At 38.2% G+C, this 576,716-nt stretch overlaps 2 protein-coding genes, 5 long non-coding RNA genes and 1 pseudogene across 27 annotated transcripts, besides 12 other annotated features; 4 read left to right on the forward strand and 4 right to left on the reverse strand.

Annotated features, from left to right (window-relative positions):
- Positions 1–18,808: 18,808 nt before the first annotated feature.
- Positions 18,809–23,916, forward strand: LINC02857 (long intergenic non-protein coding RNA 2857). Its single transcript, XR_001744233.3, has 3 exons — positions 18,809–18,911; positions 20,949–21,032; positions 22,192–23,916. It is a non-coding gene; the product is annotated as a long intergenic non-protein coding RNA 2857 (long non-coding RNA).
- Positions 31,100–144,204, forward strand: MRAP2 (melanocortin 2 receptor accessory protein 2). Of its 9 annotated transcripts, none has more exons than XM_017010221.3 (6): positions 31,694–31,805; positions 53,234–53,367; positions 60,815–60,914; positions 137,392–137,544; positions 142,484–142,552; positions 143,862–144,204. In XM_017010221.3, the coding sequence occupies exons 2-6, from the start codon at positions 53,241–53,243 to the stop codon at positions 143,875–143,877; spliced, it is 465 nt and encodes a 154-aa protein (XP_016865710.1). In that variant the 5' UTR covers positions 31,694–31,805; positions 53,234–53,240; the 3' UTR covers positions 143,878–144,204. The 9 variants fall into 9 exon arrangements, with proteins under 9 accessions (XP_016865709.1, XP_016865710.1, XP_047274088.1 ...); XM_047418132.1 differs by lacking the exons at positions 137,392–137,544; positions 142,484–142,552; positions 143,862–144,204 and adding exons at positions 84,784–84,863; positions 85,110–85,203; positions 87,013–88,803; NM_001346542.2 differs by lacking the exons at positions 137,392–137,544; positions 142,484–142,552; positions 143,862–144,204 and adding exons at positions 48,397–48,640; positions 87,013–88,803.
- Positions 49,696–51,548: an enhancer, noted in NCBI's record as "VISTA enhancer hs2063". NCBI's record gives its function as "enhancer in: hindbrain (rhombencephalon)[3/7] | somite[6/7]" and the evidence as "EXISTENCE:transgenic organism evidence [ECO:0001131][PMID:17130149]".
- Positions 70,874–71,374: an enhancer, noted in NCBI's record as "H3K27ac hESC enhancer chr6:84782671-84783171 (GRCh37/hg19 assembly coordinates)". NCBI's record gives its function as "activates a minimal SCP1, AML or CMV promoter by ChIP-STARR-seq in naive H9 embryonic stem cells {active_cell/tissue: H9 hESC(naive)}" and the evidence as "EXISTENCE:reporter gene assay evidence [ECO:0000049][PMID:30033119]".
- CEP162 (centrosomal protein 162) lies at positions 122,172–225,565 on the reverse strand. Of its 12 annotated transcripts, none has more exons than NM_001286206.2 (27): positions 225,502–225,565; positions 218,979–219,093; positions 215,721–215,782; positions 213,698–213,844; positions 213,204–213,387; positions 210,879–210,946; positions 201,903–202,018; positions 199,659–199,689; positions 198,711–198,827; positions 192,806–192,997; positions 191,531–191,612; positions 184,254–184,545; positions 183,109–183,370; positions 173,136–173,269; positions 172,649–172,876; positions 171,970–172,110; positions 169,528–169,640; positions 167,250–167,355; positions 161,066–161,192; positions 159,668–159,831; positions 158,734–158,838; positions 153,220–153,432; positions 150,467–151,101; positions 147,484–147,625; positions 144,609–144,707; positions 124,300–124,434; positions 122,172–123,198 (listed from the first exon to the last, which is right to left on the reverse strand). In NM_001286206.2, exons 4-27 carry the CDS (start codon positions 213,786–213,788, stop codon positions 122,992–122,994), a joined length of 3,984 nt encoding a protein of 1,327 aa, NP_001273135.1. In that variant the 5' UTR covers positions 213,789–213,844; positions 215,721–215,782; positions 218,979–219,093; positions 225,502–225,565; the 3' UTR covers positions 122,172–122,991. The 12 variants fall into 12 exon arrangements, 11 of the variants coding, with proteins under 11 accessions (NP_001273135.1, NP_055710.2, XP_005248731.1 ...); NM_014895.4 differs by lacking the exon at positions 215,721–215,782 and adding an exon at positions 224,259–224,374; XR_007059227.1 differs by lacking the exons at positions 122,172–123,198; positions 215,721–215,782 and adding exons at positions 124,544–124,691; positions 224,259–224,374 and having other exon boundaries at positions 124,355–124,434.
- Positions 139,559–139,759: a silencer, noted in NCBI's record as "peak5934 fragment used in MPRA reporter construct". NCBI's record gives its function as "represses an SCP1 promoter by STARR-seq MPRAs in K562 erythroleukemia cells {active_cell/tissue: K562}" and the evidence as "EXISTENCE:reporter gene assay evidence [ECO:0000049][PMID:32103011]".
- Positions 224,978–225,478: an enhancer, noted in NCBI's record as "H3K27ac hESC enhancer chr6:84936774-84937274 (GRCh37/hg19 assembly coordinates)". NCBI's record gives its function as "activates a minimal SCP1, AML or CMV promoter by ChIP-STARR-seq in naive H9 embryonic stem cells {active_cell/tissue: H9 hESC(naive)}" and the evidence as "EXISTENCE:reporter gene assay evidence [ECO:0000049][PMID:30033119]".
- Positions 225,479–225,979: an enhancer, noted in NCBI's record as "H3K27ac hESC enhancer chr6:84937275-84937775 (GRCh37/hg19 assembly coordinates)". NCBI's record gives its function as "activates a minimal SCP1, AML or CMV promoter by ChIP-STARR-seq in naive H9 embryonic stem cells {active_cell/tissue: H9 hESC(naive)}" and the evidence as "EXISTENCE:reporter gene assay evidence [ECO:0000049][PMID:30033119]".
- Positions 225,479–226,040: a biological region, named in NCBI's record as "H3K27ac hESC enhancer GRCh37_chr6:84937275-84937775".
- Positions 225,881–226,040: an enhancer, noted in NCBI's record as "active region_24786". NCBI's record gives its function as "activates an Ori minimal core promoter by ATAC-STARR-seq in GM12878 lymphoblastoid cells {active_cell/tissue: GM12878}" and the evidence as "EXISTENCE:reporter gene assay evidence [ECO:0000049][PMID:35858748]".
- Positions 241,626–242,620: an enhancer, noted in NCBI's record as "NANOG-H3K27ac hESC enhancer chr6:84953422-84954416 (GRCh37/hg19 assembly coordinates)". NCBI's record gives its function as "activates a minimal SCP1, AML or CMV promoter by ChIP-STARR-seq in primed H9 embryonic stem cells {active_cell/tissue: H9 hESC(primed)}" and the evidence as "EXISTENCE:reporter gene assay evidence [ECO:0000049][PMID:30033119]".
- Positions 242,621–243,613: an enhancer, noted in NCBI's record as "H3K27ac hESC enhancer chr6:84954417-84955409 (GRCh37/hg19 assembly coordinates)". NCBI's record gives its function as "activates a minimal SCP1, AML or CMV promoter by ChIP-STARR-seq in naive H9 embryonic stem cells {active_cell/tissue: H9 hESC(naive)}" and the evidence as "EXISTENCE:reporter gene assay evidence [ECO:0000049][PMID:30033119]".
- Positions 326,973–327,267: a silencer, noted in NCBI's record as "tiled region #143; HepG2 Repressive non-DNase unmatched - State 24:Quies". NCBI's record gives its function as "represses a minimal TATA promoter and a strong SV40 promoter by Sharpr-MPRA in HepG2 cells {active_cell/tissue: HepG2}" and the evidence as "EXISTENCE:reporter gene assay evidence [ECO:0000049][PMID:27701403]".
- Positions 349,855–361,048, reverse strand: LOC107986621 (uncharacterized). The gene is made up of 3 exons (XR_001744237.1): positions 361,022–361,048; positions 350,615–350,755; positions 349,855–349,947 (listed from the first exon to the last, which is right to left on the reverse strand). It is a non-coding gene; the product is annotated as an uncharacterized LOC107986621 (long non-coding RNA).
- Positions 350,714–526,579, forward strand: LOC107986620 (uncharacterized). Of its 2 annotated transcripts, XR_001744236.1 has the most exons (4): positions 350,771–350,843; positions 451,189–451,249; positions 517,675–517,911; positions 526,526–526,579. It is a non-coding gene; the product is annotated as an uncharacterized LOC107986620 (long non-coding RNA). The 2 variants fall into 2 exon arrangements; XR_001744235.2 differs by lacking the exon at positions 526,526–526,579 and having other exon boundaries at positions 350,714–350,843; positions 517,675–523,250.
- On the forward strand, positions 367,894–370,776 carry LOC107986619 (uncharacterized). The gene is made up of 3 exons (XR_001744234.1): positions 367,894–367,932; positions 368,366–368,595; positions 370,257–370,776. It is a non-coding gene; the product is annotated as an uncharacterized LOC107986619 (long non-coding RNA).
- On the reverse strand, positions 418,950–472,851 carry LINC01611 (long intergenic non-protein coding RNA 1611). The gene is made up of 5 exons (NR_132100.1): positions 472,749–472,851; positions 468,713–468,826; positions 456,097–456,175; positions 442,309–442,373; positions 418,950–419,164 (listed from the first exon to the last, which is right to left on the reverse strand). It is a non-coding gene; the product is annotated as a long intergenic non-protein coding RNA 1611 (long non-coding RNA).
- Positions 422,478–423,043: an enhancer, noted in NCBI's record as "OCT4-NANOG hESC enhancer chr6:85134274-85134839 (GRCh37/hg19 assembly coordinates)". NCBI's record gives its function as "activates a minimal SCP1, AML or CMV promoter by ChIP-STARR-seq in naive H9 embryonic stem cells {active_cell/tissue: H9 hESC(naive)}" and the evidence as "EXISTENCE:reporter gene assay evidence [ECO:0000049][PMID:30033119]".
- Positions 427,436–428,814, reverse strand: SMARCE1P2 (SMARCE1 pseudogene 2; annotated as a pseudogene).
- Positions 535,054–535,562: an enhancer, noted in NCBI's record as "NANOG hESC enhancer chr6:85246850-85247358 (GRCh37/hg19 assembly coordinates)". NCBI's record gives its function as "activates a minimal SCP1, AML or CMV promoter by ChIP-STARR-seq in primed H9 embryonic stem cells {active_cell/tissue: H9 hESC(primed)}" and the evidence as "EXISTENCE:reporter gene assay evidence [ECO:0000049][PMID:30033119]".

Genomic DNA, 576,716 nt, shown 5'->3' on the forward strand with positions numbered 1-576,716 from the left:
TAAACATACATCAAATACTTGAACATGTGGCAAATGAGAATCCAGAGCCCTTCTAAGATTTTGAGAATATCTGACTTCTTCATGTGTTTTTCTTAACTCCTTTGTCTGCCTAACAGTGAAAACTGGCTACCCAAGTCTTGCCCATATCAATCCAGGTGATAAGCACAGTACTTTTACTAGTTGCCACACATTCACACACTCAAAACCTACGAAATACACTAAAGAAAAAAAATAAAACCCACTTTAACTAGACATTTTGTGACTCTGCTCACTTCACTAAAGGTTTGGAGTTCCCATCTTTCTGTCTCCCTCTTCCTTCCCCATTTGCTGTTGTAACAGACAAATTCTTCCCCTCCCCTACTGTAGCATCAGTTCCACCTAATTTCAGGCCCTTCAGACCGAGCTTTTGCCCCACAGCAGCTTATTTCACCATTCATTTCCTCAATATGGGCAGGTTTTGTCCTACAAGGAATGCTCTCTTTTTAAACATTGAGAAAAGAAAAATATTTTTGGATCTCCACATTAAAATAAGACAGTGAGGGAAAATGAGAGAGTATGATGCCAACAGAGAGGCTGGTCACAAAGATAGGTCAAGCAGTTTCTGAATTTGAAAAGTTGTGAGGGAGGGCAGAGGAAGGATTGAAATCAAGCAACATGACAAAGAAGTATCTGAATAACTTAGCAGCTGGTGGGACCTGTGGAACCAAAGAGATGGGGAAGTAAAGTTACACCAGAATTATGAATCAGGGATATTTAGGAAAGTAGCCCCATCATGGGATGGAATAAGAAACTTAGAAAGGAGAGTCACTTTGGAGGGGATGATGGCGCATTTACCTTCTCAGGTAAGGATCCTGCAGAATGTGTTTGTAATTGGAGTGTGGATGAATGGGACCTTAGGAAGGATGTTGAGACTGATCTGACTCCTGGCTGCCTATGAACATCTGCGGGGGACTATAGAATGACACTATAACTATAAAAACCAGTCCAAAGAGAAGGGAGATTTGTAATAGGGTGCAGGGCAGGATGAATTAAAACAATTTTCTGGGTAAGCATCAGGTGATGGGGTGATGTGGGGGAGATGGATTAGTGGAGCAAGTGAAAGACTGTGACTTCTAGAGTGTCCACAATTAGGGCTTTTCTTTTCTGTTATTTTGCCTGTCTGAGTGTTGGCATTATTTTGTGAAAGGGGGAGGCATCATGCTGGGGATGAAAAATGATTTTCTGGTACTTGCTGCGGCTAACTCTGTTACCATAGCAACTGACTTAATCAGCCAGGAGGGAGGATTTTACTAGAGACAGTCTATACTGGACTGTTGTGATTTCAAAGGGAAATATTTACAACTCTGTCAGTATAGCTGTTCCAGTTTAGATTGTGACAACATGGCAGGTTAAACTCTATTTCAAAGATTTCTAAAGAGTTTAATCATTATTAACCCAAATTAACCCTCTTTTTGACCAGTTACCAAAAGCAAAACCTTGCAGTATGTACAGCCCATGGTGGTTGGGGTTAGTTTGTCTTTTTTTTTTCTCGCTCTGTTGATAGTGAAATTGGTTTGTCCACTTTGGGGTTTAAACCAAACCAAAATACTAAAATTACTGTGTGAGACCGATGCGGGGAGCTATGGACAGTTTTTGTCTTATCTCATTCAGAACTAAGAGGGTCTCCTTATTCCCCCCCACAAAAAGCCTCTCCATCAAGCATTGATGAGAAATAGATATTTCACTGGAGGCTTGGTGGGAGGAGTTGGTTTATTTCACAGAGCTCGGAGCCTTTTACCTCCTCCCCATGTGAAGACAATATATTATCTTGTCTTTCATTACAGCAGGGGGCTGAGTCTCTGCTTCACTTCCATCTCCTTTCTCCAGCCTTTCCTCCTTCTATATCTCCATTTTTAGATAGAACTATAGGATGTGGTACAGACTCCTCCAGCTGGGGCTCCCCACATTCATTTCTTAAAACCGTCTATAAAAGACAGCCAGTTAGTGACTTCATTTGTTCATGGCAAATCAAATCGTTCATTTACCAGAATCTTCCTTCCTTAGATAATACAGAGTAATTATAAATAAAAGTGTTTTCTCTGTGTACTTGCTGTTAAAAATATATATATAAGTTCTTTTAGGCTTCTGCATGCCTTTGGTTTGAAAGCCAGATTTTCCTGACTTTTGAAGTGAAGCACCTCTCTAGATTCTGGCAATTACAAAATCTGGATATACCATTTTGCACCAAAAGTGTAAAGAATAAGTGTACAGGTCTGAGCTTTCAGCCTCAGATTTTCTCTCCTCTATTAAGATTGACTCTGACCTTAGCTAGTGTAACACTAATTATTACAGGATTTAAATTATTGTTTTACTTCTCCCTTCATCCCCCAGTGGTATTTCCCATTTTGAAAGATGATTTTGTTAATTAATCTTAAATGGTGAAACATTTGTGTGTGAAGAGAAATTTGAAAGGGGCGATATTGAGAACTCTTGCACATTCCCAGCCCCATTTCTGGAATCAGTACTACTCCACTCCCAAACATAGTTCATCAGAGAATTACACAGAATCAGCTTAGAAACACTCATCACTGAACTTTTCAAAACTTTCTCCCAAACTTTCACCTAAAACTAAAGATCTCTCATACATTATTTATTCATCTGTATATTTGTTGAGACATTGTTACAGACTTTGGACATCATGGATATACATTATGGACATTGTTCATTTTATACTTGAATTTGCTTCTGGCAGAGTTACCATTTTATTATACTTACATGAAAACAATACACTCAGAATCTGAGGTTCTTTGGATTAACAAAAAAGCATGACCCTTTTCTTTTTTGAGAAAGTTTATGACTACCTCAAGATTTTAAAAATATAATATATTTGGAATGTTAGAAATTTTCTCTCTCAGTTTTTTGAGCTATTACTGACATACAAAAAGCTACACGCATTTAATATATACAACTTGATGAATTTGGAGATAAGCCTATGCCCATGACTACAATCTATGCCATCAATCTATACCTTACCCCCAAAAGTGTCCTCCCATTACTTTTATTTATAATTATTTGTGTGTGTGACATGAACACTTAACATAAGATCTAGTCTTTTAGCAAATTTTTAAGTATAAAATACAGTATTATTAACTATTGGCATGGTGCTGGATAGTAGATCTCTAGGATTTCATCTTATATAAACAAAACTTTGTACCCTTTAACCAATACCTCCCTGTTTCCCCTCCTCTCTCAGCGACTAACAACCACCCTTCTTGGATCCAGTGCCTTGATCTTGGACTTCCCATCCTCCTGAACTGTGAAAAATAAATTTCTATTGTTTACAAATTGCCCAGACCATGATATTTTATTATAGGAGCACAAATGGACTAAGACAACACAAAAGCAACCTAATGTCCATTGACAGATGAGTGAATAAAGAGCTCTGCTTCTATGAGTTTTACTATTTTAGATTCATCAGCTAGTGATATGATGTAGTATTTGGCCTTCTGTATCTGCCTTATTTCACTTAACATAATGTCCTTCAGGTTCATTCATGTTTTCATAAATCGTAGGATTTTCTTATTTTTTAAGCCTGAATAATATTTCATTGTATATGTATATCACATTTTCTTTACCCATTTATCTGTCAATGGACATTTAGGTTACTTCCATGTTTTCTTAGTCCATTTTTGCTGCTATAATAAAATGCCACAAGTCCAAGATCAAGACATTGGTGATGGCTGCTCTCTGCTTCCAAGATGGTGCCTTGTTGCTGCATCCTCCAGAGGGAATGAATGCTGTGTCTTTACATGATGAAAAGGACATGAGGGCAAAGGAGAGGAAAACTGCTCCCTAGCACCTCTTTTATCAAGTCATTAATCCCATTTGTGAGAGCTCTGCCCTCTTGACTTCTTAATCACCTCTTAAAGGCCTCACCTCTTTTTTTCTTTTTTTTTTGAGATGGAGTCTCACTCTGTCACCCAGGTTGGAGTGCAGTGGCATGGTCTTGGCTCACTGTAAGCTCCACCTCCCGGGTTCACACCATTCTCCTGCCTCAGCCTCCCGAGTAGCTGGGACTACAGGCGACTATCACATTGGCGATTACATTTCAACATACAAATTTTAAACATTGAAACTATAGCATGTAGCTTGGCTATTGTGAATAATGTTATAATGAACATGGGTCTGCAGGTATCTCTTTAACACCTATAGTGTCTTTTAATTTTAATTGTCTGGACTAAAGTATTTTAGGATCCCTTATATTTATTTCCCTTCTAAATGCAGATATGGTGCTAGAAATAAAGCTACAAAAATAACACAGATCAAGACCCAAGCTCTCTTTACAAGAAACTTACACCAAAGTAGGGGAGACAGATACGTAAATAACCATCTTGATGCAGTGTAAGAGGGGCAATGACAGCAGTAACCCCAGAATGTTAAGGGAAACATGCAAGGGTGACTACCTGGCCTGGAAAGGTGAGAGGGAATCAGGAAGTTTTCTTAGGGGAGTTAACACTAGTGTAAAAGTTCCCAGATGAGTTTGCCTGGTAGGTAAGGGTAGGAATGTATAAGGGTGATCCAGACTAAAGAAACAGCAATAGGACAAGGAAAATGTTAATTGGCAGATGGAACCGTGATATAAATAAATGAAACTTACTGAGAACCTATTATGTGCCAGGTACTGTGTGCTACCAATGTCTATGTTATTCATAATTCAAAACTCTGTAGGGCCCATCATTGTTATTCCTCTTTTATAGGTGAGAAAACAAAGGTTTGGCAAGGATGAGTACTTGCTGCAGGTCCAACAGTTATGACTGGATTGGAACTTCATCCCAGCTTGGCCTAACTTCAGAGGAGTTTCATTCAACTTATATAGATTCGATATGAAATGGGAATGCAAGAAGGCATAGATATTTCTGGTTGATTCAATTTCCTGATAATTCCCAATTACAATAAAAGAAATGGTTTCATAAGGACTCACATGTTTGAAAAAGTCTTTGGATATAAAATATAAACCTGAGATTAAATTTGATAATAGAAAATTTTTGATGAAGCATAAATTAAAAAATATTTTTCTGGCATTTTTTTCCTAAAAAAAAGAAGATCCTGTTCCAAAACCAAGCCTTCGTAAAGAGGTCCTATTCCTATGTATTTTATGATTGGAGATGTGGAAGTCACTGTGATGTGGTCAAAGTAGAAACATTTGTGGGTTTTTTCTTCTTGAGGAAATAAACCAAAATGCTAAAATAAATGAGTAGCAAATTAAGTTTGGAAGTTTTAAATACATGTGTAATCAGGAATACATGCTCAAATTGTCATCTTTAAGTATGATGGAGAATTGATGGTGCTTCATTTTCAAAGCATGCTTTTTCACATTAATATTCTGCACTCTGCAGTTATTATACAATTGCTAGCAGGGCCATTGTGCATCTTTTGAAATTGAATATATTCTTATGTACTTAAGATCTGTTCAGTACACTCCAGAGATTGCCTTGGATCCTGTCTCTGAAGATGTAAACATAGGAGAACAGACTAGTAATCATTTTATTTTCTGAATGTGTTTGAAATACATAAGCACAGAATAAGAGTCTGGATTTTCTCATTCCCAACCATGTTGCTTACACCTCATTCTTCAAGCAGTCGCCATAACTTGAGGCCAGGTACTATGCTAGCTGTGGGCCACCATATTGATTTCTAAAGATAAGAAAATAAGTAACACCTGACATCTGTGAAAATTTAATGAAGTACCAAGCCTCTATTCCAATAGTACAGAGATATGGGCAGATGGCATGGGAAGGCATAGGAGGGCACAATAAATTATGTGGCAATTAGGAAGGGTTCCAAAAATGTTTCACAGAGGTGTTCCTTGCTGGGTCTCGAGAGTGAGGGGGACTCTCTAGGAAGATAAGTAGAAGGATATTCTAGGGAGAGAGACCAGCATCAGCGAAGGCACAGAGACATGAAAATGCACTGTAGGTTTTGAAAACGGGAAGTTACGCCAGCCCAAAGTGAGTCTGCATTGTGTGAAAAGAAGAAAGCAAAAAAGAGCCTATCAATACCCCTAGGTTAAAAGACAGGCAGGTGCAGATTTTGAAGGGCTTTGTACTCTGTTCTAAAGCAACTGGACTCCGACAAAAGTCAGTGAAGGGTATTAAAGCAAGTGAACTTGGAGTTCTATATTTCATGGCAATAGGTGTTGTCAAACACCCCACAGAGTAAGGAGAAGTGGCTGGATTCAGAGAAGGCAAGTCCTATATATTCTTTTGCTAACCTAGTTCCACATTTACAGTATTAAATAAATATTCAAGCTCAATCATTCTTATTTTATCTCTTCTGCCTTCTGTTTTCAGGGAAGATGGCACATGGCTAGCACTTACCTTGTATATCGAAGTTCTATTTTGTCAGCTCTCAACTTTCCCTTTTCTGACTCGAATAACACAGACTCCTCATTCCTCATAAGGTTGATTCTCAAGCCTTTGATCTGCCTTTGTAGGATTTCACCAAACTTCTGTCAAGTTCTCTTCCTCCTCTAGTCTTCTTAGATAAAATTATTTATTTTTGACTAGGCAATATATTTATATAATTCAACCATAAAATATCCTTTCTACCAATAATAATAATATATAATATTCTTTCAACTCTGTCCTCCATCTGCCCCTTTCTTTAAAGAGGCATTAAAAAGGCATCCTTTTCTGGGCCGGGAGCGGTGGCTCACGCCTGTAATCCCAGCACTTTGGGAGGCCGAGGCAGGCAGATCAAGAGGTCAGGAGATCGAGACTATCCTGGCTAACACGGTGAAACCCCGTCTCTACCAAAAATACAAAAAATTAGCCACGTATGGTTACAGGCACCTGTAGTCCCAGCTACTCAAGAGGCTGAGGCAGGAGAATGGCCCAAACCAGGGAGGTGGAGCTTGCAATGAGCCGAGATCGCGCCACTGCACTCCAGCCTGGGCGACAGAGCAAGACTCTGGCTCAAAAAAAAAAAAAAGGCATCCTTTTCTATAAATCATAACTGTGCCTATTTTTCTGTGAACTATTTATGTCCTTTGCCCACTTTTCTATACCTTTTTGGCATCTTATGAGCTTTTTGTATATTTTACATTCATGTTGAATAATTTTTTTTGGGGGGGTGGGGAGAGACAGTCTTAAAAAGCTGTGGACATCTCCAGCTAATGATATGCATGCTCAAGTATTTTGGGGGATGTGTACTGATATCTGTAACTTACTTTGAAGTACATAAAAATAAGATGGGTTGATAGGTGAATAGAGGGTTGAATCAATGGATAGATATATGAGAAAGCAAGTATACTGAAATGTTAATGGCAGAACCTAGGTGATAGTCACTCAAAAATTCTTCCAACTTTGCTGTATGCTTAAAGCTTTTCATTATAAAGTACTGAGGAAAATTGTAGAAGTGAAAGCAATTGCTATGTAGTTGTTGATTTCATGGCATTTACAATACTCCCAGATTAAGGGCTTAGTATATTTAATTCCAGAAGGTAAAAATGGAGGAGTCAGTCACAACAGCTGGATGATTTCTCTCTACCCTGTCTTTTTCTCAAAGCTGCCTGATTGACTTGCTTAGTTAAAAGGCTGGGTTATTCTAACTTGAATGTCCAATATAAAGTGCTCCTGGCCAGGACCCCTTTCAGGATGATGGGAACAGTATCAAAGGGAGCCACTCTCAGTGGAAATGCTGTTAAGACCATTCTCCTATTACTATTTTGAAATCCAAAAAACTACCTTCCAAGCAATCTTCTTGTGAAATTCCCCAGGGAGTTGTCCAAGTTTGAGTCATATACAAAACCTCCAAAGTGGGTATCCAGCACTGGATCCCCTACTTGGGCATCCAATACTTGAGTTGCATAAACTCCAACACACTAAATTTTGGTCTCTTATCATACATAGTAAGTCTGGATGCTAGAAGTCAACTTCAAATAGGAGATTTCTGGAGACTGTTCAAGTGTAGCAACTCAAATGGATTGTTTCAATAAGGTCAAGTGGCACTGTCCTGATGGGTCTCTTATTAGCCACTTGCTCCATTTTGGCTTCTTGTGTAACACCATCTTGAGTTCATCTACTCTGAAGTAGCATAGACTGCTTATCCAATAGGACTAACATCTTATAAGAATAAAGAACAGAGACACAGACACACAGCGAAGAACACCATGTAACAAGGGAGGTAGATACTAGAGTGATGCATCTACAAGCCAGGGGATGCCAAGGGTTGCTGGCAACCACTGAACGTTTGGAGACAGGCATGGAACAGACTCTCCCTCAGAGAGACAATTTAATTTTGTACTTCTAGCTTCTAGAAATGTGAGAGAATACATTTCTGTTGTTTTAAGCCACCAAGTTTGCCGGACTTTGTTATGGCAGCCCTAGGAAACCAATGCACTGATCACAATTATGAAGCCTCATAGATAGGACTTCAAAAGTCAAAATGATCATAAGTAATCTCTTTCTCTTCTCTGTATCAGCACCACTCATTTCTTCATGCTCTTAGAGCCATACCATGCCATCAATCATGCTTTCAACTTCAGTTAGAAAAGTAAATTACAGACATCAGTACACATCCCCCAAAATACTTGAGCATGCGTATCATTAACTGGAGATGTCCACAGCTTTTTAAGCTGTTGAGTAGATCACATAAACTATGAGATATCTGTAGAGGAATACCTGGCACATCCATGAGGATACTTCCTTTCATGGTAGGTGTCGAGGTAACATATTCCTTTCCCAAGCATTTCAGTGAATAACTAAAATATGAGCTAAGTATGGTTATAAAGTTTATGTTAAGATTTGTTTAAAAAAGGATATCAAGAATTCATGGATCCATCTTATCCATAAATATCACTGCATCTTTCCCTGAGCATGTATGCAGGAACTTGGGTTGGTATGACCTCAGAATTCAGGCCTCACAGATCCCCAGCTATCCTATAACCACACTGAATGTGCTGATATAAGTTCTCTCCAAAGGCCACAATCCTTACACCCCTACAAGGACATCTTTCACATTGCTTTCATATATTACAATCCTCTTTCATATACAGGTTCTCAGTAGTAAAAATCCCATAAAGCATAAGCTTATTTTTTATTAATATTTGTCAAACCCTATCTTTCCATTAACAAGGAAACCTTCTTGGCCAGGTGCGGTTGTTCACGCCTATAATCCCAGCACTTTGGGAGGCCAAGGCAAAAGGATAACTTGAGTTCAGGAGTTCAAGACCAGCCTGAGCAACATAGAGAGACTTTGTCTCTACCAAAAATTTTTTAAAAGTTAGCTAAGTGTGGTGTCACATGCCTATAGTACCAGCTACTCAGGAGGCTGAGGTGGGAAGATCGCTTGAGCCCAGGAGGGAGGCTGTGGTGAGCCGAGATCACACCACTGCACTCCAAACCTGGGCAATGGAGCAAGATCCTGTCTCAAAAAAAAAAAAAAAAAAAAAGAAAAAAAGAAAGAAAAAGAAGCCTTCTTGTCCCATCTATTTTCATGTACTGCTGTGTGTTGCAGGGATTGCCTGCATAATAAAGCTCTGTTCTGACAGAAAAATATATAAGTGAAACATGAAATTTCATTGATTAAATGAAGAGAAATAACAAGGAGAGGAAGCTATTCATGGACTTAAAAAATTAATAAGTATTTGCCACTCAAAATGAAGGCCAGAAAGCAAAAATGCAAGAACTCATGGACAAGATGGCAAAGCAACAGAAAGAGATAAAAACTGGTGAGCTGGTGAAACCAGCAGAGTATTAGAAGAAAAAAAAATCATAAAAATAAGGCATAATTGGCCGGGCATGGTGGCTCACGCCTGTAGTCTCAGCACTTTGGGAGGCTGAGGCGGGCAGATCACCTGAGGTCGGAAGTTCAAGACCAGCCTGACCAACATGGAGAAACCCCGTCTCTACTAAAAATACAAAAAATTATCCAGGCGTGGTGGCGTATGCCTGTAATCCCAACTACTCAGGGGGCTAAGGCAGGAGAATGGCTTGAACCTGGGAGGCAGAGGTTGTGGTGAGCTGAGACTGCGCCATTGCACTCCAGCCTGGGCAACAAGAGCGAAACTCTGTCTCAAAAAAAAAAAAGAAAGAAAGAAGGAATAATTGGAAGGAGCATAAATGACTATGATACAGAAATAAATGATACAGACTAGACACTGTAATCAAAAGATTACAGTGAAATATTACAATGAAAAGAAATTTATTTCTGTTAAAAGTTGAAAAGAATTCTGGAGAAATAATAAAGAAATTAGGCAAAGGAAATTCAACACCTTCCAAAATCTTGCAGGCATGCCTTTTACTCATACAATGTAAATTGCATCCAGAGGGAAGAAAGGAAGTCTACTAAATCGTAATTTCCAGCTTCCAACTTTCATGATGTAAAAGAGGACTTAATTAGGGAGAGGGGGATGAATGCCGGTTTCAAAAACAAAAAAGTGTTAGGCTGGGCGCGGTGTAATCCCAGCACTTTGGGATGCCAAGGTGGGTGGATCACGAGGTCAGGAATTCTAGACCAGCCTGGCCAACATGGTGAAACCCGTCTCTACTAAAAATACAAAAATTAGCTGGGCACAATGGCGGGCGCCTGTAATCCCAGCTACTCAGGAGGCTGAGGCAAGAGAATCGCTTGAACCCAGGAGGCAGAGGTTGCAGTGAGCTGAGATTGCACCATTGCACTCCAGCCTGGGCGAAAAAAGGTATAGAAAAATGGGCAAAGGATATAAATAGTTCACAGAAAAATAGGCACAGGTATGATTTATAGAAAAGGATGCCTTTTTTTTTTTTTTTTTTTTTTGAGACAGAGTCTCGCTCTGTTGCCCAGGCTGGAGTGGCAGTGGCGCGATCTCGGCTCACTGCAACCCCTCCGTCTTACCAGTTCAGGCCATTCTCCTGCCTCAGCCTCCCGAGTAGCTGGGACTACAGGCGCCTGTAACCACGCCGGCTAAATTTTTGTGTTTTTAGTAGAGACGGGGTTTCACCATGTTAGCCAGGATGGTCTCGATCTCCTGACCTCTTGATCCGCCCGCCTCGGCCTCCCAAAGTGCTGGGATTACTAGGATGCCTTTTTAATGCCTCTTTAAAGAAGGGGCAGATGGAGGACAGAGCTGAAAAAATATTATATATTATTATTAACTCATATTTTCCAAGTCTTAGGCTTAGAGAGAGAACACAAATACACAAAACTTTGATATCATGTTCTCTTCAGAAACAAAAAAAGAAATTGGTTTTTTAATCATTTATAACCGTGGGCAGAATTTCCTTCAATCTGTTGTGATTTTTGTGGCAAAGTTTTTAAAATTTGACCCGGCAAAAGATTGAAGGTAAGAATAAAAGACAAAACAAAATGAAACAAACAAAAAAAACACTTCTATTGTTATTTCCTTTTCCTTTGTTCATTTGGAGAGCCACAGAGCTGGGAACTTGTATTTCTGGGCATCAGGAAATAAGGCAGTGAACTTTGAATTTTCCCAGACTTCAGAGTCACTTGCTATTTATCAGATTAAATACAACTGCCTTAGAAGGAAATAATTTATATTACCTGGGCATGGCAAGTTGTGTGGCTTAGAACAAGCCAGGTTATCCTCAGCAATGATAGGAGTCAAAAATTACACAACGAAGAGCTTTACAAAAAAGTTTTTTCAAGTTTTTATCATTTCTATAATGTGTTCCCTTGTGAATCCCTAATCCCTAATATCCTTGTAGCTCTTTTCGAAAGACATACTAGTACTTTGAATAACAGCATCAAAAATCATTATTGAAATTTTTTTTCTTTTTTTTCTTTTGTTCTAGGGGCCTCACATTCAGATCTAAAGAGACATATGGAGCTCTGGGGATAGTGCACTGGCTGCTTAGGAACAGGCAGGTTAGCAAAAACAAATATGAGCTCAGAAATGCACTTTTCTGCTAGGATATAAAAGTATCATGTTACAGATAAAGTGTAATCTAATGGAACTATCACACTGGGTGATGCTGGGAGAGCCGTGGACATTCTTTAGTTGGAGTCTAAGTAAACTATCTGGTCTTCCAAATCCCAAGACCTAAATTAGTCAAAGCCTATGTCATCAATTGCACGATTTTAGATTTTTCCTTCCCAATCCTTATCTGTGTGTCCACCGGGATTGGAAAGGAAATATTTATTGAGTGTTGAATTAAAGTCCTTATACATCCATGAGAATGGATTTTAAAAATACCTCCTCTGGCTGGGAGTGGTGGTTCATGCCTGTAATCCCAGCACTTTGGGAGGCTGAGGAGGGTGGATCACTTGAGCTCAGGAGTTTGAGACCAGCCTGAGCAACATGATGAAACCCTGTCTCTACAAAAAATACAAAAATTAGCAGGGCGTGGTGGCATGTGCCTGTAGTCCCAGCTACTTAGGTGGCTGAGGTGGGTCACTTGGGCCTAAATATATATATTTAGAACTGTGGTCAGAATTTGCTTCAATTTGTTATGATTTTTCTGATAAAGTCTTTAAAATTTGACTTGGCAAAAGGATGAAAGTAAGAATAAAAAACAAAATGAACAAAAAAACCCTTCTATTGTTATTTTCTTTTCCTTTGGAAATATTCTTTAGATCTTACTTCTTAAATGGGAATGACAAAAAATAATTTCTTTTTCTTTTCTTTTTTGTTTTTGAGAGGAGTTTCACTCTTGTTGCAGTGAAACTGCAGGCTGGAGTGCAGTGGTGCCATCTTAGCTCACTGCAACTTCCGCCTCCCGGGTTCAAGTGATTCTCCTGCCTCAGCCTCCTGAGTAGCTGGGATTACAGGCTCCTGCCACCATGTCCGGCTAATTTTTGTGTTTTTAGTAGAGATGAGGTTTCATCTTGTTAGCCAGGCTGGTCTCAACCTCCTGACCTCAGGTGATCCACCCACCTAGGCCTCCTAAAGTGCTGGGATTACAGGCGTGAGCCACCATGCCCAGCTGACATAAAACAATTTCTGAGCCCACAAATGCTTTTTCTTTCAAGACCTTTTTGTCTCTTAACACATCCCATTTACCAACACATTTTACCTATGTGTAATTCTAAATCCCCATACTGATCATAAAACACTGATAATTTAATCAGATTTTGTTATGAACAACTGATTTTTCTAGGGGCAGAAAAACTTGGCCTATTTAGAAAGTAAATTGGCCAGCTCTATCAACATGAAGCCTGGGGCTTTCTTCACATACTTCATTGCCCTTTACTACTGGGTTTGACCAGCCTTACTTTGCTTTCCTGAAGGCAGCATCTCAGAATGTTGTCTTGGCACATAACTCGGGCTGCTGCTTTGTGATGACCCCAGAACACTGTTCAGATCTCCCTTCCTACCTCCCTTTCTAATCTCCTGCTATTACCCCAGAGTAGCAAACCTAATGGCTGACACTGCCCTAGGACTTGTTTAATTGAATCCTGAAAGTGAAGTGTGCCAGGGCCACTGAACACAGAGGCCCCTATAGCTTTTCCTTAAACAGACTTTTTCCTTAAACAGGCCTCTGCAGTCATCCATCTGTAGCAGCGCCAAGAACTTCCTTTCACACTATTTGGGACACCAAGATCCTCCATGGGGATAGACCCTTTGGATAAGAGTGCCCTAGCACACTGGTTGGCACATTCTTCATTTGTTGTACATACTGGATATATTTCAGTTAGTATTATTAAATGGATTAAGTCTTATAAAAAATATTGGGGCTCTGCTTGGAGAATATGAAAAGGAAATGATAACCATAAGCAATACTCAGGGCTGTAGCATTGACCCTTTGGGTTGGAGCTCAGGTGTTCTTCTGAGAGGCAATAACAGAGCTTACAGTCAACAGAAAGATGTTTGATGAAATGGTCACTCTCCAAAACACTTGCCCCTTGCTGCTGAATGAAGGTAAGTGCAGAGAGCAGAGCCCTGGTAAAGAAGGTGTGAGCATCTCTTCAGGGGTCTGCTTGCCTAGCTGGCTCATTCTGATCAGGAAGTTCCCACATTCTCCAGATGTGTACCTAGAAATTTATGAAGATGACAGAAAGAAATGATAGTCCCTTCTTCCTAAGAAGAATGTATAGGTCCTTTAGAAATACAGACTTCAAAGATTGCAAGCTGCGTCCTGGTACTAATTGCCACTTTGTCTTCACTAAATGGATAATGATAACTTTACAAAGGAAGTTGTCTTGGTTACAGAGCAGCCTGGATTCACATATGTGTCTCTGTGGCTCTTGTCCTCACAATCTGTACTGAATTAATCTCTGCCTTTTGCTCAAGGCTTTTATCACTGAGACACTGTCCTTTTTTAAAAAAAATCTTCTCCAATTATAGAGTTTATGTACTAAATTTTTGTCAGTTGATTTTCAAGGGAGGGTTTGTTCCCCTCCAGGGTGCTATGGATGTGGCCAACTTTGTCTCTTTAGGATCTTTGGAGGAAAGAATTCTTCCCCAGTGAGAATCCCCCAGTGCACCCCACCATGACATACCACCTATGTAACTGCTGAATCTCTCTGCCACCCAGCAATAGCAATGCTGATTGAATTACAATTCAATTACTTAGTGGCCAATATATGTGTATTACAAAAGTTCTAAAAGGAAGAATTGGCGGACTGTATAAGGAGCTCCTGAGAATATAACTGCTGCATCAGGGAATCTTAGCATTTCACAAAGTCAAATCTAGAAATATAATTTATAATTTTAAATAACTTATAGTTGCACTTGTAATTACTTTTTTATTGGTAGCCTTTTGCAAAGCTTGTATGCTCTATGAAGCAAGGGCTGAGTTTATCTTATTTACTGATATGTCCCCAGAACTTAGTACAGAACCAGAACCGTAAAGACACTTAGTCTAGCACTGGTGCTCACTAAAACAGGGATGAATCACTCACTATTCTTTGATCTGTCTGAGATATTCTTTATTAACATTAATGTCTGATTTTTATTATATTTTCTAGTCTGATTTTTATTATATTTTCAGTCACCTAGAAGATATTCTCCAAGCCAAGTACACACTTGGCACATGGAAGGAGTCTATGGAGTGAATGAATTAATGATCTTGAGAGGGTTATTTGGCAACCAATGGGCAACAATAATTTGGGAGCCTGGGAATATAACAGGGAATGGAGAAACAGGTGGAACCCTCCATTCAGACCCAATTGATGACAGCAAAACTGGGACAGGAAGGAACTTTCCAGGTTTTAGCAAGATGGTTGAATCAAAGCAGCAGGTGCCTACTTTGTCCACCATCTTGAATTAAATACTTAAAAATTTTGTGATTAAAATATTTAATAAGACAGCATAACAAAGTGGATAAGAGCCTAGATTCTGGAGCAGACTCTAGGTTTTAATCAGGCAGGCTAGGTGACCTGGAGCAAGTTATTTGAGCTCTCTAAGCCTCAGTTTTCTCATCAGCAAAATGGAAATAAAGATATTAATAGTACCTACCTAATCACATGGTTGTTATGGGGATGAAATGAGTTAATCTTTACAAGATACTCATACCATGCATGGCAAATAATAAATGTCATATAAATGTATGTTAAATATAAACAAATAATTATCTTTTGTGGAAGGAAGATAAGAATGTTACTGTGTGTATTAGTATCTCTTATCCTGTAGCAAATATTCTGTATTTTATCTCTTTAGAATATGCAGAAATCCACGATCTCTACCTGAGATTTAAGGAAGCATGAGTTATTGATTTAAACCTTGCATCTGGTATAGAATTAAACATCTCCTGCCTGATGAGACAACTGAAAGGTAGCCCACAGTTGATTGCTCTTTGATGACTTGTTTTTATTCTGCTTCCAAAATCTGATAGAACATCCATTAGAGTTTGGCAGAAACTCTGTTCTCTAATCAGCACTATGAGTTGAGTTTGCCTCAGAAACTGGAAGGAAGAACTGATTTTCAAACAATTTAATTGTCATCTAATGACATTCATGGCTTGATTTGTCTGATTGATGAGTTAAATTACTTCACCTGGTCCTGCGAGGGAACTGACAGTGCATTCAGTTTCTCATCCCCACTCTACAAATAACTATTTCTGGTGACTACAGCAACCACATGCACTTTCATCTTCTGAATTTAATCAGGCAACATGCTGTTTACTGATTCATTTGAGTTGTACAGCAGAATACTAAAAGAGGACAAAATAAAGCTGATTCTTCCTCCATCATGAGGAAGTGTCTTGTGAACTTTGTTTTTTCTGATCAAGCAGGGATCTTACCAAGGTTGAGCCCAAAGGCAATTAAAATAAAATAAGAGGAAATAGGTAGAAAATCAAAATGATAAGTCTGAGGACAAAGGTAGACTTTATAGACCAAGCAGTGAGATTGTTAAGAGGCAGAGCTGGATATAGGATGGAAGAATGTGTGTATGCCCAGAAGCCCACTGATCCACATCCTATCTGGAAAAAATCAGCATTCCTGCTTTGTGTAGTTGCCTTGCCTGATTAACTACTTTTACATTCCATCTATCTGGCAAGATTTGACAATGTGTGGTATAGCCATTCCTGCTCTAAAGACATAGGCTTAGCTATACTCTTAGAGGAAATTCAAAGATCAATTTTTAGTGAAACCGCTTTATTTTGAATTTGAGAGAAATCTGTCCAATTAGAATGATGTCACCATTTGAGGTTCTGAATTCTATCCCTTTATCCTTATTAAGTATCCCTTAATACTAATCTAGACTAATTTTTCTTTGAGGACCAAGTCCCAGGTCCTTACATATGGCAGGCAGATCTCAAAGGAGATTTAAAAGGGGCACCTGTCTTCAAGAAGGCAGGAAGTTTGCCTCCCAGCATGGTGCCTGCTGCTTGACTTGAACACACCTCTCCCTTTTCCTTCACCAGACTTCTGACTGGTCACCAGGTGAGAATGTCAAATCTGACTCACATGAATCAGAAGTCTTCCCTAGTGACAAGCTGTACTACTAATTTCCAGGAGACAAGGAATCAAGAAGTATAGGCTGAGCAGGGACCAGAGTGGGACTTTCAGTGCAGGTGTCCAGGCCCTTTCTTGAAGTTTTGGTTCCACTCTGGCTCAGGAGAACACATGAGGTATCAAAGGGATGTATGCAGGTCAAATTACTTATACAAAGGAGAGCCATTTCAGTCTTGAAACCTCTCCATTTTATACTCAGCTAGTTATATAGCTTACTTAACTGTGACAAGGAGCCATGCCCCAGAGATTTACAGACGCCAGATTTGTTTTCCAGAAGCAATCCTAGGCGATCTGGTACACATGACTAAATCTCTCCTTACAGGATTCTTCCCCTATCAATTTCATCACTTTACTTTGCAGGAGAACCATCATTACAAGGAGATTAGAGAAGGTCACTGATTTTTTTTTTTCCCTCAGGCGGGCACGGGGATTCTCTGCCTTCTTAAAGGGGAGCGTGTGCTGTAGACCTGCTGCTTAATCGTGTCCTTCCCGGAGATAAAGCAGTTGCTCACCTGAAAAGCCTTGGAAGGCAAGGCGGTGGGGAGGGTGGCGAGGAGGTGGGGAGGGTGGCGAGGAGGTGGGGAGGGTGGCGAGGAGGTGGGGAGGGGGCGAGGCGGTGGGGAGGGGGGCGAGGCGGTGGGGAGGGGGGCGAGGCGGTGGGGAGGCGGGGCGAGGCGGTGGGGAGGCGGGGCGAGGCGGTGGGTTCGGGGGCGAGGCGGTGGGGTTGGGGGGGGGAGCACTGCTCTAGGGAATGAATCCGTGTTTAAAGCAAATATTGCAGAGACCATTCTCATCAAAAGAAAGCAGAGCCATCTTTTAAGATCTACTAAAACCGCAGATAGTGAACAACTTCTTTTCTAAGTTGGGAATGCTTCTGCCCAGAGATTTATTGTCCTCATTATGTTTTGCTTGGATTTCTTAAAAAAAAATAAAAATAAAAAAAAAATAAAAAAGGAGCTCGAGTTACCCAAGCAGCCACCGTTTCTTGTGAAAAGGAAGCAACCCAGCTCCAGAAAATGCTCTCAGGCACAGAGAAAAACAAACCTGGCAAAACATGAACCACAGACAGCAGCTGCAGCGTCTCTTGGGAGATATTTTAGTTTCATGGAAAGCCTAATTGAGGCCTAACTCATTCACATCCCGAGATGATGTCCATTTGAGGTGGGCCATTCTTGATACCACTTAAAAAAATATATATATATATATGGCTGGTTGCGGTGGCTCACGCCTGTAATCCCAGCACTGTGGGAGGCCAAGGCGAGTGGATCACCTGAGGTCAGGAGTTCAAGACCAGTCTGGCCAAAATGGTGAAACCCCGTCTCAACTAAAAATAAAAAAAAAAATTAGCTGGGCATGGTGGCGGGCGCCTGTAATCCCAGCTACTTTGGGAGGCTGAGGCAGGAGAATCACTTGAACCTAGGAGGTGGTGGTTGCAGTGAGCCGAGATGGTGCCATTGCACTCCAGCCTGGGCAACAAGAGTGAAACTGTCTTAAAAAAAAAATTATTATTGTATTTTATTATGTTCCTGGGTACATGTGCAGGATGTGCAGCTTTCTTACATAGGAAAACATGTGCCATGGGATACCACTTTTTATGTGACCCTGGAATTGAAGCAAAATTACTTGTGAGGATTAGATAACTGATGCTTTGTCACAAAAAAAGAGCATAAACAGATTCATTGACTTACCCAGAGTACCAAAATTATTTACTTTTGGACTCAAACTCAGAAGTCCAGATTTGAACATTTTTTCACAACAAGGTGGAAACTGTGGCCATGCGATTGTTGCTCATATCATGCATAACCAAGAATAACAGCTGCTGCCCCATGGTATTTACTCCATGACAGACACCATCCCAAGCTCTCCACGTATGTGATTTCATTTCATCACTGCAAAAAACCTGGAGGCCATGTTTATCCCTATTTTACAGATAAAAAAACCAAGGCACAGAACAAGTTAGTGGCAGAACAGAGATTCCAATGAAGACCTCTTTGACTCTGATCCTGTGTTCTCACTGCCTCTTGTACTGCCTCTCCGTAAGTACATTGATCCTGCCAAACAGCTTCATTCCATTAATCGGTTTTTTAAATTTATTTTTCAGAAGTGGACAATGGTGAGCAATTGTTTTTCCAGAGCACAGACACCCATGAGTTTAGACCTATCTTCAGTAATTAGCTTTTCCAAATATTCCCATCTACCTAGGTAGACATGTGTTTTAAATCATTTTCACCTGATGCTCTTTCTCTTCCACTGAATATCCTTCCTTCATGAATTACATACATTAATGTATCATATATATTTGTAAATACATTTATGTTATATATGTGCTATGGTCTGAATGTTTATGTCCTCCCAAAATTCATATGTTGAAATCCTAACCCCTTCAGTGATGGTGTTAAGAGGTGAAGCCTTTTGGGGGTGAATAGGTTCTAAAGGTAGAGCCCTCATGAATGAAATTAATGAGCCCAAGGGAGTTCATTCATCCCTTCCACCATGTGAGGACACAGCGAGAAGCTGCCATCCTACGAACCAGGAAGCAGGCCCTCATCAGACACTGATTCTCCCAGTGCCTTGATCTTGGACTTCCCAGCCTATAGAACCATGAGAAACAGATTTTTATTGTTTATAAGCCATCCAGTTTACCGTATTTTGTTAGAGCCGCAAATGGACTAAAACAATATGTTATGTATGTATATTTATAGATATATCCCGTCTTCTACTTTAGGTTTAACATGGCTTTGTTCTCAATTAATGAGAACATGAGGAGTGAGTATTAACTTTTCCCTTAAAATAGAGGGCAATCTGCTAGAAACCTTCCATGGAAAGATATGTTTATCTTTCTCAATTTCCAAGTGCAGAGGACATCTGTGATGTCACACGATTACTTCACTTCTGGGTAAATACAATCCAGTGATTATAATGGAGAACTTGGTAAAATACTGGAAAACTAAAGGCCAGAATTTAATTAAGCAAAACATACTGAAGTGCACTAAAATAATCATGCAACTCTCAAAATAAGCAATGCTTTAAAATGAAGATTAAACATTTCCCTAAGGCATCAGTCCTACATGTTTTTATTATTTTTATTTTAAAGATGAGGTGTCACTCTGTCACCCAGGCTGAAGTGTGGTGGCACAATCATGGCTCACTGCAGCCTTGAATTCCTGGGCTCAAACAATCCTCCCACCTCAGCCTCCTAAGTAGCTGGGACTAGAGGTCTGTGCCCCCAGGGTCGGCTAATTAAAAAAAAATTTTTTTTTTTTTTTTTTTTTTTTGGTAGAGACAGGGTCTTGTTGTGTTATCCAGGCTGGGCTCAAACTCCTGGCCTCAAGCTATCCTCCCACCTCAGCCTCTCAAAGTTCTGGGATTGTAGGTATGAGTCACCCTGCCCTGCCAGTCCTGCACATTTTACCAAACATTTCTGTTATCAATACACAGATCCATACTTTACCCTTCCAGTTTCATGAACATTGTATGAAACACCAGAACTTCCCATTTCTAAGGTACTGTAACTTCATAAGAACAACATACTTTAAAAACACAATATAAGAATAGTGTTTGTGTTTTGTGAGTTGTGGTTATCCATTAACAAACACTGATAAAGCACGTGTTATGTGCCAGACATGGGGTTTTCAAAAATGAGTAAGAGGGCCGGGTGCGGTGGCTCACACCTGTAATCCCAGCACTTTGGGAGGCCAAGGCGGGTGGATCACGAGGTCAGAAGATCGAGAACGTCCTGGCTAACACGGTGAAACCCCGTCTCTACTAAAAATACAAAAAAAATTAGCCGGGCGTGGTGGCGGGCGCCAGTAGTCCCAGCTACTCGGGAGGCTGAGGCAGGAGAATGGCATGAACCTGGGAGCCGGAGCTTGCAGTGAGCCGAGATCGCACCACTGCACTCCACCTGGGCGACAGAGCGAGATTCGGGCTCGAAAAAAAAAATGAGTAAGAGGTAATGTCAGCCTTTGGAGAACTTCATGGCTTAAAAATTAAAATATATTAGGCTTGTAAAGAGCACTGCTTCTTTCTGCGGCTTTGTCTCTTTGTAACATAAAATTTGTGGTAATTTTTAGGAAACTCAGGATATGTTGTCCACTCCAGAAGTATGAGGTGGGACTGCAGGAATATGAGCTCCTCTCCACATGCAGGGACCCCAGGTGAGGTAACATGGCAGGTGCGGAGCACCAGAGCAGGTGCTACCAGGGCTGAGTTTTCATATTTATTTATTTATTTGTTTTTGAGACAGAGTCTTGCTCTGTTGCCCAGGCTGGAGTACGTGGTGCAATCACAGCTCACTGCAGCCTCAAATTCCTGGGCTCAAACAGTCCTCCTACTTCATCCTCTGGAGTAGCTGGGACTACAAATGCATGCCACCATGCCTTGCTAATTTTTAAATTTTTTGGTGTCAAGATCTTACTATGTTGTCCAGGCTGATCTTGAACTCTTGAGCCCAAGTGATCCTCCAGCCTCAGCCTACCAAAGTGCTGGGAGCCATCCTGCCCAGATGGGATGAGTTTTCATTCTTCCTCCACAACTCTCTGTGTGCTCCTGGGGAGGTCACTGAATCTTTCTAAGCCTTAGTTTCTTCATTCATAGCAGGGAAAATAGCTGCTCTACATACCTCAGGCAATCATCATGGGGTCAAATAAGAAAACAAGTGAAACATTTTGAAAACTGTAGTAGGCATTTGTAAGCTCTATAGAGGCATGGATTTTTGTCGGTTTGTTCACTCTTGGAGCCCTAGCATCTAAAACAATGCCTGAATCATCATGAGTCCACAATACAAATTTATTGAATGAATGCACATGATAAAGGAACTCACCTTTTCACTTTAAACTATTCAAGATTATGGTAATCAATTATATTCTATTTTACAAAAGGAGAACACTAATTTTTTTTTTTTTTTTTTTTTTTCTGAGATGGAGTTTTGCTCTTGTTGCCCAGGCTGGAGTGCAATGGTGCGATCTCGGCTCACTGCAACCTCCACCTCCCAGGTTCAAGCCATTCTCCTACCTCAGCCTCCCGAGTAGCTGGGATTACAGGCATGCACCACCAAGCCTGGCTAATTTTGTATTTTGGTAGAGATGCGGTTTCTCCATGTTGGTCAGGCTGGTCTTGAACTCCCGAACTCAGGTGATCCACCTGCCTCAGCCTCCCAAAGAGCTGGGATTACAGGCCTGAACCACCACGCCCGGCCAGAGAACACTCATTTTATATAACTTCTAGAGTCACTGTTTCTCAGGGCTGGAAGGGAGCTTAATGAGTACATGATCCAGCCTTGCAGGTTGATGAACACCTTGACTCTGTCCTTGCCAGGTGCTTATCCAGCCTGTTCGAGATCATAGCCACCAAGGGGGAACTCTCTGGACAACCTGGCAGAAGTTCCCCTCACTCAGCTGAAACCTGCCTCCACCTGAGGCCACAGAGCAAGTCTCCCTGGGCTTCTGGGTCTTCAGACATTTGGAGACAGTTATTATCTCTCCCTGCCCTCAGATTTACCATGTCCAGGCTAAATGGATGATTTCTCACTTATAAATGTAAGGCATTTAATAATTACATTTCTTGATAATAAAATAAGGAAAAATTTAGGGTTTTTAAACAAAAAATTGCATTGGTATATGTCTGCTGTTACCCACAGGAGGCCCTTGTTTGCAAAGCTAGATATTGCTGGACCCACCTATTGGTAGACATCTGAAAAATTTCTGCAAATGTGAAATAAATATTAAGGTCCAGAGAGAATAACTGTATTTTGTAATATCTGTAATATAGCTGTGTATTTTATCATATCTGCCTTTATATAATATAATGATAAATATAAATATCATTGCAGCAATAGTTATAGTAGAAAAAAATCTGGAGTCCACCTAAGTGTCTATTAATAATGAGATAGTTAAATAAATTATGGTGTCTACTCAGCCATTAACAGTTGATGTTTGGATTCAGGTGCAGTGGTGCCTGCCTGTAGTACTGGCTACTCAGGAGGCTGAGGTGGGAGGATCACTTGAACCCAAGAATTTAAGGTCAACTTAGGTAATGTAGCAAGAACACCCTCTCAAAAAGGAGTCGATGCTTATAAAGTTATATAATAATATAGAAAATGCCTACAATATAATGGAATTATGTGGGAAAATCAATATACTCATTTAAAGGTACCATATGATATGGTTTGGCTCTGTGTCCCCACCCAAATTTCATGTTGAATTGTAATTACCAGTGGGAGGTGGGAGGTGATTGAATCATAGGGGTGAATTTCCCCCTTGACTTTCTTGCGATAGAGTTCTCACAAGATCTGGTTGTTTGAAAGTATGTAGCACCCCACCCCTTCTCTCTCTCTCTCCTGCTGGCCATATGAAGATGTGCTTACTTCCTTTTCACCTTCTACCATGATTGTAAGTTTCCTGAGGCTTCCCCAGAAACAGAAGCCTGTACAGACCACAGAACCATGAGCTGATTAAACCTCTTTTCTTTACACATTACCCAGTCTCAGGTATGTCTTTACAGCAGTTTAAGAATGGACTAATACACCATATGGTTGCTATGTAAACAGCCATGTTTTACAACAGTCTTAAAGTAAATGCAATATGTTAAGTAAAATAAGCCTGATATAGAAAGACAAATATCTCATTCTCTCACTCATATATAGGAGCTAAAAAAAAAATTGAACTCATGGAGATAGAAAGCAGAATGATGATTACCAGACACTGGGAAGGGTAGTAGGGAGAGAGGATAAAGAGGAGTTGGTTAATGGGCACAAAAATACAGTTAGATTAAAAAAAAAAAAATAAGATCTAGTGCTCAGTAACCCAATAGGGCAACTATAGTTTACAATAGCTTATTGTATATTTCAAAATAACTAAAAAGTAGAATTAGAATATTCCTAACACAAAGAAATGTTAAATGCTTTAGGTGATGGATATCCCAATTACCCTGTTTGATCATTACATATTGACACACTGGTACCAAATATCACATGTACCCCATAAATATTTACAACTATTATGTATCCATAAAAATTAAAAATAAAAAAATTTAAAAATAAAAGTACAAAATGCTATCATTGGTGGTTTTACAGTAGTGAAGTTATAGATGACTTTTTCTTCTATTTTGTTTTCCAAAAAGTGCTGATATTACCTTTAAAATAATAAAAAATTTAAATGTTTCATATTTATTTCAACATTTCTTTCTGAGATTTTATACACAGACACACATACCCAGATACACACACACACGCACATGCACACACCCACACACGCACGCACACACACACCTCCTTTTTATTATTCATCATCCTCACATTGGGTCAGTTTCTACAAAATGGGCATGAATTTTGGTGGGACCAGAAATGTTAAGAACAGTACTAGTGATAATTTGAGCAGAGGCAGAAGAATGCTGAATGCTTTCAGCACATAGTGATCACAGAATATCTTTGAGGTAAAAGAACCAAGAAGAGAAAAGTGACCCTCATGGGCAGATGAAGCCACCCAGGGCTGCAAGACCTCATCTTCCCCTCACTGAATAGACAGGTGTGCAGGCATGTGGGAAAGAGAGGGGGCATGAGTATGTGTGGACTCCACCCACACCGCTGTAACAGTCAATGTCTAGGCTCAACGTGTTTCTCTATTTCGGAATAATTCCATCATGCGTTGTATTGGCTGTGACACAATTAAAGGAATAACAAGGAGCAAAGCACCAGGACAAGTTAGTCTCTCTTTTCCATTTGCTGTCTGAGAGTGGCTGAGCTCCGTGCCAATAAACTGAAGCTTCCTCATTATTGTGTGATAGTAAACAAGAAGCCATCAGGATTTCACTTCAAAATGCACCAATTCAATTTTGAGGGAAAGAAATTTGCTAGTGTTAGAGCCTAGGGCTACACATGATCGCCATGAGGCTACAGTTTCTCCTCGGTGTGCCATCTCTCTCTCTTTCTGGTAGTGCAAAATGAATTTTAGTTGGCATTTCAGCATGGCTCACAGCTTCGTCTTCTTGATTGAATGCCAAGCATGAACTAAAATATATCAGATGTTTTGTCTGCCTAGTGCCACGTTATGTGGGTGGAAGTCTGTGCAGTTCTACTGGAGGAACAAAACAATAGGATTAGCAGCAAGCGGGAAGCTTCAAGTAAATGATTAAACATTGGAAGGGAAAGAAAAAATGAATATTACCAGGAAGTAGGGGCTGAGGTCCTGTATGTATGAGCCTGCAGAGGTGTGCGGTGCCCTGGCATGTGTTCCCTGGAATAAAAAGGAATGATTGGCAAGTGAAAGCAGTGCACATATATTCAGGAATAATTGTGCTGATTTGAAAAGAGCAACAGTATAAAACCAAGACAAAGCAAATGAAATCCAATTTATGCCAAAGAGTAAGAAAGTTTATAATACTCAATAAACCCTCAAATCACCTAAGAAAGAAATGGGCAGAGAATTGTTGCCATTAATGAGATGGGAGCAATTCACGATGAGAACGTGACCATTTGCAGCATGCACTCCTCACATCTTGCAAGCCTTGGGGCTTCTGAACACTCACTCCTCCTATTTACTTTCTGAAACTTAATTGAGGAAAAGGAGGAAACTGTATCCTTGATATGAGTTGTACTTGCTGCTCCCTGGGTTGGCTTTAGCTAGTAGAATTCCTGGGTTCCTTTGTGTGTGAGGTTTTGCCTTTGATTTGACTGGATGATAGATTATCCTCGTCTCTAAAGGAAACAAGTTAGAGAGGTAACTGTGTCATAGTATGTACTTTAACTTCTGAAAACAATGTCAATTTTTCTTTCTCATCACTTTCTTCAGTTGGTCCTGCCTTGTTGTTGGACTCATTATAAAAAAGCCAGGTTTTCCATGCCCAGACACATTAACTATCAGGGATGTGTCCTTCTCTGAGACAAGTCTTGATTTTACTGCTTCCTGCTGAGCCTGACTGCTGGCATTGGTCCTAATCAACTGGAAAATAAATGGAGCTTCCCAGGTCTTGAGTCAACACTGAGCCCCTGTTTTCCTGATGCTGCCAGCTGCCAGCCAGCCCATTGCCAAGAAACCATGCCAGAGCTCATGTTCCCTTATTTTCTCTCTACTTCCTTTTCCCTATCTGCTCTCCACCTCTGCTGTAATGCCTCCGGGCATTTTCTTAGTTCACTCTGTTTTCAAATCTTTCTTTATTACTCAGACGTCTGGGAACATTCTTGCTGTGTTTCATTGCTGTGTATTTTTTTCCATAAAATACTTCTTAACTAGATGGTGTCACCTTGAACAAATGAAAGGGAATATATTTTAGGTTTTCTTTTGTATCCACCCTGACCCTCCAACCCTTCAGTTCCCCAACCCCAGAAGGGCCCAGGACAATGCGAGATACTCATCAATGAATGACTAAATGATTAAATTTCCTGAAGGATAATTCAGGTTTTTTTTTTCCCCTCCAGAAGTTCTCTTGATTTATTCTCTTACTCTTTATTATCTTATTCATCAATTATTTCCTTTCTCAACTCTTATCTTAAACTTATCCCTTCCTTTGGGATCCTTGTTCTCAATCTAGAAACATGTTTATGTCTCTCATCTGAAACAAATGAATAAAGACAAAACAAAACAAGCACAACCTTTCCCTTGACTCTGTCTCCCATTGGTTAATTCAACATTTGTTTCCTGTGCCTACTATGCGCCACTGTTCTGGGGGCTGCATGGAGGCAGAACAGTTGCTTCTCTCATGGATCTAGGGAGAGGATTCAGATAAAAAATATATATATATATATATCCACAGGAAAAGCTCCAGCTACAGCTTTGTTATTCAGGCCTAGGCTATTTGGAGTCTTGGTTAGAAGGCCTTCCACTGGCCCTTCCAGCAGGCTGATTTAGCTTTGGTGACTGGGTGTGGGCTGGATATTAGGCCTCCTGACCTCCTGTCTCCCATAAATCTGCACAAGGGCCCTCAGCAGCCCCAGTCTCCTCTTTCCTCCCAAGCCTGCTTAGAAGACTAGCCTGTAATTGCACTCCCTATTCTTTAACCAGCAGCAACCTGGTCCCAGTGCCTACCACATGACCTCCATGCTAGGGCCCATGGGGTTTGGTTCCTAATTACATGTCCTTGGGCCTTAGACATTATTACCCATTTCTCCACTGGGTTTCACCTTTTCTTGTCCACCTCTATGTCCCTAGTTGCTCTTTCTGACATCAGCCCTCTTCTCTTCTCACTTTATGTTTCCAAGAAGCAGTCTCACCCATCTGCCAGCTTTAATCACACCACCTCACTGATGAACCCCAAGTTGTCTTCAGATCTCCATTTCCCAATTCCCAAGGCCTAGCTTCATGGGCGTATGACTGGTGCAGTGGCACAGGACACCATGCTTAGAAGGTTAAGCATTAAATCCTCCCTGGGGATTTAATGCTCTGTGGTCGCCATCTTGGAATTCTTAAACTTCTTTGAAATTTGAATTGGTATTCTGTAAGTCTATCAGTCTGCTCAGGCCACCATAACCATGTACCACAGACTGGGTGGCTTAACCAATAGAAATGTATTTTCTTGCAATTCTGGAAATGAAGGCCAAAAGCAAAGTGCCAGCAGGGTAGGCTTCCTCTGAGGGCTGTCAGGAAAGGCTCTGTTCCAGGCCTCTCTCCCTGCCTTGCAGATAGCCACCCCCATGCTGCCTCTTCATATCGGAGTCCTTCTGTATCCATATGCCCCATGGTGTCTCTCTGTGTGTACTCTTCTTATAACAACAGTCAGATTGGGGTAGGGCCCACCCATATGATCTCATTGAACCTAATCACCTTTTTCAAGGCCCGATCGCCAAATACAGTCACATTCTGAGGTACCAAGGCTTAGGACATATGAATTTTGGGGGACACCATTCAGCCCATCGCAGCAATTGAAGTCAGATGAGGCAATGAAGCACGCGCTTAGGGCTTAGAGTCGTGGCTCTCTGTGGCCCTGCTTTCTGCCACCTTCCCAGGACACATTCTCAGGTGCCTCCCTGCCTCTTGGCCTTCTGGCCACCCAGCAACCCCTTCCTTCCACACTTAGAAGGCACATGGGCACAGGTGCTGGGAGGACCAGGGTCAAGCCATCCTAGCCCCGGGATGTCAGTGCCACTGCATGTTTGGAGGTGATTTGGCAGGGGCAAGCCTTGCACCCACCCCAATCCAGGTATCCAGCATATCCTGGTTGATGTTGCAATTCCTTGGGATTTCCTGAAGTCCATGGACCTATGGAAGGCTGTGGGAAAGGAAAGTGACTTCCCCCACTTCCTAGCCCTGGGTCATTCAGCCTTTTTGAGAATTTGACTAAAGTTAGACAACCTCTCTCTACCCTGGAAAGTTGACATACATAGACAGCCATGATTTTTATATATATTAAGCGGGTGATGAACTTCATAAAAGCTACTCTGTGCACCTCTTGTGATTTGGCCCTGCTTACCTTTCCAGCCTCATGTCAACTCTGCTTTCACCATGCTGCAGCCCTCTTGAATCAGCAAAGCCATTCTCTGAATGCATTGTATCCTTCCACGCGTGTTTTTGCAAGCGCTCTTTCCTCTGTCTACCATATGCTTTCCTTCATTAGCATTGTAAAAAACTTCAAAATTAAAATTACATTCTGTCTTCTTAGAGAATCCATGCTGTCACCTCCTACTTCCTATAACCTAAGTTAAACCAAGTGCTCCTCTAGGACATCCATGAGTCTAAAAGGTTTATAATACTAAGTTTTTATTATTTCCTTACCTTTGTCCTTTCTACAGGATTGTGAGCATTTTGAGGACAAGGACTGTGTTTTAATCATTGCTATTTTCCTGGTGTCTAGGACAGAGCTGAGCACAGTCAATGTTTGCAAATATCTGTTGAAAGATCAAATGAATGCATTCCTGAATGAACGACTGAAAGAGAAGTATGAGCTTGTGGTGAGCTCATTTTGGAGCCAAACGGTGCTGGGTTTAAATCCTGGCTCTCTTGAAGACTAGTATTGTGACCTAAGGGAGATTACTCTAAAGCCTCTGTTTTCTAATCTTGAAATAAGGCAAATGGAATTTACCTCAAGACAAACCATTGTCAACTTATATTGATGAACAACAGCTATAGCTACATATAACTTAGTCCTGTCACTAAATTTCTGTGAGTTATCTTGGAATGAAAAGACAAAATTAAAAGACAATGAAGCTGTATTCTTGCAGATTAATTTATTAAGAACAACAGTAAAAATATACTCATTGAATGTCTACTGGGTAGAAGACATTATGCTAGGACCTGTGGAGAAATTAAATATAAATTAATATTTGGCCTATGGAGGAGTTAAGGTATACAGTATAGGCTAAATTTTAAAATAAAGTAGGAAATGTCAGGTGCCATAAGAGAGGTATCAGATTTTAGATTAAGAGTTCGTTTGTAGCTGAGACAATGAGGAAGGCTTTTTGGGACAAGTGGTGTTTGAAAAGACCTTTCCTACAAAGGAAAGGTCAAAAGATTTTTGCTGACAGTGGAGGAAGGAAGACAGGAATGAATGCAACCATGAGGAGGTGGAGATATCTAGGAGAGAAATGTGGGCTTGGCCATCCTATTGATGTCATTGTTTCACCAGATGCTGCAGTTTCAGCTTCTGAAACCAAGGGTTAGTGACCTGCCTTTTTCACAAAGTACAATGTGCCCTGGTTTTCTGTCTGGAGCCATTGATGCTCTGCCCAGAACAAGGCCACCTGATGCCGACAGCTAAGGCAGAAATTGGCCTGTTCACACCGTAGCCCCTCAGAAGCAGCAGTTTTGTCACTCTTTTTCACAATGCCCTGAAGACACTTGGCAGAGGCTCTACTGCAGGGGTGAGGAATCACATCCCTGTGAATAGGAATGAGCAACTGGAACTGGTGTGGACACTTGGGGAATGATTAATAAATCTTATCACAGATTGTCAAATTATGTTATTTAGAATCAAACTGCTTGTGGATGAGGCAGAAGATACATACACACACTATAAAGATGGTTTTCTCTAATGACCAGTGATGATGAGCTTTTTTCCATATGTTTGTTGGCTGCATAAATGTCTTCTTTTGAGAAGTATCTGTTCATATCCTTTGCCCACTTTTTGATGGGGTTGTTTTCTTCTTGTAAATTTGTTTAAGTTGCTTGTACATTCTGGATATTAGACCTTTGTCAGATGGATAGATTGCAAAAATTTTCTCCCATTCTGTAGGTTGCCTGTTCACTCCAAATGCCCATCAATGATAGAATGGATAAAGAAAATGTGGCACACATACACCATAGAATACTATGCAGCCATAAAAAAGGATGAGTTTGTGTCCTTTGCAGGGACATGGATGAAGCTGGAAACCACCATTCTCAGCAAACTAACACAGGAACAGAAAACCAAATGAGCATGTTCTCACTCATAAGTGGGAGTTGAACAGTGAGAACACATGGACACAGGGAGGGGAACATCATACACCGGGGCCTGTCGGGGGTGGGCGGCAAGGAGAGGAAGAGCATTAGGACAAATACCTAATGCAAGCGGGGCTTAAAACCTAGATGACAAGTTGATAAATGCAGCAAACCACGCTGGCACATGTATACCTATGTAACAAATCTGTACATTCTGCACATGTATCCCAGAACTTAAAATTAAAAAAAAGAAGAAGAAGAAAAATGGTGTTCAAAATATTTCATTTTACAAGTGGTAATGAAACTGAGCTTTTAAAAAAAAATCAGTGATGAGATGTCATTTCCAGGAATCCTCTTTTGGCACCACCAGCTTGAGTTCATCACACTGCCACCAGCCTGCATGGGTGCTGCATTTCCCCTGCTGCTGTATAATGGTGGTTAAACTATGGTTCTGGGGCACCAGGCTTCCTGACCTTGAAGGCAAGCTCCTCTATTGACTAGCATATGACCTTGGGCAGTTCCTTTAACCTTCCTAAGTTACAGTTTCTCATCAGTAAAATGGAAATGGTGGCAATACCTGTCTAATATGGCATATGGAGAGTAGTAAAAGAAATGACTAGTGCAGTAAAGAACATCTCAGTGCCTGCCACACAGCAAGTGCTTTCTCTCCAGATACCAGCGTGACTTCTTTCTGTCTCATCTCCTTTAGATCTTTACTCCACTGTGAAGCCATCTTTGACCATCCCATTTAAAAATGCACCCCCTACCTCCAAACATTATCCCATTTCCTCCCTTCTTTTTTGTCCACCGCACTTCATCACTATCTCACATACTATGTATTTTAGTTATTTGTTATGTTTATGCCTGTCTCTTTAGTAGAATGCAAGCACCAAGCACCTGTATTCCCAGATCAATGCCTGGCATGCAATAAGGACTCAAGGGAGGAAGAGATGAGCCAGCCCTGCTATGCTGAAACTACTCCCGGCCCAGTGCTAGCCCTTTGGGACCCCGTTTGAACGTCTGACTGCCCTTTGACACCTGGACCAGTGGGCAGGAAGAGAAACTAAAATCGAGGTAGTAATTTAAGCAGCACATTATGGGGGGGCTCTGGCCTTACTGAACTTGAACTCAATGCTGCCGATTTTTCATAAGCCTTGATTCATGATACCCCACTCCCTCTTGCTCAGCTAATGAGCTCCTCCTGTTACCCAAAGTTGACCCGAGGGACCCACTGCAGAGCCCGGGATGGCAAAGAATTCTCTGACTCAGGCTCTGACCCGGACTCGGAGGGGCAAAGTGAGCAGGAAAGGGATCTGCAAAGCTCACCTCCTCTTGGCCAAGGCGGCCTCGCGCTGGGGAGGCGGCTCTCGCGCTGGGGAGGCGGCTCCCGCGCTGCAGCCCTGCTCCGGCGCCCCGCGCCGCCTCCGCTGCGGGTCGGGAGCGCGCGTCTCCGCCGCACCTCGGATCTAGGAGCTACTCGCCCGGCCCTGGGCGGTGGGAGGCGGCGGCGGCGGCGGCGCTCGCGCACCTCGGAGGAGCCAGGAGCCGGAACCAGGGCCGAGCCCGCGGGCCGGGGCTAGCCAGCCGGTAACCACGGGCGGGACAGGGCGCCCAGGGCGGAGCAAAGCCCGGGCGCTGGGTGCGGGGCGCGTGCAGCTTTGGTCAAGGCAGGGCTTGCTTGGGTTTGGGGGCAGTCTTTAGTTTAGAGGGGCTAGAGAATGGGGTGGGAGGAGGAGAATTGGGGTGTGAGGACGCCCACGGGAAGAGTGTGGACCCCGTGGAGAGCACCAAGTTTAAAACCTTCCCGGCAGCCCGCTGATGTGCGTGTGGACGCCGCTGGGCGTCCGAAAAGCCTGGAAGCGGCGGCGCTCGGGGCTTGGGTGGGCTTCCTCCCCTCCGCTGGGCCCCAGCGGCCGAGGCACACCCTTTCCCGCTGGTGAGAAAACTTTCCTTGCTGCGGCCCTCCTGCCGCCTTGGTGCCCTGCAACTGAGAGAGCCCCCCTGGGCTGGGGAAATGTGCTGGCTCCTGGCCCCGGGCGCGCCTCCATGCACTGGGCAGGGTTCTCAGATGATGCCTGGCTTGACAGTTGCTCATTCATTTTGTTTGGACTGGGGAGCCTGCTCGCAGGTCGTGTTACTGATTAGAGGGAAATAGGGGTTTTACACTTTCCCCGCCGCCCCACCCCGCAACCCGCCCCCGCTCCCCCCGCCCGCCCCGCGCCCCGTGCCCCGTGCCTTTCCCATCCTTTCTGTGTAATTAATTGAGGAAGGCAAAGAGTAGTCTCTGCAGAAACCTGTTTGGAGGCGTTGTGGTTTCCACAGCATGTTAGATGGCACAGAATCTCAGCCACTACTCTGCATTTAGTTTGACAACAGTGAAACACTCTGGTGTTTTGAAGGCAAAGGAAGCTTGAGGGAATGTGTCCAGGGAGACGAGAGAAGGGAACTCTTATGCATAAATTAATTCTTACGAAAACCCCAAAAGTAAACAGTAGTATTTTCAGTTTGCAGGTAGAGAAAATTAGATTGCGATATTAAATACGTTTTCCAAGGTGACTGCCCCAGTTAAGTAATAGTGGGGAGTAGGGGTCTGGAAGCTAGGACTGTGAGTCTAGTTTCCTTTAGGTACATTGCATGGGGTACACAGACAAGAACAGGTGCAGGAGAGTGACGAGGGCCTGCAAGGATAAGGTCAGGAAAGCCAGAGGCCACTGTGAGCTGGGGTACCCACAAGGAGTTTCGTTCTTATGAGGAAGATCATCCAGTGTTTATGGAAGAATAGATAATATTAACAGGTGATAGGAAAAGGAAGAGTTGCTTCCAGTCTGTATCTTTCTTTTCAAAGTGAGGCCAGCCTAAACCCTTTAAAGAGGGTCTCGAAGCCCGAAACTGGACTGGATTGTTCAAAACCCAAATGGCAGACGTCCTAGAGTAGTGAAAGCGGTTACAGTCATCTTTGTGCAGGTATGAGAGATGAGAATGGACCCAGGAGACTTTTTAAAAGAGGGAAACATTGAATCCTGGCAACATTCTAGAACAAATTCTTTAAGATAGCTCAAAACTACCTAGGGAAGCATTTACAAATACTTACGCCAAACCAACTCCCTTCCCTTTTCTAGCAATCTACTGGGATATAGATCAGGGTATGCTGTATCCATTGTCTTCAAATGTGGGCTGTGACTCATTAGGCTAATGATCAGTTTAGTGAGTTGCAAATAGCAGTTTTTAAAACATGAAAGCCAAGAGAAAGAAAGATAAGATATCAGAGTGCATTGCAGGAGCAAGGGAAAGTACTGTTTTGTGAAGCGCGCGCTGGTGATGCATGTGTCCTGTTCTGTGTTGCTGATCCTGCTGCCTCTGCGTGAGTGTTCATACCCATCGCTAGCTGCCCCCTTTCAGCCTTCTGAGCTAGCCCCATTCTGGTCACAGTGGGGGTCATCTTCTTTTACCTTGCAGATTATGTCATCAACATATTCTGGAAAGCTGTTCGCTTCCTCCTCCCCATTTCTGTTGGCCCCCAGATGCTGAGGTATTTTGCCAATCAGAATTCATCTCTGAATTATTTATCTGTGACCTTTTTTGATAGTCACAGTTCATAGATAACTTTTATCAAACATATTAAATTAGTTCAAATTGTATAAAGAGAATATCACATCTGTCCTTTTTAGCTTTCAAGGGAAATGTTTTCATTACTTGGAGTACAAAAAATATTGGAAGAACAATATTCTTATGATGTTTGTGTAATATATTTAAGGAACTATTATTATACCAAGCTATGATATTTGGAAGATTACCAGATAATGCCTCATTGTGTCATTTTCTGTCTAGTCTTTTTTTTTTTTTAAATTTTTCTCATTTTGGCTTTTTTTCCTAAATGAAATATCAAGGTAGATATATGAGAACCTCTCCATAACTCTTGAACCCACTGGTTACTTCAAGAGTATGAGGGTTCATCATGCAAAGGAATATGAAGAAATGTTTTAATAAACAAAATGAAAAATAATATGAGGGTTGAGCAAGGAGGCCTTGTTGAATAGATTTACTTCCTTCATCCCAAAGCTAGTGATGGTGTATCTGAAATTGGTGGGTTCTTGGTCTCACTGACTTCAAGAATGAAGCCACGGACCCTTGCGGTGAGTGTTAACAGTTCTTAAAGATGGTGTGTTCTGAGTTTGCTCCTTCTGATGTTCGGACGTGTTTGGAGTTTCTTCCTTCTGGTGGGTTTGTGGTCTCGCTGGCTTCAGGAGTGAAGCTGCAGACCTTCACGGTGAGTGTTACAGCTCATAAAGGCAGTGCAGACCCAAAGAGTGAGCAGCAGCAAGATTTATTGCAAAGAGGGAAAGACCAAAGCTTCCACAGTGTGGAAGGGGACCTGAGCGCCTTACCACTGCTGGCTCCAGTAGCCTGCTTTTATTCCTTTATCTGACCCCACCCACATCCTGCTGATTGGTCTACTTTACAGAGAACTGATTGGTCTGTTTCACAGAGAGCTGATTGGTCCGTTTTGACAGGGTGCTGATTAGTGCATTTACAATCCCTGAGCTAGACACAGAGTGCTGATTGGTGTATTTACAATCCTCCAGCTAGACAAAAAAGTTCTCCAAGTCCCCACTAGATTAACTAGACACAGAGCACTGATTGGTGCATTTACAAACTTTGAGCTAGACACAGGGTGCTGATTGGTGCATTTACAAACCTTGAGCTAGACACAGAGGGCTGATTGGTGCATCCAAGAACCCCGAGCTAGACAAAGAGTGCTGATTGGTGTATTTACAATCCTCCAGCTAGACATAAAAGTTCTCTAAGTCCCCACTAGATTAGCTAGACACAGAGCACTGATTGTTGCGTTTACAAACCTTGAGCTAGACACAGAGTGTTGATTGGTGTGATTACAAACCTTGAGCTAGACACAGAGTGCTGACTGGTGTGTTTACAATCCTTTAGCTAGACATAAAAGTTCTCCAAGTCCCCACCAGATTAGCTAGATACAGAGTGCTGATTGGTGCATCCACGAACCCCGAGCTAGACACAGAGTGCTGATTGGTGCATATACAATCCTCCAACTAGACATAAAAGTTCTCCAAGTCCCCACCTGATTCAGGAGCCCAGCTGGCTTTGCCTAGTGGATCCCACGCCAGGGCCATGGGCGGAGCTGCCCACCAGTCCCATGCCACAAGCCTGCACTCCTCAGCCCTTGGGCGGTTGATGGGACCAGGCGCCATGGAGCAGGGGGCGGCGCCCGTTGGGGAGGCTCGGGCAGTGCGGGAGCCCACCACGGGGTGGGGGGCTGGGCTCTGGCATGGCGGGCTGCAGGTCCTGAGCTCTGCCCCACAGGGAGGCGGCTGAGGCCCGGTGAGAATTTGAGTGCGGCGCAGGCAGGCTGGCAGTGCTGGGGGACCTGGCGCCCCCTCTGCAGCTGCTGGCCTGGGTGCTAAGCCCCTCACTGCCCAGGGCTGGTGGGGCCCACTGAGTCTGCGCCCACCTAGAACTCACGCTGGCCAGCCCGGGTTCCTGCCCCTCTCTCTCCCTCCACACCTCCCCGCAAGCAGAGGGAGCCAGCTCCAGCCTCGGCCAGCCCAGAGAGGGGCTCCCACAGTGCAGCGGTGTGCTGAAGGACTCCTCAAGCATGGCCGGAGCAGACACTGCTGAGGAGGTGCTGAGAGTGAGCGAGGGCTGCTAGCATGTTGTCACCTCTCAGTGGGGCCATTTGAGGGTGAGTTGAGCTGTCCATGTGCTTCTTGCATTTGGGGCTCACACAGGGGCCTAGGTGGCTGGATCACTCACCTTCCCAGAGTTTGTTGGGCAAAGGATGTCTGAAGATGATCTGGGAGCCAGGTGGGGCCACATGGGAGGAAGGGCTGGCCTAAGGGCGAGGGCCCCTGGCAGCAGAAGTAGGAATGAGCAGCCAGCTGAAGGAAGGTGAGTATTACTAACACACCCATGTGAGGTATGAAGATAGTTAATTCAGTCCTTTCCTCCTGCTTTGGTCTTGGAGTGATGTGAAACTAGCTAGCAGTTGAGTGGATGGTGGAGAAATAGAAAAGAAGTTTACCTTCCCCCAACCCCAGCAGGAGACCAGCATGCAGCAGGACATTGCAGAAATAGGGCAGATTTGTGTTATAATGGGTCAGAGTTTCTTTTGTTTCCAAAGATTAGACATTTTAATTCTTTTAGGTTTTTATATTTCTTATTTATTTATTTATTCATTTGAGACAAAGTCTCACTCTGTCTGTTGCCCAGGCTGGAGTGCAGTGGCATGATCACAGCTCACTGCAGCCTCAACCTCTTGGGCTTAAGTGATCCTCCCATCTCAGTCTCTCAAGTAGCTGGGACTACAGGCACAGAACACCATGCCCAGCTAATTAAAAAAACTTTTTTTGTAGAGACGTGGTTTTGCTATGTTGCCCAGGCTGGTCTTGCATTCCTGGGCTCAAGTGATCCTCCTGCCTCCACATCCCAAAGTGCTAGGATTACAATTGTGAGCCACTGTGACTGGCCTCTTTTGGGACTTTGAAGTTGTTGCATGAGCAGAAACATCATGGGATCTACTCAAGTATTTGTTTGAGGGCAGGGAAGATGAATCCCTTGAGTGTATTTTGAGGCGCAATAGAAAACCAAAATACAGTTGACATTTGAGCAGGCCCCACAAGTTGTGCTAGCTCAGAGTAGGTAACATATGCTTGGGTTAAAATTAAGTAGAGTAGCAATCTGTGTTTATTGTTACATTTACTTTTGACAAAGGAAGACTTAGAGGCAGAAGCAGTTAGAAAAGGAAAGAAAATGTTTACTTCCCCAGAGTGCAAGGGAGTCAGGCTTTATAAGACTGGCTCATCAAATAAAATCACAATAAATACTTGAAAGAAAATATTCCACCAAATTACCAAAGTTCTCCATTTACATTAGTCTGTTGTTCATGACTAAAAACAACTTTCTTACACAATTATCTATTCCTAAAAGTCGTGACTTGTTTTCAGACATCAGCATAGCAAACAATCAAGGGAAAAAATTATTTCTTTAAGGGAATGAGATGTGTTTGAAGTTTTATTTTGGAGACCAACTTTCAGGCAGGATGATCATGTTATTTTTGCTTCATGTCAGGGTACAAAGTGATTTTTTTGCTTGACTGGAGTATGAGAAGTGCTTAGTCCTATTGGAGAGGTGGAAACTGTGCATTTTCCTTGCAATCATGATTCTGCAGTCCCTTATAGTATTGTTGAGATATGAAGTAAAAAAGCAGAAGTTGAGACTAGCTTTATGAGATGCTAAAATTATATATGTTAAAATCTGAGTTTAATTGTTGCTCGTGTTTCTGTTATCAAGACCTGTGTAATTTTTGCCTCACTAGAGAACGTTAGTAAAATTTCATAACCCTTCAAGTGAAAATAGTTTGTAAGCTTCAAATAATTCTCCTGCAAGGTGCATTTGTTTTCCTCTTGCATGTTCTTGGTAATAGCAAAAATAACAATCACTGGAAGGCAGAGCAGGCTGAGGGAGGGGCTTCTTAAGGATTAGTTTTGAAGTTGCCTGGTTTAACAAGAGAGAAAAATTAGGAGCTGAGTGAGAGAATGTGGTTGTAAACGTTTTCTGTCTTTCTACAAACCTTTGTATAGATTATTTCAGGAAATATAATTCTATCTTCTGTGGGGAAAAAAAGAAACGAGAGAGAAAGAAACAAATTTAAGATCAACTATCTAATATAAAACCTACACCATATTCCTACCAGTGTGATATGATTTGGCTGTGTCCCCGCCTAAATCTCATCTTGAACTGAATTCCCATAATCCCCATGTGTCGTGGGAGGGACCCACTGGGAGGTAATTGAATCAGGGGGTTGGTTGCCTTCATGAGTTTTCATGAGACTGATGGTTTCATAAGAGGCTTTCCCTCTCTTCACTCTGACTTCTCCTTGCTGCCGCTATGTAAAGAAGGATGTGTTTGCTTCCCCTTCTGCCATGATTGTAAGTTTCCTGAGGCCTCCCTAGCCCTGCGGAGCTGTGAGTCAATTAAACCTCTTTCCTTTGTAAATTACCCAGTCTCAGGTATGTCTTTATTGGCAGCATGAGAATGGACTAACACCATAAATTGGTACTGAGGTAGTGGGGAGTTACTATTAAAGATACCAGAAAATGTGGAAGCGACTTTGGAACTGGGTAATGGGCAGAGGTTGGAACAGTTTGGAAGGCTCAGAAGAAGACAGGAAAATGTGGGCAAGTTTGGAATTTCCTGGAGATGTAGAGGGCTCAGAAGAAGACAGGAAAATGTGGGAAAGTTTGGAACTTCCTAGAGACTTGCTGAATGGCTTTGACCAAATACTGATAGTGATATGGACAATGAAGTCCAGGCTGAGGTGGTCTCAGATAGAGATGAGGAATTTGTTGGTAACTGGAGCAAAGGTGACTCTTGCTATGGTTTAGTAAAGAGACTGGTGACATTTTACCCTGCCCTAGAGATCTGTGGATCATCAGAGAGATGATTTAGGGTGTCTGGTAGAAGAAATTCCTAAGCAGCAAAGTGTTCAAGAGGTGACAGAGCATAAAAGTTTTGGAAAATTTGCAACCTGACAATGTGGTAGAAAAGAAAAACTCATTTTCTGGGAGAAATTCAAGCCAGCTGCAGAAATTTGCATAAGTAACAAGGAGCTAAATGTTGATTGCCAAGACAAAGGGGAAAATGTCTCCAGGGCATGTCGGAGACCTTTGTAGCAGCTCCTCCCACCCATGGCCTGGAGGCCTAGGAAGAAAAAATGGTTTTGTGGGCTGGGTTCAGGCCCCCCCTGCTGCGTGCAGTCTAGAGACTTGGTGCCCTGCATCCTAGTCATTGCAGCCATGGCTAAAAGGGGCCAAGGCATACAAAGGGGCCAAGGTATAGCTCAGGCTGTAGTTTCAAAGGGTTTAAGCCCCAAGCCTTGGCAGCTTCCATTTGGTGTTGAGCCTATGGGTAAACAGAGGTCAAGAATTGAGGTTTGGGAACCTCCACCTAGATTACAGAGGATATATAGAAATGCCTGGATGTCCAGCCAGAAGTGTGCTGCAGGGACAGAGCCCTCATGGAGAACCTCTGTTAGGGCAACGCAGAAAGGGAATGTGGAGTCAGAGCCCTCACACACAGTCTTCAGTGGGGCACTGCCTAGTGGAGTTCTGAGAAGAGGGCCACTGTCCTCCAGTCGCCAGAATGGTGGATCCACTGATAGCTTGCCCCGTGCACCTGGAAAAGCCACAGACACTCAATGCCAGCTGTGAAGGCGCCAGGAGGGGGCTGTACCCTACAAAGCCACAGGGGTGAAGCTGCCCAAGGCTATGGGAGCCCACCTCTTGCATAAGCATGACCTGAATGTGAGATATAGAGCCAAAGGAGATTATTTCAGAGCTTTAAGATTTAATTACTGCTTTATTGGATTTCAGACTTGCATGGGGCCTGTAGCCCCTTTGTTTTGGCCAATTTCTCCCATTTGGAACAGTTGTATTTACCCAATGCCTGTACCCCCATTGTATCTAGGAAGTAACTAACTTGTTTTTTATTTTACAGACTGATAGGCAGGAGTTGCCTTGTCTCAGGTGAGACTTTGGACTTGGACTTTTGAGTTAATGCTGGAATGAGTTAAGACTTTGGGGAACTGTTGAGAAGGCATGATTGTGTTTTGAAATGTGAGGATATGAGATTTGGGAGGGGCCAAGAGTGTAATGATATGGTTAGGTTTTGTGTCCCCACCCGTCTCATCTTGAACTGTAGTGCTCATAATCCCCATGTGTTGTGGGAGGGACCTGGTGGGAGGTAATTGAATCATGGGGGCAGTTATCCCCATGCTGTTCTCCTGATAGTGAGTGAGTTCTCATGAGAGCTGATGGTTTTATAAGGGGCTTTCCCCCTTTTGCTCACACTTCTTGCTGCCGCCATGTGAAGAAGGATGTGTTTGCTTCCCTTTCCACCATGACTGTAAGTTTCCTGAGGCCTTCTTAGCCATATTGAACTGTGAATCAATTAAACCTCTTTTCTTTATAAATTACCCAGTCTCAGGTATGTCTTTATTAGCAGTATGAGAATGGACTAAAAACTTCCACTGAATTATCCCAATGGGAGAGGAGGGTTAATCCTTATTTCTAGGATTCTGAAGCAGAGGCCAAAGGTGGCAGGAGCAAACATTTATTTGGTTCTTACAGTTTACTCTGTAACATATCTGCACTTATTTAATATAAAACATAATCCTCCAGGTCTTGTATTATTGATGCTCCAGGAAGATGAACCAGGTATGCCCTGAGACTCTGGGGACTATTTGGGACCCTTAGACCTTGGCAAGCTGAGGGACACTATATTCTTGCCCTCACTTTATAAAGCCCCTCTTTTCTGGCCAGGCCCCTCCCTGAAAGATGAGGAGGCTATGGGGTGCCTTGAGCCTGCACTGCCCTTGCACCCCAAACTCTGGTTTGCTTGTAATTGATTGTCCTGAGGTTGCAGTGGGTGCAGTAGGTGGAGAAACCACAAGAGCCACACATCCTAGTTTAAGAGCCCAGGCCTCAGAAGATAAGATGGTCATTAGAACGTTCAGCTTTTCTACTGCTGTGTCTCAAGCTCTTAAATAAACCACTGCTTTAACTTACATTTCCATTTCTGTGGAACAGAGCTGGAAATACCTGGTACCTCTCCTTTTCACTTGTTTGCTAAAAGAATGGTTCAGCTCAGGACCATAATAAATAGTGTGTGATATGGTGTGTGCTGTTTGGAGACAGATACCACAAGCCAAAAATACAAAGTAGTCTTGTTTGGCAAGTCATCCTCACAGTGATTTAAGACACGGCCAGTCTCTCTTCTTAGTCTTATTCTGCCAACTCTTTCAATAACTCCACTAATTAGAACTTAAAGAGTGGTTGATTCCCTGGTATTCTTAAAATGGTCTAATTTGAAAGTTTAAAATCTTTAAAGTTTTAATTCACCTAGTCAGGCCGTTTTAGAATAGCAGCTATATAAAACAGTATGAGGACTCAGTGAGAGGCCAAGTCTAGTCTTTGGGGAGTCTGATGTATACTTTCTTGCTACTAAAATGAGAGATTCAGATAATCCACATAATGGGATTTAAGAGAAGAGAGAGATCCTCAATGTAGTGAAATAGTTGGAGAGATCTACTTGGAGGAGGTAGTATCTGATCCCTACCCTCAAGGGTAGACAGGAATCTGGAAAGGAGGGAGAGGAAGTCCAGCTTGCAGGTGGAACTGAATGGGCAAAAGCTCAGAGGACCATTTTGAGGGTTCCCCCGCTGCAGGTTCCTGTACCATCATGAGCCCTCCCTTTTTTAATGACCCTGTTGTTTCTACTGTCTATGTCTTCAGGCTTTTGTGTTGTCCCTCAAGCTGTGTGTGTATGGGGGGGTGAGGGGTGTGGGGTGAGTGGGTGGGTGGGTGTATTTGAAAGAATGAAGTTCATTGTGTGGCAGAGGATAGTTTGAAATACAAGCCTGAATTCTTTAAGAGCACAGTCCACAGTCCTTGAATTTTTGACCTCTACTAAATCTTTCATGGTTAAGTAACAGTGTTTAAAATATCCTTGTTGATCTGAATGGACTCATAATAATTTTACTGTGTTCAAAACTAGTGCTCTTTCTCTGTGAAGGGCATATTTATGAGAACTTAGTAGATGTGTTTGCTGAAGACGGCATGTAGTGGGATAGATTAATGACATTTTGTAAATGTTTTCTTTTCAAAAATGTATTTTTTTTTAGTTATAGTTAGAGTGATTGGTACAAAGTAAGTCATTTTTAATGGACTTCCTAGGACAGTTTAATTAGTTTACCAAAGAGAACATTGTTTTCTCCAAATTAGTTTCAGCACCTATATGAATTTCCTCGGGCTGCCATAACAAAATACCACAGACTGGGTAGCTTAACCTGCAGGAGTTTATTTTCTGTTTTCTTTTTTTGAGACAGAGTTTCGCTCTTGTTGCCCAGGCTGGAGTGCAATGGCATGATCTCAGCTCACCGCCACCTCCGCCTCCCAGGTTCAAGTGATTCTCCTGCCTAAGCCTCCCAAGTAGCTGGGATTAAAGGCATGCGCCACCACACCTGGCTAATTTTTGTATTTTTAGTAGAGACGAGGTTTCTCCATGTTGGTCAGGCTGGTCTTGAACTCCCGACCTCAGGTGATCCACCTGCTTTGGCCTCCCAAAGGAATTTATTTTCTCACAGTTCTGGGGACTGGAAGTCCAAGATCAAGGTGCTGGTCACATGTAGGTTTCCTCTGATGGCCATAAGGGAAGCTCTGCTCCAGGCCTCCCTCCTTGGCTTGTAGCCGCTGCCCTCTTGTTGCCTCTTCACACAGTTGTCCCTCTGTGCATGGGCTCCCCTGATGCCTTTCTCTCTGTGTCCTAATCTCCTCTTCTTATGAAGATATTCTTCAGAATGAATGAGGGCCTCATTTTAACTTAATTACCCCTTTAAAGGCCCTATGTCCAAATACAGTCACATTCTGAGATACTGGGTGCTAGGGCTTCAACATATGGATGTTGGGTGTGGGGACACAATTCAGTACATACGGCACCTTATTCACATTGTAGTACAGTCGGGGCTCCACACCCGTGGGTTCCACATCCATGGATTTAGCCAATTGTGGATGGAAAATATTTAAACAAGAAAAGGATAGTTGACTAGATTTGAACAAAAAAAGGATTCTGAACATGCACAGACTTTTTTTCCTTGTAATTTATTTCCTTAATAATACAGGATAGCAACTATTTACATAGCATTTATATTGTATTAGGTATTATAAGTAATCTAGAGATTATTTAAAGTATACCAGAGGCTGTGCATAGGTTCTATGCAAATACTACACCATTTTATACTAGGGACTTGAGAATCTCTGGATTTTGGTATCTGAGAGGTCCTGGAACCAAGCCCCCACAGATGCTAAGGAATGACTTTATATATATACACAATGAATGATGATAGTGACGCTGGACATGCTGGACATCGGGCAGCCAAGATGAACTTGAATAAGGTGTTGGTGGAGCTGTCAGGTACAGCTGATGAGGCTGCGAGGGCAGAGATCCAAATCTGCACTGAAACCCTTATGAAGGCCCTGGAGTAGGCAAGCCTGCCCCCAAGACCTCTGTGCTCTGGAGCCACCTCCACGAATGACCTGCCCCCAGCCGTCACCCTTCATTGAAAATGAAGAAGCCTGAAAAAAAAAAATATACACACAGGCTGGGCACAGTGGCTTACACCTGTGATTCTAGCACTTTGGGAGGCCAGGGTGGGTGAATCGCTTGAGGCCAGGAGTTTGAGACCAGCCTGGCCAACATGGTGAAACCCCGTCTCTCCTAAAAATACAAAAATTAGCTGGGCGTGGTAGTGCACGTCTGTAATCCCAGCTACTCAGGAGGCTGAAGCATGAGAATGGCTTGAACCCAGGAGGCAGAGGTTGCATTGAGCTGAGATCACGCCACTGCACTCCAGCCTGTGTGAGGAGCAAGACTGTCTCATAAAAAAAAAAGTATATACAGACACACACACACAATGTGTATGTTCACATGTGTGCTTTCACATGCATGTGAACACACATACACACCCATAATACAAATAGATAGAGACCACTGAGTTTGTAATACAAGTGAAAAGCAACTTGGTATTTCGTTAAGTTACAGAATCATAGATCTGGAAGGACTTTCACTACATCCCTTCTGGTTCTTTTCCTTTGTTTGTAAAGGGGGTGAGTATTTCAGCCATAATAGGTAGCTCTCATGTGAATGCAGTAGACAGAGGCAGTGTGATGTGAACCGCCATGGAAGTGTCTGCTTGCTGTGAAAATATTGATGTCAGACTGCTAGCCCTCCTGTCTTGCAGAGGACTGCCTTTATTGTGAAATTATATCTTCTCTACTTAGAGGGTGTTTAAGATAACTGTCTACAAAATGATAATTGTTAATAATAGTTGTTTTTTTAAAATTTTCTTTACTTTGCAAAATAAAAATGCTGGAAACTCTGTATTCCAGGTCCATGAAAACTGGCTGGTCTCTAGAAAACATTCCCCAGAGACTGGATGGAACCAGTTTAATGAAATTAGGGTGCTTCCTTTTTGTCGTTGGGAAGCTGCTAATTTTCAATGTAATCCATGAGAAGGACCTGAAAGCTTTGGAATGATAATTTGTAGTGCACTTCTCCTGAAATGAATTGGGCTAATGACAGGTACAACAGAAGGTAAAGCTTATAAAAAGGAGAATTTGGCTGGGTGCGGTGGCTCATGTCTGTAATCCCAGCACTTTGGGAGGCCAAGGCAGGCAGATCACCAGGTCAGGAGATGGAGATCATCCTGGCTAACATGGTGAAACCCCATCTCTGCTAAAAGTAGAAAAAGTTAGTTGGGCGTGGTGGCACGTGCCTGTTGTCTCAGCTACTCAGGAGGCTGAGGCAGAAGAATCACTTGAACCCAGGAGGTGGAGGTTGCAGTGAGCTGAGATCACGCCACTGCACTCCAGCCTGGGCAACAGAGCGAAACTCCATCTCAAAAAAAAAAAAAAAAAAAAAAAAAAGGAGAATTTGGGAAGTGGCTAGTGTGTTTCCAGGACTGGTCAGGGTGAGAGGACCATGAGCTGGCAAAGCACACATATTCTCCCACCTGTCTATGACTCTGTCAGGGGTTGAAAGGGATGATTCCTCACAGCTTAGAGGGAGTGTTCCTTTTACTTGAAAGGGAATCCCCACAGGGCTGCTGAAAAGAGCAAAGCTGGATCCTTGAAGGTGGACCAGGGAGGAAGGATCCACACAGGGAGGGGTGCTCAGATGTCTCAGCACCCTGTCATCCTCTGGGGTTCTCTTTTGCTTTAGAGAGTTCTCATTACCCTCCCCTCAAGTGCTGTGATTTGGAAGCACTGCTTATTATTATTATTTTTTAAATTATTTGTATTATTTAATTAATTAATTAATTACTTTTTGAGACAGGATTTTGCTCTGTCACCCAAGCTGGAGTGCAGTGGCATGATCTCAGCTCACTGCAGTCTCTGCCTCCCAGGTTCAAGCAATTCTTGTGCCTCAGCCTTTCAAGTAGCTAGGATTACAGGCATGCACCACCATGCCCAGCTAATTTTTGTATTTTTAGTAGAGACGGGGTTTTGCCAGGTTGACCAGGCTGGTCTCGAACTCCTGGACTCAAAGCAATCCACCTGCCTTGGCTTCCCAAAGTACTGGGATTACAGGCATGATCCACCAAGCCTAGCCTAAAAAAAAAAAAACTATAAACAATATTAGAACTTTTTTGTATTTTGGTTAAAAACGCATAATATAAAATGTACCATTTTTGAATGTACAGTTCAGTGGCATTAAATATATTTACATTGTTGTACAACCATTACAACTATCCATTTCCAGAACTTTTTCATTATCTCAAACTGAAACTCTTTTACTGGTAAATAACAATTTCCCATTTCCCTACCCTTAGCTCCTGATAACCACCATTCTATTAGGTTGGTGCAAAAGTAATCATGGTTTTTGCCGTTAAAAGTATTTGCAAAAACCACAATTATGTTTGCACCAACCCAATACTTGCTGTCTCTAGGAATCTGGCTATTCTAGGTACCCTCATATATGTAGAATCATGCAATATTTGTCCCTTTGTAACTGGCTTATTTCATTTAGCATAATGTTTTCAACGTTCATCAATGTTGTGGCATGTTTCAGAACTTCATTGCTTTTTAAGGCTTAATATTGCATTGTATATACAACATTTTATTTATCATTCATCTGTGATTAGACACTTGGGTTGTTTTGACCTTTTGGCTATTGTAAATAATACTGTTATGAACATAGGTGTGTATGAATATCTGTTCAAGTCTCTGCTTGTGGTTCTTTTGTATATATATCCAGAGTTAGAATTGCTATATCATATGGTTATTCCATGTTTAAATTTTTGAGAAACTGCTATACTGTCTTCCACAGCGGCTGTACCTTTTTACCTTCCTACCAGCAGTGCACAAGGGTTCCAGTTTCTCTATACCCTCACCAACACTTATTTTCTGATTTTTGATAATTGCCATCTTAATAGGGTGTGTAGTGGTATCTCATTATGAAGCATTTCTTTTTGATAGTTGATTCTTTGACTTGACACTAGTAATTTAAAGCATGCTTTTCCTAACAGTTTAGAAATAGAGCAAAAATAAAATAGTCATGGGAACCCAGAAAACCTAACTATAATAAAAGTGGCTGGCTTGGTATTCTACTGATGCCCTCAACTTGCCTAGAATTTTTTGAAGTACAGACCAAGAAAAGCAAGGTCTAGAAAAGGCGAGAGTTAAGCCTATGCCTTTCCTGTGATGGGGAACCCAACTCAACCATGATAGCATGTTGTGGTGGCAACCATTGACACTGGAATAAAGGATGGCAGTCTAACACGTTGACACACATGTAGTGGGATGGAGCATTAGGGTCCTGTTTTGTCGTATTATTATAACTCCCTTGTCCTGATTCTACATTCACCAGCTAATCTTCTGATCTTAAATTTTGTTTCCCAGACCACGTAAAACATGTGCTGTGGTCAGCTTGGCCATTGTTTTCCTAATTCAACAAATGGATATGCTCATTATAAATCATTCTGCTATGCTTGATTAGCATGACTGAGTCCATAAGGGCTTTCTCATCTCTGGAAAACTGAAAATTCAGCTCCCTGAATCTGTAGAGCCAGGGGCGGAGGTGCAGTCGCATCTCAGGGCCATGCCTCTTCTCTTCTCTGGAAATTTTCTCCAGATGGAGACTTTACAGCTTCTTTCCTGGTGTGTAACATGAAATTCTTGATGTCCAGCTGAAGTCTATTAGAATGGGACTAGTCTGTGGAGTACTACAGAGCCAGGAAACACTCACTTTAAAAATTACTTCTGGCTGGGTGCGGTGGCTCATGTCTGTAATCCCAGCACTTTGGGAGGCAGAGGCAGTCGGATCGCCTGAGGTCAGGAGTTTGAGACCAACCTTGCCAGTGTGGTGAAACCCCTTCTCTACTAAAAGCACAAAACTTAGCCAGGCATGGTGGTGCACACCTGTAATCTCAGCTACTAGGGAAGCTGAGGCAGGAGAATCGCTTGAACCCAGGAGGCGGAGGTTGCAGTGAGCCAAGATTACACCACTGCACTTCAGCCTGGGTGACAGAGGGAGACTCCATCTCAGAAAAAAAACACACAAAAAACAAACAAAACAACAACAACAACAACAAAAAACTTACTAGCCTGTTTACTACTATATAGGTGCCCAGGGCATAACAGGAAGATGTAGATTTATGAATCCAAACTGCTTGTCCCCTTTGAGACACCAGCTGGTGAAATAAGGGTGCCCACTTCTTAATTAAGCAATTCTTTATTTCAGGTGGTGACTGAATATCTATCAGTGTAAAATATTAAGTCCCATTTCTGTTTTTGGAAGTTGATCTTCTATTGGCATTGATTTTTATGTTAAGATGGAAGAAGTCTTCAGGCTTGGGAACACTTTTGGTTAGCTGTCTTGCTGCTGGAAACAAGTTGCTTATGTGCACAGGAGAAGGGGGGATAGGCAGGAAATAGATACATCCTGAATTCTCTTGTTAGCTGTCAGTCACCATTTTTTGAGGACTGCTGGGTAATTGAGTACTTTCTAGGATACACTAGAGAATGGCATAAAACTTGGCAGTGTAGAAAAATGTGGGAAGTATGTCCATTTGAAAACGAAGAGCCCAGCGTGCGTGCATTCATGTGTGTGTGTGTGTACGTGCGTGTAATGTCTCTAGACTGAATTGAGTGGCCAGAGCATCAGACTTCAAAAGTAAGAGTCATACTCGAGTCAAAATAGTCGTGAGGAGGAGAAGACTACAAAGTCCTGGAAGCATGACCTTTTTTCTTTAATTGGAGGAGAGAAAAATCCACGCCCCAGGAAAGACATCACTGACTTAAAATGGATTCACAGAAAAAGAATCAGCAGACCTGGGAATTAAGTGGGAAGTGCCAGTAGAAGGTGATGGTTCACGCAGACTCTATAAAAAGCAGAAGTAAACTTGAGAATAACACCATGTTACTGTTTTTTTAAAGTACTGCCCTGGGAGGACACTGTGGCAGCTTTGAGAGGGTCAAGCATGATCCCTTGCTGGGAGGCATTGCCTTATAGAGATGCTTTAAGAAGATCCAGCTGGCTCAGAGTGTGATTCATAACCTTGAAGTCTCTCATTTTCTGTGTGGCCCTACCCTAGGCACGAGTAAGCTGGGTGCACCATTGTTCTGTGCAAGGAGGAAATTAAGCTTCTAAAGTTGCGATTCTGAAGTTCCCACCTTGGGCTCATCAGCCACCAAAGTGCAGCGTGTCTGAGCTTTATCTTTGGTTTCTCAAGTCTCCTTGCTGGAGGAAAGACAGCGTTATGAGTCACAAGGGTGACTTCTCTATGTTGTGCGGGGGACAGTCATTCCTGGAAGTAAGAGGAAGAAGGATAAGAACAGGTAACTGAAAAGACCTTTCTGGCCTGGGCCAGATCAGAGGTTGGTGGTCCTGGGTGGCATGCCTACTTTTGGAGTTTGAGGATTGAAGAGGAAGGTGAGAGAGTCATTGCAATTGGGAACTTTGATCATCTGACTGGCCATTAGGTCTTCCCCTGTACAAACTGGTCAGCATAGGTCTTTGGATTTGTGGCACTGGCTGGCAGTTTCTTGGAATGCCTTAGTAGCTGTGCTGTCAGTTGTGTGCATGTTTGTGTGGGGGCATGCTCATTTTTCAGGGTTTCTGGCACCTTTTGGATTTCTTCTTAATGTGCTAGTCCTGTGCCTGGGTTGGTGGTCACTTGTAAAACTCATCTGCTGATGTTTACCCCTTAACATGGAAAAAAAGTGTCTAACTCCAAAGAAGCAGCCCCCTTAACATGCATACCATCGTAATCCACCAGGGATATTGACACAAAGACATTTATTCACTCTTTGAGAAGTTCTATGTCTGAGTACATCTCCTCAAATTCAGGGAGGTGGAGAGAATTGCTTGATCCATTTTTAAGAAGGTAGAGAGGACTGGGCACGGTGACTACACCTATAATCCCAGCACTTTAGAAGGCCCAGGCAGGCAGATCACCTGAGGTCAGGAGTTTGTAGACCAGCCTGGCCAGCATGGCAAAACCCTGTCTACACCAAAAATACAAAAATTAGCTGGATCTGGTGGCATGTGCCTGGAGTCCCAGTTTCTTGGGAGGCTGAGGCGGGAGAATCACTTGAACTCAGGAGGCAGAGGTGGCAGTGAGCAGAGATTGCACCACTGCACTCCAGCCTGGGTGACAGAGCAAGACTCGCCTCAAAATAAAAGAAGGAAAAGAGGCCAGGTGTGGTGGCTCATGCATGTAATCTCAGCACTTTGGGAGGCTGGGGCAGGAGGATCGTTTCAGCCAGGGAGGTCAATGCTGCAGTGAACTGTGATCATACCATCGCATTCCTACCTGGGCAATAGAGTAAGACCTTGTCTCAAAAAAAGGGGAGCGGGGAGGAAAAGAGAGTGCCCAGGAGTGGTGTGGGAACCTGGGTTGGAGCAGGAAAGATTGGATAGTCCAAAGAAGGGATGAAAGTGATGGGAATGTGGGTTGGAGAAGGGGTGATGGTTTAATGAGAGGTGTCTGGGCCTGCTCACCACGCTTTCTCTGTTTGGGTTTGTGATCTCCCGTCTTCCCCAACAATGGGCTGGCCTGGGCCACACTACCCTGTGCACACCTGGAAAAGGTAAGCTTCCTTTCAGGGCTAGCTTTCGGATGCAGTCCTAATCTTCATTTTTGCTTTTGTTGGCAGTGATGCTTTCAGCTGTTCAAAAGAGCAATTTAGTCTCTCCCTCATGCTCCTGGAAGCTTGTTTAGGATATGTTTCCTGTCAAAGAAGTTATTTTTCATGACTCTAATTTTATGAAGAAATCTGACATTAAGAAAATCTCGGTGCGGAGAGGGTGGTTCTCAGGAGTGGCAGCCATACAGAGAGCAGCTGCCCGTGGAGCTGCCGCTTCCTGCTGTTGTGTTCAAGAGAGAGCAGCTGCCGGCCTGTCAGCACCCCAGGGAGTGAGGCTCAGGGCCAGGCTGCCTCCCTCACTGCGTGGGTGGCCGAGATCATGCACACTGTGGCGGGAATAGCAGACTCTGGGGGCTGCTACTTGGACATGCTGGCAGTTCCCAGCTTATGTTTCAGCAAAGCTTGGAGAGTCATTGCTGGGCTTGGTAATGGGGACAACACAGAACACTTCCCTAGCACTGCCGTATGTTTGTTGTTGGTCTTTGTGCATCTGATGGCCTAAGCTGATTAATTTGAGGCTTGCATGAAAAAATAATGCCTTGTGGACTTTTTCAAGGGCACTAGGTGACTGCTTTAAAGAAGAGGTCAGAGGTTCTGTCCTCCAAAGCTATCTTTGGGATTCAAGAAGTGAGAGGAAAGAGGCAGTGGAGACAAATGCCCCTCCTTTTGTTTGAAGGCTACCCAGGCAACTGGTGGCTGCCTGGGGAGAGCTGGTGTCACATTTCATTCTGCAGAATGAGAACCTCCTGTAGGCTGGCTCTGGTATTCACTCATTCTTGTCTCTCAGTGTTTGTCAGAGCTTTGCTCCTCTCTTCCCACCTTCAGGACTTTTGCACATGTAGCTTTCATTACCCTTTGGTAATGCCCTTTAGTAATCCATCCCTAAATAGTTCGTTTAGATGAAAGGGAATAGTGTAAGGGGGAGTAAAAGAAGGCATGTCTCTATTGTAGGGTGGGTGGTTGATATTCCTTACAGTTAACTCTTACACACTGACCGGCCCCATGAGGGTGGTGTTACTGCTGCTTTCTGACTGGTCTTGTGGAACCTGGTAGCCACAAATGGGGGTCCCCACCGTGTGCTGACATTGAGAACTGCGTGGCCGTGGGAGAACAGCTCTCGGTTCTGTGGTGTGCTGAATAGACGACACCCTCCATCTTTATTTTCTTTATTCCTTTAAGTACTTTTCCCTATTTTTCTATTCCAGATGAAGTTTAGTCCCTCCCTCTGCTCTGCTATTATAGTAGCTGTAATGTTGATTTCTACTAAAAATGATATGATCAAACCAGACTTCATCTTATTTTCCTTAATAAAAAAAGGAGAGAAAGATTATCATTTTATTTTTGAGTTGGTAGAATAGCATGAATCCCAGGATGTAAATGTTGATCATTTTAACTTTTAAATGATCTAAATGCCTTTAAGTAATTTTTTGTCATAGTTTTATTTATTTGTCTAGGCACCGTGGCTCACAGTTGTAATCCCAACACTCTGGAGGCTGAGGCAGGTAGATTGCTTGAATCAATCAATTAACACTTGGTGCATTTGATAAGAATTGGCTGACCAGGGAGTTGGGTGTGTCTGAAGAACAAAGCGAGGCTTTTCTATTCAAGATCAGCATTTCTAATTAATAATAGTTGTGCTGCCTGCTAATATTTTTCTTAATTTTTCATGCAACATCACATTTAACTTTTATGGCAACTCCATGAAGTGGGTACTATAATCATCTTCATGTTACTAGTGGGAAAACTGAAGCTCAGATTTTTCAGGGCTCTAGAGCAGGGATTGGCAAACTTTTTCTATAAAATACCAGAAAGTAAATATTTTAGGCTTTTTGGGCCCATCCTTTGAACAGTATGATGATGTGGGGTTGGAGTCTTTTTTTGTGGAGTCCATGTCTGGGATGGGAAAGAAGGGGTAAGGGAAAGGGGAGAGTGATGCAGAAGTGGGGTGGAAGGGTGGTGGTGATTTTGCCTCAGCTTCCCTGAGGATTGTGCCCTGGAGGCAGTGGGGACGGATGCGGGCGAAAGAAACCTCAGAAAGCTCTTGAAGTGGGGCTGCTTCAAGAATCTTGAAGCTCAAGATGACTGGTGACTGCTCAGTGAATCTTTGTTACCGCTGACATTTCATTCAGATTTTCCCTTATGTTACTGCTATTTGTCACTTTGTCTTCCTTTCTCCATTATAAGGGAAGGTCTGTGGAGTACTGATCTGTCTCAGGCATCTCTGCCCACCCCACAGTGTGCGGTGTCTTGCACACAGTAGGTGCTCAAACACAGTTATTGAACACAGGCTGCATTGACTTATCACCTTCGGTATCCGTGCTGCGCAGTGCAACCATCTTCTCCCAAAGAAGTCAGGATTTTTTGGTCTAAAATAGTCACAGTTAACAAAGATACTTGGGAAATCCTGAAAATATCATAAATTTCAGGAGTAAGCAGTTGGACAAGTTGTGGACTTCTGTTGAGTATCTTCTGCAAGATCCACTATGCAACTTTTGCTGCCTGTTTTTCTTTATTCACTCCATTTTATTAAACTTAGTTTCCTCCAAACCCACTGGAAGCAAGAAAAGCAAACAAACAAAACCTTAGGTTGCTCATCTCCATTGTTGCATAGTAGGTGTTGAATGGATACCTACTGAGCTAGTTCATTTCTGATACTAATTTGATTACTTCTCCTGAACATTCTTTCTTCTTACAGAACTCTCTGTCCTCTACCTCCCAAATCCCACAAAACATCTCGCCTCCACACATAGGCTGATTGCTTGGGAATGGTACAGGAGGCCCTTGGTGATTCTAATTGATGAAAGACTAAAAAATTCCCTTATAGGGGAACATAAATCAATGTCAATCTGAGATTGAGTAATACATCAAATTAGTATCAGCAATGAACTAGTTTCAGCAGGCTCTTTACATACTCTTGCAGGTATAGGTGCTGAGGCTGAAGCTGTAAGCTCAGAGATTTTGACATACTCTTTCCCTCCTTTCCTTCTTTCCTTCATCAGTTACTGAACATTTGTTATGTGCCAGGCATTGGGTTAAGTTCAAAAAAATATACAGTGTCTGATTTCAAATACATTATTCCACTCTAGTGGCAAGAGAAAAGGAAGTAGTGGCCACATGATATGAGGTGTGAGCAGCTGGTAAGAACCTCTCCTGGCCTAGGAGGTAAGACCTCCTCAAGGGGTTTGCTGCCAAACTCCTGAATGCGATCAAGAGTAATTAAGGTAACTGTGCAGCTCTGGATGAATTAACAGGTTCTGCGCTTGACTTTCTCCATTTGTGCAGGTCGGAGATGTCCGCCCAGAGGTTAATTTCTAACAGAACCTCCCAGCAATCGGCATCTAATTCTGATTACACCTGGGAATATGAATATTATGAGATTGGACCAGTTTCCTTTGAAGGACTGAAGGCTCATAAATGTAAGTTTTATACAATTCCTCATTGAAAGCATAATTGTATTTCTCTTAACCTGTGAAATCCCCAAGGATTACTTCTCCTGAGCATTCTTTCTTCTTTACAGAACTCTCTGTCCTCTACCTCCCAAATTCTACAAAACATCTCGCCTCCACACATAGGCTGATTGCTCAGGAATGGTACAGGAGGGCCTTGGTGATTCTAATTGATGAAAGACTAAAAAATTCCCATAGTAGGAGAACATGAATCAATGTCAAGCTGAGATTGAGAATTTTTAAAAAGCATTTGCTTTTTTAGCTCCTCCAAACTGTGAATGTTTGAACTATCAAAAATATGTATAAAAATAGGATCTGGAACTGTTATTTGAAGAACCTTCTTTTGTAACACAGCAGCATCTTTTCATCCCAGTTGGTTTCCTGGAGCTGTGGAGAGCAGTGTATCCATGTGTGCTCATAATGATGGACCAGAATAGCCTGCGATCATTTCTAACACTGTGTTCTAGGCATGAATTGTGTTTCATGCTATTGGAGTAATTAAGGGTCCAGCACAGAGCAAGGAAATGTAATTCTGTGAGACGTTGCTACTCAACTCCAGTCATAACTGAATGCTGACTGGCCAGCATGGAACATCCTTGCTTCATTAGGTAGAGTTAACAGTTAACATGGTAGGCAGGAACTGCTGCCCAGTCTCAGATCCTGTCTTGGTAACCCCGTAAATATCCCTGAAATGTTCACTTTTGTCAGAGTGAATTATCCACAGCACTGTAAAATTTTTATGCTCTTAACTGGTCCAGGTTAGTGGGACACATTAGGAAATATAAGAGGGCTTAGAATCAGAGAAACAAATGTAGCAAAGAAAGTGTTTTTGTTCCTTTAATTATTTCCTGGCTGCTTCTATCCTGACCTGTCTTGGCATTCATGATCTCTTGCACCAACTTGGTGCTCTTTTGCAAGAAGGGCTTTCTATTTTTGTTCCTTTAGCAAAAATCATTAATTAAACCATATGTCCTTTACCCCTTAAGTGAGTAGTAATAATTAAATACTTTCATTCATTCCTTTATTGACATCTGCTCAGTATTTCTTTGTGGAAAAAAAGCACATGGCATTTATCAAGGTATGCTGTCATTGATTATCTGAGAGAAGGCTGTTGGGTGTGAAATCACCTTCTTTAATTTACTTAAATTCTTTAATATGTTGTTTTTCTAGGATAACCTTTATGTAAGGACAATTGCTTGTTCTGAATTATAGTGGATATCAAAATGACTGGGAAAATTGCCACATATTTTCTTGAAATGTGGGCTTTTACTGCTTGGTGACATCAACTTTACTTTTGTGTCAGCTTGCTCCTATCTCTTTTCCTTAGTTTAAGAAGCACAGAAGACAGGCCTGCTGCTGTAATTTTGGTTGGTACATTTCCAGAGACAATTGAATAAAATATTTTTTGAGGATATTACATTCTAGAAATAATTATAGCTGGAAAACTTCATGAGAAACATAGGCAGAGGTGTGACTCATTCCTTACTTACTTACTTTACCTACTATACCATTAATAACAATTGCTTTTGTTAATTTTAATATTCACGTCAAGATAAAACAAAAATGCCTGAGCACTTACTGTTCTGATATAAGAGAGCTGATAAGTAGCAGCCCTTAGCTTCAGGAACCTGAAAATATATGCGACACATTGAGAACAAAAAATAAACAAACACAAAACCCCAGATATACAGGAAAGTGAAAAGATCAAGTCAACTGTTGAAATGTGTGCTCTGGTACAGTCTCTTTCATTTAAAAATGCTGTGACTCTGACCTTCAAGTATGACTCCTTGTTTTGCTGGGCAAAATTCAAAGCTAATTAGATGCAGATTCAAAAGAACAGAAGCAGGACATTTCAAGGGGAAGCACTCATTGCGGACAGGAATGACCATAACAGTTATCTTTATTTGCCTTACCTGTAATGGATCACACTTGGCAACAATAGCTCCATCTTTAGACTGAGTTCCTCTGCTGAAATTAAGATTCCTACCTTCAAAGGGTGTTTCATCTGAGAAGCAACCTCAGATGGTGCTTGAGAATTCTTTTGCCATCAGTTTTGAATCCAATATTAAACCTTATCATGTATCAGAAGTGGACATGTATCTGATACAGATTTGGCACCAACAAAGTGGAAACCTATTTATTTATTCATTCATTCAATATATATTTATTGAGCACCTGTTATGTGCAGTACTATTTTAAGCACTGGAGAGACAACAGTGAACTGAAAAGACAGAAATATTTCCTTGTATAGAGCTTGCATTCTAGTGGGAGAGACAGACAATAAATAGTTAAATAGATAATGTCAGATGGCAATATAAAAGGATAAATAGAGTGGGGGTAAAGGGATGTGGAGTGTGGAGGCGACAGTATAGAATTGCCATCGAAAGCCTTACTGAGAAGGAGAGATTTGATAAAAGACCTGAAGGAAGTGAGAGATTGAGCTATAATATATCTGGGGGAAGAACATCCCAGAAAAGGATCCTTGGCGGGAGTGAACTGGATCATGCAAGGAGGCCAGCGTGGTACCAGGGGAGTGATAAGAGGCAGAACAGCAGGAAACGAAGTCAAAGAGGCTGTGGGGACAAGGACATGGGGGGGCCTTAGAGGTCATGCTAAGGACTTTGTTTGGCCTTTTACTCTGAGAAGTCACTGGAGGGTCTGGAGCAGAGGAGTGCCATCTGGCTTAGGTTTCAACAGATCACTCTGCAACTGCGGAGTGAAAGGCATGAGATTAGAAGCAGAGACCATTCAGGAGGCTTTTGCCATAGTCCAGGCAGCTGATGATGGTGGCTTGGAGCCAGGTAGGGAGAGTGAAGTGGTGAGAAATGCATACATTCTGGATATTTTTAAAAGATGGATCTGGCAAGATTTGTCAATGGATTGGCGGTATGTGTAAGAGAAAGAAGAGTCAAGAATGATTTGAAGATTTATGACCTGAGTAACTGGCAGGATGGAATTGCCTTTAACTGAGAGGGGGAAGAGTATGGGAGAAGGAGGTTTCAGAGAGGAACCCCAGGAGCTCTGTTTTGGACCTGTTAAATTGAGACATCTATCACATATCCAGGAGGACAAGGGAGGAGAGGTGTCGGGGGAAGCCGTAGACTTGAGAGTCATCAGCATGTAAACGGTATGCGTTCAAAGCCAAGAGGCTGGATAAGTGAGTGTAGACAGAAAACTGAAGAGTCCAATGCTGAGCCCTGGGCACGCTTGTGTTTAGAAGTTGGAGGGTTGCATAGCAGCATAGGTGCCTGAGAGGAATGTACAGAAAGTAGGAAGAAAACTGGACAATTGTGGTTTTTTGGACGCCAACTGAAAAAAGGGTTGCAAAGACAGTCTGTGTCAAATGCTGCTATTAGGTCAAGTTAATTGAAGACTGAGATTTGACCATTGGATTTATAATGTAGAAGTTACTGGCAATGATTTGAAAAGCAGTTTTAGTGGAATGCTGGGGGTAAAAGGTTGATGGAATTGGTTCAAGAAAAAATGAGAGGAGAGGAATTGGGGACAGCATGTACAGACAAATCTCTCAAGTGTCTCACTATAAAGGGAAGGAGAGGAATGGGTCATTTATGAAGAGTGTGGCTGGGTGAGACAGGGTGTTCTTAAAGCATCAGAAGCAAAAGCTGATGAGTCAATGAGTGGACAATCACATTTTAGCAGGACCACTCTGGCCGCTGTGTTGAGAAAAGACTAAAGGAATAGCCTCTTAATTTGAGCTATCAGTGGTGGCCAAATTCATGCTTTTTCGTGTGCCACCTTGCAGATACCAGACCCATGCATGGATGGGTCAGCAAGAAGCCAGGTCATTAGGATGAGAAACAGCTAGAGTTTGCAAAGGCTTGGAGTAAGATAGTAGAGACAAGTGTGGGAACATCACTGTTGGCTCTTTGCCAGGAATTCATATCACAGAATTGGCCCTACTGCCTTAGGAACAAAAAGTGGTGTGAGGAAAGTGTCATGAACCTCTCTTTCAAGTGAAGTATTAACCCTTGTTTTTCATATAACCACGAAGTGGAAAGTTCACCATTTATTCTCAGGAGGTGGAGAGGAGGGTGAGTCGGATGGAGTAGTTAACCTAGTCCTACCCTAGATTGGGAAGGAAAAAAATCATGTCAACTTTCAGCTCTCTTGTTCCATTCCATTCATTAAAGGTTAGGTTAAGGGGGGTTACTTTATTCTGACGCATTCCATTTGCAATTCCCCTGGGCAATTGTTCTACCCCTTTACAATAGTAGTCTCTAAGTAGCTCAGTGTCTAGACAGGACAGAGTGTGGTAGCTTGGCGGTGGTGGAAACTCGTTTGGAAGGCTTCTTTTGACTTTCTTAACCATCTAGCCTCATTGGAGCTTTGCTCTGTATAAAGCTTTATTCTGACTTCTTCCCAGAAAAGGATGCTTTTGGGAAGACAACGGGCTCCACTTTTCCCATCTTACTGTAGTGCCTATGCCCATGAAACTTACATGTGAATAAAACTTCAGGAGAGTTTGGATATTTCTGGGATGAGATGGGGATCTCTGATGTTTCTTGTAAGAGGCTCAGGGTGAGAAAATCCCCTGGGGATGGGTCATAGGGCAGAAGATGAGGTTGGGGGAAATTAGTGGAAATAACTTGAGGAAGCTAAATTTTGTTCAAAGGGAAATGTGAATAAGCAGAGCTACTTAAAGCATATTGCCATGAAAAACATAGATGCCGCATTATTAAGGAAATGTTTGGAAATGCTGTTGGATCATGAGGATTCTCAGATTTTACCCACAGCCTGCCTCTCCCCAACTCTGCCGCCACCTGCCTTCTCTGAAGGCTGTAACCCTCCCATGCTTCACATTATTGCTGCTTTTTGATTATCTCCCTGGGGGTACTTAGAAGGGCAGAGGGAAGGGGGACTGGGCTGGGTTGAGGGCACGCTTTCCTCCACCTCTGGGAGTCAGTCCACCATTTGCAGTGTGAAAGCTGTCCTTAGGAGAACACCTTCCTAATACACAGATTTGAAAAATGTCAATCAACATGATTCAATTCTAAACCGAAGACTTAAATATAGCATTGGTGTATAATTTTAGAATTTGCTTTTGCTATGCAGGCAGTTGATAAAGTACAGTGTAGGGAACTGTTATTTATCTGTACAATGTTTCTTCACAGTCCATGCCTAGATAGTTGAGATTTAATTGTTTCATGTTAGTTGTACCTCAGTACATGTGGTGTTTGGTATTTGTCCTTACATCTTTTTTTTTTTTTGAGACGGAGTCTTGCTCTGTCACCCAGGCTGCAGTGCTGTGGCGCGATCTTGGCTCACTGCAAGCTCCACCTGCCGGGTTCACGCCATTCTCCTGCCTCAGCCTCCCGAGTAGCTGGGACTACAGGCGCCTGCCACCACACCCGGCTAATTTTTTTTTTTTTTTTTTTTGTATTTTTAGTAGAGACGGGGTTTCACTGTCTTAGCCAGGATGGTTTTGATCTCCTGACCTCGTGATCTGCCCGCCTCGGCCTCCCAAAGTGCTGGGATTACAGGCGTGAGCCACTGCGCCTGGCCCTTATGTCTTTTTTTATGCCTCATTTCTACTATATTAAAAGGCAAAGTATACAATTTCTATTTCTTTGGCACTTAAGGTTAGACACATTAGTTTTTCAGAGTGCTGAATACACATTGTTAACCTCTAGGCAATAGTATATGTAGGATGAAAGTATGAATTATGCAGAGTAAATTGTTAATCTGATTTCTTCACTTTGGAAAAAGTGCTACATATACATAATTTAATTAGAATAAAGCTTTGCATTTAAACACATTTAATATTTAAGCTCTAATCACTTATTTTTAGAAAATTGCTAAGCATCCTCATTGTATTTCCACATAGACAAGCTTCTTAGTGTAGGCCAAAAAATGTAGAATGATTCAACTCTGTTGTGTCCTAGATTTGAGGCCTTATTGTGCAAGTACCAAGTTCTGTAGACAATCCAATCTAACCCTGGTCCTAGAGATAAAGAATTGTGATTGTTATCCAAGATAGGACCAAGGAGAGCCCTGTTTAGGGAATTACAGACAAAAATGTTATTGGGTTCAAAGGAGGGAGACAACACATCAATTATGGAAATTAGTTGAGGCTTAGTAGATAGTGTAGCGGATGGACTTGGAAGGATGGATACACTTTCATTAGCTCCACGTTGGGAAAAGTTGTTCCAGCCAGGTAGTGGTAAGAGCCCTGGTAAGGTGTGGCTGTGAGGAAGCTGTGGCTAAGGTAAATACAGGGACACAGTGTCCCCTAGTTTGATTGGAAACACATGGCTTTTAAAGTGGTAAATTGGGAGAAAATGACAATTCTAATGACAGTAGCCAGCACCTGTGGTGTACTGTTTTCTCAGATGTCAGACATTGTATAAAGTGCTTTATGTGTGGAATCTCTTTTACTCTGGAAAAGTGGGTCAGTTCTGTTTTTGTTGGAGAGCTTTTCATGAAAGAGCAATATCATCAGGGCTGTGATTAAAGCAGGTTTGTACAGAAATAAAGCACAGGGAAAGGCAGAAGGCAGAGAGAGCACTCAAGAGGCCATCTGTATGTTCTCTGCAAGAAGTAATGAGAGCCTGAATTATCCATGGTGAACGTAAGTGAGAATGCAAAGTTGCTACCTAATTGAGATGCTAACCAATTGAGTTGTTAAACTAAAATTTGGCCCAAGAAGGCCTCCATTATTTGCATACTTGCATTCTTAGGTATGAGCTGTGACCTAGCTTACTAGGTAAGCAAACTGAAAACCTAGCCAATGCTTCTGTAACAATAGCTCAGTCTCAGCTAATCACAGCAGCTACACTTCAGGCACTCCCAGGCAGACAGCTGTTCAAATGGTGTTCAAATCCAGCTGTTTCCGTACCTTGCTTCTTTTTTCTGTACATCATTTTCCTTTTTCTGTCCCTAAATCTTAACCAACCATGAGGCAGCCCAGAGTCTCTCTGAATCTATTCTGATTCTGGGAGCTTCCCGGTTCAAGAATTTTGTTTTCCTTGCACAGTTAATATCTGTTAAATTTAATTTGTCTAAAGTTTTTCTTTTAACAGTAGGAATCCAAATGCACTTAAAACTTGAGTTGATAGTCTGCTAAAAATTTTATTTTCTAACTCAAAACACATTAGTGGAATCTTGAGGTCCTAGATAACCTATGCTCTGGTCTAGGTTCCTTCCTTGAGATATGGAAAGCATGAGTCAATGAGGCCTAAATCCCTTCATGCTATCTGAGACAGAAACCTGGAGGCGGAGCAGACTCTTCCCTCCTCCTCATCCTTTACATCTTATCAGTCTCCAGCCAACTGCGGATCAGACTGTTGACTTCCTTTCATGTTTCATGTACCAAAGCCTCTCCAAAAAGCTCTGATTCTTGAATGTTCAAGTTTTAAACTACTGTGAAATACTAATCCCAGAATTAACTGTCTTTCAGATTCCATTGTGATTGGATTTTGGGTTGGTCTTGCAGTCTTCGTGATTTTTATGTTTTTTGTGCTGACCTTGCTGACCAAGACAGGAGCCCCACACCAAGAGTAAGTTTGGGCTGTTCCTAAATGTCTCTTAAGCCTCACAGGAGACTGAGGAAATAGAAACTACTACCCAGGGCCGGAGGTGCTTCCCGTGGATGAAGAGAAGGGGGTGGTTATAGATTTGCTGTCTGGACCCAGATGCCCGTGGATGGGATCCAGCTATTCTCCTGGCTTTTTGTTTCTTGCGTCTTGGGCTTATTTTCAAGTGGACTTTTATGAAATTGGGTTTCTTGGTCCTTTCCTACAGTCTTAATGATGATGTGGGCCTGATTTTTACATTGAAATGTTTATTAATTACAATGTATTTTATTCATATTCCCAAAAGGATTTAGATGATTCACCATATTAAAAACAGTGGAAAAGACAATGGCAAAATAGGATGAAAACCAGTTTTAAAAATTATTTCAAGAAGCAGAGTAATAGTTGTTCCTGGATACTCAACTCAATTTAACTATTGACAATGATTAATAAATTTAACAGAGTTTTCTTAAAACTAGGATACAAAGGCAAACACTGTGGTTTACATAATTCTCATAACATGGTAGGACTTGTGATGATGCTGGACTTTGGATTGATGGAGGAAAGTATTACATGAGTGCTTAAAGAACATTGAGAAACATCAAAAAGTATTTGTTCAGTAATGGCTTGTAAAAAATTCAGAAATATATTAAAGGATTTATATATTTTATACCAAATTTTTAATAAAAGGGAAAATAGAGAATATTGAATACCTCATTAGTCAGCACCAGCAGGCAACAGTAATTAAAAGAGTTTTTGGCCGGTATGGTGGCTCACGCCTGTAATCCCAGCACTTTGGGAGGCCAAGGCAGGCAGATCACTTGAGTCCAGGAGTTCAAGACCTGCCTCGCTATGGTGAAACCCCGTCTCTATTAAAAATACAAAAAATTAGCCTGTTGTGGTGGAGGGCACCTATAGTCCTAGCTACCTGGGATGCTGAAGCACAAGAATCACTTGAACCTGGGAGGTGGAGGTTGCAGTGAGCCAAGGTCACACCACCGCACTCCAGCCTGGGCAACAGAGCCAGACTCTGTCTAAAAAAAAGAAAAAGAAAAAAAGTTTTTGATAAAGGGGCTGTGCGGAAGTTATGGACAGGGAAGAGGGCAACTACGCAGGCTCATGCAGGACAGCAGGGCTGGCAACACTGAGGAGCAGCCATCCTAGATCCCAGGAAGCAAGGGGTGGGGCCACAGCTGGAACCCTGGAGTCTGCTGAGAGGAGTTGTGACTTTGGGCTGAGGGACACAGCTAATCCAGTGTGACCTCTCAGGGAAGGAGCCTCAAAGTTAAGACCAAGACCTCAGTCTTCTCCCTCCTTCCCATTTCTCACCATTGCTCCCCACTGGCTGAACACAACCAGCAGCCAGAGGCTGCATCAAAGGCTAGTTTCCCAAGCACAGAGCAGGACAGGGGAGGGTGGGAGAGACCTGGGAGAGTGAATATAAGTTTCACAGGAATCCTGGCATTTTGGTTTTGTTTTGTTTTTTTGTTTGTTTTTTGAGACGGAGTCTTGCTCTGTCACCCAGGCTGGAGTGCAGTGGCGCCATCTTGGCTCACTGCAAGCTCCGCCTCCCGGGTTCACGCCATTCTCCTGCCTCAGCCTCCCCAGTAGCTGGGACTACAGGCACCCACCACCACGCCCAGCTACTTTTTTGTATTTTTAGTAGAGACAGGGTTTCACCATGTTAGCCAGGATGGTCTCGATCTGCTGACTTCGTGATCCGCCCGCCTTGGCCTCCCAAAGTGCTGGGATTACAGGCGTGAGCCACCGCGCCGGGCCGAATCCTGGCATTTTTATATTCAGTATCTCATTTTTGCCTCACAGCCTGGCAGCAGCTCTCTTTCATGGTTGTGTCTCGTCACAGCCTCCGGCATCTGTTGTTCACTCTTCAGCCTGCACTTGAACTATAACAAATGCCTGTGCAAAGGGAACAGTTCTTGCCATCACTCAGCTATTTCTAGATATCAGGGGCTAGGAAGAAAAAAATGTAAACACAGCCAGGCACGGTGGCTCATGCCCGTAATCCCAACAGTTCTGGAGGTCGAAGTGAGAGGATTGCTTGAGCTGAGGAGTTCGAGAACAGCCTGGGCAACATGGCAAAACCCTGTGTCTACAAAAAATACAAAAATCAGCCGGGCATGGTGGTGCACACCTGTAGTCCCAGCTACTCAGGAGGCTAAGGTGGGAGGATCACTTGAACCCAGGAAGTCAAGGCTGCAGTGAGCTGTGATTGTGCTGCTGCACTGTAGCCTAAATGACAGAGTAAGACCCTGTCTCAAAAAAAAAAAAAATTTAAACACAAACATTTTAAATGAAAGGAAAATATCATTTTTATTGAAGCATTTGGAGACATATGGCTGAGAATCTATTTAACAACCACTAAAAAGACACAAGCTTTCCTTTTTCTCTCTTCATGTCATTGTAAATATTCGCACATGCTTCACTTCTATTATATTGGCCCAGCGAATTTGAAAATATGGTGTGGGTTACAAGAGGGTTAAGAAAAGCCTAGAATAAACTCAGATTAAGGCACAACTCGTAGAGTGGTCAGGGAATAATAATACCCTGTTAATCTTCCTTTTCCTCAGAAGAACCAATGGAGTTTTGTGGGTTATTGAGATAGATGTGTGTGATGTAGAAGACAGGAGATTTTAGGACTAGGAACACTAGCATGAAATAGAATGTGACTTCCTGTGATGGTTAATTTTATGTGTTAACAATTCTAGATGTTTCTGTGAAGGTATTTCTTAGTTGAGCGTACCATTTATCAGTACTCTTTGGATTAAGCAGATTACCCTCCATGCTGTGAGTGGGCCTCATCCAGTCAGTTGAAGGCCTTAAGAGAACAAAGACTGACCTCCTCAAGCCAAAAGGGATTCTACCAGGACACTGCCTTTGGACTGTCTCCACCCTGCCAGCCTACTCTACATATTTGGGACTTGCTGGTCCCCAAAGTTACATGAGGCAATTCCTTAAAATAAAACTCTCTCTTTATAAACACACACACACACACACACACACACACACACACATTGTGTTGGTTCTGTTTTCTCTGGAGATCCCTGACTAATCTTCACTTCCGTGTGGTGTCATGGCAACCCTGGGTAGTTGAGACTTGCCTTTTAGCCTTACAGTTGGCAATTCCCTTTTGCCACTAGACAGTCTGTCTTTGATGATTATTCTGAACAATGCTCAATCACAGAACAGGGGTCATTTTAACCCTGAATGCTTCTAACAAGGTTAAGGAAAAATAACTTTTTATAACATTTAAGAAAATAATGGATGTTCCCTCAGGGCCATATTTTAAATGCTTCTAAGCACAATATGACACAGTATAAGATATGGCATTTGGTTGCAGTATATCATAATAGAAAACTGAAAGAATCAGAACATGTGGAAAAACATTGAAATAAATCTGTTATAAAGGCCTTTAGGTCTTAACAAACTTGACATTTGTTTGGCAGGAGTTTCCTTCTTAGGTGGACATTGTTTTTTCCATATAGCCAATGTTAATAGAAAACAACTAATTTTAAGTTTGCCTATGATAATTAGGGGGTGAGGGGAAGGACGATACAACATTGAAAATAATAAGAGCCATTTTTTTTGATTCCAGGGTCAACTAATTACTTTATATCTCACCAAGTCCTCACAGGAAGATGAAGTAAATTCCATGTGTTCCCACAATACAGATAAGAAACATGAGGCTGAGACACTTGCCTAAGGCTTCACAGGTTAAAGAAAAAATGTAGAGTCAAACCTCAAACTAAAGTCTCTTCGGTGCTGAAGTTCCTGTCATTAACCACTACACTCAACTATCTCAGATTGGCAATTTTTAATCTCTTCCTTCTATTGAACCGGAGATGTTAGCAAGCAACCAGATTTGTTATTTTTTCCATAAATTATTGGGGTACAGGTGGTATTTGGTTACATAAGGAAGTTCCTTAGTGGTGATTTGTGAAATATTGGTGCACCCATCACCCGAGCAGTATATGCTACACCATGTTTGTAGTCCTTTCTCCCTCACCCCCTCCTTCTCGTCACCCCCAAGCCCCCACAGTCCATTGTTTCATTCTTCTGCCTTTGTATCCTCATAGCTTAGCTCCCACGTATCAGTGAGAACATAAGATGTTTGCTTTTCAATTTCTGAATTACTTCACTTAGAATAACAGTCTCCAGTCCCATCCAGATTGCTGCAAATGCTGTTAATTCATTCCTTTTTATGGCTGAGTAGTGTCCCACCATATATATCACAGTTTCTTTATCCACTTGTTGATTGATGGGCATTTGGGTTGGTTCCACAATTTTGCAATTGTGAATTGTGCTGCTATAAGCATGTGTCTGCAAGTATCTTTTTTGTATAATGACTTCTTTTCTTCTGGGTAGATACCTAGTAGTGGGATTGCTGGATCAAATGGTAGACCTACTTTTAGTTCTTTAAGAAATCTCCACACTGTTTCCCATAGTGGCTGTACTAGTTTACATTCTACACCAGCAGTGTAGAAGTGTTCCCTGATCACCACATCCATGCTAACATCTACTGTTTTTTGATTTTTTGATTATGGCCATTCTTGCAGGAGTAAGGTGATATCGCACTGTGGCTTTGATTTGCATTTCCCTGATCACTAGTGATGTTAAGCATTTTTTCATATATCTGTTGGCCATTTGTATATCTTCTTTTGAGAATTGTCTATTCATGTTTTTAGCCCACTTTTGGATGGAATTGTTTTTTTTTTTTTTTTTCTTACTGATTTGTTTGAGTTCGTTGTAGATTCTGGATATTAGTCCTTTGTCAGATGTATGGATTGTGAAGATTTTCTCCCACTGTGTTGGTTGTCTGTTTATTCTGCTGACTGTTCCTATTGCTATGCAAAAGCTTTTTAGTTTAATTAAGTTCCAACTATTTATCTTTGTCTTTATTGCATTTGCTTTTGGGTTCTTGCTCATGAAATCCTTGCCTAAGCCAGCATCTAGAAGCGTTTTTCCAATGTTATCTTCTAGAATTTTTACAGTTTCAGGTCTTAAATTTAAGTCCTTAATCCATCTTGAGTTGATTTTTGTATAAGGTGAGAGATAAGGATCCAGTTTCATTCTTCTACCTGTGGCTAGCCAATTATCCCAGCGCCATTTGTTCAAAAGAGTGTCCTTTCCCCACTTTATGTTTTTGTTTGCTTTTTTGAAGATCAGTTGACTGTAAGTGGGTTTATTTCTGGGTTCTCTGTTCTGTTTCATTGGCCTATGTGCCCATTTATATACTAGTACCACACTGTTTTGGTGACTATGGCCTTATAGTATAGTTTGAAACCAGATAGTATGATCCCTCCAGATTTGTTCTTTTTGCTTAGTGTTGCTTTGGTTATGCAAGCTCTTTTTTGTTCCATATGAATTTTAGAATTATTTTTGCTAATTCTGTGAAGAATGATGGTGGTATTTTGATGGAGATTGCATTGAATTTGTAGATTGCATTTGGCAGTATAGTCATTTTTACAATATTGATTTTATCCATCCATGAGCATGGGATGTGTTTTCATGTGTTTGTTTTATCTATGATTTCTTTCAGCAGTGTTTTGTAGTTTTCCTTGTAGAGGTCTTTTGACTCCTTTGTTAGGTTATTCCTAAGTTTGTTTTTTTGTTTTTTGTTTTTTTGTGTGTGTTTTTTTGCAGATATTGTAAAAGGGGATTAAGTTCTTGATTTGATTCTCCGCTTGGTCGCTGTTGGTGTATAGAAGAGCTACTGATTTGTGTACATTAATCTAGTGTCTGGAAAGTTTGCTGAATTCTTTTTTTTTTTTTTTTTTTTTTTTGAGACGCACACTACCATGCCTGGCTAATTTTTTGTATTTTAGTAGAGATGGGGTTTCACTGTGTTGCCCAGGCTGGTCTCGAACTCCTGAGCTCAGGCAATCCACCCACCTCAGCCTCCCAAAGTGCTAGGATTATAGGCATGAGCCACTGTGCCCGGCCTGCTGAATTCTTTTATCAGTTCTAGGAGCTTTCTGGAGGAGCCTTTAGGGTTTGCTGATGATCATATCGTCAGCAAACAGTGACAGTGTGACTTCCTCTTTACCGATTTGGATGCCCTTTATTTCTTTCTCTTGTCTGATTGCTCTGGCTAGGACTTCCAGTACTATGTTGAAGAGGAGTGGTGGGAGTAGGCATCCTTGTCTTGTTCCAGTTCTCGGAGGGAACTTTTCAGCTTTTCCCCACTCAGTATTATGTTGGCTGTGGGTTTGTCATAGATGGCTTTTGTTACACTGTATGTCCCTTGTATTCTGATTTTGCTGAGTTTTAATCATAAAGAGATGCTGGATTTTGTCAAATGCACTTTCTGCATCTATTGAGATGATCATGTATTTTTGTTTTTTATTCTGTTAATGTGGTGTATCACATTTGTTGACTTGCATATGTTAAACCATCCCTGCATCCCTGGTATGAAACCCACTTGATCATGGTGGATTACCTTTTTGATATGTTGTTGGACTCAGTTAGCTAGTATTTTGATAAGGATTTTAGCATCTATGTTCATCAACGATATCGGTCTGTAGTTTTCTTTTTTGGTTATGTCCTTTCCTGGTTTTAGTATTGGGGTGATGCTGGCTTCATAGAATAAATTAAGGAGGGTTCCTTCTTTCTCTATCTTGTGGAATAGTGTCAAAAGGATTGGTACCAATTCTTCTTTGAATGTCTGGTAGAATTCTGCTGTGAATCTGTCTGGTTCTGGACTTTTTTTATTGGTAATTTTTAAATTACCATTTTAATCTCGCTGCTTGTTATTGGTCTGTTCAGGATATCTAGTTCTTCCTGATTTAAGCTAGGAGGGTTGTATTTTTCCAGGAATTTATCCATCTCTTCTAAGTTTTCTAGTTTATGTGCGTAAAGGTTCATAGTAGCTTTGGATGATCTTTTGTATTTCAGTGGTGTCATTTGTAATAACTCCTGTTTCATTTTTTTAATGAGGTTATTTGGATTTTCTCTCTTCTTTTCTTGGTTATTCTTGCTAATGGTTTATCAATTTTATTTATCTTTTCAAAGAGCCAGCTTTATGTTTCATTTATCTTTTGTATTTTTTTGGTTTCAATTTCATTTAGTTCTGCTCTGATGATCTTGGTTATTACCTTTCTTCTGCTGGGTTTGGGTTTGGTTTGTTCTTTTTTCTCTAGTTCCTTGAGATGTGACCTTAGACTGTCAGTTTGTGCTCTTTCAGTCTTTTCGATGTAGGTGTTTAGGGTTATGAACTTTCCTCTTAGCACTGCCTTTGCTGTATCCCAGAAGTTTTGATAGGTTGTGTCATTATTGTGTTTCAGTTTGAAGAATTTTTAAATTTCTATGTTGATTTCATTTTTGACCCAATGCTCATTCAAGAGCAGGTGATTTAATTTCCATGTATTTGCATGGTTTTGAAGGTTCCTTTTGGAGTTGATTTCTAGTTCTATTCTACTGTGATCTGAAAGAGTACCTGATATAATTTCAGTTTTCTTAAATTTATTGAGGCTTGTCTTATGGCCTATCATAAGATCTATGTTGGAGAAAGTTCCATCCACTGTTGAATAGAATGTGTATTTTGTGGTTGTTGGATGAAATGTTCTGAATATATTTGTAAAGTCCATTTGTTTAAATCCATTGTTTAAATCCATTGTTTCTTTGTTGGCTTTCTGTCTGATGAGCTGCCTAGTGCTCTCCCTGGAGGATTGAAGTCCCCCACTTAGTTCTATAAGTAATTGTTTTATAAATTTGGGAGCTCCAGTGTTAGGTGCATATATGTTTAGGATTGTGATATTTTCCTGTTGGACAAGGCCTTTACCATTACATAATATCCCTCTTTGTCTCTTTTAACTGCTGTTGCTTTAAAGTTTGTTTTGTCTGATACAAGAATAGCTACCCCTGCTTGTTTTGGTGTCCATTTGCATGAAATGCCTTTTTCCACCCCTTTACTTTAAGTTTTTGTGAGTCCTTACATGTTAGGTGAGTCTCCTGAAGACAGCAGGTAGTTGGTTGGTGGGTTCTTATCCATTCTGTGGTTCTGTATTTTTTTAAGTGGAGCATTTAGGCCATTTACATTCAATGTTAGTATTGGATAAGAGGTACCATTGCATTCATGGTGCTCTTTGCTGCCTGTGTACTTTGGTTTTATTGTTTTTGCTTTTTAACTGGTATTTTTGTTTCATAGGTCCTGTGTGATTTATGCTTTAAAGAGGTTCTGTTTTGATGTGTTTCCAGGATTTGTTTCAAGACTTAAAGCTCCTTTTAGCAGTTCTTGTAGTGGTGGCTTGGTTGTGGCGAATTCTCTCAGCATTTGTTTGTCTGAAAAAGACTGTATCTTTCCTTCATATATGATGCTTAGTTTCACTGGATAAATAATTCTTGGCTGGTAATTGTTTGGTTTGAGGAGGCTGAAGATAGGGCCCCAATCCCTTCTAGCTAGTAGTTTTCTGCTGAGAAATCTGTTGTTAATCTGATAGGTTTTTCCTTTATAGGTTACCTAATGCTTCTGTCTCACAGCTCTTAAGATTCTTTCCTTTGTCTTAACTTTGGATAACCTGATGACAGTGTGTCTAGGCAATGATCTTTTTGAGATGAATTTCCTAGGTGTTCTTTGTGCTTCTTGTATTTGGATGTCTAGGTCTCTAGGAAGGCTGGGGAAGTTTTCCTTGATTATTTCCCCAAATGTGTTTTCCAAGCTTTTAGAATTCTCTTCTTCCTCAGGAACACCAATTATCCTTAGGTTTCATTGTTTAACATAATCCCAGACTTCTTGGAGGCTTCTTTCGTATTTTCTTATTCTTTTTCAATGTGTTGGATTGGGTTAATTCGAAGACCTTGTCTTCGAGCTCTGAATTTCTTTCTTCTACTTGTTCAATTCTATTGCTCAGACTTTCCAGAGCATTTTCCATTTCTATAAGTGTGTCCAATGTTTCCTGAAGTTTTGTTTTTCCTTTAAACTATCTATTTCCTTGAATATTTCTCTCTTTACTTCTTGTATAGTTTTTTAGACTTCTAGTGTTGGGCTTTGCCTTTCTTTGTTGCCTCCCTGATTAGCTTAATAACTAACCTCCCAAATTCTTTTTCAGGTAAATCAGGAATTTCTTCTTGGTTTGCATCCATTGCTGGTGAACTAGTATGATTTTTAGGGGGTGTTAAAGAGCCTTGTTTTGTCATATTACCAGAATTAGTTTTCTGGTTTCTTCTCATTTGGGTAGGCTCTGTCAGAGGGAAACTCTAGGGCTGAAGGCTGTTATTCATATACTTTTGTCCCATGGAGTGTTCCCTTGGTGTAGTACTCTCCCCCTTTTCCTATGGATGTGGCTTCCTGTAAGCTGAACTGCAGTGATTGTTGTCCCTCTTCTGGGTCTAGCCACCCAGCAAGTCTACCTGGCTCTGGGCTGGTACTGGGGGTTGTCTGCACAGAGTCCTGTGACGAGAATCGTTTATGGGTCTCTCAGCCATGGATACCAGTGCCTGTTCCAGTGGAGGTGGTAGGGAGGGGCAATGGACTCCGTGAGGGTTTTTAGCTTTGGTGGTTTAATGCTCTGTTTTTGTGCTGGTTGGCCTCCTGCCGGGTCATGTTGCTTTCCAGAGAGCATCAGCTGTGGTAGTTTGGGGAGGAACAGGTGGTGGGCAGGGCCCTAGAACTCCCAGGAGTATATGTCCTTTGTCTTTAGCTACCACGGTGGATAGGGAAGGACCATCGGGTTGGGGCAAGGCTAGGCGTGTCTGAGCTCAGTCTCTCCTTGGGTGGGTCTTGCTGCAGCTGCTGTGGGAGATGGGGGTGAGGCTCCCAGGTCAATGGAGTTGTGTACCTAGGAGGATTATGGCTGCCTCTGCTGAGTCATGCAGGTTGTCAGGGAAGTGGAGAAAAGCCAGCAGTCACAGGACTCACCCAGCTCCCATACAAATCGAAGGGCCGGTCTCATTCCCACCATGTCCCCACTAACAGCCCCTAATCTGTTTCCAGGCAATGGGCAGCCAGACTTGAGAACTTGCCCCAGGCTACCCTCCCCGCAGCTGCAAAAGAAAAGGGCTTGGTTCATTCCCCACCTATGGAGTCTGCACACTGGATTCGTGTCCTTCCCCGAATTCTGGCCAGGAGGCTTCTTGCCCCATTCAAATTGTTACAAAGTTCAGCTGGAGATTTCCTTCTCCCTGTGGTGTTTCTCCCCCTGATCCCCTGGCTCCTCTGGCCGCCCTGCCTATATATTCCTATGGTGCTAGGCAGGAATGGCCTGCTTGTGGACCCAGCGAGCGCCCAGGGCCTTTCTTCTTCTTCCTCTACCCCTGTATTTCACTCGGCTCTCTAAATTGACTCAGCTCCAGGTATGGTCAGAAACTTCTCCCACAAAGAGACTTTCAGTTTCTCTAGTGGGGATGTGTGTTCAGGAGAGGAGGCTCTCCCTTTCCCACTTCTGCAGTTGGGGCACCCACAGTATTTGGGGTATCTCCTGGGTCCTGCAGGAGCAATCTGCTTCCTTCAGAGGGTCTGTGGGTCCTCTTGGGATTGCTGGTTTGTTCTTGCAGTGGATCTGGAGCTAAAATTCAGTGTGAGCCTCTGCACACTGCTCTGTCCATCCAAGTTGGAGTTGCAATCTAGTCCTGCCTCCCATCCACCATGATGATTACTTCTGTTTATTTGTTTTTATCACATACTGTGCCAAGCACGGGGCTCTGGACTCAAACATTTCCAGGTTTACTTATTGAGACTTTGGCCTGGATTCTTAACTTCTCTGTGCTTGAGACTCCTTATATATAAATAAAGAAGTGTCTGCCTCCTGGGATTATTGTAAACCAAGCTTGTCCAACCTGCGGCCCAGAATAGCTTTGAATGCAGCCCAACACAAATTCGTAAATTTGCTTAAAACATTATGAGATATTTGTGTGTGTGTGTGTGTGTTTTTTTTTTTTTTTCTCATCAGCTATCATTAGTGTTAGTGTATTTTATGTGTGGCCCAAGACAATTATTCTTCTTCCAATGTGGTCCAGGGAAGCCAAAAGATTGGACATCCCTGTTGTAAACACAGAAGTGAGCAGACTGTGGAGCTTCTTGCAAAAGCTGGGCTCAGAGCATCCCTCAGTAAAGATGAGTCACTGTGTGAGCTGAAGAGTCTAGGTAAAGAGTAGGAGGGAGAAGAAAAAGGAACCCATTCCCCATGGGATACCCAGACCCTAAGCGTTATATCTACACTTTCAAAATGTTGCCTTATTCTATCCCAGCTTCACCTTGGCTGTGTCTCAAAGTGAAACAGTAAGATGAATCTAGAATGGCAGCTAGGTAGAGAATCCTGGTGATGGGTCAGAAGGACCAACACCTTTGAATTCTGATTGCTTTACATATCTGGCTCTCTGGGTGGTTTGTCACTAAGACAGTTACTTCCTAAAGTAGAACATCAACAGCATCCTTTTGGAACATGATTCCAACAGCATGGTTAAGATACCTGAGTAAGTCTGCAAGCTCAGAATGGACTGGTGCTGGATCTACCACTGAATTTAATATTTTTCTCCCTGGAGACATCTCAGGCCAGGGCCAAATGGCTCCCTAGGATCTCATAATTGCTGACACATGGAAGTGTGTGAGCTTCCCTTTGATAGTAGTAATCACAGGATGACAGATAACACCACCTGTGCCCTGACTCCCTGTGCCCGTGCCCACAACAGACATCAGCAATGGACTGCATCATCTTCCCTGCATAGCCAAGATTTTGCCTGAGAATCATTTTCAAAACAGATCTCCAGGCAGCCACCAGGAACCAATCACAGTTTACCTGAGAGAGAATGTTTATCTGCCATCCCTGGCTGGACTTTCCTTTAATGTACTGGATGACAGGAGTTGAGATCCATTTAACTGCACAGGGCCAATCACACTGCAATAAAATGGGTATTTTTTTCCCCTGAATTTTTTGACCTGGGATCATGCTAGAATGAGAATTTCTGGAATCACTAACTACTTAGTGGCTTCTGTTAACGGGGGAAATATGTGCTAGGCTAGGCTGTCAGACAGTAAGAAGTTAATCCTCAAATCTTGGTATGACACAACAAAGGTTTATTTCTTGCTTAAACTCCATGTCTGCTAAGGTTGGCAAGGGGCAGACAGAAACATCTCCACTTGCAGCTGCCCTTTCCCCACCACGCGGCCTCCTAGGTTGCTATGACACGGTAAGAAAACACTTGGAGATCTCAAGGCTGCCCCTCCATTCTTCAGCCGGAAGCAGCACACATCCCTTCCTCCCACAGCTCATTAGTCAGAACTAGCCACACCCACCTGACTGCCCAGGGCTGGGAAGGGTAGTCTTCTGTGTATCCAGAAGGAAAGAGGCAGGTATTGGTGAGCACTGAGAAGGTAGACTGCAGAGGAAGAAAGACTGTTATAAAGCTGACATCACCCTTCTTAAAAGCTTTTAGGCCTAAGAGGCAGCTTTGATGGGGATTATTTTTTCCATGGAATATTTGCTTTTGTATGGTGGGGCAGGCAGGGGATCTCTTTTCTGGATTTTTTAAGGACAGTGAAGATAAAAGAAGCATTTCCTCCTGCTTTCTGAGCTAAGGAACCATTTACTCTGCATGCTGTCTTGTTAAAGCATTATGGCCCCATTATCATAAATCTGCCAGATAGAGAGTAATGGGAAAAGCTTGGGTCACATTTTTATGTAGAATACTTCGGACTTCTTGAAAAATTATCAAACCCCAGACATTACGTGCCTCACATACCCTCCTTTTGTAGCCTTTGTTAAGTACATCTCATCCAGGTGGGGCTGTTCTTCACTTAGGGGCCAGTGCAGGATTGCTCAGGACCTTGTAAAAATGGGAATTATATTCTATCTTGAATAGCAATTTACCTGAATATGGCACTCATTAAAGAATGGGTACATGGAAGTAAAGACTAACAACAGGGAAATGTCATTGTTCAAAAGTTTTGATATTGACCATGGCCACAGGAACTAGATGGCAAAATGCAGATGTAGTGAGTGATTCCTGAGGAAGCCCTGTCGTTCTGAGGTATCTACTGCTATGAAAGGGTAGAAAATCTATTTTATGTGTCTGGTTCAGTCTATAACTTTTGTTCAGGAGTTATTTTTTTTTTTCTTTTGAGATGGGGTCTCACTCTGTCACCCAGGTGGCAGTGCAGTGGTGCGATCTCGGCTCACTGCTAGCCTCAACTGCCCAAGCTCAGGTGATCCTCCCACTTCAGCCTCCTGAGTAACTGGGACTGGGTGTCCACTACACCCAGCTAATTTTTTTTTTTTTTTTTGAGACAGAGTCTCACTCTGTCACCCCGGCTGAAGTGCAGTGGCACGATCTTAGCTGACTGCAACCTCCACCACCTGGGTTCAAGTGATTCTCCTGCCTCAGCCTCCTGAGTAGCTAGGATTACAGGTGCCCACAACCATGCCCAGCTGAGTTTTGTATTTTTAGTAGAGATGGGGTTTCTCCATGTTGGCCAAGCTGGTCTGGAACTCCTACCCTCAGGTGATCCACCTACCTCTGCCTCCCAAAGTGCTGGGATTACAGGTGTGAGCCACTGCACCCAGCCTAATTTTTGTATTTTTAGTAGAGACAGGGTTTCACCACGTTGCCCAGGCTGGTCCCAAACTCCTGGCCTCAAGTGATCCACCTGCCTCGGCCTCCCAAAGTGCTGGGATTACAAACGTGAGCCACTGCGCCTGGCCAGGCATATGTATCTTTAAAAGCCCACTGGAAGTGACTGCTGGAAATATCAGGTGCCCACAGGCTGATCTGCCCACCACTTTTCATGAGTGGGGCAAACTGAAGACAGTTGTCAGCATGCTAAGACCATTGGCACAGCAGCAGGTATTTCATTTGTAAAATCTCATCAAAAATCTGGAAAATTGCTAGTGGAATAATCCAGAGCATTACTTGTGTTGTCCCTCTGCAAATGGAAGTGGAAGGAGTCTATCCTTCTGTCTTGATTTGTCTTCAGGGTCACAGAGGTAGGAGCACTTCACTAACACCAGAGAAGCTGTGCCTCTCATAGGAATCAGGGCTTTGGACAAGCCCACAGATATAGCTGTTCAGTACATGGTATTTCATAAAGTGCTCACTGAGGTCTAATTAGTGCAAAGCTCTTTTAGGGTTGCAAAGATGAATCCAATTACAGCACATCAGTATATAGAAGAGAAAGACCATACACAAAATAGCCCTGACACAAGGCAGAAAAGGATGCATCCTGTAAGAGCAGGTTAGTAAAATATGGCAAGAGCACAGAGGAGGGACAGATTTCTTCCCATTGGGAGATCAGAGTGTCTCCATGGCATCAGTGACATTGGAGTTGACAGTGAAGAAGGTATTTTATTTTGACAGACAGACTGGTGGAAGGGCCTATCAGGTAGAAAGAACAGCACAAGCGAAGGCACAGAGAGTGGCAGTCTTGAGTACATTGGGGGCTGTCACATCCTTCGTGGCTAGACTGTAGGATTAGCAAGGGGACTGAAACTGAAGGGCTTTTGGCCCTTGAAAGAAGGAAACTGCCTAGCTTATGTCTATGGTTATATGATTTTCTACCTGAAATCTTCCAATTCACAAGCATGATCTACATCTCCATATACTTAGGTCTTCTTCAATTTCCCTTTGTAATGTTTTGAAAATTTCAGAGTACAGGTCTGGAACATTCTTGGTTAAATGTATTGTTAACTATTCTATTTTTTTGATGTTATTGTGAATGGAGTTACCTTTTCATTAGTAGCATGTAGTAATATAGTGATTTTTGTATAAGGTCAATTGAAAGAAAAATCTTTTTAAATGGCAGTGGTGGTCTAACTGGATAAACATATGAAAAAAAAATGAATGAGATTACCTCATCTCAATATGGAGCGTGTCTTCAAAGTAAAAGCTCCTAGAACTGCACTGGCTGGTAGAACTTTCTGTGATGATGGAAATGTGTCTGTGCTGTCCAGTTAGATAGCCACTGGCCATGTGTGGTTACTGAGCATTTGCAATATGGGTAATATGACTAAGAAACCAAATTTTGAACGTTACTTAATTTAAATTTAAATAGCCACATATTGGTAATGTATCATATTGGCCAACATGGTTAGAAGAAAGCATAGGAGAATATCTTCATGATGTTAGGGTAGGCAATTGTGTCTTAGAGAAGATGTAAAAAGCACTAAACATAAAGGAAAAAAATTGATAAACAACTGATTAAAACCCCTGCTCATCAAAAGACACCTTTGAGAAAATGAAAATGCCAAGTCACAGATCAAGAGAAAATATATGCAATACACATAACTGACAAAGAACTCATATTCCGCATATATTATAAAACTTCCACAAGTCAAGAACAAAAACCAAATAACTCAGTTTTTAAATAGACTCCTACAGATGCTTCACAAAAGAAGATAAACCAATAGCCAATAAGCACAGTAAGAGATGCTTAGATGTTATTACACATCAGAGAAATGCACATTAAAGTCACAGTGAAATGTCATTTCACTCCCATTGGAATGTCTAACATTAACATGATTGACAACACCAAATGTTGGGAAGCAGGTTGCTATGGCTTGGATAGCTTGTTTGCCCCCACCAAAGCTCATGTTGAAATTTGATCCCGTGTGGCAGTTTTGGGAGGTGGGGCCTAATGGGAGGTGTTTGGGTTATAGGGGTGGATCCCTTGTGAATGGCTTGGTGCTATTCTCACAGTAGTGAGTTCTTGCTTTCTCAAGACTGGATTAGCTCTCTTGGGAATGGATTAGTTCCCTCAAGAGTAGGCTGCTATAATGCCAGGACACTCCTCAGATTTTCCTTCCTTTTTATGGGTCTGCTTCTCCTTTGACCTTCTTTGTAGTGTTGTGATGCAGCATGAAAGCCCTAACCAGAAGCCAGGGGCATACCCTTGAACTTCTCAGCTACATAAACTTCTTTTATTTGTAAACTACTCAGTCTCAGGTATGCTTTTATAGCAACATGAAACGGACTACAACAGAGGTGGAAAAACTAATTCTCACACATTGTGGTGGAGTGTAAAATGGTACAACTACTTTGGAAAACCCTTTGCAGTTTCTCATAAAGTTAAGCATAGATCCACTACATGACTCAATTCTATTCTTAGGTATTTATTCAAGAGCAGTAGAAACATATCCACAAAGAGACTTTTCAACAACGTTCAAAGTAGCTTTACTCACATAGTCCCAAGCTAGAAACAACCCAAATGTCCTTCAGCAGGAGAATGAATAAATAGATTGTAGTATGTTCATACAATGGGCATTAGTAAGAAAAAGGACAAACTATTGTCATATGCAACAATATAGCTAAATCTCAAAAACATTGAGCAAAAGAACCCAAGCACAAAAGGCCATATATCATATGATTCCATTTATATAAATTTCAAGAACAGGCTAACCTAGTCTGTGGAAATAGAAATCAGAGCAGTGTTACCTAAAGGGGGTAGAAATTGAATGGAATAAAACTTTCTGGAATGAAGGAAATAAATGTCCTTTATGTTGATTGGGGTGGTAGTTACATGGGTGTGTTCATTAATTAAAATTCATCATATTTTGTACTTAAGGTTTATGCATTTCACATTGACATATATGGTATGTAAACTTTACCCATTGATGATAAGAATGGTAACTGAATTGAAGCAAGTGGTGTCCACGATGAGTTTTTCACATTGTCAACCCAAATTAACAAACAGAGGCTCTCTGAAAGAAAATGATATTTATTTGGTAATAGGGCACTGCAGTGGGAATACTCATGTCATAGTAAACTATGTGTGTATTCTAGGAGGTAAAGGAAGATAAAGATATTGAAAGGAAAAGTGAGGAGGATTACACAATTATTTCAAGATAATTATCCTTGGCTACAAGGGTTAATAACAAAGGTGGCATCAGTCAAGATTGGACAGATAGTTGCTGGGTAGATGTCCTTGTAGAAGTATTTTTTTGTTGTAAGACTGAGATGGCCTTTGTGCAAGATTATGGCTTTTGCAGAGTCTTTTGTGATGATTCTTATTAACAGGCACTCATGCATGAGGACCCTCGTTTCATAACCTTCCCCAGCTCTATTGCCAGGGTTTTTTTTTTGTTTGTTTGATTTTTCTTTTGAGATGGAATCTTGCTTGGTCACCCAGGCTGGAGTGCAGTGGCATGGTCTTTGCTCACCACAAGCTCCGCCTCCCGGGTTCACGCCATTCTTCTGCCTCAGCCTCCCAAGTAGCTGGGATTACAGGTGCCTGCCACCACACCCGGCTAATTATTTTTTGTATTTTTAATAGAGACGGGGTTTCACCATTTTAGCCAGGATGGTCTGGATCTCCTGACTTCGTGATCCGCCCGCCTCAGCCTCCCAAAGTGCTGGGATTACAGGTGTGAGCCACCACGCCCTATTGCCAGGGTTTTTAACATAAGTGACTTCATTTTGATTCTGACAACTTTCACATTTCCCTCTTTTGCTGAAGCTCTTTCTCAAAAGTCATCACTGATGAATCATCCCGTAGTTAAATTTTGATTGTCCCTTGGTTCTGGGATTTACCTGTACTGGTTTGGTTTAATCTAGTCCTACATTAGAGGGAAGTTATTGGTGACTAGGAATCAGTGTCAAAAGCCTTTTAGCCACATTTGAGCAACAAAGGTAGTTTGGAGGGAGTGGCTCTCAGGCTAAGTCTACCTGAAGTCCATATTTAAGTTCAATTTTGTCTGTTTTGTAGGTGTTGGCTATCACTTCAAAGTGCTGGTCCAGCATTATTCTGTTAGGAGTTGTACTTCTGAAGAATTTTAACAAGTAACAGGTACAAAGTTTACAAACAAAAGTAGAAAGTAAAATTAATAGTAATATGATAATCTCAGTTTGCCTAACAGTTTTGAGGCATGAACCTGGGCTTAAAGGCAACCAATTAATAAATCAAATGAACACAGGGGATTAGGTGAGACTTGTTGTAACTATGTGACCTGTTTTCTTATTTTGTATATATGGGTCTTAATTTTCCCAGAGGAATATATCTAGGTACAGTATGTAGTATTAGCAATAGCACATATATTTATTTACTTAAACAATAGATAATATAGAGCAATTTTATTACATGGCATCCCATGGGTGGGTTGAATTAAAGTAGAGCAGACAGAGAACAACAGTTGTATTAGGGATGTTGACAAAGTCACCCATTGGGTGCACTAAAGGATCTCTTAGGTCAGGTTTTTTAAAGTTACCAGCAAAACGTATTGATTGTGAAATTTCAAGTGCACCATTATCCTGTCAAATGAAAAAGGTAGGCATTAAGAGGGGTCAAAGTCTCATTATGATATGGAGTCTTTTTCTGATGTCTTGGGAAAAACTGTCTACTGCATGAAGCTGTCAACTTCTCATCCTGGTTTGCAGTTTGAATGTGACTGTTTATGGCATAAGGTGTCGGTATGTTTTGATTCTGTGTCCCTACCCATATCTCATCTCAAGTTGTAATCCCCATGTGTCATTGTCATGGGAGGAACCTGGTAGGAGGTGATTGGATCATGGGGGCAGTTTCCCCTGTGCTATTCTTGTGATAGTGAGTTCTCACAAGATGTGATGGCCTAAAAGTCTGTGGTGATTCCTTGGCTGGGCACAGTGGCTCATGCCTATAATCCCAGCAGTTTGGGAGGCCGAAGCAGATGGATAATTTGAGGTCAGGAGTTCAAGGCCAGCATGGCCAACATGGTGAAATCCTGTCTCTACTAAAAATACAAAAATTAGCCGAGGGTGGTGACACATGCTTGTAATCCTAGTTACTTGGGAGGCTGCGGCAGGAGGATCACTTAAACTGGGAGGCAGAGGTTGCAGTGAGCCAAGATCAAGCCACTGCACTCCAGCTTGGGTGACATAACAAGACTCCATCTTAAAAATGAATGAATGAATGAATGAATAAATAAATAAAAGTATGTGGTGGGTTCCCCCTGTCTTGCTGCCATGTAAGATGTGCCTTGCTTTCCCTCTGCCTTCCACTAAAATTGTAAGTTTCCTGAGACCTCCCTAGCCATGCAGAACTATGTGTCAATTAAACCTCTTTTCTTTATAAATTACCCAGACTCAGGTAGTTCTTTATAGCAGTGTGAAAACAGATTAATACAGGTGCTTTGGTGAACTCTCTGTGTGACCCATACATTAGACATTAGACTTGTCCCTTAAAATTCACCAAGTTTAAGGTTATAGGGCTTCAGAAATAGAACAGTTTGCATTTTTAGTAATTCTATGGTAGAGAGTTGGATTGAAAGAATCTAGAATAATTCAGGATCCAGTCTATTCTATAGGCAGATAACAAGAACTTGAAAATAATGCACAGGGCTAAAAACCTAATAACAAGAGTGTTGTAGTTTTTCTTTAGAAATATAACTTTTTCTCTCTCGTATTAGTATACTTTTAATATTAAAGCTCAATCTTTAGCAAAGGCTTATAGATAATTCCCATCTAATTATAGCCTTCATGAACCTTTCATGACCTGCTCAAATCTTCAGTAACATGCTTAAGCCTTTAGTTTTGTCCCATTCTTCCTCTTTCTTAAATGACCAGTCATTTTACTTTAGAACAAAAATTTACTACACAGATTCTTTCTTATACGAAATTATTCTCTTTTCTTTTTAACCTTCCTTACCGAAAGTGCATCTTCTTACTTATAACTTCCTCCATGTCTCTCTCTCCTGCTTACCAGTAGAGAAGGGCTTTTGCCATGTTGCCCAGGCTGATCTCGAACTTCAGAGCTCAAATAATCCTCCTGCCTCGGCCTTCCACAGTGCTGAGATCACAGACGTGAGCCACTGTGAGATATGATGAGGTTTCTCTTCAAATAGCTTGATCAATCCTTTATTCTTTAATTCATAGTACCCACTCCCCCACCCCTTTCTCCTTTTTGTCTTTTTTTCCTTTCTGCCTTTGTTACATGCTAGGACATGCCACAGTACCAGGCTTATCAGTACGAGCTCACATTCCTTTCCTTATTTAAAAAAAAGACTAGCCCTCTAGCTCATCACAGACACCCCTTCCCCTTTTCCCCTCTCTCCCTTACGTGCCCACCTTATCTAAAAAAAGTTCAAATGTCTAACCAACCGAGATTAATTCAGATTGTGCGACCCGACCCCGGCCAATAGAAAAAGAGTACAGAGACAGGACTTGCGTCAGAAATAAAGGCTTTCATGCCCCTTTGTTCAAGTGTGCTCTCATGGCGACTGGCAAAAAAACAAACAAACAAAAATCCCTCTACACAAAAGTAAAATTGCTTTTGCTAAAAATCCCTTGTTTGAGTGTTCAATCTCCTTAGGATTTTGAGCGTTATTCCCAACAGCCACCATGCCTGGCCTGTTTACTTTTAACAATTATACCTGGATTACTCATAGAAACTGAGATATTAGACAAAGCTAGTCATCATTTTAAGTTATTTCCCTTTTGATCATTTTTATAGCCTGTGAATATCAGGTGTTCACCTAAGTAAGAATCTTAAAGTTAAATATATGGGTATTTTGCCAATAACTCAGAAGATACAGCTGCTTTTATTAAGCCAACAATATGAAATTAGTCTTACATATCAAAGAATTACAGAAACAAATTTATTCTGTTTTTAGGGTGAGTTTATAATTTTATCACCTTAAAACATCTAGTACAATCTTGATGAACAGTAAACCCGGGCAAAATTGTATGCTGACAATTTTGAAGACCTCTCTATTTTTATTTTGTCAACAAACTTAAAACCAGCTTATTTATCAAAAAATTATTTAAGTAATGTGAACTAAAAACACGTGGGTTAGTTACTATATTTTTGTTACAGTACTCAATTTAAGTGCTTTTCTTCCCTTTTAAATTTATTAATCAGATCTCTTTAATATATTTTAGTAGAAAAATATTATACACACACAACATTAAAACATACAGACAACACAAATACATAGAAGCAGATTCTCTCGCTTTCGTCTGGATATTTTAGTCATGAGACAGTGTAACATAGTAATACAAACTCAGTTTGTAAAAGGACAGTTGAACTCAAATTATATTTCTGACAAATGGGACCTGTTCACATGGCTAATGTTTATTTGCCCCAATAGATAATCTTATTAAGGCTGTGAACTAAAATTTTGGATAAGGAAATTTTCATAGCAGTTTGATAATAATAATAATAAACCTCTCATCCTTTATTTCAGTTTCAAATGAGTTTAGGGTATATTTTTAATATTTATATTTTAGCCAGGACTGGCTAAATTGTATAAGAAAAATAAAATCTTCAAATGGCCTTGAATTTTTAGTAACAAATCTATCTTTTGTTTGCTGGTCTGGTTTGCTTGACTAGTCAATGTGGGTGAGGAAGCATTTTAACAGGTTTTTTTTCCAGCTTTTTCTAGTCCCTCCGTAGTAGATAAAGCAATTTTTATGTCAGACAAAGATATAGTATTCCTCTGAGCTCAAGATTTTGACTTGTTTGATCTGAGAGGCTAACTTTTATGAACATTTATGTAGTTATTTGCTTTTAAAATACCAATCCTTTAATTAAGTGTTCCATTACCCAAAGCACTTTTTAGTCAGACAAACCTAGATTTACATTTCCAAAGGTGTCTAAATTGTTGGTTTTCATGAACCTGTTGTAATCTGTAAAGCTGTTAAGTTTTTTGCATTTTGACTGGAATGCCATAAGCAGTGAGTTTGTCTTAACACCAGCAGAAAAGTCTGCAGATTCAAAATAGGCAGAAAAATAAAATAGAGGAGAGAGAGCCTAGAAGGCTCTATGTATTAACTCTATATTTGCAGTTTCTATTTCATCTCTAAGATAAACAGGCTTGGGGAGTTTGAATGATCTCCATGATGCCCATTGAGTTTGTGTGCACCAGGAAAAGCCATGTGGCCAGCTGGAGTCCCAGAAGACCAGGCATGCCTTGGTATTTGAGAATCTCATTTCATTTCTTTATTTTATTTTATTTTATTTTATTTTATTTTATTTTATTTTATTTTATTTTATTTATTTATTTTATTTTACTTTATTTTATTTTATTTTATTTTATTTTATTATACTTTAAGTTTTAGGGTACATGTGCACAACCTGCAGGTTTGTTATATATGTATACATGTGCCATGTTGGTGTGTTGCACCCATTAACTCATCATTTTTTTATTTTTTTGAGACAGAGTCTCACTCTGTCCCCAGGCTGGAGTGCAGTGGCGCGATCTCGGCTCACTGCAAGCTCCACCTCCCAGGTTCACGCCATTCTCCTGCCTCAGCCTCCCAAGTAGCTGGGACTACAGGCACCCGCCACTGTGCCTGGCTAAGTTTTTGTATTTTTAGTAGAGAAGGGGTTTCACCGTGTTGGCCAGGATGGTCTCGATCTCCTGACCTCGTGATCCGCCCTTCTCGGCCTCCCAAAGTGCTGGGATTACAGGCGTGAGACACCGCGCCCGGCCCCTTCATTTCTTATTAATTTCTTAAAAGCAAAGAAAATCCCATAAATCATGTCATGGGACCGTCAGGAGTTTGTACTGGTGTGTAAAGAAAATTCTTTAAATCTTGTCAGGAAAATGTCAGGAGTTTAGACTGGTGTCTTACACAGTGGCAACCAACATAGTGGCTTTTAATTAGCCATCCTGCATCCACCACTTAGGATGTTTATTTTTGCTCTTGAAAGATTTTCAGAAACAAGCAAAGGGGAAGAGCCAAATCATTTACACACATGCATAACCAAACCCAAATCGGATTGTTCACAGAAATTTTAACCCAGGCATGCAGATCAAACAAAATATTAAACTAGGCATGCAGAAAGAACCAAAAATGAACTCACCAGAAAAGACATGTCTCCAAGACAGATTGTAAATGTTGTAGAAACCGGAGTACTCTCCACAAGGACACTTCTCAGGAAGAGCTTGCCAAAAACAGAATTTTATAGTTCCAAGAGAGATGCAGCATTCTTCATTTAAGGTAGGCTGATAACCAAACCAAATCTCAGATAAAGTCAAAAAGCCTCTATCAGGAAGAAGGGGCTTAGCCTGAGTGAAGACTCACCAGGGAAGAACAGGTGAGCCATGGAGGCAGAGAGCTCAAAGGGCTCAAGGTGAGCACAGCCTGCAGGTTCCAAGAATCACTGATTCCTTCCAAAAGTGATCTTGCTTCAGGTTCCGCTTCTGGAGACCATTTATGTCAACCTAAATAACAAATACTGAGAGGTTCTCTAAAAGAAAATGATGTTTACATGGTAATGGGTCATTGCAATGAAAATACTCATGCCATATAACTTATGTGCATATTCTGGGAAGTAAAAGAAGACAAAGTTTTTTAAAGGAAAAGTAAGGAGGATTACATGATTGTTTGGAGAGAGTTATCCTTAGCTACAAGGAACAATATGGGTGGTGCCAGTTCCAGGTTGGACAGGCAGTTGCTGGGCAGATGTCCTTATAGAAGTATTTTTTTGTGCAAGGTTATGGTTTTTGCCATCTTTCATGATTGTTCTTGTTATCAGACATTTGTGAGTGAGAATTCCCACTTCATGGCCTTCCCCAGCTCTATTCATCAGGATATTTTTTAATAACATTAAGTGACTCCATATTTATTCTGACAACTTTCACAACATACAGGTCCTTTTGTTTATCAGTCAAGGAAAGAAGAAACAAATAAAAGTCAAGTATATTGAGTGTTTAATATTTACTGGACTCTAAGAGTACAAAGATGAACTTTTTGCTCTTCTCAGGAAGGGAGAATCAGACACATCATACTGTTGCCATACCAAGGGATCATCGGGAGGAAGCCAGAAGGGAGGGGGTGGCCATGGGAGCACAGGGTAGCCTCAGGGGGCAGGAAAGGCACCTCAGAGGGGCTTTAATGTCCACTGCCTTGGCACTGTCCTGGGGAGGGACAAAATTCTCTTGGTCTCTTGTGCCTTAGTTCTCCAGCAAGGGTGACTAATGGACTTTAATTCCAGGAAACATAGCTGTGTTATGGAAGAGCAGCCACACACAGCTGGGCTTCTGGGTCTGCTGTCACACTCAGCTGGTGCCACAGGTAGGCAGAAAAGCTATTTCTCAGAGCTTCTTAGCCTTGGAATTGAGGAATGGTGTGGACCCCAGCAATCTTAATTATGCTTTCTCCAAATGCTTTGTGAACCCCCAAAATCCGAGAGAGGTCTCAGTTAATTTAGAAAGTTTATTTTGCCAGGGTTGAGGACACACACCCATGACTCAGCCTCAGGAGGTCCTGAAGACATGTGCCCAAGGTGGTTACAGCACAGTTTGGTTTTATCCATTTTAGGGAGACATGAGACATCGATCAACATATGTAAGATGAACATTGGTTCAGTCTGGAAAGGCGGGACTACTCGAAGCAGGGAGGGGACTTCCAGGTCGTAAGTAGATAAGAGACAATGGTTGCATTCTTTTGAGTTTCTGATTGACCTCTCCAAAGGAGGCAATCAGATATGCATTTATCTCAGTGAGCAGAGGGGTGACTTTGAATAGAATAGGAGGCAGGTTTGCCCTAAGCAGCTCCCAGCTTGACTTTTCCCTTTAGCTTAGTGATTTGGGGGTTCAAGATATTTTCCTTTCACAGCTTTAAGCCACTCTTTTTCCTAGGTGACATTTTAGTTTATCAGGTCACAGGTTGCTGGCACACTCATCCCTGTTCTCAAATATCTTTTAAACCTGAGAGAAATGACAGTTGAGGGAAACTCATTTACAGAAAGACAAAGAAGACCATGTAAATTTGCACTAAAGCATAAATCTTCAGTCTCTCTAAAATGATTTTCTCTGAATTCTGAATACCTGACATAGTAGAATATTGGATTCTTGCATAAACCCTTGACGTTCACAACATGTTTGTTTAGTGGGCAGTGAAAATTGTTAACCTGGCTTATTATTAAAAGGAAAAATACAGGTTTCTGAAAGGATTTCTTGCTTGATGTCACCCAGGTAACCATGCTAGGAGACAGATCTGATATTAAAATTCCTTCAGCTAGCTGGATTACAAACCTTCTAGGGTTGCTGACCTCTGAAATCCAGGTGATTTTGATAATTTGGAGTTTAGTGATATACAATCAGGTTTTCCAGACCTGTGTTTTTTTTGTTTTTGTTTTTTTGTTTTTCACCTCTGCCCAAATTCTTACAGAATTTGGTCATAAGTGCTTTCTCCTGAGTGATAGGATGGGAAGGAAGAGATTTAAGAACTGGAAACACTGAGAGGATTACACATCTGTTGAGCACAAACTCCAGGGCTTGATTTTTGTCAGGTTCTGTTCTGGACTTGAAAACACATTCAGTCATGATTTGTGCCTTTAAGGAGTCACTACCTGTGCATGGGCAATCCTTCTTTAAGTCTGGAAAGGATGGTGATTAAAGTAGATGGAGTATCAGGTTCTCAGCTTACCTGGGCTCTTTCTTTCACGCACTTGTGGGACTCATTGAGAGTTATTTTATTCACTCATTGACTCATTTATTACCCTTGAACTGCTTATTTGTTCCACGTTAAAGGAAACAAGGAATTAGGAATCTGGGTTTTATTCCCACTCATACCACAAACTGATTGTGTGACTAAGTGGGCAATTTGACTGCTCCTTACCTGAGTTCATACGTTTGTAAAATGCACATCATAATTCTTGCCCTAACTGACTGTATTGGTTACTTTTGAGAATCAAGTGAGAAAAATGGATATTATAGCATTTTGGCAAATATTTAATGTACCCCTATGAGACAGTATTATTGTTTTTAGGCCGGTGGTTCTAAACTTCAGTATGAGTAATGATCCTTAGAGAATATATGAAAATGCTTATTACTGAGCCTACATTCACAGATTCTGAGGGTCTGTGACCCAGGAATCTGCATTTTAAGAGGCACTTCAAGTAATTATGATGCAAATGGTCCAAGAATTCCACTGAAAAATACTGGTGTGTCTGCAGAATATTGGGGAATTCCTCAGCAAGGTGTCTGTTTTCGGGATGATCTGGGGGCCCTCATCTTGAAGCCTTTGCCTTGGGTTTATCTGTACATACTCAGAAGGGATTTCTCTTATTTCTCATGTTTGTCTGCATGCCATGCAAGGGGCTTACACTCAATAGGTGCTTAGTGGAAATGTGCTGGCCTGCCCTACGTGCAGAAAACCATGATTCTGCAGGTGAATGGGCTGGAGTGTAAGCAGTCTTTTATTTTCTTTTTTTAAATAGCAATGCAGAGTCCTCAGAGAAGAGATTCAGAATGAACAGCTTTGTGTCAGACTTTGGAAGACCTCTGGAGCCAGATAAAGTATTTTCTCGCCAAGGCAACGAGGAGTCCAGGTCTCTCTTTCACTGCTACATCAATGAGGTGGAACGCTTGGACAGAGCCAAAGCTTGTCACCAGACCACAGCCCTTGACAGTGACGTCCAACTCCAGGAAGCCATCAGAAGCAGTGGGCAGCCAGAGGAGGAGCTGAACAGGCTCATGAAGTTTGACATCCCCAACTTTGTGAACACAGACCAGAACTACTTTGGGGAGGATGATCTTCTGATTTCTGAACCACCTATTGTTCTGGAAACTAAGCCACTTTCCCAGACCTCACACAAAGACCTGGATTGAGAAACATGCTCTGTAAAGGGTCTTCCTGAAGATGTGGATTCTATCTTTATGTAGCAAGAAATCTACATCCACCAAAATTGTGTGTGTTTGGGGGAGAGAGAGACATAGAGATAGAGACAGAGAGGCAGAGAAGAGACCCCTTTAGAAGAGAGCTGAGCTGATTAAGCTGAGTGGTTTTTTGTTTTGTTTTGTTTTTGCTTTTTAATACATTTGGAGCTTTGGGAGTATTAAAGTATTTACACCAAGCTTGTCCAACCCGTGGCATGTGTCCCAGGACAGCTTTGAATGTGGCCCAATACAAATTTTAAACTTTATTAAAACATGAGTTTTGTTTTTTTTTTTGCTATTTTTTTTAAAGCTCGTCAGCTATCGTTAGTGTTAGTGTACTTTATGTGTGGCCCAAGACAACTCTTCTTCCAGTGTGGCACAGGGAAGCTAAAAGATTGGACACCTCTGATTTATACTAGCTCGTTTTGCTTGTTGAAAAATTTGGCCAAATACCTATTGTCAGCATTCTTGGGTGAGGATTAGCCTACCATGTTCTAATCTGGCCCTGCCACTACTATGCTCTACCTTTGGTGAGTTGCTTTACCTCTCTGGGCTGCCCCATTTTTAACTGTAGGTTGACAGGTCTAGAGTGATCCATCCCACCTCTAATATTTTGTGAATTTATGACTTTGCCTTCAGATGAGGCTGAGCTATACATAAAACAGTATAAACTAGGGTACTGCCTCGTATCTCTTGTAGGCTCTCTCAAATCTCTGTACCTTCCACTTAACCCTAATTGAGCCAAGCTTTAGTCAGGGGATCTGGTTGTCTACCAGAATGTCAGGAGACTCATCTTACACAGTCATGGTGGCCAATGTTTCTGGTGGGTTGTGCTGAAACAGCTCTTCTGAGAACTTCCAACCACCCATGCTCTAACCTGGAGACAGCCATCCCCTGCCTCAGAATAAGTACCAATTCGTAGTACATGTATGGTACTCTTGTCCCCAAGAAATGTTAGGAAGCTTGTCAGCTGAATGAGAGGAGGTGCCTTCTGGGTATCTCTGTGTTGGTGTATCTGTGCCATTGGCTACAGAACAAGAAAAATACTATTTGCCATGCTATTACCTTGGCAGATGTGTAGGTGATAGTCATCTGGCTTTGAGCTGAGATGGTCAGTGGGTTGTAAATTCCCCACTAGCAGATATTCAGGGTGGCCTGAGTTATGTAAACAAGTGAGCAACACAGCTTTAATTTCATGGAGGAATCAAAGCTGCACACTGGTATTAAAACAACTTGATTTTGCGCACACAGTTGCATGCATGGCAAGCTGTTAACCTCTGGGTGGCATTTTCATTATGAATTTGTTCACCACCTGTCTTGCTTAAGCTACAAAATAAATGCATTTGACTGCACAGAAATTTCCTCTGGTTCTTTATTTTCACACATCCAATTTTTTGTTTCCCAAAAAGTTGTACCATGTTTATAATGTCTCCTAACTTCTTGGAGTAGGCAGTGCTGACTGTACCATCTCTGGGATTCTGGTGATCTGAGCCATGCATGAGATTTAGGGATTATTTCGCTAAAAGAAATCCCTTTTCTATTGTGTATTTTAAAGAAAATATCATTCTTTAAGACTCTAAATAGTAAAACAAAGCATGGAATTTTTTTGTAATTAAAGCTACTTTAACATATTTTTTATAAATAGATGCTATTTTCATGAATTTTTTATGCAAGAGAGCAAGAGTATTAAAGAATGCTGAGTTTGTTAACTTTTTTTTTTTTTTTTTTTTTTTGAGAGACGGAGTCTTGCTCTGTCGCCCAGGCTGGATGGCTCACTGCAGCCTCCCCTCCTGGGTTCAAGTGATTCTCCTGCCTCAGCTTCCCAAGTTGCTGGGACTACAGGCACGTGCCACCACGCCTAGCTAATTTTTGTATTTTTTAGTAGAGACGAGATTTCACTATATGTTGGCCAGGCTGGTCTCGAACTCCTGACCTCAAGTTATCTGCCTGCCTTGGCCTCCCAAAGTGCTGGGATTGCAGGTATGAGCCACCATGCCTGGCCAGAGTTTAACTTCTAATATGAGTATGATTATTCATAATTTATTTAATGAAATATAAATCATGGGCTATTATTAAAGTTCACAGCTACTTAAGTGGTATCTTATTTAGAAGTAGATTTATTGATCAGAAGATTGAAAGATACTTAAACGTCAGACAAATACCCATGACTATATCATCATTTTTATGAACTAAATGTTAAGAACTGTGAATGGTCCAAGATTTTGCCCCTTCTGCAAATCAGCTTGCCATAGTCTCATGGATGCTGCCAGAAGACACAAGAGTCTTGGGTCAGAGACAAAAATCTTCATTACAGCACAGCAGGCCACATATGCTTCATGCTCATGTTGGTTCCTGAGTTTGTTTCCTACTGCTGTTGTAACGAATTACCACAAATTTAGTGACTTAGAGCAACACAAATTTATTCTCTTCCAGTTCTAGAGTAGACAAGTCTAAAATCAGTTTCAGTGGGCTAAAATCAAGGTGTTAGCACAGCAGCATTCCATCTGGAGGCTCTCAGGATTAATCAGTTTTCTTGCCTTTTCTATCTTCCAGGGGTTGCTCCCACTCTGTGGCTCCTCTTCTTCCACTTTACATCTCTGTCTTTAACCATCCTGCTTCTCTCTTATAAGGACCTTTGTGATTACATTGGGTTACCTAAGATGATCTCCCCATCTTGAGATCCTTCATTTAATCACATCTGTAAAGTGTGTGCCTTTTGCCACATAAGGCTACATATTGACAGGTTTCAGGGATTAGGATGTGGACATGCTTGGGGAACCATTAGCCTGCTAGTCTTCCCTTTGGCCCCAAAGGTTTATATCCATTCTATATGCACAATACATACACCCCATCCCAATATACTCCACAGTCTCAATTCATTATAGAATCAATTCAAAGTCACATGTATTACCTAAATCTTATCAGCTTAAAAGTCCCAAATCTTATTATCTTAACCATCTAATTTCAGTATTAGTGAGATCCTGGGTATGATTCATCCTGGGGAAAAACTCTCCATCTGTGGACCTGTAAAACTAGAAAATAAGTTATTTTCTCCCAAAATACAATGATGTGACCGACATAAGATACTAGTTACTAATAGTTGTCTTTCAGTATATGCAGGGGATTGGTTCCAGGCCCCCTGTATACACCAAAATCCTAGCATACTTAAGTTCCACAGTAGGTCCTGCAGAACCCGTGTATATGAAAATTAGCTCTCCGTATAGGTGGGTTTCGCATCCCAAGAATACTGTATTTTCAATCCCCATTTGGTTGAAAAAAAATCTGCATACAAGTGGACACGTGCAGTTCAACCCTATGTTGTTCAAGGATCAACCGTATTCCCATTCCAAAAAGGAGAAAATGGAAGGAAAAAATGAATCATCAGTCCCCAAAATAACAAATCCTTCAAACTGGGAAAACTGTTAAGCTGCAAGGCCTGGAAATAGTCTTTTGTGACTTCTGGCTACATTCTCTGGGCCTGAAGCTCCACTCTTGGAATCATCTTTTCTTTTTCTTGAAAGGTACAATGTGTTTTTAGCTGAGTAGTTTTATCAGCCTTTTTTTCTGCATGTAGAATTTTGGGAGTCTGATAGCCTTCATTTATCTTGCCCTCACTCTGTCCATTTCAGTTGAAGTTGTTATCAGTGCCCTGGGTTCTTGTAATCTTCCAGTATAGACATCAAGAGAGATCACCAAACATAGGAGCAAAGAGAAAGAGAGAGAATAGGGCAAGAAAAATAGAGAGAGAGAAAGAAAAAGGGAATGGGGACTTATCCTATGTAGGAACTTGACTCACCGAGGCACCAGGGTGAAACAATGGTGCAGCTGCCTTGGTTTGTGCCTGGTCAGCCATCTCTGTCGTCTGGGCTGTGCCATTTGCTCCCACAGGACCCTAAAATGAGGGTTCTATCTGGAGTGCCATGAGATGTAATCAGCACCCTGGGTTCTTGTAATCTTCCAGGATGGAAATACAGATCACCAGACATAACAGCAAAGAGAAAGAGAAAGCTTTATTTTAGCTTGTACACAAGGAAGTCAGCACTGCACAAGGAAAAGGGCAGGCTGCTCCCTGAGGGTAGTATGTGAGTCAGTTTTACAGGGCCTTTCCATAGATAAGTGTTTTATCAGGGCATGTATAGGAGGAGTTTCTCTAGCGCTTGGGCAGTGGCTTCACATGCTTCTTTGTACATCACATGTCACAATACATTTTAAATCTCCACCCCTGGTAGTGACTTAGTGACTTTTAGCATTAAAATGAGGAAGGGGTAGCTATGAGTTGAAGTTTAAGTCTAAGTATGCATATGGGGCCTCAGGGAAGTCCCTAATCCCTTAAAGCAGGAACTTGCGGTTAACAGCTTCTTGGATCTTCTTTTGCTGATTGGCTGGAAGTTAGGTAAGCTACAACTTGAGTAAGGAGCTTTTGTTCTTTTTCTCTAAACCACTCCAAAACAGAAAACGAACCAGCCTGGCTGTCTCAAAGTTGGCAGTGTTTCTGCTGGTATAACATTTTCAAGAACTAGGGTGTCTCCTGGATATATCACAGAAACTTACTACATTAGGCAAGAGGCTCTTCTGTGGATCACTCCTGAATAACCCTATCTCTATTCCTAGTTAGTACTTAAATGGATAAAATGATCCATGAGTCACACTCCTAATTTTTTCAGAGAGCCCCCCGTGTGATTTAATACTCTTTTTGTTTCTTTTGAGACAATAGCAAAGGTTGCCTAGTCACAGTCCTTGGCTTTCTCTCCAGAGCATGCTTTCCTGATGATGAATCTCCTAATTTTAGTGTTTTTGCAATATAATTGGCTGAGAATTTCCCAAATCATCAATCCTGATTCCTCTTCACTTAAAGTTCTTCCCTCCATTTTTCTTTCCTCTTGCATTTTACTATCAGTAGCAAGAAGAAACCAGGCCTCATCTTTAACATTTTGCTTGGAAATCCTCTCAGCTAAATATTCAACTTTATTATTTACAGATTTTGCTTTCTACATAATTGCAGGGCACAATTCACCTAAGCTTTCTGCTGCTATGTAACAAGGATCTCCTTTTCTCCAGTTTCCAATAACATGTTCCTCATTTCCATTTTAATTTTCATCTGCAGTACCTTTAGTATCCATATTTCTACCAATAGTCTGTTCATGATGATTTAGATAGTTCATAAGATAATTTTTTTTTTTTGACATGGAGTCTCACTCTGTTGCCAGGCTGGAGTGCAGTGGCGTGATCTCGGCTCACTGCAACCCCCGCCTCCTGGGTTCAAACGATTCTCCTGCCTCAGCCTCCCAAGTAGCTGGGACTACAGGTGCGCACCACCGCACCTGGCCAGATAATTTTTTTTCTATCATGCTCAGCACTTCCCTCTGAGTCCTCACTTAGAGTTGTTCACATCCATATTCCTACTAACAGGCTACTCAAGGCAATCTAGTCAGTTTATATCATGTTCTTCAATATTCTACCAGCCACTGCCCATTGCCAACTCCACATTTTTAGTTGTGTTTTGTTTTTTTACAACAGCAATAGAAATTAATATAGTTCCTCTTGCCTCCAGGTCTCACAGTGTGGAGAAGCAAGGGCTCAAGGAGATGCTGTGCACACAGTGGGTTGGCATCATGGCTGAGGAACCCTGAGCTTAGGGGAACCCTGTGTTTTGACAATGGGTTGCAAGCAAACCTCCCTGGCCTTTACCTCAGAAGGAGATATTATCTTTGTTATGCTGGATAGTAAATAAACCTGCTCTATGCTCCAGAGGGAGACACTATCTCCATCTTCCAAGGCTGTTCACTTTGCAAACATTGTTGAATAGACAGCTGAGACAAAGGCTGTCAGTTTTCCCCTGCTCACTTTACATGCAGAAACCTGAGAGGCCTTTGGAAACTGCCTCCCAAACCTAAAATGATCAAAGAGTATATTGCATAAGTCACTGGGGATTTTTGAAAAAGAGGCAACTTTGAAGAAGTTGTGAAAAGAATGCAGGTGACTTTTTAAATGCCTGAATTTCTCTTTTAGAGATATACAACCACCTCAGGTTAAATTCAATGGATTTTTTCCCTTCTGAAAGCTGCCAAGACTTTGCCAAAATATATACTGTGTATGTGAGCTATTTTATTACCTACTGAAAAATTGTCTATTATTGGTAGAACAATAATCCATCCTGTCACCCAGAAAAGATGTGTAGTAGAAATAGAAAGTCTTTATGTCTAGGCCAGGCTTTTAGATATATTGAGAGAGGCGACTTCAGGCAGCCTGTGATCAGAGGTGTTGAGTTGGCAGCTTGTGCTGATTCTCGAGGCAGATGTGTGTGAGTGGCACAGAGAAAATATTCTTGTCTTTCTATGGAGTTGGAGCTTTTGAATAAATTTTGCAGAAAACTTGGGATCCTCAGCTAAGAACAATCCTTGGGAAGTTCATCTGCAACTGTATACCTAGTGAGAGGTCTCCAGAGAAATACGCCTGCCTTGGGAAGAATGTGTGTACATTTTAAGGAAACATAGTTCATAAAATCCATACTGGAGAGAGAGGTATTTACATTTCTAGGATCTTTTCCACCTGTTCTCTATGGAGTAAAGTTTTTTCTTCCTCATGTTTTGCCTCTTTATCCTGTATATAAACAGAGAAACTCTGTTTTTCTCCATCCCTCGTCTAGGATACAGATGTTGTATGTATAGGAGATTTTAACCTAGTTTGCAATGTTACTTCAGGGGTAGAATTGGGACGTGAGGGACCATGTGGTTATGGATGGCTTTTAAAATGAATAATGAGAATCTGAACCTACCCAGATAACCTTGGGTATACATTTATGATAAAATTAATAAAGACAAATGTTAAAAATTTAACACAAATGTTGTTCGACTTCATTCCAAAAACACCTCATTAGATAGCAGAATAGTGTCAAGTGTAAGTGTAGTACAAGTTGGCCCACACAGTACCCACAGACCCTATGACCTACCAGTGTGAGTTTGAAAGCACCAGCCTTTGACTTCAAGTGAAATGTATGCGAATGACTTGCATTAAAGAAATAATAAATTCAGAGATAATTATGATAACAACAGTGTCATAGGTTGTGTTCCATAAAAGCCTGAAAAGATTTATTGTAGGTGAGCTATAAGAAGGGGAATGATGGAAGCAGTTAGAGCAGGGGAAAAGCCACCAAGAATGTCATCTCAGCTGCAGACTGGCCACATTCTGATCTCACAGGAAGTTCTGGGGCACAAATTGCACTACAGAATCAGTCCCATCCTGAGGCAGGGGCATGATCTTTTGTTGCCCCAAGCCAGTCAGGGTAAGATGGCTTCTGCTTTGATCAAGGGTAATTCTTGAGAGAAGAAGGTGCTGGTTAACATCCCTAGCAGCTGGGAACAGGCATTGGCTAGTAAAGGACCCTGTGTGGGCACTAGCAGCATGCATTACAAACAATAACAGGTGACATTTATTAGGCACTAAGCTACCCCTGTCCTAAATTAATTTTTGTAAGCCTACTATGAGAACTTTCAACAGAGAGGTCTAAGTGATCCTTTAAATATCATAAGTCGGGTTACTTCTCTGTTCAAAATCCTTCAATGGCTTCCCATTTCATGCAGTGAAAAAGCCACAGTCCTTATGATGACCTGAAAGCTCTACATGATCTATGTCCTACTCTCCTGCCCATCACAGAAGCAGCCCTTCCAATAACTTTTATATGTGTGTGTGTGGTGGGGTAGGGCAGGGTGGTCTTAGTAAGCCAAGAGTCATTACATCTGGGATGAGCCCTTTTCCTGAATAGATACGAGCCCACTCTTTTCAGGGCACTGTGTTGTCAGCTCACAAGCTTACGATTGTGGCTTTAAGTTTCCTCTTTATTTTTGTCACCTGGAAACTTCACTTTCCTTCATGCTTAGCTCTATATTACTTTTGTTGTTGTATTTTATCCAACATTACTAAAAGTTTTATTTAAGAGGGATTCAAATTATCTCAGTTCACTGTGTTTCCAGAACTGGAAACATGTTATTTATTCAGTATTAGAATACCTGTTTGATCCTTCTTAAAAATGTATTTAGTATATTTCTCTGGTGAAAATCTTTGTCTTTTCATCTATTTTGTCCATCATTTCCTCTAAGCTCTTAAAATATTGCAATTAATTAGTTTATAGTTTTTATAAAAAGACTCTACTAACTCTAATGCCTAAATAATCTGTGGATTTGCATCTATTGTTTAATGTTTCTTATTCTTATATTATTAATCATATGGTCTTGACATTTCACATGTCTAGACATTTTTTATTATTTGGCAGACATTGTATATGAAAAATCCATTGATACAACATGGGAAATTATCTTCCATGAGAGATGTATTCCTCTTTCCTCTGTTAAGTAGATAGGGCTAGAGGCTGATTATCTCAGTCGAATCAGGCATTGAAGTGGGTCAGGACTGAATTGCATTTTTAAAATAACTTTGAGATATAATTGACAAAATAATTTTTACATATTTGAAGTGCACAATTTAATACATTTTGACACAGTATACAGTCAAGAAACCATCACCACAATCAAGATAATAAACATGTCCATCATCCATAAAAATTATGATGCCCTTTTATAATCCCTCCCTCCCATCCCTTTCTCTGAAACTACAGATCTGCTTTGCATTACAACAGATCAGTCCATATTTTCATGGTATTTATATAAGTGAAATCATGCAGTACATACTCTGTTTTGCCTGGCTTCTTTCATTCAGCGTAATTATTTTGAGATTCGTCCATGTTGTTGTGTGTATCAATAGTTCATTCTTTTCATTGCTGAGTAGTGTTTCATTGTGTGGCTATACATACCATAATTTGCTTATCTATTTATTTGTTGATGGATATTTGGGTTACTTATAATTTTGGCTATTGTAAATAAATATTTTCTATGAATATTTGCTGTAAATATTCATTTATAAGTCTTCATGTGAACATGTGCTTCTACTTGTTTAAGTTCCTAGAAGAGGAATGTCTGGGTCATATGGTAGGTAGGCATTTGTCTTTTTAAGAAACTGCTAAACAGTTTTCCAAAATGGTTGTATGATTTTAACTTTCTCATAGTGTATGTGAATTCTGGTTGCTCCACTTCCTTTCCAACATATTGTAACATCAGTCTTTTAAATTGTATTCATTCTAATATGCATGTGTAGTAGTATGTCATTTTTCAATTGCATTTCTCTAATGGTATTCAGCATTTTTTCATATGCTTATTTTTCATCAGTATATCTTTAGCAAAGTGCCTTTCAAGTCTTTGTCCCATTGTTTTATTAGGGAATTTGTTTTATTGTTGTTTTGAGAGTTCTTTATATTCTGTAAATATAAGTTATTTATCAGATATAGGATCTGCAAATAGTTTCTCTCAGTTTGTGGGTTGTCTTTTCATATCCTTAACAGTGTCTTCAAAGGACAGAAATTCTTCATTTTGGTGAACTCTAATCCATAATTTTTTTAATAGATATCATGCTTTTAGTGTCATATGAAAGAAATCTTTGCCAAACCCAAGGTCATAAAGGTATAATCCTATGCTTTTTTTTTCTAGAAGTTCTATAGTTTCAGATTTTCATTAAGGTTCGTGATTCATTTTGAGTTTTTTTCTTAAACATGGTGTGAGATCACCATGATCTTTTTAATGAGAGATCAAAAAAGATCCTTTTCTTTTTTTTTTTTTTTTGCTTATGGATATCTAATCGTTCCAGCATGGTTTGGTGAAAAGATCTTTTCTCCAGTGTATTGCCTCTGCAACTTTACTGAAAATCAGTTGTCTATATATGTGTTGGCTTTATTTATTTTTTATTTTTAAATTTTTTTTACAATTCTGGACATTCTATTCACCTGTTTGACACTCATTCCACACTTCTTGTTTATTATAGCTTTAGAAGTCTTGAAATCAGTAGTAATATAGTCTGGATATTTGCCCCCTCCAAATCTCATGTTTAAATGTAACCTCCGATGTTGGAGTTGGGCCTAGTGGAAGGTGTTTGGGTCATCAGGGCAGATTCCTCATGAATGGCTGTCCTCACAGTAATGAGTGAGTTCTCTAAGAGTTCACATGAGAGCTGGATATTTAAAGGAGCCTGGCACCTCCTCCTCTCCTTCTTGCTCCCTCTCTCAGCATGTGATGCACCTGCTCCCCCTGTGCCTTCTCCATGAGTGAAAGCTCCCTGAGGCCTCACCAGAAGCTGAGCAGATGCTGGTGCCACACTTGTGCAGCCTGAATAACTTAACTGTGAGCCAAACAAACCTCCTTTCTTTATAAATTACCTACTCTCAGGTATTCCTTTGTACTAATGCAAATGGATTAATACAGATAGTGTATATCTTCTTCTTCTCTCTCTCTTTTTTTTTTTTTTATTTGAGACAGATTCTTGCTCTGTTCCCCAGGGGAGTATAGTGGTGGGATCTTGGCTCATTGCAAACTCCACCTCTTGGGTTCAAGCGATTCTCCCGCCTCAGCCTTCTGAGAGCTGGGATTACAGGCGCATGCCCCCATGCCCAGCAAATTTTTACATTTTTAGTAGGGATGGGGTTTTGCCATGTTGGCCAGGCTGATCTCGAACTCCTGGCCCCAAGTGATCCACTTGCCTTGGCCTCCCAAAGTGCTGGGAATACAGACATGAGCCACCATACCCAGCCAAGTCTTCTAATGTTGTTCTTCCTGTTTATTTTTGTTTTGACTATTTGGCATCCTTTGCATTTCTATATGAATTTTAGAATCAGTTTTTTATTTTTATTTTTATTTGTTTATTTGGTTTTTGAGACAGGGTCTCACTCTGTCACCCAGGCTGGAATGCAGTGGAACAATCGTGGCTCACTGCAGCCTCAACTTCCCTGGGCTCAAGCCATCTTCCCACCTCAGCCTCCTGGGTTGCTGAGACTGCAGGCACCTGCCACCACACCTACCTAATTTTTTTCTTGTATTTTGTAGAGACAGCATTTCGCCATGTTGTCCAGGCTGGTCTTGAACTCCTGGGCTCAAGCAATCCACCTGCTTCAGCCTCCTGAAGTGCTGAAATTACAGGTGTGAGCCAACATGCCTGGCCAGAATCAGTTTTTAAATTCCCTGTCTTACACCCTGTTCTCCCTAAATTCCACTCATTTCTTAAGATACAACTTGAAAGCTATATTTTTCAAAAAATGTGCTCTAGATCCCTGGAGAAAGAAATTTCTACTTTCTCTGTGCTCTCTTCACACTTCATAACATTTTTATTGCATATATTCACATTTGGCTATATGTACATGTCTGATCTTTTCTGCCACACAGTAAACCTTTCAAGATCAGGAATCTTGGTGTGTTCCATCTGTCTGCTTGAAAAACTAGTTTTATACTTTGCAGGAGTGAGCCCTGTATTAAGAGAGACCTGCAGAAGACATGTAGCTCATTTCCTGCATATTGTCAAGGCATCCAGTAGATTTACAATTGTTTATTCTATTGTTTGATGTCTCCAAGATCTCTCAGTCTTTTATTATTTCTATTGACACTAATGTACTTTCAAAGAATAATGGGATTATTATTTTCCAAATATCCAAACATACTCTAATTGACTTATGATGGTAACATGCAGCTGCATCTTAATGTATTCATTGTTCACATCCTCCTTCATCCTTGAACTCTTGGAGGAATGTCACATCATTAAAGATATTGATATCTTTGGCTAGCAGTGCAATAGTACATCAACTCAGACCTACTGAATATACACTGGCCCTTTATCTTATTATTCTCAGGAAGATTATTTTCATGGAGTTTAATTATGTCCTTCTTAGGGAAGAAATTCAGCTTAGTGATCTGGCAGCATGGGAATACGTGTAGCCTGCTTTTTGTAGGGCCTAAATTGTTTCATACTTATTAGGGACAAATACAATACAGAAATTGTTTTAGCATCTGACAAGTTAGCAGCATAACTATATGAGTAGGGAAATCAGCTTTCCCATCCCACTCAGGCATTATGCAAGTGTGACACTCACCTTGGGTAATGGTTTCCCCTGTGAGCAGTTTAAGGCTTCAGGACAGTTATGAATTTGGCTTTGTGTTTTTCTTCCTTAGTCTTTCCACATTGATTACACCTGGTGAGATTATATGAATCCTGTTTATTTGCAGCATAGCACTAATCTTTACTAAAGCATCATATGTTTAAAAGCTAGTAGATAATTTGTTAGAAAATAGAAATGCTCTCAGATTTCATCCTAAAGTAGAAACTTGATTAGTGGTTAAAGAAAATTTATATTAAAAAATTAAATACAGAGATATCAAAACAAAAAATGATTATTAGTTGATTCCATTAAATACTATAGCAGTCATTTGCCTTTAAGCCTATTTCTATGGAAGCTTTGCAATGCTTCTCTCTTAAATTCCATCAAAGTCCTGTGTCATTATCATCATTATCTTCATCATCATGGAATTAATTGCTCTGGAATATCCCAGGGAATTAAAGAGTTGAACACACAGGGGATGTGTGTAAGTCAGTGTGTGTGCATGTATACAATGAGAATAATAATAAGACATTAGATCTTGGATATATATTCCATTGAGAGAAGGATGTGATCAGGAAAACTTGGTGTGGTGAAAAAATAAAGCAGTAGGAGTGAGATGGTCAAATGGAAAGAAGTCATAGCAAAGGTGGTAGCAGAGTGGCATGGTTAAAAAATTCATAGAGCGGTTTGAAGGAAGGGGAGTGTTGTAGACAAAATAATGCTACCCACCACTCACCCACCTATGTCCGCCTGTGAATATGTTATTTATTGGCAAAAGGGCCTTTGCAGATTAAGGACCTTGAGATGAGGAGACTGGAAAATGAGCTTGCATTATCCAGGTGGGCCCAATCTAATCACATGAGTGGGGCATAAAATCAGAGAAGCTGAGTTAGAGCTTGAGGGAGATGTGACCATGGAAGAAGGCTCAGAGAGATGCAAAGTTGCTGGCTATGAAGATGGAGGAAGGGAGGCACAAGCCAAGGAATGTGAGTGGTTTCCAGAAGCTGGAAAAGGCAAGAAAACAGATTCTTTTCTAGAGCATCCAGAAAAGAGCACAGTCTTGCCGATACCTTGATTTTAGCCCAACAAGAACTGTGCTGGACATTTGACCTACAGAACTGTAAGACGATAAGCTTGTGTTGTTTTAAGTCATTATGTTTGCTATAACTTGTTACAACAGCAATAGAAAACTAATATAGGGAGGATTTATGTAAGACATTAGAGGTCTGTTATGGAGTGTGGATAGGAAGGCTGGGATCAGAGTGAGGAGGACCTCGGTGATTAAGGCAAGGATTCTGATGTTTACAACTTAAAAAAAAAAATAATGTGAGGTGGGCAGGTGGAATGTGTCAAGCAATTTTTTAGGAAGAACTACCTGTCAATGCTGTTGTAGACTATTTGGAGTGATGGGAGCATTGGAGTAGAGGAATCAGTTAAGCTCCTACTAGAAAATCAAGAAGTAAAATGATGACAGAGCTTCAGTAATGGTGGTAGCTATGAAAATGTAGACAGACAAATATATACATTATCTTGAAGAAAGTGGCTACAAGTTTGATGACTCCATGTTGGAGAAGATAAGTAAAGGATGCTTCAAAGTTTAAAACTGGCTGAATAGAGATGATGAAACATAGTGAGTAGGCAGCTGAGTTTAATGAGGACAGATTCTGGCAGAAATTGGAAACAGATGTTGGCATTCATGAGCAAGGAAAGAGGAAGGGTAGAAACGTAGATCCAATGTTATCTTGTTATCCCACTAGTAGTGGTATTTGTGCCATGATGGTAGATAAAATCTGTGGGGATTTGAGGGGAGGGAGTGCTTTATTTGTGGAAGGAGATCAAGGGATGACAAAGGTGATTAATTTCCTGAGCCCCTACTTTGTGTGTGAGGCTGGACTGCTGTGAAGGCTCTGATTCCAAATCAGGGGGTGAGCACCTGCCCTTTTTTTGCTACAGCTTCATTCACTCATTCCTGATAATGAGCAAAATAGGTAAGAAGACATGAGATTGCAAAGGTATGATTCCTTACCCTGACAGCCCAGAGCTGGTGAAAGACCAAGATGCTTTATTGCACCCAGTTTGCTCCAGTAAGCAGGATCAATTTTGCCCTTTATAAATAATTCAAATTCTTTCCTTCATGAATTCACTTGTGTGTACCTCACAAATCCTTTTCAGAAAACCATTCCAGACTTTTCTCCAAGAAGTTTCATAGACCTTGTGTAGCTCTATTTCTATTATCTGTCCTCTGTATCTGCATAAGGGTTTTGTTATTGTAATACCAATACCATTAGATAGGAACCATTGGTACCATGACCATAAGTGCAGGGTACGCTTTACTGAGACTAAATATCCTTGGTCAGGCTCCTGCTGTGTTCTTGACTTCATTTTTGTGCTCCAAGAATGCATAACTTGTATAATTACCTTCTCCATTTGTTTGGTCTGCTCCTCTATAGTCTACTCCATTTTTGTTTTACTTGAATTTACAACTCATTTTATTCTACTAAAGAAACCTGATGCCTCTTCTCCTATAGATTTCCCCTCAAATTAATACTGTACTTCAACAAACTTAATTCTTCCAACAATCTTATAAAGCAGGTATACATGGGAAAGAAAAGGGTTTCCCTCAATTTGTATTATTTGGGTAGCTGTGCCAAGGCTTGGGGCTTGAATCCTCTGAAGCCACAGGCCGAGCTCTACATTGGCCACTTTCAGCCATGGCTGGAGTGGCTGGAATGCAGGGCACCAAGTCCCTAGGCTGCACACAGCACAAGAACTCTGGTTCCTGCCCACGAAACCATCTTTTCCTCCTAGGCCTCTGTGCCTGGGATGGAAGGGGCTGTCATGAAGACCTCCAACGTTCCCTGAAGATATTTTCCCCATTATCTTGGGGATAAAAATTCGGCTCCTCATTAATTATGCAAATCTCTGCAGCTGGCTTGAATTTCTCCTCAGAAAATGGGATTTTCTTTTCTATCGCATAGTTAGGCTACAAATTTTTACAACTTTTATGCTGTGTTTCCCTTTTAAAATTGAATGCCTGTAACAGTACCCAAGTCACCTCTTGAATGCTTTGTTGCTTAGAAATTTCTTCCATCGGCTGGGCGCAGTGGCTCACGCCTGTAATCCCAGCACTTTGGGAGGCCAAGGTGGGTGGATCACGAGGTCAGGAGATCGAGACCATCCTGGACAACATGCTGAAACCCTGTCTCTACTAAAAATACAAAAAATTAGCCAGGCATGGTGGTGGGCGTCTGTAGTCCCAGCTACTTGGGAGGCTGAGGCAGGAGAATGGCATGAACCCAGGAGGCGGAGCTTGCAGTGAGCCAAGATCACACCACTGCCCTCCAGCCTGGGCTACAGAGCAAGACTCCGTCTCAAAAAAAAAAGAAATTTCTTTCATCAGATACCCTAAATCATCTGTCTCAAGTTCAAAGTTCCACCAATCTCTAGGGCAGAGGCAAAATGCCACGAGTCTCTTTGCTAAAACATAAGAGTCACCTTTGCTCCAATTCCCAACAAGTTCATCTCCATCTGAGACCACCTCAGCCTGGATTTCATTGTCCATATCATTATCAGAATTTTGATCAAAGCCATTCAACAAGTCTCTAGGGAGTCCCAAGCTTTCCCACATTTTCCTGTCTTCTTCTGAGTCCTCCAAACTGTTCCAACCTCTGCTTGTTACCCAGTTCTAAAGTAGCTTCCACATTTTTGGGTATATTTTCAGCAATGCCCCACTCTATAGGTACTAATTTATTGTATTCTGTTTTCATGCTGCTGATAAAGACATGCCTGAGACTGGGCAATTTACAAAAGAAAGAGGTTTAATTGGACTTACAGTTCCACGTGGCTGGGGAAGCCTCACAATCATGGCAGAAGGCAAGGAGGAGCAAGTCATGTCTTACATGGATGACAGCAGGCAAAGAGAGAGAGAGCTTGTGCAGCGGAATTCCTCTTTTCAAAACCATCAGATCTCATGAGACTTATTCACTATCATGAGAACAGCATGGGAAAGACTTGCCCCCATGATTCACTTACCTCCCACTGGGTCCCTCCCGAAACATGTGGGAATTCAAGATGAGGTTTGGGTGGGGTCACAGCCAAACCATATCAGCATGGTAGTACTAAGAGACACCCTAAGGGATCTTCTGTATTCCAGAGTTACTGTTCTCTACCTCCATTGTGGAGTAGCAGTCCAATTTCCCCTTGGCAGCCTGGATTAGTCACTCTAGGCAATATCATAACTTCCTTCTTGGTCTGTTGACTCAGAGGCATGAGGAGCCCAAAGTAGCTGGATTGCAATCTTCACTTTCAGGTCAATGAAATCATTGTTTTATCTCTTGGTGGAAGTATGCTTCCCTCTGGAACTAAGGCCTCTAAGTCAACAGAGCATAAAGTCACAGGAACAGAAAGTAAAAATTTTGCTAGTGGGTCACTAGGGGTAATGTGGAGTGGTGCCATTCCCATTTCCACCCCTTGATTCCTAGACCTATATATTTTGCCAGTAAGAAAATCTATCACATATTAGACACTGATTCAGAGCATCTATAACCTTCTTGAGAACCTTGCCCCAGCCCTGCAAGGTACTGTCACTTAGCTGTCACTGTAACTGTATCTTCAAATGACAATCCCACCATTCTATCAAGCCAGCTGCTTCAGGATGTTGAAGAACATGGTAAGACCAGTGAATTCCATGAACATTAGGCCACTGACATACTTCTTTGGCTTGTGAAATGATTTTCTTGGTCAGTAGCAGTGCTTTGTGGAATACCATGACTGTGGATAAGGCATTCTATACGTCAGTGGTTGGTGGTTTTGGCAGAAGCATTACATGCAGGAAAGGCAAATCCATATCCACACTGTCTATTCCACTAAGGACAAAATGCTGCCCCTTCCATGATGGAAGTGATCCAATGTAATTAACCTGCCACCAGGTAGCTGACTGATAACCCCTGAGGATGGTGCCATATTGAGGACTCAGGGTTGGTCTCTGCTGCTGGCATATTGGGCACTTAGCAGTGGTCATACCCAGGAAGGCTTTTGTGAGTGGAGGTCCATGTTGTTGAGCCTATGCATATCCTCCATCCCTGACTGCATATTACAGAATTATCTGTAAACCATGCCTGAGTTTCTCTTCCTTTGTCAACTGATTGTAGGGTACTCCCCTGTGAGGCCATGGATGCAGGCTGGGAGAAAGAAGACAATATAACAGGAGTAGGAACGATGGGCATTTGGGCCACCTCTTCATGTAACATACTTATGCCTTCGGGACCTGCTCAAGGCTGATCACTTATATACCATTTCCATTTGATGATGGAGTGCTGCTGTGCATGCCCAATTTTTACAGTTCAGTGGGTCAGACAACATGCAGTTCATGATAGACAGCTTAGTTTGCATGGGAACTTTGTGGCTTATGGTCAAGGGTTCAGTTTCTACTAAGGCCCAGTAGCAGGTAAAGAGCTGCTTCTCAAAAGGAGAGCCATCTATGGATGATGGTAGGGCCTTGCTGTAAAATCGTAAAGGCTTGAGCTTCAATTCACATATAGGGTCCTTCCAAAGGCTCCAAACCGCATCCCTGTCTTCCACTGAGACCTCAAGCACCATTGGATCTGCTGGATCATATAGCCCAAATGGCAGAGCAGTCTGTACAACAGCCTAGACCTGTTGGAGAGGCTTCTCCTATTCTGCACCCTACTCAAAACTAGTAGCTTTTTGGGTCATGTGGTACATGAGACGAGTAACACACCCAAATGAGTAATATGTTGCCTCCAAAATCCAACTAGGTCCACTAGGCATTGTGCCCCCTTCTTGGTTGTAGGAGCGGCCAGAAGCAAGAATATATATTTTACCTTAGAAGTAATATCTTACTATTCCCCAAAACACTGGACCCCTAGAAATTTCAGTGAGGTAGAAGGACCCAGAATTTTAGTTGATTTTATTTCCCACCCTCTCACATGCAAATGTCTTAATAAGTCCAGAGTAGTTGCTACTTCTTCTTCATTGGATCCAATCAGCATAACATTATTAATGAAATGGAACAATGTGATACCTTGTGAAAGGGAAAGGCAATCAAGATCTTTGTGAACCAAATTGTGATACAGTGCTGGAGGGTTGATATAATCCTGATATAGGACAGTGAAGGTGTACTGCTGGCCTTACCAGCTGAAAGAAAACTGTGATACAGTGCTGGAGGGTTGATATAATCCTGATGTAGGACAGTGAAGGTGTATTGCTGGCCTTACCAGCTGAAAGCAAACTGTTTATGGTTGGTTTTATGGACAGGTGTGAAGAAAAAGGCATTTGCCAGATTAATAGCTGCATACAGCTCCCAAGAGATGTGTTAATTTGCTCAAGCAATAAAACCACATGTGGTACAGTAGCTGAATTAGAGTCACTACTTGGTTAAAGTATAGCAATCTGCTGTCATTCCTCAAGAATACACCAAACCAGGATATTAACCACTGATCTAGCAACAATGTGGGATCAGACATAGCTTTGATTTGTTGGTACATGTCTTGCAGGGCTATCAAGATATTTCCCAAATTATCTGGGATGTATGCACAGCATTTAGTCTTAATTATTATGCCCTTTCCCCACTGTCAGTTGTACTTGGAGGTCCTGTGGGGATATGATGACAGGTTGGCTAAATATATATTTAATATATGTGTGCATGTGTCTTTATAACAGAGCCATTTATATTCCTTTGGGTATATAACCAGTAATGGGACTGCTGGGTCAAATGGTATTTCTGCCTCTAGGTCTTTGAGAAATTGCCACATTGGTTGAACTCATTTAAACTCCCATCAACAGTATAAAAGTATTCCTTTTTCTCCACAACCTTGCCAGCATCTGTTGTTGTTTCACTTTATAATAGTAGCCATTCTAACTGGTGTGAGATGGTATCTCATTGTGGTTTTGATATGCATTTCTCTAATGATCAGTGATGTTGAGTTTTTTTTTTTATATGTGTGCTGGCCACATTTATGTCTTCTTTCAAGAAGTGTCTGTTCATGTCCTTTGCCTACTTTTTAGTGGGGTTGTTTATTTTTTTCTAAATTTGTTTAAGTTCCTTATAGATGCTGGATATTAGACCTTTGTCAGATGCACCAATTGCCAAAAATCTTCTCCCATTCCATAGGTTGTCTGTTTACTCTGTGGATAATTTCTTTTTCTAGGAAGAAGCTCTTTAGTTAGATCCCATTTGTCAAATTTTGTTTCTGTTTCAAGTGCTATTGGCATCTTTGTCATCAAATCTTTGACCATGTTTATGTCCTAAATGGTATCGCCTAGGTTTTCTTACAGGGTTTTTATAGTTTGAGGATTTACATTTAAGTCTTTAATTCATCTTGAGTTCATTTTATATATGGTGTAAGGAAGGGGTTCAGTTTCAATTTTGTGCATATGGCTAGCCAGTTCTCCCAGCACAATTTATTCAATAAGGAATCCTTTCCCCCTGGCTTGTTTTTGTCGTTTGTTGAAGATCAGATGGTTGTAGATGTGTGGTCCTATTTCTGGGCTCTTTATTCTGTACCATTGGTCTATGTGTCTGTTCTTGTACCAATACCATGCTCTTTTGGTTGCTGTATCCTTATAGTGTAGTTTGAAGGCGGGTAGTGTGATGCCTCCAGCTTTGTTCTTTTTGCTTAGGATTGTCTTGGCTTTTTGGGCTCTTTTTTGATTCCATAGGCAATTTAAAATAGTGTTTCCTAATTCTGTGAAGAATGTCAAAGGTAGTTTAATGGGAATAGCACTGAATCTATACATTGCTTTGGGCAGTATGACTATATGCATGCTATTGATTCCTCCTATCCGTGAGCATTGAATGTGTTTCTATTTGTTTGTGTCTTTCTCTGATTTCTTTGAGCAGTGGTTTATAGTTTTCCTTGAAGAGGTCCTTCATTCCCTTGTTAGCTATTCCTAGGTATTTTATTCCTTTTGTGGCAGTTGTGAATGAAAGTTCATTCAAGGTTTAGCTCTCTCGGTTTGCCTGTTGTTGGTATATAGGAAGGATAGCAATTTTTGCACATTGATTTTGTATACCGAAGTTGCTTATTAGTTTAAGAAGCTTTTGAGCTGAGATGAGGGAGGTTTCTTTTCTTAAAACACTCAACTTCTTTATTATTATTATTGTACTTTAAGTTCTGGGGTACATGTGCAGAACATGCAGTTTTGTTACATAGGTATACACGTGCCATAATTGTTTGCTGTACCTATCAACCCGTCATCTACATTAGCTATTTCTCTTAATGCTATCCCTCCCCTAGCCCCCCACCCCCCGACAGGTCCTGGTGTGTGATGTTCCCCTCCCTGTGTCCATGTGTTCTCGTTCTTCAACTGCCACTTATGAGTGAGAACGTGCGGTGTTTGGTTTTCTCTTCTTGCCTTAGTTTGCTGAGAATGATGGTTTCCAGCTTCATCCATGTCCCTGCAAAGGACATGAACTCATCGTTTTTTATGGCTGCATAGTATTCCATGGTGTATATGTGCCATATTTGCTTTATCCAGTCTAACATTGATGGGCATTTGGGTTGGTTCCAAGTCTTTGCTATTGTGAACAGTGCCGCAATAAACATACATGTGCATGTGTCTTCATAGTAGCATGATTTATAATCCTTTGGGTATATACCCAGTAATGGGATTGCTGGGTCTGGTTCTAGATCCTTGAGGAATTGCCATACTGTCTTCCAAAATGGTTGAACTAATTTACACTCCCACCAACAATGTAAAAGTGTTCCTATTTCTCCACATCTTCTCCAGCATCTGTTGCTTCCTGACTTTTCAATGATCACCATTGTAACTGCCATGAGATGGTATCTCATTGTGGTTTTGATTTGCATTTCTCTAATGACCAGTGATGATTAACTTTCTTTCATATATTTGTTGGCTACATAAATGTTTTCTTTTGAGAACTGTCTGTTCATATCCTTCACCCACTTTTTGATGGGGTTTTTTTTTCTTGTAAATTTAAGTTCTTTGTAGATTCTGGATATTAGCCCTTTTTCCAGATGGATAGATTGCAAAGATTTTCTACGATAGATTGCAAAGATTTTCTACCATTCTGTAGGTTGCCTGTTCACTCTGATGATAGTTTCTTTTGCTGTGCAGAAGTTCTTTAATTAGATCCCATTTGTCAGTTTTGGCTTTTGTTGCCATTGCTTTTGGTGTTTTAGTCATGAAGGCTTTGCCCATGCCTATGTCCTGAATGGTATTGCCTAGGTTTTCTCCTAGTGCTTTTATGGTTTTAGGTCTTACATTTAAGTCTGTGATCCATCTTGAGTTAATTTTTGTATAAGGTGTAAGGAAGGGGTTCAGTTTCAGTTTTCTGCATATGGCTAGCCTGTTTTCCCAACACCATTTATTAAACAGGGAATCCTTTCCCCATTGCTTGTTTTTGTCAGGTTTATCAAAGATCAGATGGTTGTAGATGTGTGGTGTTATTTCTGAGGCCTCTGTTTTGTTCCATTGGTCTATATATCTGTTTTGGTACCAGTAGTATGCTGTTTTGGTTACTGTAGCCTTGTAGTATAGGTTGAAGCCAGATAGCATGATGCCTTCAGTTTTGTTCTTTTTGCTGAGGATTGTCTTGGCTAAATGAGCTGTTTTTTTGGTTCCCTATGAAATTTAAAGTATTTTTTTTTCCAATTCTGTGAAGAAAGTCAGTGGTAGCTTGATGGGAATAGCATTCAATCTATAAATTACTTTGGGCAGTATGATCATTTTAATGACATTGATTTCTTCCCATCCATGAGCATGGAATGTTTTTCCATTTGTTTGTGTCCTCTCTTATTTTCTTGAGTGGTGGTTTGTAGTTCTCCTTGAAGCAGTCCTTCAGATCCCTTGTAAGTTTTATTCCTAGTTATTTTATTCTCTTTGTAGCAATTGTGAATGGGAGTTCACTCATGATTTGGCTCTCTCTTTGTCTATTATTTGTGTATAGGAATGCTTGTGATTCTGCACATTGATTTTGTATACTGAGACTTTGCTGAAGTTGCTTATCAGCTTAAGGAGATTTGAGCTGAGACAATGGGGTTTTCTAAATATACAATCATGTCATCTGCAAAAAGAGACAATTTGACTTCCTCTTTTTCTATTTGAATACCGTTTATTTCTTTCTCTTGCCTAATTGCCCTGGCCCAAACTTCCAATACTGTGTTGAATAGGAGTGGTGAGAGAGGGCATCCCTGTCTTGTGCCAGTTTTCAAAGGGAATGCTTCCAGTTTTTGCTCATTCAGTATGATATTGGCTGTGGGTTTGTCATAGATAGCTCTTATTATTTTGAGATACGTTCCATCAATACCTACTTTATTGAGAGTTTTTAGCATGAAGGGCTGTTGAATTTTGTCGAAGGCCTTTTCTGCATCTATTGAGATAATCATGTGGTTTTTGTCATGGGTTCTGTTTATGTGATGGATTACATTTATTGATTTGCATATGTTGAATCAGCCTTGCATCCCAGGGATGAAGCCAACTTGATCATTGTGGATAAGCTTTCTGATGTGCTGCTGGATTTGGTTTGTGAATATTTTTTTGAGGATTTTCGCATCAATGTTATCATGGATATCGGCCTGAAATTTTCTTTTTTTGCTGTGTTTCTGCCAGGTTTTGGTATCAGGATGATGCTGGCCTCCTCAAATGAGTTAGGGAGGAGTCCCCCTTTTTCTATTGTTTGGAATAGTGTCATAAGGATTGGTACCAGCTCCTGTTTGTAACTCTGGTAGAATTAGGCTGTGAATCCGTCTGGTCCTGGGCTTCTTTTGGTTGGTAGGCTATTAATTACTCCCTCAATTTCAGAACTTGTTATTGGTCTATTCAGGGATTTGACTTCTTCCTGGTGTAGACTTGGGAGACTGTATGTGTACAGGAAATTGTCCATTTCTTCTTGATTTTCTAGTTAATTTGCACAGGGGTGTTTATAGTATTCTTTGATGGTAGTTTGTATTTCTGTGGGATCAGTGGTGATATCCCCTTTATCATTTTTTATTGCATCTATTTGATTCTTCTCTCTCTTCTTCTTTATTAGTCTGGCTAGCAGTCTATCTATTTTGTTAATCTTTACAAAAAACTGGCTCCTGGATTCATTGATTTTTATGAGGGATTTTTTATGTCTCTGTCTTCTTCAGTTCTGATCTGATCTTAGTTATTTCTTGTCTTCTGCTAGCTTTTGAATACGTTTGCTCTTGCCTCTCTAGTTCTTTTGTGATGTTAGGGTGTTGATTTTAGATCTTTCCTGCTTTCTCTTGTGGGCATTTAGTGCTATAAATTTCCCTCTACACACTGCTTTAAATGTGTCCCAGAGATTCTGGTACATCATGTCTTTGTTCTCACTGGTTTCAAATAACATCTTTATTTCTGCCTTAATTTTGTTATTTACCCAGTAGTCATTCAGGAGCAGTTGTTCAGTTTCCATGTAGTTGTGCAGTTTTGAGTGAGTTTTTAATCCTGAGTTCTAATTTGATTGCACTGTGGTCTGAGAGACTGTTTATGATTTCTGTTTTTTGCATTTGCTGAGGAGTGTTTTACTTCCAATTATGTGGTCAATTTTAGAATAAGTGTGATGTGGTGCTGAGAAGAATGTATATTCTGTTGATTTGGGGTGGAGAGTTCTGTAGATGTCTATTAGGTCCTCTTGGTCCAGAGCTGAGTTCGAGTCCTGAATATCCTTGTTAATTTTCTGTCTCATTGATCTGTCTAATATTGACAGTAGGGTAAAGTCTCCCATTATTGTGTGGGAGTCTAAGTCTCTTTGTAGGTCTCTCAGAACTTGCTTTATGAATCTTTGTGCTCTTTTATTGGGTGCATATATATTTAGGATAGTTAGCTCTTCTTGTTGCATTGATCCCTTTACCATTATGTAATACCCTTCTTTGTCTCATTTGATCTTTGTTTAAAGTCTGTTTTATCAGAGACTAGGATTGCAACCCCTGCTTATTTTGCTTTCCATTTGCCTTGTAAATCTTCCTCCATCCCCTTATTTGGAGCCTATGTGTGTCTCTGCACGTGACATGGGTCTCCTGAATACAGCACACTGATGGGTCTTGACTCTTTATCCAATTTGCCAGTCTGTGTCTTTTAATTGGGGCATTTAGGACATTTACATTTAAGGTTAATATTTTTATGTGTGAATTTGATCCTGTCATTATGATCCTAGCTGGTTATTTTACCCATTAGTTGATGCAGTTTCTTCATAGTGTCAATGGTCTTTACAATTTGTTATGTTTTTGCAGTGGCTGGTACTGGTTGTTCCTTTCCAACTTCAGTGCTTCCTTCAGGAGCTCTAGTAAGGCAGGCCTGGAGGTGACAAAATCTCTCAGCATTTGCTTGTCTGTAAAGGATTTCATTTCTCTTTCACTTTTGAAGCTTAATTTGGCTAGAAATGAAATTCTGGCTTGAAAATTATTTAAGAACATTGAATATTGGCCCCCAGCCTCTTCTGGCTTGTAGGGTTTCTGCCGAGAGATCTGTTAGTCTGATGGGTTTCCCTTTGTGGGTAAGCTGACCTTTCTCTCTTGCTGCCTTTAACATTTTTTTTGTTAATTTCAACCTTGTTGAATCTGACAATTATGTGTCTTGGGGTTGCTCTTCTTGAGTAGTATCTTTGTGGTGTTCTCTGTATTTCCTGAATTTGAATGTTGCCCTGTCTTGCTAGGTTGGGGAAATTCTCCTGGATAATATCCTGAAGAGTGTTTTCCAACTTGGTTCCATTCTCCCCCTCACTTCAGGTACACCAATCAAACATACGTTTGGTCTTTTCACATAGTCCCATATTTCTTGGAGACTTTGTTCATTCCTTTTCATTCTTTTTTCTCTAATCTTGTTTTCAAACTTTATTTCATTGAGTTAATCTTCAATCTCTGATGTCCTTTCTTCCACTTGATCGATTTGACTATTGATATTTGTGTATGCTTCACAAAGTTCTCATGTTGTGTTTTTCAGCTCCATCAGGTCATTGATGTTCTCTAAACTGGTCATTCTAGTTAGGAACTCCTCTAACCTTTTTTCAAGGTTCTTAGCTTCCTTGCATTGGGTTAGAACATGCTCCTTTAGCTCAGAGGAGTTTGTTATTACCCACCTTCTGAAGCCTACTTCTGTCAGTTCGTCAAACTCATTCTCTGTCCAGTTTTGTTCCCTTGCTGGTGAGGAGTTGTGATCCTTTGGAGAAGAGGCATTCTGGTTTTTAGAATTTTCAGCCTTTTTGTGCTGATTTCTCCCCATCTTTGTGGATTTATCTACCTTTGCTCTTTGATGTTGGTGACCTTCGGATGGGGTCTCTGCATGGACGTCCTTTCTGTTGATGTTGATCCCACTCCTTTCTGTTTATTTGTTTTCCTTCTAACAGTCAGGCCCACTGCTGCAGGTCGCTGGAGTTTGTTGGACATCCACTGCAGACCCTGTTTTCCTGGGTATCACCAGCAGAAGCTGCAGAACAGCAAAGATTGCTGCCTGTTCCTTTCTCTGGAAGCTTCGTCCCAGAGGGGCACCCGTCAGATGCCAGCCAGAGCTCTCCTGTATGAGGTGTCTGTTGACCCCTGCTGGGAGGTGTCTCCCAGTCAGGATAAACGGGGGTCAGGGGCCCCTTAAGGAGGCAGTCTGTCTCTTAGCAGAGCTTGAACACTGTGCTGGGAGATCCACAGCTCTCTTCAGAGCTGTCAGGGAGGGACATTTAAGTCTGCTGAAGCTGCACTCATAACTGCCCCTTCCCCCAGGCACTCTGTTCCAGGCAGATGGGTGTTTTATCTATAAGCCCCTGACTGGGGCTACTGCCTTTTTTTCAGAGATGCCCTGCCCAGACAGGAGGAATCTAGAGAGGCAGTCTGGCCACAGTGGCCTTGCTGAGCTGCAGTCGGCTTCACCTAGTTCGAACTTCTCAGCAGCTTTGTTTACACTGTGAGAGTGAAACCTCCTACTCAGGTCTCAGCAATGGTGGACGCCCCTTCACCCACCAAGTTTGAGCGTCCCAGGTTGACCTCAGACTGCTGTGCTGGCAGTGAGAATTTCAAGCCAGTGGAACTTAGCCTGCTGGGCTCCATGGGGGTGGGACCTGCCAAGCCAGACCACTTGGCTCTCTGGCTTCAGCCCCCTTTCTAGGGGAGTGAACGGATCTGTCTCGCTGGTGTTCCGGGCACCACTGGGGTATGGAAAAAAAAACACTCCTGCAGCTAGCTCAGTGTCTGCCCAAATGGCTGCCCAGTTTTGTGCTGGAAACCCAGGGCCCTGATGATGTAGGCACCGCAGGGAATCTCCTGGTCTGCAGGTCGTGAAGACCATGGGAAAAGTACAACATCTGGGCTGGAGTTCACTGTTCCTCATGTCACAGTCCTTCATGGCTTCCCTTGGGTAGGGGAGAGAATTCCCTGACCCTTTGTGCTTCTTGGGTGAGGTGAGGCCCCACCCTGCTTCAGCTTGCCCTCCATGAGCTGCACCCACTGTCCAACCAGTCCCAGTGAGATGAACCAAGTACCTCAGTTGGAAATGCAGAGATCACCCGCCTTCTGCATCGATCTTGCTGGGAGCTGCAGACCAGAGCTGTTTCTATTTGGCCATCTTGATGGGGTTTTCTAGACTTAAGATCATGTCATCTGCAAACAAAAAAGAGTTTGACTTCCTCTCTTCCTATTTAAATACACTTTATTTCTTTCTCTTGCTGACTGCCCTGGCCAGAACTTCCAGTACTATGTTGAATAGGAGTGGTGAGAGAGGGCATCCTTGTTGATATGGTTTGGGTGTGTCCCCACCCAAATCTCATCTTGAATTGTAGCTCCTACAATTCCCATTTGTTGTGTGAGGGACCTGGTGGGAGGTAATTGGATCATAAGGGTGATACTTTCCAGTGCTGTTATCGTGATAGTAAGTCTCATGAGATCTGATGGTTTTATAAGGGGAAATCCCTTTCACTGGACTCTCATTGTGTCTTGCCTGCTGCCATGTAAGACATGCCTTTCACCTTCTGCCATGATTGTAAGGCCTCCCCAGCCACATAGAATTGTGAATCCATTAAACTTCTTTTTCTTCTTAAATTACCCAGTCTCAGGTATGTCTTCATCAGCAGTGTGAGAACAGACTAATACACTTGTCTTATGCCGATTTTCAAGGGGAATGTTTCCAGCTTTTACTCATTCAGTATGATATTGACTTTGGGTTTGTCATTTATGGCTCTTATTATTTTGAGGTATATTCCTTCAATACCTAGTTTTTTGGGTTTTTGACATGAAGCAATGTTAAATTTTATGGAAGGAATTTTCTGCATCTATTGAAATAATCATGTGATTTTTGTGTTCAGTTTTCTTATGTGATGAATCACATTTATTGACTTGTGTATGTTGAACCAGCCTTGCATCCTGGGGATGTAGCCTACTTGATCGTGGTGGATAAGCTTTTTGATGTACTGCTGAATTTGGTTTGCCAGTATTTTTTTGAGAATTTTTGCATCGATGTTCATCAAGGATACTGGCTTGCCGTTTCCTTCCCTTCCCTTCCCTTCTTCCCTTTTCTTCCCTTCTTCCCTTCCCTTTTTTCTTTCTCTTTTTTCTTCTTCTTTCTTTCTATTTTTTTCATGAGATAGAGTCTTGCTCTGTTGCCCAGTCTGGAGTGTAGTGGTGTGATCTCAGCTCACTACAACCTCTGATACCGAGGTTCAAGTGATTCCCCTATCTCAGCTTCCCAAGTAGCTGGTATTACAGGAGAGCACCACCACACCTAGCTAATTTTTGTATTTTTAGTAGAGACAAAGTTTCACCATATTGGCCAGGCTGGTCTTGAACTCCTGAGCACATGTGATCCGTCCACCTTGGCCTCCCAAAGTACTGGGATTACAGGTGTGAACCACCATGCCCAGCCTGAAGTTTCCTTTTTTTATTTTATCTCTGCTGAGTTTTGGTATCAAGATGATGCCAGCTTCATAGAATGAGTTAGGGAGGAGTATCTCCTTTTTGATTTTTTTCTGAATAGTTTCAGTCAGAATAGTACCATCTCTTCTTTGTACCTCTGGTAGAATTCATATGGTCCTGGGCTTTTTTTTTTGGTTGGTAAGCTATTTATTACTACCTCAATTTCAAAATGTGTTATTGTTCTATTCAAGGATTCAATTTCTTTCTGGTTCTCATGTTTGGGGGCTTATCTGTCTTCAGTCTTTGAGGTTGCTGACCTTTGGATGTGGGGTGTGTGTCTGTGTGTGTGTGTGTGTGTGTGTGTGTGTGTGTGGTTGTTGTTGTTGTTCATTTTTAACAGTTTGGCCACTCTCCAGTAGGGCTGCTGCAGTTTGCTGGGGGTCTGCTCCAGATCCTAGTCATCTTGGTTTTTCCAGTACCTGGAGGTATCAGCAGTGAAGGCTGTGAAACAGCAAAGATGGCGGCCTGCCCCTTCCTCTGGAAGCTTCCTCTCAGGGGAATACTGACTTGTTGTTGGGCCGAATGCACCTGTAGGAGGTGGCTGGAGAACCCTATTGGAAGGTTTCACCCAGTTAGGAGGAACGGGATCAGGGACCTTCTTAAATATGCAGTCTAGCTGCATTTTGGTGGAACAGTTGTGCTGTGTTGGGGATCCCTTCATCCCCCAATCGATTTGGGCTCTCCAATGCCTGCAGGCTGGACTGGCTGAGACACCCAAACAGCAAAGGTGGCAGCCAGCCTCCCACACCCAGGCATTTCATTCATCCCAGGGAGAAATTAGAACTCTGCAGGCTGTAGAACATGGGTGGGGGTGGCTGGAGGCCCCAGCTGGGAGGATCAGTCCAGTGAGAAAAAATGGATCTGGATCCTGTTTAAAGCAGCATTCTGGCCGTGCCCACAAAACAGCCATGCTGTGCTGGGAAACCACCTCTGCCCTGGTCTGCTGGGACTCTCCAAAGCCTGCAGGCTGAACAGCGCAGTCGTCCAAACACCAAAGGTGGTGTCCCACCCCTCCCCCAGGGCACTCCATCCCAGGGAGAGATCAGAGCTCTTTCTAGAATACTGGCAGGTGAGGGTGGCTGGAGGCCCTGGCTGGGAGGTCCCGCCCCATGAAGAGGAACAGATGAGTCCTTAAAGAAGCAGTCTGACCACATTCTGGCAATGCAGTTGTGCTGCACTGGGGGAACGCTTCCTCAGACTGTTTGGACTTTCTAAAGCCTGCAGGCTGGAAGGGCTGAGTTGACCAAACAGCTAAGGTGGCAGCCCACCCCTTCCCCTGGGGACTCCATCCCTTCTCAGGCAGGCTCTACCCTGTTGCCAGTGGCTGGCTGGAGTTCCAAGCCAGTGTGTCTTATCTTGTGAGAAGCTGTGGAAGTGGGCCTGCAGACTGACGCTGCTCAGAACCCTGGATTCAGCCCTCTTCCTAGGGCTGGATTTTTAGTTTCAGGTCTTAAATATATTTAAGTCTTTAACCTAAGTTAATTTTTATATAGGTGTGAGATAAGGATCCAATTTCATTCTTCTGCATGTGGATATCTAGTGTTCTTGATGCCACTTATTGAAGAGATTATTTTTCTCCATTGTGTGTTCTTGGTACCTTTATTGAAAGTCAATTATTTGTAAAAGTGTGGGTTTACTTTTGGACACTATATCTGGTCTCACTGGTCAATGTGTCTGCTTTTGTGATAATATACTGTTTTGATTACTGTACTTTTGTAGTATATTTTGATGTCAGGCAGTATGATGCCTTGAGCTTTGCTCTTTTTGCTTATGATTGTTTTAGCTACTGAGGTCTTTTGTGGTTCCATATAACTTTTAGGACTTTTTTTTCTATTTCTGTGAAAAATATTATTGTAATTTTAATAGGAATTTCATTGAATCTACAGATTACATTGGGTAGTCTGGATACTTCAATATTTTTCCAATTTATGAATATGGGATTTCTTCCAATTTGTGTTTTTGTTCAATTTCTTTCACCTAAGTTTTTGTTGTTGTTGTGCAATTATTCAACACTCCCACTTTTAACAGTAGACACCCTGTCAGCCTGGAAGTTTGCTTTAACTCAGCTGACTGCATGATGAGGTCTAGTGTTTATTTTCAGCAATTACAGCCTTGTGCCTCTAGGAGATCAGATTCTCTCTCAGGGCACACTAGAAGCTCTTAAATCATTTATGCATTGCCTGAGCCAGAAATTCAAATCCCTGAGCTCATCCTTTTAAAAATTATGTTGTCCACCAACATTAGGGATAACCAACTGACATAATTATATTCCTTAAGTTTTCCACAAGTTTTGAAAATGTCATACACAGAATCACTAAATTACATGCCTCTTACAAGTGGTTGATCAGGAGTACCCAATCCAGATATTTTGTGTATCACAATAAGCAGTTCATCCCATAGACTATCAGTGTTCCCTGTACTGTTGGAAATAAGACTCCTTAGCACTTGAAGTCCAATCAGATTAGAAAGCAAATTCTAGAAACCCCAAAACCAATTAAAGAAACTCATCCTAAAAGTTCTGTTCCTCTAGCATAACTCCTGGTGCCACAAATCTCTATTAGTCAGGGTTCTTTAGAGATGTAGATAAAGATTTATCATGGGAATTGGTTGACACATGATGGAAGGGCATAAGTCCCATGATATGTAATGTGCAAGCTGGAGAAATGAAAGCCAGAGGTGTAGTGCTGTCCAAGTCCAACAGCCTGAGAACCTGGGGGACACTCGTTTAAGTCCTGGAGTCTGTAGGCTAGATAACTTACAATTCTGATGTCCAAAATCAGAAGAAGGGTGTCTTAGCTCCAGAGAGGGCAAATTTGTCTTTCCTCTGCCTTTTTGTTCTATATAGGCCCTCAACCATTTGGATGGTGCCTGTCCACATTGTGTGAGGATGGATCTTCCTTACTTGGTCTACTGATTCAAATGCCAATCTCTTGATCAACAATTCACAGACATACCCAGAAAGAATGCTTTACTAGCTCTCTGGGTATCTCATAATCTAGTGGAGGTGACATCTAAAATTAACCATCACACTAGGAGAAGATAGATCACTTCTGGAGCTTGAATCTTTATAAAAACAGTGAGATGTATCCATCTTCTGTGTTCTCATCCTGGCCCCTAAGTGCAATGATTAAGGAATAGGATGTGGCTCCTGGGTTTTTAGTTGTAACAAATAGCTTTTAGAGTACTTATGGATCTTTATATATAGAACTGAAGACCTGCCATGTATATAGCTTATTTCAAAATAGAATATAGAATCGTCATCAAAATAGGATATACCTTTCCTGAAAGTAATTATATGATGTTTGCATGTCCCTGTGTTCCAGAACCAGACATTGCTTGCATTTGGAATGAATGGCCCATAGATAGTCAAAAGAACAAAAGAAAGGATGGGTGCAGCTATACATTAATAGGCTTACAGATAAAAATACACAAAACACACTCAATAAAATAAATTATTTATAACTTAAAATTTCTTCTTTTACGTAAAAAATAGCAAACTGTAATACTTTTACTACCCTCTAGGCATGTGGTTACTGAGCACTTGAAATATGGCTAGTCCAAACTGCGATGTGCTGTAACTGTAAAATGTATTTTGAAGATTTAGTATGACAAAATGCAAAAACTCAATTTTTCTATCAATACTGGTAATATTTAGATAGATTATATAAATTCGTTTCACTTGCTTTTTACCTTTTTATTTTTTAATTTTTTTTTTTTTTTTACAGGCAGGGTCTTACTCTGTTCCAGGCTGAAGTGCAGTGGTGCAATCATAGCTCACTGCAGCCTTGAACTCCTGGACTCAAGTGGTCCTTCTACCTCAGCCTCCTGAGTAGCTGGGACTACAGGCACATGTCACCACACCTGGCTAATTAAAAAATATTTTTAAGAGATGGGGGCTTTCCTATACCATGGTGTGGTAACTTCCTATACCATGGTGGAATGAAATTAGAAATCAATACCAAAAGGAACTCTCAAAACTGCACAAGCGTGGCCAGGCATGGTGGCTCACACCTGTAATCCAAGCACTTTGGGAGGCCGAGGTGGGCAGATCACCTGAGGTCAGGAGTTCAAGACCAGCCTGGCCAACATGGTGAAACCCCATCTCTACTAAAAATATAAAATATTAGCTGGGTGTGATGGCGTGCGCCTGTAATCTCAGCTACTTGGAGGCTGAGACAGGAGAATCGCCTGAACCCAGGAGGCGGAGGTTGTAGTGAGCCGAGATTACACCATAGCATTGTGGCCTGGGTGACGGAGTAAGACTCCGTCTCAAAAACAAACAAAAACTGCACAAGTACATAAAAACAAAACAGCTTGCTCCTGAATGACTCCTGGGGAAACAATGAAATTAAGGCAGAAATAAGAAAATTCTTTGAAATAAATGAAAATAGAGACATAACATACCAAAACCTTTGGGATACAGCAAAAGTAATGTTAAGAGGAAAGTTTATAGAATAAATGCCTACACAAAAAGACAGATCTCAAATTAACAACCTAACATCGCACCTCAAGGACCTAGAAAAACAACAAACTGAGTTCAAATCTAGAAGAAGATAAGAAATTACAAAGATCAAAGCAGAACTAAATGAGACCAAAAAATGAGAGAGGATCAATACACAAAAAGTTGGTTCATTGAAAGAGTAAACCAAATTGACAGCTAGATTAACCAATAATGAGTAAATAAATCAAATTGGTAATAAAACATCTTCCAAAACAACAAAAAGCCCAGGATCAGATGGATTCACAGCGAAATTCTACCAGACATACAAAGAGCTAGTATCAATCTTATTGAAACTATTCCAAAAAAACTGAAGAGGAAGGATGCCTCCCAAACTCATTCTATAAATACAGTGTCACCCTGATACCAACAATCAGTGAAGGATACAAGAAAAAAAGAGAACTGCAGGCCAGTCTTCCTGATGAACATAGATGTGAAAATCCTCAGCAAAATACTAGCAAACCAAATCCAACAGCACATCCAAAAAAAAAAAAAAAAAAAAAAAAGCATCATGATCAAGTGGGCTTTATTCTAGGTATGTAAGGAGGATGATTCAACATACAGAAATCAATAAATGTGATTCACCACATAAACAATAGAACAAAAACTACATGATCATCTCAATAGATGCAGAGACAAACACCAGATAAAATCTAATATCCCTTCATGATGAACACCCTCAACAAACTAGGCTTTGAAGGAACATACCTCCAATAATAAAAGCCATATATTACAAACCTACAGCCAACATCATACTGCATGGGTTAAAGTTGAAAGCATTTCCCTAAGAACTGGAAAAAAGACGAGAATGTGCACTCTCACCACGTCTATTCAATACAGTATTGGCAGTCCTAGCCAGAGAAATCAGACAAGAGAAAGAGGTAAAAGACATCCAAATTGGAAAAGACAAAGTCAAATAATCTGTTTTGCTGATGACACGATTGTATACCTAGAAAACCCTAAAGACTCCTCCAGAAGACTCGTAGACTTGACAAGTGAGTTCAGTAAAGTTTCAGGATACAAAATCAATATACAAAACCCAGTGGAATCTCTATACACCAATAACATTCAAGCTGAGAACAAAATTAAGAACTCAATCCCATTTATAATAGCTACACACACACACACGCACACACACAGCACCTAGGAATACATTTAACCAAGGAGGTAAAAAAGAACTACAAAGCACAGAAGAAACTGCAGATGACACAAGCAAACGGAAATACATCCCATGCTTATGAACTGAATAACCAATATGATTGTTTTAAATGACCATATTGCCCAAAGCAATCTACAGATTTGATGTAATTCCTATTAATTACCATCATTTTTTCACAGAACTGGGAAAAACAATCCTAAAATTCATATTGAACGCCCAACTCCAAAAAAAAAAAAAAAGCCTAAATAGCCAAAGCACTCCTAAGCAAAAAGAACAAATACAGAGGCATCACATTGCTTGACTTCAAGGCTATAGTAACTGAAACAGCATGGTAGTGGTATAAAAATACACACAGGTCAATGGAACGGAATAGAGAACTGAGAAATAAAGCCACATACTTACAACTAACTGATCTCTGACAAAGTCAACAAAAATATACACTGGGGAAAGGACACCCTACTCAATAAATGGTGCTGGGAAAACTGATTTGCCTTATACAGAAGAAATAAACTAGACCCTTACCTCTCATCATATACAAAAATTAATGCAAGATGGATTAAAGACCTAAATGTAAGACTTAAAAGTATTAAAATGCTAGAAGAAAACCTAGGAAAAACTCTTCAGAATGTTGGCCTCAGCAAAAAATTCACAATGAAGACCCTAAAAGCAAATGCAACAAAACCAAAAATAGATAAATGGAACTGAATTAAAATTAAAGGCTTCTGCACAGCAAAATAATCAACTAAATAAACAGATAACCTACATAATGGAAAATATATGCAAGTTATTTCTCTGAGATAGGACTAATATTCATCAGGTACAAGGAACTAAAACAATAAGAAAAACCCCAAACAATCCCGTTACAAACTGGGAGAAAAACATGAACAGACATTTGTCAACAGAAATACAACTGACCAACAAACACGTGAAAAAGTGGTCAACGTCACTAATCATTACAGAAGTACAAAAACCACACTGAGATACCATCTTATACCAGTCACAATGGTTATTATTAAAAAGTTGTCAAACAACAGATGATGGTGTCAATGTGTAGAAAAGGGAACATGAATACTCTCTTGGTGGGAATGTAAATTAATTCAGCCTCTATGGAAAGCAGTATAGAGATTTCTCAAAGAACTAAAAATAGAACTACCATTCAACCCAGCAATCTCATTACTGGGAATCTACCCAAAGGAACAGAAATCATTATATAAAAAAGATATCTGTACATGTATGTTTATTGCAGCAATATTTACAATAGCAAATTCATGGAACCAACCTAAGTATCTACCAACAATTGACTGGATAAAGAAAACGTGAGATATATATAGAGAGAGATATATAAATGGAGTATTATGCAACTATAAAAAAGAATGAAATCATGTCATTTGCAGCAACATGGATAGAGCTGGAGGCCATTATCCTATGTGAACTAAATCAGACATAAAAAATAAAATATTGCATATATTCTCACTTAAAAGTAGGAGCTAAACAATGGGTACACAGAGACATAAAGATGGAGATAACAGACACTGGGGACTCCAATAGGGGAAAGAGTGTGAGCGGCAGTAAGCGTTGAAAAATTACCTGTTGGGTACAGTGTTTAATATTTGGATGATGGGTACACTAGAAGCCCAATTCCCACCATTATTCAATACACCCATGTTACAACAAGCACATGTACCCCCTGGATCTAAAATAAAAATTTTAAAAACCTCACATTATCAATAAAAATGTGGCGGAGTATGTTCAATTTTCTTTTCTTTCTATTTCTAGCATACAAGTGAGCCCTTCTCTGCTATAAAGGAAACTGTCCATAAATCACTTAAAATGAGACTGGTTAATGATTTTTAGTAAAATACACCATTATATGTTTTTTTTCTTATTGGTTAAAGGCAATTTATTTTGAAATGTTGCTTTGGTTGTTTGCTTTCTGGAAACATATTGGAACACTTGTTTTTCATAAGCTGTCCTGACAGTGGCACAATCCCATCCATCTTCAGGCCTTTTAATAAGGTCATTATGAAATCTGAATTTCTATTAATACTCTGGTGCATTCATTTCATCTGCAAAAGCAACTGGCACAACCACTCCTTGCCGGTGCAGCTCTCGGAGAACATCTAATATTGAGTCTAGTTCTGTGCGGAACTTCTCCAGCTCACGATTCTTTAACTGTGCCAGTCTTTTCCATTTTTCAACTTCTTTGTTTTGCTCAGTTTCTACTACTTGGTGTGTTTGCTGTATTATCTGCAAATACAAAAATTCCACATTGCTGTTATAGTTCATAGTGGTGGGTGAGGAACATTTAACAATCTTAAAGTAGGCAAACCTGGGGTTTCTTTGGGGAACTCAGGTAAATCATAATGCTCTGCGTGGATGCAACATTTTCTGTCTTCAAGGAGTATATACATCCCAACTGTGTTAGGGACTAAATGTTTGTGTCCCCCTCAAATTCATATGTTGAATTTCCTAACCCTTAATGTGACTGTATGTGGAGTAAGGAAATAATGAATGTTAAATGAGATCATAAGGGTGGGGACTTGATTTGATAAGAACCAGTGTTTCCACCACTAGAGACACCGAAGAGATCATCACCAGAAGAGACACCAAAGTGATCTCTCGCCCCTCTTCCTCTCCTCTGCACACATGGTACTGAGGAAAGATCATGTTAGAATGAGAAAAAAGGTGGCTATCTGCAAGCTGGAAAGAGAGCCCTCACCAGAAACCTAACTGACCAAAACCTCAATCTGGGACTTCTGGCCTACAGAACTGTGAGAAGATAAATTTTTCCTGTTTAGCCACCCAATTTATGATATTTTGTTATGTCAGCCCAAGCAGACTAATACACTGTTCAAACCAAGTTAAATTTCAGCACCAAGGCAAGTGCCTAAAAACACATCATGCCCTTACATCTGCTATTTTTAACTTCTATTAATTTATCTGTTTATAATTAAGTATAGTAATATTACTAGTGCTAGCTATATATTTTAAATAATCATATTAAAACAATTTATTTCTTATAAACATTTGCTGAAATGACTTGAATATGGAACACCATGCCTTGTTCCCAGGGTAAGATGTGTAAGTTTTTAGGAATCCATCAATAATTAAGAACATGATACAAGTTTTTGCTTTTTTTCCAGATATAAGGATACCAATCTTCAAGCACTTGAGATATAAAGTCTCATTTTCTGGTAAAAGTTATAAATTTATTAAATTTTTAACAAGATCAAAATACACTGGAAACACTTTAAGTGGTAATTTTTGCTAGGGATGACAAAACTATAGCAAATTAAAGGCACTTAAAAGTAAAGACCTATATAAATATGTAAATGTGATTTACTTTACCTGTTGAAGTTCCTGTTCTCTTTGTGCATGTCTCATTTCCATCTGCTTAATTTTCTTTTCTAAGCCCACGAAATGTTTCATCTCTGGTGTATGGTTTTCTTTGGCTTCTCTCAATTCTTCTAAGAGTTTTGTAATCTAAAATTGACATATGAAGCAAATGAAAAACTATAATCACAAGAATTTAACAGGTAATCTTGAAAATCAGAATATTTGTATAAAATTTCTCTATATAAGTAAGAGGCACCTTGGATTGTTAGAGTAATTAATAGCTTTCATTCTCTATATCCAGAAAGTAAAGGTTCCTCCTAACTCTGAGTTGACCTCACATTCTAAGAGGTTCCGGATGAATGGACCATCTTCTACCTCCCAAGTATGGCAGTCTGGTAAAGGAGCTGAAAATGAAGTTGGCACTTTCTTTAATGCATTAAGTTTCACTACAAGGTATTGTTAGTAAGATGGTTACTTTCAGAATTTAAAAAAGTACATTTAAAGCACTCAACATAGTACAGTGCCCCATGCACAGAAAGAGTTCAATGAATATGTATTTTTCTTCTGTTAACTCCCTATAATTCTATTTGTAATTCTCTATGGCCCTTATCACTTTATAATTTGTAGTAGTTCATTCCACAAATAAATGTATACATATAAAGTAGAAATAATGAAGTACTGAGCCCTTTCTGTGTTGACTGCTGTCTTAGGACCTGGGGATCCAGAGATTAAAGACACAGACCCCATCCTCACAGAGTGTAGTGCAGTGCCTTCATATTGAGCTTGGGAAAACAATTAATTGTATCTTCTTTATCCCATATAATCATGAAAAGAAATTCCAACAAGAATCAGATTTTGCTAATTGTTTACATCAAAAGGCAACAAAAACCAAATGAAAATGGATAGAACTAACAATAACTCTTGTTTTCTATGAAAACACCTATTAATAACAATAATACTAATACTAAAAAATCCCAGTATCTTACCTACATTAGTTGAAAAACATGCAAAGATACAAGCAAATTAAATCAGAGGCAATCTATTTTAAATGTGGAGCATCCCTGATGATATCATCATTGAACAAAGAACTATACAGACTATAATTGGGATGGTTTGCAGAGAGCTCAGGGAGAGGCCTCACAGAACATGCTGTGGTGATGAGTGTTGGTTGGGCATAAAAACTGTATGTGTTAAAATAATGATTATTAAAATTATTTTTTAAAAAACTAATGACTAAACTAAGAAAGCTGATAAAGGCATAGTCATACACAGAATGGTCAATTATTATTTCAATTCCTGTAACCTTTTTAATGGTTGAAAAATGATTTTGAGTAATATTTCCAGCTGTTACTATCTTGTGATACACCTGTTCCTGGTACACCAGTTAGGAAGCTCTGGTTTTCTGAATGAAACAGTCAAGTGAATGAGAATTCTAATATTGTGTGCTATGATAAAGGGATGGCCAATGACTAGTGAGATAAGTGAGAACACCTGACTGGAAGAGAAGAAGGGCCACAGAGAATTCCTAAGGTGGCTGTGTTTGAATTGAGTCTTAAAGGGTAAGTAGTAGTCAGTCATTATATTATGATGTGCTAGGCATTAGGCTGAGCACTTTACAGATGTCTCATTTTTTTATTAAGCCTTATATATGTTTACTGTCTGACTCCTCACATAAAATGTAAGCTTCATAAGAGCAAAGATTTTTGTCTTTGTTCACCTCACTATTCCTAGCACCCAGCGCTGCCCATGGCAGAGAGGTAGGTGTTTAACAATTATTCATGAATTAATTAGTCCATTCACCTTTCAATGATTAAACATTCATTGGTAAATCACATAAACTTAGAAATCTGGTTTTAGACAAATAGAGAAAATTTCCTTTTAATTGCACCTACCTAAAAGAACCTTTAAGAATATAATCAAAACTGAATATGTACATATATTTTAAAAATCCTTGCATTTTAATGAATTATCCTCTAGAGATAACTGAATACTTAATAAGCAAACATGTATTTAAAAAATACTTCCTGCTATGTACACATTATTTAAAAAAACTGGAAACAACCTGCATGCCAACAATAGGGGATTTGTGAAATAAATTAGTAATGATTAATAAGAGCCTGAGACCTAGAGTCAGAGGCAATGGGTTCTAACGGTGGCACTTCTATATGGTGGTCGGTAAGCCACCATATAGAAGTTATTTCACTTTCCTTAGCATCAATATCTTCATCTAAAATGGGAATAATAGTAGTAACTACTCTTTTGGTTGTGATGAGAATCAAATAAAATAAGGTATATAAAACACTTTGCACAGTTCCTAGTAAACATTAAACTTTTTTTTTTAAGTTATACTTTGTTCTGGGGTACATGTGCAGAACGTGCAGGTTTGTTACATAGGTATACACGTGCCATGATGGTTTGCTGCACCCATCAACCCGTCATCTACATTAGGTATTTCTCCTAATGCTATCCCTCCCCTAACCCCCAACCCCCCGACAGGCCCCGGTGTGTGATGTTCCCCTCCTATGTCACTGTGTTCTCATTGTTCAACTTCCACTTATGAGTGAGAACATGCGGTGTTTGGTTTTCTGTTCTTGCCTTAGTTTGCTGAGAATGATGGTTTCCAGCTTCATCCATGTTCCTGCAAAGGACATGACCTCATTCTTTTTTATGACTACATAGTATTCCATGGTGTATATGTGCCACATTGTCTTTATCCAATCTATCATTGATGGGCATTTGGGTTGGTTCCAAGTCTTTGCTATTGTGAATAGTGCCACAATAAACATATGTGTGCATGTGTCTTAATAGTAGAATGATTTATAATCCTTTGGGTATATACCCAGTAATGGGATGGCTGGGTCAAATGGTATTTCTAGTTCTAGATCCTTGAGGAGTCGCCACACTGTCTCCCACAGTGGTTGAACTAATTTACACTCCCACCAACAGTGTAAAAGCATTCCTATTTCTCCGCATCCTCTCCAGCATCTGTTTCCTGACTTTTTAATGATCGCCATTCTAACTGGCATGAGATGGTATCTCATTGTGGTTTTGATTTGCATTTCTCTAATGACCAGCGATGAGCTTTTTTTCATATGTTTGTTGACTGCATAAATGTCTTCTTTTGAAAAGTGTCTGTCCATATCCTTTGCCCACTTTTTGATGGGGATGTTTTTTTTCTTGTAAATTTGTTTAAGTTCTTTATAGATTCTGGATATTAGCCCTTTGTCAGATGGATAGATTGCAAAAATTTTCTGCCATTCTGTAGGGTGCCTGTTCACTCCGGTTTTTGCTGTGCAGAAGCTGTTTAATTAGATCCCATTTGTCAATTTTGGCTTTTGTTGCCACTGCTTTTGGTGTTTTAGTCATGAAGACTTTGCCCATATTGATTTTGGACTGAGATGATGGGGTTTTCTAAATATACAATTGTGTCATCTGCAAACAGACACACTTTGACTTCCTCTCTTCCTATGTGACTACCCTTTATTTCTTTTTCTTGCCTGATTGTTCTGGCCAGAACTTCCATTACTAAGTTGAATTGAATAGGAGTGGTGAGAGAGGGCATCCTTGTCCTGTGCTGGTCTTCAAAGGGAATGCTTCCAGTTTTTGCCCATTCAGCATGATATTGGCTGTGGGTTTGTCATAAATAGCTATTATTTTGTGATACGTTCCATCAATACCTAGTTTGTTGAGAGTTTTTAGCATGAACGGCTGTTGAATTTTGTCGAAGGCCTCTTCTGCATCTATAGAGATAATCATATGGTTTTTGTCCTTGGTTTTATGTGATGGATTATGTTTATTGATTTGCGTATGGTGAACCAGACTTGCATCTCAGGGATGAAGCTGACTTGATCATGGTGGATAAGCTTTTTGATGTGCTGCTGGATTTGGATTGCCAGTATTTTATTGAGGATTTTTGCATTGATGTTCATCAGGGATACTGGCCTGAAATTTTCTTTTTTTGTTGTGTTTCTGCCAGGTTTTGGTATCAGGATGATGCTGGCCTCATAAAATGAGTTAGGGAGGAGTCCCTCTTTTTCTATTGTGTGGAATAGTTTCAGAAGGATTGGTACCAGCTCCTCTCTGTACCTCTGGTAGAATTCGGCTGTGCACCCATCCAGTCCTGGACTTTTTTTGGTTGGTAGGCTATTAATTACTCCCTCAATTTCAGAACTTGTTATTGGTCTATTCAGGGATTCGACTTCTTCCTCGTTTAGACTTGGGAGGGTGTATGTGTCCAGGAATTTTTCCATTTCTTCTAGATTTTCTAGTTTATTTGCATAGAGGTGTTTATAGTATTCTCTCATGGTAGTGTGTATTTCTGTGGGATCGGTGGTGATATCCCCTTTATCATTTTTTATTGCGTCTATTTGATTCTTCTCTCTTCTCTTCTTTATTAATTTGGCTAGTGGTCTATTTTGTTGATCTTTTCAAAAAACCAGCTCCTGAATTCACTGATTTTTTTTGAAAGGTTTCTTGTGTCTCTATCTCCTTTAGCTCTGCTCTGATCTTAGTTATTTCTTGTCTTCTGCTAGCTTTTGAATTTGTTTGCTCTTGCTTCTCTAGTTCTATTAATTGTGATGTTAGGGTGTTGATTTTAGATCTTTCCTGCTTTCTCTTGTGGGCATTTAGTGCTATAAATTTCCCTCTACACACTGCTTTAAATGTGTCCCAGAGATTCTGGTACGTCATGTCTTTGTTCTCACTGGTTTCAAAGAGCTTATTTATTTCTGCCTTCATTTCATTATTTATCCAGTAGTCCTTCAGGAGCAGTGGTTCAGTTTCCATGTAGTTGTGCAGTTTTGAGTGAGTTTTTTAATCCTGAGTTCCAATTTGACTGCACTGTGGTCTGAGAGACTGTTTGTTATGATTTCCATTCTTTTGCATTTGCTGAGGAGTGTTTTACTTCCAATTATGTGGTCAATTTTAAAATAAGTGTGATGTGCTGAGAAGAATTCTGTTGATTTGGGGTGGAGAGTTCTGTAGATGTTTATTAGGTCTGCTTGGTGCAGAGCTGAGTTCAAGTCCTGAATATCCTTGTTAACTTTCTGTCTCGTTGATCTGTCTAATGTTGACAGTGGGGTGTTAAAGTCTTCCATTATTATTGTGTGGGAGTCTAGGTCTCTTTGTAGGTCTCTAAGGACTTGCTTTATGAATCTGGGTGCTCCTGCATTGGGTGCATATATATTTAGGATAGTTAGCTCTTCTTGTTGAATTGATCCCTTTACCATTATGGCCTTGTCTCTTTTGATCTTTGTTGGTTTAAAGTCTTTTTTATCAGAGACTAGGATTGCAACCGCTGCTTTTTTTTTGTTTTGTTTTCCATTTGCTTGGTAGATCTTCCTCCATCCCTTTATCTTGAGCCTATGTGTGTCTCCACATGAGATGGGTCTCCTGAATACAGCACACTGATGGGTTTTGACTCTTTATCCAGTTTGCCAGTCTGTGTCTTTTAATTGGAGCATTTAGCCTATTTACATTTAAGGTTAATATTGTTATGTGTGAATTTGATCCTGTCATTGTGATGTTAGCTGGTTATTTTGCTCATTAGTTGGTGCAGTTTCTTCCTAGCACTGATGGTCTTTACAATTTGGCATGTTTTAGCAGTGGCTGGTACCAGTCGTTCCTTTCCACGTTTAGTGCTTCCTTCAGGAGCTCTTGTAAGGCATGCCTGGTGGTGACAAAATCTCTCAGCACTTGCTTGTCTGTAAAGGATTTTATTTCTCCTTCACTTACGAAGCTTAGTTTGGCTGGATATGAAATTCTGGGTTGAAAATTCTTTTCTTGAAGAATGTTGAATGTTGGCCCCCACTCTCTTCTGGCTTGTAGAGTTTCTGCTGAGAGATCTGCTGTTAGTCTGATGGGCTTCCCTTTGTGGGTAAGCTGACCTTTCATTCTGGCTGCCTTTAACATTTTTTTCCTTCATTTCAACTTTGGAGAATCTGATAATTATGTGTCTTGGAGTTGCTCTTCTTGAGGAGTATCTTTGTGGTGTTCTCTGTATTTCCTGAATTTGAATGTTGTTCTGCCTTGCTAGGCTGGGGAAGTTCTCCTGCATAATATCCTGAAGAGTGTTTTCCAACTTGGTTCCATTCTCCCCGTCACTTTCAGGTACACCAATCAGACATAGATTTGGTCTTTTCACATAGTCCCATATTTCTTGGAGGCTTTGTTCATTTCTTTTTACTCTTTTTTCTCTAAACTTCTCTTCTCACTTCATTTCATTCATTTGATCTTCAATCACTGATACCCTTTCTTCCACTTGATCGAATTGGCTACTGAAGCTTGTGCATACATCACATAGTTCTCGTGCCATGGTTTTCAGCTCCATCAGGTGATTTAAGGTCTTCTCTATGCTGTTTATTTTAGCTAGCCATTCGTCTACTCTTTTTTCAAGGTTTTTAGCTCCTTTGCGATGGTTTCAAACATCCTCCTTTACCTCGGAGAAGTTTGTTATTACTGATCTTCTGAGGCCTACTTCTGTCAACTCGTCAAAGTCATTCTTGGTCCAGCTTTATTCCAAAGGAACACAGCTGGCAAGGAGCTGTGTTCCTTTGGAGGAGAAGAGGCACTCTGATTTTTGGAATTTTCAGCTTTTCTGCTCTGTTTTCTCCCCATCTTTGTGGTTTTATCTACCTTTGGTCTTTGATGATGGTGACCTAGATATGTGGTTTTGGTGTGTATGTCCTTTATGTTTGTTAGTTTTCCTTCTAACCGTCAGGACCCTCAGCTGCAGGTCTGTTGGGAGTTTGCTTGAGGTCCACTCCAGACACTGTTTGCCTGGGTATCACCAGCAGAGGCTGCAGAACAGCAAATATTGCAGAACAGCAAATGTTGCTGCCTGATCCTTCCTCTGGGAGCTTTGTCTCAGAGGGGCACCCGGCTGTATGAGGTGTCAGTTGGCCCCTATTGGGAGGTGTCTCCCAGTTAGGCTACTCAAGTGTCAGGGACCCACTTGAGGAGGCAGTCTGTCTGTTCTCAGATCTCAAACTCCATGCTGGGAGAACCACTACTCTCTTCAAAGCTGTCAGATAGGGACGTTTAAGTCTGCAGAAGTTTCTGCTGCCTTTTGTTTGGCTATGCCCTGCCCCCAGAGGTGGAGTCTATAGAGGCAGGCAGGCTGGCCTCCTTGAGTTGCGGTGGGCTCCACCCAGTTTGAGCTTCCTGGCCACTTTGTTTACCTACTCAAGCCTCAGCAACGGCGGATGCCCCTCCCCCAGCCTTGCTGCTGCCTTGCAGTTCAATCTCGGACTGCTGTGCTAGCAGTGAGCAAGGCTCTGTGGGCATTGGACCCTCTGAGCCATGCGCGGGATATAATGTCCTGGTGTGCTGTTTGCTAAGACCATTGGAAAAGCACAGTATTAGGGTGGGAGTGTCCCGATTTTCCAGGTACCGTCTATCACAGCTTCCCTTGGCTAGGAAAGGGAATTCCCAGACCCCTTGCGCTTCCTGGGTGAGGTGATGCCCTGCCCTGCTTCGGCTCACACTCCTTGGGCTGTACCCACTGTCCAACAAGCCCCAGTGAGATGAACCTGGTACCTCAGTTGGAAGTTCAGAAATCACCCATCTTATGAGTCGCTCATGCTAGGAGCTGTAGACTGGAGCTGTTCCTCTTTGGCCATCTTGCATTTCAGATGGGGGTTTTTTCTATAAGACCCTGACTGGGGCTGCTGCCTTTAAGAGATGCCCTGCCCAGAGAGGAGGAATCTAGAGAGGCATTCCGGCTATGGCGGCTTTGCCAAGCTGCAGTGGGCTCTGCCCAGTTCGAACTTCCTGTAGGCTTTGTTTATGCTATGAGGGGAAAACTGCTTACTCAAGCCTCAGTAATGGTGGATGCCACTCCCCCCACCAAGCTTGAGCATCCCAGGTCACTTCAGACAGCTATGCTGGCAGTGAGAATTTCAAGCCAGTGGATCTTAGCTTGCTGGGCTCTGTGGGGGTGGGAATCTGCTGAGCTAGTCCACTTGGCTCCCTGGCTTCAACCCTCTTTCCAGGGGTGTCTTGCTGGCATTCCAGGCGCCACTGTGGTATGAAAAAAAACTCCTGCAGCTAGCTCAGTGTCTGCCCAAACGGCCGCCCAGTTTTGTGCTTGAAACCCAGGGCCCTGGTGGCGTAGGCACCCAAGTGAATCTTCTGGTGTGTGCATTGCGAAGACCTTGGGAAAAGCATAGTAACTGGGCTGGAGTGCACCGTTCCTCATGGCACAGTCCCTCACGGCTTCCCTTGGCTAGGGGAGGGAGTTCCCCGACCCCTTGCACTTCCCGGATGAGGCAAGGCCCCACCCTGCCTTGGCTCACCCTCTGTGGGTTGCACCCACTGTCTAACCAGTTCCAATGAGATGAGCCAGGTACCTCAGTTGGAAATGTAGAAATCACTTTCCTTCTGTGTTGATCTCACTGAGACCTGTAGAATACAGCTGTTCCTATTTGACCATCTTGCCAGCCTCCCCCCCACAGATTAAACTTTTGATAAATAATTATATTATAATGCCTCTATTTTGAAATGGTATAATAGAAGTGCCAATAAAGATATATACTGTCATGAAAAGATCATATATACACACACACACACACACACACACACACACACACACATATATAGTGTTAGGTTAAAAATGCTTTGAAAATCATATGCATGCATACATACATACATGAACAAACATGTATTTGCATATGTACACACATGAGAACCATATCCACAATATTTGTATTTATTTATGAATAGAAAAAAATCTGGAAGGATATAGAGCAAAATATAACTAGGTAGTGGGATTATAGTGATTTTATACCTTCTAATTGCTAATACTAATTATTATGTATTAATAGTATAAAAACACATGCATAGTGAATCCATGCTCAACTAAGGACAGAAATAGCATCAATAAAAAGCATAAAAGCATATATTCTTTAATGAATAAAACTGTTATCTTTTTATTACTTTACTAAAGTAAAAAAGAGTGATTCACCCAGATGATGTCACTTAAAGGTGAGTGAAGATGCTTTCTTACTGGAGAAGACAGATATCACTGACTGCTGGCAGGAGGTGGCTCAGGTGCTGGAGTTCAAACAATCTGTGCGTAGCCCAGAGACAGACTGCTTCCCAGAGAAGACATTTGTCTTTGTTCTCTTACTTGTTGGTGAGTAATCTTAGAAACTACACATCTCAATTTAAACTGAACCACAAAATTATTCCTATTTTTATTACTTTAAACAAGCCTGGGCTGGTCGTGGTGGCTCACGCCTGTAATCCCAGCTCTTTGGGAGGCTGAGACGGGTGAATCACTTGAGGTCAGGGGTTCCAGACCAGCCTGGCCGACATGGTGAAACTCCATCTCTACTAAAAACACAAAAATTAGCCGGGTGTGATGGCACAATCCTGTAATCCCAGCTACTCAGGAAGCTGAGACATAAGAATCACTTGAATGAGGGAGGCAGAGGTTGCTGTGAGCCGAGATTGTGCCACTGCACTCCAGCCTGGGCGACAACAGTAAGACTGTCTCAAAAAAACAACAAAAAAATGAGCCTGGTACACTGTATCTGTGTACTTTTCAATCATGTCATGTGCCTTCGTGCTTTGTAACTATTGGCATAAGTCTTCCTGGTCACTTTGCTAGAGGAATTGTGAGTACTTACTTAATCTAGAGGGTTTAGATTCTAATTAGGTTAGCACTGAAGGAGATCCTGGGCACTGTGTCTTAAGCAGCCATTCCTGCTTTCTTTGCTGACAAGGCCTTGATATTGTTCAGGTGTTCATGTGATGCTGGGGTAAATTCTGATCAGTTTTACTGTCAGTTTACTGGATAACTACTGGACAAAAACAACTGATCAGTTATAGCTGTCCAGTTTTTCTTGGCAGTGATTGGTTTAGAGGTGGGCACATGTCTTAGTCTGTTTTCTGCTGGTATAACCAAATACCACAGACATTTATTTGGCTTACAGTTCGGCATCTGGACAGTCCAAATGCATGGCACTGGCATCTGGGAAGGGCCTTTTGCTGCATTAACCCATGACAGAAGGGCAGGCAGGTGATGAGACAGAGAGGGAATGAGAACCACTGAACTTATTCTTCTATCATGAGCCCACTCCTGTGATAACTAACCCATTCCTGCTTGAACATCAACTAAATTTAAACATAAGTTTTGGCAGGGATATTCAAACCGCAGCAGCATGTGACACAGTTCTGAAGCAAAGGCAGTTAGTGGGAGACATTATAGGCTATATGTATCTGTTTGATTATTTTTCTGTCCCACTGGTTAGAATGTTCCTTGACAGCAAGGACTCCAGATGTTTCACTGCTATATCTTAAGAAGCAAATAACAGGGACTGACATCTGCTCACTAAGTATTTATTAAATCAATGAAAAAAAATGCTATGAAGGTCTTATTTAACTTGATAGCTGTAAAAACTGAGGCTGAGAGAGTTTAAAGACACTAGAAGTGGCTATGTACAGATAACTTTTTTCTTCTGCATGAGAAACTGACCTTGGGTTCAATCACTTTTCTGTGTCTGTTCTCCCCTTGATAAAGAATGGCCATCGGCCACACACCAGGCACCTAGGCTTGGGGGACTTTGTATGAACTGAAATACTTCATAGGAAGACAGTTTTGGGCTCTCCTGACCATGCTGACTCTTGTAACTGAGCATGTTGTTGTGGGAGCCACCGTGCAAGGATTAGTATAAGAGATATCGGTTCTTGTGGAGCATGCGGCATCTAAACTAGCAAGGGAATAAGAGTCATACCTGGCAGGTGGTATGAGTCTTATTTCCTTGCACCTTTGTTGTCACTTGGACAGCTCCTGGACAACTATATGAACTGCTGTGAGAATGACTTGCATTGAAGAGAAATGCGTCATGCTGCCTTGCTAGCCTGCTGTTTCCTGGCCTGTATCCAGCATGCCAAGTGTGGCCTTATGGTTGTTGTGTGACTCTAAACGTTTACTTGAACATGCTAGCGAGCCTTACAACGGCAAGTCAAGAATTTAAACCCAGATCTTATAAACCCTATGATCATTCCACTATCTGTTCATAAAACAACAGCAGCTAGCTGTAGAATATTTGCGACAAATTACAGTAAGAATTTTGATAATTCTTATGAGTGGGCCACAATAGTCCCTGGGGTCTTATTAGAGGTAAGTCTTAAATATTTTCTATATCTTTTATAAAATATGCAGATTAAAAAAAATAAAACCCCACAAATGAAAAAATCTGTAATCAGTAAAATGTATATCCTAATAATAGAAAAAATATGAAAATAAGCAATAATAGCATCAATCCTTAGTTATCCATAGGGATCATGAGTAAAGATTCATGTCTTTTCTCTACAACTGCAGGGTGTGAAGAAATAAATGAACTGAAGATTTTTGCAGTCAATTAGAAGTGGAACAATAGATTGAAAAATCTATGATGAATACTAAAACACAAAAGAATATTAAAACTCTAGAATATTAAAACTCTAGAGTCTTAAAAAAACCCAAGGATTTGAAAAATACATGCCTGAGTTAGCATCAACGGAAGAGGTGCTGGATCCTTAATAAGATTTTCACCCCATTGCAGCAGACATAATTTTAAAAGATGTGCTTGAAAATATTTTAGGTAACAAAGGCATGAAACATAATGAAGAGTTTAGAAACATCCTTTCAGATTTCTATAATTAATATACTAAGTGGGAATCATCTTTGCTTTATGCTGAAAACTTATAAATCATTGCTCAGTTATCTCATGGCCTATAAAATGTTAAAAACACATAAGCAATCAAAAGTTCACTAATGGTTTAAAATGTATAGTGTGCTTTCATCTGTGGCGATGTATAGTGTACTTTCACTTGTGGTCATGTGGAGTCAAGGGGAGACTCCTCCTTTAAATAACTAGAAAACAGCACAAAATATTTGAAACAACTGTTTTCAGACACTGGATAACAGCACTACAGACTGTGATTTCTGGGAGAAGGGAAATAAGGTGAGCTCTAGAGTTGTCCAGTTTATTGCCTGGAGGCAGTTTTGAAGCCAGTGGAAATAGCCTGAGCATTTCCTGGAGCTCACACAGAGGTGGGAATAGTTCATATTTCCACCACCCTGAGAGGAAATGCCTCATAATACACAGGACGTCAGGAGAGTCCTCAAACTAGTCTTGTCAAAACAGCTAGAATATTACACAGAATACAGCCATTATAAATAAACTCCATATTAAAAGGTAGGTATTCCAATTAAAAGGCAGGGTGTCATTACCTTTACTCAGGACACTGAGTGCTTAGCTTTCTAGTAGTGAGGCTTAAAAATCATGTGCTGCGTCTTCTATTTTCAAGTATTTTAGATATTCTTAAAGTAAGAACTGTCTTACCATTGTATTGCTAAATTAACAACAATTAAGTTAACTAAAACTGACTTCATTATCTTGCAAACAGGTACATATTCTTTCTTTTATTGCTTTCACTAAAAACTTTACTTCAGTTCTGAGGTTCTGTAAACTTAGTGCTTATGTTAACAAAGTTTTATGTACATCTTAAACACTGAAAAGAATGCACAATGCTGAACTAGCCTTTCAACTACTAGAACAAGATTTTAAAAACTGACACTTGCGTAATTGTAGAGTGTTTTTACATTGATCTTTTCATAATACAATTGGCTCTATATTTTGCCTGTGAGACTTAAATCCTTCAATAACAATAAATGGTATATATGCATCAAAGAACGGGATGTGCAGCTTTCCTGGCCTTTCACACTTTTTAGAATGAAATGGATCTTAGAATCAAATGGAAGAAAAGCTCTCTATCCTCCTCTTTTTCTGCCTAAAAGTAGGAAATACATTTTCCTTTAGTGAAGAGGGCTCTAGATGCTTATTAGCCCAGAGATGGCACCAGAGGAATCTGCAGTACTCCATGAGTTTCCTACCATATATTTACATTCCCACAGTTTCCCACCTTTGTAGCCTAAAAACGACTTTCCTCTGTCCTTTCTTTATCTACAAATTGATTGTTCTTTGTTGAAGATGGTTTGTAAACCAGAGTTCTAAGCCACTGTTTTGAGTTACTTTTCATGAGGTTTCTCCTGTGATGTGTGCTGCACACATTAATAAATTTGTTTTTCTCTTGTTAATCTGTCTTTTGTTACAGTGGCCTGTCCCAACAGGAACTCACATGGGTTGAGAAAAAAAATTTTTCCTTCCTGACAGTTTTTGGCAATGCAGATGGGACTTTCTGGGATACCCCATCCACTCTGGAACCTGCAGATGAAATCCTAGCAAAACTGGCAGAAGCTGGTAAAAGGTAAGAATTCTTACCAAACTCAGCTCTCCCAGATATCTGTCTATAGCAGTCAGTCAAGAAAGGAAGGTAAAATTTTTCCTGGTCCTTCTTTTCCATATTCAGATTGGTAGGAGAAAAAAATTTGTAAAATTCTTTGAATTTGTGACTCTTGTGGGTTTGGTTTTGGCTACCTATTGGTTATTATTTTTAGCCTCCTTGAAAAGGTCATTGTTTTCCATTGTCTTTTGCATCATTTGTTGTGAGAAGGAGAATCACAGGACAGAACACAGACATAGGTCATATAAGCCTGTTGTTCCAGCCACCCTCTCAGGCTGGTGTGTTCACGGTTCTCACCAGACTGGTGTCTGTTTAGACAAACTTTGCTGTGGGTCCCCAGTAAGAAAAAGAAAGGATGAGGTTCACCTTTTATCTTGTTTTATGTCCTGAGAGCTTGGCTTTCATGACCACTGAGAACACTGGTCTCTGGTCTCTGCCAGGTGCAGGGGCACAAGCATTGGCTTGTGTCAGGCAGCCAGGTGAACAGGGTGGGAACCCAAGACACAAGTGACAAGTGGTGTTCTCTTTGTTTGATGCAGCTCAGGGGAGTTTGTCTTAATAAGAGACGGCAGTCCATTAGGAGCCTTTGGCGTTTCAAACTTTGTTGTTTGGTTGATACTGGGAGAGTCCTATCCCAGCAGTGCCTGTGTGGTGTCACAGATTAGCAGGTCTATGACTGGAGGTGTCTCTGTGGGAGGCTTGAAACACCATTTTCACACAACTCTTCTGTCTGCAGAGCAATGAAGGTCTTTGTTTTCTTAGGCTATCTTTGGGAGAAACTTTGGATATCGAGGGAGATTTGATCTTTTGCAGACTTTTTTGAGGAAGCCTCCGGCAACCATGGTTAAGCTACAAAAGGCTTCTTGGTTTTTTGTTTGTTTTTCGTAGAGACAGGGTCTTGCTCTGTCACCCAGGCTGGGGTACAGTGGCACAATCAGCTCACTGAAGCCTTGAACTCCTGGGCTTAACCAATCCTCTCACCTCAACCTCTTGAGTAGCTGGGACTACAGGCGCATGTTACTGCACAGGCTAATTTTTGTATTTTTTATAGAGATGATGTCTCGTCATATTGCCCAGGCTGGTTTCAAACTCCTGGCCTTGGGAGATCCTCTCACCTCAGTCTCCCAAAATGCTAGGATTTACAGGCGTGAGTCACTTTGCCTGGCTGACTTGTTTTAAACCATAAAAATAGCTTACTGGTCTAGAGCAGCAGTTCCCAGACTTTTTGGTACCAGGGACTGGTTTTGTGGAAGACAATTCTTCCACGGAAAGAGGGAGGATGGTTTTGGGATGATTCAAGCTCATCACATTTATCATTAGATTCTCTTATATAAGCCCACAACCTAGATCACTTGCATGTGCAGTTCACAATTGGGTTCACGCTCCTATGAGAATCTAATGCCGCCACTGATCTGACAGGAGGCGGAGATCAGGCAGTAATGCTCACTCGCCCCCTGCTCATCTGCTGAGAGGCCTGGTTCCTAACAGGCCATGAACTGGTACTGGTTTGTGGCCCAGGGTTGGGGACCCCTGGTCTAGAATCACATTAAAATGGGTATACCTTTAAAGATTTGAGTTTTTATATCAAAAAATGATTTTTTTTTTCAATTTTAAAGGGAGCATTCATTCAAAACAAATGTCTTACTGGTACTTATGGTAAAATAAAATTTAAAAGAGGGCATAAAAGAGTGTCAAGTCTAGTCTAAGCAAACAAACAAAAGTCAGACTAGACTTAAGACCAACGTTAACATCTACATCTGCTATAAATTCCTCCTTACCTACCTATAGTCTCCTTTACTCCCAACTGCCTGATGTTGATCTACCAGAAGATCTTCCGATCTCTGGGTCCCTGACTTAAACATCTTTCCTCAAAATCCAGTCTCAACCTCTGAACAAATTCCTTTAATCCTAAAACTCCTCCAACTTCCCCAGGAAATCTTTTAAATGCCCAGCTGCCTACTAACTTGCCTTCCTCTGAAAGATTTACAGAAAGTACTCCAGCCTGATATCCAGGGCCGGGGTGTATAGGTTACTTGTGTAAATACTGCCAACCAGGAGATAAACAGAACACTGTCTCAGGGAACTGGCAGCCAGGCTGGCTTTGCTGTACCTACACTCCACCTACTTTCCAGAGCTCCATCATCAACTCCTTCAGCTCCAGGCCTTCTTATATTTTGGGCCTCCATTACAAAAATATTCCTTAAGACTGTCCTGTGCTCAAGGAAAAGAAAAACTTAAAAAAAAATACCCTGGATCTTTCATAATAGGCAAATATGCCCTAAAATGCCTTCTTGGAGAAAACTTCCGTCCTTTCTCAGTCTCTCAGAGATGTGAATCTCACCATGTCTTTGAAATTTAAACCTTCAAGGAGTTAACTAAAACAACCCCCACATACATTTGAGACTAAAGAAAAAAAGGCAGCCCAGAGGGAGAAGAGTTTGTTTTTGTTTTTTTAAACACACTGCTATAAAAACTCCTTTACCCCAAATTTCATCCATACCCTCCATAAGATTATCTGCAAAGGGCAAATGAAAAATTTTAAGTCTTCCTCAGAAATACCAGTAAAAAGTTTGGCCAGCTAAACAGGTAACCTTAATTTATTCTATCTGCCAAATACACAATTTGCATTCAACTATTCTTTTACAAATTAGCGAGTTTTATATTATTGTGCCTGTCTCATGGCTAAAACTTTAAAATGAAAGCTATATGATCTCTGCATCTGTCTATGTTTATGTACATCTATGTGTATGTGTGTGTGTATATACGTATACATTTTTTTTCTACCTTTGGACGGTATTGTCAAAAGTAATTCATAAAAGAGCACTATTTAATTGGCTTACAGAAAAAGAAGCACTTACACAAATTAAGAATTCCAAAAACTCTCAGAAGTATAGAAACTAACCCAAATGGTTTTCAAGTTCATGTGTCTCAGGTAAATCTGGGATATGATTAGTTTAACATTACTGATTTAATAAAAATAGGCATGACTTCAGAGTTGTCAACAGTAAGTATAATGCAGACATACAACCCTTATGCTACCTGGGTTTACTAATCAAATAAGTATCTCTGCTAGACATTTAAAATTAAAGACCTAGGAGTTCATCCCCAAATCAAACGTGCAAGTCGAAGTACAGTATCCATTATTCCATGTATATTAAGCACAGCAGGAAAAGAAAAACATGTATTTAACTTTTGAGTTCTTGTGCTGCTTGCCTAACCTGCATGTGTTGTAAAAATAGTTAACAGTAAAATAAGATGATGACTAGATGTTTAATGGCTCATGAATTTTCATAAGCAATCCAAGCATAATTGTTAATAACAAGTACATTAAGTAAATATTAGTGGGATAAAATTTATAAAGTCTTCAATAATTACTATGTTTTATGTTTGTAAAAAAAAATTAGTTACCCAAATCTCTTTGGTATAGCTTACATCCTTGGGGTTTTGCTAAGTTAAATAATAAATAGTCACTGAATATCTAGATCATTTCCAAATATACTGAAACATTAACTTATGTTTCACAGACTCATATTGCTGAACATAACCTTATCTACCTTGGCTTCTTAAATTTTACAGAGAAACAAATCACCTGTTCTTATTGTCACATTAAGAAAACTATAAAAATATGCTTCTAGAAGTCATGAAATGATGTTAATCTACAAAATGTTGGTATATGACAGGTCATGGCTGCTTTGTAGTTTTCATAAGAAATTAATGTTACTAAGGATTAAAAGTTCTAATATACATATATTTAAAACTACTAAAGATAAGGGAAACAACTTTGTATGCAAAATATACAAGGAAAATAAGATGTAGTTTTGGTAAGCAAAGTTATGAGGAATGAAGATGTGTTTTCGTTAAGGGAAAAAATAATTAAATCTGTACTAAAGTAGAATGACAGACTGTTTTATAATGAAAAAGGAGAACGAAGAACAAAAAAATGAATGAATGTAGAAGCTTGCAGAAGGAGAGAGAAAGAGAAAGTGAGAATGCACGAATATCTTGTGTGTCTAAGCTGTCTAAAACAGAATATGTTTATTTTAAGAGTTTTAAAAATGAGCCTTAATGTCAAAAGTACAGTGGACAAAACTAGAAACTGGTTTTCTCTCTTAAAACAACAAAGCTTTCTTGGAGCATCGGTCTGCTCTTGATAAGAGATTATAAAAGATTTTCTTTACCTTTAAGTTAATTTATGTAGAAAGCAAAGATTTTGTGTTTTAGTAAAATAACTTCCTGTGTTTCCTATGGTCTCTATCAGTTCTTTGATTACTTAGGAAAACTGAGTTTTCTCACTATGCGACTTTCTGTATTTGCCTTTAGAATCTTTTAATAATCACTTTGGATAACTAAGTATTGTTTCATAATGACCTGTGATCCTATTTAATCAAATGTTTTAAACTTTTTGATATTTTTGACAACTTCCTCAAATCAAATTATAAATTATTTTGACCTCAAACTAGCTTTGGGATGTTCCAGAGGGCCCTGGAAAATCTCAAAAGAATGTTCTTTCTCCTTTTACAAATAGAGATGTCAAAGTAATTAGGCTTATTTGACGTGATAAATTGTACAGGAATCATTGTCAAATAAAGACAATGTTTAATCTTCTTTGAGTTATTTTTGTATGGATACGTTATTAACAAATGTTCCAGAAGTTGTATACAATTCCTAAAAATCTGGTATGTCTTGGTATGATGTTATCAGTAATAATGCTAGTTAATATCTTAATGTTGTATTGTCACAAAAATAACCAAATTTCCATATCAAGTGCATTATAATGAACTCTCATCAGATGTTTAACTATGGCTAGTTTAAAGTCTTATCATCCACAGATAGTTAATTGTTTTACTGTTACTTTCCTAAGAGCTTTTGTAAGCAACTATAAATACAAAGTGTTTTTCTTCAGAAAGATTCATGGAAAGCACTCTGACAAATACAGGCTTCTGATAACTTCAAGATCATACCATTTGGCCAGGTAAGAATTTTTCAGAATTCTAATGAAAAGATTGATTGGTTCACAGAAGTGCTAACCCAACATCAAGCAGAACAAGAATTAATTACATGGGACTAAGTAAACTGATGAAGAATTCTTTTTAGGGACTGTCTGTTTAAAACACTGCTGATTCTTTAATATTCTGTAGAGAACTTTTTCTCTTAAGCTATCCATAGCTTAGAGCAATTTGGTAAATTATACTTTTGTAAACAGAATTGAAATATTTATCTTTTTTTCCTCTATCTCTCCAGAAACCATTAGCTGAGTATTCTTATTTTCACAGGGACATAAATATTTGCATAAGTTCAGTAAGAATCTGTTCTCTTTGTAACACAACTGGAAACATCAGTTATACTATCAAGGCTTTGATTGGAATGTCATATTTCAGAATGTGCATGGAATCAGATATAATCGGACAACTTAAAAAAATACATTGACTTTCTGACGCCAATAAAGTCCCTTGGAAAAAACTGGCTTGGTACCTTACATACGAGGTTTCCTTATAGATGAGTAAGAAATGTCACTTCCTGGCAAGCCCAGGAGCCTCACAATATTTGGGGGATCTCTAGAAGAGAAAGGAATTTACCTGGATCTATTGGTATTGCAGGCAAAATCTGATGGCAAGCCTTTGGCATGCGTTTCTAGCCTGGAGATGCCAATAAAGGGCCAATCTGAGAATCCTTATTAAAAGTTCCAGCAAAACAGACTTATAAAAGAGCCTATATGATTAATCACTATTCTTGCTGCACTTTTTATGCAAATAACCAAGCCAAGTTTAATGAGACTAGACTTATTTTTGCCATTGGTCTTATTGTGATTATCTCTGATAGAAATGAGGGTGACTGCAGAGAGAAAAATACTGTGCTTCATTAGAAAACTGTAACACACCCTTGTAGATATCAGATTCTAGCCTTGTTTTTTTATCTCTGGGGTTTTGTTATTTACATGTAATCTGGTCTAGATCTCTGTCTATAATTCTCCAAACTAGTATTTCAAATTTTTCTCCTACCCTCCTGCCTTGGAATCACTAAAACATTTAACTGCCCTTTTCCTGAAATCTTAATAAGCTGAAGCTGAATGACTTGATATAAACTGCAGAGAGTCACCACAACAGCTAATATACGGACAATTTTCATGCCTATTGCTGCGTGTCTTATAACTAGACATACTCAAACTGTAAAAAATGCTTTGAGCCCAACATCTAGAACTCTTGACTAGCTGCTCTTAGATTCAGAAATTAGTATACAGACTACTCCTACCATTAACTTTTGTTTTTCTTTTGTTTCCATAGAAATGCCTCTTATTAGATCACCATATAGAGGCCTAACTTTGATGAGAGCTCACCTGCAATATCTCCTGAAATGAGACACAACTGCTTAATTGAATTGACCTATTCTCAGCACTAAGACAATGATTTGATATGGGGCAATGTACTTAAATTTGTTCAGCTGCACTTGTTCCAATCTATGTTTTCCTCTTCCTTTGCCAATCCCTGATCTCACAATCTCTAATCCAAATCTCTTCAAAGCTACCAACTTGGAGAGTTCTAAGCCACCATTTTGAGTTACTTTGTGTTGTGGTTTCTCCTGCATTGTGTGCTGCACGTATTAATAAACTTGTTTTTCTCTTATTAATCTGTCTTTTGTTATGGGGTCTGTCTCAACTAAAAACTCATGAGGGTTGAGGAAAAAATTATTTTTCCTCCCTGACAGTACTTTACTTAACACAGAAATGGACTTCACTATTCAATTTTGTCTCCTGAAGAAAACAAACAGAAAACCCAAACATCTCCCGTCCCATTTTCCCCACTACCCACAAAATCTCAACAGCAAATAAAACATAGACAACTTAATGACTTAATATCTGAACTTCACCTGGGGAAAGCAGATTTTACATAAGCACGCTGCTAATATTTTCTTGACGTGATACTTTCAGGTTATATCTATTTGTACATTTAGGTAAAAAATTTATAAATATGAATATGATTGAAATGCCTAAGAAAAACTTATTTTAGCCCAATATTTTGGCCATTTCTTACCTCTTTCTGTAGAATTTCTTCTCGAACTTCAGAAACTACGAGAGACTCTTGTTTACTCTGCAGCTCATTAACTTGACTTTGGAAATGTCTTATAAGTACCTAGGAAATTGTTAGAAGTGCTGAGTTAATAAAGCTCCTCCTTGAACACTATCTGAAAAATATAAGAAAGCCAACTCACAAAAGGGAACTCTTATATACTGTTGGTGGGAATGTAAGTAAGCACAGCTACTATGGAAAAAAATTATAGAGATTTCTCAAAAAACTAAAAATAGAATTACCGTATTATCTAGCAATCCCACTACTGGGTATCTATCCAAAGGAAAAGAAATTTGTATATCAAACGGACACCTGGCACTTGCATGTTTATTGCAGCACTATTCACAATAGCAAAGATATGGAATCAATCTAAGTTCCCATCAACAGACGAAAAGAAATGTGATATATATACCCAATGGAATACAATTCAGCCTTAAATAAGAGGGAAATAATGTCATACGCAGTTAAATGGATGGAACTGAAGGTCATTATGTTAAGTGAAGTAAGCTAGGCACAGAAAAATACTGCATGTTCTCACTCATGTATGAGAGCTAAAAAACTTGATCTCATGAACACAGAGAATAGAACAATAGATACCAGAGATGGGAGTGGGGGGTTGGGAAGGATGAAGAGAGGTTGGTTATGGGTACAAACATACATACAGTTAGATAGATGAAATAAGTTCTAATGTTTAATAGCAGACCAGGGTGACTGTACTTGGCAACAATATTATGTGTATTTCACGGTAACTAGAAGAGAGAGTTTGAAGTGATACCAAGACATAAAAATGATGAACACTCAAGGTGACAGAAATCCCAATTACCCTGACTTGATTATTACACATTCTTTGCATGTAGCAAACACTCACATGTATCCTATAAATATCTAAATCATTATATATCAATAAAAGGGGGGGAAAATAAATATGAACATTTTTCATGACTAGAAAAAGTCCTTTTAAAATAAAGCTCTATAAAGTCTACACATTTGGAAAAAGGTAGACAATATTATCTTTATACTCTGTGGTTAAGTATGATAGTTTTTATTTAAGAACTATGGCTTAAATATAACATAAGCCTCATAATATCTGTGAAATAAATGTCAGTCTCATATCTTTAGGTAAACTGAAATATATGAACAGATACTTCCATCAAGAAACTAAGAGAAATTGGGAAAAATTTATCTTATCTCTAATGCTGTATTTTTAATGATCAGACTATGCTGATTTCTCTTTAACTCAATTTTACAATATTACATTTATAACGCTGGGAAAATAACATTTATGGCACTATGGCATCATGATACTACTTTTCCTACCTCTTCCAGACTATTCCTTAATACAAAATCACTTGATAGAATGCTTATAGTTGCCCTCTGACACCCTATTCCTATGGAGGATAAGGCCAGAGAGGTTCTCTGTAAGGCTGTATGGATTGTTACTTACGAAAGGCACTTTAAGTATTTTTCATTAACGTAGTCAAATAGTCCTTTTTTTTCTCAGCGATCTGAAGTTAAGTTACAGACTTCATTACATTTTGCCCCTAAATACTTCAAATGCCACTTTGGGAGGTCAAAGTGGGTGGATCACTTGAGGTCAGAAGTTCGAGACCAACCTGGCCAACATGGTGAAACCCCATCTCTACCAAAAATATAAAAATTAGTCAGGCATGGTGGCGTGCACCTGTAATCCCAGCTACTTGGAAGGCTGAGACAGAAGAATCGCTTGAACCTGGGAGGCAGAGGTTGCAGTGAGCTGAGACAGCCTGGGTGACAGAAGGAGACTGTCTCAAAGAAACAAAACCTTCAGATGCTTCAACATACATCTCTTTAGAATAAGGGCATTTCTCACAAAACCATAACATTTTATACCTAAGAAAATTTATAGTAATTTCTTAGTATCTAATAGCCAGTCCATATTCAAACTTCCCGAATTGAGGAATTTATTTTTAATTAAGATGGTATTAAATAATTACACTTGGTGAGATAATTCTTTCTTGATGTTTTTCTCCCTGACCTTCTTTCTTAAAATTGAAGCCTACAGACAAGATGAACACAATAAACATTCATATATTTTTCAACTTGATAACCCAAAAGGTGGCTGATTTGCCACCTTTTTCTTTTTCTTGGATATACCATTTGAAAGTAGATTGTAGATAAAAGTCCTATTTTAATGCTATTTTTATAAGTGACAAACAGTACAGAAGACAGGCCACATGGTAATGCTCATAGATATTCTAAGTAGATATACCTATTTTTCAAAAAGGAAGACACATTTATTTGAGGAAATGCTGATGAGTTGGCAGCATTCCCTATAATAATTCTTAGAAGACTATGCTCCATCAGAGCAAGAGCTGTGTATCTCTCTTTTCATTATTTTATTCCAGTGCCTGATTGTCTATTGACCTGAATCATTATTTGTTAATAAAAGGTCATGGGGCAGGAAGAATGCCTAAGGATAACTGTCAGCTGGGACTTGGGGACTCGGTTCAACATCCAAGTTCAAGTACTAGGGTCCTAATCATGTTAGACATATACCTCACCACCTGTGACAAATTTAGAGACTTATTTGAGAAGTATAGGGACAAACTGTAAAAATATTTATTTATATGGTGTAGTTTTAAAGTAGAAAAATTAAATATATAGTATTATCTTCTTTAAAAAAATTAAATATATAGTATTATCTTCTTTAAAAAAGAAATCAAGCCAATAATAGTTTCCCATTTCTATCACCAAGCTGAAAAAGTTAAAACATTTCCAAATAAAACAATGTTAACTTTAATCTCATTAAAGTCAAAACGAGTTTATTCAAGTCAAAAGATAAAACAGATTTGTCATCTACCTCTTGAGTTGCTATTTTACGATTTAGTTCAGCTACTTTGGAAGAAGAATTTTCTACTGCATTTTGGCAAAGGAGTTTCTCTATTTCTCTCTGATGAGATGCTTTGAGGGATGCAATGTGTGCTGCAGTATCTTCCTTGACCCTACAGAGCAAATGAAAGAAAACCACACATAAAAGTGGCTCTTCAACCTCTAATTCAGAGTTAGCACAAAAACAGTAGAAGAAACCTGGGAATTAAGCAAGGGGAAAATGGGCACCAATATTAACTGCACTGTGTTAGGTGCTTTATACATTACTACTGCCTATGAGTTCTTATGACCAATCCATGAGCTACTATTTACTGAATTTTATAAGGGCAAACTTGAGGAAATAGTGATATATCTCTACTTTACCCCAACCTGAGGCTACACTTTCTGAGGGAATCTAGGGTTCCAAAAGCAAAGCACTTGACATTTGATCTTTTAAGATAAACTCAGATTTCTTGCCCAGATGCTTCTTTGGAAAATCACAGCTGTTCCCTTTAGAATCTCCAATGCCTTGTAGGCAGCATTAACCAATTTTCAACCCATGCATGAGACTCCAGGGCTAGTTGCATATTGTGAGAATGAGACAATCTTTATGGTAATTCTCAGGACATATTATGCTTGTAATATGCAATTAATTAATTGGACTGTAAGTGTGAAAGACTATTCATTTGTCTCTGTGATAAAATTTATTCAGAGGCAGTTCAGTAAATGGTTAAAATTATAAATAAAGATTTGGTATATTTCCTACAGATAAACATTTTCTCTCTTATTGGAAAGACTTTGAAAATAACAGCATTTAACTTAAAGCATGTATTTTAGTAAACTGCTGTTGCTATATATTAATATGGTGCTTCCCAACTATAGACAAATTTATCCATTGCTTATTTCACCATATGAATATTTCTCCATGGAAACAGTGTGAGTAGGGTCCTAGAAAAAGCATAAAAACCTAAATTAAAGCACATATAACTGAATGATAGTAAAAAGTCTAAATATTGGACTAGAAAAGTTTATTCTTCACTTCTCAGGCCCAGACTTATCTAAGAAACAGATTGACAATATTAACAAATTTTAAATGATGTACAGGAAAATTAATTGGAAAACCTGAATTTTAAATTCTTTCCTGGAAAAAATGTGATTCTTCTTAAAGAGCTTCATGCTACTGTCATAATATTCAGGACTTAAGAAACAAGCTTTCCATTTGGTAGCAATATGACTGCCATATGGTAACAACATGACTCACTCACTGCCATGGCTGCCAGTCAATAAGCATTTGTTGGGTGTTTCCCATGCTCATTCTCCTCCTACAGCACATTGCTGTGGGGATGCAAAAGCAGCATAATCTTACACCAGTTCTCAAGGAACTACAAGGCTGTGTATGATTAATCCTTTCTTGGTACATATTAGTAAGTTATGTAGGAGTTGGGGGTAGGAGAAGGCAATTTCCTGGGAAGTTCCACGAAATGTTTTGTGAAGGTAGTACTTATAACAAGAATGAGGAAAAGGCATGAGGAAATGTGACAGATTAGGTAAGTAGAGTAGTATTAGAATAGTGATGAGACTTGAGATGCTAGGCAGAGAAATTTAGTCTTGATATTTAAGGAAGTTGAGAGTCACCGGAGAGCAGAGTGACCCAGGTATATGAGTATTTAAAGAATATTAATGATTTTTAAGCAAGATGACTGGGGAAGGTTAAAAAAAAGGAAGATTGGAGTGGGAAAATTGTATAATGGCAGCACTGGTTTATAAAAGTAAGGAAGACTGGAAAATGGGAAACATTTATACCCAAGGAATAACAGAGATAAAGCTGGGCTGGTAATTAAAATAAATATAGACAGGGAAGGGGAGCTTGGGAAGGGGAACTAATTTACAGGTAAAAAAAGGAAACTTGAGGTATTAGTGATTCCAAGAGAAGCAATCCAATAAATAGTTCTAGGTTTCACATCTGAACTCAGCAAAGAGAACAAGACTTTAAAAGTAAATCTAGAAGTCATGGTTCACAGAAACCGTAAGAATGGGTAAGTTTAGCAACAGAGAAAGAACAGAGAATAAACAGAAAACTAAGAGCTGAATGCTGGTAGAAAGCCAGATTTTTGGGGATGGAGAAGGAAGAAGGGTCAGAATTCAGTAAAAGAAACAGAAAAGGAGTTTTGGTCAGAGCAGCCAAGCCACAGAGGTTAAGGGGAGAAGCCATTTCAGGAAAAGTAGTGTGGTCAACATTGTTGAAGAAAATGAGGAAGGAGAAAATGCCCCTGGACTGGGAAAGCTCATTATTGAGACCAGGTTTAAAAAGGGTGATGATGAGAGCCATATTTAAGAGGAAGTGAGATAGAAATAAAAGAAAATACTATTTGTGAAAAACGGGTGCTAAAAGACAGGATTGGATTGGAACCTGATCAGGTGAAAAAAAGATCTGAGGATGTCAAAAGACTCAGAGGAAAGAGACAGTGGATAGCAAATGGAGATAGTGAGAAGGAAATGGATGAGTATAAAGTTCCTTAAGGCATGAATGGATGTGATCACAAGGTCAATTTGAAGAGTTATTTTTGAAAAGAGGACCTTTTCCTTTTAGACTGCCAACTAGCTTTAACAATAACTGTTTTCTGAAAGCAATCTGTCTATAGCAATAATAAACTATGACATTCCTTTGCTAGAAGAGCCCAAAGAGTCAGCTTATTAATACCATTTGGGTACATGCCAAAAGGCAAGACTGGCGAGCCCAAGGACACAATTTGGGTTGACACAGATGTTCAGGTACATCAGAATTTGGGCCACCAGCAGGTAGAAGACCCTATCCTGAAACAGACACATGCTCAGCAATATAATATAATTTATTAATATTCACTTATGAATTCAGTTCGGGGTCAAACTAATTATCTGGAGGAAATATATCGTATAATTTTTCTATTTTTATCTTTTTATTTTTACAAATATTTATAAATAATTTAACATTTTACCTTCTCATGGAGTTTTCAAATTGATTCATCACTGCTTCAGATTTCATCTTCAGTTCATTCTTCTCTGAAATTAATCCTTCTAGCTCATTTTTTAATCTGTAGTTTTCTTGTAAAACTTCTGAAACATGGGAATCAGTGAAAGTATGTGGTTGGTACAGCTTGCTGTCCAGGGTTCCAGGGAAGGAGTTAGCATTTCCTTTACTTGAGTGCAAAACATCTTTCTTTGCCCTTTTGGCAGACATTTCCTCTCTGCCCTTTGAGTTCTGATTTGATAGCATCATTCTTCTGTCTTTCTGAAGCCTCTCCACAGTTTTTGAGAGGTCTTGTATTTCTCTCTTTTTTGCAGCCAGTTCTTCATTGAGTCTTACTAATTTAGCTTTAGCATGAGCCTGTTCCACCTGGAATTCTATAGACTGAAAATCTTCATCATCTTTATCATTTTTCTTGACGTCTAATTCAGCATTCTGATGTTTAAGAACGTCTATTTCGGCTTCAAGGTTTCTTACAGTGATCTGATGGGCTTCCTTGATGTCATCAAGTTCCTTCTCTAGGGCTTTAATTCTGGGAGAGTCATGTTGATTCAATTTGCAGGCAAGTAGCTGCTCCTGCTGCTCTAGTCTTTGTTCATACTGAATCTGAAGGAAAGAATCCATGTAATGCCAAACACCTGTTAAACGTTTCATTAGTTGCTGAAGCCCTGCACACTACTGGGTCCTACCTAATCCTTTATTCAGGTACTCATTATACATTCTGATGTCTACAATTCTGTTTCTTGAGTGAGTCAAATGTATTGAAGTCCTAGTCTTTCAGGGCATAACATTATATATTCTTGATATATGTTATGTTATTTAATAATTGATATGTTGCTTCATAACTATTAACTTACATATGTTCTTACACACTCCAAAATTTATTTTAAATCTCACAATAAAACCTATTATTATGCAGTCTTCTCCATGCAAACTGTCAACACACTCTTCGAGGATAAACAGTAAAGCAACTGGGGGCACTGAAGTCTTCGGGAAACAGCACATTTTCAACCTTCTAACATCAATTTATTACTTTCATAGAGAGTAAAATGGCCTGGAATTTGTATACTGGAGCTTTAATATTTTGTTTAGTATTCAGCAAATGAAATAAATAATTTCTCCTACGGAGGGAGGCACGAGCAGTGTTTGCTCATTCATTCAATGGATATTTACCAAGTTATGACCTTATGCCAAGCAACATGCAGGTTCTAGCAACAAAAAGACTCAGTTATTATTTTCAAATAGCTCACAGCTTGGTGAGGAGAGCAACATGGCAGCAGCTACAACGTCCCACAAGTAAAATAATGGGCCTGTGAACATAGTGCAGTGAGTGCAGAGGAGGCGACGCTGCCCTAAGTGTCTGGAGGCTTGACAGAAGGTGGGAAGACTGCACAGAGATAGCACATTTATGTTCGGTCTTGAGAGATGACTGTTAATTTGGGGTTAGGTGGAGTCAGGGATGTTTTGGAAGTAGGAAGAGCATATGCAAAGCTGGCTGAATGTTTGGTATATACAGGGAATCAGAAATGAAAGGGGGAAGAGACAAGTAGTAAGCAAAGGCAGGAGTGGGATGGGGCAGGGGGCTGCAAAAAGAAACAAGTTAGGGTGTTTAGATTTAGATACATAAAAGTGCAGTAGCGGGTTGGAGTTTACACCTGACAGTCTTATTTAGTTGGTGGAACACTAATAATAATTATAATCATTAATTGTTTGCTAGACTCCAGACATGTTATCAGGGATATCTATCTATCTATCTATCTGTCTGTCTGTCTGTCTGTCTGTCTGTCTATCTATCTATCTATCTACCTATCTATCTATCTATCTATGTATCTATCTGTAAAACAGGGTGGAATAGAAGAAACCCAACCTCCTTGATGTGACCTTAATTAACAGGCCACTGTATTTCCAGGTTATCAACCTTCTACTGTTTCTGGAATCTAATGTTCTGTCATTTGTTGCTTTTCTCGGGATATAAATATGTGGGAAATGAAATGAGCTTCCTAGAACATCTCAGCTCCTTCATCTGCAAAATAGTGTTAACAGTATCTACTCCTCACAGGTGTTTGGAAGGATTATGCAAGATGAACAGAGATATTTATGAAAGTATCTAGCATGAATTCCTGACAGACACGTGCTCAACAAATTTTTAAAAATAATCTATAACTGTTATTTGTCTACAAAATTTTTTTTAAAGTAAATTAAATATGTCCTGTTTCATACTTGGTCTGTTCTAGCACTTGTATTTTCTGATTCATTCCTGTTTCACAAAATAATGGAAAACTCAGAAAGTAAGACATTTCTGGAAGATGCTCCCCTACCCGCTGTTCCTAAAATGTATACTTCTGTCTTATTCCCTTACCCTTCTCTAGATAAATTTCAGTGAAAATATTTTCAAACATGGTAATTTCTTTTTTCCTTTTGTACTGGATACATATCAGGTGTGTTTTATTCTGCTTTTTCATGACTTAATTTCCACTAATTCTCATATTGAGAGAGATGATGTAAAGATTATCCTGTGCTTGATTACTCTGTCAGAAATAGAAAAGTTGCTGAAAGACGACACCAAAATAGGATGCACTTGGTTTCTTTTGCACCTATTGATACCAGTGGTAAAGGTTTCATGGGAAAGAATGTTTATAGCTATTTGTTAAAGTGAGATCCTAAGAAGTGCCTGCCCCCATTGTTCATCTCTGACCTTTATCTCTGAGGCTACTTACCACTTACCTTCATTTTCTGAAACTGTTGTTCCATGGTACGAAGGCTTTTCTTTGCATCTTCATCTTTGCCCTCCAGATCAGCTTCTAGCTTTTTTATCCTTTTCTCCATAAATTCCACTGTATTTTTATCCACTGTATCACCAGCTGCTGATGCAGCCAATATTAAAGCAGGTAAAGAATTGGGATATCTTCTCTTCAGAATCCCTTCCATTTCCTTAACCTATTAAAACATATTTTCCACCAAAGAACACTTAGATTTAATAAATGAATTCAGTAAAGTTTCAGGATACAATCTACAGAAATCTCTGTATACAGTAGCATTTCTATATACCAATAACAATCTTGCTGAGGACCAAATCAAGAACTACCTAGGAATATATTTAACCAAGAAGGTGAAGGATGTTTGCCAGGAGAACTACAAACACTGATAAAGAAAACCGTGACACAAACAAATAGAAAAACATCCCATGTGCATAGACTGGAAGGATTAGTGTAGTTAAAATGACCATACTGCCTAAAGCAATCTACAAATTCAATTCAATCCCTATCAAATTACCAAAGTCATTTTTCACAGAATTAGAAAAACCAATCCTACAATTCATACGGAACCAAAAAAGAGGCTGAATAGCCAAAGCAATCCTAAGCAAAAAGAACAAAGCTGGAGGTATCACACTACCTGACTTCAAATTGTACTACGAGGCTATAGCAGCCAAAACAGCACAGTACTGATAAAAATAGACACATAGATCAATGGAACAGAATAGAGAACCCAAAAATTAAGCCACATGCCTACAATCAACTGATCTTGGACAAAGTCACCAAAAAAATACACTAGGGAAAGGACACCCTATTCAATAAATGGTGCTGGGAAAAATGGATTGTCATGTGCAAAAGAATGAAACTGAACTCACACCTCTCACTTTATACAAAAATAAACTCAAGATGCTTTAAAGATCTAAGACCTGAAACTATAAAAATCCTAGAAAAAATTCTAAGAAAAACACTTTTGAACACTGGCCCAGGCAAAGGATTTATGACCAAGTCTCCAAAAGCAAATGCAACAAAACCAAAAATAAACAAATGGGACTTAATTAAATAACCCCATTAAAAAGTGGGCAAAGGACACGAACACACATTTTTCAAAAGACATACAAGTGGCCAAAAAATATGAAAAAATGCTCAACCTCACTAATCACCAAATAAATGCAAATTAAAACCACAATGAGGTACCATCTTACTCCAGTCATAAGGGTTATTATTAGAAAGTTAATAAACAGCAGACGTTAGCGAGGATGTGGAGAAAAGGGAACACGTGTACACTGTTGGTGGGAGTATAAATTAGTAAAACCATTATGGAAAACAGTGTGGAGATTTCTTAAGACCTAAAAAGAGAACCACTTGATCCAGCAATTCCACTACTAGGATTGAAAGGAAAATAAATCGTATCAAAAAGACACACACACACACACACACACACACACAAACACACTATTCATCCATAGAAGAGAATAAAAGCATGTTTTGAAGCAACATGGATGGAACTGGAGGCCATTATCCCAAGTGAAATAACTCAGAAAGTAAAACTCCACATGTTCTCACTTGAAAGTGGGAGCTAAACAATGTACACACATGTATATACAGACTGGAATAACAGACACTGGAGACTACAAAAGGTGGCAGGGTGGGAGGGGGTGAGGGCTAAAAAATTACCTACCAGGTACAGTGTTCATTATTTGGGTAGTGGCTACACTAAAAGGCCAGACTTCACCACTATGCAATATATGCCTGCAAGAAATCTGCAATTGTACCCCCTAAATCTATAAAAATAAAACAGTAAAATTTTTGAAACATATATATGGTCACAAATATATGTAAAATAAAGCAATTTAATGCATAAACTTAGATTATGCTACACTTGTCAATATTTCGGAGATATTTATAGCATGTCTCCAGATTGAATCGAATGCACAGAAGCACAAATTAATTTCACATTTTACATCCCTAGATTATCTGATGAAAAAATCTTAAAGTATATTGTCTAATTACCTATGGGTTTATTTACAGAAATTCTCTTAAATTCATTAGAAATATATCTTCAGGGCTGGGTGCGATGGCTCATGCCTGTAATCCCAGCACTTTGGGAAGCCAAGGCGGGTGGATCACTTGAGGTCAGGAGTTCCAGACCAGCCATGGCCAACATGGTGACACCCTGTCTCTACTAAAAAAATACAAAAATTAGCCTGGTGTGGTGGTACACACCTGTGGTCCCAGCTACTCAGGAGGCTGAGGTGGGAGAACTGCTTGGACCCAGGAGGCTGAGGTTGCAGTGAGCCAGGATCGCGCTCCAGCCTGAGTGACAGGGTGAGACAACGTCTCAAAAAAAAAAGAAATATGTCTTCAGACTTTCAATTAGTAATAACCAGTCCTCTTGAGTACAAAGCTCTCTCCTCTTTTTTCCAGACTCCCTCATATGATAGTGCTTCTACACTCTACTGACTGAAAAATTACTTATATGCACATGAGTGTGTAAACTTTTTGCAATAAACATTCAGCTTCCTAAGCACCTGACTCTGCCGGAAGCTCTACTCCACTCCAATCCTCTGGTCCAAATAAAGTTTAATCTACTTTAAAATGATTTCTTTTAATTGGAAAGCAAGGAGGATTAGATAACATTTAATGAAGTCTTCATAAAGGACTGGATACTTTTCATTTAATATAAAAAACAATGACATATTATATAATGAAAGAAACACACCAGGGTCCACAGAAATGACAGCTTATTATATATGCCTGTCTATATACCTGCTTTTTAAAACTATTATGGTGAAGATATCTTTGAAAAACATACAAACACTAAATTCTTTGTTGAACTGTTTTCTAGCCTATGAGCATGCAACAAAATAGTGCCTGAGAGGCAGTCTAGTGTCAGTTAAGAGCATATTTGGGTTAGACTGTGCCACCAGCTTTAGGACCTTGTGTCAACTAATCCCTCAGTTTAAATCTCTCTTGTCTCATGGGTAAGATGGGAATGGTAACAGTAGCAATTTCAAAGGGTTGATATAATTGAGGATCAAATGACTTTCATCTTGTTAAGCACTTAAGAGTGCCCAGCATATAGTGAGGGCTTGGTAAGTGTTGGCTTTTATGATGATTTCATCTCCTAAGGCAAGATGGTTTGCTGGTGCTCAAAATCCTGTTCATATTAGGTATTTAAGGGGCATATGATTTACATAGTTAATATAAATATTTACACTTGTGAAAACTGCTTGCACATTTATTGATATATCATAAATTGGGATATATCCATCTACAAATATTAGTCATTTCTTTCACCCGAAAAATTCAAAGCTTTGTTTCCTCTGATACTAGTTAACTGAGTTAGTTGTAGGTATATGAAAATACATGTATACATACCAACACTAAATATAGTAAAAAGAGAACTAGGTTTTATAAATGTAACATTTTAAATTAATGTATTCATTTAAAAATTAAATATTTTCAATCTGATTTTGATATCTTGAAATATATACTGTATTTTTTGGGAAAAATGAGATTTTATTTGTATCTTCTTTAATTTTGCTTTTTAATATTATTCTTTGGTCAAAAATATCAGTCTGGTATACAAAGTAAATTTTTTTTAACTCTCATTGCAAATCAAACCATGAAATATTCCATTAAATAAAAAAAGCACAAACACAATCTAAAATTTTCATTACAATATGCATCTAATTAGCCCCATTTTTACTTATATTCTATTTAAAAATAGATAATTTATAATTAGTCTATTTAAGAATAGACTAATTATAATTATTCTGAATATATTGTGATATACCTTGATTAAAAAATATGTATTAAGTTTTAAAATATCAGGATAGAAATGCTCATGGAAACTAAATAAATACAATCTGAAATGTATATGCAGCAATCCAACTATATAGATAACTATTTTAGAAAAATATAAGATGATGAACTGTTTAATAAAAGTATTAATACAAAAGGGAGGTTACTTTTATAAAGTGGTATATCTCTTGCCAATATGGATTCAATTCTACATAATTTCTCTTAAAATAAGTTATCTAATAAAGAAGTAGCTCCTTTGGTCTTTTTTCTCTCCCACTTCTGGATGGCTTCTTAGATTAGCTAATCTAAGTCTTTAGCACTAAAGAAAATCCAAGCAATGCTGGACTATACTTACTTCAGAATATTTCTAGTTCTTTTTTAAAATTAATTATTTATATATATATATATATATATATATTTTTTTTTTTTTTTTTTTTTTTTTTTTTTTTTTTGAGATGGAGTTTTGCTCCATCACCCAGGCTGAGGTACAGTGGCATGATCTTGGCTCATTCCAACTTCTACCTCCCAGGTTCAAGTGATTCTCTTGCCTCACCCTCCCAAGTAGCTAGGATTACAGGTGTGCACCACCAAGCCCAGCTAAAACCATGCCTGGCTAATTTTTCTATTTTTTAGCAGAGAGAGGGTTTCACCATGTTGGCCACCCTGGTCTTGAACTCCTAGCTTCATGTGATTCTCCTGCCTCTGCCTCCCAAAGTGCTGGGATTACAGGCGTGAGCCACCGCGCCTGGCCAAATATTTCTAGTTCTTCATACCACATTTGGCTGATCCTTTCTTGGCCCTGACCCAATCTACTCAGTCATACCTTTTAATATAAAAATAGGTCTTGTAAAAGTAATAAAGTTAATTCTTTGCTTAGTTTTCCTTCTTCTCATAAAACTGGGATAATATTCAGCCCAGTAATGACCTCACAGTTTCGGATTCATGATGGAATAATACCCATATGTCTAAGTACCATGACTTGACTACAGAATCATGTTCCCTTATGAACAAGGCTGGCAATTCATATTTTGTTTTAAAATATTTAGTTATGAATATAAATGCTATATTACAGTGTTTTAAAAACAGAAGGAAAAAAATAACAATCTTGCTTCCTAAAACAAATACTTAAATAAAAAAATCTTTATTTTAATAAGCTTCACTTTATGATTAAAGGTCTCCCACACTGACCACAAAATGAGTATTTCTAAGCCTGAATGGTAAGAAAGAGCTCAAGATAATGGCCAGCTCTTTGGGAAGCTGAATGTTTTGTTTATAGGGTGTTTTGTAACATTTCCCAAGCATTACCAGCATGTTCCCAACTCAGGGATCTCCCTCCTGTACTCCTCTCTCAGCTGTCTACGGTCAGGAAGAGAAATCCTAACTCTATATCCAGAGTTCCAAAATTCTACTTCCTTCTTCCTAGATGTCTAATAGAGCTAGGGTACCAAATAACCTTTATCAACAGGTCTACCATCTTACGAATGAGGCACATTAGTCTAAAAATTATGTAATTATAAAGCTGTAGGTATATAAAATGATGTTATTACTTTTACTAATGTAAATACTTTAAAACAAAAATTTCCAGGTCAACTCCATCTCATGGGAACTCCTGAAACAAAAGAGAAAACCAAAATGCACTATATATAAAATATGCTCATGAAAATTTACCCTGAACACATACTTGTCGCTCCAGATCCTGAATTTTTTTGGCATCTGCTGCTTTATCTTTTAAGCGTATCTTCTGCCGAATAGATGGATTCCCAGATTCAGCTTTCAGTTTCTCAATCTGTCAATAAATAAATAACATGTTAAGAAGCATATGTAAACATAACAGAAAAGCTCCAAGGGGAAAGCATAATATTAGTGCACTCATACATTTATTAATTCCTCAGCAAAATTTGGGGAATTAATTCCTCAAATTCTTTGAGCTCCTCCCAAGTTCCAGGCACTTCCTAGATCTGGCAGGAGATATGGAGGGCAAACAAGACAAACTAAGTCCCTGCTCCCAAGATGCTTATGCTCTAGTAGAGGGAGAGAGTTGATAAGCTAATAAATAAAGTAAATCAAAGGGAAAATGAAATAACTTCAGAGTGGTAAGGGCTAAGAAGAAAATAAAACAGAGTGAAGGGATAGGAACAAAGAACCAGAAGTTGAGGGATTGGCAGCTACATTAGGAAAGGGAGTCAGGAAACGTCTTTTCTAGAGAGTAGATATTTGAGCCAAGAGGAACAAGGAGTACGAGTGAGACAAAAAAGAACTAAAGCTAGAGTATTCCAGGCCAAGAAAACAAGTGGAATGAGTCCAGCATGTTCAAGAATCAGAGGAGCTCTGATGTGGCTGGAGAAGAGTGACTCAGGGGAGTGTGGTACCTGATGACACTGAAGAGGCAGGCAGGGTTTGGACCCCATGGGGGCCTGACAGGTTGTGATAAGGAGCTTATATTTATTCTCAGTCTAATTTAAAATAGACTATATATCTAAAAGCAAACCACCGATCTTAATTAATAGTTCAGATCTTAATTAATTAATGATGCAATGACAAAAGGTTATGTACAACAGATATTACGGACAAAAGGATTCATCTAGAGAAGAAATACATTCTGAAATATCTATTACCTCAAGTTTGAGCTTCTCAATTTCCTCATTTGCTTCTCTAAGCCGAAGTGCATCTTTATCCAGAAGTTCCTGATTTTCAGCATACCACTGTAATCTTTTTTGCAGACGACTGATTTCTTGTTTATGTGTTTCTTCTAAAATTTTTATTTCATATAATTTCTCACCTATAAGATACAGTAACTCAATAACCTGCTTGTTGTTCTCCAAAATATGGAAATAAACTAAATTAAAAGATTTTAAATGAAAACCAATGCCCATCTAATGACAGCATTATGAAAAAATAAGAAGCATAAAACAACTGATGTATACAACATAGTGTCTAGCTTAATCTATTAGTCAAAGGAAATAAGAGATTGTGTTTATAATCCAAATTGTCAACCTTATATAGCAAAGTTGGCTATGTAGAAATTTTTGATAAATTATTTTCCACTAACCTTTTTAAAATTATAAAAGTAAAGTTGTTTCCATGGGAAAATAAATGTTGGATTTAAGAAATAATAAAAATGAAGAACGCCCATAATTATACTAAAAAGTAACAACGACAAACATTCAGGAGTGCTTATTACCATTTATTATGTTATTTACTACAACAAACTTTTACAGTGGATACTACTATTATTGTTGTTACTCTATATTTTACGGAAAAGGGAAGCAAATGTCATTTTCTTACAAACAGGTCAGAATGGATTTCTCTGCACATATCTTACACTGAAGCTCATAATACTGCAGAGGAAAGATCCTATCTTTTGCAAACAAGGGCTCCTCTGATCTAACTTTCTATCCCTGTGTTCTGCCACTCTAAGTTATAGAACATACTTCTGCAGCCTCTCTCCATCCCTTCACTTTCAAATTTTACTACCTGTCAAGGCCCAGCTCAAATGCCACTCTGCCACGAAACCCTCATTTGGTATCCCAATTCCTCTCATGTTTGTTTGTAATTTTTTCTTACATTATGAGTATTCTTACCTTACTCCCCTTGGTTTTCGTAGTAGGGACCATGCCACATTTATCTATGTGTTCTTTATAAAACCCAGTGCACTACTATTTATTCACTTGGCAAATACACAACAGCCTACAAAGTTTCAGACCCAGGGAAAAGAAGACAGGCCTTGCCCTCAGGAAGGTCACAGTCTAGCTAGGATGACAGATTTATGAACGACCAAACATAAATGCCATGAATCCAAAATAATTCTTGATTTTCTCTTGTCTTGCAGTTATTCCTGTTAAACCCAATCAAATTCACACATCTTTTAATAACTAATTTTAAAAAATGTTTCTAAAATTACAATATACTTCAAGGAGTAGCATTTTGATTATACCATTCAATTTCTATTACTTAAATTCAACATTAGAACAGTTATGATTATAAAGGTACACTGTTTCAGCTCAGTGTTTTACCTGTGACATAAGCAATCTGATCTTTGGCTTGGTCCCTCTCTTTCTTCATTTTTTCGAAGTCTACTTCAAGAGCTTGTTTGTCTTGTTTCAGTCTTTTGATGTCTTCCAATAAACTGTCTTTTTCTTTCTTGATATTCAAAAGAAATATAAAAGCAAGTTTTTTACAACCACAATAAATTGTGGTATAGTCTTTCAAACAATCCATCATGAACACTACGGCAAAATATTTTCTCTAAATTTTAGCTCTGATGTTATTACTACCACCTGCCCCACCCCAGAATTTTTAATGGCATGCAATAGCCTATTAAAATCAGTTCTAATTATCTCAACACAGCATTAAAGACCTCTCAATCTATTGTTCTAACTTCTTCCATATACTAACCATATTGATGACCCATGAATTCTCTTGCTTGGATTACTGTAATAAGCTCTTAACTAGTATGCCTCTTCTACCTCTGGCCCCTACAGTCTATTCTCACAGCAGCCACATGAATTGCTGTACAGTCAGTTAATGTCATTCTCCACCAAAAACTCTCTGCTGGCCAGGCGTGGTGGCTCATGCCTGTAATCTCAGTACTTTGGGAGGCCAAGGTGGGCGGATCACTTGAGGTCAGGAATTCGAGACCAGTATGGCCAACAAGGTGAAACCACGTCTCTACTAAAAATACAAAATTAGCCAGGCAAGGTGGTGCCCGCCACCATGACAAATGGGATCTAATTAAACTAAAGAGCTTCTGCTTAGCAAAAAGAAACTATCGTCAGAGTGAACAGGCAACCTACAGAATGGGAGGAAATTTTTGCAATTTATCCATCTGACAAAGGACTAATATCCAGAATCTACAAGGAACTTAAACAAATTTACAAAAAAAAAAAAAAACCATCAAAAAGTGGGTGAAGGATATAGACAGACTCTTCTCAAAAGACGACATTTATGCGGTCAACAAACATATGAAAAAAAGCTCATCATCACTGGTCATAGAGAAATGCAAATCAAAACCACAATGAGATACCATCTCAAGCCATTAGAATGATGATCATTAAAAAGTCTGGAAACAACAGATGCTGGCAAGGATGCGGAGAAACAGGAATGCTTTTACACTGTTGGTGGGAGCGTAAATTAGTTCAACCATTGTGGAAGACAGTGTGGTGATTCCTCAAGGATCTAGAACTAGAAATACCATTTGACTCAGCAATCCCATTACTGGGTATATACCCAAAGGATTATAAATCATTCTACTATAAAGACACATGCACACATATGTTTATTGCAGCACTATGTACAATAGCAAAGACTTGGAACCAACCCAAATGCCCAATGATAGACTGGATAAAGAAAATGTGGCACATGTACACCATGGAATACTATGCAGCCATAAAAAGGAATGAATTCATGTCCTTTGCAGGGCCATGGATGAAGCCGGAAACCATCACTCTTAGCAAACTAACACAGGAACAGAAAACCGAACACTGCATGTTCTCACTCATAAGTGGGAGCTGAAGAATGAGAACACATGGACACAGGGAGGGGAACATCACACAAGGGTACCTGTCGGGGGGTGAGGGGCAAGGGGAGGAGAGAATTAGGACAAATACCTAATGCAGGTGGGGCTTAAAACCTACATGATAGGTTGATAGGGGCAGCAAACCACCATGGCACATGTATACCTATGTAACAAACCTGCCCATTCAGTACATGTATCCCAGAACTTAAAGTAAAATAAACAAAACAAAACAAACAAAAAAAAAGAAAACTCCCTGCTGGCTCCTTGCAGGGTTAACCCAAAGTCCTTACCATGACCTTTAGTGTCATATAACCCAGCTTTACCCATGACTGATCACCTCTTCTATAAATCCCCACCTATTCCATTCTAGCCAGAGACCTCCTTGCTGTGTTTTGAACACTCCTACCTCAAGGGGTCTGCACTGTCTCTTCTGCTTGCAGTGCTTTGGGACCCAGATAGCCAGGCAGTTTCCTCCCTCACTTCATCAGGATTTCTGCTCACATGAAGCCCCAGAAGGCCTTCCTGACCACCTTATCTAAAATAGCAAGCCCCATCCTGGCCCCCAGGCACACAGTTTCATTTTTTTCTCACAGCACTCATCACCACCTGACATATAAAATGCAGGATTTTATTTTGCCAAACTTTGTATCATAAATGCATAAAAAATGCTTGGGACATCAAAAAATAAAAATGGAATTCTCAATATGGACTACATTCTATACTACTCTCAGAGGTCAAAGTGTTGTGCCCCATTCCTCTGCTTGACAAAAACCGTACTTACCTTTCAAAGCTCACTTCAAGTTAAGCTAAGCTATTCCTGATAACCCCCTCTTCTGTCTCCCACAAACTTCAGTTATACCTCTAGTATGGCATTTATTATTGTTTCCTATGACACTGATTCATGTATAGGTAACCTCTTCTCTTTATTAGGCTGAAGGCTCTACGGGGACCAACACTGATTTAGTACTACTTGTTTACTTTATGGTACTAAGTGCATGGCATGTATTAGATAAATGTACGCTAAACTGAACCTATGAAACTACTGGACTCAACAGCAGTCAACTTGGTATTTAAGTTTCAAAATGACAAGTTCTTATAAACTCTGTTTTATACTGTCTTACAATTTAAAATTCAGTCTTAGAAAGAAAATAAAAGCATTTGTAAAGCATTATATAATCTTAGTTTCTAGCTGCATCGCAGATTTAACTGCATCATTTCATTGTTTAATCTTCTGTAGATGTCCTTTCAGGAGAGTCCTGAAACTAAAATTGATCTAAAAGTTGCCGAATGCTCTTTCTGCAAAAACCTGTTGCTTAATTAGTTCAATCAATTTAGAAAAGTTATCTATTAGTGTCTACTTCATGGAATTACAGTATTTTAGAATTCAAAGAACTGTAAACATCTTAAGTTTAATCATGCCATCAATCAATGGAAGGCTTGCATATTTCCAGGGACAGAGAATGCCTACCTTCAAGAAAGTGAGTATGCCTCATGTTAAACCTGTTGGCCAGAGGCTTTTGGCTGACAAGTACTTTCCCTCTCTCATAAGTTACCGTGCAGACATTCAGAGAGGCCTCTGCTACTCTTGTCTTTACCCACTTATGCTTCAAAGGCCTCTAGCTTCTGGAAGGTAACAAACTCCGGGCTTTTGCATTTGCTCTTCCCTCTGGCTTGAAGCCTGAATCTTTGCATGGCTGGCTGTTCCTCCTCTTCAGCTCTCAACTCAAACATCTCTTTCTCAGAGAGAGCTTTCCTGTCCACACTATTAAATGCTGCCTTACCTCTAACTCATCACCCATTATTCTCTATTTTCATTTTCTTCAAAGCACTTCTACCTGTAATTATTCACTTGTGTATCTGGTGTTGGTCTTCTTCACTAGAACATATGTTCCTGGTGAGCAAGATCTGGGTCTGTCTTATTTACCTACTACATTTCCAATGCTTGGATGAGTGCCTGGTATATGGCAGGTGTTCAATAAAGGCTGTCTGATTAAATGAGTTGTAGTCAGCCCCATTCTCCTCCCAATCCTGGGATACTAAAAGGAAAGGGCTCAGGAACTTACCTTTTATTACATTTCCACCCATACTTTATAACCAACTAACATTTTAAGAATATACTAATTGGCACTAATTTTTAAGGTAAAAAGTAGACTATACATAAATCATAAATATACTTGACATGATTATTTTGTTGATTTATCCCAGTATAAATAATTTTTGCTCTAAAACTATTTAAGAATACCAAAGTAAATGAAAATAAAGGTATGTTTACATTCTATCTTGCAGTATGTGCACAAAAAAATTCCCAAATAATTTTTACGATTATTTTAAACTAACACCTTTATTTTTTTTCCCCTGATTTCTTTTAGGCTTCCCCTGACTTTGCTAGCTTCAACATGATGGGACTAAATGTGGACTTTTACTCATTTATGTTGAGTGGGACTTATTGTGCTTCCTAATTTGAGAATTCACCTTTTACCACTTCTAGAGAATCCTCAGCCATTACCTATTAAAACATTTAAATGTGCAATTAGGGCATCTCATATTTCTTAATATTTGTGATACTTTACATTTCTCTATTTTTCTGTTTCACTCTGAGTTCCCTTAAATTGGTCTTTCAGTTTAATGCTTTCCTTAGTTGTTTATGATCATCTACTTAATTCTACTTTCTTAATTTCCAGCATATTTCATTCCCACAGCTCTGTTTAATGTTTGTTTGAATTTGCCTGGCCTGTTTTGTTCTTTTTGCATACTTTCTCATTTATTTTGTATATTTAAGCACTTTAAGTCTATTTATTTTATAGCAATTCTATTGGGGTTCTAATCCTGCTGTAAAGCACCTCATGCCTGCTGATGGTGGGCTGTTTCTCTAGGTTTTGTAATTTTGCATTGTGAGCAAATCATCAGCTGGATTTTATCTGTGGGAATACTGTGTTGCTTGGGTTCAAGGGTGTATACTTCTAAGAATTGTTTTGCATTTGTTTCTTCTAAATCTACCAGAGGTTATCACTGACTCAGAACTAATGTTATTTTTTTAGTTTGCGCATTGCAAGGTAGTGTCAATTCAAATACTAAACACAAATGAGGCAGAAGAGGTACCATTTACATTGAACAACCATTAAAGTATGTGCAGAGGAGACTTTTTACCTCTCTCCACCCAGAGACCAAGTTAAGACAGAAAAGCTTCCTTGACATCTCAGCTTCTTTTTTCCTAATCCACTATTTTAGTGAAAGATGTGGTCTTTGAAGGGTATCCCGTCTACACTTTGCTGTTAAAGCTCAGGCCTCTTGGTTACTAAACTTACTGCTATCTTTTTATCCATCCTTACTTTTGGCTTCTAAAGATTTCCCTTACTTTCTTGAGAGCATGGTTATCCATTTACAAGATATTTATTATATTTTTTTTCCCAGTATCTTTTGGTGTTGTTAGTGGGAGTTTTCAAATTTTCTGCCATTAAAATATGTTCAAAACAGGACTTTTAAAAGGTAAAAACAACAGCCTTTGGAACTAATGCTAATGCTATGCTTGAAACCTTACTTTGTTCCCCCAAGCCTTCATAAAATATGGTAATATTAATTTCTGCTTTAGCTTGCTATTTTTGAGGCCCACTGAAAAGGAGGGGTCGTCCAATAATTCATTTACCTTTCTACCTATCTGCCTTCCTACATACACATGCAACCAAAGGAAGTTTCCTATAATGGATTCATATGTAAAGCTGTATTTTATATACTACAAAACCCTGTTACCTTTATTAACTATGGTATGTTTCTATTTCTTTGTAACCTAACTCTGTGTGGTAAATTACTATTAAAAAATAACTGGAATTTTTCTAATTTACATAATAATTGAAATAGATTGGAAGGGCTTTTTAGTTTAGTACTATCATTCTCAAAGGGAGGGGTGGGAGGAAGTAACTGTACTCCACAGGCCGTGTTTGGAAATGTGGCAGAGTGGTTTTAATTGTTAAAATGACTGGTGGGTGCTATAAGCACATAGTTCTTAGGGACAGGGATGATAAAAATCATGCAGTGCATGAATTACTTCTGCTTAAAATAGAACTACCCTGCCTTAAATTCCCAAACTCCTTCTATTGATAAATACTGCTTTAGAAAACTCTAGGCCATATTCTTTATAATACAATTTAATAAACATAAAAAAGTTATGGAACAGCATTGCATTTCAACTTTATGTTAGGTATGTGGAATATAAATACTTGTAAGATACAGTCTCTGCTCTCTAGAAGTGCAGTCTACTTCGGAAGACAGGTAGAAAGCTACTAACTTTTAAAGGTAAATAATTATCTCCAAATTACACTATTTAGGCTGCACGCTTTCAAATAAGGAATTTGTTTGAAATAAGGTATACATGTCCTAAATAAAATCATGCCTCTGATATGGCTCTATGATAAATGCACCTGATGAGATGTGACAAATGCCTGATGAGAGGCTGAATCATAAAGACAATGACATCTAAAAACAGTAATATAATGTTTCCTCTATACTAAGGTCATGTGCATACTATATGCTAATTTAAGATATTTCTCCCTAAGTTTTAAATGGTATGAAATTTATAGATTTTTTAATACATTTCTATGTAATTTTTTAATAAAAATTTGTATAAAAATGGGGATTTTTATAAAACCTTTATTATCCCTAATAGTCAAAATCGTTATGCAACTTACCTGTGCCATCCGTAGTTCTGCTAACAGATCTGTAAAATTCTGATTTCTTGTGGGCTCTGAATCTTCAACTACTTGAGACAGAAAACGACTTTTGTGCATCTGTTCTCTAATTTATTTTGAAAATAAAAAGTTGTTTTTCTTTCTTACCAGGTGCTCCTTTCAGTAGAAAATATTCAATTCTTAAAAATTAAAAACTAACATACATTGAAACTGTATGCATAAATGAAGGTAAAATTTTCATTTAATCTAAAGATTAAAATACTACCATACTAAAAGAGAAATATACTTTAAGGGAAATGCTTATATCTATTCTAAAAGAACTGAAACCTAAGATTATTGGTTTATTTATAATATAAAAATATTAATTCCCAATTCTCAGAGGAAAAAAATTAATCGTCTACAAAGATGCGCTGCATTTTTCTGTGGGGTTGTTAATGCAGTCCTTGTCATATTGTTCTAGAATCTTTTCTGAGAGTCGCCAGTCTCATACATGGAAACTAACAAACAAAACCAAACACAGCCTAATATCTGGACTTTAGATTCAATTTTCCTGTTATTCCAGAGATATTATAGAAGGAGTTTTGGATTCCACATAAGATCATCTAACCCTAATGTACTAAAGAAACCATTTATTTCATTCTGAAAGTTAATTTACAGCTTCAATTTTGGATCCTGGGATAGATCTTCTTTTAGAAGCCAAGTAGTACAAGATAAGATATTTTAAAATAACTTTACTGAAACATCTGGGAAAAAAAGCATAAGTAGGCCAGGCACGGTGGCTCACGCCTGTAATCCCAGCACGTTGGGAGGCCGAGGCAGGTGGATCACGAGGTCAGGAGATAGAGACCATCCTGGCTAACATGGTGAAACTCTGTCTCTACTAAAAAATACAAAAAATTAGCCGGGCATGGTGGCGGGTGCCTGTAGTCCCAGATACTCGGGAGGCTGAGGCAGGAGAATGGCATGAACCTGGGAGGCAGAGCTTGCAGTGAGCCGAGATTACGCCATTGCACTCCAGCCTGGGTGACAGAGCGAGACTCCGTCTCAAAAAAAAAAAAAAAAAAAAAAAAAAAAAGCGTAAGTAAATGCATTCATGCATTACCACTGTGCAGATTATCACACATGGCCTGGGGTTACACTTACCAACTTACAAGGAGAAAGAGGATATATATATATAGTCTGCTACCAAGTGTGTCTTTTTCTATTTTGCCTGACAGATCAGTATGAGCTATTATTAGCAGCCCTGCCTCTTAGGCCCTAGGTTATATAACCAAAAAGGGGGAGAAGTATATAAATAAATTCAGTAAACATTCATGATACTCATGGGTCAGAAACTTCTGAGAACAGTCCTTTCTGAGTGATTAGGTGTTTACATAAAAAGATACACAAATAGTGGTCATTTTCTAAAAGAAGATAGTATGCTAGCTTGTCCATGTTCACGGGCCCAGCTTTTTCACTTAATATGTTAAAGTTGGAAGCAGTAACGTCCAAAAGACCTTATAGTCTGAAATATGATTCCTAAGTAGGTGCTGGTGCTCCATAACCCTGCCATGATAAATGCTGGCTGAAAACAACTTACAGGTGCTCCTTTAAACCGCAGCCCCTGACCCGGCATAAAGGGCAGCCCCTACTCCTTTCCACAGTACACTCCGGCCAGTGACTAAGGCTGCCCCCTTGCCTCAAGCAGGGACCAACTCTGGTACAATTTATTCTCCAGAGCTTCTTGGGAGGAGAATGAAGCCAGTCTCCAGCTGAGACCACTATTTGCCCTCCCCCTACCTCACCGTTCCTGCTTCCCTTGCTCCCTTCTCCTGGGAGTTATCCTTCAGTATATCATCTCCACAAGGACCTCCACCATCTCAGGCTCTGCTTCTATGGAACCTGACCCAAGAAGATCATAAGTGATACTGTATGACCATTCTTTTTTAGTATTATTAATCAAATGGTTCCTTGGGAAATGGTTAATTATCTCATTCTTAATGACTGATCAAGAGGAATACTATATATTCAATTTCCTGAAACTGATGTTTGAATCAGTTATGAACATAAATTCATATGAATTCAAATATGAATATGCTGAAAATACTATCAAGTATGTGCTGGCCATCTAACACCAAAAGAAAAATCCACTGAGTATTAAACATAAAATTGGAAATGTGTACAAATAAAAATAAAATTTTACTATGTCTAAGTAAAAATAAATGTATTATTAACATAATAAGAAAATGCTTGAAATAGTCTAAGTATATTTGATTTTAAGAAGTTCAAAAGGACTTACTTTAAGGAAGCTACCTCACTGAATAAACTTTGGTTTTCCTTAAACATTCGCTCCTCATTTTTCTTGTTTTGTTCTTGGAGATCTTTTACTTGATTATATAATCGTTCATTTTCCTTTTTAAAAACAGAAAACTGCATTTTAGTTAAAAGTCATTAGTACTTATATAACATAATATATGTGCTCATAATAGATTAATCCTTTAAACGGCCTTTTAAGTTTCTTTAGCTTTTGCGTATGTAAAGTCTTTTTTAAACTTTTTATATTATATCTGAAGAAAATTTGGTGTCTAAAAACAGTTCTTTCCATAACATTTAAAATGGCTAATTGAAAAAATAATTTGCAAAATTCCCAAAGCCAAAGGGCCTAAGGTCAGTTTAATGCACTGCATTTCACAGGAGGTAAGTGGGAGAGTGGCTGAAGGAATCACCACATCCTGACTGTGTGGACCCGGGTGGAAAGACCCAGTGAGACCCTTTACATTCTTTTCTGTTTCTGGCTCAAGAGAGGGGAAAAAAAAAATCACTGCTGGAGGAAGATTCTGGAAGTCTGGCTGCCAGTGGTGAGGTAATCAGATGTACCTACGGGTGCTCATACTTGTATCTGCTACTGACTGTAAACAGGGAGTTAAAGACCGGTGTTTCTGAAAGTTGTCAGGACAAGGCAGAGCAGAGGACAGACCCAGTTCACCACAAGGCTTGAGCTAAAGAGCTAAAGAGTGACTCAACCAGTTGAGATCAGAGGGAGAAGAGATGGTGCCAATCTGCACTTAGATGCCCTCCCTGGCTTATGAACCTGTTTAAAATTAAAAATCAGATGCAAACCAAGGGCTTTGAGTATCTAATGCAAACTATAGACTGTTTTACCATGTCTGGAATAGTGCCTGGCGACAGTCTGTGCTTAAATACATGAAGAATTAACAAACATTTCCCCCTACTATTTAGACACATAAATTTTGTGTTGTCTCTGTTGGAGGGGTTGGTCGGCATACTTATGGGTCTGTTAAATTTTCTTAAAAACCTCTGTTTTTTAATGGCAAGATCAAACTGGCAGAAGAATTTGAATGGTTCCCAGTAACTGAAGGCAGTGTGTCCTGCAAAATCATTCCAATTCAGTTACAGCAAACATTGTAATCATTGATGGGGCAATGCTTTTGATGATGTCCCTGGGTGATAATGCATGTTACTAAGGCTCAAGGTTCAAGTTACAGTTGTCAAAAGAGAAGAATGTAATGAGAGACAAGAAAGGAGAGAAGTAAGAAAAAAGGGTGTGGGAGGCACAGAACAAAGATAAAGTCTTATGTTGATTTGAAGATAACTAAACCTGTCCTGGTTGACTGTCAGGCTAGCAACACCAAGATACCAAGATGTCATTACACATTGCAAACATCTGCCTCTATAGGACCCAAAGATTTTCTTGCATTAAATTCAAAATTTTTTCACCCTCAGGGCATTAGCAATTAATTTCAGATTCATATTTCTGAATATAATAGCAAAACCAGCCAATACTGTCTACTGAAGAGCATTACAGGAAACTAAGAAAAGATAGGACAGTTTTTAAGAAACTGGCTATTAAAAATAACAGGTAACTTTCATTGATCGATTGCTGTGTGTCACACTAAGAGTGTACAGATGCTCCTCAACTTGCTTGCCCCGCAAATAGCTATATCCCAATAAGGCCAAAAAGTAAGTAAAAAATGTCCTAAGTTGAAAATGCACTTAATACCCTGATAAACCCAATGTAAAGTCAAAAAATAGTAAGTAAAACTTACGATGAAGTTACATCCTGATAAGCCCATCATAAATTAAAACTTTGTTAAGTCAAACCAGTGGAAGTTAGGGATCCTATATATTATTATCCCCACTTCACAGATGAAGAAACTGGATTAGAAAGATTAAGTGATGCCCAAGGCACACAGCAGGTGGTAGAGCTAAGACTCAAAACCACATTTTTCTAATCCAGAACCCATGCTTTTACCATTTAATTCTCCTCATGAGAAATACACAGACTAGTCAAATTATTATCTCCTATTTGCCAGGATTACCATTATCTGTTAAATAAGCAGAGAAGTATTTTAATATACCTTTTTTTTTTTTTTTGAGACAGAGTCTCACTCTGTTGCCTAGGCTGGAGTGCAGTGATGTGATCTCAGCTCACTGCAATCTCTGCCTCCTAGGTTCAAGCGATTCTCTTGCCTCAACCTCCCAAGTAGCTGGGATGACAGGTGTGCGCCACCATGCCCAGCCAATTTTTTTTATTTTTAGTAGAGATGGTGTTTCACCATGTTGGCCAGGCTGGTCTCGAACTCCTGACCTCAGGTGATCCGCCCACCTCATCCTCCCAAAGTGCTGGGATTACAGGCATAAGCCACTGTGCCTGGCCTGCCTTATTTTTATAACTAAAAGATCAAGAGTAAATTTGCCATATGTTGAAGAATTGCCATACCTGTTGATATCCTTGAAGAAGTGTCTCTTGTTCTTGTATTTCTTTTTGGATTTGCTTCAACTTTTCTCCAGTGACAGGATCAGCTGCTTCTCCAAAATGTAACCACCTTTGTTTTTTGTTTGTTTCTTCAAAGCTGCTTAACTTGGAGAAATTGCAGAAATTGTTTTATTTGGGGAAGGAAATGATAAGGTGAGAAGTGAGAAAGAATAACAGGAAACTCCTATTTAGATCGAAAACTGTCTTATAATATTGAACATATTAGAATGTGACATAACTAGTTAAATCAGCAAAGTGCTGTTTTGTGCTGATGGTGCTGGGTGAGTAAAGGAACTCACAAATGCTACACAATGTCATCCTCTGGGTCTATACCTTCTATAGCAGTTCTTGCTCAAACTTTCATTTCTTTGAAGGTCAGAATGAACTGATTTTCTTTAAAAAGGACTGCTAACAGAAGAAAACCATAAAAATGAGCCAATTTAAATTTAATTTTCTCCCCCAAGGGTTCAAAATTTAGGCTCTCATGTACGGAATCACTCTTGGAACCATTCTATATTTTATACAGCAAATACATCAAGTCAAACATCTCTAGGAACCAAGGATGACAATGTATTTAGCAGGGAATTCAGCTTTTTTTTTTTTTAATAAATATAAAAAAATACCAGAACAATGTATCTAGTACCTTGGCTTGAAGAATATAATTATCTTGATTCAATTTGAAGAGTTCTTTTTCCTGTTGTTTCTTTAGTTCTTCCAACTTATTTTCTAGTTCTTTCTCCTTTTCTGAGAATGTGGCTTTAATTTGCTCAATTAGGGCTTGCGCACCCCTCCATTTATCCTCTGCTTCCTGAACTCTTTTAAACATAAGTAATTTCTTCTCCTTGTTCTCACCACAGTATCCTAAGGAATCCTTTCAAGACAAAGCATTACTTCATTACAGTAGACTTATGTATAAGATTTGAACACAGGTGGTTAATTAAAAAAAGAATAAAAAGGACATGGTTAATAATGTTCTATTATATAAGAAAATTAACTGTTTAGTAAGAGTGATTACAGTATCACTCAAAGGAAAAGACATTTCAGTCCTTATTATATTTTGTTATATATAATTTAGTTTTAATATAATTTTAGAACATAAAACATTATGATTATTAATTTTGAATACCTACAGTCTGAAACTGAATACAGGAATCAGTTTCTGTGGGATTTTCAGACTTCTTACGAGTAGACAGGCAACTTTCAGTTTTGTGAGCTGGTTTATCCAAAGCTGCAGGCTTGATGAGTTTTGTTCCAGATAAGATTTCTAAATATTATAAACAATGTATAAATGCACCACAAATGTAAAGTTAAATGTATACTCATCAATTGTGTCCAATAACTAAAAATACAATGGAAACACAAAAATGAGGATCTCAGAATAGGCTGATGGACTACACTATAACACAGCTGTTTCACTATAACTGATTGCATTCAGAAAGATTGCCACTCCATAATCAACATTCTACTAAATTTGACACAGATGGCCAATTAACCCAAGACTCATGTCAATTGACAAATGGAGCTAAATAAATGTGAGAATGTGGATAGAAATAACTTTCAGAGTTTATTAGTTTTAAATAAATTCTTCTGTTAAATGTTCATAGCAATAATCAATCAAAATTTCTAAATGACAAATCAAGGAGCAGCTGATAACATTATGAAACATTTTGGTGCGGACTAAGTGTGCTTTCAGAGCACATTTTTTATAAACAATGTATATCATGATATTATAGTATCAATGGAATAATATAAATTGCACGGAGGATTTTATAATTGTTAATCTAAATCAGATTTTAAAAGATTAACTCTGCTATAAAAACTTGGCAATATATATTAAATTATAAAAAAAGTGATTAATATATATTCTGTTCCAATTTTCAGCTTTTAAGGTAACCTGTAAATTCTTAAACAAGAAATCATTCTAAGGCTAATATAGTATTCAGTTAGTAATAAACAATGTTTAAGAACAGTACCTAAAAAGGATCCTAAGGTCCATATTCAAATACTACAGGTCCTGAGTTCAATAAACAATATCTGATTGCTTTAGAGATAAATTAAGAATTTCAAAATTTTAATTTTTAAAAATTTATTCAAGATGCTTTTTAAATGTAGAGTTTACTTTTTAATTACAAATGAATGTTATACATGATTATTAAATATTTGGAAAATATAGAGCAGTCAAAAGAAAAAACAAATTACCAACAGTCCCTCACCAAAAGATTTCATTTCAATTATTTTTCCAGGTATGTGAAGGTTTTCCTTATAGAGTTATGATCATATTTAATTAGACCGATGTAAGTTTTCTGGAGAAATTTCTAAAAGTGTTCATGAAGAGACTGTTTTAAGTCATTGTAAGAGCAGGCTTTCAAAACTTCCAAATCACTGGAGGCTCATTAAATGAATGGGGTGTGATCTGCTAGCACATGATTCTCCTTAGGACAAGGCAGCTAGTACAGGTGGAACGTCCCGGATCAGAAAATCCAAAATCCAAACTGCTCTAAAATCTGAAATTTTTTGAGGGTCAACATGACGCTCATAGAAAAATGCTTACAGGAACGTTTAGGATTTTGGATTTTTGGATTGGAGATGCTAAACTGGTAAATATAATGCAAATACTCCAAAATCCAATGAAATCTGAAATTTGAAACACTTCTGGTCCCAGGCTTTTTGGATACATAATACTCAACCTATCACATGTTCTTGTTCATAGTTGTAGTCTGCCAGTCCTTTTATGCCAGAGTTCTCCCTTCTTGAATTCTTAATTTTGACTTCTCAGTGGACTAAAGTATCAAGTAATTATATTTATTTTAATTTTTTTTTTTGAGACAGAGTCTCGCTCTGTTTCCCAGGCTGGAGTGTATTTTTTAAAAATTTTAATAATATTTATTTAACACAATATATCCAACATATTAAGATTTTGACATAAATGAATCATTAAAAATGGGGATATTTTATGTTGTTTGTTCATACTACATCTTAGAAGTACAAAAGGTAATTTATTTACAAGACATCTCAATTCAGACTAGCTACATTTCAAATGCTAAATGGCCATGTGTGGCCAGTGGCTGCCACAGTGGACAAGACAGTTCTCACCTCCGCCCATCCTCCAGCCTCATCTCCTCATCCCCTTCCCTAGTTGATAGGCTAACTACATTGACTATTTATTGAAGGATTCCTAAGTGACAATCACTGTACTCATATTTTCTCATTTTATCCACCCTTCCCTGTACCCCACCACTATATGCATACAGGAAAAACTTTCTGGGTTTGGTTTTCTTTCATTTGCATTTCAGAGACTTGGAAACTGAGACAAAGAGAGATTAAGGAACTAATCCCAGCTCACGTGGCCTGTATGTGGCAGGGCTCCAGGCCAGATCTGCTGGATGTTTCCTCTCAACACTGTGCTGTCCTGCCTCCCACCCAGAGGTTCACAATAAAAGCATGCTGAATAATCTTTATTTATTTATTTTGAGACAGCATCTTGCTTTGTTGCCTAGGCTGGACTGCCATGGTGCGATCTCGGCTCACTGCAACCTCCGCCTCCCAGACTCAAGCAATTCTCCTGCCTCAGCCTCCCAAGTAGCTGGGATTACAAGCGTCTGCCACCATGTCCAGCAAATTTTTTGTATTTTTAGTAGAGACAGAGTTTTACCATGTTGGCCAGGCTGGTCTCGAACTCTTTACCTCAAGTGACCTGCCCACCTTAGCCTCCCAGATTGCTGGGATTACAGGTGTGAGTCACTGTGCCTGGCCTGAATAATCAATATTAGTTCAACACTCTTTTTAAAAGTATGAAAACTGTGACTTGGACAAGTTGAGTGAATAGCCCAAGGACACACCGTTATTTAGTGGCCAAGTTGAGATTAGGAAAATAATTGTATTGAATTAACAAAGTAAAGGCACTTAATAATGCTGTCCAAATAAGGGAGCATTATTTTATTATGATATAATATTATTTCTGCACTCTAGGAAAAGTCAGTATGTGAGACTTAGAATTTGTAGCAGTCTAGATTTTGGCTACTGCCAAACTTTTTATTACATTTTTAAATATATTTGGATCCTGAATCAAATAAACTGTAAAAAGTTATGACATTTATGAGATATTTGGCTATTTAAACTTGACTGGATATTTAATAATGTTAAAAAATTGTTACGTTTTTAAGGTAAGATAATGGTATGGTGTTTTTTTTTAAGTCCTTATCTTTAAAGATGCATACGGACATATTTGCAGTTGAAATAATCTAATGTCTGGGTTAGCTTCAAAATAAAAAGAGAGTAGCTGGAAATGAAGATGAAACAAGATTGAATAGGAGTTCATAATTTTGAAGCTGGGTGAGGGATAAATGGGATTCATTAACCATTTTATTTAAATTTGCATATGTTTACTTTTTTGGTAATAATTTAAATTTTTTCAATAAATTTATTCAACCATTGAGCATCTTTGCAAACTTTTAAAGTATGCTTTGATTAATACAATTTTGAGGAACATCCCTAGGGGATGTAGTAAGGGGTAACCTTTGCTTAATACCTGTATGTGCAAGATGCCAAGCTAGCCACTTTGCAAACCTTATCTCCTTTTCTTTTTTAAATTTTTTATTTAAGTTCTAGGGTACATGTGCACAACGTGCAGGTTTGTTACATATGTATACATGTTCCATGTTGGTGTGCTGCACCCATTAACTCATCATTTAAATTAGGTATATCTCCTAATGCTATACCTCCCCGCTCCCCCCAACCCCACGACAGGCCCTGGTATGTGCTGTTCCCCTTCCTGTGTCCAAGTGTTCTCATTGTTCAATTCCCACCTATGAGTGAGAACATGCAGTGTTTGGTTTTTTGTCCTTGCGATAGTTTGCTGAGAATGATGGTTTCCAGCTGCATCCATGTCCCTACAAAGGACATGAACTCATCCTTTTTTATGGCTGCATAGTATTCCATGGTGTATATGTGCCACATTTTCTTAATCCAGTCTATCATTGATGGACATCTGGGTTGGTTCCAAGTTTTTGCTATTGTGAATAGTGCCGCAATAAACATACATGTGCATCTGTCTTTATAGTAGAATGATTTATAATCCTTTGGGTATATACCCAGTAATGGGATGGCTGGTTCAAAAGGTATTTCTAGTTCTAGATCCTTGAGGAATCGCCACACTGTCTTCCACAATTGTTGAACTAGTTTACACTCCTACCAACAGTGTAAAAGTGTTCCTATTTCTCCACATCCTCTCCAGCACCTGTTGTTTCCTGACTTTTTAATGATCGCCATTCTAACTGGTGTGAGATGGTATCTCACTGTGGTTTTGATTTGCATTTCTCTGATGGCCAGTGATGATAAGCATTTTTTCATGTGTCTGTTGGCTGCATAAATGTCTTCTTTTGAGAAGTGTCTGTTCATATCCTTTTCATATCCTTCACCCACTTTTTGATGGGGTTGTTTTTTTTCTTGTAAATTTGAGTTCTTTGTAGATTCTGGATATTAGCCCTTTGTCAGATGAGTAGATTGCAAAAATTTTCTCCCATTGTGTAGGTTGCCTGTTCACTCTAATGGTAGTTTCTTTTGCTGTGCAGAAGCTCTTTAATTAGATATCCCACAGAAATACAAACTACCATCAGAGAATATTATAAACACATTTCTGCAAATAAACTAGAAAATCTAGAAGAAATGGATAAATTCCTGGACACATACACCATCCCAAGACTAAACCAGGAAGAACTTGAATCCCTGAATAGACCACTAACAGGCTCTGAAAATGAGGCAATAATTAATAGCCTACCAACCAAAAAAAAGTACAGGACCAGACGGATTCACAGCCAAATTCTACCAGAGGTACAAGAAGGAGCTGGTACCATTCCTTCTGAAACTATTCCAATCAATAGAAAAAGAGGGAATCTTCCCTAACTCATTTTATGAGGTCAGCATCATCCTGATACTAAAGCCTGGCAGAGACACAACAAAAAAAGAGAATTTTAGACCAATGCCCCTGATGAACATTGATGCAAAAATCCTCAATGAAATACTGGCAAACCGAATCCAGCAGCACATCAAAAAGCTTATCCACCATGATCAGGTGGGCTTCATCCCTGGGATGCAAGGAGGGTTCAACGTACGCAAATCAATAAACGCAATCCAGCATATAAACAGAACCAAAGACAAAAACCACATGATTATCTCAATAGATGTAGAAAAGGCCTTTGACAAAATTCAACAGCCCTTCATGCTAAAAACTCTCAATAAATTAGGTATTGATGGGACGTATCTCAAAATAATAAGAGCTATTTATGACAAACACACAGCCAATATCATACTGAATGGGCAAAAACTAGAAGCATTCCCTTTGAAAACTGGCACAAGACAGGGATGCCCTCTCTCACCACTCCTATTCAACATAGTGTTGGAAGTTCTGGCCAGGGCAATCAGGCAGGAGAAAGAAATAAAGGGTATTCAATTAGGAAAAGAGGAAGTCAAATTGTTCCTGTTTGCAGATGACATGATTGTGTATTTAGAATACCCCATTGTCTCAGCCCAAAATCTCCTTAAGCTGATAAGCAACTTCAGCAAAGTCTCAGGATACAAAATCAATGTGCAAAAATCACAAGCATTCTTATACACCAATAACAGACAAACAGAGAGCCAAATCATGAGTGAACTCCCATTCACAATTGCTTCAAAGAGAATAAAATACCTAGGAATCCAACTTACAGGGGATGTGAAGGACCTCTTCAAGGAGAACTACAAAACACTGCTCAACGAAATAAAAGAGGACACAAACAAATGGAAGAACATTCCATGCTCATGGATAGGAAGAATCAATATCGTGAAAATGGCCATACTGCCCAAGGTAATTTATAGATTCAGTGCCATCCCCATCAAGCTACCAATGACTTTCTTCACAGAATTGGAAAAAACTACTTTAAAGTTCATATGGAACCAAAAAACCAAAAAAGAGCCCATATAGCCAAGACAATCCTAAGCAAAAAGAACCAACCTGGAGGCATCATGCTACCTGACTTCAAACTATACTACAAGGCTACAGTAACCAAAACAGCATGGTACTGGTAAAAAACAGAGATAGAGACCAATGGAACAGAATAGAACCTCAGAAATAATACCACACATTTACAACCATCTGATCTTTGACAAACCTGACAAAAACAAGAAATGAGGAAAGGATTCCCTATTTAATAAATGGTGCTGGGAAAACTGGCTAGCCATATGTAGAAAGCTGAAACTGGATCCCTTCCTTACACCTTATACAAAAATTAATTCAAGATGGATTAAAGACTTAAACGTCAGACGTAAAACCATAAAAACCCTAGAAGAAAACCTAGGCAATACCATTCAGGACATAGGCATGGGCAAGGACTTCATGTCTAAAACACCAAAAGCAATGGCAACAAAAGTCAAAATTGTCAAGTAATTACTTTAAATAATGGCACATGAGCAGTACTTTATCCTTTTACACATGAAAAAAATTTGCTTGAATATGAAATTTAAACATGAAACACTGCAGTATTTGGAACCCACGAAACCTTCTTGAAATAGCAATGCATAAGAAAATTCAGTCAAAAAGAAACCAATCAAAATAATTCTACAATAGAGAAACTATGGCTAAGAGACAAGTGAAGAGCATTCAGTCTCTTTAATAATCAGAACCAAGAATTAAATCCAAAAGCTGAGAGAAATTAAGGTTGTAGGAGAGAATATATTAAATGTATCTTAAAAAATAAAATAAAAATGAATAGGAGGCATGTAAGTTGGGGATATAATATGCTTTATATTTCACGGAAGGGAAGGAATCGATTGGTAATGTCTAAAATTAAAAAAGTTAAGAAACAACACTACAGTTATGGCAATCTTTGAGTGTTTTTCATAATCTCTTTCCTTAAAGATTTTTCATAATCTTTTCCTTGTATTTTCAGATATACAATTTCTTAGGAAGAAATTTCTTTTTCTTCTTATAGATATAAGTAAACCTAGATCTAATATCCTATTTTAAAAGAACCTGTAAAGTGTAATCTCATTCTTATAAAATATTTTGTCCATTTATCCACATCTGCCTCTCTACTTCCGTCCATTCATTCACATTTCCTTCTATTATATAAGTATATACATAGTGAGATGCATGGAATCTGCTCACCCAGCATAACAACAGTTGTTTCTGGCTAAATCATTGCAAGCATTCTTTCACTTTTCTGTAATTTTGAATTTTAAATAATAAGCATATATTAAGAATTTTTAATTCTTAATAAGAGAAGACAATAATAAGTATTTTTGTCCTTTCATGGCAAAAAAAATACTTAGTCTAAAAATAAAAACACAAGTTAGAGCCAAAGAAAATTAATCAAAACTAAAAAGGAAAACAACAACATGGTTGGTACTGCTAACTGCCAACCTTCTCTTCCTTCCTATTAATAAATATCTAATTCTGTCCTGAGCAGCAACGTACATAAACGTACTCAACCCCCTGAACTCCATTCAACTTACGGCCACAAGATCAAAGGTCATTAAGATGGATGCAAAAACTTTCCTGGGTTGATGGTTTGGCTGGCATCTACCTTTTACCTTTCACCCTACCTCATGGACAGGGTCCGGAGGCAGAGTAGCCATTGTGACAGTTAAGACAAAAGTCACATACTAGGGATTTTGCATCAGGAAAGACAAAGGGATCTGGTTCCTTGCACAGCTTTCCAGCCATGAACTGCCTATCTCTGGACTCTTTGTTACATAAAAGAAAAGATGCCTTTAATTTGGTTAAGTTCCGGTAGTTGGGCTTTTTCTTCATCCTAACCAATGTTGATTTTAATTTTAACTGCATTCTGTATATTTTCTGAACACTAATCTCATCTCAAACTCTGCTTCTTGGAGAACTCAACCTTTGACAAGTAACCACTATCCCAAAGGAATTATAGTTCCTCTGAATAAAACTAAAACTTCTCTGGGCAATTCTTCAATAAAAAACAGAGATTAAAAATATCATACTTAATATTCAGTCTAATGAGAAAAAGTAGTTCAGTTTAAAAACATTTATGGTCCATCATTATACTTTACTATAAATTTTAATAATGTGTTTTTTTTTATTTTGGATGTCACAAATGCTATACAATTTTAAAATATGAAAAATGAGTTTAAGAATATTATTTCACTTTACTCATAAAAATATTAGTCTTCATCTAGCAACCTCCTCATCATTCCTCTCATTTCTTTTTCACTCACTGTGACATTACCTCTGTCTTCATTCTTGGTCATTTCAGCATACTCACAGGTGATCCTTTCAACTCCCTGGCTTTTGGTTCCTTGAACTCCTTTCCATCTCAGATACTCATTCCCATTGGCATAGTTTAGGTCTTTCCTAGACTATTATAAGTAATGCAATCACTCCCCAGTCTCATTCCCTCATCTAATCACCTACTATGACTATCATCTTTGTTTTGCCACCTCACACCCTCTGGTACCCAGATTCCAATAATCCTTTGACCTCACTAGGACTCACAGTCAATGGATCGTACCTGTTGCACATTGTGTCACACTCCATTGATGCCCTTTCTTCCTTCATTGCTCAGCTTAAATTCCATGGTCAACCATTTTAATCACTTTTACACACATCATCAGCTTCACTTGGCAAAAATGTATTTCTTGGTAAACCCAACTGTTTTACTAAGTACACTTGGTTAAACAGTTGGTTAAACAAGTTGGTTATTTAACTTGTTAAACAACAACTTAATTGTTATTTAAGTTTAAATTCATGATCACTAACTTTAATTAGACTGCCTTGGCTCCTGACAGTCTAACTCTCCTAGATGGCTACTTCGTATCTTCTCTTTTCTCTTGTAACCTCCAAAACACCTTTGCCTAATCCTCATGCGCATCTAATGATACTGCTTTCTATTTCTCAGAGAAAACTGGAGCTATCACAAAAAGCATTCTCTCCTCACCACATCTAACCACCTGCCAGCATATACTCTCCCTTCCTATCTGCCTCCACAGTTCCTAGAATGCAGGAACTAGCCATGTTACTGTGCACATGATCCCTTCTTCCACTGTGCACCAGATCCCGTTACAGCTCCTCTACTCAAAAACATTGCTAAAGCAATTCTTCCCTCACTCTCGTACATTGTCAATTATTTTTCTTTCTATCAAATCTTTCTTAATGTCATACAAACAAAACAATCATTTATTTCATAAAAACAAAGCAAAGCAAAAATGTTCTTGGTCTCACCTTCCATCTCAGCTACTGGCCCATTATTTTGCTGCCTTTTACAGCAGCTATCTGCAGCATGGTCTATAATTTGAAGCACCATTCCACTCCTCCTATTCTCGCTTACTGCCATTTAATTTGCCTTTTACAGCCACCTCTCCATGGAAACTGCTTGTCCACTTTATTGATCATCTCCTCCTTGCTAAACCCAAAGAGCAGTTCTCAGTCCTCATCTATCTTAATCTCTCAGCAGTAAATGACAGAGCAGTCCTTCTTAATATACTTTGTTGACTTGCAGGATTCCACATGCTCTCAGGATTCTTCCAACCTCACTCTGTTTCCTTTGCAGGTTCCTCCTCTTCTGCCTGATCTCTTCAGGTTAGCATGATCAGGGGTCTCAGGCCTTGGCTTGCTCCTTTCCTTCTATCTATGCTCACTCTTTTGGTACTCTCAATCAGATTTCAACAACTCCCAAATGGTATCTATAATCTATATTTCCCTCCTGGACTCCAGAATTTTATATCTGACTGCCTCCTTGTCACTTCTGCTTGCATGTTGAATAGACATCTCAAAACTATCATTTCAAAAATTAAACTCCCAGTTTTCCCCCAACTGTCAAATCTACTCAGTCATAGCTTTCCCCATTCCAGCTGAGTGTAACTCCATTCTTCCAGTTGCTCAAGCCAAAAATCTTAGCAACCCAAAACCAATTCTTCAGATTTTTGGTTCTACCTTCTAATATGTCCTTATCTAACTACTTTTCATCACCTACACTGCCACCACCCTGGGTCAAGCCCTGTTGCCTCCTGCAAATTGAATCTTACAAATGGAATGTGGTACCTTAATTCTCTTCCATGGAAGCAAAGAAAGTAAAACAATATACTAAATAAAGAGTATATGATTACCTTTTTTCCTAGGTTGATTGGAGGTAGAAATCGATCTCAAGTTTTTGCTTTTTATAATGTCCTCTGAAGTTTTCTTTTCAAGAGTAGAAAACATCTTGAGTGGTGAACTGGGTTTGCCATAGCCTGAGCTCCTAACTGACGCATATAATCCACTCTGGGGTTTCCTTTTAAGTAAAGGAGGTGCACTTCTGGCCTTCTTGTATGGTACCTGTTTACCCATTACAGCCCCTTCTTCTTCAGAACTAAGTTGAGATCTGTAAGTCTGTACACAACAAACAAAAGCTCTTTAGTACCTAAATAAACTTTAACTATTGTTGTAAATGAATATTTAATAGATGGCAAAACAATAGTGATTATCAAATAATGTAGTTTGTAAAAGGCAAACTACCATAGTTAAGTTCTTGAAGTCTAATGCATCAGAATTTTAGTATTTTGAAGCAGACCTTCAAAGTTAGCATTGAAACAAAGTAAAGCAAAATAATAAAGCAAAATTAGCTTGCCAGAAACCAAGATGTGTAATTACTTGAATGAATGCAGCAGAAAGAACATATTTTGAAATGACATAAAATCTTATTTGTTATCTGAACTTCTCAAGATGCTTTAAAAATTTTTATTAATACCTTGCCTTATTCCACAAAGAACTGGAGATGACTTAAATACATAATTCAAAATTATAAAATACAAGTAGAATGTCTGAATCATGGGAACTATAAAGCAGAAGAGATCAAGAATACAGGAAAAATAATCAGTAAAATGTAAATTTCTTCACAGGTGTTAACTGCTTTCCTATAAAACGCCAACTTAAAAAATACAAATGACTGGAAAGACTGAACAGTGCATACTACAATGATGAATAAACTTTTTCTTATACTATTTAAATTCTGGACTATATTTTATTCAAAAAAAGGAAAAAATGTATAAAGAATGGCTTCTAAAAGCAAGCTAATGTTATGGTGGTATTTTTGAATTTGGGGATTGGCTAGCATTGTAACAAACATCACTCACAAATATCCAAGATCTACTGTGGAGGTTAGTATATAATCAATCCCACTAGTTTAAAAAGCACACACCTACCAATAGTACTTATATACTTTACATAACTTCGGTTCTCAATCTCTCAAATCAATTTGATGATAAATACTTACTTTATTAATTTTGTCATCCTGAGATAATGATGAAGAATTAACAGTTATTTTTTTCCTCAAAATATTAAGGTACATTTTATCAACATGTTCTTCTGTGGCAGTTACTTCAGTTACTTGTGGACAGCTGTTTTCCATACTCTCATTTGTGGTCTTTTGTAAAATCACATTCTCATCATTTTTGTCAAAAAAAAGGTTCACATGTTGTGAGTCTTGAGACAAAATATTTGGGTTCATCTTCAGGGGTAAAGAGCTAAAAAATTCAGTTTCTTTTCTTTCGGCCACTTTCTCAGAGCTATAAAACAAAACAGGACACAGATAATGAACCCTATGTAACAGCTTTTCAAATATCAGTAATAACCACGTGTGTGTGTACACGCAGACACACTATATATTTGAATTGTTAACTATTCAAATTAAGTTAATGATGTTAAATACAGTATAATTTTGATTAACAGTACACTCACATAGTGTAATTGCTTTTAATTTCGGATAATAATTTTAATGCAGTATAATGCAAAGGATTATAAAGGTGATGCTGAGATCTATTTTAGAGAAAGACCAAACCAAACAAGACTGAGACTGCTTTTGTAGAAGAAAAGTAAAATACAAATTTCTAAGTGAACTTTTTGTAATATATCTTTTATCTACAATTTCTTATAAAGTCGACATGCATTTGAAATAAGAAAAACATTTTAAACATTTCTAGAAGAAACTAAAGAAATAATCATAAATTTGTATTAAGGAGGCATAGAGTATAAATACTAAAAAAGCATATATTTAATCACAGTATAGGAAAAATTTTAATGTAAAACAGAAAAATCACTAGGCTTTGAAAAGAAAATCATTTCTGTGGTTTAAAACACTTAAATGTAACAATTCAATTAGATATTAAATACCTAGAAGATACAACGTAAGGAAATGTTTTAAATGCGGTTAAATATTGGCAAACTACAGGGTCTCCAAAAATATGGGAACTGTTAGTCTTAAAATATTTAATCGTGTGTCAATTAGGCCATTTAATTTTATAATTTATAAAATAAGATTAAAGAATGTTTAAGAGGCTACCATTTTCATATAATGTAGATTGGCTTCTTGGTAACTGCTAGTAGGTGGAATCATCAGAAATATAATAGTTCTTTCCTTCTTCATAGCAGCAGAACCTGGCTAGATGCTAATCAAAATTGTTTCTCATTCTTGCTGGGTACCAACTAAACTATATTTCCTTGCCAACTTCCATCTAGATGGGACCATTTACTAGTTTTTCCCTTTAGAATGTGAGTGCTATGATGCTAAGAACCCAACTTATTTGTTACTGGCTTAGTTGTCAAGTTTAGGATGGCAGGAAACTGATAACTAGAGTCTGGAGAGACGGCAGCCTATGTTTTACAGTGGCAAAACATTGCTAAACTGTCATCTACAAAAGTTTATAAGGCAGACCACATGCCAGCCGACCATGGAGAACTAAGAGAAATGACTGGAAAGAACAAGGAGTTAAGTGCTGGCTACTATTAGCTTCTTTTAACAAGATATTACCAAAAAACTGATGAGCTCAACACAGAATGAGCTGGTTTGTAAGCAGAATTTAAAGAGAATAGAAGGAATCTAGAAACTCTGGAAATGGGTTCTCTCTCTGTAGACTCAGTCTGTAAGATTCAGCCTTGAAGAATGCTATGAAAAAGCAAGATTTCAAGAGACTTCTTGGTTGAAAAGAGTGACCCAGTCCCTTAGCAAAGATCATATTAAGAGTGTCATCCAGAGTGAGACTCCGTCTCAAAAAAAAAAAAAAAAAGAGTGTCATCTTCACATTTAAGTATTGTTTCCCCAAATATCCAGAGAACTGCAAATAAACGCAGAGAAAAAAATTAGAGGGACAAGGAATCAAATATTAAAGCAGATTTAAAACCTTTGTCTAGCAAAGAACTTTTTTTTTTTAAACTTTTATTCCAGGTTCAGGGATACGGGTATTGTTCACGGGGATTTGGTGTTCAGACTATTTCACACCCAGGTAATAAGCATAGTACCCAATAGGTAGTTTTTCGATCTTCACCCTCCTCCCAACCTCTCAAGTAGGCCCCAGTGTCTGTTGTTCTCATCTCTCTGTCCATATGTACTTGATGTTTAGCTCCCACTGATAAGTGAGAACATACAGTATTTTGTTTTCTGTTCCTGCATTAGTTTGCTTAGGACAATGGCCTCTAGCTTCATCCATGTTGGTGCAAAGAACGTGACCTCATTCGTTTTTATGGCTGCATGGTATTCCATGGTGTACATGTATCACACTTTCTTTATCCAGTCTACCACTGATGGGCATATTTAGGTTGATTCCATGTCTTTGATCTTGTGAACAGTGCTGCAATGAACATATGCATGCATATGTCTTTATGGTAGAACAATTTATATTCCTTTTGGTATATATCCAATGATGAGATTGCCGGGTGAATAGTAATTCTGCTTTAAGTTCTTTGAGAAGTCGCCAAATTGCTTTCCACAATGGCTGAACTAATTTACATTCCCACCAGCAGTGTATAAATGTTCCCTTTTCTCTGCAACCAGCATATTTTTTTTTGTTTTTTACTTTTTAATAATAGCTATTCTGACTGGCATGAGATGGCATCTCATTGTGGTTTAATTTGTATTTCTCTAATGATTAGTGATGTTGAGCATTTTTTCAAATGCTTGTTGGCTGCACGTCTTCTTTTGAAAAATGTCTGTTCATGTCCTTGCCCACTTTTTTTTTTTGAGATGGAGTCTCGCTCTGTCACCAGGCTGGAGAGCAGTGGTGTGACCTCGGCTCACTGAAACCTCTGCCTCTTGGGTTCAAGCGATTCTCCTGCCTCAGCCTCCCGAGTAGCTGGTGAGAGGTGACAGCATGCTGGCAGTTCTCAGAGCCCTCGCTTGCTCTCGGCACCTCCCCTGCCTGGGCTCCCACTTTGGTGGTATTTGAGGAGCCCTTCAGCCCCCCACTGCACTGTGGGAGCCCCTTTCTGGGCTGGCCAAGGCCAGAGCCCACTCCCTCAGCTTGCAGGGAGGTGTGGAGGGAGAGGCACGAGCGGGAACCGGGGCTGCGTGCGGCGCTTGCGGGCCAGCTGGAGTTCCGGGTGGGCATGGGGTTGGTGGGCCCCGCACTCGGAGCAGCCAGCCAGCCCTGCTGGCCCTGGGCAATGGGGGACTTAGCACCCGGGCCAGTGGCTGCAGAGGGTGTACTGAGTCCCCCAGCAGTGCTGGCCCACCGGCGCTGCGCTCGATTTCTCGCCGGGCCTTAGCTGCCTTCCCACAGGGCAGGGCTCGGGACCTGCAGCCCGCCATGCCTGAGCCTCCCACCCACTCCATGGGCTCCTGTGTGGCCCAAGCCTCCCCGACGAGCACCACCCCCTGCTCCACGGCGCCCAGTCCCATCGACCACCCAAGGGCTGAGGAATGCGAGCACACGGCGCAGGACTGGCAGGCAGCTCCACCTGCAGCCCCGGTGCGGGATCCACTAGGTGAAGCCAGCTGGGCTCCTGAGTCTGGTGGGGATGTGGAGAGTCTTTATATCTAGCTCAGGGATTGTAAATACACCAATCAGCACCCTGTGTTTAGCTCAAGGTTTGTGACTGTACCAATCGACACTCTGTATCTAGCTGCTCTGGTGAGGACGTGGAGAGTCTTTATATCTAGCCCAGGGATTGTAAATATACCAATCAGCACCCTGTGTTTAGCTCAAGGTTTGTGACTGCACCAATCAACACTCTGTATCTAGCTGCTCTGGTGAGGACGTGGAGAGTCTTTATATCTAGCTCAGGGATTGTAAATACACCAGTCAGCACCCTGTGTTTAGCTCAAGGTTTGTGACTGCACCAATCGACACTCTGTATCTAGCTGCTCTGGTGGGGCCTTGGAGAACCTGTGTGTTGAAACTCTGTATCTAACTAATCTGATGGGGACGTGGAGAACCTTTGTATCTAGCTCAGGGATTGTAAACGCACCAATCAGCGCCCTGACAAAACAGGCCACTTGGCTCTACCAATCAGCAGGATGTGGGTGGGGCCAGATAAGAGAATAAAAGCAGGCTGCCCGAGCCAGCATTGGCAACCTGCTCGGGTCCCCTTCCACACTGTGGAAGCTTTGTTCTTTCGCTCTTTGCAATAAGTCTTGCTACTGCTCACTCTTCGGGTCCACGCTGCTTTTATGAGCTGTAACACTCACTGCAAAGATCTGCAGCTTCACTCCTGAGCCCAGCGAGACCACGAGCCCACCGGGAGGGAACGAACAACTCCAGACGCGCTGCCTTAAGAGCTGTAACACTCACTGCGAAGGTCTGCAGCTTCACTCCTGAGCCAGCGAGACCACGAACCCACCAGAAGGAAGAAACTCCGAACACATCTGAACATCAGAAGGGACAGACTCCAGACGCGCCACCTTAAGAGCTGTAACACTCACCGCGAGCGTCCGCGGCTTCATTCTAGAAGTCAGTGAGACCAAGAACCCACCAATTCCAGACACACTGGGACTACAGGCATGCGCCACACGCCCAGCTAATTTTGGTATTTTTAGTAGAGACCAGGTTTCACTATGTTGGCCAGGATGGTCTCGATCTCTTGACCTCATGATCCGCCTGCCTCAGCCTCCCAAAGTGCTGGGATTACAGGCGTAAGCCACCGTGCCCAGCCTACTTTTTAATGAGGTTGTTTTTTGCTTGTAAATTTGCTTAAGTTCCTTATAGATTCTGGGTAGCAAAGAACTCTAAGTTTCATTATTGGCACATGGAATTCACTGGGACCAAAGCGATTATTAAGTTACGAAACTTTCTGAAAGAATATAATGTAAAAAACCATAACCCTGTTCAAAAGAAAAAAAAAAAAGAAACCCAAAAGTCAGTGACTGGGAACCTTAAAGCTACCTGTGGGCAGGAAGTGGATTGAGAAGGGAGTGTATCCCCCAAGATGGGCATACCCCTCAACCTAAAATTCACTTCAGTTGTAGCCAATGGTGATAACATACAAGACAAATCCTCCAAGGAATGGAATGAGGGGCTATATAGAATAACTGATTTAAGGTAGCCCCTTCTTAATAGAATAATAACCTAATCAAGGAAAATAAACCCCTATTCCCAAGGTAGGGGGCCTTTACAAGTTCTTTCCAGTGGTTCTCAAAGTTGTAACATTGATTGCTGTGTTTTCCTCATACTTTTCCTTGCTGAAAGGGTGTATCTACTGGTTCCACCATTATATATTGGGATGGGGGTGAGGAAGTATATAACCCTGTCTTTTTAATTATAACCCTGTCTTTTTAATTCAACCATTGGTACACAACGAGAAGCATACTCAAACCTGATGGAGAGGACTGCACTTCACCTGGAAATCCTGGCCTTTCAGATGCATATAGCCCTGAATGGGACTTGGGGCTGCCTGCTTGGGGAAGGGGATAAGTTGGTCTGTGTATGAAGAAGAGTGAAATTGATATTTTGTTATTAGAAAGGTATATCCTGGCAGAGACTGACTAGATACTGACCAAACTCATTTTTCTTTCTTGGCACAGAAACAAACGACATTTCACAGCCTCCTTGGACCTAGTTAGCTAGATGTGCTGGTTCCTACCAATGGAATGTGAGCTGAAGTGATATGAAACTTCTGTATTAAGGCAGTTAAAAGAAAGGACGCAAAACCATTCTCTTTCTTTCCTTACTGACTGGTTGGATGATGTCATAACAATCTTAAAACTATGTGTTGATGACAAGCAGCCTGGGTTCCTAAATGACTGTGTGGAGCAGAGCCCCAATCCAACCCCACTGACCCACAAGGGATAGTGATGTGAGCAAGAAATACATTTTTGATGACAAGCTACTAAGATTTCAAGGATTATGTTATAGCAGCTAGGGTCATTTACTCCATAGTTTACCAAAAAATTTTTAGGTATGTGTACTAAAGATCATATTACTGACATTTCTATTACGTATGATTACTGTTATACCTTCAAAATATCTGTTTTAAGCTTTTAAACACAAATGTAAAAATCTGTTTTAGAATTCCTATTACTGAAATGGTTTTACCTATAACAACAAAGATATAAGATGTGTAAGAAAATCTCTGTAGTTACCGCTAACATACTCCCAAACAGCAATGATGAGTGGTACCATCTCTCCTTTAAAAATACTAATTAGCACTACAGATCAATGGAAGACTACTACACTTAGCATTGAAGTGAATGAATTTTAGTGGAAGGTTCACTGCATCATTTTTTTCTCAACTCACACAAATGTAGAAACAAGGCCAGGAGATCACCACATGTGGATTTACATCATGAGGATACAGTATAGGAAGGAGGCTGAAAACATGTCTGTTGAAGACACAAATGAACAAATGACAACATGAATGGATGACAGACTATTTCACAGAAGTATTTTATGGAGATCAAAGACCTGACAATGTAAGTGGTTAAGCACATGGATGGCCTGTGTTCCTGGTCTACAACTATATGACCTTGGGCAATGGCTTTATTTATTTTAATCTCTTAGGCTTCAATCTTCTTGTCTATGAAATAGGGATAATAATGGAGTATAACCCATGGAGATGCTGTAAGGTTAAATTAAATAATATACGTATAGTATGTGCCCAAAGTAAATGTGAAAAATGTTAGCTGTTATCATCTACCAGTAAATTGAGTTAATCTCAGGTGCATTTCTTGAATTATGGGCATAAAGATGCATTCTCTACTTGTTATGAGGATCACGTGGGAGACTGGACATGACATTTCAGTGCTACATAAAAGCAACGCTGTCTATTACAAGGTTACTGTGACATGTTACTCCGTGTTGAAGAATGACAGTGGGTCACACATACTTCCACTAAACTGTATTGGACCTGAAGCATTTTAATGAGGACCATTTCTCTTGTGGCTACAAACTCACCCTGTGAGATGACAGCCAGTCTGTGACTAAGTCAAAACTAACTGGTTTATAAAGAAGGAAATCTATGACTCATAAACATAATAAAATTCACTTTCTCCCTCATCATGAATGAACTGTTCCGGCACTATTTAAAGCTGAGGAGACTGTATTTTTCAGTGAAAACCTTTAGGACTATTTAGTGGCCCCAGTTTTTTTATAGCATCTATTTATTTTTTCATTTAGCCCTAGAATTTTGATGACTTGAGTAAGGACAAATATAAAAAGAAGAGAGTTATGACTCACAGGTAGAGTCAAGCTAGTATTAGTCATTAATCATTCACTAGGAATGATTACATAGAACAAATGACTATAAAAGTTTCCAATGACAAAACAATAAATAAAAAATTCATACCTGACAGGTTGTAAATCAAAACCACTGATCCCAAAGGAATCTATTCTGATAGGTTTCATCAGCTCCTCTACTGTGGGCAGATCTAAGAGGTGGAAAAAAAAGTAGAAACGAAAAATGTTATGTAGGTTGCTTAATTTACATGTGTAATAACACCAAAATTATATTTTCTCTGACACAGTTAATAAAACGGTACATGCAATAAACCTAGTTTTCCGTCTTAAGTTTCCTTATACCAGGAAAACTTCCTTTCTTATGAAATATCAAATAAATATCTCAAATATCAATATCAAATATATTTATCAAAAAATATCTATACATACACACACGCTAAGTACATATTTGGTTGATCCTGAAATACTGTTGTCTAACAAAATACAACTTTAATATACGTACATACAAAAGAGTAAAAAATATCCCTTTAAATGACTTCTTAATTTGATCAAGGCATATTAGAAAAGAAACTGGGCCAGGCGCAGTGGCTCATGCCTGTAATCTCAGCACTTTGGGAGGCCAAGGCAGGTGGATCACCTGAGGTCAGGAGTTCGAGAGCAGCCTGACCAACATGCCAAAACCCCATCTCTACTAAAAAGACAAAAATTAGCTGGGCATGGCAGCAGGCACCTGTAATCCCAGCTATGCAGGAGGCTGAGGCAAGAGAATTGCTTGAACCAGGGTGGCGGAGGCTGCTGTGAGCCGAGATCGTGCCATTGCACTCCAGCCTGGGCGACAGAGCAAGACTCCGTCTCAAAAAAAAAAAAAGAAAAGAAAAGAAAGTGAAATTTCGTTTTGTGTTTGGCTCTAATTTTATAGTTAAACCAAGGGTTCCTGTATTTCATTTGAAAAAATCTTTTTTTTTTTTTTTTAAGGCAGAGTCTCACTCTGTTGCCAGGCTGGAGGAGCAGTGGCGCAATATTGGCTCACTGCAACCTTCGTCTCCCGTGTTCAAGTGATTCTCCTGCCTCAGGCTCCCGAGTAGCTGGGACTATAGGCGTGTGCCACCATGCCCAGCTAATTTTTGTATTTTTAGTAGAGATGGGGTTTCACCATGTTGCCCAGGATGGTCTCAATCTCTTGACCTCGTGATCCACCCACCTCGGCCTCCCAAAGTGCTGGGATTACAGGCATCAGCCACCTCGCCTGGCTGAAAAAATTTCTTTAATTAAGCTCAGAGACTGAGAAACAATCACTACAGCAAATTGTATTTTAATTATATTACACTAAAAACTCTTTAGAAAGGATATCAAATAATTGAAAAATTCATCTGTAAGTTTTTACCAGATTCCATAGTAGAGATGTTTTTTGAATTCTCTTCATTTTCTTGAGGATGACCTTTCACTGAGCTCTTGATATCTTCCACTGTGTTACTCTCAATTTTTTGTTTGTCTTCATCTCCCAATGAATGGGCTATATGACAATAAGCTTGATGTAGGGCTTCAACGTCACTACTGCTTTGTCCATAAGAAACACCTGTTGAAATAAACGTAATCACCAGAAATAATTACATCACAAATACATGAGAACGATAAAACACTAATATCATTCCTTAACCTGTTAGGAATATAAAAGTAGAGTTAAGTACTAACTAGGTAATTTGCAGCTATGGCCTACCAGCATGGATTCATAGCAGGCTCAACAACTCTTTTAGCAAACTGAGGCGTGTCCTGATGTGGTAAGCATAAAATCTGCTTTCACTCGTCATTGTTCTTTCTCCTACTATTCTTAATCGACCCCCTCTGCATAACTATTCTTAAGTTTCCCAAACTAAAAAATTCCTTTGACGGATTCTACCTCTCCTTTACCATTACCATTCTCTCTGCTTCTCTGTACCACCAAGCATCTTGTCATTTGCACTTTTTCAACCACAATGAATTCACTCCTCCAACTTTGCAATCCAATGTATTCCAACATCCTGCTAAAGCTGCTATGATCAAAAGCAATTTCCTAATGACCAACTCCATTTGTATTTAGTTCTCTTCAACTATGTGAGACATCTGACATTATCTTTTTCACTTTATCTTAGCCAAAAGGCAGAGAAGTCAAACATTGTTTTTTTTCCTGTAACTGTTTCTTCTGCATGCCTTCTTCTTTTTGTTATTACCATAATTTTGAGGGCAATTTTCCAACTCTTGCGGTCTATAGTTCATTTCAGGGCTCCATCTTCAGCCCTCTTCTTTTGAATGCCTCTCACTTACTAGTTTTTTGGCCTGGCTAACTTCATGAAGACTTTTAGCTTCAACTATTACCCATATGCTTATGACTCCCAAATCTATGTCTTGTGTCCTTATAACTCTTTTCTGAATATCAACTTAACAGACATCTAGATTGCTCTATATCACATCTACATATTCCCCAACTGAATTCATTATATTCCCTACTAAAACTTGTTCTACTACCAGTATTTCCTAATCACATCACTACTCAGTCAAAATAGAAACCTTGATGTCATCATTCACTCTTCCTTCCCTATTAGCCTTCTGATATGGTTTGGCTGTGTCCCCACCCAAATCTCATCTTAAATTGTAACTCCCACAATTCTCATGTGTCATGGGAGGGACCTGGTGGGAGGTGATAGAATTATGGGGGTGGGTCTTTTCTGTGTTGTTCTCATGATAGTGAACGAGTCTCATGAGATCTGATGGTTTTAAAAACAAGAGTTTCCCTGCACAAGCTCTCTTTGCCTGCCGCTATCCATGTAAATGTGGCTTGCTCCTCCTTGCCTTCTGCCATGATTGTGAGGATTCCCCAGCCATGTGGAACTGTAAATACAATAAACCCTTTTTCCTGTATAAATTACTTAGTCTTGGGTATGTCTTTATCAACAGCATGAAAATGGACTAATATACCTTCTCTTTCCACCAACTGACAAATTCTAGAAAAAAGAATTCAAATAATTTAATGAAAATAATGATTGCATATTTTTGAGTACTTTCTTGCTTATTTTGTAATTTTCATTACTAACAAGTGGAATTTTCAAAATTAGAGGAAAATAATGAATCACGGAAGAGAGGGAAAAAAAGAAGAAAAACAGGTGACTAATCTCTTCTCTTCATACCCATGGTTAATTAACCAGTTATTAAAAATAAAATAGTATATATAGTCTCATCTTCCTGTATATACAATGTAAGTTGTGTATATACACAACTTCTAAACAGAAGAGATAGCCAAGTGGTACATATAAGATTGTATAAGAATGCCTTACAATGAGATGTCTTTCTAGCTAGTGCTTCAGGTCCCCATGGCTACATGAAGTATATCCAAATAACAAGTTTGCTTAAATAAACTAAAAACAGAAGAGGATACTGCTAAGGAAGAACTGTCAACAGTTGAAGGGCAGAGATTTTCAAGAGGACATGAGGAAAAAGGTCTTGCTTGCAGCATGAATGAAAGAGGTCATTAATTTTCAAGAAAAAAGGAAAAGCACACGGTGTCTTTTTTTCCTCTATAGAAATATCAGGTTGAGCAAGTATCTGCTGAGCATACATAAAAGAAATGACTTCTATGGTAAAGACCATAGTAGTATCAAATGCTCATACCTAATTTAGTAGGTATGAGGTGTCAGAAAGAATAGATTCTAGGCTTTTAAGCAATAACAGAGCAAACATGCAGAAAAACAAATGACCTAAAAGTTAGAAATGAGAAATGGAAAAAAAAAAAGGAGGTAGGAGAGGCTGCTCAAAAATGGCAGGAAAATGGTACTTTTCTAACTTGAGTTATTAACCTAAGCCATATTAAAATTAATTTAATGGTTATGTAACTTTTTTCCATGCATATCATGAAAAGGGGTTGTAACTTTTTTCCATGCATATCATGAAAAGGGGTTCCTTATCTGCCTTTTACATTGAAAACAGAAGACTCTGTAGTTATTTTATGTATTATTATTACAAGTCAAAAGCTCCCATATTTTTCAACTTTAGAAAATTGAGGCTAGGCACAGTGGCTCACGCCTGTAATCCCAGCACTTTGGGAGGCTGAAGCAGGTGGATCACCTGAGGTCAAAAGTTCAAGACCAGCCTGGCCAACATGGTGAAACCTCGTCTCCACTAAAAAAAAATACAAAAATTAGCCAGGCGTGGTGGGGTGCACCTGTAATCCCAGCTACTCAGGAGGCTGAGACAGGAGAATCACTTGAACCCAGGAGGTGGAGACTGCAGTGAGCGGAGATCATGCCACTGCATTCCAGCCTGGGTGACAGAGCAAGATTCTGCCTCAAACAAAACAAAAAAAAAAAAAAAAAAGAGAGAAAGTTGAGAAGTGCTAAATACTGTTTTGCAGAGGAAAGGGGTCTAGTTTCATGGAGCAACACTGTCATCCTGTGACGACTCCAGTAATGCAGACATAGCACAAAATGGTACTTGCCTGTGAGACAAATGAAAATAAGTGAAAGGTTAGATTTAGCTTGGTGTTAGGAAACCTTAAGTTTTATATTTACTAACCTCTTTGATACAGCAAGGCACAAATAATTTCATAAATAATATTCTTAACAAAAGAGAATCTTTGACAATGTTTAAAGTTAGCCAATGTTTGAAAATTAACCAATGTTTAAGTTAACTGCTTAATACATGAAGTGGCATGGTAAAACAAAACAAAAACCCCACTGAACTTTTCAGTTCTTAAACCTAGTTCACATACTCATTTGAAGACTTTCAAGTATATATTTTATTTTATTTTATTTATTTATTTATTTTTTGAGATGGAGTCTTACTCCATCACCCAGGCTGGAGTGCAGTGGCATGAACTTGGCTCACTGCAACCTCCGCCTCCCAGGTTCAAGCGATTCTCCTGCCTCAGCCTTCTGCGTAGCTACAATTACAGGCATGTGCCACCACACCTGGCTAATTTTCTGTATTTTTTAGTAGAGACTAGGTTTCACCATGTTGGTCAGGCTGGTCTCGAACTCCTGACCTCAGGTGATCTGCCCGCTCCGGCCTCCTAAAGTGCTGGGATTACAGATGGGAGCCATTGCACCTAGCTGAAGACTTTAAAGTATATATTTTAAATATCAGAAATTCAATACCTCAAAGCCAACAAGTGTTTATACTGTATAACTCTAGGTTCTCTACTATAGCATGTATTATTAACAGAGGGTTGACATAAATAATGATGATAATAACAACAACAAAGTTGTAACTGTTTAGTGAATCTTAAAAATGTGCTATGTACTATATATTATCTCAGTTGACCATCAAAAGGGTTCATTTTAAAGAAGAGAAAACATGCTTAGAAGTACTCATTATCCAATGTCACAAAGCTGGTTAAGTGGCAAGCTTTAAGTTTTAAAAACTTAACATTATAATAGAACCTAATCTGCATAATACACAAATGTACCATTTATGTAACTGTAATAATCTGAAGACATTATGTAATTATAATATTTTAAATAATTTTTGCTTTCTTTTTTACTGGTTTTAATGCTCATCTCAGAATAAAGTTTCTCTGGTCATCCTGAACACATGAACTTCCTATAAAATACTGTTAATCAGAAAAGTTGTAGCTGTACAATGGCCTTTTAAAAAAATTCATGTCTGCCTACTGAAAACTGTGCGAGGGGATAGACTATCAAAGCACGTATGTGACACGGTTCCTTAAATCAACAGCAGTAAAACTGAGGGACATGCACTCAGCACATGCTTACATCATGGTAGAATACTCAGTTGGGCAACAAGTGAGTAATGTGTCTCGATGGGAAAATTATGTCTTATAGTTGTAATTTTTTTACCTTTATATTTTAAAATGAAAGTGGATGTAACAAGTCAAAATAGTGGTGACTCTTGGAAAGACAGTGACTAGAAATAAGAGATGTGATGGACATTGTGGTTTAGGTCCTCTTGTTTTTTATCTGGTTGCTGATTACATGGGTGTGCTCAGTATTTCAAAATTCATTGAGTTGCACTATTGTGATACCACAGACTTTTCTATAGGTATACTATATATCAATTAAAAAGTAAAAAGCAAAAAAAAAAAAAAAAGAATGAAATGCAAGCTGCTGACGGTTAGTGATTTCTGAGTTGGTTAGCGATTTCTATTACTCTTTTTTATCAAGTGTCTGAATTGGTTTAGTTAACCAGTATCCATAGACTGCAAAGCAAGCTGATTAAAAAGTTCCCATTTGCAGCTATTTATGTGATAAAATAAGAATATTTTTATACTATTCAACAAAAACAAAAAACACAAACACATTGGACGGCTGATGGTGATATGAGACCATAACAAATCTCAATAGTTTCTAATTTCAAAAATTCCAAAAGACCATTACTGTCCTCATCTATTTTATGAACAAATGTAACAAACATAAGTTTAAATATTTATCCTGATAAAGTATCATTTTTACCTATGAGAGAGTTCTACATAAGATTTCAACTGGGCCGGGTGTGGTGGCTCACGCCTGCAATCCCAGCACTTTGGGAGGCTGAGGCGGGCGGATCACAAGATCAGGAGATTGAGATCATCCTGGCTAACACGGTGAAACCTTGTCTCTACTAAAAAAATACAAAAAAATTAGCCTGGTGTGGTGGCAAGCGCCTGTAGTCCCAGCTACTTGGGAGGCTGAGACAGAATTGCATGAACCTGGGAGATGGAGCTGGCAGTGAGCCAAGGTAGCGCCACTGCACTCCAGCCAGGGTGACAGAGCAAGACTCCATCTCAAAACAAAACAAAACAAAACAAAAAAATAGATTTCAACTGAAGATGTGCATTCCACTGCTTTAAAAAATTTTGAAAAGGCATTATCTCAAAGACCTTTATAAGCTTTAGGAAAGTCTAGTTGGTCTCAGGTATTTCAGAATTTGGGGATGGGGTGTAGCTTTTTCCTAGAGAAAGAACTATGGAAAAGCACAATAAGACCAAAGTCCCATTTCTCCTACACATGGCAGATTTAACTGAATACTCTGGAGAGGCATAGAAAATTAGTTAACGTTCACCTACAGTGCTACACTATTATCAACAGCATTTATTCATTTATTAACAAATATTTATTTAAAACCTCACTTTACTTGGCCTACTAGCATTGTGTCACCATCAGCAAGTTCCAATTATTTAAATTATTATTATGGTAGAAAAATGTCAGATTTAAAGTTTTCATTATCAATATAGTTATTATATATATATTTCCTTAGAAATGTAGTCATATTAGTCATAAAGCATTCCATATTTAGAGAACAGTCAGGTTTCTAAACATTTTTACCTGTTCCTGTCATTTCATTCTCAGTCATTTCTGGTAGGCACCTTGGCTTAGGTGTTATTTTATCTTGTTCATCAAGATTGACCTCTGCAACAGAGTCTAATGAATCAAGCAGCACAACTGGAAGAATATAAAAGAAAAATATAAGGAATGTAGATAAACTCAGTGGTTCTGTTGATCTAATACAATTATTTTAAACATATGCAATGCAGGCCGGGCGCGGTGGCTCACGCCTGTAATCCCAGCACTTTGGGAGGCCAAGGCGGGCAGATCACGAGGTCAGGAGATCGAGACCATCCTGGCTAACACGGTGAAACCCCGTCTCTATTAAAAATACAAAAAATTAGCCAGGCGTGGTGGCAGGCGCCTGTAGTTCCAGCTACTCAGGAAGCTGAGGCAGGAGAATAGTGAGAACCTGGGAGGTGGAGCTTGCAGTGAGCCAAGATTACACCATTGCACTCCAGCCTGGGCAACAGAGCGAGAGTCTGTCTCACAAACAACAAACAAACAAACAAACAAACAAACAAAATGCAATGCATATTAAAACAAAGATAAATGCTTATATACAAAGAATCTATAAACTTATATATGTATATATGTTACAAGCATGTTTTATCTATGTGTGTGTGTGTGTATGTATATAACAAATATGATCTTCTTCCGATGTAGAAGACAGTAGGCTAACATCAACATACATATCTATGCTTATGAACAGCCTAGTATACATGTACACATGGAAGGCAAAGGGCATAAGAAAAATAACAAAAAAAATCTTAAATATAACAGAATGGATTCAAGATAGAAACACATTATTGAGAAAAGCTAGGAACTTCAATGCCTTAGAAATATTTAAAAACAAACACAGATAGTGACTCATTCAGAATTACTGAGATGAAATTCTGAACAGACTAATTTTTTGCCAACTAAAACATGAATATAAATAATATTTACCATTAGCAAGCATGCCAGTTTTTTCTTCTTCCTAAATTAAAAAAGGAAAATGATGATATGTTTTGAAACCAAAATTATGTAAAATTACCACAATGCAAATAATAGCAAAATCTGAAATCCAGGGCTTTTTATTCCACATTGAAACGATCAGGAACTGTGTTTTCTAGGCTTCTTTCACCACTGACTCTCATTTATCAATAATTCTTCAAGACTAGCTCTGACAGAATGTCTAAAATTCTCTTCTAAAACTTGGCAATTACCAAAATTAATTTAGACCTTAAAAATTCTTGCTTAAAGTATTTAAGTTCCATTTGCTCATCTACCTTGCTCAAGAATTCTCTGGTTTTTTTGAATGTCAAGATAACAGAGCTATTTCACACAAGAGTTCTGCAATTATAGCATTACCAGTCTATTTTCCCTTACTGTTCAAAATTAATGACTAAATCTTGTACTCATTATTTCATCTATGTTTCAAAAGATACAACTTTCAGAAAGACAGGCCACCAAACAGCTAGACAGCTGAAGTTCTTCAATATTAGAGGTTCCCTTAGAATAACTTTTCCTATTAATATCACCTATACCTCCTACTTGGGTAGGCAGTTTGTGGGACCTTCCAATAACAGAGCTTTAATCCCTTCCTATTTTGATTCTTACCCAGACAGTGCTCTGAAGCTTCCACAGTTAGGCTGATACCTTTTTATGCATATGGTACACTTTCTAAATATACCACACTATTATGCCTTGTACTGACCTATTCATTTTTCTTTTCTTTTCTTTCTTTCTTTTTTTTTTTTTTTTTTTTTTTTTTTGAGACAGGGTTGCGCTCTGTTGCCCAGGCTGGAGTGCAGTGGCTCAATCTTGGCTCACTGCAACCTCTGCCCCTGGGGTTCGAGCAATTCTCCTGCCTCAGCCTCCCGAGCAGCTGGGACTACAGGCATGTGCCAACCATGCCCGGCTAATTTTTTGTATTTTTAGTAGAGAAGGGGTTTCATCATGTTGGCCAGGCTGGTGACCTATTCATTTTTCAATAAAATATTGTAATTGCCATATTCCAAGTATAAATCTCATTAAATTTCTAAGGATATTCATCAATCACATTAATTTCTATGTTATTTCTAAGGTCATCTCATTTTTTCCTCAAAACTGAGTGACATGTAGACACCCCAGGACCAAATACTAAGTAAACTTGAAAATAAGAAGATTTATAGACACCTGAAAAGTGTTTCTTTTGAGTCCACGTTTTCATTCATGTTAAAAACATCTAGTCCTAACACACAGTACCAAAGAGACTGTGCCCAGATAGAGACCAAAATAATAAATAGTAATAACACATAACAAAACAACAATATTAATTGTTCTACTAGCTACTATTAGATAGCTTCAAAGATAAGTTCTATAAGGTAGGCAATATGAAGTAGTAGCCCTGAACAATTCTTGGTAAGAACTGGGAAATGTGAGAATTAGAGTATGAAGCACCACTGAATGTGAATGGAATCATGTAGTTCCTTATCTTAGCCAAGTAAGTTTCAGACGTTAATGTTGTGACTAGCATAATTATTAGGGAAGGACATTTACTATACTTCATAAAGGCAAGTCATACCAAAGAAAAAGTATAAGTTAACATACTTGTTTAAAAATTAGTTTTGAAATTTTAATTAAGCTTTCAATTTCTAAAGCTTAACTTAAGCTTAACTTATTTGCCAAAATAAATCTTTTTTTGTTTGTTTGAGACAGGGTCTCACTCATCAACCAGGCTGGAGTGCAGTGACATGATCACAGCTCACCGCAGCCTTGACCTCCCTGGCTCAAGTGATCCTCCCACCTCAGTCTCCTAAGTAGCTGGGACTACAGGCATGTGCCACCATACTTTGCTAATTTTTTAAAAATTTAATTTTTGGAGAGATGAGATCCCACTATGTTGTCCAGGTTGTCCTTGAGCTCGTGGGCTCGAACAGTCCTCCTGCCTCAGCCTCCCAAAGTGCTGAAATTACAGGCATGAACCACTGTGCCTGGCCAAAAATCTCTCATAAAATCATTAATTGTCGTAATTTTTTTCATTAAGATTTACATTAATTTAATATCTTGAGTTAAGAAAATGTTTAACTGAGTATTAGGAGACCTGTAAGTTTACAACAATAAGCAAGATTATGAAGAACTCCATTTTTTGAGCTCTTCATATAGCAATAGGCAGCCAGGTTGAGAAAAAAGTTGCAAAACTGTCAAATATATAATTGATATATATACCTGTTTGGGCACACTTATTTTTTCTGATTTGGAATTCTCTTTGGAAGGCATCTCTTCATCTTTAGTAGTCAACGGTGCACCAACATACTCATCTTCAAAATCATCACTGTAATTTTCTGAAGAAAGTAATTTTTAAAAGTACAAAGACCACATTGTTAAAAAAGTCAAATTCCAGGAAAAGGCTGTTGATTTCGAAAGGAAGAAGTCTGTATAAGAATAGTTTATTGAAATAGTAACATAAAGATGTCTTTAGAGAATCTACAGAACTCTCCAGCCCAAATCAACAGGATATACATTCTTCTCAGCATCACATCACACTTATTCCAAAATTGACCACATAGTTGCAAGTAAAGCACTCCTCGGCAAATGTAAAAGAATATAAATGATAACAAACTGTCTCTCAGACCACAGTGCAATCAAATTAGAACTCAGGATTGAGAAACTCACTCAAAACCGCACAACTACATGGAAACTGAACAAGCTGCTCCTGAATGACTACTGGGTAAATAATGAAATGAAGGCAGAAATAAAGATGTTCTTTGAAACCAATGAGAACAAAGACACAACATACCAGAATCTCTGGGACACATTTAAAGCAGTGTGTAGAGGGAAATTTATAGCACTAAATGCCCACAAGAAAAAGCAGGAAAGATCTAAAATCGACACCCTAACATCACAATTAAAAGAACTAGAGAAGCATGAGCAAACACATTCAAAAGCTAGCAGAAGGCAAGAAATAACTAAGATCAGAGCAGAATTGAAGGAGATACAAACACAAAAAACGCTTCAAAAAATCAATGAATCCAGGAGCTGGTTTTTTGAAAAGATCAACAAAATTGATAGACTGCTAGCAAGACTAATAAAGAAGAGAGAAGAATCAAACAGATGCAATAAAAAATGGTAAAGGGGATATCACCACCGATCCCACAGAAATACAAACCACCATCGGAGAATACTATAAACACCCCCTAAGCAAATAAACTAGAAAATCTAGAAGAAACGGATAAATCCTGGACACATACACCCTCCCAAGACTAAACCAGGAAGAAGCTGAATCCCTGAATAGACCAATAACAGGATCTGAAATTGAGGCAATAATTAATAGCCTACCAACCAAAAAAAGTCCAGGACCAGACGGATTCACAGCCAAATTCTACCAGAGGTACAAAGAGGAGCTGGTACCATTTCTTCTGAAACTATTCCAATCAACAGAAAAAGAGGGAATCCTCCCTAACTCATTTTATGAGGCCAGCATCATCCTGATACCAAAGCCTGGCAGAGACACAACAACAAAAAAAGAGAATTTTAGACCAATATCCCTGATGAACATGGATGCAAAATAAAATACTGGCAAACCGAATCTAGCAGCACATCAAAAAGCTTATCCACCACGATCAAGTTGGCTTCATCCCTGGGATGCAAGGATGGTTCAACATATGCAAATTAATAAACATAATCCAGCATATAAACAGAGCCAAAAACAAAAACCACATGATTATCTCAATAGATTCAGAAAAGGCCTTTGACAAAATTCAACAGCCCTTCATGCTAAAAACTCTTAATAAACTAGGTATTCATGGGAAGTATCTCAAAATAACAAGAGCTATTTATGACAAACCCACAGCCAATATCATACTGAATGGGCAAAAGCTGGAAGCATTCCCTTTGAAAACTGGCACAAGACAGGGATGCCCTCTCTCACCACTCCTATTCAACATAGTGTTGGAAGTTCTGGCCAGGGCAATCAGGCAGGAGAAGGAAATAAAGGGTATTCAATTAGGAAAAGAGGAAGTCAAATTGTCCCTGTTTGCAGATGACATGATTGTATATTTAGAATACCCCACTGTCTCAGCCCAAAATCTCCTTAAGCTGATAAGCAACTTCAGCAAAGTCTCAGGATACAAAATCAATGTGCAAAAATCACAAACATTCCTATACACCAATAACAGACAAACAGAGAGCCAAACATGAGTGAACTCCCATTCACAATTGCTTCAAAGAGAATAAAATACCTAGGAATCCAACTTACAAGGGATGTGAAGGACCTCTTCAAGGAGAACTACAAACCCCTGCTCAACGAAATAAAAGAGGACACAAACAAATGGAAGAACATTCCATGCTCATGGATAGGAAGAATCAATATCGTGAAAATGGCCATACTGCCCAAGGTAATTTACAGATACAGTGCCATCCCCATCAAGCTACCAATGACTTTCTTCACAGAATTGGAAAAAACTACTTTAAAGTTCATATGGAACCAAAAAAGAGCCTGCATTACCAAGACAATCCTAAGCAGAAAGAACAAAGCTGGAGGCATCATGCTACCTGACTTCAAACTACACTACAAGGCTACAGTAAGCAGAACAGCATGGTACTGGTACCAAAACAGAGATGTAGACCAATGGAACAGAACAGAGCCCTCAGAAATAATACCACACATCTACAACTATCTGATCTTTGACAAACCTGACAAAAATAAGAAATGAGGAAAGGATTCCTTATTTAATAAATGGTGCTGGGAAAACTGCCTAGCCATATGTAGAAAGCTGAAACTGGATCCTTTCCTTACACCTTACACAAAAATTAATTCAAGATGGATTAAAGACTTAAATGTTAAACCTAAAACCATAAAAACCCTAAAAGAAAACCTAGGCAATACCATTCAGGACATAGGCATGGGCAAGGACTTCATGTCTAAAACACCAAAAGCAATGGCAACAAAAGCCAAAATTGACAAATGGGATCTAATTAAACCAAAGAGCTTCTGCACAGCAAAAGAAACTACCATCAGAGTGAACAGGCCACCTACAGAATGGGAGAAAATTTTCACAACCTACTCCTCTGACAAAGGGCTAATATCCAGAATCTACAAAGAACTCAAACAAATTTATAAGAAAAAATCAAACAACCCCACCAAAAAGTGGGCAAAGGATATGAATAGATACTTCTCAAAAGAAGACATTTATGCAGACAACAGACATGTGAAAAAATGCTCATCATCACTGGTCATCAGAGAAATGCAAATCAAAACCACAATGAGATACCATCTCACACCAGTTAGAATGGCAATCATTAAAAAGTCAGGAAACAACAGGTGCTGGAGAGGATGTGGAGAAACAGGAACGCTTTTACACTGTTGGTAGAAGTGTAAACTAGTTCAATTGTGGAAGACAGTGTGGCAATTCCTCAAGGATCTAGAACTAGAAATACCATTTGACCCAGCGATCCCATTACTGGGTATATACCCAAAGGATTATAAATTATGCTACTATAAAGACATATGCACATGTATGTTTATTGTGGCACTGTTCACAATAGCAAAGACTTGGAGTCAACCCAAATGTCCATCAATGATAGACTGGATTAAGAAAATGTGGCAAATATACACCATGGAATACTATGCAGCCATAAAAAGGATGAGTTCATGTCCTTTGTAGGGACATGGATGAAGCTAGAAACCATCATTCTGAGCAAACTGTCGCAAGGACAGAAAACGAAACACCGCATGTTCTCACTTATAGGTGGGGATTGAACAATGAGAACACTTGGACACAGGGTGGGGAACATCACACACTGAGGACTGTCATGGGGCGGGGGGAGGGGGGAAGGACAGTATTCGGAGATATACCTAATGTAAATGACGAGTTAACGGGTGCAGCACACCAACATGGCACATGTATACATATGTAACAAACCTGCACGTTGTGCACATGTACCCTAGAACTTAAAGTATAAAAAAAAAAGAACTTTTTCTTTTGCAAACATTTAATGAGAGTTCAATTTATAAGACTATCTTTGGTTTCTGTCATTATGGTACTTTCAAATAGTTCTCTGAGTTTTATATTTTTAGTCTTTTATATTATTAACCAAATAAAAATTTCTAGAGCTGCCCAAAGAATCTTGAATTACCTTTAAAATAAGACTTTAATATTTATTTTTAAAAGACAAACATGACCAATTGCTTACTTATAAAAGGAAGGACCTTTGTGAAATCTTGCCACTTTTAAAAAGGTTGGATTTTGTTTTTCAGGTTGATTGATTTTTTTTTTTTTTTTTTGTCTCTACAGGTATCTCTACTGTAAGTCTTAACTAGTACTTATGAAAGATCTCTGACCCTTCCCTTAGGTAAATACTGGCCTTATACAACCTTTGCTGTTTTCCCAATCCTGAGTGCTTCTTATCTGAAGCCTCCAAATTATATCTCAATGACTTTGTGCAGAAGGAAAAAGTGTCTCCATGTTAACTGAGGCATTCAGTCTACTTATGGGGAAGGTTGGACAGGAATTATTTGGCCAGGATCTCTTCCTCAATTTTTAACTTGCTCACAGTATTAATTTAGATCTGTAGCTATAAAAGGGGAACACCTTTTCAGAGTGGAACTGATCATTTTGGAAACAAACATGATCTAATTTGTATTTCAAAAAACTGCATCACACTGAGAAACAGGATGGCTTGATGGGAAAAAGACTACATAAGGTACTAGAGTCTACTTCTGGAATGGCTGTTTTTTACTCTTTTGTTAGAATGAAGACGAAGACGACAACTTGTGTGTAATTAATACTGGAAGTGAAGAAATGAATTTGAGAGGGTTTGGGAGTGAAACAGGGATGCTTCCAGTGAGATCTGGCTACAGAAACATCTACATTTTAGTTCATAAGAAATATGAGCTTGGAACAGCATGTGTATTGTAACTTAGGTAGATAAACTAGGTTAGTTGGTTAACTATGTCAATATTTGTATTCTGAGGCTGAGAAGTTCACTTTTGTTTCTCTTCCACATGAGAAAGAACACTGCTTGGGATTTTCTAATATCAGTAGACATATAGTTAAAATCACAAGATAGTTATAAGTAATTACTTTGTATTAGGCACACTTCTAAGTGCTGTGAACAATACAAGTTGATTAAGACTTTAGTAGTCTAGGTGGGAACCACCGAATTTTAAGTGACCCTCGAGATTAGACTTGCTTAAGAAAAGATGATGAACAAGGAAAGAGGAGATATGGGAGAATATGACACTGAACTTGGACAACTACTTAGGATTTGGGAACTAATAGGAGGCGCTGTGGTGTGTGTGTGTGACTGCATAAAGAAAGTGTTAGAAACAGTTCAGGCAGTATGGCATAGTGCTTAAGAGCATGACCTGGAGCCAGAAGGCCTAAATTCAATTCCCGGTTCCACTACTTTCAGCTGTAGAACCACTGGCAGGCCACAAACTCCCTTTGCTTCACTTTTTCCATCTGTAAATTGGGGATAATAGTACTTTTCTCAAAAGATTAATGAGATGATTAAGAGTTAAAGTGTTCAGAACGGTGGTTGATATGTAATATGCACTGTATATAAGTGTTAGCTATAATGTTTATAGTAATTATTGCTGTTAATATTATTATAGCTACTTTTTTTTTTTTTTTCTTGAGACGGAGTTTTGCTCTTGTTGCCCAGGCTGGAGTGCGATGGCACGATCTCGGCTCACTGCAACCTCTGCCTCCTGGGTCCAAGCAATTCTCCTGCCTCAGCCTCCTGAGTAGCTGGGATTACAGGTGCCCGCCACCACGCCCGGCTAATTTTTTGTATTTTTAGTAGAGACAGATTTCACCATGTTGGCCAGGCTGATCTCAAACTCCTGATGTCAGGTGATCCACCCGCCTTGGCCTCACAAAGTGCTGGGATCACAGGTGTAAGCCACCACACCCGGCCTATTATAGCTACTGCTGTACTTAATCTAAATCAAAAGTTAATACAGCCAAGTATGATTTCTGATTGGGAAAAGTGCCAATCTAATAAGCATTCATCAAAACTACATTTTATTATTTTCATTTAGTAACTAAGCAGCCTACAGGCAAATACTAGCATCCAGTACATGAATGACTGACTTCCTCCCCAGAAACCTGTCATGAATAAAGTACGTCTGAAGTAAGAAGGAAGTGTCATTAGTAGACACAGAGACAAATGAGAGACGAGAAACAAAGAAAAGGAAAACAGCACATGTCAGAGATTTCAGGAACAAACATCAAGGCAAATTAAGTTTATATAAAAATGAAAGAGTAAAACAAATTTGAGAGGGTGATTCTTATATGAGAAACATCAGAGATAATATCTAGACTCTTCCACATTGTTCGGAAAACAATCAGAATATTTACTTGTACCACTCTGACCTTTTTCGCAGGTAGATGTTACATATTCAAGTTACTGGGTTTCTATGATTCTCTATCCTTGTAACTTCAAAAATGTTATTTTGAGAAATAAAAATGTTCTTAAAGCTCAGATAAACCATATGAATTGTAAAAGAACCTTTTGGAAGACATTTTTCATCTTTTGTTGGCAAACTTAGCTGCAAATTTTTAATTTTTTGCCAATCTAGAGGACTTTCTCCTCTGCCATGTTGGAGTTAAAGGGATTGTACTTTCTTTGTAAACAACACAATATATAAAACAACTATTTTCAGATATTAGACAACTGGCAGCAAAAAAATGTGATTCCTAAGAAAACAAGTGAGCTAGCCTACAATTACCTGAAGGCACATATGTTCTGAAGTAGTGAGCAGGGGCGGGGAGATTGGGACAGTATCACTGAGTAGAGGAGAGCGAGATAAGTTCAGAAAGGCTGAGGCAATTTATAAAATATAAGACAGTAATCAAGAGAGGAGGTGCCTAAGTGAAAACAAAGCCCCAGAAATCTGCATAGGGTGCCCTTGAGTCTTTGCTGAATACTAAGCTGTTAATGCATAAAATGAGCCAAGAACAAGTGGGATGCTGTAAGTTAGACAATTCTCACAGTTCATACAAGACAGGGAGACTTTTGAACTCTAATCTGCTTAAGTGGAGAGACCTCATTGATCACTAGGGGCATTGGGATGTGCCTTAGCAGTAGGGTTAGAGGTTACTAGAGCTACTCTAGACTTCTGCTAACAAAGCATAAGAAAAGCCTTGAAAAAAATCAAGTGGTAGGATCAACTACTTACCAGACAAGGCTCAATAATACTCTTTAAAAGAAGAAAATAAAATCCAGACACTGAATAACATAAAATTCACAATACCCAATATCCAATAAAAAATTACTAGACTTCTAAGAGGCAGGAAAAAGTGTCACGAAACTAAATAGCCAACAGAAAAGACACACAGAAATGAACAAATACTGAGATCTGTAAAATATGTTTAATATTAAGGACTTGAAAAAAATGAACATAATGAAGAAAAATGCTAAAGAATTTTAAAACAAAGATCCAAAATGAACTGTTAGAGTGAAAGAAAAAAAAAAAGGATGGGATTGGGCCAGGCATGGTGGCTCATGCCTGTAATCCCAGCACTTTGGGAGGTCAAGGCAGGCAGATCATGAGGTCAGGAGATCAAGACCATCCTGGTTAACACAGTGAAACCCCGTCTCTACTAAAAATACAAAAGATTAGCCAGGTGTGGTGGTGGGTGCCTGTATCCCAGCTACTCAGGAGGCTGAGGCAGCAGAATGGCATGAGCCCGGGAGGCGGAGCTTGCAGTTAGCCGAGATGGTATCACTGCACTCCAGCCTGGCTGACAGAGCAAGATTCTATCTCAAAAAAAAAAAAAAAAAAAAAAAAGAGATTAATAGCAGATTAAAGAAAGGAAAAAAACCAGTAACTTGAAGCAAAAGAACAGTGATAGGAACTGTTCTATTGTGAACAGTGAAGCACAGAAAGAAAAAAAGTTTTTAAAAAATGGAATAGTCTTAGTGACCCATAAAACAAAGCTTAGCATTCTAACATAATTAGGGTCAGAGGGCAGGAAGCGGAAAGCAGCATTATTATTAATATTTTAAGAATTTATGGCCAAAATATTTTTTATTTTGATGGAAACTATAAATCCATAGATCAATGATGCTCAACCAACTCTGAACAGAATAAATATAAGAAAAGCATACCATGATACACCATAGTCAAATTGCCAAAAAAAAAAAAGGATAAAACCTTGAAAATAGAGAAAAAAAATACATGATATATACAAAATCACAATAATAGGAATTACCGGAAACTTCTCATGAGAAATAAGGTCAAAAGACAATAGAATAAAATCATTAAACTGCCCGAAGGAAAAAAAAACACTACATAAAATTCTGTATCAAGTAAAAGTATTCCTCAAAAACAAAGGCAGAGTATATTTTCAGACAAACAAAAGCTGAGAGAACTTGTTCCTAGCAGTAACCTGCACTACAAGAAATGTGAAAGGAGGCTCTTCGTGGTGAAGAAAAATAATTTGAGATAAATTCAAATCTACACAATGGAATACAAAGCACTGGGAATGGTAAATATATGGATAAATACACATTTTTACATAAATATCTATTATATTCCTTAAAAGTACTTTTAAATGATAATTGATTGCTTTAACAACAATAATAATAATGCACTGTGGTGTTTTTAAGACATGTAGAAGAAAAACGTTGACAAAAATAGCAAAATGGTTGAGGAGAGTTTATTGTTGTTAGAGTTCATATAAATACAGTGATATAACATTATTTGAAAGTAGATTGTGATAAGGTAGACATATATTGTGACTCATAGGGCAACTAAGAAAAAAATACAACAAAGAAGAATAGCTAAAAAGCCAAAATAAGAATAAAATGGAATACTATAAGTAATACAATAGAAGGAAGGACAAAAGCAACAAAAACAAGAAGATGAAAAGAAAACAAATGGCAAAACCGTAAACAACTATATCAATAAATACACTGCTGTAAAGGGTAAAAACACATCAATTAAAAGGCAGAGACTGTCAGATTGAACAAAAATGCTAAAACCAGCTATATGCAGTCTATGAAAAAAACCTTTTTAAGGCAGTTCACTTTCAACAATTTCTTAGCAGCTCAGTTTATAACACAGGCAAACCCACTCTATTCAAAGCTCTGAGACAATATGATTTTCCTTTTAATTATTTTTCTTATTAATGTCTTTATTAAAAGCTATATTATCTTTTCAAATATTATAAATTTAAGAACCAATGAAATTACCTGCCAGTTCTTCATGTTTCGATTCATTCTCATGTTCGTCATCAGTTAGTTCTGCGTTGGCTTGATTACTGGAAAAAATATTTATTTAATTTAGCATTACATGTTAAAAACATATTCTCATGCAACTCTTTCTGTATACCGTTTTAAAAAATCCCTAAAATTATACATGTCCTCTCTCAAGTCCTTTTGTTCTATCAAAAGCTAAAAATTTGGGAACTTTAAGGAAAACGTTTTGAAAATAAAGCATCTTCGAAGCATTTGATTAATTGCAGTTTAAAAGTAATACAAAGGAAAAAGATGCCCTATTTCTTAAATATACACAATTTTATTACTATGTGCATTTACATGTACAAATATTATCTTACAACCCTAGATATCCCTTCTACACTAAAGATTAGAAACTGACCACAAGCTATGAGAACCAGTGAAGTCCATATGAAAGCCAGAAAAAAAATGCTAAGGTCAGCACTTACATGCTAATAAGCAATTTAATCCTGAAACAGAAGCTGAATAGGAGCCTTAAAACAAAACCTAAGCAAGGGGACAAAGGAGCTTGAGTATGATTTAATTATATTGGATGTATTAGTTCATATACTGCTTTCTCTCAAACCAAGAATCAGTTCTACCTTTTCAGTCTATCAACCCTATTTAGTGAGATCGTTAGAGAAACTATAAGACTATATAATAATGATGAGAGCTACAAACACCTAATATTGCATGTTCAATGCTATTCTGTACTTTGACCGGCCTGTTCTACAGCAGAAATATCAATAGATAAGAATACTGTTAAGAAATAAGAAAAAAGTTAAAAAATGTAGCAAAGTGGCAAAAAGTTGTGGCCCACAAACCCGCGCATGCTTAATCTGTATTGACAACGTTGGGAGAGGCAATGACCATAGGCCCTGAGTGTCCCTGCACATTCTTGCTGAATATGCCAAGAGTACAAGATGCTGATCATTTTTCACCATGCCATTTGGGTAACATTTCCGACCAAACAAAGAGCAGGCTTGTTTCCACTTACTATAAAAGTAATACATTTTCGCTGGGCGCGGTGGCTCATGCCTGTAATCCCAGCACTTTGGGAGGCTGAGACAGGTGGATCACAAGGTCAGGAGATCGAGACCATCCTGGCTAACACAGTGAAACCCCTTCTCTACTAAAAAATACAAAAAATTAGCCAGGCGTGGTGGCAGGCGCCTGTAGTCCCAGCTACTCGGGAGGCTGAGGCAGGAGAATGGTGTGATCCCGGGAGGTGGAGCTTGCAGTGAGCCAAGATCGTGCCACTGCACTCCAGCCTGGGCGACAGAGCGAGACTCCGTCTCAAAAAAAAGTAATACATTTTCCAAGCTCAGTGTTCCTCTTCTGTAACACAGCCCATTGTGTGTGAATACATCCATTATGGATCCTTTGACTTGCCCTCAGCATAATCATAGGGCATGGGGAACCAATGCGAACAAATGCGACACTCAGGTACTGCCTTTGTTCTTTAATTCTGATCCAGGAATCTTCTGTCTATTGTCAACATCATAAAACCGGAAGGCTAGCTTGTTAGCTTGCCAAGTAGGGTAAAAATCTCAGACCCCGCAAAGTTCATGAAGGTAAATGCATTTCTTTATCCACTGTCTATAAAAAACTAACCATCCTGCAGAGCCTAGGCACTCTAATAATCAGAGATTATGATTCTCCTGACCCTTAATTATACCTTTGTGATCTCAAAATCCTAAATAAAATTATGATCTTCTTTCCATTCATAATTTTAAGAATTACATGGATAACTAAATAAGGGCATTAAAGACCTCAGGTTTCAAAGGTCTTGAGAATGGCAATGGTCTAGTGTAATAAAGAGAGGACCAGTTCAGTGAACTAGTGGGATTTCTAGAATAAATGAGGTTTCCCGATAACCATCAGGGCCAACCATACAGAGGTTAAGACACAGATCAAACTTGTCTTTGCTCCTTGGTTCCCACTTCCCTTTCTGTTATTTTTTTTCCTGAGTTTATAATGGTAACCTGGACTCTCTTTATTTGTCTGTGGAAAATGAATTAATAAATGACTTTCCTAGTAAGGACTTCTTGGCAATGTACTATTAGTCTCAATAGCATGAAATTTCAGATTGTGGAGGCAGCATGGGCTCTCAAATACCAAGAAACATATTCTACTCACACATAAGAAAAACCCTAACTATAAAATGAACAGATAATAGATTTAAAAAATAAGATTTAAGTTTGCCTGTTATAATGTTTACCTATTTAAAATCACACATATATCAGCCTTCCAAAAACATAGAAATCATAAAAATCATTAATAGTTTACACTGTACTTTACCTATGTAAAGCTTTAAAATGTGTAGAGTCATTAGAATCCAATTCCTTATTTAATCTCGAATAATCAATGGAAGATGTCAAGCCTTTCTCAAGCCTGGCAAAAAATTGTTCTTTCTCCTCTTGTTCTTCTAATGTGTCCAATCCCACTCCGAGACTACTATGGTTGAGCTCAGAAACTACTAGTTCTAAATGGAAAGCACAAATATATTTTAGTAATATACAGAATTTTGAAAACATTGATTTGAATGATGCATTTATTGACATTATGTAGTAAATTTTAAAAATTTTACAAATATTTACTCTCACTCACCAAATATGAATTCATATTAATAATACGTAAGGTTTAAAGCTTCTCTAGAATAATTCTAAACCTCTAGGAAGATATTAAATCTGTCTACATGCTTCAGTAAAGGAGGCTTCAAGATAATTTTTGTAATTCTGAATATAAGCATAACAATTAATAATTTACCAACTCATATCCCTTGCATTTCTTACCATTTGTTTCTAAGCTATCAGTACTTAAGAGAGAGGTTCCACTGCTCTTAAGAAATTGAATCTTTTCAGCAGACTCCTCTTCTATTTCCATAACAGGCTGAGAAGTCTTCTTTGTTTTCAAATAGCTCACATTTGTTCCAAGAAGTCCTAGGTACACAATTTAATACAGATGAAGATTTATGTTCAAAGAATTGTTTTGGCCACTATGACAACACAATAATAATGTTATGCTAATTTTGTGCACAGTAGCTATAAAATAAATCTGCTCTATTAAATAAAAATCCATCAGACCTAACACTCACAAAAGAAAGATTATAATTCTATTTGGTGGCACTGTATCATATTAAATAGAATACTTCAAAGAGTTGCACCATGAGACAAAATTTTTTAAAATTACTTTGAAGTAATTACAAGTACTTAATACAGTATACCATGACACTTCAAAGAGTATCTTCTGCCTTATTCCCTCTGTTCTTTACATTTCTCAGAGAGTTTTTGGTGCTGAACTCTTAACACTATTGGAAATAGACTGTGGGTGGCATGAATTACTATAACAAAATACAAGGTGGCAAAGTAGGTACAATTAAAAACCTACTAGGTTAGACAGAAGCCTTCGTTAGTGTAAATATCATTTCAAAAAATAGATGGAAATAGTAAAAGCTCTTTCAAAGTCATTATTTCTAAAACAATGGAATCAGTGGCTCACTGCAGGAGAGGTTCTCATGCCAGGTTATGTGCATACTGTTGGGGACGGGAGGGTATTATAGTCTCTCACAGCATTCAGGAATTTGAAATTTTCTCTAAGGCTAATATATATTAAGCATATTAAAAGTTTTTTATGACTGATTAGATATTTGATGATACTAAGAAATTATTATAGATATTTCTTAGACATTATTATGGTTATATTTTAAAAAGAGAGTATTTATTTTAAGAGATACTTTGAAATATATGTGGAGAGAATTGATATGCTGTTGGAGATTTGTTTCAGTATAATCCTGAGTGTCAGAAAGTGGAGAACAAGAGAGAATATTGATGAAAAATGATTGACCATGAGTTAATAACAACTGTTGCAGCTAGGCAATGGGTACATGGGAGTATGTGGTACTTATGTATATGTTTGAATTTTTTTATAATAAAAAGTTTCAAAAATGTTCTATGAATCCTGGGTAAAAAAGTATAACTTATGTTTATGTAGCAAAGGTTCTGAGTATTACTTATTTTATTCAAATTTTTTGACAAACTATGTACCTAGAACATTGTTAGTGCCAGCTATACAATGAAGTCCTTTACCATCACGAAGGTTAAAATCTAACAGGAGGAGACAATCAACAGCAAATATTTATGGGTGCCTACTACACACCAGGCATTGTTCTAAATGCTGGGGCTTTATCAGTGAATAAAAAAAAACAAAAATCCCTGCTTATTCATGTGATTTGAGGCAGGCAATAAGTAAAATAAGTAAGCACATTGCAATTAAATAGTACATTAGAAAACAGTTAAGTGCCAAGATGAAAAATAAAACAAGAAAGAGGAACAGAGAATGCAGGAATGGAGGGTACTACAACTTTAAATAGGATGGTCAGGAAGGCTTTCACTGAGAAGTTAACACGTGAGCTATGGCTTGGTGGGGGTGAGGGACCAATCCACATGAATACATGGGGGAAGAGTGTTTAAGGAGGAGGAAAGCAGTGTACAGCCTCTAAGCCAGGAAAATGCCCAGGCATGTGTGAATAGAAAGGAGGCCAGTGTAGTGATACGGGCATAAGCAAGAGAAAGGTAGTCTAAGTTGGGAGGCCAAAAACGTCAGGGTGCAGGACTGGCATGGGTGGTAGCTTAAAGGTCATTAGCTTTTATAACAAGTGAAATGAGAAGCTATTAGAGGGAAGAGGTGGCTATGATGTGGCAGGCAAGATTTTTTGGTGTAAACAAGTTTAAGGAACTCGGAAGTCAGGTTATTAGAGGCATTAGCTATGTAGTTAATGTAGTCACCAATAATTAGACAAGAGAATTGGAGACTCACAGTGAAACAGCAGCTAAAATCTTTGAGGAATGAGGAGGAATAACCCGGAGTTCAGTAGATAACTGCAACAAAGAGACACAGTAGATAGGTGGTCTGATAGCAAGGTTCATAAGGAGATTGGAAGAACGGTCTAGAAACAGCAATGAACAATAACCTACTCCTTTTCCAAGTCTAATGGAACAAGAGACGTGGCAAAGAAAACAGTAACCATTGGAGGTTACCAGAGAAGCAGCAGTATTCACAGAGCAAAGTTAAATGTGAATTACAACTCTGCTTTGAAGGAATTATATAAGATTAATTGGGGGGGTATACCAAGACAGGAAAATCCAAGAATATTTCCATGAGGAAGTAACATTTCTGCTAAGATGTGAAGAAAGACCAGGAAATAATTAGGTGAACTAGGCCAGGGAGACCAGAACAGGCAGGGGACACAGTAGGTACAGAAGCATGACAATGGGAGGGGCAGGCCACATTTGCAGATGCAAAAAGGCCAGTGAGGCTGGACCCAGATGGTGAGCGTAAGCCTAAGAGGAAATAAGCCCAGAGCAGGAAGTCAATGGTTGGACCGTGCTCGTCCTCATAGGCCAGCAGAGGGTCTTGCTCTGTATTCCAAGAGCACTAGAAAAAACTGGTAAAGCTATACAGTATCAAAATTTCCTTATTTTAATAGTATATGTTTGTTGTAAAAAACTGATATATGGAAAAGGTAAATAATTATGAGTAATGTTTTATTTTTGTTTTTTGCTTTTTAATATTCTTTTGTTCTTTGTTTTCTTCAAAAACCAGAAGACTGAAAATGTGTGCTATAAATATGAAGATTAGAAAAAATATCACTTTTGGTAGGAGGAAGCCTTATTAAGAAGTCACGAATTTTGACTTCAAGTTCCTAATTTGTGTCCTCTTGGAAAAGGCTAAGAATCAATTTATTTTATGCCTTTCTGTGAATAATGGTTTTACTGGATCAAATAATAACCTCCATAAGTTGTAAAAAATCAAGAGAGAGATTCATAGATGCTTCAAATGAAAAAGTATATGCCAAGGTTGGTGTGCTGTAGTGGCAACATGTCCAGGGTCTCACCCTGGCTCTAAAGCACGACTTGAGGTTGTAGCTCACACTAACCAAGTTCACAAGAGATTAATATAACAGAAACGAAGATCCAGTTTAGTTATTTACAATAAAGAATACAATCAGCAAGAGGATGAGATAGTTTCACCTTCTAAGCCGAACATTTTATTCCTATGGCAACTGGGAAACAAGCAAAATTATAATGTAAAAGCCGCTCACTGTTAATGTTTAATGGTACCTGTCTTAAGATTAATAATGCATTCCTCTTCTCAAGAGGAGTGTTGAATTCTCCCTCAGAAGGTTCTACACTCTTGATACAGGAATCACGTCTTGCCTTTTCATAATAATGCCTAGTATTTAGAACATAATACAAACTCAGTAACCGTTTGCTTGAATCAGGGACCAGGTTATTCCCGTGGGCAGGGAAACCTCCCGCTGTTTAAGCTGACATTGTCAAAGTTTGCTTCTTGACTATCCTTCTTTACTTCTTTTACTAATCAAATCTATTTCTGATACATTTAAAAAAATTATTAATACCATCAATCAGGTTACATGTGAGTATTTTTGGTCTAGGAGCTATTCTTTTCCTGTAGGATTAGGTTGTATATATCTGCTCTGATTCATTATCTTCTAGACAAAAGGCTTTGTGTCCCAAATCTTTGTCAACAATTCCAACAGTACTTCATCTTATAATATCCTTTTCAAGCATTAAAAGCAGGGAGAGAGTCTAAAACATAATTCTTCACTACAAAGTTCAGCATGTTGCATAAGAATTTATAAAAAATGCACTGAATTTTTCAATAAGGAATTTCTTTAAATTACAGTATTAAAAAGAACAGAGAAGTAACTGTCAAATCTACTTTAACATGCATTTATTAAACAAATTTATCATTTAATGTTGAGGGTCAGGGGATACAAGGACAAAGAAGTGTTTCCTACCCTCGCAAAGCTCCCAACCGCAGGAGTTGTCCTATAGGTTACAACTATCAACACAATGTGTAAGTGTTACTATGGTGTTCTGACATCAAAATGAAGGAGAAACTAATTGTGACAAGAGAGCTAGAAGATAGAGTGAAGGACTGCAAAAAGTGGTGATGCTAGGCTTTATTGGGCAAGAAGGATGAGAGGAAAGGCATTCTAATGGCAAGGAAGCATGAGATAATGCACAGAGGCAGGGAGGCCTATGGTGTTTCCAGGAGATGAGGAATGATTACCTATGGCTACAGTACACGAGAAGGCAGGGTTCCAGTCAGATCATGCAGAGTCTTAATTATGACATGAATTCAGGCTCAATTTTCATGGGGAGGGGGGGAAACCAAAAGCCCATATGTATATTTTTTCCCTAGAGATACAGAAATTCTATCATTTTACAAAATTGTGCTTAACACTGATCCACAAATGGTGTGAATGTAGGTACTGAAATAGAAGCAGTCGGGGTTGTTTACAGATGTGGCAGTATCATGTATAGTAAACCTATCAGGCCAGGAGTGGTGGCTTAGGCTTGTAATCTCTGCGTTTTGGGAGGCCAAGGTGGGAGGACTGCTTGAGGCAAGTTCGAGATCAGCCTGGCAACACAGTGAGAGACCCTATCTCTACAAGAAATAAAAAAAATTAGCCAGGCATGTTGGCATGTACCTGTAGTCCCAGCTACTCAGAAAGCCGAGGTGGGAAGATTGCTTGAGTCCAGGAGTTTGAAGTTACAATGAGCTATGATTGTGTTACTGCCCTTCAGCCTGGGCATATCATATACATATATATGAGAGACATATATACATATGGCAGTAAATTTTTTTTTACTACTGTCATTAACAAACTGTGATACCAAGGTCTATAGGTTTGTTAAACTCTTCCCAATGCAATGACATTAATATACTGCCAGAATATCTTATTAAATCACCTTAAATCAATTTATCATTAAACATGATAATAAATATACCTGAATTGTCACCTTAATTTGAGTAAATATAAATTATCTCCATGTAAAATAAGCTGATAATGTTATAACGCAGATTCTCAATTACATAATAAATACATAATAAAGTACTGGTTATATGAAAATCAATTCAAACTTCAAAAATCCACACTATTAGTATTATTTTCTGTATATATTTATAGTGAAGTAACAAAATCCAGAAGTCTTGACTGACCCCTTGTGGTCAAATAATTTGAAACTAAAAATCAGCAACATTTACCATCATCTTTAAAATCATCTTCAGTTATCCACCAAGGCACTGTATCTTTCTTCTTCATCTCTTTTTTAGATTGTCTAGCTGTTTTGTCTGAATTTTCAAAAGAATCATCTGAAAGCTGAATTAGATATAAGACATTCAATTTGAAAATACAGTGTAAATTCAAGAATCTCAGATTCATCATTAAGCATGTTTCTATTAGTTCGCTCACAGTTCAGCTATCACATAGATAAATAACATTCTCATCAATAACGTATAATTTCACAGCTACAAACATATTTGGCCAAAATAACTTAAAAATCAGACACACATCTCTGAGCATCAATTTCATAATTAAGTAAACCAGGAGAATAACAACAAAGACGTAAAACTTGATCAAGAATTTTTTTCAGCAAAGAAAAAACGGGAGGATACAGTCCTGTCTTCTAGACATTCTCTAGGGTTTAAGAATAAATAATGGCTGAACAAAATTGCATAGCACCACTCTAGAAACAGAATTTCAATATAAGGAAGAACTGAGTTTCAGGGTGTAAAGAGGAGGATGAAATTGACCAAGAAAAATCAGCATTTTTTTTCAGTGATTGATAAACACTTATTTGCTTTTTTCTACTCTTCCAATCCAATTTTTACTACAATCCTAAATCCCATGCTCTAACCTCAGTATCACCCCCCACCACCTTAGCCAATAACTTGGTCACCCTTTTCTCTGAGAAATAAAAACCTTCAAACACCACCCACCTCACTCCACTACTAAACTTACTTGTGAAGGCACTTCTTTCGTCTCTCAGACAACACAATTCTTTCCTCCACTCCAAGCAGAACTTCTCTAGGTTCTTCCTTCCTTGGTTATCCCATTTGATATCTGTATCTTCACTCCCTTCTCTCTCTACTCCCCGCCCTTCCCTCTGATTATACACCTGCTCAGCACTGCATCTCCAGTGCCTAGCATAGTACCAGGCACAATTGCGGAATGAAAAAATGAGCATTCTACTCAACTTTGAAAAAAAAAAAGTAGAACAAAACAAAAAAATTCCTTATCCCTACGTCCCTTTTACTCTATCACATTTCCTTGATATACCAACTCCTTGAGTTCACTTAACCCCTTATAATCTGGTTCCCAACCAAAACAGCTCTCCTCCAGGCACCAAAGGCCTCCGAAATGCCACAAATAAAGTACCACTGTCAGTTATCCTCCCTGATCACATCATGGAATTTGCTACTGGTGATCAACTCTTAAACTCTTACTTCTTGAAACTCTCTACCTTGACTTTAGTAGCATCACTTCCTCCGGGTTATTCTTCAGATCTGTGGCTACTCCCCTCCATCTATTTTAATAGCTTTGGCTTTTTGCCCATTTATTTAACAGACTTTTCCAGGACTCTGCTCTTGATCCTTTTTCAATCTCATTCTACATTACTTTTTCTGGAAAAGAAACCAACATTTACTACATGCCTGCTCTATGTCAGGATCTACACTCAGGTTAACTCACTTAATCTTTAAACTACCCTGCAGAAATTTACTCATGGTGAAACTGAAGCTCTAAGAGGCTAAGCAACTTGCTTAAGTTGCTACTGTTAGTAAGTGTTACAAAGTCACATTTAAACCCATGTCTGACTAACTCCTGTCCACTTTCCACTATACTATGTAGTTCCCCAACTAGAATATTGTTATCTGAGTGACCTTTTAAACTTCTAAAATGACAGGGCGCACACGCGCGTGCACACACACACACACACACAATCTTCCACTTGCCAAACAAAAAACTCTACCTCAGTGACTTGAAGAATGTCAATTTAAAAATGTTCAAGAAGAACTTAACTGTCTTCACTAACAAACAGGTAGGAAGACAGGAGGAGGGAAGAAAAAATATTCCTTAAACCATCTGAATTTCTGAAATTAGTTAGCTGCATCACTTTTTACTTACTCTCTAAACTTCAGTATCACCTTGAGGTGTTCCATTTCTCTTTCCTCCCATTTTTTCAATTTATCTGTAACATAGGCATGGTACTACTGACCTTGTAGGGCCATGACAAAGAAGAAAAAAAGAAATGAAGACTTCTAATACATGATAAGTGTTCTTACTTTAAACAACCTTCCACAGTGCTTCCCAGCACTTTCATTAATTATTTTTAATGAATATGATTCATTAAAAATAAAACAAAACAGGCCGGGCGTGGTGGCTCACACCTGTAATCCCAGCACTTTGGGAAGCCGAGGTGGGCGGATCACGAGGTCAGGAGTTTGAGACCAGCCTGACCAACATGGTGAAACCATGTCTCTACTAAAAATACAAAAATTAGCTGGGCGTGGTGGCGCATGCCTGTAATCCCAGCTACTCAGGAGGCTGACGCAGGAGAATCACTTGAACCCGGGAGGCAGAGGTTGCAGTGAGCCAAGATTGCGTCACTGCACTCCAGCCTGGGTGACAGAGCAAGGCTCTATCTCAAAAATAAATAAATAAATAAATAAATAAATAAAAATAAAAATAAAATAAATAGAAATAAAACAACAAAAAGGCTGATTCTCAGATACAACAGTTGTTGGCAAGGATATGGAGAAACTGGAACTCTAGGCTGGGTGTGGTGGCTCACACCTGTAATCCCAGCACTTTGAGAGGCCGAGGCAGGCGGATCACTTGAGGTCAGGTGTTTCGGACCAGACTGGCCAACATGGTGAAACCCCATTTCTACTAAAAGCATAAAAATTAGCTGGGCGTGGTGGCAGGCGCCTGTAATCTCAGCAATTTAGGAGGCTGAGGCATAGGAATTGCTTAAGCCCAGAAGGCAGAGTTGCAGTCAGCCAAGATTGCACCACAGCACTCCAGCCTGGGCAACAGAGCAAGACTCAGTCTCAAGAAAAAAAAAAAAGAAATTGGAACTCTGATAAACTAATACACTACTAGTGGAAATGTAAAATAACACAGTCATTTTAGAAAATAGGCAAACACACAGCTACCATATGATACAGCAATTTCACTCTTTGGCATATACACAAGAGGAACAAAAACACATCCACACAAAAACTTGTACATGATTGTTCATGGCAGCATTGTTTGTAACTGCCAAAAAGTGGAAAGAACCCAGATGTCCGTCAACTGACAGGTGGAAAAACAAAATGTGGTACATCTACACAATGAAATATTACTTATCCATAAAAAGAAATGAAGTGTTAATACATACTACGACATGGATGAACCTTGAAAACATCATGCTAAGTACAAGAAACCAGACCCAAAGGGCCCCATAATATATAATACAATTTCTATGAAATGTCTGTAACAGGCAAACATTTAGAGACAGAAGTCAGCTTAGTAGTTGCCTAAGGCTAGGGAAGGGGGAACAAGGAGATGGAGTAACTGCTAACAGATATGGGATTTCTTTCTGGGGTGATAAAAATTCCTATAATTGATTGTGGTGATGGTTACATAACTCTGAAACCACAGAACTGCACATTTAAAATGGGTGAATTAAATGGTATGTGAATTATGTCTCAATAAAGCTATTTTTAAAAAGCTGGTTACCACTACTGTCCTAAAAAATAAAGATATATAAACTATGTCTTTGAATAAATTGTTTGAACAATAATTTATCAAAGTGAGAAAAGTTAGCATGACTCTAAAATCATGACTTTCACAGTAAAAAAAAAATGACACATTGCAACTGAGGATGGATATAAGAGGAAGAGAGACACAGACAGAAGGGTGGGGGAAGGAGAGTGTTGGAGAATGTGTGTGCTGGAAGGGTGGTAAATGAGGGAAGAATAAAAACATCTTCTAAAAGGCCTGTTCTGCTATCTTTTACAATAAAAATCATTCCTATAAATTTAATTTTCAAAATGTGTCTGTATTTGAAATTTTAAAAAATCAACTTTTCAAATGGTAAATGAAACTTATTCCAAGTGCCTATTACATCTTGACAATTGGTAGATGCTTTTTTAAATCCTTAAAACAATTCTACAAAGAAGGCATTATTTTTCCATGAGACGGATAATGAAGTTTTTTTGTACTACATTAAACTCCCTTTTTTAACAAGAATGTATAACGTATAATAGCTTAAAATGTGACTCTCTTGAATGCTCTACAAGGCCCCTCCATTTATATAAATAGAGTTTTATGCATCGCTTAATTATGGGGATATGTTCTGAGAAATGGGATTTCATCATAGGAGCATCATAGAGTATATTTACACAAACCTAGATGGCTCCATGGTATAGCCTACTCCACACCTAGGCTATATGGTATAGCTTATTGCTCCTAGGTTACAAAGCTGTTCAGCATGTACTGTACTGAATCCTGCAGGCAACTGTAACACAATGGCAAGCATTTCTGTATCTAAACATAGAAAAGTAAACATATGGTACAAAAGATTAAAAAGATACACCTTTATAGGGCAGCCCCATTATAATCTTACGGAACCATTGTTGTATATGTGGTCTGTTGCTGACCAAACCATCTTTATGAGGTGCATGACTGTACACAGAACGTGGTATAACCATTTAATATACTCATTCAAATATTTATTAAGTATTTATTAGGTACTGTAGACATAGTAGTGAACATGTTGATATATAATAGCAATGAACGTAGAGTCATCACATTACAGACCATACATTCTTATAATGGGAAGCAGAAAACAGACCCATACAAGAAAAATAATTAATGTGCTAAGTGCTATAAAAAGAATTAAATACATACCAGATTAAGAAGTGACTTTGTGTTTACCTTTTACTGGATAAACAGAAGAAGCCTCTCTGAAGTGGTGATATTTAAGTTAAGATTTTCACCAGCCAGGTAAAGAGTAAGGGAGGAGCATTATTGGCAGAGGGAACAGTGAGTGCAAAGCTCCTAAGGTGAAATGAGCTTGCAATGTCTGGGAAAGAAAAAAGGCCACTGTGGAATAAATAAAGTGGGTGAAAGAGGGATATGAAGGCAGTGAGATATGTAAGAGTGAAATCATGAAAGGCTTTAAAACCATGGTAAGGAGGAGTTGTTTGTTTTTTTTTTTCTACATGTGATGGGAGACCAATAGAGTCTTTTACTGGGGAGGAACAGAGTCTGACTGCAGTGTGGTGAAAGGAATGCTGGACCATGAGTTGAGAACTGCTGCCATAGCCCAGTTGAGATGATGGCACTGAACTAGCAGTGGCAGAAAAGGGACAGGGCTAGAGGGATGATGGGAATTCAGAGTTTGGTGATGGACTAACTGTATCTTCGAGATGACAGAATTGAAGGATGAGTCTTTTGAGACAAATTTGACAATATAGCTTTTAAAAATATAAACTTACCTCTTTCATAAACTGTTCAAACTCTTCATCTAGCTCTTCTTGGGAACAGTTAGCCATAGTCAACAATTTTGACCTCCCAAAGTAAACATTCTAAAGTACCTCAAACATTGGAAACACTAAATGACAAGAGACATAAACATCTTTTGAGGAAATCCATCAGATCATGAACACGACCAGACTTAAACTTCGGACATTTGTTATGATTCAGTATATATGCACAATTTTTTTTAACCAGTAAGAGCTGGTCAAGAGATTCCTAATTCATTAAGCAAACTGATTTGGAAAAGCAGCTTTGACAGGATGTCTTGTACTCAACGTTCAGAATTATGTTTTCATCTGTTAACATCCAATTGTTAAAGAGTGGTCTCTACAATATTTCCCAAACCTATGTTTGTGTGCATGTGTTAATTAGTACCTCTCAAACACAAACCAGGTCCTCACAGGGAATCTTAAAAACTGTAAGTTAGCAAATCCAAAGGACTGTTTCTTTCTTGCAAAGCACACGACAGTTTGTGCTGCCTTATCACTCGGCTCGTTATTTTACCAATCCATAGTAATAGTTTCGTAAAGCAGACTGCATAGTTTCGTAAAGCAGACTGTATCCAGATACGGGGATGTTTCAAAATATACACAAATAGAATTTAGTAAGAATTAGTAATTTAGTCAAAATACTTAAAGAATACTTAAAGTTAATGGAGTACACAAATCAGTACTATGTTTCTTTTGAAGCGAGGGAAGACCGACAAAAATTATGTGCTGAACACAAGCAGAATCCAGTGATTTGCAACGGAAAGCGTTCCCCTAGACACCTAATGAACCCAACCTTGGGTCGACCCCCAGCTCCTGAACTCCCTAGAGCAGCTCAAATCCCAGCTTTCTTCTGTAGAGATGGGGGAGGGGAAGAGGGCTTGCAGACCCGGACAATACCCTCCCCATCGTGCAGAGTAACACCTCTTCCCCTCATTTGCACTTTCGATCAGTTCAGGGTAAGTGCGGTTAAGGTCTTGGCCTGAATAGCTTGGTCAGGGGTGAGCTCCACTAAAAGCTTCTCAAGCCTGGCTGCGACCCCGTCCCCAGAAGCGCGGGTTCGGGAATTGGAGGGAAGACAAAGACGCATTTGCCGTGGGCTCCGGGCGGAGAAGGGGAATGACCTGGAAAATTAAAGCCCTTCGCTCGAGTATGAAGCACGGCCTCGACCAGGGCGATTTGGGTGGGAAACCAGCGTTCACACCTTACCACCTACCTCTGCCTCTGAATTCCGCGCTTTCCCGGAAGGTCTGTGCGGGTCCACCAGTTGTCAGGGTAACAGACTTCAGCTGCCGGGTTCTGGAGTCACATGACCCGGGCTGGTCACGTGGGCCGTGGGTTTCCCAATGCCTTTACAAGCGAAGGTCGGAATAACCACGGCTGAGAAAGACACTCTAGTGGCTAAACCTTCGCTGCTGCAGTAAAATGCCTTTCCTTCCCTGGCTTTCTCTACGTTCCTTAGAAAAGGGGACAGCGGCAAACCGGTTACTGGAGAAGCGAGACGGAGGCTTCCAGCAGGCTTGGAGGGCGCGGTGGTTGTAGGCCAGCCCGTGGCTTTCTGGGAAATGTAGTTTAGCTCCCCTGGTCCTTGTGTTTCCGCACTCCGCATCGTCGCCTCCCGCCTTCCCCACACTTGTCATTCGAGCGCTCTGTTTTTCCAAGGGGCAATTTTGAAGAGATTGAATTTCTTGGATTTCTTTGGCCTGCAAAGACCTGTGTAGGCATTGTGAGAGAAACACAAACCTGTGAGGAAAAAAACTGTCGTTTAGATGGGGACTCTGTTCCACCACCTAGTGGGCAAGAAATCGAAAATACGCAAACAGCAAGATTCTTATTAAGTTATTGCTCCTCCCGCTACCCCTACTTTTCAAAACTGCATTCTTTACTGGCATTTCACAATTACTGACTTGGATTTTGTTTTCTATTTCTTTTCTTTTTTTCAAAGCATGCAACATTAGCTGGAGTTTCAGAGGACAACATTTAGCATAGTGTAAGTAAAATCTACAACAGCTGCAGGTTTTGCTGATGGTAGACTTAGTTCAGGACCTCATCTTTAGCTAGAACTGTTTATTCATCAAGTCTTTCTTGCAATACAAATATGTACAAACCAGGAGCTGTGGACTATGATGCAAATATGAATAATAAAAGAAATATCTTAAGCTACCATTTATTGAGAAGTTGACTTCCTGCCACCTTCTATCAAAGACTTACCTTCCCACATATGATCTAGAGCCTTTACCCATTCTTCTTCTCACTGATCTTGTTCCACTGGTCATTTCCCTTAATCCTGTATCTTCGACTTCTGGCTGGCTGTGGGATTTTTCCTAACAGCATTTGAACATGCCTTGAGATCCCCACCTAAAACATCACTTCTGACACATTCTCTTCATGCTATTATTTCCCAGTGGTTGAAATGATCTGTCTCCTCACCTTACTTGCCAATCTTTTCTGAGGAATTATTTCCACTTTACCTCCCTTTTGTCAGACCTTTTAATCCTGTCTCTGTGTGTGTAAGTGTACATATATGACAGCGCTTTATTTGATCTCCCAATACTATTTGATACACTTGTCTCCTCTCTTTCTTGGTTTTTCTTTCACATTTATAGCCTCCCCTCAAGGGTTTTCACTGTCTCTGTCTATCCTAGCTGACCTCTAAATGTTAGAATTTCTTTTCTTTTCTTCTTTTTCTTTTTTTCTTTTCTTTCTTTCTTTTTTTTTAATTTCTATTTTTTTGAGACGGAGTCTTGCTCTGTCACCCAGGCTGGAGTACAATAGTGCGATCTCGGCTCACTGCAACCTCCACCTCCTGGGTTCAACTGATTCTCCTGCCTCAGCCTCCCGAGTAACTGGGATTACAGGTGCCCACCACCACACCTGGCTAATTTTGTGTTTTTAGTAGAGACAGAGTTTCACCATGTTAGTCAGGCTAGTCTTGAACTCCTGATCTGCCCACCTTGGCCTCCCAAAGTGTTGGGATTACAGGTGTGAGCCACCGCGCCTGGCCAATGTTAGAATTTCTTAGGGCTTATTTCTGGACTCTTATTCTGTCACACTTCATGGTACTTCCATACACCTACTCATTCAAGACAGAAATCTGGGAGTTCCCTCTCTCCCATATTTTATTCGTCAAGACTTGTTGGTGCTACCTCCAAAATGTGTCTCTATTCTGTTCATTTTACATCTTAATTACTAATGATAGAGGCATCTTTTCCTCTTGTCTGAGCTGCTTCATTAGCCTTCTAACAAGTTTCTCTATTTCTACTCCTATCCTCGTCTAACCCATTGTCTACACAATAGAAAATGTGATAATTTGAAAATGTAAATCAGGTTACTCCATTGCTGAAAATCCTACAATGATTTCTCTCTGTATTTGTACTAAAATCCAAATATCTACAAGGACTTGCATGGTATGGTCGGCACTATTCTCTTCTACAGCCTCCTCTCACCCCCACTCACCAAGGCATGCAGAATTATTTGCAGCTCTGGTACAGAGTTCAGTCCTATTGAGGTTAGAATTGGAGCTTTGGTATAAGGAGTGGAAGATGAATGTTACTGTGTCTAAAGAGTGAATAATCATTTTGTCTCTATGCGTAAACCTACAAAACTTATGCTTATAGGATCCAAGAGTTTGTTATGCTGAATTGTGGAAGGGATGTCACTAAATTTTTGGTACTGAATTGAATTGTTATACATTTTTCAAAATAATAGTCATTAAAAGAATGATTAATATTTTTTGAGAGTTTACACTGTGCTGTATACTATTGTATTCATTTTTATAAAATGAATTGACCTCATGACCCATAATTTAAAACACCATTTAATACTAGCTCTCATCATAAATATATATCTAAAATGTCAATGAAATGGCTACTTTAGTAGTTAAATCACTCTGGGTAGCATCAAAGTTTCCTACTTTTAGATTCTCCATAATTGTTACAGGTTTCTCAATCATTATGTGTTTCTTTTTGTGTTTCCTAGAATGATATGAAATTTGATTTATATTTGGTGTTTATCCAGCTCTCTAGTGAGGTTCTAGAGGGGGAGACTGTACCTCAAGCCTTATATTGCCTTTTCTCGTAGCAAACAGTACAGTGTGAGAACTCGGTCAACACTGACAGTATAGTTGTAGCCAAGACCTGCAACGGTAATGGGGTGTAAACTTAGCACATTGTGGGAGTGGATTAAGGAGAAGAACTGAATCAGATACAGTTACATAATAGTTCCAGTTGCTTGCTTCTTTACCTCTAATTTTCAGAAGTGGGTATTCTCTTCACTTATGTGGATAATGAGGAAGACACTGAAGGAATCGTATCATTCTAGTCATAAGAAAATTAATGGTTTTTTTGTTATTGCCATCGTTATTTTGTTTGTCAAAGTCATTGTTGACTTCTGCTCATTTGTCCACATCTGACTGCTTTTGACTACTTAAAATTTTTCTTAATTGTTTTGTATATGAAATGTAGTAGTCAAAGTTTAAGCTATTGTTATAAGTTGTTCCCAAGAAAAAGAATAATAATTCATAGTAGAATATTGAGAAATTGTACAGTCATATTTACAAGTATTTAAATGTTTCTAAAATACAGGCAGATGCTCTTTCCCTAGGGTATGCAGAGCTGCCCATTTACAATTATATCATGAACTCATGGATGGTGATTTAGGTCATGAAATTGTTTTTAAAATAATTCTTTAATAATCCAGTAAATGGCCACTGAGGATGTCAGCAATTTGGCTATGCTTCTAAATAATACAGTTATCAACATGGTTTTATAATTATTATGGAAATGTAAAAACACAAAAATTGACGAATCAAGGAAAAACTCAGCCTATGAAGACCCTGTGAGGAGGAAAAGACAAACTAAAGACTAGGATGAAATATTTGCAAACCACATATCTGACAAAGGGCTGCTATCTAGAACATATAAAGAACACTAGCAAAATAGCAAAAGCAAAATACACAATTAGAAAATGGACAAAAGACACGAGTGGACATTTCACCAAAGGGGACATGAGAAAGGTATATGAAAATGGTGAATAAGCACATGAAAAGATGCTCAGCATCACCAAGATATTCCACATCATTAGGGAAATGCAAATTAGAACCACAATGAACTATCAACTGGGTGAGTGTAGATATGAAGAGGTAGCATAGGAAATCTTTGTAGTGATGGAATTGTTCTGTATCCTGATACAGTAGCAGTTATAACAAGCTACATGTTGATAAGATTGCATACAAATGCACACACACACCACACATATACAAGTGAGTGCATATAAAATTGGTGAAATCTAAATGACGCCTGTCCCATTTTCCCCAACTTTCTGTCAATCCGTTACTAGATAGAATAAGATCATAGGTTATATATATATGTTTCAGAATCCTTTCTTCTAGGAAAATCTTGTGAGAAGCACAATGTATAAAACAAAGCAGAGTTGCAATGGTTGGGAGGCAGGTGAAGGATGGTTTTGAGCTCTCTTTCTATGCTTTTTTATTGGTCTTGAAGGGACCTCCCTTGAGCTCCAGAGTGCTGTCTAAAACTGATATTTTAGATTATAATTCCGTAACCCAGATAATCACAAAATTTCTACATCTATTAATATATAATCAATGTAATACATACATGAATTCCCCAGCAAGTTAGAGAAATAAGTATAAATATGTGTTTTACGCATATATACAAAATTGTGATTTTTAGCACATCTAAAATATGGATTAAGCTCATCTGATTATTGACAAATTATTAGACTGGGTCTATGTGATAATGTTAGTCTAAAATTAAGTTTTTTTGTATTCACATACCTTAGATGATGGGGAGGTGATTGGATATAAGAAGAAAATATTAGAATTTATTTTCAATTTATTTTTATCTCAAACTTAATAAATTAAAGTTTGACTAATATTGCGGACTAATTGCTATAAATATATTAATTTATAAATAAATATTCATAAAGTGAGTGTGTTTGCCTCCAAATAGTTTTACTGACAGGGCTATATGGAACATTACTGATTTACTGAATGGAACTCTTAGAACACAGAATTACTTTATTAAAATATGTCGATAAGGTAGAAATTTGAAGTTGTGCTTATTATTTCTTAAGCTAAATGTTTTGGATTACAAATATCACTATTTTGTTGTATTAAGAAACCTAATGAAGAAAATGATTATAATATCTTTTAGCCAGAAACAAGTATTTTTCCAGTCACAATCTGTAGTCTTAAGCATAAATAGGCCATATAGAGTCATTTTCTAACCGATGGTCCTTTATTAGTTCCAATTTTGATGGTTGATACTCTACTTTTCTGTGTGCTCCATTGGACTGTCTTATATGTCACATTCACATGTTCATGGCCTCGTCTTTTACTCTTGTCACTGCTGCTGGGACCAGTTTCGCTCAGGCTTGACTAGCTTCACAGATTAAGTCAAAAGTGTGCCTGCCTTAAGCCTGCATGTGAACCTCTTGCTTTCCACTCCCTGGGGTTTCTCTGATACTTGAGGGAACCCATTCAGCACTCAAAGCTTGCACATCGGAAGTGTAAGGGACTTAACTTCTGTGGGCTAACCCTTGACCAGTGTGGGGAGGAACCGATGAATAAATGCCTTCTGCTTTTCACCCTAGGGTAGACAGTATTGATACACATTTCATAAGACTTTTCAGAATGTCTGCTGTGATTTGGAACCAGTTGTTCACAGCAATGGTTTGATGATACATTCTTGTATTGGCTCGCTCGCTCTCTCTCTCTCTCTCTCTCTCTCTCTCTCTCTCTCTCTCTCCCCCGTCACTGTCCTTATTCATCACTTCTACTACTTGACAACTCATTTCCAAATACATTACTTTCATTCAAGTCTATGTTTAATGTTATCCTTTCAGGGGAACCCTGGGAAAGACAGATAGTATTAGAGTTATCCCTAGAAAGCAGACCATTAGGATAGGATTTGGGAACTGAAGAACTCATCAGTAAGATGGCAATGAAGACCCCATTGCTGAAAGAGATGGAGTGGTGATAACCAGTGGAATGCAATTGCTAAGATTCTCACATGAGATTGGTTAGGCAGAGGTACAGGTGGAATGTGAGGGGTTATTCATATAGTATGATGGCAAAGGTAATTATTAATATTGTAGAATGACTGGATTTTACTAATTGCTTTGGATGCCTTGAAATAAAGACAATTAATGGCTCAGGTCAGCCACAATCAATGTGCATTATAAAAGTCAAGGGCTTATATCAGCATTTGAGGAAATCATCCTTTCCTGCAGCTGCAGTAGAGTAGGTGGTGAAAGTCATGCCCAAGATCAAATTGTAAGAGTGGCACAGTTGCAAAGGGAATTGAAGCCACAACCTTTCTGGGTCTTCTGAGTCAGGGTTCTGATAGCAAATAGTGGAACACTGAACTTGGAATATGGACATTTGGGTGGATAAGTCTGGGAGTCTTGAACTCTCAGATTTCCCTGAACCCTCAATAATGGCAGAAGCACTCCCATTCTCCTTACTAGAGCAGAACATCCTCTTCCTGCCTAGAGACCTTGAAAAGACCTAAAGACCCTTATGTGAGGGAGGAAACTCACAAGATGATGCTTGTCCTCCTCAAGATCTGTCTGGTCACCATTCATTGTCCCCCTGCTAGTAGCTTGGGTCAGGTCTCAAAACACCTGAGCTGGGAAATATAGTTCTTTCTCCAGGAAGAAATGGTTTATAGGAATTGCAGGTCCTAGATTATATGTACTAAAAGAAACCAGGGAAATACATGTAGGGGTGAATTTTGAGAGTGTTGACTGGTGGGGGAAATAAAATAAGGCTGAACAGGGAAGATTTTATTGACATGAGAGCACTCACTCCTGAATTGGGGCTCAATTTCCTAGTAAGGACATCTGGAGCTGGTCTTAATATTCTTCTGGGAAGTTTCCTTGAAGTCTGCATGTGATGATGGCAAATAGGAAAATGAGACAGAAATGCTGAAATTGCTTTGGCTGGTATTAAGGAAGATTTGAGAAGGCTCATGAAGATAGGAATGTTAGTGTGGATTCTTTATATGATCTCTAGCATCTGTCACCTGACTTTGTTCCCTGAGAGGATCCAGAGGATATACCCTTCAATAAGACAGAAAACAATTGGCTGGTGAGGGGAACATCAGAATCTGAAAAACCTGGTGATGTCTATCCTCCCCATGTCAGGGTTAGTAACAGGAGATGCTGCTTGAAACTAGTCTCCCTAGTATCAGTGAAGGTATGGGATTTCTCAGTGAAAAGTATATGTGGTGATACTAAACTGTCAGAGGCAAGATGGTTGCAATTACTGAAATTGACAGAAGTCTATAGTAGCAGTCTGGCTGTCTTGACCTGCAGGAATCTGTGGCAATGGCTAATAAATTGCAGTTTGAGGGATGAGGTACATGGATAGCTGACTGGGCAATTTGTGTGTGTGTGTGTGTGTGTGTGTGTGTATGCAACAACAACAACCAAAATATCTTCATGTGATGTGCTCCATCAGAATATAAGAAGAATATGAGCATCAGCTATCACAATGGAAAATCTAGGTCCTTCATCCAGCTTCTAGATTTATGTAATTTTGTAGACCTAGATCTCATTGGTTAAAAGGCAGGGCGAGTGCCCTTAAGGAAAGACCCTGCATTGTCACATGAATAATTATAAACATTCTCCCTATCTTTCCACAAAGGGACCTATGACCATTTACTAGGGTAACACTGCACTGAGGAAATAATTATAGTTAGTTTTTTGAAGACTGTTGAATAGGGAGTATGAGCTGACCCTAATGCTAACTGCTTTAGAGAGCCAGAAAAGCTTCCATGGGTCTCTAGTTAGAGTGGGGGTGTTTGGAGGCTAGATGAAAACTGGAAATAAGAATAGTTAGACTTTTCAAGGATTGTTGGATAAAAGGTATGAGCTAATACTGATGCCAGGGAACCTGAAATGCTATCATGGCCTTCCAGTTAGCATGAGGGCATATGAGGAAAGGTAAAAGAGTCCTAGCCCAAGTATGTCTCACAGAGGTTACAATGGGTCTGTGGCTCACTCTTTGATTCTTTCCCCAGTCCATAAATAAATAATTTATAAAATTTCCAAGTATGTAACTGAAAGGAGCCTTATGTTGATTCCAGGATCTGTGGAGCCGTTATGGTAGGAAGTACTAAGTGGAAGTCTCTGAAAACATGCCACCAACATCCAAGTGAGTAAATCAGAATCAAGACCTCTTCATGGGAGGGATGGCAGAGACTAGCACCTCTATGTATCTGGAAAATATTGTCTTTTAAATCACCTTTGGAAAAAACATCAAAAGCAGTTGGTATGCACTTGGCTAGGATAATAGTTTACATTCACTATTTCCCCCCATAGCTGTATTAACTCTGCTGTTCTGTATCACAATGTAGCCTGTAGGAAACTTAATTGGCTTGTCATTTCACAACATCATGATAGTCTACTGAATGGCATCATGTTAATTGCACTAGATAAGGAAGAAGTGGCAATTATTCTAGATGCCCTAATTAGGCACATGAACACCAGAGGGTGGGATATGAACCCTACAAAATTTTAGACTACTGCCATATTTTTGAAATTTTAGATGATTATAAAAGATAAAGATAAAAAACAAATTGTTACACATTGGAACCTCCCACCCAGAAAAAGACATAGTGCTTCATGGGCCCTTGTAGATTTTAAAAGCAGCATGTACTGCATTTGCGAGTATTGTACTAACCCATTTATTGGACTTTAGTGTTACCCAGAGCAATAGAACGGTCTGTAACAGGTCCAGGTTGTAGTGTAAGCACGCTGGAAGCTTGGTCCACATGACCCAGAAAATCTGATGGTGGCTAGCAATATCCATGGTAAATAGGGGTGTGTTAAACATTCCCTAAGCCTCAATTGCATAGTCAGAAGACAGATCAGTAGATAGTGAAGAAGATCATGTTTTCTGCTCTTGAAAGCTACTTGCCAATTTGAAAAGTTTTTAGTGTGTTACATGGTCCTGGTAGAGGCTGAGTGCTTGACCATTAGTGTTTTAAAACCACAGTGCAATAAAATTAGAACTCAGTATTAAGAAATTCACTCAAAACCTCACAACTTCATGGAAACTGAACAACCTGCTCCTAGATGACTACTGGGTAAATAATGAAATGAAGGCAGAAATAAAGAAGTTCTTTGAAACCCATGAGAACAAAGACACAATGTACCAGAATCTCTGGGACACAGCTAAAGCAGTGTTTAGAGGGAAATTTATAAGAACTAGTGAAGCAAGTGCAAACAATTTCAAAAGCTAGCAGAAGACAAGAAATAACTAAGATCAGAGCAGAACTGAAGGAGATAGAGACACAAAAATCCCTTCAAAAAATCAATGAAACCAGGACGTGGTTTTTTGAAAAGATTTACAAAATAGACCACTAGCCAGACTAATAAAGAAGAAAAGAGGGAAGAATCAAATAGACACAATAAAAAATAATAAAGGGGATATCACCACTGATCCCACAGAAATACAAACTACCATCAGAGAATACTATAAACACCCCTACACAAATAAACTAGAAAATCTAGAAGAAATGGATAACTCCTGGACCCTTACACCCTCCCAAGACTAAACCAGGAAGAAGTAAAATCCCTGAATAGACAAATAACAAGTTCTGAAATTGAGGCAGTAATTAATAGCCTACCAACCAAAACAAGTCCAGGACCAGACGGATTCACAGCCAAAATCAACCAAAGGTACAAAGAGGAGCTGGTACCATTCCTTCTGAGACTATTCCAAACAATAGAAAAAGAGGGAATCCTCCCTAACTCATTTTGTGAGGCCAGCATCACCCTGATACCAAAACCTGGCAGAGACACAACAAAAAAAGAAAATTTCAGGCAAATATCCCTGATGAACATCAGTGCAAAAATCCTCAGTAAAATACTGGCAAACCGAATCCAGCAGCACATCAAAAAGCTTATCCACCATGATCAAGTTGGCGTCATCCCTGGGATGCAAGGCTGGTTCAACATATGCAAAACAATAAATGTAATCCATCACATAAACAGAACCGATGACAAAAATCACATGATTATCTCAATAGATGCAGAAAAGGCCTTCAACAAAATTCAACACCACTTCATGCTAAAAACTCTCAATAAACTAGGTATTGATGGAACATATCTCAAAATAATACGAACTATTTATGACAAACCCACAGCCAATATCATACTGAATGGGCAAAAGCTGGAAGAATTCCCTTTGAAAACCAGCAAAAGACAAGGATGCCCTCTCTCACCAGTCCTACTCAACATAGTATTGGAAGTTCTGCCAGGCAAGAGAAAGAAATAAAGGGTATTCAAATAGGAAGAGAGGAAGTCAAATTGTCTTGTTTGCAGATGACATGATTGTATATTTAGAAAACTCCATTGTCTCAGCCCAAAATCTCCTTAAGCTGATAAGCAACTTCAGCAAAGCCTCAGGATACAAAATCAATATACAAAAATCACAAGCATTCCTACACACCAATAACAGACAAAGAGAGAGCCAAATCATGAGTGAACTCCCATTTACAATTGCTACAAAGAGAATAAAATACCTAGGATTCCAACTTACAAGGGATGTGAAGGACCTCTTCAAGGAGAACTACAAACCATGCTCAAGGAAATAAGAGAGGACACAAACAAATGGAAAAACATTCCATGCTCATGGATAGGAAGAATCAATATCATGAAAATGGCCATACTGCCCAAAGTAACTTATAGATTCAATGCTATCTCCATCAAACTACCATTGACTTTCTTCACAGAACCAGAAAAAAACTACTTTCAATTCCATATGAAACCAAAAAAGAGCCCGCATAGCCAAGACAATACTAAGCAAAAAGAACAAAGGTGGAGGCATCACGCTACCTGACTTCAAACTATACTACAAGGCTACAGTAACCAAAACAGCACGGTACTGGTAGCAAAACAGATATATAGACCAATGGAACAGAACAGAGGCCTCAGAAATAATGCTACACATCTACAACCATCTGATCTTTGACAAACCTGACAAAATCAAGCGATGGGGAAAGGATTCCTTATTTAATAAATGGTGCTGGGAAAACTGGCTAGCCATATGCAGAAAACTGAAACTGGATCCTTCCTTACACCTTATACAAAAATTAACTCAAGATGGCTTAAAGACTCAAAGGTAACACCTAAAACCATGAAAACCCTAGAAGAAAACCTAGGCAATACCATTTAGGACATAGGCATGGGCAAAGACTTCATGACTAAAACACCAAAAGCAATGGCAACAAAAGCCAAAATTGACAAATGGGATCTAATTAAAGAACTTCTGCACAGCAAAAGAAACTATCATCAGAGTGAACAGGCAACCTACAGAATGGGAGAAAATTTTCACAACCTACTCATCTGACAAAGGGCTAATATCCAGAATCTACAAAGAACTTAAATTTACAAGAAAAAACAACCCCATCAAAAAGCGGACAAAAGATATGAACAGACACTTCTCAAAAGAAGACATTTATGCGGCCAACAAATATATGAAAAAAGCTCATCATCACTGGTCATTAGAGAAATATAAATCAAAACCACAATGAGATACCATCTCACACCAGTTAGAATGGTGATCAGTAAAAAGTCAGGAAACAACAGATGCTGGAGAGGATGTTCAGAAATAGGAATGCTTTTACACTGTTGGTGGGAGTGTAAATTAGTTCAACCATTGTGGAAGACAGTGTGGTGATTCCTAAAGGATCTAGAACCAGAAATATCATTGACCTGGCATTCCCATTACTGGGTATATACCCAAAGGATTATAAATCATTCTACTATAAAGACACATGCACACATATGTTTATTGAGGCACTATTCACAATAGCAAAGACTTGGAACCAACCCAAATGCCCATCAGTGATAGACTGGATAAAGAAAATGTGGCACATATACACCATGGAATACTAGGCAGCCATAAAAAAGGAAGAGTTCATGTCCTTTGCAGGGACATGGATGAAGCTGGAAACCATCATTCTCAGCAAACTAGCACAGGAACAGAAAACCAAACACCACATGTTCTCACTCATAAGTGGGAGTTGAATAATGAGAACACATGGGCACAGGGAAGGGAACATCCCACACTGGCTCCTTTTGGGGGTTAGGCGCTAGGGGAGGGATAGCATTAGGAGAAATACCTAATGTAAATGACAGGTTCATGGGTGCAGCAAACCACCATGGCACGTGTATACCTATGTAACAAATGTGCACATTCTGCACATGTATCCCAGAACTTACAGTATAATTTTAAAAATGTGGAAAAAAAGGAAGGAAATTCATACAACATGAATGAACCTTGAAAATATTATGCTACATTAAATAAATCAGTCATAAAAAGATAAATATTATATGATTCCACTTATATAGGGTACGTAGAGTCATCAAATTAATAGAGACAAAAAGTAGAATGGTGGTGGCCAGGGACTTGGGGGAGGGAGGAATGCAGAATTATTGGTAAATGGGTATGAAGTTTCAGTCTGGGAAGATGAAAAGGTTCTGGAAATGGATGGTGGTAAAAGATGTAATATGAAAAGTACTTAGTGGCACTAAACTGTATACTTAAAACTGGATAAGATGGCAATTTTATGTATTTTTATCACAATTTAGAAATATATATTTAAAGCATTTAAGGGTATAATAGAAGAAAACTTTCCTGAAATAAAGAAATATAAAGCCAAAAGAAAAAAAAAGAAAAAATCAAATGGCAAAGTGATTATGTGACTAGAGCCATATCGAACTGAGAATTATCAACTTTATCAAGTCTAACATCAAATAGGCACAGCAGAAAATCCACTCTGTTGTGGAAATGGTACAAGGCCTGAGCAGGTACAGAACATAGAAGTAATGTACTTTACCTGAATGGATGAACAAGACTCCCATAACTACCCCTTTCACACTATGCTGCTTCCTGATTCACACAGGAATTCCTCTTCCTGTTACCTCATGGGTATATCCTATGACCAACGAATGAAGGAGAAAATACCCTGGCCTGGTTCATACATGAATAAGGGTGATTTATTGATGCCAACCACAAATAGACTGTTGTCAGTCTACTGCTACACTCACAGGTATCCCTAAAGAAATGTAATACAGAGAAATTCTACCAGTGCAAAGAGCTCTAAGCAGAGCACATTTTCAGTTACTTACATGGAGATAGACATGGCCTGAGGTATTATCTATAGCATATACATAGACTACTGGGTAGTGACAAATGGCTTTGCTTCTTGTTCAGGGGCCTTGATAAAAACAAGATCAAAAGATCAAAGACAAGTGTATCTGGGGAAAGAGGCATATGGATGGATTTATGGAAGTAGGTACATAGCATGCACATTTGATATAGTTTGGCTGTGTCCCCACCCAAATCTCATTTTGAACTGCCATGTTGTGGGGGGCACCTGGTGGGAGGTGTTGAATCATGGGGCAGGTCTTTCCCGTGCTAGTTTCGTGATGGTGGATGAGTTTTGTGAGATCTGATGGTTATAAAAAGAGGAGTTTCCTTACACAAGCTCTCTTCTATTGCCTGCCACCATGTGAGATGCGCCTTTCACTTTCCATCATGATTGTGAGGCCTCCCCAGCCACATGGAACTGTAAGTCCATTAAACCTTTTTCTTTTGAAAATTTCCCAGTCTTGGGTATGTCTTTATCAGCAGCGTGAAAATGGACTAGTACAGCATTGCTATGCCTCATGTTAATGCTCACTAATGAGCACTCTAAATAAGAGGTACTTGACAACAAATAACACAGGTTAGGTTTCTCTGTGGGTGTGAGCTGTACTCTGTTTCGCTTTTACATATCTCACTGCTTGGATACTTGGTTTGTGAACAAATTTGCCACCACAGCTGGAAAAGAGGCTATTAATGGGCACAGCTCCCTAATGATGATCTAACTACTGCCCCCTGCTGAATGCCCAACTTGTCAGTAGTAGAGGCTGGTGGTGAAACCTCAATATGAAATTGTCAGAGTCCAGCCAGTCATTTCATATCAGATTAATTTTATTAGATCCTTTCCACCATGGAGATGGCAAAAATTCATCCTTGCTGGAATTAAAACCTACTATAGTAATGGATTTGCACTCCCTGCCAGTAAAGCCTCCACCATCACCACCAACTAAGGGCTTGCAGAAAGTGTTACCTATTGACATGGCATGTCTCACAACATTGTTTCTGCCCAAGTAGCTCATTTTATGGCAAAGGTGGTTCAGCAATGGGTGCATGATGATAGAATCCACTGGGATTACTAAATACCTCATCACCTGGAAGCTGATGATCTATGGTAAAATAGCCTGTGGAAGACTCATCTGAAGTTCCAGGTTGGGACAGGATGAGATACATGTATGTATTATATCAGTGGCTGATATATGGTGCTGTGTCCTTTAAGCTAGAATACATGGATTCAAGAACCAAGGGTTGGAAGTACAATTTGTCTCTTTCACCATTACTCCCAGGTGACTTATTTGTAAGGTTTGAAATCTTAGGCTTTGCTGGATTAGAGGTCCTGGTTCCCAGGAGGCAGAGCACTTCTGCCAGGTAAGAGTGCCACAGAAATGGACTATCTCTTGCTGACTATCTCTTTGGGCTCTTCATTCCAGTGATTGGACTCCTCATTCCTGGATCAGCAGGCGAAAGAAAATTAATATAGTTGAAAGTCTAGTCTATCCTTACATATGTAAAGAGCCATTGTAACTGGAGGCAGAGAGGACTATCCAGTGACTTGACTGATGCATCTGCTGGTGTTTTCATGCCAGGTAATAATGGTGAGTGGGTGGTTATGGCATCTATGATGTGATAAAGGAAAAGCAAGCCTTGAGAAAAAGGTCTGGGTTACTCTGCCAGGCAAGAAACCTTAAATCAGATGAGATGATGGCCAAGGGCAAGAGAAATCTAGCATTGGTAATGGAAGACAGAGATGATGCCTTTCAATAAAGTCTGGGGACCAGCTGTAGCAGGGGTTGTAGCTAGTTCCAGAAACCCTCCTGCAGAGATTGTGGCTGGCCAGCTCCTTAAAGGGGACTCTGAGATAGATTGAACTTAAGGAAGTGAAAAGATAGATTTGAGTAGTGCAAAGGATCTACTGCATCAGATAACACTGTGAGCATCACTTCAAATCTTCTTGGTGCCATATCTTACTGCAGTCCTTGTTTCAACAACCAATTCTTGTAGACTTTGACCAGCTTCCTGCAGGTGCAGCTGAAGACTGCCTCACTTTTAGCCAAGGTCTGAGCTTCTCCCTTCCTTGGAACTTTTCTGACATTGAAGTGTGAAATGTTCATTGAAATGCCACACATACACAAGTTGCAAGTGGTTATGTGGTAGTCAAAGTCCCAGGAGCCACCTTCACTCATGGAGAGTGGAAGCCCATGGAGAAATGATACTCTTTTCTTCATGCATTTAATTAGGGCTTCTCAAAAGATCTTTGAATCCAGCACAGGTTAGCCATAGCTGCAGTCATTTGACAATGAATTCTTGTTTCAGCTTTCTCATTTTCCCTGTTTTTATTCCCCCAATCATAGAGCTGCTCTCCGGGTCCATGTTCCCAGATAAATTCCTTGTGAGCAAGCCTTTTTGGAAGAAACTCAGGCCTAGAGAACAATCTTATTAACTAAGTTGAAACAATAAAATAATATAAAGAATTGAGGTTTTAATATGCAAGTCTGCTTTCTTACTCATAACTACCGAGACTTAGGAAGAGTAATGATTTTGTAAATTAAAATATTTGTTTCAACTTATCTAAACTCTATTATTTATTCAATTTACATTTGAGAGCAGGTAGTCATAGTAAGCTGCTATATCACTAAAATGTTCATTCTACTATGTAAATTGCACACATTATCAGAGACTTACAAGCTGTGAATAAGAGGGCTTTTAAAAAAACACTTTGGAGTAGTATGAAATTGTCCAACATTACTTCCATATTGTTGAATAATTGATGCTATTATGTTCTCAAGGTAAATAAATATGAAAAGGAGAAAGTTCTTCAATAATAAGGTAAATGGAATTTGTGGCATTATTTCTGATAGTATTTGTAATGTCAGTTTACATTTTCACCATCAGAGGTCATGAAAGGACAGTTTAGAGCAGAAAATGTGAGCTTTGTTGAAAATAAATTTAAGTTTGAAATTTAAACTGAAACTTATTCTTACAAGGCCTTTTTAAAAAAGAAGTCACAATCTACTTAATGCCATTTATAAATTAAGAAAAATAATTTTTAAGAATAAAATTATCTGGTGGATTCCAAGGACATCCGGCTAATTATTGACTTTAGTGCTCTCAATTTATATTTTAAGAGCAATTTTAAAGTGCAAAGTATTGTTGACTACTTGTCTTTCAAATATAAATATAACATTTAATTTCAGTTGGGTTTGTGGGGTCTATAATTGATAAAAGTATTCTATTTTTTTTTTAATTTATTTTTTTTTTATTGATCATTCTGGGTGTTTCTCGCAGAGGGGGATTTGGCAGGGTCATAGGACAATAGTGGAGGGAAGGTCAGCAGATAAACAAGTGAACAAAGGTCTCTGGTTTTCCTAGGCAGAGTGTGTGTGTCCCTGGGTACTTGAGATTAGGGAATGGTGATGACTCTTAACGAGCATGCTGCCTTCAAGCATCTGTTTAACAAAGCACATCTTGCACCGCCCTTAATCCATTTAACCCTGAGTGGACACAGCACATGTTTCAGAGAGCACAGGGTTGGGGGTAAGGTCATAGATCAACAGGATCCCAAGGCAGAAGAATTTTTCTTAGTACAGAACAAAATGAAAAGTCTCCCATGTCTACTTCTTTCTACACAGACACAGCAACCATCCGATTTCTCAATCTTTTCCCCACCTTTCCCCCTTTTCTATTCCACAAAACCGCCAATGTCATCATGGCCCCTTCTCAATGAGCTGTTGGGTACACCTCCCAGACGGGGTGGTGGCCGGGCAGAGGGGCTCCTCAGTTCCCAGTAGGGGCGGCCGGGCAGAGGCGCCCCTCACCTCCCGGACGGGGCGGCTGGCCGGCGGGGGGCTGACCCTCCCACCTCCCTCCTGGACGGGGTGGCTGGCCGGGCGGGGGGCTGACCCCCCCACCTCCCTCCCGGACGGGGCGGCTGGCCGGGCGGGGGGCTGACTCCCCCACCTCCCTCCCGGATGGGGCGGCTGGCCGGGCAGAGGGGCTCCTCACTTCCCAGTAAGGGTGGCCGGGCAGAGGCGCCACTCACCTCCCGGACGGGGCGGCTGGCCGGGCAGGGGGCTGACCCCCCACCTCCCTCCCGGATGGGGCGTCTCGCCTGGCGGGGGGCTGACCCCCCCACCTCCCTCCCAGACGGGGCGGCTGGCCGGCCGGGGGCTGACTCCCCCCCCTCCCTCCCGGACGGGGCAGCTGGCGGGGCAGAGGGGCTCCTCACTTCCCAGTAGGGGCGGCCGGGCAGAGGCGCCCCTCACCTCCCTGACGGGGTGGCTGGCCGGGTGGGGGGCTGACCCCCCACCTCCCTTCCGGACGGGGTGGCTGCCGGGCGGAGACGCTCCTCAGTTCCCAGACGGGGTGGCAGCTGGGCGGAGGGGCTCCTCACTTCTCAGATGGGGCGGTTGCCAGGCGGAGGGTCTCCTCACTTCTCAGACGGGGCAGCCGGGCAGAGACGCTCCTCACCTCCCAGACGGGGCGGCGGGGCAGAGGCGCTCCCCACATCTCAGACGATGGGCGGCTGGGCAGAGACGCTCCTCACTTCCTAGGTGGGATGGCGGCCGGGCAGAGACGCTCCTCACTTTCCAGACTGGGCAGCCAGGCAGAGGGGCTCCTCACATCCCAGACGATGGGCGGCCAGACAGAGACGCACCTCACTTCCCAGACGGGGTAGCGGCCGGGCAGAGGCTGCAATCTCGGCACTTTGGGGGGCCAAGGCAGGCGGCTGGGAGGTGGAGGTTGTAGCCGAGATCACGCCACTGCACTCCAGCCTGGGCACCATTGAGCACTGAGTTAACGAGACTCCGTCTGCAATCCCGGCACCTCGGGAGGCCGAGGCTGGCGGATCACTCGCGGTTAGGAGCTGGAGACCAGCCCGGCCAACACAGCGAAACCCCGTCTCCACCAAAAAAATACGAAAACCCGTCAGGCGTGGCGGCGCGCGCCTGCAATCGCAGGCACTCGGCAGGCTGAGGCAGGAGAATCAGGCAGGGAGGTTGCAGTGAGCCGAGATGGCAGCAGGACAGTTCAGAGGGAGACCGTGGAAAGAGGGACAGGGACAGGGACAGGGAGAGGGAGAGGGCAAGTATTCTATTTTTTAAAAAAGGAAAGAAACTAAGTTAAATGAAAACGTAGAAGTGCCTTGCAATATATTTGTTAGTGACATAGCGTGGACTTCATAAATTTACATCTGAGAGCCTGATGATGCAAAATGTATCTGTTATCTTATCAATAATAATAAACTACATTTAAAATATCTACTATTAATATGTATTTTGGCTAAGTCATAGGTAGCATGTATTGATTTAAAACTTCTTTTGCTCTAGATAAATTATTAGACCTGCAAAAAACCAGTAAGTTAAAATAATTTACATTTGGGTTTTAGAAACACAAAGTCATCAGTTGCCATTGCTCCTTTCTGTATATATTTAAAACCTCCTTATAAAATGATGTTTTGCATTAGCAAAAGTTGATGTTTTGCATTAACATAGTCTATGTTTTGAAAAATACTGTAGCACATGAAATGAGTGAGTCAGAAAAAGACTAATATTAACTGATTGCACTTATATGAGGTACCAAGAGTAGTCAAATTTATAGAGACAGAAAGTAAAATAGTGTTTGCCAGGGGCTGGGGATAGGAGAGAATGGGGAGTTATTATTTAATGAGTGTAGAGTTTCAGTTTTGCAAGATTTCTGGAGATTTGTTGCACAGCAATGTGAATGTACTTAACATTAGTAACTGTATACTTAAATGATTAAGATGGTAAATTTTATGTTATTCTATATGTATTTTGCCATAATTAAAAGAAACAGGGATAAAAAATACTGTGACCCATGAGTTGACATTAAACAATCAAAATCCTCTCCACTAAAGTTGGAGTGCAACGTTACCAGCATTTGTGGTCTGCCTCTGCTGCCTCTTGACGACACTGGGTCTGGCCAGCCAAAGGAGCCACCAGTGGGCAAAAGGAACCCCTGCAGGGCTGAGGCCTGGTTTAGAGAAATTATATTTGATTTATACAACGAGTTTATACTGAAATGTGGCACCATCCATCCCAAATTCCTCATTCATTCAATAGGTACAACAATAGCTTTTACATTATACCATAGCATTGTGAGAGCTAAATATTGAATGGTGCCTTGTACATAATAATGCTTAATACACGTTAGCTGTTCTTATATTGTTCTTTGTGAAGCACATCCTATGGCATACGTAGCAAACAATGATTTGATACCTATTATTATTATGGCCATTATTATGTGTACTTTTCTTCCAGCATAGAGTATAGAAAGATGTTTTTCATTTGTCTCGTAGTGCCCCGGGAAAGGGTTATCAAAACTATCAGAAAGTCTTAAAAATAATAAAAACATAACTCCATGACTAAGTAGAGGAATCTATTTTTATGGACTATTTGTTTAAACAGCCAAACCCTAGTCTTCACAAAAGTCCATGCAATTGTCCCTCCCCTCAGTTCTGTCTTCTTTTTTGAGTCAGTTCTATCTTTCTTGGTTTACTCTCTAATCTTCCTGTGGCTCTCACGTTTAAGAAGCCTCCATGAGGCTACTAGGTGCAGCCTGCTGCTATCTGATAGCATTCCCTTTACCTGCAGGGACCATGGTAAAGAGGCGGGGTTGGCAAGAAGTTGGATGAGCACCTATCAGGATCTGGAGTTTGAGAAATTTTCACCAGAGACTTTGTTATTTTAATTAATGCTCCTTTATGGATTCTAGTAACTATTCTAAATTAATTGTTTAGGTATTAAAAATAGTTTTGTACTTTTGTTGTTCAGTCTTGCTTGATTCATTAGTGTATTTGGGGTTCATCAATTTTAACATAAAACATAGCATTTAGACATGAAAATAGATTCACTACCTATGCAAAACTTGCTACTTGTGCAAAAAAAAGTGTTCTGTGTGTTGAAAATGATTTCACTCAATTTTTTGTTTTTAGTTATGTATCAATCTTAACAGGAAAAATATAAATTAATATTTGATATGAAATGGGAGAAAATTTTAATTTTTTCATAAAGTCTTTCTTTGAAGAACTCCTTTATCCAGAAAGTCAAAACACACATACATTTTCTAGTCACCATATAAATCTCACTGATGAAAAACAAAGTTTCTTTGAAAGAAAAAGAAAATATAAAGAGACTGTTTCTACAATTCTACCAAACCTTTCACCAATGCTTCCAACAAGTTCCAAAATGAATTTCAGCCCCATCCCCTCCCTTGTTTGCCCTCTGCAGGAGGTTTTAATGAGCAAGGGACTGCTTCTAAGGGTGAAAGCCAAAGGAAAGAAAATCCTGAATAATCCACCACCTGCATTATTCCACATGTAATAATAAGAATATTGAGAGTAGCATTAGTTCTGTAACACTACTGCCTTATTAAAGAAACCTATTCAACTTTACAAAAACTTCAGAAGGAGCAAAAGAACCATCCAATTCAGGTTTATTTTATGCTCACACCCAAGTCTTCAGTGACCTAATATTTTAAGTTGGAAACAACAGTTTTTCTTAGTTTTTCTTTTAAAATTTTATATATTTATTTATTTAATGTATGCTCTTTCTCTTTTTCTTACCCAATCATAAAGTCTTTCAGGTTGGGTGTAGTGTTATTAATTTTTGTATTATACCAATGTGTGGTTGTCAAAACTATTGGCTCTATTGCCTATTGGTCCAATTTATTATCTAATGATTTAAGTCAAAACTTAAGACATCTTGAATGTTTAACACATCTTGAATGAATGTCATGTGTATGGGGTGATGCTTCTCTCCCTCTCAATCCCCACTGCCACCTTCTAACCTACCTGAATGTATTAGGTTAGAGAAATTGTTCTTTGGTCCGAGCAGGAGCAAGCACATTATTTCCAGGCAGGAGTCCAATTCCAATAGATATAAGGTGATCTTCTATTGCTCTATCTAATTTCAATGATAGCAATGATGACAAATGTCTAAGGTAGTACAGTGAGAGATGTGGGAAGCTGTGGCATCTCCTCCACCAGCTCAACAGTTACTCAGAGTTCACCTGTATGTTTTCTTGCCTCCCAGGGTCTAGTAAATTGATGAATAAGTTAATTCTTTTAATTTGGATAAATATTGCCTTAATGGGAACATTCTTTCATTTTGGCTCTCCATTCTGAAGGGCTTGGAATGAATAAAATATCTTGACTAATTGCCTACTGCTGCAGAATAGGGTTCCTCAGAGAGAGAATGAGCATTGGTGATGACCTTTGGGTTAGGGACCTGTCCTTCTGTCTTTGGGAAGCTGGAGGAAGCCTTGCTATTTTTACCACATTTTTCTCATAAGTTAATATAACCTTAAAAATGACTTTCTTTAGCAGTTTCATTTCCTTCCTCTTATGCAAAAAACACATTTAGACTTTTTGCCTACTCTGAAAGCTATTTGCAATATATAGGTAAAGATGTAGGTTTATGCTCCTCTCTTCTTCTTCCTGCAAGGAAGAGAGATGTTAATGATTTATTTTTCTTCCTTTCTTTGTTTCTTTCTTTTTCTTTCTTTCTTTCTTTCTTTCTTTCTTTCTTTCTTTCTTTCTTTCTTTCTTTCTTTCTCTTTCTTTCTTTCTTTCTTTCTTTTCTTTCTTTCTTTCTTTCTTTCTTTCTTTCTTTCCTTCTTTCTTTCTTTCTTTCTTTTTTTTTAAACACTTTTAGTTTTGGGGGTACATGTGCAGGTTTGTTGTATAGGTGAATCACATATTGTGGGTGCTTGGTGTACAGACTATTTTGTTACCCAGGTAATAAGCATGGTACTCAATAAGTAGTTTTTTGACCCTCACCTTCCTCCCACCCTCCACTCTCTTACCCTCAGGTAGGACCTGGTGTCTATTGTTCTATCTTTGTGTCTGTATGTATTATTTTTTTAAAAAACAAGAATAAAACCCATGAGAATCTGACCTCCATATCCTAAGGTTGTTTCTGAATCTTAATACTCTTCTAAAGGAGATAAATTTCATCTAATTTTAGTTGAAATTGAATCTTTTGTTTAAAAATATATAATAGGGATACTGCAAGCAATAAAGAAGAAATAAAGTCATGTATTAACATTACTAACTTTAACTTGGGGTTTTAAAAACATGTTTTTTTGTGTAAATCTAAGAAGAGGTCATAGGCTGATTTAAGATGAAGGGCTCTCATGAGGTAGTCTCAGCTGCGGCTTAACTGTGGAGGTGAATCTTATTTTATAGAGCTTGGAAACGTCACTATCATGAATATAACTTGTTTGAACCAAAACATCTAGTGGATTTGTTCTGATACTGGGAATGTGGTAGACAGGCAACCAGAGATGTCTACCATCATGGAGGATTAAGTTGAAAGGTCTGAGAACTCCCAGGCCTCCCTGCAGTGCAGCCACAGCCTGGCGAATCACATGGGTGGGGAGGCAGTGTTGGCAGGGACTAACAGGAAATGAAACCATTTAGGAACAGGCAACTGAGAACAGTAGCATCTGAACATTGGAAGAGAATTGTATACTCTTGGGTCAGATCAACAGCCTTTTAAGGTCTGGATAACACAACCAGAATATACTGCTAATTTGAGTTTGTTTTACGTTTTTAGTTCTGGCAACTCTTCAAGAACAAAAGGCTATTTTCTTTTCTTTTTTTGAAAAGTTCCCTGGTCTTTTCAGATGAAATCTTTGGATATGATAGAATTTCAAAGATCAGATTTAAAATTGTAATTCAAATTTTATAAAATATTTATATATAAGCACATAGAAAAATGCATAGGATATACATCAAAGATGGATTGGGGGGACCAAATTTGATTTATTTTATTTTCTTTATATTACACTTTATTATATTTTCTAGTTATTTCTATTGAACATGTAGTCTTTTCTGAAGTTTGAAAAAAAAAGTAAAAAGACTAATATATATAAAACACCAAAGTCTGCACCATCCTTGCTTGCAATTTGTTATTTTTTCTTGAGATTTACTTTTGAAGAAATAAATTATTCAAGATAAAAGTTTTATATTCTATTTCTGTTTTAAAATTCATTTATAATCAGAAAAAAGCAATAAAATCTTTAATTTTCTGAGAAGTTATTGTCAACATAATTGCATTTTACATGTTTATGTCTACCCTAAGAATAGTTCTTATGTGAGAGTTTTCTATTTAAAAAATTCAGAATATGGAATAATAAGTAAACTTACAAGAATATTTATAGTTTAAGTGAAAACAAAGGAAGTTATTTTATGTTTGTAATAAAGATTTTATGTTGTGAAAGAGGTCTAAAATAATAATGCTCTAATAATAAAATAAATATCAAAATAGGAATGTCAGAGATGCAGATTGAGACTTGTAACATATTTCTTCTTTTCTTTGTTATTTATTAACTGAATCCAAATCTTGTTCCTAAAGCTGGAAACATATATTATTAGATTTTTGGGTGTACTGAACCAAATGCAAGGACCCACGGTGAGAATGAGAATGCAATTTAAAGAAAGAAGTGGGGAAAGGAGTTAATCATCAATGTACTCAAGACAATAATACATTTTAATAGTTTCATAAAAATACTGTTCACATACGAGCTAGCAGAACATGTTATGACAGAACCCAAACAAGACTAGATGGAATTTAAAGTTTTTCAAAAGTCCAAATTAAAAAATTTTATCAAAATAAATTTCTGAGAACTCCTGGAGTTCCAAAGAGTCCCAGGAACACTGATGAAAACTGTAACTTGGAGAATGAAACAGTGAGTTTAAGTGTGTGTAAAAACAATATATCACCAACTCTTACATGAATAGAACAATGACATTTTCCCTTGAATTTATGTATAATTATTCCTCACACAATTTTACCGTTTCAACTATTGTGTCATTTACCTTTCCAAAGTTACCTATTTCAGTTTAATTTCCTTTTAGCAAGTTTGGCTCATGTTGGCAGAATAATTGCCGTGTCCACTATCTCTCATGTCAAAGGAATAATAGCTCTATGTGTCTCCAGGGGCATCTAGATGACAATGATAATCGTGTTTGTTGAAGAATCATATTGCTTTAAAAATCTCTAAAACCAATGAACATTATTCACAAATGCTGTGACTTCTAGTTAATGTTAGTAATGTATATTGTATGTTATCTTCTATTATTGATAAAAAATTCAATCTTGACATGTAATTTATTATCTTTAGATTGTAATATCTATAATACACGCTGAAGATAATCCTATCTTTATATTGTTATACTGACATATTGTCCAACATTATTTTAAAGAGTTTCAAGAATTTTGTCTCATTTGCAATCTGTGAAAGCTATGTAGAGACAATGGGCTCTTTACTGTCTTCATAGCACAAAGAGGACAATGTTGATTTTGTGTGTATGAGTACTATTCTATAGAATTTAAATACTCTTGAAATTGCTTTAACCGTCACCTGTGAAATAATGGAAAACTTTTCACAAGATTGCTACAGTACCCAGTTCATAACTAGTTCAGGCAGTAAAACAACTGCACATAAGCCTTGGTATAGACGTAACCTTAGCAGAATGCTAAAGGTCACATCATAATGCAGGTTAGAACTGAGAATGGAGTTGGGAGGTGCTGACTATAAGCCTGATGGCCAATGTTCACGCCAGGAATGTCTTCCAGTTTGCAATTGTCTTGTGAAGTTCTGGGAGTATCTGTTCCTGTCACTGGGCAAGAGAAGGAAGGTGCTTCTGCTAATGACAGTTGAGGCCAGTGTCTTCTAGGAGTCTCCCATAGACTTTAACACATTCTTCCAAGGGGAGCCACAAAAATTATTCAACAAACTTTATTGGAGACACATTTTGTCCCTGGCACAATGCTTGACTCTGAAGGCACAGAGATAAAAGACATAGTCCCTGCCAAGAGAAACTTACTGTTGAGATGGGAAACAGAATTGTGAAATGACACAATAATAACCGCAACACACTGTGAGAAATGCTACAATAAACTGTTATGACTACACAAAACAAACAAACAAACCAAAGAGGCACCAGTTCTGCCTAGAGGTGCCAGCCAGGTGGCATTAGACCAGGGAAAGATAGATGCCCCCTTATTAGAAAATAATGAAGATCTTTTCAAATGTAGAAAACAATGTGTTTGAAGAGGCAAACACAGCATGCTCCTCTTTGGAGCATCTTGCATAGCCTGAATAGCTGAAGCATAGACCACACTCCTATTGCTTTATGGTGTCCAGCATCTACTTTCACTTTTTATTACGGCCTCTCTTTATGAAGCTAAAAGGTCCACCTTTTGTTTTTTCAGCCCCTATCACCTCCCCATTTCTGGGCTGGAAGTGGACCTCTAACTTCAGCTGGGTCAGTTTGATGGGGAAAGGGAAGTAGAAAAAATATTGAGTGGCGAATTCTTCCGGTGTTCACTGCATCACTGAGATTGCAATTTCCAGGGAGAGTAACAGCTGTAGGACCACTGTCATCTCTAGCATCCAGAGACAGTGTCAAGACAGAACAGTGGTGGTATTAAAGCATAGGACCATTATTGTACAGTGACAGTGATGGTAGATTTAACTAGCTTGGTTCTGTAGTTGGCTATTGGCTGTCGTTCTTCTGCCTAGCTTTTCTTTTTTTCTTTCTTTCTTTCTTTATTTCTTTCTTTCTTTCTTTCTTTCTTCTTTCTTTTTTTTTTTCTTGAGATGAAGTCTTGCTCTGTCGTCCAAGCTGGAGTGCAGTGGTGTGATCTCGGCTCACCACAAACTCCACCTCCCGGGTTCCAGCAATTCTCTGCCTCAGCTTCCCGAGTAGCTGGGATTATAGGCACCTGGCACCGCACCCAGCTAATTTTTGTATTTTTGGAGGAGACAGGGTTTCACCATTTTGGCCAGGCAAGTCTTGAACTCCTGACCTTGTGATCCACCCACCTTGGCCTCCCAAAGTGCTGGGATTAGAGGCGTGAGTCACTGCACCCGGCTGCTTTTCTTTCTTTCTGCCTTTTCTGAGTTCAGTTTTCCAACCTTTGAAAGATTTCTGTGAACTACTCAGTATACCCTATCATAAATTTATTTCTGCCTTTTCAGCCACACTTCTTGCTACTGACAGTCATATCTAGGTCAATGTTCATGTTTGAGCTGGAAAGGTTAAGGTAGAATGTGAAAAGTAGTATATGCCATGCCTAATATTTTTTTGACTGAAGGATTCCAAAGAGAGAGATGATATAATCATATTGCGTTAAAAATTCTGTTATCTGTGTAGAGATTGGTAAGGAGGAGAGAAAGATGACAAGGAGTTCAGATAGGAGACTATTGTGGTGGTCAGGCAAAAGAAAACAAGGGCTTTAAAAGAAACGGGCCACGAGGAAGAGAGAGAGAAAAAGATTTGAGAGATTGTCCAGAAGCAAAATGAATTGATCTGGGTAACCTAGGAGCTGGGGTAGAGGGAGAAATTGATGATAGCTTTGAAGTTTCTAGCTTGGATGAATAAACGGATGGGTGTTGGAGCTGTTGACCAAGTAAGCTAAAGAGGTTTTGGATACATTGAGTTACTGAATTTAAGGTGCTGTTGAATATGTCCACTAGGCAGGTACATACACACAGCTGAATTTGAGCAGAGAAGTGAGGGATGAAATGGTATGGAGTGCCTCTTAGGCAGTCTGAGTGGATGAGATACCTTTGAGAATTGTAGATAGATAAATGGCTTCCTAAAAAAAAATCCTCCAGATTTATCAACAGCAACCACTCTTAAAGCTACTCTAAAACTTCTTTCATCCATTACTAGTTTTTTTTTTTTTTGGATAACTTGTTAAAGGGTATTCAAACTCAATTTGAATTGGGGAAAAAGAGGTACTATTGTTTAGTTTTCTAAGTTTCACTTTTCAGGCCACAGAATATTTTCTTCAAATGACATGTTGCATGGATCCCCAAATTATAAAACATTTGAATTTAGAGGGGATCTGAGTGAAACAGGCATGAAGGTTCAGAGAATAACTCCTAAGCCTCCCACTCAGTTATCAAAATACCCTCCTGAGAATCCTAAGTGTCCAGGTGTAATATACATGTCTATCTATCTATCTATCTATCTATCTATCTATCTATCTATCTAGTGAATATACACAGCCTCCCTCCAAAGTGTCCCCCAGTTCCTTACCTGTGCTCACAAATGGGACTGCCTTGTTCCTCATCTGCTGCCCTGCCCTGGCTTTGGTTTATCTCTGGTAGCTGACTGCAAAGCCATATGAAGGAGGTACACAGCTGTCAATGTCCAAAATGAAAACTCCACTGTCCACAGCAAAGGTGCTATCTCAGGGTACTTTAAAAGTTCCCTAATAAGGGATACCAGAACATCTGAGTGCCCAACACAGATGGGCATTAGGGCTTTCTCTCCCATGCTCTTACATACTTTTCTGTACAGCCCAAAATACATTTGAACATTTCCATCTGCCTATGGTCATTGCCCTTTAAATAAATCCAGTCTACAGATCCACATGGGAAAGGATATCATACTACCCCTTCCCTCTATACTTTATTTTACTGGCCCTCACACTGATATAAAACAAAAGCAAATAAGTGGAGTCAAACCTATATGTTTGTAAAAGTGTGCTATGTGGGTATGTGTATGCATGAGTCTATGTGTATATAGGGAGGGAGTGGATGCAGGGGATATCCAAACTATCAGTATCCAGCCAAAAGTGCCCTGATACACATGGAATACAGCTTAAAGACCACTGGCCGTAGCGGAAAGAACAACGTCTTGTAACCAGAACAAGGTCAAAATCTTACGTTATTTATAGTGGAGTGGCTTGGATTTTAAGTTACTTCACCTCTTGAAGCATCAATTTCTTTATCAGTAATATGGGAATAACAATAATACTTATCTATCAGGATTGATAAGATATAAGATGGTGTCCCTAATGTACTTGGCACTAGTAATTGTTGCTAAGTATTCTTGGCAAATAATTAAGAAAATGGATCTGATCATTTTCCTAAATATTTGAAATGAGTCTACTCAGCATATGCTTTCTGAAGTGACTTTGTCTTTTACATTCAAAATCTACTCCTTCTGTAAATGTGTACATGTGCATTTCAGCAGAAATATGAGTATGTGTAGATACACAGAAGAGAAAGATTTTGAATATGTGAAATCATTTAATATGTTTGAGTAACACTTCTGTTTATTATGGAGATAAAACATTAACAACTTTTTTGTGTGTGCAAGATCCCACTTAAAAATGACTTAAACTGAATAAAATATTTTCAAAATATTCCCAACTATCAATCTGTCAGCAAGAGCAGACCTAGGGGAATATTTGCAAAAGCATTTGTGCCTTTTGTTCCCAAACACCTAGCATGGCTGCAACCAACTTTTATGCTTTATAAGCATTTTTCAGCAAAACAAGCTATTGGAATGAAAATAAGCACTAGAGCTATTGAATAAGGCAAAAATAATGGAGATGTTGATCATTTTCATTTTTAAAAATGTTGTCAGTTGCTTGTGGCCTATTTGTACCATATGCTCTTCTCTTTATCCCACTTTATATCAGACACAGAATGTTCCTCAAAGAGATTTCCTCCTCCTTGCTAATCCATTCATCCTTGCTTTCTCTTAAACAAAGCTTTGCCTGGAATAACTATTTAGTAACAGAAGGTTTCAGTTTTGCACATAAAGGCTTAAAATTTCTATTTCATTGTTTGCAAAGTTTTAGATTGGAAAAGTATTTCAGAGTGAGAGGGAAAGTAAAATGTTATCAATGCTCACAAACATTTTGCATTTTTCTGATATTTCTCACTTAAAATATCACTGGAAATGAGATCATCTCTACTCAGGCTGTTTATACATTCATTCTTTCATTCATTTATTCAGTAAATATTTCGTGAGCACCTATTATGTGCCAGCAACTGACAGGTCCTGGAGGAGAACTATGGATAGAGATGGTCCTTCCCCTGGTGGAGGTTAAAAATGGTCAGAATTGGACAAATTTTTCCTCATAGAGAACACAAAATCTATTCCAGTGAGTTTGTGGTCCAGTGTGGGAAGCTCGAAATACAGTGGAAACAATACTCTTCCTGTTCCTGTGTGCTGACAGTGTTACTCATTGCTCTCCCACCTTCCACATAAGAAGTCAATTTTATTATTCTGATTTATTGATTGCAACTTAGCTTAGATACTGTGTATGAAGCAGTTTGTCTAGTGAACCTGATGACTGAATTCAGCGATCTATATTTGTATTTTATACTTAAATTGACTTACTTATCATTACAATTTCCGTGTTGCATGCAAATGCTTTCCAATAACAGTGGTGTTTTTAGTATTATCCTGGAGAGTTGCCTGTTTTTCAATTGCTTAGTTTTGTAAAATGGGATTATCACTGTGAACACGACAAAGAAAGCAGTTTGAACAAAGTTCTTAATTCACCACTGTTTGTTTGCTTTTAATTCAGTATGAAACTGTTAACCTTTACAAAAAGACAACTAAAGAATATGGCTAAATATTTATTTTCATAATCTCTAGTTTCACATATTTGTAAGTCCAGAGCTGAAATCCTATATCTCCTCTGATGCTCTAGCAGCAGAGTTAATGTACAAACTCCTTTTTTGAACTTTTTCCCTTGACTCAGTCTCTTAATTTTTTATGGCTCTAAAAAATAAAACGTGAAAAAGCAAAGCCAGATATATTTTATCTTTCATGTCTGACAGATGTTCCCTCACCCATGTTTCATGGGCATAATCTGTCTTTAGGAAACATGGAGGTGGATGTTTCTGCCAGCAAAGCTTCATGAAAAGAAGGCTGTTTGTCTTGATTAGCAAATCCTTCATAATGAGTTTTAGGGTCACATATTATTCAAGTTTCTGGATGAGATTCTACACTGAGTGGTAAAACAATTAGCATAGGACTAAAATATAGAAAGTGGCTATAAGTAGACAAATGGTGATATTGGACATTCAGATAGACCATGTTCTATCGGTGCCATTTAAACATTTACTATTAAAAAATTATTAGACACACAAAGGTGAAAGCCACCATGACTCAAGAGCAGTTTTATTTTTAGGATAGTCATGGAAGCGTAGGTGTTAATATGGATATTTTTAATGAAAAAATAAGAAAAAAATAAATGTGTTAAATGTGGACATGAAACCAACCAGAGGCTCTAGCTACTGAACTGGTGTCATTATGATTTGCTTTAATTGTCACAGAAGAACAGAAATAGACTGTCTTTTGGTTAAACCTGATCCTATCTCCTTATAATGCTGGCAGATAGAGCAGTTTTGCCTTTCAGATTTTCACCCAGCTATTTTTAGTTCTCTGAAGCCTGGGAAATAAGAAATATAACCTCCTTGAAAAATCCAAGTGGGCCAACCATAGCAGGGCCTCTGAATCTGATTAGATAAAACAACAAAGAGGTTCTGTTGGAGCAGAGGCAGGAAGAGCCAAGGTGGGTGGCAATCTCTGCTTAACTCAGGGGAAATGGAGCCTCAAAGAATTCAAAAGTGGGTGAAAAAAATAACATAAGCAATAGACAACTTTCCCACATCTCAGGTCACTCTCTAAATACAGCTAGAAAAATTTTCCCCACGCTAAACTTTTTAAAAAATTTTTGAAGTATAATAAACAGTATGTGAATGTATGTTTATCCTAAGCACCACACTGAGAGAGATAGTCACTCTCTAGTAACGTTTGTGCTCAATATTAACCAGTTCTCATCCCTCTTATGAACTTAGAAGGTAAATGAGAACAACATTTAAGTTATAAAAATGGATATTTGTTTTAAACTTCAAAATATGATACCAAAGTTATAATTTAATGCAGCCTTTTTCTTCAGTTATTAAAATGGAAGTGCATCATGGGAGTAAGAGGGTGGGTAGAAGTCCTGCCTCCAAGTAGAGTTAAGAAATAAAGTCTGTTCCACTTCTGCCACTTGGTTTCCTGGAATCAGTTTGCCAGATTTTAGCTTGGTGAATGCCAGGCAGAGTCTGACCAGAAAAGTGGGGGTGGCTGATGTGCTGACAGTTGTCATCAATAGCTTTCCACAGAGCTTGAATAAGTGACGTTATGCATCCCCAGCATCGCCACACTGCAAAAGAAAACAAATAACAGGGGGCTGGGCACTGAAATACAAGATAGTGGACATCTGGCATCTCCTGTGCATTAGAAGTCACTGAAATACCCTGCAGTTTAGTTTCACTTTTTAAAATGGGATAATTGCCTTACATCTCACATTCATTTGGTAACTTGAAAAATCACTCCAAACTCTTATCCATTTCCTCCTAATAGTGCCAATGTCCGTGGTTAAAACTGCAGAAAAGCTACAAAGAGTCAAATTACGGTAAGGCATTTAATTTATTTTTTAGATACAAGTAAAATCAGCCCTGCTAAATTTCCTCTTTTTTCTGTTTCTCAACTTCTCTTTTCACTTATCAACACCATGATTCTTCTTTAACATGTCATGAACAGCTGAGAGGTGCTGTATCAGATGCTGGAGAGAGTTTTAGTGTAGGAACTGGAATGGGCTTGGGCCAGGGAATCCTACAGATTGTTCAGAGGGCTAGGAGTCATTCCAGGCAAAGAAGAGGAGGAGTGAGACAGTGTGGTGGGCTCACCCAACACCCCAGCAGGTCCCGTGACTCTCCCAGATCCCTCTTGTCAGCCAGCCCTCTTTCAGCTGTTCTCTGTGGCGTAAGTGGGTTTTTTATGTGCAGTTCCGAGTTCTGTGACAGTTGTGAATGCTGTGAGACATCCAGCCGTAAATGAACAATTGTTTCATGTGCACTCCTTCAAACCCAAAAGAGAGCCAATGATGGGCCCAAAGTGTAGAGGTAGAGACACTTCCTGGCGTCCCTGACATGATGGCATTGAGCAACTAGTCTAAACCAACTGGGTTTGGTGATTTTGTCTCTTTCCTGTGCCTCCCTGTGTGGTGCATATGAGAAGGGGACCCGGTATTTGCATCTCAGTGCCACTGTGGTTCTGTCAGTTTAGAGATTCCTGGAGTCAGACACAGAAATCCGATAGCTCCTCTCTAGGCATCTATACCTTTCTGAATTTTGGATCACAGATACTCTTAGACAAAGGCATTGGGAAAGTTCTAGTATTAAAATATTACACGATGTTTTATATCATGCTCTCACTGTTACCCAAAGAAAATACATTGACAAAATGTGTCTGTCTTGTGAAATATATAATATTCACTGCTAACTTCCACTTCTATCAGGCCAGATTCTGTGATCTTCTGCACAGAAGTGTTCTGGCTGTGGCTGGCAACTCTGTCTAAAGTATCATGTATTACTTGTAAAGTAGACTATTTTCACTGAGAAGTCTTGAGTGCCTATTCAAAATATACACTCAAAGTAGAAATCATGGAAGGCATGAGCTAACTCTAAACATTACATGAACGTTCTAGATAAAACTGCATGAAAGTGTTAAAATTGATTATGCAGTTATCTATGAACCCAAAGCACATTAGAAAAATAATAACTTTCAAGGAAAAGAAAAAAAAAAGAAAAATGATAACTTTCTAGTCATTGGTTTCCCCATCTTCAAAATAAAACACACTACTTTTAGGGAGATTTTGAGTTTACAAAGGATATTCACACATGTTATCATTTTGATCCTCTGAAGAGTTTGGGCTGGATGGTTTATAAGCTCCTCCTAGCTTTAAACTTTGATTACTCTGTGGCTGTTCTATTAAAGAATACAGACTGGAAGGTGGTTTCTAACATCAAGAACAATAAAAGAAACTGACCCCATGCAATAGAGTGAAGTACAAATGCTCTTCATAAAGTCTTCATAGCCTTTAGATAGCACTTTTTAAATTGCCATCTGGTGCTCAGGCTTTTTGTTTAAAGGGTCAGAGACTCATCATCTGAAGATTCCGAAGTGGAGGAGACAGTCTGTCAGTGCCCTGGGAGCCAGAGCAGCTGAGCATTTGAAGTCAGGCAGCCACCCACATGGTGCCAAATTTGCCGCCATGGAATTGGCTGTGCAAGCTCTAAATGAGAGCACAAAGGATATGACACCTGTCATTCCATTTATTCCCTTTCTTTCAGCATCGTTTTTGCTAATCACTTCTTAACTCTGTCAATTTAAGAAATAAACACGTCTCTGACTGAGCCCTCAAAGACTCTCTAAAATGTGTCTTGAAAATAATACCCAGATTAAGATTACAAACCAGGCTATTCCCTTTGTAGTTGCAGGCTTTTTGAAAGCGGTCATTTCCCTCATGTGATAAAAACCTGAAACATATTCAAAGAAATAAGAATTTCATCATGTTTGTCAGGATCAATAGAATCTTGACCAGTACTTAGGAAATACTTCCATTGCAAGAAATTCTCTCAAGCTTCTTGTTCTGACCTAAAAAAATTATTTAACCAGTATTATGAAATGGTCCCACTTTAGAGGTGATATAAAGTAAGGCACAAGTAAGATGGTTTATTTACAAGGAAAGACTTTTGCAATATGACAACGTTAATTGTAGCTCTAGTAGGATGCACACAGAATTAAAAAAATTCTTCCTTGAATATTCCTAGGGTAAGCTTGAAGTCTTTTAAAGTTCAAGACTATTCTTTAACTATTGTGTGGATTACTAATTCTATATTCTGTAGAGTTACGTAAGCAGTACTCTTAAGTACCAGAGCAAAGATGCAATGGTTGACTCATCTTCGAGTTTGGGTTACATGTGTGGCATTGTGTTTTTGAATGGAGCTTTCTGGAATGGCAACACTCCATCAAAAACACAATAGCACACCTGTACTCCAAATGGCTGAATAAGGCAAAACATATGACATGAAAATTCTGGGAATCATATTAAAAAGAAAGAAAAAAATTCCTCTAAGCTATAGCAAAGATAAAGATAATACTAAGGCACTAATACACATGAAGAATAGAGCGTTTTACATATGTTGCTCATGAAATGATTTATCTATCATTTAACCTCCGCCCATTAGCCATGTTTGTTCCGTGTGATGTTGACATGAGCACCACATACATTGTATGTGAAACGTTGCTCAGATGGATGTTCTATCCCAAAAAATAAATTATCATCACAGATTGCACAATGAGAAATGACTGCTGCTTATTTTCCAAAGGCTCTAAAACATCAAGAAAAAGGCAAAAAGTGGCTTTTTTTTCTGGAATTTTCAGTGGGAACTGATGGTGTATAATATATTTGCTATGTTAAGGGGGGATGTTTTAAATTAGTGCTTAATATTAAAAGGGAAAATTTATGTCATTGTTTTTTACAAAAAAAAAAACCTCACATATTACCTTTCCAATCTAATGAATTCTTACTCATACCTCCTGGAGGGAAGAGCTAATAGTGTTCATTTGGTTGTACTTTTACATACTTAATTTTTTTGTAGGTATCAGTTAAAACAATTGTAATAGAGATTTTTCTATGTGTTTGTATAGCCATCTTTTTTGCTTCATTGATTGCACAAAATCATTTTTGCATGTAAAGAAGTACAAGCAGGCAGGTGTAAAAATAGAACTCTGATAGATAAAAAGCTTATTTCTATCTATCAAAAGATTGATTGTTAACAGCTGAGTTTGGGTTTTGTTCACTAAAACTTGTTAAATTATAGACCTTTTTCGTGTGGTTATCTATACAGACCCATATTGTTTTTCTTCATTACGTAGATAATAAAAGCATATTGCTCATTGGGTAATATGCTTATAATTTTTTTTTCAAATAATGCTTTTATGTTGAGATTGCACTAGATTTTTATTTTAATCAGCTGCCTTCTCACTGTGCTCCATGCATTACAATTATGAGATAGCTGCCTATCAATCCAGGTCTGCTCCTTGCTGTGGTCTGAAACACTGTTAAGGAAAATTAACAACAGAGTTTGAAAATCCAGCTTTCTAATAACTCTGCGCACATTGAGCAGTTTTCATGCAGAACCCCAAAGTTTGGCGACAAACACTTACTTTTTTCTCTACAGAAATATCATCAGAAAAATGATTATTAGAAACAACTACTTTTTATGTTGGGTACTCAGGAAACACACTCACAGCCTCTAATTTGGAAGTTTGGTGCCACCACAATCTTTATCGAGAAACATGTGGCTGGCAACTGAGAAGGTAGGAAAAGTCGTATGGATTAAAGGAAATAAATTAAAAGCTGATTTATATAAATCTTGAGGGCTACTTGCACCTGGAATCATTTTCCTGGTAGTATGTACAATTGGGCTTTCTCCTTTTTAAAGTATCCTGGCTGCAGGATGAAAATTGCTATTTTTGAGTAAAATACTATGCAAATCTTTCATTTGGTGTGGTGACTAGAAAAACATTTTTTTTTCTTGTTGAGATTTTCAAGAAGTACCAGGATATTTTTGCCAGAGACTGCCAAATTTTTCTTCTGCAAATCTTTGATCCCAGACTGAAATTCTCTCCTTGCGTGTTTTCTTTAGCTTTCACTGAATCAGTTTAACTTAGCCCATGTTTCATATTCGTAGAAAATTTGGAGAATTGACACAGACTGAGTTTGGTAGAGATAATCCGGACATGGTGTAAGAAGTTTTAAGGCATTTAAGAAGAGATGGTTTTGAGGGCACTACATGTTCTTAATTTGTCCATAGGACAATAGAAATAAACATTACAATTTTCTGTTCATACTATGTTTAGGGAGAAAATAAAAGGATAATATTGCTATTTGGAACTCCTACATTATCATAGCATTCTGCTAAATAATTTATATGCACTATCCGATAATATGAACATTTATTAACATTTGCTATGTGTCAAACGCTGGCTGAAGCCCTTCACACGTATTACCTCACTGAATTCTCACAGGACCCTATTAGGTATTTTGTTATTTTCATTTTATAGATGAGGAAACTGGAGCTGACAGGATGTAGAACTCCTAACCATTGGACTAAATTGCTTCTCTATACTATTCTATTATCTTACTGAATATCTGTAATACCCTGCAAGATAAGCATAATTATTCCCTTTTATATATGAGAATACTGGAAGCTCAGAAATTCAGTAACTTCCCCAAAGTCATACAGCTAGGTAGAGCCAGAATTTAATCCAGGACTGAGTGATGCTGAAGCTCATGTTTTCCCTATCACAATAGGTCTACTTTTGCTAGAAGGCCAAGTCAATGACTTTAGAGAACATGTCCTATAAGCATGGTGCTGGGAAGGCTCTGGGACAAGAAGCATAAGGCAGTGTGGCAAGGGCGGTGCAGTCTGCCCTGAACTGTAGCCTGTACACATGGTTCAAATTGGCCGTCTTACCCATGCTGCAAGGTCAATGCCGAGAGAGGATTGAGAATTTCAGAGCGGCTTGCTTCCCAGAGTGGACATGCGCCTTTAGACAGGCTCTTTATGGAAATCCCGCTGGGATTTCCACATAGCACACATATTTGTAATGCCTTCTCCTGCCTCAGGCTACAAGGGTGCTTTGTAGTTAGAACCTAGTTCATTTTAGAATCCCATCTGGTCTTTGGTGAAGCACATTGGAGAAAGTGAACTACAGATTGACCCCCAACCCAGAAAATATTTTCATGATTCCCATTTCCATAAGGTCACAAGAGTGTATGAGAATAGAATTTTTGGCAGGAAGTAAAAATCCATACTCCCAGAAATATTCTTCTCTTTAGTTCTAACTATATCTCTTTGGACCTAACTACTTGTAAGAGGCAACAAGTAGAGACCAGTGCAGAAAACATCCCACTGTTTCTACAGCAGTAGGTTAAAGAGAAAAGGCAACATATTCCAACCTCTCAATGTTCTAGTCTTACAGAAATAAAATTTCACCAATCACTTATGTAACCATAATATTTTTGTATTGTGGGGCTTCCTACCACTTTGGGGGGTTTATAATAAGCAAACATAATAAAATACACATTTAGAGCCACTAGTCTTATTGATTTGTGAATACAAATGTACACATTACCAATATGGCCCCTTCTAGTTTGCATTGTTTTCCAAGTTTATGGGCACTATAAGATTTGTGCCCCTGCTGTCCTTCTTAGAAGAAATCATCTCATTTATTGAGTGACTAACCTTCTTTGATTTACAAAGTAGAGATTAATGTAACTTCATTTACAAATTGAATCCAGCAAACACAAATAAGTCATGTGAATCTGGCTCCATTGTGATAGAGGGTCATCAGCCCACCATGGCCAAATTCTGAAGTCTTTTGGAGCAGAAGTTTTTAACTTTAAGTCTGCAGCAAAAAGATAGAATTTGTTGGATCCATAAACCCTTGAAAGTGAATGCAAAATTTTATGTCTGTTAACTGTAGCACAGACCACAGCATTCATCAGAGTCTGCGAAGGACCTATGACTCCCCAAAAAAAGATGACTGAGAGATGCATAGTTCTTTTAGCGTTACCTTCTTTCTCTCAGACAGAATTAAAGATGATGCAAACAGAAGCACAACAATTAAAAAAAAGGAAAGCTCCCTTTTTAAAAAGAATATTTTCCTCATAGAGTATGTTATTCTTTTTGCATGCAAACGGTGTTGTGTATTAAAATGGAGATGTCCACTTCCTTTTATTGTGCAAAGGTTAAATTCTGAGAATAATACACAAATTCTGAGAATAAAATTCTGAGAATAATACACAAAATAAGTGTGTAGGATGGATAGAATTCTCCAGCTGTTTCTTAACTAGAAATGAGACATATTCAGTAACATTTCTAGAAAAAATTCAAATGACTCACATATCATTCATAAATAGCTACTGCAGTTTGCAAAATTAAATCACATTCTAAGTGGTTCTTCACATTGGAAGAATAAATACTGTTTGTGCTCTTTAGGATGGATATAAAAATACAAATTAGAATTAAAGATTAATTTGTAAGAACCATTCCCCTACCAAAATCTTCAGAAAAACTCTCAAAAATAATAATTCAGACAGGCTGCAACTTCTATGCAAAGTTTTTTAAATGAGCATCCTTTCAGGAGGCGTTCGCTGCAGCCATGAGCCAAGAATTCTCTTTTCTCCTTGTGACTGTTGGCATTTCCTTCCTCTTGTGCCCTTCCTGTCTTCCTTCCCTGCTGCTTGGCACCATTTGCACCACCACTCTCTTGACATTTCACGTTTTTTGCCTCCCCAGGATGAGTGTCCTGTGGTTCCCTGGGACAGAGGTGGCATTGACATGAGGAAGGGGAGAAAAGGATGTAAGTACAACCTTGTTGCCTTGCCATGTGTGCCATTGCTTCTCCAACCGTGGCTGCTTCCCAAGTATCATCAGTTACATTCCAGCTTCTGAGTCCCCTGTTACCATCTCAGTCTTTTACTTGCTTTTCTCTTAAGGGCCCCACTGTCATAACATGCTCAGCATGAGATGGTTTTTCTCTTGAATATAGGCAAATCTTGCTTCAATCTTTTCTTTTGTTAATATTTATTTATTATTATTATTATTTTTTATTATACTTTAAGTTCTAGGGTACATGTGTACAAAAGACCCTTAGTTAACAAGCATGCTGAACCCTCCCTCCCAGTGACATGGCTTGTGTTGTTTTCTTAGCCTCTATGTTTATCTGCTTGGCTGCCTCACTTTTTCAGGCCTCTGATAAAATTATCTCATCAGTTGGCCTTCCCACATCATCATTCTATATCTCCCTTAACTTGCTTCCTATTTATTCACAGTACTTTTATCATCACATTACAATAATCTATGTATTTGTTTATTATTTGTCTCTTCCTATCAGAATGAGAGCAAGGACTCTGTTTTTCTTTACTGCTCAATGCAGAGCATGTAGTAGGCACCTAAAATAGTTACTAAATATATTGAATAAATAAACAACACATAACAATGCTTTGTAGTTTATAAAGTATTTTCATATTTGCTGCTTTAATTAATCCATCCCAAATCCTTATTTTTTTTTAAATTTATTTTAAATTTTTGAAAAGGAATTTCGGGGGTACGAGTGCATTTTTGTTGTATGGATATACTGCGTAGTGGTGAAATCTGTACTTTTAGTGTAACCATCACTGGAATAGTGTACATTGTGCCCATTAGGTAATTTCTCATTCCTCACCCTGCTCCCAACCTCTTACCCTTACAAGTCTTTGGTGTTATTATTCCACTATCTGTGTCCATTTGTACACATTATTTAGCTCCCACTTGTAAGTGAGGACATGAGATATTTCACTTTCTGCCAAACATTTATTTGTTATTCTCATCTTCTCAATGAGAAACCCAAGGTTCTTTTTTTTTTTTTAAACAAAGGAAAGAACAATCGCATTTCTTTTTCTTCAAGCCCTTGTGTTGCTATTTGGAGATTTAGGCAATAGAAGGAGAAGGGTCACTGCCTGGGACAGGCCAAATGGTATTGACCTTGGTAGGGTTTCTATATCCCAGGGATTGATTTTCAACATTAGAACCAAACATTTTATGTTAAGATAAGTATAGGTATTGTTATTCCAAGGAAATAAATAATCAGATTCATAAAAGTCTGATGTATAAGAACAATAATTCCAATGAATTAATTTGTGATGAGAAACTGCTATTTAGTAGACCAGCTACTTCCGGTCACTGATCATTATATTCTTTCCCTACAGACAAGACTTTATAGAAGCAAAATTATAATTAGAAAGTTGCTTGGTAAGCATGAAAACAAAGGAAGGAGGGCTAAATGATTTCAATAACTGTGTCATAAACCTATAGTAGTTAATAATAATAATAGCCAACAGTATTGAGCTCTTACTACATGCCAGCCATTTTGCAAATTACATGATTTACATTTATATATGATAAAACTATTTGCAGATGATGATATAAAGATCGAGGAGTTTAAGTGACTGTATAAATCACACAGCTGATAGGTGATAGAGCCAGGATTTAGCCAGAGGTCATTTTGAATCTAAGACTCATGTGCTTCACACTCTATTACCCAAGGGTGATGCCTCCTCCTCTAGAGGGTGTATTTGGAGGACAGAGTACCTCTTTCTTGAACAGTGATATAATCATCCTGTCAATATTGATCTTTCTGTCTTATTCTCTTTCCCATACTTCCACTGGTGATGTGCACTCTCCTTCTGACAGAAATACCCTGTATTTGACAATATCAAATATCCATAATTGGGTTACAGCAACGTCTGAAAGCAATTCTATCTCTCTAAGTCAGGTATCTGAATTCTGATACCAAACTTAGGTCCATCTTTGAATTCCTCTTTTGTAGTTTAATTTCTAGAACATATTTGTTCCTCATTCTCAAGTTCTTCAGTTACACTACCTGCTGTGCTGCTCAATCGTGAATGTACTTCAGAAATTCTCAACCCTGGCTGCACAGTAGAAGCATCTTGGGAGGTTAAAAAAATATTGTTATGAGGCCTAACAATAGACCAATTAAGTGAGAATGCAAGAGTGGGAATGGACTCTATAGTAAAAAAAAAAAATCTCCTTAGGTGTTTTAAAAATAAGAACAAGCTTACTCTACTACATATTATGCCCCTTAATATCTATACATAATTAGGACATTCTCTAAACTTTTTAATTAATTTAGTTGGTGGTAATGGTGTGCTGACAATATACAGTTAAGTTACCTTTACTTGTGAAGTTAAATTTCCTCCTTAATTTTAATGAAACTCTCTATTATTATTATTTTTAGAGATGGGGTATTGCTCTGTCACCCAGGATGGAATGCAGTGGCACAATCATAGCTCACTACTACCTTGAACTCCTGGGCTCAAGCAATCCAATCCTCTTGCCTCAGCCTTCTGAGTAACTAGTAACTACCGGCAAGTGCCACCATGTCTGGCTAATTTTTCTTTTTTTTTGGTAGACAACGGGGTCTCACTATGTTGCCTAGGCTAGTCTTGAACTAAAACTCTTAATATAGATTTTTAAATGTGACTTTTGTGCAACCAATATTGAGAACTATTGGGTCTTTGTATGGACAAATGTGGTCCATTTTCCTGGGGCATGAATTCTACTCAAATATGTAGAAGAAAATGTTAGTTTTATTAAGACAAATTCAGGTATGTTATAGATTTTTTCACTCACAATTTACATAAATTTTAAAGATTAATTCCTAAGACTTCAAAGAAATTTCTTGCTTGTGTTGGCTTTTTTACTGACCAACTTAGTCTCTCTTTGGAAATTCCACAGTAAAGTAACAGTAGTGGAAGTTTTGGGAAGCAGTACTAAAATTAACATCATTCATTGTAGACAGTATAGTCATGAAACAAAGACAAACTTTCGTATTTAATGGCAGAAATGAAAATGGAAAATCATTTAATGAAAAATAGGGACCTTATATCAATATTCACTTAGCAAGTAAATCACTCAAGAGACATGCATACCAGGACATCTTAGGCTCTGGTGATATACAGATCAATTGAATTGCAGAAGCTTGCAGGGTACTAATATGTATTAGGCCATTTTTACATTACTATAAAGAAATACCTGAGACTGGGTAATTTATAAAGAAAATAGGTTTAGTTGGCTCACAGTTCTGCAGGCTGTACAGAAAGCATGATGTTGGCATCTGCTCAGCTTCTGGGGAGGCCTCAGGAAACTTACAATCATGGTGGAGGGTGAAGTGGCAACAGGCACATCACATAGTCAGAGCGGGAGCAAGACAGCCAAGGGGAAGACGCCACACACTTTAAAACAACCAGATCTCGGAAGAACTCACTATGGTGAGAACAATAACATGTGGATGGTGCTAAATTATTCATGAGAACTCTGCCCCCATGATCCAATTAGCTCCCACCAAGCCCCACTTCCAACAATGGGGATTACATTTCAACATGAGTTTTGGGTGGGGACACACATCCAAAGTATATTATAGAAGGAATAGTCATATAGATATAATTATAATGCAATGTGGTCAATGCTGGAAAACAAGGATGTAATGTGTGCCAATGGAGTACAGAGCACTAACCCTGATGATTTTGAAAATTAAGAGTGGGGACTAAAAACTGGCAGAGATGATAACATACATTTGTATAGTACTTTATGGTTTCAATGCATTTTCAGATGAATTTTTTGTTTGATGGTCCCCAGGCACTTTGAGGGAGAGCAGATTACTTCTAACAAATTAGGAAAAATTAGAGATTTGCCCTGTGTCACTTCACTAAGTCCATGCTCTGGTCTTCTATTTTCAAATCCATTATATCATCTTCCATTTATGCTATTTAAATATGACATCACTGGTGTTAGAAAATAGGAGACACTTAATGTTATTTATATTCTTTTTTAAAAAAAGAATAAATGTTAAATTTATTTGGATAGGAACAAAATTTTTTACTTTTTAACACTTTTCATAATACCAGCATGATGCTTCTAACAAAGTGACAAAATTGCTGCTTGACTAATAGATGAAATGATTTTGTCAGTATTGAATACTGATGAAAAAACCTCTGCCAATCAATGCTTAATCTGTCTGATGAATAAAATTTATCTTTCTTTTGAAATATTTAAGGAGTCTTTTTCATGGTTAAAGGTTAAAGCCTGTCTCATTGGTTTCCTTAAAAATATGTTTTTCAACTTGCAGTCTGTGTGTTATTATAACAAATAAAAACATTCTTAAAAGCCCTGGGTAAGCTTTTTCCTTTAGATAAGTGCTATGCTACTAGAACATATGACATCGTATTTGGCCTCAATGTTTGGAAATGAAACGGTAGAAAAATGACAAGCTCTAGTGGCCACGTCATCATAGGGAATAAAATTTAAAACGACTGACGAAGTTTGAGGAAACTGACTATTTTTAAAATTGTACATTTATCATGACAGTTTTGGGGCTAATCTCTGGAACCAGCACAAGGATGAATGAGGTAATATTTGCACATGTTGTGGATAAGATAACCAGAGTGGGGGAAAGTCCATTTCCAGGCTAATGTGCAACTAAGATTATATGCTTGATGGCTGGAAACTGCTGTGTGGTTAGGATAATATAGGTTAAAAAAATGATGCTGATGGAATGGTGAGCAGTTACCCTGGATCTGAAGCTTTCTGAATGGAGGCATGAAAAGAGGAGGCAGGGAAAGAAGTAGGTAGGAGCACACCAAGAGAAAGATTTGGGAAGCAAGAAAATGTGGAGTAAACTACCAAACTCCCTCACAGAAATGACATAGTAAGGGTTGGCAATTAAAACTTCAGTGAAAAGTGAAATCTCATGGTAAACCTAGCTTAATGCTGTTCATGTGTACATTAGAGTATGAAGGGAGATTGTAACACTGATTCCCATTCCTTACTACCCAGATGTTATTACCATCAGAGAAATGTTCAGAGGTCTTATTTGGACCCACTTTGGTTTATTCTGTGGCTTTGAGGAAGGGGAAAGAAAGCATTGTGAGGGACGTGTTGACTGAAATGGGCCATTAATTTCATGTCTCTTTTGTATAAAGCACTTTTAAAGTGTGCCAAGGCATTTTAAGTGTTTTAACAACATGCTTTTGTGACAATAGAGAAGCAAGGGTATTTTTTCATGGTATCAATAAAAATATCATGGTAATTTACAGGGTTGAACTGGACACTAAATTGGCTCACAATGGAGTTCTTTCAATGTGGACAGAGATAGAAGCAACCTTTATTTTATTCCTGAGCCACTGAGATGAGAATAAACATGATCTCTGTTTGTCTCCATGATCTGAAATCTTGTTTGCCAGGGGGGTTGAGTTTTATGGAGGGTCCCCATTTTTGGAACTCTCTTTTCTCTACCCAACAGATCCCAGATTTACAAGCTTTGAGGACTTAGAAGGAAAGAAAAAAGGCATATTTGTTTCTTTCTTAACTGGTGTAGGTTTCCAGATGGTATTAGATGCTGTTATTGGCTGAGAAGAAACACTTGTTTTTGTCTTAGTCTTGTACTTGGGTCTGCAAACTTGGCAAATGGCTCACTTTGAATATCTAAACAAATAAACAAAGCATTTTCAGAATTTGCTGACACTCAGTATCCTATCCTTCTCAAATGTTGCCAGATGCAAACACCAAAGGCCAATTTCTTTAGTTTCTGCTCTGCTCAGAATTTCTTTAGAGAATTACACTGGTGAGAATTTTATATCTGGTTCTTTACATTAATGTGTGTGTGGATACATGATTCCATGGCTGTTCACTGATGAGTTAAGTTGCATCTGGAAACAAGATAGAAGTTTGTGAGTCATGCCTGATGGAGCACTTTCATATTAATATCACATTATGTATGTTTCTACTATTCAAGATATGGCAGCAGCTACTCTGGGATGCAAAGATATTTGAGACCAAGTTTCTGACCTGAAAGTATCCATAACATTATAGAGATACTGATGAATACATATACCACATTTCAAATTTGATGCTCTGAGGGAAAAGTGAGGGAGATAATAAATGGGCTCGGTGGACAGAAGCAAACACGGGCTCTGCAGTCCAGGTAGACATGGGCTCAAATTCTGACTCTGCTACTTCCTTACTTAGACACATTCTTTACCTTTTTATTTCATTATCTGAGAAGTGGGAAAATTTGCAGTCATTTCACAGGGGTGTTTTGAACACTAAATAGGATACCACATAGAAAATGCCCAGCACTGTGCCTAATGTATAAAAGGTGTTCAGCAAACATTGGTTCCTTCCCCCAGAAAGGCAATAAAGGACCCATAGCTGAGGGTATAAGGGAATGTTTGCAAATAAGTGGCCTATGAGTGGAGTATTGAAGGATGCACAGAATTTCACACTAATAATTTGAAGGACACTGTAGAGAAAGACAGAACAGCAAAGGCTTAAGGAAAGAAGCTTGTTTGGGGGAATGACATGCAGTTCAATTTGACTAACTAACAGGATACAAGCAAGAGGGTTTTGTGTAGGGATGGGCTATAGAGGCCTTGTAGGGCCTCCAAATGCAATGTGAGGAATTATAAAATTCTGTGACCAAAAAGTGTCAGTGGGATATGTAGTGGGCACGATACATTGTCCCAAAGAAACATTGATCTGGTGACAGTATATTCACTGGATTACAGTAGGGAGTGACAAAAGCTAGGGAATGATTTTAGGGTGGTTGAGAAGTAATGAAGATTTAAACTGGTGTGGCAGGAGGAAAGGGAGGGAGAGGACATGAAAGTGTGAGATGAGCAAAAAGGAAACTGGAATTTCTCCTTTGGTATCTGCCCATACTACACTCTCTTAACTCCCTACATAGATGCTTGTTCTTATCACACCTGAGGAAATTTTGTTTGTTTTCAGGCTCACCTCTTCTACTGGTCTAAGAGTTCACTGAGGACTATATTTTGTTCATCTTGGTATTTCTAGACTCTATTGCAGAGCCTGAGAACATAGTCCTTGAAAAGAGTTTGTTTTTTATTTTTAAATATATTTTATTTTTAAATTTTTAAAATTTTTAATTTTTGTAGGTACATGAGATGTTATGTACAGGCATGCAATGTGAAATAAACACATCAAGAAGAATGGGGGTATCCGTCCCCTCGATCATTTATCCATTGAGTTGCAAATGATCCAATTGTACTCTTCAAGTTATTTTAAAATGTACAGTTATTACTGATTAAACAGGCAAAAACAAATGCTGGCAAGGATGTGGTGAAATGAGTTTATTTAACACGAGAATAAATGTGGAATATGGACAAAAACATATACAATGGTAAGAGGAAAATAGAAAAGAGAGCAAAAGATAAGTGAAATGGGGAAGGAAGTAAGGAGAAAGATGAGAGGGTTGTTTTGGAACAGCTTGAGTTCATTCACAACCAGGGATGTGGAATTGTAGCCATTTAAAAAATTAGATTAACACTTCCCTTCTTTTTTTCTTTTACCCTGAAGCCCTCACCCCATGCTCTGCCCTTAATAAATAATACTTGATGAAGATGGTGATGATGTGTCCTCTTCATGCTAATCCAGGCAGTTCCCAGTTTATGAACGGATTGGGTTCCAAAAATCTGTTGTAAGTCAGTTGTTTAGCTATTGGAATGTATTTTTCCTTTGAGACAATGTAACACTCAGTGGTTAAATTCTCCAACTACTTCACAAAAGGTTATTTAATCCACAACGTGTTGGAATTATAGTGCTAATGTACTGCAGAATAGTAATTCCTTATAGGCATATTATGTACCTCTTGATGGTTTACAAAGTGGTTTTGCATACATTTTGAAAAATGGAACATCTTTGCATATTTTTCCCATGGAAAAAATGTGTTCCAAATTTTAAATGTAGAGGCCAGTTACACATCCTCCACCCACTCTGGTCTCAGTGAAAAGACTTGGCTTCCAAAGAGAGGCTCCCACACTGTCCTCTCCAGAAGCCTCACTCCAAGGGAGATCCTAAGATGACAGCAGGGAGGTAGGATGGGTGTGTGTCAGTGCAGGAGGACTTTGCGGTGAGTTGAACCATCACTGGGTTTATAGTCAGTAGAGTGAGTTTGAATCTAGATTCTGCCACTTACCAGCTGGTAAACTATGTGAGTGTTAAGTTTCCACTTACGCAGAGTGAGGATACTGATATTTTCCTGATGGGGTTTGGTGATGTTCAAGATGAGAGGATGTATAAGGAGCATATGGCATACTACACACATAATGGATGCTCAAAAATGTTCTCTTTATCCTCTTCTGCACTTGCCCACCACCAAACCCTAATGAGGAGTGCGTAGACAGAGTTCCTGCGGTGATCAGTTTGCTGATGGGCAGGGCAAGGGTTCAGGAATCAGGGAGAGCCTAGGTGGAGGATGCTTCCGTGGTGAGCAACCAGTTCCCGGAGTCGGAGTAGTGAGGGCTCAGTAGTGCTGATTCTCCTGGATAACAGTGGCAACTTCACCATCCATTTCTGCATCAACATTGTGGGAAGCTCGATCAGAAAGAGAACGAGAATGGGATTGGGTACTGGCATTGTACCTAAATCTCAGTTGCTTGGCACTGTAGAGGTTTAGTGCTTGCTCACACTCATGTGAAGAAAGGAGCTTTCTTGTTTTCTTTTAAAGGTGTTTGGGTGATGGAGACTTTTTTCATCATGTGGCTCTGGCTGGCTTCACTGCTTGGCATCAAGCTGGTGGAAGAGAAAAGAAAAAGTACCATTGTAGGATTGTGTGTGGGAGATTTTCATTGGTCAAACCTAGAAGGGGCTCATATCACTTCTACTCATAGATTATTGGCTAGTGTCATGTGAGCGCATCAAACTGCAAAGGATTAGAAAGTATAGTCTTGTTGCTTTCCTAGGAGGAAGAAGAAATAGTTTTGGTGGTCAGCTAGCAGTCTTTGCCATGGATGGGAGTAGAGGTGCTACGTAGGTGCTTGTTGTTACAAGCTGTTTGCAAGTGAGTAATTATAAGTTAAAAAACCATCCTGACTATGATTTAAGATAAACAAGTCAAGCTAAATGAATACTAGAATATTCAAAATAAGATAGGGCCTGAGTGTTTTGGGGTAAACCTGTACATATACCCTAGTTCTTCTTCTCTGGAAGAAATGAAAGAGATGAAACGGACTAATACTAAACAGTTTTCAAAGTAGATTAAAGCATAATGATTCTTTAAATTTCCTCCACCAAGAAAATGTTTTAAAAATGCCAAATTTAATGATATAAATTAACTTCAGCTACTTTAACATACCAGTGCTGTCTGAAGACATAACTGGTCACTTTTTATGATGTTCCTTTCTTTCTTTGCTTTATTTAACAAATTTACTCAGGGTCTGGATATTTGAGTCACACCCTTAGCTGAGGATGATTAAGACAGTTATCGTCATTCCAACCTTCCCTGACTGACCTCAGAAAAGGTCCTATTTTATAGAAAGAGCCTGGATTTTGGAGTCTAATCACTTCAACAGGTCAAAGGTCTTCTAAGGCTCTACTATGTTCCAGACGATAGAGATAAGAAAATGTATAAGACATGGGATCATCCCCCAAGAAGCTTAAGGTCTAGTGATGGAGACAGGAATATAAATAAGTAATGGCACGTTGGGATGAGGGCAGCATTGGCCACATTGGTGTCTTGGATTAGGGAGAACTGAGAGTGGAGGGTGAGAGTAGATGGGGCAAGTGAGGAGGCTGGTTAGGAACCAGGGGTAGGCAGGAGCCACAACACAAAGGATCTTCTAAACCATGTTAAGGGGCTTGGCTGTTATCATATAGATGACTTCTACAGGAGCTAATTTCATTCTGGTGCACAAGCCCAGGAAGCTCAGAGGTATATTACCTACTGACTCAAGAATCATGCTAATTTATTTGTATAAATGGCTTTCCAAAACATCTCTGTGTGGTCTTACTCTATTGAATTATATTACCACAATTTATTTAGAATTCCCATATGTGCATGTGTGATGTTTTCTAGGGAGTACAAACATTTTTCAGATTAGTGTCATGGAAGTCCTCTATATATCAGAGGCAATAAAAGAGAGTTGCACATTATGTTTTCTGTGTCCTTTAGGCTTGTAAAATTATTTATTTTTTTTCCTAGATAAAAAGTTGCTCAAAATCAACTTAAAGTAAAATCTAAGTGCATCATTGAAAGTTTGGGGGTATTCCATGTTGTAGTGATTTAAATATTTTTTTTTAGTGAACAACATTTAAAAATCAGTCACTTTACTTATTCCAAGAAAGCAGGGAATGGGACTATAGAGGAAGGGTAAGTAACTATCTGTACCATATAACCCAAGACATTGCAGTTACTCTTTAAATGTGGGATTATTTGGAACATTTCTCAATTTGTGAAGCCCTGGCCATTAGAGTGGTTTTCAACCATGGCTGCTCATTAGAATTGCCTGGAAAACTTTGAAGTGTTCGGATGCCCAGGCCATATGCCAGACCAATTAAATCAGAAATCTCCACAGATGGGACGCAGGCATAAACATTTTTTAAAGCTTCCCAAGTGATTCCAATTCAAAACCCAGTTTGAGAAGTACTAGTCTATTAGGTAGGATTACCTGGTGCATGGAAACAGCAAGTTCCAATTAATCAGCTCAATTCATTTAAATCACGTGCCAGACACTGTGCTTGGTCCTGGGGGCTAAGACACAGGTCCTGCCTTCAAGTATATCACTCTAAAAGAGGGGTGAGCCTAGTGGGGTTTGAGAAGGGAGAGATGGTGAGGGCAACAATGGTTTGGGTGAGTTTCCTGCGACAAGACGTGTAGACTGAGTGTGGAACTTGGTTCAAATGTATGTCAATTAAAGGAGGAGGAGGGACAACATGGTAAATATTTGGTAAAAGTCATGTTCTGTAGTTAGTGAAATTGAGCCATAAATCTAGAAGGACTCACTGATGTTTGGCGGGATTAGAAGCCAGGAGAACTGGTTTCCATGCTTATGTATAGTAGACCATTACTTTTGTCTGTCAACTCCAGCCTCTACCAAGGACTTTTTTTTTTTTTTTTTCAAGGCAAACCAAGGGGCCTTTTTCATAAAATTTCTTAAAAACAATATATACTTCTAGATAAAACTTATATGATATATTTTGTTTATGTGGTTACAAAAAAGAATACCAACTTGGAAAAACAGAATACTTTAGTTTGAAATGTTTAGAGCTAAAGAGCTCTAGCCAGGCAGTAGGACAAAGTTTTATTTTATAAGCCAGTGGTGACATTTCCATGGTGTTATAATCTGTAATATTACAAAGATATTAAGATATTTTCACTGATATCTGATAAATGCCTAATGAACCATTACTGATTATTTCTTTATTTTACATTTCTTTCATGGACTGGACTACTCTAGACCTTTCCCAGATGAGGATCTGTAATTGTGACGTCTCTCATTTCTTTTTTTTGTTGTTGTTGAGACAGTCTTGCTCTGTTGCCCAGGCTGGAGTGGAGTGGCATGATCTCAGTTCACTGCAATCTCTGCCTCCCAGGTTCAAGCAGTTCTCCTGCCTCAGCCTCCTAAGTAGTTCACAGGCGTGTGCCACCATGCCCAGCTAATATTTTTTTGGTATTTTTAGTAGAGACAGGGTTTCACCATGTTGGACAGGCTGGTCTCGAACTCCTGACCTCAGGCGATCTGCCCGTCTTAGCTTCCCAGAGTCCTGGGATTACAGGTGTGAGCCACCGCGCCCGACCATGTTGTCTCTTTATCTGATGGTTAAATGTCTTGAGAAGAGCATGAGTGCTGAATCCCAGCTCTGCTCAGTATCTTGGCATGAGTTTCCTTGTCTGTGAAATGGTGATAGTAAATATTTGATTGAAAGGCTAGGGTACTAGGAGGGTTACTTCTAAAAAATAAGAAAGAACCATGTGTGGGCTTTTATACTTATTAAATAAATGCTTAATAAGTGTACAAGTAGTGAGGACATGTGTCATTCTTTATTCTCTAAAGTACCTATAGATTATCTACTTAATGTTTTGTGTTGATTCTCCTAAATGAACTTTTCTCGCGTACTTTTCCCATGATCTGGAAGAAGCCATGGTAATGCCCAATAAAATGGAAATGACAGATTCATACATAGTTTCTACAGTGTTGATGGGGGCTTGGGAGTGGTTTCTTTGTATAAGTGAACAAAAGCTATACTAGAAAAGAATTTCACAGTAATTTAACAACAATTTTACATGCCCCACAACAACTAAAACAAAATAATTTATATTAAAACTTATAGAATATAACAGGATTCTCAAATATTGTCATGACTAACATAAGATCCAGAGTTCACTTTTATAATTTAATGTTTTAACCAACAAAATCCACTTATCTTGATCATGCATAGATTAGTTCATAATAATTGAAAAAGGCAAATATTTCTAGGTACTAGGGATTCCAGGTAAACTTAATTTGTGTGTAAATTCTCTGTGATTTTGTTCATACTATAACACACTTCTCAATGTGATGCTGGTGTTTTAAATTAAAACATCAAGTCCGTTTATACATCTGGCCTTACTTGGTGGTTTTCTAACTTGCCAATGTTACAACTTAAATGTACTTATATTAATCATAGTTCAAAATAGCCACATCATTAAATAATCATTTTTGAAAAATATACATTCTTAGAAATGGTACATACACCCGCTTCAGTTTTTGTTGTGAAATCATGGACACGATGGGGGTGGGGAGGAAAAGAATGCCAAATCTGCATTTCAGTCCTTCAACTCACTTCCAGAGTAGTTTCATGTGAGTCTCCATCTCCTTGCCAAAGGGAAGGTGGAGATGTACGCAGCCACATTTTCATACTCTCCTGCCAGCTGCAAACCTCATCACAGTCCCTGTGAAGTACATTTCCACAGATCAGGTTTCTGCCAGGGAAGACTTTAACAATCTCCTACTCCACTTTCAACCGACAACAATTAGTATTAGCAAATGGTTCAGGCCACTGCCTGGGATTACATATGATTTCCATTCAAAAAAGACAAACTTTTACTCAAACCAGACCCACGTGCTGAACACTTGAGCTCCCCTCTTAGATATAATGAAGTTGAGACAGTTTCTATCTTTCATTTAAATAAAAAATCATTCTCACATTTGAAATCAAGTTGGCTGTTTTCCCTCGGCTGGGTTAGCCATCTGGGAAGGGGGACTTTTGGAGTACTTATGTTCAGGCCAGGAGTTTAGAGAGAAAAAAAATCATTATCCTTTTGTCCTTTTGTGCCTTACTCTTTTAATGTGGTTAAACCTTTTTAGAAAAATGTTTCCACAGCAGGTTTTTTTCTTTCTTTCAGATAACACATATGGAAAATACATTACATTCTTAATACAGTTTACAGTCAAAATTTGCTTTTTCAGAGCATGGACCAGCAAAACACATACCTGATTGAGGTCGCTACAGCTTATTGTAAAAACAATGAAGATTCAAAGGATTTATTCTCTTGATGTACTAAATACCTGTGGTTCTTTTAATATTACTATGTTATTTTTAGTATGAGGCATTCTTCAGGGTAAGGTAAGGTCAGTTTCCTTTCTATGTATTTCGAAGGTTAATAATTGCCTCAAATAGAGGCTCTATGACCTTAGCATGTTCAGGAATTTTACTTTCTTCTCAGTTAAGTTCTTAGAAAATATGTCTCGATGGCTACTATCTATCCAGTCACTCTTGTGGCTGTTTTATTCATAGATAGAAGTTGATTATTTCAAGCAGTTAAGAAACCTGTTCAGAACAACCACCTCATACTAATTGTTCTATTATATTCCTTTTGACTTCTGAAATTCATAGGTAATTCAGTTATAAGCTCATGAAATTGAAAGTAGCTGAAAAGATCATTCTTGTTTTATAGATGAGGCAATAACATTTCAGAGAAATAAGGTGATTTTTTTTTTCGATCCCACCTAGGTCAGACAGAGTGGAGAGGATGCTAGAATATAAATGTACTTTCTGCCTGTTAGAACTTTATTCATTTTTCCATGTTATAATACAGGTGTATTGCACCTTTGGGTAAGTTTTGTTTAATGATAGTGATAATTTGTAGAAAACCACGTATTTTCATAAAATGTTCATTATGAAACTGCATGAATCCCAATTAGGAGCCTGTTGTTTGTTTAGGCATAGCTTACCTTTCTAAGTAATTGAACAAGTAAATTTGCAAAGTACTATGCATAAATATTAACATATATTAATACTTATGCATGGTGCTTTAGAGTCATGAGAAACATTTTTTGCTTACTTTGTACATATGTTCTAAAGACAATACCCTGAATATATGTGAACATTTTAATATTAAATTAAATTTCAAAGTCAATCAATTTGATATTAATTTCCTCAAGAAGAAAGGGAAGAAAATCAATCAAAGGTGAAGTTGATGGCATGGAAACCTATATAATGGCTTTGTAATATATCAATTTGGCTAGGCTGAGCTAAATTTCCCAGAATCCCCTTTCTTCTATGGTGTGGGCCATAGGGCAGATTCTTGGGAAGGTGGAATGGAAGCAGCAGCTGCTTAGTGACTCACATGTAGGATTGCTCATCTGCCATCCCATCTTCTTGGCATGAAGCAGCAGTTGGGCCTGCAAGGACTTTGTCTTCTCCTTGATCCTCCTTTGGCCTTTCAGACTCCTTTTTCTCTGTCTCTGTTTTTTTGTGAGTCAGTGTCTTGCTCTGTCACCCAGTTTGGAGTGCAGTGGTGCAATCATAGATCACTGCAGTCTCAAACTCTGTCTCAAGGAATCTTCCTGTCTTGGCCTCCCAAAGTGCTGGGATTTCAGGAGTGAGCCACCCTTCTCCAACTCATTGGTCTGATGTGTATGTTTAGCTTTGTGATGAAGGGCTCTGGTTTCTGTAGGAAACTTGTATTAGTTTTCTATTGCTGATGTAACAAATTACCACAAACATGGTGGCTTAAAACTACTTATTATCTCACAGTCCTGCAGGTTAGATGTTTGACGGACACCTCACTGGGAAAAAATCAAGATGTCTGCAGGACTACATTCAGTTTTAGAGGCTTTCTAGAAATGAATCCATTTCTTTGCCTTTTCCAGCTTGTAGAAGCTGCCCACATTATTTGGCTCATTGTTCTCTTCCTCTATCTTCAAAACCTGCAACAGCTGGTCAAGTCTTTCTCGCATTTCATTGCTCTGACACTGACTCTTTTTTTTCCTCCCTCTTCCTCTTTTAAGGAGCCTTGTCATTACATTGGGGCTACCCAGATAACCCAGGATAAGCTCCTTATCTTAAGTCAGCTGATGAGCAACCTCAATTTCATCTGAAAGCCTAACTCCCCTCTGCTACATAAAGAATATATTCACTGGTTCTAGGGATTAGGATGTGAATACCTTTAGGGGGCCCTTATTCTGCCTACCACAATATCCTTATTATCAAGGTCAGAGGCAACAAGAACTGACATGGGTTTCAGTCATCTTTGTGGAGTTCTAGCTAGTGTTTGTGGGCTCCAGTTTGTTCCCGTTCTTTTTCACTTTATATCCATCTCCCCTTCCTGACTACCTATCCTGTGGACCTCAAGATCCAGCATCAGATGCAGAGACAACAGCTTTTCAAAGACTGCTTAGTTGGCTCCCAGAGTTGCTTAAGTCTGATTCCCTCTCTATGTCCATCTACCTATGCATCTATCTGTCACTATCTATCTATCATCTATCTATCTATCTATCATCTATCTATAATCTACCTATCGATCCCTAGATGTTTTACCTTTCTGGTTGAACCCTGACTTATACAGTATACAATTCAACCTTAGGTAGCTGTAGGTGTAAGGAAAATACACCAATGTCATCATGGGGTTAGAGCTAGCGTCGTACAAGGTCTGTGTTTGGAATCATTTTAGCTGCAGTGACTATCTCTCCCTTTTCCTCTCTTGTTACTTCGGTTCTTATAGCATCGGCTGAAACTAGTCACATGGTTGTGCCTAATTTTGAGAAGGCAGGAAGTGTGAGAAGTATTATCCTTTGTGTTGGTGGATATAAAGGAGCATCCAATAGTGATGAATTGTAGTAATGTCTACCACAAGAAAGGTAAGAGAGAAATATGTAAAAAAGAAGAAAATGAGGGGCAATGGCTAGAAGACAAAAGGATAGTCAAAAAAGATGAGGTCTGCTTTGTTCTCTCCTCTTTTAGTCCCAGCAACAGGCAAGCTGCAAAGTCACCATCTTTCATTTAATCCTTTGTTTGTCCTGATGGGGAAAATAACTTTGCATTAGTAAAGCCTGTGATGGCAGAATTATTGCTGTCAAAGGCGGAAAAAGGTCAGTTGTAGGGAAATTTTCATATAAACATTTTAACCATTTTCTTCTTTAAAGAAAATAAAGAAATATGCAATTTAGATATACAATATGAAATTGCAATATGGTTGCAATATGAAAAATATCAGGGATATTATGAGATTTAAACACTTTAAACAGAAAGCATTTATATTACTCAAGGCAAATAATACATTCCTTTAAGTCAACAGATAATCATGGGAAATAAATCTGAACAACTTGGGGTGTGGGAGAAATTACCAATTCTTTCATGAAGCAATAAAATTCCTCATGAAAGAGGTGGGATTTAAGGTACTTTTGTAATGAATTAAGAAAGAAATGTTTTGGCAAGAGCCTCTTTTTCTCTAATGCATTGCAAATCTACTAGAAAAATCTAGATTCTTTTTTCTGTTCCTCATTTTCTTCCCTTCTTCTGTCTAAGTGGAATGCAGTGACAGTTATGCAAGGGCAATCAAATCATGTAGGTAGTTATGAAAATATAGTAGTGTGTGTGTAGTCACAAAATTCCTATATATAATTGGTATAGACAAGTCTTCCTCATATGAATCTTGCAGAAAAACATTGATAGTTACTTAGAATTGCCTGGAAATTTGACGGTCCGGGAATAGTTTGAAATTTGGTGGATGCCCCACCTTCACATAGTGGAAAACGCATGTCCAATTTATCTTCTGTCTAACTTCATTCAAAACTTCTGCATTTGTTGATCAGCTGGCGTGCTGATGCAGTTGCCAGAAGAACACCACTCCCCTCCAAGAGCACTTATTTAACCACCCACATCCTGGCTGGTGGCCCACTGGCACACTCGCTCCTCTTTGTGAATCAGGAGCAGAGGGTAAACTCAATCTGCTACACACACACAATGGCACATTCTTGGAGCATGGCTGTCTAGACCATTTCCTTCACACAGCGGCTCAAGGGTCCTTTTATGGAGCGATTACTGGAACATTAAATTGCGAGTAGTGGCTTCTTCAACAGATTCCTTACCCGGTTCCGACAGGGGTGTTTTAAGTGGTCTTCTTCCACAGATTAGTATGGTCATTAATGTGCCTATTCACATTAGCTTTAAAGTGAGCTTTCTTGCAGCTGAAGCTCTTTACCTCTCACCTGTTCTCTCTCTAGAATTGAAAAGGATTTAGTCCCCATTCCTTCTCGTAATTTGTTGTTGTCTTTGTTAGTTTTCTGTACTGGGGCATTCATTTTGGGGGAAAAATAGGAGTATTTAAACCAAGCCCCAGACACCTAGATGCTCCAGCTAGTATCTGTGAGTTTTGAATTAGTTTGAGGAAGTCTAATTATTTGAAAGGAGTTAACGACTCTGAACTCCTGAAATAATGTTCATGGTTCCAAACTTGTTAGCCAAGCAACTTCATTTCCTTATGGCTCATTTCTCTCTGAAAGAAAGAAATAGAAAAAGAGAAAGAAAGAAGGAAAGAAAGAAAGGAAGGAAGGAAGACAGAGAAAAAGGTGTTAAATAAATAACAATAGCAAAACATGTGTGAAGAGTAAGTTTAGAAGCAAGTTGTGGTGGCATGCTTATGTAGTTCCAGCTACTTGGGAGGCCAAGGCAGAAGGGTCGTTTGAGCCCAGGAGTTCAAGGCCAGGCTGGTCAACATAGTGAGACTCTTTCCCTAAAATAAATAAAACTAAGCAAAAAGAGTAAGTATAAAGAGATCAGAACTGGATAGGAAGAAATGTAAACTATGCATATGTTAAATAAAATTGTAAGATAATATATATTTTATGGAGCTTAAAACTATCACTCACTTTATGTCTGTTTTGGGAAAGCCTACCTTCTAGTATGATAAAAATGTCATCCTACTTATTCTTGTATTGCTTTTATGATTTCTTTTGTTTAGATTGTTGATCAGCTATAATTTATTTTTGTATATGTCTTAAAATAGGCATTATGTTTAACCATCTCAATATTTTACATGTAATCCTCTTCTAATTAATTTAGTAGGTACCTTTATCAAGTTTGAGATTACCATAAACACCTGAATCTGTTTCTGGTGCATTGACTTTGCCAGTACCACAATGTTTTCATTACTGCAGTTTTGTATTGTGTTCTGATATTTGGAAAAGCAAATCAAAAATATTTTGCCTATTCTTTTAGAGATGAGCTTTAGAATCAATATGTTACATTTATTAAGGCATCCCATTTATGTTCTGATTAAGATTATACCGAATTTAGGAGGTATCTAGGACAACTGGAAATTTCATCAATTGAATCCCTCCATGCAAGAGCATGGTATCTTTAGGTCTTCCTTTGCATCATTCCCTTCTTGCTTAGTTGGTACATAATAGGATTTGAATACAATTTAGGAAGAAACAACAACAACAACAACAAACAGAAGCAAAATCAAAACATCTCCAAGATGCTCAAATGAAGCCAAACCACAAGTGCCTTTTGTGATGTTATTCTAGAAGGTGTCAAATTATTAAATATATTGGTTTTAAAAATTTAAAAATATAAGATAATTGCTTTGGCCACTTGAACGTATAATGTTAGTCCTCTTGTACCACAGAATATCACTCAATATATACTGGTATTTGATAGTAAGTGTTGATCATTATTTCCAGGCCTGTCAGCTTCACCCCTAGTGTTACAACACCTCTCCTTGTGGTCAGTAGGGGGTGCTCCTGGAGCGACATGCCCTCTTTCAACGCCACTGAATCCTAACAAATTTCAAACCATAGGAAGTATTGGTTTATAAATTATCAAGTGCAGTTCTCCCACATTCTAACAGTCTCACATCTGTGGGCATTTTATGTAGAAGACAAGTAATGGGAGAAGGTGAGATCTTCAAAGTGTCTTGTAATCGAAGAAGGTCTGTATTATATAAGCACAGAAGGCAGAAGGGATTATAACAAGTTGTGTTTGGGCTAACGAGTAGAGCCTCTGCATTTTAGGGCCTGTTCCTTTGAGCGCTGGTGCCAGCAGACTGCTTTGCAAGCTGTCAGTTTCCTGATCTTTGTCTTTTAAGGGCAACATTTTAAAAGTGGTGCTTTAAATAGGAGAGACTGTGGAAGGAGAGGGGTCTGGTTGCAGACAATCCTATGGGAAAGGATTTTGTTCTATCTACTAGCTTTGGAACAATTTCCCTTATTGTTGATGGTGCTGATGTTCAAAAAAGTGTCATTCTGCACCTCTCCTACCAGTCTGAGCTCAGGGCTTCTTCCTTATGATCCCAAACCATACAGGGCTTATTTCTATTTTGCAAAGATTACATTTTATAATATTCTCCTGTGTATCTGTTTATATATGCCTCTAGGTTAAGCAACATGAGAACAGGATGGTGTTGTGTTTGTTTAACATAGGCTTTGGTATGTTGTAGGCAGCCGATAATTATTTGTTCAGTGGATGAAAGAAGGAAAACCAAGGGAGGAAAAAAGAAAGGAGGAACAAAGAAGAAGGTGTCACAGAGTGGTGCATTGATATAACTGGGCAACTTAATTTTTAAACTTATCCAGAATTCTGGAAATGTCTGTAGCATAATTCACACAGAACATTACTGGGCATAACCCAGTACAAAAAATAACAACAAAAACTGATTTGTTTCTAATGAAGTTAGTAGTAATTGTAATAGCAAATATATAATGTAACCATAACCACTTCATTGTGAAGTAAAGACTATTTGATATTTATGTGAATTCTAAAGTTTAATTGCATAATGCAACTGTGTCCTTAAAAGTATTGAGGTTTTGGAATATAGTGTTCCATGCACAATTTTATTAAAATCATATATTATACTGAAATTCAGATATTATAAGGTGAACTCATAATTCCAATGTAAACCTAACACCTAAGGTTAAATTGGATAAAATAAATGCTATTTGAATAGAACAACTTTTTAAGATGCTCCCATTCAAAAGTTTCATGTTTATTAATTGGATAAAAATAGTTACATTATTTTTCTTTGTAATATTGACTTTCTGTATATACCTCAATAGTCAGTTAGAACTATGAAAATTGCCTGTTGAAGATTCATATTGACATTAAAACAGTGTATACAATATGGCCAAAAGAGAACAATATTGTATTTTTAATGTTTTAAGCAGTTTAGAAAATTTAAAAATAATCAGCTTGACCATTGATTCGTCCACGTGCCCTTTGAGTTAATTTCATTTTGTTGATTTAGTACTAATTAAAAGAATCACTGGGCAACTGAAGGAAGCTGAAGAGGAAACAGGCTTTGGGAGAGTAAGTGACTTCCCTAAGGTTTGTAAATCTGGGGATGGGCTTATCTTTCCTCCCCTCCCCTCCCCTCCCTTCCCCTCCTCTCCCTCCCTCCCTCCTTTCTCCCTTCCTTCTTTCCTTCCTTCCTTCCTTCCTCCCTTCCTTCCATCCTTCCTCTTTCTCTCTCTCCCTCTCTCTTTCTTTCTCCTTTTCTCTTAAACACTCACTGAACATGGGATTATGATGACTTAAAAATTACCAAGGCCGGGAGTGATGGCTTATGCCTGTAATCCCAGCACTTTGGGAGGCTGAGGCAGGTGGATCGCCTGAGGTCAGGAGATTGAGACCAGCCTGGCCAACACAGTGAAACCCCATCTCTACTAAAAATGCAAAAACTTAGCTAGGTGTGGTGGAGGGTACCTGTAATCCCAGCTACACGGGAGGCTGAGGCAAGAGAATCGCTTGAACCTAGGAGGCAGAGGTTGCAGTGAGCCGAGATTGCTCCATTGCACTCCAGCCTGGGCAAGAAGAGCAAAATTCCATCTCAAAAGAAAAAAAAATTACCAAATATTGGTTTGATATATTGTGTTTGACTAATGTGATATGTATTATTTATATTATTTTGATATAATGTATTCAACTCAAACACAAATATAATTATTTGATATTGTATGCCTAGAATAACGCAATGAAGAGAAAATAGGAAGGCAAAATGTATTGTTTATTTATTTATTTATTTTTTATTGTTTTGAGACAGAGTCTTGCTCTGTCATCCAGGCTATAGTGCAGTGGCATGAACTTGGCTCACTGCAACCTCTGTTTCCTGGGTTCAAGTGATTCTCCTGTCTCAGCCTCTCGAGTAGCTGGGAATACAGGCACGTGCCACCATGCCCAACTGATGTTTGTATTTTTAGTAGAGACGAGGTTTCACCATGCTGGACAGGCTGGTCTCAAACTCCTGACCTTGAGTGATCTGCCCACCTCAGCCTCCCAAAGTGCTGGGATTACAGGTGTGAGCCTTCGTGCCCGGCCTGTATTCCTCTTTTAAAATCTCTATTAGATAGCAGTTGTTGAACATCTGCTTTGGAGGTCGAACTTTCTCTGGAGTTAGACTGCCAGGATTCAAATTCCAGCTGTGTCCCTTGGAGTTGGGGGACGTCAGGCATGAGACTTACTCTTTCTAAGCTTCAGTCTCCTTATGTCAAATATTCCGTTAAGATAATTACAGTCAGTATTTGGAACGTTGTTGGGAGGATTAAATCAGATAATTCATGTAAAGCAATTGGCACAGTGTTCACCATATGATGAACTTTCGATAAATGGTAATTATTATATTCTTACCATTATGTTAGGCAAATGGGATAACGAAAAATGTTAATATACTATCTATGTTTTCCGATATTAATAATATTTTATCTGTTGTATTAAGACCCTTGGACTCTGTGCAGCAGGTTGATTCATTTAAAAAATATTTCTACCTACAAAATATATCTTTCATGTAGACATATACATTATATTTGACATATGCTTATATTTTGCTTATTTTATTACCTTTTATTTTAAAATAAAATGCAGCTTCAGAAAACCACACAAAGTAAATATATAGCTTAGCAAATTATTATAAGGTGAACAGCTTTGTAACCACCATTCATTTTAAGAAGTAGAATGTTGGCAGCCTCTCCAGAAATACCCCCATAGACCCATCTCCATCACAGCACTTCCCCTCCACTTCCTGAAGCACAATCTGGACATGTATAGGAAGTGCTTCCTTACATTTCCTTGTGATTTTACTACCCGAATGAGCGTCCCTAGATATGATATAGTTCAGTCTTGTCCATTTAAAGAAACTTGCTATATATTTGTGCCTCTTTTAATCTACAGTTTTCACAACCATTTGTTTCTTTTTCTTACAATATGTCTATGAAGAACCTAGAACATTTGACCTACCAGAGTCAACAATTTGGATTTTGTTGACTGTATACTCATGGTGCAGTTTGACATTTTCCACTGTCCTCTGTATTTCCTGCAGATTAGTAGCTGAATCCGTACTTAGGATTCAAGTTCAGTCCCTTCGGCAAAATGATAAGTTTTCATTAGAAGGCACACAATGTCTGATTTTCATTCTTTGTTAATGTTTAGAGCAGTTCATGTTCAAAGCTAAACTTAGAAACAGTAATTTATTTAAAGTAGTTGATGTTCAAAGCTAAACTTAGATACAGTAATTTACTGGGGCTTCCAACAAGGTAGCATAATTGCGTGGCTTATTTTTCGTTTGTTAGCAGGTATAACTTTATAAGGTGATGTTTCCTCTCATCTATTATTACCCAGTAGCACAGTTCCTAAAGGAGAGGCAGTGTAAATGCTCAATTATTTTTTTAAATTCAGTTTTAAAGATAATAAAGTGGTTCTCTGTCATCCTCAAAAGATGACCAATTTGCTTTATTTTAAATATCATTACAAAATTTTAAATATATTCAGGTTCCAATTGATTGTTAAATCTGTCCTTCCTGATACTTTCATTGTGTTATCTTTGGCCAATCAGAGCTTCTTTCAGTTTGACTATAAATTCTTTTGATATTATAAAATGATCTTTCCTTCTTTTGTGGTATTGCAAGATATTTTAGATCATCTTGTACATTTCTTGCACCAGACCTGGAATCAGCCATTTCTTGAAGAAGCTTGCATCTTCTAATACAAATGGTATATCAAGACATAATCTAGCTCCAGGATTACTCAGTGGACTTGGGTTTGTCATTGTTTCTAGGTTTTTATCAGCAAATTTATTCTAACTTTCTTAATTCAAATGTATGACTATGGGACTTTGGCTTTACCTTTCTATATTACATCTTTGTATTAGTCCGTTTTCAAGCTGTTGATAAAGACATACCTGAGACTGGGCAACTTATGAAAGAAAGAGGTTTATTGGACTTACACTTCCACATGGCTGGGAAGGCCTCACAATCATGGTGGAAGACAAGGAGAAGTAAGTCACATCTTACATGGATGGCAGTAGGCAAAGAGAGAGCTTGTGCAGAAAAACTCCCATTTTTGAAACCATCAGATCTCATGAGATCCATTAACTATCATGAGAACAACACAGGAAAGACCCACCCCCATGATTTGATCATCTCCCACCAGGTCCCTCTCACAACACATGAGAATTATGGGAGCTACAGGGTGAGATTTGGGTGGGGACACATAGCCAAACCATATTATTCTGCCCCTGGCCCCTCCCAAATCTCATATCTTCACATTTCAAAACCAATCATGCCTTCGCAACAAACAGTTCCCGCAAAGTCTCAATTCATTTCAGCATTAACTCAAAACCCCACAGACCAAAGTCTCATCTGAGACAAGGCAAGTCCCTTCCACCTATGAGCCTGTAAAATCAAAAGCAAGTTAGTTACTTCCTAGATACCAATGGCAGTACAGGCATTGGGTAAATACAGCCATTCTAAATGGGAGAAATTGGCCAAAACAAAGGGGGTACAGGCCCCAGGTAAGTCCAAAATCCAGCAGGGCAGTCAAATCTTAAAGCTCCAAAATGAGCTCTCATTTAAGTCATGTCTCACATTTAAGTCACACTGATACAAAAGGTACATTCCCATATCCTTGGGCAGCTCTGCCCCTGCGGCTTTTCAGGGTACAGCTGTCCTTTTGGTTCCTTTCATGGGCTGGCATTGAGTGTCTGCAGCTTTTCCAGGCGCATGGTGCAAGCTGTCAGTTTATCTACCATTCGGTGGTCTGGAAGATGGTGGCCCACTTCTCACAGCTCCACTAGGTGATGCCCCAGTAGGGACTCTGTGTGGGGGCTCCCTCCCCATATTTCCTTTCTACACTGCTCTAGCAGAGGTTCTCCCTGAGGACCCTGCCCCTACAGCAAACTTCTGCCTGGGCATCCAGGAGTTTCCCTACATCTTCTGAAATCTAGGCAGAAGTTCCCAAACCTCAATTCATGACTTCTATGCACTCACAGGCTCAACACCACGTGGAAGCTGCCAAGGCTTGAGGCTTGCACCCTGTGAAACCATGGCCCGAGCTCTACATTGGCCCCTTTCACCATGGCTGAAGCAGCTGAGATGCAAGGCACCAAGTCTTTAGGCTGTGCCCATCACAGAGACCCTGGACCTGGCCCACAAAACAACTTTTTCTTCCTAGGCCTCCATGCCTGTGATGGGAGGGGCTGCTGCAAAAGTCTCTGACATGCCCTGGAGACATTTTCCCCATTGTCTTGGTGATTAGCATTTGGCTGCTCATTTCTTATGCAAATTTATGCAGCTGGCTTGAATTTCTCCTCAGAAAATGGGATTTTCTTTTTCTTTTCTTTTCTTTTTTTTTTTTTTTTGAGACGGAGTCTGGCTCTGTCGCCCAGGCTGGAGTGCAGTGGCGCGATGTCTGCTCACTGCAAGCTCCGCCTCCCGGGTCCACACCATTTTCCTGCGTCAGCCTCCCGAATAGCTGGGACTACAGGTGCCTGCCACCGCGCCCGGCTAATTTTTTTGTATTTTTAGTAGAGACAGGGTTTCACTGTATTAGCCAGGATGGTCTCGATATCCTGACCTTGTGATCTGCCCACCTCAGCCTCCCAAAGTGCTGGGATTACAGGCATGAGCCACCGCGCCTGGCCAGGATTTTCTTTTCTATTGCATTGTCAGGCTGCAAATTTTCCAAATTTTTATTTTCTGTTTTCCTTTCAAAACTGAATGCCTTTAACAGCAAGTCACCTCTTGAATGCTTTGCTGCTTAGGAATTTCTTCCACCAGATACCCAAAATCATCTCTCTCTAGTTCAAAGTTCCAGAAATCTCTAGGGCAGGGGCAAAATGCCACCAGTCTCTTTGCTAAAACATAAGAGTCACCTTAACTCCATTTCCCAATAAGTTCCTCATCTGCATCTGAGACCACCTCAGCCTGGATTTCATTGTCCATATCATTATCAGCATTTTGGTCAAAGCCATTCAACACATCTTTAGGGAGTTCCAAACTTTCCCACATTTTACTGCCTTTTTCTGAACCTTCCAAACTGTTCTAACCTCTGCCTATTACCCAGTTCCAAAGTTGCTTCCATATTTTTGGGTATCTTTCCTGCAGCACCCCACTCCTGGTACCAATTTACTGTGTTAGTTCATTTTCACACTGCTGATAAAGACATACCCAAGACTGGGCAATTTACAAAAAAAGGAAGTTTATGAGACTTACAGTTACACATGGCTGGGGAGGCCTCACTATCATGGCAGAAGGCAAGGAGGAGTAAGTCACATCTTACATGGATGGTCGCAGACAAAGAGAGAGCTTGTGCAGGAAAATTCCTATTTTTAAAACCATCAGATCTCATGAGACCCATTTACTATTATAAGAACAGCACGGGAAAGACCCACTCACATGATTCAATCATCTCCCACCAGGTCCCTCCCATAACACATGGGAACTATGGGAGTTACAAGATGAGATTTGGGTGGGCACACACAGCCAAACCATCAGTCTTCTTCCTTCTCAAGAATTTAGGGAACGATAGAATGAAAATGTTCCAGAATACTTATTGTATTGTATTGTATTGTATTGTATTGTATTGTATTGTATTGTATTGTATTTTTGGAGTCTCACTCTCTTGCCAGGCTGGAGTGCAGTGGCACAATCTCAGCTTACTGCAACCTCCACCTCCTGGGTTCAAGTGATTCTCCTGCCTCAGCCTCCCGAGTAGCTGGGACTACAGGCACATGCCACCATGCTCAGCTAATTTTTCTATTTTTAGTAGAGATGGGGTTTCACCATCTTGCCCAGGATGGGCTCAATCTCTTGACCTCATGATCCTCCCACCTTGTCCTCCCAAAGTGCTGGGATTACAGGCATGAGCCATCATGCCCAGTCTGACTTTCTTTATTCTACGTTACCAATATGACAGCCTCTGAATAACAAAACTAAGATCGCGATTATGGTTACTGAAAGCAATTAAATTTGTTTTTATATGTTCTCTTTATTCTTCCCTTATCCTTAAAAAAATGAACAATATATATATCGTCATATTATAAAGTCATTATAAACTGTCGTGCCTTTCTCCTTAAATCTTAGTTCTGTGAATAACAGTGTTGACCCCAGTTGCTGTATCAATGTCTCTCAAGTCTTTTAGCTGTCTGAAGCTCCTTCTCTAGTAAATTCCAAAGGAAGATTCAATGGGAATGATACTGCCTCAGTTCCTGCATGTCGATAACAGTTTATCTATGGCCTTTATATAGTTTTTATTTTCTTTGCTTCAGTGTCTTAAATATGTTAAATCATGTTTTTTTCTGGCATAATGTGCAGCTATCAAAAAAGAAGGATATCCTGCCATTTGTGACAGCATGAATGAACCTGGAGGACATTAGGCTAAGTGGAATAAGTAAGGCACAGAAAGGCAAATACTGCATGATCTGACTTATATGTGGAGTCTAAAGAAACAAAATTCACAGAAGCAGAGGATAGGATGGTTTCCAGGGACTGGTGGGGGTGGGAGTTAGAGGAGAGATTGAGAAGATGTTGGTTAATGGACACCAGATTTTAGTTAGATAGGAAAAGTAAGTTCAGTAGACCTATTGTACAACATGATGATCCTAGTGTAACAATGTAACAATGTATTATATATTTGAAAATTGTTAAAACATAAATTTTAAATGATCACATCACAAAAAAGTATGTTGATAATAGCTAGGTAATGGATATGTTAATTAATTTGATTTAGTCATTTGACAATATATACATAAATCAAATATTATGTCATAATCATAATATATACATTTTTATTTGTCAATTAAAAAATTTAAACACCTGATAATAGCCTCTTTGTTTACATACAAATCATGTGCTATTTTTGCATAGATTAAAAAAAGGATTTTTTACTGTTTACAGAAAGTTCATTAGTTTTAATAAATTATGTATAGTTATTAGTTGTCTGGGTAAACAGTCTCAGGTACATATGTTCTTCTAAGATGTTGTTTTAATTTTAGGAAAGTTTTCTTAAATTATAGTGTTTGTATTTGTTCATTTTCTTGTTTTGCTTTTTTCTTTCAGAAATTTTCATTAGTTACTTTCTTTTTTCCTTTTCACTTTTAATCTCTTTATTTACTTTTTATTGAGGTAAAATATACATATCATATAGCATACCATGTAACCATTTTTAATTGGACAACTCATTTACATTAAGTACATTTACATTAAATACATTTAGTGTGTGCAACTGTGAACACTATCATTTTCCAGAACCTTTTCATCATCCCAAACTGAAACTCTGTACCTATTAAACAATAGCTCTTTAATCCTCACGCCCTTCATTTACTCTCAATTTTAGAAAGTTTTCTTCTTACTTTTCTTAAGGCATTTTTTGTTGTGTTTATTTGCTTCCCACTCCCAGATTTATTGATGTATAAATGACAAATAAAAATGATATATATTTAAGGTGTACAATGTAATGTTTTGATATCCATATACACTGTAAAATGATTACCACAATCAATGAAATTAACAAAATTCATCATCTCACTTAATGATGGTGGTTTATTTGTGGTGAGAATACTTAAGACTTACTCTCTTTTAGCAAATGTCAGGTATACAATACATTATTGTTAACTATAGTCACCTTGCTATACTTGCTGATCTTCAGAACTTACTTCTTACATAACTGAAACTGTGTACCCTTTGACCAACATCTCCCCATTTCCTACACCCAAGCCCCTGAGAACCATGATTCTCTTCTCTCCTTCTATGAATTTGACTTTTTTAGATTCCACAGAAGTGTGGTCATACAGTATTTGTTATTCTGTGACTGGCTTATTTCTCTTAGCATAATGTTCTCCATGTTTGACCTTGTTGTTGCAAGAATAATATTCCATTGTGCACACATCCACATATTTCTTTACCCATGCATCCATCAATGGATGCCTAGGTTGTTTTCATGTCTTGGCTATTGTTAATAATGCTGCAATGAAATGGGAATGCAGATATCTCTTTGAGATACTGATATCATTTCCTTTGGGTATGTACCGAGAAGTGGGATTTTTGGATCATATGGTATTTCTATTTTTAATTTTTAAGGAACTTATGTACTGCTTTTCATAATTGCTGTATGAATTTACATTCCCACCAACAGTGTATAAATAACAGTTCCTTTTTCTCCATACCCTCACCAAAACTTTTATCTTTTTGATAATAGCCATCCTAACAGGTATAAGGTCATATTCCATTGTGGTTTTGATTTGCATTTTCCTGATGATTGGTAATATTGAACATTCTTTCATATACCTGTTGTACATTTTTATGTCTTTCTTTGAGAAATGTCTATTCAAGTACATCGCTCATTTTTGAAATCAGGTTATTTGTTTTCTTGCTATTGAGTTGAGTTCCTTATACATTTTGAATATTAATGCCTTATCAGATATATAGTTTGCAAATATTTTATCTCTTTCCATAGGTCATCTCTTACTCTGTTGATTGTTTCTTTCGCTGTGCAGAAGCTTTTGGATTTGATTTAATCTAGTTTTTCTATTTTTGTTTTTGTTGCCTGTGTTTTTGAGGTCATATCCAAAAAATTATTGCACAGACCAATGTCAAGAAGTTTTTCCTCTACGTTTTCTTCCAATAAATTTACAGTTTTAGGTCTTATGACTAAGTCTTCGGTCCATTTTGAGTTGATTTTTGCATATGATGTGAGAAAACTGTTCAATATCATTCTTCTGCATGTGAATAGCCAGTTTTCCTCACATTATTTATTGAACTAACAATTCTTTCCCCATTGTCTGTTCTTGGTATCTTTGTCAAAGATCAATTGGCCATAAATGTGTAGATTTATTTCTGGACTATTTTGTTCCATTTGTCTTTATGTCTATTTTTATGCCAGTACCATACTGCTTGAATTACTACAGCTTTGTAATATATATTTGAAATGAGTCAATGAAATGACTCCAGCTTTGTTCTGCTTGCTCAAGATTGTTTTGGCTATTTGAAGTCTTTGAGGCTCCATATTAATTTAAAATTCATTTTCTATTTCCATGCAAAATGTCATTAGAATTTTGATAGGCATTGCATTGAATCTGTAGATTGCTTTTTATGGTATGAACAATTTACCAATATTAATTCTTCCAATCTGTGAACATAGCATATTTTTCCATTTATTTGCTTTTTCTTCATCTCTTTCATCAATATTATAGAGTTTTCAGTACACAAATCTTTTACTTCCTTGGTTAAAATTTGCACCATTGATTCAACTCACCTCTTTACTGTTGAGTGTGATGTTAGCTGTGAACTTGTCATATATGGCTTTTATTCTGTTGAGGAACATCCTTCTATACCTAATTTGTTGAGCATTTTTATCATCAATGGATGTTGAATTTTGTCCAATGATTTTTCTGCATCTATTGAGATGATCATATGGTTTTTGCACTTCAGTCTATCAATATGGTGAATCACATTTATTGGTTTGCATATGTTGAGCCAACTTTGCATCTCAGTGATAAATCCCACTTGATTATAATAAATGATCCTTTTAATGTATTGTTGAATATGGTTTGCTAGTATTTTTTGAGGACTTTTACATTTATGTTCAGCAGTGATATTGACCTGCAGTTTTATTTTCTTGGAGTGTCTTTGTCTGGCTCTGGTATCTGGACTTGTAAAACAAATTTGGAAGTATTTGCTCCTTTTTATTTTTTCAGGAGAGTTTAGGAGTTTAAGAAGGCTTGGTATTAGTTCTTATTTAAATGTTGGGTAGAATGCAATTATAAATCCATCTGATTCTGTGCTATTCTTTGATGGGATTTTCTTTTAATTACGAATTTAATCTCTTTGTTCCTTATTGGTCTGTTTAGATTTCCAATTTCTTTTTGGTTCAGTCTCACTAAGTTCTATGTTTCTAGAAATTTATCTCATTCTTCTAAGTTGTCCAGTTTTTTTAGACATGATTATTTATACCAGTCTCTTAACATCTCATTCTTCTAAATTGTCCGATTTTTTGGCATATGATTATTTATAATAGTCTCAATATCCTTTGTATTTCTGTGTCATTTTTAAATTTTATTTGATTATTTTCTTATTTTTATTCTAAATTGGTCTAGCTAATGATTTGTCAATTTTGCTTATCTTTTCAGAAAACCAACTCAGTTTTGTTGATTTTTTTAATTGTTTTTCTAGACTTTATTTCATTTATTTCTGCCCTGATCTTTGTTATTTTATTCTTTCTGTTAACTTTAAGTTTAGTTTGTTCTTCTTTTTTAAAAAAAATTACTTGAGGTATAACATTAGGTTGTTTATTTGAGATCTTATTTTTTGATTTAGGCATTTATTGCTATAAACTTCCCTCTTAGAACCACTTTTGCTGCATCCCATAAGTTGTAGTATGCTATGTTTCCTTTTTCACTTGTCTCAATATATTTTAAAATTTGTCCTTTAATTTCTTCTTTGACCCAATAGTTGTTCAGGAACATATTATTAATTTCCATATATTTGATAATTTTTAATGATTCCTCCTGTTATTGATTCTAAATCCTTCCTTTTATTCAGGGGCCAGAAGTAATATGTAGCACAAAAAGAAGAGTAAAGGTATCTACTCTTAAATCGATACCCAAATACTTAGATGTTTTACTCTGGCTTTTTAAACTCCAGGCTTTGACTTCTTCATCAGTAAAATGACAGGGATAGGAGCAATTGTTTCTAAATTTCTACAGGCATCATAGTGTGTTAGCTAGGACATCAGTATATCAGCTATCTTTGCTGCAATATTGGCAAGAGGAGGCAGAACTGATATCTACACATAAACTAAGAGTTGTGGGGAGGATTGCTTCTAGGTACAATGATGATATGTGTTTTGTGGAAAAAGCTACATGTTATCAACTGGAAGCCATGACACTGGGAGCCTGAACCCTCTTTGGATTGTAACACCTATACCTAAGATTATGCTGTCAGAAAGAGCACTCTTCTTGCATGAACCCTGAGGAACTATTGAAGGATGAACAGCTCCAAACATGGCCTTAGAAATGGCTTTTTAGTATATTGATTTTACCATCCACACCAGTCATCCTAAACTCAAAAGGATAACTAAAGAAAACTCAAAAGGAGTACTAAAGACAAAGTAGGTTCATTGCAGGGCTTCCTTCAGGTAGGAGGTTGTGGTACTGGCCTTGAAGGCTATGCTCACTTTCCCTGTATGAAGCCAGTGGGGACAAAGAGTCTCTTACTGACCTGTGCAAATAATCACGGGGTACTAGGACCTATGTTTGCTGGAGAAGCTGAAGTAGTCTGGGTAGATGGGTGCTTAAAAGTCATTATAATTGAAACTAAAAATAAATGTGATCTTATTTTATAAGACAAGCTAATGAAGTAGAACATGCCAAGTACGTCATTATGATTATTCAAGAAACTTATAATACTGGACATTTTTTTTCCTAGAACAGGAAGTCAAATACAAAAATGCCTGATTTTTAAATCATTTAAAATCATTTTTATAAAATGACTTGGTTAGTGATATGTATATAGAGTAAAATATCTATTATATCTAACAGATATCTGTTATATCTATTATATATCTTATATAATATCTATTTATATATATAATTTTGTTCAGACATTATCCAGATAATAGAAATGGTCAATGATATGCATCTCATATGATTATACATAGCTATATATTCTATGATAGCTCACCATAAGAGATAGTATCTGAACCTAAATTTCTATGAGATTACTCCATAAACAGCCTCTAGGAACTTAAGCTAATGTTCATATGGGAATAATTTGCAATTAATACTTCAAAATATGATTAGATTAGCAGGATTGATTACATAAAAGATTACGTAAGTCTCATTACCTGAATTCTACTCCTAAGTACTTTAAATATTTCCTCTGAAATTTCCTTATTTTATTTATTAATCCAGAAGAGTTTGTTTTTAGATATTTTACTAAACTTTTACCCAACCTTCATAAACACTCCTTGAGACACTATCAAAATCCTCATGATTTTATTTTACGTCATTCAGTGCTGTACCAATTGGTTCTACACAGATTTTGTCCAGCTTTTCATGGGTAATCAACAGTGTCTAGCATTGGCAAGAGGGTATCTTTCTTTCTGTCTTGAGGTTTATCTGACACCTGGCTTGTAATGCCCAGGGGAATCCACTGTGCATTTACATACGCACAGCCCAGAAGTGTGGGAGACTTACATTATGGGGTCGCCTTGGTCAATGGGGGATGGAATAGTTATAGAAATACTTTGTTGTTCTTACATAATTCAGGTGGACAGTTCTGGGAGACTTTTCATAAAGCTCTGTGAAAAGTCACAGCCTCAGGTAGTTGCCTGTAATCTAGCCATCTCCATAACACATTCTTGTATTGGTTTTTCTTCTTTTCATTTTACGATCCCTGTTCCTGTGCTCCCTGCTTCCTGAAATCACTTTCAGTTCAACTACTTGCAGGGCAAGTCACTGTCTAATGTTCTATCCTTCAAACTCCATTCTTATTAACTGGAATATATTTCCATTCTTTTCAGACGAAGGGCCAAACCGGGCAAGAAATTTTACTGGTACCTTTGTTGCTTCATAAGCAGTCAGAAACAAAATATTGGTTCACTCCTCTTAACTTTTTTCTTTTTTTGTTTTGAGATGGAGTCTCGCTCTTTTGCCCAGGCGGGACTGCAGTGGCGCTATCTTGGATCCCTGCAAGCTCCGCCTCCCGGGTTCACGCCATTCTCCTGCCTCAGCCTCCCGAGTAGCTGGGCCTACAGGTGCCCGCCACCACGCCCGGCTAAATTTTTTTGTATTTTTAGTAGAGACAGGGTTTCACCTTGTTAGGCATGATGGTCTCGATCTCCTGACCTCGTGATCTGCCTGCCTTGGCCTCCCAAAGTGCTGGGATTACAGGCGTGAGCCACCACGCCCGGCCCACTCTCTTAGCTTATGTCATAGGTTAAAAAGAACATTGCCAGTAGGCCTTCACTCTTCTGAATGGGCACTATTTGTTAGGTCTCTTTATCCATGGATTGGAGTAAATGAGGCAATGATTGGAAGTTTACTCATACTAGGCTGTATAGCAGATTCTACTGCAAAAGCTACAGTTACATTCTTCCTAAAATTGTGCTAAATGAAGGAATTGCTCTAGATTACTAACTGACTAAATGGAGAAGTGTCTGTGCAGTTGCTCATACTTCTAACTGTTCATGGAGGAATACACTGGATATTATAGAGGCTCAGTTGTAGAGGATTAGCAAAGGGACTGCTTGGTTAAAGCAAGTAGACTCTTTATCAAGCTCATTCTTTCATCTATTTGATTTTAATTGCTTTGGTTTATGGGGACCCTGGCTAAGGAGCATATTCTAAACTCTTGGTATTATCCTCCTGATAGTCATAATAGTAGTCTCCCTGTTGTGCTGTATTATCTCAAAAGTTTTAAGCGTTTGCATGGAACCATTTCTAGATTGTTCTATGGTCTCCAGCTGGAATGATAAGAGCTCGAAGAAATGTGTGGCCATTAGGACACCACAATTTATAAATGATGTGCTGTGACCAGAAACCCCAAATGATATTAACTGAGAGTGGCACTAAGGCCCTAAGTTTTGGTCACTTGTTTCTGTACGTCACTTCCATTTTCTTTCCTTTCCTTTCCTTGTTTCTATCCATAAATCTTCTTCCACCATATGGCTCTGAGCCTACTCTGGCTCGGGAGACTGCCCAATTCATGAATCATTCCTTCTCAAATTAAATTCTGTTAAATTAAAAAAATTAGTTTAAATTTAATTTTAGTTGAAAATTTAGTACTAATTAAATAAATATATGAGTATGCTGAAAAATTGATTCCAGTCATCATTTTGGGTCTTCCAAAACCCCCAGATAAAACCAGAGAGAGATCAGATAGCAAAAGCAGAAAACTCATAAAAAACATTTCAAAAAAAATTGGTGTATTAGTCAGGGTTCCCTAGAGGGACAGAACTAATAGGATAGATATATATTAAAGGGGAGTTTATTAAGTATTAACTTACACGATCACAAGGTCCCACAATAGGCTGCCTGCAAGTGAGGAGCAAGGAGAGCCAGTCTGAGTTTCAAAACTGAAGAACTGGAGTCTGATGCTTGAGGGCAGGAAGCATCCAGCATGGGAGAAAGATGCAGGCTGGGAGTCTAGGCCAGCCTCACCTTTCACATTTTTCTGCCTGCTTTATATTCGCTGGAAGCTGATTAGATGGTACCCACCCAGATTAAGGGTGGGTCTGCCTTCCCCAGCCCACTGACTCAAATGTTAATCTCCTTTGGCAACATCCTCACAGACACACCCAGGATCAATATGTTACATGCTTCAGTCCAATCAAGTTGATACTCAGTATTAACCATCACACTAGGCAAGGTATAGTAGCAAACACCAAACTATGTGCAGCTGGAGACAAACCACCAGCACTCACAAAATATGAGTCTTATCAGTATCTTCGTGGGAGAAACCAGAGAGATGCAACAAGGCATCCAACAAACAAGTGATATGGTGTGTCTCTGTGTACCCATCCAAATCTCACGTTGAATTGTAATCCCTCATGTTGTGGGAGGGACCTAGTGGGAGGTGATTGGATCATGGGGATGTATTTCTCCATTGCTGTTCTCGTGATAGTGGGTTCTCACGAGAGCTGGTTGCTTGAAAGTGTGTAGCACTTTCCCCTTCACGCTCTCTCCCTCCTGCTCCTGCCATGTAAGACGTGCTGGCTTCCTCTTTGCCTTCTGCCATGATGGTCAATTTCCTGAGGCTTCCCCAGCCATGCCTCCTGTACAGCCTATGGAACTGTGAGTCAATTAAACCTCTTTTCTTCATAAATTACCCAGTCTCAGGTAGTGCTTTCTAGCAGTGTGAGAATGGGCTAATATAAATACACTGAGAAAAGGGGAAAAGGCGTTCTCAGGCCAAGTTGAGAAGAGAAGCTGAAATTGGGCAGGACTTTGCCCACTCCATTAGTGTTGAGTGCAACCTATCCCTAGATTCTTTTTAGGGCAGGGCTTCACAATGAGCAGAAACTGCTGTTAGTGGCATAAAAATTGAGCAGGATAGGCACAACTAAGAAAAAGGAGAGGAAAGATTCAATTAAAGTGCAGGAGGGGAAAAGTGCCAGAAAATCACACAAAGTAATTACCATATCTTAAAATACCACATGAAAACAACAGAACAGTGTGCTCTGTAATGTTAGAAAATACATTTGGACCAAGACTCCTTCTAAATTTATGGAAAACTACATTCACCTAAAAATAAACAACAGAAAACTATTAAGATCAAATTCCATACAAAGTTATTGTATGAAAAAAGAGAATAAGAAGTAGAATCACAGTTGTATAAATAATTACAGCATTCCAGAAACGTGCTGAAAAACAGGTTGAAATTGTAGTATTTCAAAATTAGCTAAGAAACATTAAGATAATGATGGTGTAAGAAGTATGTGTTAGGGCATGGTGGTTCATGCCTGTAATCCCAGCACTTTGGGAGGTTGAGGCAGGAGGATCACTTGAGGCTAGGAGTTTGAGACCAGCCTGGGCAACATAGTGAGACCCAATCCCTAAAAAAAAAATAATAATAATTAGCTGGGCACGATGGTGTGTGTCTATAGTCCTAGCTACTCATGAGTTTGAGGTGGGAGGATTGCTGGAGCCCAGGAGTTCTAGGTTGCAATGAGCTGTGATTGCACCATTGTACTCTGTCCTGAGTTGACAGAGTGAGACCCTGTCTCAACAACAACAATAAAAAAAAACTCACCAGAAATTGAAGTGTTTACTAGAGAACATAAATCAGAAGTAGAAAAATTAAGGAATGACTTGATAGAATTGATGAAAATGTTGACAATAAAAGAAAAAATTATTTTAGAAATGAGGACTAAACCAGAAGGATCACAAAAGTAAGTAAACAGATATACTACATTGACAGAATGAAGGATAAGAGTCATGTGATCATCTCAATAGATGTAGAAAAAGCATCTGACAAAACACAACAATCTTTCATGATAAAGACTCTCAACTAATTAAGTATAGAAGAAATATACTTCAACATAAGAAAGGCCATATTTGACAAACCCACAGTAAACATCATATTTGACCATGAAAGGTTGAAAACAGCTTCTCCTCTAAGATCAAGAACAGGAAAATGATGCCTACTCTCCCCACTTGTTTTCAATATAGTACTGAAAGTCCTAGCCAGGGCAATTAGACAAGAGAAAGAAATAAAAGACATCCAAGTTGGAAAGCAAGAAACAAAATTGTCTCTGCGAATGACCCAATCTTTTGCATAGAAAATCCCAAAGACTCCATCTGATAAACAAATTCAGTAAAGTTGCAGAATACAAAATCAAATTTAAAAATAGGTGTGTTTCTATCCACTCACAACGAATTACTGAAAAAGGAAATTAAGAACACAATCTCATTTAAAGTAGCATAATAAATACTTAGGAGTAAATTTAACCAAAGAAGTGAAAGAACTGTATACTAAAAACTATGAAACATTGATGAAAGAAATTGAAGATATCCTGTATTCATGAATTGCAATAATTAATATTATTAAAATATCTATAGTGCCCAAGTGATCTAAAGATTCAGTGCAATTACTATCAATATTCCAAAGCCATTTTTTCAACAGAAATAGAAAAAACAATCATAAAATTTCTGTGGAACCACAAAAAGTCCTGAATGGCCAAAACAATTTGACCAAAAAGAACCAAGCTAGAGGCATCACACTACCAGATTTCAAATATATTAAAGAGCTATAGTAATAAATAAAGCTATAGTAATAAATAAACTATAGTAATAAAAGAGCATGATACTGGCATAAAAACAGACACATTGACCAATGGAATAGGATAGACAGGACAGAAATAAACCCACACATGTATTGTCAATTGGTTTTCAATGTAAGTGTCAACAAGACACTATGTGGAAATATTCAGCATTCCCAACACCATTTATTTAAGTCGCTGCAATAAATGGTATTGGGAAAACTGAATATACATATACAAAACAATGAAAATGGACCCTTATCCTTTATATAAGAATCAGCTAAAAATCAATTAAAAATATAAATGTAAAACTTGAAACTATAAAACTACTAGAAGAAAACATAGGGGAAAATCTCCATGACATTGGTGTGGGCAGAGATTTCTTGGACATGACCTTAAAAGCACAGGCAATGAAAGCACAAATAGACAAATGGAATTGCATCAAATTAAGAAACTTCTGCACGAGAAAGGTAAATAGAATGAAGAGATAATGCGTGGATTGGGAGAAAATATTTGCAAATAATGTATAGGATAAGGGGCTAATCAAAATATACAAGGCACTCAAACTACTCAGTAACAAGAAAACAAATAATCTTATTAAAAAGTGGGCAAAGGACTTGAATAGACATTTCTCAAAAGAAGACATACAAATGGCCAAAGGATATATAAAAAAAGTTTAACATGTATAATCATAAAGAAAAGCAGATTAAAACTAGGATGAGATATCATCTCACTCCTGTTAGATTGGCTATTACCAAAAAGATGAAAGAAAGCAAGTGTTGGCAAGAATGTGAAGGAGAGGAAACACCTATATACTATTGTCCATCAACAGAGGAGTGGATTTTAAAAATGTGGTATATACATACAATGGAATACCATTCAACCTTAAGAAAACACAGGAAATTCTGTCTCTATGGCAGCATAGGTGAACCCAGGAGACATTATATTAAGTGAGATAAGCCAGGCACAGAGATACTTACAATATGATTTCACTTATATGTGAAATCTAAAAAAATCAAAGTCGTTCAAGTCGAGAGTAGAATGGTGGCTACCAGAGGCTAGGGTGGGAAGTTGGAGGGAGGAGGGGTGGTCAGGGAAAAGGGGGACATTGGTACAGGGGTACAAAGTGTCAGTTAGCTAGGAGGAATGTGTTCTGATGTTCTTTTGCACAGTAAAGGTGTAACGTGACTATAGTTAATAATAATATCTTGTATATTTCAAAATAGCTAAAAAGGATGAATTTTAAATGTTCTAACCACAAAGAAATGATAAACATTTGAGGTGATGGATATGCTAATTATCCTGATTTGATCATTCCACAAGGTATACATGCACTGAAATATCACATTGTACCCCATATATACAGTAAAATTATTGTCAATTAAAACAAAAAAAGAAAAAGAAAGTAGGATTTAGAGAAGTAGCTTCACACAGTAAAATTTATCACTTGTGTAAAGTCTAATACAGATATTTCTGGGCAACTTCCCTCAAACTGGATAATTTCTTGATGAGGGTGTCTTCATGATATCCAAGGCTGCAGCAGCATGGAGAAGGCATGCTGCATATGTGGCCTTCTGGTCACATTCCATTGGCCAGAACTCATTGTTCCTATGTGTGAAAAAGGGGATTGGGAAATACAGTACCTGGCTGGACAGCTGCTTTCCAGAAGCTACGATAGACTATGGAAGGGAAAAATTAAGCTTTGGGGGTTAGCTGACCATTTCAGCTACAGAAACCTTTCCCAGATAGGTGTCTATGGACTTCCTCTGACACAGCTGTGGTCGAGTTAATTATTGGCCAGAGAATGGGAAAACCATGATTGGTTTAAACCAATGCATATTTATCTTTTAGCGGTTTATAGGGTCATCCTCTCTGAGTGATAAATGTCTGAATAAAATTGGGGTTCTATGGAAAAAAGTAAAGGCCTACTAATAGTGCCCTCTAGTCACTACTATGACTTATATCTTTTTCAAAATGGTTACACTCATCTGAACATGAGCAGAGAATGGATGTCACCTTAGCTGCTACTGCAAGGCAAGCTGATGTGGAGATGGCTGGAGACAAAATAAAACTGAATTATCCTTGAATGGTCATTGAGTAATTTAGCCTAGCTGTCAACAAGGCCCATGTTCTGCCTGCAGCTTCATTTTTCCATAGGATATTTAGGCTGAGTAGTTTTTCTAGCAAAGGGAATAATTTATATTTAGTAATTATCTTTTATTTAGCTGTGCTCTCTTACCTAGTTCACGTCAAATGTATTTGTGAGATGCCTTGCCAAATTGAAGACCGTGGCACAAAACCAGATTAAGTGATCCAAACAAGAAACAGCACAGGACCTTGATTTAATTAACACAATTACAAACTGAATGTTCAGACTGAGGTTTGCTTAAAGCAAACGACACACACACATATTTTGAGCCAAAGCACTACACAGACAATTATGCAGCAATAAAAGTATAGGTGGTAGCTACATTAACGATGCAACAGATTCTTCATATATGTCAAAAGAGCATAGATCATGCATCACTCATTTCTAACTTGTATACACACCAAATGACACTTAAACTTAATTTAACAAATCTTTTTGACGGTTCTTGGCTTAGATTTTTCTCCTATAAAATGAGAGTTGCATTAGATGTTCTCTGAGGTCTCCTTTCACTGTGTAATTTTTCAGGTTTTTGAGTCTTAATTTTAAATCACTTAATAAAGAGTTGTTGTATAAGGGGGTTTAGTTTTGTTTTTTGTTTGTTTGTTTGTTTGTTTTACTTTTATTTTAAGTTTAGGAGTACAAGTGCAGGTTTGTTACATAGGTAAACTTATGTCATGGGGGTTTGTTGTACAGATCATTTCATCACCCAGGTATTAAGCCTAGTACCCATTAGTTATTTTTTTATTAGCCTTTGGCTAAACTATGATATGTTCTCTGATTCTTTAGTGGCTAGCTCCTACTGGATCTTCAGTACATCTCTGATAAATGAGTAAACCTGGAGTCCTTCTTATCAGCTTATTAGGGAAAGGAGGTTAATTTGGATCTTATGCTTTAAATATCTCTATGAGATCAAACAGCTATGAAGCTTGCATATCTGAGTGATAATGAATAGTCAGAGACCACAGATGTTCTAATAGATATTGATTTTAAAAGTCAGTCTAATTCATGAGATATGAAATAGGTCAAGTAGTGAGCACTAGTGGCCATTTCCTTTGAATAATGTACAAAAGAATGTTAATTGTGATAAAACTTCATTAATCTGATTTTCATTTATTTGATACTTTTGATGGTTTAGACAGTGGCTGGATTGAGTTTTTGCCTTGCTAAACAACTCTTTATTAAGTGATTAATGTCATAATTAAGATTTCTGGGAAATATTTATAGTATTACAAAACATTTTGCAAACTTGATAATTATTCCAGAAATTCTCACTTATATGTGAATACTGATACAGACAAGCCAGTCACCGATGTATCGTCCCCAAAAGATATCTGCTGCTTTACTAGATTAGTTTGAGTCACTTTAGACAATTTAAATTAATTCAAATGTGTTTCCATGAAAATAATCTATCATGTAGTCTTTTCTCTAATTTCAACTGGTCCTTCTGTTTATGAACTGAAAGTTTTGAAAGTGTTATCATATTTTACTAGAGGAGAACAAAATACACTGGAGACTTTCAGAGGGTAGAGGATGGGAGAAGGGAGAGGATCAGGAAAAATGACTAATGGGTACTAGGTTTAATACCTGGGTGATAAAATAATCTTCACAACAAACCCCCATGACACAAGTTTACCTATGTAACAAACCTGCACTTGTATTACTGAACTTAAAATAAAAGTTAAACAAACAAACGAAAACCAAAAATAAGCTCCCTTATACTAGAAAAACAAAAAAAGTTGCATCAAGGGTAGGTTATCTTTTTTGTCATAAAAAAATCAAAATTTCTATAAAGTGGAATGGGTCATCATAAACTTTGACTTTCAGTATAGTTATTTTTCTTTTATAACCGAAACACTTTCCAGGACTAATCAAGGGGCTCCAGTCTCTTGTGAGCCAAAATAACATATCTGCAGAAGATCTGATCCTCAATTCATCAGAAAGAAAATTCTTGAGCAAACAGGAACAGTGGTTACCATGGAGATTGCTGGAGATTATAGATTCTGTACTGTGTTCTTCATTGACATTTCTACAAAACTAGTAAAATGCAAACCAGTGTCTATATTCATCAATTATTTTATTTTATTTTTTAACTTTTATTTTAAGTTCAGGGGTACACGTGCAGATTTGTTATATAGGTAAACTCATGTCTCAGGGGCTTGTTGTACAGATTATTTCATCACCCAAGTATTAAGCCTAGTATCCATTAGTTATTTTTCTTGATCTTCTCCCTCCTCCCACCCTCCACCCTCCAATGGGCCCAAGTGTCTGTTGTTCCCCTCTATTTGTCCATGTGTTTTCATCAGTTAGCTTCCACTTATAAGTGAAAACATGCAGTATTTGGTTTTCTGTTACTGCATTAGTTTGCTAAGGAGCCTCCAGCTCCATCTACATCCCTGCAAAGGATATGATCCTGTTTTTTTTATGACTGCGTAGTATTCCATGGTCTATAGGCACTACATTCTCTTTACCCAGTCTTCCACTGATGGGCATTTAGGTTGATTTCATGTCTTTGCTATTGTGAATAGTGCTGCAACGAACATACACGTGCATGTGTCCTTATAAAAGAACAATTTACATTCTTTTGGATATATACCCAGCAATGGGATTGCTGGGTCAAATGGTAGTTCTGCTTTTAGTTCTTTGAGGAATTGCCACACTGCTTTCCACAATGGTTGAACTAATTTAAAAACTCTCATCAATGGTGTATAAGTGTTCCTTTTTCTCCACAACCTTGCCAGCATCTGTTATTTTTTGACTTTTTAATAATAGCCATTCTGACCTGTGTGAGATGGTATCTCACTGTGATTTTGATTTGCATTTCTCTAGTCATCAGTGATGTTGAGCTTTTTTCATTTGCTTGTTGGCTGCATGTATGTCTTCTTTAGAAAATTGTCTGTTCATGTCTTTTGCCCACTTTTTAATGGGGTTGTTTTTTTCTTGTAAATGTATTTAAGTTCCTTATAGATGCTGGATATTAGACCTTTGTCAGATGCATAATTTGAAAAAATTTTCTACCATTCTGTAGGTATCTGTTTACTCTGTTGACAGTTTCTTTTGCTGTGCAGAAGCTCTTCAGTTTAATTAGCTCCCATTTTTTCAATTTGTCACTCTGGCCTCAAATTTTTTAAGTAGTCATAAAAATGAGACAATATGTGTGCATGCATATAAGATCAACACTTCATTCTTAAAAGGGTTCTTTTAGCAGTAAACTTTCTACTCAAAGAGAATCTGACAGTTTTTAAAGAAAGGGACCACCCACATTCCTTAGGCTGCTGTTACAAAGGGAACAATATCTTTAAAGTTAGTATCTTTTTAGTTAGGTGGCTAAGAAAAAATTTTTCAAAAGTAATGCATTTCAAGATAGAGAAATGTGTTTTGAGCTAGTTTTGCCACCCTCCAATTTCAATTTAAAATATACTCCAAAACATTAAATTCTTTCTATTTTATCCTAATATTTTATTTACAGACAGACTTATTAACCAATACGGTAAGTTTCATGATATTGGATCTAGGTTACTATAGGAAATACTCAAGCAGGGCTTAGCAGGAAAAAAAGTAGGTCATGCCATCCATATATCTGCCTCTGTCATTAAAAAAACTGCTTCTCTCGATGTGATCATGTCATCAACACTAACATGAACTTTTGATTTCTGCCTGTTTTTCTGGACTATCAGTTAGTATTGCTGGCTGCTTTTCCCCCCTGCTCCTCTGTAAACACCTGTAAAGGTGTTCATTTTAGGAAATCTTTTGTTTCAGAAGAAATCTAAAATTTGAAATTTTTTTGTTTTCTTAAAATAGAGCTACAGAACATTTCATTGACTTAATACATGAGTGAAGAGAATCTGGATGAGGCAATTAAATATTTTCCAATCCTGATAACATGTGCAGACAGAGCTGTATCAATACCCTCATAAAGAAAATTACACTAGAAAAATACTTTTATGTAGAAAACAACTTTTACAATATTAATTTTACCCTGAATCATACTTTTAAATGTATAAGTTGCTGCTTACTCACAGTTGTGTTGCAAACAGAAAAATATAATATCAACTTATTATAAGACATTTGCCTACATCTTAATTGCAACATTTATTATTGCATTCAAATGCATAGGTACAGATCTTCAATAAAATATTAAAATAAAAATCATAGGCAGATGATAACCTCTTTGTCTTTTAAATTATAAACTGCTTATATACTACTTCTGAGGTGCAGCATACTTCCTCATAAATTGAAGGAAGCTGATCCTTTGAGAATATTGATCAAAAGATGACCAGCTGTGAAGCAGTTTGGAGTTCAGAGGTCTAGATAAGTGGAGATTTTACATAACTATGTGGGGGAACCTGGTTCTCTTCTGGGTCTGCAGAATGTCTTGAACCTTTTTTCAATGTTTTGGGTTTGGCAAACCCAAAATATGTTTTGCTAAGCAGTTTTCTCTTCACTTTAAACCCATGTGTATTATAAAGGAAATTTAATCCGTATGTTTTTGATTCTTTTACACTTAACTCATCAAAATGTTGTTTTGTAAGAGCTATTTGATGTCCAAGAAGACTTTGAGTCTTTTTATAACTTTAAAAAAGCTTCCCCCCGCTTAGAAACAGGAAGTTGTGCTTTTCTGAGAGTAAACAAACAAAAAACTTAGAAGCTAGTTTCTTAGAAGACTTCAAACCTAGGATAAATTAATAATAATAAAGCAAACACTATTTCCTTGGTTTGCTCTAAGCATTTTTCATGTTTTAAGTTATTTAATTCTTGCAACTATCATATGAGGGAAGTTCAGTTACTTCCTCTGTTTTAAGTTAAGTTACCTGTCCAAAGGTCATACAACTTATGAGGTGGAGCTGGGATTGGAAACTAGGCAGTTTATGTCCCAACTTTCAGCAATTAAACATATTACCTATTTCTATAGTACTGTCCTGAAATTTAAGAATTTTGGATATTACTTAAAATTACTTATGAACCAGTAGAGTACTAGATACTGAGAAGATTGTATTTTTACCCCTAAGAGAGTTTACTTTGTAATGGGCACACATGGACTAAAGGAAAAACAAAACAAAATAAGAAACAAACAACCCTGAATGAAATCCTGCACATTTTTTCGATATCATTCATCTAACACATACATATAGAATATCTACTAATGGCAGGCTCTGTTCTGGTCATTGAGGATACTGAGGTCATGGAGCTGGTATCTTGATGGATACTGTGTTCCTCCTCTAAGAGCAGACTTGGAACTTGGAAAAATGCCTAGATGGCTTCAGATGTTTCCAGCAGTGATAGGCAGGTCGAGAGGCAGCTGGGATGACCTGTAGCAACCCCCATCCAGCCTATGCTCTTGGGAGAACGTGTGTCCTGCAGAAGCTGTGGGTGTTTGGGGCATCCAGTCTCGCACTCCAGATGCCGGTGAATATTTTCTTCCTAGCAAAGTTATTCCTTTCCTCAAGGACTTCAAGAAGCTAGTATTCCTGTTTATGGAAAATAAGCTTTTTATCCTTAAAAGTCTTCACGAAGTTTTGGGAGGCCGAGGCGGGGATCACGAGGTCAGGAGATAGAGACCATCCTGGCTAACACGGTGAAACCCCGTCTCTACTAAAAAATACAAAAAACTAATTAGCTGGGGGTGGTGGCAGGCGCCTGTAGTGCCAGTTACTCGGGAGACTGAGGCAGGAGAATGGGGTGAACCCGGGAGGCGGAGCTTGCAGTGAGCCGAGATCGCGCCACTGCACTCCAGCCTGGGCGACAGAGCGAGACTCCATTTCAAAAAAAAAAAAAAAAAACAAAAAGTATTAATAAAGTTAGATAATAAAACACCTTAAAGGTCTTCAGGGAATTTTACTCTCCTTACTACACATTGGTATGTTTTACTGCATCTCAATTATGAACAAGAGATTACAGTAAAAACGGGAGGAAGTTTAACAGTTAGTATGTCAACATTTATTTGAACATTTTATGGGTGTTTTTCTTATAAAAGCAATACAAACATATTAAAAACAATTTGGAAAACAAAGTTAAAAAATGAAGTTCTACCCACAAACATAAGTTTAGCTGACATTTCTGGTGAGTATAATTGTGTAGTTTTAAAAAAATATCAATAATTGTCTTGCATTTCACTTACATGCTTACTTTTTCAATAACTTATTAAAAGAAAAGGAAGACCATGTTTTATCTCTTAAAATGAAATAATACAGTAGAATTTGGACCCTTGAATTTGGCTTTGCTTTACATTTGAGGAAGCTTAGGTTTTCTTTAAAAGAAGGAGATTTAAGACATCCTTAGGCTAATCAGAACTTTGATGACATGGCTTCCAATACAAAAAAATTCATTCAGGAAAGTGCGAGATGAAAGCTATGGGATGAGAGTTGTAGTGTGGTGAGGAAAAGTCAGCCAAAACTATACCTTTACTTAGGAAATGTGTCTTGGATTCCAAATCAAAATTCATTTAGTATGAAATGGAATAATTTAGAAAGAATGGATGCTACCAGTCCTCCCAGCCATATAAAACCCTAAAGTGGCTGGAAATAGCGAAACTTTGTCAGGCCTATGACAAATATATGCTTTTCTTCCAAGGCCTGAAAGAAAGGCTGAAATTAACTACATTTTGTGAAAATTACTCTTCTCATAAAGATTGTTTGTAAGAACACCTTTAAAAGGTTTAAAATGTAAAAACCTCTAAAACTCTAAAATACGTTGAAATACAAGCCTAAAGTATTAAACACTGTAAATTTTCTCAAATAAAAGAAAAAAGAATAGTACTTTTATTTGTGTTGAGAAGTAATGTAAAAACATACTAAATAAAAAAAATCAATGGGTTGAAAAAAGACTTATGTTTTTAATCTTTCCGTTAAATACCTCTGAGTAACCAAAATGCTTTTGCTTCAAGTGGTTTTCCTGGTTCGGCCAATAAGTCTTTCTTAGCTTTGAAAATTTTATTCAAATATCAAGGGAATGAAGAAAAATAAAGGTCCTTTAAAAGAAAAAAATGAGATCTCTGAGCCATGCAAGTTTCAATCTTTGAATTATCTTATTTGAAGGATTACCTTTTTTTTTGCAGGCTTGTTATAGTTTTTTGTCATTTCACAATTTTCCCTTTAAGTACTTCCATGTCCTTTGTCATATTTGCCAGACCTATTCTTGTCTCCCTCAATTTGTCCTCTGATTGTTGGAAGCTGAGAGAAAGCTGCTCTGAGTATATAAAATGGGAAAATGTAGTCCACGTAGAAAGTAACACAGAATCTCTATCTTGTTTTTGTGTTACAATTATTATTCTCTCAATCTGGAATTTTTTTTCCTTTTAATAACACAGACGAAAGCAAAAAATTCTTGTGATTCTCAAGAATACCTTTATGAATCAGTTCTTTCTCTAAACTTTCCCTTGGAAAAAGAAATCAAAAACGATGAAAAGCAATTGACTTCTAGCATGACTATCAAACAAAGGATTCACTCACAAAACTAATTTGTCATTCATATCCTAACCTTTTCATTATGCTGTATCCTCACTTAAAAAAGTCAGGAGTACTAATAGTTAATAATTTGCAAAATTTCAGGCTCTGCCTATTGAAAAAATACATATAGCTACCAGTTCTAATAAGCCAAAACTAATAACAATGTCATCATTACCATAATGGCCTGGAATTCTTTGGCTCTCTGAAATCAGTGGTGGGAGTTCAAACCATTTAGTTTGCCAAAACAACAATTCATTCTATAGCTAATATATGTAGTCTTGCTTTCAAACTCTGGGGTCTTTGTTAGTGTGGGTGAAGACAATTGGGGGAAGTCTCCCACATTGTCCCCTTTTTGTTTTCATACTTTAATCCTACCTCTTCTCTGTTCCTGAAAAGATGGAAGGAGAGAGACGGATAGATATATAAGAATTACAGAGAAGGGCAAAATCTCTGTGACTTTTTTTCTAAGTGGGCCCAGGATCATTGTTTACCTGAGTATTCATTAATATACTAAATTGAAGATCTACTGCAGATCTCATGAGGTCTAAAGAGTTTCCTAGCTCATCTAACTCCCACTTTAAAGGCAACTTAGTTCATCCTGAAGTGTGACTCATGAATGCAGTTTTATTTGAAAAGAAAGAAGGAAGAAAAAGGTAAAAAATTCAGCTTACAAGTTTCCTAATCTGAGAACTGATTGCCAAATATATTGCATAGTTAATTTGGAAGGACAGGGTGAGTTAAACAAGAACACTTTACTCCCTACAAGTTAAAATATCAAGCTCAGGTTTTCTAGACTTCTTTTATAATTTTTGTTTTATTTTCTGGCTTTTATTTAAATTAATATTAAGCAGGGAGGCATTTAGATAGGTGAGGTTATATCAATTTTTATACTTCAAATTTTACTCAAGATTTTAATCCTAAACTGGACAGTTTGAGGAAACCTAAGCTGTTATTTCCCATTTAGAAAAGTGTGTGTGTGTGTGTGTGTGTGTGTGTGTGTTCGAGAGATATTCTAATATACAATCTGAACTGGATTGGTAAAATTTGGGATATCTGGTACCTTTTGCTTTGACTCCAGAAGCTCGGATGGCTGGTCGGGGCCGAAGGGTGAAAATAAACAATAAAGAAATGGCAAGTAGTGCCTTAGGGTATAAGTATTCCAAAGAAAGCTGGGGAATTTTTTTTAATTTAGGCAAAAAATTAACAGTATACATTTCTTATTCCAAAGGAAGTTGTTTACCTCATATATATTTCCTGTTTTGTTGCTGCTGCTGTTCCTTCCTCTTCTCCTCCTTCCCTCCTTCTCTTCCTCTTTCTTCCTCTTCCTTCTTATCCCCCATCCCCTTCTCCTCCTCTTCCTTCTCCTTCTTCAATTTATCTCCCACTTTTGACAGTCACACATCATGAATCTAGTTGCCTAGAAAAGATGAAACACAAATAGCAAGTGTGTACATACAATGACAGAAATGAAAGGATCCAAAATAAATTGTTTTAAATGAGCTTTTCCCCTCATCTAAGTAGGAGAAAAAATTAAAAAATGGGAGGCAGTTATCTGGGGGAGCAAGAATGGGGCTAGTTACACAGAGAAGACAAAAGAGATCCTAGAAGCAAGAAGCCCAATTAGGGAAATGGTGAAAACCTTCTTGAATTTGAGTTCACTGAATCACCAGGTGGCTCTTACCTCCTGTAAGCCATCTCCTCTCTGGATAGGATTATAGTAGATCCTGTAAGTCTTTCACTTAAGTAGAAGCTAGCCAAGACATTTCTTTGCATAGAAGTTGGATGGCAGTGGCTAAAGCACTGAAATTTAGAAAGTCTATAAGAAAATCATCTCACAGTGATGTTGAAATAACTGACTGTAGAGTCCTCAACTTTCACTTTTTATCATACAGTTGTTCCTTTGGTTTGGCCAGAAAGTGATGCTGACTTTTGATTCCTGTCTTAGGCAAAGTGTAAATGTAACTTTTTCAGGAGAAGAGGGAGAAGAGGATGAGAATGAAGCCTGGAAAAGCAGAGAGCATGGGCCTTGGTGTTTTCTCAGTGCTCTTAGTGAACAAGTGTGTGGGCTGTGAAGACAGCTTCCTGCCTGGGCAGAGGCTGTGGGAGGGCAGAGCCCCAGAGAGAAGGAATGAGCTAACTGGACACAAGATGATGCAGATGGTGTGCAGGCCCGAGATGCTGTGCCTACTTCTGGAGTTGAAATTAAAGGGAGGAAATAGCTACTCAGCAAAAATGCTGCAAAGGTAAGGGGAAAAGAAAAAAGACAAATAGGGTGAACATTTGTTGGTTCCTTACCATGTGTAATGCTCCATACCAGGTAACAAAATAAATGCTAAGGCATTTGATCATTACAGCTCCACAGAGGAGGGTTTTTAATTTCCATTCCATAGATTGCTACATCTGAGAAATCTAGATTTCTAATAGATTCCTAATAATGAGTTTCAGAAAACTTTAGTAATCAGAGCAAGAGAATAGATAGTATTTGAACCTAGCATTCTCTGTTTTCAAAGCCAATGATTCAGGTATATTCATGAAGAAACAGTAAAACACAGAAAAATTCTTCCCATTGAGGAGTTTATTTGACAAAAGAGATAGACTATCTTTGGAAAGAAGTTGACTACCCTGGCTAGATTTTAATACTCAGTGGGTCAGAGGGCAAAATGAATTGATACAGGGGAAAACCTCCTACTCTTTCAATGATGCTCACCCCCTAAATGAACATGTTGCAGTGGGAAATTCCTTGATATTAACAGTAGCTTCACAGAACAGACACAGAATGACTCACAATCAAATTAAGATGCATAAATGGCACAATATATATTGAATCAGTTTAAAACATATTGAGAAACAAGGAGAAAGGGATGGGTGGTGGTGGTGGGGGTGGGGGTGGGCGTGGGTGGGTGGGACTTGACACACCTAGAATAGCATCCAGTTGGGTGGAAGGAGTTTGTTGCCTGAATGCTGGAGTCTTCAATGTTCATACATCTTGTCTTCCTACTGGAAGGCATCAGCCTTCCCTGCTGACTGTGTGGTTATGAGGACCAGAATTGCAGGTGAGCAAGGGGCTCAGTACACAGAAGGTGCCTGCGGTCAACATACACTTGCTCCATTGGAAAGACGCAAGAAACAGTACACAGGCCAGAAAGTGATGCTGAGTAGCTAAAGCTTTAATCTCCTTGTTTCCGGCAGAATGAGGTCAATAATGGCTGACTGAAGAATGCTAAACTGCCAAAAATATTTGATATCTCATAAGTGTTTTTATTCTTAAAAATTTGTTTTTAAAAACAATTTTATTGAGATATAATTGACACAAACTGCACATATTTAACATGTACAATTTAATTAGTTTGGATATAAATATGTAACCATAATCCCAGTCAAGATAATGAACATATCCATTATCCCCCAAAGTATTCTTGTGTCCTTTTGTAATCTATCTTTCTCTCCTCCCCAACCACTATTCTCAGACAGCCAGGAATCTGCTTTCTCTAATTACAGACTAGTTAGTATTTTACATAATTTTTAAATAAATGATACATATATACCACAAAATACTATGCAGCCATAAAGAAGAATGAGATTATGTTCTTTGCAGGGACATGGATGGAGCTGCAGGCCATTATCCTTAGGAAACTAACGTAGAAACAAAAAACCAAATATTGCATGTTCTCACTTGTAAGTGGGAACTAAAGACAAGAACACATGATACACAGAGGAGAACAATAGACACTGGGGCCTGTCAAAGGAGGGAGGGTGGGAGGAGGGAGAAGATCAGGAAAAATAACTAATGGGTACTAGGCTTAATACTGGGTGATGAAATAACCTGTACCACAAATCCTTATGACACAAATTTACCCATGGAACAAACCTGTACATCCTGCGCATGTACCCCTGAACTTAAAATAAATGTTAAAAAAGGAAATATACAGAAAGTACTCCTTCTCTTGCCTGGCTTATTTAAATCAACATAATTATTTTGGCCTGGCATGGTGGCTAATACCAGTAATCCCATCACTTTAGGAAGCCAAGGCAGGAGGATTTCCTGAGGCCGATCTTTGAGACTTGTCTGGGTGGCATAGTGAGACCCTGTCTCTGAAAATAAAAATAATTATTTTAAGATTCATCCTTGTTGTTGTGAGTGTTAATTGGTCACTCCTGTTTATTGCGGAGTAGTATTCCACTGTATTGATGTACCAAAATTTGCTTATTAGTTCACTTGTTAATGGACATTTGGGTCATTTCTAGTTTTTGGCTTTTACAAATAAAGCTGCTATGAACATTTGTGTATGACTTCCTCCTGACTTTTTAGAACAAGTCCTTTATTTCTTTTGGGAAAATATTTAGAAATGAAATGGTCAGATCATATCGTAGGCAATTTTAATGTTTTAAGAAACTGGTAAATGTTTTCTCAAGTGTTGTACCATTCTGTACTCCAGCAGCCACATGTTAGAATACCATTACTAAATATCTTGCCAACACTTGTTATAACCAGTTTTCTTAATTGTATGTTTCTAGTGTGTGTGTGATATCTCAATGTGGTTTTAATTTTCATTTCCCTAATCTCTGCTGAGCATCTAGTCATATGCTTTTTTGTTTTTGGTGTTTCTTCTTTGATGAAATGTGCATTTAAATATTTAGCCCATTTTTACGAAGCTGCTTGTCTTAATGTTATGTGATAAGAGTTCTTAATACTCTCAATATAAGTCCTTTGTCAGTTATTTTTCTTCTAGTGTGCAACTTGAATTTTTATTTTTGTTAACAGTGTCTTATCTTCAAATAAAGCTACATCATTCATATACAGTAAGAAAACCTTGTAACAACTTACTTTTATTTTCCCCACCAGCTTTTGTGCTATTATCATATATTTTACTTCTACATGTTGTAAGCCTCACAATCCATTGTCATTATTTTTTTTTCATGAGTCAGTTATCTTTTAAGAAAAATTGGAAAAGAAAAGCACCCCAGTGCTTACCACTGCCAATGTTCTTCATTTCTTTGTGTGGACTCATATTTCCATTTGTTGTCAATTTCCTGGTGTATAAAGGACTTCCTTTAATATGTGTGTGTGTGGGTGGAGCAGGGGGAGAGTGTTTAAGGTCTGCTGGTGAATTCTATCAGCTTTTGTATATCTGAAAAAGTCTTTGTTTTACCTTGATTTCTGAAAGATATATTTGCTGTATATAGAATTCTATGTTGACAACTTTTTCTTATGTTGCTCCACTGTCTTCTGGCTTGCATTGATTCTGATAAGTTGTCTGTTATTCTTGTTCTTCTGTATATAACATGTCTTTTTCTCTGGATGCTTTTACGTTGTTTTTTTATTACTTGTTAAGCAATTAGATTATTTGCCTTTGTATAGTTTTCTTCTCTGTTCTTATACTTCGGGTTCACTGTACTTTTTTGATCTGTGTAGTTATAGATTTCACAAAATTTGAAAATATTTAGTAATTATTTTTGCAAATGTTTCAGTTTTCTCCTATCTCTCCTCTTCTTTAAGAACTCCAATTACATGTATGTTTGGCTAATCAAAGTCACTGTCCCACAGTTCACTGATGTGCTATTCATCTTTTTTTAGGTCTCTCTTCTCTGTGTGTTTTGTTTTGGATAATTTTTATTTCTCTATCTTCAAGTTTAACAGTTTTTCTTCTACTGTGTCTAATCTACTGTTAATTTTATCTAGTCATCATTGTTTTCAACTCTGGAAGTTCAATTTTGGTCTTTAAAACTTTTTAAACATTCCATGTCTCTTTTTATTATGCTTATATTTTCCTTTATCTTCTTTGACATATGGAATATATTTATATTAATTATTTTAATGTCCTTGCCTACTGGTTTTGTCATCTATGTAATTTCTGAATCTATTTCTATTGATTGACTTTTGGGGTGGGGGGCGTTATGAGTTACATTCTTTTTACTTCATTGCCTGCCTGGCAATTCCTTATTGAATACCAGATATTGTGAATGTTACCTTGTTGGGTGCTGGATGTTTTTCTATTTTAAAAAATATTCTTCAGCTTTGGTCTAGGATGCAGTTACATTACTTTGAAATAGTTTGATTCTCTCAAGGCATGCTTTTAAGCTTTGCTAGGTGGGAAAAGAATAGTATTTAGTGTATTTTTTAGTCTAGGGCTAATTTTTACCTACTACAGAGGCAACCCCTTTCTGAGTACTTTACCTCATTCTTTGTGTGTTATGAATCTTTTTTCTGTGGCTGGTGGGAACACAAGCTCTGCCAAGCTTTGTGTGAACTCTGAGTATTGTTCTGCCTGTTTCTTTCCTGTGGTCCTTTTCCCAGCAACAGGCAGTTTCCTCATACATGCACTGACCACTATTCAACTAAAAACTCAGGGGAACTCTGTGCAGATCTCTAGCTCTTTCTCTTTGTAGTTCTCACCTTTCCATGAAGCCCTCTCCTCTCCATGAAGTTTTCTCCTTTATGAAATGATCTCCTTTCTAGTACTCTACCCACTGAATTCTAGCTGCTTTGGTCTCTGAATTTTCAAATCTATATCTTCAACTCAGGGAAACCTATGGTCTCTGTTTGAGACTCCCTCTCTGCTGTGTGACTTAGCAACTCTTTTCATAAGCTATTTTCAAGTCTTTTGCTATTTTCACATTTGCTTTCCTATTCCAAAGGATAACTGTCCTGTGCTGCCTACCTAAAAACAATTAATTCATAATTATGTCTGGTTTTTTTAAAGAGGGAGATCCATGTTACTTCATGTTACCTTGTCTTGACTAGGAGTGGCAGTTGCCTCATTTGCTCCTTCCATTATTTCCTATCTATGTTTAGCACACCTGTGCTTTATTTTAAGTATGACTCACATGTTTCAAGGTCTAGTTGCTTACTTGCTAGATATAAAAACTCATATTACAGAATAGAATAATTTAAACATTTTCCCTTTATTTCACAAGTACTACATGTTTATTTTAGAAAAAAATAGAAAATAAGATAAACAAAAAGAAGAAAACACAAGTCACCATTAAGTCTACTACATTGCAGTTACTATTTTGGTGTCATCTCACAGCTAGGGGATTCTTTTATTGGGAAACACTGCGATATACTTGATGGACATTTTGGTTGATAAAGATGAGGTTTCCTGGGTGTATGATAGTCAGGTACGTGAGAAAAGAGATGACTTAATTGTTCTTCCTAATAAGGAGAAGAATCTATGGTTTTCCAGAACTTACTTGAAATGGTAAAGAGAAGGGACAGATAGAAGAGAAGACTTGTGAAAAGAAGCCGATTAAGAGGTCAGTGGGAGTTGAACAATGAGAACACATGGACACAGGGGCAGGGTCCTCACACACTGGGGCCTGTCATGGGGTGGGAAGCTGGGGGAGGGATAGCATTAGGAGAAATACCTAATGTAGATGATGGGTTGATGGGTGTGGCAAACCACCATGGCACGTGTATACCTATGTAACAAACCTGCACTTTCTGCCATGTACCCCAGAACTATAAGTATATATATATATAGAGAGAGATCAGTAAACGGGAGTCTAAGAAGAGAAATTCCCTGTGGCCAGGAATTGCTTAGTCATTCTTTCCTCAATTACTTGTAAGAACATACATCTAATATTAAATTTAAATTGTCATTTGTACTGTGCTAAAATCTCAAAAACATTAAATATCATCTGCTAGTGCTTTTTGTGCTTTGGAAGAATTAATTTACCAGGTATTTATTGGATATCTACTGGGTACCAGGCACCATTCTGGGTACCTGGAATACAACGAACAGAGGTCCCTCTCCTTTAGAGCTTGCATTTGAATAGGGATCAACAATGCACAAGAAAAATAATTAATAGGTACATTTCATAATGTTTTAGAAAGTGATTCATACCTTAGAAAAATAGGGGAAGTAGAGCAGAAGTGTAGGGTTAGGCTAGGGTGAAGGAGGCAAGTTAGACTTTTAAATTGGTTGGTCAAGATGAGTAAAGACTTAAAGAAGATGGGGGAGTTAGCAACAAGGATAGCAGGGGGAAGAGCAGTTCCAGCTCAGGGAGCAGCCAGTGCAAAGGCCCTCAGGCAGAAGCTGCTTTTCATGATAAGAACCAGCAAGGAGACCAGATTAATGTCTTACTACTCCTAATAAGGAAAAGAAAGTAGATGTGTATATTCAATCCAGGAGTGCTTGGATAAAACCATAAATTTTAGAAAAAACATATTTGGATCTAGAGATAACAGCAAGAAACACAAGCAGATACTGCTTGGGAGACTGATCTAGGATGACAATCAGCAATGAAATAGTAAAAACGGCTCAAAAATAGCAGTACAATATATCTCATTTGTACTCAGATTTGTTGTTGATGTTATTTTAGTAATTAATCTTGGAATTGTTTAGCCCCAAGCCCCGATCTACCCATATGGTGTAGAGACCATTTGTAACTTTTTGGTTTTCTTTTTTACTTTCCTTCCTTTTGGGAAATGGCCCTTCCCATCCTGGACGCTCTCGACCTATAGGCATAACCTACTCTAACCGTGGGGTAGGCACCAAGAATTAGGCTGGAAAATCAGTAATTCAAACTCTTGGCCACAAAAATTGGTCAATTTGGGGACGGGCAAATTGCAGAGTCCAGTCATATCTGAGTCTGTCTAAAAATTGATATGGACTGTAGGAGGTTGCACTCTTTTCCTTGGGAACACTGGATACAAAGATGATATGAGAGCCCTGTGGATATTTTGCTGACATAGAAAGACTTCTTGATAAACAGCAGAGCAGAGAGGAAAAAGAGAGAGAGAGAGAGAGAGCAAGCCCAATAATATTGATTGAAACCCTGCCTCCAGCCATGTTCCATGTCAGCACCAGCACCATCCCATTTGATTTCTCATGGGCTAATACATTTGTTTTGCCTAAACCTTTTGGGTTTCTATTGCTTGCAACCCAAAAGATCCTGTTAAATGAGAACACTTGCCTTCTCCAAACTTTCCCCACACCATTTCTAGAGTCCCAAGAGGTGTCTTAAATGCCTCCAGAATTGGTCTGGGTTGTCCCTGTCTGTTGCCACATTATTGACCATGGCCCAGAGGAGGCTCTGCTGCTCTAAATGTGAGCTAAGCCTGAAATCTACCGGCAGAGGTGCCTTTGGCCTTGCTGAATGGATCCCCCACTGCAGGGTGAGAAACCCTGCTTACTGCTCTGTAAGGTTGCTGAATGTTAAGATAGGAGAGGCTCCTGTCTATGTGTTTATTTGGAAGTTCCAAAGCAAGTCTCCTTGAGCCACAAGTTGTTACTAAGTTAGAATGGAAACGACTCTTTTAGTGGACACATTCACCCATCTTCAGAAAGCCTAATCCAGGCTCTTCACCCAGGACACCTCTGTCCTTTTCCTTTTGGCTTCACTGTAGGGCAGCTCATGTGCAAGTTTCCTTCCCTGTAAGGGGACTATCCTCAGATACACTGACCCCTTCACCCCCGCCATTGCTATTCGCTCTCATTTGGTCTTCCTGAGTTTACAATTAGTTAGAAAAGGGAGGCACAGTAGGTGGAGTGGATATGGTCACTTATCTCTGATATTATCTATGGTCACTTTCAAATCCTGACTCTGGTTCACTAGAATCAGGCAATCACATATAACCTGGCATGAATTTAGATTGCTGAAGTTGAATAGCAATGGATTGGTCAGCCTACCATGCAGGCTGATATTCATTGTTTGGTCATGTCTATGAGAAGACAGACTGCTAAGAAACAAAACAAAACAAAACAAATCAGCAAAAAACCCCTCCAGTCTAAAATTAAAAAGCTGAATGTACTGGTAACTTACCAAGCTACATGGGCATTTTCATAAAATAGTCAGCATTGTGGTAATTACTACTTAACCAGCATATTTAGCATCTCTTTATGGGCCAGACGCTATGATAGGCATCTTACCCTACTTGGTTTGATTTGGAAGGGAGTTATGCCTTGCACTCTCTAAATTTGCAAGCAAAACCTGAAAGTAGTGGCTGAATAAGATCCCTGGTAAATCTTCAAAGCTGCCAAAATGTTTTATGTTTTGTGAGGTCAAGCTCAGGATTATATACCTGGTTTGGGGTTACGCATGTAGATCTGGGGTGTGGTTGGTGACTCAAACACATGTCAGGGAGGTTTGGTTGCGGAAAGTGTGATAGATGTTAGGAGAGCTCCTGCAACTTTTTTGGTTTGAAGCAGCATTTGATACTATTAGACTCCAGGGCCCACATTTAATTTAGAAGCTTAAAGACACTAGGGTTCAGAAAAATATAAAAAAATTTTACCCCGGGTTTTTTCTATTGTGCTTTCAAATTGCAAGATAAAGGCAAAACCTCAGAAATAATTAGCAAACCTAAATTCCTGGAATCTCTCAACACACTTGAAGCATTCCTGTAAAACAAGCACGTGTTTCAGGATTTGGTGCGCAATCTTGCGTTTATCCTTTCTTTTACCTTGTAATGTTTCCCATCTTTCTCTCTTAAGCCTACTCTGTGGATCTCAGAAAAGCCCTTCTGGTCTGCAGTGGGTCTTCTGTTACCACTTTCTAGGTTCTTCAAACTCAGTCCTGGCTCGATCATACTGTAAGGGGATGGGTTTGACTGACTCCCAGCATCATTCAGCTGACTCAGGAATAATGGACTCCAGTATCTACGGGAAGTATCTGCGTCTTTTTCTCCCTTCCCTCTCCTGCTGCACACTCCAAAATATGTTGAAATTCTAAAAGAATGCAAAATAACAAATGAGAACTCAAAATGAAAAAATACACTCTATATACTTTTTTGTTCCTTTTGCAACACGGTATGTTGAAGTGGATGCAATTTCTAAGTGCACTGTTTGGCAAAATGTATGGAAAGATTTGGTGATGTGTTAGTCACCCTGATTGGCCAAGAGAACTGCCTGTTGCCACTGATGCCACATGGTAGGAACATTGGGCCAAGTGTCTGGGACTTTGGTGTTGTTGTTGGAGTTCAATCCGTACCAACTGGACCCATACATCAACTTTGTGTTGAGGTAATGGTGCAGTACATAAATAGAATCATTCAGAAGTAGAGGCCCAATTACTAAATTAAAAGCCTGGTGCCTCATGGATAAGTACCATTCTTTGTTAAAATTTGCCAGTTTCTAAAAATCCCAATATTTTAATTCATTATTTAATTAAATAATATAAGTTCCATTAAAACACAACAGCACTAAAAGGGAATTGAAACACCACAAAGGTGAAAATCCAATAAGCAAACGTATGTATGTTCTTCAAATGATGGCAAGGGAGAGAAGGAGGTGCCACATGACACTAGGGAATTCTTTTATTTCTTCCTTGTGGAGTTTTCCACATAATTATCATAAACTGCCACAGGATTTAAAAGGTTTGGCTTGTTGCAAGCTTCCTTAATTTTAGCAATAAAAATATCCTCCTTCTCTTAGTTTTATTCCCCGGCTTACCAGGAATCTATACACAAATAATTTTCTGCTTTAATTAAGCATTCCTTTCTAGATATGTGCCAAGGCATATGTTTCTCCCCTCAAAGTCAGGGCCCTCTTCCAAGGTGGGCGGATAGCCTCTCAATAGGATGTAGCGCCTTACTATTTTCTGTTTCTGTGTGAATGCAGGAGTCCCAATATTTTTTTCCAGCCAACAGAGTCTGGGGTGCTCATTAAGAATTTTCCAGAAGGTAATTTGTGGGGCAATTGTGGCCTGTAATGTGCATAATGACCCACATCCTGCCACCTCCCCTTAGTGTCCATGGCAGACATAATTTATCCATTGTGGTGCACCTTCCCATGCAATTTGGGTGTGCTTTGGAATCTTTCTCAGTGGCATGCTTCAGACAGCTACTACCTATCAGAGACTGGATACCAAAGTCCTCTTACTTGCTAGCCCTTGGCTCCCATGTCTCTAATCTGCCTGAGTAGCATTGCCTGGCTTCACATATTCTGGATGGAAGGAGGCAAACAGGGATTACCCCTCCTGAAAGGTGGCTCAAGAATACTGACTTCTTGAACTTTCTGAATCAAAGGAGCACCTGGCTTTAGGGATTCTGCAGGAATAACATCAAGGGAAGTCATTTACAGCCAAATGCAAGTTCAATTCCAAGTATGCAGGAAGAGATAACCAGCATGAGAGTCTAATAAATCCTGACCATCACAGACTGACATGGCTTCTTGTTCAATAAAACATCACTTTCCTTCATTTGTGAAAATGAAACAGTATGAAAATGAAAATGATACAGTATAACTGTATCCTGGGGCAGCCCAACACAACTACTTGAATTTATAAAAGAGGATGGTAGACTTAGAAGTAGCAAAATAGACTATTGCTGCCTCTTAGAATGAAGGGGAGAGCAAGAGAGCCAGATAGTGGAGTAAAAAAAAGTGTTAACTGCATTACACTCACAAACTATAATCATTTAGACAAGGCTGGAATGTGGTGAATTTCTGCCTAGTTTTTGAAGAATTTAGGTAAATTAGTCATATAAACAAGATTATGCTGTGTAAGAGAGCAGATTATTTTATGCATTTAGAGAAATTCATGTTATTGATTGTACCTGAGACCATAAACATTGCATTTCAGTTAAAATGTTACCTAGTTCAGTTGAGGTCGGTTTAGCCCAGGTTGTCTGAATTTGTCTTTCCTAGCCCTTCCCCTAAGGATCCACTCAAAGCTCAGTAGAAAATACTGCAGACTTGTGTAGTATCCTCTACCCCACAGGATCTCTGTGTTGACTGGCGTGATTTCTGACCTCCTTTCTCAACCAGCTGGCATCTAGTTCCCTTCTGTTCACCTCTTCATTCTCTACTGTGATCAGTTTATCTGTCTCACCTCTTCTATATGGGCCTCCCTTACAAATGCAACATTATCTTCCATTAAGCTCTGAACCCTCGGCTCTATTTTCCAGAACACCTATCTCAGTGCTTCCCTGTATGCATCAAGGAGTAACCATACCCTTAATAGAAATAGTTTAAAACATCTCACCCTCATGCCTTTCCCTGAATGTTGATCTCAAACAGGTGTGTCCCAGTCTTGTTAATGAGCCTGGATGCCTGGATACAATTACTGAGGTGTCTATGCAGAATAACCGGTTTTAAGCAAATTTATAAATTTGGCCTGTATTTATTTATTTTAAAATTTCTCTTCACTTTTCTTATGGTATATTTCTCCCCAATCTTGTTGCTTAAACACACACACACACACACACACACACACACACACACACACACACACACAAACAAACAATATAAAACCATAAGGATGCCTTTTCAAAGTTGTTAGCTATTCTTGAAATTTTCTTCATAAATATCTCTAGCAACCTAAGAGAACAATTAACAGGTACTACTACTCAGGGGTCAGGAGATATTTTGCAAAAAGCCACAACTCCGTACTTAAGTTTTCCTATTTTTATCTTAAAATTCATGCATTTTCACTGTTTTGCATGACATATATTTAGTTTTATTTTATACAAAATATGCTTTTGCTTATTTTTACTGTCTTATTGATAAGGCTTAAGAGTCTCAGATTTAGGAAATAAAAAATACAGGATACCTAGTTAAATTTGAATTTCATATAAATGAAATATAATTATTTGTGTAAGTATGTACTTTATCTAGCAACCCTAATAAGGATTGAGGTACTTCACTTTAAGACTATCATTTCTGGAACTAGGCATATTGAAGAGTACTGACAATGCAACCAGGATTTTTCTTCTCTGAACATGTTGATATTTCAAGAACTTATGTTCAAATATATAAAGGCACATAGTAAATTGTGTCATGCTGAGCACAAATAGATCCCAATAAGTTATTCAGCTTTCCTAATTATACAGGTTGGACCATGTCTTTTGACTTTAAAGGATAATGTCCTCAGAGAGATTTTATCTGACCTTTCAGTCTAGATTATGTTTTCATTTATAGCAGTCACACTACTTCTTCTCACAAGCTTTATTTGTAATTATTTGATTATTGGTAATTATTTGATCCAATAATTAAATAATTGCAATTATTTGATTATTGGTAATTATTTGATCCAATAATCAAATAATTATTTATTTACTGTATGGTTCTACCACTACTATAGGCTTCATGAGGGCAGAGATCTTTCCCATTTTGTTCTGTGATGTACTCAATGTTCACCAGTGTACCTGACATATAATAAGTGATTAATAAATTCAGACACTACAATAGAAGATTCCATTTTCTATAGTAACAAATAGAAAAAAAACTGGGAGTAAATATGCCAACAAGTATGGGAAACATATATAAATAACACTTTTTTTTTTCAAGACACAGTTTCACTCTGTCATTCAGGCTGGAGTGCAGTGGTGCAATTTCAGCTCACTGCAACCTCCACCTCATGGGCTCAAGTAATCCTCCCACCTCAGCCTCCAGAGTTGCTGGGACTACAGGTGCATGTCACCACACCTGGCTAGTTTTTAAAAATTTTTCTGTAGTAGCGTGGTTTCTCCATGTTGCCCAGGTTGGTCTTGAATTCCTGAGGTCAAGCTGTCAGCCTGTCTTGGCCTCCCAAAGTGCTGGGATTACAGTTGTGAGCCACCAAGCCCAGCTTATAAATAAAACCTAAACATACTTCTGAAGGGCACAAAAGAGACATGAATACAAAAATAGTATACAAAAGTATACTATGTTTTTAGATAGGAAGTCTTGATAGTTACCAAGATGTCAAAGCACACTGAATTAGTGTATAGATTTAACATGTTCTTGAAATTATACAACAATTTTTTTTTTTTGAGACAGAGTTTTGTCCTTTTTGCCCAGGCTGGAGTGCAATGGCGTGATCTTGGCTCACTGCAACCTCCGCCTCCCGGGTTCCGGGTTCACGCGATTCTCCTGCCTCAGCCTCTCGTGTAGCTAGGATTACAGGCACCCACCATATGCCTGGCTAATTTTGTATTTTTAGTAGAGATGGGGTTTCACCATGTTGGCCAGGCTGGTCTTGAACTTCTGACCTCAGGTGATCCACCCGCCTCAGCCTCCCAAAGTGCTGGACTACAGGCGGGAGACACTGCACCCAGCCCACAAATTTTTAAACTTTGAAAGTAATTCTAATGTTCAAATGAAAACAAAACAAACACACAAAAGAGCTAGGAAAATTTTAAAAGAACAACACAATAAGGGTAGATTATACATCCCAGCTAATATAGTATATTAATAGAACTTCAATAATTAAACTGTGATTAGGGCATAAGAAGACGTAGGTGGATCAATAAAATAGATGAAAAAGTCTAAGTTACATCTCAAATTAATGACAATAATAATTTTTCATTAAATATTGTTGGAGCATCTGTGTAACCATCTAGAAAAAAGTAAAATTGAATTCATACTTCATGCCATACACCATATAAACTTCAAAATGGATCAGCAATTTAAATGTGAAACTGAAACCATAAGTGTAATAAAAGAAAATGTAGCAGAATTCATTTTTAATGTTAGAGTAGGGAAGACCTTTGTGTGACTTAAGATCTAGAAGCCATAAACAAAGATTGATAAATTAATTAGATTATATACAAGAGAAAAAAGATATTCTGCATAGTGAAAACAAAATAAAATTCTTTAGGTAAAGTAAAAAGATGAACAACACAATAGGAAAAAAAAACCACTCACAATTCCTATCAGTGAAAAAAAAAGCCAATGTCCCTAATATATCAAGAGTTCCTAGAAATAATTAAAAAAAAGACCAACAATCCAATAGAAGGTTGATATTACATTATGGGAGAGGATGTGGGGAGACAGGTGTGTTTACTCCTGTTGGTGTGTTAATTGGCAAACATTTATGGAAAGTAACTCAGCAATAGTTACCAAAATTACATGCATAAATTATATAAAATGCATGAAAATATAAAGTTATGGACATTTGCTTGGTGACCTAATGTCTTTTTAAAAGGGACTAGTTAAATAAATTAAGGTACATCTATGTAATGTAATACTATTCAATTGTAAAATGGAATAATGTCACTCCCTTATCTGGAAGGAAAACCTCCAAAATACATATGTGAAAAAAAGCATGTGTCAAATGAAGTGCATGGTGTAAAAATGTTTTTATATATTAATGTGTGTATATGTATGCATGTGTATATGTACACACATATATACTCATACATGTATTTAGTTTACATATATATTTATTATGCATAAGGAAACTCACAGAGGATAAATAAGAAATTTCCTGTTAGGATGAATTGAGACTAGGAAGAGGAAACTAGGTGAATATGAAACAGGAGCAGGAGAGAGACTTTTAGTTGTATGACCTCTTATTGTTTAATTTATTTTTGAAAGATGCTAAGGTAATACACATTTAATAAATTAGGTAAGTAAATTGATTTTAAGAAGAAAAAAAAGACATCACCCAGAAAAACCAACAACAATAATAACTGTTTATACTGTGAAATTTATTATTGAGGATTGAATAAAAGTGCACTGAAAGGATACCAATGTTTTATGTTCTTTTTATTTTAAGCTGCCTTAAATTACTTTTGAAAATAGGGGGCAGATAAATAAATAAGTGTATGTTTATGCTAACATTTGTTGGTCAGTATTGATTTATCTAGGGTGAACACTAATTCCTTTAAATTAGGAATGGGGAGTCTCCTTAGGGTTATGCAAAGAATCATAGAAGGCCTAACTGGTGCTCTCTGTTAGGAGATATTCAGTGGGATTTTGTGCTGCTGAAAAAAATGACTGAAGGCATTTTGGCATTCCATACTTCAAGAACAGAATCTCAAAACCAAATGTGGTAAAACTCAGTAACTTCTTACTAGAAACTAAGCTACCTGGAGGGAAACCAAACACACTCTTCTTCCTGCTGGGAAGTGGCAACAGTGGCCTCTGGCATTGTGATGTAAACGGCGCATCAGAATCATCTCACCATCAAGTCTAATCTTTATTACTGCCATTGTACCATTTCGCTTTTAACAACAAAGGTGCTAGAGAGCATAAAACAAATTTCCCTTCTTACACACTATAGCAGGGTCACTCTTCCCCAGAGCATACAATGTTTATATTTTAAAACCTAACAGAATAGTTTCCTTGATATTCTGTTTATAATAGAGGTCCTGATGAAATCCACATGGCTTACATTCAACTGAAGTGAGGTTGATTGACAGAGGAAAGAACTTTAATAATAACTGGAAAGAAATAGGACTGCACCGTGGAGTGAGGAAGTTTACTTCCAAATTATGAGGCTGAGATGGAAATTTTAAGTTCCTTTACTTCTTACCAGAATCATTCTGAACTCCTGTATTCCTTTGACATCAATGGCTAAATTATTTTTCCACCTTCACCTTGCCAGGAAAGGCTGCCAGAACCATCTTTGTGTTCATCGTCTCTTGGATGGACTACTGTGAAGTGATGAATTGGGTGTAGAGACAGGGAGCAGGGATGGGGAGGGGGAAGTAGCCCCAGATGAGCAGAACAGACTACAGACTATTCTTGTTTTCTTTAATAGCTGTGTTAACAGTTTCTAGGAGATGATTTAAACCAATATTGCTACTTTAAAGAATTTCTAGTTAAGTTATCTCTCTTTTTGAACAATGAAATCTCTGTTCTCAGTGGCTCTTTTCCTTTGAACTCTTTTAAATCAATTAATTTTAATTGAGGATATATATCCCTGTTCATTCCCTGTGTTTTAGATGAGTATGTCTGGTTCTATTTCAGTATCCTGAAATAAGATAATATTAATAGCTTTCTCATCTTATGAAATACTTATATATGTGTGTTTGCATATATACATATGAACAGTTATCTGTTACTTGCTTAATATCAATTTCCCTGTGTTATAACAAAAACCACATGAAAATAGCCTTCTTTGTCTTAGTCACCTCTGGATCCCCCATATCTAGTACAAGGTTTGGCATATAGTAGGTCTCAATGATTATTATCGAAAAATAAATTTGGGCTCAAATCTGAATTCTATCACTTAGAACATTTCTGACCTTAGATAAGTTAATTAACTTAAGCCTTAATCTCGTCACCTATAATAATAGTACCTTACTCATAGAGATTGTGTTGCAGTTAAATAGAGCTTAGTGAGATGCCTGGCACCCAGCAAGGAGTTATTAAATGTTAGCTGTTTGTGGTTGTTAGCTCTGGCCCACCTGTGGCTTCTGGCAGAGAAATTTGTGACAGGACGATAATTTCAAGTATGATACATTATATACTTGGCTTACTTGGTGAAGAATTTTGACTATTTTAAAAATTATACCTAAATTCCCTCTGCATGTTTCACTATCAACATTTCTAGTTATTGCTTTTCAACAATCCAAAATGTTGATTTATGAGATCTGATGGTTTGGTTGATCTCTAGGTTGTATAAAGTTAATGAATGTCGTGTGTAAACAGCAGTATTAATTGTCTGAGAGACCATAGGCTAGTTCAGATTGGTTTACTAATACCTGTTTGTAAACTTAGGTTAACAACAAGTTATAAAAGTTTAGCAATAAATTTACCACTCTGAGCTGTTAAATATTCAGACACTAAAAATATTTAGGGTAGGGAAATTTAGGGGAACTGATTTGCCACTATATATATACACACATTAGAATTTTGAGGCTATATAGCCTTAAAGAGGAGGGCATCTGTCATTCTTGATAACATGGATGATGGACCTGGAGGACATTATGTTAAGTATTAATAAGCCAGACATAGAAAGACAAATACTGTATGATTGATCTCACTTACATGTGTAAATAAAATAGTCATACTCATAGAAGCAAAGAGTAGAATGATGGTTACCAGAGGCTGAGAGTAGTGGAAATGGAGAGACGATGATCAAATGATACAGTTTCAGCTAAACACAGGAATACAGTTTTTGAGATCTATTATCTTTTGAGTCACAATCAGGTGACTATAATTAGTAATAATGTGTTGTATATTTCTAAGTTGCTTAGAGCAAATTTCAAATGTTCTCCCCACAAAAAATCATAAGTATTTGAGGTGATGGATATGAGATTAGCTTGTCATTCCACATTGTATACATATATCATAACATCACAATAAAATAAGATATAAAAAATAAAATGAGATGTGATAACCAGAAAGGTGATTATTTCAGACCATAAGATTATATGCTTTGTAACAACAAAAAATGAATGAAAAACTCTTAGAAATATTAAGGATATTAAGTAAAATGATCAGACATAAAATAAATACAAATGAATAATATTTATTATATTGTAAAAACAACCCACTATAAAATATTAAAAATATGACATTCTAAATAGCAAGAAAAAATTATATAGGGAAAAATAAGCATGGAGCATTATATAGCAGTTTAAAGCAACAACAGCTATACTGAGTGTGTGTATATATATTACATATGAGTCTGTATACATATATACATACACTCAATTAATTTCCATGACAAGGCATATATCTTCATTTACAGTCTTTATGTATTTTGATAAATTTATAAATATCTTTGTAAAGCTCTTACCTAAATTTTGCTAGATTTATTACTAGGTAACATATTTTGATGATATTATGCATTATCTTTTTTAAAAATGTAGCTGAAATAGTAGAGACATTATTTTTGCATTCTTTTAGCCTTTTTGCACTTGTTATTACTGATAAATCTGGATTATTACTATCACCTGATTTTGTCCTTTCTTTTCTCCCACCTTTTCTATGTTTCTTTTGTAATCTTTTCTTCCTTTCTTTAGATAGGTGAAATATTTTTCTTATTCCATATTTTCTACTTGTTGGAAGGTTGTCTGTTATACTGGTATTCTGATTGGTTACCTTAATCATTTTAGCATGTATACCTAACTTATCAAAGTTTACATTTAATTAATATCTTTATCAACATTGTAAACAATATCAGGTTCTTAAATCACTCTAACACCAATCACCTGCCTGCTGACTATTAGCAGTCAGTGGTTAGTCTTTTAGGTCTATTTTTCACCCTGTCTCTGCAAGAGCTATGATTACACAATCAATGATTTACTCATCTCATTATCATTTTCTTTGCCCATTACTCCTTTTCCTTGCATCTCAGATCTTCCATTTGTGATTGCTTTCCTTCTACCTGAGGTACAACACTCAGAAATTTCCTGTTAAGTGTCAGTTGGAAGCAAAGTCTCAATTTATATTTGTTTGCAAAGATCTTTAGATATTGCTCCTGATATGTATTTTGCTGAGTGTACAACTCTAGCTGCGAATGTTTTTTTTTTAAATTTTTTGCACATTGAACATACAATTTCGCAGTCTTTTGCCTTGTTGCTTTGAGGAAGTCATCTCATAGTCTAATTGTTATTTCATTTTAGGTGGCTGTCTTTTCTATTTGGCTACTTGTTTTTGCCTCTGGTGTTGTGTACTTTCATCATAATGTGTCTAGGTGTGGAATTATTTATATTCATTCTGTTTTGTACTGTTAGGCCTCCTGGATAAGAAGGTTGAATAAGTTCATTTATGGAAAATTCTCAGCCATTCTCTTCAAAGGTACTTCTGACTCATTTTCCATTTTAGAACTTTGAGCTTCTCATACTGTCTTTCATGGCTTTCACTTCTCTCTTATAGTTTCGACTCTGTCATTCTTTGCTGTGTTATAGACATTTCTTTAGATTTCTTTGTTCATTAATATTCTTCATCTCCACTTAAGTTCTATTAAACTCTTCTATTGAGTTTTAAATTCTAATAATTATATTTTTATTTTCTTGAAGTTCTACTGTTTTATAAATATCTGGTCATTTAAAACGTCTCTTTTTTTCAATCATATGTTTAAAATTGCCCTCTTTATTTTGTTAAACATGTAAAACATACATTGATTTATAATTTTTCTCATAATACCAATAGCTGATGGTTTTTTGGGAGCAGGGGCGGTTGTTCATGTTGCCTTATTTCCTTGTTTCTGTTGGGAATTTTATTAAATCATGATTTCCAATTCCTTAGAATTTTATCTGAGTAAAGTTTTTGAGGATTGGTTTAAAGGTGTATTTCTCCAGAGATGATTTACATTTTTTCTGTTGATCAACTGGAGACATTACCAACTTGGGATCACTTTAAAGAAAATTCTGAATTTGTGGTTCTTTATATCTACAAAGTAGAGTGAATTTGGACTATAACCTATGCAGGACCAACTTGTTGTTACCAGTTTTCAAGGAAGATTTTTTTTCTCCTTTTCCCAGCACCAACATTGAAGATAATTTCCCTTGCTGTCCCTTTGGGAACAGGAGAAGGATGTGTTTATTTGTAGCTCACCATAACACAGATGATATAGCTCTTTAGGGCACCAGCTATATACATGGTGGGTGGGCCCTGGTCTTTGTCTCCTGTCTTCTATAGCTTGTTAGGCCTTGAAAACTGAAGTTCCAGTTAACCTAGAATCAGCCTTCAAAATGTAAGTTGCTCTTAGTTTGGCTAATTGCTCTGTATTCCCTCTTTCCCTTAGTTACTAGAATCTTAAAATTTCTTACTTCTTTGACAGGTTATAGATATGTTTAAAATGATACTCTAAATATTACCCTCCATTTTAGCAGAAATGACTGTTAGCAGAAAAGTCTGTCAGGATCTTTAATCGACTATTTGGAAACAGAAGTTCCGAGATCTGTTTTTCAGAAAGAATGCTCCCTAGTGTCTTATATTTTTTGGATATTTGTGCAATTCTTGGCATGTCTTTGGACTATGATCATGGTTTTTGTTGTTGCTGTTATTTTGTTGTTTCCGATTTATTCTATTAGTTACCAGATGTGAACTTAAACGGTTCTTGGGAATTTGATCAAATGCATTATTTTGGTAACTTGTTTGAAGTCTGCTGGGATATAGTATTATATCAAAATACAGTGTTAGTGTTGTGGAAACGTGAGAAAAAAATTAGCATGGGAATATACAAGATGAACTTGAGCATCTTGTAATGCCAGAAAGTAAGGATGTGTTAAAAAAAAAATCTGCAACGATGGGGCTATGTCAAAGGGACACAAGAACCAACTGAAAAAGTTCCCAATGGTTAAAGCTGAAGCAATTTGAGCAATAGAATAAACAAAGTAGTATCATACCCAAAGTATAAAATAAATATCTATGCATCCATACTGATATACAGAAATGATTGAATAAGTAAATAAATAGGGGAGAATAAACAATTCTAAATAATTTATGTAGCTATTCCTCTCTCAAGGAAATAAAACATAACTCCCCAATCTTGACGTGTGGCCTATACACAGTGACTTTTTTCTTTTTTAAAATTTTTTATTTCAATAGGTTTTTGGGGAACAAGTGGTGTTTGGTTACATAAATAAGTTCTTTAGTGGTGATTTCTGAGACTTTGGTTCACCCATCACCCAAGCAGTGTACACTGTACCCAATATATAATAGTCTTTTATTCCTCATCCCCCTACCACCCTTTCCCCTGAGTCCCCAAAGTTCATTGTATCATTCTTATGCATTTGCATCTCCATAGTTTCATTCCCACTTATGAGTGAGAACATATGATGTTTGGTTTTCCATTCCTGAGTTAATACACTTAAAATAATGGTCTCCAATTCCATCCTGGTTGCTGTGCAGGCCATTATTTCATTCCTTTTTATGGCTGAGTAGTATTCCATGGTGTGTGTGTATGCATGTATGTGTGTGTGTATATACATACACACACACACACATATACATATACACGTGCGTGTGTATATATATGTGTGTGTATATGTATATATACATATATAAAATGTTTTATATATATATAACATTTTCTTTATCCATATATCTATATATCTATATGTGTGTGCGTGTATACATACATATATATATATATAACATTTTCTTTATCCACTCACTGATTGATGGGCATTTGGGCTGGTTCCATATTTTTGCAATTGCGAATTGTGCTGCTGTAAACATGCATGTGCAAGTACGTTTTTTGTATAATGAATTCTATTCCTCTGGGTAGATAGCCATCAGTGGGGTTGCTGGATCAAATGGTAGATCTACTTTTAGTTCTTTAAGGAATCTCCACACTGTTTTCCATAGTGGTTGTACTAGTTTACATTCCCACCAGTAGTGTAAAAGTATTCCCTTTTCACCATATCCACACCGACATCTATTATTTTTTGATTATGGCCACTCTTGCAGGTGTAAGGTGGTATTGCATCATGGTTTTGATTTGCATTTCAGTGATCATTAGTGATGTTGAACACTTTTTTTCACGTTTGTTGGCCATTTGTGTATCTTCTTTTGAGAATTGCCTATTAATGTCCTTAGCCCACTTTTTGATGGGATTGTTTTTTTTCTTGCTGATTTGTTTGAGCTCCTTGTAAATTCTGGATATTAGTTCTTTGTCAGATGTACAGATTGTGAAGATTTTTTCCCACTCTGTAGGTGGTCTGTTTACTCTGCTGATTGTTTCTCTTGCTGTGCAGAAGCTTTTAGTTTAATTAAGTACCATCTATTTATCTTTGTTTTTCTTGCATTTGCTTTTGGGTTCTTGGTCATAAAATCTTTGTCTAAGACAATGTCTAGGAGGGGTTTTCCTATGTTATCTTCTAGAATTTTTATGTTTTTCAGGTCTTAGATTTAAGTCTTTGATCCATATTTAGTTGATTTTTGTTTAAGGTGAGAGATGAGGATCCAGTTTCTAATTCTACTTGTGGCTTGCCAATTATCCCAGCACCATTTGTTAAAAAGGGTGTCCTTTCCCCACTTTATGTTTTTGTTTGCTTTGTCAAAGATAAGTTGGCTGTAAGTATTTGGCTTTATTTTGGGGTTCTCTATTCTGTTCCATTGGTCGATGTGCCTATTTTTATATGAGTACCATGCTGTTTTGGTGACTATAGCTTTATAGTATAGTTTGAAGTTGGGTAATGTGATGCCTCCAGATTTGTTCTTTTTGCTTAGTATTCCTTTGGCTCTGTGGGCTTTTTTTGGTTCAATATGAATTTTAGGATTTTTTTTCTAGTTCTGTGGATAATGATAGTGCTATTTTGATGGGAATTGCATTAAATTTGTAGATCACTTTTGGAAGTATGGTCATTTTCACAACATTGATTCTACTCCTCCATGAGCATGGGATGTATTTCCATTAGTTTGTTGGTTTATGATTTCTTTTTTTTTTTTTTTTTTTTTTTTTTTTTTTGAGACGGAGTCTCGCTCTGTCGCCCAGGCTGGAGTGCAGTGGCGGGATCTCGGCTCACTGCAAGCTCCGCCTCCCGGGTTCACGCCATTCTCCTGCCTCAGCCTCCCAAGTAGCTGGGACTACAGGCGCCCGCCACTACACCCGGCTAATTTTTTGTATTTTTAGTAGAGACGGGGTTTCACCGTTTTAGCTGGGATGGTCTCGATCTCCTGACCTCGTGATCCGCCCGCCTCGGCCTCCCAAAGTGCTGGGATTACAGGCGTGAGCCACCGCGCCCGGCCTATGATTTCTTTTAGCAGTGTTTTGTAGTTTTCCTTGTAGAGGTCTTTCACCTCCTTGGTTAGGAATATTCCTAATTATTTTGATTTTTTAAATTTTTTATTTTTTTTTTGCAGTTATTGTAAATGGGGTTGAGTTCTTTATTTGATTCTCAGCTTGATCATTGTTGGTGTATAGCAGTACTACTTATTTGTGTACATTAATTTTGTTTTCTGAAACTTTTCTGAATTCATTGATCAGTTCTAGGAGCTTTTTGGATAAGTCTTAAGAGTTTTCTAGGTATATGATCATATCATCAGCAAACAGTGACAGTTTGACTTCCTCTTTACTGATTTAGATGCCCTTGATTTCTTTCTCTTGTCTGATTGCTCTGGCTAGGACTTCTAGTACTATGTGGAATAGAAGTGGTGAATAGAAATAGAAGTGGTTGAATAGAAGTAGGCATCCTTGTCTTATTCCAGTTCTCAGGGGGAATGCTTTCAACTTTTCCCCGTTCAGTATAATGTTGGTTGTTGGTTTGTCATAGATGACTTTTATTACATTAAGGTATTTCCCTTCTATGCCAATTTTGCTGAGGGTTTTAATGATTAAGGGATGCTGAATTTTGTCAGATGTTTTCTCCATGTTTTTAAAGATTATTGTATGGTTTTTGTTTTTAATTCTAGTTATGTGGTGTATCACATTTATTGACTTGTGTATATTAAACCAGTCCTGCATCCCTGATATGAAACCCACTTGATCATGGTGGTTTACCTTTTTCATATGCTGTTGGATTTGGTTAGCTAGTATTTTGTTGAGGATTTTGGCATCTATGTTCATCAGGGATATTGGTCTGTAGTTTTCTTTTTTTGTTATGTCCTTTCCTGTTTTTGGTAGTAGGGTGATACTAGCTTCATAGAATGATTTAGTGGGGATTCCTTCTTTCTGTATCTTCTGGAATATTTGTCAGAAGGATTGGTACCAATTCTTGGAATGTTTGACAGAATTCAGCTGTAAATCCTTCTGGTCCTGGATTTTTTTTATTGGTTGGCAATTTTTAAATTACAGTTTCAGTCTTGCTGCTTGTTATTGGTCTGTTCAGAGTTTCTATTTATTCCTGGTCTAATCTAGGAGGGTTGTATATTTTCAGGAATTTATCCATCTCCTTTAGGTTTTCTACTTTATGTGTGTAAAGGTTTTCATAGTAGCCTTGAATGATCTTTTGTGTTTCTGTGGTATCATTTGTAATATCTTCTGTTTCATTTCTAATTGAGCTTATTGATCTTATCTCTTCTTTTTTTGGTTAATCTCACTAATGGTCTATCTATTTTATTTATCTTTTCAAAGAACCAGCCTTTTGTCTCATTTATCTTTTGTATTGTTTTTGTTTGTTTCAATTTAATTTAGTGCTGCTGTGATCTTGGTTGTTTCTTTTCTTCCCTTGGGTTTGGGTTTGCTTTGTTCTTGTCTGTCTAGTTCCTTGAGGTGTGACCTTAGATTGTCTGTTTGTGCTCTTTTAGACTTTTTGATGTAGGCATTTAATGCTACAAACTTTCCTCTTACACCACTTTTGCTGTGTCCCAGAGGTTTTGATATGTTATGTCATTATTATTGTTCAGTTCAAAGAATTTTTAAATTTCCCCTTTGATTTCATTGTTAACCCAGTGATCATTCAGAAGCAGGTTATTGAATTACCATGTATTTGTAAGGTTTTGAGGGTTCCTTTTGGAGTTGATTTCCAATTTTATTCCACTGTGGCCTGAGAGAGTACTTGATATAATTTCAATTTTCTTAAATTTATTCAGACTTGTTTTGTAGCCTATGATATGGTCTATCTTGGAGAATGCTCCATGTGCTAAGTAGAATGTATATTCTGCAGTTGTTAGGTAGAATGTTCTGTAATTATTTGTTACATCTATTTCTTCTAGGGGAAAGTTTAAGTCCATTGTTTCTTTGTAAACTTTCTGTCTTGATGGCCTGTCTAGTGTTTTCAGTGGAATATTGAAGTCCCCCACTATTATTGTGTTGCTGTCTATCTCATCTCTTAGATCTAGTAGTAACTGTTTTATACATTTGAGAGCATTGGTGTTAGGTGCATCTGTATTTAGAATTGTGATATTTTCCTGTTGGACAAGGTCTTCTATTATTATAGAATGTTCCTCCTTGTCTTTTTTAACTGCTCTTGCTTTTAACTTTGTTTTGTCTGATGTAAGAACAGCTACTCCTGCTTGTGTTTGGTGTCTGTTTGTATGAAGTTTCTTTTTCTACATCTTTACCTTAAGTTTATGTGAGTCGTTATGTATTAGGCGAGTCTCTTGAAGAAGAGATACTTGGTTGGTGAATTCTTACCCATTCTGCCATTCTGTATCTTTTAAGTGGAGCATTTTGGCCATTTACATTCAAGGTTAGTACTGAGATGTGAGGTACTGTTCTATTCATCATACTGTTTGTTGCCTGAATACCTTGTGCTTTTTTTTCATTGTGTTATTATTTTATCAGTCCTGTGAGATTTATGCCTTAAGGAGGTTCTGTTTTGGTGTATTTTGAGGATTTATTTCAAGATTTAGAGCTCTAGTTCTTGTAGTGCTTGTTTAGTAGTGGCAAATTCTCTTAGCATCTGTTCATCTGAAAAAGACTGTATCTTTTCTTCATTTATGATGCTTAGTTTTTCTGGATACAAAATTCTTGGCTGATAATCATTTTGTTTAAGGAGGCTAAAGATAGGACCCCAATACCTTCTAGCTTGTAGGGTTTCTGTTGAGAAATCTGTGGTTAATTTGATAAGCTTTCCTTTATAGGTTACCTGATGCTTTTGCCTTACAGCTCTTAAGATTCTTTCCTTAGTCTTTACTTTAGATGATCTGATGACTATATGCCTACGTGATGATCCTTTTGTGGTGAATTTCCCAGGTGTTCTTTGAGCTCCTTGTATTTGGATATCTAGATCTCTAACAAGGCTGAGGAAGTTTTCCTTGATTTTTCCCTCAAATATTCTTTCCAAACTTTTAGATTTTTATTCTTCCTTGGGATATCAATTATTCTTAGGTTTGGTCATTTAACATAATCCCAAACTTCTTGGCAGCTTTGTTCATTTTTAAAAATTCTTTTCTTTTTGTCTTTTTTGGATTGGGTTAATGCAAAAGCCTTGTCTTCACATTCTGAAGTCCTATTTTCTGCTTATTCATTTCTATTGCTGAGACTTTCCAGTGCATTGTGCATTTCTCTAAGTGTGTCCTTCATTTCCAGAAATTGTGATTGTTTTTTATTTATGGTATCTATTTCTCAGGAGATTTTTCCATCAATATCTTGTAACATTTATTTGATTCGTTTAAGTTGATATTCACCCTTCTCTGGTACCTCCTTGAGTAGCCTAATAATTAACCTTCTGAATTCTTTTTCTGGAAATTCAGAGATTTCTTCTTGGTTTGTATCTCTTGCTGGTGAGCTAGTGTGATTTTGGGGGGTGTTAAAGATCCTTGTTTTGTCATATTACCGGAATTGTTTTTCTAGTTCCTTCTCATTTGGATAGACTATGTCAGAGGGAAGATCTGGGGCTCAAGGACTGCTGTTCAGAGTTTTCTGCCCCATGGGGTGCTCCCTGGTTGTGGGTGCTCAAGGATGTGGCTTCCTGAGAGCCAGACTGCAGTGATTATTATTTCTCTGTTGGATCTTGCTGCCCAGCAGAGCTACTGGGCTCCATGCTGGTATTGGAGAGTGTCTGCAAAGAGTCCTGTGATGTGATCCATCTTAAGGTCTCCCAGCCGTGGATATCAGTACCTGCTGCAGTGGAGATACCAGGGGAGTGACGTGAGGGCCTTTGGTTGTATTTTTATTACACCAATTTTGTGTTGGTTGGCCTCCAGTCAGGAGGTGGCGCTTTCAAGAGAGCATAAACTGCGGTAGTGTAGGGAGGATACAAGCTTGCCGTAGAGTTGCCTGGATAAGTTTCTCAGACAGTGGGCAGGGCCATAGCGCTCCCAACAGACTTTGTCCTTTGTCTTCAGCTACGAGGGTAGGTAAAGGAAACCCATCGGGTGGGGCTAGGTGTGTCTGATCTGACACTGTCTTTGGGTAGGGCTTGCTGTGGCTGCTGTGGATGATGGGGGTGGGATTCTCAGGCCAATGGACCTAGGTTCCCAAGGAAATTATGGCTGCCTCTGCTTCATCATGCAGGTCACCAGGGAAGCTGGGGAGAGCCGGCAGTTACAGGCCTCACCCAACTCCCATGCACCCCAAAAGGCCAGTCTCACTCCCACTGTGCACACCCAGCAGTACCAAGTTTATTTCCAGGCAGCGATGGGCAGGGCTGAGAACTTGCCCCAAGCTACAATACAAGCCTCCCTGCTGAGAAAGCAAGCAGGGCTTTCAGGTTTCTCACCTCCTTGCCTGCCACAGCTTCTGTACCGTGTCTGCACTCCAGGTTTGCCTCCTTCCTTGGGCTCTGTCCAAGAAACCACGTTTTGTCGAAATTGTTACAAAGTTCAGCTGGAAGTTTCCTTTTCCTTGTAGTCTTTCCTAATTCCACTGGCAGCTCTCCCCAAGGACCCCTGTGAGACAAAGTCAGAAATGGCCTCCCCAGGGACGGAGAGAGCCCACAGGGTTCTTCCTGCTGCTTCCTCTACTCCTGTATTTTGCTTGGCTCGCTATGTTAATCTCAGCTCCAGGTAAGGTCAAATCCTTTTCCCTTGATCTGGACCCTCAGATTCCCCAGGGAGGATGTGTGTTCAGGGGCCAACGATCGTCTTTTCACACTTTGGACACTCACAGTTTTTCGGCTGTCTCCAGGAAACTGGAGCAGCAATCTGCTTCCTTCAAAGGGTCTATGGATTCTCTGCTTTCCTGGTATGTTCCTGTGGTAGTTCTTGGAACAAAAGTCCATGATGTGAATCTCCATACACTGCTCTGTCCATCTGAGTGGGAGCTGCAGGTTAGTCCTGGCTCCTTTTAGAGGAAAATCTGTCATTTTCCTCTAAATCACACAGTGACTTCTTTCTAAAGAGTACAATATTAAAGGTGAGGGGGAAGAGCAACTTGTCAGTGGAAAACAAAATAAACACCACCCCAGCCAAATGATCAATGCTAATATCAATAGTGTGTGTGTGTGTATGTGTCCTGGATATGCTGTGATGAAAATAATGCTGTGGCCTTTCTCTCAAACACCTAGTCCTAGTCAAATTGTAAGAAAAATATCAAATAAATCTAAGTTGAGGAATTTTCTCAAAATGCCTGACCAGACTCCTGAAAACCATCAAGGTTATCAAAAACAAGGAAAGTCTAAGAAACTGTCACAGCGAAAAGGAGCCTAAGGAGACACGATGACTATGTAACATGGTATCTTAGATGGGATCCTGGGACAGAAAAAGGATATTAGATAAAGAGTAAGGAAATATGAATAAAGTATGCACTTTAATTAATAATAATGTAGTAATATTGGCTCATTAATTATGACAAATGTACTATGCTAGTGTAAGATGGAAATAATAGGAGAAACTGGGAAAGTGACACATGGAAATTCTCTGCACAGTCATTACAATATTTTTATACATTTAAAACTATTCTAAAACAAAATATGTATTGTTAAAAAATGCAAAAGTATTAGCTTGGGAACTTGAAGTTTAGTTTTGGCTTTGTAGTTAATCACCCTTAATGGCTTTGAACAAGTCACTCAAATTAATTCTCCTTATCTATTCCAAAGAAAAATAGTGCAATATTATATCTAAGTTCCCTTTTATTTCTTAGAGGTGGGAACAAAAAGTCAAAATTCAAAGAAATTAATTTGAAAAGAAAATAATTTTGCCCTCTTTGGTGACGGTGTCATCTGACCCCTTCCTCTGAAACTATAGTGACATGTGAATCTCATGTGAATCAACATGGTACAGTAGAATGGGATTAGCAGTAAGAATTGGGAGATGGTGGTGACATTGTGAGGTAGTATTTTAGTCTGTTTGGGTTCTATAAAAGAATACCATAAACTGGATAGCTTATAAACAACAGGAATTTTTCATTGTCCTAAAAGCTGGAAAGTTCAAGATCAAGATGCCAACAGATTCATTGTGGGATGAGGGCCTACTTTCAAGTTCACAGAGGATGCCTTCTCACTGTGTGGTCACAGTAAGAAGCTCTATCTAGGGTGAAGAAGCTCTATCTGGTTTCTTTTATAAGGGCACTAATCCCACTCATGCAGGTTTCATGCTTATGATCTAATCACCTCCCAAAGGCCCCACCTCCTAATACCACCACCTTGAGGGTTGGGATTTCAACATGTGAAATTCTGGGGGACACAAACATGCAGACCATAGCAGGTAAGTTTTTAATTCCTGTTTTATAGAAAAAGGAAAAGTAGTGTCAGAGAGGCTAAGCAACTTGCCAAGATGCTGCAGTTACTAAGGCATGAAGACATGTTCCAAACTCAGATATGTCCAAAAGTAAAATCCCTCATATAATGACTACTAATTTCATATTTGCCATTCACTAACTTTGTGCCTTGGGAAAGCATGTAATCTCCCCGGGCTCAATTTCCTCATGAAATGAGGAATTTGGACTAGATGATTTCTAATATCCCTTCCAGTTCCAGTATTTTTATCTTTATTCTGAGAAATTAACATTGAATTTCTTAGTATAGACTGTAAAGGTTCACCACTTTGGAGCACTGACTAGTGGAACTCACTAAGATAATTAATCAAATGGGGGAGAAAATGATTAATTATATAAATATGAGCAATTGCTTAATACTCCAACACAAAATTATGATAGACCCCAGGAAGCCTAATGAGGATTCTATAACCTTGCTGCTGAACCAAAAACTAAAGAATCTTTGGTTCAAGCTCCTCCTGACTTACTCCCCAGCTGTAGGTAGGGAAGCTGATAAAGAGAAAGAGAGAGAACAATGTGCATTTTTCTGTTATATGCAGGGAGTCTACCTACTGAAAGGGGGCCCAGTGGACATGGAACTCTAAGATAAGGCATTCTTCCTGGGCAGCAGTGAGTATAGGTGAGTGTGCAGAGAATAAAAATAACCCATCCCAAACTCTTCCCTGCCTTGAAAGAGAAGATAGAAATCCTCTCCTCTATCAGCAGAGGCAGAAATACAAGGCGATCATAAATATTTTCCCAGTTTGTTGACTCTGCCTAATATAGTTTGGATATTTGTTCTTGCCCAAATCTCACGCTGAATTGTAATTTCCAATATTAGAGACAGGGCCTGGTGGAAGGTGATTGGATCATGGGGGTGGATCTCTCATGAATGATGGTGTATTAGTCTGTTCCCACACTGCTATAATGAACTCCCTGAGACTGGGTGATTTATGAAAAAAAAGAGGTTTAATTGACTCCACAGGCTGTATAGGAAGCATGGCTGGGATGTCTCAGGAAACTTACAATCATGGGGGAAGGCAAAAGGGAAGCAAGCTCATTTTCTCATGGTGGCAGGAGAGAGAGAGTGAAAGGGGAAGTGCTACACACTTTTAAACAGCCTGATATCGTGAGAACTCACTCACTATCATGAGAACAGCAAGTGGAAAATCTGCCCGTGTGATCCAGTCACCTCCTACTCGGTCCCTCCCCCAGCAATAGGAATTAAAATTTGACCCAAGATTTGGGTGGGGACACAGAACCAAACCATATCAAATGGTTTAGCACCATCCTCTTTTTGCTTTTTTGCCATAGTGAGTTCTTGTGAGATCCGGTCTTTTAAAAGTGTGTGGCACCTCCCCTCCCCACAACTGTCTCTCTTTTTCTTGCCCCTGCTTTTGCCATGTGAAATGTCTGCTCCTGCTTTGCCTTCTGCCATGAGTAAAAGCCCCCTGAGGCCTCCCCAGAAGCAGATGCTGCTATGCTTCTTGTACAGCCTTCAGTACTGTAAGCCAACTAAACCTCTCTTTTTATAAATTGCCCACTTTCAGGTATTTCTTTATAGCAATGCAAGAACAGTTTGATACACTGCCTAAATCCCTTTTTCCCCTAGTCAAGCTCAAAATAAACTATGTCCTGTTAAAAAGAAGGTTAGCAGTTTATGAGGTAACTCCTGGCCCATATACATGAGACTGTTCACTTCTACAAGCTCTGCTCTTTCTATGTTCTAAGACAATGAGATGAGCAATTCAGCTGTTGTCTCAAAGCCTCTGAAATGGATCAGAGAAAGAATTCTTAGTTAACCTTAGATAGCTCTCTTATGTATAGTCAACAGTTTCTTTTCATGGGGACAGGTGAAATTATGAGAAGCTTCCTATTAGCACACATGCATGCATACACACACACAACCCTCTCCAGCTCCCAAATTATCTGTCCCTTTCCCTTGGTATTAAAATTTCTTGAAAAAGTAGTCTAAATTCATTGTCTAATTATGTCACCTCTCACCTCTCAACTGACTCCTTTCTGGCTTCTTAAATTAAAACCTCTCTATCTAATCACCATCGACTTCCATATCACTAAATCCAAAGGGCAGTTTTCAATCCTCATCTCACACAATCCATCAGAAACATTTGAAATTGGAGTCAACTTTTTATCAGAAACATCCTCTTTACTTGAAACACCTTCATACCATCAAAACCAAGCATTAAGAGGTTAGGGGCCCATATTCCTTTGGTTTTTCTCTTCCCTCTCTGGCCCCTCCTTCTCAGCCACCTTGAAAGAACATTCATCCTTACCCATCTAGACATTAAATGTTCAAGTTCCATGAGCCTCTGTTCTATGCTCCCTTCTTTCACTATATAATTTTTCCTTATTCAGTATCATTCATAGCCATGGCTTGATTTCTGACTTATGAATAATACAACCAAATGTTGCAAATTTATTTCTCAAGCAGAAACCTCTCATCTGAGCTGCTGGCTCATATATTGTGATTGCTTGGCATATCTACTTAGACATCTCAAAAGTTCCTCAAACTCAGATTGAATTTATGATCCTCCCTCCAAGCTTCCTACAGTGTTCCCTGTCTCAGTGAATTACACCGGCGCTCATCCATTTAATTACTTAAGTCAGAAACCAAGTAGCAATCTTGGATACTTTCCATAGTCTAATATCTAGTGTATAATCAAGTCCTGTCCACTATTACTTCTTTATAATAAAATGTCTAAAATTCATCAATTTATCTTCATTTAATGCCCTAATTCAAGATTCTTTCATCTCTCATCTGTACTATTCCAATAGTTACTTTAAATTTATGCTTCAGCTTCTTAACTTCTTGCACCTTCAGCCTGTTGTGTTTTTGGAGCAAACTTTTCAGAAGCAAATCTGTTCCCATCACCTCATTGTTTAAAATTTTCCAGTGGCTTTGTAATGCTCTTAAGATAAAAACTAAAGTCTATAATATGGCCTCTGAGGTCCTACATGACTTTATCCATGCCTCTCTCTCCAGCTTCATCTCTTACCATCTCAACCTTATGTTTTGCATTCCACCTGCACTGGTTTAATTCATATTCTTAGCATATCAGGCCCTTTCTGTGGCAGTTTTTGTCTCAAAAGCTCTTCCTCTCTTTAACCCTACTAAAATTCTACTCTTCCTGTAGATTGCAGTTCATAGCATTTTCACAGGAGAGCCTTCCCCGATGCAGGTTCTTTTGGTAAAAGCTCTCACATTACAAATGTTTCTTCCCTTTAGAACTCCTGTTTCTATTGAAAAGCATACATTCATTGGGTGATTATTCAGCTATTGTCAGTCTCCCCAAGCACTGTGTTTCTGCTCATCATTATTCTCCAGAATTTAGAAGAATTCCTGGCACCTTGAATGTGTTCAATAAATGCTTGCTGAATGTGTGAATGAATGAAGAGGAGTCCCATTCAGATGCCTGGTTCCTCTGGCATTTACAGTATGTATTAGATAGGTGGCAGTAGAATAATAGATGCCACTCCTTCAGCATCTCTAGAGGTGAACTAATTCTACTCTGTCATTGTCCACTTTTGATTTTTCAAAGTTCCAAAGTAGTAATGGAACACATATAGCAGCAAACCCATAGCTACACAATTTAAAGCCAATGTGATTCTTGCAGCAAGAGCATTTTCCAAACAAAATCAAGAGCAAAAAGAAAAAAGTAATAGAAAAAAAATCTTTCAGCCGTATTGGGATCAATAAGTCAGTTGGTTTTAGTCTTCTGGGAGTTGATGACCTGAAAATTCAACTTCATTTGGGAGAAGTGCCCACCAATAAGTTAAGTGTGACCCTATTCATTTCATATGCATGAAGACAAGCTTCCTTGTGCTTTTGGCATCTTTGATCAAAAAGAGGACTTTGAGACAACCTCTCTTCCTACAAAATGGTGATATCCTCCACATTCAAGTCCCAAGGCACTCTATTTCCTCTGAGTACTAATTTACATATTTAAAGCCGCTCAATTTTTATTTTCCTTTAGTGTTCCAAAAAAATCAATGTTGACTCAAGTAGAGTTTCTGTTTAGTGACCACAAGTACCAATTCCTGTGACCATGGTATACCAGGTACCAGGTCTCTGGGCATTGTCAAAGAAAGGTCTGGCTTCTCCACATACACTGATATTTCCTCTGTGTTCTTCATCCTCTGCAGGGTCTTACACTTCTTTTCTCTGTGCTTTAGTTGGCTGCTTCCACAGCCTTATGCTCTGGAATACCTTTGCCCCAAGAATCCTAGTCTCTAAGAAATGTTCCATAGGGTGCCTCAGTTTTTGCATATCAGATTCTCACACTTCCTGAATTGGCTTCTCACAATTTTTGCCTATCAGATTCTCATACTTCCTGAATTTGGCTTCCTGAATTGTTCCTAGAGATAGCACTATTAGTAATTCTGAACACTGTGTCCTTAGGTATCCATTGCGGGGTAATATGCCCTTTGCCATGTTGTTTTTTTCCAAAATTTTGCTTTTCATCCCCTTTTAAGTTGTTGGGAAACTTGTTCTCTTTCATTGTCAGCAGAAACATCTTGCTTTCTTTGCTTTGCAGGGTTCTATTTCCCTCCATTCAGGTGGGCCCTGCAGAGGCTTAAGAAATTTAAACCATTTCTTAAGACAGTTCTGTTTCTTCACTACCACATATAGGGCAAAAGGTATTTATGTATCAGGATACCTTCCTTTTCTTTAGGTTCCAGCCACTGGTTTTCTCATATGCTTCTCCAGATTTGGTCTGATGAGATCTGTGGTGAGAAATAGGAAGTTAAAAAGGTTGTCTCAAATGCTTCTTTTAAAATATAAACTAGTCTTTATGTCATGAATAACCTTACCCCAGTTCGAGAATACACAATGGAGTGGGGCATTGAGTACCCCAGGAGCCTATGGATAACAGGTTGTGGGATAAGAGTCACCAAATTCCACCTTTATATGAAATACTTGATAGTGACCACTCAAAGTTCCCAAATCTCAAACATGGGTGGCCTGAACTTCTTGTGGAATTAAGCATCCCCTAGCCCCTTCAAGCATTCAAATTTTCCTAATCTAGTGGCAGCTTGTAATATCAGTTGTGATGACAATACGAACCCCTTCAGCCCACAGGAGTCAAAGCCAGCAGTTGAAGCCACTGTATAAAGCTTGGTACTGAGTCTGTGGTGCTACAGGTGTTTATATTAAATGAAAGAGCTTTGATCTCTCTATTGGATATTCTGGCCCCAAAATGCTAGTGCCTGCACCTATACCCAATGAACTCCCTGGCAAGTCAGTGGGTTGAGATAGAAGGTGCAACTAACCTTCTCATCCTTTCTAGGATTTTGACAGATGGAGGATATACACAGAAATCACAGGAAAAAAGGAAATGAGTGCAGATCTTATCAGTTTTTGTGTGACTCCAGTTACTACCAAAAAGACTAGAAAACTGTTTTAGCCAAGACATCAATCAGATACTCAGATTAGCTGCCCCTTCTCCTTGGAAATGAGGAAATAAACAAACACCAACCAAATAAGAAGAGTTTGCCATTGCAAGGGAGTCAGCCACCACCACTTCAACTTTTGCAGAGATTCAAAGGCATGCAGAGGAGTGGGAAAGCCTTATAGTGGAAAAAGGGGAATATTTAGGTATGCCTTGTTTGGAGGCTGTTGGTATGGGGAAGCTGTAGGCATGGACAGCTAGAAATAAGGCATCCTCTGTGATGGGTGGGGGTGCATATTTAGCTTTCATTAAAGTTTTAAAATTGGAATCAGGCACAAAATGAGGGAATATGTCAATTATTAATCAAATCATGGCCATTTTGGGCCAATTATTATAGAGGTTATTATTTGGCTTCCTGAAGTGTTCCTAGAGATAGCAGTCTGACTCCTTCAAGTCTGACTGGTTTCTTGGTTTGTCATTATAGAGAAAGGGGTTGGTTTCCTGGACAGGTTGCTGCAAGTTGTGAATCAGAGTTCTATTTTTACATATAGACTGGGCATTGCTGGTTTGTATATTCAGACTCCCAGAAGTAGGGAAAGGCCAGGAAGAAGGGGGTAAATGCCCTTTCTCTACTGCTATCTCATACTCCCAGAGAAGGTGCAGGTTTTAAGGGCAGAAGCATAAATGTCAGGAAACGGTCATAGGTAGCCCTCCTTTGCCCATCACTTGAAAATTATTAAAAATTCTCATTGAGGACTTGTCCCCTAAGTAATCAAGAAAAATAACATACAAAAATGAAGAACCATAAACTGAATTCAAATTAAAGTGTGCCCATAGCACAGAGATTTCTATGCAAAATAACTTTCCCTATAAACATACTAATGACATGTTATTTTGTATCAACCAGTATCACCATGTATCAACCTGTATCCCCATGTATCAACCTGGTGATTGGATGGAAGGTGCAGTACGTACACAGGTGTGCTTGACAAAGAGTGGGAAGGAGAGACCAAAATCTAGAGAGAGCCTGAGAGATCTGACTTGCTCCATCAGAGCTGTGCATGCTTCAGAAAGATTTGGGAAGTGCTCCTGTTAATTTTGCCTTTGAAATAGACTACTTTGGTTGAGATGCAAATATAAGGGCTGTTCCAGTGATACAGAAGTGAAACTCCTTAGCCTTGCTAGTTGATTTGTGTTTCTGATCATTCTGTTGATGGGCTGGCTTTAGCAGAGTGTGCCCTGGTTGATATTTATCGTGATTGATTTTACAGTCTGACCTTGGTCTCAGCAGACACATGGCAGTGAAAATGAAAGGTATTTAGGAGACCAGCCAAAATATCTACATTGAGGTTATGAAAAATGGAACCCTAAATGCCTGATATCCACTCTAATTTGCCTGGTTTACCTGGTGTTAATTGCTTCCTGGCCTTACTTCTCAGAATGGACCTTTACATTTCATATCCTTTTCACTTGGAAGTCTATTGTTTTAATTCTTTCCACAGTATGGAAGTGGATGCATTTTCATTTTCTTTTTTTGGCTTCACTAAAGACAGTTCAATTAACCTCTGAACAGTAGGTTTGACAATCCTGACTTTGCATCTAACATTTTCTTGAATTTCTGCTTCTACTGGGCTCTTGGTGGTAAGATCAGGAAATTATCATGAACAATTTATTTGTTTCCTAAATCAAATCAAGCAATGACAGCATGAGCAAAAGTGTTTGTTTTTGTCTTTAAACTATTTTTTAAAGGAACTGATTGTTAAAGAAAATATTTCCTTTCTTCTTTTGTTAAGGTACCTATTATCTTTTTTGGTATAGATTTAGCTTGCATACATTTTCCATTTGTCTTGTTTCTCTATAGAAAACTCCTCTGTAGATTGAAAATAAAAAAAGTAAGTAAACAAATTAGTCCAAGGCCCTTGGACCACCCTTTTATATAGATGGTTTGTTCCCCCAGAGCATTTTGAAACTGCACTGCTGCCCTTCCCTGTATTTAATGAGACCTATGGGCAAACACATGATTCAGTGGAAACTAAGAGGCAGAGTTTAAATATGCTCTGATGACAGCTGGCTTACTTGTGTGAGCTGTTGCAAAAGAACTTTACTAATGGTTCAAGCAGATGGACAGAAGGAAGAAAGCTGAATGTTAGAATGTGTGAGAGACCAAAGGTCAAGGTGAATGAGGCTGGTGATTTCCTGAGGTCTGTGGGTGTTTTGTGTTGCAGTCTAAATTGAGGGTTGTTTTTAATTTGATGCATTTTTCTAAACTTTAAAGAGCTTCATTAAATCTCCTCCCATCCCAAATGTCTCAGCTCTTCAATTAGTTCTCAATTAAATTTTAGCTTTTACCTTTTAAGATAATATGGTATTTACTTGTAAAGTATAGACATTTATAATGTTTTTAAGGGTCAGTTTAAAGTGGTCTATTTAATGAATATTTTTTACAAAACATGATCCCATGAGGTTTTTTACCAACAATGTACATATACTATATCCTCTTGCCCTTTTTTAACTTCAAAATAATTTTTCTGCTGGTGCACGGTGATTATAAAACACTTTAAATATATTGCATAAAGAATAACTGCCATTCGATTCTTTCTGGAAAACCCTACTTTCCAGATACTTGCTGCGATTTAGGTTAAAAATCCAATATCATTTTTGTATTTCTTCTGATTTTGTAACTCTTATATCTTTCATCTTTAATCAAGTTCTACTGAAGCCAAGACATTAACTAACTTTTAGTTTGACAATCAAGCCCTTTAAAAGAGGTCATAAATTTAAAAGGAAGATTGTTTTTGTTCCAGAAGAGAGATTATTTTGAAAGCTAAAATATATGTACCACTTATGGAAAGAAACAAAGTAAATCTTTGTTGCATAAGGTACATTCTTTATTTCTCTGGTTCAAGGAATGGAGCAGGCTGCTGGAGGAAGTGGAGAAAGGTGCTCCTCTAGCTGCCTGGGTACCATGCCTTTCTTCCCATAGGGGATGGCATTGCATTGGCAGTTGCCTTGGGGTCAAGTATTTATTTATTTAAAGATATAATTTTAATTATATGAAACCCCAAATTTAAGAGTGTGTAAAATATTAACACAGCAATTAGATGTATTGTTTATCACCTTGATTTCCAAGCCCTGTCAGACTGAAATCCATTTGGGAGTCATAAAAAATCACCAGGACTGGCCATTTAAAAAAATTACCTCAAATCACAATTAGCAGCTCTTTATTTGCAGTTTTCATACATATATGGAGGTGCTGTTTGTGTTGCCATTTCAGAAATAATTCACTATGACCAACTACACTGAAAAATAAGTGCACAAGTAGAGGTTGAGGTCATTTAAAATCAAACACATTCAAAATTTGAAGATAAGTAGTGTACTTGCCATACGTGGTTAATTTTTCTCATACTTTGGTTTCTGGTGATCTTCTGAGTGAGGACTTTGAAGTTTATAATTTATTATTAAAGAAATTCTTTAGGTGATGGGAAGGGTCTCGAAAGAAATCTATAAAAGCAAAATATAACACCTGTGGAAAGGAAGGGAGGAAGGGAGAGAGGGAGCAAGGGAGAGAGGAAGGGAGGGAGGGAGAGAGAGAGAAATAAATAAAGAATACTAATAGATATGTAGATATTTATTTCTCTTCATGTTTTCAGCAAAAGACATTGGAAAAATTTTAAATTGTATTTAATTATATTAAAAATGATATTCATAAAGAGAAAAATATCAGTTCCACTGACTTAATAAATTTCTCTGCACACCTTTAACCTAACCAACCATTTTATGAACAAAAAGTCATTGGAGACTTGATTGGGGAGCTAAGAAATTAAAGAAAGAAAAAAATGTCAATAAACCCGACTTGATTATGTAAACTTGACTTATTTTTGAATATAATTAAAATATATATTTTAAATATTAATACAAAATACATGTTTTAAACTACTGTGTAGTCACTGTCAGTGATATAACAATTTTTAGTTTTTGCTTTTTAGCACTTTTTAAACACATGTGCCCAGAAAATTTCCCTTTTAATTGATGTGCCACTGAGAAGACAGCCTGGTGTAGAGAAAGGAGCAGCGGACTTGGCAACAAACAGATATGGCTCCACCCACAGCTCTACATCCAACTGCTTTTGTGAGCTTGAGTAAATTTGTTAACCCCTCTGAGTTATTTCATAAAATGGGGATGAAACCTACCTTGCAGGGTTGCTGTGAGTTTTAAGTGGGTCAAGCTCTGCTCAGCAAATATTAGTTCCCTTCCTCTTTAGTTCACTTGAAGAAACATTTATTCAGATGCTGTGTTAGGCTAAATGCCTTACGTGTAATAGTCTGGTTAATCTTCAAAACAAAACAGCAAGTCATGAGGTTGGTTCTCCAGTCATTGTTGTTCTGCACTGAGGAAACTGAAGCATAGAAACAGCTAATAGTGAGTGCCTTAAACCTGGGTCTGCTTGATTCTAAAACCTGTATCCTTAACTGTTGAATATGCTGGGGAAAGAGATGGTCATATGAGCACAGAGAAAAAAAAAAGATTAGTAGTGATATAGGGATCAAGGGGTAAGAGACCAAAAGGATTGAACATTTTTGTAACTCTAATATCTGTAAAATGAACCTGAACTTTGTTTAGATATGACAAAGAGAATAAAAAACCATATTTTAAATGCTTGGCCATAATACATGGATACAAAACAGAAAAAGTCATGCAAAAAACAGAGCGGATAGGTCCCAAATGGACAGAATGTCTGTTGGTGAATCCTGTATAAGGAGGTTATTGTGATGTTGGCATGTTGGCATTATTAAGCATTTTTCTCTAGTACATACTGTATTTGTCAGGCTAGGCTAGGTTATGGTGTGGTGCAATAACAAACAGTGCCTAAACTTCAGTGGCTTGATACAGCAAGATTTTATTTTTCATCTGTGCAAAGTCTACTGTAAGTCTGATTGCCTTCCAGGACAACTGACCTCCATGAGGTCACCCAGGAATCTAGCTATTTCCATCTCAGGGCTCTATGGCTTCAACATGAAATCTGCGCTATGATTGCTGCCATAGGGGGAGAGAATGCTAAAGAACTTTCCTGGAAAAGTAAATTTTTTTACTCCTAACCCATCAACCAGACCTAAGTACATACTCTGCCTAACTGCAAGGGGAAGAGGACTGTGTATTGTGTCACAAATCTGCACCATGTATACTTAAGACTGTTGGTAGGCTGTTTATTTTCAGACTGTAGCTTTTATGACTATTTAACTGAGATAATTTCTACAAACTAAAACTCCCCCCAATAGAAAAGTGTCACTTTTATCTCAGCCATTTCTGATTAAGACATATTAAAATACTTAAGATGATTTAAGTGGGAGTTGTTATCTGGAAGTGATTTTGAAAACTAAATAGTCGTTGCTCTTCAATCAGCGGGGATTATGTAATGTTTGCTCTGCCCTGTTTCAAGCAGTAGAATATGATCTTACAGTTACAAATCTGTATAACAAAGAAAAAAAAAACAACAAAAACAAAAGAACTGCTCTTTCATTCTGCCATAGTTTGTGGTGGGACTTGGTTTATATTAGAGACTGTTCATTTATTCTTAGGCCATTGAGCAGCAGAATGAGTGGTGAGGCAGGGTGAGGGTTATGACAGCTTCAGGGCATGCATGTTCTGAGGGTTCTTCCATAGTGAGACTGGAAAGAGCAAGTGGTCAAAGCTCTGGTTTCTACCTTTCCCCTATTTGAACAATAATGACAATTTACCTGTGGCTTATGTGGTAGCATAAGCAAATAATTCCAGCCAAAGTAAACAGCATTTCAGTAATTCAGAAAGCAAAACCATCTCATGATCATGAGAAAAGATAAAAATATAGATGCACATTGGTGAGGATTTTTAAAATAATTGCTATCCATGGTGTTCCTTCGGAGATTATTCCGTTACTTCTTGAGAAAGCAGAATTTACTTCTTGTTTATGAACATGGTGAAAATACAGGGACAGTAGAGGGTAGGAGAAACTTTCTAGTGGCTTAAATCAATTGTTTTCCTTGGCTTTGAATTTTTATTTTTAACAGGTAAAGTGTTGCATTTATTAAAAGCAGTAAAGTGGACCACAAAAAAAGGTTATTTCAAAAACTGTCAGCCAAGCACATTTATTGAGCACTCAATAGCTATGATCCAAAAATGTAAAAGTAAATAAACATAATAAAACAAATCAATTAACTGAACCAAGCAAACCACACTGGAAGCTTTTATCTTGTTCTTTCCCTCGTTGGCATCAAAGTCTGGCCACTCTTTGGAGATTTACACCTGCGGTGGTTTCATTGCCAAAATGCCTTCTTCCTAACACTTATCTCTATGAGAGGGTCCAGTAAAAAAACAGTTTTATCATCATAAAATTTGGGAGCCATAATTTCCTGATTCAGTTGCTTGGGGTAGGGCTCTGAAATTTATATTTTAAAAAGTTCTTCAAGTGATTCACATACGTACCTGTTTCCAAAACTTGAATTTAGAGTGCTCCACAGTGGTGGGATTTGGGATCCAAGAGAGACATAATTCTGGCAACACTTTATGGCAACTGTTTTACACAAAGACTACTTTTAAGCAGCGCCACTGATATAGTTTGACTATTTGTCTCTGCCCAAATCTCATGTTGAATTATAATTCCCAGTGTTGAAAGTGGGGCCTGGTGGGAAGTGTTTACATTATTGGAGTGATCCCTCATGAATGGCTTGGGTCATCACCTTGGCGATAAGTGAGCTCTCCATCTGAGTTTACACAAGATCTAGTCATCTAAAAGTGTGTGACACCTTCCCTTACCACCGCCCCCCTCTTTCTTGCTTGCTCCTGCTTTCTCCATTTGACGTGCCTGCTCCCCCTTCACCTTCTGTTATGATTGTAAGCTTCCTGAGGCCTCCCTAGAAGCCAAGCAAATGCCAACACCATGCTTCCTGTAAAGCCTACAGAGCCATGAGCCAATTAGACCTCTTTTCTTTGTAAATTACCCAGTCTCAGGTATTTCTTTGTAGCAGTGCAAAAACAGCCTAATAGACCTACAGCTGGGCAGGTTACACTTTATCTAGTGCTTCTGATTCTCACCTGCCTCACAGGATGTTTGGGTTAAAGCTCTGGCCAGCATGGATTGGTGTGCATCCTTGGATGTTTCATTTCATAGCTCTATGGTCTTTGGCAAGTTTTTAATTCTGAGCTCTGGTTGCAGTTGCCTTGTCTAATAAAGGAGCTAATTTTATCTGCTTGGTAGTATTAGAATATTTGTAAAAAAGCACTTCATTTGATGTCTGGAATATGGTAGATGTTCTGTTTCCATCTCACTCAGAGTAAAACTCAAAAGGCCCTCATAACCTGTGTCCCCACTTTCATTACCCCTGACCTCTTCTATTAGTTTCCCTGTTGCTTGCTTCACCTTGGCCTCACTTCTGTTCCTGAAACCCTCCCTGGACACCTTGGCCCAGCCCCTGCACCTGCACATGCTTCTACCTGGAATATGCTGCTCTCAGCTACCTGCAGGTTTCCTCACTCCCTTCCTGGCCTGAAACAAATCCACTCTTCTCAGTGAGGCTCTCTCTCTCACCTTCCTGGTTTAAGTTGAAGCTTCTGCTTTCACTCTCTATTCCCCTTTCCTGCACTTATTACCATATACTATACTATATATTTTATTAATTTACCTTGTTTATTCTATCACCAGAATGTAAGCTCCAGCTGGGCGGAGTTATTTGTTTGTTTTTGTAATTACTTCTTAACTTTCTAACAGCAATAACAATGCCTGGCAGACAGTAGCTGTTTGTTTAGTAAATGTTTACTAAAAGAATGATTGTGAGTGGTGGTAGGTCAGTCTGGATAGGGGAGCATCATCATTAGGTCAGAGAAATTCTGGGCCAGGAAGTTTTGGTTTCAGATTGTCCTGGATGTCAAATTTTAGTATTATTTGGGGTGAACAAAATCACCACATTGTTCCTGTGAACATCTCAGCCACCTAAAATATATTTAGAAGGGTAATGACTCCGAGTTGTTCTAGATCCCACTTCCTTCCATGTCTCTCCATCTGGAATCACCTCTCAAGGCCAAGATGATACTTGGTCTGCATTTAGGGAAAGGACAACTGGGCAAAGTTTGAAACTGCCAGCTCAGAGATATCTTAGGACATCTGTTTGATGACACCTGATGATCAATGAATGATATTTGATTAATAATCTTGATTCACACTTCTCACCAATAAAATTTCTGTTGTTTTTCCTGAGATTCACCCTGGTGAACTTTTCAAGCTTCCTTGGACCCGTGAAGAGAAAAAATTCTCATGTCTCCTCTCATGCCTTCTCTGTGCTGCTGGAAAAGGCTCAGCTTCCTTAGCCTTTATTGTGTCCAGAGAAAGGATCTCCCTCCCTTCCTCTATGGATAGGGATAATCAGATTGGGAGCTACCACTATCTTCTCATTTTCCCACTAAAAATAGTTTTTCCCCCAAAATGTAGTTAAAAGAAACCTGGAAATTATCATTTATGACAGAAATGTCAGTTTGTTGAAAAAATGTCGGTTTTACCAGATGCTTCTGGTCTTGGCTGCCTCATCCAGTTGCTCTCTCAACAGCTGCAAGCCCTTTGTCGGACCCCACACCTCCTCCCACGTGCTGTCTCTATCAGTTGGAGCCGAATTGGTGCCCGCTGCAGGCACTAAACTTCAGGCAAATAAAATAGCAGGGGTGAATCATGAACAAGACCAGTAAAAATAACCTTCCTCTGTGCCTCTAAATTACCTATTAAAATTACACTCCTGACTGCTCTTAGAAAGCTGAGTCAATGATTTGGAGGATAATTTTTCAGTTGGGGAATCCAAGGATATTGCTGAAAAAGGAAAAGAACTCATATTTATGAAAGGTGTATTGCTACAGATTTTGCCACGCAAAATTAGATTATATTTTACCGAATTCTCACACACACTGTGACGATGATACCCTTGTCTTACAGATGAAGAAACTAAGGCTCAGATAAATCAACTAAGTTACCCAAAGTCACATGTCTAATAAGTGGAAGATTTTAGGTTGGATTGATTAGGAAGTCTGTTCCTTTGCTGGCATATCGTGCTGTTCTGCACTTGCCTGGCACAAATCCTGAGGGACATAACAAGTACTCTTGCCCTTGCCCTGATCCCCCATTCTTTTGAGTATTTCAAATCATCCTAAATTTGTAATATCTCAATAAATGCTGCCATGGAAAGTTGCCATGATGGAATTTTGTGTACCTACAAGAGACTCTGACATTTGCAGACACTGTATGTTGAGAATGTTCGAATCCTCAAATTCAGAGGGCATTGTGGTATAAACTTCTCCACAATTGCCTCAAAGCTGTACTGCAATGGGCTGGCTAGGTGGTGAGTAAGGCTCAGTCACTGGTTATGCGATAGGCTTCTGCAAGCTAGCCAAAAAGATTAAAATCCAAGCCTTAGAATAATTGCAAATTATTACATTGTGAAGATTGAGAGTTGATAGTGAATAAAATGTTAAATCTAACAGTCTATGGCACTACATCAAAACTTGACTAGGACTTCTCTTTAAAACCAGTCTTAGAGTTAATATAGGATTACGGTTAAAAGCAAGGACTTTGGAGACTGACTTCCCAGGCTTAAATCCTTGGTTTTGCCACTCACTAGCTGTATTTTCCCTCCTCTTTGCCTCAGTTTTTTTAACTTCAAAATAGTGATGATGCAACCTGCATCATCGTGTTGTATTAGCATTGCATGAAATTGTGGTTGTCAAATGCTCAGAACAGTGGCACTTAGTAGGATTTTGTGTTAGCTATTTTTATTATGTATAACAATGCAAATTTTATTAACAAAGTTCATTTGTTTATGGTTCCATTGAATTTTGCCCAACATTCTACCCTTCAATTTACTTACTCTGGTCACCAGAATTGGGGCTGTACAACTTCATTCATTTAAAAATTTCAGATTTATCCTCAAAAGAAGAGGTTTTCTTTTACATTTATTTATTTAAAAATTTCTATTTTTATTTTAGATATAAGGGGTACATGTGCAGGTTTGTTAACATGGGAATACTGTACAATACCATGGTTTAGGGTATGGATCCCATCACCTATGTAGTGAACATAGTACCCAATAGGTAGTTTTTCAAACCATGCTCCCCTCCCTCCTTCCCCGTTTGATTAGTCTGCAGTGTCTATTGTTCCTATGTTTATGTCCATGTGTGCCCAATGTTTGGCTCCCACTTATAAAGACAGTTCTGTCACCCAGGCTGGAATGCAGTGGCATAATGATAGCTCACTGCCTGAATTCCAGGGCTCAAGGGATCCTCCCAACTCAACCTCCCAAGTAGCTAGCTGTGAGTCATTGCGTCCGGCCAAGAAAAGGTGTTTCCATCTCCAAAGAAAGACCTTGCTTCAGTTTCTGACAGCAACAATTAGATGAGTGTAGTGTCTTCAACATCATTGTTTTTAAAGGGACAACATTCAATTTGCATGTATAAATTCTTCAATGTTGATTAAAAATTAATTCTATTACTTTATAGTTATACCTCATAGAGGATGATCTCTTTAGCTTATTTCCTAAGATTTCCAACTCCATTTGTGATTTCATGAACATATTGAGATCTGTCCAATATACCGTACATTGCTCGAATTAAACACAAACTCCAAAGCATCTCATCTGTAATTGCTATCAAAGAATCAAGGAGTTGAATCTAGTCTTACACTTGATACCAGCTGATGGAGATCAATAATTTTTGACGAATTACCCTTTTCTAAGTGGCTTAGACTCAACAGGATTTAAAGTTCTGAGAAACTATTTTAACTTTCTTCAACCTTAGTTTACTTTAGCAAAGAAGTAAAATAATTAGGCAGAGACAAGATGGTAACTTTTTTTTAATATGGAAGTATGTCTCGGTTTTATGTTTTCATAGCAATTTTATTAATAACTAAAGTTTCATAAAATGTTATGAAAAAGTTTGCAACTCTATAGAATATTTAATAATAGTTCTTTCCTCATATAGACAAATGGTTGGGTTATAATGTCAGATATTTTTGCAGTTAAAAGTTATTCACTGGCATGACTGATTTTGCTTATTCCACAGAGCTCTTTCCTCTGAAAAAGGAAAGCTAGAGAAATGTTGATATGACAAATTGCTGCTAAGTTTTGGGTCATTGGTTATGCTACTAAAAACTGCAAAGAACTTCGCTTTTGCCATCTTCTGGTTTTCTGTTTTGATTCCCTTCTCTATATCTTGGCAACTCCTCTTTAGTTCCTTTTATTATAACCCTCCTTTCTCTCTCTTCTTGTCTTTAATGAGATCTACTGGTCTCTTCCATTTCCTAGTAGGTAGGAGATTTAGTGCTCCTGATGTTCTCCCCAGCACCTAAAACAGTGACCCCCAAAACTCATGGATGTGCAAATAATTATTTCTTAAATTATTTCTCAATATATTGTTCATAGCCAATATAAGTTAAGGGCGTTAGCTTGTAAGGATGATAGTGGGAAAGTGGGGATAGTTCACAAACTGTTGTTAGGATTGTTTTCTTTTGAACTGTGAACTATTAGAGATAAAATACCTAATAAGGAGGAATGAATTCTGTTAGTAGACCCTAAGACCTAGTGGTGGACTAGTGAGGAGAAACCATGGAGGTCCAGATGGAGAAGTCCTTTTCTGAATTCCATACGTATGTGATGTAACACACACACACACAAACACACACACACACAAACACACATGCACACATGCACACACACACATGCACACACACATGCACACACACGCACACACACACGGAGAGAGAGAGACAGAGTGAGAGTGAGAGAGAGAGAGAGAAAGAGGATGTATAATCGCATCCTTTGCTAACAAATAAAACGATTTTCATTGCTTGGATTTTAAGAAAGCTTATGTACTTCTGAGAGCCAGATTTTGTTTGCTTGAACAAATCAGTGAGTCCAAAAATTGGCTTCCTACGTAGTTTAGATAATAAAAAAATATTGAAATAACATTATTTTTGTGTGGAAGCTACAGAATTTGAGACTCCATGAAGAGAACTAGTATAGGCTTTCTATTTGTTTTATTTTGTTTTCAGACAACTAAAACTATGAAAAATATTAATTCTATAGATTTTTTCTTAATGTCATTTTACATGAGGAATATGACTGTACCTTTCAGATATTGTAGAAAGGCAATGCAAATGTTTTCTAACACTGGGATAAAATCTGGTTGTTAAATAAAGTGTACATCTTTTAGCCTGAACGGTAAGAAAGATCAGTTCCAGAAGAAATAAAAACTTATTTTGCAATGGTATTTTAGCCTTTAAGTACACAGAAGGTTTTCCAAAAATGGAAGAGAATGATTCCATTCTGCTTCCCTTTAAATAATGAAACTACAAAATAGTGTCCACATCATGGTGTATAATATCCTTCCATTAGAGCCTTATTTTCTTGTCAATATTTTTACTTCAAGCCTAATCTTTTGATGTGATGGAGACTTCAAATTAAATCACAGACAGTGGTTTTCATTTTCTTCCTTTAACATGACATTATTTCCAGCTCTAAAGTGATTGCGAAGAAAATACTTAACTCCCTAAATTGGCTGTTTAAAGCGCCACAGTAGATTTGACTCTCAAATCGCATCCGTGGTTAAAGTTCACCTTGCAACGCATTTGAAATAGGTGCTTTGTGTTGAAAAACAAAACCTGTAAAACTTTTGGGGTTTCAAGTTTTCTGACTCCAAGTTAGTCATTTTCCTTTAATACTAGAAGAATTAAAGATATTAAAAATCAGCTGTTAGTGCATGTAATTGTGGCCTCTCATTTTTCCTTTTTCTGGAAATGAAAGGAATGCTGAAAGTGTTCCTGTTTTATAATGTAGGAGGTGGCCAAGCATTTACAACTCTATATACTCCTCCAGTCGAATTCTTCTAAACCTCAGACCTGGCCAGCAGGTTTCTCCCAGACGATTTTCATTTTCATAACATTCACATCCAATAAGCTGCACAAAACATAGTGTGAGAGAAAAAGGGGGACAGGAAATGGCTCTGTTGCATGGTTATTACATCCTATTGCCTGTGGGTTGCTTGTTATGAGTTTTAACTATGTAAATATGACGTATATGACATCAGAATTTAATCTTAAAGCTTCTATGTGGGAGATAGAGTGTGACTTTATTGTTAGGGTTAAAATCAACTGGGTGTTGACAGGTCTCAAAAGTCACTGAGTAAAAGCTTAAAAAGAAAAAGCTCAGACTGATAAGCTGTTCTTTGATTGACAACTTCAGGCCTGACTGCCACTATTGAAAACAGTTGGGTGAAAGTTTGGTTGGGGGGAAAAAGTGTTATTTCATAAGAAACTATACTGGGAAATATAGGGTGATTTATAAGCTGATATAGCACAAAACCCAAAGAAAAACAGGTGTAAGGTTTAGAAAATCTGGAAACTGGGAGGAAGACACTGTCTATGAATGATTTAATTAATATTGTAAAAGGACTTTACCAAAAAGAATGCTGACTCAACCAGAAAAATACATTTCTGTCCACTAGCTTTGGGTTTCAGCAAATCATTTGTCAACAGCTTGTGGTGAAACAATCTAGTAGGGGGTGGGAGGAAAGAATAAAATGCACAAGCAAAATATTCCAATGGAAAATACATGTAGTTCTTTTTTTCATCTTTCTAGTAGAGTAGAACCAATTGGCACTGTAAAATTCATTATGGAAACAATAAAATAAATGCATTCTAAAGTAGCCATCATTGGTTGATTGAAATGTTATGATTGTTATACATGCCATATCTTATCAAATATTATCCATAAGGAAGTATTCAGTTCCTGTTGTGCCAATTATCCTACTATGTGCATCATAAACTTTTATGGCTTGTTATGGAATGTCACTTGGCTAACTATTTTTCCCTTCAAATATTGCATCATCAGATTCAGATGGAAAACATATTCTAATGTGACAAAGTGTTAAAGAAATTTAATACTCTAGGGCTAAATGAAACTGCTATGGTTCATCTCCTGGATAAGAACAACAATTTATGAATGCAGTATTCATTTCCTGAGGTGAACACAAGCAAAAACCTTGTCTGAAACTTAAAACCTAGATGTTTGGCCTCTGGTAGTTTCCTCATTTAACTCATTGATGTCGTATATTAAGGCCATTGGTAAGATTACATCTGGGGAGTGCTCACTTTTTCAGCTTCCCTAATTACTTTTACAGGGGACTCCTGGCATAATTGCATCAGCCAGGACCAGGCCACAGAGTTTATGAGATCAATCTTTCACTTTTAATATATTGCTAAAATGTCAAAATAATTGATTTGTTTTCTCTTGATTGTGAAAACTGATGAAGAGTTTGGCATTTTAATTCACAGAGGCATCCATTCAGATCTAGGTTCTAGAATAGTGCATACATTCTATGGAGAAATCATGAAATTATAAACTTAACATGTTATGTCTTTAAGACCAGAGAACCCAGAGAAGATTCCACAGTCATTTGTATTTGTAGAAAAAGACAAATAACAATTGCCAAGAATCGTCATTTTTCTCCTTCCAAAAACTAAACATCTGCATTATAAATTTTAGTATATTAAACATAATAAAGTAAACTTACAGGAAAATTTATTTGAGTCTTACCTGTTATTATCAGGGAGAAGTAGAGGACACATCTAGACAGCAATATTTTGAGCTTTAAATGCAAACTTCTTTCATTGACAAGAAACCACTTTTATTTAAATATTCTAGAATTCACAGAAATTCTAGGTGACAGGGTAAAATGTTCAGATAAATATATGAGAAGTTGATTATTTGTCCATCTGAGATTTCTACAGAATCAGGAGCAAATTTTGCTCAAAGTACTATTTTGCATCATTGTCGGCCATCGCGGGCACCTATAACTGGGGAAAAATGAGACAACAACAGAGAGAAACACATTGCAAGTTTTCATACAAAAAGCCTCTTTGCCTTTCATAAACTCACCTCTTCTGACCACTAAACTAAACCACGTACAGAGTTGAAAGATGCTTTGACACTGTTAAGATCCAGCATTTAGAGACTTCAGCTTTTGTGGAAAAAGTGCTCATTGTAAGATAATCAACTGATTTGAGAGGCATAAGAACAGTAATAATAATAATAATAATAATAAGAAACCATTTTAGGTGATGACTGGAGGAAAAAAAAACCCAGCAAGGTGTGGGGCAGGCTCTATGCATAAAATTAGAACTCAAACCTGTCATATGCTTTCAGTAAGTGAGGGCCATGTGGAGGCAACTTGGAGGGAGAAGAATAAAACACAAAGAGAAAAGAAGAAAGAAGCCTAGACCCTTCTGGAAGCAGCTGCATCTACCATTCTTGGCATGCAGTGTTCTTTAGTTATTCTGTCTTCTGACACTGCAATGCTCTGCTTGAAATTCCTTGCAATTCCTCACAGGTCTTTTTGAATTCACCTTTAAAAAATTCTCAATTTTTTTTCATTGGTCGGACCCTCAAAGGAGAAAAACGCAACTTTCTCTATCAGACAGTCATGGCATATTGTTTTGGCTTAGCTAGAATTTGCTAGAATGAACCCATTATTACGCTTCCTCTGAGTGCTGACAATGTCATCATCTCTGCATTCTGCAAGTAAATTTGAACTGTGAGTCAAGAATGCCTATTCCAGGGAGATGCTAGGCATACATAACTGCCTTCTCACCTGCTATCCTCTACCTCAGAGAAGAGAGGTAGAGCAGGCAGAAAGGAGGGTATGGATAAAGAATTGGGTCCTTACTAATGACTCACATATTGCAACAGGTATTACATTCTTGAATTATCTCACTCCATCCACATCACAATTCTACACTGTAGGTAGGCAGATATGCTTACCTTTTTTTAACAGACAAAGAAACAGATTGAAGAGCTCACATAGCTTATAAGAGCTCAGTTTGACTCCAAGTTTGTGCTTCTTTCACTACTTTCTGCCATAAACTCCTTTACTATATTTCTTTTCAAATATTTTAAAGACATTGTCTTTGAAATGCTGAATGGACAATGAATGAAGGTATGTTTTTAAGTGTTTTGTGAATTTTAATTTTTTATGCCCAAGTAGACTTATTTTATTTTATCTTTTTTTTTTTAATTATACTTTAAGTTTTAGGGTACATGTGCACAATGTGCAGGTTAGTTACATATGTATACATGTGACATGCTGGTGCGCTGCACCCACTAACTCGTCATCTAGCATTACGTATATCTCCTAATGCTATCCCTCCCCCCTCCCCCCACCCCACAACAGTCCCCAGAGTGTGATGTTCCCCTTCCTGTGTCCATGTGTTCTCATTGTTCAAGTCCCACCTATGAGTGAGAATATGCGGTGTTTGGTTTTTTGTTCTTGTGATAGTTTACTGAGAATGATGATTTCCAATTTCATCCATGTCCCTACAAAGGACATGAACTCATCATTTTTTATGGCTGCATGGTATTCCATGGTGTATATGGGCCACATTTTCTTTATCCAGTCTATCATTGTTGGACATTTGGGTTGGTTCCAAGTCTTTGCTATTGTGAATAATGCCGCAATAAACATACGTGTGCATGTGTCTTTATAGCAGCATGATTTATAGTCCTTTGGGTATATACCCAGTAATGGGATGGCTGGGTCAAATGGTATTTCTAGTTCTAGATCCCTGAGGAATCACCACACTGACTTCCACAATGGTTGAACTAGTTTACAGTCCCACCAACAGTGTAAAAGTGTTCCTATTTCTCCACATCCTCTCCAGCACCTGTTGTTTCCTGACTTTTTAATGATTGCCATTCTAACTGGTGTGAGATGGTATCTCATTGTGGTTTTGATTTGCATTTCTCTGATGGCCAGTGATGGTGAGCATTTTTTCATGTGTTTTTTGGCTGCATAAATGTCTTCTTCTGAGAAGTGTCTGTTCATGTCCTTCATCCACTTTGATGGGGTTGTTTTTTTCTTGTAAATTTGTTTGAGTTCATTGTAGATTCTGGATATTAGCCCTTTGTCAGATGAGTAGGTTGCGAAAATTTTCTCCCATTTTGTGGGTTGCCTGTTCACTCTGATGGTAGTTTCTTTTGCTGTGCAGAAGCTCTTTAGTTTAATTAGATCCCATTTGTCAATTTTGGCTTTTGTTGCCATTGCTTTTGGTGTTTTAGACATGAAGTCCTTCCCCGTGCCTATGTCCTGAATGGTACTGCCTAGCTTTTCTTCTAGGGTTTTTATGGCTTTAGGTCTAACGTTTAAGTCTTTAATCCATCTTGAATTGATTTTTGTATAAGGTGTAAGGAAGGGATCCAGTTTCAGCTTTCTACATATGGCTAGCCAGTTTTCCCAGCACCATTGATTAAATAGGGAATCCTTTCCCCATTGCTTGTTTTTCTCAGGTTTGTCAAATATCAGATAGTTGTAGATATGCAGCGTTATTTCTGAGGGCTCTGTTCTGTTCCATTGATCTATATCTCTGTTTTGGTTACTGTAGCCCTGTAGTATAGTTTGAAGTCAGGTAGCATGATGCCTCCAGCTTTGTTCTTTTGGCTTAGGATTGACTTGGTGATGTGGGCTCTTTTTTGGTTCCATATGAACTTTAAAGTAGTTCTTTCCAATTCTGTGAAGAAAGTCATTGGTAGCTTGATGGGGATGGCATTGAATCTATAAATTACCTTGGGCAGTATGGCCATTTTCACGATATTGATTTTTCCTACCCACGAGCATGAAATGTTCTTCCATTTGTTTGTATCCTCTTTTATTTCGTTGAGCAGTGGTTTGTAGTTCTCCTTGAAGAGGTCCTTCACATCCCTTGTAAGGTGGATTCCTAGGTATTTTATTCTCTTTGCAGCAATTGTGAATGAGTTCACTCATGATTTGGCTCTCTGTTTGTCTGTTATTGGTGTATAAGAATGCTTGTGACTTTTGCACATTGATTTTGTATCCTGAGACTTTGCTGAAGTTGCTTATCAGCTTAAGGAGATTTTGGGCTGAGACAATGGGGTTTTCTAGATATACAATCATGTCGTCTGCAAACAGGGACAATTTGACTTCCTCTTTTCCTAATTGAATACCCTTTATTTCCTTCTCCTGCCTAATTGCCCTGGCCAGAACTTCCAACACTATGTTGAATAGGAGTGGTGAGAGAGGGCATCCCTGTCTTGTGCCAGTTTTCAAAGGGAATGCTTCCAGTTTTTGCCCATTCAGTATGATATTGGCTGTAGGTTTGTCATAGATAGCTCTTATTATTTTGAGATATGTCCCATCAATACCTAATTTATTGAGAGTTTTTAGCATGAAGGGTTGTTGAATTTTGTCAAAGGCCTTTTCTGCATCTATTAAGATAATCATGTGGTTTTTGTCTTTGGTTCTGTTTATATGCTGGATTACATTTATTGATTTGCGAATATTGAACCAGCCTTGCATCCCAGGGATGAAGCCCACTTGATCATGGTGGATAAGCTTTTTGATGTGCTGCTGGATTCGATTTGCCAGTATTTTATTGAGGATTTTTGCATCAATGCCCATCAAGGATATTGGTCTAAAGTTCTCTTTTTTGATTGTGTCTCTGCCCGGCTTTGGTGTCAGGATGATGCTGGCCTCATAAAATGAGTTAGGGAGGATTCCCTCTTGTTCTACTGATTGGAATAGTTTCAGAAGGAATGGTACCAGTTCCTCCTTGTACCTCTGGTGGAATTCGGCTGTGAATCCATCTGGTCCTGGACTCTTTTTGGTTGGTAAGCTATTGATTATTGCCACAATTTCAGCTCCCGTTATTGGTCTATTCAGAGATTCAACTTCTTCCTGGTTTAGTCTTGGGAGGGTGTATGTGTCGAGGAATTTATCCATTTCTTCTAGATTTTCTAGTTTATTTGCGTAGAGGTGTTTGTAGTATTCTCTGATGGTAGTTTGTATTTCTGTGGGATCGGTGGTGATATCTCCTTTATCATTTTTTATAGTGTCTATTTGATTCTTCTCTCTTTTTTTCTTTATTAGTCTTGCTAGCGGTCTATCAATTTTGTTGATCCTTTCAAAAAACCAGCTCCTGGATTCATTAATTTTTTGAAGGGTTTTTTGTGTCTCTATTTCCTTCAGTTCTGCTCTGATTTTAGTTATTTCTTGCCTTCTGCTAGCTTTTGAATGTGTTTGCTCTTGCTTTTCTAGTTCTTTTAATTGTGATGTTAGGGTGTCAATTTTGGATCTTTCCTGCTTTCTCTTGTGGGCATTTAGTGCTATAAATTTCCCTCTACACACTGCTTTGAATGTGTCCCAGAGATTCTGGTATGTTGTGTCTTTGTTCTCATTGATTTCAAAGAACATCTTTATTTCTGCCTTCATTTCGTTATGTACCCAGTAGTCATTCAAGAGCAGGTTGTTCAGTTTCCACGTAGTTGAGTGGTTTTGAGTGAGTTTCTTAATCCTGAGTTCTAGTTTGATTGCACTGTGGTCTGAGAGATAGTTTGTTATAATTTCTGTTCTTGTACATTTGCTGAGGAGTGCTTTACTTCCAAGTGTGTGGTCAATTTTGGAATAGGTGTGGTGTGGTGCTGAAAAAAATGTATATTCTGTTGATTTGGGGTGGAGAGTTCTGTAGATGTCTATTAGGTCCACTTGGTGCAGAGCTGAGTTCAATTCCTGGGTATCCTTGTTGACTTTCTGTCTTGTTGATCTGTCTAATGTTGACAGTGGGGTGTTAAAGTCTCCCATTATTAATGTGTGGGAGTCTAAGTCTCTTTATAGGTCACTCAGGACTTGTTTTATGAATCTGGGTGCTCCTGTATTGGGTGCATATATATTTAGGATAGTTAGCTCTTCTTGTTGAATTGATCCCTTTACCATTATGTAATGGCCTTCTTTGTCTCTTTTGATCTTTGTTGGTTTAAAGTCTGTTTTATCAGAGACTAGGATTGCAACCCCTGCCTTTTTTTGTTTCCATTTGCTTGGTAGATCTTCCTCCATCCTTTTATTTTGAGTCTATGTGTGTCTCTGCATGTGAGATGGGTTTCCTGAATACGACACACTGATGGGTCTTGACTCTTTATCCAATTTGCCAGTCGGTGTCTTTTAATTGGAGCATTTAGTCCGTATACATTTAAAGTTAATATTGTAATGTGTGAATTTGAACCTGTCATTATCATGTTAGCCGGTTATTTTGCTCGTTAGTTGATGCAGTTTCTTCCTAGTCTCGATGGTCTTTACATTTTGGCATGATTTTGCTGCGGCTGGTACCAGTTGTTCCTTTCCATGTTTAGTGCTTTCCTTCAGGAGCTCTTTTAGGGCAGGCCTGGTGGTGACAAAATCTCTCAGCATTTGCTTGTCTGTAAAGTATTTTATTTCTTCTTCACTTATGAAGCTTAGTTTGGCTGGATATGAAATTGTGGGTTGAAAATTCTTTTCTTTAAGAATGTTGAATATTGGCCCCCACTCTCTTCTGGCTTGTAGAGTTTCTGCCGAGAGATCCGCTGTTAGTCTGATGGGCTTCTCTTTGAGGGTAACCCGACCTTTCTCTCTGGCTGCCCTTAACATTTTTTCCTTCATTTCAACTTTGGTGAATCTGACAATTATGTGTCTTGGAGTTGCTCTTCTCGAGAAGTATCTTTGTGGCATTCTCTGTGTTTCCTGAATCTGAATGTTGGCCTGCCTTGCTAGATTGGGGAAGTTCTCCTGGATAATATCCTGCAGAGTGTTTTCCAACTTGGTTCCATTCTCCCCGTCACTTTCAGGTACCCCAGTCAGACATAAATTTGGACTTTTCACATAGTCCCATATTTCTTGGAGGCTTTGTTCGTTTCTTTTTATTCTTTTTTCTCTAAACTTCCCTTCTCACTTTATTTCATTCATTTCGTCTTCCATCGCTGATACCCTTTCTTCCAGTTGATTGCATCGGCTCCTGAGGCTTCTGCATTCTTCACGTAGTTCTCGAGCTTTGGCTTTCAGCTCCATCAGCTCCTTTAAGCGCTTCTCTCTATTGGTTATTCTAGTTATACATTCGTCTAAATTTTTTTCAAAGTTTTTAACTTCTTTGCCTTTGGTTTGAATTTCTTCCTGTAGCTCATAGTTTGATCTTCTGAAGCCTTCTTCTCTCAACTCGTCAAAGTCATTATCCATCCAGGTTTGTTCCATTGCTGGTGAGGAACTGCGATCCTCAGATGGAAATGCAGAAATCACCCGTCTTCTGCGTCGCTCACGCTGGGAGCTGTAGACCGGAGCTGTTCCTATTCGGCCATCTTGGCTCCTCCCCCTTATTTTATTTTATTTTATTTTATTTTATTTTATTTTATTTTATTTTATTTTATTTTATTTGAGACAAGGTCTTGTTCTGTCACCCAGGCTGGAGTGCAAAGACTCAATCTCAGCTTGCTGCAGCCTCAACCTCCCAGGCTGAAGCGATCCTCCCACCTTAACCTCCCAAATAGCTGGGACTACAGGCATGCACCACCATGCCTGGCTAATTTTTGTTTCCTTTTTGTAGAGACAAGTTCTCACTATTTTGCCCAGGCTGGTCTTCAACTTCCAGGCTCAAGTGATCTTCCTGCCTTGGCCTCCCAAAATGCTGGGATTACAGGTATGAGCCACCATGACTGGCCTAGGTATTTTAAAAGTAAAAAAAAAAAGCTCCTTTTCTAGCAGGTGATCAGGCAGACACCTCTTCTATTGAAATACTACACAAGGAGCTGCCAGTGTATTTTAAAGCAGGATCAAATGAAAAGATTCAGATAAGCAAAGGCCTGTGGGGGAAGTAAGGCAGGGAGTAATATAAATCTCACGTGCAGTTAGAACAGTGGATTCTCAGTGGGTTGGAGCAGAAATTCCAATCATTAGAAGTTTTTCCGGGTTTACAGATCCAATCATGTGTCAAGGACATGGATCACAATATGGCTGAGGTGGTAGGCACCCATCTGGGTGAAATCCCAGGCTATTTTCTTAGTTGTATTCAAGGGTCTTATGGCCATAGTCTCTTCTACACTCTTGAGTGAAGGGTCATTCTTGTCTTCCAGGAACAGTTGGCCTTTTTGGATGAAGGTGTGATTACTGGAAAGGAGTACTGCCAGGTGATAAAGTAAGAAGACAAAGATGCAGACAATCAAAAGCAGCCACATCAGTCTGGTGATGGGCAAGGGAACACGTGTCAAAGCCAGCTGACCTTTACATACATCACGGCTAACTAGAAAACCATTTGGTGACTTGCTAGTTCCTCGAACTTCTGGGAAAGAGAATGGTGTTATAGGTGAGAGAATGGGGTGAAATCAGGGAGGTGTAAAATAACAGGATTTATTGGAAGGATAAGATTTTCAATGCAGTTGAAATAGAGGATTAAGGTGGGGGGGAATGTGGCAACAGAATTTTTGTCATCACAATAAACCAAAGGCATAATAAAGTACCTAAGAGATGTTTTGCTCAAAATTGTCCAAAATGGCACAGCCAGAGCTCTCTCTTCTAGGAGTCTATCAAGAAAATGTGTACTGATACAGAACATAGTCATAGCTGTGTGGAGGAGACATAGCTAAAATGCACAGAGAGCTTTACATGTACCATCAGATTTAATCTCCATACAACCTGTTGTGTTGTATCTACTATTATTTTCCCTACTTGATTTATGTGGAAACTAAAGCTTGGAAAGGGCAGGTAACTTCCCAGGGTAAAAGCTAACCCAGAATTAGGGCCCAGGTCTTTTGAACTTCAGGGCCTATGGTGATGACCAATAGGCGGTGCTGCTCCTCACTACACTATTCTGTGAGTATTGTATCTGTGCCTCACTTCTATACGCTAAACTGTAGCTATCAAAGGCTATTGGATTTTTTAAAAATTCAGACATTCATAGATTTAAAAAAATCTTTCCATCATTATTAACTAAGAGTTGACCATATGCTTAGTACTGGGGTAGGTTGTTTGCTTTAATTAAAGATGCAGGCATTAATCAAACATTTCCATATGAGTGTGTTGGCTAAGTTTGGTATTCTAGTGTGAAATGCAAAGTCTGTGATATTTAAACATAATTACAGAATCAAAATTGTGTGTATTCAGATGAAATTTTTCCATTGGTATTAATACATTGGATACAAGTGTAATTTTGTTACATTGATGTCTATAGTGGTGAAGTCAGGGCTTTTAGTGTATCCATCACTAGAGTAACTACATTGTACCCATGTGTGTATTATCATTGTCCTATTTTCAAAGCAGAGCAATTGCTTTTCAGAATTAAGTTTACACAGACAAGGATTTTTCCAAATTGATAATTAAATGTCCTTGCTGTAGTCAGGGTCCTAACTTCAGTCATGGGGTAGCTACTGAAATTATATATTTTTGGATGTGTGTTTGTGTGTGTGTGGGCATGTGTGTGTGTGTGTGCACGCGCATATGATGGAGGGGGTGTCACATAATTGAGAATATTGAATAGACTGGCTCAGATGGGGAAGTAGAATGAAACACCAAATCAAAGGCAAGACATCAACTGTGTGCAGTGTTGCATAAATCAAAGGGGCGCCAGATGATATGGATGTGGTTTCAGTTGTGAAAATGAAAAAGAAAGGATATATTTAGAAGAAAATTGACTGCTTAGTAGAGATTTAAAAAAACGTAAGTTTAAGGATGTGTGCTTTAAATAGGAAGATAATTATAAAATTAAGTATTCAATGAAACTATTACAATAGGGTTTTTTTCCCAATGCCTGTTGAATTTCATAGGACTTACCAAAAATTGAATACAAGTTTTTTCTTGATTTATCATATGTATAACCTATCAAAATGGTTCAACAATTTCTCTAAGTCTTGCAACAAATTAAACAACAAATTGAACTTGCAACAAACTAAACTTTAAGCTTCAGCAAAGACTAATATATTTACATGTAGAATCCTTATACTGCCTTAATGTTTATTCTTTTATCTTAAGGTCCCTGCCTGGAGAAAATTCATTTTCCTTTCTGTTTGATTGAAAGATGGTAACAACCTCCCTCCCATATTTACAATAAGATCAAAATGGCATTTTATTTGCCCATCTGGAGATCACCAAATGCGTAAAGCTTGTCCGTGTGGAGGCCATCTGTTGGGAATGGAGACACACATGGAAACTTACTCCTTGAACTTCTTTTTTAACTTTCTCTTTTGCTTGCCTGAGTAGAAGGCAATTCAGACCTGTCACTTGTGATACAAACTGTAGGCCAGGACACACTGCTGCCTTTTAATGTCACAAACCCTTTCATTTGCCCAACTGTGAATACCTCTCTGAGAAGATCTAAAGGGTGAAAAAATTTTGGCACCATCTTTCATGACACAAATTGAAGGTTAGAGTCAGAGCTTTCCCTAATGGGCTATTGCTTGGGTTGTGCTTAGAACAAGGGAAGAGTCTTGGGGAATCATAACCATACTTTTTCTTTGAAAGTATCCATGGTCTCTCTAAGTAATTCTGAATGTTGGGGAATATGGAGAAAAACACTTTCTGACTCAATTTTTTTTCTACTTTATGTCCTCACATGTTTCTATTTCAAGTTGAAGAAAATAATTTGGTTTAAAAATCATTTCAAAATGATGTTACTTGTGGTGTAGGACAAATAAATCACCAGGGCCTCGACTTCTCAGAGACACTTTGGATGTGGATAGAATTTTGCAGACTTGCACTGTTTTTATCTTACTTAGATTATATGCAGGTACAATTTCATGTCTGTAACTACCACCAGTCAGTATGTTAACTGGACTGGCTCGATGCTAAAACCCAGCACACAGCTGTGAGCAAGGAGGCCACACAGTCCTTGTCTACAAGCTTGCTGCATCAGACTGTTTTATGAACCTTCGACACTTTTAGCACCTGACTGGTTTGCCATTAAAGTCAACAAAATTGCTTCTTAAACAATAATTTTAAGATCTCAGCTTTGCACTCTACATTGCCTTGTTCTTTTAATTTTCCTCACATTCCTTTTCAACATTTCTGTATGTAGTTCTGCTTTCTCTTATACTCTTTGCTCAAATGCTAGTTATCTCTCCCATTCGTGATTAGAACTTATTTCTTGAAGTCATCTTAACCTTTATTTAAACCAGCCTCTAAAAATTCTCAACACTGCTACCAAAGTCATCTTTTCTTTCTGGCTTTTTCGCTCCCTTAAATGTATTTGTGTAGTGTTCTAAAAAAAATTCAGTGGTAATGGCAATAGCAATTTATTCCTTACTATTTTTAAAGAAAGTTGTGCTTTTGGTAATAGCGAAAAATAGAAAACAACTTAAATCTTAGACCATAGGGAACTGGATTAATGGATTATGGTGTATAAACATAATTGAATCTGAAGCAACCACTAAGGATTATTTTAGAGGAGTTGTTAACAATTTGGAAAATGTTCACAATAAATTGAGGTGGAAGACTGTGTTAGAAAATAGTATGTGAGGTATCACCACACTTTTGTAATAAGAAATTTACATGTTTGTGTAGAGAAAAGGACTGCAACTACAGAATCAAAATGTTAATTATGCTTATCTCTGATTGATGGAATTATTGGTGAGTTCATTTTATTCTTTATGAGTTTTGTATGTTCTTCAAATATTCTACAATGAAAGTATTTACTTTTAGAGCCAGAAAAATTATTTTAGAAAATGGGCAAAAACATATCACTTAAGAAGTGGTGTGATATGGTTTGGCTGTGTCCCCGTCCAAATCTCATCTTGAATTGTAGTTCCCGTAATCTCCATGTGTCATGGAAAAGACCCAGTGGGAAGTAATTGAATCATGGGGGTGGTTCCCCCATGCTATTCTCATGATAGTAAGTTCTCACAAGATTTGATGTTTTTATAAGGGGCTTCCCCCTTTGCTTGGTTCTCATTCTCTTTGCTGCCACCATGTGAAGAAGGACGTTTGCTTCTCTTTCTGCAATGGTTGTAAGATTCCTGAGGCCTCCTCATCCCTGCAGGAATGTGAGTCAATTAAATCTCATTTCTTTATAACTTACCCAGTCTTGGGTATTTCTTCATGGTAGTGTGAGAATGGACTAATACATGGTGTTTGCCTTCTATTATTCTAAAACACTTATCTAAACTCAGACCTAAAAACTGGGCAGGTAAAATGGTGTCACACCTCTAAACCAAGGAGCAGATGAGAATTCTATATTATGCATAGCAAATGAGCCAAACATCTGGGATTCTAGGACACTTTCTGCTGTTGACACCAGTAGGTGATCTGATAACATTTAAGTCTACTTATGTTTCAACATTTCTGGAAATAGTCGCATGTACCATGTTTCCTCCACTCTAAATAAGACCTCCTGGCAGCATCTTTCATTAGATGTCATAGTCAAGAACATTAGCTCTTCTGTGTAAATCCTTTGGCTGAGCCCATCTCCTTCAGCTTCTTCAAAGTTTCACCTTAATCCCTTACTTTGTTCAGTATCCTTTATATTGGGTTATCTCATATCAACCTCAGAACTTTCTCACAATGACATATTTTTGAAACATCTTTCCTGTCCTGTAAGAATATGTTAAGACATTCCCATGGCTATGTGACCATTTTCAGCTCCCAGCCAGGCCCAGCTGTGTGCATGTAGGATTACCCTCCACTCAACTTGTAGCCCAGCCTGGCCAGACAAAGAGGAGAGAAAAGGCTGCATGAGGTTATCTGCAGGGAGATGTGCCTGAGGCAACTCCAGATAACTTTTGAGCACTTCCATGAGTGGGGCTTGAGTATGGAGAAGGAGGAAGAGGAGCAGCATGGTTGAGAGAGGTGCAGGCATGGCAGAGAAAGCTGTTTTATTTTTTGTCTTTTTAATAATAGCCATTCTAATTGGGGTAAAATGATACCTTATCGTGGTTTTGATTTGCATTTCCCTGATGATTAGTGATAGTGAGCATTTTTTCATATATCTGCTGTTCATTTTTAGGTCTTCTTTTGAGAATTGTCTATTCATGTCATTTTTCCACATTTTAATGAAATATTTGTTTTGCCTTGTTATTATTGAGTTGTTTGTATATTATTGTATATTCTAGATGTTAGTCCCTTCTCAGATGAATAGTTTGCAGATATTTTCTCCCATTTAACATGTTGTCTCTTCACTCTGTCAACTGTTTCGTTTGATGTTCAGAAGGCTCTTAGTTGCATATAGTTCAATTTATCTATTTTTGTTTTAGTTGTCTGTGCTTTTGAGGTCTTAGCCATAAAATATTTGTTTAAACCAATGTCTGGAAATGTTTTCACTATGTTTTCTACTAATAATTTTATAGTTTCAGGTCTTACATGTAAGTCTTTAGTCCATCTTGAGTTGATTTTTGTATACAGTGAGAGGTAGAGGTCCAGTTTCATTCTTCTGCCTATGGATACCCAGTTTTCCCAGCACCATTTATTGAAGATGGTGTCCTTTCCCCAGTGTATGTTCTTGCCATCTTGTCAAAAATTAGTTGGCTGTAAATATGTAGATTCATTTCTGGATTCTCTATTCTGTTCCATTGGTCTATGTGTCTACTTTTATACCAATAGCATGCTGGTTTGGTTACTTTACTCTTATAATATATTTTGAAGTTAGGAAGTGTGAAGCCTCCAGCTTTGTTTTTTCTGCTCAGGATTACTTTGGCTATTCTGGCTTTTTTTGTTTGTTTGTTTCCATATGAATTTTAGGATTTTTTTTTCTATTTCTGTGAAAAATGGCAGTGGTGTTTGATAGTGAGTACATTGAGCCTATATATTGCTTTGGGTTATATGGCCATTTAAATGATATTAATTCTTTTGATCCAGGAGTATGGGATGACTTTCCGTTTGTTTTTGTCCTCTTTAACTTCTTTCATCAGTGTTTTGTAGTCTTCCTTGTAGAGATATTTCACCTCCTTAAATTTACTCCTAGGTATTTTTTTTTGTAGCTGCTGTAAATGGATTGCCTTCTTGATTTCTTCTGGCTATTTGATTATTGGTATATCAAAACACTACTGATTTTTGTATATTGATTTTGCATCTTCCAACTTTACTGAATTTGCTTATCAGATCTAAGAGATTTTTGGTGGAGGGAGTCTTTTGGTTTTTCCAAATACATCAATGATAGACTAGATAAAGAAAACATGCTACATAAACACCACAGAATACTATGCAGCCATTAAATGAACAAGATCATGTCCTTTGCAGGGACATAGATTGAGCTGGAGTCCATTATCCTTAGTAAACTAACGCAGGAACAGAAAAGCAAATACCACATGTTCTCACTCATAAGTGGGAGCTGAATAATGAGAACACATGGACACATGGGCGATGGGAAACAACACACACCAGGGCCTGTGGGAGGGCTGGGGGTGGGAGGAGAAAAAGCATCATAGCTAATAAATGCTGGGTTTAATACCTGGGTGATGGGATGATCTGTTGACCAAACCACCATGGCACACATTTACCTATGTAACAAACTTGCACATCCTGCATGTGTACCCCAGAACTTAAAATAAAAGTTGGAAAAAAGAAATTATGTCATCTACAAAGAGGGACAATTTGAATTCCTCTTTTCCAATTTGGATCCCTTTTATTTTTTTCTCTTGCTTGATTGCATTGGCAATAATATGCAGTACTATGTTGAATAGGAGTAGTGAAAGTGGGTATCCTTGTCTTGTCTCAATTCTTAGAGGAAAGGCTCTCAATTTTAACCCACTCAGTATAATCTTAGCTGTGAATTTGTCATATATGTCCTTTATTATTTTGAGATGTAATCCCTCTATACCTAGTTTGTTGAGAGTTTTTCTCATGAAAGGATGTCCAATTATATCAAATATTTTTTCTGTATCTATTGGGATGATTATATGGTTTTTGTCCTTCATCCTGTTGATGTGGATATATAATGTTTACTGATTTCTGTATGTTAAAACATTCTTGCATCCCTGATATAAATTCCACTTGATCATGGTGTATTATCTTTTTGATGTGCCGTTGAACTCGGTTTGCTAGTATTTTGCTGAGGATTCTTGTGTTTATGTTCAGCAGGGATATTGGCCTGTAGTTTGTGTGTGTGTGTGTGTGTGTGTGTGTGTGTGTGTGTGTTCTTGTCTGGTTTTGGTATCAGATTAATGCTGGTGCCATACAATGAGTTAGGGAGAATTCTCTCCCTTCAATTGTTTGGAATAGATAGAGGAGCATAGATATTAGTTCTTTTTATGTTTGGTAAAATTTGGCAGTGAATCTATTCAGTCTTGGGCTTTTCCTTTTTGGGAGACTTTTTATTATTGATTTAATATTGCTACTCATTATTAGTCTATTCAAGTTTTTAATTTCTTCCTGATTCAGTGTTGGTAGGTTTTATGTTTTCTGGAATTTATTCATTTCCTCTAGGTTTTCCAGTTTGTTATCATATAGTTGTTCATAATAGTCTCTGATAATCTTTTGTATTTCTGTGGTATCAGTTGTAATGTCTCCTTCTTCATTTCTGATTTTGTTTATTTGGGTTTCCTTCTTTTCATGGTTAGTCTAGCTGGTGGTTTATTGATTTTGTTTATATTTTTGAAGAACTAACTTATTGTTTTGTTGATTCTTTTCATTTTTAAGCTCTATTTCATTTTCTTCTGCCTTAATCTTTATTATTTCTCTTCTGCTACTTTTGAGTTTGATTTATTCTTGCTTTTCTAGTTCTTTGAGGCACATTGTTAGATTGCTTATTTGAGACTTTCCTATTTTTTGATCTAGGTGTTTATTGCTATAAACTTCCCTCTTAATACTGCTTTTGCTGTATCCCACAGGTTTTGGTATGTTGTGTATCCATTTTCATGTGTTTCAAGATATTGTTTGGTTTATATCTTGATTTCTTTATTGACCTAATGGTTGTTCTGGAGCATGTCATTTAATTTTTATGTATTTGTATGCTTTCCAAAGTTCCTTTCATATTTATTTCAAGTTTTATTCCATTGTGGTCTGAGAAGATACTTGATATGATTTTGATTTTTAAAAATTTGTTGAGTTTTTTTGTTGTCTAACATATGTTTTTTTTCTGGAGAGTGTTTCATGTGCTGATAAGAAGAATGTGTATTCTGCAGTTGTTGCATAAAATATTCTGTAAATGTGTGTTAGGTCCATTTTGTCTAAAGTCCAGTGGGTGTTAAAAATCCCCTGCTATTATTGTATTAAAGTCTATCTCTCTGTTTATATCTAGTAATATTTGCCTTATGAATCTGGTTGCTCTATGTTGGATGCATATATATTTAGAATTGGTATATCCTTCTCCCTGGATCAATCCCTTTATTGTTATGTAATGACCTTCTTTGTCTTTTTTAAAAACTGTTTTTGACTTAAAATCTCTTTTATATGATATCAGCATAGCTATTCCTGCTTGCTTTTGGTTTTAATTTGCATGAAATATCTATTTCCATCTCTTCAGTTTCAGTCTATATGTGTTTCTATAGGTAAAATGTGTTTCTTATAGGCCACATACAGTTGGATCTTTCTTATTTTTTATTTTTGACAGGGCCTCACTTTGTCACTCAGGCTGGAGTGCCGTGGCAAAATTATGGCTCACTGCAGCCTTGACTTTCTATGCTCAAACAATCCTCCCACCTCAGCCTCCCAAGCAGTTGGGACTACAGGCACATGCCACCATGCCTGGCTAATATTTAATATTCAATTTTTTTGTAGAGATAGGGACTCACTGTGTTGCCCATGTTGGTCTTAAACTCCTGGGCTCAAGAAATCCTCTCACCTTGGCCTCGCAAAACGTTGAGACTACAGGCATGAGCCACTGCAACCAGCCATTTTTTAAAAAAACTCTATTCGGCCAGTCTGTATATTTTGAGTGAAGAATTTAATTCATTTACATTCAAAGTTATTATTGATATGTGAGGTTTTGTTCCTGTCGTCAAATTGTTAACTATTTTCTGATTGTTTCCTATCTTCTTTGATCCTTTCTTTTTCTCTTACATTTGTCATCATGGTTTGGTGGTTTCCTGTAGTGATGATTTGAATCCTTTCTCTTCCTCATTTGTGTACTTGCCTTACTAGCGTATTTTGTAATTTTGTGTGTTTTCATGATGGTAAATATCATCCTTTTGCTTCCTGGTTTAGTACTCCTTTGAGAATTTCTTGTAGGGCTGGTTCAGTGGTAATAAATTTTCTCAGCTTCTGTTTGTATGGGAAATACTTTATTTCTCCTTCATTTATGAAGGATAATGATGCCAGATATAGTATCTTTGACTGGCAGTTTTCTTCTTTCATCACTTTAAATGTATCATCCCATTCTCTCCTAGCCTGTAAGGTTTCTGCTGAGAAATCCATTTTTCATTTAATGAAGATTCCTTTATAGGTGACTACACACTTTTCTCTTGCTGTTTTTAGAATTCTTTCTTTGCCATTGACTTTAGATATCTTGATTAAAATGTGCTGTGAAGAAGAGCTTTTTTATTGTATCTATTTGGGGATTGCTAGGCTCCTTGTATATGGCTGTCCTAATCTCTTGCTGGACTTGGAAGCTTTCATGTACTATTTTGTCAAATAAGTTTTCTAAACCATTTATTCTCTCTTCACCCTCTAGTACCCTGATAATTTGAATATTTGGTCACTTTATGGTGTTCTGTATGTCAGGAAGGCTTCACTCATTCTTTTAATTTTTTTTTCCTTTTTTTCTTACTGGGTTATTTAAAATGATGTGATTCAAGTTCTCAGATTCTTTCTTCTTCTTGATTTAGTCTATTGTTGAAGCTTGTATTTCATTCAATAAATTATTCAGTTCCAGAATTTCTGGGGTCTTTTTAATGATATCTGTCTCTTTGGTAAATTTCTCATTCATATTCTGAATTGTTTTTTTAAATTTCTTTTTCAGAATTTTCCTGTATCTCACTGAGCTTCTTTTGAATCAATAATCTGAATTCTTTTTTCAGGATCTTATGACTTTCTTTTTTACTGTGATCTGTTGCTGGAGAATTATTGTGTTCCTTTGGAGGCATCATATTTCCTTGCTTTTTCATGTTTCCTGTGTCCTTATATTGATATTTGTGCATCTAGTGTAATAGTCATTTCTTCTACTTTTCTACTTTGTGAATTTGTTTATATATGGGAAGATGTTTTCCTGAAGATGATTAATCTATAGTGCTGGTGGGGTAGGGCACTTTGGCTGTAATTCTTGCTGTGTGCAGTAGTGTAATCTCTGTATCATTTCTTTGGCTGTAAACAGCACCAGTGGTATCTGATTTTTTTCAGTGTCTCAGGGTGCAGTTATTAGTGGAGGCTGTGTTGAAGTTTTGCTGGGGACTGGAATGCCATGTAGGCCAGTCTTTTGGTTCCAGTGGTGGTAGTGGCAGGATGAGCATGCCTGTTTTGGGGCCCTAGGGTGATGTACACTGGTACTGGTATTAGCAGGTCCAGGCAGGCTAATTCTTGGGCCTTCAGGTGGCATACTCAGATGCCAGCAGTGGCGGCAGTGGGCTGGGCAGGTGGGTGGGTTCTCAGGTCCCTGGGCAGCTGGTGTGACATGGGCACTGGCAGGGGCAAGATGACCCTCTGTGTCCTGAAAGTTGTGTGTGCTTGTGTAGGCAGTGGCTACAGTGGGCTAGATGGTTCAGTCTCCAAGCCAGCAGGTGGCACATGCAAGTAGGTGCCAGCTGAGGATGTGGTGACCCAGTGGATAGTCCTAACTTCAGGGCCCTGTGGGGGAGTGTTAAGGTACCAATAATGGTGGAGTAGGTTGGGAAAATCCCTGGCATCCAAACTGTGTGCTTTGGCTTGGGGTGGCAGTGGAGGGTTGGGGACTTGCACAGCTAGGCCAGGTGGTCTTATCTTCAGGCCTTCCGATGAAGTGTGTGGGTGCCAGCCATAATAGGGAAAAGTGGGGTAATCCCCAGCCCATCTGAATAATGCTCAACTCGAGGGTGGCAGTGGCTGCAATCCTGCCCTGTTATTAGGGAGGGCAGGCTGATGGGTGGGGAACATACACACCACTTGTGACTCAGCTCTGGTAGTGTTCATGCTTCAGTCCCTGCTTTAGTAACCCTGCCTCAGTCATGCCTTAGCCGCAGCTGCAGTGGCCTATGGTCGCTCATGGAACCCTGGAGGCATCAGTCTGTGCTTTTCTCTTTTTTTTTCTCCTTGATTTCTTTTAATTCCTGGAAACACTGAATTGTTGGATGTTAGGAATATTATAAGGCTGAAGAATATGGTTTAATATTTCACAGTTGTAAACGCGTGTGTGTGTGTGTGCACGTGTGTGCATGCATACACATGTGTGGGATCAGCAATATAATTTGCAGGGCCCAGTGCAAAATGAAAGTACAAGTCTCCGTGTTCAAAAATTATTTAGAATTTCAAAATGGCAACAGCAGAGACTAAGTTCTGAGCGCAAAGCCATGTGCATAGGTTGCATGTCTGTGAAGCTGGCCTTGTTTGTATGTTTTTTTTTAATTCAACAGTTTTGGGGGAACAGGTGGTTTTTGGTTACATGGATAAGTTCTTTAGTCATGATTTCTGAGATTTTGGTGCATCTGTCACCTGAGCCATGTACACTGTACCCAATATATAGTCTTTTATCCCTTATCCCCCTCACCGTTCTTCCCCCTGAATCCCCAAAGTCGATTATATCATTCTTATGCCTTTGCATCCTTATAGTTTAGCTCCCATTTATGATATTTTCTGCCTGGACCTGCTAATACCAGTACCAGTGTACACCACTCTAGGGCCCCAAGACAGAGATGCTCAGCCTGCCATTGACACCAGTGGGACCAAAAGACCGGCCTGCATGGCATTCCAGTCCCCAGCAAAACTTCACCACGGCCTCCACTAATATATGATATTTGGTTTTCCATTCCTGAGTTACTTCACCTAGAATAATGGCCTCCAACTCCATCCAAGTTGCTGCAAAGGCCATTGTTTTCTTCCATTTTATGTCTGAGTAGTATTCCATGGTGTATATGGAATTTTCTTTATCCACTCGGTTGATGGGCATTTAGGTTGGTTCCATATATTTGCAATTACGAATTGTGCTCCTATAAACATGTATGTGCATGTGTCTTTTTTACATAATGACTTCTTTTCCTTTGGGCAGATACCCAGTAGTGGAATTGCTGGATCAGATGATAGTTCTACTTTTAATTCTTTAAGGAATCTCCGTACTGTTTTCTATAGTGGTTTTACTAGTTTACATTCCCACTAGTAGTGTAAAAGTGTTCCCTTTTCAACATATCCATGCCAACATCTACTATTTTTTTATTTTTAACTATGGCCATTCTTGCAAGAGTAAGGTGGTATCTCATTGTGATTTTAATTTGCATTTCTCTGATAATTAGTGACGGTGAGCATTTTTTCATATGTTTGTAGGTTGTTTGTATATCTTTTTTTGTGGATTATCTATTCATGTCCTTTGCCCAGTTTTTTGATGGGATTGTTTTTTTTTTTCTTGCTGATCTGGTTGAGTTCCTTGTAGATTCTGGATATTATTTCTTTGTCAGATGCATAGTTTGCAAATATTTTCTCCCACTCTATGGTTTGTCTGTTTACTCTGCTAATTATCTTTTCTGCTGCACAGAAGCCTTTTAGTTTAATTACATCCCATTTATCTATTTTGCTTTTGTTGCATTTGCTTTTGGGTTCTTAGTTGTTCTTCTTTTTTTCCTCAGCCTTTGTGCTGCTGGACTCCAGGACAGTGTGCAGTCTGTTATGGGTAGGCCTCTAAAATGGCTTCTTGCTGTAGCTGCTTAGGTTTCAGGGAATGTGTGGGACCTAGCATGGGCTCCCTCCCTCTAACTGTGCCATCACACAATATCCTGGCAGCTCCATATGTTAATTTCAGGGCTCAAAGATGGTTGAGGGGCTCTCTCATAGCTAGGATTGTGGAAGTCCACAGTAGAAATGTGGACTGTTGAGGGGCTCTCACTTACCCTTTTGGTAGTTCTGTTTTTAATTTTTAAGGAACCTCCCTACCGTTTTCCATAATGGAAAATGGTACCAATTTATATTTCTACTAACAGTGTACAACGGTTCACATTATTCTACATCTTTTCCAACACTTGCTATCTCGTGTTTTTAAATAATAGCCATCCTAACAAGTGTGAGGTGATATCTCATTGTGGTTTTGATTTGCATTTTTGTGATGATTAGTGGTGTTGAGCACCTTTTCATATACCTATTGGGCATTTATATGTGCTCTTTTGAGAAATTTCTATTCAGGTATATTGCTTATATTTAAATTGGGTTATATGTTTTTTTGCTATTGAGTTGTATATGTTCTTTACGTATTTTGGATATTAACCCCTTGTCAGATGTATCGTTTGTGAATGTTTCCTCCCATTCTCTAAGTTGTCTTTTCATTTTATTGGTTGTTTTCTTTGTTATGTGGAAGATTTTTAGTTGATATAGTCCCCTTGTTGGTGTCTGTTTTCATTGTCTGTGCTTTGGGGATCATATACAAAAAAATTATTGCCAGGAGCAATGTCAAGGAACTTTTTCTCTATGTTTCCTTCTAGAAGTTTTACAGTTTCAGGTCTTACATTTATTCAAATTTTCAATTCATTTTGAGGTAATTTTTGTGTATAGTGTAAGATAAGGATCCAAATTCATTTATTTGCCTGAAGATATCCAATTTTCCTAGCACCATTTATTGAAGACCCTATCATTTCCCTGTTGTGTATTCTTGGTTTCTGTTTCAAAGATTATCAACCACATATGTGTGAGTTTATTTTTGGGCTATCTCTTCTGTTCCATTGGCCTATGTGAATGTTTTTATGCCAGTACCATACTGTTTTGATTACTATAGCTTTGTAGTGAACTTTGAAACCAGGTAGTGTGATGCCTCCAGCTTTTTTTTTTTTTTTTTAATTGAAGATTGCTTTGGCCATTTGGGGTCTTTTGTGGTCCCATACAAATTGTAGTGGCTTTTTTCTATTCTGTGAGGAGTGACATTGGAATTTTGATAAGAATTGCATTGAAACCTGTAGATAACTTTGGATAGTATGAACATTTTAACAATATTAACTTTTTCAATCCATGAACATGGGATGTCTTTTCATTTATTTCTATCTTCTTCAATTTCTTTTATCAATGTCTCATTGTTTAGTATACATATCTTTCACCTCCTTGGTTAAATTTATTCCTAAGTATTTTATTCTTTTTGATGATAAATGAGATTTTTTTCTTAATGTCTCTTTTTCAGGTAGTTTGTTGTTAGTGTACAGAAACACAACTAATTTTACGTATTTGTTTAGTATCCTACAACTTTACTAAATTAGTTTATTAATTCTAACAATTTTGATAGAATCTTTAGGATTTTTACATATGAGATCATGTCATCTGAAAACAGAGATAATTTGACTTCTTTCATTCCAATTTGGATCCTTTTATTCCTTTAGCTACTCTAATTGTTCTGGCTATGACTTGAATGTTGCAGTTAATAGATGTGGCAAGGATGGACATCCTTGTCTTTTTCCTGATCTTAGAGAAATGCTTTCAGCTTTTCACTAGCAAGTATGATGTTCATTGTGGGTTTGTCCTATATTGCCTTTATTATGTTGAGGTACTTTTCTTTTGTGCTTAAGTGGTTGACAAGTGTCTTTTTTTAATTATAAAAAGATATTGTATTTTGTCAAATGCTTTCTCTGCATCTATTGAGATAATAATGTGATTTTAATCTTTCATTATATTAATGTGATGTATCATGTTTATTGATTTGTATATGTTGAACCACTTTTTCATCTCAAGGATAAGTCCCACTTAATCACGTTGAATGGTTCTTTATTGTGCTGTTGAATTGGGTTCGCTAGGATTTGGTTGAAGTTTTTTGCATCCATACACATCAGAGATATTGGCCTGATTTCATGTTCTTGTCTAACTTTGGTATGAGGGTAATGCTGGCCTCATAAAATGAGTTTAGAAGCACTCCCTCCTCAAGACTAAGCAAAGAGAAGAAATCTGGAGGCATCACATTACCTGACATCAAACTATACTATAAGGCCATTGTCACCAAAACAGCATTGTAGTGGTATAAAAATATGCAAATAGACCAAAATGAAACAATAGAGAACCCAGATATAAAGCCAAATACATACAGCCAACTGATGTTGACAAAGCAAATCAAAACATAAGGTAGGGAAAGAATGCCCTATTCAACAAATGGTGCTGGGATAATTGGAAAGCCAGGATCCAGTAGAAGAATGAAACTGAATCCTCATCTCTCACCTCATACAAAAATCAACTGAGTATGGATTAATGACTTAAATATAAGACCTGAAACCATACAATTTCTAGAAGATAACATCAGAAAAACCCTTCTAGACACTGGCTTAGGCAAAGACTTCATGTCCAAGAACCCAAAAGCAAATGCAGCAAAAACAAAAATAAATAGATGGGACTTAATTAAACTAAAAAGTTTCTGCACAGCAAAAAAAAAATCATCAGTAGAGTAAACAGACCACCCACAAAGTGAGAGAAAATCTTCACAATCTATACATCTGCCAAAGGACTAATATCCAGAATCTACAAGGAACTTAAACAAATCAGCAAGAATAAAACAAACAAACCCATCAAAAAGTGGTCTAAGGACATGAATAGACAGTTTACAAAAGAAGATATACAAATGGCCAACAGGCATATGAAAAAATGCTCAACATTGCTAATGATCAGGGAAATGCAAATCAAACTACAATGTGATACCATCTTCTGCAAGAATGGCCATAATCAAAAAATAAAAAAAATAGATGTTGATGTGGATATTGTGAAAAGGGAACACCTTTACACTGCTGGTGGGAATGTAAACTAGTACAGCCACTATAGAAAACAGTGTAAAGATTCCTTAAATAACTAAAAATAGAACTACCATTTTATTCAGCAATCCCACTACCGGGTATCTACCCAGAGGAAAATAAGTCATTATACAAAAAAGATAATTGCACGCACATGTTTATAGCTGCACAATTCATAATTGCAAAAATATGGAACGAGTGAAAATGCCCATCAATCATTGAGTGGATAAAGTAATTGTGGCATATATATATACCATGGAATACTATTCAGCCATAAAAAGGAATAAAATAATGGCATTTACAGCAACTTGGGTGGAATTGGAGACTGTTATTCTAAGTGAAGTAACTCAGGAATGGAAAACCAAACATCGTATGTTCTTACTCTTAATTGGGAGCTAAGCTATGAGGATGCAAAGGCATAAGGATAATACAATGAACTTTGGGGACTTGGGAAGAAAGAATGGGAGGTGGGTTAGGGATGAAAGACTACAAATTGGGTACAGTGTATACTCTTTGGGTGATGGGTGCACCAAAACCTCACAAATCACTGCTAAAGAACTTACTCATGTAATCAAACAACAACTGTTCCCCAAAAACCTATGGAAATAAAAATTTTAAAAAAGAAAAAGTGTTCCCTCCTCTTCAATTTTTTGAGAGCTTGAGAAGGATAAGCATTCGTTCTTCTCAACATGTTCAGAAGAATTCAACCATGAAGCTACCTTGCCTTGGGCTTTTCTTTGTTGGGAGGTTTTGATTACTGCTTCAATCTCCTTACTCATTATTGTTTTGTTCAGATTTTCTGTTTATTCATGATTCAGTCTTGGTAGGTTGTGTATTTCTAGAAATGTATCCATTTCTTCTAGGTTATCCAATGTGCTGGTCTATAATTATTCATTGTAGTCTCTTACGATGCTTGGTATTTCTGTGGCATTAATTGTAAGGTATCCTCCTCCATTTATAATTTTATTTATTTGAACTCTTTTTCTGTTGGTTAATTGAGCTAAAGGTTTGTCGATTTTTTTTAAGACAGATCCTCACTCTGTTGCCCAGGCTGGAGTGCAGTGGTGCCACCTCAGCTCATGGCAACCTCTGCCTCCTGGGTTCAAGCAATTCTCTAGCCTCAGCCTCCTGAGTATCTGGGATTACAGGCACCTGCTACCAAGTCTGGCTAATTTTTGTACTTTTAGTAGAGATGGAGATTCACCATGTTGACCAGGCTGGTCTTGAACTCCTGATCTCAAGTGATCCACCTGCCTCAGCTTCCCAAAGTGCTGGGATTACAGGTGTGAGCCACTGTGCCAGGCCAGGTTTGTCAAATTTTATCTTTTCAAAAAGCCAACTCTTAGTTTTGTTGATCTTTTCTATTGTTTTTCTAGTCTCTATATTATTTATATTTGCTGTGATCTTTATTATTTTCTTCCTTCTACTAATCTTGGGCTTAGTTTTTTCTTCTTTTGCTAGTTCCTTGAAGTGTAGCATTCGATTGTTTGAGGGCTTTCTGTTTTCTTAATGTACACATTTATTACTATGAATTTTCCTTTAGAACTGCTTTTGCTGCATTCCATAAGTTTTGATATTACAATTATCTTTCGAGAAGACTCAGCTTTGAGAAGACTCCCTCTGTGATCAATACATTTTCCTCCAATTTCTTAAGAGTGTGGTCTCTTATATAAAATCTTTTTACAACTCACTTCAATCAGTTAAATATTATTTAAAATTAATTTTATTTTAAAACTGCATGGCAGACAATTTCAAATTATGTTTAAGTTTTTCCATCAACTCTGGCCTACACCAACTGTATAGGCTTTGCTCACATATGCCAATGTTAATGTTGTTTTCACCTCCATTTCATCTGTTTTCTCCCTCCCACTTTTAACAGCTAATGTGTGGATAACATTATCATATCAACTCTTTAGGAGTCCATGGTGAAATCACTTTAAATCTACTTGGTTTTCTGTTTAAATATTAACTTAAACATATGAAGTGACGACAGCAATGTCATGAAATTGATTTGGATTACTATTAAGAAAGTAATTGGATTGATTTTTAAAAACTTGACTTGCTATTCATCAAGTGTTTCTGTATAAAAAGTCAGATAAAAATGGAACCAACCTGAAAAATGGCACAGGATTTTGTTCAGCCTTATAACTATGACCAAAGCCACCCTGTAAATGCTTGCCTTATCATTTCTTTCCATCTTTCTCCATCCATTAGCCTCTTACTTAATATTGAAGACTCAACTCTAACCCTAATTCCTTTGTAAAGTCTTCCCTCACTACCTCAACTGCTAGTGCTCTGGTACCTCCTCTGATCTTCTAGTTTAATTATTCTTTGAAAAATAGTTATTGATCACATATTTATTGAAAGTTGTATTTGTTATAAAGCAGTGAAAAAACAAACCAACAGTTCTTTAAGCATATAGTAAACCGAGTTAAGTTACATGAGGAAAAAGTAGAAGATACTGTGGGAAAGGATAATGGGAGACCATTCTAGAGGGGGGATCCGTGGAAGGTCTCCTTGAGACAATGATTTTTAGTTCATGTCCTGATTGTTGGAGAGGATGAATTAGGAGGGGAAGAAGGGAGTAGGTTCTAGTTATAGGGAACAGTGTGGCTCTGAGTGTCCTGAAACTTGTAAGAATTTAAAGCATTTCAGGAACAGAGAAAAGCCCAATGTATTTGGAGTTAGGCAAGTGAGGGAGAGAGCATAGAGAGATGAGGTTAAGGGGAAGAGTGGGGATGGATTATGCAGGGCTAAATAGAATGTATTAAAAATGGTGAACTTTTCTTGACATCAATGGGAGGCCTTTAACATCAAGCAGGGCTGTGACAGAGTATATTTGGATTTTATGAAAGACCTCTTTGACTCTTGTGAGAAGGATAGACTGCAGGAGGCAAGGGAAGATGAAAGAAAGCCAGTTAGGAAGTTTCTGCACCTATTAAAGGTAAGAGATGATGGTGGCTGGTACTAGCGAGGTAGTAATGGAGATAAAGACGTGAACATATTTGAGATGTAACTGATTATCTGTATCATTCATTTGGCACTTACGGCATATTGCTCTGAAATTTAAAAAATTATGTGTCTTTTCCTCACTTCTACCTCTCCTTCCTGAAGATAGGGACTATACCTTTTATTTCTCATGGTGACTTGAACAGAGTGGACACTATATGAAGACTGGTGAGTTGATTTAAAAATGTAATAGAGGAGCAGACTTTATATTTCTGTTATTACCACCGCCTGGCTTCTTTTAAACCGAAGCTTGATTTCTTTTAGGATCCTATAGTCTTCACTTTCTCGTGGCCCCATCCCCATCCTTGCTTGTACTTCCTTATCCTGGCAGCACTTAAAAATATGACTTTGAAGCGAAATCAAGTTAAACATGGTAGCAGATAAAGATATTAATAAATTTTTGTTAGTCTCTCCTTCTGTATGTTGTAAAAATATATTTATTGAAACTCTCTGTGCATAAAAAATGCCTTCTTTTTAAGGAATTCTAGAAAACCCTAAAGAGACTACCACATCAGAAGTAGAGCACAGACCATTATTCACTTGTTTCATTTTCTCTGTGGCAGGTGAAGGTGTGAATTATGCCACAGAAGTTATTCCAGCAAGAGCACCTGCTGGGACAGGGCTTCTAGAATGAGCAACATTTGTTTGGTGTAATCTTAGAAGCACCAAAATATACTCCTCTCCTAGGTTTCTCTTGTTCAGCTTGCCAGGCTGTGTGGCCTCTGGAGTCCTCCAGTCAGCCCTCCTTTGGGTTAGTGCCTGAGCATGTTATTAGACACAAGCACTCCCCAATATCCCAAGGTTTTCTGCAGTCAGTGTGGCCTTGTAAAACTCCCTGTGTCTCTATGCTGTGATAGATGAAGTCTACGGTACTTTTAAATGCAAACTTTTTAGGATTGTATTTTATTAGTATCTTACCATGTATTAATCTAGTGAAGTGACTTCAGATATCCAAGGAGATTTCTTAAGGAAAGCTCTAGTGCATGGAGCATTGCCTGGAGCACTGCATGGAGCACAGCTGCCTCCCCCCTCACCACTGTCCATCAGAGCCATAGGCCTCACAGGATTTTTAGGGAACAAACTCCTGCTTTGCCTGACAAGTCAGATGATGTTCAGCATCAAGAAGATTTTTAGTCATGACCACAGAAATATTCAGGTATAATAAAGCCCCTAAAAGGGACAGGAATTTCTAAATATAGGCATATGCTGGAAAAAAGGTGGAATAGTTCTTATTCCAAGGCCCCAACCTGAAATAAACGAACAAATAAAAGTTAGGGAAGGACAACTGGACTCTGTTATTCTTGCAGCAGGAAGAACTCTGGGTAGTCATGGTTTTTATGATTCTTCTCTTGATCCCTGGCACCTAGCACAGTGTGGCATACCATAAGCACACTGTCAGTGTTTATTGAATGAATGGAAGACACATTCCAGTGCCAGCAGGGTGGGAGTTCCTTAATGTGCACATACCGCCTGCCTTGAGTGGGTAAGGAACAGTCCCAGCTAGGCTTTAAATGTAACACCTTCTTAAGGTGGCTTGGTAAGGCATGCAGAGTGAAGGTGCAGAGGGAGGGAATGTCACCCATAGTTTCCCAAAGGCTATTCCAGCCTTTATTTGACCCCAGGAATAATGCTTACATAGGATGGCGTGCTGATTCAAGCTTGTGGGAAAATTACCCTTTTCAGTGAGAGTTGTCAGAAACAAGACTCCAAAGCAGAAGAAAATGGAATCTGCTGTTTTTCTTCTTGTGAGTGTCTGGCTGTCTAGAAAAATCTCAAAGCCTTGACTTTGAGGATTAGCTCTGCCCAGGTGCAGCCTGGTTTTTTTATCCCCATTAAAATCCACCAAGGGGACTTGTAACGTGCCGCAGAAATAATAGAGATGTAAGGTGGAATTTACACATCTGGAGAGCTTTTAATGAATGAGGAAATAGGGATGGTTACCTGGCAACCCTGAGTAAGTGCAAATTAATCCATTTTTATTTGCTGTCAGGAGGGCAGTTCAAGGCTTCCACTTTGTTGGGTCAGAATGAAAGCTGATGATGCTCTAGTGGAGTTTTGGGATTTTGCTTAATTTTAATTTCACCCTCATCTCTATGCTTGGTACTTATCCTGCTGGCACAAATTTGAAATGGGTTGACTCCACTATAGGCCTTTATTTGGAGCAGTTATTCTAACTCATGAATCCTTATAAAATGTTGGTGAGGCACACCAGTCAAGTTCTGTTTCTCAGTTTGAAGCCTGTGAAGATCAAGGAGTTCAGTGTTAAGTTACTCTTCTGGTGTTGGCCAGAATAAAGGCAGAATTGTCAGACTGGTCAGTTTGTTTATGGCTCCCTTTAATTGTGCCCTGTCTACACAGGCTGTGGTAGTCTCATGGTATCTTGACTTCAACCTGAAGATAATTTATACTAAGGTACTAACAATACCGTGATACTGTTTTAATTCAATAAAAATTAATTTTTGTTAAATTTCATTGCATTTTTTTGTTACGAGTTTTTGTTACAAAAAATGCAATGGATAAAGATGATAGTTCCTTTTGGTTTGTAAGGAAGAGATGATAGTTACAAGCAGAGCTAACATCTCTGTGCCTAATACATTAATTTTTATTAAGAAGAAATATTGTTAATACCTTTATTTATGTTATTGTAGCTTAATTAAGATTTTATAGGTAGTATTGGTGACCACAGCTAATTCTGGGGGTTGTCATATTTTGTTTAGAGTTGCCATATTACATGCTATAGTGCAAAGTATATTAACTTGGGTAGCAGAAGCTGTGTTCCTATTCCTTAGCCATTCTGAGTGTCAGTGTAAAATGACAGTTATTCTCGATAAGCACAAAATTCCTACCCATGTTTAAATTCTATGACTTCATGACTATGTTTAAACCGAGATTAGGGAATGATTATATCTTAAAACTAAGAGAATTAAGTACATGCATGTGTACTCTGATAGACTCTTATTTGTTCAAATGTTCTGTTTTTGGTACTTAAAAAAAATTCCACTGGTGTTGTCTATTTATTGGAGACAGCCTGGGGGTCCTTAACCCCTGACTTGATTCTTTTTTTTTTTTTAACCTAAAACACTGCTTGGCTTTGGATTTGACTTTTTTGATTCCAGCAGCCACCTGATCAGTCCTGCCTGTTTGCACCACACCCCGCACCTCCTTCAAAAGCTCGAGAATCCGGCCCGTATACTGGGACAAGCCATGTTGGAGAGCAACACTTTCCAATATGGACCTGAATATACTTTTCCTTGCCAGAGATTTTTCCCATCAGAATAATGAAGCATTTAACATAGTTTTTCTAATTCCTCTATTGTTATCATGGTTTAAAAACAAGAATGCTTGTTTCCAGATGTCTCATTTGACAGTACCCAGGAACACATGGGAATATTTTGTAGTGGCTGACAGAGTGGGTTGGAGAAAATAAAAAACAGATGGACACAGATTAACCCTATCTGTTCCTGGTCTAGGCTTCTCTCTGGATTCTAGTCATGGGATTTTTTTTTCTACCAGTTTCATCTCATAAGGGCAATCACAAGCTTGGCAATGAATCAGAGGAAAACACTGAGTACTGGTTCGAGCACCCCGTGTGTAAATTCATGTTACATTATATACTGCCTGGTGTTGGGCAGTATTTTGTATCAGTTGATCTCTAGATGCAAAGAGGGAGATTTGGCCTGAATAAAACACTCTTTGACCAGCCACTCCTGCTGTTCAATAATTATAGGGAAAGTTAGTACTCAAAGACCCTCTGGGTAAATTAACATTGCTTCCTATTAGCCATAATTTGAACCTTGAATATGTATGTGGTCTTCTTTTATGCTGAACATAATAACTTTTTCTACATAAGATCTAAAGATAAAGTGGACTTCTTGGCCCCGTTTCTTTGAGTCCATTATCATGATCTCAGCCTTCTGGATCTTTTTACTCTGATTATGAGAAGAGGTATGAGAAGTGAACAGAAACAGATATCTTCCTCAGAGGGATGAGCCTCGCCATCCCTTCCTTGAAAGTCACAGGTTTAGCATATTTTTGAGGAAAGGAGGCCTCTACTTCCAACTAGGAGATGGTTCAATTCTGTCTCCCATCACCAGTCTCATAGGCATGTCTTAGGTCCTACATACAGAACCTATGATAGGGATTATTGTCAAGCAATTGATTGATGGAGTACTCTCCAAAGAAGAGAAGTGAGAGAAGCAGGGTAGGGCAGTAAAGAATGCTAACCAAGGAAGTTGTCTGTCCTGGAAACTAGTTTCAGTCTGGCTGCATGAGGAAGCCTTGGGGCACAACGTACACCACAGAGATGTTCTTGACTTGAGGCAAGAGGGCTGATCTGGTCTTTTGTACCCTCAGATCAAGTCAGTCTTTGGCCACGGGCTGCCCCTAAGAAGGAATAGGGTAATCTCCTAGTCCTGTTTGGTCAAGGGCAATTACCTGGAGAAGAGGGCAACTGTGTACCTTTTGCAGCCAAAACCCACAGCAGCCAGGGCATGGACACACTAACCTAGGCAAGGTGATCTTGCAGGGCACCAAAAGAACCCACTATGGGTGGGAAGAGAGAGAAATAAGTCATGCCAAAGTTATTATAATGCAAGGGGGAAATAATTTATTCACTTCTTTTACCCAAAGCTCTACTCTTTACAATGGAATGTTCTTGACATGTATCAGAGCTTCTTCTTCTTGACAATAGAGCTGGTGGGAAGGAGAATCTTGAGCTATCCCCAGGGATTAGAGAATGTATTTAATTTGGATCCAAAAGCTTCTGCATAGGATTCCTCTGGCAATAGAGAATAACAATATGCTTGATAGCTGCCCAGTTAGTTTTTAACGTGGAGAACAGTGATGTCTTTGGGATTTTCTCTACTTTCATTTAGTTATGTCACTTTTGTATGTTTGTACATCTTGGAAGATTGCTTCCATTCTTCATAGCTGGGATCCAATAAAAACTTCCTAAAAAGAGGCACTAGGTTCGTGTACTTATTTTATTACTTCTGGGTCTCTATTTCATAGATTGTCATTCTATCATTTTGGTAATAGTTGGAAAATTGTAGATTCTTGGAACTTAAATATTAGTTTATACAATTTCTTAATTTCAAAAATGAGATTCTAGAGCCCAAAAGTTAAATAACTTGTTCAGGTTATAGAACAAATTTGTCCTAGAGGGAGAGAAACTGAGCAGCAACTGGATTTGTGCTATTGATTTTGATTTGCAATGCAAATCATTTGCAATGATTTTGAGTTTTTTTTTACCCCAGTTTTCTTTTCTTATCAGTGATAACTATGAAGTAATCACTTTTTGATAATATTTTTTCACAGTCCTCTTAGGGTGAGGAGAGTTTTCAATACCCTCCTTGTAACAGGGGAACATTCCTCCTCCTCCTTCTTCCTTCTTTCTTTTACTTAAGAAGAAATTATAATCCAGTTGTTTAGATTGAAGGAAAATGATTACACCATGGTTGCCATGGTGTAGTGCCTAGCACAAATGTCTGGCATGTGGTAGAACCTCAATAAACATTGTTGAATGAATGATTGAATAATGAATAACTTTATCTGAGGTCATTTAACTAGTTCCCTATAGTGCTGGGATTCAAAATCCAAGTCTGTTCAACTTCAACATCATAAACTTTTTATTAAATTATATTGTCTGACAACCTTATGATAAATTTTTAGGGCTTATGTTTCAAAGTAGGAAATTAATTTTATATTCAATAAGACAATAATCAGATACTACGTTTATTACCTGAGTGACAAAATAATCTCTATAGCAAATCCTCAGGACATGCAATTTACCTGTGTAACAAACCTGCACATGTACCCTGGAACCTAAAATAAAAGTTAAAAAAAGAAGAGACAGTAACATACCTTTTTACTCAGCTTAAATAACAAGTTCATTGTCATGAGTGTGGCTACCATGTATGATTGTTCATATTGATTGGCCCACATTCTAGCCTAGAGAGAATATAATACCTGCATCAATGATGCATTTTAAAAACCTATTTATTAAGTACCTTTTACAAGCAATAATTTGTGCTAAATTCTTCAGAAACTAAATAATCTAAAACATGAGCTACCCCTTCTTTCAAAGAATTTATAAATATAGTTGCAGAAAAATACATCCATATCTAAAGGCTAACAATATAATCAGGTATTTTTATGTAGCAAAACCAAATGGTATGAATTGAAGAACAGTAAGACTGACTTTTCACTTCTATTCCCAACAACATGGCAGAAGAGATAATCCAAAAGATCCTACTCAAAGAAACAAAAAAATTCTGATGAAAGTATCAAAAATCATCTTTTAAAATATATTATTGAGTTGGTACAAAAGAGAGGAATGGTCAGAGCCTTAAAATTAAGAGAAAGCAGAAACCCTGGGTGTCAAATTAAAAAAAGGAAAGAAAGGAAGGAAGGAAGGAAGGAAAAGAAAAAGAAAGAAAGAAAGAAAGAAAGAAAAAAGAAAGAGAAAGAAAGAAAGAAGAAAGAAAGAAGAAAGAAAGAAAGAAAGAAAGAGAGAAAGAGAAAGAAAGAAAACCTCAACACCAGCTCTTATCCTAAGGGTTTGTGCTGAATTCTGGCAATCCAGAGTTTCAACCTTGATAGTGGCATTAAGGTTAATACTCTATGAAAGCATCTATACACTTGGGATTTATACTGAGCTCATGTGAACAGCTGTCTATAGAGTCAAGGACTTATAAAAAGTAGGAAAAAAGTAGATTTTAAAGTAGTGTGCACAGTCTGACTGAAATGTCCTTTATGAAACACATATTATATATGAGAACTATGCCAAGGTATTCCTGTCTGCATAGTGAGGTTTTGAGTGATTTTTATTTTCTCTTTATATTATTGTAAATTTTCCCAGGTTTCTGTAATAAAATACTATTGTTTTTATAATAAAAAATATGCTGAGGACTTCCTACATTTGTACTTGGGATGTAGAAAACTGGAAAAAGCATAGGTCCTGCACTCATACAACCAAAAAACAACAAATAAACTAGACAAATTGCAAATTCACAATTTTTCTTAATCCATCAGAGAACTGAGCACACAGAGACTTCAAGGAGAAATGAGACATGAACCCTTGTTTATTTGGGGATTTGGGGCAGACACAGCTGATCACTAGTAAGAAGAACCTAGCTAAAGTTACTAAATTAGTATGGCAAAATGTGGGCTAGATTATACAAACCTTTCGGGAGGATAATATAAAGGGAATTTTTATCTACTTACAGGCAATTCACAACAGAGCTCACCAGGTACTCTCAGAAAAGATTGGCAAGAGTCCTGAGAAAGTGTCCCTCATGGCACAGGCCTGGGGCAGAAAACAGCAATCTCTGCAGAAAAGACACAAAATCTCATCCAAATCTTTTCTTCTCACTGGAAAAAGAAAGCCTTACATATTATGTGTGTGTGGGAGGAAGTATAGCAACTACTGACATGCTTAAGGAAATAGAATCCATTGCAGTTAAGAGACATGTGAACATAAAACAAAACAAAACAACAGCAAAAAATAAAACTTCCTCCCATAAGGGAGGAGTGAGAATAAAGTTCTGGGCCTAGAACTACAGATAGAAGAGGGACAGGAGTGTGAAGAAGGCCATACTTTCAAGACTCATGAATACAGCCTAAGACTGAGGCTTAATCAAATCAAGAGTGAAGGCTTCCTACCACTAGATTAATAAATGTTGAGTAAAAAATCTCATAAGTGGGAGTTGAACAATGAGAACACCTGGAGACAGGGAGGGGAACATCACACACCGGGGCCTGCTGGGGGTGGTGTGGGGCTAGGGGAGGGGTAGCATTAGGAGAAATACCTAATATAGATGACGGGTTGATGGGTGCAGCAAACAAACATGGCACATGTATACCTATGTAACAAACCTGCACATTCTGCACATGTATCCCAGAACTTAAAGTATTAAAAAAAAAGTAACAGTAGCATTTGGGTTGATTCCATGTCTTTGGTATTGTGAATAGTGCTGCAATGAACATATGCGTGGACGTATCTTTGTAATAGAATGATTTATATTCCTTGGGTATATATCCAGTAATGGGATTACTGGGTCAAATGGTATTTCTGATTCTTGATATTTGAGGAATCACCACACCGTCTTCCACATGGTTGAACTAATTTATATTCCCACAAACAGTGTAAAAGCATTCTTATTTTTCTGCAACCTTGCCAGCTTTTTCTTGCCTTTTTTCTTGACTTTATGTGGTACACATACACCATAGAATACTACGCAGTCATAAAAAGCAAGATCGTGTCCTTTGCAGAGACATGAATGGAGCTGGAAGCCATTATCCTCAGCAAACTAATGCGGAAAACCAAATACTGCATGTTCTCACTTCCAAGTGGGAGCTAAACACTGAGAACACATGGACACAAGGGACACAGGGAAGGGAACAACACACATTGGGGCCTGTTGGGGAATGGGGTTGGGGGAGGGAGAGCATTAGGAAAAATAGCTAATGCATGCTGGGCTTAATACCTAGGCGATGGGTTGATAGGGGCAGCAAACCATGATGGCACACATTTACCTATGTAACAAACCTGCACATCTTGCACAAGTACCCTGGGACTTAAAATACAAATAAAAATTAAAAAAAAAAGTAACAGTGGCATACCATTGGAGAGTTACAAAAGCATAGACAGACTCTCATTAAAATGCTATGCAAAGGAATGACTTAAATCTGAGGGTTAAGCAAGTTGAAAAAAATAAAAGCAAACACAAAAGCAGACCGAAACCCCGGTATACCAGCCTTCACCAAAAGATGAGGTATCATTTAAAGAATTTGAAGCCTCTGACAGGGAAACAATAGCAACAGCAAACTTTAAACCTACCTAATTTCTGAACAGATTGACACAAATCCCCCAAATTAAAGACCTAGCACAAGAAAAGAGGGCTTCTTTTTAGACATAAAAAGTATTTACTTCAGTTTCTAATAACCTGCACAGAATGTCTGGTTTTAAACCAAAACTTACAAGACATATGAAAAAGCAAGAAAAAAAAAACACACTGACAAAGCACTTGATAAAACCATAACAAATATGACACCGATGTTGAAACTATCAGTTAATTTAAAATAACTTTAAAATCACTGAATTTAAAGTCTTTACTGTTAAAGGTGGGAAACATGCAAGACCTGGTGGGGAGTTTCAGCAAAGAAATGGAAACTGCAAGAAAGAATCAAATAGAAATACTAGACGTTAAAAAGAAAAAAATAAAAAAGGATCCGAGATGAAGAATGTCTTTGATAGGCTCATTGGCAGACTCAATACAGTTGAAGGACTCTGCAAACTTGAACATAAGTCAATTGAAATTTCTCAAATTCAAACACAGAGAAGAAAGAGTGAAGAAAATAAAGTAAAACAGAACAGAGCATTCAAGACCTGCGGGACAATATCAAGTAATCTAATATATGTGTCAGTAGAATCCAAGAAGAAGAGGAGGAGGAGGAGGAGGAGAAGAGGAAGAGGAAGAGGAAGGAAGAAGAAGAAGAAGGAAAAACAGAGAGTGAGAAACAGAGCAGAAAAAATATTTGAAGGAATATACTTGAAGAAATAATGGCCAAGTATTTTGCAAAATTAATGACACATGCTATATTTATTTCTTATTTCCGCTGAAACATATTACCAGAAAACTCATTACTTAAAACAACACAAATTTATTATCTTACAGTTCTGGATGTATTTTTGGGGGCCGTCATTCATCCTGCAACACACACCAAAGGATCAAAGGATAGGTGCAAGAAGCTCAGAGAATATCAAGGGGGATCAAAACAACAAAACAAAAAACTTAGGTTCATATCATAGAAGCAGCTGAAACCCAAAGGCAATTAAAAAAAGGTCTTAGAAGTGACTGGGGACAGAGGGTGGTGGGAAATGACACATTCCACATAGAGGATCACATGAGAATTTAAGCAGACTGCTTGTTAAAAAACTGTGCAAGCCAGGAAACAAAGGAGTGTCATCTTTAAAGTGCTGAAAGAAAAAGTGTTGTCAGCACAGAAATCTACACTCAGCAAAAATATCTTTCAAGAAGTGAAAGGAGAAACAAAAAGACTTTCTCACACAAAAACTGAGAAAATTCACTGCCAGCAGATTTGCCTACAAGAAAAAAGAAAAGTTAAAGAAATTAATTAGGCAGAAGGACTATGATGTCAGGCAGTACCTCAAATAAAGAAACAAAAAGTGGAGAAATTGTAATAAATACAAGTAAAATAAATTTCTTTTTTCTTTTACTTGTTCTAGAAGATAACCGTAGAAGCAAACAATAGTAGCTTATATGTAGTAGTAAAACGTATGAACAAATGTTCACAAAAAAGGGAGGAAGAAATACACGTAAGGTCCTTATACTACATATGAAGTCGTATATTATTTGAAGTAGAATCCTACTAATTGAAAGTGTGCACCAACCCAGAAATAAAATAAAGTAGGTTGGTTTTTAGGAATAGCTATTTAACTTCAACCTCTAATGAATCTCCCTCCACCTCCATCACTTCACCCTGAGTATCTGTCTGGTTCTTTTCCAAGGTTTGATTCACATTTCCTCTTGGTTTATGGCACAGTGATAGGTCTGTTTGCCCAAATTTCAACTGATCATAGACTTGAAAACCAGGCAGATCCTTAAGTGAGATGTTAGGAAGCAATTTCCATTTAGTAAAATAAATGTGATACACTTACAGGAAGAGTTACAGCCTTTGAGAGAGCCAGCCCTGGGCTTTCTGGGACTCCTGTGCGTAAGGGTTTGAGAGCCAACATTCAGTGGGCTGAGGGATTGGTAAGGATTTGAGAGAAGGGAGGCTTTAGGGGGAGTTGGAGGTGGGGCAGAGAGTGAGAATGGTTGGAGACAGGCTTTAACTACTTCTGTCAAAGGTCTGGACTCTTCTGCTGCTTTCTTTGTGGCCACATACTTGGCAACCATTATAAAAAATAACTGAAAATAAGGTGCAATATAGTAAATAAGAATGATTGAAGGAGAATATATGTTAAAATTAGGGCAGATTGTTAGAATGAATGAAAATGGAAGTAACATAAGATAAAACTAAGAAATAAGGATACAGTTGAATTTTTTAAATATCCTAATAAAAATCCTAATAGAAACTAAAAATTTAACAATAATACTGACATAAACACATATTTGGAATAAAAGATGAAAAGATCAAAACCACTAACATAAACTTAATTTTTAAAAAAATGCATAAAAATAAAATAAATGGAAGGTTAAGATAAAAATCTAAAACTAGTGAAAAGTAAAAGGTATAAAAGGATCACAGAGTAAGGTTTCAAAAAGATATTAGTAACTGGAAACAGAAAAACATAGTTAAAGGAATTAATGAAAATACTTTTAAACAGAGAGCTTGACTAATAAAGAAAAGGAGACAAGAAATGTGTTACATCGGGAAATATAAAGGATATGTAACCACAGGCACAGAGATCAGATAAGTTGCAGACTACTGTGTAAAATTCTGTCCAATTATTAGCTATGTTGTAATCCGTATTATTAACTATTTTGCACTTCTGCATGGCATGCCTTCTGCCTGGAGTATCATTTTTCCTCTTCTGCAATCTCTTTTCCTTCCCCTTATCCTCACCAGATTTCACTTGTCTTTCATATTTGGGCTTAAATGCTACTTCCTCCTTGTTTTAAATGTTGGTCCCCCACAAGCATCTGAGTTTGCAAATCCCAGATGTGACATTCCTGGTGGTGTTATTGGATAATATTAGAAATCCAAATCTCTCAAATATGTTAATCATTAGCTCACAGCATGACACATGATCTGCATATATTCCTTACATGAGTGTTACTATTGGAGAGAGTGGTAGCTATTTGCACTGGCCCTGTAGTCTAACAACCTTAGTTTGAGTTCCAACTCTACCATTTACTAACTGTCTTGGCACTAAGGTGTTTCCAATTTTATAAATGGGGATCAAATTAATACCTAACTCATTAGGTGGTTGTAGGGATAAAATAAAATGATACATTTAAAACACCTAGCCCAGTCCTTGAAACAGAGTGAATCTTCAATAGATTAGAGTTATTCTAGGGAGTCTTGAATTATTTTAGGGTTTGGGGAGTGGCCGTAGTTTTAAACTTCTAAGAGGATGCATCATGTTCAAATATTTCTTTTTGATCTGATTTACAAAAGATATAAAATGGGAGTTCTCTTTCACTATGCCTGCCTATTTGCACCATTCACTGAGGTATCATGATGTAATCCTGGCAAACTACCTGGATTTGCCAAAATGAATGATTCTGAGAGCTTGGTCACATGGTCCTATTGAACTATAAGTTAGCACAAAGCCACCTAAAGTCTCAGAGTATTTTTCCTGGTGTCTACAATGCTTCAACTCAATGCTACCTGTTCTGAGTATATTTGGATCAAGTCTGTGTATGGACCACCCTGACCTGAGAGAGTTCTGGGTAGCAGTCTTAGAGAGTGGAACACTTATATGGTTGCCCTAGTTGGTTTTCACCCTTTTTCATACAGTGAAGCAATCATTGACATGCCGAAGGTTTTCTGACACTTGGCTCAATTATTTGATGAAATGTTCACAACATTGGAGCAATACTCTGCAAAATCTGCTTATTTTACAGACTTAAAATGCATATTCTTCACCATTCAGGGCTGGTAGAAAACTGCAAGTTTCTTAGGCCCTTGAATCTGAACTCTGCTGTTGCATCTAAAGAGGTCTCTTATGGAACTAAGGAGTCTTTAGATGTAACGGTTGTATTTCCAAAAATCAGGAGACAACCTAACTGTAATTTTGCAATATAAAGACAAAGATTCCTCTTCTGTTTTGCCACTGATTAAACACGTCATTTTTATTTCTCAGTAAAATGTACTCCACATGTCAGAAAATGAGGAGAGGTTAGATAACCCCATTAAAATCTTTAGGTTTATCATCTCTTTTACTGAGAAGGTGATCTCTCCTGGGCCCCATTACAAATATTTTACGAACACTTGATTTAGATAATAATAACTACTGCTATCATTTAATCATACGAATGTATACCCATTTCGCATGTGAGAAAACTGAGGTTTAGAAAGATAAAACAATTTTTCCAAGGTCATATAGCTAGTAAGTGGCAGAGACAGGGTACCAATAAACATAAAGCTAACTCCAGATCAGCTTTTCTTAAATACCACGTTCATGGCTGCTTATGCAATCTGTATAAATTTGGATTCCAGGCATATTTTGCTACTGAAGAACTTTGCTACTCAACTTGACTTTTTAGGTTATCTCTTCCTTGGTGACAAGATATAAATTATGGTATATACAATCAAATGTGCAGTACATATTACACAACTGTATATAATTTTTGAGGAGAACATTTATCAACTTTCACACCAATGTGGCTATATTAGTCCTGGTAACTTAAGTATGACACAATTATTGGCAGTGGTCTTTCGGAGAGGATTTGAAAAAAGTTCCTGTGCCTTGTCAAAAAACATATTGGTGGAACAAGATCTGAAAAAGCTTGTCATTAAAGTTTCAAGTTAGTTGCAAGGCTAGAAAGAAAACCACTGGAATTCATAAAGTAACAGAGCAGTTGTGTTACGATATTAATGTGTCCCACTCTGACCCTGGGTTTAAGAAGCAGGCTGGGTGCGGTGGCTCACGCCTGTAATCCCAACACTTTGGGAGGCTGAGTCAGGTGGATTGCTTGAGGTCAGGAGTTTAAGACCAGCCTGGCCAACATGGCAAAACCCCGTCTCTACTAGAATGCAAAAATTAGCTGGGCGTGGTAGTGCGTGCCTGTAATCCCAGTTACTAGGGAGGCTGAGGCAGGAGAATCACTTGAACCCAGGAGACGGAGGTTGCAGTGAGCTGAGATCCTACCACTGCACTCCAGCATGGGTGACAGAGTGAGACTCTGTCTCAAAAAAAAAAAAAAAAAAAAAAAAAAAAGAAGCAGCAGAATAGTCAATTATATTGAAGACAACCAAGGCCAGACACCAGTTACCAGCTGGGCAGCACAAATGAGAGAATGATGTTGTTAAAAAGGCACTTGGAAAAGTGAATTTGAATTTGAGAGTTGGTTACAATTCCAACATCAGCTATAGTGAGAAAAACTGATTTGGTCTGAGCATAATTAAACTTCAAACAAATCAGGCTTTGAGTTGTCCTTCCATATTGGGGTGGCAATAACTGGGCATGTGGGTTCATGATTGTAGTTCAAACAGCAAGCAATCATTGGAGGTCCAGAAGGAACTTGGATCCAGGCATGAGGCTTAAGGACAGAAAATCAGTCAGGGGACTGAGGTCTCATGGGGCCGGAAGGACTGCTGGACATAGTGGAAACTGAGCTACCAAAAAAGAAGGAACTGGACATGAAACTCGTAACTATGAATCTGGGATATGGGACAAGAGTCTATCACTAGGGGATAATAATTGCATTAACAATAATAATAAAGCAGTGAAGTTTATATAAGCACTTGGTATCTACTGTGCATTATGCACAGTGAACTGTGCTGAGTATGTAGATAATCTCATTTAATCTTCACAGCCAACCTATGGGGATATACTGTCACTATTTCAATTTCATACATTGGGGAACTGAAGCTTGGAGAGGGTTTAAAATAGATTGATGACTATTTACCTGCAGTCCTGGAGCTGGGGGTGAAGCCCCAGCTGGCTCCACCTGGTGCAGGCTGAAGTGGGGGCTGTGCAGAACCAGTGTGTTTCTGACTCAGGGCTCAGGTCTGGTGCTGGTCTCTCATACAGGATAGGGAGATGCTCCCAATTCTGAGTTTGGAATGAGTGTATGGGTTAGGAGGATTGGCTGAGGGGAACTCAGAGACTCAGCAACCCTGCCCTCTTGTGAATATGAAGGTTTCTATCCTGTGTCAGACCTACCTCACAGCTCCTTTAGTAAAAAAAAAAAAACAAAAACAAAAGCAGCACACCCCTTAATATACACATATAGATTTGATTAAAACATGGTGTACTTGAATTTGTTTTTGGGCCCAAGGGTAGATACACAGAATCTTAAATTTTTAGATGCTATTTAATATCTTTTAAGTTTTCTTATCATTGATAGCCACTTATATTTATAATATTTATTTTTAATCAAAACATTTCTGTGGCCAGGAGCGGTGGGTAATACCTGTAATCCCAGCATTTTGGGAGGCCGAGGTGGGCGGATCACCTGAGGTCAGGAGTTCGAGACTAGCCTGGCCAACGTGGTAAAACTCCATCTCTACTAAAAATACAAAAATTAGCTAGGTGTGGTGGCCTGTGCCTGTAATTCCAGTTACTCTGGAGGCTGAGGCAAAAGAATCACTTGAACTTGGGAGGCAGAGATTGCAGTGAGACAACATTGCGGCACTGCACTCCAGCCTGGGTGACAGAAAGAGACTTTTTTCCCCTCCCCTCAATCCTCAAAAAAAAAAAAAAAAAAAAAATCTGTGACATAGTGGATAGGCCTAACGACGTTGTTTTAGAAAGAGGAGTTTAGCCATAGGGAAGTACAATGCCTTAAACATGCCTGGATCCCTGAGCTATAAACTGTAACATTAAATTCAAGATAACTCAAACATTGCATGTTTATTTTATTTATTTATTTATTTATTTATTTAGAAACAGGGTCTCCCTCTGTTACCAGGCTGGAGTGCAGTGGTGCAATCTTGGCTCACTGCAACCTCTGCCTCCCAGGTTCAAGCGATTCTCATGTCTCAGCCTCCCAGATAGCTGGAATTACAGGTGCAAACCACCACACCTGGCTAATTTTTGTATTTTTAGTAGCGATGGGGTTTCGCCATGTTGGCTAGGCTGGTCTTGAACTCCTGACTTCAAGTGACCTGCCCACCTCGGCTTCCCAAAATATTGGGATTACAGGCGTGAGCTACCATGCCTGGCTGCATATTTATTTTTAATACCTTCTTCCCAACGTCATTATAAAAGTTTAAAAGTGTATTGTTTCTAAATCTTCATTATCTAGAGAAAAATATTTTTCTCTTTCTCTGTTTCTTTCTTTAAAAAATTCCTTCTAGAATAATTCATATTCAAAACAGTGACCTGTTTGACATCTGATTTTGTTTGGAGAGCATTTGCTTTCTAGACTACGATGTTCTGAAATGTATACACTTAATTATTTAAATAATTAGTTACAAATATGAAACATGGTCAAGTTACCTAGGTAATAAGACAGGGGAAAAATCCAATCAATATAAGCTTCAAGTGTTAAATGGCTATTTCATATAACCTTTGTTACAATCACTGCCATTATATCACCAGCACTTCTTTATAACACCTTAAAAAACTTGCCTGTTTCCAAGAATGGCATTATAAATATGTTTCTTTATTCTACTCTCATTATAACAAGAGGAGGTCAATGGTCTAAAGGGTGGTTTCCTATTATGAGAGGGATAAAAACTAAAATCAATAAATCTTCAGATCATAAATGTTGCTACAGTCTGGCAAGGTTGAGAAAATTATGAGCCGAGCCCCATGATGTCTGGATATTGCAGCTTGTAAATTTCTACATACATATGTATATGGTTATGTATATACTTACTGCTGGGTCCTTCCTAGAATTTGCTCACAAATGGTAGAGTTTTGTTCAGTATTGGTAGAATATACCCAGCATACAAAAATAAAGATGTGACACTAATTTATTTAGAAACATGTTTCTAAGATTATAAAGTCACATTTTTCTCAATTGGCTTCATTACTTTGATCAGAAAACTCAAACAGGAAATTATTTGCTTCCATTGTTCAATAAATTATAAATATTGAGATTAATTGGCAAAACTCTTACCTCTGTTACAAATGTTCACACTGAGTAGTGATAATTCTAATAGGCGCACCAAAATAAGAGAGATAATCAGAAACATAAGAAATTGGCTCAGTTAAAGACAATATATAATGAATAATTATGCAGTCCAGCATGAACTTTTAGGCATGTTGTCTAGCAATTAAGGACAAGGACGCCAAAGCCAGATTATCCATGTTCGGTTCTTGCCTCTGCCACTTAAGAGCTATGTGACTTTGGGCAATATTCCTAACCTCTTTGTGCCTCATTTTCTTCATCTGTAAACTGAGGATAAATAAAAGTTCCTACTCAGAGCAAGCTGTTGTGAGAATTAAGTGTGTAAATATATACGAAGAGCTTCTATACATAGTAAGCATTACTGTGCAGGTGCAAACACTTCCATATACCTTAAATATAACACTTTCTTATTTGATGGTGTGTGAACTGATATTCAAATGCTAATTTTAATTTCTAACAAACAGGTTGAACGTGGTCACAATTTTTTTTTGCTTAAACAGGCAGGTAAATGAATACATTAAGCAGTTAAGGGGACAAACTCTTCTTTCTAGACACAAATCATGCCACATAAGTTCTGAGCATGTAAGGCTTTTATGTAAATATAAAAAAACACATTGGAAACACCTTCTATAATTTGCTTGGATTATTATGCATGTGCCAAATTATACCTACCAATAATAAAACATGGGAAATAGTACAGAGATCCTTCATAACACCCTCAATAAAATTTGTTGAGGACATTTTGCATATTGTGGGAAATATAGGGTGGCTTCTTTGGTTTGGAAATGACCGAAGACAATTATCAATATCCCCACTTCATACCCCATCTTCTAGTTTAACCCCACCTACCCTGATTTCCGTCAGACCATACTGTTGTATGTAACTGACTTGCCATCTTAAAGGCTTGCAGGGGCTGCTCAGATGTTGCAATTCTTATTAAATCGGTTTTAGAAGGTGGAAGAAGGGAGTGGAGGCTAAAACAGGAGCGTAGCAACCAGAAATAGCCATCCTGTCACCAGGGATTTGTTACCATTATCCACTAAATGATTAGCCCCATAATTTACAGGCATCACTATTTGCAAAGTGTCCTTCCTCCTGAGACACCAAAAGTAATCAATTTTGAAAAAATTGCTGAAAATATAGGCACTCATCTCCTTACAACTCAAATATACCTTTTATGATCATGAGAGAGTCCAAAAAATTTGAGAATTCATAGGAATCTTCAACATGTTCATTTTAATGAACTTTTACTATTGCGATGTTATTACAACTCTCTCACAAATATATTAAGACCACTACCTCCTATATCCTTATCCTCATGTCTAGTCACTGTGTTCCAAAATGCGTGGAAGAAAGCTCAGAATTTATTTTTTATAAGTCTGGACTGTGGTCACTAAAATACAGCAGCCAGCCAGAACCAAGGCCAAAGCAGAATTGAGTATGCTACATTGAGGCATGATTTGCTAGAATATGCCCATTCTATGTAAGTAGCCAGCAACAGGTAGTTACAGTGAAATCCAGTATCAGAAGGTAGGCAAATGGTCCAGAAATTGAACATGCAGGTCTTTGGTGTTTGGAGACAGAAGAGGAGCCTAATGTAAGGGCAATTCAAGCACTAGATGGAAAAGTCAAGAAGTGAATCAAAATTAGATAATAGCCAAAGTACAAACAGAAGTTAGAGGTCAAAGCAATACAGCAAGTCTTTCTCTTTCGACCAGCCAAATATCTCATTTCAATGGCTGACAGATACATTTCTGTACTTTGCTTCTATCCCCAATTTGCTCCCCCTTTTTTGGTGTGAAAAATAAGTCTTCTATGAGACAATGTAGTTGGCAAGTGGGAGTGGGCAGACATCCCATGGGAACTTTTCAGAAGATTATCCATTTTCATAAATTATTCTCAAATTGCTCTATTCATTTTAAGGAGCGAAGAGTCACTTGGGAATGTATTTGATCATCAAAAAAAAATTCTGGTGCTTTGTGTTAAGAATACATAAAAGTTAATGGAAAATTTATTAAGGCTGACAGTCCACTATGAAATTCAGTGTGCTGCAAGCCAAGCTGCAAAATTCTCTTTAACAGGAAAGAGAAATGGGACAATGGAGCTAACCTATCATATCACTTCTCAATGGCAGCTCTCATGGGAGAGGCTTTGTCAAAACCTGTTTGTCATTGTTCTGCGTTCTTTGATGATTTTCTTTCTTAGCTTTGGGCTCCAGGAACATATTCAAGATGGAACTTAACTCTACTACATAACATCTGCTAAGGGGTTTCAAAACCACAAAGCAAGCACGTTTAATGATTCAAAGTTCACAGCTTTATCAACAGCAACAACTGTTCACAATCAGAGTCAACATGCCATCACCACATGTTATTGACGTGATTGTAAATGGTGCTGATGATTACCACATTCACATGGTACCTTTCCCAATGATCTGTTTTCAAACACTAATTAATGAATCCTCTCTGGACCTGTGTGAAGAAATACTATAGCACTTTAGTTGGTTGGTTTTACAGGCAGGCGTGTTAAATGACTCTGCTAACTTTCTCCACTCACCACCCTTGTTATCTTTCAACTCTCTCCATCGCCCCTACCTCATGTGCTTCCTGAGGCTAGAGTATTTAATGTTGAGAGGAAAAAGCACAGGCAATATGACATTTCAGATGTAGCATTTCTGACGTGTATATTCACAGTGTAATGAGATGCTCTGTGCAAAGATTTGTCAAGCAAACTTGGAGATAATGCATCTTATATCCTCCTTGGAGATTCCTAACTAACATTACCAAATTAAAGGCACTGAGTATTCCTGTAACATCGGTCTCCTTTTATGTGATGTGTTTCACCTGAAGTTGGGACTTCAGGAAAAGTTTAAAGTGAGTAAAAGATGTAGAAGTGGGAAGGGATATGGAAGAGTGAATAGATGATGGTTGTGTTTGAAATGTTTAGCAAACACAAGGGAAATGCAAAGTCATAAGAAATCCACCTGTGTTCTCAAATACTTAAAGCAAATTAGTAGTTCCTTATAAAATATGAAAGCCTTGCACAGGAAAAATATTTGAAGTTTTCTTTGACTCTTATAACTAATTAGCTGAATGGCATTAACTAAGCCATTTCATCTCTTTGGATCTCTTTTCCTCATCTGTAAATAAGATTTTATTCTTATTTATATAAGGTTTATTTAAAAAAGATACTGAAAGCATCTTAAGTATTTTGTCATGGTTTAGTATGATCTTTAGTCTCATATGGAAGCAAGTAATGTTCTCATGGTTAAAAACTTTTTATAATGTTAAATAATTTTTAAAAGGCACCTTGGAAGAGCACGGTTTTGGTATTTCCCCTGGTGACTTTATCACAGTCCAGACTGTAGTCCTGAAGTTTGCAGCCCTCGGATGTTGCTAGTGGCCTATTTTTCAGGAGCATACTCAAATTCACAAAACTTATAGAACTAGATGTATAAGTAACTAACTTATTATTTTACCACCGATCTGTCAGCACTGACAGCAGCTTTGTTAATGAATTATCTCCTGGTAGCATCTGGCAGGGAAGTCATATCATCATTAGAAGAGGTCTTGGGGTCTGTGGAATCAGATAACATAGAGTTTATTTTGTAACTCAGAGGTTAGTACCAAGGGACCCTGGTTACCCCTAAAAGGTAAACTTAGTTTTGAGGTTGACTAAGTCACATTCTAGAGCCAGAAGCAGCCCCTCCCGCCCGGACATGCACCTAAGTCATCCCTTCTGAGGCGTCCATGGCTGTCCCATCTCTTTGTGGATCTTCGTTTTTTTTCCTTAGTGCATATAAATCCCCATACTGAAGTCTCATTCTTGCTCTGGTCTTGGAGACAATCTATCTTGCTTAAAGTCTTTGAAAAAAATCTCTAAGCTCTTCCATTAATTTTTGGTTTTACAGTTTCACTTTCAGAAGGCAGCTCCCCTACCCTTCTTTATAGCCAAAATCTTTGTGGGAGAGGGGCTTTATTGTTACCCTCATGTATCATCTATACAGAAGTTTATATTTGCTCTTTTCAGGAGGAAAATAATTGAAGGACTTCTATGAACCCCAGTCAAATTCTTTACCTGTCTCCTGCTTAAATGTGACAATGTATGTAAAGGGCTTTGCTTCAAGCCTGGCACACTGAGTTTAATAAATGTTAGATGGAAAAAGAAAACAAAAACAAAATACAAATAAGCCTATTTATTTTTATGTTGAAGCAGGGGTTCAAAGGTTAAAGGAATAAATTCTTTGCCCAGCTCTGTTAAACATTATCAAACAGAACAGAAGCAAATAAGACATTTTCTGCTAATCCGTTATATTACCATTAAACCTACTCTAATGAATTACTCTAAGGAATAAATGAAATAATGCACTATATATTGAAAAGTGTTTTTTCAAGTATATTATGGTTATCAAATTAGCTATAGTTTGTTTCAGATTTTGCTACTCAAAAAATGTAAATATTATGCAAGAACTTCTAAACTATAGATAGTACTGGAAGATTTGCAAATGGTATGAAAAATCAATTTTTATGACACCAGTCCAATGTTGAACCTTCAAGACCATTATAACCCAATGTACAATTAGTTGGAATATAAAATCAATGCTATGACCTGAGTTGGTCTTTCTGGTAAACTCTTAACAATAGGGCGAAAACAAGTGAACTATGTTGTCTGTGGGCGGCCTTGTTATGAGACCATGATGAATGTGGCTGTTAAACATTTAGGCAAAAAAGATTTGCAGCTTTCAGTGCCACAGGGAGCAGCTTTCTCTGTGTCCTTACCCAGTGAAGTGATACAAAGCAAACTTGGCTGCTGAATAATTTCATGTAATTGTACCCTGGAGAGCTGAAATATACAGGAAGGAGGTCTTTTGTGTACAAGTACCCATTTTAAAAACTACAGTGGAAAATCAATACATCGGTTGGTGGACGCTTACCTGCAATTATCTTTAGTTGAAATTTCCAAATGTTGAACATAATGAAAAATCCCTGGATAGAAAAATGTCCCTGGTTAGCTTCAGTAGCTACTCGTTACTTTCTAAATGTTCTTACCAGGCAAACTGAGAAAAAAGAAACCCCTTTTATGAAAATATTACCTGCAAAGCACAGGGGCAGGTTGGCTGGTCTGTTGGAGGCAGTAATTCCTCCAAAGAGCCTTGTGGTTTTGTGTGTGGGGGTAGGGGTGGAATTTCACTCTATCACCTGTCTAAACCCTTCATAGGCATGGACTTGATTTGGGGGAACCCCTTGTGTCAATCTCCTAAACTGGAATTAATTGGTGAGGGAGACAGTTTCAGGTGAACAATTAGGATTTTCTTTCTCAAGAGAGGTGTTAAATATTTTACACCACACATTACTCATATATCATGCTTTACAACCCCTCATTAGCCCACACAATAGACCAGGGGAGAGCTCCAAGGTATTACCCTCCTGTGATAGTTGAGGGGAAACTAAAAAGGAAAGAAGTTGTCCTTGGCCACACTCTGTGTCAGATATAGAAGCAGAACTAACTAGTTGTTCTACTCATGAACTGAGAGTAAAGGCATTAGACAACTAAATAAGTACTTAAATGCTCACTGAGAGCTAGTTTTGCAGTTCCTTCTCTCTTCCAACTCCTTCCCTAAATGCATTGTTGGAGCCTCTCCCAGTCATTGCATACTTAGTCACTCTGTGAAATTCTAGGGAATGCCTCATCTCACTGCCATATTTGGCACTGTTTCCCAAGTGGGATGCCACGGCTCTTTGCTTACCCTCATTTTTGTTGTTTTGGTTCTATCTTTGGGGGACAGAGGGAATCACCTCATATTTTATCCTCTCTGCCCCCTTTTTGCTACATTGCCTCATCATTTATTAGTATATTCCTTCTTAGTTATTATGGCCAGCAATCTTCTGCTTCCCTGACATCACTTCTCAGAACTCTTCAGTGGTTTTGAAGGAACAACTCCCGTGTCATTCTCTTTTGCATCCATTTCTCTCACCCTCTTATCATTGCCATCTGAGAAGTTGATCTTAGAGTAGGTACTTCAAATTAATTATCAAAAAATAATTGAGAAGCAAGTTAAATGTACAACAATTAGAGAATGGCTACATCTTATATGCCTCAACTCAGTGGAATATTCTAAGTGATAATAAAGTTTGCAGAGAATTATGAAAAAGTAATTTTAGTAACGTGTTAAGTGAAAAAACACATATGCAAAGTGTTGTGTTTATTAGGTTCCAATTAATTCATATGCCTATGGACAAAGCCTGAAATGGAATACGTCAAACAAAAATATAGATCATTTAGGTGGTGAGATTATTAGAACTTCTAAAAGTAAGAATTTCTGTACAGTTATCACATTCTTTTTATAATAATCTTCAGTTGTAACCCAGCCTCTGATTCATCCCTCCTTGCCCCTTCCCAAATTACTATTATCTTTAGTAACATGACTTTCTCAAATTTGAGGTGGAGATTCCATTCTAAAGGGAAGGTCTATAAATTCCATCTATGAATGAAAATGGTCAGGACATAAGATGAATTGCCATAAGGGAAAGGTTATTAGTTAGTTTAAATTTATGAATAGAATTTCTAATCAGTTTTCATTCTTTTAATAATTCAGGCTAAAAAAATCTTTGTGTGTTTGTCAAAATATAAAAGTTGCCAGGACTGGAAAGAAAATTTGTTTTTCTTCATTGTCTTTTTTCCATCTAGAAGCCTACATACTCTGAAATGAAAAAGAGCCTAGAAACATCAGAAAAGCAGGCATTACCACCCTCTAAGTAATACAATGTTCTATGAGTTTCACCCTTATATTTTGTTTGTTTGGTGTCTGTGAGATTAGGTGTCATTCAAAGTAGTAGTTTAAGACACAAATATTCCAGTTTGGGGGAGTATAAAAGAAACTTCAGACAAAACTAGCATCTTGCTTTCCTTCAGGAGCAAAGTAGAATAAAATGCTTCAGAACTAATTTTGTCCAGTTGTTCTTTGGCTGTGGTCATATACTTCTTTCATAATTAGCCTTCTCTAGCTTACAATTCAGTCTCTGGAAGTATGCATTAAAGGTGCCCCTTGGGTTTCGTCTAGTTTCTCCAGAATACTGCAGCCAGCTCTCATTAACAGTTCTGTGTCTCTTGCTTCTCAGACTGAAGGCTCAGAGACTCAGGCATCAGAGAAAGTTGGGTCTGATGCACAGCGTCAAGCAGTTTCACTGTCTCTAAGCTAAAGATAGGTGCAAGGCAAAACTATCTGAGTTTTAAGCTTTCCTAGAGCCCTGAGATTTTAGCCCTGGATCCAGTCCTGTTGGATTGTTAATTCTGAGAATGCAAGAGTGGCTCATACCATGAGCCCAGTGCCTCAGTGCCAGAGCTAAACCTGCCCTGAGCTGAAAATGGAATCGTGCAACATTGCATGCAGGTTATTAAAGATTCTGCTTACTTTACAATGGTCTGTTAACAGCTCTAATGTCTTTAACATGTGCAGCCTATTGACTTTTAAGTAACATTTTATTGAAGTAACTGCCGTGCTTATTAGCCCGTAAGATTTACGCTTCATTTTCAGTCCTGAATCTTGGGGAGTCCTGAACCTTTCCTTAAATGGTGAGGTGGGAACACTATGAGATAAGAGATGCTCATTGTGAATGGGAACACGTGTGGTTCAGTAGGGTAAGGAAGAGAAACAGCACGTCTCCTAGGATTTGGAGAAAGCTAAAAGGTCATAGAGAAACAATCACATCTTCATTAATGGGTCTGAAATTTAGAGAAAAAAATATTTGCAGATGTGGTCAGTGTGAGTGGCTTATATCGTGGTTGTACTGTTTTATAGTGTCAGGTGGATAGTTAACTTCAATGAGTGCAAAATTTCACACAAATGAACATACAGAGAACCATCAGGACTGACACCTGAATTTAATATGGTGCTTTTACTTAGGCATTTTGGAAGAATCAAAATTTGCCCACCTATATCTTTTCACTGCTGTTAGCTCTTGAAAACACAGAGTAATGTCACTATGTTTATAAATCATTGTACACAAAATAAGTCAACATCAAATTTATTTATCTGCAAAAAAAAAAAACATACTGAGGAGTAGCTGGCATTCACTTAACACTGGGATTTTGGGATTTATCAAATATTTAATTGTATAATATAAAAAGAAACTTTAATGCATTTAAAATAAACTTTGATTTTATATTAACTGTGTTAGAAATATGTAAACAGCAGAATATCTGTATAGTTTTTCTTTCATTTTTCTTTACTGCTGAGGAAAACAGCTATACTGTGGATATTTAATAAAAAGGAATCCTCCCACATAACTACATATTAATGAGCTCAGTGTGATGGGAGAGGAAATTAAATCTAAGAGAAATTGAAATCTTTCAGTGGCTCTACCAAAGAACACAGAGGGGAGAGCGAGAAACAGTTCATAAGGATAGGCATAAATATGACTTTCACAAGGATCTGATATTTTATAGCCTATGGAAAACTTTGAGTTTCTCATCTCGGTTTTCAGGCTGTGGCTCAATCAGTTGAAGAATATAAGCACAAGGCATGGTTTTCTTATAACTTTTCCAGACCAGAGATAAAGCACTCTTGAACATTTGTGGTAAAAACTAAAAGAAGACAGTTAAGAACCCACTACTAATCCTGGGCCAGTACTATTTCTTCTGCTTTTGAGACATCTCTCCCTTTCTGAGAAATCCCATCACCCATGTTTGAACTGATGGAAGAGAACTGTCTGTCATAGCCACAGAGCTTAAATTACCAGCTTTTCAGGTCTACAGAGACTTTGAGAGATGTACTAATATATTCACAACAGGCGGAAAGTGCCAACAGAAACAGATCTTGAATTGGTTCCCAAACAGGATGACAAAAAATGTCCACCCAGACCACACACGATTCAGCCACGTCGCACGAGAGTCCTGCAACATACACTTGTTTTGTTTCACCCACCTATCAGCAGACCAGGACCTCTTCACAGGGGGGACTAGATCGCTCCTGCCATTTAATTAAATTTTGCACTTAGCTCAGTGATGCAGAATCTGTGTTGGTAAAAAGTATATAATTCTTCCAAGTAGTTCAGTCTCAAAAAGATGTTTCCTTTAAGAAAAAATAAGGTGGGTGAGGGAGAAGGAGGGGCAGTGTGCAAAGAAGAGAGTTAAGTTTTTGCTCTGAAATTGCACACACTATACATGCATAAATTGTATGTACATTTATCAATCTTATTTTTTTATTTCAGAGCAATTTTAAAACAATTGTGTGAATATTAGTTAAAGTAAAGCACTAAAGCAAGACTAAGCCTGCCTATTGCAAAAGCCTGGAAATTCAATACAAATTTTATAAAATTAGTTTCTATTCTGATCGTTTCTGGACATAGAATCTTTTAAAGAGATTGTGAAATCGCAGAGACTGCTATGAACTGGGAATATTTTTGACATTCAGATGATATTCCCTGAAAACTCTTGATTCTACCCACAGCAAGCAAGGCAAAGTGCTTCCTAAAATGACTAAAAAAGATCCCCAGTCTAGCTGCCTTGCTCAAATCTAAGCATTACAGGCACAAAACTGAAATGCTGAGTACTTGAAAGCATCTGTGGTGTCTTACTCCTGATTAATTGTAGATATCCCTATGTGAAAACAATTAATAAAAGGCTGAAAAAGATTGGTGATTCTCAACATTTAAGGACCGCTATATGAGTTTTTTTCAACCATGGTTAATGCTTTAGTCCCAACACCTTTAATAAAAGCAAGGTGACAGACTATGAAAACATTTACTTCAGATCTACAAGCAAATCTGATACTATTGTTGAAAGATGCTTCAGGGCACGTGTACACATGTTCCACAGGAGCAAGGGCTGTGGAGGAGGTGGAGGTGTGGTGTGCGGTGCTCTGCCTCCTGCATGGGGAACGGTGTGATTCCCCAGAATAACTGCAGGGCTTTGATATTTTAAACCTGCTAAAAGAAAAAAAAGCTGGAGGACTAATCCTATGCACATCGCAGGGGAGAGAGTATTATCGAAAGGCAAATGTATTTTCTCATAAAAGTTAGATTTTTTTCTGATTTTAAGTAAACTGTGGTTTCATAAACCCATGTTAGTGCTATATGAAGGAGGTTTACATATGGCCATGCAATTATTTCACACTGAAAGTCACAACTCATGCTTCATCCACCATCAAACCCAAACCCTGAAAATGCAAACAGGCAATTTCACAGCTAGCTTAAACATTGATTGTTAAATAGCATCACATTTTCAGATTTCCAAACAGTGTATTTCATAAAACAACAAGAAGTAATTTTGTAACTCCCTGGATAGAAATCAGGGAACAATAAAACTTAAATCATTTCAGGGACCTGAGAGATTTCTGTTTAGCAAAGCCAGTGTTATCTAAGAAAAGAATTGGTTCTGATCCATGTCTACCATGTTCTTCCTAGTTTTTTTTGGCTAACATGAGATAAAAATTAGGGCATATTTATTTTGTAATGCCGTGATCAGTATTTATTTTTGAACGTGTTCTTTTTTATTTTCTACCATGTTGTGATGGCTCTCTGAAAAAGTCCCAGTATGTAATAAGGGTTTAAAATACTGTAACCCTGGGATTTCAGAATACCAAATATTTGAATATGTCCCAAAGCATGATTACTTTAGAGAGAGAATTGAGGTCTGATATTGCACAAGCAAAAATAAAATGATTGCATGGGGGAAAATACTATGTTGCTTGGGAAAGTGATCAGGGTTCCTATTTTGGGGCATCACATAGCATTTGTTCTCACATGACAGAAAAATTATTTTTCTTATAACATTATTCAAGTTGTATAATATAGGCTATATTTGAAAAATAAATGAATTTTATGCAAATGAAATATTTGAAACAGAAATAAACAGTTCTTTTTTATTTTTTAAACTTTAAATAGTTAAAATGTGGTAGATTATTTCTGATTTAAAGTCTAAATAGATGCTCTCAAAATGTCATAAACAAATGTGAACTACTATGTGTTCATAAATCTAATTTCCATTCCTTCCTTATGAGATGCTATTAAACACTATTTAATAGCATACTATGTAATTCTAATGGGAGATTGGATCTCCACTATTTAGATGTTGTGTCCAATTAAAACCATTTAAATTTAAAGCAATAGTATATTAAGAAAATTCCACTTTAGTAATAAAATTATGTTATCTTCTCTTGTCAACCAAATTCTATGAACATTTTCTCGAAATTGTAATAAATACTTAGTTTTCTATAAAATCATATATTGTCTATGTTGCAATGTACAGTTATGGTAGGTGCTATTAAAGAAAAGCTGTTGCTTCATTATAATTATTCTCTAATTTGAGCATTATTTAAAAAATCTGTGAGTGTGTCTGAACATGTGTGTACGAAACCATATTGTTTTCTATATGTAAGAAAAAAGCATTCCATTGAATTTATTAAGAAATAAAACATATCCGTTGACTTTAAGTTCAAACTAGATGACAATGACTAGGGGTATTGGAAGAAAAAAAAACTAATAAAAATAAATTTCTTACACAAACCCCCAGAATTATGACATTCCTTTTTGAACAAGTTTATTTGTATTGTTAGTCATATTAAGGCGATTGCATGAATCTCTGTAGAGATCAAAGCCTTATGACAACTTAATGACTCTGCAGATTGCAATGTGTTCCTTACCATTTTAACATCCAGTTCTAAATTTAAAAAAGAATTTGATTTCTCCACCCTCCATAGCTGTTTTTTTTTTTTTTTTTAGATGGAGTCTCACTGTCGTCCAGGCTGGAGTACAGTGGCAGGATCTTGGCTCATGCAACCTGTGCCTCCTTGATTCAAGCGATTCTCCTGCCTCAGCCTCCCAAGTAGCTGGGATTACAGGTGCCTGCCACCACACCCAGCTAATTTTTGTATTTTTAGTAGAGACAGGGTTTCGCCATGTTGGCCAGGCTGATCTCGAACTCGTGCCCTCAAGTGATCCACCCACCTTGGCCTCCCAAAGTGCTGGGACTACAGGCATAAGCCACCGTGCCCGGCCCACCGTCCATAGTTTTTTAAATCACAGAGCCTATATGGCTTTCAGCAGTAACCATGGCAGACACACTCACAATGTACATCTGTAGAGAGCTTTATTGTTTTCGAAGCATTTTCACACACATAACCTTGAGAGGTAGACAGTTTTCACGGCTATTTTATAGATAAGGAAGCTGAGATACAGAAAGTCGAGTGGTAGATCCCAAATATTAGAAGGTGAGCTAGAAGTACAATTCAAGTTTTGAATTGTACTTGAATTGAGACATCAAGCCCAGATCTAGTAATTTTAGAGACCACTAAACAAGCACAGATGTGACAGTTTCCTAAGGCTTGGGGAATCTTCATAACAGCAACAGTGTATGAATTTTAACATCCTTCTTCTAGGTATCTAATTCCAACTGTATACTTGAATGTGTATGAACAGAGAACCATTCACACAAACCGCATTTAAAAATTATTTTAAAGATGAAGCATATTGGCCTTAAGATTGAGATGGGGGACTCGAACCAGGATGTGTTTAGACTTATTGGATCCAAGTCAAGGTGGCCAGTTAACATTCTGGAAGCTTCACGTTCTCAGTTTTATGCCACTCAGCATGGCTCTGGTCAAGCCAGTTGTACCACGACTAGCTCTGCCTCTGGAACAAGCTGTTCAATCTCTCTTAGCCTTAGCTTCCTCATCTCTAAAATGGGGATAATAATACCTCCCTCATAGGGATTTTTGTGAAGATTAAATGTGATAATACGAATAAAGCCATTGAACAATGTATTAGATTTTTAGGGCTGCCATAACATTATCTCAAACTGAGTGACTTAAAACAACATAAATTTATTCTCTCACCATTCTGAGGCCAAGTCCAAAACGAAGATATGTATGGGCTGCACTCCCTCCAGAGGCTCTCAGGGAGAGCCTTTCTTTGCCTCCTCCAGCGTTTGCTGGTTTCAGGTGTCCCTTGGTTTGTGACTGATTAATGCCAATCTCTGTCTCTTGAAATGGCCTTCTCCTCAGTCTCCATCCCAAATCTCCCTCTATCTTCCACTTTTAAGGACACTTGTCTTTGAATTTAGGACCCTCGCGAAAGTTTAGGATCATCTCATCTTGAGATCCATAATTCAATCACACCTACAAAACTCTTTTTTTTTTTCCCAAATAAGGTCATATTCACAGGTTCTGAGGAGTAAGACATAAACATATCTTTTTTGGGGGAGGGGGTTGTCACAATTTAACCCAGAGCCTGGGAACAAACCCCTGCACCTTCTACCTCTATTGTCCTTGATTCAGACCATAAAATGTGGTCAATTTTGCAGTGATTAGCTCAGCAGTTCCCAATCCTGACTGTACATTAGGATCACCTGGGGTGTCTTTGAACCTCTCAGTACCCACCTGGGCTGCATTATAGACCAATTAGATCAGAATCTCTGAGAGTGGAACACAAAAATTGGTATGTTTTAAAGTTCCCCAGGTGATTCCAATGCACAGTCAAGGTTAGGAACTGTGGTACAAGGGCTCAATTGAAGGCCAGTCCATAGAAGTCCTGGGTTTTCTGGATTAAACAAGAATCTTTGGGTTTTACCTGTTCAATGTACCAAGACTTTTGGGGTACAGAAACAGAAATTTATTGTTTTATCAGCACACCTATGCAAATCATGGTCCTTGACTTCTGCACACCATTTTTGCTTGTGCTGTATGCTAACTCTCATTATCTGTAGGAGTGAAATTTAGTAGAAGGATTTAAGGCAGGACTAGATAGGAAATTTAGGAGACAAGCTCCAATTTCAGTGACATTGTTGATCCCAGAGGACTCTGTCTAGTGGGGCTTGATATGGATATAATATTTTGTTTCCAAATCTAAATCAAGCTAAGGCTCTGGGGCAGTACAAGAGACTGTGTAGTGCTGGAAAAATTCTTTTCTGACATTCCTAGGCATACCTTGCAAATAAAAACATCATACAATTCTTTTGCAGGAGGCTTTAGTGTGTTTACTAGAGTAGGTGATGTTTGTTGGGTTAGTCTGTCCAAGGTGTTGGCAAATTCTTTCAGTAGTTTTCTTTTAACACTGTTCCAGTCGCTGACCTTCTGCATGGATTATAGGTTTCTTTTTGAAGCAAAACTCCAGAAGAGACTTGGGAAGGAAACTTGCTCTTGTGCCACCTGACTCAGGAGGCCAGCATGTATCACAATCAAACACCACCACTATTCAAAGCTGCAGCACAATAGGTCCCCTGCACGTTAGGTTCAAAGTACTTTTCTACCTGGCGTGGCTATTCAGTCATCAAGTGGCAGATCCTCAAGAGGTCCCATTACTGATCCCTTCTGTACTGATAGCCTCACCTATGTCCCCTTTGAAAACATGATCCCAGAAACCAGCCTAAGACCTTCTTTTACAATAAAGAATGCACAGTTGATAAAGCAGATGAGGATGCCCATCTGAGGGCATCTTTCAAAACACAGTGTTAGGTCGAAGCAATAAAGCTCCAAATTATAACACTTGGGCATTAGCCTGATTTTGAGACATATTTTGAGATAACAGAATGATGGGTCTAATGCTTTGAAATTAAACAACATTTGTCCACCCACTTTTCCTACATATTAGCCTAGACTCAGGGCAGGCATTTTCAGAGCATCCATAGAATGCACTGGTTATTAGCTATCCACATGCACTCCATCATCTACAGCTTAAGAATCTCACAGGGTAAACTGGAATTAAGAGCACTGAAGTCTTCTTAGGAAAGGGATGTGGGTCTTGGGAAACTTGAGTCTTTTGGATAGGAAAAAGGTGGGAGTACATGATGACGTCTCTACAAATTACACCTTGGAGGAGACAGATTTCTCCTTCCAAGTGGCATTGAAAGGTCAGCAGATAACATGCAGAATAATTCGGTTTATACTTACCTGGGTAGTAATACTATATTTTAAAAACAACAACAAGAAGAAGAACAAGAGAAGGAATGTCACAGAAGTCAGGATAAAGGTTACTGTAGAGAAGAAGGGGCAGTAGAGAACTTCCAAAGTGGAGAGATGTCTTCTTTCTTAATCAGATGGTTACATGTGAGTTTATTTTATTATTATTCTTTACACAGTAAATACTTCCCTGTGTATGCTATATTCTGCAGTTTTTAAAAAGATAGCAGTGTTAAATTGGACTATAAAGTATAAAAAAGACTTTTTTTCACTTATTTCATATCTTTTATTTCGACAATGTGCTTGATTGGTACACTTATAAAACATTTGTTAAACGACAGTTCCATTAACATGTAATATCTTTTAAGATAAAAAGTTTTCATAATAATAAGGGAAATTCTCTTGAGGGGTGAGGACAGAGCAGAGCAAACAATGGCTCTGCTCATTAAAAATACTTTCTTCATACCATCACCATTCCTGAAAAAGAGAAATCCTGAGATAAGTAAAGTGGCAGTTCTGTTGACATAAAAGAAGTCGTTAGAAGGGAGGGTGGGACGGGCAGAAAACTGCCATGTAACTACTCTTCCTATCCACTTTTCCAAGTGCTTTCCTGGGAAGTTTTCCACTGTTTGACTTTTTATTTTCTTTACGGAATTTATATCTCCTCACCTAATGTTGCTGGTTTTCACCCCAATTATACCTGTAAAAGCCATTTGTGAAGTCACCTGGAAGATTTTTGACAGAAAGGGGGTGTGTAGATCTGGAAATGCTAGATGGGGCCCCTGCATCTGACTCCTTGTCCCAATTCTTTTCCTTGGGAATTGCCTGAAGAAATGCCTCTACTGGGGCTTGTTACATTTGTAAATGAATTTTTTTCCATTGTGTGTGGGAGTCTTGAGAACTTACTAATATTGAAACAGGTAACAACAATTTAAACATTTTTAAAAGTTGATGCAAACAAATAGCCTTAAGAGTTAACATTATTAACACATTTCTATTCCGCTAATGTGGTATGAAACTGACACACAGAATTTTCAATTGTATTATTCCATGTTACCCTAAAAAACAATTTTGGAATGAACTCAAGAAAGGTAATGTTCTTTTTACTTTAGATAAAAGAAATCACTGGGATAAAAATGGAAGGGATGTATAGCTGTTATAAAAGAAAGGTATTTAAGTCAAGCAAGAATTTAATTGCCATTTCACAGTGCCTTGCTTTTGTTCCTAATTTTCTAATCCTGTTCTGTACTGTTCCTTATTTTCTAATTTTCTAAGCTGATAACGACCCACACGTGCAAATTCTGGTTTAACACCCCAGAAAGTTTAATTGCATTTATTCTTGTTTACTGGTTTTGGCAATTTTAGCCAATCTTATGATCTTTTGCAAAGTAACAACGTAGAGACAGTATGAATGCTGATGGTAGATGTTGAAGCTGATAATTAAACCAGACTTTTTGTGAGAGGGAATTTTGTAGCCCAGGCTCACAAGCTCACAGACTTTCCTTGTTGTGAGATTATTTATTTACTCAGATCCCCACACATTTTGTGTTTTATCCTGGGGTTGGGCGGAGGCAGGCGTGGGGAAGCCTTTTCTAAAAGTCAGAGTACGAAATACTCAAAGGGATTCCTAAATTCAGCAATTACTCAACCACTGGTGCAGAGAAGGTAAGTTATTTAGAGTTGTTGATGTTTTAAATAAGCCGAGTGAAGGAAGCTCTTCAGGCGGACAAAGCGGAGAATATTGGGCCAAAGGGCCGAGCACACCCCTGCAGTGCCCTTCGCCCAGTCTACCATGGGGTGGCGCTCTAAGGCCCAGATTTGCCCGCCCTCGTCCTCCACGCGCTATTGCAAGCAGCAGAGAATGAACCCTCTCAAGCTTTCGTTCTTGTGTCTCTTTCTCATTGTACATGTAAAATATTTACATTGAAAACCCACTGACCGTCAGCAATGATGAAAATAACTAAGTAATTAGAAATTGGTTGGACATTTGTATACTTAGCTCTCTCAAGTATGTTTATACAGCTGATAGAAATGAAGGTTTGGGATAAAAAGAATAATAGCACTATCATATAATTTCAAAGTTTGAATTACTTTTTTTCCTGAAAATATTTTAGGTTAAAAAAACCGCTCATATCTAAACTCCTAGAAATCCACTTTTAACCTTTTAATAAATTATGCCATATAATACAATTTTAAAATCCAAAGATTCAAGGTAATTTAGTTATTAATGAAGTCAGAGTTACTGTATTTTTTCATGATAAAAGAAGGAAGGTGAATAGATTTTAAATAAATGAAGATTTCAAGCTAGCACCTTTGTTTTAGTTTAGCACCCTGGACTATGCCCTGTTGAAAGCATTAAAGAAAGATGCAAAATCTTTGAATAAACTGCAAATTAATCTCCATTACCCAAATAATTTCCATCATTTTTATTGTTTTACTGGGCAGATATATTGCTCTGTGTAAAGGGAAAAAAGAGAGTGCTCGATTTTCAAAGGGAAAGAAGCATAGAGGATAAGGTTCACAGCTACAAAAATACATATGATTCATTTTAAAATGGAGCCTTAAAGACAGTGGTCTGGTCAACCATCAGCATCTTCCATTACCAAGAAGAAAATATCCTCCCATATGAACCATATCTACCATTTTTTATCTTATTCATTTTACTTAATATCATATCATGAGCACTTTCCCAAATTATTAAATACTCTTAGAAAATCTCATTATTCATGGCTCTATCATCATTTAAAAAAATTTTGCGTATTACTCATTGAACAGACTATTTTTAATTTTTCTAAACAATTGTCTAATAAGTCCTTATAAATAAAATTGCCCAGGAGATATATGTACATAAATTTTTGTCAAGCAACTGTCTTTAAATCTTTAAAGAAAGTTTTATTTTAATGTAAAAAAATTTAATCTTAACTTTAAAAAGTTTTTTAAAAAGAAACCGTAGATAAATATACTCCTACATAATATAAAATTGATTATATAGACAAGCATTTTTTTGTCGGGGGGGTGGGGGGAGGGTTGGAGAGTGTCAGGATTTTAAAATCCCAGTTAGAATAAACAGATACTGTATCTACTTGGATTAATTTTGAGATGCCAAATTTCCAGAACTATTCATTAATATCTCATTAATGTCAGATTTATATACTCAACAAATCTGAAAGAGTCAATCTAATTTACTATTTAAACGTTGACATTTTATATTTTTTCTACACAAATATTTGGGTTTAAAAAGGAAACCAAGAGCTATATTGGGAAAAACTTTGATGCCCCTGACCCTAAGAAAGCGTTACTCTTCATGAAGAAAGAATAAATGTTTGAGGTGGCAGATATCCCAGTTACCCAGATTTGATCATTTCACATTGTATCCTTGTATCAAATATCACATGTACTCCATAAATTAATAAATAAGTTTAATTAAATTAATAAAAATTTTAAAAATTAAAAGTTTCATTCTTTTTGAGAGAATTATGTATTCAATGTCGTGCATTGAAAATGAGTTCCCTAAGTGAAGGCTGCTAAATACAGAAGACATATGTGTATAATCTCAAAATAATAGGTGAAAACCTGAAGATATAAAGGGTTATGTTTGAAGATAGAGTTAAACATATGGTGTCTGCTTTGAAATTCTCTTTCTATATTTGGGCATGATCTTTTTCATAGATATGCAAGCATAGTCTCTTTTTCTTTGACTGTCTGTTTACACGTCATAGTCGCAACCTCCTAGTGAAGAAAAATTTTCCAGTTTTAAAAATTTGCAAGTAAGAAAATAAAATTGTCACAGTGTGAAACTGGATTTTCAATGCAAAGCTGTTATGACAAGAAAAAAACATACAGTTTAAGGCAGATATTTCAAAATTCTATTTTCCTTGAACCAAATTTCACCTTTTTTCCCTCCATTGTTGCTTAAATAATTTTTGAATGCATTCAGATAACAACTTGGAAAAGTGAAATGTTATACTCACACATCAAACAGGCATTCCTTCAATAGGACAATTTTTGTGTTCTGCATTAGAAAGAACAAGACTCCTTTAAGGGGGAACCCTCCCTACTTAAACAATGAAGGCAAGAAAAGGTTACATGCCTTTAGGGCTTTCCTTTCACTATCTTTACCAAAGGAAGACGTACAAAGAGAAGTTAAGCTTCCTTCTACAAGGCAGTGACCATGATGAAGAATTTTTTTTTTTTTTTTTTTAATAGTACTCAGGCCAGATCCTAGTGCAGGTGGGTGTTTTCCAAACAGAATCTGTCTGGTGGAATGAGAAGCACCGTGGAAGTCAGATTCTCCTGCTTTCCATCTGTGGATGTCTGTCATTTGGGGACAATGACCAGCACTATATTTTCTTAACCCAATATGGACAGAGTATGTGTTTGGATTGTATTGTGTGACATCCCCTTCTCTATCGAACAGGCTCAAGAGGGGAGGGGGTGGGGTCTGGCTTTTTAAGGATGGGTCTAATGCGTTCAGCTGTTATCACACTTTGCTGATTGTAATCACTCGTTTTATGGTTTCTTTTCCAGCTGCTCCAAAAATTCATTGCAATATCCTCTAGGTTTATTTTTAATATCCCATAATTCAAAGATCTAAGAAAGAAGAGTTGAAATAGAAATCCATGTCCTGATTCTCTCCCATTTTTTTTTTTCTCTTGGGGAAGAAGGGATTTAGGATTTGGACACATTCCTCAAAATCCTCTCTGGAGAAATGTGTTCTTTTCTTTAGGGAAGGAGCCAGCTTGGAGCACATTCACAGGCTTATTCAATTGATAGAGGAATTGGGAACCGATCCTATGTAAATATACAAAATATTTTAAATTCAAAAAATTAATTCTTTCTTCAGAGCATTTATGTTTAAAATGTTTCCTTTTTGAGTGGTAGCAAAACAATAGTACTCTGTTGGCATTTTAGGATTTCGAGATTCCCTGAATAAAGTATTTGCTCTAAACTCTGTTATCCTAAACTTATTTAGTAAAGGGTAAGAACGTATCGCTCTTTAAACTGCAGAACGCTTTCATGCATGGGAAAACTAAAAGGCAAGGGGATCCCCATATGTGCTGTCTCTGAAAATATCTTGACTTACATTTTAAAATCAACTTATTTCAGGGGAAGTGGACCCTATCAGTTTTCTTTGTTTTCCCCATTTAGTCCTCTGAAGAGCTAGATCTGAGAAATGATTCAGCTAGAATTATAGGTTGCCATTTCTTCATTTTCCACTACATAGCAGCAGCTCCTTTCAGTCATTTTTAAGTCCTTTAAAAGCCCATATGGGGAAGAGGGGGAGGGGACTGCCTGTAAATCATAAGGACCCAGTTTCTTGATTTCAGTGAAGGGTAGTTTTACTGTCCGCTGTCACCACAGCTGTCAGCAGGATGCCTTAAACATCCTAATTGTCACTAGGGATCAGATTGTTCCTTAACTAATTGTTTAGATCAGCTAATCTACATCCATCATCTGCAAAGGGCAGGCAGCCCCAGGCATCCTGTAATTTAGATAAAACTCCTTTTCTGGGTCTAAACACATTGTTTGGGTGACCAAGGGTCAGGTACCAAAAAGCCTACCTAGGGGTGGAACAAGAGTGGAGATTGTATACTGAGGACCCGGTGAGCCTCCAAGCTTACAAGCCCAGACCACCTGCATGTGTCCCACTCAAACAACTGTGAATCAGTAGAAGATTCCATGTCATTGATCGCAATATGCCAAGAGCCCAAACAGAGCAGACAGCCAAGATCACTGCCTGAGTCAGCCCTTGTGTTTGCACTCATATGGGCTTTGAGGTACTCGTTATGACACAAATGTGCTGGGTATTTTTGAGCTATTTGCAAGGCTTTCTTGAGTTATACTTCTAAAAACACATCAACAACAGCGACATAGTATAAATTATATATGCAACACACACATTTCATGTTAGAATGAAGTCTCCCTTCTAAGAACCTCTGCTTTAATAAGCTTTCTAAAACAATTGGTGAATTCGTTATTTTAGACTGTGAGGTAGTTTTTCTTGCATTCATCTGCTCATTCTTCCTTCAATAAAAATTTATTTCAAACTCTCATGAGCTTGGCAAGAAGGTTTTTGTGCCTCAGGAATGCAATTCGTTTAGAAACAAGCCATCCCCTTACATTCATATAGTTCTTATCTCAGAGTGCTTTCAAAATAACTAACGAATCGATTTAAAAGTAAAAAAAAAAAAAAAAAGTAAAAGCAAGCAGGCCTTGAACTGAGCAGAAGTGAAGAGGAGTAGAAAGACAAATGTTTGATAAATGATAAACAAACAAACAAATACAGCCTTCCCAAGAGTGAAATTCAACCATTCATTAAGATAATTTAAGAAAAGGGGTCTAGGGACTTCTAAAAAACAGAACTTTGGAAAACCCTCCACAGTTATCTCACTCATTCAGATTTAGTATAAATCCTATTAATTTTGCAGTAAAGAACCCTACTAATTTTGTTTAGGATGGCCTTTCTCTCACTTTCTTTAGTTTTTCTTTTAATGTAATAGTATACCTATTAATATTTTATAGAAGTACAGTGCTATGAAATGGAATCTGGAAAAATAATAAAAGAACAATTGCTAAATTGTAGCCAGCATTTATTGTGGTTTACCTATTTAGCAGGCATTATTGTAAGCATTTTACAAATAGTAATTCATTTAATTATCACAACAACCCTATGATGTAGGTACTTTTATTATTCCCACTTTGTGGGGAAATTGATTCACAGAGAGGTTAATTTACACAAGATCACAGATTGTGCTGGTGAGATAGCAGAGAATAGCAGTCAAACTTGGGAAAACCTTTTAGAGGAATCAGGTTCTGAAATGGGAATTAAAGGCTGGCAGGAATGGGGGTTTGTTGTCCCACAGAGGCAGATAGACAAGGAACACAGACTTTAGATGCTGGAGGTTTCCGTAAAATTGGATTGGAAAGAAAATGGGCCCCGTCTGGGGCAGAAGAGAAATGACAGCCATAGGGCTGACAGGGACACCAGGGCAGCTACAGTAAGTGATGATCGGCTATGGTCCAGCTTCTGACACTCAGAAATTTCATTTTGTCACTTTCACCTATTACAGCGACTAAAAGAACTTAGGAAATCTATAGACTGCTTTTCTTCCCTGCCCCTGACTGCCATCATTTTCTACAGAATTTTCTTTTCTAGTTGCAAAAGTAGTCTGTATTTATTGTAGAAAATATAAAAAATAAAACACACACATGCCCAGAGGAAAAGAGAAAATTAAAACATTTCTAATTCTACATCCCAGAGATAATCACTTTCAGCATTTTCCATGTATAATTTCAGACATAAAATAAGAAAATTGACTTAAATCTACATAGAACTTTGCCATTTCCTTCCCCTCCCCACAGCTTAGCTTGATGTAGTAAATATTTTTCATGTTTTTATATATCAGTTTTATTAAATTCATTAAATTAAATTAATTTATTTAACAGATCTGCTGTTGATAGTAGATGGTTTCTTTCTCTTGTGTGAGATTATTTTCTTATAGTTTCATGCAAACTCATTAAATCATAATTTATTAACAGATAAAATGATTTTTATATTGCTAAATGCTCTCTGTAGATGTACTGTTTTATCCCTGTGGCAGCATAGACTGAAAAAGCCATTTCCCCACATACCACACCATAGAGATACAGAAGTTTCTAACTTTTGATTTAGAAGCTTTCTCCGAAAGGCAAAGCTGTAACTCAGAGCAAACCCGAGTCACCTCTGAGTGCCACCAACAGGTGGCGATGGCTGCTACCAGGATGGAGGCATTTGACACTTTACGAATTAAAGCAGTCTTCTAGACGTTAACCTTTAAAAGGGATAAATTTTATAAGTAAAAATGGTATTTCTTGTTTGAATTTCGGTTTGGTTATTAAAAAACACTGAATGGTTTTTTGCATGTTCATCTGTACTGCTTTTGCAAATTGTCTTCTCACTTCTTTTGCCCATTCTCTTTATACTGGGGTGTTCATCATTGTCATATTATTTATAAATTATCTTTATGGTCAGTACATTATGAGTATTATTTCAGGTTTACATTTGTCTTTTAATTCATAGTTTTTTAAAACTTGGATAAGGAAGTTATACAGAAGTTTTAAATGTTTATATAGCCATTTCTATTTTATTCCTTAAGATTTGTTTCTTTGCATTCTTAAAAGGGCTCTCTTTACCTCAAAATCAGAAAAATATTCTTCTGCCTTTCCTTTGTTTTTTAAGTACTTAACTTTTTGATGCATCTGTTTTTTATTTCAGTTTAAGGTACTGGGGAGAAAATCGACATTTTTTTTTCCAAAGAGCTAACTGTTTCTGTACCATTTTTAATAATCCCACCTTTCTGTAAAGATTAGAGATATTACCTTAGCCTATAATAAAGCCTTATATCCACTGGAGCCTATTTCAGACCTTTCCATTCTATCCCACTGGAATTTATTTAACTACTAGAGCCACCTGTTTCTTCAAAACACCTTAAGATATTGTAGGGCTGGTCTACCTCATCATTTTTTCTATTTTGTTTTTACTCTTTTAAAATATTGTATTGGATTTGATTTTCAAATTACTATGTTAACACATGTGTCTTAGAATAAATTAAACAGTAGAGCATGGTGTATATATAAAGTTAATAACTTCTCTCTCTCTAGTCCCATCACCAAGGCTTATAGTGTGGTGAATACATTTTTACACTTTTCTCTGTGTTCTTTCTTATGAGCAAATAATAATAATACATGATAGTAAGGAGAATTTCTTTTACCATTGAAACTAAAAACCATTTTTTCACTTAAAAAAGTATTTAGAACACATAAAACAAGGCAGCATTTACTCTTTTTTCTCATCTTCTAGTATGGGATCTCTTGGTGGCCCCTCCACTGTTGCACCATTTCTCTCTGAGCCAATGTTACTGTCACTGGTTCCTTCCTCTGCCATACTGTCGACCCTCTCCTGCCCACTCTCCTTGTCCTCAGTAGATTTGCCTTCTTCACCGTTCTGTTGGCTCTGTTGTTTCTTCAAGGCGTGTCTCCTCTGTCTCTATTGGAATGTTCTCATTGTCTTTTTTTTCCTCGCCTTTGTTGGCCACTGGCTCTTCCTCAGGAATGATGCTGCTCTCACTGCACTAAACTTGCTCTGCTGCCTCCTTCTCCCTTTCCTCCTGCCTTTTGTGGGTCTGTTCCTCTGCCTGTGCCATCTCAGCTACAATTTTCTCCAGATCCATTTCTATCTTCAGACCACACAACCTTTTAAGTTCATTGTTAAATGAATCTGTGCTTTCCAGGAATTTCGCCTTCTCCTGGTGTCGATCCTCTTTTGGAAGAAGTTCAGCTTCTAGTTTTCGCTGATGAACCATTAAGGACTGGACCTGTTGTTTGGGGACCTGCATTCTAGTTGTTGTGACAACTGACTGAACCTCTGGTACCACACTCTCACTAAGGATTTCACTGATGAGGCGGCGGTTTCTCTGGAAACGGACGGTGGCTGTATCTTCATTGAAAAGCCATCATCATAATCAACTGATCTTCAGCAGAGAAGGCTCGTGTAAGGTTCTCCTTTCTCCATGTGAGACTGTTTGGGTTGACTGTCTTCCTCTAAAGCAGCTTCTGCAAGACTTTTTGCATTTATGTAAGCGAGGTACACGGGGGAATTATGATGGGCGTTCATAGATTCATTGTACTCTATCTTTTCTACTTCATATTCGTTTAAATATTGTTTCTCTTCATCAGCAAGATCTTGCCACATGCCAGCAATAATCTTGCCAATTTCCCACAACTTTACGTCAGGGTTGGAAGCCTTTACTTGGTCCCAGACCTTTCTGCTGTACCTCATGTAGGGCATCAGCGGCTTATCTGGTGGCTTTGGGGGTTTTGGAATCGTAATACTGGAGGACCCCCTGACCCGGCTGTTGGTGGCTGGGTTCCCTCCCAGCCTGTAGTTGCTGTAGGCAAGATGACAGTATGGATTGTATCCTGCAAACGCTGGTGTGCTGGGCATCTGTGTTGCAGAAGCTGGGGTGGGAGATGGGGCATAAGATGGTCTTTTTGGCATTTTGGAAGATTAAATTCTCAGTTCCTTAAGAATGAATCTGAGACACCGCAGGTAGACAAAGCGCTGGCAGCTCCGGCTTCGCTTTTCTTTGTCCCATGCACGCCCCCACTAATGAGAATATTTATCGAGAGCAAGACATTGTTCTAAGCACCCTACCTGAATGATTTCCTTTACTTTTTATCATAAACATATGAAGTAGATATTATTGTCATCATCAATACGCAGATGAGCAAACTGAATCGCTGGTAGTCTAAATAACCTACCCACGTCACATACTGTAGTTAGTAAGTGGTGGGACCCAGATTAAATCCAAGCAGACAGGTTCCAGAGCCTGAGCTTTAGAACCTGTCTGCTTATCTATCAAATGTCTTTGATAGACATTTAGACTGTCCTTATTTCTTGACCACCCTCCAACAATGCTGCTATTAGCATTTCTGTATACAAATTCTTTCATACCGGTAATTTTATTTCTGGCCTATAGTTTCTCAGAAATGATATTGCTGGATCTTAGGGCACATGATTTTATTTAATAGACATGACCAGATTAGTTTTCACAATGGATACACTAATGAATACTCCCACATATGAAATGTTCTCACAAACCCTCTTTTTGCTCTTTCTTCCATATTGAAGCCCCAGCATGTGCCCAGCGTTGTTCTCAGCACTGGGATGTGAAGGTGGTCAAAGCAGATGTGGGTCCTGCTCTTGAGGGGCCACAGCTTTCGCTCACACAAGATATCATTCTCTTTCTCCATTCCTCCGAAGCACCACAAGCAAACACAACAGAGAGTACCCCACAGGGAACAACTTAAAGATGAACACAAAATGACTAACTATTTTCTTAACCTGCCCTGTCCTTCCACACCACTACCTACACAATCCTCCCTTCACTCGGACCATTCTCTCTCCTGAGTCAGTCATCTGCCACATTTCCAGGACCTCTGATCTTACAAATCTCCAGGAAGGACTTTCCAAACGAAGGATGATTTACCTTTCTGTTTCCTGTTTTTCCTCTCAGGCCCCACCCAGGGAACCTCCTTTGAACAACAATAAGAACATCAGCAAGTGTAGACCATGGCCTGCCTGCCTTTCCTTCCCTCCCTCCCTCCGTCCCTCCCTCCCTTCCTTCCTTCCCTCCTTCCTTCCTTCCTTCCTTCCATCCTTCCTTCCTTTCTTCCTTCCCTCCCTCCCTCCCTCCCTCCCTCCCTCCCAGTCTCTTCTTCTTCTGCAGGCTTATCTCCCATAATTTCTTCTTTTATTTTGGTTCTTGCGACAAAGTGTTAATTATCTTTTGATTTGTCTCTCTCCATCCTCCCAGCTATCTGAGGGCAGGAACATTTCTCAATCATCTTTGAACCCTAGAACTACAATACAACAAATGTTTTTCCTGAGTGAATGGTGGATGGATGGATAGATTAATATCCACTATCTTCCCTAACCACCCCATGAAACCAACTTTCATGATATTGAAATGGAAAAGCTATGATTGAATTCTATATGTTTATTTATTACATCACATCAAAGAATAAAGAATGTGCTAAAATAAATTAGTGCACTTAATAACCTAGCCAGCCGCGCCTCTTTTCACTGACCTATTGACAGGGAAATCCATTATGTCCGTCCCACCTGAGATATTATATCCCTGCATTATTGGTTCAGACAGTATGATTCAGTTGAGACTTGTCAATGCTTTTGTTAGTGAGGAGGCTTCTCCAAGCACTGCTGATTTGAAAGGATTAATCCTTGAAAGAAATTGGACTAAGCCTTACAAAAAATAATGGATAGTCTTGAAAAAACCTTTGCCTGGAGAATGACTTTTCTCTGCCATACAATGCAAGGAAGTAAGTGTACTGTAATCTCATAACTTGCAGTATTTTCATCACATCTGATATTTCTACTTGTTTATCTTCTCTTTATCCTCAGAGAGACAGTGCTGCTTAGTGTTTAAGACCAAGAATTCACAAGCAGGACTGCTGGGTTTAAATCCCAGCTTACTATCTTGGGAAAGATGTTTCAACCAGCTGCCTAAGTTGCACAATTTCAGGGAGTGCCCTACACATAGAACACAACATAGGATGATGCATGTAGAGCATTATAGGCCATTTAAACCTAGCAAGTAGCATTCATTAAATAAGCAAATGTTAACACTACTGTCTTCCTAGCACCCCTATTAATAGACATTTTTAGCATCATCTCAAAGGTGGATATATTATGTTGCAAAAAGATTAAGTGTCTTGTTCAAAGTTAAACAGAAGTGACAAATGGGCTGCTGACTTCCCAATCTCCAGACTCGTAGGCTGAGGCATTTATTTCCACCTTCATTATTATTAGCACCCCCTCTCCAATAATGTGTGACATGTTTTATTTTATTGTTGTTTTTGCTTGTTCATTTTCAGCTTTCCCAGATATGGCTTTAAATCTGGGCATGGCATACGAATTTGCAATGACCCATACCAAAATAAAATCAGCTACTACCACGGCAAAATACTAATTTGGGATCCTGTTGCTGGTTACTACCATATTCAACATTAAACTGTCCTAGCTCCCAGTTACCAGCCTCACCCTCTTCCACATACCTTTTCAATGCCTTATGTTTTTACTAGATTATAAGTCCCTTGAGGACAGGGACTGTGCCTTATTCATTTTTTAATCCCACCCAAGGATTTACATAGTGTTTCATATAAAGTAGATACTCAATAAATGTTTGCTATATAAAATAAATAGGAGCTTATTATCTAAAAAAAATCTACAAATCCATTATTTCCTGCTCTCAATTTAAGGATAGAGTCTGTCTGACTCTATAAAGAGGGCATTTTCATGATAAGGTAGTATTTGAGGAGCTAATAAAGAAATTTCTTTATTCAGGAAACATTGGTATGAACTATAGTCACTTTAAATGTGCTGAAATTTTTAGTTGAGGTTTCTAAAAAACTAACAAAGTTTTAAGGTGATTGCAAAATCCAGTTATCATCTTGAAAGATGAGCAATATTTACATTAATTAAGCTTTAGCATTGGCAGAAGGGAGGAAAGCCTGGTAATTTTGGAAAAGGAAGTGTGTATTTTTGTTGAAAAATAAAAATATAATAATTGTTATGATAAATTAGTCTTTCTTTGAATTCATGCTGCTAATGAAGCCTATCATATTAAATTATCAAGGTAAGTGAAAACCCAATTCATGTCTCAGAATAATAGCTAGGATTAGGATGCATTATGTCATGCATTCCAGTCAAAATTTTAATAACCCAAATTAATTTAAATTAAAATCTATAAATCTACTAATGTCACAACTTTTGCATATATGAGGCTATATTTCAAGAAGAAACTACTTTTTTAACTGACTTGTCTCATAGATAAACCATTTGGTCATAAAAGAATAGGTAAAAGAAATCTTATTTTTGAGATTAAAAATACATATCATTCTTAATTAAGAATATTATGCATGCATTAAAATGCCCAAATGCATTGAGTTATTTCTGATAGCTGCCTTTATGAATGCATTTATTACTACAAAAGGTTTGCATATTTCCTCTTTTTATATCAATGTGTTTCCCATGCAAGTCAGTAGACATTATCTTTAGACAGTCATTGATTCTTGCAATTTCTCTTTAATGCTAAATCCTACAAGCTATTGGGAATAAATAATCATGCCTATTTCTTGGCATGAAAATGTCAATTTCACCAAATATTCAATTTTACTTCTATTATTAGCAGATTTTCTTTGTGAGTAAAAAGGTAGCTTCACTGTCTTCTCAACTTCAGCTGCATCCCAGCTGTGTTTATTAAACGGAGATTTCGTATTGTCTGGCCTTTTGTTTTCTGTTCCATCACTTTTCCCATCTGGCTTTCCCCCATATATCCTAGAGAACATATCCGTATTTTTACTGACAGTAGTGTGTATACACAGACAGACACACACACACGCACACACATGTATCTTTCCCTGATGATAGCAGTTAACATTCCTTTAAAAGCTTACATTTCACCTCTGTTCCCCTGTTCACATCTCAACTACATGAAATTGGGTGATTTGAAACAATTTAAGCAGCTTCTCACTCAAATATAATTTCTTATGACTTGTGATGGTTTTGAATTCTTGACAACCATTTTCTATGCCAGTAAGAGCCCCTGTAAAGGAAGGATTGTTAAGAATTACAAGCACAGAGGCAGTGCCTTAAAGAACAAAGAAGACATATTTTACTTCAAGAAGAATAAAATGGATTTTCACAGTCATTTGCCAAGATTTCCCTCCTTTCCCAGGTGGAAATAGGATGGCGGTGGAGAAAACATACCCCAACATTTGAGGGGAAATGCAGCCCAGGAGTTTTCCTTGGTTGGGCATTCTTTTTTTTTAGAAATGCAAAGATATTCACTTCCTAATTTTTCTGCCACTGTCATTAATGTTTGGAATCCTATTTTCTTTTAAGTTTCTCCAATTGAGAGGATAAATCACATTTTCTCTTTGTATATCATCCTGAAAGTCAAGTTTAGTCAAAGGTAAGGAAAGAACTTTGATTCATTTGTGCAAGCAAGATAGGTTTACACAAAATATTTCATGGAATTTTAAAATTATTGGTTTATCTTTCATTTTTCAGAATTATACAATCTTTCTTTAAAAGTTGTTGAATAGAAAATGGCCATGTATTTGTGAAAAGTTATATGAACAAATCTATTCCAAAAAATAACTATTAATTCCAAATTTAAACATATAATTTGTTTTTATTTTTACATTTGCAAATCACATAAAATAATAGTGGTCCTTAGTATAGTGCAGTGGTTAAGAGACTGAAAGCAGATGGTCTGGGTTCAAATCCTAGTCCTGCCACTTTTCAGTTGCTTTGTTTTGGACAGATTATTCAACCTTTCTGTGTCTCATGTTCCTTTTCTGAAAAAGAAGCTAGTAACAGTCCCTCCCCTACACGGTTGATTTAAGGATTAAATCAGTTAACCCAGGTTAATATCTTAGAACAATGGCTCACACAAAGTAATTTTCTGTCATTGTACATTGCTATTAGTAGTTATTGGTAGTTCTTCTTACAGCATTTATCAATCTGGTTGCATGGATTATATAGGTCAAGGGCATATATATATATATATATATATATATATATATATATATATATATATATATATATATGTCTGGCAAAAGAAAATTTCTGATCCAAGATGCATTTACTGAATACCAAGTATGTGTTCATCACTGTGAGACAGAGAGACAAATAACTTTCTTATTTAGAAATTAAAACAAGCTTTAGGTAGCTATAGATTTCCTGAATAATAGCAAATAAGGAAATAAAAATCCAAGAAGCAGAGCAAATGATAAAAATGTGTCTTTGTACACTTCTCAAAAGAAGATATTTATGTGGCCAAGAAATATGTAAAAAAGCTCATCATCACTGGTCATTAGAGAAATGCAAATCAAAACCACAATGAGATACCATCTCACGCCAGTTAGAATGGTGATTATTAAAAAGTGAGGAAACGACAGATGCTGGAGAGGATGTGGAGAAATAGGAATGCTTTTACACTGTTGGTGGGAGTGTAAATTAGTTCAATCATTGTGGAAGACAGTGTGGAGATTCCTCAAGGATATAGAACTAGAAATACCATTTGACCCAGCAATCCCATTATTGGGTATATACCCTAGGGATTATGAATCATGCTGCTATAAAGACACATGCACATGTATGTTTATTGCGGCACTATTTACAACAGCAAAGACTTGGAACCAAGCCAAATGCCCATCAATGATAGACTGGATAAAGAAACTGTGGCACATATATACCATGGAATACTATGCAGCCATAAAAAAGAATGAGTTCATGTCCTTTGCAGGGACATGGATGAAGCTGGAAGCCATCATTCTCAGCAAACTAACACAGGAACAGAAAACCAAACACCACTTGTTCTTACTTATAAGTGAGAGTTGAATAATGAGAACACATGGACACAGGGAGGGGAACATCACACACCGAGGCCTGTCAGGGGGTGGGGGCCAAGGGGAGGGAGAGCATTAGGATAAACACCTAATGCATGTAGGGCTTAAAACATAGATGATGGGTTGACAGGTGCAGCAAACTACCATGGCACATGTATACCTATGTAACAAACCTGCACATTCTGCGCACATATCCCAGAACTTAAAGTAAAATAAAAAAAAAAGGAAAAAAAAAGTGTCTTTGTAGACCAAAAACAAGAAAGCAACTAAATTATCCTGAAGAGTGAAAGAAATGAAACAAATACTGTGCTCATAACACTATCATTGGTTAGGCTAATAATATGAGCAAAAGCAGCACTTTAATTGGTAATAGGAGAAGTGAGCTATTTCGAAGAAATGCAAAAAGGCAAAGTGATAGAACAATATTCAGCAGAGAAATTTTTTTTTGAGGAGGGGGAAAGGGCTCTGTAGATAGAGAGCTTCATTTGGACAGACTTCTTTGGCTTGAGTTTAGAACTCTTCCTGCCATCTTTGACATATTTCAGATTTAACTGTCAGCCCTAAGCACTGCCCCTCTTGGTACAGGACTCTCCCTGACTCACCCATGCCTGTCTTTTAAGGAGGGGGACATCCCTAATGGAGTAGAAGCCGGGCTGCTAGTAGGTGGACTTGCTAATGGAAACTACTGTTTAGTGAGCAGAGTAGCAGAGAGCCAGTGGCAAAGAGAAGAGAAAGCAGCTTCCTTGGTTATAGAGAAGCACTGTGGGGTCCCATTTCAGGTTTCCATTTGTTCATCACTTTGTACCATATCATTTGCATTTGTTGAGCCTCAGTTTTCTCATACGTAAGATGTATATATTTAATCAAGAATCCTAAACTATTCAGCGTTCCCATTTCTGAAAATCCATCTTTAGAAATCAATTATCATATCAATGGCTGGCCTCTAGTCACTAAGGAAAGTCTAAGTATCTTCTGTTCATTTATGTTACAAATAATAACTGAATGCTGGCTGACTCCCAAGAATGTTACCAAAACTATCTGTGGAGAAGAGAAAGCTTAGTTTATTGCTAACCATGTTAGGATAGCAGTATGTAAGGCTCACTAGCATCTCAGAGAGATGGAGTCTCCTGTCACCCAGGCTGGAGTGCAGTGGCGCAATCTTGGCTTACTGCAACCTCCACCTCCTGGGTTCAAGCGATTCTCCTACCTCAGCCCCCTGAGTAGCTGGGATTACAGGTGCCCGCCATGACGCCTGGCTAATTTTTGTATTTTTAATAGAGACGGGGTTTTGCCATGTTGGCCAGGCTGGTCTCGAACTCTGACCTCAAGTGATCCACCCGCCTCAGCCTCCCAAAGTGCTGGGATTACAGGTGTGAGACACTGCGCCTGGCCAAAGTTGAAATCTTTATAGACTTTTTGAAGTCAGATTTAAGGTGAAGCTTTCAGTGTGGGAGGTGGAGGTTTGTTAGTACTGGATAAGGATTATAATATAGGCTTGGTGGATAGAGCAAGGAGAGGATTTTGAACCAAGAGGTTCAAACTGACAATTTGCCAGTCTTCCAGAGGTTTCTTACTGGAGCTATCACCATAGGCTCTTGATCCAATACCTACCTCTCCCTCTCAATGGCTGACCTGATTTTCTACTTTACTGGGACCAGGTCATCACTAGGCATATGTTCTTTAAATATTTTTTCTTCAACAAAAAGTCCTTGATTTCATCTATTCTTTCCTCTGCTCTTAGAGAAGAATGCATTCCTCCTTTTAAAACCCTATCTATACTATAGTCTTGTTCTTGTCCTCATAGCCATTCATCTATTACTTATCAGTTCCTATCATTCATCTATTACTTACCAGTTATCAAGTAATAGCCATTCATCTATTATTTATCAGTTTTTCCTCACATGCTAACCATCTCACTTCTCACTGATTCCTTTCCCTTGGCCCTCAAACATAATTATGTGTCTTTAAGTACAAAATAATATCTACTAGGTCTGTGGGCTTCTAGCCATGGTTTCCTGTTCTTCTCTTCTGTATGGGTTTCTATCCCTTGCTTCCTTGAAAACTCCTGACAGACCAGGAAAAAAGCAGTCTGTCTTGAACCTCCAAATCCCTCTGAATGTAACATCCTCTCACTCCGCATTTCTTCTGTTCTCCACCAAGACCGTAGAAAATATAGCAAATGCTGCTTGTCTCCACTTTCTCATTCCCATTTACTTTGAATTTCATTGTAATCTAGATGCCTTGGAAAGGCTACAAATGATTTTCTAAGTGCCTATTTCAAGGGATAGTTTAAATTCCTAATCTTTGTGGCATTTGATACTGGTGATCACTCTCTTTTCATTGAAAAGCATATTTCTTTAGCTTCTGACATTACTCCTTCTTAGTTCTGACTTCTGAAACCTCTTTCTCTCTCAGATTGATTCTTCCTCCCACATCTGCTCTTTAACTGTTAACTGTTGTTTGAACTTTTGTCCTTGTTTCCTTTTATCATACTATCTGGTCCCAGAGTAACTTCATCCCTAGGCATGACTTCCATTATCATGTATCCATGAATAATCCCCTAAATCTAAAGTTTCAAGCATGGCCTTCTCCTTAGTTTCTAATACTGAAACACTCAGTTATCTTGGATCTAAAGTACTATTTCCAAAATGAATTTATTATCTTTTTAATGAAAGCTCTTCCTTCTCTTCTATCCTTGGCTGTATTAAGGGAATCTTATCCATTTTGTCCAGTGTTTTCCCAACTTCCCAGATGATAAGTACCACCCCCAGCCCTTGTTATATAATCGGACTACCAGGCCTCTTGCCTGGAAAATCTGATGTAGTTGTCTGCAGTGGGAAGTTTGGGAGGCACTAATGGGACTGAGCATCATTCTTGTTCTCTCCATCTATGTCACTCCTCCCTCACCCATTTTGTTACTGGGATATGCCCATTGTTGTGTGTCTATTGAGAAACGGTCAAACCACACCATTCTTCTCCATCCTCACTGTTACTGCTTTAGTTTTGGCCTTCATGAACAGTTTAGTGCCTTCAGTTTAATCCCCTATAATCCCATCCCCACCAGTCTCTGGGATGCTTATCTTATATTTCTCCTTGGGTAGGAGCCTTCAAGGGATCCCTAGTTCAAGAAGAGTGAAGTCCAAGTCTTTAGTCAAGTCTGTCAATGGTTACTCTCTGCTTATTCTCCAAACCCAAACCTTCTATTTTCATTTCACTAAACATCCATAAGTTCTTTATCAGGCCATATTCTTTCTCACCCATGCTACCTCTTCCTGAAACACAATCCCTCATGCTAGCTTCTTTTTATTGTGAAACCAGTTGTCCTTGAGACCAAATTCAAATACATTAAAACGTATTTACTTGAAATACAATTAAGTAAACAGTGATTTTTGTCTGACAATTCCTCATGAAACTTCTTCATTAGTTTAATGCTGGATGCAACTTTTCGTGCTCTTGACAAGGGAGTGGTGTTTCACTGAAGAAATATAGATAATTGTAGCTCAAATTTTAGCCTCAGATAGGCTTGAGGTCAATTCCCATTATTTCCATTCAATGACTCTATGATTTTGGGAAAGCTCTTTAAACTGCCTAAGCTTCAAGTTCTCATCTGTAAATATAGAGATGATAATAATGAGACTAAATATCATAGTGGAAGAAAGAAATGTGTTGAGCCCAGTTCCTGCCACAAGTGGGGCTCCAGAATTTTCATATATGGTGATAATTTATAGCCCATATCAGAACTCTTTTGAGAATGAAAGAGGATGATATTAATAATTTTTCTAGGAGACAATTGTAAACCAATGCTGCCCCATGACAAAGGACACATGGTTACCCTATATATAGAAGGGACTTTGGGTTCACACTTTCCTTGGAAGGGGGATGGTAGCTAAAGGGCTTCAAATTATGTTGGCAATTCTATTTTTACCTATACTTTATGTTTTGGGGTGGGGTTTGGGCAAACTAAAGACTCACTTTGTACCACCTTTCTTGGCATATGGTAGGTAGCACAATATCCTTAGTCTTTATAGTGATTGACCTAGGAACTTGCCTTGGCCATGCCTGTTTCTATTTTCACTTTAAGCCTATACTTTGAGGTCCTGCCTCAGACTTTAGCCTTTCCACTCTCTTAGTCTCTCTGGATTGGACGTTGAGCTGCTGGATTTTTTTGTAGGGGATATCTATTGTTCTTTAGGGACTGGAAATGGGGCCTCACCTACTCTGTCTTCTGGGGTGAGAGATCTGGCTGAGGCTGTTTCTCAGTTTTTCGGTCTTCAGTAAGCAAGGGAGGGCCCATTCTACATGTCTGGCTGCTAGGGCTTCCTCTCACCTAGCAGGTAGATGTTCTGGGGCTACTGATGAAGTGACTTAACCCCTTGCAATTTTCCATGGTATTCACAAATGATGGACATTTGTAGTGCTCTCCTGGAACTTTCTAATACCAGGGAGAATTCATGCCCCATCATTCACAGCCCAGCTTCACACCTATGCTGGCTCAATGGCTTACCAATTGAGGGAAGATAAATTGCAAGTCCTCAGCCTAGTCATTCTCAATCTTGTTTTGAGAGGGCAAGACATATAGGGGAGGTGGGAGGTCCTTGTTTCTCCCTCCCACTCCACTACTCTGTATTAGGGACCCTCCTCGCATGCTGTCACAAAACCTTTTGCTTCCCAGTAACGCATCCCCCATATGATTTCGAGTAACTGTGCCTTTTCTTTTTTTCTTTAAAAAATTATTTTATCCCATGAGCTATTCTTTTGGATGCCTTTTCTTGTCTGTCTCACTCACCAATCTCTAAGCTTCTTGAAGGCAAAATGTATTTCTTATTTTTCTTTTCACTTCCAGAATGTGGCACAATGACTGGCATTTATGGATTCTCGAAAAATGTTTAAATGGATGACTAATTATTATGTGCGAACAACTCTGAGGAATGTTATACTTTTGGTCATACCTCAAACCAGCACCCTGGTGAGCTAAGCTCCTATCCTGTAATCTGGGATACGTCATTAGCATGGTGAAAAGTCTAAGTTGACTTTGACCTTCATTTTTTTTTTTTTGTTTCTAAGCCACTTTTACTTCTGAGCTTCATCTGGAGAGAAGTCCAGTTCAGCATACCTGCCAACAAGAGGCTCTGTAAGAACAATGTCAGGGTAGCCAGGCCTTGGGGCTTCTCACCTGCCTTGAGAGGGAAACCCTCCAGGAGCAAATGGCAGAGGCCCTTCTTTTCTGGTATGACCTGTAACTCTACAGACTCAAGAGAATTCATGACACTGGCCAAGGGGATGACTGACACAGCTGGAGAGTGACTCGGGCTCAGCAAACCCACTTATGAAATGATATTTTGGCTTTTATTTGGAATGATCCTATTTTCATTTCAATTGTTTGTCACATTGTCCATCACTGCAAATGACCAAGGCTGGGTGCAAATCAGAAGTTTCATAAATACACGCTAAATGACCTATGCATGTCTTGACCCTTCTCTTCCTTATACATATGCACATTTAGTGCATAAACACCATATGGCACTCTATTTTCAGTCACTCCTTATGTCTATACACCCATGAAAAATTTATCCATTTTATATTGTTCTCCAGTTACCAAACTAGATGCTACAGAATTTCAGATTCATCGAGTGCAGTCACAGACCTCAGAGAACAAATAGTTCTGGTGAGAGGTGCAGACAAATGAACAGAATGAATAATGAAATAGAGATCATTGATTCCAGATGACGGAATCAAGGAGTTCGCAGCTGCCATGTGCCAAAATTGCACCACTGCACTCCAGCCTGGGCAACAGAGCAAGACCTTATCTCAAAAAAAAAAAAAAAGGGGAAAACAAAAGAAAAACAAAGGTTGAAAGATGTACTATAAAGCACATGAGAAGGGTGGAGCTAACCAGCCCACTTGGAGGGCAAGCGGTGGTGGTAGAGATATTAGGGGGGACTTAACTGGCAAAAACACACTGAACTGAAGCTTTGGAATGAACAGGAATTAGGAGGAGGGTGCTTGGAAAAGGGAAGAGCATTTCTGGCAGGAGGACAGCATGAGAAAATCCATAGGAGAAGCACGGCATTGTGTTTAAAGGAATGGGAAGTGATTGAGTGTTACTAGAGCCTCTTGTTCCAGCTAGAGGAGGGAAGGGGTAAAGCTAAGGAGCAGGGCAGGGTCAGACACAGTCCTCTCTGTGTTGGGGAGTCATTTAAGAATGACTTTCCATTTTGCAAAGAATGGTTTGCAAAAATGGAGCACTATTATCTGAGAGGAGAGGGATGGAATACAGAAATACAAGCTTGCTTAGATGAAGAGGTGAGAGGAAGGTGACAGCTGATTCCTAGATGTCCAGTCCTGGTGACAGGTTAACTGGTGTGAGAGTGAAACAGCACAATGGTTAAAAGCATGGCCTCTGGAGCCAGATAGCTTGAGTTCAAATCTCAGCTTTGCCACTGCTAACTGTCTGTCTTTGGGAAGGTTGCTTAACCTCTCTGTGCCATTGTTTCTTCATAGGATGGTGATAATAATAATATGTACTTCTTAAGATTGCTGCGAGGATCAAATGAGTAAATATGTGGAAAGTGCGTTGAATCATGCCTGATGCATAGAAAGTACTATAGAAGTGTTTATCACTTTTATTATAGGAAAGATTCTTTGAAAGGGGAAGAAGTTGAATTCAGTTTTAGACATGTTAATATTGAGAATCCACATGACAATATCCAGTAGTATTTGGCTGGATATGTTCGTCCAGAGTTCCAGGGAAAGGTCTTGACTAGAGAAGTAGATATTTTGTTAATTTCAGCATATAAATAAGTCTGATTAAAAACATGAGAGTGGATAGAATCCCGCAGGGAACAGGAGGAGAGTAAGGGGAGTAGGCCAAGGATGGAACAGAGAGTTCTCCAAGATTCCTTAGTATCTTTTGGGAATGTTTGGGAATGGGTAGACACCATAATCATTAAGAAAGCCTGCTTCTCACCTCCTGCTTAAAATGTTATTTTTCTTTCTAGAAAAATTAGTGATCTTACAGTGATTATTTACAAACCTGAATTTTGTTATTGGAAGGATTTCAATAAGAGAAACTAGCAGATAAAGAAAATGCAATCTTGAAATAAATGATGTAGATAGAGTTGGAGAAGCGTTCCTAGTAGGTTAACCAGGAAATGAGAAAGCCAGCTCTTGAAAATGAAGAAGCAGAAACTCAGGGGGAATGAAAATGAAGGGACTAGAATCACTCTAGGAGGCACCTGCTGGCTGTGGGGAGAAGTCAGAACCATGAGCAAAGTCAGGAGAATTTGAAGTGCAACTGGAGTCAGTGGGGAGACTCAGGTTAGCAACACAACACTATGGTGACTAGGTTTTCTAAACCAAGTCTGGGACACGGTATGACACAGGGCAAATGTTTAAAATCACAACTGTGGCCAAAATCTAGGAAAGATGCTGGCCATTCCCTTCCTGGAATGTGCAGTGCCTTGAACTACCTTCAGGTATCCTGAAAAAAGGCAAAGCTACCATAGGTGGCATGTTACAGACAAGTTATAAGCAGGGTGACCAGGGAAAGAAGTGACAGGTGGGAGAAGCTGGCATTTCAGTTGTGTTTAACAATAAGTAAGCGAGTTGACTTGGGGCTGCCTCTAATCTTCCCTCCCTAGAGCCCTTACCTTCAGTGGTCCGGTGGCATATCCTGGTGTCCTCATCCCTTCAGGAGTAATTTTGAGCAGTGGAACTGCAGGAGAGAACACAAATTTATTTTTCTTATATACAGAACTTCTCTCTGTGTGCTGTCAATATAGCTTTTTACTAAGCACTAAATCGACCAGCAAAACATTAGTTAAAGCTTGAATTCCAACATTGTGGCTTGGAAAAAATGGAGGTGGGTAACTCAGGCCCCAAATAAAGAGACCAAACTCTAAGTAGCATCAGTGATTACGTGTGTATTTACATCTATGCTTCTGAGGAGGTAAGTAATCCATACACTTCCTGCAGCTGGCGACTTCATGTTATATCATTAGGAATAGAAATAGTGTTTTGCTATGGGGCAGTTATAAAATAAAATGAACTCTTCTTCCGCAAATATTCTACTGTTGGCCAATCAGTCCCATCTCTCCCTCTCTCTCTCTCTCTCTCTCTCTCTCACACACACACACACACACACACTCACAATTGCAGTCACTTAAATTTTAAAGTCTTTTTGAATGGGAAAGTGAGTAACTCAAGTACTTTTTATCAGGTTTTCTGCCATTAAAGTGCTAGAAGCTAGCAAAGGTGAAAGGAAGAGCTGGCTCAAATCATCCAGGGCTTCGTTAAGCTATAGCTTGCTGAGGACAATTTCTTTTGGGTCCACCTTCCCCAAGAAAATGCCAGTTTCTTTTTCACCAACATATCTAAAGAAACCAATAGTAACCTTTGATGTGTCTCCCTGGGCTCTTGAACAAGCATTTAATTGAGAGCTTCTTAATTGGTAAGTGCTCAGATCTGAGTATGTCACCTGGGCCACTGAGGCCTCCATGCCTTGGTAGCACAATTCTTTGCAAATAAACAAAGCTTTGAGTTCCTGGAGAAAAATGCAGCTTACACAGCACTTAGGAACACTCAAAAGGCCTCTGTTCCCTCTCCATACTAATGTGGTTTCACAAGAAGACCAAGATTATTTTATTGCCCCAGGATGCCAGGAAATTTTCATTTGGCTCCCTCAGATCTTTGGGATAAAAGTGGGACAGTAAGGAAAAGAATTCCCTTTGCTGTCTTAGATTTCTGTTCTCCAAGAAAATAAGTTTTTTAAGATCAGATATTCTCGTTTATTTTTAGCTTTGGTGACTGTATTATTTTACATCCCCCAGTTTCATTTTTTTTTCAACGGAATATCTCCCCCTCTACTTCTTCCTGTTTTGGATCATTTCATGGGATTCTACTTTTGGCTAAAATACAGGTAGTATCTTTCACACATTATAGGCTTATTGACTTCATGTTCCCTCAACTTAATGGAAATGAAGAACCCAAGTATTCCCTACTTAGAAACTATAATCACAACTAAAAACTAACAAAGTAAATATACTTTCTAGTACACCCTTAAACAGTACATACTAGAAGTTTGTGAGGTGTGAGCTGTAAGAATAAGGTTGAATTTATCCATTGGATAGCTTATAAACAAGTGCTTCTCTGATCACCCTTCATAACATTGCACTCTCCCTGCCTCCATCACATTTCCTCTTCTTAATTTTTCCTCATAGCATGCAACACTTAACATAGTATTTGCTTATTTATTTCTCTGTCTCTAACCACTAGAATGGAATTTACATAAAATTAAGGGTTGGATTTTATTTCTGCTGTACTTCTGGCATTCACGAACTATATGGCAAATGAATGAATTTGTGTATTTGAAGAAACTAAAAGCTGACTTTAAACCTTAAACCAGTTTCAAAAACTCTATTATTCCATTTCTTAAGCTCTCATCTTAAATAATTCTGGCTCAGATTTGTAATAAAATATTTCATCAATTCTAGAAGCAATGAGAAAGAAGAAAGAAACCTGTAACCTTACTCTTATTACTGAAGTGAGGGAAAGGAATCTCTCTCTCCCTCTTTCACAGAGAGCTCTAGTGTTCAGATTCTCACACACATGGACTTAGTTCTTTGTATTTTCATATCCTGGCACCAGGTGCTTAGCTTTTTTCCCAAGTTTTCCTGTAATTCTGCAAGAATTATCTGGCTTGAGAAATTTATCTATTAAATGGTCTTCCAAAATACATCAGCAGTTGGCAAAATCAGAATCCAAAGCTCTCTACCAGTTATGAAATTTGAAATGTTATAAACATTCCCAAAATGGGAAAGAAAAAATATAACTTGCCACTTTGAATTCATTTGGGAAGCAAATGGGGTGTAAATAATAAATCACAATAAAATTAACATATATGTACATGTTTCATATGTATGTTAATTATATATAAGTTCACTAAATGTTTATATATAAATATATAATTATAAATATATATGTAAATTCACACCCATTTTTCTCCTAGGTTATTCAGTATTTCTTTTCCTCTTCAGCTATTCTCCAAATGCTCAAATGAAAGATTTACTTGCATACTGAATAAACATGTTCTATATGGAATATGCATAATAAATATTATTAAAAAGGAAAGTTATGCTAATCTGATTTCCTCCGGATTGCTCTCAAAGCTTTTCTATATGCTTTTTACCATAAATTTAATAAACCACTTTCTTGACTTTGAAAGTTTGCTCCTCAAATATTTGAATTTTATTAGTTTTTCATTATGTGCTAGGCAGCTCCATACAGATTGTGTAACTTGATGCTCACAACTAACTTGTGAGGTAGACACAACACAGAATCTGGGATTCTGAAATTTCGAGAAATTAAGTTACATACCCAAAGTCACACAGAGAGCAAGGCACAGATCCAGGATTCAAATCCAGGTCATCCTGGCTTTAAATCCTGTGCCTCTTCCTCCTGTATATTACACCTAGCATCTGACTTCTTACATAATCACACATTTGTTTCTCATCCTATTGAGGCCTGGGGAAGCACCAGATGACTAGAAAACCTAGATTAGTTAAGACAGCGCTGACCTGGAAGAGAAGTTATTCTTTGTAGAGTTTGGTTTTCTTACCTGTAGAATGAACATGGAGGATTTTAAGGCCTCTTTTAGTCCTAATATTCTACGGTAAAACAATGGTCTTAATTGGAGTCAATTAAAATAAAATATGATTTTAAAATATTAAGTGTCTCAGTGTTAGAAATTATATTCCAAATTTACATTATTCAAAAAGGAGAAATATGTAAAAACAATAACTATTAAAAAGTCTTTGTATAAAGTATAGTTATACATTTAAATCTGGATTAAATTTTTTAAATTTTATTCATATAAAGTTGGGACAGTAACAACCATAAAATGCTTTATTAAAAAAAAAAATGACTAGATTCTCCTGATTTTTACCATTTCCTGAAAGGCACAGAGAAACTCCCAGGCCTGGCTTTAGAAAAGGTGGCCAACACAGTTGCTTCCAAGAAGGGGCAAGTCATGCCTGATGTGATACATTCTCAAATGCAAGCACAGCTCTAGAATCTGGGGGCTGCACATGGAGTCTGCAAGGCCACCTCCTGGTATCCATTTTGTTCTCTAAGGTTTGACAAACAACTGCCCCTCCCCCAACTCCCGACACTTTCAAACTGGTGAAGAGGGCATTGTGTCTTATTTAAAATGAAACGGACTGTTCCAACACCTTCCCGATAATTAATCTATGGTAAAATGTAGGTTTAATACCACAGTCTCATTTTCATGTTGAGGCTAATGTTCTCTGACCTGAAGTTTTGCCTTTCCCTCTGAATGGTCTCGATTATTTTTAATGTCGTTTGACTGCCCTGCTGTTCTATAAATCACATTGGTGCTTTCTTCCTTTTAATCATGCTTATATACACTACAATATTTTCCACTAAATATAGACATACTCTTTATAGCTTCTTAAAGTACTAACAATCTCTTAAAGCACTAGTAACCCAATACAAACGTCTAAGAGCATTATAGTAAGCCAAGTTAAAAAAAAAGTTAAAACACTTTTTTGAGTACATTTTCTTTGAGAATGTTACTATTTTTGTCTAGTGGAGGTTTCATTTTTGAGGAGGATGATGGAAGAAAAATCTCAACAGACTTTTACCATTAACATAACTTTAAAGAGACAATATATAGTATAAGAAATGAGAAAAACAAGAGACCCGTTTTATTGGCAAGATACGTAAATTAGTATCTCAATTTGCCAAGACAGCACTGACATTGTGAAATCTGACATTCAGAATTGCTAAGATCTCAACACACTACTCATATGTTGTTTAAAGATGATCCTTGCTTTCAAAAAACATCTCCCCAAATCATACTTTCCATCCAGAAATTCTGCTATCTAAACATTCCAGAGACTTTCAAATGGAAATAGTCTCCATAATGCAATATTTGTGGGGGCTGGGTGAGGCCAAAATCTCAGGGGAAAAATGTCCTTTAGAATCTTTATCAAAGTGAGTAAGACTTCAGAAGGAAAATCCCCATGCATTTGTTGTTAAAATCAGTTCATACTCATCTAAATATTTTAATGAAATAATCTTAAGTCAGGATGCAGCATTTATTTTATCATTTGAAGAATTAAATCCAGAATAAAAGTCAGAACCTTTCACTGAACAGGTGAACAAAGTATACCTGAGACAAATAATCCCATCTACTGAATATAGCGTACAATTTCTAATGTAGTTAGTAAAGTAAAATTACATACAAAAAAATACAAAATACAATAGTTAGCACATTAAATATTTTAATAATAGTTTCATTTTAAAATTACAGTAAATGGAGAAGTCCTTTACACAAATGTCCCAGTGAGCTCACATGCACACACACCCTTTCCAACCCTGCCAGATTTACCTATGGTTTAGGAGGGTAAGATTTTCATCAGGTTATAGAATTAAGCCTAACTTTACCTTCTCATGTTAAGCATTTGTTCTGACATATGTTTTTTTTTTTCTTCCAACCTTGTTAGATTTTTTTATTCCATTTTTATAGGACAGCTTTGACTCTGCACTAAACCATGCCACTAACACGTTACTTAATCTAACTGGCACATTGTAAAATTTTACACATGCGCTCATCCAGATAATTACACAATTAATTTTCACTTAGTTCAGCTGAAACGGGGATAATGAAATTTCCACTGGTGTACTGTTACGTCCAGGGGCCAAGGGTCAGTTTCCTGTTTGGATAAGGGTGAGTTTAAAGAGGATTTCTGACAGTCTCCTTACTTCAACTGGTTCTAAAAACATTGCAATGGAATTTCAATTTACAGCTAAATTCAATGAAAGGAGCAGATGTTGGGAGTGTGCCACCACCCTGCGAGAGCGGCCTTCCACACAGGTGTGTGCAGGGAGCCATCAGCTCTTGCTTTAAAGACAGGTCCCTTCTACCTTCCATTCTGTAGTGAAAAAGTGGATGACAGACACTTGGAATTCATTTTTCCCTTAAGGTTTAGACATCTGCTGAGCCACAATGCGATATTAAAGCAAAGTTCTCAGTTCTCAGTGCTTTCATTCTAAAGGAAAACAGTAGAATCCTAAGGACTAATTTGTTTCCAGGATACTGAAATCATATTCTTGTGAAATTTCTTAGTGCAAAAGAGGCCCAAAGTCTAGGTTTTCCTGATGGTAAAAGTGGGGAAATTTTACTTTGAAATAAGTGTAAATCTTTATTTTTCCTTGATAGTCTGTTTGCTTGTTTTGCCATAATTTCAAGATTTAATTGTCATCCTTAGGACCGACTATTTTATAAACAGCAGTGAAACATGTCCAACATGGAAAACATGGATGTGTTAGCAAATCCATTTTCTTTCCTTAAAATATTTTCACTGAAGAATCAGACATACTGCTATAACTTTACATGTGGCTGAAAGAGGAACTGGGTTCTAACATCAATCAGCTTTATGTTAAATCAGCATGCGTGTAAAATATTCATTGTCTGGTGGGTGGCAAAAATGCCACACTACAGCCACATCTGTTAATTAACAAAGCCTTGGTGAGTACTCTGTTTTGATGTCAATTCCTGTCTAGGTTAACATTAAGGGTGAAGAATTGCTTTCATAGCTGAATCCAAATGCCTTGAACATTGCCATGTAAAGAAAGGATATTAGATATTTACCTGTATGGCTAATAATGAAAATTACTGAAAAGAATACTAGAAAGTACAGTATGTTACTATTAATAGCCAAGCATTTTTATTTTTTTCTAACTGCATTGAAAAACGGATATGTTAAAACTCAAGAAATAGAAATTTTCGATTGTAGTAGCATACTGTATTAATTCCATATTCTCCAATAAAATGTGAAATAAGTGAATTTTATTCTAAAATAAGTGAATTTTACATATATCTAAAATAGTTCAGGAGAAAAGGCCAACGCATCCAGGTAAAGTACTCATTTCTCTTCCTATTTATATACAAGTTAGTTAGTGGAACTCTGCCCTTCATCCTATACACCAAGTATGCTTCTGCCTTTAGTTCTTTGTGTTGCCTATTTTCTCTGCCTGGAATCCTCATGCTCCCAAAAGCTACAAGATAAACTTTCTCACTTTTTCCAAGTGTTTGTCCAAATCTCCATATACAATGAAGTCTACTCTGACTTGAAATTGCAACTCATACTGCTGTACTCCCTTACTGGGCATTAACTCTGCGAGATCCCCCTTACTCTGATCTGCTTTTCTTTCTTCATAGCACTTATCTCATTTGAATATACTGTAAAATTGACATATTTATGATATGTCCATTATTTATTGTCCTCCAGTGAAATGTAAGCTCCAAGATGGCAGGGATTTTTGTTTTGTTCACTGTCAGATCCCAAGCACCCAGAATGGTGCTTGGTGGGTACTTGGTGAATATGTATTGAATGATTAGATAAAAGAATAAGCTCTGTAAGGCTAGGTGTTATTTCTCATTTACTCTTTGCTGCAACCAAAGAAACTAACATAGTCTCTAACAGATATGAGAGGTCCACTTTTTATTATGGAGTGAGTGAATACATAACCAAATGTAGTCAGTTTGCTTTTATACACTGGAGATGCTGAATATTCTGGGAAGTCTGGATGCTTTTAGATCAATCAGTGATCATCTCAAGAGTATAGAAAGTAGTAGGAAACAACCTTTCCATCTGCAGGTAACTGCAACTAAATCTCTGGGTTAACAGAACATGCAAATCTGCTTTGCTCTTGATTTATTCCCTATCTTGAGCCAGGCACTAAATTTGCTTTGAGTTCACAGTTTTTCAGTCTGTTATTCTTGCAAACGTTCTGAGGCATCAACTGCAACTTTAATATGTTTTAATGCTATGGCAGATTCTAAGGATCAGAAGACTACTTTTCTGGCTTTTGGGCCAGACTCGGGTGTGACAATTTAATATAACTTATTAAACATAAATAATTGTAAACTAGTTCAACCATTGTGGAAGACAGTGTGGCGATTCCTCAGGGATCTAGAACTAGAATTACCATTTGACCCAGCCATCCCATTACTGGGTATATACCCAAAGGATTATAAATCATGCTGCTATAAAGACACATGCACACCTATGTTTATTGCAGCACTATTCACAATAGCAAAGACTTGGAACCAACCCGAATGTCCAACAATGATAGACTGGATTAAGAAAATGTGGCACATATACACCATGGAATACTATGCAGCCATAAAAAATTATCATGTCTTTTGTAGGGACATGGATGAAGCTGGAAACCATCATTCTCAGCAAACTATCGCAAGGACAAAAAACCAAATGCCACATATTCTCACTCATAGGTGGGAACTGAACAATGAGAACACTTGGACACAGGAAAGGGAACATCACACACTAGGGCCTGTTGTGGGGTGGGGGGAGGGGGGAGGGATAGCATTAGGAGATATACCTAATGTAAATGACCAGTTAATGGGTGCAGCACACCAACATAGCAGATGTATACATATGTAACAAACCTCCACGTTATGCATGTGTACCCTAGAACTTAAAGTATAATAAAAAAATAAAAAATAAATATACTTTTATACTTTTAAGAAAAATACCACAATGCCTTGGTTGTGTTTAGTGGATGTAAGAAAAGAGTGAATTCATTTCTGGAAATATCAAGATTGCAAACCTGTATTTCTTTGCAAGGGGATAAAAGCTTTTGCCCTGAGTAATCTTGAAGCATCCCTTAGATTTGTGTGATGCTCATGCTGCTGATGAACAAGTCACAGCAGGGGCATAAGAAGCGGTCACTGAAGGAGCAGCTGTTGAAGGATGGGGTACTCTAGTAACTTTTCATTTGGGGATAAGGAAGGAGTTCTTGTATCTTTTCTAGCTAGATAGAACACAAACACGTCACAGGTCACATTTATAAATAAAATTAAGAACATGTTGTTTCTTGTGAGCTCTTTCTAATCTGTCATGTTGTTTTCACTGAACTCTAGTTGTGTAACATCAATTTGAAGTAAAGCTAAAGAGGAAATGGATTATTTTGATGCCTGTGCTCCATCTCTCACCATCATCCCATGCTTGAATGGTTTGCATTTTATTGCAATGCCACCTTTCTAGAAAAGCTCAGGTCAACCTTGAGCTTAGCTAGCTCCATGATGAGGAAGTACAGAGGCCAATGAAAGTCAGTCCCCCCATTAGACCATGATTCTTAGCACTTCTGTTATAACTACCAGCACTTCTCTCCCTCCACCAGCTACCTCTCATAAGACACATATCTATTGAGTTCATTTTTTTTCTTCCATTGGCAAGTTAAGCTTTTTTTTTTAACAAAATAAACTTTATTTAAAAGTATTTTTTACAGACATTACAGCTTTTAAAGAAAAAGCTCTTTAGTTAACTGTGTATGGAAATGAAAAATATTAATAACATTAGTATAACAGACCTCTAAATATTAATACATTGGCAAAATAAAATGGACTTAAAATGCAAATGAATCTTAATGCTCCGCTATTCTCTGTAAGAATATTTACTTTCTGTTTTTCTTATTCTTTACAGGTGAGAATGACAATACAACTTTGTGTATTGTCTGGACCCCAATTTATAATGGATCCTTCTGGTAAGATCTGTTCAGAACATTTTCAACTGCTTGATACCCTACTTTTAATCAATTAGTATCTTGAGCATCAGTTTTCCTCTTCTTCAGTCCCTAAATTCACTGAATTTTCTGAGATCACACATTCAATTCTCATTGACATTCTGTACCATTAGCCAAGGTCTTCAGAAAATTTAGATGAGGGCAAAAACATCACATATAAATGAACAGTGTTTTAGGTCTCTGATCTTTATATATCACTGAAAACTAGGTGATGGATTTGCAATCCCCATGGCATTTATCTGTCAGTTCTTAATAGAATCACTACATTGCTTCCATATGCTCAGTTATTACACTTCCTCTGTTTCATTTTGGCCCATCTCCATGCTCTGTGACTATCTAGTGACTTTCCAGTGGAATGTTGGGAGCCTCACTGAAACTTGGCATGTTGTGAATTAAGTCCCTCTTTGTTTGGGATTGTACCAGCTCTACTAATAAAAATCATTCTGCTAAATGAATACATATCTCCAATTATTCTCTTTTTATTTTTTTGTCTTCATAACATAAAAACATTAGTTCAGTCAATTTGCTCATTTCAACCAAATGGGATAATCAGTTTTTCTATTTTTAAGTTGCCCACTGCCTGGATATCATCATAGGCATCAAGTACACATGTGGTTCTCAAAGCCTCTTCCTCCTTTTAGTAGATTTAATAGTTTCTGCCCCAAATTAATGTCCACCTGGAACCTCAGAACATGATTGTACTTGGAAAAAGGGTTATTGCCAATGTAATTAGTTAGGGATCAAGATGAGATAATACTGGATTAAGGTAAGCCCTAAGTCCAATGAGAGTCTCCTTATAAGAGACAAAAAAAAAAAAAAAAAGGATACAGAGAGGCAGAGAAAAGGCTAGTCTAGAGAAGGGAGCAAGACTAGAACAATGCATGTACAACAAGGAGCTCTAACAATTGCTACAACACCAAAAGCTAAAGAAGAAATACAAGATGATTTCTCTTTCAGAGCATCCAGAAAAACCAACTCTTCTGACACATTGATTTCAGATTTCCCCAGAACTGTGAGAGAATAGATTTATGCTGTTTTAAACCAGCCACTTTATGGTAATTTGTTACAGACATTACAAGAAACTTCCTCTATCTGCTCTCTCTGTATCTGATCAACCCACTCTGTCCCTCTTCTCCCTTTGTTTCAATTCTGCTCAGACTGCCTTGGAATATTGTTCCATATCTGAAACCATATTTAATTTATTTTATTTTTCTGAGACAGGGTCTTGCTCTCTTGCCCAGGCTGGAGTACAGTGGTACAATCATGGCTCACTGCAGCCAGGACCTCCCAGGCCCAAGCAATCCTCCCACCTCAGCCTCCTAAGCAGCTGGAACTACAGGTGCATGTCATCACGTCCAGCTAATTTTTTCATTTTTTGTAGAGACAGGGTCTCCCTATGTTGCCCAGGTTGGTCTCGAACTCCTGAGCCCAAGCATCCTCTCTCCTCAGCCTCTCAAAGTGCTGGGATTACAGGCGTGAGCCACTGTGTCCAGCCCTGAAACCACATTTTAAAAGAGGGACAAAGGAATCCATCTAGAAAAGGGTGAGGAGTCTGGATATGTGAGTAGGTTAAAGGAGAAATGAGAGAGACCTATATGTTTTTTCAAAACTCATTGCAGCATGGGCCAGGTGTAATGGCTCATGCCTGTAATTCCAGCACTTTGAGAGGCCTAGGTGGGCAGATAGCTTGAGCTCAGGAGTTTGAGACCAGCCTGGGCAACATGGTGAAACGCTGCCTCTACAAAAAATACCATCAAATTAGCTGGGTGTAGAGCTGTGCGCCTATAGGCCCAGCTACTGGAGAAGCTGAGGTGGGAGGATCAGCTTGGGCCTGGGAGGTGGAGGCTGCAGTGAGCCGTGATTGCACCACTGAACTCCAACCTGGGTGATAGAGACAGACCCTGTCTCAAAATAATAAATAAATAAATAAATAAAAATCATTGATGTATAAAAGCAGAAATTGCAATCTCATGTTAAAATTTAGGTAATTTGTATTGAAACAATTTGCAAACAACAAAACAACACATAAATGTTGGTTATGGTTATTATTTATCCAGACCTAGATATTAGGGCCTAAGTATTTTTTTTAAAATATCATTAAGGGGAACTTTTTCAAATAAAACTTTTTATTAATAAAATAAATTATAAATTTTCATAAGAAATCATGAATCATGAAATAGTCTTGGTGGAACCACTGAAATAGAAATGAGATGGCCACTGACCAGATAGCAAGTTAATCTGTAAACGGCTCAGGCATTAACTAGCTGAGTGATCCTGGGCAAGTGGTCTAACCTGTGTCCTAATATGGAAAAAATATATAAGTAGTCATCTAGGGTGGTTGCTGTCAGGATATAAAAATACTTCCTGAGCTAGAAAGCATTTTTTCTCTAAATTTAAATGATTTTGCATGATGTCACTTCCTGATGTCTTCTAGGAAGTTACATCACTACCCACCGCCTGCCTTTCTTGCTAGAGAATGCAGAGGAGTTCCTAGCAATCCTTGTGGGATCTTTAGTAATACTTCAGTAGCTGGCTATACTGAACAGAGCAACTTTATTTCATGGTCCTTCATGTGACCACTCCATATGGTTGATTCTGTAGACACCATGATCGGTACTTTTGTCTATTTCTGGGCAAGGTTACTACTATAGGTTAGAATTTTTCTTTCATTAACTGATTTTTGCATTTCTATTTTTTTCACAGTTTAAAAATGATAAACCAATCCAACATTATTCTTCTTATCACTTTACCATTTTTGTTCAATTTGTTTTCTAGGTTTGAAAAGGCTGTTGTTTCTAGGGTTCTTATAAAATATGTTTATTTATTTGGGTTTTCAAATATTCTTCATTTGGTCTGACTTTTAATAAATAGACACTTGAAAGTCAGGATGCTCTATACTTTGTTCTATAGTATTCCAAATTAATGTGTTTTTTTCTCTTTTTTCGAAATTTGTAATAAACAAAATACAATTATTTATTTATTCTTCATTAAGTTATAAAAATTGGAGGAGATAAATCAACTTTACATATGTTTAAGTTTACAGATTTTCAAACTTGGAATTGCCTAAATGCCCAGACTTCCTTTTATTTTTAACATTTAACTAATTCTATCAATTCAACTTCTTGAATAGAAATTTCCAGTAAGAGGCTCCCAAAGACTTAATCATAATTAACCTCAGAGGGACCAGTTTGCCCACTCTTTAGGAATAGAAACTTTGTAATGCCCTTTTCTATCACTCTTCTACAAAAAGGAGGCCTTTCACATTTCAAATATTGGTTTTTGCTGCTTCTACACATGGCAAATTAATTTGGCTTTTATAATGAGGTGGAATGTTTCAAATCTAAATTAACACCTTTGGCTTTACTTTGTGAGAAGACCTACTCATTACTCTCTAGTAACTTAATGGCTCTTCTATGAACCAAAATAGTTTAATGTAATCTGACATTTATGACTTCCACATAATATCAACTGCTGAAGTTTGAAAAAAGGTTTCTATTCAGAAAAAAACTCAAACTAATAAGCATGCACCCATTATTAAAATCGGGTCAGAGATCCTTTTCACTTTCATTACATATAATTTATGCCACTTGAATGTAGTTTAATAAGGTCGTAAAAATGCCAGTTGTGGTATCTCATAATACTTTTTATAAACTGGTTTTACAGTCTCTGCTTTGTTCTAAAGTTCAAAGTGACAATTGCAACGCACAGGTTGCTTAGGGATTCTTGAAGTTTCTTACGGAAAAGTTGAATGGCAAATATGTAAATTATACATCCATGTATATGATACATAGCATTCATGAAAATGTATATAGTATCTGCTTATAGGCCAAAAATGTGCTATTTACTTATGAAACTTTTTTAAAAATGTAAAACTGTTTTTCAAAATCTTGGTAACCACTAAAAGACATTCCTTTTTTCCAGGTGCATTCAAGTTGATGCTTTTTAATTAAAGAAAAAAAAAGAATTTAAGTAAAGGCTAGTTTTACACTATTCCTCTGGCCCTACCCTCTTGTTGAGATGAAATTAAAACTTCCCAACACTTACTCCTCACTTGGTCAACGTCAAACAATACTCTGAGGTGCTCTTACAATAGAGGCATTGTCAGCTTTCCATGACTTCATTCACTCTCTGACCACTGCGTTCCTTCCTGGCTGAAGTAAATAGGGCTTTGCGAGCACTTCCCTTAAGTCATTTCAGAGGAGATAGATTAAATAATGGTTGCAATGTAATATTGTGATAGTGCTAAAATATTTCCTTCAAGTTTCAACTTTGAGCACAAGTTTCCAATAGTATATAATTTTTCATTTGTTAGCTCAAACCTTTGGTTTTATTAAATTCTACAGCTGTACTCACTATATATGCATTTGGTGACCAACCTTGATATATTATAATAGTGCAGAGCTAAGACTTTTATATAAGAATAGAAAAAGTTTCAAAAATCACTACTGAATCAAATATGGATATTTAATACAATTTGCTTAAACACCAATTGAGCAAAAGCATGAGCAAGTGTTTCAGTTTTTGTGCCAACATTAAAATTGGTATTCCCACAGCTTGCTTCATTTTTCTGAAATCTTTCATAGGTTTATTTTTATTATCAGTTAAGAGAATTATTTATAAAGACCACTATAAAATGTTATTACTTAGTGTTCAACCACTTTATAGAGGTTTCAGTTAAATTGATAATTGGTGACTATGGACATATTCCTTAGAAATGTTTTTCTCATTCTGCTCATTACATTGCTTTCCTCAGGGAGAAAAACAAAAGGGTTTCAGTCAGAGGAGCTGGGTTCAGGTCTTGCACTTACTAGTTATGTGATCTTGGACATGCTATTAAGCTCTGGGTTTTTACCTCCCCATCTGTGAACTGGGAATAATGACAGCATTCTGTAAAATCAAAATCAAAACAAGATATAATGAAAACTAGAACACATTATAAAAAATAATACATAACCGTTATCATTATTATTAGAGGAAAATTTGAGGTTAGTGCAATAAAACTTTTAATGGCAAAAACCGCGATTACTTTTGTACCAACCTACCTAATACATAATGACATATGAAGCAGTGAGTGTGACTCACTCCTGTTTTCTGCAGGATTCAATAAAGATTCTGCCTTCTCAAGTCAGACAGTGTTGCTTATTGAATATATCAATGCTAGCATACAGGAAGGGCTCACTCTGGCACACATGGGGCCTAGGAGCAAAGGTGATTGGAGGGAATTATCATGAAATTACCAGGATTTGGGGCCAACAGGACAGGAAGCTTGACTTTGGGAGGAAGAGCTAGCAACCAGGGAACACTGGTTCCAGGGCAGGATCAGGACTACAAACAGCACATTATGACTGTGTGGATTTAGGACAAGAACCAATATTTTCATTGGTCCAGGTATGCTAAATACAATCGTCTCCTCCACCCTCAGTCGTATGCCCTTGAGTATGGATTTAAGACACAGTCCTGATTTCCTGGCAGTACTGGTCTTGAATTTGTGCAGAAACATACTCTCCTTAACTTCATATAAATTTTTGGTTGGAAAAGACCTTTAGGTTTACAGCAGTCAGCTAGTATCCCTGTAAGGAGTGCAGAAAGAAACCTAGTAAATTTTCATGGGAAAACACACTTTGAGTTATTAGATGAAACCAATACCTATAGTTATGTGAAATATATAATGTCTGTTAAATACAAACCATTTGTGCTTACAAATGCTCTAGTTGAATGGTAGTTTCACTTGATCCTTCAGAAACAATTTTAGATCATTTCAGATACGGCTTTTTCTTGAAGCCATCATGGTACTCAATGTTTTACTTTTTATTCCCATTCTCCCCTTCAGAGGGGCCAGGTTCAGAAGTTATAACCAGAGGCGGAAGGCCTATTATCAAGACCTAACTGCAGCAATGTTGTCAGAGGCTCCATGTTACTATGTACCTTTCCGAAAAACTGAAGCACTCACAACACCCAGAGAGAAAAAGTCATTAGGTGTGTATGGTGAAGGTTGAATAAGAGGAATTACTGTAGATTGTAATAAATCTAAATTTATGGTCCAGCCATATCGTTGCAAACTTACTTTGTTTCATAAGAACTTAACAAGAAGGAAGCAACCTTGTATGATTAGTGACCAGTGAAATAACCTTAGGCTGCTTTCCATTAGACCTTGATGCCTGTTGCAACTTCTTCTTAGGTGAGGAATTGCTGAAGACTTAGTTATTTGGCATGAAAACTGTTTGAAAATCCTTGTCAGCAATTTCCCAGCCATGTTCAAAGAACTTGGCACTTGGTCTTCTGGGTTACATGTTTAGGTTGCGCCTTCAGTCATTCTGAGGTTCTTATGTGAAAAATGCATTAAAAACGTAGGCTACACATCAAATGCTAAAATCCCCAGCATCCTCAAGGTCCAAATTTCACAATGCTAAAGACAAAAGTTTTGAGGAAGAACCACAAGACCCATCCCAGAAATCAGAAAATTGGAAAAAGCATGTTCTTCCCTGTATACCATCTACATTTTCCTCTACCCGACTCTGTTTGAGAGCCTCCTTTGAACCTAAGCTTAAAGAGGAAGAGTAAAGAAAGGAGCCTGAACAAAAATTTGAACTGAGAGAATCTAAAAGACTGAGAAGTGAGACTGGAAATAAGAGATACTTGCAGGAAACCTTATTACCATGATTTTAATTCATTTACGGTTTTGACGGCAGTATAGCATAATGTAAGCAGCTCTGGATTTAGAGATAGGAACACATGAGTCAAATCTGAGCTTTGACTCTTGCTAGAAGGTACTCAGGCATGACAATTGACCTCACTGAGCCTTAATTTCTTTATCTGTAAAATGGAGGAATAGCCCATGAATTGCTAGGAAATCATGTACATAAGGCACTCAGTAGAGCAGTTGGTTCAGAGTAGATTTTCAATAATTTGTAACTACCTTGTCTGCAGGAGCTGAATTATTCCATGCTCTTTATATGGTGTAGGGAAGAGGTTCAGGAAGAATCCGCTTCCTCCCCACACAAAATTATCTTTTTTTAATCACCCAAATCCCATTGAGTTAATTGTGAAAGTATTTACTCCTTGTATCTTTCAAAATCTATCCTAACTTCTCAGATGGTTTTAAAATCCCAAGCACTGATAGAAGTTCTCACACTCAAACATTTTCCTTCATTGTTACAGACTTGGCTAAGTCTTGTAATAGTCTGAAAAAAAAAAAGAAAAAAATTGCTAAAACCCAGTCATGAGAAAATGACATAGACAACTAATCTAATCTGTTTTTCTTCCTTACAGGAGATATTGACACAATGTCCACTCTTTATTGCATAAGATAACTCTCTGTCTTTAAAAGATTTCCAATTGTTTGAAGTCAAACTAAAAGTAGGCAGGGGAAAAAAAGGCATTATCTAAAATATCTGAGCTTGAATTTGGAAAGCAATCCTGAGTAATATTTATACAATGTTTTAGAATAACAGACTCATAGAATTTTCCAGTTGACTAACCTTTAAAGATAAGAGAATATTTATATATTTGTTGGTGCTATGGCTTACTGTAAAAAAAAATCCACTTAATTCAGAAGGTTTATAAAACAATGCTTTACTTATTGCCCACCATAGCAAAGAAAGGTTTCATGCTCTTAACAAATGGGTTGGCATTGAGAGGACTTCAGTGACAATCTCATAATGGCTGAGCATCTCTTGTCAAGTCAAAGGATATATAGCAAGTTTTCTCTTTATTGAGTCATGATAGATAATCCATTTTCAAGTAGAATTTGGTTGCATATTCTTTATTAAATAACTAAAATATCCAAGCCTAGTGGAAGAGGAATTAACTGGAGTTTTATAAGCTTAAGGTCTAATAGTAGATGTAGTAGATGATCTACAAAGAAGGCCACCAACTTTGTGTCTCTTATGCTTGTTCGTACATGACACTCCTCCATTCAAGAGATGGAGACTCTCCTCTTTCCCCTTGCATCTGGGCTGGCCTTGATCAATACAATGCAGCAAAAGTGACTCTGTGCTACTTCTGGACCTAAAGAGGCCAGATGGCTTATCCTTTTTCTCACTTGAATGCCTGACATCTTGTAAGAAGTTTGAACTTCTTAATGAATAATGAGAAACAATTTAGAGAGAGAGGCCAAATGGAGAAATAATGAAGCACTCCACCTGATAATCAGCACCAAAGTCCTGGACATATTAGTGAGGCAGATTGGCTGTTCCAGCCCAGATGAGTTTCCAAATGTATGCAGCTGCATAAGCAGCCTCAGTCAACACCATATGGAGCAGAAGAATCACCCATCTCAGCCCAGCTAACCCACAGAGCGGGAATTTTTGTTTGTTTTAAGCGCAAAGTTCATGTGCTTCATTATAGATCAAACGAACAGTGAATATAACCTTACTGACAGTGTCAGAAAATGGAGGGTAGCAATTCTTAAAGTTGAGCTTTGTAAATTGCGTAGTCTTAAATGCAGCAATCCTAGCAATATCAAGTATCAATAATTCAGGTTATTTTCCAAAGAAAGAATTATTTGATTGAGTGATGACTACCTTCTTCTTGATATGACTTGAAGTGTTAGTCACATCTCTTAACTTTGCTGCAACAATTTCTCAGGCCTGAAATTGCCAGCCAGGAGCTCCTTCAACAGCAGATCTGGTTTTCCTCAGTTAAGTTTAAAAAATGCATAGACAGCAAACACATACAACTGTTGTACATCCTAACATTGTTGTGCAAATAATTAATCCGAAGAGATGATGTCTTCCAGCAGATTTGTCGGAGGAGTTTGGCAAAGATTTTAAGTCACCCAGAGAAGTAGGGCTTTCATGGTAAATAACACTAGGCACCCTATCATGCACACAGTACCCAGAATGTTTTCTATATTAGAGAACAATTCAGGACATAGTATTGAGTCAGGTGAGAGGTAGTGGAAGCCTGAACAGGGGTCATGATAGTGAAGGCAAAAAAGGAAAGATAATGACACAGAATGTGACAACCCTTAATATATATAGGGTGGGTGAGAGATTTAAAGGGATGAACAAGAAGGGATTTTAATATCTACATATAAAATGGATGTGGTATAACATGTTGCTTTCTTTCTTGTGGTGGTACTAGCAGGGCTTTAGCAAACCATCTTTTATGGATATGAAAATTCCTTTGACTTAATACTGCCCTGAACTCCTACGGTCTACAACCACAGGTTCTCTCAAATGTAATTTTTAAAGTGTTTGCATTGGACTACTGGGCATATACAGCAATTTTGGTGAGAAGAAATATAAATTTGGATTTTAAATTGACCCCATGAAACCAAAAACAAAACAAAACAAAAATCCAAGAGGGAGTACAAACAATCAGGATGATGGCTTATACTGCAATTACTCAGAGATTGAAAGCATATCTAAGTTTACCACTGACTAGTGTTTTATGATTTCCAGTAACAACTTTTCCTGAAAAGTTCAAATGTGACTAAACATAAAATGTTTTAAGGAAAATATTCTTTGAAAAGCAGAAGATCCTCTAGCAATTTTTTCAGGACTTTCATTCCCTGGCAAAATGCTTAAGGAATTTATTTCTTATTTTTTTCTTGGGCTTTGTCTGGGGTAAGACATTCTGCTCAGCTTAGTCATAGAAAATATTCATGTTCACTGGCGTTTAGGCATATTCTCAGGGAAAACTCATGTTTCCTATCTTCTCCTCACTACTGGAGTGTTGAAACATTCTATACCATGTAAAAAATAACCAAACCCCCAAATTCTCCATGGGCTCTATAACCACTCCAGGTACCTTTCCTCTCTCTTCTCACAGTCAAACTTCTCCACATCTTCATACAATATTTGTTTCCCAATAAACCCGAAGCTGGTTTCCATTCCCACTACTTTACTAAAGTTGCTTTTACTATAGTTTCTAATGACCCCGTGCTGTCAATTCCAATGGGCAATTTTAGTACTCATCTTTTTTTAACTATTTCTCAGCTTTCAGCATAGCTGACTTCCTTCTCTAAGAGCTTTAGTTGGCTGTTGTTATAGATTGAATGTTGATGTCCCTTCCAGATTCATATGTTAAAGCCTTAACCACCAATGTAATGTGTGGAAATGGGGCCTCTGGGGGGTAATTAGGGTTAGATGGAGTCATGAGGGTGGGGCCTTCATCATGGGATTAGTGCCTTTACAAGAAGCATCACCAGAGAGCTTGCTCTCCCTCTCTCCACATGCAAAGACGAGGTCATGTGAGTACACAGTGGGATGGCAGTTGCCTACAAGCCAAGAGAAGTCTCAAAATCAACCCTTTACACTGACCCCATGCAAATCTCTATGGCTTAACACAATAAAATGGACTTATTACTTATGTAGCTCTCTTCTATAAATTGGTTGGTTGTCAGAACAGTGGCTCAGGATCCAAGGCTTCTTCCACACTGTGGATAGGCCATGTTCAGCATGTGGCCTCTGAGATTACTGTGGGAGGGATAAAAGAATGAAGGGATTGCATGTGAGAAATTTTTATGGAACTTGCCTGGAAGTGTTGGGCATAACATTCATACAAATATACCCCTGTTCAGAACTCAGTCACATGGTCCCACCTAGCTTCAAAGAAGGCTGGAAAATGTAGTTTAGTTATGCACCTAAGAAAAGGGGAAGAAACATGGATATTGGTGACCATGAGCTTTCTTTTCCATGACAAGTCTTTCAGTCCTGTCTTCAAAACAGATCTTTTATTTATTTCTCGTTCTCCATTGACAACAGCTTAATCCAAGCCACTAGACTCTTGCATCTGAGATACTGCAATAACTTCCTAATGAAGTTCTTTATTTTCATAATTGTTCCATTCTTCCCCCAGTGGACCAAGTAATCTTACACATGAATATAAACTTGTCAACTGCTTACTATTATTTAAATCTTGCAATGCTTGCCCATTATCTTAGGAAAGAATCAAATGCTAAAGAGGATGTAAGAGGTTATGCATGGTCTGCCCATTAACCATCTCAGCTAGATTGCTGCTGTCTCCCTTGGTCACTACTATCCATACACAGGATTATTGGGTCAGATCTTCCCTCCTCTGGAAAGCTTTTTTGTTTTTCATTTATCTTAGTCTTGGCCTTAGCCTCTTACTTATCTCCTTCAAGCCTCAGTTTAAATCAGTGAGTTTAAATCACTCCCTCCCTCGGGGACGTCATTTTCCCTAACATTTCCTCACACTCATGCCCCAACAAAAGGCTGGGCTTCCCATTATTTCCCTTTTATAATATCTGTTGCTATTGTGAATTAAATAATCTTTGTCTTTAATCTGTCTGCCTCACTAGACTGCACTCTCTATTAGGACAGGAAATGCATCTAGCACCAAGGTCACCTGCCTGAAGCATATGGTGTCTGACAGCTAACAGCAGTGGTGTGCTGGAGCCTATGTGTGCTGGCTCATGACAGATGATTGTTAAATTCCCAGGAATATTGTAAGCTGGTTATCAAACAGCCATTATTAAAAATTAAACAATAGCAACTGATGATTAAATAAATTATATTTAAAACAGAGGTAGTAAATACCAAAAAGCCATTATTTCCTAATTACTACATTTTATTGTCTATGGTCTTGTGGTTATTTATGTCTATTATATCTATAGGTGGAAATACTGAATAACAGTGTGCTATGCATATCTCATCCCAATCCCATGTTCAGTGAATTCATTTTGGTAGCTTGAAATTGGTCACGGTAGATCTATTAACACTTTGAAAATTAGCAAATACTACAAATCAGGGTTCCCTTCCACTTCCAACCAGCCAGGTTTTAAACCTTTACTAGCACACCACCACCCAATAGGTACCTGACAACTATATGTTGAATGAATAAAAGAATGGCAGGTGTAATGCTACTGTGCTTTCCTCCACTATGACTGTGGAAATGTGGATCATCACCTGGCTTACTACAACCTTACCGATCATCTAAATAATGCAGATTAACACAACTTTACCAGTCATGCAAATAAATTAGATCCAAATAAATCAGATGTCTCTAATCCATTCAGACAGTTTCAGCAAAGTTGTCATTTTTGCCTGAATCACACAGGTGATTTCCTTGGTTCTCCATTTATTTTGTAAGTAGACTAGCCTCTGTTCTAGCAATTAAAGGTCATTATGGCAGCATTTTCCAAGCATCCTGTTCTGTGACAGATTTTCCCAGTTATTTTTACCAGTCTATCAGAGGTCAATAAAATTGATCAGGAAGCATGCATAACACAATTGTTTAGGATCACATGGGATCTATAAAAACTTGTGAGTTAACTGAGCAATTTAGAGTAAAGGTACTCTGACACTTCCACCTTAATTCTGAATATTTTTCCATATCTTGGGAGAATCTGGAAGTAGTGAAGTCAGAGCTTTCAGCAGGGCAGAGTCTTTTAGATCTCTGGTCTCCTTTGATCCAAGAGCATTTTGCATACGCAGTAGCATAGTGCCCCTCCCGTGGCTTTTGACATAATCAGCTTTAAATTGGCATTATTTACTTGTTGCCTTGTTTTCACCACTAAATACAAATTCCTTCAAGTGAAGAAACCAATTTACACCTGTCTCTCTAGAAAGCCCAGGTTGAGTTTTGCACATCTCAAGCATTCAACTGAGGTTTACTGAAGTAGGGACATCCATCTCTTTTGTCCCCTGGCTAGCTCTTCAATGTATTCTCACTGAACCTGGAAAACTGTAAAAGTTTATACTTTTCTTGGTTATTAGATTGGTAATTCATAAGGAATGTTTAGGAAATATACAAGAGTAAACATTCAGCCACTGAAAATTTTGAAATAATATTAAAAATGGCTAAAACACATGAAATTTAAAATTTTTTAGATAAATAGTTTTGTCTCAAAATTAATTGTGTAATGGGACTTGATTGTAGCTCCTGGCTCTTTTTGCTTTGCCATGAAGTCAAAATAATGTTCATTATGTACTATCATATTTTCACCAACTGTGGTTGCTGTTTTAGTGTGGTTCACAGTTGGAATATAGAAAACAAAATAAATCACGAACAGTGTAGGAATTCAGAAAACCTGCAATTGGCATTTGTTAAAAAAAAAAGATGCTTCTTTTTTCAGATTTTTTTTCACACTTTCAGGATTAACAACAATAAGCAAACTGGCATTTCTACTGTTAAAGTTCATAAAGCTTTGAAAAATTATTTAACCTTCATAAGACCTTCATAAACTCTCTATAATATGGTCTGTGATTCAGAGTGTGGGCAATGCTCTGTCTGGCCCAAAAGCATTAAACCACGCTAGCATAGAAGGAAGTGAACTTTGATGGTGCTATTTTGTGTGTTTTTACTGTACCAGTGTCTGCCTGAATGTGGCTGCCTGAGCTAAGCCCGGTCCTGCTGGGCTTAGTCATCAGCTCTGATCATTTATCTGACTCCTTGTATCGTGGCCAACAGCAGGTCGTGGGAAGTCATTTCCAGGAGGACTGTGACCACCTATTAGAGTCATGCTGGGGTAAGGCTGACCTGGCCACTGCAGCATGGGTGTGCTCTACCTGCTCCCTCCTGGGCTTGCTGCCATTGGCCACTCTTGGTTAGGTGCTGGCCACAGTATTTTGGGGGAATGTTATACATCCTTTCTGGTCTCTGAGTCTGTCAACAAGCTACGCATATTTAATGTGGCAAAAAATACCACATTAAATATAAGTATATGTTGCATTAAATAAAGGAAAATAGTTTTTACTAAAAGCAAAAAATAACAATAGAAGTTCTGTATTGAAGTTATCTTAGTGAAGAAATCTTAGACTTTTACCCTGTGGAAAAGTAGCTTGAGATAAATACTCTTGAAAACAAATTTACAAATAAGATGAATTAATTTTTTAATGTAACAGTTATGACCAAATAGAATGTGAATGCCATTTATGGATGTGTAAAATCTTGATTGCATAAAATAATACATCCTAGAGAATAGACTCTAAAAATGATTATGTAATGAAATGATTTTTTTTTGCTTCCCACTTCATTATTTCTGGTGGATTTTGTTTTAATTAAGGATTTAAAAATCCATGAAAAATCTTGAATAGCCCATAAGGAGTTTTATAAAGAAATAGTTCAATATCTTATCAAAGTAGGAAGTGAGACAAGTTGAATCTCTAGCTATGTGGGAACACTATTTGCTTTTCTGTAAGGAGATATGCTGGTAAATAAACACCTATCTCATGATTCATATTTGGCACAAATGTACTAAATGGTCATGTTTAGTTTAGTTATGGAACAGATATTTGATTATACTCCACTGTTTAGTTGGTAAATCTACTAGCATTCCTACTACCATAGTTTCCTATAATGACAATATATAGCACTTCTTTATTTCCTGAAGTTCATCTTTTTGATGCATGTTGGGTGCAGGAGTTTCAGTATTTTCAATCTACATTCAGGCTGCCAATGCAGAGGAATTACAATATCCCTAAATAATAGAAATAAGTTATCCTTAAAGGGAATAAACTCCTCCCTTCTCTTCCCCTTTCTTCTTATTCTCCCTCATGGATGAGAAGGAACAGTGTTGTTTGTTTTACCACTGGGAAGGAGCTGAATAATCATATATTAATCACTCAATATGTATCAGATTATAACTATAATTAACATTTCATATAACCAAATAACATTTTATTTAATCCATATAATTCTTCACAATAGACTCTTATTTTCTCTATGTTACAGATGAGGGAATTGAAGCTCAGAGATGCTAAATAATTTGCTGAAACTCACACAGCTGGATATGCACAGGTTTTTCTGTCCATACTCTTTCTGCTACGTACACATCATGCTGAAAGCAAGTAGTTGTTTCCCATTAGAGACAATAAAAAGATATTCATTAACTCCAGTACAATAACTCTGCTGACCTGATAAGGCTACACATAGTAACTATTTTCTTTTGAAGGAAACCCATCAGCCTTGGAGAAGACAGAAACTGGTGGAAGGCTGTCTCAGTAGTAGTGTTCACTGCCTTTCCGTTGGCGTAGGTAAAGGTACCATGCTATCTTCCCTTCGAGTGGCATGAAGTGACAAAACATACATGTGTAGGGGACGGAGCTCTGAAGAGATGAGGGCATTTACTACAGAGGACAGCTCTGTAGCTACACTGCATGGTCTTCACTATTTCTGATGATAGCCAGTGTTACTTGTTCACTCTTATTTTATTATGGGGCCATCAGTCCAGCAGATGAGTAGTCCTTGCTTCCTACCAATAGACAAACTCCATTCTTTCTTCTACCCTATCACGACAACTGATGCTCACATCCCAGAGCCAGAAAGTATATATATATTGTTATCGTTTTGACCCTCAAGGAAAGGGGAAATAAGTGAAGGAAAGAAGATGTATCCAGCTGAGGAGGCCAGATATGAGTGCTGCATGGATTTCCAAAGACAACAGCAATGCTAAGACATTATCAGTCTCACACATTTAGTGCTCAAGAGATAGAGCCATTGACTACAACACAGAATATGGCTAGAAAACACCAAAGGTGGGACTAACAACACAGCTATTAGTTGAAGTTTTCTGTTGGCAGCCAAACTTGAGGAGCCTTGTTGATAAACCTAGGATTGCATCACTGATTGGTGGTGTTGCTGCAGGGATCAGGATTGACCTTTCCCAAATATGAGTTCCTTCTGAGATTTGATGAAAAACACAGTTTCCTAAAAGGAAATGTCCAGAATGGGTCACATATGTATAAATAACTCTACAAAGTCCAGTTCCACATAACTCCTTTAAATCATGAGGCTTTTCCCCAGCCACACAGCTACAGCCTCCCTACAAATAGGCCTTCAAAACCCTAACATTGCTCACTGTCCTAAATTTCTTGCTGTAGTATGAACAACTGCAATGCATCTCTGGCTTTGAACTTGGCCTTTTTTCCATCATCATGATAGGAATGCCATCTTCTGGTGGCACTACCATCACTCTCTAGGTTGGACCTGGACGCTCACTGTTGTACCTCCAAAATGTGTCCTAGGAACCCAGCCTAGGCAGCCATATTTCAAGTGTGACTGATTTGTGTCAACTTGAGCAAGTTAATCATCTCCCTGGGTTTCAGTTTCCTCATTTGTCAGTAGAGCTTGAGCTAAATGATAAAGTCCTTTTCAGGTATAATTTGTAGTAACTCTTACATATAAATAAAGTTTATGTTAAAACTTATGGGCTTCCTCAAAGGGAGGGGCTCTGGGAATATATATTTTGACTTAACCTATAAATGCAAATATTTTTCCAGGTTTCCCTCTGTACCCAAAAGAACTTTGAAGTTTACAGTGAGTTAACACCAAGGTAGAGAGGCAAGCTGTAAATTACTTATTTGGCCCAAATCAACTGTAGGTCAGTTATTTCAAGACTTGCTCAATTTTAGTGTTTGAAAAACATCAACACCTCCATTATGTCGTTAGTATCAATGGGGGAAGAAAAGCACAGTGGAACCTCTCCTAAAGAGGTCAGGCTTGGGAGGTAGAAAGGTGCTTGGTGAGCTGTCACACAAAGGGTGTTTTAATAAAGAAGGTAGAACAAGGCGTTTGAAAGGGAAGTGTTGATTGCAAAGCATGTATAGAGGAATTTCAAAAATAAAGCAGGCCCTATGAGGCTAAATGATCAGCAATGTTATTTGAGAACTAGTAACTTCAAGACTGGCATGAAGAACTTTATTCATGTTAATCTGTTCATCAATTAGCTCTATTTAGAAGTCATCTCAAATAATTTTGGATGGACTGTGAGAAATTTACACCAAAAAAGTGCTACTGTGGCTTTGCCAACAAATTGTGTATTTCACCATGTGCTAAAGATTTTTTTCCAAAAAAGAATACGTTGTGACCTGCATAAACTTTTATGTCAAAATAATGAAACAGAACCTTATTTTCTGGTGCCAACTTTCTATAAAATCACTCTTTAAAAAATATTAATCTCATTGCAGCATGTAGAATTTTACACACAGCTTCAGAATAGGTCTGGCACTATACATCTTTATAGAGTGAAAAGATTTGGAATAGATTCAAGATTCAAATGCCAAGGTTTGTATCTGTACCTTTGACTTCTTATTGTTTTAAGAAATGTATATAATATATACTTGCTAACATATTACCTAACACTATCACCTCTTAGGTAACATCAGTTGGCTAAAGTTACTCCTTCATGACATTTTCCATAGTGAACGTTTTTATACATTTGTGATGTGGAAGACAGCAAATAGGTATATACTTTCCTTTGTTCAGCAAAAGTTGTTGTAGCTCTAAAACTAACAAAAATTAATAGCATTGCATTTTTTAAAAATGTAACTGTCAACGTTAAGACTGGTTAATTTGTTATTAGTATAGTGTCCTGGTTAAGACCTAAGAGCTAGGGCTGCTGTGGTTTAAGACCCAGCTTTGCCTATTACTAGCTGTCTGACTTTGGGCGCATTATTTAACTTTAACTTTGCTGTGCCTGGATTTTTTCATGTCTACAACAGGGATAACAACACTTACATGATAGGTTCCTTTGAGTTAATATTTGTGAAGTGTTTTAGATGGTGTCTGGTGCAAAGCAAATGCTGTAAGTCCTTGTTGTGCTTGTTATCATCCTTAGCTATATATCGACGGCTATAAAGAGAAAAAGAAAACCTATATTTTATATAGAGAAAAAAGAACAACTTAGTAGAAAAGAATAATAAAGTTAGATCTATTAAATGAATATGTAAATCATTTAATTATTTGCAAATAACTGAAAAGATTAATGGTCAGGATTTTTTTGAATGATTATTTCAGGTCATAAATATTCTCTTTCAAGGCAATAGGGAATAGAGTAGGAAAAGCACATCAATGCAAATGGTGGAGTAAGGACCTTCACAAAGAAATTCTCCATGGTAAAAGCAAGGGAAATACTGAAAAAAATTGTCAGAATCAATTTTTTTCATTACCTTATGCATTAAACACTTGCAACAATCCAAGGAGAGGTTTTTTCTTTTTTTTTTTTAAGTTGAATCTGGGTAAAAACATTACCTTTGTGATATTTGCACTTATCCTATTCCTATCACTCTTTCTCCAACTCTGTGACATAGATGTGAAAACCAGCAGTCTCTCAACCATAACAGCTTTGAAAAACAGTAGCCTAGCAGCCACTGGAGGGACAAAGCACTGGTCTGGAGCTCCCCAGAAACACTGATATGGTTTTGCTCTGTGTCCTTACCCAAATGTCATCTTGTAGCTCCCATAATTTTCATGTGTTGTTGGAGGTACCCGGTGGTAGATGACTGACTCATGGGGGTGGGTCTTTCCTGTGCTATTCTCATGATAGTGAATGGGTCTCACGAGATCTGATGGTTTTAAAAATGAGGGTTTCTCTGCACAACTCTCTTTTTCTGCCTGCCACCATCCATGTAGGATGTGACTTGTTCCTCCTTGCCTTCAACCATGATTGTGAGGCCTCCCCAGCCATGTGGAACTGTGAGTCCAGTGAAGCTTCTTTCTTTTGTAAATTGCACAGTCTTGGGTATGTCTTTATCAGCAATGTGAAAATTAACTAATACAAACAACAGTCTCAGAAAATTGTCACTATTTGACTTGTCTGGTTGTTCCTTGGAAACCCCAACTCTAAAAATTTGTCCTTTCTCAGTGCAAATTATGCATTTCCCTGGAAGCATGTCAAAAATAATCAGCAACAATTGTGTTATGTTGCAGCTACCTAAGGCAGTGATATGGGTTGGAGCAAGCAAGAAACTGACCAAAATATTTATAAGGAAAAGTTGGGAAATGAGATGTCCACAGAGGGTTTTGATCAGGTCTGACTATTCCTGGGAATCTAGTAAGCCACATACATTTTTTTCTGCACATGTCCAGAAAAAAATCTGAGAAAGTCCTAAACTCTCAGCTCTGTCTGACCTGAGGTCTGAGGTATAATATAAGCAAGAAGTGAAAGGCAAAGCAGAGTTGTGACTGCCTGCCTGAATCTTGAAACACACACTGAACCCTTTGCCAAAGGATAGAAGATTTATTGATTCTAGATCCTTAAAGATTTAGGGAAATTTTTGTCCAATCACTCATTGACCAATAGCCTGAGTGGGGGCTTCACTGGCCACACACCAAAGGGAGTATAGACTTTACAGAATGACTTCAGGAAATTGACTAGATAGACAGAAGCAACAACAATAAACAGCAGTAAGAAAAAACTCTCAGGGAAAAGGAGATAAGATTTCTTGTGTTTCAACATTATATTATTTTAAATGTTCAGTTTTCAACCAAAAACTACAAGTGCAAGAAAACAAGCAAGAATGGCAAATACTTGTAAAGAAGCAGTAAATAGAAACTTTCTCCAAGAAGCTCAGATATTGGACTTAGTAGGCAAAAATTTTAAATCAAGCATCTTAAATATGTTCAAGAATCAAAGGAAACTGTTGAAAGAATAAAAAGAAAGTAAGCAAATTGATGTCTCACTAAATAGAGAATAATAATAAATAGAAAGAAATGAAAATAAATAAAGTAGAAATGGTGACATTGAAAAGAACAGTAATTCAAATAAAAAACTTGTCTGAGAAGCATATGTGAACTGCCAAAATAATCAATGAACTTATAGATAGGTCCATTGTGATTATCAAGTCTGAATAACAGAAAGAATTAAAAATGAAAATTAAGAGAGTGATGGTGAGGCATTGAACAGCATCTGTGTGACAATGCTGAGCATACTAAACACATCATGGGAATTCCAGAATGTAAGCAGAGAGATGAAGAGGAGGAAGAATGAGAAAATAATGGTAGAACCCTCCACCCTCAAAATTTGATGACAAATACTAATCTACACATCCAAGAAGCTCAATGAATTCCAAGTAGGATAAATTCAAAAAGATCAATACCTGGCTACATCCTAATTAAACTTTTAAAAGCCAAAGACAGAGTGATTCTTGAAAACAGCAAGAGAGAAATATATCCTCATGTATAGGGAATCCTCAATAAGATTAATAGGTGATTTCTTACCAGAAATAATGGGGGTCAGAATGGAGTGTGATGACTTATTCAAACTGTTGAATGAAAAAGACTGTCAACCAAGAATTTTATATCCCTCAAAGATATCTTTCCAAAAAGGAAGGAAAAATTAAGACATTCAAGAGAAACAAACAACAAACAAAAGCTAAGAAAAATCACTGCTAACAGGTTTGACTGACAAGTAATACTAAAAGGAGTCCTTCAAGCTGATATAAAAGGACTATGGAGAGTTACTTAAATCCACATGAAGAAATAAAGAACAGCAAAAATGGTAACTACATAGACAAATATAAATAACAACATAAATGTATTTTTAAAAATGTGTAAACTTATTTTTCTCCTATCTGATTTAAGAGACAACTGCAAAAACCAATAATTATAAATCTGTATAGCTGGATGCCTTACATATAAAGATGTTATTTTTATAAATATAATAGCAACAGAAAGTGGAGAAGGCAAAATAGGAGAGATTACATAAAGCCAGTTTTGAATATTATTGAAATTACATTGTTATTAATTTGAACTAGATTTTTGGGTGATATTAATCACTAGGGCAACTACCAAGAAAATAAAAATATAGCAAAAGAATGACAAGAAAATAAAAATGATAAATTAGAAAATATCTATTTAAGACAAAGAAACCATTAATGGAGACAGAGGAACAAAACAGACACAAAACATATGTAGAAGACAAATTGCATATGGCAGATGTAAAGTCTACCTTATCATTCATTATATTGAATGTAAATTAATGCTTTAATAATAAAGCAGAGATTGGTGGAATAAATAAAAATTATGACCTAACTCTGTGCTATCTATAAAAGATATGCCTTAGATTCAAAGACGCAAATAGGTTGAAAGCAAAAGCATAGAAACAGATATACCATGCAAACAGTAACCAATAGAAACAAAACAGACTTTGAAACAAAAATTGTTACTAAAGTCATAAAGGACATTTTATAATGATACAAGAGATGATCCATCAAGAAGATATAATAATTACAAACAAATATGTGTCTAACAGCAGAGCCCCCAATTTTTAAAGCAAAAACAGAATTTAAGAGAGAAATAGACAACTCACAATAACAGTTGGAGACTTCAATGCCCCACTTTCAATAATAGATAAAACAATTTAACAGATCAGCAAGAAAATACAAGCCTTGAACAACACTATAAATGAAGGAGACATAACAGTCATCTAATAAATACTAAATAGCAGAATACAAATTTTTTCTCAAGTGCACATGGAACATTCTTAAGGTTATATCATATGTTAGGTCATAAAACAAGTCTTATTAATCTAAAAGGATTGAAATTATAAAAGTATGTTCTCTGACCACATGGAATGAAATTAGAAATCAATAATAGAAGAAAATTTGGAAATTCAAAAATATGTGTAAACAACACACTTTCTTAAGCAATACAAATTTATTATCTAACAGTTCTGAAGGTCAGAAGTTTGAAATTAGTGTCACTGGGCTAAAATCAAGGTGTCACCAAGGGTGCTTTCTTTCTGAAAGCTCTAAAAGGAAATCCATTTTCTTACCTTTTAGAGCTTCTGTACACTATTCACAATTCTTGGCTGGTCCCTTCTGTCTCAAAGTGAACAGTGACTGGTCAAGTTTTACTCACACTGTGTCATCCTGCCTCTGAAACAACATACTTTTAAATAACTAATAAGTCAAAGAAGAAATTATAAGAGAATTCAGAAACTACCTTGAGATGAATTAAAATGAAAACAAAACATACAAAACTTGTGGGATGCAGCTAAAACAGTGACCTATTAAAGAGAAATCTGTAGCTGTAAATCTTTATATCAAAAAAGAGAATAGATTTGTAGTTCTCCTTGAAGAGGTCCTTCACATCCCTTGTAAGTTGGATTCCTAGGTATTTTATTCTCTTTGAAGCAATTGTGAATGGGAGTTCACTCATGATTTGGCTCTCTGTCTGTTATTGGTGTATAAGAATGCTTGTGATTTTTGCACATTGATTTTGTATCCTCAGACTATGCTGAAGTTGCCTATCAGCTTAAGGAGATTTTGGGCTGAGACGATGGGGTTTTCTAGATATACAATCATGTCATCTGCAAACAGGGACAATATGACTTCCTCTTTTCCTAACTGAATACCCTTTATTTCCTTCTCCTGCCTGATTGCCCTGGCCAGAACTTCCAACACTATGTTGAATAGGAGTGGTGAGAGAGGGCATCCCTGTCTTGTGCCAGTTTTCAAAGGGAATGCTTCCAGTTTTTGCCCATTCAGTATGATATTGGCTGTGGGATTGTCATAGATAGCTCTTATTATTCTGAGATACGTCCCATCAATACCTAATTTATTGAGAGTTTTTAGCATGAAGGGTTGTTGAATTTTGTCAAAGTCCTTTTCTGCATCTATTGAGATAATCATGTGGTTTTTGTCTTTGGTTCTGTTTATATGCTGGATTACATTTATTGATTTGCATATGTCCACCCAGCCTTGCATCCCAGGGATGAAGCCCACTTGATCATGGTGGATAAGCTTTCTCAAGGAGAACTACAAACCACTGCTCAATGAAATAAAAGAGGATACAAACAAATGGAAGAACATTCCTTACTCATGGGAAGGAAGAATCAATATCGTGAAAATGGCCATACTGCCCAAGGTAATTTATAGATTCAATGCCATCCCCATCAAGCTACCAATGACTTTCTTCACAGAATTGGAAAAAACTACTTTAAATTTCATATGGAATCAAAAAAGAGCCCGCATTGCCAAGTCAATCCTAAGCCCAAAGAACAAAGCTGGAGGCATCATGCTACCTGACTTAAAACTATACTACAAGGCTACAGTAACCAAAACAGGATGGTACTGGTACCAAAACAGAGATATAGACCAATGGAACAGAACAGAGCCCTCAGAAGTAATGCCACACATCTACAACTATCTGATCTTTGACAAACCTGACAAAAACAAGCAACGGGGAAAGGATTCCCTATTTAATAAATGGTGCTGGGAAAATTGGCTAGACATATGTAGAAAGCTGAAACTGGATCCCTTCCTTACACCTTATACAAAAATTAATTCAAGATGGATTAAAGACTTAAATGTTAGACCTAAGACCATAACAACCCTAGAAGAAAAGCTAGGCAATACCATTCAGGACATAGGAATGGGCAAGGACTTCATGTCTAAAACACCAAAAGCAATGGCAACAAAAGCCAAAATTGACAAATGAGATCTGATTAAACTAAAGAGCTTCTTCACAGCAAAAGAAACTACCATCAGAATGAACAGGCAACCTACAGAATGGGAGAAAATTTTTGCAATCTACCCATCTGACAAAGGGCTAATATCCAGAATTTACAAAGAACTGAAACAAATTTATAGGAAAAAATCAAACAACCCCACCAAAAAGTGGGCAAAGGATATGAATAGATACTTCTCAAAAGAAGACATTTATGCCACCAACAGACACATGAAAAAATGCTCATCATCACTGGCCATCAGAGAAATGCAAATCAAAATCACAGTGAGATACCATCTCACACCAGTTAGAATGGCGATCATTAAAAAGTCAGGAAACAACAGGTGCTGGAGAGGACGTGGAGAAATAGGAACACTTTTACATTGTTGGTGGGATGGTAAACTAGTTCAACCATTGTGGAAGTCAGTATGGCAATTCCTCAGGGATCTAGAACTAGAATTACCATTTGACCCAGCCATCCCATTACTGAGTATATACCCAAAGGATTATAAATCATGCTGCTATAAAGACACATGTACACGTATGTTTATTGCGGCACTATTCACAATAGCAAAGACTTGGAACCAACCCAAATGTCCAACAATGATAGACTGGATTAAGAAAAGGTGGCACATATACACCATGGAATACTATGCAGCCATAAAAAAGGATGAGTTCATGTCCTTTGTAGGGACATGGATAAAGCTGGAAACCATCATTCTCAGAAACTATAGCAAGGACAAAAAACCAAACACCGCGTGTTCTCACTCATAGGTGGGAACTGAACAATGAGAACACATGGACACAGGAAGGGGAACATCACACACCGGGGCCTGTTGTGGGGTGGGGGGAGAGTGGAGGGATAGCATTAGGAGGTATACCTGATGCTAAATGACGAGTTAATGGGTGCAGCACACCAACATGTCACATGTATACATATGTAACAAACCTGCACATTGTGCACATGTACCCTAAAACTTAAAGTATAATAAAAAAAAGGAGAATAGATTTTAATTTATGACCTAACCTTCTACCTTCAAAAATTAAAATATGAAGAACAACTAAATCCAAAAGAAGAAATAGGAAAAAAATGACAAAGATTTGACAGAAATAAAGAATTGAAAAACAACAGAAAACTAATGGAACAAAAAGTTGGTTCTTTGAAATTACTAACAGAACTGATTGAACTTTAGCTACAATGACCAAGAAGAAAGAGAGACAATTCTAATTATTAAAATCATAAACAACAGAGGGAACATTACTACCCACTTTATAGAAATAAAAAGAATTATAAGGGAATAAAATGAATAACTATATATTTACAAATTACATAGCTTTGATGAAATGGATAAATTTCTAGAAATACATACATTGCTGAAGCTGACTGAAAAAGAAGTAGAAAATCTGAAGACATATAACAAGCTAATAGATTCAATTAGTAGAAGTAACTCTTTCCAAAAAGAAAATAACTCCATTGGTGAATTCCACCATTTAACAAAAAATTAACATCAACTTTTCACAAAGTGTTCCAAAAAACAGAAGAGGAGGGAACACTTTCCAACACATTGTCTGAGGCCAGTATTATCTTAAAACCAAAACAAGATAAAGACATCACAAGAAAAAAAAGGTGGAAGTGGGGGCAAAACAACCAAAAGACCAATATTTCTTGTGAAAATAAGACACAAAAATCTTCAACTTAGTACTAGCAAGCTATATCCAATAACATATGAAAAAGATTATACAACTATGACCAGGTGGAATTTATCTCAGGAATGTAAGATTTGCTTAAAATTTGAAAATCAAAATATACTGCACCATATTAATAAAATAAAATGCCAAACCACGTGGTCATCTTAATAGTTGCAGAAAATGCATTTTTAAATTCCAACACCATTTCAAGATAAACACTTTCAACAAACTAGGAATAGAAAAGAACTTCCTCATCTTGATAAAGGGCTTCTATGAAGAAATAATATTAATATCACACTTCATCATAAAAGATGAAACGTAATTTCTCTAAGATCAGAAATAAGATGAATATGTCCACTTTTGCCTCTTCCATTCAATATTATACAAGAGATTTCAGCCAGGGAAATTCAGAAAGAAAAAGAAAAAAAGGCATCAAGATTGAAAAGGAATCATGATGGTAGATGGGAGGCAGGACTGAATGGCAGCTTTGACTCAGATGGACAGAGCAGCATGTGGAGGCTTGCATTGTGAATTTTAGCTGCAGATTGACTGCAGGAACAAACCAGCAATCTCGAGAGGATCCACAGACCCTCTGAAGGAAGCAGACTGCTCCTGCAGGACCTGGGAGACACCCCAAATACTGTGAGAGCCCCAGCTGCAGAAGTGGGAAAGGGAGAGCCTCTTCTCCCAAGCACACACCCCCACTGGAAGAACTGAAGTTCTGCTTCCAGGAGAAGTTTCCTACCTTACATGGAGCTGAGTCAATTTAGAGAGCCGAGTAAAATACAGGGGTAGAGGAAGCAGCAGAAAGGCCCTGGGATCTCGCTGGGTCCCCAAGCAGGCCATTCCTGCCTGGCATCACAGGGATCCATCCGGAGGTTGGCTAGAGGAGCTTGAGGTGGAAAACCAAAGGGAGAAAGTAATCTCCAGCTGAACTTTATAGCAATTTGAATGGGAGGAGAAGCCTCCTGGCCAGAACTCAGGGGAGGATGTGAATCCAGTGTGCAGACTCCACAGGTAGGGGAAGAACTGAGCCCTTTTCTTTTGCAGCTGGGAGGTGGGTAGCCTGGGGCAAGTTCTCAAGGCCAGCTTGCCCACCACCTGGAAACAGACTTGGGGCTATTGGGGGGACACGATAGGAACTTCAGTTTGTGTGGGAGCTGGGTGAGGCCTGTGACTGCCAGCTTTCCCTCACTTCCCTGACAACCTGTGTGACTCAGCAGAGGCAGCCATAATCCTCCTAGGTACACAACACCATTGATCTGGGAACCTCACCCCCAGCCCCCACAGCATCCACAGCAAGACCCACCCAAGTAGAATCTGAGCTCAGACACACCTAACCCTTTTCCCACCTGATGGTCCTTCCCTATTCACCCTATTAGTGAAAGACAAAGGGCATATAATCTTGAGAGTTCCAGGGCCCCACCCACTGCTGGTTTCTCTCCATACTACCATAGCTGATCCTCTCTGGAAAGTGCCACCTCCCAGCAGGAGGCCAACCAGCACAAAAATTGAACATTAAATCACCAAAGCTAAAAATTCTTATGGAGTCCATTGTACCCCCCTGCCACCTCCACCAGAACAGGTACTGATATCCACAGCTGACAGACCCATAGACAGTTCACATGACTTTGTGCAGAGAACCCCCAGTACTAGTCTGGGGCTGGGTAGACTTGCTGGAAGAGAGACAACAATTACTGCAGTTTGGCCCACAGGAAGCCACATCCATAGGAAAAGGGGGAGAGAACTACATCAAGGGAACATCCTGTGGGACAAAAGAATATGAACAACAGCCTTCAGCCCTAGAACCCCCTCTGACAGAGCCTACGCAAATGAGAAGAAACCAGAAAACCAACTCTGGTAATATGACAGAACAAGGCTCCTTAACACCCCCGAAAATCACACTATTTCACCAGCAATGATTCCAAACCAAGAAGAAATCCCTGATTTACCTGAAAAAGGATTGAGGAGGTTAGCTATTAAGCTAATCAGGGAGGCACCAGAGAAAGGTAAAGCCCAATGCAAGGAAATCCAAAAAACGATACAAGAAGTGAAGGGAGAAATATTCAAGGAAATGGCTTAAAGAAAAAACAATAAGAAATTCAGGAAACATTGGCCACACTTACAGAAATGCAAAATGCTCTGGAAAGTCTCAGCAATAGAATTAAACAAGTAGAAGAAATAAATTCAGAACTCGAAGACAAGGTCTTTGAATTAACCCAATCCAACAAAGATGAAGAAAAAAGCATAGGAAAATATGAACAAAGCCTCCAAGAAGTCTGGGATTATGTTAAATGACCAAACTTAAGAATAATCAGTGTTCCTGAGGAAGAAGAAAATTCTGAAAGCTTGGAAAATATACTGGGGGGAATAATCAAGGAAAACTTCCCTGGCCTTGCTAGAGACTTAGACATCCAAATACAGAAGCACAAAACACCTAGGAAATTCATCACAAAAAGATAATCACCTAGGCACACTGTCATCAGGTTATCCAAAGTTAAGATGAAGGAAAGAATCTTAAAAGCTGTGAGACAGAAGCACCAGGTAACCTATAAAGGAAAACCTATCAGATTAACAGCAGATTTCTCAGCAGAAACCCTAAAAGCTAGAAGGGATTTGGGCCCTATCTTCAGCCTCCTCAAACAAACCAATTATCAGCCAAGAATTTTGTATCCAGCAAAACTAAGCATCATGTATGAAGGAAAGATACAGTCTTTTTCAGGTGAACAAATGCTGAGAGAATTAACCACTACCAAGCCACCACTCTAAGAACTGCTAAAAGGAGCTCTAAATCTTGAAACAAATCCTGGAAACACATCAAAACATAACCTCTTTAAAGCATAAATCACACAGGACTTATAAAACAAAAATACAAGTTAAAAAGCAAAAACAAACAAAAAACAAAGTATGCAGGCAACAAATAGCATGGTGAATGCAATGGTACCTCACATCTCAATACTAACATTAATGTAAATGGCCTAACTGCTCCACTTAAAAGATACAGAACCACAGAATGTATAAGAACTCACCAGCCAACCATCTGCTGCCTTCAGGAGACTCACCTAACACATAAGGACTCACATAAACTTAAAATAAAGGGGTGGAAAAAAGCATTTCATGCAAAAGGATACCAAAAGCAAGCAGGGGTAGCTATTCTTATATCGTACAAAACAAACTTCAAAGCAACAGCAGTTAGATAAAGAGGGATATTATATAATGGTAAAATGCTTTGTCCAACAGGAAAATATCACAATCTTAGACATATATGCACCTAACACTGGAGCTCCCAAATTTATAAAATAATTACTAATAGACCTAATAAATGAGATAGACAACAACACAGTAATAGTGGGGACTTCAATCCTCCACTGACAGCATTAGACAGGTCATCAAGGCAGAAAGTCAACAAACAAAAAATGGATTTAAACAATGGATGTAAACAAATGGACTTAACAGATATTTACAGAACATTTCATCCAACAACCTTAGAATACACATTCTATTCAACAATGCATGGAGCTTTCTCCAAGATAGACAATAGGATGGGCCATAAAATGAGCCTCAATAAATTTAAGAAAATTGAAATTATATCAAGCACTCTCTCACACCACAGTGGAATAAAACTGGAAATTAACTCCAAAAAGAACCTTCGACACTATGCAAATACATGGAAATTAAATAACCTGCTCCTGAATGAGCATTGGGTCAAAAACAAAATCAAAATGGAAATTAAAAAATTCTTCAAAATAAGTGGCAAAGATGACATAACCTATCAAAACCTCTGGAATACAGCAAAGGTGGTACTAAGAGGAAAGTTCATATCCCTAAACCCCTACATCAAAAAGACTGAAAGAGCACAACCTGACATTCTAAGATTACACCTCAAGGAACTAGAGAAACAAGAACAAACCAAATACAAACTCAGCAGAAGAAAGGAAATGACAAAGATCAGAGCAGAACTAAATGAAGTTGCAACAACAAAAAACAGTACAAAAGATAAATGAAATAGAAAGCTGGTTCTTTGAAAAGATAAATACAATTGATAGACCATTAGCAAGATTAACCAAGAAAAGAGAGAGAAAATCTGAACAACCTCATTAGGAAATGAAACAGGAGATATTATTACTGACACCACTGAGATACAAAGATCATTCAAGGCTACTATGAACACCTTTATGCATATAAACTAGAAAACCTAGAAGACATGGATAAATTCATGGAAAAATACAACCCTCCTTTGTTGTATTAAGGAATACAATTATTCCTTAAATCAGGAATAATTAGATACCATGAGCAGGCCAATAATGAGCAGCAAGACTGAAATGGTAATTTAAAAATTACCAACAAAAATGTCCAGGACTAGACGGATCCACAGCAGAATTCTACCAGACATTCGAGGAAGAATTAGTACCAATCCTTTTGACACTATTCTACCAGAGAGAGAGAAGGAACTCTCCATAATTCATTCTATGAAACCAGCATCACCCTAATACCAAAACCAGGAAAGGACATAACCAAAAAAGAAAACTACAGATCAATATCCTTGATGAACATAGATGCTAAAATTCTTAACAAACTACTAGCTAACAAAATCCAACAACATATCAAAAAGACAATACACCATGATCAAGTGGGTTTCATATTAGGGATGCAAGAATGGTTTAACATACGCAAGTCAATAAATGTGACACCACACAAACAGAGTTAAAAACAAAAATCACATGATCATCTCAATAGATGCAGAAAAAACATTTCACAAAATCCAGCATCCTTTTATGATTAAAACTCTCAGCAAAATCGTCAGGAAAGGGACATACCTCAATGTAATAAAAGCCATCTATGGCAAACCCACAGCCAACATAATACTGAATGAGGAAAATTTGAAAGCCTTCCCTCTGATACTGAACTGGGACAAGACAAGGATGCCCACTGTCACCACTCCTCTTCAACATGGTACTGGCAGTCCTAGCCAGAGCAATTAGACAAGAGAAAGAAATCAAGGGCATCCAAATCAGTAAAGAGGAAGTCACGCTGTCACTGTTTGCTGATGATATAATCATGTACCTTGAAAACCCTAAAGACTCCTCCAGAAAGCTCCTAGAACTGATGAAAGAATTCAGCAAAGTTTCCAGATACAAGATTAATGTACAAAAATCAGTGGCTCCTCTATACACCAACAGCAACCAAGTGGACAATCAAATCAATAACTCAACCCCTTTTACAATAGCTGTGAGAAAAAAATACTTAGCATATACCTAACCAAGGAGTTGAAAGATGTCGACAAGGAAAACTACAAAACACTGCTGAAAGAAATCATAGATGACACAAACAAATGGAAGCACATCCCATGCTCATAGTTGGGTAGAATGAATATTGTGAAAATGACCATACTGCCAAAAGCAATCTACAAATTCAATGCAATCCCCATCAAAATACCACCATCCTTCTTCACAGAATTAGAAAAAACAATTCTAAAATTCATAAGGAACCAAAAAAGAGCCCGCATAGCCAAATCAAGACTAAGCAAAAAGAACAAATCTGGAGGCATCATACTACTTGGTTTCAAACTATACTATAAGGTCACAGTCACCAAAACAGCGTGGTACTGGTATAAAAATAGGCACATAGACCAATGGAACAGCATAGAGAACCCAGAAATAAACCCAAATACTTACAGCCAACTGATCTTTGACAAAGCTGACAAAAACATAAAGTGGGGAAAGGACACCCTTTTCAACAAACGGTGTTGGCATAATTGACTAGCCACATGTAGGAGAATGAAACTGCGATCCTCATGTTACCTTATACAAAAATCAACTCAAGATGCATTAAGGACTTAAGTCTAAGACATGAAACTGTAAAAATTCTAGAAGATAATATTGAAAAAACCCTTTTAGACTTTGGCTTCGGCAAGGATTTCATGACCAAGAACTCAAAAGCAAATGCAATAAAAACAAAGATAAATAGTTGGGACCTAATTAAACTAAAAAGCTTTTGCACAGCAAAAGGAACAGTCAGCAGAGTAAACAGACAACCCATAGAGTGGGAGAAAATCTTCACAATCTGTACATCTGACAAAGGACTAATATCCAGAATCTACAATGAACGCAAACAAATCCGTAAGAAAAAAATGAAAAATGCCATCAAAAAGTGGGCTAAGGACATGAATAGACAATTCTCAAAAGAAGATACACAAATAGCCAACAAACATATGAAAAAAGGCTTAACATCACTAATGATCAGGGAAATGCAAATCAAAACCGCAATGCGATACTGCCTTACTTGTGCAAGAATGACCATAATAAAAAAAAAATCAAAGAACAGTAGATGTTGGCGTGGATGTGATGATCAAGGAACACTTCTACACTATTGGTGGGAATGTAAACTAGTGTAGCCACTATGGAAAACAGTGTGGAGATTCCTTAAAGAACTAAAAGTTCTTTGATCCAGAAATCCCACTACTGGATATCTACCCAGAGGAAAAGAAGTCATTACACAAAAGAGATACTTGCACAAGCATGTTTATAGCGGCATAATTCATAATTGCAAAATTGTGGAACCAATCCAAATGCTCATCAGTCAACGAGTAGATGAAGAAACTGTGGTGTGTATATATACACACACACACACATATATAGACACACACATATATATATATATATATGATGAAACACTACTCAGCCATAAAAATGAATGAATTCACAGCATTTGCAGTGACTTGGATGAGACTGGAGACTATTATTCCAAGTGAAGTAACTCAGGAATGGAAAACCAAATATCGTATGTTCTCACTGATATGTGGGAGCTAAGCTATGAGGACACAAAGGCATTAGAATGATACAATGGACTTTGGGGACTTGGGGGTTGGGCAGGCAAGGGATAAAAGGCTACATATATGGTGCAGTGTATACTGCTCAGGTAATGGGTGCACCAAAATCTCACAAATCACCACTAAATAACTTATTCATGTAACCAAATACTACCTGTACCCCAATAACTTATGGAAAAATTTAAAAAAAAGAAAGAGAAAAAAACATTAAAAAGGAAGAAATATAACTATTTTCTATTCACAGACGATATGACCTTGTATATGGAAAATTCTAACGACTCATTATAATAACCTATTAATAAATGAGATCACTATGTTTTCAGGACACAAGATTAATATACAAAAAGTTATTGTATTTCAATATGCTAGCAACAAACAATCTGAAAATGAAACTAAGAAAATAACCCAATTTACAATAGCATCACAAAGAAAAAATACTTAGGAATAAGTTTGATAAAAGTAACGTAAGACTTTATACTAAAAGCGATAAAACACTGTTGAAATTAAAGATGACCTAAACAAATGGAAAGACATTTCATGTTCATGGATCAGAAAAATCAATATTGTTGAGATCATGACATTCACCAAGTTGATCTACAGATTCAAATCAGTTCCTATCAAAATCTCAGTTGACTTTATGTAGAAACTGACAAGATGATCCTAAAATTCAGATGGAAATGCAAGAGACCCAGGATAGCCAAAACAATCTTTAAAAAGAGAACAAAGTTGGAAGAAATACACTTCCAGAAATTAAAAAAAAAGTATGATACTGGAATGAGGATAAACATATAGATCAATACAACAGAACTTAATGTCCAGAATTAAACACTGACATTTATGATCAATTGATTTTCATAAAGGGTGACAAGATAATTCAATGGAATTCTCTCAGTGAGGACGATTCCAAGATTAGTCTTTTAAACAAATATCACTGAAACAGCTAAATATTCACATGTAAAAGAAAGAATTTGGACCACTACCTCAAACCTACACAAAATTAATCTAAAATAAACCTATTTTAACCTAAAATAGATCTAATAATAAGGTCTATTAATATAAGACTATAAGACATAAAACTATAAAACTCAAAAGAATATACAAAAGTAAATCTTTCTAATACTGGATTATGCAATGGTTTCTTAGACATTACACCAAAAGCACAAGCAATACAGGAAAAAAATAATAGTTTACCAAAATTCAAATCTTTTGTGCTGCTAATTATACAATCAGGATAGAGAAATAATGATCAATGGAAGAAGAGAAAATATTTTCAAATTATATATTTGATAAAGAATTTGTATTCAAAATGTATCAGAATTCTTACAACTCAACAGAAATTACCCAATTAAAATATAAGCAAAGAACTGGAACTGACGTTTCTCAAAAAAAATACACATTAATGGATAATAAGCACATGAAAATCTGCTCCACATCTTCAATCATTAGGGAAATGAAAATCAAAATTATAAATGTGATATCACTTCACATAAATTAGGATTACTATAATTAAATAGACTATAACTTGCATTGAAGAGGGAACAGAAAAATGGGAATCCTTACATATTACTGGTGGATTGTAAAATGGTGAAGCATCTTTGGAAAAAACACTGGCAGTTTAAAAAGTTAAATAGTAGTCCAGAAATAGTCCCACATAAATATAGTCAACTAATCTTTGGCAAAGAACCAAAGACAATACAATGGAGAAAAGATAATTTTTTCAACAAATAGTACTGAAACAATTGGACATCCACAGGTAAAATAATGACTCTACACACAGATCTTACACCATTCACAACAAGTAACTAAAAATAGATTACAGATCTAAATGTAAAACTCAAAAGTATAAAACTCCCAGAAGTTAGCAAAAGAGAAAATCTAGATGACCTTGGGTTTCATGATGACTTTTTAGATATAACACTAAACATCCATGACAAAAAGAATTGATATCTTGCACTTGATTAAAATTAAAAATTTATGCCCTGGGAAGCATACTGTGAAGAGATTAAAAAGACAAATCACAGATTGGGAGAAAATATCTGACAAATGACTGTTATCCAAAATATATGAATAATTCTTAAAAGTCAACAATAAGAAAACAAACAACTCAATTTAATATGGGCCAAAGACCTTAAGAGACATCTCATCAAAGAAGATACACAATGACAAATAAGTATGTAAAAAGATGCCCCACATCATAAGTCATCAGAAAAATGCAACTTAAAACAACAATGAGATACTACTACACACCTATTAGAATGGTCAAAATCTATAACATTGACACCACCAAATGCTGGCAAGGAACAGGAATTATCTTGTTAATTGTTTGTAAGGCAAAATGGTACAGCCACTGTGAAGGACAGTCTGGCACTTTCTTACAAAATTAAACATGTTGTTAACAAAAAATCTAGCAACTGTGCTTCTTAGAATTTATGTGAAGAACTTGAAAACTTATGTCCACACAAAAACCTGCACAAGGATGTTTATAGTAGCATCATTCTTAATTGCCAAAACTTGAAAGCAACCAAAATGTACTTCAACAGGTAAATGGATAAACTGTAGTGCATCCAGACAATAGAATATTGTTTAGTGCTGAAAAGAAATGAGCTATCAAGCCATGGGAAACACATAGAAGAAGCTTAAATGCATATTACTAAGTGATAGAAGCCACTTCTGAAAAGGTTACATGCTTTATGATTCCAGGTGTATAATATTCTGGAAAATATTTAGAGACAGTAAAAATATCAAAGATTGCCAGGGATAAAGAGGGAGGAATGGGTGAATAGGGAGAGTATAGATGATTCTTCGGTCAGCAAAATTACTCTATGTGATATTATAATGGTAAATACATTTCATTATACATTTGTCTAAACCCAAAGAATGTACAACACCAAGAGTGAACCCTAATGTGAACAATGAATTCTGGATGATAATGATGTGTCATTGTAGGTTTACCAATTGTATAATAACAAATGTACCACTCTGATGGGGGATGTCAATAATGAGTGAGGCTGTGCATGTGTGGGTCCAGAGGGTATGTGGGAAATCTCTGTACCTTCAGCTCAATTTTGCTTTGAACCTAAAGTTACTCTAATAAATAAAGTCCATTTTTAAAAAAAAAAGTTAAACAGCATTATTATATAACTCAACAATTTCATTCCTAGGTATATACTCAAGAGAAAAGAAAACACATGTCCACACAAAAAGCTTGTACATGAATGCTCATAACGGTAGTATTCCAGACAGCCAAGATGTGGAAATAAATGAAATATCACTCAATTAATGGATGAGGTTTGGTAAATTCATACATTAGAATATTATTCAGCCATAAGAAAGTACTGATACATGCTACAAAAGTGATGTACCTTAGAAACATTAAGTGAAAGAAGCCAGACACAAAAGGCCACATATTGTATGATTCCATTTGTGTGATGCATCCAGAATAGCCATGTCCACAGAGAAAGAAAGATGTTTAGTACTTGCCAAACACTGGGTTATGGCAGTAGGAGTATGATAACTGCTAATAAGTACAGGGTTTCTGTATTAGTCTGTTCTCACACTGCTATAAAGAAATACCTAAGACTGGGAAATTTATAAAGGAAAGAGGTTTAATTGACTCACAGTTCTGCATGCCTGAAGAGGCCTCAGGAAACTTACAATCATGGCAGAAGGGGAAGCAGACATGTCCTTCTTCACATGGTGGCAGCAAGGAGAAGAATTGAGAACAGAGTGAAGGGGGAAGAGCTCCTTATAAAATCATCAGATCTCATGAGAACTCACTAACTATCATGACAACAGCAAGGGCAACTGCACTCATCATCCAATCACTTTCCACAATGTCCCTCTCCTAGCACATGGGGATTACAATTGAGATTACAATTCAAGATGAGATGTGGGTGGGGACATAGAGCCAGACCATAGCATCCCACCCCTGGCCCCTTGGAAATCTCATCTTTCTCACATTTTAAGACACAATTATGCCTTCCCAACAGTTCCCCAAACTCTTAACTCATTTCAGCATTAACCCAAAAGTGCAAGTCCAAAGTATCATCTGAGAAAAGACAAGTCCCTTCCACCTATGAGCCTGTAAAATCAAAAGTAAGTTAGTTACTTCCTAGATAAAATAGGGGTACAGACATTGGATAAATACACCCATTCCAAATGGGAGAAATTGGCCAAAACAAAGGGCCTACAGGTCCCATGCAAGTCTGATATTTAATGAAGCAGTAATTAAATCTTAAAGCTATGAAATAATCTCACTTGATTCCATGTCTCACATCCAGGGCATGCTAATGCAAGAGGTGGGCTCCCACAGCTTTGGGCAACTCCAGCCCTGTGGCTCTGCAGGGTACAGCCCCCTCCCAGCTGCTTTCACAGGCTGGTGTTGAGTGTCTGCAGCTTTTCCAGGCAAATGGTGCAAGCTGTTGGTGGATCTACCATTCTGGGGTCTGGAAGATAGTGGCCCTCTTCTCACAGCTCCACTAAGCAGTGCCCAGTAGGGACTCTGTGTGGGGGGCTCCAACCCCCTTGCAGTAAAGTTCTGCCTGGACTACCAGGCATTTCAATACATCCTCTGAAATCTAGGCAGAGGTTCCCAAACCTCAGTTTTTGATTTTTGTGCACCCACAGGCCCAACACCATGTATAAGCCTCCAAGGCTTGGGGCTTACACCCTCTGAAGCAACAGCTGCGCTGTACATTGGCCCCTTTTAGCCATGGCTAGGACACAGGGTACCAAGTCCTAAGCTTGAACAAAGCAGCAAGGTCCTGAGTCAGGCCCACAAAACTATTTTTTCCTCCTATGCCTCTGGGCCTGTGATGGGAGGGGCTGCTTTGATGACCTCTGACATGTGCTGAAGAGATTTTCCTCATTGTGCTGGCAATTAACATTTGATTCCTTGGTTACTTATGCAAATTTCTGCAGCCAGCAGGAATTTCTCCTCAGAAAATGGGTTTTTCTTTTCTATTGCATTGTCAGCCTGCAAGTTTTCCAAACTTTTATGCTCTGCTTCCTCTTGAATGCTTTGCCACTTAGAAATTTCTTCCACCACATACCCAAAGTCATCTCTCCCAAGTCCAAAGTTCCACAGATCTCTATGGCAGGGGCAAAATGCTGCCAGTCTCTTTGCTAAAGCATAGCAAGAGTCAGCTTTGCTCCAGTTCCCAAGAAGTTCCTCATCTCCATCTAAGACCACCTCAGACTGGACTTCATTGTCCATATCACTATCAGCATTTTGGTCAAAATCATTCAACAAGTCTCTAGGTAGTTCCAAACTTTGCCACAACTTCTGGTCTTCTCCTGAGCCTCCACACTGTTCCAATCTCTGCCTGTTACCCAGTTTCAAAGTTGCTTCCACATTTTTGGGTATCTTTATAGCTGTATCCCACTACCTCCTGGTACCAATTACTGTATTAGTCTGTTCTCACCCTGATATGAAGACATACCCCAAGACTGGGTAATTTATAAAGAAAAGATGTTTAATTGATTCACAGTTCCACATGGCTGAGGATGCCTCAGGAAACTTACAATCATGGCAGAAGGGGAAGCAAACATGTACTTCTTCACGTGGTGGCAGGGGAGAAAAGTACAGAGCAAAGGGGGATGAGCCCCTTATAAAACCATCACATCTCATGAGAACTCACTCACTATCATGAGAACAGCAAGGAGGATCCACCCCCACGGTCTAATCACCTCCCATGAGTTCCCTCCCCCATCACGTGGAGATTATAATTTGGATTACAATTTAAGATGAGATTTTGGTGAGGACACAGAGCCAGACCATATTAGTTTCTTTTTAGGGTGATGGAACATTCTTAAATGAGATAGTAATGATGGTGACATGACTCTGTGAACATGCTAACAAGCACTGAATTGTATACTTTAAAAGGGATAAATGAGAACTAAGAAAGTGCTTGGCACTGCCTGACAAATATTAAGTGCTTGCAAACTTTAGTTGTTGGTATTACCATTAATAGGAATAGATGATTATGTCATTAAGAATGGCAGAAAAATCTAAATTTTCTCTCTCTCTTTTTTTTTTTTTTTTTGAGACAGAGTCTCTGTCACCCAGACTGGAGTGCAATGGTGAGATATTGGCTCACTGCAACCTCTACCTCCTGGGTTCAAGCGATTCTCCTGCCTCAGCCTACCAAGTAGTTGGGATTACAGGCACCGACCACCATGCCTGGCTTATTTTTATATTTTTAGTAGAGATGGGGTTTCACCATGTTGGTCAGGCTGGTCTCGAACTCCTGACCTCAGGTGATCCACCTACCTCGGCCTCCCAAAGTGCTGGGATTACAGGTGTGAGCCACTGCATCCAGCCCTAAATTTTCTCTAGACGAGATAATTAAGAGTGTTTGACTGATAATGTGGGTCTCTGGAAGAGTAACCAGTTCCTGTGCCAAGTGGAACGAGAAGAAAAACATGATGTGCCACGCAGGCTATACTTGTCCAATGCTGATCCCAGCTTGCATTACACAGGTGAAGAAAAACTCATTGCTAAACAAATTAAACCCTAATTCTACACCCCTGGTGAAAGCCACAGAGAGTTGAACTTGTGAAAAGCAGCTTGATTACAAAGTAATGCCTTCTTTTCTGAAAATCTGTCGTGACTTTCAGTCAGGACTCATGGGGAAGACCCCTGATTTATTTCTCTTTCAAGAGCATCCATAACAGCCTGGCCCCTCAATGAACTCTGCTTTCAGCTGTCCTGAAGGGTGACGGCATGTCTCTCTGAGGTCTATCCACAGGGAAATTCCTCATGGGGTACACAGTCTAGATTTTAAATCAGAGCAGCTCAAACATACCATCTAAATTCAGTGCAAATTTCTCCAGCTACTTTCAGTACATTCCAAAGTTTAATACTATTTATTTATATTTAAAAAAGGCTTTTGTTTTTATTTAATATGACAGACAACAAGGACACTGCTGTGGAAGAAACTTCCATGTATATGTCTGAGGCTCCAGGAGTCCAGATGAATGTACTCAGAGAGTCAGTCCTCCTAAATTAGAGCAAAAGCTGAACAACCAGGCTGAAAAAATGGCCGTGTGTGTGTGTGTGTGTGTGTGTGTGTGTGTGTGTGTGCAAAGAAGGCGAAGAAGAAAATCTTGGCAGGAGAAAAATAGAAGGTAGGCCAGTCAGAAAGAGCTTCCTGAATGACTAGAGAGGAAAGAATCTGGATGGAGAAGCAGAAGCAGAAAAATTTAGGCTACTGGCAGTCATCTGCACAACAAGACTTCCCTCTGTTCTTCACATAATTGCTCTCCGCATGTAGGTAAAGTCACAGACATGGAGAAATCATTTTTCTGCATTCAGCACAACTCCCTTAAAGGTTTGTGACCACTGATGCTATTCCCAAGAAGGTCAAGGAAATTATGGGTGAAATCACTTTCCTCCAGCATCAGCTTCCTCAAGAAGGAAGTGCCAAAGTTTTTACTCTGGCAGAGAAACTCGTATTTCATAACATGGCCTTTATGCGGGAGTTTCTCTACCACTGTGATTATTAATATGTCTGTTTCATCTAAGGCTTAAAATTAGAACAACAGGCCTAATTAGGTTTGTTTACAATTCAGCATGTGTCAGCATGTGTAGGGCCCGAACAACACAGCATGTCCAACAGGAAGCGTGTGTGTGCAGGTCATCGCTGCTCTCCACCGAAATGGTCTCTCCGAGAGCGTCACCCATGGTGTGTTTGGACAGGAAAGCCCAGATAAATGAACACAGCATCAATGTTGCCAGTAATTCAGAAACGGAGATATCTGGAAGTGATAAAAACTGCAATTGATAAAAGCTTCTCTTGTTAAATTTAGGCCACACATACTCTACATAAAATATAGCACTTAGGAAATGATGTGTGTTGATAAAACCTGATGGAGTTGTTTTTCCAAATGTCTTCTCCCTGCTGGGAATTTCCCACTTCGGCAGGCTCTCTCGGGCCTCCCCAGTTGCTAGTCTCCTTCCATGACCTGACCTGGTGTTGTTTATATGGCTGTTTGCACATTTCTTAACAGCCTTTGCAAAGGGTCTTTAATGACTTTCACTCCTGGCAGCGCTTTGCTTCAGGCAGAGCTCCAAAGTCTGCCAGTGTTGTTGTGTTTATTTGTGCAGTGCCCTCCCCAGCTTCCCCTAACCCCCTCAGAGAGGGCCTGGAAAGCATGTTGCAGGTTAGATAGCTGTAGATGAGTTTTCAGACTTGGGCTGTAGCTGTTGGTAATGAAATATGGAAAGGCCATTTAAACAACTAGGAACTGTCCTCAGGTTCCCAGGCGGGCCCACTTAGAGTCCTGAACCTTAATATTTTAAGCCTGCTTGAAGAAGTAGCATTGTCAAGATCCCAACTCCAGTACTTACCAGTTGTGTGATGGAGAATAAGCTCACTATCTTTCTTGGGCTTTGGTTCCCTCATCTGCTAAATGAAGGGAGCAAAATAGATGACTGCCAAGGGCCAACCACCTCGAACAGGCTGAGCTCAGTGATTCCTACATAACCCTAAACAATGGGCTCACATTGGCTACACATTAGGAAAGATGGAAAATTTCCTTCTGCAGGTATCTTGAAGAATGACTAATATGATGGAAAAAGCATTGGACTCTGAGGCTAGATAGATATTTTAGAGTGTGAAGAAGATAATTAACAGTGAAATTATGTAATTCAAGCCATGAAAATGAAAATAAAATCTAGATTGTCCAGCATGATATTTTAACCTGGACTTCCCAGCTATCCCTTTCTACTTTGTGGAGATTATCGTAAAATATTGGGGAAGCCAAGAATTCACCATGAAACAAATGAGGCAGAGAAAGGCTAAGAAAGATATATTTGCATTCTACTTTTTCAAGAAAGACCAAGAATGTCTGAGTAGGCAGAGCAAGAATGGTAAAAAGAGGAGCCAGGGGTATGACAGGCCAGGTTCTATAAGAACATAACAGATGGGTGCTATAACTTCTGCAGCATTCTCACAGGACGACCAGGGCACTGCTGAAATCAACTGCATCCACACTAGCGAAATTCTGATACCAAAGGACACATCCTGCCTAGAAATAAAAATAAAGATATCAAAACAAGCATCATTTGTCCTTAAAGCAGGGTCAAAGTCTTCTGATTTTGAAGTAAGAGTAAGACATGTTGGAATCAGATGACATTTCAAAACACTGGTTATTGTGGGAAATGGATTTATGTATTTGAAAATTTCAGAACTGTTCAAAACAAACTAATGTAAATGTGAAAGTCTTTCCAGTCCACATAGCCATTGCTAGGGGAATATCTCCTCTGACATTGTATTTCTAAAATCCTCATGTTCTCACAATAGATTACCTTGGTGTAAATTTCTTAGAATGATGATTTCAAAGTTGCTAGTGACATTCTTTTCTCATGAACTTACATTCAGTTCCAAGCACATGTTTATTAAATGTCTACTGTTGTATTAAGCCTGGGGACACCAAAATGAAAAAGGTAGGAGTACTGTACATCTCTGTCTCCAAAAGCTTAAAGTTGAGAGACAGGGAATGCTAGATAAGTTTGCAGTGAAACAAAACTATAAGAGAGTAAATGTATGCATGAGTTTTTTTCCTAGATGAACCTCTTTTTATATAAATTAGGAAACACATGATCAAGCACTCTGAATGCTGTGCCTTACCACATATACTTGGGCTCTTGGTCCACCTGAGAAATGAAAGTAGTTTCCTTTAAACATTTTTCTGGCTGGTGTTTTTTACAGTGTTACCCAGGTTGATGATTCTTCAGGTAATTGGGTCTTACAGTTCCTTAAACTCCTTTCTTCTAGTGATCTTGTCCCTACTCCACCTTAATCTCTGTGTCGTCACCAACCTTGTCATTACCAAAAACTGCAACCCCTTCCTAACTTCTCCCCAGAAGGATTTATCACTGTTACAGATCATTGACTGCTGCATATATTCCAGGTGTCCCCTTTCTTTTTCCAATTGGGAGTTTCATTGCAGGTTAATTGGCTTTGCCTTGCCATTGCATGTTGGAGGTATATTTGTGACTGGATGGGGTAGGGGTGACAGATACCATGTCTTTTTTTTTTCAGTGGCCTATGGTCTGCAAGGGGCCACATTCAGCTCTGATCAAGAGGACTGCACAGTGTACTGTAGGAGTGGAAGAAAAAGTAGAATGGATATGTATTTTAAACTTTGCTAATAAAGTAAGCTAGAAAAAGATCAGTTGTTCGGAGAAAAATAAAAATAAACCAGGAAATGGGGACTAGTTATGGGGGTGATGGAGTTGCTAAGTGACTAGAGAAGACTTTACTGAAATCAGGTAAAAAACATTAGAGAAAATACTGATATAGAATAATTCATGAGGCCTAACATTTGAAGAATGGGAGTTTCAGTAGAGGATTGACAAAATGGAGAAAAACTTGAGGTCACTCTCTTTATCTGTTTTCCCAGACCTTTACTTTTTCAAGGAAAAAATAATTTCTACATAACAACCATGTCAAAATTTCTCCCTTCTCAAGTCTATTCACTGTCACTCCAATGTGAAAGCTTTTATATTCTTTTAAAATATTTCAACTTCCCTAAAAAACTACAATTGCCTTATCAGTCAGCAAGAAGTCAAGATCATAAGATTTAAAGACCATCCCACTGACCTAGGGAGGAAGGTTCAGTGAAGCTTTTATCTTTAAGTTGAAGCTACTCCCTCTCTAGACAATTATTTGTAGATCTATATTTTATACCCAACATCAGCAAAAGCAGTGAACCTTTAAGTGGCACCAAATTAAAGAATGAATGTCTCAGTGTGTGTCTCACTGCACTTAAAGAGCCAGAAGCAATCTGTAAGATCAAAATCACCCCCACTAGTTCCTTAATTCTGAGTGTATGAAATCATATGGCAGCTATTTACCGTGTAGTGTAGTCAGAAAAAAAATCAAATTTTAGTTATATTATTTAAAAGGCCCTGGGCAGAAAATTTTCATAGATCTATTTCATTGAAAGCAATATCACCCCTGGTACAATTGAAGGAATATGAATTAGGATAAAGAGATCTAAGCCTGGCTTATTCTACCCTTATCTTCTGGATGGATAACTTAAAGCTTGTTTTCTTTCCATCATCTTTAAAATAATAATAGTGAATTTTAAGTCAAATGAGATCATTCATATAAAAGTCCTTTGAAAAGCAGAAAACACCATTCCTAGTTTAACTGCCTTGGTTCATTAGGGATAATTATTATTAATGAACTAATTTGTAAGTACAAGGCATAGCTGAGCATGCATTATTCTCATTCCATCCCTGGAGCGGCTCTAAGAGGTAGGCTTTGTGATTTTGTGCATTTTACAGATGAAGCCACTGAGGATTGGTGAGTGTTAGGAAGATGTCCCAAGGTTTTGAGAGGTCTCGGTGGGTTAGCGTCATGACATCTGATTCCAAAGTCTCTGATCTGATCCATTTCCTATCAGGGTCTGCAGGAGATTCAAGACGTGTCTCTTCTATCCTCTTTTGTTATTGCTGTGTTGTTGGTGTTAGTTATCAGTTAGTGTATTCACGTAATTTTCTTCAAGACTGATTGTACTAAGTAGCAGATACAAAGAGGCTGTCCTTTCCCTAAAGTGGCTTCTAGTTTAATGGCAGAAGCAATCAAGGATGCAGACAATTAGAGTGTAGCCTGGTAAGTGTTTTGACCAGGGTTGACTTCCTGGGCCTGTGACCTATGCAGTCCTGCTGTACCCAGTATTTGGAAGGGCCCCATGCTTGATATAATGCTGTATTACTGCTACTTTGAAATTCTTGATAATTTTGAACAAGGAAACCCACCTTTTCATTTTGCTCTGGGTCCCACAAATTGCATAGCAGCTCCTGGTCTTGACACAAATGGAAGTGGTATAATATGGGGATAGAGCAGGGAAAGGGTTAGAAAGATGGTCTTAGAAGAAGTGCTGCCCAAGCTTAATCTTGAAACATAAGAAGGAGTTAGCCAGAAAAAAAAAAAAAGTTATTTGGAGCAGGGAGCTCCACCTCATTGCAGGCTGAGGGCCCTGCAGGTGCCCAACAGAGCTTGGTCTGGGGAGGACAACTGAGGAAACTGGCTAGCCTCAGGGGTTTTCCTTACAGGAGAAAGGACTTGGGAAGCTGTGGTGGGTTGGGGAATGTGAGGAACCTCTTCTGCACAGCCCACTGGGTAATGACGGATGTCAAATCTTTAGCACTTCTCCCCCTGCAGGAGCCACACTGTGTTCTAAGGCAGAAGATGTGATGGTGACACGGGGATGCTGGTCAGGTCCTTGGGCAACAGTATTAAAATCTAGAATGAAGGAAACAAGGGTTCGAGTTGCCTGCAACCCCTGATTGGAGTACAAGAAAGGCACCGAGCTTATCCTGAGAGCTAGCATTCCACTTTAAGCCAGAGATGGAACACTAACTACCCAGCAGGTATCGAGTAATAACATTAGATAACCATTTTGTCATGTTTACTAAGGACCAGACACTAACTCGTAAGTACTAACTTGTACTAAACCATTTAGCTGTCCCAACTTCTCTATGAGATACTTACTGTTGAAAATAACAACTTCCTGAATAATGAGAACACGTGGACACAGGGAAGGGAACATTGCACACTGAGGCCTGTTGGGGGTTGGGGGGTAAGGGGAGGGAGAGCATTAGGACAAATACCTAATGCATGCAGGGCTTAAAACCTAGATGATGGGCCAGGTGTGGTGGCTCACGCCTGTAATCCCAGAACTTTGGGAGGCCAAGGTGGGCAAATCACCTGAGGTCAGGAGTTCGAGGCCAGCCTGGCCTACATGGTGAAACCTTGTCTCTATTAAAAATAAAAAACTTAGCCAGGCATGGTGGCAGGCGCCTGTAATCCCAGCTACTTGGGAGGCTGAGGCAGGAAAATCACTTGAACCCAGGTGGTGGAGGTTGCAGTGAGCTGAGATTGCACTCCAGCCTAGATGACAGAATGAGACTCTGTCTCAAAAAGAAAACAAAACAAAACAAAACAAAACAAACAAACAAACAAAAAAAACCATGCTGGGCGCGGTGACTCATGCCTGTAATCCCAGCACTTTGGAAGGCCAAGGAGGTGGATCATCTGAGGTCAGGAGTTCAAGACCAGCCTGGCGAACTTAGTGAAACCCCGTCTCTACTAAAAACACAAAAATTAGCCAGGTGTAGTGGTGGGCACCTGTAATCCCAGCTACTCAGGAGGCTGAGGCAGGAGAATTGCTTGAACCTGGGAGGCGGAGGTTGCAGTGAGCCGAGATCGTGCCATTGCACTCCAGCCTGAATGACAAGAGTGAAACTCCATCTCAAAAAAATAAAAGAAAAAGGAAAACAAAACAAAACAAAACAAAACAAAAAAACTAGATGGCTTGATAGGTGTAGCAAACAACCTTGGCATATGTATACCTATGTAACAAACCTGCATGTATCCCTGAACATAAAAGTAAAATAAAAAAGACACAGCCTAGTCAAAACTAAAAAAACAAAAAACAAACAAACAAAACAAACAAACAAAAAGACAAAGTAAAGAAAATAACAACTTCCTTCATTTTACAGATAAGGAAATCAAGGTGCAGAGAGATTGCATAACATCCAACATTGCATAGCAAGCAAATGGCAGAGGTGGGATTTGAACCCAAGTTGTCTGTGTCCAGTTTGTGCTTATAGCCTCACCACTGTATTAAATACCAGCATTATTAAAATCCATTAAAATCCCATGGCTTATGAAGAAGATAAAAATTCTTCACATGGGCAGACAGGCCCCGTCTCGACTCACCATCTCTCTAGCCTCATCTCTCCCACATGCTCTTCCTTTGAGATGCTGAAGCATTCCATGCTTCTTTGTGTTTGCAGCAGATAGTATTTTCCAAAGAGGGTCATCACAATAGGTCCCAGCTCATAGGCCATTCTTAGAATGTGACATTGACAAGCCTCCTAAGCAGACATAGGCCTATGCCCTCTCTCTTTGATTCTGAGTGGTCCTATGGTTACTGCAGAAACTATGCTCTATGACTTACAAACAAAAGTCACAAAAAGCAACAGAGCTTCCACTTGGTTCTCCTGACAGGCTAACTCTTGAAATCCAGCCACCACATGGTGAGAACACAGAGAACATGTGGTGAGGTCTTCCGTGGGTAGGTGCTTCTGTCAGTCCAGGCCAAGCTGAAGGTCGAGCTTACAGTGACATCATCCTCCAAACAGGAAGGGAAGAAGCCTTCAATATGACTTTGGCCTCAGCTGCCAGTCTGATTGCAACTACAGGAGAGACCCTGAGCAAGAACTGCCTCAGGGAGCCCACTTACCCCTGGAATTGTGAAAGATAATCCTAAACTGAGTGTTGTTTTGAGCCACTAAGTTTTTTGGCTGGTCCATTAAATAGCAATGAACAATTGGAACGGGACTTTTGCTCCTTCTGTTTCTTCTGCCTGTAGTGCTCTTACTGTCCCCTTCTCCCAGATAACTTTCCTACACAAACTGAAATATCAAAGGAGCCTCCTAACTGCATCCCCAGTGCCCCTCCATTCATGTTAGCTCCTGTTGCTTTGTTATATGCTCTCTGAGACCATATTCTTTTCCTTTAGAGCAGGGGTCAGCAAAATTTTTCTGTAAAGAGTTAGATAGCAAATATTTTCAGCTTTGCAGGCCATGTGATCTAGGTCACAAGTACTTAGTTCTGCTGTTGTCTACTTGTCTGCATATTAGAACTACCAAGAGAGGTTCTGAGACTTCCAAAGTTCAGGCCACTCCCAGAACATTTAAACCATGCACTCTAAAGAGGGGGACATAGGTATCAGGTGAATCCACTATGCAAAAAGGTTAGGAAATCCGTGCTGTTGAGCCTTTTCCCAGTTTGTCATTATGCATTTTTAGTGTGATTACAGTTTTAGTGCCCCATCCCTCACCAGAGCACAAGCCCAAGGAGAGTGGCTTTTACTTTGGGTTTGTTCTTGGTGTCCAACCAGTGCCTAGCATATGGCATGCTCCATTTTATATTTGTTAAATAAGCAGATGAATAACAAATATTCGTTGGATAAACTTGTTGAATCCCCCTTAGCCCCCAAATCTTTAGAAATTTTCCATTTCTCGCATGATTCTATTCATGCATTCTCTCATTTCCCCAGGATCACTCCCATAGGCTTGTCTCTAAATACTCCTTATTATTTTCCTCTCAAATTCAGTGAGTCACTAAATCTTATCCATCTACTTCCACGACATCAGCCGTGGCCACCCTTTCTTTTTCATTCACCTGAGTTCACCTTATTTTTCTCCTGGATTCTTAACCAGGAGAATCCAACCAAATTTCACCAGTTTTCTCCTGGATTCTTAAGAGTAGAAATTCAACTACTTTCCCAGCTTCTTGTCTTCTCTCTCTCTCTCTCTCTCTCTCTCATCCATACTGGAGCAGAATGATATGGGCTGTGGTACCAGAGAGACATGAATTTGGATTCTGGTCCAGCCATCAGGACACTCTTGGGTAAGTCACCAGCCTTTCTAAAGCCTCAGTTTCCTTAACTTGAATCCTGCAGTTAAAATCTTCTGTGAAAACTTGGTGTACCATATGGAAAATGCTTAACACTCTGCACACACACAGTAGGCAACAGCTATTGTTGCCACTGTGTTTTCTGTGCCCTTCATCTCAACTGGCTTCCTTAAGACACCCTGTCCCTCCACTAGAATATGAGCTCCATGAGGGCAGGAAATTGTGTCTGCTTGGCTTACTCCCGTATCCGCAGGTCACTGTTATAACGTCCATAGCTTGACATTTTTGGACCTATCTGATTTGATCCCAGCCCCCTTTCCTTGATGGATTTTCCTCACACTCTCTTCGTAGTCTGTGTTTTAGTAAAATTGAATGACTTATCCTTTTCTCACACTTCCTCTACTTTCCTGTCTTTCAAGCCTTTACTATTAGTTTCATCAGCCTTCACTGAGCTGCAATTTCTCTCAGCTGAAATTTTGTTTGTTTTTTTAAGCTCACAAGCTACGGTGTTCATCAAGTTTTTTCTGATTCCCCACAACTCTTCTGATGCTATTGCTGATAATCCTCCTTTCTTAGCATTAGATGTCTTGTACTAACATTATTGCTTTCTGTGTATTATCAGATGACTTTTGGGTATAGAGAGAATGTCTAATTAAATTTTGTGTGCCCTTCTTACATATCCTGAACCATAGAGCTCATCCAATAAGTATTAGAATATGTTTTTGACTGAACGAATGTATCCCAGTTCTATCATTCTGGGCCAAGGAGATTGCCTTAAAAGGGAGAACCCTGGCAAGAGACAAATACAATTTTGGGGGTAACTCAAAGTTGTCATTCTAAAGTTGAAATTGGATTCCTCAAGTGCCAGTGGCAAAGACAAACTGTGTGGAGAGCAAATGCACCTTGTTTGTAAACAGAGTTTACAAAGATAAACTTGTTCATCTCCCATATGTGTTTTCCAGCTGGAGCTCATATGCAATTTCCCCAGGGTTTAGACTTCAATGTGCTGGGGAATCCCCCCTGCAGATTAAGCCTTGCCGTGTTAATGCTTAACACACCTCTAGATTAGGTTACAATGTGGAGGCTCCCCATGCTGCTAGAAGGGGATTTGCCTGTAAATTGGAACCACAAAGATCCTTCTGTGTGCACACTCCATTTCTTGCTTCCTACTGAGAGCTACCGCAGACACTTCTCAATGTAACCGTAAAAATGGTCTATATGTACAAAGAGCCAGCAAACATATGAAAACATGCTCAACATCGATAATAATCAGAGAAATGCAAATCAAGACCACAATGAGATATCTCACAACAGTTAGAATGGTTATTAATAAAAAGTCAAAAAATAACAGATGCTGGTGAGGATGTGGAGAAAAGGGAATGGTTATATACTACTGGTGGAAATGTAAATTAGTTTGGGCCTTGTGGAAAGCAGTTTGGAGATTTCTTAAATAATTGAAAATAAAACTGCAATTTGACCTAGCAATCCTGTTACTGGTCATCCACCCCAAGGGAAGGAAATTATTCTACCAAAAACAAAACAAAAAACAAAAAACACTTGCACTTGTTTGTTTATCATAGCACTATTCACAATAGCAAAGTCATGGAATCAATAAAGGTGCCCATTCATGGTGGAGAGAATGAAGAAAATGTGGTGTGTATATACGATGGAATACTATGCAGCCATTAAAAAAAGAATGAAATCATGTCCTTTGCAGCAACATAGATGCAGCTAGAAGCATTTACACTAAGTGAATTAACATAGAAACAGAAAATCAAATACCACATGTTCTTACTTATAAGTGGGAGCTAAACAATGGGTACACATGGATGTAAAGATGGGAACACACTGAGGACTCTAAAAAGGGGGAGGGAGACAGGGGATAAAGGCTTGAAAGGCTACCTATGGAGTACTATGTTTACTATTTGGGTGATGAGTTCAATAGAAGCCCAAACCCCTGTACTATGCAATATATCCACATAACAGTCCTGTATATGTAACCTCCTCAACAAGAAAGAAAGAAAGAAAGAAAGAAAGAAAGAAAGAAAGAAAGAAAGAAAGAAAGAAAGAAAGAGCAAAGGAAAGGAAAAGAAAAGAAAAGAAAAGAAAAGGAAAAGAGAAAAATGGTCTGTAAATTCCTTACTTAGTCTTGGTCCTTGCTAAGCAGTGACAGACCTGTGCAAGCAGCGAGTTATATTGCCCTCTACACTTCCATGTTACACACTTTTAGTAATACGGTTTGGCTGTGTTCCCACCCAAATCTCATATTGAATTGTAACTCCCACAATTCCCATGTGTCATGGGAGGAATCTGGTGGGAGGTGATTGAATTATGGGGGTGGGTCTTTCCTGCACTGTTCTCGTCACAGTGAGTAAGTATCATGAGATCTGATGGTTTTAAACATGGGAGTTTCCTGGACAAGCTCTCCTTTTGCCTGCTGCCATCCATGTAAGATGTGACTTGCTCTTCCTTGCCTTCTGCCTTGATTGTGAGGTCTCCCCAGCCATGTGGAACTATAAATCCAGTAAATCTCTTTTTCTTCCCAGTCTTTGGTATGTCTTTATCAGCAGCATGAAAATGGACTAACACAGTAAATTGGTACCAGCAGAGTAGGGTGTTGCTGAACAGATACCTGAAAATGTGGAAGTGACTTTGAAACTGGGTAACAGGCAGAGGTTGGAACAGTTTGGAGAGCTCAGAAGAGACAGGAAAATGTGGCGAAGTTTGGAACTTCCTAGAGATTCGTTGAATGGCTTTGACAAAAATGCTTATAGTGATACAAACAATAAGGTCCAGACTTGAGATAGTCTCAGATGGAGATGAGGAACTTGTTGGGAACTGGAGAAAAGGTGACTCTTGTTACGTTTTAGCAAAGAGACTGGCAACATTTTGCCCCAGCCCTAGAGATTTGTGGAACTTTGAACTTGAGAGAGATAACTTAGGGTAACTGTCAGAAGAAATTTCTAAACAGCAAAGCATGCAAGAGGTGACTTGGGTGCTGTTAAAAAAATTGATTTATAAGAGAACAGAACATAGAAGTTTGGAAAATTTGCAGCCTGACAATGCAAAAGAAAAGAAAATCCCATTTTCTGAGGAGAAGTTCAAGCCACTGCAGAAATTTGCATAAGTAATAAGGAGCCAAATGTTAATTTCCAAGACAATGGGAAAAATGTCATCAGGGCATGTGTGAGGTCTTCACGGCAGCCCCTCCCATTGCAGACTCAGAGGCATAGGACAAAAACATGGTTCTGTGGGCCAGGTCCAGGGTCCCTGTGCTGTGTGCAGTCTAGGGATTTGGTACCCTGCATCCCAGCTGCTCCAGCCCTGACTAAAACAGGCCAATGTAGAGCTGGGGCCCTGGCTTCAGAGGGTGCAAGCCCCAAGCCTTGGCAGCTTCCACATGGTATTGAGCCTGTGAGTGCACAGAAGTCAAGAATTGAGGTTTGGGAACCTCTGTCTAGATTTCAGAAGATGTATGAAAACACGTAGATGCCCAGACAGAAGTTTGCTGCCAGGGTGTGGTGCTCATGGAGAACCTCTGCTGGGCAGTGCAGAAGGGAAATTGTGGGATCAGAGCCCCCACACAGAGTCCCTACTGGGGCACCACCTAGTGGAGCTCTGAAAAGAGGGTGACCATCCCCCAGACCCCAGAACGGTAGATCCACCAACAGCTTGCACTATTTGCCTGGAAAAGCTTCAGATACTCAACACCAGCCTGTGAAAGCAGCTGGGAGAGGGCTGTACCCTGCAAAGCCACAGGGGCAGAGTTGCCCAAGGCTGTGGGAGCCCACCTGTTGCATCAGCATGACCTGGATGTGAGACATGGAGTCAAAGGAGATAATTTTGGAATTAAGATTTGACTGTCCCGCCAGATTTTGGACTTGTGTGTGGCCTATAGCCCCTTTATTTTGGCCAGTTTCTCCCATTTGGAACACCTGTATTTACCTAATGCCTGTACACACATTGTATTTAGGAAGTAACTAACTAACTTGCTTTTAATTTTACCGTCTCATAGGCAGAAGGGACTTGCCTTGTCTCGGATGAGACTTTGGACTTTGGACATTTTTTTTAAATTATACTTTAAGTTCTAGGGTACATGTGCACAACGTGCAGGTTTGTTACATATCTATATATGTGCCATGTTGGTGTGCTGCACCCGTTAACTCGTCATTTACATTAGGTATTTCTCCTAATGCTATCCCTCCCTGCTACCCCCGCCCCACAACAGGCCCTGGTGTGTGATGTTCCCCTTCCTGTGTCCAAGTGTTCTCATTGTTCAATTCCCACCTATGAGTGAGAACATGCGGTGTTTGATTTTTTGTCCTTGTGACAGTTTGCTCAGAATAATGGTTTCCAGCTTCATCCATGTCCCTACAGAGGACATGAACTCATCCTTTTTTTTTGGCTGCATAGTATCCCATGGTGTATATGTGCCACCTTTTCTTAATCCAGTCTATCATTGATGGACATTTGGGTTGGTTCCAAGTCTTTGCTATTGTGAATAGTGCCGCAATAAACATACGTGTGCATGTGTCTTTATAGCAGCATGATTCATAATCCTTTGGGTATATACCCAGTAATGGGATGGCTGGGTCAAATGATATTTCTAGTTCTCGATCCTTGAGGAATCGCCACACTGTCTTCCACAATGGTTGAACTAGTTTACGGTCCCACCAACAGTGTAAGTGTTCCTATTTCTCCATGTCCTCTCCAGCACCTGTTGTTTCCTGACTTTTTAATGATTGCCATTCTAACTGGTGTGAGATGGTATCTCATTATGGTTTTGATTTGCATTTCTCTGATGGCCAGTGATGATGAGCATTTTGTCACGTGTCTGTTGGCTGCATAAATGTCATCTTTTGAGAAGTGTCTGTTCGTATCCTTCGCCCACTTGTTGATGGGCGTTTGTTTTTTTCTTGTAAATTTGTTGGAGTCCTTTGTAGATTCTGGGTATTAGCCCTTTGTCAGATGAGCAGATTGCAAAAATTTTCTCCCATTCTGTAGGTTGCCTGTTCACTCTGATGGTAGTTTCTTTTGCTGTGCAGAAGCTCTTTAGTTTAATTAGATCCCATTTGTCAATTTTGGCTTCTGTTGCCATTGCTTTTGGTGTTTTAGACATGAAGTCCTTGCCCATACCTATGTCCTGAATGGTATTGCCTAGCTTTTCTTCTAGGGTTGTTATGGTCTTAGGTCTAACATTTAAGTCTTTAATCCATCTTGAATTAATTTTTGTATAAGGTATAAGGAAGGGATCCAGTTTCAGCTTTCTACATATGGCTAGCCAGTTTTCCCAGCACCATTTGTTAAATAGGGAATCCTTTCCCCATTTCTTGTTTTTGTCAGGTTTGTCAAAGATCAGATGGTTGTAGATGGACTGTGGACTTGAAATGAGTTAAGACCTTGGGGGACTGTTGGGAAGGCATGATTGGTTTTGAAATGTGAGGACATGAGATTTGAGAGGGGCCACAGGTGAAATGATATGGTTTGGCTGTGTCCCCACCCAAATCTCATCTTGAATTGTAACTCCCACAATTCCCACATTTGGTGGGAGGAACCCAATGGGAGGTGATTGAATTATGGGAGTGGGTCTTTCCTGCACTGTTTTCATGATGGTGATTGAGTTTCATGAGATTGGGTGGTTTTTTTTTTGTTTTTTTTTTGGACAGAGTCTCGCTCTGTCACCCAGGCTGGAGTGCAGTGATGCGATCTCAGCTCACTGCAACTGCTGCCTCCTGGGTTCAAGTGATTCTCCTGCTTCAGCCTCCCAAGTAGCTGGGGCTACAGGTGTGTGCCACCACGCCTCAATTTTTGTATTTTTTTTTTAGCAGAGACAGGGTTTCACCAAGTTGACCAGTATGGTCTCAATCTCTTGACCTTATTATCTGCCTACCTTGGCCTCCCAAAGGGTTGGGATTACAAGTGTGAGCCACCACACCTGGCCAAGATTTGATGGTTTTAAAAACGGGAGTTTCCTTAGACAGGCTCTCTGTTTGCCTGCTGCCATCCATGTAAGACGTGACTTGCTCCTCCTTGCCTTCTGCCATAATGGTGAGGCCTCCACAGCCATGCGGAACTGTAAGTCTATTAGACCTCTTTTTCTTCCCAATCTTAGGTATGTCTTTATCAGTAGTGTGAAAATAGATGAATACACTTTGTTAAGACAAACTGCACTGAGCAGGTTCTGTGGCTCAGACAGTGGGCCAACATTTAAAGATTAGCAACGTTTGACTGAGACCAAACTTCAGCAGGTCTTCTTGTCACTCTCTGGGAACTAAGACATGTGATAAAGAACGCTTATCCAAAATATATAAAGAACTCTTAAAACTCAACAATATGAAAACAAACAACCAAATTAAAAATGGCCCCAATATCTAACAGATGCCTCCCCAAAGAAGACATACAGATGGCAAGTGAGCATATGAAATGATGCTCCACATCATGAGTCACCAATAATTAACTTATTTATTTTCTTGTTTCTGTTACTATATTTTTACATATTGTATTATTAGTTCCATGGTGATTACAATTTGTATCTAAATTTAAATACTCTATTTTGGATTAATACCAACTTAATAGCATATAAAATATGTATAGGTCCACTCCAACTCTACTCCTTTGTACTACTGTTGCACACAAATTACATCTTCTTACATTATATGGCCATCAGCACAGATTTATAGTTATTGCTTTTGCAGTTGTTGTTAAAATCAGATAGGATTTTTAAAAAGAGTAACAAACAAAAAAATAAATCTCTATGTCTTTTATATTTACCTTTTCCAGTTCTCCTTACTTCTTCACATAAATTCAAATTATTCTTCAGGGGTCTTTTCATTTCAGACTGAAGGACTTTCCTGAGTATTTCTTGTACGGCAGTTCTGCTAGCAACACAGTCTGCCCATTTTTGTTTATCTGAGTATATATTAGTTTTCCCTTTATTTTCAAGGATATATTTGTTGGATAGAGAAGTTTTATTTGCCAGCATTTTAAATATTTTATCCCACTGCTCTCTGGCCTTTATATTTTCTGATTAAATGTTAGTTATTCATTTTATTGAGGATTACTTGTACTCGATGAGTTGTTCTTGTCCTGCTTTCAAGAGTCTTTGTCTTTCTTTCTAGAGATTGATTATGATGTGTCTAAGTTTGAATGTCTTTGAGATTATCCCACTTGGAGTTGTTGAACTTTGTGGATACATAGATAAATGATTTTCAGCATATTTGGTATTGTTTTTGGCTACTATTTCTTTAAATACTGTTTTTTTTTCTTTCTCACCTCTCCTTCTGGGACTCCCATTATGCATATATTGGTATGCTTGGTGATGTGCCACAAGTCTTTGAGGCTCTGGAATTTTTTTTTCATTCTTTTTTTTTTCATTTCATTCCCAAGACCATATAATCTTAATTGAGCTCTCTTCATGTTCATTGATTTTCTTCTTCTGCCAACTCAAATCTGTTGTTCTCTACTGAATTTTTCATTTGAGTTTTTGTACTTTTCAACTCTACAACTTCAATTAGTTCTTTTCAAGAATTTCTATTTCCTTATTTATGTTGTCTATTTGGTATAACAATGTTTTTAATCTTTCATTTTATTCTTTAGACATGATTTTCTTTGGTTCTTTGAGCATATCTAAAATAGATTATTTAAAATCTTTGTCAGGTAAGTCCGAAATCTGGACTTCCTCAGGAGCTATTTTTCCTGGATGGTGGACTATATCAGGGTTCTCCGAAGAAACAAACACATAGAATAGGGGATACATATGTATGTGTGTGTGTGTGTGTGTGTGTGTGTGTGTGTGTGTACACAGTATACATGCAATTGTAATTGCTACCTTTAAAAATTTACACCAAATTCACTTTCCCTATGCTACTTTCTGTCCTAGGCTATGTTCCCTTATTTTTTCACTTATCTTTCACCTTGGTTCCTACTCTAAGGATAAGACCAAACCTATTAGCCTTCTCAAGGCCTCAGCTTGGAATTGATAATCATCACATTAAAGAAGTTACTGGTGATTTCTTTTTTTACCTCACACACCCCTTTGACTACCCTAAGCTACAACAATACTGGCCATCCTGACTCATGATTCATACTGCCTACACCCTCTCTATATATTTACTTATTCCTAACTTTTGGATACTTATAGCTTCTCCTAATTCACTGGGAGAAGCTTTCATTCTCCCTCAAAAATTTTTATCAGAAAATGCAGTCTGATGCCTTTTCAATCACTAGCCCTCTTCTGTATGATATTTTCTCCTTTCCCTTTCCAAAATGTCCTTTATATTTTGAAATTCTAAGAGGCAAAACATTTGTATTTTCCATGTGGGAACTACTACTCATATTCATATTGTTGCTGCTGTCTTGTTTTGAATTCTTTCAACTTCTCACCATGTTGTATGTGCAAAACAATTGCATGCCATAAGTTTATATATACAAACTGAGACTCAGCCACATGTAGAATAAAAATCTATCTTGAGAATGAGTTATTTTACATTGTTAGCAAAAAAATTCAAACTAGTAATCCTTTTTTTTCCTCTGTACCCTTCTCTGAATTTGAAGATGTGTCATATAACACATAACTGAGATAGTGTGGGGGCAGTCTGGGAATGGTAACTGTGGGTTCCTAAAACAACAAAGATGTCATGTAGCACTTTGGGTGAGATAAGGGAAGATTTGGGCTGAGAACAAGATGTAGGCAGAGGATACCAAAGCTCCAACTAATGAGGGAGTTATCACTTGAAAAGTTACATAGCTCTGGGTCATTAAAGTAACAGCTATCTGAGGAAACTTCTGGAAGCCATCTTGCTTTCATTTCACAATCTTCTGATGACAGAATAAACAGTATGATTGGTAGCACATTCCTTAAAGTTTCCCTGCCCTTTCCACTTCAGTGGCAGAATGAAAAAAATTATGAAAAACCAAATATTTTAGGGAAACAAAAGCATTCCAATAAGTTGAAATGCCTATGCCTTTTTAGTAGATTTAGGAGAATTAGCTAATATATAAAATTAAACTTCTTGGAAATGGTAAAAGCAAACAGTACCTATTGATCATTAAGGCTCCATCAAATGGTTAAAAGCACCTTGGCATCTGTTTGTCTTTGTTAGTATAAGGACTTTCCTAATAGTTGTGGGAAATCAGAAATAAGAGCTGCAAAAAGTGAGATAAACTTTCATACATTAATGCATCTTTTAATTTCTGAACATATTGTGTGGAAACATACGATTAGTTAAATTCCATTGTCTCTTTTTATTTAATATACATTATGGTCATCTCCATTGTGTAAAGTGTTGATGCATGTTTTGAAGACACACACATTGCATTCCTTAAGAAGCTCACAATATAAAATATGGGTGTAAAATATGAGCATTTTGGTAACTACACCTAGTATAGAAATTAATATAAAGAAGAGATTACTTGAGGAGTCAGTGTTCAGGAAGTTTCACAATGAAGAATGAATTCCTTGAAAAGTTAATATATTTAGAGGTGACTTGGAGGCAATAACACAAGTTACAACTGGAGGTTGAGACCCTACAGTAAGTGGGAACAGTAAAAGGGCCTGGCCTTTCTGTAGGGGTTTATGTAGGAGAGTGGTGGGAGGAAGCATCAGCTGAGGTCAGGGTGTAGTTACCAATCTGATGGGCGCTACTTTTCACTTGAGGGGCGATGGGCAGCACCATGACGCTACCGCAGTCCTGTTGCTTGTGCAGCATGCTGCTCCCTCAGGACAGATTCTTCATTGCTTCTTAACTTCCCCTATGTCTCCCAGCTCCTTCGTGCCCCCGTTGCCTTTCCTGGCTAGCCTCATTCAGCATCCTGATTCCCCTCTCACAGCCCATTTGATAATTCAAATGGATATGGTTGAATCCTTTTATATAACTGAAATACTTTTGAAATTTAACTTTCTCTCCTTTGAAAAATAAAATGAGACATCTCCCCAAATTGTGCAACATGGCAAAATTTTAAAAGATAAAAATGTCAGGGCAAAAACATTTAATAAAACATAACAAACAAAAGCAAAGAGAAAATAAAGATTGGATTGAAACTACAAATAGTGGGTTTTAAATTGAGCTTGGAGCTTCTTGGCAATCAAAGCGGGAGGGGTTTATAAGATCCACACATTCTAGGACTTTTTAATCTACCTTTAGGCAGTTATTTTGATGTAGACAAAAGTATACTAGAAATAAAATAGCATACAAGTCTAAATTCTTATTTCAGCTCTGCCAGTAATTGACTCTTGACATTAGTTATTTAATTTCACTAGGTCTCAGTTTCCTCATATATTAAAAAAAAAGTGTTCAGTTTGAATAGTTGACAAAGCCCTTCCCAGGTCTAACATTGTACCATAAAATTATACAGAGTCCAGCAAACATATTTCTATGAAAATCCAAGTTGAATGGAATAAAAAGTGAAATAGAAAAGCTCTTAAATGTCTGTTTTCTTCAATCTGTAGATAATAAATATATTAGATAATAAATGTATTGCCCACTTTGCTGTTGGAGAAAATACATTATTCATCCTTTACTACCCATTTGTACATAGGAAGAACTATCAGGTTGAACTATATAAAAGAAACTGTCATTCCTCTAGCTCAAATATGGGCAAATATTGGCAATTTCACATGGTTTAACCTAATGAATGTTGTGTTGAATTGAGATAATCAGGGATATTGCCATGGAAGGTGCCAATTTTAAAGTCCTTCATTTGGGACAGTGAAGAAGGTATTGGAAATAAAATGGGAGAGGGGCTGGCCTTTTGAGGTTCAGACTCTGCTATGGTCTGAATGTTTGTGTTCCCTCCCTGCCCCACTACCACCTCCCAAATTCATATGTTGAAATCCTAACCTCCAAGGGTGACAGTATCAGGAGGTGGGGCCTTTAGGGGTGATGAGATCATGAGGGCTATGAGATTAGTGTCCTTATAAAAAATGCCCAAGAAAGCTCAACTGCCCCTTCTGCCATGTAAGGACAGTGAAAAGATGTCATCTATGGGGAAGCAGGTCTTCACTAGACATGGACTCTGCTGGAGCTCTGATGTTGGACTTCTCAGCCCCCAGAACTGTAAGAAATAAATTTCTGTTGTCTATAAGCCACCTAGTTTGTGATATTTTGTCAGAGCAGCCCAAATGAACTAAGACAGGTTGCTAATTATTGTCAAGTGTGGGCCTCTGGAGCCAAGCTGCCTGAGTTCAAATCCTAGCTGTGTAAAGCTGAGCAACTTGTTTAACATCTCTGGGTTACAGTTTTCTCACCTGTGAAATTGAAATAGTTGTATAATACTACTTTATTAGTAGAGTTGTTTTAAGGACTGAAATACAGGTAAAACACTTAGCACACTGCCTGACAGCAGATAAGTGCTCAGTAAATGTTAGTTATTAGCTACATTAGCCGCTGGGTGGGCAACTCAGCAAAGTGCACAGAAAAGGTATATGCAATGACCACCATCCTGAGAGATATAGTGGAAACATCTCTCTTTGCTACTTGGTAACCTGTATTACAAATTGATACAGGAATATTGCTTATTAGCTAGTAGCTTTCAGAATTTTTAAAACTGAGACCCAAAGTCAGAAATACGATTTACACCATGATCTGCTATACACGCACATAACTGAAAGAAAATTTCACAAAACAAATCTAACCCTTACTCTGTACTTTGCACTTTGATCAGCACTTTTCTATTCTATTCTCTTTGTACTGCCTTCTGACCACTAAATTGATTTTATGACCTAGTGACGAGTCTCAGCCCAATAGGTCACATTTAGCTTTAAGTAAAAAGAAATGTATTTTGGTTCAATAGAGTTAGGAACAGGCTCACAAGGTAGTGTTCATGGATGAAAGACCACTTTGAACTTTCCTCCAGCTCTAAAAGAGCCAGTTTTTTGTCTCTTGGTCCCCCTTTCCCAAAATCCATATCCCTGCCATACCAGCTGCAAGGAAAATACTAGTTATGCTTTAGCAAAATTCTAATGTGTATATACAGGCTAATCATTTCACTTTTATACAGACTTTAATATAAACCCTTCCATCATCACATGTAGGGTTGAAATGACAGCTTAAATATTTGTGGTTCTTCTATTGGATTTTCAGTGTCCACTTATCATTGGGTTAAAAGTGCAATCAGCCAATGTAGCTTTTCCTGGCATTCTGTCTTGCAACATTTCTACCACACGCCAGCATGTAAGAGATATTTGTCAGCACACACTACATTTTTCATAGTAGTAATTTTACTTTTACCTTACGAAGTACTTCACTGCCTTGCTATTTGGGTAGGACCAAAAAGATACTTTCTTAAAGACCAAAGTGCAGATAGCAGTATGGTAATTTCACCAATAAATCATTATTATTTTGACAGCATGTTTCACCTTTAAGTTCTCCATGAAGATTATCTCCACCTTTCAAAAGGATCATTTCAAAAAATGTGTTAAAAGGAGCACACAGACAAGGCCCGATGTCAAGAGAGGGGCAGGAGTGGGAAGCCCACTGTGATTCCTGCCTTCAGAATGGAGAAGCAGGATTTTGAGACAAAATCATGTTACCACGTATCTTACTCTTCTTGGAATTGTCTCACAATATTTTTTTTCTTTTTTTTTTTTTTGAGACAGAAACTCTGTCACTCTGTCACCCAGGCTACAGTGCAGTAGTATGATCACAGCCAACTGCAGCCTGGACTTCCCGGACTCAAGTGATCCTTCTGCCTCAGCCTTATAAAAGATGCCCAAGGTAGCTCCACCACCCCTTCTGCCATGTAAGGACGCAGTGAAAAGATGTCATCTATGGGGAAGCAGGCCTTCACTAGACATGGACTCTGCTGGAGCTCTGATCTTGCGCTTCTCAGCCTCCAGAACTATGAGAAATAAATTCCTGTTGTCTATAAGCCACCCAGTTTGTGATATTTTGTTAGAGCAGCCCAAATGAACTAAGACTGATTCCTAATAATTGTCAAGTGTGGGCCTTCGGAGCCAAGCTGCCTGAGTTCAAGTAGCTAGTACTACAGGTGTGTGCCACCATGCCTGGCTAATTTTTTAAATTTTTAATAGAGACAGGGTCTTGCTATGTTGCCCAGGCTGGTCTCGAACTCTAGTGCTCAAGCTGTTCTCCCCTCTCAGCTTCCTGAAATGCTGGGATTACAGGCATGAGCCACAGCATCCCACCTGTCTCACAATACATTTTTTTAAATTTTATTTTTTTATATTTTTAAATTTTATTTTTCCATAAGTTATTGGGGTACAGGTGGTATTTGATTACATGAGTAAGTTTTTTAGTGGAGATTTGAGAGAACCTGGTGCACTCATCACCCAAGCAGTATACACTGCAACATATTTGTTTTCTTTTATCCCTTGCCCCCTCCCACGCTTCCCCTCCCAAGTCCCTAAAGTCCATTGTATCATTTTTATGCCTTTGCACCCTCATAGCTTAGCTCCCACATATCAGGGAGAACATATGATGTTTGGTTTTCCATTCCTGAGTTACTTCACTTAGAATAATAGTCTGTAATCTTTTCTAAGTCATTGCCAATGCTGTTAATTCATTCCTTCTTATGGCTGAATAGTATTCTATCACATATATATGTATATGTGTGTGTGTATATATACACACACCAGAGTTTCTTTATTCACTCGTTGATTAATGGGGATTTGGGTTGGTTCCACAATTTTGCTATTGTGATTTGTGCTGCTATAAATATGCATGTGCAAGTATCTTTTTTGAATAATGACTTCTTTTGCTCTGGGTAGATACCCAGTAGTGGGATTGATGGATCAAATGATAGTTTTACTTTTAGTTCTTTAAGTAATATCCACACTGTTTTACATAGTGGCTGTACTAGTGGTGGGAATGTAAACTGTCTCACAATATTCTTAATGTCCAAAGAAAACATTTGGATATTTTTAAAAGTCCTCAGTTCAGCAAAACATGTTCATTGTTTCAACTTCCAGAAATCATTAATGGTTCCCTTCTATGTGTGAAGCTCTTTTCTAGGCTCAGTGAGGAATATAGAAGAGCTATAAAATATAATCCCAGCGCTGAAGGGGACTGAGAAAATAGAAACTAGTGGTTCTGAGCACTGAGTATATATGCCAGGCATTATGCATTTGTCATTTGAGTCACATTACAATTTTGAGAAGTAGGTGCTATTACTGTCTCATATTACAGATGAAAACCCTGAAACTTAAAGAGTTTAAGAGCCTAAGTAAATGAAAGAGCTAGGATTCAAACTCAAGTAAGCTGACTCCAGAGCTCACTCTTTCCTTCATTTTACAAAAATGTGATGAGAAATTAACTTATGAGTTTGCGGTTTGATGGACCGAACAGCCAGTGACAAATACTGCCCAGAGCCAGCCGAACAGGCATTTTTTCTCATTTGGGTATTCATGGATACACAGCAATCTCATACTATTTTGAGAAATACGCAAAAAGGGTCCTGCACCAAAGACTTTTAGTGCTACAGAGAGAATAAATGTGCCCCCTCCACACTAACATAGCACTTCTGCTCATTAATATGAGCTGCAGAATAGGTGGGTTTTACAGAGAAAATAGCCTAAGATCAACTTTCCAGGTTAATATCAAAATGTATTCTTATCCAGAGCTTGCTGTGTTTATAAAGTCATGTAGGCATCTTGAATATTTTTAGACAGTATTACTTCACTTTATTATGTTCAAAATCAAAGAGAGTGTCCAGTTTTTCTATTTCTATTTATAGTAGCTCTGCTAGCAAATGTTAAACTTCTTTCCCAGACATATAAATTTGGATTTTTCAAAGAATTCGTGTAGGAAAATATTTGCGCTCTTACTCATGAAGGATGGAAGTATGCCTCGGTGGTTTTTTTTTTTTTAGAAAGTCAGTATATTACATCAGGAGGCATTATGTGCATAATACAACGGTCCTGACAGCCTGCTGGTCAATCAGCAGAAGTAGGCACTAGTGGGTACTTAAGGCAATCTACCGAGATTTTTGAGGATGATCTTCTGTTTTCCCGGTTCAAAAAGCACAGGTCTATCACAGATGAGGCACATCTTATTCTAATGAACCATTAAAACCACAGGATCCACACCACTGCCCACTTCTGCAGCATTTTGCAGATCATGGTCTGGGGTAACTTGGTTTAGAATTGCCCAAGGAGCCTGTAAAAATGCAGATTCCTGTGATTTTGCATGACTTCTGAGGCCAGCCTTTGGAATTCATGTTTTAAACAAGGATCTCAAGGGACCACATTTTGAGAAATGCTGGTCTCAATATTAGCACTCTGAACTTTAAGAAGATTAGAAGCTAGTGTGTCTTCAGTGCGTACATTTTGAGAAATTACGAAAAATTTCATCAGTGTTTTCTAAAGCAATTTATGCAGAATAACAACCAGAAGAGATTATCTGTAATAAACAATTTCCATGGTCAGATAAGTTTGGGAAAGCTCCATCTAATATACTTCTTGTTAGAAATCCTTAATTTGCATATTAAAGGCTCTGAGAAATACTGCAGGAAAGAAACCTACTTCTCAAATAGATTTCAGCATAGGAATTTGTTTTGGGGATGAGATTTACTAATTTTCTGTGGAACTAGTACTCTGCAGGCCTCATTTGGGAAATTCTGATTGCAAGCCAATGGTAGACTTTCTAAGGGAGATGAACAAGGTTTAGAGACCCAGAGTCCCAGCTTTAATCCCCAATACTTAGGAATCTTTATAGAAAGGTGAAAAAGCTTGTAGTTTAATAATGACACCTAATATTTGTGTGGCTTTTGTAATTTTGTAGGCCCCCTTTCACACTTTTCACTTTAAAAATAAAATCCTGACTCGATTCCTGTGAGCCATACAGATGAAGCTTATTATTATCTCTATATGAGTGAATAAACAAACTCTTACGACAAGTGAATAAACAAACCCAGAGAGATTGCCTTGGTATGTCATGCATTTCTACATCTTGTGCATTATTCATCACATAATACATCCAAGCTTTAGATGACCTGGAAGCTCAGATTCCAGCAATATCTCAGCTTATGAGATTTTTGCTAAATTTACTAATAATGTATTATCTCCTTTATGGGAATAATGATTATACTGATTGGCCACTGGTAGAAAGAGCTGTGAATTACTTTTCCAAAGGTGTTGATGAATTGACTTAAACTCAGGTACCTCGATGATATAGTTTGGATATTTGTCCTCACCTAAATCTCATGTTGAATTGTAATCCCCAACATTGGAGGTGGGGCCTGGTGGGAAGTGACCAGACTGTGGGGAGAATTTCTCAAGAATGGTTTAGCACCATCCCCTTGGTGCTGTTCTCATGACAGTGAGTGAGTTCTTGTGTGATCTGGTCATTCAAAAGTGTATGGCACCTCCCTGCCACACTCTCTCTTTCTTGCTACCTCTTTCACCATATGAGGTGCTTGGTCCCCCTTTGCCTTCTGCTGTAATTGTGGGCTTCTTGAGGCCTCCGTGGAAGCTGATGCCAGAGTTATGTTTCCTGTATAGTCTGCAGAACCATGCACCACATAAACCTCTTTTCTTTAAAAATTACCTAGTCTCTGGTATTATTTCTTATAGCAGTGCAAGAATGGCCTAATACACTCTGCTTCATCTGTCCTGCACCCAGTGGGGTCCAGTGGCTTAGTTATTACACATAGCCATGGCTGGGGGTGAATTTGTATCTGAGGAATTATTTTTGTCTATGTAACTTTATTTGACCCTTTAAAGAAATGAATTCATACAAGTGTTCCTACACTATGCCTTGATCCTATTAGTTAACATATTCCACTAATATAATCCTTTAGCTAATACAACCTGTGGCCTTTTAGAGTTATTATCCTAGTACTTCGGTCTTACTTTTTAAAATTTTTATGACTTTTTTTTCCCCTACACTTTTCCACAGCCTGACTTCTCTAAAGCTCATTCTAATTTATCTTACTCCCAAGACTCATGGACTTTCCTTCACTAGCATGGCTGCCACAAACATATTTAGATTAATATCTAAATTATAAGACTAAATATTTAACTACATCTGTAACAAACTATTTTAAATAGTGAGCACACATCTGAGTGTACCTGGGAAAGCTTTCTGACTCTTCAACATCCTTAATAATGTGGCTAAATGTCACATTCCTACATTTAATGTATCTTCCCCTGTCCTCTCTCACCCATCACCTGCCATTCAATTCTGATGTTTGTGTCAAATTTGAGTTATGACTATAGGTAGGTGTTACTTTCAGGAATTATTTAACAAATTTCCCCTAAGTTTTAGTGTCTATGCTTTTTTCAATGTAAAAAAATTTACTAAGTTGTACATAACAACTCCTTTTCTTCTAGGTTAAACTGAGACTTATTTTCTTAGGCTTTTAACCACAAAAATATAGACCTCTCTAGAAACACTTCATTTCCAGCCCTAACTTTGTAATCTGTTTTGTTATAACTGATCCAGAGAAAATAAAAATGCCTCATGTTTGAAGTCTACGCTATTCAAGGGTAAACTATGTCTCACTTTGAGTCATTTTATATGTTCATTATATCTAGAAAAACAATTTGAATAATAAAAGTGCCAAATGTTAACTCAAGCTATAAACATACAATGGCATATTTACATCATATATCAAACTTTTCTAGATTTCTTTTCTTAATGCTTCTCATCCTGCACTAAAATCCTTAACTCATTTGTTTCTTGATTTATGAGATAGATTAATTATTTTTGATTAATAAAAATTAGAACCTTTAATTGGACTCTATTTGAGTTTGGTTGCATTAAATGAATCTACTGGTGATCAAAAATATATTTTTAAAGGGAGTTTAGGGTAATATATCAACAAATGAGGAGCTATAAACATGATTAATATACACATTAGACTTTCCTTATCACATTTTGCTGGCAGTTTTTATCCGGTCACAGCTGAAATTCCATTGAGTTCTTTCTCCTTTTGTATAAAATACAGATTATGTGGAGACAGCAGTCTGAGCAACTGGAGTTTCATCTTGTCTGCCCATTAATTATTAATGCTGTTTCAGTATGTCTTATCTATCACTGCTGAGAGATGAAGGGCTGTATTTTTATAGTCATTTTCTAGTAAGAAAACAGGCTGGATGGTGACTTTGCACTTGGCAATAGGGAAAGGATCAAAAGTACTTCCATTTTTATGAAAACATTAAAAAAGACTGTTCTAACTCACTAATTTTACTCTTTCAATGAGGGGTGGTGTGATTTTTGATGAGTAAACCAAAGCTGAGGAAAGCACATATCTCTTTTTACAACTTTTTCAAAATACCATGAACTCAAAGGATTGAATTCAGGACACTCTGAATATTGGAGATTATACATGGCACAAGTTGTATTGATACATCCATATGAGTAGAATTTAGCTTATGTCTCAATTGCTTGATAATGGATTTAATCTTCCTTTTAGGGTACAATGTTATGATTTAGAGCCCGGGCTATAATGGAACGCACACTAGCCAGGTGACCTTGTGCAAGGGACTTGCTGTGCTAAGTATCAATTCACTCATCTATAGAATGCATGAGGACACTTATTTCACAGGGTGGTAAAAAGGTTAATTAAAATATAGCATTTAAACAGGGTCCAAACCATGGTAGTAAGCCCTGACATTTGGGTTCTTTTGTCTGTTTTTTTTACTAAAATCAGTAAAATGTGCTACTCTAACTTTCAACAGGAAATAAAATAAAAACAAAAAATGTTGATTCAAAGAGTGTTTCAACAATTTACACTTAATTTAAGCTGGGGGCTTGGAGAGTGTGAAGTGGACAATAAGTTAAATTTTAAGACTAGAGTTTTCATCTATTCTAATGAATAATAGAAAAGCAGATCTGACTTATTAAGTAGATAAAATTTGGTATATCAAGACATTTTTCTGTGATTACTTGATGACCTTAAGTAGATTGCCTTAAATTTTCTTCCATGTTCAATTTCTCCTATATTAAATGTATTGGGGAAACACTTATTAGTGAATGTGTGGAAAATCTCAGAGCACAGAACACTCACACACACACACACACACACACGTGGATTTCTCTGAACATTTACATTTACAATAACAGTATTTTCCCAATTACAGTAAGTGTGGCAGAGACAACTAACTGCCCCCAGGATCCATTTGTCTGTTCATCTCTTTAGTTAGAGAAAACCTACCTTCAAATTTAAATGAGGCTCATGCCCACCCAGCCTTTCCAGGCCCTTTTTATAGCCATGTGTGACCAGGTGACTCATTTCTTGACATTTAAATGGGAGCGCAAGTGGTGTACATAACTTCTGGCCATGTCCTTGGAAAGAAAGCTGCTTACCTCCATTTCTTTTCTCCCTTCCCACAGGCTGGATTTAGGATAGTGACCCTACTTCAACCATATAAGCAAGGTTATAATCCTAGGAATTTGCAAACAGAAGGAGCCACACAGAAGGAACCTACATCCCTGGATGACACTGAAGACAAGAGGCATTTACCTGCCTACTCCATGGACTGTAAAGTGGAAAAAATGACCTATAGTTTTTGAGCCATTCCATTTATGTTTTTGTCTTTATTTTGTTTGCAGCAACTTACTTGGATCCAGGTAATCACATCCAACCTAGGGGTAGGGCCCTTGCTGTGAATGACTAATCAATATTTATAACTTCAAAGACTTGACCTGCTTTAAGGTGCAAATAGCTCTGGTCAATTTTGGTGACTTGTATCGGAAGGCAGTTAATCAGGTAAACAAAAGATAGTTTTCAAAGAAAATTTTCTTCAGGAGGAAAATGTTACGGCATTATTTATCCTTTATCTTTTATTGGTTGGGGAACAAATAGATGAAGGAAGAAAAACTGAGGGCTGTACAAATAGAAACTGCTTGCTGATGCTGTCCTGGCTTCTGTGGTAAGAATGTCTTTTAGAGACCCTGGGACAAAAAGCAACACTGAAAAATCTAAGATGTGTGGCAATTCTTTGATATCAAAAATCATTGAATGGTTCTTTTCTAAATTCCTAACTCCCTGTTTTGCAGACATCACTTCCTGATGACTCTAATTATTTTGTTGTATCACAGTGATGTTTTGCCAGCCAGTAGAAACACAGTATTAGTCCACATAGTAGTATTAAAAAAACTTTAAGCTAGGATAAGAACTACGTGTCTTTGAGCTGTCTACACTGAACCTGGTATGTGACATGTTATGATAATAATAATGGTAATGCTAATAATAGTAATGATATTACAGGAATAACAAAAGAGTCCTTTCATCTCAAAAGCATGGGTCTAACTTACTCTCTGTGTCTCAAAAGTTTAACATCATTTTTCTAGTCCGGTAATAGATTGGTTTTGCACCAGGGTAATAGTTCCTCTTAGTTCCCTCTATAATGTGCAGTTGGGAGACACTTGACACTTCCCCCAGCCAGGGGGATCATATGAAACTGGCCTGCATTTAGTTTTAGCAGAAAAAAAAATCTAAATAATGGAACTAATCATTCAAACTGTAAAAAGTACATATGCAGAATTACTAGTATTTACTTGATTTTCCTGCCAACCTTCATTATGTTACTTCATAAGAAGATAAGAAAAGGAATATCATTTGTACCTAGATCATTGGATGCACAGTAATGCTTAGTTACCAATTCATGACTTTGTGAAAAATATTCCCAAAGGACAGCATACTCTTCCTATGTAACACCACTGAACAAATCACTGCCACATGTGTCCTTTGGTGTATCTGTGGCCTGAGAATTATTTAAGGGCCAAATTTATATCCTATTCTTTAACTACCAAGTGATCTTCCTTCCCTAATTAAACAGATACTCAGAGCAACAACTCACAAATGATGTTCTTAAATGACACTAAAAGTCTCAGGCAAGATCTCATTGAACTGTTGCTGAATCCTTGGTTACAGAGTTTTTTCTTTATAACATCTGAATTAGTTTCATGGCTGAAACTATAATTGGCCTCTCAAATGTGGTAGTGAGAGATCTGGCTTAGTGACAGAAAGACCAAAATCAGTAAATGAGGGAAAATAACAACCTAGAGAATAATGACTGAAAGAAGAACATTAATACTAAATAATGAAGAAGAATGTAAACAGATAAGAGACTCAGAAAGCCCTAGATCTTTAAAAGGCTGAAAGAGGGAGGGCAAAGATAAAAAATGATAAGACCTGTCAAGAAGAACAAAGTCAATGTGTGTACATTATTCAGTTTAAGGAATTAGAGTCACAAGGTCAAGTGTGGGTAACAGTAAATATGAATGATGAGGAATAAAATAAGTAAAAAGCAAGCTAGTTTCATAAATCAATTCCACAGCAACTTAGCTGGGGGGAGGTGAAAGGAGAATGGAGGATAACCCATTGGAGCCTGTTGAAATGTCAAGATCTATTACCAATTACTAAATATCAACGTGTTCATGCAAAATCCCAGTGTTCAGGGTCATAAAACAGTGCATTCCATGGACCAGTGGGGATTATCTAATTTGCACTTTGAAGTGCACTTAAACAAAACAAGAGAAAACATGGGCATTTGTAGCAAGAGGAAAACATACATTAGAAGATAAGTAGAATGAAAGAACATATAAGCCCCCATCTCAGCCTATTATCCCAGGATGGTCTCTGAGCCCACCTTGGAGGGGACCCCATTTCTGCTTCTTTGGCTGTACAATGCCAAGGAAGAAGCTGCTATAAAAGACAAGCAAAGGGGGAGGTCTGGAATGAAGATTTGGGCAAGAGTCCATACGCCAAGGTTAAGGGCCAGAACTTCTGCTCTTTGCACTCTCCCACTGGGAGCTGTACAGGCAGGAGAAACAGGGATGGGCCCCTTGGGGAAGAAGGGGACACTAGAGTTGGCCACTAACAACAGATTAAAGCCCAATGTAAACAGTGTGCTGGACACATGTGGGTTGTAGAGAGAGTGGTGATGAATAAGCCTGTATCCAGGCAAGGACTTCAAACAGGAGGAGGCTGAGCAATGATGAAAATGATTCAGTGCCCTCAGAAATGACTCATGAGAGGAACAGAATGTGAAGAAAACAAAGAAGAAATGTCCACATTTATCAAGCACTTGACAAATGATGGGGGATGCACAATTAGGGAGAGCAAATCATTGGAACAGAGTAAAGACAAGAAGGGAGGCCATAGGCAGTCTGAAAAGAAGAAATCCAGGGATGCAAGGGCAGCAGTATCATAGAGTGGATTAATCCGCTCTCACTGAATTATGGTCAACACAAATTAATCTTGCAGTCCAATTGATTTAACACTGAACTGGACTGTAAAATTCAGGGAATGCTGATTCTGTTTGACTAGCATTGGTCTCTACCTATTTTGTGAACATCTCCATTCTCAGGCTCTTTCTCCCTTTAGGTAGGGCTGATCTCCAGCAGGTCTGCTCTGGTAGAGCCTAATCAGGTATATGCCGATGCCATACCTGACTGGGTAATGTTTATATAATACTTGTTGCTACATGTTTTCGTTATCATTTCTACCTTCAAGTATTCAGATAACATTCTGAACCCATTTGAACTAAACTTTTTTAAATGACCTAATTGATACCTGTGTTTTGGACTAACTATTCTAATCTGTTATCTTTCTCTCTCTCTCTCTTTTTTTTTTTTGGTATTGCCCAATCTTTCTAAATCACTCCTTGTACTATGTCTTCCATGTCTCTGAGTGACTAGAGAGACCAGAGCTTGTAACTGAACATGGCACATGAATAAGGGGGAAAAATCCAAAACAGGCATTGGTTGTGTTGTTACTGAGGCTTCAGGATGGGTTTGTTACTGCACTGCATAACCTAGCTTATACTGATTGATACATTCACTTTAAGCTAACGTTGTATAATGTGTATTATAAGTCTGGACCTACAGCCTTCAGTTTTATTCACAAAGAACTATCCATAGAATTAGTACCATATATGATTCTGTATGCATATTATAGATAAACCCTAGATCAGATAATAGAGTTTCCCCAATTGTGCATTTAATAATTAAATGAATGTTTGTGGACTAAATGAATGAATGAATGAAAATGACAATAAAATGGTACCAGGAATCTCTGAAATCTAGCAAAATTATTTATAGAATCCTCCCAGCATTTTGTAATTGGAAGGGACTCTAAACACAGCTACTCCAGTCTCCCATGACATCCCTTCCATGGGTGTATCCAACCTCCCCAAATATTTCCAGTGTCAAGGAGCTCACCACCTTATAGGATAGCCTTGTTTTGCATGTGGTGAGTTCTGACCCTAACACACATGTGTTTAACTCCTGTAATCTTTGTCTCCACTTAAATGGAATCCCCTGAGAGAATTAACGAATATTTTGTGTTGAGTTTTATACTCAATGGTGTAGCCAGTTTCCTTTCTTTAGCAACCCAGGGTCCCACACTGAGGCATGATTGGTCTCTCTCAGCACTGTGGTTCCCCATTAGAACTTCCACTTCTCACCTTCTCCAGCCTCTAGTCAAATACACATGTCTGGAGTTATATTTGAAATAACTGTAATAAACGATCTGAACACTTTAACATAGGCTTCTTGGGGAAATGTCTAACCGAGGGAAGTTTTTACTGATATGGACCTACATACCTTAACAGGTAAGAGAGAAAGATACTCGGGGCCAGACAGACCCTGTTTGGAGCTCTAATCTTACTATGCAGGCAGCTCTGTGTTGTACATTTGTATAGAGTTTGTTTTCTTTATCTTACTTTGTCCTGACCTTTCACTAGGTGGAAGATTAGAGCATTTTACTCCCTTGCTTAGCTCCAAATTCTCAGGCATTTATTTTTGAATGTATTTAAACCTCTAGCTAGAGCTTTCAAAAAGTTCTTTCTCCCTATTAAATATTAAGACCATAAAACAGAAAATGAGTTTTCTTAGATTTGAGAAGTGCACAATTGGTACATCTTAAAACAGCGCGTGCGTGCATGTGCACGTGTGTGATGGGGGTTGTGTGTTTTCTGTGAGCAACAGTTGTAATGGAGGTTCAGTGGGAAGAGTCTGAGCATTGGAGTCACAAGGCCCAAGGTTTGAATCCTAGCATATGAACCTTTGAGGAAGTCACTACTTTGAGTTTCGGTTTCTTCATCTGTAAAGTGGGTCTAATGATATCACATTCTAGGATGGTTTTGAAACTCAAATATTCCTGGCACAAGAGGAGCACAAAGTCAATATTTATTTCCTCTTTCTATCCAAGAGGAACTTTTGTGGGAAAACTTTCTCATTATAAATCGCTAATTTTCTTTAAAAATAGATCTTCATTGTTCAATGAAGCTAAGAAGAAGAGTAAACACATACTTAGCCCGAGATAAGTATATAACACATATGCAGATCTGGAAAGGGCTTTCTGTCAAAAACCATCCTAAATTAGCGTGGTTAAGCCCTTGTGTTGTTAACAAGTAGAATGGTGACTATGCCTGTTCCATGCACTTTGACACTACACTGCCCTGGTTTGACTCACAAGCATGACTCGACTTTGACTTAGGTATCTGATTGACTTTTGGAGGCAGGTCAGATTCATTTCAGCATCACCCTTGAAACACTTTGCAGCCAGCTGAGTTCATTCCATGTGACCCTGAAAGCCACTGAAGTCACTGTAGCAGCCCCTGGGATCATCCTTTATCAAGAGATTTGTATTCCAACGGGCAATTGTGGATTATCAGGCCAGTTCTATTGTAGACTTATTCCCTTTCCACCTACCTTTACTTATGCTGTTTATCTTACCTCTAAAATACACTTTTATCTTGACTTAACAGGAATAACCTTTTAAAAGCCTGTCTGAGATTTCTTTACCTCATTATAGACATGGCCATCTTCAAAATTACTCTTCTAGCCTGCAGATCTGTCTGCAGAAATTGGGTTGGGTTTGTGAGTTGATGTTCCATTTATTTGTGTCACTTCCTATTTTTTATTAGTCTTGTTTTCTTAAATTCTGTACATTGGATAGTCCAGGAGGTAAAGGACCATTTATTTGATGCTTCTATAAGTTTCCTTGATGTTGAACACTATATATACACACATATACATATATATATAATGTATATATGTAGTACATACACACATATACATATATATAATGTATATATGTAGTACATACACACATATACATATATAATGTATATATGTAGTACATACACACACATATATATACAACATACGATATAAACAATAAGATTAATTTGCTGACTGATTCATATAGAATTATTTGCCAATTTCTTGTCTTCATTTAAAATCCTACCCAGGATTCCTTCATTTGTTCATTAATTAGTTAATTCATCCATTTGTTTATTCAATAAATAATTGTTATGCCCATTTAGTCCTAAGCAGTGATCTAGACCCTTGGGGCAACATAAAGTGAATACTATAAATTCTTACCTCCAGAGGGTACAGTCTTGTTGGGAGAAGTGAACAATTGTGATAAGTAATACAAGGACCATGGCGGCATAAAGGGGCTAGTCATTAATGTGTAAAAAGGTCAGAGAAAAAGTCATAAAGAAGGTAGCACTAAGGAAGGGTCCTCATTTATGAATGTGAATTTTTCATACAAGCAATATCAGGGGGTTGCACTTCAGGCAGAGAGAACAAAATATGCAGTAATAAAGTGTGTTCAACCATGGAGCACAGGAGCCAAGTAACAGTGGTGGGAAATAAGATTAGTGAGGTAGGCAGGGCCAGAACCATGAAGAATCCTGGAAGCCACACAGAGCAGCTGGGACTGACTGTTTTAAACAGAAGCACGTTATCAATGACTTGAGTAAGAGAGACAGCACTTGCTCTCCTCTTACTGGGTCACCTTTTGATCACTTGCATCATCAGCTGAATTAAACTTGTTCCAATATTAAGTTTGACGCTTGTGCACTGGCTGGGCAATCTACATGTTTTTCCTTTCCAGAGGAAAACTGTCTAATAGCTGGCCTGATGATAGCCTTTCAGGGGAACAGTCAGCATTGGAATAGGAAATTCTGTTTTACATGTTCATTGTTTAAATCCCTCCACTAGACCCACAAGCTGCTGCAAGAGAGAAAGATCTTGTCTGTTTTGTTTACCCTTGTATCCCAGCATCTAGATTGGTGCTGGCTCACAAAAGAAACTAATATTTGTTGAGTAAATGAATGAATAATAACAGATCATTTAAAAATGAGACAAAAACGTATAGACTGTAGGGAGAAATAGGTGAATCTACTGTTACAATTGGAGACTTTAACACCCTCCATTAAAAATGAACAGATCCAGCAGGCAGAAAATCAATAAGACACAGTTGAACTCAACGGCACCACCAATCAACAAGATATAATTGACAGCCATAGGCTACTTCATCCAACAAAAGCAGATTACATATTCTTCTCAAGCTCACATGAAACATTTCCCAAGATAGACCACATCCTAAGCTATAAACTACACCTTAACAAATTTAAAAGAATAGAAGTCATACAATGTCAGCTCTCAGACTACAACGGAATTACACCAGAAACCACTAACAGGAAGTAAATGAATGAGTTCAGGAGTAGACCTGAGTCAAGATCAGATAATTTTGGAGAAGTACCTTTTTTTATCAAGCAGGAATTTGGGGTTGTTTGCTAGAAATGTCTTTGAATTACAGTTTCTCTTGAACAGGTAGCAAATCTGGTTTTGGTACTTTTTCAACACCCTGTTTAATTGCCAAATATAGGGTAGTTGGCAGTTTCTCATCTGTCTATAGGCCCTGTCTATGGGGAGTAAAAGAGGAAAGTCCCCAAGGAAGTTGGCCTTGGTATCTACTTCAACTATATTTCTTCTTCCCATACCTCCATTGATGGTCAAACTGGTGCTATGAGAGCAATTAAACTTAAGTGGCTGTTTCTGCCTCATTTTTCCCTGACACAAATATTTGTTCTTTTGTTATTTACCTTTTGTCCAAATGAACATTTTTAATTTCTTCAGATAATGCAAATAGAGTCACTAGGTCCAAGACTGTAAGCCACAGAGGTTTCTCTCACCATAACTACTTTTAGAAGTAGTTAAGTAGACGTGATAACAAAATTGTAAAGATTGTTAAAAATATTTGAGTCAGATTGTAGTCGGAACTGCTAAACTGCTAACTGAACAGCTCGTCAGGAGTGAGAAGTGGGGGAAACAGAATAAATCCAGGTATTAGAAGTCTTCATTGCCAGATGTCCCCTTTGTGACATGGAATAACTTTGAGTTACAAGAAAAGAATCTCTGCGAGCCTGGCTGTGGTTGTCCAAAACTTACCTGAATTATTATTCCTTTTGCTTCTTCCTCACTCTGTCCCATACCCTATCCCACCCCCAGATGCCTGACTTTTCTGACCCCACTCTTGCCTCCCCAGTCTTTGTTTTTTATCTTTTCCCATTGTTGATTAACCTCAACTTCTTAAACCTCGTTTATGCCAACTTGGTCCCCAAATACCTATTTAGTCATCCAATGAATATTTGCCAATCCAGATTAGTCATTTCTTAAATTTGTCTACAAATTCTGTTCAATATCTGGTATAGTGGCACTCTATAAACCTGAAAACAAACAAATGAAACACATAAAACCCCACAAATGCTTTGTATTATTGATTATAAAATTGATATAAGTTGATTATATCTGATGGGCTTTTGACTAGTCTTACAGAGGGTGCTGACAGAGGGCCTGGCAGGAACGAGGGAAAGAGGTAATAATCAAAATCAGCCACATCATCTGAGAGTCCCTGATAGACTGCTGTTTGTTAATCTGAAGGCAATTAATCTAGATTCCCCATTCTCTTTTCTCTCTGAACCATTTGACTCACCTTACTTTATACACATATTTTTATTCTAAGATTACTTTGTCAAAAGATAGATACCCATGACTTCCTATTTGAATACTAATCTATTCTTAGTAACCTTGACATTAACAAAGATACTCTGAAGATTTTGCCATACTTGCTAGAATACTCTTAGCTTATCTTAATATAATACCAACCTGTAAAATTGCCAATATATACCCCTTGATTTGTCATTTCAAAAGTGAGCAAATGTTTTGCTTCACCACCTGTTGCTGTCAATCAAAGTCAGAGTTTTGAAAGAAGCATGATTGGCATAAAAATGCAGCCCATGACAAGATTTTATCTTTAGAACAAGTTTACCCTTCTGCAAGAATTTACAACTGTGTGTGTTTTTAGTACCTTATTCTAATCAATTAAAGTAACCATTAAATAAAATTTTTCTTTCCATGCCATTATTCTTCCACATTATAGAAAATATGGAGTTTACAAAGAAGAAGGGAGAGGAGGGGAAGGATGAAAAGGAGAAGACCATGATACGAATTTTTGATAATCCTACCACCGGGGAAACAATTGTTAACATTTGACTCATTACATTTCCGACATTTTCTTTATACATTTTCCCAAGCTCTGCCTCCCTATTAAATCAGATGTTCACTTTCCTGAGTGTCTTTGCGTATGGTTTTGTCTTATATTTTTCAGGAAGGCCTGAGAGTATGTGATGTAGCTCCTCTCTCCTTTCTACCCCGAACAGCTATGTATTAATATAGTGTTTTCATATGCATCACTCCTCAAAGCCCTATAGCAGACTGACCTTCCACCTGTGGCAACAGTCCCATCCCTTGTGCTAGCTTTACTACCCTTTATCACCAGAGAAAGTGAGTGACAGCACCCTCTTTTTGCATCTTCTACCCCTAAACACTCTAATTTCCCTCTTTATAAAAGCACATCCTCACCCTAAAAACCAAACACACAAAAACAAAACAAGAGGAAGTATCCTTCGGGCTCCTCTTTCAAGTGGCTAATACTTCTAGGTCTTTCCACCACCCCTGCTTCCATACTTCTCAATTACTTCTAGCAATTAGCTTCTACCATCACCCCTCTATGAGAAGTGTGTGTTCAAAAGATTCCAGTGATCTTTTCTCATCATCTTTTTCCTCCCACATAAGCACCTTTTCAATGCTTTTTCTGCCTTGGGCTTCAAAGTGCCTGTATTCTCTTGACTCTTCAAATTATCTGAACTTTCCTTTTGTTGTCATTTTAGCATTCCTCTACTCATTCCTGCTCTCTGGTTGAATTCGTTTCCAAAAGTTTTGCATCTGCTGTATTCTCTCTATAAAAGTTTTTTTTGGTGAATTATATTTAATTACAATTCTTCTTTTCTCAGAAAGCAATGACCTCTCAAGTCTGTTTCTCCAGTTCTTGCCTCTCTTTTAAGTTCTTCTGTAAATCATAGAACATGATACACTTCTGCATGTATAGCAACTAACTTGTCAGTTGTCTAGATTTATCCTTCTTGTGAGTTTTTATACTCCTTGTTACCTTTACTATTAGTACTGCTAACACCCTACCATTTACTAAGTAATTGATTTATGCTATCAGATGCCTTATAAACATTATTTCAATTATTCCTTGCAAAGTATGTAGTAAGAATTACCTCATTTTATACACAGGAAAACAGAAGTTCAGTTAGTTCAGAAAACTTGTCCAAAATCACAACTAGTAGTAGAGCTGGGATTTCCATGTAGCTCTATCTGGGTTTAGAGTCTGGTTCAGTTGTCTATTGCTGCACGACAAGCTACCTGAAAACTTGGTGGCTTAAAAAAATGATTTGTATGGAACTTCTAGAATGGCAGAATAAAGAGCTTAGAATGATAGTTATAAAAATAATCATTTAAAGCATCTGGAAATTATTCCAAGGGCATATAGCAAATGGAGAAATCTTTATTAAAGAAACTCTACTAAAGCTCAGTAGGAATAATGAGAGTCTGTGACATTTGAGCCATGACCTGTTTTCTTACCCCTCCCCAGTTCTTTTTTCTCCAAACTCTATCCCAGGGACTCTACTCCATACAGAAGTTACCAAAAATACAGGGGCTCCCTCTCTGTATCCTCACTTCCAGTTTGAGGTAGTTTTCACCCTGATAAGGGTGAGCTGCTGGTGTTTCTCATATGCCAACCCAGCCCTATATTGCAGACACTCTAGTCCAGTCAAATGCACCCAAGAAGATGGACTCTCCTCTCCCCTATCCAGTGATCACTTGTAAGGCAGAAGCTCTACTCCATGTACAGCAAATCAAAAATACTAGGGCTCAAAATTGCTTCCAGCCCAGTTTGCATATAAGATTCCATGCCAAGGAAGGATGAGCCAAGAAGACAAAGGTCTGCCAGTGGCCACTTGTTCAGTGAGAGGGCCACTGTGGGAAAAGAAGATATTTACCACCAGCTTTAGTATAGTGGTACAGGAGTTCTGCCCAGAGGAAAAGAAAGGCTATATGGACAAAGATTCCTACAGTTCTGCCAAAAGGAATGACTTTTATTTAGAACAGAGCATGGAGAACTCCATGCCTAAGGGCAATGTCAAAAACAACAGAGATTTTGGTGGTGAGCAAATAAGAGGAGGCTGTTAGTTTCTTGATAAAATCAAAATGTCAGAGCACCATAAAATTTAAAGAGAGGACCAGAGAATTTGAGTGACAGTAATGAAGAGCCCTTGTGGGTTCACATTCTAGTATGAGGCTTGGGAAGACTTTGTGCGTGTGATAGGGTGCACTCTCACAGGACCAATCCAGCAGGATGTAGTACACATTTTAAAACATTCCCCAGCCTCCACACAGACCCATTCACACAGGGTGGAAGCCTCATGGTGTGAGGGGCTTAAACACAACTTCTGATTGAACACAGATCAAACAATAAACTACTGTGATATGACATGACTAATAAAAAGTCAGATTTTTTTTAAATCACAGTAATTTCTGGCACTTTGGAAGAATGTATGTATGCTCATGACTGCACATTCTCAAAAATTCTAAGGAAGAAAATGTTCAAGCTACTAATCTCTGGCTGAATAGGGAAAAATATATAAACTCCCTGAACTTTAATAGCAGCCTCCAAGCCATACACATACATAGTGGTAAAGGGTAAAATTCTAATTCGCTGAGGGGCGTAAGCATAATCACTTAACAATAAGTGGCTTATGCCAACTCAGGGGCAATCTCTAAGTAGCCAAGATAAAAGATAAAAATAAAAGAAAGAAAAGATCAGGAAAATAATAGGCTGCACAGAATTAGTTCAGCTAAGTTTTTAAACAAATAACCAAAATGACCAAGTGAATAATAATGACCCTGGTGGGGATGGGGAGACTCAGTATCCAGATTTATATCCAGTTTTCAATAAAAATTATGAGACATTCAAAGATGTAGTAAAGTGTCACCCATACTCAGGGAAAATAAACAACAGGTAATAGAAAGTACTCTTAAGGGGCCCTAGATAGTGAACTTAGAAGACGAAGACTTCAAAGCAGCTGTTATAAATATGTTTGAAGAAACAAACAAGATCTTGATTAAAGAGCAAAAGGAAGGTATGATGATGTCTCATAAATAGAGAATAGCAATAAAAAGATAGAAATTATAAAAAGAACAAAATGAAAATTCTTGAGTTGAAAAGTAAAATAAAGTGAGTAATTTACTAGTGGGGCCTAACAACAGATTTGAGCTGGCAGAAGAAAGAATCAGCAAACTTAAAGGTAAGTCAACAGAGATTATGGAAGCTGAAACTGAGAGAAAAAAATGAATGAAAACAATGAACAGAACTCAGAAAATTGTGGAGCAACATTAAGCACACAAACATACATTTAATAGGAGTACCAGAAACAGAGAGAGAGAAAGGGATAGAAACATTATTTAAAGGAATAATGGCTGAAAACTTCCAAAATTTGATGAAAAACACTGGTCTATACAACCAAGAAGATAAATGAACTCTTAACAAGTTAAAAGCAAAGAGATCCACACACAGAAAAATCATAACAAAAATGTTTAAAATCAAAGATAAAAATAACATCTTAAAAGTAGCAAGAGAAAAACAATGCTTCACATATCAGAGAATGTCAGTGAGAATAAGAGCTGACTTCTCAATGAAAGCAACGCAGGCCAGAGGAAGTGAAATGACATATTCTAAGCATTGAAAGAAAAAGAATGCCAACTAAACATCTTATATAAAGCAAAAGGCCTTTAAAATAGAACAGTGAAATAAAAATATTCAAAGTTAAACAATACTAAGATAATTCATTGCTAGCAGACTTCCCTTACAAGAAATACTTACAGATGTTATTCAGGCTGAAAGCAAGTGACACCAGGCAGTAATATACACCTATATGAAAAAACAAAGAGTGCTAATAAAAGTAATTATGTATGTAATTGTGAGAGACAACATAACTGCATATTTCATGTCTTCTTTTAACTGATTTAAATCATAATTGCATTAAACAATATGCATATAATTTTATTGTTGGGCCAATAACATATAGAAATGTAATATACTTGACAATAACAACACAAAGGAGGCAGGTGGGAGCAAAGCTGTGTTGGAGCAAAGAAATGGTATTAGATGGTAACCAAAATCCACAGAAAGAAACAAAGAGAACCAGAAAGGGCAAATAAAAGTTAATATAGCAGACTTTCTAAATACATACTTGTTCTTTCTGTCAGCTGCTTTAAAAGATGTAAGATTATATAAAGTAATAACTATATCAACATATTGCTGAGTTTATAAAATGTAAACATAATAGGTATAAGAATGAATAGCTTAGAAAATGGAGGAGGAGGGAACATAGCTATATGAGAGTAAAGTTTCTATATTTCACTAGAACTAAGGCAGTATAAATCTGAAGCAGACTCTGATGAGCTAAGCTATATATTGTAAGCTGTAGTTCAAAATTTAAAACTTTTGTGCTTCTAACGAAACCATCTAGAGAATGAAAAGGTAATCCATGGAATAGAAGAAAATATTTTCAAATTATATTTCTGATAAGAAACTTGTATTCAGACTATATAAAGAACTTTTACAACTCAACAATACAGAAACAAATAGTCCAGCTGAAAAAAATGGGGAAAGTATCTGAATACATAATTCTTCAAAGAAAATATACAAATGGCTAATAAACATTGAGTAGATGCTCAATGTCAGTAGCCATTAGAAAAATGCAATTTGAAACCAAAATTAGATACCACTTCACACTCACTAAGTTTACTATAATCAAAAGAACAAGTAAAAAAAATTGTTAACAAGGATATGGAGAAATTAGTACACTCATACATTGATGGGGGGAATATAAAATGGTAAAGCTACTTTAAGAAACTGGCATTTTTTCAAAATGTTAAACATAAAGTTACCATATGATCCAACAATTCTACTCCTGGATATATACTCAAAATAAATTAAAATATTTGTCATGCAAAATTTTGTACATGAATGTTCATAGAAGTATTTTTTATAATAGTAGAAAGGTGGAAACAATAAAAATGTCCATCAACTAATGAATGGCTAAATAAATTGTGGTCTATCTGTAGAATAGAGTATTATTAAGTATTAAAATAAAAGAAGTACTTATACTTGCTTCAACAAAAATGGATCTCAAGAACATAATATGCCAAGCATTTTGGCTGACACATATAATCCCAGGGCTTTGGGAGGCTGAGGCAGGAGGATCACTTGAGGTCATTAGCTGAGCATGGTGGCACACACATATTGGCCTAGCTACTCAAGAAATTGAGGCAAGAGATTTTCTTGAGCCCAGGAGTTTGAGGCTTCAGTGAGCTATGATCGCAACACTGCACTCCAACCTGAGTGGCAGAGCAAGACTCTGTCTCAAAAAAAAAAAAAAAAAATTAAAACATTATGCTAAGTGATAGAAACCAGTCATAAATAACTAAATGTTACATAATTATTTTAAATTATATGTCCAGAATCTATTCAGAGTATATGTAGGTTAGTGGTTGCCAAGGGCTGGGGGATGGATAAAAATGGGGAGTGAGTGCTAATGTGCATGGAGTTTCTTTTTTGGAGAATAAAATTGTTGTTTTAAAATTAGATCGTGCTGATGGGTACATAACTCTGTGAATGTAATGGTTTACTAAAAACCATTTAATTATATATTTAGATGGGTGAATTGTGTGGTATGTAAAATATACCTCAATAAGCTATTTTAAAATGATTTGTCATTGTATAAGATTCTGTATGTTGGCTGGGTTCAGCTGAGTTTTTCTTCGGCTCCACACAGCATCAACTGCAGTTCTTTATGTAGCTGCAGCCATGTGGGTGCTCAGGTTGGATTGGAGCATACAAGATGGCCATACACTGACTGACTGAAAGGGGTCCTGGTTGTTGGCCTAGCATCTCAGTTCTCCCCCACTTGACCTCTCTCCTTCCAGTAGCCTAGATCAGCTCCTCACAGAGTAGTGACTGGGTCCCAAAAGAGTGACTGTGGAAGCTTCCAGGCAGGTGCCCTTGAAGAGGCAGAGCATCACTCCTGCTATTTTCTAGTGCTCAAAACAAGTCCAACTGAAATTCAAGGGGAAGTGGAATAGATTTCATGTCTTGATGGGAGTAGCAGGATGTGTTTAAGAGATGGGAAGAACTGTTGGTGACCATCTTTGAGACAATCTCTCACAGAGCTCTTAACCACTCAGCAGCAACATGTGAAATCTATCAATGAAGATAGATAGACATCTTAGTGAATGCCAATATCAATAGATAACATTCCTAACTCAAAGGATTCTTATTCTGATAATTTTCTCAGCAATTTTGCAGCTAGACATCAGGTATCTAGGAAAAATTCTACTGCTCTGCAATCACATTAAGACATGGACATTTCTGTGAGCTGGTCTAAGACCTTTCCTAGGATCTTTCTATATTACTTGGGAAAGGAACTCTGTGCTATAGGATCTCAAACACTTATCAGAGAATAATATCATCTCACATTGACAGAGGGAAGGGAGACACTCAAAAAGGGAGAAGGGGATAGTTGAGAAACCTCTGGTCCTTTGATATGAAACCATCAATCTCCTTTAGACTATCTGTAGTTAACACTGTGGTGCATCTCCCCAGATTCTCTCTTATTTCAGGGCATGCGTCATTTTCCCAGGTGCTGAGAATGTTGACTGCAGATGGTTCGCAGCTGCATTCCTCTCAAAGAATTTCCTCAGTTGAAGGTAACTCCCTCACTTTTCTTGCCACCCTGTCTCATGGTATTGAATCCCCCTCACTTGATGGTAGAATAAAGGAAGAGAAGAGCAAGGAGTTCAGAATGACTGAAGGGATGTGTCAGTAGCTTGAGCCATGACAAGCAGCTGAAGTATTATCCTCTAAGTCATTGAAAGCCACTGAGTGATTTTAAGCAGGGAAGTGGCAGTACCACACCCACCTTGTTGAAGGACCCTTATGGAGATGGTGTGGCATATGAACTGAGAGTAATGGTGGAGATAAAAGTGGGAGCAGCCAGAGTGAAAATGAATACCTAACCTACAACATTACCTATGAGGTAGATAGAAATATATGATTCAAATAGCATTTCTGAACCAAAATGTAGAGGATTTAATAATCAATTGAATGGGCTGCAGAAAGTGGATAAATAGCAGATGATCTTGGACAGTGGTGTGCTGGTAAATTTTTAACTGGTTCTCTGGAAAAAAAATACATGTATGCCTACATATATGTCATTACGTAAGTTTATTATAAATTTTACTGATTTAAAGTGTGTGTACTATATGATTTATAAATAATGAAAATGCAATATTTTCATTAGAAATTCCATAGCCAATTGATTCTCACAGAATGCTTTTATTAATTTTTGCTGAGCTCCTGTTCTGTGGCCAACCTGTGATTGCAATTCAACCATGATTTGACAAATGAAGTTGCATCCTAATCTTTACCCAATAAAATTATTTTCATTAAATCTGACAGAAAGCGTATTGTCAAACTATTCTGTCTTCCATAAAAATTACTATTCATTAAATTGAAACATCTTTTCACTTCATCACTAGCCATTACTCACTTTTAGTGTAACTTGATTTATTAACTCATTCTCCATATCACTTTCTTAAGCCTAAAAAATGAACAAAACAAACATCAAGCCCAGATTTGTAGCATAGCCAATTTTCATGGTGGAAATGCTCCCACTATGACTGATTTAAAGCTGCCCTTGTTATGCTGTTAAACAGAATTGTGAAGAAATGTACACTAAAGCCCCATTAGATAATATTCCCAGCATCCTGGTATGATATAAATTCAAGATCATAGAAAAAAGTAAAATCATTAGGAAATGGTAATTTTTAATGGTTTACTACCTTTGATTTTAATATAATTTATAAAGTTAAAATTTTATATAAGTTTTAATAATGACTGTGTTTAACAATTGGTTTGAAAAATCCTGCATTTAAAAATGGGCTTTTGTGAGATTGTGTGAGCTAGCTCCAGCACACCACTGTTCCCAGGTGCTCTGGATTTGACACCTGAAAAATTAAGGATGAGAGATGTACACCTTGGATTAGATTTAAAACAACATCAGAAAAGCAGTTAATTTTTTAAAAATATGTGTAGTAGTATTGGATTCAGGTCATTTATCAGTACCAACAGCAACAAAAACTATTGGCTTAAACAGGATAGTCCCTCTCTCAGGTAAGAGAATCCAGAGGGAGGCTGTCCAGGCTGCTATAGTGTAATACCTACATGGTAACAAAGGCCTAGATTCCTTTCATCTTTATGTTTTACCACTTCATGGTCCAAGATGGCTGCCTGAGCTCCAGTTTGCATATCTACTTTGCAGTCAGCAGAAAGGAGAAAATAGGTGAAGAAAAGGCAATTCCCTTCATTTAAGACACTTTTAGGAGTTAGCAGAAATACTTCCATTTAAATATCATTGGCCAAAGCAGAGTCACATGGCACTTCTAGATCATGGAATATTAGAGAATCCAGTTTAACTAGATGGCAACGCCATCTATGTGTCAAGGTCCATACTTCTCAGGATAAACAAATGAATATTGGGAAGCTACTTGCAGTCTCTATGTCAAAGTCTTAGGTGCAAGTCATCATTTTTTTCATCTCAGTTCATCAATGGGAAAAAAAACCCAGAATTTATGTTAAAATAGCCAAAACTTTCAGAGAAAAACATTTTAGTAACTAGTGTGTCCTGCTCTCATCCAGCCTGGTCTGCTATCATTCTACCTGGCATGGGCTGTGCCCCAAATAGACTGGAGACATTTTCTCCTCATTATCACCTTGTTAAGCTGCGTGTCTCAACCCCCTGCCTCTGAGGCATGTTCTGGGATCTTAACGAGGTGATAATGAGGAGAAAAATGATGTGGCAGTCCTTGGTCTGGTCTAGTCTTCATAGTTCAGAAGAGACCAGAGCTTTAATTAAGAATACTTGCTTTAATATAAAACTTTCAGATGTATATTTTGAGATCTCTGGATATAAGTAAACAAAGGGAAATGTGCGTTTCTATTAAAAGGTGTATTTGCGCGATGTCTTTTTCCTGTTACTCCGACAAAAAGAGGTACATTCTTTGAAAGAAATGAAGAATTACAAGAAAGTGTACAGAATCTGGTAGGTAAGGGTAAGGAAAATGGGAGGAGAAACAGACTTGAAGAAAAAGAAGTCCAGTTACACATCTTACACATAGAACATTCAGTTTTTTCCTGCATTTTCATCTGACCATTTGGTGTTCTGTTGACACACTCTCAATAAAAAAGTGTTTGTTTTACATGTTTGGCCCAATAGTGTCACTTCAACTTATTTTATAAACCAGATAATTCATTAAAAATGTAAAGGGTTTACATATTATTTGAGGAGCATACTTCTCAGTGATTAATTTTCAGGACTTGCTGTAGTTCTTTAAAATGTGACTTTGGATTATTAGCTAAATACGATGGATAAAAATCACTCCAAACATTTTTTATCACTAAAACGTATTGAGTTTGCCACAGATGGTTTTATAGCACTGCAAGTGCTATTATAGAGCATCCATCTGCATCTCAACATTGCTGCACATTAGAATCAGCTTCAGAACTTTAAAAAACAATACCAAGTCCTGGCCCTTTAAAAATAGGCCTTGATTTTATTGATTGGAAGTGGGGCCTGGACATCAGTATTTCTTAAGCTTCTTATGTGATTCTAATACACAAGTAAGGCTAAGAACAACTAATCTTTCTAGTCTCAGCCGCTCATCGTTCAGAGAGGAAAGTGAAATCCTGAGAAACGAAATGCTTTACCCAAGGTTAGCCATCTAATTAGTAGTCATCTGAGACTAGAATCCAGTCTCCTCATTTAAGTGTTCAGAAAAATACTTAGGGAATCAAAAGTAATTGGTAGTGTTCTTCTGTATCCAAATTTTATCATTTACTGTTTTTTCTTGTTATTTAATCTGCTAAAAGTCATGTTACAAGTAAGACAATGAATAGTACAAATACATGGTTATGTGGTTTAAAGTACCCAATATTCTGTTCTTTCTCCATCAATTTGGAATTCCTTTTAAGATATTCTGATTTTTCAAGAGAAGATCTGCCAAGTCTTGACTTTAGAAACCCTGTTATTTAATAAACCTCTTTGTAAATGATTCCAAAAACCCAAGAAAATAAGTGAAAAATAAATAATAAGTGAAATAATCATAATACCTGAAAACAGTGAAATAAGTGGAAATATCAAAACAGTCTAAGTAGAAGGTAGGTATATCTTCCTTGAAACTTATAAAAATCTAGTTTGATTCATGTTACCATAGTTTCTTGTTTTTATTCTTATTTTCTGCTTGTACTTCTGAATTAAAAGTGACCCTGTTTAGTCAAGCAGCTTGTATAATGCCTAAAAATGATTTTAAAATCAACCTACTTCAACAACATTAAAGATAGGTACTGACCACTTCTGCTTGATGGGGAAATATATCAATAAATGCCTGCATTGAAATGGTCTTTCTTTTCAAGAGGTCAAAACACTTTTCTAACATTTAGGTGTTCTCAGTTTATCTCAATGAGATAATTTTAAATGAAAGAAATGATTGCTGCCATGTTACCCACAGTGACACTGAACACTGCTCTGCACGTAAAGCAAAGCACTGGATCACAGCCTGAGAGCGATCAGTGCTGTTTCCCAGTGGCTGTCTATCTTCATGACAAATTCTGACCACCCAACAGCCCATTTGGCTGTGGTGAACGCAGAGGGAAGAAGAGAAATGGCTGAAACCCACTATGCTGACACACAGTCATGCCACAGTCCATTTGTTCATTTGTGCTTACAGTCTGAAGCAAATGGAGTTTAAGGAACTTTCCCCAAGGCTGATTTTCCCTTAATGATAGATTTACTTCTTAACCTATTTGGCTAAATCACACAACTGATTAAACTTTTATTGTGAAAAAGTCAAAACAACTTCACCTCGTGTTGTTATCTGATCAGTCCCTCAGTGACACACCTCAGTGTCACAAAATCACTCTTCTTTGCACACTCTCATCAAGGAAAAAAAGTAATCCCAGGACAGTGTTCTTCTGTCTGAACCAAGCTATTTATCAACAGGAAACTGACCAGATTGTTAGTGCATGAAATGTTTTGCCAACATCTGATCTTAATTTATTTTATTAACTTAGTTCCTAGTTTTCTAAAATTTTGACTAAAACTTAAGAAAGAGGAGTTCTATGGCTTTGTTTTCAGTGGATGTGGAAGTAAGAGATCACTTCTAAGTAAGTATATTCAACTCTAGGTTGCCTTTATTCTCTGAGAAACATAAGAGTAAGGGTTATTTTAAGTAGCAAATTATCAAATAAAATTTTGTGTTTTCCCTAATAATCATATTTTTCTTGTGAAGGTGCTACATTACTTTTTATTCCCTGAGCTTTCAATAACCAACTGTGAAAAAAGGAGTATAAAAATCACATCCTGGGTGGCAAATGAGGGCTTAAAAATTCTTTCAAGGTAATACACATTGATGATCAGTGAACCTCCATGGAATGCTGATTTTTCTAATTATGGTTTATACTTTATAATCAGATTAGTTTTTATAATGAGCATAAAACAAATTTGACAGCCAAAATCAATATGAAAGAACTTTCTATTTAGCTTGAGTATAGAGAAACAGTTGGCTCTTTCAGAAACACATTTCTATTAAAGAAAAATAAATTCACTATCATTTCACATCAGACAGAAAAAGAAAATAAAAAGATTTAATTAAGGCAAATACCCAGGTATTTAGGTAGTCAATTACCCTAACAGGTGGAGTCCCCCAATGGATGCAAACTAGAAGCCAGGACCTACACTAACAAATTAGAATATTGTACAAGTTTCTCAAATATATTTATTACATAACAGGTTATTTTGTTGTTTAAAAGATTGGGATTCAGGTGGCTGGCAAGATGGCTGAATAGGATGAGCTCTGGTCTGCAGCTCCCAGTGAGATCAACGCAGAAGGCAGGTGATTTCTGCATCCAACTGAGGTACCTGGCTCATTTCATTAGGACTGGTTAGACAGTGGGTACAGCCCACGGACGGCAAGCTGAAGCAGGGTGGGACATCGCCTCACCTGGGAAGCACAGGGGGTTGGGAAACTCCCTCCCCTAGCCAAGGGAAGCCATGAGGGACGGTGCCATGAGGGATTGTGCTGTGAGGGACAGTGCATTCTGGCCTAGATGCTATGCTTTTCACACAGTCTTCACAACCCACAGACCAGGAGATTCCCTCGGGTGCCTACACCACCAGAGCCCTGGGTTTCAAGCACAAAATTGGACAGCCATTTGGACAGACACCAAGCTAGCTTCAGGAGCTTTTTTTCATACTCCAGTGGCACCTGGAATGCCAGGGAGACAGAATCGTTCACTCACCTGGAAAGGGGGTTGAAGCCAGGGAGCCAAGTGGTCTGGCTCAGCAAATCCCATCCCCACAGAGCCCAGCAAGCTAAGATCCACCGGCTTGAAATTCTCGCAGCCAGCACAGCAGTCTGAAGTTGACCTGAGACATTTGAGCTTGGTGGGGGCAGGTGCATCCATCATTACCGAGGCTTGAGTAGGTGGTTTTCCTCTCACAGTGTAAACAAAGCCACCAGGAAGTTTGAACTGGGCACAGCCCACCCCAGTTTGGCAAAGCCACTATAGCCGGACTGGCTCTCTAGATTCTTCCTTTCTGGGCAGGGTATCTCCAAAAGAAAGGCAGCAGCCCCAGTCAGGGGCTTATAGATAAAACTCCTGGGACAGAGCAACTGGGGGAAGGGGCGGCTGTGGGTGCAGCTTCGGCAGACTTAAACATTCCTGCCTGCCAGCTCTGAAGAGAGCAGCAGATCTCCCAGCACAGTGCTCGAGCTCTGCTAAGGGACAGACTGTCCTCTCAAGTGAGTCCCTGACCCCCGTGCCTCCTGACTGGGAGACACCTCCCAGCAGGGGTCGACAGACACCTCATACAGGAGAGCTCTGGCTGGCATTTGGCAGGTGCTCCTCCGGGACGAAGCTTCCAGAGGAAGGAACAAGCAGCAATCTTTGCTGTTGTGCAGCCTCAGCTGGTGATACCTGGGAAAACAGGGTCTGGAGTGGACCTCCAGCAAACTCCAGCAGACCTGCAGCAGAGGGGGCTGAGTGATAGAAGGAAAACAAACAAACAGAAAGGAGTAGAATCAACATCAACAAGAAGGATGTCCACACAAAAACCCCATCTGAAGGTCACCAACATCAAAAACCAAAGGTAGATAAATCCCTGAAGATGAGGAAAAACCAGTGCGAACAGGCTGAAAATTCCAAAAACCAGAATGCCTCTTCTCCTCCAAAGGATCATAACTCCTCGCCAGCAACGGAACAAAACTGGATGGAGAATGAGTTTGATGAATTGACAGAAGCAGGCTTCAGAAGGTGGGCAATAACAAAGTCCTCTGAGCTAAAGGAGCATGTTCTAACCCAATGCAAAGAAGCTAAGAACCTTGAAAAAGGGTTAGAGGAATTGCTAACTAGAATAAACAGTTTAGAGAAGAACATAAATGACCTGATGGAGCTGAAAAGCACAGCACAAGAACTTCGTGAAGCATACACAAGTATCAATAGATGAATTGATCAAGCAGAAGAAAGGATATCAGAGATTGAAGATCAACTAAATGAAATAAAATGTGAAGACAAGATTAGAGAAGAAAGAATGAAAAGGAATGAGCAAAGCCTCCAAGAAACATGGAACTATGTAAAAAGACCAAACCCACATTTGATTGGTGTACCTGAAAGTGACAGGGAGAATGGAATCAAGCTGGAAAACACTCTTCAGGATATTATCCAGGAGAAATTCCCCAACCTAGCAACACAGGCCAACATTCAAATTCAGGAAATACAGAGAATGCCACAAAGATACTCCTTGAGAAGAGCAACCCCAAGACACATAATCATCAGATTCACCAAGGTTGAAATGAAGGAAAAAATATTAAGCGCAGCCAGATAGAAAGGTTGGGTTACCCACAAAGGGAAACCCATCAGACTAACAGTGGATCTCTCTGCAGAAACCTTACAAACCAGAAGAGAGTGGGGGCCAAAATTCAACATTCTTAAAGAAAAGAATTTTCAACCCAGAATTTCATATCCAGCCAGACTAAGCTTCATAAGCGAAGGAGAAATAAAATCCTTTACAGACAAGCAAATGCTGAGATATTTTGTCACCACCAGGCCTGCCTTACAGGAGCTCCTGAAGGAAGCTCAAAACATGGAAAGGAACAACTGGTACCAGCCACTGCAAAAACATACCAAATTGTAAAGAACATCAACACTATGAAGAAACTGCATAGACTAATGGGCAAAACAACCAGCTAGCATCAAAATGACAGGATCAAATTCACATATAACAATATTAACTTTAAATGTAAACAGGCTAAATGCCCAAATTAAAAGACACAGACTGGCAAATTGGATAAAGAGTCAAGACCCATCAGTGTGCTGTATTCAGGAGACCCATCTCATGTACAAAGACACAGATAGGCTCAAAATAAAGGGATGGAGGAAGATTTACCAAGCAAATGGAAAGCAAAAAAAGCAGGGGTTGCAATCCTAGTCTCTAATAAAACAGACTTTAAACCAAAAAAGATCAAAAAAGACAAAGAAGGGCATTAAATAATTGTAAAGGGATCAATGCAACAAGAAGAGTTAACTATCCTAAATATATATGCACCCAATATAGAAGCACCCAGATTCATAAAGCAAGTTCGTAGAGACCTACAAAGAGACTTAGACTCCCACACAATAACAGTGGGAAACTTTAACACCCCACTGTCAATATTAGACAGATCAACGAGACAGAAAATTAACAAGGATATTCAGGACTTGAACTCAGCTCTAGATCAAACGAACCTAATAGACAGCTATAGAACTCTCCACCCCAAATCAGCAGAATATACATTCTTCTCAGCACCACGTTGCACTTATTCTAAAATTGACCACATTATTGGAAGTAAAACACTCCTTGGCAAATGCAAAAAATAAACTAGGTATTGATAAAACATATATCAAAATAATAAGAGCTATTTATGACAAACCCACAGCCAATATCATACTGAATGGGCAAAAGCTGGAAGCATTCTCTTTGAAAACTGGCACAAGACAAGGATGCCCTCTCTCACTACTCCTATTCAATATAGTATTGGAAGTTGTGGCCAGGGCAATCAGGCAAGAGAAAGAAATAAAGGATATTCAAATAGGAAGAGAGGAAGTCAAATTGTCTCTGTTTGAAGATTACATTATTGTATATTTAGAAAACCCCATCGTGTCAGCCCCAAATCTCCTTAAGATGATAAGCAACTTCAGCAAAGTCTTAGGATACAAACATCAATGTGCAAAATTCACAAGCATTCCTACACACCAATAATAGACAAACAGAGAGCCAAATCATGAGTGAACTCCCATTCACAATTGCTACAAAGAGAATAAAATACCTAGGAATACAACTTATAAGGGATGTGAAGGACCTCTTCAAGGAGAAACTCAAACCACCACTCAAGAAAATAAGAGAGGACACAAACAAATGGAAAAGCATTCCATGCTCATGGATAGGAAGAATCAGTGTCATGAAAATGTTCATACTGCCCAAAGTAACTTACAGATTCAATGCTATCCCCATCAAACTACCATTGACTTTCTTCACAAAACTAGAAAAAAACTAGTTTAAATTTCATATGGAAGCGAAAAAGAGCCCATATAGCCAAGACAATCCTAAGCAAAAAGAACAAAGCTGGAAAAATCACGCTACCTGACTTCAAACTATAGTACAAGGCTACAGTAACCAAAACAGCAAGGTACTGGTACCAAAACATATATATAGACCAGTGGAACAGAAAAGAGGCCTCAGAAATAATGTCACACATCTACAACCATCTGATCTTTGACAAACCTGACAAAAAAAGCAATGGGGAAAGGATTCCATATTTAATCAATGGTGCTGGGAAAACTGGCTAGCCATATGCAGAAAACTGAAACTGGACCCCTTCCTTAAACCTTATACAAAAATTAACTCAAGATGGATTAAAGACTTAAACATAAGAACTAAAACCATAAAAACCCTAGAAGAAAACCTAGGCAATACCATTCAGGACAGGCATGGGTAAAGACTTCATGACTAAAACACCAAAAGCAATGGCAACAAAAGCCAAAATTGACAAATGGGATCTAATTAAACTAAAGAGCTCCTGCACAGCAAAGGAAACTACCATCAGAGTGAACAGGCAACCTACAGAATGGGAGAAAATGTTTGCAATCTATCCATCTGACAAAGTGCTAATATCCAGAATCTATAAGGAACTTAAATAAATTTACAAGAAAAAATCAAACAACCCCATCAAAAAGTAGGCAAAGGATATGAACAGACACTTCTCAAAAGAAGATGTTTATGCAGCCAACAAATATATGAAAAAAGCTCATCATCACTGGTCATTAGAGAAATGCAAAGCAAAACCATAATGAGATACCATCTCATGCCAGTTAGAATGATGATCATTAAAAAGTCAGGAAACAACAGATGCTGGAGAGGATTTAGAGAAACAGGAACGCTTTTACACGGATGATGGGAATGTAAATTAGTTCAACCATTGTGGAGGACAGTGTGGCGATTCCTCAAGGTTCTAGAACCAGAAATAACTTTTGACCCAGCAATCCCATTACTGTGTGTATACCCAAAGGATTAGAAATTATTCTACTATAAAGACACATGCACACCTATGTTTATTGCAGCACTATTCACAATAACAAAGACTTGGAACCAACCCAAATACCCATCAATGATAGACTGGATAGAGAAAATGTAGCACATATACACCATGGAATACATGCAGCCATAAAAAGCAATGAGTACATGTCCTTTGCAGGGACATGGATGAAGCTGGAAACCATCATTCTCAACAAACTAACACAGGAACAGAAAACCAAACACTGCATATTCTCACTTATAAGTAGGAATTGAACAATGAGAACACATGGACACAGGGAGGGGAACATCACACACTGGGGCCTGTTGCAGAGTGGGGGCCTAGGGGAGGGATAGCATTAGGAGAAATACCTAATGTAGATGATGGGTTGATGGGTGCAGCAAACCACCATGGCACATGTATACCTATGTAACAAACCTGCGCGTTCTGCACATGTATCCCAGACTTTAAAGTATAATAATAATAATAAAAGATTGGGATTGAAGAGGCACATCATTAGGTAATTGTGAAACATAATGTTACTCTCTTAACATCAGCTCAAGCACAAAAGAGGAGGTATAAATTGCACTAGATATGGAGTGTCATACATTTGATTTCTCATCCTAAATTGGTCACCAAAGAGATGTGTGGCCCTAGGCAAATTACTTTACCTCTCTTGGCCCCAGAATCCTCATCTATAAAATGCAAAAGTTGCACCAAATGACTTTTAAAGTCACTTCCAGTTCCATGGGTTTTATACTTAGGGGACAAAGCAGGGAATATAGACTCCCTAAAGCAAAATGTTCAGAGTTTTACAATAGAAACAACCCCAGAATCTCTTCTCTCTTTCCTCTAATTGTGCTCCTTCTTCCCCACACACTTTCCTGCACACCATCAGGAAATAAAGTGAGAAAAAAAGAAAGCCTCCTGTTGCATGCAAAAAACAGATCTGCCAGTGTTGAAGGGTTGGGTTAAGTGGAGCCTTTGCTGGTGATATCAGACTATATTTTAATTAGATGTCAAGTTCTAAGACCATGAAGCTGAAATGATAAAGAGCAGGCTATTAATGGTCCCAATTACAGAGCCCCAAGTATCTCTTAATTTATGTACTGATAATCTCCTGGTAATTTTCTGGATGCTGCCGCAGCGTACACATTCCAGTTCCTCTCCTGCTTCATGTGGATTTGTTCTCCAAGTTCCTTTCTCCATTATGCTCTGCCCAGCTCATTTAGAGCAACCACTTTGCCTCATAGCCAGACCGCCAGCCTCAGCTGGGGCGAGGGGAACCGGCGACAGCTCATCTGCAGCAGAGCCTTTGGTGGAAGTGTGGCCAATTAGTCACACGTTTGGTGTTCTAATTAGGCGAGTCTGGGACTTTGGAAAATGTGCTGTTGATTTAGGTACTTCCTCAAACAATGCTAAATTGTGTTATGTGAAATTCAATTAGTCTTTTTCTAAACGTTTCCACATCTGTTCTTCTTTAAGCATAAAGTGATGAGGAGAGAAAGAGAAGTGAAAAGCCAGAGTCTCCACTGGTGAAATATGTTAGGCCTTAGGGACCAGCCCTTTTCCCAGCTTTTGACCCTGAACAGTGATACACAGGAAGGAACAAAGTTGGAGAGCTATCATGGTGAAGCCCTTTTAAATAAATCATTATAGAAGAAATACTGCAACTGCACGGGAATGTAATCTCGTATGATGGCCATAAACTCAGCTTTGTTTGAAAATAGATGGCATGGAGGAGGAATCATTAAGAAGTGAATGATTATAAATTCTATCTTAAAGGTAATATTTGTGATTATTCTGGTTATATTTTTTAAAAGAGTCTTTTCTAAACAAAAAATCCTTTGGTTTAGTATTTCATGTCCAGGTCTAGTCTAATGAGTTTTTGTCCCCTTCTATCTATTAAAATTTCCATATAAAATTGAGAACAGCATGAAATCCCACAACACTTAGTGACTAAAATAGAAGACAATGAAGATGAAGATGATGAGGAAGAAGTTTCCACTTTCTCTGAAGTGTTTCCTAGTTTCCATTTGTGCCACTGCTGGCAGCTGCACGATGGCATGTTGCTTTGATCCCTCCAGCTCTGTCCCAAGCTGCTCCTACCCTGAGCCTCTCACTCTCCTATTTGCTAAAGATGCTGTGTCATTGCTTCTTAGCACCTCTTAATTCCAACACACTTAACTCCAAGTTCATCATGTGTTTTCATGTTGTATCACACTCGGTATATCCACTGATTTTGCCAAGAGGCCAAATGGCAATATCTTTTACCAAAGTGGCACGGCTCAAAACCGCAGGCGTCCAAAGGTGAAGGTGTACATGCATTTGATCCTTCTTTCTGTTATCACCTTTTCAGTGACTAACATTTCAAAACCTTATCTGTGGCTGGCAGGCCATGTTTCAGTTTTGTCAGAGCCCAGATATAGACTGTGTGGTTTTCTGATGATATATCTCTGTAAGATTTGTGGAATGCTAAAGATGGAGTTGTCAACACTACTTTATGGCACCTCGGTGCATGTCAGAAAATGAAAATATTTTCAGAAGTGTTAGCATTATTTTGACTGATGATATACTCTTTTAAGACAAAGACTTATTTAAATAAAAAAATTCAAGGGAAAAAAACAAACAAAGTAAGGCATTACCCATAAACAAGTTGATTAATCTGGTGTCTGTAGCTCTCATGAAGAAGATAAAGGAAGATTAGAAAATTAAAATAGTGATATTTTAATGCCATTCTGGGTTTGCAGTTTTTATTAACTAAAAAGCACCCTGAATTTGACTACCCTATTGAAATCAGGTTACAATTCCGTGGAATAAAGTTTATAGCAATAAGCGTAAATAAATTACTCCTTTTTACTATGGAAGATAATTATTAAATTAACTAAGTTTTTGATAATATTGTCTAGAATTTGGTTTTACAGGAATATTGATTGGTAATTACAGTCTACTATCTCTCATTGTATTTTTCTTACATAAGGGATTATTTACCAGTATTGCAACCTGTAAAACCATTGTTGAATGGAAATTTTGCTTTAATCTCTCAACTTTTTACCTGCTTCATTTGTGACTTAGAGAAGTTGGATTAATTGTGAGATAACATTAACTCCACAGAGCAACATTATCTGATTTTTAAAAAATCATTATTAATTTTTTTCTTTTCTTTTTTTTTTTGAGACAGAAGTTCTCTCTGTTGCCCAGGCTGGAGTGCAGTGACACGACCTTGCTCACTGCACTCCACCTCCCAGGCTCAAGTGATTCTCTTGCCTGAACTTTCTGAGTAGCTGGGACTACAAAAATTACAGGGCACGTGCCACCACACTCTGCTAATTTTTGAATTTTTAGTAGAGATGGGGTTTCACCATGTTGGCCAGGTTGGTCTCGAACTCCTGACCTCAGGTTATCTGTCCTCCTCGTACTTCCAAAGTGTTGGGATTGCAGGCGTGAGCCACGGCACCTGGCCTAATTTTTCTTTCCACTGGGTAACTTTAATCTGAGTATCGATTTTTTTAAAAAAAGGGCATTTAAGCCATTAGCTTTAAGCCAAAGAAACAAGCCTTGTCTTTTGCTACTTAAAAGCTTAATCTGATCATTCATCATAGCTAATTCCTGTTCTTAGAAAACATGCCCACCTGGCTGTTCTGAATGAAACTAGCTCAAGTCATTTTGCTTCCTATTGGCAATACCAGGGCCATTGCTTAATGAAAAAAAAAAAAAAGGGCGTCAGATTCACACCTGTATTCTGTGATCATATGTACTATGATTAGTACATTTGTAGTTATCACAAGCACAGATTCAAAATCACTCTTTCTTCTAAAATGCCAGTCTTGGGGAACAGCATCACTAATTTTTATTTTTAATTTTTGTGGGTACATGGTAGATATATATGTTTATGGATTACATGAGATACATTAATACAGGCATGCAATATGTAATAATCACATCAGGGTAAATAGGGTATTACCTCAAGCATTTATCCTTTGTGTTTCAAATAATACAATTATACTCTTTTAGTTATTTTTAAACAAACAATTAAATTACTTTTTACTATAGTCACCTTGTTGTGCTAGCAAATACTAGGTCTTATTTGTTCTTCCTATTTTTTTGTGCCCTTTTTCCATCCTCCCCCTTCCCAGGCCCACCCTTGGCTATCCTACCCTGCCTCTGGTAACTATCATTCTACTCTCTATCTCCATGAGTTCAATTGTTTAATTTGTAGCTCCTACAGATAAGTGAGAATATATGAAGTTTGTTTTTCTGTACCTGGCTTATTTCGCTTAATATAATGACCCCCAGTTCCATCCATGTTGTTGAAAATGACAGAGTATGGTTCTTTTTATGGCTGCATAGTACTCTATTCTGTGAGTGTACCACATTTTCTTTATCCGTTTGTCTGTTGATGGACACTTAGATTGCTTCCAGAGTTTGGCTATTGTGAATAGTGCTACAATAAACACGGGAGTGCAGATATCCCTTAGATATACTGATTTCCTTACTTTTGGGTATATACCTAGAAGTGGAATGGCTGAATCATATGTTAGCTCTATTTTTAGTTTTTTGAGGAACCTCCCACCTGTTCTCCTTAGTGATTGTACTAATTTACATCCCCACCAAGAGTGTATGAGGGTTCTCTTTTTTCCACATTTTTGCCCACATGGGAAGCATCATTTTAATGTTTGTACTAATGTCATCTACCAGAGAGACCAAATGTGTAAAATAGTTCTCCCTGCGTTATTAACTCAAACCAGAATTAAACTCCACATAATGGTGGCGTGTTGCTGGGGAGAGAAGGAAAGCAGACCTGCAAAGGTTGCCACCTGCAGGCTGTCCCTGGTCTTTGAAGGGCAGTGCCTGGTCAGCAGAGGAGCATCCCTGCCTCCTTATTTCCACAGAGTGACAATCAGAGTCAGTTTTCTTTTTTCTTTTTTTCCCTTAACTTTTAATTTCCGGGGTACATGTGTAGGATGTGCAGGTTCGTTACATAGGTAAATGTGTGACATGGTGGTTTGTTGCACAGATCATGCCATCACCTAGGTATGTGCCCACTATCCATTAGCCATTCTTCCTGATGCTCTCCCTCCCCCTACAACCCCTCTGCCCCCATGCTTTCTTCCTGCTTTATTTGCTTGTTTTGGAGAATGAACTCCATGAAGGCAGGAATTGCTTTTCATACATTTGTTTCCGTGTGAAATAATTTGCTTGACACATTTCTCTATTGATTTGGCTTGATTAATGATCTTAAGTGCCACCTAGTTTGTACCATAGCATAACGGCCAAACATTTTTATATCTCCAGTTACTAGAGCCACATCAGAATTGAATCCCAGACCCCAACACTCCCAGTTTCTTTTGTCGTCTGTCAATAGGCTGGTGTTACCAATGATTTTCTTGACTATTTACACTTGGGGTTCAGGATAGGTGGGATGTTATAGAAGGACTGACCTGCCTAGACACAGAGAGGAGTCAAGTAACAAAATTAAAGAATAGCATTGGGTATAAAAAGTGTATTGATTGATTAAGACAAAATGATACATCCAGAAAGAGCTAAAACATAAACAAAAGTTAAATAATAAAATTAAACTTAAGATGAGAAGTCACACAGCACAGAATTAAGTGCTAAACTATGAGAAATTGGTAAGATGTAAACAAATGGAGAAGATTAAGGACTACATTTCTGAACATTTCTGGTAGACAGACTGGAGTGAGCTAAGGCAAGAAGGAGGGTGGTTGTCCTCTTATTTAACTGGTTTCCCAGTCTCAGTCTCCTGGTTCTTCTTTCTCTCCTTGACTTCTAAAGGCTGAATCTTCAGATCTCTTCTCTTCGGTACTTTATATATCCTGATATCCTAGGTGATGCCATGCAGGTCCACTGATTTAAATGTCATTTATATACCGAAAGTCCCTAATTTTTCCTGCCAACCCAGAATACCCCCCTGACTTGGATACCCAATTCCATTTATTTATTTATTTATTTGGAGGTTGGGTCTTGCTCTGTCATCCAGGCTGGAGTGCACTGGTGTGATCATGGCCAATTGCTTATTTAACATCTTTCTTTGTGCGTCTAATAGCATCTCAAAGCTATACAATATATATACTAAACTGAACTTTTGATTTCCTACCTCCCACCTCTAAAAATTACTCCCCAGATCATTTAATAGAAATTCCATTCTTTCAGTTGCTCAGATAAAAGAATCTTAAAGTTGTGCCTATCTTCTCTTTTTCTCCCTTATCCTGCATTGAACGTGCCTATCTTCTCTTTTTCTCCCTTATCCTGCATTGAACCCATCAACAATCCTGCCCTCTCCTCTTTCAAAATATATCCAGAATCTGACCACTTCTCATCTCCCCGACTGCCACCATCCTGAGCCACCACCATTGCTTTTTGTTGGGATTATTACAATCACCTCGTAATTGGTTCCTTTACTTTTACCCTCAAACCTCTTATAGGGTACTCTCACACTGAACCAGAAGATCATTTTAGAATGAACATCAGGATGTGTTCTCTTTTTTTACTCAAATCCTCACATGGCTTTCTATCTCCTTCATCAGAGCAGCCTAGATCCTTACCATGGCCTCATTGGTCCCACCTGAGCTTACATCCCCCCCATTGTTTCTTCACTCATCTTCTATCACTTCATTCTTGTTACTCTGCCCCAGCTGCTCACACTGGCCTCCTTGCTCCCCTCGAATACAATGAGCACATTCCTACTGCAAGGCCTCAGCATGTGCTGTTGCATCAGCCTGGAAAACTCCACACCTGTCTGCCCACATGGCCTGCAACCTCACTTTCTTCTGGTCTCTGGTGTTTTGTTTTGTTTTGTTTTTGTTTTTGTTTTTTTTTTGAGACGGAATCTCGCTCTGTGGCCCAGGCGGGAGTGCAGTGGCGCAATCTCGGCTCACTGCAAGCTCCGCCTCCCGGGTTCACGCCATTCTCCTGCCTCAGCCTCCCGAGTAGCTGGGACTACAGGCGCCCGCCATCACGCCCGGCTAATTTTTTTGTATTTTTTTAGTAGAGACGGGGTTTCACCGTGTTAGCCAGGATGGTCTCGATCTCCTGACCTCGTGATCCGCCCGCCTCGGCCTCCCAAAGTGCTGGGATTACAAGCGTGAGCCACCGCGCCCGGCCTGTTTTTGTTTTGACAGAGTTTTGCTCTTGTTGCCGAGGCTGGAGTGCAGTGGCGTGAACTCGGCTCACTGCAACCTCCATGTTAAAGCAATTCTCCTGCCTCAGCCTCTCGAATAGCTGGGATTACAGGTGCCCGGTATCACGCCTGGCAAATTTTTTGTACTTTTAGTAGAGACGGGGTTTCGCCATGTTGGTCAGGCTGGTCTCGAACGCCTGACCTCAGGTGATCCACTTGCCTTAGCCTCCCAAAGTGCTGGGATTATAGGCGTGAGCCACCGTGCCCAACTTCTTCTGGTCTCTGTTGAAGTGTCACCTCCTCGGGAACTTACCGGACTCTCCTATGGAAGACACCACTCGGGTCTCTAGGTCTCTCAGTGATTTATTTATCATATAGCCCTTACCACCACCTGCCCCATTAAATATTTCTTTGCTTGTTTAATGTCTGCTTCTCTCCACTAGAGTATACACTCCTTAAGGTCATGAACTTCATTTATGTTGTTCAGAGCTGTACTTCTCAGTGCCCGGAATGATGCCTGAACCATAATAGGTGCTTAATAAATGCCTGCTGAATGAATGAATGAACAATGATGATGAATAGACTGCTTTTCAGGTAGGTAAAATAATTTGCACTGGGAAGTACTGGGATATGATGTTGGAAAGTCAGAATGAATGTAAATTGTGGTAAAAATTTATTAAAGGGAAGAGTATAGATTTTATTGTGTAAGTCACGTGTAACCATTAAAACTTCTTGAGTGGACCATTGCATGATGAATATCAAATTTTGGGATGAGCAATCTGGGAAACATTATAGGGTAGATTTTGAAGCTGATTGGAGATTTCTTAGTAATCCAGGCTTTAGGCCCCATGTCATAAATGCAGGCCTTAGAAGAAACTAACTATACGTTGAAATGTACCTATCATTTCAAAGACTCACACTTTTTAAAGTGGAATAAGAATGTCTAAGTCATTGGTATCATGTTAAGGCCCAGTCTGTAGGTTTGGACAGCACCTACTTGAACACAGATACCCAGAGTGAGATAAGAAAAAAAAAAATTAGCTATTGAGAGGGGATAGTTTCCTCAGTGTTTGACACAGCTGCCTGCTAGAAACAAGAGTCCATTTTCCAGTTTCCTTCTGACCAATTACTTTAGACCAGTTGGATGGCATTTCTTACCTGTGCTCAGCAGAATGGCCAGACGTTTCTGGAATAAAAAGTATGATCCTCAAGAGGAGAGGAGTAGAATGGGTGAGCAGTGATGAAAACTTGCCAGGGAATGTTTTCACCAGGTTGACCTCTCCATTGAAAGGGCAGTCAAGAGAGCTATGACTAAGAGGTCCAGCAGTCCTTGAGCAAAAAGGTAAAGAGAGGGAAATATAGCCCTGGGGACTCCCTGTGCCTTTCCTCTGGAGTTTCCATGTTTTACTTAAGTGGCTGGGTTTATCCTTATAAGGTGCTCCCTTCTTAAATATTACCCCTAGGTCCTGAGATTTATCCATCTTTGACTCCAGAGATATTTATCTGCTTTCTTGAAGATCTAGAATTTCTCCAGTGTAGGAGTGACTTTCTTTCCTGACATTGGGTTTTAATAGTAGGTAAATCAGTTGGAAGAAGTTTGGTTGTCATTGTTGTCCTGTTAGAAAAAGATTCTCATTTGAAAGTAATGCATCTTAACTAGATATGACTGCAGTGAGAATTTTAATGATCCTATCATCATATTTTTATAAGATTAGAAAACTCCTGCTTCAGTGACACTGAATATTCAAATGCTGCCCTCTCACTGAGGCTCTCTGTGGCCTCTAACCTTATCATTAGTGATTCTGCACAGATTCACAGAGTAAGCAGTTGACCCAACAGTGATTGCAAAACATTTGGAAAATGTCTGGGAAAGTAGCCATCATTTGTTTCCTATGAAATAGTCATTTTCAATGTGAATGATGCAAAATATTAAGACAAAAGGAAAATGATTATATGAGCTACATAGAACATGTGGGAATTGGTACAGAATTTTATCATGTTTAAGAAATCTTTGACCTTAACAATTTGGAATATGGGAAAATCTAGGTTGCTCTAAAAATAAAATAGCTATGTGATATATGAGTTATCAACCACGGAGTCTCAAACAAGAAAGGAGTGGACTCAAGAGATACATAGAGGGTAAAGTCAAACATATTGGTTATAGATTAGATATGGGAAATGGTGAAGGAAAAGAAGGGGGCAAAATGAGTCCTAAATTTTTGACTTGCCCAACTGGATGGAAAAGTGAACTTGCTCTGAGATATGTGCATTGGAAGAGGATTAGGTTTAAAGGGAATGATCATGAGCTGAGCATTGAACTGGCTGAGTGTAAAATCATTTGAAAGAATTCAAGTGCAGAAGTTGACGCAGCACTTCCATATACGGGTCACAAGTTCTGAGGAGAAATATGAGCTAGAATTATAAATGTGAGTCATGAATAGAAGTGAAAATGAGCCATAAGAGAAGTGGGACAGTGTTCAAGTCAGAAGCAATACTGAGAAGTTCCCTAAGACAAGAGACCGCATCCTTGAATTAAGAAACTGAGAGATCTTCAGACAGGCTGGAGCAGAGTGCCTGGGCAACATGATGAGTGATGAAGAAGAAAGGGAGATTGGGGCCAGATCACGCCAGGCCCTGGAGTCTTGAAGATTTCTGAGTTTAGCCAAACAGTGATAAGAATATTGACATGGAGAGGTGATACAATCAGAGTTACTTTCAAATTATTATCAAGGCGATTTATTGCATAAAGGACTAAAGATGCCATTTGTTGTCTTCTTAAGGAAGAATCTATGTGGGCACTTAGGCACATAATTCTCTAGAACCTTCTTCTTTTGGCTCCTGAGACATAACTTCTCCATTTATGCAGTTCCACTGCCACTGTCCACAATACTATCCACACTGAAAGGAGATGGGAAAACCTTTCCTACTAATGTTGTCCTGTTTTTAGATTACAAAATCACTATCTCTGCCTTTGGGTTCAGAAAGAAGTTCCATGAGATAGAAGAACATTTTCATTTCATATAGCAGCACTTTCAAGGTATTTTCTGGTTTACCTTGGAAGCCTGGGACTTTACTCTTCAGAGTAAATCTTTAAAGGTATAATTTCAAAATAATATATGAACATCTTATTCACAATCTCCTTGAAGTTAAGTAAATGAATAAAATGGGTTTTAATTATTTCGTTATGAAAATCCAGTTTTCCCCATTCACTTAAAAATTAGTTTTATTAAACCCAAATATCTGAGAATTTAAAAAAGAATAATGAAAATGTTCTTCCATTTATTGAACACGTATTATATATCATATATGGTACTAAGTTCCTTTATTTATGTTTATCAAGTCCTACTGTGTGTCAGCCATTAACTCAAATAGGTAGAGTTGCCCCAACCTCTAGTGGACAATTTCCTCAGCCAAATGTCAGATAGGTATAGTCATTTACCATGCAAGAGTCTAGAACATAGACCAACTGAAACTTAATCTATAACTTCCATCCGCAATGTTTCAGCATCATTAATGACACATTCCTCTTCTAGTCTTTCCAGATACTATTATAAAAGTGTTTGAAATATACTCTTCCACATACCTGTTTCTATCAGTGCTTTTCCATTTCATCAAGTCCATTTTTGATCATCTGGGAATGAAATCTGGTTGCTTGAACCAGGGGAACAATTCTTTACAGGAACACTCAATCATTTATCCTAATAGGGATTTGATTTTACCTGAAATACAAAGAAACATTGCAAGAAAGGGAACAACATAAGGATTGGGAGGAATTCCTAATATATTATAAGTTTTCATTCTCAACATATATCATTCTCAATAAGTCATTCATTTTTTTTTCATTTAACTAAAATGTAAGGAAATGCCTACTCTGCTTGGTGCACTCTAGCTCCTGAGCAGTCTAACTACCTGATGCAGAATTGATGCACAAATGGTAAACCCGGTGTGCATACCATAATAGTTAAGAGTTCTGATTTTCGAGCCAGAATGCCTGGGCATGAATTCTGACTCCAACATTTATGAGCCACATAACTTTGGACAAAATACTTAGCTGTGCCTCAGTTTCTCTCCATATATAAAATGGGGAAATATAGGGTTGTCATGAATAGCATGAATGTTATGATTAGTAAGTGACTTAATATTTACAAAATGCTTAAAAGAGTGATTGGCACAATGTAAGGGCTTGTTAAATTTAAAAAAATAATTTTTATCTGTTTCAAATAACCACAGATTTTCAAAGGCATTATTAATGGTTCTTGAAATAGAACATTTCCATCACCTGAGGGCCCGCCCTCCTCACTCATCACCCTTATAGAGCTGTAACCATAGTTTAAAAAGCTATGAGAAGGCTCTGTAATCTCAACAAGATTAGAAAGCACCATTCCTGGACTCCAAGAAAAATTTCAGATGAAATGTAGCCAATCTGGATTCGAAATGGCACTTAGATTCACTAACTTGAATGTTTTCTCAAATTTGGGATCATGGAGATGTCTATGTGTTCCTGTGTTTTATATCTGTAACAGTTTACTCTATGGCTTTAGAGTTCCCTTTAAAATGAAAGTAAAATCATTCTGATGGTATATAGTATCATACCCATCTACTTTTCTTTATTTATGTGTCACAATTACATAAATGTACACACAACCTTCTCTGCCAACAGCATTTGTACAGCGTGCAGAAATCTTGAAAACAGCTTTTCTGCCAGGGTTACCACAATGTCCTATTTATTTTCCACTCAGGCCTGGGAAAGTCTACAAAGGAACACACTAGAAATTTGTGCCAAAACAGCTTAACTTGATTTAAGTCAGCCTCCTTTTCATGATCATTTTTAAAGACTAAATGTCAGTTCCTCCTCAACCTACTAAAGCGAACTACCTTTTTGTGAAGGACCATGGTCTTCAGGTGAAAATAGTCTATGGTAGGCAGTTCATGTTTGAGGTAATTTTTGAAGTAAAATGTCCCTAAAGAGGACTAAATTTACTGCAGAAGAATTGTAGAATTGTCATATGAAGGGAGATTTCAATACACAAGAAACAATATTTTCTTGTTCCACAACGATGAAGTAATTTGCCAAGTTCAAAAATGAAATTATTTAGAAAGAGTTTAGAAATATTTTCTGACCATCCATTGTCAAGGACTTCAGCAAAATTCTCAGGAATAACATTTTTTTTCCTATTCATGGAACCTTAAGTAATTTTAGGAATCTTTGAGGAACTCCTTCTACCTCAAATTTAAACATTTAAGAAGTAACATGTCTATTTTAAATGTAATATCAAATATGTTCCAAACTCATTCACTTGATCAGTTTAGTCTAGAAGTATTCACAGTATTCACTTGGGTTTTTAAATTTGCTTTACTTTTATGGTTTATGTCTTATCACTGTTCTAGTCTCTAACTACCTTTCAAACATTTTTTAATTTACAAAACTAAGGCCAAGTCTATACCAGCAAATTGAAGTTGAAAAGTAAGGCCCTTTGGGGGATAATTTCAAAGGAAAAATATTTTTCTAGTTACTAGCTTTTATGTATTACAGATAAATACTCTCTGATTTTCTAAGTTCTCAACTTTATGTTCAAGTTTTGACCCAGACTTCACTAGGGAGACCTGCCCTAAATCCTAGTATAATATGACAAGCTCTGTCTCACTTAAAATTCTTTATGCTAACTAAGATTCTCTTGTATTTTCAGTAGATGTGTTTCAAGTCTAATTATAACTGCAATATTTACACAAAGGTATTTTCATATGGCCCTGACTTTTTTTCAGGAAATTTATTGAAAACAAAACAAAACAAAACCTGCCAGCTTAATAAATCACCATAGGTTAAAAATGTAATAACAATACAAAAATGTGAATATACAAAATCATTCTAAGCATGTCCTAAAAAATTAGATAATGATTACTTTTTAAAATGTTTAAGTTAGATATATCTCAAGATAACTAGCTTATCTAGTTTATTCCACCTCCTTTTCACTTTTAAATTTATATTCCCTTTATATGCCTTTGAAAAATGAGAATAAAGATGCATGTTTATTTTAACCTTTAAATTATAAACCAAAATTCTATCATTTTGCCTTTACTTCAGTGAATTCTGGCTTCCAAGTGAAAAAGAAAAAATGGTCCCTGAAATTTTGAATTTGGCCTGGCATTTGCAGCTAAGCCTTGCCTTTTTCCTGTTGTACGTAAACAGTATCAAAAATACCAACATCCTGTAAGATACACTGTGTCTATAGTGAATAAATACAAAAACAAGACCACTCCTTGGTCTTGTCTGAACACAGAAAAAAAGACATGAATAGTTTCAAACCTCAAAAGTGACCAAGTATCCCCCTATCTGTACCACATGAGTGGATACTGCTTCTTCGCCAGTTATACCCTTGTCCTCTCTAGTCTTCCCTGCACTAGATCAAACTTACTAAGATGCTTAACTATAGGATTATACCAACTTTCTGACATTATTCATCCAATTCAAAGCAAAGTCCTGCCTCCAAGAACTCTTCTCCAAGTCACCTAACACAAGCCCAAATACTCTGGTAATGTCTAACACCTTCTTTTTTTTTTTTTTTTTTTTTTTTGAGACGGAGTCTCGCTCTGTCGCCCAGGCTGGAGTGCAGTGGCGGGATCTCGGCTCACTGCAAGCTCCGCCTCCCGGGTTCACGCCATTCTCCTGCCTCAGCCTCCCAAGTAGCTGGGACTACAGGCGCCCGCCACTACGCCCGGCTAATTTTTTTTTTTTGTATTTTTAGTAGAGACGGGGTTTCACCGTTTTTAGCCGGGATGGTCTCGATCTCCTGACCTCGTGATCCGCCCGCCTCGGCCTCCCAAAGTGCTGGGATTACAGGCGTGAGCCACCGCGCCCGGCCGTCTAACACCTTCTTGCTGAGAGGCCCACCATTTCCTTAGTGTATGCTCTTCCTCACTGCAACAAGTCAAAAAACAGCCTATGCAACTCCAGTGGTGTACCTGGTGGCCTTAGGCTGGAGGGCATTAACACAAGCAAGACCTTAGCTCCAGAATATGTTTTAAAACAGCTTCACTTTAGGCAGAAATAACTTTCAGCAGTTACACTGTGTGGAAAAAGTCCAAATCCCTTGTTGGAATCCTTCTAATCAATTCATGATAGTTTAATGAAAAACTTGTATTTCTTATAACTCTTTATGAAAAAGAGAACCAGGACCTCATACTAGCTAGGCCTTTTTACCCTTGTTTAGATCTCTGTGAGAAATGCCCCACAGATACATGGGCAAAGATGAGGTGAACCTACAAGGACTATTTGAAAGTCCGAAAGAGTGCCTCCAACCATCTTCAGGAGAGGAGGGATTGACCTGGTTGTCCAAGCGTCCATGGTCCTAATGTAGACGTTTGTGTAGCAGGGTGGGGCAGGAGGATTTCATTTTTCCTAACTTTGGTACATGGTAAAAATTATCTTCCCCCCTCCCTCCCTCCCTCCCTCCTTCCCTCTCTTCCTTTTTTTGTTTCTTCCTCCATCTTTTATCTTTATCTGTCTCCCTTCCTCTCTCCTTCTCCAACTTCCTTCCCCTTTCCGCTTTCCTTTATAATATGCCTTTACAGTCCAGGGAATGAATGCTATGAAACACTGTCAATTTTTGTCTTAAAAAATGCCCATTTCTGCATGCCTGTAGTCCCAGCTCTCTGGGAGGCTGAGGCAGGAGAATGGCTTGTACCCGGGAGGCAGAGGTTGCAGTGAGCTGAGATCGCGCCATTGCACACCAGCCTGGGCAATAGAGCAAGACTCCGTCTCAAAAAAAAAAAAAAAAAGAAAGAAAAAAAAAGCCCATTTTATAAAATCCATATACAAATAACGTACAAAAAGTCAAAAAATATACAAATGTGATTGGTAGCAGAGTAGCTGAATGATTTCTCATCATTTAAAAAATGTATGTTGAAATACTTTCAATTATTTGGTTTTATAACTTCTAATAAAAAAAATACCGGTTTACTAAAACTAGCCTCTCCTTTAGGCTCTTCCGTTTCTTGAACAAACACACCTCTTTCAATTTACACTTTAGAGTGGTGTAAATTGTTTTAATATGCATATGGAGGTAATAGGATTCAAAGTCAAAGAAAAGTGAAGCTGTTCTGTTTCTTCTTTGCAGCCTGGGCTGCTGCATCTTCTTTAAGAACACCTCACCAATGCACTTTAGATAAGAGTGTTGAGTCCATTAGCAAGGCACAGAGCAGATTCTCCCTGTGTCTTTTCACAGGGCTCAGATTTCATTCTGTGCCAGGAGTTATACATCACTCTCAATGGTGTGTCTCCAGAGCTGACTGAGGAAAGTGCAGAAAAACTACCGTTAACAAGGGAGTAATTACATTCAGCCTAAATTAATTATTGGCCGCTCAGGACTGGTGAACAAGGGCCACACAGATGGCCTCTGACTCAGTTCCCACCTTTGAGGAAAGAAATATTCCAATATGGTGCACATGACTGCATAAGATAACAAGAGGCAGGCTATTTCTGGTCTACTGGTCTTGAAGTTACCATATCTGTTAATATGACATGGGGCTTATTTGCGTTAACACTGTAGGTACATTGTATTTTTTAGGGAAAAAAATGAATGATAGTCACTTGGGACGGAGGTCATTTCACGGCAGTCAGCATTAGGACCAGCAAAGTCAAGCCAGGGACCTTTAAAATGCAATTCAGTCGAAAGAACAGGTCATGGATCAGTGAACAGGTGATGGAAGGTGTTCGTGAGGAATTCAGATTAGCAAAAAATACAAACAAACCACAAGAATCAGGGAAGAGAGAAATCAGGACAACCTGGAGAGCAGGAAGCCAAGGTCTTGGCAGGGTGGCAAGGATGACACTGATAGGACCTGGAGACTATGCGCCATGCAGGCAAGAACTATGATTCTCATTTACTCTGTGTCCTCAGAAGCCAGCACAGTTGGCACACACCACATGTCGGTAAACTTTTGTTGAATTAATCAGTCAATTTCATCTATTAATCATTTATGAAATATCATGCTCTTGCTAGAGATCTACATAGAATTAGTTCAACTTAATAAATATTTTAGAGTTCCTACTCTGTACTAGGCACTGTGATAGATACTAGAAAATAGTATATAAGGCAGGCTCCTGTCCTCAAGGTATTTGCAATATAGTGTCTGAGGCTGAATGTAAAAAGTAATTATTAGTCATTATGATAACAGTAATAATAGAAGTATGGAGATGATAAGTGGCTGAACAAAAAAACTACCTATTGGTGCTGTCAGGGAGGAGCTGCCCAGAAGCTGTTTTAAAGTATATACAGGTAGGAGTTGATTGGATGGAAAGTGGGGGAAAAGCACAGTAGGAAAAAGAAATATTATATATACAGGCAGAGGGACCCAAACAACATAGCAAGCTCATGGAAGAAACAGCTCAATGTTGCTGGAGAGCAAGCAATCTGCAAAAAAATCAAGAAAGTAATCTGATTTACAATAGCTACAAATAAAATAAAATACCTAGGATTTCACTTCTTATCCAAAAAAAGTGAAAGATCTCTACAATTAAAACTATAAAATCCATCAACGGATAAATGGATAAAGAAAATGTGGTACTTACAGACAATGGAGTACTATTCAGTCATAAAAAAAGAATGAGATGCTGTCATTTGCAACAACCTGGATAGAACTGGAGGTCATGATACTAAGTGAAATAAAGCAGGCACAGAAAGACAAACATCACGTGTTCTCACTTATTTGTGGGATCTAAAAGTCAAAACAATTGAATGTGTGGTGGTAGAGAGTAGAAGGGCGGTTATTAGAGACTGGGAAGAATAGTGGGTGGGTGGTGGTGGAGAGGTGGGGATGGCTAAAGCATATAAAAATATAGGAAGAATGAATAAGACCTTGTATTTGATACCACAACAGGGTTACTATAGTCAATAATAATTTAATTGTACGTTTTAAAATAACTTAAAGTATAATGGGGTTGTTTGTCACACAAAGGATAAATGCTTGAGGGAACAGATACCCCATTTTACATGATATGATTATTACACATTTCATGTCTATATCAAAACATCTCATGTACCCCATAAATATATATATCTATATACCCACAAAATTAAAATTAAATATTAAAAAAAGAAAACTGTAAAACAGTGATGAAAGAAATGGAAGCGTACAAAAAAATGAAAAGACATTCCATGTTGATGGATTAGAAGAATCAATATTATTAAAATATTCATGCTACCCAAAGCAATCTATAGATTCAATGCAAGCCTGTCAAAATACTAATGACATTCTTTATAGAAATAGAAAAAAATCCTAACATTTATATGGAACTGCAAAAGATGCAGAATAGCCAAAACTAGCCTTAGCAAAAGAATTAAATTGGAAGAATCACACTACTTGACTTCAAATTATACTACAGAGTTATAGTAATCAAAACAACAAAATACTGGGTTTAAAAACAGACACATAGACAGTGAAACAGAATAGAGAACCTGGAAACAAACTCATACATCTACATTGAACTCCTTTTTGACAAAGGTGCCAAGAATATTCACTGGGAAAAATTTCTTTCATAAATGGTACTGGGAAAACTTATATCCATATGTATGAGAATGAAACTAGACTCCTATCTCTGGCCATATACAAAAAACACCAAACAAGTAAAAATTGATTGGAGACCTAAATGTAAGACCTCAAACTATGAAACTACTAAAAGAAAACATTGGGGAAACTCTCTGGGACACTGGACTGGACAAACATTTCTTGAGTAATACTCCACAAGCACAGGCAACTAAAGTAAAAGTGTACAAATGGGATCACATTAAGATAAAAAGCTTCTGCACAGTAAAGGAAACAATTAACAAAGTGAATAGAACCAGCAAAATGGAAGAAAATATTGCAAACTATCCATCTGACAAGGGTTAATAACTAGAATATATAGAAGCTCAAGCAGCTCAATAGGAAAGAAATCTAATATTATAATTTTAAAATGGGCAAAAGATATGAATAGATATTTCTCAAAAGAAGACATATAAATGGCAAAAAGTGTATGAAAAGATGCTCAATATTGTTGATCATCAGAGAAATGCAAATCCAAACTACAATGAGATATCTCACCCCAGTTAAAATGGCTTTTATTCAAAAGGCAGGCAATAACAAATGCTGGCAAGGATGTGGAGGAAAAGGAACCGTCGTACACTGCTGGTAGGAATATAAAGTAGTACAACCTTTATGGGGAACTGTCTGTGTTCCTCAAAAAACTAAAGATAGAGCTACCATATTGTATTAGTCCATTCTTGCACTGCTATAAAGAAATACCTGAGACTCTAGGTAATTTATAAAGAAAAGAGGTTTAATTGGCTCACGCTTCTATAGGCTGTACAGGAAGCATGGCAGCATCTGCTTCTGGGGAGGCCTCAGGGAGCTTTTACTCATGGCAGAAGGCAAAGTGGGAGAAAACATCTTATATGACAGGAGCAGGACCAACAGGTGGCAGGAAGGTGTATGCTACACATTTTTAAACAACTGGATCTCATGATAACTCACTCATTATCACAAGAGCAGCACTGAGGGGATGATGCTAGACCATTCATGAAGGATCCACCCCCATGATCCAATCACTGCCCATGAGGCCCCACCTCCAACACTGAGGATTACAAGTGAATATGAGATTTGGGTGGGAACACAGATCCAAACCATATCACATATGATCCAGCAATCCCACTGCTAGATATATACCCAACAGACAGAAAATAAGTATATTGAAGAGATAGCTGCACTCCTATGTTTATTGCAGCACTATTCACGATAGCCAAGATTGGGAAGCAACTCAGCAGATGAATGGATAAAGAAAATGTGGTACATATACACAATTCTATTCAGCTGTAAAAAAGAATGAGATCCTGTCATCTGCAGCAACACAGATGGAACTGGAGGTCATTATGTTAAATGAAATAAGCCAGGCACAATGAGACAAACTACACTTATTCTCACTTATTTATGGGAGCTAAAAATTAAAGCATCTGAACTCATGGAGATAGATAGTAGAATGATGGTTATCAGAAGCTGGGAAGGAAGGATAGTTGGGTGGTGGAGGGGAGTGGGCATGTTTAATGGGCACAAAAATCTAGTTAGAATGAATAAGATTACATATTTGATAGCACCACAGAGTGACTATAATCAACAATAATTTATTATACATTTTAAGATAACCAAAAGAGTATAATTGTATTATTGGTAACACAAAAAATGATAAGTGCTTTAGGTGATTCATACCTCATTTACCCTGATGTGATTATTACGCATGGTAAGACTGTATCAAAATATGACATGTACTCCATAAATATATACACCTGCTATGTACCCTCAAAAATTAAAAATTAAAAAAAAAAACAGAGAAAAAATCAATACTGCTAGAGAGACACTCATGGCCAGATGAGGATGTAAGGAGCTTGAGCTTGGACATGGATAATGAGGAAAATAGCAGCACTGAAAGTAGAGAAGGATCAGATTTGCATTTTAGTAAGACAATTCGCCTAACAGATAAGAAAAGATGGGAGAGGGAGAAGATTTTAACACCAAAGTCCATGCCAGAGATGGAAAGACTCAGAAGTAAGACAGTGGCAATCAAAATGACCAGGAAGAGTTATATTTAAGAGATATCTGAGAGATGAGATAGATAAGATTTAATGTTTAATTGGACATGACCAGGGAGGGAGAAAATAGACTAGAAATATCTTTGCTTTCCAGGTTTGGGAGACTGGGTGGATGTTGAATTGCCGATTATGTTGAAGAAAATTGGGTGAAGTCATTGGGGGAGAAGGGAATAGATATTGAGTTGTTTAGGACATGTCGAATTTGACAACTAATAGGACATTTAAGTGGAAATTTTTAGTAGGCAATTTGATTTCCAAGCAATGTCTATGTCAGAAACAGTTTGGAAAGTTATCATGATATAGGCAAAAGTTGAAGGCAAGAGGATGAATAGGATCATCTAGGAAGGGGTATAGATTGAGAAAATAAAAGTATTAAAGATAAATCCTGGTGAATACTTACATTTAGGTGATGGGTAAAGAAAGAAAAATTAGGGAAGAAAAGGAAGGAGGGAAGGAAGGAAGGAAGGAAGGGAGGGAGGGAGGGAGGGAGGGAGGGAGGGAGGGAGGGAGGGAGGGAAGGAGGGAGGGAGGAAGGGAAAGAGAGAGAGAAAGAAAAAGAAAGAAGCAAAAAGGAAGAAAGAAAAAAGAAAGAGAAAGAAAGAAAGAAAGAAAGAAAGAAAGAAAGAAAGAAAGAAAGAGAAAGAAAGAAAGAGAAGAAAGAGACATGGCGCACGTCTGTAATCCCAGCTACTTGGAAGGCTGAGGCAGGAGAATCGCTTGAACCCAGGAGGCGGAGGTTGCAGTGAGCTGAGATCGCGCCACTGCACTCCAGGCTGGGTGACAAAGCAAGACTCCTGTCTCAAAAAAAAAAAGAAAAAAGAAAAAAGAAAGGAAGGAAGGAAGGAAGGAAAGAGAGAGAGAGAAAGAAAAAAAGAAAGAAAGAGAAAAAGAAAGAAAGGAAGGAAGGAAGGAAGGAAGGAAGGAAGGAAGGAAGGAAGGAAGGAAGGAAGGAAGGAAGGAAAGAAAGAAAGAAAATTATGCTAGCATTTTAATAATTGTCATAGTCTTCAAATGTCCCATAACTATTTTCATCTTTAGGAAGGTTGTCTTTTCCAAGAGGTCTCCTTAAATACAATACAGTGAAAATCCAAAGTTTTCATCCTCCCACCTTGTCATAAACAATCAGTATAATTATTATATTGTATATGCTACAAGTAATTCACCAGTAAGTAAAAGGCAAACTAGTTGGAGCACCTGTGTTTCAGACTTTTGGAAATGCATCATTTCTAGCCCTGCTAGAATTTAATTTGCCAGTTTAGTAACTAGCGTGGGCTGTTGCACAACTAATTTGTTCATAATAATTAGCCACTGATCACAAATTATGCTACAATTGTTGAATTAGCTCACTAGTCATTACCTGAGCAGCAAGATGTAAATCTAAGCTCAGAGGTCTTCATTTCTTGTTCAGCAAGAAAACCCACCTCCTCAATAGTCATTCAAAATCTGTACAAACTGCCTTTCTAATGCCAGTAGATATCATAATCATATATTTAACTTTCAAAGTGAGAAGTCTACATTATTACTTATATGTTGAGATTTTGTTGAATCTGAAGATCAACTCTAGGAAAATTAATATATTTACATTATTGAGCATTCTATTTAATAAACATAGTATATTCTTCCATATTTATTTATCCATTTATTTACTCAACATCTTTTATGTTGTTAAATGTCCTTAAATGTTGAAGGACAATTGGATTGCTTCTACTTTGAACTATTATTAATAAAATTGATATTAACATTGTATAAAACTCCTTGTGTGTATATCTGTTTTTATTTCTTTTGGGTAAACATCTAGATGCATAATTGTGGTATGATATGTTAAAACAAACAAACAACAACAACAAAAAACCTTTGCCTGCCCAAAATAAAAGTTTAAGAATTTTAGTTTTTATGTTTAGGTCTATGATTGCTTTCAAGTAAATTTTTCTACTTGGTATGAGATAAGGATTGAGACTTGTTTTAATTTTATTTCCATATGGAAATCTAGGTGTTCCATTTTCATTTTTGGAAAATATTATATATTCCTCCTTTTTAAATCATCTTGGTAAAATATATGTGTGTATGTATTTTTTGACTCCATCTGTTCCGTTAAGTTTTATCTGTATTCTTATATCCCCATCACTGTCTTCATTATAATAGCTTTATCAAATGTCTTCAAATCAGGTAGTGAAAAATCTTCCAACTTTGCTTTTTTTCATATTCTAGGTTATTGTCATCTCCAAATAAATTTTAAAATCAGCTTTATTTCTACAAAAAAAAAAAAACATGTCTTTAGCTTTTTAACGGATTGTGATTGGGATTGACCCTAAAGATCAATTTGGGGAGAATCGATACTTTAACTTATTGAGACTTTTAATCCATGAACATGAGTATTGGTTATTTACTGCTGTGTAGATAACTGCCCCAAAATTTAGTGGTTTGAAATAACGAGGATTTATCACCTCATGTTTTCTGTGGCTTGAGAATTTGGGAGTGGCTTTGAGGGATGGTTCTGGCTCAGAGTCTCTCATGAGGTTGTAATCAAGATGGCAGCTGGGGATGAAGTCACCTAAAGGCTTGACTGGGGCTAAGGAATTGTTACCATGCACATCGGTGGCTGTTGACAAGAGCCCTCCAATTCCTCACTGGCTCTTGGCAGGAGACATTAGTTCTTCACCATGTAGACCTCTCAATAGGGCTACTTGAGTGTCCTCATGGTCATGGCATGATTCTCACAAATATAGCCCACATCCAAAGGAAGAGGAAATAGAATTCAACTCTGCAAGGGAGGAATATCAACAAATTTGTAGACATATTTTAAAACCACCAAGGTATATGTCTCCATGTATTTAGGCATTTCGTTTCTCTTAGTAATGTTCTGTAACTTTCAGTGCACAGACTTTCATATAGTTTGGTAAATGTATGCCTGAGTATTTTGGGTTTTTTGATGCTGCTACACATGCATTTTTCTTTCCATTTTTTTCAATACTAGTATATAAAAATAAAATAATTTTTGTATTTTGACCTGATATCTTGTGACTGTGCTAAATCATTTAATAATAATAGCAGCTTTCCTATTGATCGCTCGGATTTTTCTACGTACACAATCATTTTGTCTGCAAATCCATAAATGTGCCATATTAGAGTAAAGTCAGGAAACAGAACCCATACCAATTGTTTTAACAAAAGTATACATACACTATGAATTGAAGATCTGAAAGACAAAAAATAGAGCACTAGTGCATGGTAAAGGTAACAATAGCGGGAATGTAAAACAAGTGAACTCATAGACACAGAGGATAGAATGGTAGTTGCAAAGGTTCGAGGAAGGAAGGAATGGGGAGATGCTGGTCAAAGGGTGCAAAATCTCAACTAGACGGGAGAAATATATTTTATTTTTAGATCCATTGCACAGCATAGTGAATATAGTTAATAATATTTATTGTGTATTTTAAAATTACTAAGAATGTAAATTTTAAATGCTCCCACCACAAAAATGTTTAGTATTTGAGGTGATGATTGTGTTAACTAGCTTATTTAATGTTTCCACATTGTGTTCATAAATTATAACATCATTTTGTACCCCATACATTTATACAATTATAAGTTGCAAACTTATAATATTTTTTTTTTAAAAAATAGCACCTACTACACCCAAGACTTGGGGGTACTAAACAGAAGAGATTAGAATTTATAAGATGTAAACGCTTAGAGGAGTGACCCCAGGACATCAAAATTTGGACCTCTGAGAAAGGAATGCTACTCAGTTGGTGCTAATGTCTCTGAGTTTGAAGGAAGGTACCCTTGAGCCTGTAACCCCAATGTCTGAGAAAAGGGTGGCAGCTGGCTGGTTCTGGTGTCTCTGAGGGGGCACAAGCAGGCTAGTTCTTCTAAGAATTGAAAAACTGCAAGCTAGATTCAACTATTGTGACTGAAATGAACTGCCATAGTTGGTGTCAAGAAGTGAACCTGAGATGTTATAAGCAGGAATGAGAAGCAAACAGGAAGTTCACATAAAGCAAACAGGAATAAACAAGTTCCTTATCCTCCTCCAGTATTGCCCACTCCCTCTAGTTGTATAACATACTCTTCTCTTGATTTGTTCATAGCACTTGCTTCCCTAGATTTATAGCACCCTCTGTTGGCTCCATTAGAAGAATTAGCAGGTTGCCAACTGACAGAAATGTGAAGAAACCTCAAAATTACAAGCAGAATCCATAAGAATGCTATGCTTACTAAGTAGCAATACTATCTTAATATATGGCATATTGACAAGGAACCCAGAAGGAATTTGGGAGGTTTCAAACTCAAATACAATTGCTCTCTTCAGTATATTTGTCAAAGTGAAAAGCATCTGCAAAGCAGAGCAGAGATTTCAAAAGTCTTGCAAGCTAATAATTATGGTTTAGGATCCATCCAGCTCTGAGTTGAAAACTGAACAGTCAGGAACATTCAGTTTTCTGATTAGTTAAGGGTAGACTGATTAGTACCACATCTTCAATTCAGCCTTGACTTACACAATCCCTGATTTATAGAGGGAATCAGACACCAGTAGATATGCCAGGATCAAATGGGTGAATCTATTAGCTAAGATGTCTACAATTTTGCAGATATACCACTGGCATTCAAAAAGAATAAAGAAACTTGTTACAAAAACAGGACCTCATAACCAAAAAAAAAAAAAAAAAAAAAAGAGAGAGAGAGCAAACAAACAGTAATAACTAAACTAAAGATGATCTAAGAATTGGAGTTATCTGACAAGGACTTCAAAATAACTATTATTATCATGTTCAAGAAAATAGAAGGAAACATGGGACAAAAAAAATGAATGGAAAGATAAAAGTAACTAAAGAACAAAAATATAGATATACAAAAATTAAATGGACATTCTAGAATTGGAAAATGCAATATCTAAATTAAGAAAAAATTAGATGGTGTTAGCAACAGATTACATGCAGCAGAAGGAGGATTGGTAAACTGGAAAAGAGCTTAATAAAAATTATCCAAATTGAAGTACACAGGGAAAATAATAAAACACAGAAAAGAATAGTGCAATAAGACAACATGGTCTAACATATATAAAATTGGAGTTCCAAAAGGAAAGGATAGGAAGGACAGGGAGGAAGTAAGATTTGAAGAGATAATGGCCAGTAATTTTCTAAAACCAATGAAGTCTCCCAACTCACAGATTCTAGAAACTCAGTGAACCCCAAACAAGATAAATCAAGCATGAGTATATAAAATTATATTAGATCAACTGTAATAATACTGCTAAAAACAAAAGTTACAGAGAAAATATTTTTTAAAGCAACCAGAAAAAAAAAGACACATAATCTTCTGGACTAGCCAGAGTTGTTTTTTTTTTTTCCCACCAGAACTGATAAGATAGATAGATGGATAGATAGATGATAGATAGATAGATAGATAGATAGATAGATAGATAGATAGATAGATGATAGATAGATGATATATGGATAGATAGGTGGATAGATGATAGATAGATAGATAGATGATAGACAGATAGGTAGGTAAGTAGATTTATTATGAGGGATTGGCTCATATGTTTATGGAGACTGAAAAATTCCACAATCTGCTGTCCACAAGCTGGAAGTCAAGGGGAGCCAGTGGTGTAGCTTCAGTCCAAGACCAAAGGCCAGAGAACCAGGAGTGCCAATGTTTGAGGCAAAAGAAGAGGATGTCCCAGCTGAAGCAGAGGGAGCAAATTTACCTTCCTCCCACCTTTTGTTCTATTTGGGCCCTCAATGAATTGGATGATGCCCAGTCACACTGAAGGGCGATCTTTTCCTGGTCTACTGATTTACCTCCAAAGGAGCAATAATAAACTGAGAACTGATCTCATAGAAAAGAATAAAGATAAAAGATACTGACATTCTTAAAATACTGAAAGAAAATAACCTTTAATTTAGAATTCTATATTCACAACAAGTATCATTCAATAATGAAAGTGAAAAATATTCAAATGAACAAAAATAATTTGTCACTAGTAAACATGCACTAAAATAGACAATAAAGGGAATTTTTAAAGAACAGGAAGGTTATCTGAGAGTAAAACAGAAAACTTCAAAAAGAGTAAAGAGCAATAAAAATTTTAAATAAATATTGACTAAATATTGGCTCCACCAATAATAATAATGGCCTGTGGGGTCTGAGGTGTCTGCTGAACTAAAATGCATGTCAATAAGAATGCAAGAGGCGAGGATGAAAATAAATGGAATTCAATTATTCTGAAATTCTCACATTATCAGGGAAGTGGTAGAAATAATAATTTATAATAGACCACAGTAAGTCAAAATGCATGTTGTAACTTCTATGGAAATCACTAAAACAAGACTAAAAAACATATAACTATAAGGTTGAGAAAAGAAAAATGGTATAATAAAAATATATTATTCATTCAAATAATGCAAGAACTGAGAAGAAAAAGAACATGAAAAGTAATGTATGAGGCAATGGATATGCTAAATACTCTGACTTGAATTTTAGATAATGTATACATGTATCAAAACATCACACTGCATCCCATAAATATCTACAATTATTATGTGCCTATGCGTATGTATGTATAAGGTAGATGAATAAATGATAAAGGAAAAGCCTACAATAAATAAAAATATATAATTACGTTAAATATAAATTGAGTTGAAATAATAATAGAGATTATTATATTGAATTATCAAAAGCTGTATGATGCTTATGAGCTAGTACAGTTGAAAGTAAATGAATGAATGAAAACATGTATATCATAAACACACTCATAAAAAATTATGTAAAATTATGCTGATCTTGGATACAGTATGCTTTAAGGCAAGAACATTTACTTAACATAAAAGGGATGTTTATATTATATAATGATAAGGAAATCATTCCACTTGAGAATTTTAAACCTCTATGAATAAGTAATATAGATGTAAAAGAAAGACATGAAAAAATAAAGAAAACTGAAAAGAAAAGTTTTTAAATACATATTCCTTGCTAGGACTTTGACATACTTCCTTCAATAGCTAATAAAACAAGCAGATAAAAAGTCAGTAGAGATATATGATTTGAATAATAAGAAACTTGATCTAATTTATATACATACAACACTACACTCAACAATAAAATATATATGCTATTTTCAGTACACATGGAACATTTGTCAAAATAGATTCAATATTTGGTTATAAAGCAAACCTCAACAAATTCAAAGGACTAAAATCATTCAGAGTATGTTCTCTGAACATAATGGAATCAAGCTATACGTAGATAATTTTAAAAAACTAGGAAATCCCTGCTATCTTGGGTATTGAATAATGTATTTCTAAATAACACATGGATCCAAAAATAAATGGCAACGCAAATTTAAAATGTTTTGAAATCAAAGATGATTAATATATGTAATACTGAAAGTGGGAGAATGGTATCAAATGAGTTGTTTAAGGAAAATATATAGCCTTAAGTGCATATAGTAGAAGATTCTAAAAGATCAAAAATAATAATTTATGCTTTATCTCAAGAAGTTAGAAAAAGAACAGAAAAGTTAAATAACAAGAGAAGGAAATAATAGATAAGAATATAAATCAATAAAACAGAAAGAATTTAGAAGAGAAAATCATTGAAGACAATAGTTGGTTCATTGAAGAGATAAATACAATTGATAAACCTCTAGCAAGACTAATAAAAGAAAAAGAGAGGAAAAACAAATTACCATCAACAGAAAGAGGAAGGGAACATTAGTATGGACTGTATAGACATTAAAAAGATAATAATAAACGTTTTTCTATCAATATATTTTGAACTCTAAGCCAAAATAGAAGTTTCCATTAGAAAACAAAACTTACTAAAACTCTAAGAATAGAGTCAAAATTGTAAAATTATTTGCTTGATATCTTGAAATGCAGAAATTTTTTTAAAAAATTATGTGTGTATATATATATATTTATTTATAAGTAGAAGAATCTGATTAGCCTTATGTAGTGGGTTAAATGCTGGCCTCTCCCAAAAGATATGTGTACTTAGAATCTGTGAGTGTGACCTTATTTGGAAATAGGTTCTTTATAGATACAGTTAAATTAAGGCTTTCAAGATGAAATCATCTTGGATTATCTGAGTAAACCCAAAATCCAATGACAAAGACTGACCCCTGAAGTCTTTGGAAGAAGTGTGACCATGAAGACACATTGATTTTGAAAGCTTCTGGTCTCTAAAACTATGAAAGAATAAATTTTCTGTTGTTTAAAGTCACCAAATTTGTGGTAATTTGTTGTGGTGACAGAAATTTATTATACCTTATATGTTTCCAGTTTATTAAAGCTGTTAACAAAAATCTTCTTACAAAGAAAACTCCAGGATTAGATTGCTTCACTGATAAGCTCTTCCAGATATTTCAGGAAGAAATAATGTTAGTCTGATCCAAATTCTTTGAGATAATAGAAAGAGAGCAGAAGTATTTCCCAATTAATTTTGTAAGTACAGCATGACCATGATGCCAAGCCTTCCTATGCCTCTTACGTGATGCCAAAACTTCAAAAGGACAATAAAATATAGGGAAACTAGAAACCAGTCTTTCTCATGAACATAAATTCAAAAGTAATAAAAAATTAGGAAATCAAACAAGTGTTTATTCTAGGACTATAAAGGTGATTTTAAAATGTGCATACTTCTATTCACAATAGCAAAGACATGGAATTAACCTAGGTGCCCCTCAACAGTTGACTGTATAAAGAAAATGTGGTACATGTACATGATGGAATACCACACAGCCACAAAAAAATGAAATCATGTCCTTTGCAGCAAAATGAATACAGCTGGAGGCTATTATCCTAAGCGAATTAATGCAGAAACAGAAAAACAAATATCACATTATCTCACTTATAAGTGGAAGCTAAATTTTAGGTACACATGGACATAATGATGGGAACCATAGACACTGGAACTCCAAAAGGGAGGATGGAGGCAGGAGGTACAAGGGCTGAAAAATTTCCTAGTAGGTACTATGTTCATTATGTGGGTGATGGGACCAGTGGAAGCCAATCCTCAGCCATACGTTATATGCCCTTGTAACAAACATGCAAATGTACCCCTGAATCTAAAATAAAAATGAAAATTAAAAAATAATCTGTATACTTAATTTACAAAGAGTTTAAAAATAGGTAAAACTAGCCTATAGGTTTAAAAATGAAGATAGTTTTTATTTTGGAATGTTTTATTGACTAAAGCAGGGCACGACTGGCTTCTGGTGTTTTGATAATGTCCTGTTTCTTGACCTGGGTATTGATTACAAGAGTGTGCTCATTTTGTGAAAGTTCATCAAAATGATTGCTTATAATTTGTGTACTTGTTGTGTATGTATTATAAAACTGTTACATTAAAAACTTTCTTCACTAGTTGTCAAAGTTGAATCACTAAAGAAGTTTAGGATTTGAGAAACCATGTAGCATTTAAATAAAATATGGATTAAAAAAATGTAGGGCTGTGCATTGGACTGGCTACTTATGACTGCACTGTAGAACATGCAAAATAAAAAGACAAGCTTGGTGACTGAATTTACAGTTTAAACCACAAACAGAAAAACTAGACAACTTCTATAAATGATATGAGAGAATCCTTATTTCCTGGAGCTGTATGGCTGAAATTTCTAAAAACGAAGGCCTTCTACCATAGGTCACCGAATCACAACACTGAATGAATTTACAACCTTCCTATGCCTCTTATATTAAAGTTATGGCATTGATTCAGATAGAGTGAAACTCTGAGGATTGATTTTGGGACATTTGAGTAGATAGATATTGGTGAAGCTGTGTAACTTGAATCACTGAATCACATATCCCACTGGCATCCCTTGTTACTATGAGCTGCCTTTGCTCCCCTGAGGCCATTAACCTACTCTTATCTAAAGAGTATCAACAACACCCACTAGACTAATTTTCCTGCAAGGGGAAGTGGATTATCCTCAAGAACTCATATCACCTTACCCTGTTTTCAGACCTAGTATCTAACAGATGGGTTGATTGGCTATATTAAATGATTGCCTATATTAAGTAAATAAAGGGTGAGATACTACAACTTCCTTAACAAACTATAAAGAAAGAAAACCATAGATAGCATAAAGAGGCAAAACAGCTCTCTATAACATTTCTGTTGCAGAGTGCTAGAAATAATATGGATATATTAGATGTAACAAGGTCATCCCCGCTTAATTCTGTTTTCTAGTGGGTCCAGTAGGCATTCCTTTCACCTAAACTTTGAAAAGTACATTAGGAAACAGCACCAGCATCCTTGAAAGGCCCTATAGTGACACTTCTGTGCAGGTTATGGATGACAGTAGCAGGTGTTGACATTGAAAAGTCTCCCTGAATTGTTTGGGGATAACTGAATCTTTTCTTCAATGATGTCAGCAGCAATTAACCACCGGAAACAAAGTGTGTGTGGTTACTCTAATGGGTACTAGGGCTGGAGAAACAATTAGAATAGTTTGACTCACACAGAGATTTCCTGTGGTTAACTGGTCATGGTGTCCCTTTGATTGAAATAGATAGGCAGCCTGTACAAGTCTTATAGGATGTTAATAAGTGGCAAAGACTCTAAGTCTGGTAAATAGAAACCTGTTCTGTATCACCATAGTGGAAAACCATGATCTCACTTAATTCTCAGGCCTGAGCCAGACCCTTTTGGATGAAGAAAGGGCAGGGTCTTCTTGAGGAAGAATTCAGTTACATTTCCAAAAATTTATACCAAGACTATTCCTCCTAGCCTTTCTCAAAGTGAGCTGTAGCTGTTTACCAAGGTAACTTGTCTTTGAAAAAATGTACATTTTCAGACTTTCAGTGAATACTGGATACTGGCTCTGAACTGTTGCTAATTCCTAGGGGTCACAAATCACATGGTGGTCCAATAGTCAAAAGGTGAAATAACAAATGAATTTTTGGCCTGGGTCTGTCCAGAGGTCCCAAATCCAGACCAAGGTTGTTTCCTCCATGCCTGAATGCATAACTGGAGTAGACATACCCAGCTACCTGTAGAATGCCCATATTAGTTGCTAGATGTGCAGAGAAATGGCTATTCTGGTAGAAGGTCCAAGCAGAAGCCTCTAAAGCTGCCATTCTCTATCAAAATAACAAAAGTAAATAAATCAACACCACATGTCTGAGGAAGTTAATGCACTATCAAAAATTTTAAAAATGCAGAGTTTGCAATTCTTATTACATCTTCATTAAGCTAGCCTATTTGGCTTTGTAGGAAACAGGAGGACCTTGGAGCATGACATGGGTTATCATAAGGTTAATCAAGATGTAATTCCAATTACAGCTGCTGTTCCAGATGCAGTCTTCTGCTGAATAGAATCAACCCTTGCTGTGGTACTTGGTTTGCAGAAACTGATTTAGAGAAATTTTTTTCTCTTTATTTATTAAAAAATTCTACCAGACACCCTTTACTTTCAACTACCAGGCACAGCAGCACCCTCCGCAGTTTCATCTAAGAGCCATGCCAGTTTTTTACTGTTTTTCATAATCTGTCCATCTCTATGGCATCATCTATCATGCAGGACATTATGCTGATCATCTATACTGATGACATCATGCTGATTGAACCCAGTGATGAGGAATTAGCAAATATTCTAGATATCTTGATGTGACATATGTGTGCTACAAAGCAAAAAATATTAAAATTTCTACATCTATGAATTTGTCAACATCTCCTTATGATTCTGTTTTGTTTTATAGAGCTCAATGGTATATATAGGGTACATAATTTTAACATATTCCTGGTGAAGCATTCCTTGTTATTATGTGTTTCCCTTTTTCCCTACTAATATTTCTCCACCTCCATTGGCCTCTCTAGAGACCTGTCCAGAATCAGATCTTGTGGTGGCATGTCCAGGCTTTTGGCCCATGGTAACATTGGAGATATAGCAGACTGAGTAACCAAGCTAGTAGGCCATTTAGTTCAATTCCTGTTTATAGGATGATGTCTAATATGTGTTGACCTTTCACTGCCTGGGACTGTTCTAAGCCATAGATAGCTCCAAACAGTAATTGGCTTTTTTTTTTCTATGTCCTTTCATGAAACAGAGTTGGGGAAGGGGCCGTGGCTTATGCTCTGCGCTTCCAGGCCCTGGCTTCAATCAGTGGACTGGGCTCTGTCCTTCTCTTACTTGAAGCAGTTTTGGTTCCTTTTAGCCAACATTGGTTAAACTCCCCTAGTCAACACTGGTTGAAATTTCTTGGCTTATCTGCTCCATACTTGGTACATTGTTCCATTTCTGATCCGCAGTGATATTGGTTTTATATTTGAGTCAACCTATGTATTTTTTAATTTTTCTTTTCTTTTCTTTTCTTTTCTTTTTTTTTTTTTTGAGAGCTCTTTCGCTCAGGCTTGACTGCAGTGGCAAGATCTCCGCTCACTGCAAGCTCCGCCTCCTGGGTTCACGCCATTCTCCTGCCTCAGCCTCTCTAGTAACTGGGACTACGGGCGCCCGGCTAATTTTTTGTATTTTTAGTAGAAACGGGGTTTCACCATGTTAGCCAGGATGGTCTCGATCTCCTGACCTCGTGATCTGCCTGCCTCGGCCTCCCAAAGTGCTGGGATTACAGGTGTGAGCCACTGCGCCCAGCCTTAATTTTCTTTTTCAAAGTTTTACTTATCATTGTCATGAATTTGGAAAATCAATGCTTGAATTTATTGGGCCCTCTTGACATTACCAACCATTAGGTTTATAACAAAATCATTATTCCTGGAAAATAATCTACTAATTTGTAAATTGTCGTGAGTAGTAGCCAGGCATAATTGTTATAATACAGTCATGTTCCACATGACAATGTTTTGATCAATGATGGACCATGTACATGATGGTAGTCCCATGATATTTTTAATCCTGTATTTTTACTGTACATTTTCTATGTTTCAGTATACAAATGCTTACCATTGTGTTACAATTGCCTACAGTATTCAGTAGAGTAAATGCTGTACAGGTTTGTGGTTTAGAAGCAATAGGCTATACTGTGTAGCCTAGGAGCAATAGGCTGTACCATGTAGCCTAGGTGTGTAGTAGGCTATACCATCTAGCTTTCTGTAAGTACACTATGATTTTCACGTAATCAAATTACCTAACACATTTCTCAGAACGTATCCCTATCATGAAGTTATTTATAACTGTAGTTCTTTCAGAGGACATTGCCAACTTATTCTATAACACTTTTGTGTTTTCAGCATATAGCAATAAATGCAGAATGATTTTTGTCTTTAAAATTATACTGGAAAGAATATATTTTGAAACACAAAGCACAAATAACTTTTATATGAGAAAAATAGCCCAAGTGAATGGATTCTTGAAAGTTGTAGGAGTTGTTTATTGCAATGTGTTTTGGCAATGTGGAAATTCTTATGAGAAAACTAGAAACAATTTTTTCCCAGTGAGAATTTTTAAGTTTTGTTCTGCTTATTTTGAATGTTCCTGGACACAATTTGGTCAACTAACTTGCTTAAAATTATGTTTCCAAAGTTAATGCTAAGTTATCCCAAATTTGAACTGGAAATTAAGTATTTTCAATGCCAGTCAACACTATGGAATAATGGGTAATTTGGGACTACAAATGGGGCTTTTTAGTTTTGATCCTCTAGTTCTGAGATTTTCTGAAACTAAGCCTCTCAAGAATAAGGACTACTTTTCTTGCTTTCTCACATTGACCATTACTGGATTTAATACCCAGTAATCACACGTGAAATGCTTTTTCAGTGAGTGAATAAATAAACATTTAACT

This window comes from Homo sapiens, chromosome 6 (genome assembly GCF_000001405.40).
Source record: "Homo sapiens chromosome 6, GRCh38.p14 Primary Assembly".
In the NCBI taxonomy this organism is placed as follows: Eukaryota; Metazoa; Chordata; class Mammalia; order Primates; family Hominidae; genus Homo; species Homo sapiens.

Coding starts and splice junctions, on each gene's coding strand:
- MRAP2 (XM_047418132.1), top strand. CDS start 53,241: ATGTCCGCCCAGAGGTTAATTTCTAACAGAACCTCCCAGCAATCGGCA. Junction 53,368..60,814: donor AGGACTGAAGGCTCATAAAT/GTAAGTTTTATA, acceptor ACTGTCTTTCAG/ATTCCATTGTGATTGGATTT. Junction 85,204..87,012: donor AGGGAGGGGACTTCCAGGTC/GTAAGTAGATAA, acceptor TTTTTTAAATAG/CAATGCAGAGTCCTCAGAGA.
- CEP162 (NM_014895.4), bottom strand. CDS start 224,315: ATGGCTAACTGTTCCCAAGAAGAGCTAGATGAAGAGTTTGAACAGTTT. Junction 159,832..161,065: donor TCAGATTGCTTATGTCACAG/GTAAAACACTGA, acceptor TGTATCTTATAG/GTGAGAAATTATATGAAATA. Junction 153,433..158,733: donor TTCAGGATCTGGAGCGACAA/GTATGTGTTCAG, acceptor ATGTTTTAATAG/GTTAAGGAAATGGAAGGGAT.